Here is a 576,716-nt window from a genome sequence, read left to right as displayed (position 1 = left end):
TAAGTGGAAGTAGCCTAAAGGATTGCAACTGTATGGCTGGGAAAATGTGCCCATAGCGAAGAGCATCTATTCTTCCCAAAACCAAATTCAAACTGTCTCAGAAAGTGGCCTTGTAAACCCCCAGGAGGGATCCTGTGCCGGAGAGGTTCTCATTGCTGAATTTATTTAGAAAACTTAAAAACCCCTTTGGGATTGAAATATCAACAAACCATGTGCTAAGCATTTTTTTTTATTTCAATTTATTTATAGGAAGTGATAATCATTTCTGGTTCCCAGGCAACATCAATAGAGATAAAGATACGGAGAGTGCCAAATGAGAGGCTTTGAGATCCTAGTTGGATCTATTCTAATATACTGGAAGAGAATTAAGACTGCTGTTCTGCAAACTTGTGGTTGCCAAGGGGAGAGGGGAGGGAGGAGGTGGACGGGGAGTTTGGGGTTAGTAGATGCAAATTGTTCTATTTAGAATGGATAAACAATGAGGTCCTGCTGTACAGCACAGGGAACTATATCCAGTCTCTTGGGATAGACCATGATGGAAGGTAATGTGAGAAAAAGATTATGTAGATATATAAATGACTGGGTCACTTTTATGTATAGCAGAAATTGGCACAACATTGTAAATCAACCACACTTTAATTTTTTTAAAAAAAAAGAATGCTATTCTGCACTGAGGGGGTCTGTGAGCAACTCTGGTGCCCAAGGAGGTGGGCTTAAGCCACACAGAAAAACGATCCAGTGTAAAGGGCCTGGGCCATTGTGAGCTTAAAAAGATTCACAAGTTAAAGTACCCAAAACAAAACAGAACAGAACAATAGAACAGGTGGCTCCTAGATGAACAAGGAGAGAAAGTAGAAACAACACAGCGGAAAGAGTCTGGGCTAGAATCAGGCGACCTGGTTGGCTCCAGATGCACAACTTCCAGCTGTGTGACTGCAGAAATGACACTCGGAGCCTCTGTGCCCTGATGTCTAACTGGGGGTAATGACACTGCCTGCTCACCAGCTTCCTGCACTGCTTCACAAAGGCGGCAAAGGTCTGGGTCCCACCTCGGGGAACACTCCTACCCAGGGCTGGAGGTGAGGGGGGCAGTGGTGAAATGTAGTGGCTGAAAGCCAAAGCTGTGGATCTCCACAATCAGCCCCTTTTCCCCTTCTTTACTTTAGGACCCGCCTCTTAGGGAGTTGTGAGGATTAAATGAGTTCACTCCTGCAATGAGAGTTGGGTGTTTGCTGCAGCTCCTTCCTGGCCCCCTGCTAGCTCTGGGGAGGAAGGCAGACTTGCCCTTGAGCTTGCCTGAGTTTGTGTGTCAGGTACACAGGCCCTTCTTGCACTTGTTTTAACGATCAAGAGACAGAATACAGGGGTGGGGGGAGCTTTGTAAGTTAAGTTCTTTACAAGTGCAAGGCATGATTTGGTTTGAAATCACCACACACCCCTCCAAGGAAGAAAAATGACTTTAAAGATGTACATTCAACTAATAATGCAGAATTTAATTTAACTGCGGGATTCTGTATGAAAGACTTTTTAGGTGGGCTGTAGCATTGCTTTTAGAAAAATAATGACTCCATTTTATGGTAGTAAATGAATTAGCCTCAAGGAATGAATCCACCCTAAAGAGTCCTCCTTAGGACTGGCTCGGCATGAGGGCAAAGCGAGTGGCTTGCTAGCCAGACAGCTGCTTCTCCTTCCAGTAAATCACCTTGGGCTACCTAGGAACAGCCGGGCATCAGGCGAACTCATCTTATTTGTTATTAGTTTCCATTTTACTTGATAATAGGTTTCAACAGTTCATTTATGTAAAGCCTTTGAGTGCTGTCCAGTGTACCTTTTCCATACAGTTTTTCTATCTAGACTGGCACAGGACATTCGTTTTTAAAAATGTAAACTAAGGGAGCTCCTGTCATGGCTCAGGGGTAATGAGCCCGACTCGTATCCATAAGGACACAGCTTCGATCCCTGGCCTTGCTCAGCGGGTTAAAGATCTGGCGATGCGGTGAGCTGTGGTGCAGGTCACAGTCGTGGCTCCCATCCCACATTGCTACTACGTATGTGGCGCAGGCCGGCGGTTATAGTTCCGGTTCAACCCCTAGCCTGGGAACCTTCATGTGCCGCAGGGTGCAGCCCTAAAAAGACAATAATAAATAATTTAATTAATTTTAAAAAATGTAAATTGATTCAAATGTTGCTACACCGTATGTTCATTATGATCCTGACAGCTGAACCCCTGGATCTCTTGACAATTTAAATATTAATGTAGACTTACAATAGCATCACAGGGTTATAGTCAATCCAGTCAAAAAGGAAATGGATGTCCTTCAAATAGCCGGCATTAGATAATGGGCACTGCTGAAGTGCCCATCACAGATGTCCCCAAGGGGAAAGCGATTTCCAAAACACTTGCCATCACCGTCTGTCAGCCACATGACTTCTCCATTCCTAGAAAAGATGAGCCTCATTTCACGGAAGTTCCTAGCCCCTAAGCTGCTCTAGATGTAGACAAGTTGGGATTCAAGTGTGGAGCCTGAATTAAGAAACATTTTTTCTTCGAAATAAAATCTCTAGCACTTCAAGAATGATCCACTTTTGGAAAAGGGTGGGCATCAAGTTTCATCCTGACCTCATGAAAGGTCTTTAATTTTTTTTTTCTTTTTAGGGCCGTACCTGCAGCATATGGAAGTTCCCAGGCTAGGCGTTGAATAGGAGCTGCAGCTGCTGGCCTACACCATAGCCACAGCAACACTGTGGCTCCAGGCTCCATCTTCAGCCTACACCACAGCTTGTGGCAACACTGGATCCTTAACCTACTGAGCGAGGCCAGGGATTGAACCTGTGTCCTCATAGATCCTAGTCGGGTCTGCTAACCACTGAGCCACAAAGGGAACTGCTATATTCTACATTCCTTAATGGGATAAGTGGTAATAAGATAAACCCAAAGAAATGGTAGATACAATTAAATTGATACAATATGAAACAGGGTAGTTATAAAGAATAAATTTAAAGTAAAAAAGCCAGTATATATCCAGTAATATCAAGTTTGTCCTATCATATCTTTATACAAAATAAGAAAGATGGATCAAGAAAGGTTTTCCAAGAGAAAATTTTAAGAATAAATCTGTAATGTGATGCTCTGTGAGTTAGTTGTGCCTGGAATTGGTTCTTTTTCTTTCTTTCTTTCTTTCTTTCTTTCTTTCTTTCTTTCTTTCTTTCTTTCTTTCTTTCTTTTCTTTCCTTTCCTTTCCTTTTCCTTTTCCTTTTCCTTCCTTCCTTCCTTCCTTCCTTCCTTCCTTCTTGCCATGCCCACAGCATGAGGAAGATTGAACCTGCACTACAGCAGCGACCTGAACCACAGTGACAACACCAGATCTCTTACCCACTGAGCCACCAGGGAACTCCTGGAAACCTGTTTCTAATACTTATTTCTGCCAACCATGGACAAACGACCTTAACAAAGCTCTGTGTTTTCTCTGGACATAGTGTATAAGAATGCCTACCTTTTTGAACTGAGAGGAAAGAATGTGATAATGTGATTTAGGAAAAGTACCAGGTTCAGAGAAAATACATATAGTATATACTTATATATGTATTTGTGCATTATACTTACATATGTATTTGTGTGTATGTGTGTATGAGTGTATGTGTGTGCAGGGGTATATGTATTATTCTCCCCATTCTCAATTGCAATAGAGAAATTTCAGTGTAGAAACTGAGACCCCCAACTCATGAACTTAGTTTCCTAGGAACACAAAGCTCTTCAACAGCCTAATAAGATTTGAATCTAAGACAAATCCTTCCAGTTTAAGCTCTTTCTAGTTCACGTGATCTTCATACACATCAGTAAGATAGTGGAACCGTCTAATTCTCCACTCTGAAAATAATCAAGTTGCTCTGATTATTTCTATATCTGATTAAGTCCTACAATAAAATAGGAAATACATATGTATGTGCCTTAGCTTTCAAGTGAAATAAACCACAAACCAGCATGATAGAAAGCTGAGGAAGTATTCAAGATGCTAAAACTGGAAGAAAACCAATTAAGTTGGGAAAGCAGGTTCAATGTAAGCACAGCAGACAACCTGCTGGGTCTTTATTTAGTATTGCTGAGTGGGAGAGAAATGTCTATTCCATTCACAATGTAAACCAAACCTTGTAAGAGACATCAAAATATTAGCATATCCAAAACTTTGATTCATCACTCTAGGTTTTACTTCCCTTTCACCCATCTTTTGGTAAGCTTACATGTTTTGCTAGGCAGTAATAATGATCGTTAATAATACCTCTTCCTGAAATTCTTCCAAGGTTTATTTGAAACCAGCAGCCTCTGCTATGCACCAGTTCCCTTCTGACTTGGTAGAAATGCAAATATGGTACCACTAATAATAACACATGCACACGCACTTTCTCTTCTAGTTCATGAGAGGTGTATAAATAATTATAAGATGCAAATCTTTGATTTCAAGATGTTTATAATGCAGTTTGAGAAAATGTTGCTTAGGATTAGGTTACTTTATGAGTGACAGAAAACTCAAAATCCAGCAGCTTAAACAAGGGTGTGTGTTTCCTAGTACGCTGGTACAAAATCATCACAAACTTTACAGCTTGAAACAACAGAATTTTATTCTCTCACAGTACTGGAGACCAGCAGGCCAAAATCAAGGGGTTGACAGCACCACGCTCCCTCTGGAGGCTCCAACAGAGATGATTTCCTATTTCTTCCACCTTCTGGTGGCCTCCAGCATTCCTCACCAGGAGGACCCCAGTAGCTGAGTCACTCTGATTCCTGCCTCTATCTTCATATTCCCTCTCATCCCTGTGTCTGAACCTTCTCTTTCTCTGTCTGTGTGTCTATCCTCTGTGTATCTGCAATGAGAACACTTATAATTGAATCGAGGGCCCACCTGGATCATTCAGGATGATCTCATCTCCCCTAATTACATTTGGAGAAAGATTCTTTCTCCAAATAAGTTTACATTCACAGGTTCAAGGCAGTAGGATGTGTACATGTCTTTGGGGACACCATAATGCAAGCTGCTACAAGAAAGAAGTTTATTTCTCTCTCTCATAAAATCTAAGCAAAGAGCCAAAGGCTGAAAGGATTCCCCACAGTGTATTGACATCCCCCCCGCCGCCTCCCCCAGGCTCCTGTTATGTGGATTTCCCACTAGAAGCAGCTTCCTTGCTGAAGACCACCTTATAATCCAAGACGGTGGCTCCAGGTACCACCTCTGACAATGAGCCAGTAGAAGGAGAAACAAGGTTCATGAAAGAGTTTTCCAAATGAATTGCCAGGCTGCTGCCCCCGATGGCCTTATTAGATAAGAAATGTAAACTCTATATTTCAGTACTTGATAAATTAAACCAGCTCTCCTGTTATTGGCAGCTCACAGCTTCATAAGTGAAACCAGACTGTAAGAAACACATGCGTATTAAAGGATATCGAGCCCCGTAAGGCAGCATATCACAGGGGACTGCGGTAGTGTCCAGGGGAGGGGAGATCTCTGAAGCTTAGGTGACCCAGAAAGAGCTGGTCCTGATCATTACTAAGATTGGTGAGCTTTGGCAGTGTGGGAAAAACGTACTTCCAGATGACTTCAAGACTTCATTGAGCTTTCTTAAGCATAAAATTCAACAGCTCAGATTTTTGTAATTATTTGTTACTTGCAGCAACTTATTAGGGACAAAAATATACCATACTTAGAAGAATCTAATTTTGCACCACTCACCTCTTAGGTTCTGCAGGGCTAAAGGAGTTGAGCTAGGAAAAGAGAACCAGAAGAAACCTAAGATTTACCTAAGAAATAGGACATAATGCTAGAAACAACAACAACAAGTAGATCTGGAAGGTAAGAAGAAGTGAGAGGGCCAAAATTTTGGAGGAGAAAGAAAAGAGTTTGGGGAAGCTCTCAACCCTCTGTTGGTACCACATTTGCCGCCACTTCAAGAGAATTCAGAACAGACATAATATCACTAGAGGCTCTGGAGTAGCACTCAAAAAGCAGGACAAGAAGGCATGGGGCGGGGCGGGGGAATATTTTACCTCTAAGGGAAAAACAACAGCAGCAACAAAACTCGACAAACTGTGTAGTACAGAGCTCCATTATGATCACTCAAGATGACCTTGAGCATAGATAACTACTTTTACCCAAGGTAGACACACTTGAGAAGGTGGGCACTGAGCAAGCCACAGAAACTTTCACTCCCTTAAAGTTACAGAAAGAGGGATAAGACACAGACAACATATACACGGCATTAGTTATTGGTTGTTTACATTTAGTTTCAATAGCATTCTACCACCATTGCTTTTGAAAAATATTGTGCGCAGTATGCAAATAATTATCCGGAATATTTTTCCATAAATTATGATTGCCTGTGCTCAAAGGAGACAATTCCTTACCAGGCTCAGGCACTAGGTGTTTACTTGCTACACAGTGCCATCTGGTGGCAAATGCTGCACATTTCAGATACAGGGTCCCTGGGTTCCAGAGAGACTCCCAAGGGTCATATAACTGGAGGTGTCAACCCAATGGAAAAATGAGTAGATACACTGACCATCTTTGGGAACATTTGTCAAAATTGAAGATCAAGTTATTTGTTAATTATTCTCAGTGAGATTCCTAATATCTGTAGCTAACTTATTCCCAATAAAAATGAACTGCTTTATGTACAAATAGTAATAATTCTCAATCTGCATAAACTGTAGTTTTCAAAGCCCTATTCTTATTCATTGCACAAGATTGAGATGTCTATTATGCCTTTTTCACAACTATAAGATAAAGCTCAGGTAGATTAAAGAAATTTCTCCAGTTCAAAAGTTAAAAAAAAATGCTGTTGCTGAACTCACATCAGCTCAGTTACTAATCTGTGTGTTGTCTTCACAATGATACAGTTTCCTTCTGCTTAGAATGAAATGAAGTTTCAGTGGAAGCTAGAATGAAACTTCAGCTTTAGCAGGAAGTGGCCTTTTGAATTAGGTGACACTTCATAAAGTAGTTTCAAGCCTCTTCTGGTAGAATCTGGAAGAAGGTTTGCAAAACCTTGGTGGAAATGGCCATGCATTCCTACAGTTTGGTGTATAATTTTCTTTTCCTATTTTCTCCCAAGACCTTGCATTTACATATATTAAACCCCATCTCTTTGTGTTTTCTCTGCTGCCCTGTCTTGGGATTACTCTTCATAAACTTTTCAGCAGAAGCAACACCTACTTTTCAATAGACCTTCAAGTGGCCCTTCACTGCCTCTCAGTAGATGTATTTCTTTCAGAGTTAATCAAAAGATGATATTTAAGGTGGCATCTCTTACTGGGCATCTGGATGACTTATGTCATTTATATCAAAGAAACCTTTTCAACCCTAATATCTGTTCCAGTGATCTATGGAGTACAGCCTTGAAATTTAATGATGGTGATGTTTCAGAGGCTGATAGACAGCTTTAAGGATCTTGCTTTAACATCATTAGACAGTCCCAGATTTCAGTGCTGCCAAAGATTGAAGACCAGTCTATTGCTTGTCTTACCTTCATTATGATCTGTAGGTATAAGCCTACATTTCTCAGACCCTGTCAGAAGGTTTTTACCTTGTGGCTGTGATAGTCACCTTGTGAGAAACTACTGAAATTTAAGACTATTTTTTAAGAAGTCTACTTAAGCCTATGGATGTCATCCTGATGCTGGCAATAAGAATTTTGGTCATTGCTACATATTCTTAGACTTGGGCACTGAGTCCTGAAACCATTCCAGGAGCAAAAGTGAGACTTATTAATGTTACATTCATCTAAATAACCTCCGGGGGAAGTAGTAAATATGCATTTTATAATGCCTAACTTTTATTGGTTAATCAAAACCATTTTAAAATTTATTTCAGAATGTATCTCAAAAGGCAAAACATTTTCTTTCCTACGGTTACCAGACCACAGGAAACCTCAAATTTCCTTTTCCCTTTAAGCCATTTATCAGCAGCAGCAATAAAGATTTTGGAATTAGAACTTAGGTAACTATTTGGGGGATGATATTAGCGCTTCTTCAGCTGCTGGCTCTAGAGAGCTGATTAATACAAATGTCATTTTATTTGCAAACTAGGAATAGGTAACACAGAAAAGAACTGACACTACCATTTCCAGAACCTCCTCTTAGACCCTACATGAACTTTAGTTGGACCAATAAACATGAGAAGTAATATTGCTTAAAATGACCAAAAAAAAAAAAAAAAACAGTGGCATCAATATCTTTTCAAGGTTAAGAAGTCATTGCTTCTCTTTCAAGAGCTCAACATATAAACACAGTTTACAAGGAATTTTAAATGGATCACTCAAACCTGTGTATATTCAACTGTTAAATCAAAAGGCAGCATGTGGTGCTGATGAAACCCAATAATCACTCTTTAATATCACTGGGGAGATAGCAGCGCGATGAAAAGGATAAGGACAGTATAAATCAACGGAAGAAATTCTGCGCCAAAGACCTTCATTTTTAAAAAGCAAAGATTAAAACCACCAAGCTAATAAGATCTGCTCAGGGACCTAGAAATGTCAGCCAAAAATATGGCAAATGTATCCCCCAAGAGTAAGCGTACCCAGGTTGGTTTATAAATAATAGTTATCTGCTGAAAACAGACCATTAAGCTTGCTGTTTAGCTCAAAGGTAGTATTTAGTTAGAATTCTGCAGACGGGATATCTTATTCATATATTAATGTTCTAATGGGTAGGAAAAGAAATAAATGTTACAAATAGATGTTGCATGAGTTCCCCAGCTATTTCCTAACATCAGGCATTCACTTCTCTGCTCTCAAAACATTGCTTTGCAGACATCTTCCCAGACCCAAGACCCGCCAGAGGTCCTTTGTGTCAAGGGGGTAACACCCTCTTACTGCTTCAACTACCTGTAATATTAATATTATCTACTGATTAGGTATCACTGCCTGTAGATTAGAGGTTAATGAACAAAATATTAGTAATTTTTATATCTCCAGGGCCTATCACTGTTGCTGACAAAAAGCAAGTGTTCAGAACAAATGACTGATCTGTATTTAAGTCTCTCATTATGTCTCAACATAAACATATCTTCACTCCAGCTGATCAACTGACTGGTCCGCACACACTGAAAATCCCCTCCTCTGGGCTATGGGTTATATCCCTCTCCTTCCAGAAGGTTCTGATCCTTCTTTACTTTTTTACTTCTTCCTTTATTTAGAGGATACAGTCTGTGAGACATTGTTTCTCAGAATACACAACTTTTCTCTCCTTCCTTTCCCTGGGTGTTTCCTATTTCCCCCGGTTCTCCTAGTTCTTATTAGTTTATGTCATCATGTATTATTACTTATGTGTTTAATTCACAATCACAATTCCTACACCAGGTTGAGTCTTCTTAAGAACAGGAGTTATATCTTGGATTTTGTCATATATTAGTTACCCAGAGCACTGCGTTTGCAGACTTAGGTGCTCAGTAAAGCTGAGTTTAAACAAGGCTAGTTCAGGAGTTCCCATCGTGGTGCAGTGGAAATGAATCTGACTAGGAACCATGAGGTTGCAGGTTCGATCCCTGGCCTCATGCCATGGGTTATAGATCCAGCATTGCTGTGAGCTGTGGTGTAGGTCACAGACGCAGCTTGGATCTGGCATTGCTATGGCTGTGGCATGGGCTGGCAGCTGTAGCTCCGATTTGACCCCTAGCCTGGGAACTTCCATATGCCATGGGTGCAGCCCTAGAAAGCAAAAAAAAAAAAAAAAAAAAATGAAGAAGGCTAGTTCAATACTGGTCTAATGGTAAGAGAGCATAATAAAAATGAAGCCTATTGTCAATAGCATAACTAGAAACTATGAACACTGTCGGCAATAAATTGTGTGAAAGTTCAGGCTAAAACATGTAATGCACAATGATTTGATAAAATTGATTTTTAAAGATGATCTGGAGATTTCAGGGAAAATAGTTGTGTAAAACTCCTGCTCATCCTTCAAGATGTAGGGGAAAAAAATGCTTTCCCTAGAAATATTTCCCTTATTCAATCCCTTCCCCTTCCCGAGCAAAAGAGAAGCAAAGGCTTCCTGAGATAAAGACCCCAAATGCGATATCAATTTCTTAAGCATTTTTTTTTCTCAACCACACTCTTGGGGTACTTACCATCTCCACTCTGGAACTGAACATAATATAGTTTGTCCTCTTGTAAGCCGTAAAGTATTTGAGGAGGTGGATCAAGGGAAACTTACTTTTGAAACACTCCCAACATTTAGAGCATAGCATACCTATAGAAAGGCCTCAGGTGTATGCTTGCCTACATGAGTGAATAAGGGCCCATATCATTTATCAGGGGTATTCAGTTTAAAATTCTGTATCTGGAGGCTGAAAACAGATTCTTGGAAATACACTGGTTTGGGTTTGTTGTTGTTGTTGTTATTTGTTTATTTTTTAAATTTTTATTGATTTATAATGTTGTGATAACTTTCATTGTATAACAAAGTGATTTAGTTATATATGTAAACACATCTTTTCTTTTTCAGATTCTTTTCCCATATAGATTATCATAGAATATTGATAACTGGTCCCCACTGGCCAATCATTCCATATACCATACTGTGTATACGCAAATCCCAAACCACCAGTCCATCCCTCTCACCCCCTACCTGTCCCCTTTGGTAACTATGAGTTTGCTTTCAAAGTCCGTGAGTCTGTTTCTGTTCTGCAAATAAGTTCATTTGTATCCTTCCAAGCAAAGAGTGCATTTCTTGATGTCCTCAGATTTCTATTTGTTTCTAGTTCACTTGAAAGTGTCTTATCTCAAATCAAGAAACACTGACCATCTACGGGACAAAAACTGGAGATACAAAAATGAACAACTTCCCACTGCAGCCCTATTCACAATAGCCAAGGCCTGGAAAAAAACCCACATGTCCACTGACAGAGGAATGGATAAAGAAGACATGGTACATATATATGATGGAATATTACTGAGCCATGAAAAAGAATGAAATCATTCCATTTGCAGCAACATGGATGGACCTGGGGATAATCATACTAAGTTAGACAGTGAAAGACAAACATATGGTATCCATATGGTATCACTTATATGCAGAAGCACTCTAATTATAATATTTCTGAAATTGAATATTTTTATATTTGATACATATATTTGATAGCATTATTGTTGATTGTCTTGTGGAGGGGAAGCAGAATTAATTATAGTATGTCTTAGAGTGAATAGCATATTTATACTGAGAAACTAAACAATGGGTCAAAACTTCTAACTTCAGGATCAGCGATAAGGGTCACATACGTCCACGAGAGAGTGTATGGTTAAATGTGAGGCACACCTGCTTTCCCCCCAGAGAAGTGTAGAGTTTTTGAGGAAATGCTTGCATGCCTGGAGTAAAATTAGTATTTGCTTTGACTAGACAACATACTGATCTCTGAAAAACTCCAAGTAAGTGTTTAAAAGAGAGCTAGCCACATGCACACTCTTCTTCCTGTGTTACTTTGTTGGCAGATGTGACTCTGCTACTTTCCCATGCCCTGGCTATCACTGAAACTCATGCTCATCTTTAAGTACAGGTGCATCACTTAATAAGGCTCGCCACTCCTGTCTGTCTGCAGTCACGTTTTATCTGCACCTTCTTATTCATGATAGACTAGTTACTTTGGGTATGGAAAACCGTGGGTCCTGGGCCAAACCACAGTAGGCCAGTTTGCAAATTAAATCCTTGGTTACAAAGAGATCCAGGAAAGAACAGAGAATGTGAATCAAGTAGTACACCTAGAATTCTGCTTTGAGAAACACCTTCCTTGGAACTATGTGTGCTAACGCTATGGTGTGAGATAATTTTAATTACCAAGGGTGGAGGCCGAGCTACCCACTTAGCAGGGCAGGAAATCATCAAGCGTAGAGAGCCCTCTCTGATCCCCTGCTGCCTAACGTTGGGATTATCCACAAGGTTTATAAAGGTGACCAAAAGAGAGACATTGTACACTATGTTAATTTTTGATAATGTCCAGGACAGCCATTATATATATATTCAGTAAGTCTCTGACAAAACCAGAAGACATTATGATTCCTTAGGAATATATGTGGAAAATGCTATTTATTTTTTTCCTTTTGCTCAGCAGAGCAGTCTAACCATTATGTGTGCACATTCATGCTTCTGGGTAGGGATGAGTAGGAAAATGATAAAGAATGTGTACTCAAATCTAATTGTATGGGGAAATGTGATTGCCTGCTATTGCCCTGGTGAGTCTAAAGAGTTAATTTTTTTCTCGCATGATTTCATTTTACATCCCAAAGAATCAGATGACTCCCAGAAAAAATGCCACTTAAATGGGAAAAATAAAAGGAGGCAGGAAAGGGATTGACAAAAAAGCAGGCTTGAATGCATAATGAATGCTTTGCAACTCATTGATAGACAACCCTTAAAACAAAGCATTGTTGTGTGAAATGTTCTGGAGAAAAGAACTCAAGAGTTTATCAAATGAATTATTGGAAAAGATTTTTTTAAAAAAATCTGCCAGAAATGTACCAGGCCATTATTGCATCTTATAAATTATTTATTATTCTTAGATATGTCATAAAGTCCAACACAAATAAAGGGAAAATGCTGACAAGACAGAAACATCATTGCGAATATAGAGATAGCTTCCTGAAGCCTTGCAAAACAGTTCCAAGAAACTCTGCACCCTGCCCGCCACATTTTCACCACTTACATTTTGCTTCTTTGTATTTGAGGATGTCAACACATCCTTTTCCCAACAAGACCCTCCATTCCCATTTTTCTTCACAGGACTAAGTTACCAGACCACAAACTCTTTTTTCTGTGTGTGTGTGTGTGTGTGCGCGCGCACACGTACACACATGTGTGTTTCCATTTCTGTGTGTGGGGGGGGGAGAGGCAGAGAGAATTAACCATGACAAATAGAGTAAAATACGATAGTGAAGAGAAATCCAATTTTTTAAAAAAAAAATCCCTTAATATGATTGCCTAGTTTATATGCATCTCTGCAAGATTTTGCTTGGGATTGCCTTAGCTATTCTAGAGTCTAAGTAATAAAACAGCCAACTGTATTAAGAAAGAGCCTAGTCTTTCATTCCTGTGAAGCAGGCTAATGAAATATCATAGAAATAGTTTCATTTTAACACTGGGAAGACATTAAGTACCTGAGTATAAAATATTTTTCTCCTTATTCACTTTGAAGGGTTTTATGAGAATGAGTATGGTTATAAGTCAAAGCAGAAAGTCAAAGCAGAAAGTCATCATTCACCTCTTGCTTTATTCTCTGCCCAGTGCTTATTTTGGGATCTGAAAGCGCGTTTTTCTCTCTCGTAGCCTTTCCAATGGATTGCTCGGACTATCTCCCAAATTCCTTTAGGACAGAAGGACACTTCATCTGGTGTATCATACTATCCTCCGTTGTACTTCACTAAGGATTTTGCAAATGACAAGGGTTCCAAAAATATGCACTGATTTTAATGAGTATGTGGAGTGGGGTGCATGGGCTCTTAGACCTCCCAATGCTATGTGCTTATAAAACTCTATCACAGGACTTTATCTGACCTTCTTCTCCAGGGCAGGTGTATGGGAGGTCACAGCTCTATTCTTTTGCATCTGAGAAATCAAACTAAATAATGTGGGTATTTTCCACTTAACACCTTGTCATAGCACAACACACCCAAGAAGTCGGCTTGCTGTTGCTGTTAACTCCCAGCCAAGGGGCTGCACATTTGCCTACTTCCATTTTCTTAATCTTTTATCTCAATGAAATGCATTTTTTTTTTTTGCTTTTTGCTTTTTAGGGCACATATGGAAGTTCCCAGGCTAGGGGTTGAATCGGAGCTATAGCTGCCAGCCTACACCATAGCCACAGCAACGCCAGATCCCAGCCACATCTGCAATCTACATCACACCTCACGGCCACGCCAAATCCTTAACCCACTGCGTGAGGCCAGGGATCAAACCCTCATCCTCATGAATGCTATTTGGATTCATTGCCGCCAAGTCACAACCGGAACACCAATTAAGTGCACTTTTAATCTGTATTTTTTTTTTCAGAAATATTCCTATATACTTTGTCAAAGCCTGCTCTGGTAATACTCAGATCATATAAACCAAACTATAGATAGTCTGATACTTAGGAAAAAGTAGAAAGTTTAAGGTATTGTAGTCAGAACTGCCATAGGAATCAAGGTACAAGAGGAGTGCCCACCAGGCTGAAGTTGCCTGGGAATGAGGTGGGGAAAAGGAAATTGTCTTAAATTTGTACTTTACTTTTGACCACACTCAGGATCTTAGAAAGACTAGGATTTGGGTCATTGATCAGGCCTGAAGGCCTCTACGACTTAACATAATTATGGACTAGAAAGAGTAGTAGGCTGGCAGCGAGAAGGCCTCCCCACATGCTGGGAGTGTCTGTGTACTTCCCTTCTCAGAGGCAGAGCCTGCTATTTTAAAGTGAGGGCGCTGGGCTGTGTTATATCATTTCTCTCTCGTGTCTTGTGTTCTATGGAGTCATCTTGAGTTCTTCCTTTCTGCATGGCCCCATCATCAGTCACCCCTCAAGGACTCCTGATAATCTCTGCCCCTATCTTCTGGCCATGCTTTTGGTTCAGACTCAGGTCAATGCCAAGTCTTCTTAAGTGTTTTCCCCACTTGTGTCTTTAATGGCCAGTTCATCCTGTACCTTTGGTCTCCTCTAACCTTGACTTAGAGTGCATCAGCTCCAGCAATTTCAAAGACGCCCCACAATTAGAGAACACAGTTCACTGACCTGAGCTGAGGTCCCTCCTTAAGCCAGAGCAGCATCTGTTTTCCATTTGTTCTTTATTGAAAAGTTAGCCATTAGCTGGCTTCCTATCCCTTGTTTCTAATGAATAGGTCCAAACACTTCTCATGTCTTGATTCCAAACATAACCCCTGTTGATGTAATTTTAGGCCCCTCTATTTCCTGAGATCACTCCACTGCACAGTAAGCTCCTTCCTTCCTAAATCTCTATGGCTCTGTTGTTTCCACTTGTTTCTCTCTTGACATTTATCGCCTCAATATCTGCATCCCCCAGTTAGCATCTGCGTGGCTTTGGGCTAATGATATGATCTCCCAAATCTTCAGCTGTCCCGTCTTCTGAACAACAGATACATGTACTCACAGGGGGCTTGGGTCCCCATATAACATATAAAAAATGCTTCACACTGTGTTCAGTTCCTAATGGTGACAACTATTTCCTAGAAAATACATATATTGTCCTTTTTTTGTCATGAAGTTTACTCTTTTTAAGAATTTATTTTATTGAGGAGTTCTTGTCGTGGTGCAGTGGTTAACGAATCTGACTAGGAACCCTGGGGTTGCGGGTTCGATCCCTGGCCTTGCTCAGTGGGTTAAGGATCCGGCGTTGCCGTGAGCTGTGGTGTAGGTCGCAGACCCGGCTGGATCCGGCATTGCTGTGGCTCTGGCGTAGGCCGGTAGCTACAGCTCCGGTTAGACCCCTAGCCTGGGAACCTCCATGTGCCACAGGAAGCAGCCCTAAAAAAGGCAAAAAGACAAAGAAAAAAAATTTATTTTATTGAAGTACAATTGATTTATAGTGTTGCGTTATTTTCTTCTGTACAACACAGTGATTCAGTTCATAAATATATATGGTTTATCACAGGATATTGACTATAGTTCCCTGTGATACACAATAGGACCTTATTTATCCATTCTGTATATAATCATTTGCACATGCCAATCCTAAACTCTCAATCCATCCCTCTGCCATCCCCCTTCCTCCTTGGCAGCCATAAGTCCATTGTCTATATGAGTCTGGTTTTGTTTTGGAGATATGTTCATTTGCATCATATTTTAGATTGCACATATCAGTGATATCATATGGTATTTAACTTCCTCTTTCTGAAAAACTTCACTCAGTATGAGAATCTCTAGTTGCATCCATGTTGTTGCAAATGGCTTTATTTCACTTTTTCTTTGGCTGAGCAATATTCCATGGTATATATGTACCCATCTTCTTCATCCACTCCTCTATCTATGGATATTTAGGTTATTAACATGTCTTGGCTATGGTAAATAGTGCTGTTATGAACATAGGGTGCATGTATAAGAAGTTTTACTCTTAATCACAACAGGATTTGTATCAAGGAAAAATAAAAGTAATCTAGATGTCTGGGTAGAATGCTTATGTATACAAGCCCATGACTGCTCTGCCAATACTGAAAGAAATGACCAAGAGTGTGGAAAAATAGGAAGTAGACAAAAAAAATAGTTGGGAAAAATATCACCCTTATTGTGGAATTTTTAAGATTATTTTTTGATAGAAATAATAGCAGTAATAGCATATTGAGAAGAGATGCTCAGAGGCTTATGGCAACTAATTTCCCCATGTGATAAAGGTGGCGTCATGGAAGCCAAGTAGAAGAGCTCGGGGACCCCTCCTCAACACCATCTATTTTAGAGGGCAAAATATTGGAAGTGAAGGTAAGTGAGGGGGCAAAAGAGGTTTCCTTTGTCAGCTGGAGGCTGAGGACATTTGAGGGGAGCTAAGGAGGTATTCACAGGTAGCAGGGCATTTGCATGTTCCCTTCAAGACCAGGCTGCTCTTTAGATACTGTCTATTGCTCATACAAAAAAAAAAAAAACAGAGCATAAACATACACAGCCATCAAGTCAAGATTTAAACTCAGCTCTGTTTGGCTAAAAAATGCTAAAATAATAGATTCAAAGAATAGGGAAGTCATATATAACCAACTAAAGGTATGTATCAAATCCATTTTAAAAAGTTTAAATAATTGTTATAATGTGATTGAAAACGTGGAAACTTTAATTTTGAAAAAAAAATGTGTGGTATGGTGAGAATTTTAAAAGCTAGAACTAAAAACTTAGATTCTATGAAAATAAAACCAGGATGTATGGGGGTGAAAAGGTAACATATGATCATGTTTTCATCCTGCATCACAGGAAGCCAATGAATACCATTTTGTTCTTGATATTGATGAAACACTTGGAAATTAAACACTCTTCCAGATAAACTGTGGGTTATTAAATACATCTAAACTGAATTTATCAAATGCACAGGGAATGATAATGACAACACTGCATATTAAAACCCATGGAACCAGGCCAAAGCTAAAATTAAAAGCAAATTTACATCATGAAATACTATGATTAAAATAAGAAGGAATGAAGATATGCAATTAAAAAATAACAAAATAGCTCACAAGAAAGAAGAAATAGAAGGGATTAATGAAATTATAGATAGAAGTTAGCATAAGCAAAAATGGTTAAGAATCTATAAATAAAAGAAATTCCTTCTGTTGTATCACTCAAAAGAGTCTTACAGATGTTAACAAAATATAGGATTATGTTTGAGACTGCCTGATTTAAAATACTGGCTATGGGGTCACCTCAAAATTAATCTTAGAAATTCTGTCCAGCCCTAAAAAGCTTTAAAAAAAGAAAGAAAGAAAAGGAAACTGACAAGGTTGCCTACCACAACTACATAGATGCCGGTAGAAGACACAAAACCCTAGGATCAGAGACAAAAGACTTTCTGAGTTTCATGTCAGTATCAGTTCTTTCTTTGCAAGTCCTGGGGGGTTTGTGGAGTAACACAGATATGTGCTCTGCACACAGTGAATTTGTATCACAGCTGAGGAATCTGAAGAACCCTGAGCAAGAACTCAAATCTTTTACAATGGCCTGCCTACAAACCTGCCTGACCTTTGTGCCAAAGTGGGATATTGTCTTTATTATTCTGGACAGTAAACACATCTTGCCATCGGCCCCAGAGAGAGACAGCATCTCTACCTTCAAAGACTGCTCTGCAGCATCCTTAAAAGCCAGTCCAGTAAAAAGGCTACTCATGCCTCTGCTCAAAATATGTACAGAAGTGAGGGAGACCCATGGAAAATTGTCTCGAAACACACATATATGCTCTAAATTGCAGGTGTTGATTTATAATTGTTCTGCATTTTACCTGTACAACTCTATGGAGTAGGCTACATAGGAGCCAGGATTTATTTAACAACATTTAACAATTCCTCCAAGTAATTCAGGACAGCAGCCAGTAAATCCAAGTGTTAATTATTTGAAATAATTTTTTAAGGAAAAGATAATAGCTGGATAACCTATATGAAAAACTTTTAAATATAGAAAATTAGAAATTAGGAAAGATATAAAACACAGATTAAAGAGGTCACAAAAGATAAGCAAATACAATATTTAACTGAATGATAATGTTGAGGATACATGATTTTCTAAGAAAACACAAACTATCTACTTTTTTTGGCACTTATCTCCTTAATCTTTCTGGATTCAACTTTAATACATAATATGACAGAGGCATTGAACTTTTAAAATATTAGTTTATCAAATAGCTCTAATGTCTGCTATCTCAAATATCTATTATATAATTCATCTTCATTCTATTGATTTAACTAGGGAAAACCCTAAAATAAAGTAGCGTAACACTAGAGATGGTAAAAAAAAAAAAAAAAGGTCAGTTAATTTGGTTTATAATTTTATTATCATCCATTCTGCCACAGGGGGTAGGGTAGGGCAGCCCATAAGAGTTCACAGCCAGGAGCCTAAGTCCTGGGCAAGAAATGTTGTCACTAAATTTGAATAATTTGGGGAACATTACCCCTGAAAATTTCTGTAGCTCAGTTACATCCACTATAAAATGAAAATAATTTGTACATACTTCCTATTAGGATTAAATGAGCTAATAATTATAAAAGGTTAAACCAGTGCCTTGCACAAAGCAGGCACTCAAAAGTGTTAACTATTACTAATTTTTTTACTACTTTTTGATTTAGCACACCAAAACATGACAAATAAATATAGATGACAAAAAAGGTAACATATCTGAGAGGCAGAGTATATGGCTTTAATGTAAAAGAAGCTAATTCAAATTCATTTCCAATTCAAAAGCCAGGCTAGACATGTGTACATAAACATCATACTAGGAAAACCATACGCTAATTCTCGACCTAGTAATTACTTTCCATTTAATTGCTTGCTATTTTTTAAAATATTTTGAACAGCATTATGATGGCCTGCCTTATATGTAATTCTTTCTGTGTATTTTACATTATTTACATTGGTTTGGTTTTTAGAATTGGGATTTTTGGTCAAAGAGTCTGAACATTTTTAAGACCCCTGAGAAAAGTTGATGACTGCTTTCCAGAAAGACTTTCCATCTTTACACCCTTCGAGTGGGCCAGGTAATTCCCTGAGACCTCCAGGCAATGTATCACCTCTTCTACTGATGCTCAAATGCATGACCAACTTGAATTATTTCCCCTACTCACCAACTACTGCAACTTCTATGAAGGCAAAGACTTGGCTGTATACATTGTTTTCCCTTCTGAGCTTTGCATGTGTAACCCAAGTTAGAAGCTTATTAGGCATTCATTGATTGATAATTTCTCATGTATTTTTACTACCACAATTTTATAGACTTCTTAAACCTATGAGTTGTTTTTGTTTTGTTTTTAAATCTTCTGGTAGCAGCAATATAAATGGAGGCTAGCCAGATGTCAAGGGAAGTCAAAGGATCCAGCTGGCTTTTCTGTAGCTCCTGCAGTTCAGTACCAGTCACGGTGTGGAGGGTACTGAGGAATGGCGAGTTAATATAAAAACTCTTGGAGTTTTTTTTGTTTTTGTTTTTTTCCATTTTTTTTAAGTTTTATTGAAGTATAGTTGACTTACAAGGTTGAGATAATTTCTGCTATACAACAAAGTGATTCAGTCATACATATACACACATCCATTCTTTTTCAGATTCTTTTTCCATATAGGTTATTGCAGAATATTGGGGTAGAGTTCCCTGTGCAACACAGGAGGTCCCCATCGGCCAATCATTCCATGTACCTCAAAGTCTTTGGGGAAAACTTCTCATCCCTCTGCAGACTGCTGTTCCTGATTGCCAAGATCATGGGATGACAGACAAAGTTTACTGCACAGGAGGTATTGAGAATTTACTAAATTAAAATGAGAGGAACAGGATGAGAGAACCCCACTTGAAGAAGAAGAGAAAGGAAATATTCTGACTCTTGTCTCTCTATGAAATATTTTCATAAGAGTGGCTTCAGGCCGCATCTAAAGTGACCAGGGGACACTCTCTTACTTTTCTAATTGTCTTGCCTGTATTACTGGGAATTCCCACCTCATGGGTCACATCAGTGATTCAAATCTGGCAGTGAGGGCAGGGAAGAACACAGAATCCATGGCGTCGTAGCCAAGGATATCTTAGTCACAAGGACAGGGCTCTGAACCACCTGAAGTAATTTTGGGCTTTCCAGGGGTGATGACTTGGCAGCAGATGACAATGAATTCTACAGGAATCTGCATGGAGGGGCAAAGTGACACCAAAAGAGACGGCATCACATTGTCATCTCAAATTTCTAGAGAGTTTACTAAGACCTTGACATTTGTTTTGTTTCTGTGTTCCTTCCTCAACCTCTTTTTCTGTCTCACCCATATATTTGTGTGTTTATAAGGGAATTCTCAATTAATCCAAGGAAACTGCGTGTGCTTTTAAAACAACAGGAGGTCACCAACCTTATTCAATAAGGAACACTAATTAGGGGCATATTTGCAATGGGACTCAGGTTTTATTGGTGGTGGTTGTGAAATTAAAAAACAAAATCCCAGTGTCTCTTTGAGCAATTGACCCAGAGAAAGTGACTTATCCTCTTCCTATCAGGTAACATGAAATTATATTTATGCTTACCAGTTTTGAAATTTAAGCCACTCATAAGCATTTTAGGCCTCCTTCAGCAGTTATGATATTGAAAATAATGATACACGCTAAACAGAAAGACTCACTAACGTGGAGAAGAGATTAGTGGTTGCCAAGGGGCAGGGGGAGGGAAGGAATAAAGTGTGAGTTTGGGGTTAGCAGATGCAAACTAGTATATATAGGATGGATAAACAACAAAGTCCTACCGTATAGCACAGAGAAGTAGATTCAGTGTCCTATGCGAAACCATAATGGAAGAGAATGTGACAAGAATATACAAGTATAATGAACAGCAGAAATTAACACATTGTAAATCAATGGTACTTCAATAATTTTTAAAGGGAAATAATGATACAGGCTTTAAAAATCTAAAAACAGCTCTAATAACAGAAGGAAAAGGAAACAATCTTAAGTGATGTCTCTCTTTTTGGGTTCCTGAACATCAAATGGGTCAGGCTTTCTTGGCACCTGCTGGCCCCAGCTATGGTGACTAGAGTCTGGCTATGTGATAATAGATGCATCAGACTCATACACACCAGCTGTTCCATGCTTCTACGTCTTGTCCTCAGGGTCCCATTCTGATTCCAGTTGACCCGAATGGTTGTAGTGCAAGTGCCCTGAGCATGCGCTATGAATGGAATACCTTGTCCAGGCATCATCTGGACTCTGCAGGCCACCTCTATGTGTCAAAAGTAAGCAGGTTTCTACTTGTAGAAAATAACTGAACCCATCTATGCAAAGGATGGCATTCCCTGTGTTTATTTTATTCAGCAGATCTGGGCCTCCCGTTTCCCTCATTCTGTCAGATGCAGCTTTCCTTTCCAGCCAGTGAGGACGTTTTGTAGTTAAGAATCTTCCGATAAACATAACATTGCAATGAGAGAAAAAGAGTCAGAAGTCTTGACGCTGAGTTCTACTTGAGGATGTGAGCACATTTCTGCAATCTGGACCTGCATATTCATCTAATGAATTCAGTTTGGAAATTTGGCTCCCATTGCTACTTCCTAAAAGAGATGGAGTGCCAACAGGGTGGCAGCTGAGAGGGAAAGGACAGAAGGCTGGAGAGTGGGCGAGACTAATTGGTCTTGTCACATAACACAGATTAGATGGTGTCTGCTGAAAACTAGGAGGGGGTAGGGGCATTGCATCACTGTTTATCCCCAAAAGATTAAAGCCAAGTATCCTCAGAGCATCACGTACAGGGATAGAAGCACAAGTCTCTCAACAAGAAAATAGGAAAAAACTAAGGGTAAAACAAGTGAAAGGAGAAAAAGGCAATGTTTTGTTCTTTAGCTAGATAGGGGAATTGAGACCAGAAGAGCGAAGCCCAATCTGATAAGAATTCTGATAAATTTTGATAATTCAATAAGGCCAGAACAGAACTTTACCCTGCTAAATAAGTCAGTAGGTTTTTTGGTTTGTTTGTTTGTTTTGTTTTGTTTAAAGAGGACAAAAGATTGCTGGGGTCGTAGGGAGTATTCTAACCACAAAGAAGGGTCAACTTTTCAAAAAAAGGAGTGAATTTTCAAATATAAATAACATAATTAACAGCATGATTCTTATCTAAGTGTAAAGAAAGCAACTTAGAATCTCTAACATAAATATCATTATAATTCAGTATATTCTACAATGTACAACTGCATTTTTAAGACAACATCCTGAAAACAATCTTAGGAAAACTAGGCTGAGCTGTCCCTTACTTTTTCTTAGTTGTTTGTTTTTGACCTCGGATGCAGAAGTTCCCAGGCCAGGGATTGAACCCCCGCCACAGCAGCAACCTGTGCCACAGCAATAACAATGCCAGATCCTTAACCCACCAGGCCACCAGGAACATCTGTTCTGAATATTTAAGTGACCACTGCATGCTGGCTTAGTGACCAAAATTCCTAAAAGAAGAAAACCAATGTATTCCTTGTCTACCCTCTCGTCTTACCTATTTGTCCTCCTGCCCCATTCCTGCCCTTGCATCTTTCTGTCTCTACTTTTCCTGAGATACTTGGACCCCTTCTAGCCAATACCAATTCTTTTAATAAGAAAACATGAGGAAGAAATAGAAAGTGTTGATTTGTGACCAACAGGTTCCTTTAATTTTTTTTTTTTTTTTTTTTTTTTTTTTAGGGCCATACCCACAGCATATGGAAGTTCCCAGGGTAGGTGTTGAATCAGAGCTGTAGCCGCTGGCCTACACCACAGCCTCAGCAAAGCCAGATCTGAGTGGTGTCCATACCTACACCACAGCTCATGGCAATGCCAGATCCTTAACCCATTGAGCAAGACCAAGGATCGAACCTGCGTCCTCATGGATGCTAGTCAGCTTTGTTTCTGCTGAGCCATGATGGGAACTTCGATTCCTTTAGATTAATGCAGGTTCTATGCCATAACCTTTTCCCTAGACCCTGGAACTCAAATGAAATAGATACTTCCCGCAACTCTTTCTCTCCTGCCTCTGACCGTGGACAGCAGTTAAATTAGCCTCTTTGGGTTGGTCTTACATACTACACGGGACATGTCCCAAACACCCTCACTATTAAACCCAGCTGTGAGCTAACAAATGGTACCGAAATTGATTTTTCTCTCCATTTTACCATTAGGAAAACATATACAAAAGTCATAACTTCCTGTAAATACCTGAGCCTGTTCTGCAGCATTATTAAACAATCTGAACATTTGTAATGGGAACGTTTTATATAATGGGTGGACGTGGTTTGTCATATTGCATAGTGTCAAATAATGTAACAATTTTCCTTTTTTAGAAGACTTCTGAGGGTTTTCTCTACTGAGTAAATCCTTCCAGTATTTTCTTTTTTTTTCTCCCCACTCTTGGTAGCTAGATATTCATTTTCTGTGAAAGTGTAAGTAGTGACATTCCTAGAAAGAATAATATTGGCTTTGGTTTGTACTTCTCACACTTAAGTCCTCCACAGATGTTTCTAGAAAGATGAAAGCTAAGGTTACACATTACACCTTATTACTGCTATTATAAAATAATACCAACTATTGAATGTTCAGAAATGGCTCACCTATGAGCTTAAACGAGAACCTTTCTTTCTGAAAGGATATTGGCCAAGAATCTCTAGCAAGAAAAATTGTTAAGTTTGCTTTCGGAAAAAAAAAATCTAGCTCCTAACCTTACATTTGCAGATTCAGAGATGTCAATAGGAGGGAACAGGAGAGAATATGCAGAGAAAGGAAGGGACCTAGAGGGTAATGGGGAAGGGTTTGGGGTGGCCATACCATCACAATGAAGGGAGACAATTACAAGAACCAGATAATTTTGAAATGAAAATGTGATTCTGGATTTCCAGTTAGTTACAGAAAAATCCTGGGGCATATTACAATAAAAAATAGTCCTCTTGAATTTTTTTTGCAAATTATTGAAATTATTATTATTATTATTATTTGCAGACACTCTGATTTTAAAGGCACTGGTGATTTCTCAGAAATCTGAGTTCAGGAGAAAGTCATCTTCCTTGCCTAGTGGCCCTGTTGTCTATCTACTACATTGGCGGTGGGGGGGAAGGGCAGCATTCTAATAATTGTTGTAATCATCCCAGCTGAGTGCCACATGGACAGTACTGTCAGCCTGTGATGTGACGGGCCCTTGTTCTATAGAACTCATCTGTGGTCATCCTGGCCATTAATCATGTGGAGTTGTTTATTTTCCTTTCTGTTTTGTACCCCAAAATGATACCTTTAGATTCCAGTGAGACAAATGAAAAATGAGCTATGTCTTTTGTATTTACAATGACGATTGCTTCATTAGCAGCAATATCATGGACCACTTATAATTGTAGCAGTGAGACGTCTATCTCTCTGTCCATCTATCTATTACCTCACTTAATTCTCATGACAATTTTGTGAAGGTAGGTAATATTTTTATCTCCATATGACAATGAGAAACTTTACCTTCAAGGGTTGAAACATCCCCAGGGTCTGAAGACAGGTGAGAGACAGAACCAAGATTTGAACCTCATCATTTGGATGATAAAGTCATTTAAGTATCTTGCTATCCTACTTTTTAAATTAATTTCATGTCATTATGTTGTCATTTTTTATGTCTAATAGGCAAATGAGGCAGAAGTTATAAAAAAATGTTGGAATGAAATGAGTTATTCTTTGTTTTACTATCACTCACTTGCCATTTCCCCATTTCTGATCATTCATCGATGAATAGATTCTTACCCAGGTAAGGAAATCAGATAAGGGACCAATAGGCTCATATGATTTTGCTTTGGTACTTTTCTGTTTGTGCTACCACGTGTGTTATTCTCAGAGAAAATTGTGTAAGTGCTCTAAGGTCATCTTTCACAGCTGTATTTTATACTACTCAGTTTCTGTTGTTATTCATCTGAAGAGAGAACGTGAGTCTTGATAAAAATTATAGCTAGGCATATTTCTCAAAGTTACAACCTAAATGATTGAGATCATAACCTCCAAATCATGATCTTGTGATAACATTGCATTGCATGGTTTCATTTGTTTGTTTAGTTTTGGTTTCATGGGTTTTTTTTTCTTTTTTTTTTTCTTTTTAGGGCTACACCTGTAGTATATGGAATTTCCTGGGTCAGTAGTCGAACTGGAGCTACAGCTGGGGCCTATACCACAATGACCCCAATATTGGATTCAAGCTCCATCTGCAACCTATGCCATAGCTTACTGCAATGCCAGGTCCTTAACCCACTGAGCCACAGTGGGAACTCTGCATTGTATGTTTTCTTCAATATTGAATCTAAGTCTCATTCTCTACAACATGATTTAAACCAATTTATGGAAAAGTGGGTATAATATTATGATGTAAAAAGAATCAGCAAAGTAAGATATAAGAAAAAAGAGAAGAATGCAGGTAGCCAAATGGCAGGATTAACTCAATGATGCAATTAAACTCTAAATTATTATTAGAGTAATAACTCTAATAATTGTAGAACTTCATGGACACCAGAACTAAAAGGAAGCATGATGATTTAATTGCATTGTTATTATCTCTAATAATACAATTGAGTGCACGCCAGCCTTATTATTAACTCTTCTTTATCTTCATATCTGTATTGTATCCATTCCTATTAATTTTTCTAATATTTGGCAGGGGGGGTAAGAAAGTGTTATATGGCTTCTACTTTTATAGTCCCATATATTGCTAGAATTTACATTAACAGGAGAGTTGTTATAAATTTTTGTTGTAAAACTAAAAATAAAGTATGAAGCTACATATTTCTAATTAATTCACTTGGACTATCAAAGTAAAACCCACTAAATAAATGATTAAAGGTTATGAAGAGAAGTATAGTTACTTGTATAACAGTGTAAATGAGAAGATAAGTAAAATTTGACAATCTAAAAAGTAAAAGCAATTTATATCATTCTCAGGTCTTAAAATTGGGTGATGTTTGGCTCTATCTCTGGATACACAGGTACAAACAGAACATGTAATTGTGTTGATAATTCTTGAAGATATTTCAGGATGAAAATATTGAAGAAATTTCATACCAAGTATGTTTTTTCTTTAAAATATCTACCAAATTTTTGTTTCCACTTGAAGCAATAAACTACAAAATCAATTGGCACAACACTTATCAAAAAAAAAAAGAGCATTTAAGTTTTGAGAATGTCTCTAGAACCAGAAACCTCAGCTGGCCACTGAAGACAATACAACATGTATTTACAGAGAATGACTTTCAGCTGTTTCCAAAAAGCTTTCATTTTTTAAATTAGAATTTTACTCAACACTGAGTTTTTATCAGTCTGTTCCAGTTGGCATTTTTTTAACCTTTGAACCATTAAATAAATCATAGTCTCACTAAAACTAGATTCCAACACTCCAACAAAATGATTTCTAGACTTCCCATGCATGATCTTTTACATTTAACAAAAAAACAAAATCCTTAACAATTTTCTATTTATATCACTTTGGAACATTCCTAAAATTAAAATGTGCATTAACCTGTTTCTAATATGTATTATGGATGTTTTCTACCATCACATTTCATTAATACCAGCTCTGAAGATCTTTGAGCATTTCAGCACTTTATGTGATGGTAGCAAATTCTGAGCAGAATGAACTCAAAGAAATTCATATCCAGATATATCATAATTAATCTCTTCAAATCTAAAGGCAAAGAAAAAAATCTTGAAAGAAAGCAGAAAAAATATTGCATTATTTATAAGGCAGCAATGATTTGAATGACTACATTTCTGATAAGAAAAATAAAGGAGGCTGGTAGGAAGAAGAACACTTTTAAAGTGCTGAGAGGAAAAAAAAAAAAAACACCCAGAATTCTATATCAAGCAAAAATATCATCCACAAATGAAAGTGAAATAAAGAAATGAACAGATGAAGGAAGACGAAGACTGAAAGGGTGCATTGCCAATAGACCAGAACTAGAGGGATTGCTAAAGGAACTTCTTCAGAGACAAGGAAATGATATGAGAAGGCAACTTGGTAAGGAGTAAAGAAGTCATATTAGAATGTAAATAATTAGGTAGATATGACATATTGTTCTTTTCTTGAGTTTATTTTTAAATATGTTTGGCAGTAGAAAGCAAAATTATAACACTGCCTGATATGATTTTCAATGTACATAGGTGTAATACATAAGACTCGTATCATAAGGGGAAGGTGGACAAAGGGTCCTAAATGGTGGTAAAGTTTCTACATTCTACCCCAAGTGGTAAACTACTGATTTTAAACTGACTGAGAAAAGTTAAATATGCATATTATAATGTCTAGAGTAACCACTAAAGTCCTGTACAAAGAAATATATTAAAAAATACAACAGGTAAAGTAAAAGAGAATACTAAAACTATTGGTCAAATAATTCAAAAGAAGGCAGAAATGGAGAAACAGAAGAACAAATAATAGAAAACTAAAAAAAAAAAAAAATTTTAGATGTTCCAGAGAGGTATTATCAATTAGTAAGAATTGTAGTGATAATGAATCTCTCGTGTTTATTCATTACTACATTACTGGATTTTATCCAGTATATTAACAGTCTCATTCACAGAAAACTTATTTCTGTATTCAATAACAATTACCTTTGTGAATATAAAAGAATAAACTATGTTTTTGAATCTACCTCTTCAAGAAGGGTAGATGATTATGTAATAAGTAGGACCAGGTGTTTTTATACTTCTGTTTATTGGCTGATAGTGTAATACAATCCCCAACAGATGTTAAAAAAAAATTTTATCCTATTGGATGAATGCAGTATTATACTATAATGTCTTAAATCAGGCTATACATACTTTATATGCTGTATTAGTATATCTATCTCAAAATTGTTTTAGAAATTTTAAGTGTTAACCATTCATTATACATTTTATGAAAATAAAAAAAGAATGAATAATATAAGAAACAAATACAAATCAAATAATAAAATGGTATACCCAAATGCAAACATATCAAGAATTAACATCCAACAAGAATGGCATTTAAAAGCTAACTAAAAGAGATTAGAATGTATTTTTTAAAAAAGAAAAGAAAAACATGACCTAACAATGCTATTTATAAAAAACTTACTTTAAATATAATCATACAGGTTAATTAAAAATAAAAGGAAAGGAGAAGATATACCATACAAGCAATATTGTAAAGGAAGTAGGAATAGCTATACTAATATCAGACAAAATAGACTTCAGAGCAAATAAAATTATCAGGAACAAGAAGGAACATTACATAATGATAAAATAAATTTACCAAGAACACATAACTATCCTAAACATATACAAGCACCAAAACAAATCTTCGAAATTCAGGAAACAAAAGTGACAGAACTGAAGGAATGATTAGACAAGTGAGAAATTGTAGGAGTTCCCGCTGTGGCGTAGCAGAAATGAATCTGACTGAGATCCATGAGGATGAGGGTTCAATCCCTGGCCCCCCTCAATGGGTCAGGGATTCGGCTTTGCCATGAGCTGTGGTGTAGGTTGCAGACACAGCTCAGATCTGGCATTGTTGTGGCTGTGGTGTAGACCAGCAGCTGCAGCTCCAATCAATTTGACCTCTACCCTGGGAACGTCCACATGTCGTGGGTGTGGCCCTAAAAATAAACAGAAACGTAGTTTGTGATTTCAACACTCCTGTCTCAGTAATTGTTAGAACCAGTAGACAGAAAATTAGCAAGGATACAGAAAAATAGAAAAGCCCCAGGAACCAACTGAACTATTTGACTTTATAAAACCCACAGATAACAACAGCAGAATACACATTTATATCAAGTGCACCTTGAATATTGACAAAGACAAAACACATATCCTGGTGATAAAACAAATATTAACAAATATAAAATAATTACAACCATATAGATATGTTCTCTGAACAAAATGGAATTAGATTGGAAAATTGATAAAAGAAAGCTAACAGAAAAATCTCAAAAGATTTGAATATTCAACAAGATATTCCTAAATCCATGCTTGAAAGAGGAATTCTCAAGACAAAAAAATAGAAAATATTTGAACATGTCAAACTTTGTAAAAGGCAGCTAAAACAGCGCTTAGCTGTACATTTATAGCATTCAATGCTTACCCTGAAAAAGAAGAAAAGCTTAAAGCTAATAATAAACTTCTACCTTAAGAAAAGAGCAAAATAAACTCATATCAAGCAGAAACAATAAAATAAAAAAGAGAAAAAAATCAATAAAAGGTAGAGGAGAAAAAAAAATCAACGAAACTACAAGTTGGTATACCTTTAGTAAGACTAACAAAAAAGCACAAAGACCCAAAATACTAATAAAGGAATTAAAGATATTATATCACCACAGACTGTAAAGACATTAAGAGTAAACCATAACAAGCCTACGCATATAACTTTGAGAACTTAGATGAAATGATACAAATCTTTGAAATCTACTAACTCCTAAAACTTACCCATGTAGAAATACATAAAGCTGAATCGCCCTATAACTACTGAAGAAATTAAATTCATATTTTAAAACTTTCCAGAGAGGAAATCTCTGGGCCCAGATGGTTTCCCTGGAGAATTCTACCAAACATTTAAAGAAAAAGTAGGACCAATTCTGCATACTTTCTAAAAAGAAAATGGAAAAGCATAGAACTCTTCACAATTCACTGTAGGAAGCCAGCACCTCCCTGATGAACTTAGATGAAGGGCAGCAAGAAAAGAAAATTACAAACTCATATCCCTCATTAGAATGGATATAAAAATCCTTAAGAAAATATAAGCAAATCCAATTCAGCAGTATATAAAAAGAATAAACACCACACCTAGTGGAATTTACCCTAGGAATCAGGACCGTTTCTATATTCAAAAGTGATGGGTGTAATCTACCATATTATGGTCTAAAGAGAAAACCAACATGATTATGACTGAAGAAAAAGCATCTGACAAAATTCCAAATTTATTCATGATAAAAAATTCTCAGTGAACTAGGAGTAAACAGGAACTGTTTTTCAACTTGATAAAAAGCATCTACAAAAAGCCTACAGCTAATTTCATACTTAATGGTGAAAGACTGACTGCCTTCTCAGTAAGACTGATAAGGAGAAAAGAATTTACCCCCACCAGTCACATGCAATATTAAACTGCAAGTCCTAGTTAGTGCAATAAGGCAAGAAAAAATTTAAAGCCATACAGATCAAAAAGAAAGAAATGATAATGTATCACTGGGTCACTTTGCTATACAGCAGAAATTGGCACAAACCTGTATATCAACTACAGTTTAATTAAAAAAATTAAAATTCTTTTTACTTTTAACATTTTTTAGCAGAAATAATAAAATAACAGCAGAACAGAATCACAGCAGAAATAAATAAAATTGCCTCTATATTCAGACAATATGATTGTATACTCAGAAAATCCCAAGCAACATTTTTTAAACCTCCTAAAAATAATGGGGTTAGAAAAGTCGTGAGTTAGAAAGTACCACAAAGATCAATTATATTTCTATATTTATGTAACAAACAATTAAAAACATAATACCATGGACTCCAGTTCCAACAAATGAAACTCTTAAATGTAAATCTAACAAAACTGTATTGTATCTATCTACATGCTAAAAACTACAAACACTAATGAAAGAAAGTAAAGATCTCAGGGAATTATATCTAGTCATTTGTGATGGAACATGATGTGCAATGTGAGAAAAAGAATGTGTGTATATAAATACACACATAATATATATATGGCTGGCTCATTTTGCTGTACAGCAGAAATTGAGAGAACATTGTAAACCAACTATAATAAAAAAATTGAAATCTAAAAAAAACCAGACAGTAAAGACCTAACTAGACAGGATACACTGTGGTCATGTGGTCATTGATTAGAAGGATCAACGTGGTAAAGATCTCAATTCTCCATGGTAACAAAGAGAACAGGACATTGCTCACCACCCAGAACTCCAAGGATTAAGTCATCAGCCCTTCTGGTCACTGACCCAGGGAGCACTCTGAGGAGAGGTTAGGATGAAAAACAGTATGAGGCACTCTGCTTTGGAAAAACAGGCCTCTTAGATAGATAGTTATATATCCCAGGAAGATTATTTTATTTTATGGCCATACCCACAGCATATGGAAGTTCCCAAGCCAGGGACGAATCCAAGCCATCACTGCAACCTAAGCCACAGCTGCAGCAACACCAGATCATTTAACCAACTGTGCTGGGCCTGGGATGAAACCCGCACCTCTGCAACAACCAGAACCACTGCAGTCAGACTCTTAACCCACTGTGCCACAGTGGGAACTCCCTCAGGAATAATTTTAATGAATCCAGATTTGAACCTTCCTATATACAGAAAAGCACTAAAATCATTAACTTGAGATGTGTTCCCTGTGACTAGAGTAATCTTTTACTGGGCTGTATGCTTGATTGGACGTGTTTCCTAGCCAAAAATCATAACATAAGCTGGTTTCTCCCCAACCTGTTCAAAGAAGTTTCCTCAGAGCTACTGAAAAGCTGACTCTAGGGCTATAGTCCTCATAAAGACCCTGAATAAAACTTAAACTCACAACTTTATGAGATCGCAGATGTGGCTTGGATCCCACATTGCTGGGGCTCTGGCTAGGCTGGCGGCTACGGCTAGAATTGGACCCCTAGCCTGGGAACCTACATATGCCACAGGTGTGGCCCTAAAAAGACAAAAAAACAAATATATATATATATAAAATAAATATATAAATATACAAACATATATGTATATATAAAATAAATTAATTAAATTGGTTAAAAAAAAAAGTGTATTTGTAAAGGCAAAGGAATTATAATAACCAAAGTAATTCTCAACAAAGTTGTGGAAAAACATATTATAGGTCAATGGGACAGAGTATACAGTATAGAAATAGACTAACACAAGCATATTCAATTACAAAGTCCATTCAATAAGGACAGAAGAGTATTTAAACAAATGGTGGAGTTTCCATCGTGGTTCAGTGGGTTAAGGACCCAATGTTGTCTTGAGGATATGGGTTCAATTCCTGGCCTCACTCAGTGGGTGAAGTATCTGGCATTGCCACAAGCTGTGACATAGGTCATAGATGTGGCTCAAATCTGGTGTTACTGTGGCTGTGGTGTAGGCCCCAGCTGCAGCACCAATTTGACCCCCACCCTGGGAACAGATGTGGCAGTAAAAATAAATAAATAAATAAAATTTTAAAAATGATGTTACAAGAATTGTATATCAAATAAAAATAAACTTCAATCTAAACCTCATACCTTATATAAAAATCAACACCAAATAGATGAAACGTAAAACTCTAAGTTTAGGGGGGATCAAACATAGAAGAAAATCATGTGAGGCAAAACCACACTAGGCAGAGTTCTTGGACATGACACCAAAAGCATTATCCATCCAAGAAAAAATTGATAAATAGGACTTTATCAAAATTTAAAACTCTTATGGGATGAGAGACTATTGTGAGAATTAAAGATTAAGGTTCAGACTGGTAGAAAATACTTGTAAATCATGTATCTGGAATAAGATTTGTGTCCAGAACATGTAAAAAACACTCAAAGGTCAATAAGAAAAAGATCGGCAAAAGATCAACATGACATTTCCCCAAAGAAAATCTACAGAGGGACTATAAGCACATTAAAAATTTAGCATCCTACACACCCTCAGTTAACCTATTCTGATATCCCACTACACACCTGTTAGAATGGCTAAAATATAAAATACCAATAACCCCAAGTGCCAAGGAGAATACAGAGAAACTGGAACTTTATACATAACTGGTGCGGATACAAAATGTTATAGCCCCTCCTGGAAAATAATTTGACAGCCTCTCACGAAGTTAAAATACATGAGCCAGTAACCTCACTCTTGGGCATTTATGCTAGAGAACTAGAAACATGTTTATAAAGAAATCTACACATAGATGTTTACAGCATTTTATTCATAATATACCCAAACTGGAAACAACAAAAATGTCCTTCAGCAGGTGAATGGATAAATAAGGGGTGTGACATTGGGAATTTCCTAACCCCTATAAAGAGAAATCAGCTCTCCATACACATAACTTAGATGTACCGCCAAGGCATTGCTGAGGAAAAGCAGTCAGTCTCAAAATTTATACATAGTGGGATTCCATGTATATGACATCCTCAAAAAGAAAAACTATAGTCCCAGGAGAGGTTTGACTACACAGGGATAGCATGATGGGATGTTTTGCAGGGGTGGAAACGTTTTCTATCCTAACGGTGGTATAGGGGAGGGAAAAAACCCATTTTCCTCTACCCACCTCAGGTTGTCAGATGGGGCTCTATAAATTAGACTGGCCAAAGACAGATGGACAAGAGAAAAACAAACAGAAGTTTATTCATATGTACAAAGCACATGTACACATGGGAATGATGAGTAACCTAAAGGGGTAGATGGAACTTGGGCTAATACACTATCATAGAGGAAATAATGGAAAAGAGGTTTCCAGTTTGGATTGGGGCAAGGAAGCAGGTACGAAAAGGTGATAGGGTGGGGGGACCATGGTCAACCGGAGTTGTTCAGTAAGCTTTGTTATGCAAATTATAACCAGTGCCTTCCCCAAGAGCTATTGAGCCCTCTTCTTCCTGCTGTGGGAGAAGGGGACACCTTTTCAAGGGGAAATTTCCTTTAAAAAAGGAAAACTTGTGCCTTTACAGATTTTCTGGCATCTGCTGGTTCTCAATGGCCTTTAGCACAAAATAATTCATATGCCAAAGAGGCATATTTTGGGATGCCATATTTTGGTAGCTTTCAAGGATGGTGGTTTATATGAGTGTATACTTATGTTAAAACTGAGAGAATTGTACACTTTTAAAAAGTATATTTTATTGTCTTTTAACTTGAGCAATAAAGCATAAATATGAAAAGAGTAGGGAAAGTAACCTTATAATGTGAAAGAACTTTTGAGCTAGAAGGTCTTCATTCTAGATCATCATCTAATACATCACTTTAAAGTGATTAATTTTTCTCAATCTATTAAATGGATATGAAAATACCTAACTTGACTTTCTGTATGGTAGTGGTTCTCTATGGTATTTAATCTTCATTTCCATTTAAGTTCTTAAAGATTACTAAGAATGTCAGAGAATTTTTAGTTATGTGGGTTATACTTAGCCATATTTATATTAGAAATTAAAACAGAACAAATATAAATATTTACTAACTCATTTTAAAATAACAGTAACAAACCAATTCCATATTAACACAATTAACATTTTTAATAAAAACTATTTTCCATATTTAATAAAATGGTGAGAAGTCAAAATGTTTACAATATCTTCAAATGTCTTAATGCTCAGTTTAATGGAAGACAGCTGTATTTTTTATAGCTGTTTCTGGTCTCTGAGACCCGTGAGGTCTCAGACTAGGCTTTAAGAACTACTCCTTTGTAGGAGAAAGAAAATTAGGATAGGAGAAAGGACTATTCAGTGTGAAATTTTCTCTATCAATGAATCTTTACATATCATTATTATGTTTACAAATGGTGTGTGTTATAGATTTGAAGACAGAATTGAAAATTTTATTTCTGTATGTATGAGAATATAGGAAAATTACTGCCTTAGCCAAAACTAAAATCTACCTCTCTTGATCCCCAATCCTGCATTCTCTCAGTATATAATTTTCCTCCCAAAATGCCTTGCTAAGGACATGACAAATCCTGCTGTCCCTGTCCTCCCACCTCCAAATATATTGGAAGGTATAGTAAACACTTCTGGAATCATTAGATATTTTTAAAGTCTAAAAATGCTATTCTGATTTAGCTTGCTTATTTTCTCATTTTTCCCTTTAATCCCCCCCCCCCCCGAATTATGGCTTCCCAAATATTGTCTGAATTTTTCTGAATAACAACAGCTGTTCATTCCCAGGTTGGCTATGACCCCAAAGCAGCAATGGCACTGAGCCAATGTCCTCTCGCTGACAGCTTCAAGAAAATTAACATTTTCTGGCTTCTGCTCACTGAGAGATCCCCTTCCTAGCTGAACTCATAGGAGATGTTAGGGAGAATGAAGTTGAATGAAAATAGTGCAAATTCTCGACTTTTTGCCTTGGCGTGTCTAAGAATATTGGGATTTTCCAAATGTCATTAATAAAGAATATATCTGAATGCTAAAACATTATAAAATAAAGAGTTTGATACCTCCAGAAGAGACTTTATTTCCCATCCTTTACTCAGTAACACACTGATGTAAGAATTGCCTGAAACTGCTAAGTAAATATTTCTCATAGCAGCCCATTTTAACAGTGTTTGCTGCATAAGAAACCGCTTCAAAATATATTTATTTAGGAGTTCCCATTGTGGTTCAGAGGGTTAAGAACCTGACATAGACTCTGTGAGGATGTGGGTTCAATCCCTGACCTTGCTCAGTGAGTACAGGATCCAGCATTGCCACAAGCACTGGTGTAGTTCTCAGATGTGGCTCAGATCTGGGGTTGAATGGCTGCGATGTAGGCCTGCAGCTGCAGCTCTGATTCCACCCATAGCCTGAGAGCTTCCATATGCCATGGGTGTGGCCATAAAAAGGAAAAAAATACATATTTACTTAGCTTAGGATTCTGTGGGCCAGCGGATTTAGGCTAGGCTCCACTGGCTAGTTCTGCTGGGCTCAGCTGCCTTTGCATCTACAGGCAGCTGGGATGATTTATTTCTGTAACACAGGTTCTTAGCCTCTAACAAGCCAGCCCACACACTGACTGGTCAGAATTTTGCACCAAAGCAGATTATCCTTTTCCCTTGAGGCCTGGACCCGGAGTTTGCACACTGTCACTTCTGCCACATTCACTTGGCCAAAGCAAGTCACAGGGCCAGCCCAGATGGAAGGGGTAGGAGGGTAGAAGCCATCTCTTGATGGGAAGAACTGCCAAGTAATGTGTAAGGGTGTGTTACAGAAAGGAAGATGATGCAGCTAGTTCTTCAAACAATCTACTATACCCATTTTACAAGACCCAGAAAGCTCCTCCATGGCATTTTTCAGTTCAAAAAAGAGATTATAAAGGTATGAGAGAAGAAAGCAGAAAACATGTTGGAACAAAACCTAAATATGCCAGGAAGGACACTTTTGTTGGTGGTGACAGGGAGAAATGGAAAAAGCTGAGTGCTAAAAATTATAAAGAGCACTTCGATTTGCAATGTGTAGTCATATAGGGTATAACTAGGAGTAATGGAGAGTGAAATTGAGAAAAAGAAAACTTGGGCAGAACTCCATGAAGGTTCTAAGAGTAAAGATTATTATTCTATAGAATAATCTTGCAGACAAAGCAGGTTATTGCGCATTGCATAAGCATTTGAAAAAAGTTTGTAGAAACACACTTTTTAATTCTACAAGAAAGAAAAGTGCCTTAGACGTTACAAGACAGGGCAGTTTGTTTAACTTTCTTCCTTTCTGTACTTATCTGCTGATGTCACCAATTTTCCAAGTATGTCATCACTCCTCTGTCCATTTTCATAATATTTGGACTGGCCCTATCTGGATCATGCCTGGTGAGCTCCAACAACATCTCCATCGGCCACCCTGTTGCTTTCATTTCTCCTTCCTATACAATACTGAGTCTCGAATTCCAAAAGCATCATCTTGGAATTACGCTCTCCTTAAAAATCTAGTATTTTGTTTAAACTATCATTTTCAGCCAAAGGACAATTTAATTGGTTCCTAGCATATGCTGGATGTTAGGAAAAAACTATCTTGATATATAAAATATTACCTTCCAAGTGGATACTTTCTTTTTAATCATTTCAAAGAACTTTCTCATCTATTCTTTTGTCCTTGTTTTCTTTTTTGCTTCTTAGGGCCGCACCCACAACATATGGAGGTTCCCAGGCTAGGAGGTGAATTGGAGCTACAGCTTCTGGCCTATACCACAGCAACGCCAGATCCAGGCTGCATCTGTGACCTACACAACAGCTCATGGCAACACCAGATCCTTAACCCAGTGAGCAAGGCCAGGGATGGAACCCACATCCTCATGGATCCTAGTTGGGTTCGTCACCACTGAACCATGAAGGGAACTCTCATCTATTTTTTGACTGCATCTCTGTGAATCAGCTAAGCAGATGTTTTCTCGCTTCTGTACATGTGGAAACCAGGGCACTGTGAACAACAGGGGAGTGACTAGTTATCTAATTATCCAGTTCCCCAAGGAAATGAAAGCAAACAAAAGTAAAAAACAAAGAAAAAAATGAAGACCGCAAGGCCTGAGAAGAGACAGTAAATGGATCTTTCACCATTTGTTCTGTCTGAGCTGTCCAATACAAAGAACTAGACCTTCTAATAGCCTCTTACCCAAAAGCTACTTGCTTTCTGTACATGGCCCACCCTCCCATGAAAAACGTGCTTTTCCTTCTGCCAGCTTTCTCATCTCTTCAGAATGCTCCAAACTCACCTCCACCAAGGAGCTGTCTCTACCAAGTGACTCCCCGGTTATAAGAAGGCTGTACATTTATAGATTTCATTAAAAAAAAAAATACATTCTCCCAGGAGTTCTCTTGTGGCTCAGCAGATTAAGGATCTGGCATCACTACAGGGGCTTGGGTCACTGTGACGCAGGTTCGATCCCTGGATCCCTGGTCCAGGAACTTCTATAGGCGGTAGGTGTGAGGAAAATAAAAGCCTATAGATTTTATTTGATCCTCATATGACAGTTCAGTGGCCATTTTTATCCTACTTTCAGAAAAGGATCAGGTATGACTCCAAGAGGTTAAGGGATCTCAGGATCATGGTAGGAGAAACAATATTATGTTGGAAAAACCCAGGGAATATCCTGCTATCGGTCACTGGCTCTAATGAGTCATTACTGCTTCTCCTTCCTGCCTGTGAACATCGCTGTACCTCACTGTGCACTCCTATTTACACAGCTACCTTTTCTTTTTTCTTTCATTTTTTGCTTTTTAGGACCTCACCCATGGCATGTGGAAGTTCCCAGGCTAGGGGTCTAATCAGAGCTACAGCTGCCAGCCTGTGCCTCAACCACAGCAACCCCAGATCTGAGCTGCATCTGCGACCTATGCCACAGCACATGGCAACACCAGATCCTTATCCCACTTAGCAAGGTCAGGGATCGAACCTGCCACCTCATGGTTCCTAGTCGGACTGGTTTCCTCTGCGCCATGATGGGGAGTTCCTACGCAGGTACCTTTTCAGGGAACAGGTTCTCTCCCCCTGTTAGAGGCTGAATTGCCCCCTCTCTCCATTCATATGCTCAAGTCCCAACTCTCAGTACCTCAATGTAACCATACTTGGAGATAAGGTCTTTAAAGAGGTGATTAAGTTAAAATGAGGCCCTTGGGGTACAGCTCTAGTTCAGTATGACTGGTGTCCTTCTAAGAAGGGAGAGGGGACACCAAGGAAGAGCATGTGAAGACACAGCACGAAGGCAGCTGTCTTCAAGCCAAGGAGTGAGGCTGCAAGAGAAATCAAACCTGCCAACACCTTGATCTTAGACTTCTAGCCTCTAGAATTGTGAGGAAATAAAGTTCTGTGTTTTTAAATTGAAATATAGTTGATTTACAAAGTTGTATCAAATTTCTTTTCTTGTTGTTGCTGTTTTTTTTTAGGGCTACACCCACAGCGTATAGAAGTTCCCAGGCTAGGGGTCGAATCAGAGCTGCAGCTGCCAGCCTACACCACAGCCATAGCAATGCCAGATCCAAGCTGCATCTGTGACCTACACCACAGCTCATGGCAATGCCAGATCCTTAACCCACTGAGCGAGGCCAGGGATTGAACCTGTGTCTTCATGGATGCTAGTCTAATTCATTTCTGCTGTGCCACAATTTGAGGGAACACCTCAAATTTCTGTTTTTTAAACCACCTAGTTTTGCAACAACAGCCCAAGGAGGTGAACGTATTCATTCACTCCTTTAAACCTATGCCATAGTCATGCTTCCTACCCCTTCAATATTATCATGCTACCCTCATAACAGGACTGCTGTTATTTCCTGTTGTCTCAACATAAAAGTTTCACAGTGGGTTTTCCAGATCTTCAGAAATCAGAAAGAAAACATACAATCCTTTGCCACGTTATTCCTTCTTCAACATAAATCCATCAAATGATCTCTGCACTGAAACAACTGTTAAAGGTTTCAGGTAAGAAAATTAAAAAACAGAAAAAAAAAAAAGGAAATTTGATCTTGAAAGTGTTTCATATTACATTCCTGAAGCTTATGGCTCTCAGGTCACCAAAGATAAAAATCTTAGGTACCCCTGCAATATTCAGCTGCTTTATCAGGAGCTAGAAAAGTGTAGCTGTAGAGCACAGCATCTGCTATGTGACCACAATAACAAAGCGTGTTGCTAAAATAGAATTTGTTCCTTCCTGCCTATGTGTCTTTTCTCTTTCATTCTGAAGGCGAACAATTCCACCAGCAGGTTAGTTGCCAAAACTAAAAACAGGCAGAGTATGAATGGAAAAATGCTAAGCCAGGCTTGGTAAGGTCTCTTTGGTTCTCCTGTTTTCTGCCAGTGTCCTTACTGTTTCCTGATCATGCTCAAAATGCAGCACGGACTTCTTTTTCTAGCCTTGGTCACTCCAGAAGAATGAGTTTTTGAAATACAGTGAACAGAGGAGACATGGTGTAATGGTCCTAGCCGAGCTCTGGCTAAGGATTAGAGGGGAAATAACTCAAACCAATGCCATTCACACCTGCCAGATTTGGGCTCAACTAATATGCCAAAGAGTTGACAGGATGGTGATGAATGAACCATGAAAATCTTTAGAAAATATTAAAAACTGCTTTATTCTGAGATCCACCCAGCACACGAACAAAACCTACCTTGATAGATGAGAGCCACCGTCTAAAAAATAGAAAATCTGAGAGCTACTGGACCTCAGGCAGATGTCAGTAGCACAACAGATGCAAGTACAGATACATTGTGAGATGTGTCTGTGAGACACTGGGCCTGGCCTAGGCTGCGCTTCTGGTCTGGCATGCTGCTCAATACAATAGTCAGGAGAATGGCAAGGAAGCAAGAATCACATCGGGGGACTGGATCCATGTGAGTGCTTTTTGGAGCTAACCCCATGGGAACTGGCCAACAAAAATCCTATATCCTTTCCTTTCAACAAACAGATTTCTTGCATTATACTAGCAAAGAAATGGGCTTATAGATAGGAACCAGGACCAAAGACAGTCCTCTTAAATACTTTGGATCGAATCCCAGATTTCCCCAAGGACCAAACCAGTCTGAAAGGCTGTTGGGTGGAGGTGGGTTGGAGATGAAGCATCTCCTTGAACCTAAGCCAAAGCAGAAAAAAAACCTTTAATCAAGAATCCATCATCCTACCAATATCTGTTAAGTGTGCCTTTTTATGCTACATCGCTATTAAGTCCCAGGATGGCTAAACATCTGTCAGCTGAATTCACTTCTGCTGCCTTCATGATTATCATGTGGAAGGTGGCTGATAAGAGGGCAGGGCACACCCCCCACCTGAAATGGAACATTCTTTACACTCTCTGCACCTCATCAATATGGAGAAGACTGTGGTGGCAGAGGGAGGATAATGATCTGAGGGGGAGGAAAATATGGAGCTGCCCTCTCTGCCTTAAAGCTTTAAAGTGCATATAAATAATTCAAAACTTAGATTATTAACTTTTTCATAAAGTTAACTTTTGCTCGAAATCTAGCATGCTAATCTAAATAACAGAACTTTTTCTTAAAGAGAATCAGAAAACATGGAAAACACAGAAGGCTATTTTGAGATTTATTTTCAGCCAAGAACTTTTAAATCTTAGTAGATACTTTATATTATAAAACTAATGCATGCTCCATAGGTAAAGGAAATTTGAGACAATACAGAAGGAGATAAAATAGGATATATGAGATTGTTCTCTCTCTGCTCTGCTCTCTTCCTATGAATCTAATTCTCTAGGGATAAGAACTGATAACAATCTGATGTACAGGCGTATGCAAATGTCCCTGGGAATTTACAAATATACATCCCATATCCAACTGAATTACAGCAGTTAGATTATACAGTAGAGTACATCCCATTACCTTTTCATTTAGCAATTGACCATGGACCTTTTCCAAAACAGAATCTATAGATCTACCTCAATATTTTTAATCACTGCATAATATTCCATTTCTTTCTTTCTTCCTTCCTCTTTCTTTCTTTCCTTCCTTCCTTCCTTCCTTCCTCCCTCCCTCCCTTCCTTCCTTTTTTCTTTCCTTTTCTTTCTTTCTCTCTCTTTCTCTCTCTCTTTCTCTCTTTCCCAGGACAGGGACTAAATCCAAGCTGCAGTTTCAACCTCTGCCACAGCTGCAGCAATAATGGATCCTCAACCCACTGCACCAGGCTGGAAAGCAAACCCTCACCTCAGTAGTGACCCAAGCTGCTACAGAGACAACACTAGAACCTTAACTAACTTTGCCACATCAGAAACTCCTACCACTGCATAATATTCTGATATATGCATTGTAACAAAACTTATTTTATCAATCCCGAAAGATGAAAATTTAGGTTGCTCCATATCTCTGATAATTTATCTTAAAAGAACACAAATACTGTACTTCTACATCCAAACATGCATTATTGTGTTTTCTTACAGGCTTATTCCTAAAATTGTAAATTATAGTTAAAAAGAGCATGGGGAATTAAAATATAGACATATGTTGACAAATTGCTCCCAAAAGGCTATACTGGACTCATTTACAATTCAAGCAGTATTCTGAATGCCGATTCTTTCACTCTTGCCCAGATTGGTGAGTATTAGCCATTCTTTTATGGATTGGTTAGGTTAAATATTACATCTCGCTGTTTTAACATGTACTTATTCAGGGAAATTGAACAAATTTCAGTGATATTGTTCAGTGATATTTTATTTGCTGTTGGTAATTGCACCTTTTGTTCCACAAGTTGCCTGTGCAGATAGCCTTTGCCCATTTAAAAAAATATGTTCTAGCATATCCTAAGAATGCCTTTTATTTAAAGGGTGTTAATCTCATTTTATGTACTCTATGTTGTGACTATATGTTATTAATATTTTGGGAGTTTCTTGATTCATGTGGAAATTTTAAATTGGGATGTAGCAAAAAAATGAATCACTTCTCTTCTTTATGATTGCTAGATTATATGTCAGGCTTGGAAAATACTTTTCTAATCCAAGATTGTCAGAATATTCAGTTGCATCTCATCTCAATCCTTTACTGATTTTTAAAGAATATTTAAACTTTCAGCTCATCTGGAATTCATTCTGTTGTTAACTTTGAGGTAGGAATTCAGTTGCATTAATTTTTTTGAATTTTTTTCAACTTTTCAAAAATTAAAATATAGTTGATTTATAATATTGTGCCAATTTCTATTCTTTTTTAAAATGACTATGTCACATCAGTGAGTGAATACGCATCATTTCCCAGTGATTTGCAATACCATCTTTATCACCCAGTGAATTCCAATAAAGATTTTAATCTATTTGCTGATTATTCTGTACCACTGGATGATCTATTCTTTTACTGTTGTCATACTATTTCAATTATTGTCACTTTATAAAAACAATTTAAAATCTGACACAAATAGTTCCTCCAGATTATTTCTTTCCAGCATTTCCCATCCAAGTCTCACATATTTATACTTCTAGATGAAATTCATGAAGTAAAAAAAAAAAAGCTATGTTGCAGTTCACATTGGGCTTTTATTTACACTATAGATTAAGAAGAATTTTTATCGTTACAGTACTGAATCTTTCTCTACAAGAATAGGAGTTGTCTCCTCTTTTAAAAGGCATTATCTCTCACACTTGCAGCTTATCATTTTCTTAAAAGAGATGCTTTGCATTTTTTTCTCTATATCCCTAGATTTCTTTGTTGTTTCTTCACTGGAACAAATGACTGGGATATTTTCATTTAACCATTTTTGCTAACTGCTTATTGATATTTGTATGGTAATTGTCAACTAGTATCCATCTAAATTTTAGGAATGCAGTTGATACTGTTTTTATCCCCCCAAGGCATGCAGTGGTAATATAATCTGCAAATAACCTACCCTACTTGAACATAAGCTTCAAGAGTGTGACCAATCCATTTTACATGGCAGTACCCACAGTACGATGTGCTGAGTACCCACAGTACTCAGTAGCCACAGATGACTGAGCCCAGTACCCACAGTACTCAGTAGCCACAGATGACTGAGCCCAGGGCTCCCACAGCTACCAAAATCCACAGATTCTCAAGTCTGCATATAAAATGGATAGTAATTGCATACAGCTGCTGCACAAACTCCCCTATAATGGTAGCTTAAACCATCTCTAGAATAATTATAATACCTAATGCAATGTAAAAACTATGTAAATAGTTGTAAATACAATGTAAATGCTATACAAATAGTTGCTGACTTGTGACACATTCAAATTTTGCTTTGGGGAACTTTCCAAAATTTTTTTCCCAAAGAGTTATGATTGGAAGTTGGCTGGACCTGCAGAGGCCAAACTCACAGACACAGAGGGCCCACTGTATAGCCTAAAAACTTTATTATACAGCTGACACTTAATAGACTGTCAATTGATATTTGTAGAATAAATGGATGAAATAACATTTTCTCCTTTGTGCCAACATTTCACATGTTTCTTCAGTAGTTATAAACACTACCAATAAGAGTGGGCATCACCTCTATGTTTCTGACTTTAATTGTAATATCTCATATGTTTCACTCTTCACCATGACACTTTTAGTTGGCATATTTTTTTTTTCCCATGGGAAGGACATTTCCTCTATTCCTATTTTTCTAAGACTTTTTCTTTTTGAATCAGGAGTGGGTAGTGGAATTTTTCAAATGTCATGTCAGCATATGTTGGATCCATCCTTGGCTTTTTTTTTTTCTCTTTTAACTCATTAATATGCTGAATATTATTAATGCATTTTAAAACACTGAATCAGTTTGAATTTCTGGGTTGAATCCCAATCAGTCATGGGGAATTATTCTTTTAATGTACTGCTGGATTCTATTTGCTAGTATTTCATTTAGAACTTGCATCAGTATTCTTAGGTGAGATTGGTCTTTAGTTTTCTTTTTGGTACAGTTTTTGGACATCAGCTTTATGGGCTTCAGAAAGAGAAGTGGGAAGCTTACTTTTCTCTCTTTGTGTTACAGAATATTCTAAATAGCAGCCAATCATTTCTGACTTGGAGCACTCCTTGTCCCAACTCTGCTGGTCTGAAGCAAAGTTAATCTTGACCCTTTTAGGGGAAGTCCTTGCTTTCCCACAGTTAAGTTCTTGTCCAGGTATCTGGTTCTTTCAGGTTTGGCAGAACTTTGTGGCTTCTGCCCCTCCAGACAAGAAAGCTTTTAAAATTACTACGTGTGACACACACTGCTAGATGTAGTATAGATAACTAACAAAGACCTACTGTAGAGCACAGGGAACTCTGCTCGACATTCTGTCATAACCTAGACAGGAAAAGAATCTGAAAAAGAGTGAATATGTGTATTTGTATGGCTGATTCACTTTGCTGTACACCTGAAACTAACACAGTGTTATAAATCAATTATAATTCCAATACAATTAAAAATAAGCAAATAAAATATCTTTTAAACTGTCCAAAAAATAAAAAAATAAAATTACTGTGTGTCTGGATACACTTGAATACTTGAGAAACTTTTCTTTCCTTGTTCATATTAAACTTGAGTTTCATTCTCCTTTCTATGTGGTATGTTTATTTTTAAAGCTCTGCTTGTTATAAACATGTGTTGCCTTTTATTGAAGATTCCCAACTAAACACTATTCTTTTGCTATTATTAAACATTTAAAGAGGTATATCTACTGAAGAAGATTGTTTATTATTCAACTTAAGTACATTTATTGCATTAATTCCAAAATACTACTGTATATCATTTGAGAGGTGCAGGGTAAAGTCAGAGTAGGGTAACTAAAAAGGCACTGGTACTACGAAGCCTCAAATCCTGACACTGACAACATCTACAGACACTGTTAAACAGACCAGAGTATTTAAATCTATGTTTTGGGACAAACTCTCCACTACTCTCCCCTGCCAACAGGTGAAGAGATAGCGGCTTCTGATAATCCATGACGCCAGAATATTGAGGTGTTATTAAATATCAAAATAACAGTATCATGTTGTAATATTGTAATTCTGGTATTTTTAAAAATATGAAATTTGTCTCATTTCTGTCTTAATATGTCTCCAGAGCATTATACGCCAACTGGAACAAAAGTAGATTCCTTCAAAAGCATCCCTTGTTGTTTAAAACCCTTCCAGTGGATCTTACTGCTTTTTATTCCAAGTACTTACATTACCAATGCAGTGGAGCAAATTATATTTATTTTCTTTCTTTCTTTCTTTTTGTAGAGCCAATTTTGATTTCTACTACATTTGGAGCATCCTAAAGAGATTTAAGGAGAATAGGAGAAGCCCATTTAAGGACTGGGAAGGGATAGTGTAGACAGGGGCTGTTAAGAGGTCCCAAGGCACCAATTCAAGCCTTTGCCATGTTGCTTGACCATCCCATCCCCCCAACACTGGACAACTCTTGTTTTTTTTTTTTTTTTTCCCACAGGACTAGGTCTAATCTCTAAGTCTTTCCCTTGATATGATCATTGATTTAACCAGGGACTTCTTTCCAGTCATCCAACTGAGTGAGACTCAGACATGAAGGACAAAAGCAATTCAACCCTGGATCCTGAGTTTTTATTAGAGGGGATAACTTATGAGAACAAAGTACAAAAGACTGTGGAAATGGTATAGAAAGCAGAGCCCTGTAGGGCTCCTGGGCACAAAACCTTTCTGTGTCCCCCATTTTTCTTTTCTGTAGGGAATAGGCTCATTCAGCCTCCAGGACCTTCCCTGAGTTCCAAAGGGCAGATTCTAACAGTTGCTACTCAGGGAAGAGAGGGGATGCAGAGACCAGGGAGGAGCAGTCAAGTAAGGAAATGGTGTAGCCTGGAGGCAGGGTCCTGGTTCTTCCTCCAGGAGGAATATACATAACAATATCTTTGAGCCTTTCTGCAGAACTAAAACCCCCAACAAATGGAGGAACTCCTTGATGAAGCATTCTCCATTCAGGGAAGAAGGGGGACCACCAGAACCAGTCCTGAGGGCCACTAAACACCACCTTTGAAAGACAATGCAAGCTTGCCTCTACCCTGATCCTCATTTGTGGCCCAATTTTACACTCCCCAAACTATAAAACCACCTCCTAAACCCTTCCAAAGGGGTGGGGGTGGGAGGTACAGTCTTTAAGGCTTTAGCCTGCTGTAGCCCCTTTTGCCTGGCAAAGCTATAAAGCTATCTTTTTCTCCTTCACCCAAATCTCTGTTTCCACATTTCTATCCGCCAACTTCAGACAGAGGCCTAGTTTCAGCAACAATTACGATGAGTCTGAGAGCACTTTAAGAGTCTAAGATATTTCAGGCAAATATAAGCAAAGAATAAAAAAAAAAAAAGCCAAAGTATTAATATCGACAAATATATTCAACAAAAGAAACACAGTACTCTCCTGCAACTTTATGCGTAAATGATGTGATCTAAATGGAAGATGTAACTGTTACGTGACTTCAATAAATTCTCAAATGTAAATAAACTACATGAGACGAACAGGACACTTAAGACATAAGGAAGAGTGTTTTCAGACCCAGGAACCATGGTAGCAAAAGAGAGACCTGAAGAAGGAGACTGAGGGAGTTCCCCTGGTGGCGTACCAGAAACAAATCCGACTAGGAACCATGAGGTTGCAGGTTCAATCCCTGGCCTTGCTCAGTGGGTTAAGTATCCGGCGTTGCTGTGAGCTGTGGTGTAGGTCGCAGACGAGGCTTGGATCTGGTGTGGCTGTGGCTATGGCATAGGCCGGTGGCAACAACTCCAATTAGACCCCTAGCCTGGGAACCTCCATATGCCACGGGTGTGGCCCTAAAAAGCAAAAAGTCAAAAAAAAAAAAAGGAGAGACAGAGACGATTGAATGAAGAGGCCAAAGAGTCAGAGGACTGGAAATGTCATGAGTTTGACAATGAGGCTTGGTGGTGTATTGGAACCTCATCAAATTCCAGCTGAATTTTATTGGGAGAAGAATGCAATGGGATGCCCACATGTGCAATGGAAAGGGATGAGTGGACCCGAGAATGAAGGCAAAACTAGAAAGGAAAGCATCCTATATAAATGTTAATAGAGTGGAAGGGGACTGGTTGGAAATGGCAAAGGAGAGCAATAACCCCGCTGCTTGTGGCTGAAGTAGGTGAGCAGTGTGGGGATAAATTGTTACCTCCCCCTGGAGATAAATAACACTGCAGAAGCGAGGTCCTCAGGGCAGAGGCAGCTTTTACCACCTAAGGTAGTAAAAGAAGAAAGGTTTTTCCTTCTGGAGAAGGAAGTGAGTGGAGAAATGTTTGAGTTAGAAGCAAGGCTGTTAGCAATGGAAGGTTCTCAAGACCCTTGAGAGTAGGGGAAAGTTGAAGACTTGAGCTTAAAGCATCCTTAGAAACAGAGGGCAGTGGCCAATATCATAGGTGTCAACTGAAAAATCACACCAAGGAAATGTGGTTCATTTAGTCTCATGGGAGGAGGGGGGTTTGGAACCTGTGCCTGATGCCCAGAGGCCTTGGCATTTAAGATACTCAGGTCTCTTCCATATACATACTCAATGTTCAATATTCGTGGCCTAAAACCAACAATCATATAGAAAACTAAACATAGTTTCAACTGAAACCCTTTTCCTTATGATTTACTCATTTGACTATAGGTATTATCATATCATAGAAATATAAGTGGTCTTTGAACCTAGTACCTTTGTTCCCAGCATTTAAAACCCTTGGGATTCCCTGAGTGCTAAAGGTGATATAATTTTCTGATGTTCTAATAAGGCTACTATGAACTAAAATTTGGCACATGCCATCAGCCTCTACATGCAGTAAAACATGAGCCTCTGTACAGCTGCCGACCCACAGCACACCCCAGTGGAGCCAGGGTAGAGCCCAGAAGTGAGGCACTCTGTACTCTGGGAAAACTAGAACAGGTCTTCACGCAGTTAGATATTTTTAGGAGAAGATTTTAGGAGCCCAATTCCTGCATCTCCTCGTATCTAGAAAAACACTAAAATCCTTCAATGATGACTGATGTCCGAGACTAGTAGTCCCCTTCATGAGACCAGCAGCAACCACCTGTAAAATGAGCAAATTTCTGTAAAATGTGTGCCTGGCTGCAGGCACCTCCCCCTTCACCTTTATGGCTTGTATCTTGCCTCTTTGGGGCAGTATTTCAGAGCTATCTGGACAAAAGATGTCATGGTCATCTGTGACAACAAGCACTCCCAAGGGTGGGCCAGTGAGCCCTGAGGGAACTCAGGAAAGAGACAAAGAATACTGGTCCTGAGGTGCATATCAAAGGAGTGATTCCAGTAAACCCAGACCCTTACATCCTCCCTTAGAAACTGGTTTTCTGTAAATTTGGTTTTCTGTAACTCTTTTGTTCCTACAACCTTCCCTTTGTGACAAAAACTCATGTATCCCAGCTTCCTCCCTCACCTCCTTGGAGCAGTTTCTCAGGACTACTTGAGATGCTGTCTTCTGGGCTGAAGTCCTAATTTTGCCCCAAATAAAACTTAACTCTCAACTTCCAGGTTGTGCATTTTTTTTAGGTCAACACTGCCCTTGGTGAGTCCCTAGATATCTTTAGGATGAGAGCTAGTTATCAGAAAGATCAGTCGTAGATTAGAGGCTTTTGGATCTGGCAATCCCACTCCCCATCCTCTGGAAAGCAGAGAGAGGCTGGACACCATCAATGGCTAATGACAGACTCAATCATGCCTACCTAATGAAACCTCCATAGAAACCTCTCCGTGACAGGGTTTGGAGGGATCCTGGACCAGTGAGCATATCCATGTACTGGGAGGTGGCACACCCCAGTTCTATAGGATCCTGTGCTGGAGACACTTCCAGATGTCACCCTATGTACCTCTTCACCTGGCTCATTCATACTCTTAGAATAAACTGGTAAATGTAAGTAAAGTGTCTTCATGAGTTCTATAGCCATTTTGGCAGATTGTTGAACCTGAGGAGGGGATCATGGGAACCCCTGATTTATAGTGTGTTGGTCAGAAGTACAACTGGTGGAGCTCCATCCATGGTGCAGCAGCTTAAAGGATCCGGTGTTGCTATAGCTGCATGTACACATAGGTCACAGCTGTGGCTCAGATTCAATCTCTGGCCTGGAAACTTCCATAGGCTGTGGGTGTGGCCATAAAATAAAAGTTCAAGTGACATAAGGGAGGGACCGTCCCACTGACTTCTGAAGTGGAAGCAGTTTTGTGGAACTGAGGCAGCCTTAAGCTATGGGGTTTGCACTAATTCCAGGTAGTTGGTGGCCAAATTGAACTGAATTTTTGGATACCTAGTTGGTGTGAGAAAGTTAGACATGTCATACTGTCTAACACCACATATTTGATGTCAAGAAGAAAAAGACCTCCCTCAGGTACTATTTTATGACTAGCCTGAAAAATGCAGGATGAAGTACAATTGAATAGATTGCCAGTTAGACTGAGATGAACTGTCTGGTTCCCCCCTGCCCAATTGAAATTCAGCAATGGACTCTAATTCCAAAGTCCAACAACAGTCATTGCGAGCACAACTGAAACTAGATTTTATGTGTGCCTAGTATTTTCTTCTTCTGCATCATCCATACAGTTTTGGTCCTCTTCCCAATATTAGAGTGTAATTTTTTTCTTTTTTAGCTTGTAAATTTCAGGATCATTCTGAGGCCAAGCTTATTAGATGCTTCTACTGCAATGGATAACATTCCTAGACTGTTTTGTCATACCTCCCGATATTACGTGAGGGGTGAGGCTCAAGATGAATGCCAACCATATAAGTCCCACATGAAATAAATGTCATTGATTTTTATTGCAATTATGGTGTGAGTCTCAACTGATCCACAAGGATAGCTATCTGAGACCTTGAACATCTTTCTGAGATGAAATTTAAAGAAACAAATCACTCCCTGGGAGTCAAAAGGTAAGAAAATACAGGAATTGAAGTACTTCCTCTTCGTAGGTTATACTGTTAGGTTTTCACTGATATGCTATAGAAGTAAATAAGCATCTCATCTCTGTTCTTTCTCAATTCAAATAAACATTCTGAAGCAAATCTTACTCTCAAATACCTTAAAGAGTTCCCGAAATATGTATGGTCTTTTAAAAGCATGACAGTTTCAGTCTACAACGCTGATATGTGATAATGTTTTCCTCAATAATTTTCCTATGCAGTAAATTTGGAATAAAGAGGAAAATTTTAAACTCATTTTTCATTTGACAATAAATTATTAAATATAACACACAAATGTCAACATGACTCTCTTATGTTCTTTAGATGATTTTAGGGACATTTTAAAAAGTTAAAAGTAAATCCACTGCAATTCTATCCAATCAACACACTGATAAAAATTTTCCATATGGCAAGTAAATTATATATTTGAAGACAGAAATTTTCAACATGTATACCTTTAAGTTATCAAGAATATTTCTACTCATGTTATCAGTCAATAACTCATGTTATTAGACAACATACTAAATTGTCTAAGCATTGGTCAGAATTAGTGAATATATCTTAGAAGAAAAAAATTATGCTCATTAGCCGTGGTTTTATGTTGAAGAAAGCTGAGAAGCAAACATAACTTTCTTGATAAATTATGATACCATTCCAATTTCTGTCACCTATTTCTCCTCCCTTATTCTGTAATGAATTTCAATCTATAGCATATGCACTTTAAGTGGGATGCCAGAGATATGCGAATATGTGAGCAGGTGTTGCTGTTAAAATTAGAACAAGAAAATGAAAAAAAAAGAAGGGTTTATCACATCTCAACCAACATTAGTATAAAAACAATGAAATTTATTTTTTTTTTGAGGTGGAAGGGTCATATGGAAATTTGGCTTATGACTACATTGCTCACGCTTATACAAATGAGTAGAATTTAAAACTTTTGTGTAAATCAGTGGGCATACATCAACCTCACTATGAAAAAAGAATAGGTACTGATATTTTGAAAGGCACATACTAAACACACACACACACACAACACAAAATCAACAACAGGAACAAAAAAGCTAATACCAAAACACTGCTTAAAACAGTAATTATCTCTCATCAGCAGTTTGTACTGTATTATACTAAGAAGTGAATTAGGCTCCCTGAAGCTCTCTAAACATATTAACTCATCAAATACAAGGTAATCCACAAGTCACTGGATATATGCCCAGCTGCTTTTGGAAGGCTGCAGAACTCTGAATATAAGAAATAACAATGTAATCATGGTGGTATAAAATTCTGCAGGTTAAAAGAATTTAAAATCAAATACAAATTCAAAATCAAACTAAAACTTTAAAATAGTTAGTATAAAAATTGTTTCTATTGCCTGCATACTGACACTTTTTTTCATATAAAACAATTGTTATCTCTCTGCAGTATGTATGCTACTCTAAGCAGCTTCCGATAAGGAGAATCTCATTTGAAAATGTCTTATGTGGATCCTAAAGAAATTCAACACTCTCATTAGTTTTCAGGAAGAAAATTAATATAATAGTTTCAATATATAAAAGAATACTATTTTGTTTTTTCTCAGAGAATCTGATATAATTGAATAACACCACCACCACCACCACCAAAGTATATGCCTAATACCATTGCAATGGAAGATGGTTGGTTGTGTTTTCTTTTAATGCACAGTACTTCCACTGATACCTCATCGGGCAGCTTGTCAGAGATGAATGAAAGCCCAACAAGTGTGGAGTTTTCATTCACAGGTGTTCTTGGAAATCTTTGTCAAGCTTGGACCCCTTCTAGAATTCGGTATAATGTTAATGAAAGAATATACTGTATCTGACAGCAGACACTCTTGTTCAGTCAACTTTGCCAAATTTCTGCCTTATGCAAAATGGTGTTTATTCAATGTGTGCCCCCCCCCATTAATCCCTTATATGACTAGTTCAACAGCGGTGACTCCTCTTACCCATTCCCATCACCCAATAGCTAATCTTGGGGATTTATCAATCATGTTGAAGTGTTTTTCTTCAGCACTATTTTAGAACTTTTCGAAAGAGACATTTGTTTCCTGTCTTTGGAGGAGAGAGAGAGATGGGGGTGGTTACAGCATGTTGAAGAATAGAAAACCATATCTGTGTTACCGTATTCTCTTATCAAGTTTTATGAATATCTCCATGACAAGACAGTGAATAATAGATATTTTCAAAAAGTGGCATTTCCCACCAGATAACCCCAATTTAGAACAGGATATCCTGGTCTCTCAATTGCCTGACAAAAACTCCTTTTGGATGAAATAGACCATATGTTTTCCAGGATGGAAAACAAAGACATAAAGGATTTGGTGGGGAGTTATTAGACATTCCTTCCAAGGATGTAGGAAAGCAGCAGGAGCATCTTGGAGCTGTACTCTGAAGGCGGGTGTCATAACAGATTTAGGAAATGATCGTCTAAGCCACAGAGAAATATTTAGCTAGTGGAAGGGAGAAGACATTTTCTAACCATCAAACTATTTAACATTTAGTTCCACAGAGCGAAAAGCTTAGAGGGGAAATTCTGCTTTCCTGCTAGCCTAATTCCCTGAGGATGCCTCTGCAACTCTTATCTTAAGACACGCCACTGGATCTTGGAATGGCAATGATTTTCATCACTTTTATGGGGGTTTGTCAATTTTTTTTTTCAAGTTTGAGTATGTGAATTATTTATTTCCTCAAAATAACCAGGGAAATATTCACATATACTATTTAACAAGTATTCTTTCATTCTGAATTCACTTAGAAATAATATTTGCTTGGTACCATTGCATATGTAACTATAAAGGGGAACGACATTAATAAATGAAAATGACTTCCATTCCCTGAGCATAAGCATGAGTGTACCAGCAAACTCCCATTAAGAATCTTCATCTAGTATTGGTTATGTGCATGATGCTTGTTATCATTACTAATTGACATCATAAGATCTTTATTTCTTAAGTTAAATAACATTTATCACGTGCCTTATACACACTCTACACTACACTAGACACTGAAGAAAAAAGTGATCAAGAAAAATATCTATAAGAGGCAGCATACTGTACCCATGAACTTTGTTAAAGAACTTTGTAAAGAAGGTACGAAATAAACTTTTGATTAACAAACATTTATTAAGTACCTAATATGTTCCAGAAACTATGGCTGATTGCTGAAAAATTTTAAAGGTAATAAGAAGGAGATGTTTGCTGCCCCCAGAGACCACACAGTATAGCAAACAAGATCAGTTAAAAATAGTTGCAATGAAATATGATAAATACTGACAAGGAAGTAAAGATTCCTAATAGGAATACATAACTACCCACCAAACACTCAAGGTAATCAAGGGGTGAAGATGTCTGGGAGGAAATGTCTGTTAGGACCTAAAGAATGATTAGCAGTTAGAAGGTCAAGGCCGAGTGGGGAGTGGAAAGGGAGCATGAGAGTCAGAGAAAACATGAGTGAAGACGCTGAAGTCCAGTCTTTAAGAGGGGAAGTGAGGAGAATTGAGGGTCAGGAGAAGCAGAGGGTTGATCATAAAGGACCTTGATCACTACCTTAATGGGACTGGTGTTCATTTTAAGATCAAAGAGTAATCATTTCAGGTTTTAAGAATAGGAACAATTTATCACCCTGACCCTTGGGAAGATTACAGTGGCTGCGCTGGGGAAAATGGATTGAGCAGAAAGAAGGGAAATCCATTAGGCTTTTGTAATGGTCATTCAGGTAAAAATAACCATGGTCTGCACTAGGGCAGTAGATGTGGAGAAAAAATTTTAAAAAAAGATGAATTTAAAAGATATTTGGAAACCACAATGGTGGTTCCAAGGGACTGGTAAATGAGGAAAGGAAGTGAAAGAGACAAGGCTAGGATAACCCTGGTTTTCTGGCTCCAGCAACTAGTCTGAAGGTGCCAATCATACACTCAGGGAATCCAGAAGGAGGGATTATTTTAGAAGGTCGGAGGGTGGGAGCTGAGTTTTGGATATGCTGAATTTCAGAGGCATGTGAGCTCTATAATATCTACATTATAGTTATTAATAATTATAGCTGTTAATAATATCTAACAGGAAAATGAGTTAAGGTATATGAAAGAAGACTGAATTAGAAGAATAAACATGGGTGTCAGTATTCTCAAGCCAGTAGAGGGTCCTATCAGAGAAGCAAGGGATGAGAGTGCTTCAATAACAGCAGTTATCAGAGACTTGCATCTCTCTATCTGTGTGCTCCCCCCACTCCCCGTCTCGGTGAGTGTGTACTGGGCCTATATGCAGAATAGTTCTAAAGTATCGAAGAAGAAATGTACACACACACACACACACACACACAAACATTATCCAACGATATACAGGAAACTAGTGAATAAATACCCCAGCTCGCTTGCACTGTTTTTGCACTCTGAGGTGTGTTCTATACAGCATCTCAGATTTCCCCAGGGGAATTAAGACCCGGTTGTCCACGGTGATGGTATACTTGCTGACTCTTCCTTTCTTGCTTCCTTCTCTGCCTCATTTCATCACTCCTCCACTTGTGTGGTCTGACAATCACCTATTAACTCATTCACTAATTAACTAAATTCACTCCAATTAACTAATTCACACTAAATTAACTAATTCACTCCAATCCTTGTCTCAGGATCTGCTTCTGAAAAAAAACTATAACTGAAATAACTGGTGCAAGAATTTGTCTTAGGAAGTAGTCTCTCATCATGGTATTCTGGAACTCAATCATTCTATCAATCAGATGGCAGTTAAGGACACCACTGCTGGTTGCGAGATGGTTATGACTCAGGATACTGCTGTGGCATAGTAATCACTAAGGTTGTCCTAGGTGCTGAATTGGGATGGATCCAGAGGAAGGAAATGCCCCACCTTAAGCAAAACCTCTAACTTTAAAGGATATGGCGTCCAGGGTAATCACAAGAATTTTAAAGTAGGTTGACTGCTGCTAACTGCAATAGATCACAACCCCAGCTCTGGAAGTTTCCCATGCCCAAGTCAGAGTTAGAGCTCCTGATTTAAGTTCTTAAAATCAGAACATTGGGGTGACTCTGTCTGAGAAGCATGAGTCTAAAATTCCCCTGAAATCATTAAGCTGGCAGAGAAGAACTCCATCTCCTTGCTAAAGAACCAGTCTCCTTTTATTAGAGACTGTGTCAGTATCTCACCTGATAGAGACGCCTCCTAACACAAAGAATGTCCCTCTGAAAATCCAGCTCCCTCCTCTCAGCACTTCCAGACCAATAACTAGAGTTAAGGCTCAGCATGGCCAGATGGGGAAAAACTGTTCCTACTATTAGAGGAAAGGGATTATCACCAAAATAGCTTTGGGATCTGGCCAGAATGTACTGGAAAGAACCAGGAGAACATGCCTGGGATATTGTGAGTGCCAGCTCAATGGGTGCAGGATAAAAGGTTGAATAAAAGAGAGCTCTCTGATGCACTGATGTGAGACATCCTTGTGACCTAAGATTTAATGTCATATATGGACATTTCTAATAGACAGATATTGATTGTTTCAGGCACAAAACAGATGATGGCAATTGAGGTGAGGTTATCAGAAATTCCCTGCTAGGTTACTGAGCAAGGGGTCAAAAGGCTCAGAGGAGAGGTTATGCTAGCGTGGATTTATCCTCTAAGACAGAGATGAGGCATATGGCATATGGAGGTTCCCAGGCTAGGGGTTGAATCTGAGGTGTAGCCGCTGGCCTACGGCAGAGCCACAGCAACATGGGATCCGAGCCGCATCTGTGACCTACACCACAGCTCACAGCAATGCCAGATCCTTAACCCACTGAGCAAGGCCAGGGATCGAACCTGCATCCTCATGGATACTAGTCAGATTCATTTCCACTGAGCCACGACAGGAATTCCATGGGATACCCCTTTTATGCAGATGATAAGGAATGGGCTAGCTGGGGACACTGATGTCATGGAGAAATTCAGTGGTGGCTGTCCTTTGTGGGCAGTGTAGGTGACAGTTAGATGACTGGTCCCTGTGGCATCAATGAGGATCACTGGATTCTGGGATCATGGAGGCCAAGTAACATCATTTAACCAACTGGAGGCAGAATGGACTTAATTCCCATGATGAACGAGATATCTGTAGTTATGGCCAACAAACCCTGGGGTTCTGAGCTGAGATAGGCCTCTAACAAGGGTGCTGGTTACTTAGCCTGAAAAGAACAAGAGAAGGTGAGAAAAGCCTAATATCCACCAACAGAATAGAAATCTATGATTGTTGTCCAGTTACCAGACAGGAATCAGATCCAACAAACAATGACTGAAGGGGAGGCAGGGTGTCGTTGAGGAATGGCCCTGCAATGCCAGAATAAATATATATGGTATCTACTCCCCAAATCTGCCCGAAAGAGACATATAATCATTTGCCAGAAAAATTGTACCCATATATTTCAAGGGTTCTTGGATAAAGGGTATGGGCTGATACTGAAACTAGAGGAGGACAAGCCCCTCAAGATTCTATGTTAGAGCTGAGACTGGGGAAGCCAGCTGGTAAATGGAGTCCATGAATGTTGACTAGTTTTTCAGCCTCATCTCCGAGGGCATGATCAGGATGGATATAATCAACAGCTTGCAAGACCCTCACATTGGTTCCCTAACCTGTCAGAGTGGGAGGTGGAAAAAGCCAAGGGAAAGCACCTGAAACAGCCCCAGACCCAGCCAAAATCATAAATCAGAATGAAAAATCCATCCTCAGTGGAATGTCAGAAATCGGTGCCTCCTGAAAAGATGTTAAATAATGCACAAGTTGTGGTCCCATCATCTCTCCACTGAATTCACCAATCTGGTGCCTTGCAAAACTAGACGGTCGTGGTGGCCAGCTAACTGCTGCAAACTTAACTCCCAGTCCAGTGGACAGGAAACGGTAGCATCTGAGGCCTGGCCCCTGGAGCCTTAACCAGGAACTCTGACTCCTCAAAGCTCAAGGTTTGGGTTACCCCATGAAGCAAATCATCTAACTTAGCAGAAAAGCTGGCCCAGGATAAGAGACAACAGAATAGATGATAAAGAAGAAAAATGCTAAGTACCAATTACCATCTCAGGACCAACTGCAGTAGGAAACCATGTTGCTTGTTCCACTCATCTTCCTGCTAGATGTCCTTTCAGGAGAAACTGGTACCAGCCATCACCTACAAGAATCAGTGACAAAACTGAGTGGCCTTCATTTGGGACACAAATAAATCTGAGAGCTTTGAAGAGTGGACGGTCACCGACACAGTCAGTACTCATCCGAGAGCACATATTTGCACTTACTAAAGGTGCTTATGCCAAGTCCTGACACTTTCCAAGGGCTCTTTGGGGGAAAGGGCCCAGAGCAGCAGCCTTCTACTAAGGCTGGATAGGCTGTATGAAACTCACTGGCCAGGTTACCCAGATTTCCCCAGTGGCTTTGAGGACCATTTCTCCACGTCACCAAACTGCTTGAATATACACCCTTTGTTGATTTCCTTCTCTTCTTTGCCTCAATTCCTTCTTCTTCTAACAGTACTTCTTGATCACTTCCAAAATAAAGGACCTGCACTTGAATCCTTATCTTAGGGTTTGCTTATGCTCAGTGGTGTGTGAGAAACAAGGAAATATGGCCTGGCTGGTTCTTGTAGATATAATTCTTGTTCAAAAGATTGTTCATAACAGAATTCCCTGGTGGCCTAGTGGGTTATGGTCCTGGTGTTGTCACTGCTGGGCTTGGGTTACTAATGTGGCACAGGTTCGATCCCTGGCCTAGGAACTTCTGCATGCCAGGGACACAGCCAAAAAAAATTGAAAACTAGAAGACTATGGAGAGTAGGGTTAGGTGTGAGCGTCACAGGCATGAACTGGAAGGGCATGAACTGGAATGAATGGACAAGGCAAAATCAGTGGGACTGATGATAATGTCTTGCATGATATGACTGAAGACTATATTGCTAGGGCTTTATTCATGTGCATGGTTATGCATAGAGGTCATTTTTCTAATTAAAAGTCACAGGACGAGAAAACACATGTATGGATTATAAATTCGACTTTCCCTGAAGGGGATGGAAATTCCCAGTGTCAATCATCCAGGGAAGAAAGCAACCTGAGGCCAACAATGGAGAACTCAATAGGCGAGCCTGACATTAGAGAGGGGATTTTTTTTTTTTTTTCCTTTTCTAAATCTTAAGTATTCCAAGGCGGTAAGGAATGGTAATGTCTAGAGGTCTCTTGGTGGCCCCTGCCACACCAAGACTGGCAGCTGGCCTGAGGCATTCAGTAAAGTAAATCAGGGACACTCTGGGCCTCCGGGCCCTGAGCATAGCTCTACCCAGCAGAGATGTGTAATTTTAAAACTATACTCATTCTTTTTACTCGAAACCTGAGTCAGTGGTTTACGTATCAGGGTCTCATTTAATTTTACTATAGGAATTAAGGAAAGGCCATTCATTAACCACCCCTGCGATGGGAGGATGGAGGCAAGTATTCATCACAGCTCAATCAAGCCAGAGTATTGGTTGCAGAAGCCACTGACTGGCCTTGCAGAGGTGACTGCAAGGGATGGGGGAGAGGACCTGTGGTCATATTTGGGCAGCAGAGAAAGGGGTGGAGGTTTGTGTAGGGGACCAGAGAAATGGGAAATGGGGGACTGTTTCTGAGCACATGTGACACAGCATGAGAAATTCTGTGAAAAAAAGGATGGGCAACTTGAGGCAAAATTCTGCCATAGATAAGCGGAGGCTGAAGATAATCTTATTTCTGACATTTGTAGAAATTGAACTATTCTGTAGACACAGGCTATTGGGGCAGGGTCATTTGAGTTTTTAAATTAAAAGTATATAGAATGTGGGCATTACAATGAAGAGGAAAAAATATTCAATTTGCATCAGAACATGTTAATTTTAGATATTTTGAGAAATCACTGACTATAACTCAGATTTCTCAAAGATTTAGAATATCTATCCCCGATATGTGTGTGTGTGTGTGTGTGTGTGTGTGTGTGTGTGGTGTATTTATTTATGGCTGCACTGATGGCAAATGGGAGTTCCTGGGCCAGGGGTCAGATCGGAGCTTCAGTTACCAGCCTGTGCCATAGCCACAGCAACACTGGATCTGAGCCACATCTGTAACATACATCACAGCTTGTTGCAACCCTGGATCCTTAACCTACCAAGTGAGACCAGGGACTGAATCCACATTCTCATGGACGGACACTATGTTGGGTTCTTAACCTGCTGAGCCACAAAGGGAACTCCTCTCCCTACAATATTTTTGAGGCGCTACATAAGGAGGGTCATATCTATAGTCAAGAAAAAGGGCTAGTTAGTCATTTCATTTGTCTTAAACAGCTTTCTTATTTAAATATGTGAGCACAGATCTCAATATATTATTCACACATATAAACTCTGCTCATAAATATGTAAAAATTTTTAAATGATTTGTTTTATATAATATACATGTATAAGAAATAGGTCCATTTTCGCATCGATGAAAAGTCATACTAGATTTTCAATGCAAACAAAATAAGAACCTGTCATGATATAAATCACACACTTTTAAAAGTTTCATATGCCAGCTGAAAAACTAACTTGGCAAATAGATACAAATCAGCTTTCACAGATAGACATTAAGATAACAAGAGGTATTTTTATATTTTAGTGTAGAGACATATAAAAGAAATTTAAAAATTATCTATTACTGTTAATACTGTACTTGAAAAACTGAAAACACGTTGAAATAAAATATCAGAAAACTGTTTCAATTATAAGTTTAAAAACTTGAAATACCAGAAATGTTTTCCTAAGCAACATGATATATAAGTACATATATATAGCGCTAGATACATATGCATATGCACACATATATACATACACATTAAAGTGCATATACAATATTTATAATGCACTATTTAAGGTAATAACTAATTATTTTCCTTGGATAAAGGGATTCAAAACTCTTTTTGAAGTGATGCTAAAGAATGTAGCTATAATATTCTCCATTAAATTACTGGTTAGGCTAATTTTTCTTTTTTTTTTAGCATGTGTCCAGTTACAGGAGTTCTAGAATTCAAGAGTCTATAAATTCCTCTTTTTCTTTTTAGAGCCACATATGGAAGAGTGGCATATGGAAGTTCCCAGGCTAGGGGTTGGGGTTGAATCAGAGCTGTAGCAGCCAGCCGACACCACAGCCACAGCAACACAGGATCTGAGCCATTTTTGCAACCTACACCACAGCTCATGGCAATGCACAATCCTTAACCCATTTAGTGAGGCCAGGGATTGAGCTCGTGTCCTCATGCATACTAGTCGGGTTTGTTACCTCTGAGCCACAACAGGAACTGCAAGAGTCTACAAATTCTAATTTCACATATTAGAAAATGTCTAATGCACAAATAAGAAAATATACCAATATTATCAATTATCAATCAAAAGATATTAATACTAATATTAATTAAAAACATTTTTGCACATATGAATGAAGTATTTATGGTTTTTTTAAGAACTATATCTGAAGAGTATCAGGAACACACAAAAATTAGAGATTTCCTACAAGTAGTTTTTTATGTAAAATAAAAACAATTGAACAATTGATGAAGTGTATGGAAAAATCTAATTTTGGAAATAGAATAAAGAAATTCTTAACATCTCATGAAGCTGTAAGAATATAAATTTCTTGAGTCCATATGTTAAAGAGTCCTAAGAGGTCTGTTTATGAGAAGAACAAACAAGTGGCAATAAATATTATTACATATGTTAATATCTTAACAGAAATGAGCCAGAAAAGTTGGACATGGCCACATGTGAAAAAGTAAACATCCTCCATTATTACCATTAAATACTTTACCTGACACATGTTTTTTTTTGGAAAAATAAAAGTACGTGGTTTTAAAATAATGCAGAATACTTTACTATATATCATATGTTAAATCTAAAGGTAACGAATATACATTTTTCAAAGGTAAGTTGTGAAAACAACTTTAAATTTAAACATTTCCATGCAATTTCAGTGGATTAGTGGGCATATTTATATGAAAGAAAGTTATTAATATATTCTGAGATCAACATATAATCTAATGTTAATAAAAATTTCATGATTTTAGAGTATATGCAAAATTAAATGTGAAATCTGTACATGATTCTGGAACCATACCACAGTTAATTATATTGACATCATACAATGGAAAAATACCAAAAAGCTATACAACTCTCAGATGTTATTTTTATACAACCATATAATTAGAATAATCTGAAGAGTTGCTGAAAATCACTTAGATCACTTCTGCATGAAAATGTCCTTTTTAAGTGCTCTTGTTCTTGAAATTTCTATTACATTAGATTTTTAATAAAAATCAGAAGTTCTGTGTCCTACTCAGACTGTGATCAATAGACATCTATTAAGTTCTTCTGCCTATTTCCTAATTGGATTATTTGGGGATTTTTTTGTTCTTGTTGTTATTGAGTTGCCTGCATTCTTTACATATTTTGGATATTAAGCCCTTACCTAACAATAAGCCATAGAGATCTAATGTGCTATAGAATGAATATAGACAATGATATTGTACTGTGATTATGTAAGGCAATGAATATCACTACACTGACAATCATATCAAACTATATAAATATATCAGAGTAGCAAGCTATACTTAAACTTACACAATATTACATGTCAAATTTATTCAATAAGTATTGTATGAATTAATTTAGACCATATATTATAAAACACTTAAAAGAGTAGGCATCTTAGAAATCAACAGAGCCAAAACCAATATTTTAAATGAAGTTAAAATGCCCAGAAAGGCTAAGTAACTTGCCCCAAATCACTCCTTTAGTTAACAACAGAGCTGGGACTGGAACTCCCCAACATTACATATTTGTTCATTCACCTCCCGCTCTATCCCATACACACATACCTCCAAAACTAGTTTCAAGTTTTATCATTTGTTATATGGTATTTTAAAAAAGCGTTTCATGTACGTATCTCTTGTTTTCACAAAATCTTAACCTCCTGCAATACTGTTCCTCCTAGGACAACACAGTGTTCATTAATAAATTTGTTAGCAGACTGGGAAAGGAAATGAGGGGGAAGAGAACATATATATATACATTTGTGTGTGTGTGCTAAGAATGTAAAAGACTGACTGCCATAGTCTGGGTTCAGGGTGCCAACATCCAGTAAAGGGCCATCTACTGATGGATGCTGTTTCTGTTTTGTAGATAGGTTCATTTGTACCACATTTTAAATTCCACATATAAGTGATATCATATGGTATTTGTCTTTCTCTTTCTGATTTACTTCACTTAGTATGAAAATCTCTAATTCCTCCTAGGACAACACAGTGTTCATTAATAAGTCTGTAGCATATGACGACTTTGACTACTCTATGTGACTCCCCGAACCTCTTCTCTGAGTGCTGCCTCTGCCCTTATATTCTTGTGGTCCATGCTCTCCTTTGCACCCAGAGTAATCCTCTCAAACTGGGAGTCAGGCCATGTCACTCTTCTCTCAATATCCTTCAATGACTCCCATTTCACTAGGGGTGAAGAGACAAATTCTCAGGTTGGTGCCCCCACCACCCTGTGATTCTGCTTCCACGCCCCCTGCACCCAACACACTCACCTCCAACCTCCCCACCTACGGTCTGTTCCACTCCAGCCCTGCAGGCCCCCTTACTCTCCCTACCTATGTCAGCAGGCTTCTGCCTCCCAGCCTTGGAATGACCTGCTCCCTCTGCCCAGAGTGCTCTCACCCAAATATCAGCAGAAATATCTTACCATATTAAAATACGCTCAATGTCACTTTCTAAATGAGGTGTATCTGATCACACAAGTAACTACTGTCCTTCCACCAAAATTCACCCTATAAGCTGCACTTCTAGTATACTTGTTACTTGACTGTCTCCTCCTATTGTAACCTAAGCTTCACTCTATCAGGAGCAGTGTCTTTTGTTCACTTGCATAGTCCCAGTGCCTAGAACAGGGGATGCTCCATAGTAGGTGCTTAATGAACATTTGTTAAGTTGAATTGACCACACTTTCCAATAAAAGATTATTCCATTCATTTACAGCAATATATGTTTTTACAATGTGTCAAATTATTGTATTTATATTAATTAATATGGCAAATCTGTAGTAATAATTTCAGATTGGACTAAATAGCTATAGAAAAATAAGAAATCAGGTAGGTGCTATCGGTTTTATATCTTATATAATTTTCAATTTTACATTTTCAGTGTAAAAGCCTTTCTTGAATATAAGTTAATCATCCTTAAAAACTACATTAATACTTTCAGATGACTAAAGTGCTGTTTCAAACACAACAGTAAAATGATAGTTTACAAAATAGTCAACACAAATCTGCCTTAATCTATCATCATGTCTGTACCTTAAAAATCATATAAGCCCTATTTTGTTTTAATAATCAGTGGTTCTTATTGTGTCCTTATCTAAAAACCCCATTCATTGGATCTGACCTCTTTTTGTCAATTAAATTCAGATGGAAACAGATTTGACCAAATACAGACAGAAACATATATATGGCATTGATGACAATGTCATTTCATCCTAGTCGAATTTTCCCAGTCCAATTATAAACACATTTTTTTTCTTTTATATCTTTACTGATGCCTCCTGGTAATTAAGTTCTCCCCATGGGAAAATCAGTACATTAGAAAATATTTATTGAGTAAAAGGCATTGCTTAGAGAAGTCTACCAGTTGTTTTATATCCTCCCAGCAAGAGTTAATTGTGAGATGAAAATTTTCAAACATTTTCTTTTTTACCAAAATAAAATTTGCTAATTGAAGCAGAGAATCTGTTGAGCTTTTGTTATCCCCAGTGGAGAAGCTGAAAATGCACGAGTTAATATCCTGTGACTATGGAGCTTAGATACTATTAACAAGGGGAAAAATGGATATGATTCTAGGCCACCATCCATTTTTAGTAACTATATTTCTAGCTATTAGTTTCCCTATTGAAAAGGTACATTAGGATCTGATGTACTTGGCATGGTGTACAGAATACTAATACTTGCTAATTATAGACTGTTTTCTAAAAATCAGGTAAATGCTACAAATAATGTCCAACTCATCTGCACCTGCAGAGAAGCATGTGAATTCAAAATTGCTGAGACGGCAAGTGGCCAGTATAAGACACCACGCAATGTGACAATTTTATCTTAGCTTTCATTCCCTTTTCAATACATTTCTCTGGCTGAACCTGCTCAACGATTTTTCTCTCAAATTTCCTTAAATTCAGGTTTAAAGACCATTTGAAAATGTAAAGTGTTAGAATCGTAGGCTATGTCTTTTTGAATATAAAAATCTCAATGGATATTCGCAGAAAGCAAGAGTAAGGAAGTAAAATCAGATTAGATGAAGCTGTGATTGGCAAAGCATTATGGTAGGGAGGCAATGCACGTAGCGGAAAAAGCAGAGGCTTTGGGGGGCCAGCTCAACTTCAATTCCAATCCTACTTTGGGTATTTTAAGCTACAATTGCCTCATTTCTTGTAATGCGATAATAATGGCCTAGCCCAGAGGATTTTTCGTGAGGAATAATGAGATATCATAAAGCTTCCAGTGCAATCTTTGCACTTGGTAAATGCTCAATGAATAGGAGCAATTATGCGAGTTATTTTGTTGGGTTTACTTATGTTTTTCTTCTAGATGACTAAATTATGCTAAAATAAATAATCCAGTAGGACCAGAACATCGCCATTACTTAAAATAAACTTGCTATGGTACTGATAAAGGTTTCTCTTAGTTAAATCAAACAAAACAAAACAATGAGGTTTCTGTTGAAATGTTCGCTACAGAAAGTTTCCAGTGAGACTTTGCAAGACATTGCAAGGGCCTTATGGCTACAATAGAGAAATAACATTTCAGCCTCAAGGTAAAGCCGGGCTGGCCCTGCTAACAGAAAAGGGAGGCAGAGTGTGTCACAAGAGGCTTCATGGGGTCATTCATTACCCCTGATTCTTCATGGTGCAAGGAATGGCCATCGAATTTTCAAGCTTACTTACATATACACAAGTTATGGCAAAAATGTATGAGAGTTACAATTACTGAGATGTAATTATGGTAAGTACTAGGTTTTTTCTTTTTTTTCTTTTTTCTTGAAAAGTTGTTTTTACAATATGGATATCAAGGAAAATGACTCTTTTATATAAAGTATGTTGCTGATTCACTATCCTTTGCAAGTTCAATGCAGTTCTGAATGAACTCTGCAAAATTAGACATACCCCATCCTTGACCCCAAATTGTGCTTGGCAGAACAAGTTCATTCAGCTCTCAAGGACAGAATCATATTGACTAGCTTATGTATGAAACTGAAATGCCAGTTAGTTCATTTACAGCGAATAGTCTCTGTAATGAAACCAAAGTATTCACATCCTGGCATGTAGAGAGATCTACGTGCAAGCCAAGTATAAATTAGAAATTTTCTTGGAAGGCAGAAATCACACTGAAAGTAGTTTAGTGGAAAAAGCTGAGGGTTCTGATTCAGTCTTTAACATAGGCTTCCTTGACTACATAGCTCCCTCCTCTTATGACCCCACAGCTCTGCTCTCTGTCCCTAACAAATTCTTTGGAAGTGTTTTTTGCAGTTGCTCTCTCTGCTCTCTCCCCTTCCTTCCATTCTTTTTTGAACAAACTCTGATTATGCTTCCATGTTGCCAAATCCAAAGGTCATTTCTCTGTCCATGTGAACTTGATCTTTCAGCGGTGTAAAGCTATATAACACGTCACTGAAGACTTTCCCTTGAAACATTTCTTCACCTGTTTTCTAGCCATCGCATGCCTGGTACCGTATTTCCTTGGTTGCCCGATACCGTACTGGTTCTTAAGGATTTTTTAAAAGCTTTTATTTTGAAATAAATTTATATTTAGAGAAAAGTTGCAGGAATCATACACAGAACTTCCATATACCCTTCACCCAGATTCACCAAATAACTGCTAACATTTTGCCACAATTTATCACTTTCTGGCTCAGTCATTTATTTTCTCCCCTGAACATTGTGAGAATAGATTTGAGCCCTCAGGCCCCTTGACTCCTTTACGTCTCTGTGTTATTTCTTCAGAAGTAGGACATCATTTAAAAAAACTGTAGAATTGGAGTTCCCGTCGTGGCGCAGTGGTTAACGAACCCGACTAGGAACCATGAGGTTGCAGGTTCGATCCCTGCCCTTGCTCAGTGGGTCAACGATCTGGCGTTGCCGTGAGCTGTGGTGTAGGTTGCAGACGCGGCTCGGATCCAGCATTGCTGTGGCTCTGGCATAGGCCGGTGGCTACAGCCTGGGAACCTCCATATGCCGCAAGAGCGGGCCAAGAAAATGGCAAAAGATGAAAAAAAAAAACAAAAACTGTAGAGTCAAATTCAGAAAATGTAACATTGATGCAATAGTATCATGTATTCTACATGATTAGAATTAATCAAATTTTACCAATAATATCCTCTATAAAATTTTCTTTTTTTCTAGTCTGGGATTCAATCCAGGAGCATGACTACATTTACCAATTATGTCACCTTTAATCTGGAGTTCCTCAGACTATATTTATCTTCCATGACATTGACTTCTGGAAGAATACCGGACAATTATTTTATAGAATGAGTCTTCCTTGTGATTAGATTTAGGTTTGCCTGTTTGGTAGGAATGCCACACAAATGACACTGTGTCCGCTTCAGTACATCTCATCAGGAGGCACAGTTTTGGCTTGACCCATTAGTGATATTATCTCTGATCATTTGATTAGAGTGATGCGCTCTGGTTCCTCCTTGTATTGTTCTCCATATACAAATAATAGGTGATTAATTACTTTGAGGAGATACTTTGAGGCTCTGTATATATTCTGCTCCTCATTAACTTATAACATCTAGTCTAAGCATCTGCTGATGATTCCTGCATTAATCAATTACTACGATCCTGGTTGCAAAACAGTGACTTTCTAGCCTCAGCTGCACCTGTTGGCATTCTACCCATTGTAAGGCAAAGCTTCCTTTTCCCCATTTATTGGGGAAATATTTTGTTATATCAGTATGGATTCATGGATTCATATTAAGTAGGTGGATTCAGTAGGTTTATTCAATCCATTGCTTTCATAATTTGTGTGGATGCTCCAATTGTTCCATTTTTTTGAGTCCTTTTCAGCTAGAATTTTATTTCTTATTTCTTGCCCTGTGAATACTGGGATAACTGAGGGTTTGTCCACAATTCTGGTTCCTTTCCTAGGTACTAATTCTGGGTAGTTTCAGCTAATCCAATAGTTTAATAATCATCTTTATATTGAAGACCCAAAATTTATATCGTTAGTCCTAGATTTGTATTTCCAACAGTCTCCTTTACCCACTGTAGTCTACAAGGCAGGTCAAATTTAAACCATTCTCTGTACATTCACCTCCCCTTCAGAATATCCCATCTCAATGAAGTACAATTCCCTTGAACCAGCGACCAAGCAAAAATTCTTGGAGTTATCTCTTTAAAAAAAAAAGAATTACCGTCAATTTACAATGTTATGCCAATTTCTGCTATACAGCATAGTGACCCAGACACACACACACACATTCTTTTTCTCATACTATCTTCTATCATGTTCTATCCATCCCAAGAGATTGGATAGAGTTCCCCATGCTATACAGTGGGACCCCATTGCAAAAGTTCTCTTTTGCTCACATCCCTCATCTAATCTGTCAGCAAATCCTATAGCCTCCAACTTTGTAATTATCCAGTTTCTGGCTGTTTTGCGTCACTTTCACTGCTACCATACAAGTCCAAGTGATCATTATTCATCACTTGGATTATTGCAATAGGCTCCTCCTGACTGTTCTCCATGCTGCAATTTGCATCTGCTTTCCATGATCTATTCTCCCATCACCATCCAGAATGATTCTCTAAAAGCATACGTCATGACATTCTTCTGCTCAAAAGCTTCTAACCATTTAAATTAACATTCAAAAACCTAATCATGGCCCCTAAAATGCTGCCTAATCTGGCTGGTCAGACTTCATCTCTACGTCTGTCTGACTTCATCTCTACTCCTTAGTACATTTCATCCAATCACATTTTCTTGCACTTCCTCTACCTTCTAAGCCTGCTCCTCCTTCAGGACTTTTACATGTGTTGGTCCATCAATCTAGTTTTCTCTTCTTAGCCTCAGGTCTCCACTGTAACATCACCTCCTCAGAGGACCTTTTGCTGATAAACCCTCAAGAATAGCACATGTGTGCCCTTTTTTTATAGCACATTTCACCACATGATATATTTGATCATTATTTAAATGTCTACCTTTCACACTGGAAAGTAAACTCTGGAAGCAGAGGTTTATCTTTATTACTCAATGCTTTGTTTTCCTGTGTACTGAAGAGTGATACATAGTGGAAAAGTAATACATATTTGTTGAATGAATGAAACAGGTTGATGGAATTATGCAGCCTCCTCTGGAGACAGCCTTACTAATAAGTCCAAAATTCCTGGTGTTTGCTGGTGCCAAGTTTTCTCTACGTGGGATAGACTTGGGTGGCTCTACCAAAATGATTCTTCTTCTGTACTTCTCTATTTTTTTTTTTTGTCTTTTTAGGGCTGCCCACACAGCATATGGAGGTTCCCAGGCTAGGGGTCGAATTGGAGCTGTAGCTGCTGGCCTATGCCACAGGCACAGCAATGCGGGGTCCAAGCTGCATCTGCGACCTGCACCACAGCTCACGGCAATGCCGGATACTTAACCCACTGAGTGAGGCCAAGGATGGAACCTTCGGTACTTCTCTTGTTTACAGATGCCCACCCCACTTCCTGAATGTATGGTACAATATTTTCCTGGACTTGCCAGTAGAGTTTGTCAAGTTATGTTTTTGTCTTGCTGGCCTGGGGTCATTTGGCCTATAAAATGATTTTGCTTGTCTGTGCTCTGATATATCATGCTCTCACATTTTAACTCTTAAAAGCTAATCATGATACCTCTTTCCCAAGTTTTTGGTGATAACACTTCTTGTTCTCAAAGTCACAGTTGTTCCTTGTGAACTCTCCTCATAGAATCATCTATCACCTAGAGGAACTTGTCCGATGTTCCTTATACACAATAGCAGTTCTGGTTTGGAATATGTTAGGCTTTGTTAAATACTATCTGATACAGCCTTATCATATTCTGATACAAAATGTCATTCTTCATCTTGGGGGTTATGACATGTGAAAGCAGGCTCATGTACATTCTTGGTTATAAGTCAGTTTCTTTCAACATAGATGGTACAATTACTTACATGTTATTTCAGTGTCACATGTCAAATGTTACAATTTATAGTGTCTATACGGTCTCTCTATCAGATGCATTCATGTTCACATGTAAGCCTCTAAGAACCTTGCAGAAAAGAGTAAACATTTCCACTTTATAGACAAAGAAATGGATGTTTGATAAATATAACTTTCCCAAGATCATTAGAATATGACTACAAATAAAAGATCTATCTATATTCAAACCCCCAAATTATCAAGTTCCAAAGCCTATTCTATTGTATTATGTCCTGGCTTACTGTGACTCTCCATCCTACTTAGTGACTACTCTTGGCGTAAAGGTGCTTTCTTTTGAGTGTCTGCAGCAAGTGTCTATGGATCTTTGTTAGGTTTGGCTGAAGCACTTTACATTCTAAGCCAACCAAAGTGTATAATATATATAAGCTTTAACTTTTACCTCCTTCTGCTCTTGTTTGTGATGGAATGCTTTGGGCAGTCGTTCTCAACTGGGAGCAATTTTGTTTCTTGAGGGATATTTAGCAATATTTAGACATTTTTGGTTTTCATGACTGTGGAAGTACTACTAGCATCTACTAGGTAGAAGACAAAGATGAAGCTAAACATCCTACTATGCACAAAACAACCCTATCCAACCAAGAATTATCTGGCCCCATATACTGAGGTTGAGAAACTTTCATCTTGGGCAACCATGGTAACTCAAAAAGCCCAGATGTTAATGATAGATAGGATTGAAGTCCAGATTCCTTCATTTACTAGTATCCCTAACTATGAATTATATATCCACAAAACAGGAATAATAATATGTAGCTCATATAGAGTATTGTGTAGTTTAAATGAGATAATATTATACAAATATCACCCACCCTGGGGGTAAATGGTATAGTTTACTAACTGTTGTGCAATGGCCTCTAAATTAGGGTTAGGGTTAAAAGGATTAAAGGAAATTGAGCCTTTTGGTCTCACCATTCCCTTTGGACTATCTTTTTATTTAGTTTTCATGAAACTCTAAATTAGTTTAGAACACTTGCCTGACCCATGACAAACGCGATATAGATATCGGCTAGTGCTATTATTACCTGTTGTACTTTTTACCTCTATGCCAGACAAGGGTGCATTTCCTAGTTTTTTCCCTGAGGTATACACCCTAGCCCTGCCTCCTCAAAATCTTTTTCCATCTACACAAATTTTGAATTTTGATGGTTAGTATGCATACTCCTTCTTCTTTTATACCACACCATGTCTGCTCTGAAAATTGAGCATCTGTGATCACTTTACACTTTTCCTGATCCTTTCTGTGAACTAGCAGATTGATTTTTAAGCTTATCCTGTTGACATTTTCGGTTCCTGGGAAGTAAGACGTTTGTTTTGCTCTAAGCTCTGTCCCTGTGGATAACTCTACCCTGATGGCACCCATCTTTTAGGGATTTCGACAATCCCCCAAATAAACCCAAATCCATCTGCTAAAGGACCTGAAAAGAGTCAGAAGTGTGATGAAAGGAAATTGAGCCTTTTGGTCTCACCAGCCCCTCTGGATTTTCTTTTTGTTTGGTTTTCATGAAACTTTAAATTTGCCAGGGAACAAATACTGCTTCCTGCAGGTTAATGCACGTGTTCTCAGTAACATGAGAAAGAAGGGAAAAGATACTGGATAGAGAAGGTTATGACTGGAGAATGCAGGAGGATTAGTTACAGTGAAGGAGAAAAGATATTTCAGCCCAACAGATTTTTAAAACTTTTCCCCACTATGAGGTGTATTTAATGTGTGGGGAGTCGCATTTTCTGTGTGGGAAGGCAATTTAGTAGACATCAAGGCAAAGCATAAAGATGGGTAGGGAGTAAATAAAACAATAATTCTTTCTATAGAGCACATTTATCAATAAAGAAGATGTCTGATCACTTCCAAATGATCAGAACTCACAGTGAAGTTTAACAAGATGATAAGGTTTGAAATTAATAGGTAAAGTCAAAAGGACTATTTATATTTTAATATATTAAGAACATAAAATTTTAAAATCACCAATTAAAGTTACAACAGAAAATGATACTGAATTTAGTAGTAACAAAACTTATAATATACCTAGGAAAATATCTACAAAATATATAAGCTCTCTACTCATCTTTGAGGGCTATCTTGACAAAACAGCATAAACTGAGTGGCTTAAACCAAGAGAAATGTATATTGTCTCACAGATCTGGAGACTAGAGGTCTGAAATTAAAGTGTGGGCAGGGCCATGTTCTCTTTAAACCCTCTAAAGGAGCATCCTTTCTTGCCTCTTCCAGTTTCTGGTAGCCCCAGAAGCTCCTTGGTCTATAGATGTATAGCTCCAACCTCTGCCTCCATCTTCATGTGGTTCGTTCCCTGAGTGTCTGTGTCTTCACACAGTCCCTGCTCATCTTCTTATAAGTACAACATTCAGATTAGACCAGGCCCCGGACTCTATTCTAGTATGACCTCCTCTTGACTAATTACATCTGTAAGAGGCGTATTTCCAAATAAGGTCACCTTCTGGGTAGTGGGTGACCGTCAACATATCTTTTGGAGGACACAACTCAATGTACAAAACCCCCAAATTTAAACTATTATTTAAGAGCATAGAAGACCTGTATCATTGGCCAAAAGATGGCAGTCAGGAGCAACCTGTCTTCAACCTGACCTGTGGTCAATTCAACAGAGTACTTGGCTCAGTGGGGAGGACAGCATGCCATGGGGACCAGTGGGCATCTGGTGTGTGGGGGGGAGGCTTCTGACAGGACTTGGGCTTGTGTGGGTAATTGGAGAAGAGCTTAAGGCAGTAAAAGAGATTGCTCTGGACAGGATGATGTGTAAAGCAAAGGTAAATGCACAACGACTGCAGGTTACTGGAAATCTTAGCAGTTCTATAAAAGGTGTGAGGAAGAGAGTGGAACTAAGACCCATGTTAGCCGGGAGTGGGGTATTTGATCATCTTTGTGGCTTGCATGGTGCTCTTGTTTTTATCTGTGTCCTTAGGTCACGGCCTTGTTTTAGTCTTACTCCATCACAGTCTAGTGACCTTCTCTGATGGGTTCTGTGACATTACATTTACCAGCATCTAGCTGTCACTTGCCAGTTAACAGCTTACAGCTATTAAGGATACTTTCTTCTATCTTATGTGAATTTGTGATGAGATTTATCATGGTTATGAATGAGAATACTACAAAGATGTCGATTCCTCCCAAAATAAATGATAAAATCACTCTGCAGAATAAAATGATGTAGTAAGGACTACAGCAAATTTGAAAGTGCTCCCAGCTAAAGGCATTAAACAGGCAATTCTGTTTTCTGTGAAACAGTGCTGGTTCATATCTATTGTCCCAATTTCCAATCTGGTAAGCATGTTCCCCAGATTTTTCATTTTTAGCAAAGTATTCACTTTAATAATTACATTAAAAATAAGCTAGATTGGGAGTTCCCTCTTGGCTCAGCAGGTTAAGGATCCAGTGTTGTCACTGCTGTGGTTCTGGTTACAGCTGTGGTGCAGGTTTGATTCCCCAGCCCCAAAACTTCTACATACCATGGGTGCGTGTGGCCAAAATAAATAATTAAATAAGCCAGACTTAGTAACACTACTCTGAGGAGGTCCAGTTTCTATCACAGTTTTCATCTAGTAGTATGTGGTCTATATGTGCTGTGAATAGTTTTCATGCAAAATGAACTGAATTCAGGAAGTCAGTTTTCAATAACCCATCTTCCCTGTCCCAAACCCTTTCAGAATTAATACAACTTATGCTTTCCATTAAAGAACAACATACAGAGTAATCACTGTTAAGACAAAGTGTGTACCCACAATTGCAGCTAGAGACAGCAAACTTCTTTTGACCTCCAGTTATAGTGGGAATGTACTTGTTGGTTTTTGTTTGTTTGCTTGCTTGTTTGTTTTTTGCTGTCCTGTGGCAGCATATGGAGTTCCCTGGCCAGGGATCATATCCAAGCCACAGTTGTGACCTATGAAGCATTTGTGGCAATGTGGGATCCTTAACCCACTGTGCTGGGCTGGGATCAAGCCTGCATCTCAGGACTCCAGAACTGCTGCTGATCCCATTGTGCCACAGCAGGAACTTCTGAGCATATGTTTATTTACTAAAGACTGTCATCAAGATGGAAACTCTTACCTACCATTAGTCTTTGGAATAGAAATGTAAATTCAATTAATTAATTTTAGCAATATCCTAACTTTTAGTTGTATTTTCACTGGCTTTACTGAGAAATGACTGACAATCTGTAATATATTTAAGAATAAGACATGATGTTTTGTTATACAGACATGGCTTGGAGATAATGTGGGCTTGGTTCACCATGAAGGGAATCACACAAAATTTTGGGTTTCCCAGTTCACGTAAAAGTTAGAGTTATACAATATTGTAGTATATTAGGTATGCAATAGCATTATGTCTAAAACAACAATTACATATCTTAATTTACAAATACTTCATCAGAGATCCCATCATGGCTCAGTAGTTAACGAATCCAACTAGAACCATGAGGTTTCCACTTCGATTCCTGGCCTCGCTCAGTGGGTTAAGGGTCTGGCGTTGCCATGAGCTGTGGTGTAGGTTGCAGACACAGCTTGGATCCCAAGATGCTGTGGCTGTGGCGTAGGCCGGCGGCTACAGCTCCAATTAGACCCCTAGCCTGGGAACCTCTGTATGCTGCAGGTGTGGCCCTAGAAAAGACAAAATAAAAAATAAAACAAATAAAAATAAATACTTCATTGCTAAAAATGCTAACCATCATTGAGCCTTCAGCAAGTTGTAATCTTTTTTGCTGGTGGAAGGTCTTGCCTTCATGTTGGTGGTGTTGACTGATCGGGGTGATGGTTGCTAAAGGCTAAGGTGGCTGCCTCAGTTGACTTTTCCTTTCATGAAGGATTTCTCTGTAGCATGTGATGCTATTTGACAGCATTTTACCCACAGTTGAATTTCTTCCCAAATTGGTGTCAGTCCTCTCAAGCCCTGACACTACTTCATCGACCAAGTTCAACGTAATATTCTACGCCTTTGTTGTCATTTCAACAGTCTTCACAGCATCTTCATCAGGAGCAGATTCCATCTCAAGGAACCACCTTCTTCACTCATCCATAAGAAGCAGCTTCTCACCACTTCCAGCTCATTATCTCTTGCTATTTCCACTCCGTCTCCAGTTACTTCCTCCACTGAAATTCTGAACCCCTCAAAGTCATCCATGACAGTTGGAATCAACTTCTTTCAAACTCCTGTTAATGTTGATATTTTGACCCTTCCCAGGAATCACAAATGTTCTTAATATCATCTAGAATGATTAATCTTTTCCATAAAATTTTCAATTTGCCCAGATTCATCAAAAGAATCTCTATCCATGGCAGCTATAGCCTTACAAAATGAACTTCTTAAATAATAAGACTTAAAAGTCTAAATTACTCCTTGGGCCATGGGCTGGAGATGGATGCTGTGTAGGCAGGCATACAAGCAACACTGATTTCATCGTACATCTCCATAAGAGCTCTTGAGTGACTGGGTGCATTTCCAAGGAGGATGAATATTTTGAAAGGAATTGTTTTGTTCTGAGCAGCAGGTCTCAGCATTGGGCTTAAAATATTCAGTAAGCCATGTTGCAAACAGATGTGCTGTCATTCAGGCTTTGTTGTTCTATTTATAGAGCAGAGGTAGAGTAGTTTTAGTATAATTCTTAAAGACCCTAAGATTTTTGGAATGGTTGATGGGCACTGGCTTCAACTTGAAAATACCAGCTGTATTAGACAAGAGAGTTGGCCTGTTCTTTGAAGCTTTGAAGCCAAGCATTGATTTCTCCTCCCTAGCTATGAAAATTCTACTTGACACCTTCTTCCAATAAAAGGTTATTTCATCTGCATTGAAAATCTGTTGCTAAGGAGTTCCCTGGTGGCTCAGTGGGTTAAGAATCTGACATTGTTACCACTGTGGCTCAGGTCGCTGTGGTTGCACTTGTTTGATCCCTGGCCCCTAATCAAATCTTTGTGGGCACAGCCAAAACGAAAAAAAAAGAAAAGAAAAGAAAAGAAAATCTCTTATTTAGTGCAGCCTCCATCATTAATTTTTTTAGCTAGATCTTGATAATTTGCTGCAGCTTCAACATCAGCACTTGCTGCTTCACCTGCACTTTCATATTATGGAGTTGGTTTCCTTCCTTAATCCTCGTGAACCAACCTCTGCTTGGTTTTGACTTTTCTTCTGAAGTTTCCTCATCTCTCTCAGCCTTCACAGAACTGAAGAGTTAAGGCCTTGCTCTGGATTAGATTTTGGCTTAAGGGGATGTTGTGGACACTAAATCTTTCTCCAAATCAGCAAAAGTCTATTTTGCTTTCTTATCATTTGTGTGTTCACTGGGGTAGCACTTTTAATTTCCTTCAAGAACTTTCCCAAGCTAGCTAACTGCATAGCTCAAGAGGCTTAGCTTTTGGCCTCTTTTGGCTTTCCACATGCCTTCCTCAGTAAACTTAATCATTTCTAGCTTTTGATTTAAAGTGAGAGATGCATGACTTTCCCTTTCATGTCAACAACTTAGAGACCATTGTAGGGTTATTAATTGGTCTAATTTCAATTTTTTTTGTCACAAGGAATAAGGAGAGGGAGAGAGACAGGGGAACAGTCAGTTGGTGGAACACACAATATCAATTAAGTTCACCAACTTACATGGGCAAGGTTTGCGGCACCTCAAAACGATTACAAAAGTAACATCAAAGACAACTGATCACAAATTGTCATCACAAATATAATAACTGTGAAAAAATGTGAGACAGACACAAAGTGAGCAAAAAAGTGTTGAAAAAATGGTGTCTATAGATTTGCTCCATGCACTCAGGGTTGTAGCAATCCTTCAATTTGACAAGGTCTCTGCCTCTAGGGAACTCATTGTCTAAAGAGGGAGATAACACAGGCTCAGGATAGTGCTAAGGAATGGTTCTGAGGCCATACTGGAAATAAGAAAAGGCTTCTTTGAGAAGGAAGAAGCTTCTTCTTTCAGGAAATCAGAAAAGGCTTCTTATACACAAACAACTTATACAACTTAACAGCAAAAAAAACCAACAACCCAATGGAAAAATGGGCAAAAGACCTGAATAGACATTTCTCCAAAGAAGATATACAGATGGCCAACAGGCACATGAGAAAATGCTCAACATCACTAATTATGACAGAAATGCAAAGCTAAACTACTATGAGGTACCCCCTCACACCAGTCAGAATGGCCATCATTAACAAGTCAACAAATAACAAATGCTGGAGAGGGTGTGGAGAAGAGGGTACACTCCTGCACTGTTAGTGGGAATGTAAATTGGTATAATCACTACGGAAAACAATAAGGATGTACTACAGAAAACTAAATACAGAACTACCATATGACCCAGCAACCCCACTTTTAGGCAAAACTTTCCTTGAAAAAGACACACACACCCATATGTTCAGTGCAGCACTATTCACAATAGCCAAGACATGGAAACAACCTAAATATCCATCAACAGATGAATGGATTAAGAATGGAATACTACTCAGCCACAAAAAGAATAAAATAATGCCATTTGCAGCAACATGGTTGGAACTAGACTTGCCTACCAAGTGAAGTAAGTCAGAAAGAGGAAGACAAATACCATATGATATCACTTATATCTGGAATATAATATATGGCACAAATGAAACTTTCCACAGAAAAGAAACTCACAGACTTGGAGAACAGACTTGTGGTTGCCAAGGGGGAGGGGGAGGGAGTGGACGGACTAGGAGTCTGGGTTTAACAGATGCAAACTATTGCATTTGGAGTAGGTAAGCAATGAGATCCTGCTGAATAGTACAGGGAACTCTATCTAGTCACATATTATAGAACATGATAGAGGATAATGTGAGAAAAAGAATGTATATATAGGTCACTTTTCTGTGCAGTAGAAATTGACAGAACACTGTAAACCAACTATAATGGAATAAATGAAAATATTTTTTTTTAAAATGCAGTATCTGAGCAGTGTATTAAAACTATGTATGCCTGTACATAAACATTACAAAAGGGTTCCCACAACCAAATGGACATGTGTTTGATGGTGCTGCCCCTACCACCATGGGATATACCAGACAGTTGTGCTGCTGCCCCTCTCCTGGCTCACACGATGCAGAGGACTCCCAGACTTTGAGTTGGTGAGTCAGTAGGAAACATAGCAAATTACAGATTAGGTGGATGTGAAATATTCAGAAGACATGGAGGCTAAGCAGTCAGTCATCATACACAGAGGATAATCTAACTGGTCTCATCTGGTAGCTTCATAATTTACATTTATTTGGGTAACTTTTTTTCTCTTTTTCCACTTATTTATTCAATCATTTGTTTGCATACTATGGAGTAATTGTTTTCATTTTGTTTCTGCTTTTGTTTTTTGTTTTAAAATCCAGAGTGTTTCTAAAGTTCACTCTAGCACTTAGAAAATTTCTTTTAAAAAATTACACTTTGATGATTTGTAACTTCTCAGAAGGTGAGACTCCTAGGTCTCATTATCTGAAACACATTTACTTCTTTGTCCAAGCCTAGTATAGGTATAAAGTAGTTTCCAAATCATTAACCCATGTCTTTTACAGTAACATTTTAATTTTGCAACACTTTCTAGTAGCCATGATTCAAGAAAATGCCGCCTACATTAAATTAAAACTTAAGAACTAAATTTATTTCTTAAACATATTAATAATAAAATTTTAAGTGGTTCTTTTAAGAAGACTGTGCCCAAAGATGGTGATTTAAAATGCAGAGATTCAGAAGATGCCTTTAAGTATAATTCTGTGAAGTATGGCATTAGTTTAGATTAATTACTAAATGGATTTTTGCTTATTTTCAATTTCAAGTTTTCTTTTTATAATCTCCAAGTTGATTAATGTACTAACTCTATGAGCAGAGAAGATAATTACACAAACCATATTAATATCATTGGATCCTAAAAAATAAGTATCATTTAAGATAATTCTAATACTGATATAAATTTTTTTCATATATTTCATGGCATTAAACTAAAAGCTTTTGGAATTCCATTCTTTGAAAGGCGAGAAATCTGATATTTTTATAAATGCTTTTGTAAATTCAGTTTAACGTTTTAACAAAAATACAATATTTGTTTTTGCATGCTAGTATCAATACAAATTTTGTTAGGAATGGGACTATGGTAAAACGATGTTCTTACAAAATTAAGAAAACTTTGGGGGCAAAAATGTTCTCGGAATTGGTTGTAGCTGCATACAAACAAGCTCAGTACTCTAAAATAGAAATGGCAATTGCTAAATATCATACATAATACACATGCATTTGTAACTATAGTTAGAGTAAATACACTACAAAGTTTGCAGGATGAAGATGACATTGAAAATGAAGCAATCCTTCTACATAGCATATGTAGTCTCTCTCTTTTCTCCTCATCATCCATTCAATTTCAGAAATATTTTTTCTTTAAACTATTTTACAGATAAACTCTGAGTCCTCTAGATTTGGGGTTTTATTTTCTTCAGAATGGAAAAATCTTTACTAAAAAATAATCAATAAAGGGAGTCGTCAAAATGTCATTTTTAAAGAATTTATTGCATCGCAAATATTGAAAAACAATACTAGCAAACAGGAAGACACTGGCATTTATCTATTAAAAGCGAGTGGAAGTGAACAAATTAAACAATAGTACCTTAAATGGAATATACGATTTAATTTTAAGATTCTAAAATTTTACTTTGGAGTATCTTGACTGGCAGGAACACAAAATATTACTGGAGTTTTAATATTTAATTGGATGTGATGATATTCAGTGGAATTGAAATTTGCACAATCTAAAGTTAATAAAACATTCAAAACTCATACTGAGAACATAGTTTTTTTCATGTTTAAAATATAAAGAATGGTCTCTAAGTAGAGGCTACAGGTGAATATCTGTTGTTGACCTAAAATAAAGAGACTGCTAAATGTTACTCTGGCAAAGATGGGTTTATTCAGAATCAGCAGAAAACTGCAACCATGGCGAGCCATGGGCAAATCCTCTCAAGGCAAGAAGAACACTTTTACAGAGGGAAGCAGGGAGTTGGGAGGGCTGCCATAAACAAAGAGTCCATGGCTCTTTTCTTTTTTTTTTTTTTTTTTTGGTCTTTTTGCCTTTTCTAGGGCTGCATCCACGGCACATGGAGGTTCCCAGGCTAGGGGTCTAATCAGAGCTGTAGCCGCTGGCCTATGCCAGAGCCACAGCAATGCCGGATCCCAGCTGTGTCTGCAACCTACGCCACAGCTCACAGCAATGCCGGATTCTTAACCCACTGAGCAAGGACAGGGATTGAGTCTCATGGTTCCTAGTCGGATTCGTTAACCACTGAGCCATGATGAGAACTCCGAGTCCATGGCTTTTTATTGGAGAGTCCTTGATAGGAAAGAAGAGGTGTCCTTTCCCTTCCTGTTGGGCTGTGCTATTGTCATAGGGTGTGAGAACGCCCCCTCTGGCCTCCTGTCTCTATGTAATTGAGATTTCCCTTTTTTACACTCTGATAAGATATAGATCAAATATATACATATATATACACACACACATAAATATACATATATGTACATATACACACACATCTACATGCCTTAATATACCAAAACATCTTTTTTCTTGGTTATTTGAACATTAAAAATAAGATAAGCAGTATGTTTATTCTTGGCATTAATTTGCGTTTTAAAATCACATATTTTAATGAATTACATACCTATATCTCCTTAATACAATATCACTGGTATTTTTCTCAAATATGGTCTCATTTTTGTTTTTTCATAAAATTGCCTGCAGAATTCTTTTAAAAATTGCATTTTATGTTTAACAGATTTAAAACTGACACCTTCCATTGAATGTTCTCCATAGATTATACTATTTGGACTTGAGAAAACACTCTTTTTATGTGCCAAGGTAAGCTCAGAGCGAATTCTGCTAAATGGAGAATTTTCTCAATTGTAATTTTTTTTGTGTTGATGTGTGTGTGTGTGTGTGTGTGTGTGTGTGTGTATACGCACACACATACATCATCAGGAGCACAAGTAAATGGTGCAAAATACTAGCAAAACGGAAAAAAGCACCAAGGATGACTGAGTTTGCTGGGAGAGATTTGAAAGTACCTCTAGAACTGGTTGCAGAGGAGACTGGCTAAACTTTGGGTGGACAAGGAAGAAATGAGAAAAGTGCCACGAACTAGGTCAAGGGAGATGGCTTCCTTGGGAGGTCAGTGGAATGGGCAATAAGGTGGAGATGTACTGCAAGCAGCATAGAATGCAAGGGCAAAGATTTGAACTTCAGCTGAAGGTCTAGAAAATCACAGATGAGGGATTTCAGTGGGACGGTCATATGTTGCTGGATGGATTGGAGAAGGGGACATTCATATTTGAGAAAATCCTGAGATCTATTAAGACTACAAGGGAACAGGTAAGGTTCTAAACTAGCAGAATGAATAGAAGAGAAAAAAGAAAGGGACAAATCCAAGAAGCATTTTGAAAAAAGGAGAACTGGCCAACTATTTTACATGAGAACCTTTTAAAAAACGTGATTTTTTTTGGTTATCTCCAAGCCTTTGCTTTAGCTAACCTGGGCATCAGGATTCAGGATTCTATAGATTTTACAGCCCAAGGAATAGAGCCAATATTTTATAATAATGGTAAATGGAGTACAAGCTATAAATTTTGAATCCACTATGTTGTACATCTGAAACCAATGTAATATTGTAAATCATCTCTACCTCAATAAAGGACTAAATTTGATAATTCAACATATGTAATTATGAACACTCTGCACTGATTTTTTCTTTTTTATGAGAAACGTATGAGATTGATCAGAATTTCTTTTTGTAAGGCACAACCCATTAGAAGTACTACAAACAATCATGGTGACAGTATATATATGGTGTATGCATCTTAATTATTAATGATAAAATAACAAATTCTCATCAACCCCCCCTAAAAAATACTCACTTTAACTTTCTATATTCTCTTCAAAAGCAATATTGTGAAATCATTGATGAAGAAGCCAAGTGTGGAAGCCAAAAAGTGGAGGGAAATAAAGACAACAACACAGAATATGCCGAACAATTACTTAATAAAAACAATATGCTTTTTCTGGGGAAAAAATTCTGAAATAATATATTGTATTAACATAACTGTCTAGTCATAAGATGTATACTAGGAGGTTCACTTTATGAAAATCATGACAAACACACAAAATAAAATTTCTAGAAAGGGAAGTTTTTGTGTTTCAATAAAATGTTCCTCAAGTGCTATTAGTCCTTCAAAGAGTTTAACAGTTTAACAGGCCTTGTTGAAATGCCAGTAAAGCAATACATGAAGCCATTAGGATCCGTTAACACCTTGAACCAATGCGATTGAGCAAATTAGCTAACCTATGCCAAAGGGTAAGGAAAACTTGGATGGAGCAAGGAGAGCAGGGGAATTTTTTTGCATGAGAACAGAAGTTACTAGAGAAGGTCAGAGGAAGCATCCATCAAATGGGGTGGGTATAGCTTCTTTGAAGTTGCCTAGTTTGGGCCTGCCCTGTGAATCCTTATTTCTGGGTTTTTAATACCCTCTCACTTTGTCTTCTGGGAAGATGATATCACATAGAATCAAGAAGACTGGACTGGGAATTCGAAGATAGCATGCCAATCCTAGTTCAGGCACTAAATTGCTGGATGACCTCACTTAACCACCCACTTCAGCTTTTACTTTTGTAAAATAAAGGCCTTAGCCTACACAAAAAAATGCCTGCTCCAGCTACTCAACCCTATGAAATAGCTACTCATGTTGTAATTTTCACAGGTTTTTTTTTTCACAGTTGGTATTTTTCTTTTAGCATAAGGGAGTTTTATAAATAAACTTACATTTTTATCAAGAAAAATACCTATTTGAGATTCTGAAGCACTGATGATGTTTCAAAGACAAATATCTTCAGACTCCTTTACAGATTAGCCAGGTATCTTGGTTTATGATGAAAATCTATAAGACCTACCTTTGCAATGAGGCAATATCAGTTTTTTTATGATCATATTTCACTTATTACAATGTTCCATTAGTCATCTAACTATATGAGAGATTTTACTTCCAGACTAACCATTACATCACCACTGAAACTGTATCAAATTTACAAATAGTTTAGTATTTAATAATACATGTTGTCAAAATACAGAAAGATTAAATTGATAAATCTCTTTCTATTGCATCCTCTTCATTTTTGTGGCTTATAAGCAACTGTCAAGGCTCTGGAGTTTCATAGAATTATCATCCTGCTATCAAAAATAAAGTTACCTTTCTGATATCCTTGGCTTCTCTTCCGTACAGAATTACTTACAGGAATACTTATTTAGGATATCTAATATGCTTTCAACCAAGATGAAACTGTGGTTATATGCAGAGGGAAGGTGAAACTGGGATTATCTGGGACAATGTGACATACCAGGAGATCTGATATATGGAATTTATGCTTATGGAGTACATCAGAAGTCTCCATTATGAAAACTGCATCTTAACTTTTAAATACATTTATTTTGGTAGAGGCTTTATTGAGTAGAATTATTTAGTTAAGACAGAGGGATAATGGGAACGAAGGAAGGAAAGAAGAGACAGAGGAAAAAAAGTATGGGCCAGGCTTCTCAGTAGAAGATGACAGGACAACGCCAGCTATATTAATCAGAAAGAGATTAGTAAGAGATATAGACAACTAAGAAAAAGGTTGGGATGACAGCAAGAAACAGCTTGCAGGAATTGTTCCATGAATCACCCTTGGTATCACCCCAGGAAATGGTGTACCAAAATTAGGAAACCTCTGAATCAGAAAACTACCCCACATCCACTGACCCAGGTCAGGATGCTGCCATGAGATATTCTAGTAGGGTTAAACGCTTTGTGCTCAACTTTTATCCCCACACAGCTCATTTCCAAAGTAAAATTTTGTATGGAGGAGGCTGAAAATACAGCTTGCATTATTACTGTTATGTTGTAAATGTATATTTTACAATGTGGAAATCTAGCAAAATCCACAGAGACTTTTAAAAGCAACTAGAGGAATCAGAAAGAGAAGTCCAAAGTGGAATTTGTTTAATAACTCCCAAATTTGAGAGTTTTAAGCCTTCATTCCAGAAAGAATAGCAGTCTTTATTCTTTATTTATTTATTGTATTCATCTTTCTAGGGCTTTACCTGTGGCATGTGGAGATTCCCAGGCTAGGAGTTGAATAGGAGCTGTAGCTGCTGGCCTACACCACAGCCACAGCAACACAGGATCCAAGCCGTGTCTGCGACCTACACCAAGCTCATGGCAACACTAGATCCTCAACCCACTGAGCAAGGCCAGGGTTTGATCCTGGGTCCTCAAGGATGCTAGTCAGATTTGTTTTCACTGAGCCACTACAGGAACTCCAGAGGTAGCAGTCTTAAAGGGAACGTACCTAAGCTAGAACATTGGTTCAAAACTTTCAGAGCAAACTTATGCACAACTATCATATGACCCTACAATTCCACATCTAGTATGTATCCAAAGAGGCAAAAACCCTACTTGGAAAAGATATATGCACCTCTATGTTTACTGCAGCATTATTCATGGATGGGGTGTGTGTGTGTGTGTCACATATATGCAATGAAATATTTCTCAGGCATAAAAAAAGGAGCGAAATCTGGCCTTTTGTAACAACATAGATGGATCTTCTAGAGGGTATTATAATAAGCAGAATAAATCAAACAAAGACAAATACCATATGATTTCACTACAGGTGGAATTGTAAGGTCACATGGTAGTCGTGTTTTTAATTTTTTGAGGGACTTCAATATTATTTCCATAGTGGCTACACTGATATACATCCCAACACTTTCAGGATATTCTCCACAATGATGGTTATTTGTTGTCTTTTTGATAATAGTCATTCTGTCAGGTGTAAGTTGATATCTCATTTTGGTCTTGATTTGCATTTCCCTGATAGTGGTATTGAGCATCTTGCCATGGCTATTTTTCTTCTTTGGAAAATGTCTATTCAAGTCCTCTCCTTGTTTAAAAACTTTGAGGGAGTTCCTGTCTTGGCTCAGCAGTAATGAAATGACTAGGATCCATGAGGATGCACATTAGATCCTTGGCCTTATTCAGTGGGTTAAGGGTCCAGCGTTGCTGTGAACAGCGTGTGCAGGTCACAGATGCATCTGGGATCCTGCATTGCTATGGCTGTGGTGTGGGCCGGCAGCTGTAGCCCAGATTGGATGCCTAGCCTGGGAACTTCCATGTGCCATGGGTGCAGCCCTAAAAAGGAAAAAAAAAAAGAAACTGATATTGTCTTTTTTTGATATTGAATTGTATGAGTTCCTTACATATTTTGGATATTAATCCCTTATCAGATATATTATTTGCAACTATGTTCTCCCATTCAGTAAGTCACCTTTTCATTTTGGTGATGGTTTACTTTACTGAACAAAAGCTTTTAAGGTTTGATATAATCCCATTTATTATTCCTTTTGTTTCCCTTGCCATAAAAGACAGATCATAAAATACATTGCTAAAACCAGTGTCAAAGAGTTTACAGCCCATGTTTTACAGTTTGGGTCTCACACTGAAATCTTTAATCCACTCTAAGTTTCTTTTTGTATATGGTGTAGGAAGGTAGTCCACTTTCACTCTTTGGCATGTATCTGTTCAGTTTTTCCAATACCATGTGTCAAAGAAACTTTCTTTTCCCCATTTTTTTATCTTTACTTCCTTTGTCATAGATTAATTGACTATATAAGAGTGGGTGTATTTCTAGGCTCTCTATTCTGCTCCATTGATTTTTGTGCTTCTGTGCCAGTACCATATTGTTTTGACTACTGTGGCTTTGGTATAGTTTGGAATCATGGCTATGATACCCACACCTTTGTTCTTCTTTCTCAAGGTTGGCACCTCAAGGTCTTTTGTGGTTCCATACACATTTTATTTTTTTGTTCTAGTTCTGTGAAAATGTCATTGGTGTTGTGCTAGGGATTGAATTGAATCTGTAGGTCTCCTTGGATAGTATGGACATTTTTAACATTATTTTACCAATTCCTGAGTATGGTATATATTTCTATTTTTTGTAATGTCTACAATTTTATTTCATCAATGTCTTAAGGTTTTTCAGAGTAGGGTCTTTCACCCCCATGGTTAAATTTATTCCAAGGTATTTTATTCCTTTTGATGTAGATGTAAATGGGATTGTTCTCTTAATTTCTCCTTCTGATCATTTATTACTGGTGTATAGAAAAGTAACAGATTTCTGTATGTTAATTTTGTACTCGGCAACTTTACTACATTGATTAGTTCTAAAAGTTTTTTGATGGCATCTTTAGGATTTTCTATATCTAGAAATATCACGTCATCTGCAAATAGGGACCACTTTACATTTTCCTTTCCAACTTGGATGCCTTTTATTTCTTACTTGTCTGAGTGGCTAGGACTTCCAATACTTCATTAGTAAAATAACAATAACAGTGATAAGAGTGGCATCCCTGTCAGGGGAGTCCCAGCTGCCTCCTGTCTCTCTAGGAAGCTGTCCAAGTTCAGTAAGTATATCTGATCCAGATGCTTTCAAACTGCTGTCTCTGCACCAGGACTCGGAGCAGGTGAGATTTTGCGTGCACTTTTTCAGAGTTAAGTCTTGATTTCTTAAGCCCCCAGCTTTTCTGACCCTTAGCCCCTCGGCCTTTCAAAATCAGACTTTTAAGGGCTTTTCTCCCCAGTGCAGGATCCTGGGATGGGGACCCAGATGTGGGGCTTTGAGTCCTCATTCCTTGAGGAGGAACGTGGTGGATATTTTACTCTTCCAGCAGTAAGTGAGTCACCATGCTGAGGTTCTCCTCCTAGGTAGACCATGTCTACACCCTTCACTCCCATTTCTTTGTGGCCCCTTCTTTATTTCTTTATCTGTGGTCTTCAGATAATTCTCTGAGATAGCTGCTCTGTAAGTGGCTCTAATTTTGTGGGCAATGGAAGGAGGTGAGCTGAAGATCTTTCCATGCTGCCATCTTGAACCAGACTCCTTCTATTAATATTTTAAGCCAAAATAATGACCATTCAAGTGAAGGCATTTGAAATTTTTCCTGTTCCCACTCACTATGCCTGAGAGTGGCATAGTCTCTTTTTTGTTTTTGTTTTGTTTCATTTTTTATAACAATTTTTATTTTTTCCATTATAGCTGATTTACAGTGTTCTGTCAATTTTCTGCTGCACAGCAAGGTGACCCCAATCACATATATATGTATACCTTCTTTTTTCTCACATTATCATGCTCCATCACAAGTGACCAAAGTTCCCAGTGCTATACAGCAGGATCCCATTGCTTATCCATTCCAAAGGCAACAGTCTGCATGTATTAACCCAAAATTCCAAGTCCCTCTTACTTCCTCCCCCTCCCTCTTGGCAACCACAAGTCTGTTCTACATGTCCATGACTTTCTTTTTGTGAAAAGATTCATTAGTGCCTTATATTAGACATAAATGAAATAATATGGTTTTTGTCTTTCTCTTTCTGACTTATTTAGTATGAGAGTCTCTACTTCCATCCCTGTTACTGCAAATGGCATCATTTTGTTCTTTTTTATGGCTGGGTAGTATTCCATTGTGTATATACATACCACATCTTCTTAATCCAATTGTCTGTCAATGGACATTTAGGTTGTTTCCATGTCTTGGCTATTGTGAATAGAGCTACAATAAACATATGGGTGCATGTGTCTTTTTCAAGGAAAAGTTCTGTCTGGGTATATGCCCAAGAGTGGGATTGCTGGATCATATGGTACTTCTATGTATAGTTTTCGAAGGTACCTCCATACTGTTTTCCATAGTGGTTGTACCAATTTACATTCCCACCAACAGAGCAGGAGCCAAGAATATAAAATGGGAAAAGGACAATCTTTTCAGCAAGTGGTGCTGGGAAACCTGGACAGCCGCATGTAAATCAATGAAACTGGAACACACCCTCACACCATGCACAAAAAGAAACTCAAAATGGCTTAACGACTTAAATGTAAGACAAGACACCATCAAACTCCTAGAAGAGAACATAGCCAAAACATTCTCTGATATCAATCTTACAAATGTTTTCTCAGGTCAATCTCCCAAAGCATCAGAAATAAAAGAAAAATAAACCAATAGGACCTAATCAAACTGACAAGCTTTTGCACAGCAAAGGAAACCTTAAAAACAAACAAACAAACAAAAACAGACAACTTACAGAATGGGAGAAAATAGTTTCAAATGATGCAACTGACAAGGGCTTAATCTCTAGAATATACAAGCAACTTATATAACTCAACAGCAAAAAGCCAACAACCTAATTGAAAAATGGGCAAAAGACCTGAACAGACATTTCTCCAGAGAAGATATATAGATTGCCAACAAGCACATGAAAAAATGCTCAACATAGTGTCTTTTTTGATGTAAAACTAAACTACATTTCCTGGTCCTCTTGCATATAGATGGAATTAGGTGACAAGTTCTCTCCAGTAGAATGTGAGTAGAAGTGATATATTCCAAATTCAGATTGAAGTAGTTAAGAAGTGAGTAGGCTTTCTCCACACTCTTTTTTATCTACTGCATGAATGTGAAGGCTGCAGTAAAAGCCCTAAAGAATGTCAAATCTATTTTTTTTTTGGTCTTTTGTTGTTGTTGTTGTTGTTGTTGCTATTTCTTGGGCCGCTCCCGCGGCATATGGAGGTTCCCAGGCTAGGGGTCCAATCGGAGCTGTAGCCACCGGCCTACGCCAGAGCCACAGCAACGCGGGATCCGAGCCGCGTCTGCAACCTACACCACAGCTCACGGCAACGCCGGATCGTTAACCCACTGAGCAAGGGCAGGGACCGAACCCGCAACCTCATGGTTCCTAGTCGGATTCGTTAACCACTGCACCATGACGGGAACTCCCTGTCAAATCTATTAAGATGGAAAAGCCTGAATGTCTGGAAGAGACATGGGACTGTCTGGCTCATATAGGATTGTAAAGTGAGCAAACATTATTTTAAGTTAATGAGATTTGGGGGAATATTTTTCAAAGCTATTAACCTGTCTGAAATTTTATACCTGAGCAAAATATGTTTTGGAAGAAAGCAGTTAATATAAAAATTTGGTCCACTTATTGTTGAAATAAATTTCCAGATCCAAGATAGAGCTGCTCCTATCCAGGGTACCATGTCAGCAAACCAAAATTTAGATAACATCTGTGTCCCATAAATGTTCCACCAAACCAGAAACACAGTATGTCCCATCAGCCAATCCCCAAACAACATACCAACTCCGGGCTCCATATTTACTTCTTTGCTCCTTTTCACCCAAATTAGGTTGCCAATATGGCCTCAGTCAATAAAATTATTTTCTATTTTTTCTTCCTTGTTCTTTATTCTTTATCCCTTAAAAGCTTCCTGCCTTCTGCCCCATTGTGCAGCTGTCTGAGAAGAGACTGTCCGCTTCGTGAAGTATTAACATTTGTTTATATTGCCTAGATTGTCTTATTTAATCATTTTAACACAAAGTCTCCATATTAATTCATATTTGTGTGAAAGCATATTGCAAGTTCTAAAGTATTTTGCAAATTTAATATTTTTTTTAATTTACAGTATTTATAAAGAGAGTAATAGTTAACATGGTTTCAGCATTTCAATTGTGTGTTTTGGAATGGAAGTTGGGGAAAGGGATGGATAGACAAGGAAAAATTCCCTTTTTCCTGATTTTTTTGAAAAGTAGTCCATGTTGCAAGATCACAAAAGTTTGCCATTTATTCTAAGAGCTGAATTTATTCAGAAAAATATAAATTTGTAAGAAAATGTAAAACATAAATCATAGATAATTTAAAAGATGTAACAAACCTAAATCTTAACCTTTCATTGTCTTTGGTATTTTTTTTTCTTAATGCACTTTTATTTAATTTGGCTTAGCTATTTTAAAGATTGTATTACTCTAGTCAGAAGCACTGTTTTAGAACTCAGTTGGGTCACAGGAACTTTCTCACCACTCCATTCTAATTTGCAGTTTTGCTATAATAAAAGCCCTAAATATATTGCTACTGTCTAGACATTTGATCTGAAACAAGTGTCCTTTGTAGTCTCAGAGGACTTTTCTATTTTATTTCCAGTAAATCAAAGTCTGTGAAGAGCTTTGGTTCTTATTAAGACATACCCTTCACAGTCCAGTGATTGCCAACAGTGGCAAGCCATTGACAGTTCATTTACATATAAGTGATGACTTCCATCAGGTAGTTGGCTCAAAAACACAATGGACATTTAGAGCATATCCAATATTTCTTGTTCTTTGATGAGTACCAAGTGCCAATTTTTATATAGAAACTGACTATTGAAAAGTGAAGGCTTCTTTTCACCGACCTTATACTGTCTTCCACAGCTCTAGAGTGACATGCCACTGAACTTAATGTAGGATCACACCTCTAACAGATAGTCAGTAGCCATACTTTGATTTGCAAAAAATCAAGAATAATAGCTACATGAAAATATGAGCCAGAAAAATCATACTTTTTTAAAGAAAAAATAAATTTCTTTTGTGTCCTGCCCTTAATTGTCATAATCGTAACTTAATTTTTGTGTTTTATTTTTATAATGTAGTTTTGATATTGCTTTTATATTCTTTTCTCTTATAAATATATTTGCCATTTGAAATAGTGACACTCATTACTCATTAGGAAAGCCTGTATTTTAGTTTGTAAGTGACTTTCATTATAGTCTATGCTTTTGTTCCCAATTTTTTCAAATAGTGATGGCAGAAATCTAGCCAAACTTTTATCCTAATAATGCTATAAAAAGGACCAGGCTAATGATCTGTTACTGTGCTTGGACTCAATTCATGTGTGATTTTGATTTTTTTTTCCTTTTTTTTTTTTTTGGCATGGGCAATTTCCCGGGCCAGGGATCAAACTAATACCACACCAGTAACCAGAGCCACAGCAGGGACAAGAGATCCTTAACCTGCTGAGCCAACAGGGAAATTTTTCCTTTTTTTAATTGTGCATTTTTCCAGCTTTTTTCCAGTATTGAAATAAAAACTTTTCTCTAAAATGAAGCTCTCTCAATTACCAACAGAGATAATACAGATCATTTAATTTCACAGAAAACTAACCTCTACATCTTAGCTAGTAATCACTTTTTTCCTTCTATCAAAGGTTTTACTGCTAATATTTTCTGGTTAGAGTATCAGTATGTTTTCTGGTCCACCTTGGTTCTGGTTTTGGTGAGATCCTACCCTAACATGATTCTTGTAACTGGCTTTTCTAAAGACTTCATTCTAGTAACTTCCATGTTTACAGTGAACTCCACTGTATGAATAAGCCTGAAAGATCTCTCTCTTTTTTTTTTTAAACCAGAGTGTCTATTACAAAATTTACAGATCAGGGTAAGAACTGAAGAACACCTGCCATGTTGTTCCTGCCTCTCATATCAAGTCACTAGGCTATGCAAAGATTCTGTTTCTTCAGTTATAACCCCTTCATTTACTTCTCCAATTCCATTCATGGATGGAGGGAGGAAGGGATGAATGATGGCTAGATGATGGATGAATGGATGAATGATGGATAGATAAAATTAAATTCAAGATTTTTAAGGGACTGGTGTTAGCTATGGTGCTTCAAATCTTTCATGAACTAAGGCATATAACTCAGGAATACTGCATATTTACTCTCAGTTTTTCACTTTAGAGTGAGCAATACTATGGGTACACTAATAAAATAATACATTAAAAAATATATTCTGAGAAACCATTTCCAAACATGTGAGTTTTTAGAAATAAGAATCTTAAAATTTCTTTATGGCATTTGTTGGCACTGGAACAAACCAAATTTAAGTCCAATGAATGGAATACTTGATACTGTGATTTCAACTTCAATATGATAAAATGTATCTTTTATTTAAAAAAAGATGTAATGAATGGTTCATTCAAAGATATTTAGTAATTATAGAATGACTTGCTGAAGATCTTTTTTGGATACGCAAAGATGCTTGTCTTATCTTCCTGTTGATACAGGATTAATCCTTGGCCAATGTTAATCTATGATTTTGGGTAGATCGGTTCAACTCTTAAAGTAACGACATTGTATTGAAAACCTTATTTTACTTCTCATGATAAATAAAGTTGTCTCATTTTCCTTTCTCTCATAGATCTGGCCACTAACTTTCCAACAATCCGGATGTTAGCTCTTTTGAGTATTGGATGTCCATTTACTGTAAGATAAAATATATAATTACATTAATAAATTTTAAATTATATGACAGAATGCATCATGCTTTTGAAGTCATAAAAGATTATGGGAAATCAGTTATGGTTGGCCTAGAACAGAGATTTGACTTGGCTGCATTTCCTTCAGGTGTACTGCGTTATATTATATATAAAGCCAAGAGATTCAGCAAGAATTAAGGTTGGACCAGAGTTGAGAGAAGGAATGGTAGAACTGGATCCCAAAAACACACAGCATATTTGAAATAAATTAGATGCAACATCTGTTTGACCATAAAAACAACAGCATTTAGTTTTTTTGCATTACAATAGAATCAGTTCTGATACTGATGTTTAAATCAATACAAAGCACTATTTGTACAGATGGTGTGTGTTTGATTCATCTCTATGTATAAAATGACTTCAAATATGAAATAAAGCCATACATTTAATGCAGATACCATGTTACACAGCACTAATTAACAGATATTGCAGTATGTTTTTCCCCTTACGACCTGTTGTTATTAAACAAAAGCATAACCAACTGCCCCAAAACAGTTAAAGTTATGAGAAGAACACAACTCATCACTAAAAGAAAATGAATGACTTGATGTGCTGTTAAGAGAAGAAGCAGGGCATCGCTGTTGTGATGTTTATCCATATTGCCATTAGATAAAGATCAAGGCTTATAAAACAAAACTAAATTAGGCTATATTCAGAGTATGTATAAAATAATTAGTATTAGTAGTTATCACTGCAGGTGTGATCATAGGGAAAGACAATCACCAACTGGTGTCCTTAATATAGTGGTTATGCCAGATAAGTGTGTTAGTTCTAAAGATGAGATCTTAGGATAAAATGATTTCCCACATTTCCTACTGTAATTTTTTGATAATATGCAATACCAGCCATACATTTCACCAGACAGAAAATGGCTGGAATATAGGATACTCAAAGTAGGTAAAAATAGAAGGAAAAGTGGATATAATAGTCCAAGTTCCTGTTCTTTATACATTTGTGAGTGAACCCAAATTTAAAACTATTTCATAGTTTCCTTATTTTTGAAAAGGGGATAATATCTTATCTGGTTGTTAAAAAGATCAAAAACATTTCTCAAGAGATATATGTGTAATAGTAATGTGTTAATATTGGCTCATAGATTATAACAAATATACCACACTAATTCAGGGTGTTAATAATAGGGAATGGGAAGAGGGGGCACAGATTAGATGGTATATGGGAACACTGTACTTTCCACTAATATTTCTGTAAACATGAAACTCCTCAAAAACAGAGTTCTCTTGTAATGCAGTAGGTTAAGGATCCAGCGTTGTCACTGCAACAGCCCGGGTTGCTGCTATTGCACAGGTTTGATCTTTGGCGGGGGAAATGCCCCATGCGGTAGGCACGGCCAAAAAAAAAAACCCTCCTCAAAAGCATCAATACATAAAGTCTATTAGTTAACAATAAAGATATATGTCTAATTCATAAGATACAGTTGCTAGATTACTATTATTTATACTATATTATCATCTATGTAGGCTTGATAAAGAAATTTCACTAATAATTGGTGAAGTAATAGAAAATGCATATATATTGGTCTCTGTCCCCACTTCCTGGCACAGAGCTCCTAAAATACTTGTAATTTCCTGAGTGATACCAGCACTAGGAGCATTTTTTGTTCTAATGAGTTGACTCTGGATGGGTTCCTGGATGGGGGCTGGTCCCCAGAAAAACCAAGCCACGACTAGAAGCTTAGAAGTTTTAGCCTCCTCCTCCATACACTTCTCCAGGGGAGACAGGGGCAGGAAAGAGAGTTAATGGCCCATCATGCTGATGGAATAAACCTCTATTAAAAATCCCAATGGTACAGGGTTCTAAGAGCTTCTGAGGATGAAAAACATCCATGTACCAGGAGAGTGATGCCCTAGAGACAGAAGAATAGGACCCTCCCAGATCTTGCCCCACTTACGTCTTCAACAGGCTGTTCACTGGTATCCTTTATCCTATCCCTTAATAAACTGGTAAATGTGACAGTGTTTCCTTTAATTCTCTGAGCTGCTCTAGCAAATTAATAAAACCTGGGAGGGGGTTTGGGGAACTTCTGATTTGTAGCCAAGGTGGACACAAGTTGTAGGTAACTTGATGACTTACTACTTTGAATTAGCATGAGAAATGGAGGACAGTTTCCTGGGATGTAGCCCTTAACCTCCATGGGATCTGATACTATCTTTGTGTCACAATTAAGTTAAACCACAGGACACCCAGCTAGTGTCAGAGAATTGCTGTTAATGTAGGGGGAAAAAAAAACCAACAACACACATTGTAATTAGTGACCATAATCTTAATTGGGAGCAGAATCCTAAACTGTATAATATGTTATTTCATAAATATTTCAATTAAATAAAGGAGAATTAATTTTAGGAGGTATTAAAATATAAGTATAGGAGTTCCCATCGTGGTGCAGTGGTTAACGAATCAGACAAGGAACCACGAGGTTGCGGGTTCGATCCCTGCCCTTGCTCAGTGGGTTAACGATCCAGCATTGCCGTGAGCTGTGGTGTAGGTTGCAGACGTGGCTTGGATCCCGCGTTGCTGTGGCTCTGGCTTAGGCTGGTGGCTACGGCTCCGATTCGACCCCTAGCCTGGGAACATATGCCACAAGAGCGGCCCAGGAAAATGGCAAAAAGGCAAAAAAAAACAACAAAAAAAATAAAATCAAATATAAGTATACATTATATATTTTTAATCTTTCAAGGTAAATACTCTTGACCTTCATTTTTATCATATGGTGGAACAGATTCAGAGAACAGTCCTTTGGATTAAAATAAGTCACATCCTGAAGAAAATGTTAAATGTATTGTAATGGCATTGCTAAACTGGCAGAGAAGGAATAAAATGCGAAGGCCAAAAAAAAAGAAAAAAGTAAAGTCAGTTACCTTAGTGGATATTTGAGAGCTAGATTTTTTGTTCTGAGGTTTTCTGCTGAGCCCTGGATACCTGAACTTCAGCCTTGCAAGGGGAGTAAGGACTTGATGGAAAACATAGAGTTCACTCAAAATGGGGAGCCCAGCATGAGACCACAATGGAGGGCAGACGCTCCAGAGGGAGTAGAATATAAAAAATAAAGAGAGTGGGAGGGAGAGAAAAGGGCAGGGAAGTGAAGGGAAGGGAAGAGAAGAGGAAATTTCAAAGAAAGGGACAGCCAGGAACCCTTCCCATTTCTGTGAGGCTGGAGAAATGGAGCAAAGCCTCAGAGCTGCCATGGCTTTGGTGCTCCGGTTCATGTCACCTTACGTGGCCCAAAACAGCTTAAGCAAATTTAGAGTTCACTGGGTCCCCAAAACAAACAAAAAACCCTCTCTATGGAAGCAACTTCAATCAAGGCCTTTAAAAGATCTCCACAGAAACCTATTTTATTAAACCCTTATAGGTTACAAACTAGTTTTAAATGGAAAAGCAGGTTACAAAGCAGTATCTATAATAGGATCCCAGGTTTTGCTTTGCTTTGGTTTTCCCTTTTACAGCTGCACCTGTGGCACATGGAAGTTCCTGGGACAATGATCAAGTCAGAGCTGCAGCTGAGGCCTACGACACAGCCACGGCAACGGCAGATCCAAGCCACACCTGCCACATACACCGCAGCTTGTGGCAACGCCAGATCCTTAACCCACATTCTCACAGAGACAACACTAGGTTCTTAATCTGTTGAGCCACAACAGGAACTCCAGACTCCAGTTTTTGGAAAAGTTATAACCATAGGAAAACATGCACAGTATTAAATATCGGGATATTAACAGTGGGTGGAATTATAATTTAGCTTTAGTTATTTTTGCTTATCCATATTTTCAACAGAAGATATTTATGTAAAATAACACTATTAGAGATCTTCAAGTTTGTGGATCGGAATATGCGGTAGAAATTCATTTTTATTGTAGATAATGAATAATCAGAACTTAGATCCTTGTTGCTACTTCACTAATTTGAATAAATAAGTTCAACTTGGGAATATATTAAAAATAGGTAATATGCTTAATATGCATTTAATAGGCTGTATTTTCAGAAATGGAATACTAATTTTTTTGCAAAGGCTCAAAGTATGCCCTGGCCCTCTGCTGTCTTTTAAAGAATCTCCATTATTTCATGTTGGCAAGTCTATTTTATGATTTTTCATGCCATTTCCCTGACCCGCTCAAAGTTATGTATTATTCTACACTCTTGGCTACTATCCGTGAGTGCTTCAAATGAATCTTTGTAGAACAACTTGGAAAGAAAACACACACAGATTGTGTTAGAAAATAAAATACACATTTAGGGCACTGAGTATCTACTGAGTCCTATTTGTTCAGGTTCATGCTACGTGCTATGAGGTAATGTAAGAGGGCACTGGCTGAGACCTTTCTGAGTCTTCATTTCCTAATCCAGAAACACACACACAAAGCAAAAAGAAACGGCAATTATTATGCTACTCATAGAGAGCTAGTTAAAAAAAAAAGGTACCTATCGAATAGGGCATCATGGCCCTGCCCACCAGAAGATTAGCACAGTTAATATAAAGTAAAAATAAGGAGTTGTCTGATGGCCTAGTGGGTTGAGGCTGGATACAGTTGGATATTGTTTTGAAATATTAGTTTTCTTCCCACTCCTCGATGTTCCTCACTAACGCGGCTGTTCGGGCAATAGTAATGGCTTCCTTGAGGGTGACTGAAAGTAATCACCTCATTTCCAATGCTTATCAATTTGAAACAAGGAAAAAATTATAAATAGCTCATAAATATTCCAGCGTTTTTAAATAATCAGCTCCATCTTTTGTCATCTGTAAAAAAATGGAAAACATATAGCTATTTAATGAACATAGCTATTTAAAATGAGGTGAATAATTTTGTGACATTCCATATATTCACTGGGTTCAAGCAGGAAAATCCTAGAACAAAGAAAATAGCTGCATTTCAAGAAGGAGGCTTTAAAACACAAAGCAATAGCCACTGTTTCTAAAGGAAGACTTCTGCTTGGAAGAGTATGGCTTCTCTCAGAATGTGCAGCCTTTTAGAGATTCAAGAAACCAGAATCTGGAGAACTTAGCACTTGGAGCCATATGGTAAGGAAAATTGTGTGATGACATGAGAATCCTTTCCAACTTACAGAATTGAACTAACAGATTGGTGGGGGGATGAAAGAGGAAACATTGATGAACTCTTGAGAAAGGGCCTGGCACCCTATTTCCTTGTATCTTGAACTGGGGGAGCAGAAAATGGGAAACCTCAATAATAGAAAGCACATAAGGTTTGTGGAAAAATCATGGAGTAAAGGGGTTTTGTTGCAGGGGGCTGCAAGCCCCGTAGAGAATGCCATGTGGCCAATATGGTGCTACAGCCATGGCTGCGGGCAGTACCAAGGTGATGGCTCTGCAGCCTTACAGAACAAACTACAGCCCAAGGTGAAGTGAATAGAGCTACTGAGATTCAGAGCATCCCCAGAGGACATGGGAATTCTGAGAAGCCTGTTGAACTGAAGGATGCCTAGGGTTAGGATTGGGAGCAAACAGAATAGAGGACCTTCACTCCTGGGGCTATGGCAGCAGACTGGAGGCCAATGAATGGCTTCCAAGGACCTTCACACCACAGGGGGCCAGCCAGGAGAAAAGATCACATTACAGATGTCTCTCATAAGATGAAAGGAAATGAAAGAGCAGGCCTGATAGAAAGGGGCTCCTGGCACAAAGTAGGAATACAGGACAAAATTAGATGCCATTTATAAACAATAATAGTAGCATAAAAGCACGAAAGACAGAAAAGTAGCTTATAGAATATTGAGATGAAAGAAGTCAGTCTAGTTACTGATAGGAGACCCTTTTCCATGCAAAAGACTTGCTGTGCAACCAGGAAATACAAGTTCCATCAAAAGAGGTATCAACTCACTGTAAAGGGTGAGGAAGAAAGACGCTGACCTAAGTTACTTTGGAAAACAGTATTTTGACTGGAAACCACAGAGGCTAAAGACAAAACGTAGATGGATAGACTCAGAAGGACAGATACAGAAGTATAACTGTGTACACACAGGCATTTGTATTCATATATATATATATATATATATATATATATATATATATATATTCTAGAGCTGTCCACTGACAGAGCCTGGAAACAGTGATACCTCAGTAGCAAGGAGCACATCTTGTGCCTAGATTTTATTTTCTAAAAACTGTTCTCCAATAAAAGAAAATAAGACTCCTTGGAAAAATGGCTGGTTCTAGGAATAAGGCAGATAATATAAGTTGAATCTGAAGAATCTTGTAATGCAAAAGGAAGCATTCAAAAAAAAGGAAGGAGAGGGAGAAGAGGAAGATGAAGAGGAAAATGAGGAGGGAAGGAAGAAGGAAGGAAGGAAAAGAAAAGAAAGAGAGAAAGAAAGAAAAAGAAAAGAAGACAGAAAAAGAAAAAATGAGAGAGGAAGATTAAAGAGACTCAGGAGGAGCCAAGCTTCCAATGCTTAACGCTAGAACAATCTGAGCAACAACAGCAACAACACTATAATGCAGTGTCAGATTATAAATCCAGTAGCAAAAAAATGTACCTAAGTACGTACCAATGTAAATGAAAGACTGAATAAACAAAAAGGGGAGAAAATACTTAAGAATTGTTAATAATTTATGTTGACGCTCCCACCTTCAGGAGGAAAAATTTAATTCCTCCATTCACTCCTGACCCTCTCCTGTGGTGTAAGCTGACCTTAGTTCTCTGCTTTCAAAACCAGACTGCAGAAGGTGAGGGGGAGGAAAGCTACTTTATGGTAGGGGAGGAACTTGACAAACACTACCTTGGCCAGGTGGTGAAGGTTAATGTCACTGGGGATAATCCATAGTGATAGCATGTTCTTGACACTATGATGTAAAGAGAAGGGCGCTTCACCTCTATGATATTCTTCCAAAAAAATGTATAACCTTGGCATTAAAAAAAATAATAATATGGGAGTACCTGTTGTGGCTAAGTGGTTAATGAACCCAACCAGTATCCACGAGGACTCGGGTTCAGTCTGGCCTTGCTCAGTGGGTTAAGGATCCAGCGTTGCCGTGAGCGGTGGTGTAGGTCGAGGATGTGGCTTGGATCCCACATTGCTGTGGCTGTGGCGGTGGACAGCAGCTACAGCTCCAATTGGACCCCTAGCCTGGGAACCTCCATATGCCATGGGTGTGGCCCGAAAAAGACAAAAGACAAAAAAAAAAGATAATAACAACAATGTGAATAACAGCTGCCATTTAATATACATTGTTTCTATGCCAGGCACTGTGTTAAGTGCTTCACTTACTACCTTACTTTCTCTTTATACTAATACCTGATGTTATCATCATCATCATTATTATCACAAGAAACTAAGATTCATATCAGTGACATGTTTCATTGGGCTGTAAGTAATTCTTGATCCACATAGAGATTGCAGAACCTTTTATAACAATGTACTGGAAACCATAGCACTATTTATATCACTCATTTTTAAAGCCAGCCGAAGTTATGTTATATTATTATTTGTCCTTCTATATGTTTGTCCTGCATCTTTAAAATATCAGTAATCTTTGCTTCACTGCACCAATCTCTATGAGAATATCTTGCAGATAAATGAATGGTCGATACATTTGATAATACTTTTTGTTTTACAAAAGTGGCATCATATTATGCATACTTTGCCTTCACTCAAGAATTCATGAAAATTCCTTCAGCCTAACCAGTATAGCTCTGAGTCCTTAATTTAAGGGGTACATAGCAGTGATATGAATAGACCATAGTAGTCCTCTATTGATTGTTTACTTCATTTCTCAGTTTTTCCAAATAGAAATAATGCTAAAACAGGCATGTTTGTTTTTTTGCTAGGTATTGCTTTTATTTCCATAGGATAAGATTCCCAAGACGGAAGTGTGGATTTCAAAGTACATAATATGTATTTAATTTTAATTTATATGGCCAAGTTACTTTCTATAACTTTATGGAATTCACATTTCTACCAACAATGTGTGACAGTACTTTTGCTCACATCTCAGCTGGCAATAGCAGTTAGTTTTGTTTTCGTATTACCCCAAATCTAAAAGCCGCAAGCTCATGGGTTTCTTCTTCTGCTAGTGTCTTATAGTACCACTGCATATATTCAATAACTGTTGAATTTTTGTTCTGTGAATGGTTTAGCCTTTTGCCTATTTTTCTATGATTGTTTCCTTGTTCTCAGTTTTTATTTTTTTATTTTTTTTATTTTTTTGCCTTTTTTTTGTTGTTGTTATTGTTGTTGTTGTTGTTATTGCTATTTCTTGGGCCGCTCCCGCAGCATATGGAGGTTCCCAGGCTAGGGGTTGAATCGGAGCTGTAGCCACCGGCCTACGCCAGAGCCACAGCAATGCGGGATCCGAGCCACGTCTGCAACCTACACCACAGCTCACGGCAACGCCGGATCGTTAACCCACTGAGCAAGGGCAGGGACCGAACCCGCAACCTCATGGTTCCTAGTCAGATTTGTTAACCACTGCGCCACGACGGGAACTCCTGTTCTCAGTTTTTAAAAGTTCCTTCTATTAAACTTCTGTCTTCTAAAATGAAACTCCACTCCAAATCGATTTTTTAAAGTAAATCTGCTTACGGTATTTTTTTAATGAAAAAGTTTTATTTTATTTATTTATTTATTTATTTTTGTCTTTTGTCTTTTTAGGGCTGCACCCATGGTGTATGGAGGTTCCCAGGCTAGGGATCCAATTGGAGCTGTAGCAGCTGGCCTACACCACAGCAATGCCAGATCCAAGCCGTGTCTGCCACCTATACCACAGCTCATGGCAACACCAGATCCTCAACCCACTGAGCGAGGCCAGGGATCAAACCAGCAACCTCATCGTTCCTAGTCAGATTTGTTTCCACTGTGGCACAATGGGAACTCCCAGTTTTGAAATTTTTATATAGAACAAAGTTCATTTTTCTTTACTTTTGTATTCTTCATTTAGTACTCTCTTTCCTGCTCTCACCTTAAATATGTAGCTCTCTAGATTTCCTCTCAGATTTATTTACTTATATACTTATTATTTAGGTGGTTGTTTTCTCAATTGCCTCTTTTAGTATCTATTGATACTATCATATAATTTTTCTCCTTGAAAGTGTTGATGTAATAGTTTATTACATCTATAGGAACAGAATTTTTAATTATTTATATGGTAGCATCCTTCTGTTGGGGGCAGGATGTGTCTGGTGCAATATCCTTTAATAAGTGGCTGGGACAACTTCCTTATCTCCAAGTATTCTGTACTCATGACAGATATAGCAAAGAATGCTAACCACTTCCACCTCATCAAAAACTTTTTTGTATCTTTCAGGCCCAATTACAAGAAATCTACTTCAGCCAGGTGTATATAAAAGTGGCTGGGGAGTTTCCATTGTGGCATAGCAGAAATGAATCCAACTAGCATCCATGAGGACACAGATTTGAACTGTGGCCTTGGCAGTAGGTTAACGATCCGGTGTTGCCATGAACTGTGGTGTAGGTTGCAGACTGGGCTCAGATCCCACGTTGCTGTGGTGTAGGCTGGCAGCTGCAGCTCTGATTCAACCCCTAGCTGGGAAACGTCCATATGCCATGGGTGTGGCCCTAAAAAGAAAAAGGAAAAAAAAAAAGTGGCTGGGACTGCTTCTCTGACTTCCTTCTCATTCTCTGCCCAGTGGCTAAGTGATAAGGTTTTGAAGCAAAGATATTAGTGATATAAATATGAGAGCGATTCTAGAATTTTCAAATAGAAATCCGTCATATTTCTTTAAGAAGGTGACAGCAAAAGACTAAGCAATACAAGCAGAAGACTTCAGAAGCTGTGTAAAATGCACAAGAAAGAAATTTCTTGAGCTCGTGTAGATCCTAACGTTACAGACACTATATGAAATTAACATAAGGAGGAGCCCCGTCTAGAAAACACATTTTAAATCCTGGGGGAAAATGTGTATGGATGCGTTTTACCCCAGATGTTCTCCATAGCTTAGTCTATCTTTTGACCATCCCTGATTTTCCATCTCCCTGTCATAAAACAAAAGCAGTATGGTATTGCTACAGTAATCCACCAGGAAATGCTTAAACAAGTGCTTCATCCTTCATTTCAGTCTGCATTAGGAGAACAGCAGAGTGAAGGTTCAAACTGCCAAATTGCCTCCAAGAAGAAAAAATCACAAGAAAATATAAGACGAGCAAAGAAGGTTCAAACATCTGTGTTATAATCTACTGAGCTCTAACTGGAATCCAATCGATCTTAATGGCATTTAGGTAAGGAAGGACATGTGAGGGACCAACTGTTCAAAGCAAGATAGTCCGTATCTTACCAGGAAGTAATAAAAATTCTTGTGATAATTTAGTACAAAGTAAATTTTGGGATCAGAAAGAACAGAATTCAAATACTAGCACTTCTAACAGTACTTCTGTGTTCTTAGGAAAGATGAGCTTGATTTTCTTCAATTGTAGAAGGAAAATAATGAGTACCTATCTAGGAGGATTAGTATAGGAATTTTATGAGAAAATACACATAAGTCATTAGATTTAGATTTGAATGCATTATAATTTCTTAATAAATTTTGAATATTATTGCCCTTCTCTTTTTTTTCATCATCTCCCACTGAGATGGAGACTAGTTTATCACCATTTTTCTAGTGTATCGTTATTTATTTATTGAGTATATCTGTTTTCAAATAGTATGCTTGTATGTCAATGCAACTTCCAGACATGCAACCCCTTCCAATGAACCACCAAACTGCCTCCTCCTCTCTCTCTCCTATCCAGGGGTAGGATATTCTGTACCTACCCTTGATATGCCTACATCTTGATGTGAAGACTACTGAAATGTATAATTCTTCATCCATTCTGATTGATTTGCTTTTTCTTGTTTTCCTTTTTAGGGCCACATACAGAAGTTCCCAGGCTAGGACTCGAATCCGAGCTGCAGCTGCCGGCCCACACCATAGCCACAGCAATGCGGAATCCAAGACACATCTGTGACCTACACCACAGCTCACAGCAATGTGGGATCCCAGACCCACTGAGCAAGGCCATGGATCAAACCTGCATCGTAATGGTTACCAGTTGGATTCGTTTCCGCTGCACCACAAAGGGAACTCCCCATCCTGATTGGTTTTCAATACACAACACTATCACCCTTGCCCACATACTATCCCAAGGACAATTTGGAGGAATATGAATTCCTCATTTTGTTCATTCTTCCTAGGTAAATTGGATAGTTAAACCTACCCAGTGAATCCAAGACATCTACCAACAACACAGCCCAGTCTTCCTGCCCTCTCACCTCCCCCTTCCCATGTGAGCATGACTCAGTAGAGTCCCACAGCATTCCTTCTCCTAGACCTTTAGTCTAGGCAATGACAGCTTCTGAGAAGGCATATTTATTCAGGTATTTAATCCTTTTCCATACAGGAGGAAAGGCTTAGATATGTTCACAAGGTAAACACGCTCAGTTATACTCTACCACTAGATGTCACTCTTTGTTATAGCAAAGCAAACATGGGGCCACTCACTTCCTATCAAAATACTCCACAGTAGGCACCTGGCCTGCGCCTGAGAAACATCTAACAGTAACATTGACTTTGCCACACTGGAAGCAAATCATAAAGACCAAGTCTTCTCTCTCACAGACATGGAAAACAGATTTGTGATTACCAAGGGGGAGAGGGGAGGGAGTTAGACAGACCGGGAGTTTGGGGTTAGCAGATACAAACTATTACTTTTAGAATGGATAGACAGCAAGGTCCTACTGTAGAGCACAGGGAACTAAATCCACTCTCCTGGGATAGACCAGGATGGAAAATAACATAGAAAAAGAATAAGCCATTTTGCTTACAGCAGAAATTGGCACAACACTACAAATCAACTATAATTTTTATTAACAAAAATGTTTTTAAAAATTTAAAAATGACCAAGTCTGCTCTGATAAGACTAGGCAAACCCATTTATTTCTACCAACTGAGACTTCATTTAATACATACCCACCTCCAGGGGGCTGAGGCATCTTTGCTCTGTTTCTGTCTCTGAGAGTATCCAGTTTTCCAAGCTCATGCCAAAGACTGACAGAAACATATTTCACTCCCTCTGATTGTGTTGTCACTATAGTGTCAGGTTGTGGTGCCACTAGCAAAAACTTAGCCTTCCGATTTTGTGATGAAAACCGAAGTTAGCTGACAATACATCTTTAACATGTAAAACTCCTATGTAAACATGATCCAAGTGTTCCTAATTATTAGGATGAAAATCCAGCATGCATTTTTCTCTTTCTCAGAGATGCATGGGAACTGAACAGATAAATTCCAGCAACCATTTCTCAGTAAGTCCACCCCAGCAACATTTTTATAGAGCTGAGTTCATGGAAAATCCCAGTTCTGAGCATTCCAGATCACACTTAGCATTTTCTGCTTCCAAAGAAGCCTATCACTAGAGATTTAGTGGCATGTTCATGACCAAAGTCTTTTTCTCCATTTGATGGTTCTTATAAATTTCTCAAGTTTTTAAAAATTATTATAATTAGTCTGAACCAAGAAAAAAACTACTTAATTGAAAGTTCCACAGCAGTGGGCACATTCTCACATTCTCAGAGGTCCAAGTTTATCTGACATGAACATTCTCTGAACAGAAGAATTTTAAACCCTTGAGAAATTAAGTTTCCACTGAGACTTGGTTAAAACAGGTTCAATTGGAAATTTAATAAATTACTTCTTCAGACTTACTTGATTTAGTAAATTTATATGGTGATGAATAGGTTTGCTTCTCTTTCTGGCATTTCTTGTCACAATTAGGGAATTCTAAACACAATTGTAATTAGCAAAAGTTCAGTATTGCTGATGTCTGTCTCCTTTACAGTATCCTTTGACCAGAAAAAAAAAAATGGTGAAATGTATTCTTGGCTCAATTACAGAGAAATTTTTTTTCTTTCTTTTTTTTTTTTTTTGTCTTTTTGTTATTTCTTTGGGCCGCTCCTGCGGCATATGGAGGTTCCCAGGCTAGGGGTCAAATTGGAGCTGTAGCCACCGGCCTACACCAGAGCCACAGCAACGCGGGATCCGAGCCGTGTCTGCAACCTACACCACAGCTCACGGCAACGCCGGATTGTTAACCCACTGAGCAAGGGCAGGGACCGAACCCGCAACCTCATGGTTCCTAGTCGGATTCGTTAACCACTGCGCCACGACGGGAACTCCCAGAGTAATTTTAATACTGAGTACAAGTTGGGTTTAGAACTCTGGGTCATAGATCCCACAATGTTACCTAAATAGAAATCAGGGGTTCCTGTGATCCCATCTCTGACACAATCTAAAGTAATGATAAAGAATTCTAATTTTCAATCATAATAAAATGCCCCAAATGTAACTTCTTGAAAATTCTTTTAAAGTAATCTTTAGGCATCTTTCCAATATTCAATAGTTTTATATACCTTCTGAGGTTCCCTTTAAAAATATGAACTGTTTCTTTATGTATCAATGCTCCTCGACATCGATCTTATGAATCACTTTGGTCACTATTCACAAAATTTAGCCATTCACGGTAGCTTCTTAAAAAAAAAAACCAAAAAAAAACTACTTTTTTTCTCCCTTTCACCCAAATATCAAGTCCCCATTCTTCCCTCTTCTCCCCTTGTACACCCAAGTTGTTAATTGCATATATTCCTGAAGTGCTACCATGACTCTACTTCTCTATCTCTATAATTTCTCTCTCTTGAAAGAATATTTTTTCCACTATGATTGATGTTGGGGTGAGAAATGGGAAAACTGGAGCTAACAGCTTAAATAACTAGTCCAAAATCAAGAAGACATTAAATGCCAAAGCTTGGGCTTCAACCTGGGGTGATTGCAGAACCTATAGAGCCCACTGCTGACAATCAAGATATAATTTTAGCATTTTCATATAAATACATTCCATTATTCATAAGTCTAGTTGTATTTCCTCAGTTTATCTTTTTATTGCATTTACATTTGATTGTAACCTCTCAAGTTGTACTTTCCTCATAGAGACTCACAGAATCTGTTACTGACAATAAGTTTTTGGTACAAAAAGTAAGTATTTAATATAAAATGTTCACCAAATCTTAGAAGAAAAAGAACTCCAGAAGATGTGTCTGCCAAACCTATGACATGGAGATAAATAAACTTAAATGTAATTTTCCCATGTCCCCAGTAAGGTAGCCCCAGACTAAAATGAAGAAGGCTATACATAGCCCAGAAAAGTTAGGAGCAAGTCTAAAGTAACATAGATGGTAGTGGCAGAATGGGGATTTGTAGCAGGTTAGTTTTTCTGATCTCAAAGTAATTTCCACTAAACTGATCAGTCCTCAAAAGTGGGAATTCTCTCTGATACTTGCGGTTATGACTCTAGATTTTTTTTCCCATCATCAACCTAATTTTAATAAAACTGATCTATGATCATACTTTCAAATACATCTTTTAAGTTTTTTGTCATTGTTCTCTGGTATCGAGAGACAAAATTTTGCAGTGATACAAATCCTACAATTTGTATCATTCGGCATCTACTGTAATAGTAGTAAAGATTTTACCTATAACATCCATCATATCATATCTGGATAGCACATGGATATTGTGTACCAGTCTAGACAGTTTATAATGCAATCTGTATCTATAAGATATAATAGACAGAATAAGTTCATTCTGTTTCTTTTCAATAAGGATGGCAAAAACAAAGACCTCACGTTAAATCTTCAGAAGGAGAAGGTTCACTAGACTGATGTTGTTACAGAAAATTCAATAACTAAATGTAAGGTGTTTTCTAAAATAACCTGGATCTTATTCTGTGTCAGACACTGTTCTAAGCACTTCATAGGTACTATTTCATTCATTTCTTATCACAACCCTATGTGACCGGGACCATCATAATCTCAATTTTACACATGAGGAAACTGAGGCACAAGTATTTTAAGTAAATTTTCCATAGTTGCAACATTAGTAAATCCCATAATTGGACTTCAAACCCAAACAGAGGAGGTGAGGTGCCTGACTCCAGGATACAACAATAATGACAGAAGCAGCAGTAACAGTAGTGAATCAGACTCTATATAAGCACTTTGCACGTATTTTCTTACCTACCATCGATACCAATCGTATGAGATGTTACTATTGTGATTCCCCTTTTATTGATGAGAAAACCACAGTTCACAGAAGTTAAATTACTTGTACAATATCATATGTTTGATGAATAGCAAGGTCAGGATTTGAATATAGCCAGTCAACAGACTCTACTTTTGCCTTCTAAATATTAATTACCTGCATACATATTTATTTTAGATATATATTTATATTTTACACAGATATTTCATGTACATTATGATCTTAGCTCCAGGAATTTAAATTTGAAATAGTTATACAAGCATTCATAAACATTTTCTATTTTTGGATATTGATTCTTCAGTGGATATTATGGATTGACAACTCCCTCCAACATTCGTTAATGAGTAGCATTTTGAAAGAAAAAGAAAATTTGGGAAATAGAATGTTCAGATTTTTTTTTAAAAGATAATTCAGAAATAGAATGTCCATATTTTGACTGGCTTTAAGGCATTTAAAATGATGATGCTCCTAGGAAAGGGACGTTTGTTTGGTTTTCGTCTTCTCTGGAATATTTATACCAGGAAATTGCCCTGATACTAGCTCCCAAATCCAGCCACTTTTCACCAGTGGTGCTACAACCTTTGCTGCTAGTGTTACTGCTTTGCTCTAGCCCTGAAAATTCTGTTCCAGAAAGAAGTGTAGGTACCCAACTTGATACTTTGCACTTGCCACAAAACATAAATGTTTTCAAGGTGTGTGAATAGAGGTCAAGATCATGCCAAGTCCTTTGGCTCTGCAACAGTTTGCATAAAATCCTTTGTGCCAAAAACTAAGTTTTGGGAGTTCCCGTCGTTGCGCAGTGGTTAACGAATCCGACTAGGAACCATGAGGTTGCAGGTTCGGTCCCTGCCCTTGCTCAGTGGGTTAACGATCCGGCGTTGCCGTGAGCTGTGGTGTAGGTTGCAGACACGGCTCGGATCCCGCGTTGCTGTGGCTCTGGCGTAGGCCAGTGGCTACAGCTCCAATTCAACCCCTAGCCTGGGAACCTCCATATGCCGCGGGAGCGGCCCAAGAAATAGCAACAACAACAACAACAACAAAAAAAAGACAAAAACTAAGTTTTGAGAATATATATATTTTTAAGGATATCCTTTATTAGCAATATTTAGCCTAGGAATAGCCATTAGGAAAGTCCCAAATCCATTCAGTTAAAAAGCTCAATCGCTTCCTATCCAACAATAAATATTGGTACCAGAGCACCTTGCTGAATTTGTACTCAGCTGCACACTAAAATAAATAGCATACATATTTATATGTGATGGTTGTTGGGAAGAACACCAGAAGGGTAAACAACATTTGGGAAAACCAACAGCCATTTGTTTCTTTGTACCTGACCAAAAATATGTTCAGCTGGTATTTGTGCTACTACATAGATGGGCGCCTACAGCCCATCTGATACTTCTGCTTTCATCCTCTTTCTCTGCAGAAGGGAAGGAAGAGACAGAGAGTCCAAAACTATGCCCAAGTCCCCAAATGCCAAGGCCAAACCCTAGAAGTATCCCAACAAAGAAGAAAGTCTATGTTACCTGGAGCTAAGTCAGCTCCTACTTTCTGGTTTCTGGATGGCAACTGGAGAGGATTTGGTGGAATGAACAAATATGAAATAAAATATAATTTCCACTATGAAATTGCTTCAAGCATTAGTTTGAAAATAAATTAGGTTAAGGTACTTCTGTGGAAAGAATTGGGACTTTTTGCACACTGGTTTCTTTCCAGATTTTTCACACAAAAAAACATAAACACAATTCCCATGCCTATTTTTTGTTGTTGTTGTTATTCCATTATGGTTTTTCCTAAATATTATAATTCAGGGATTCTTCCTCCTAGTTTATGTTCCTTTAAATTAAGGTTGGAAACATAGAATTTCCTGTGCAAATAGTATTAGATGCTGCAAGATATTTAAATTTAAATTTACTATAAATGATCATTTGATGACACAAACAAATGTCTATTCCATTTCCACTCACAGGGCCAGGGGGTATATTTGAGTATTTTGTTTCCAATAATTTATTATGAACATTTTCAAACATACAAAAATATGGATGAATTATATAATGAAAAAACTACTTGATTCTACAATTACTTTTTTATTTGTCATGCATAAATTAGTATTTTCTTTACCATGCATCTTTCTATCTGTCCTGTTTAAGGATTTTTGTGATCAAATAACAGTAGGAAATGGCTGAAAACATTAAAATGGGCATGACTGAATAAAAATCTCCTCACTCTTATTATCTGCAGCATTTTGACTTTGCTGTTTCCCTCCTAAACATTACTACAGACATTTGGAGGATGTCTGAAATCAAACACTGGGATTATGACTCATATCTCAACATTTTCGGCAGGTTTTCCTGTGTTTTTCAATAAAGTAGAGTTTGTTGAGCAGGAGAGGAAAAAGGGTTATCATTGAGTATCAGACTAATATATAAAGCTCCTTACATGCCATCACTCTGCCCTCCATTTTTAAATAATGAGATTTTATAAAAAGACTGAACAAAAGCGATAAACTACAGAGGGTTACAAGATGCTATTGCCAAAAACAGATAGCACTCAATTAGTTTTTTTTAAAAGGCATTCTTATCACATCTCCTCCTAATATTAGCTTTCTCAACAAACAATAGCCTGCTGCAATATTGCCAGGGTTGCCCAGCTGAGATGACAATGTGCAGTGACAGATGATCGGGACCATTCGAAATTGTTGATGTTATTTGCAAACGGCACTCACTGGCCGCTCAGTTCTTAAGACTATTCTATGACTCTAACAAGAAATCTGATTAATATTTATGTGGTCAGAGAGATAAGAAATGCATTTTTCTGCAATTAAAAAGGAACTAAAAATATTGTGTGGGTCTATTTTTCACTAACTTTTATCTAATTGAGTCTAAAGCAATAAACACAAATTTTTCTGCTTTTATGTCCATTCAAGACCTTAGTTAAGATTTTTAGACTGCATTTGCTATCAAAGAAGTAAAAATAGGTAGAGACAAGTAGCTCCACAATTTAATGTAATAGGGGTACCATTCACACCAGTTTATGTCAGTCTCTGTTTTTGAAACATATGAATTATTAGTACATTAATTTATAGGATCAAATTAAAGTTCAAAAAACTTTATACTTTTCTCCAGAACATAGAAAATGTCCAGATTTAAGACAAAAACAAATCGTTATTTTAAATCATCTAACTAAAAATTATATTTTCTTTTTTTTCACAGTAAAGTAATTTATTCCAAGGCTATATAGATATAACTCTTAGAGCTAGATTTTGAACCTGGTATTCTGGCTCCAGAGTCAAAAAATCCTAATTGCCTTATCCTTTACTGAGACTATAAAAAGATGTATTTGTCCTCAATGCTAATTGAAACTAGTTATTTCGGAAGCCAAAATTTTACTACTCTTACATCTATTATTGTGTCTCAGTTTCGCCGTCTATAAAATGGGGACAATAATAATACCTACTTCACACGATTGTTGCAGCTATTCAAAGAATGAATAAACCCTTTTGCAAGCCTTTAACGAAATAATTTTTTTCAAGTGTATAACTATATTTCTCACTTTATTCTTTTTTCTTTCTCGGGTTTTAATTCATTTTTTTTCATTTTAATTTTTTAATATTAAAGTATAGTGGATTTACAATGTTTTGTCAAGTTCTGAGGTATAACGAAATAACCCATTCACGCACATTTCTCTGAGCTGTACAGTAGGATCCTATTTTCAAGATGTTTTGGCACGTTGGCCAACTGGATATGATTGAAACATTTGACCTTCCGAAAGGAAATGAAATATTATTTAGATGATAGAACTATAGTTAAGATGTACTGAAATCTTTGTAATATTATAGTATTTCCAATTCAAGCCATAAAGCAATTGTGGGCTTACAAGAAACCAAACATTTCTTAATATCATCTGTGAGGCTGTGAAAGGTCCCACCCCTTCCTATCTTTCTAGTCTTACCCGGAATAATGTTCATAGGGTTTCTAGATGAGTCAACTCCCTAGTTTTTGTCCCACCTTAATGAGCTACTGTTTCTCAGTCTTCTAAGACTACTTTTCTCCTTCTCTCTGACTTGGTATTAAATTCTGTGCCTTGAACCCTCCTCTATCTTCACACCTCTTTTGTCTTTATCCAATACCAGGATGTTAAATATCATAAATGTGTTAGTGGCTATCAAATTTATATCTTCAGTTTCAATTGGTCTCTAAGTTCTAGATTTGATGCAAAAGGTGCCCTAAGATCCACTGCATATCAGGAATCAAAGAGGAACCCCTACGGTGATGGGCTGAACTACTAGAAACAGATTTTTACACTTCTTTCCCAATTCTGTGTTCAGCGGCATCACAGTGGTAGCTTGAAATTGGCCACATTAGGAATATTGAGTCCATGAAAATCAGTGAATGCTACAAACTTCCACCTGCTCCAGAGCTGGTTTAGTGGCACAAAAGTGCCTAGAATATCCTGAGAGGCCTTAAGGAAACCAGGACCAAGAAGATCCTGAGTCAAAAAAATGCTCTTTTTGCATATGGGAAGAGTTTATTGTTTTAGTTATTCCTTGAAGATCATTTTCAAAATCTATCGTTTCTATTTATTTCAAGTATCTTTATACACACAAAGTTTCAAATCCTGATGAGCAGCTAGACTGGGTACCCTTGGGCTAGTTAACCTCTTAATTCAGCTGGAATAACAATGCAGTATGTGAAGTCAGAGGAAACAAACTTAATTACTTTAGGAAATTTTTTGCTACCAATTACTATCTAGTTTAGGATCCTGTGACACTGACATCCCTAACCCCAGATTTCTGGGAGGAGATACTTGACACAAACTGGCCAATCACAGGTTTTCTTCTGGAATTTGTAGGTCAGTTAGCTGTTACAAGCCAAGCTGGAAATGTATGGCACTGAAGTTGTGAAGAGTCACATATTACAGAGCAGAGGAAAAGAGACAGCAATGGGCAGAATAAAGCAAATATGCAAAAAGCAACAGTGCTAAGATCTTGTGGTTCAAGAAAGAGAGAAAGACAATGAGCTGACACTCCATATTTCATAATCCCATGTAGCACGGCTCTATTGCCCGTAATTAGGTTCCACATGTTTCTCAGTTCTTTAAATAAACACCCTTTCTGCTTTGAAGTTATCTTATTAAAAATTGCCATTAAAGATTTAGTTACGGAAAAAAATTTCATTAACACCCAGATATGGTACCACGTTGACCTCTTGCCATCATCACTTCGGTATTTAACAGTCATCTCAAGATTCATATGCCTAAAACTGAACTCCTGGATTTCCCCAAAAGTTGCTTCAATCACAGTTCATCCTCTTCCTCAGCTCAGTAAATCTATCTCTTTTTCTTGCCGTTCATGCTAAAATCATTAGACTTTGACGTTTCTCCTCTTCCATAACTACGTCTACTCCCATAGCACAAACTGCTGGCTCCATCTTCTAAATATATTCAGACTCTGAATACTTCTCAACATCTCCATTGTCACCAACCTCTTCCAAGCCATTTTTCTCTCCTGCCTGGATTATTGCAATAGCTCTTAATAGTCCCTGCCTCTGCCTCCTCACCCCCCAAGTCTATTTTCTACACAGCAGTCAGAGTAAATCACGTCCTTCTTCTGATCAGCACTCCATTAAGCTCCCATTTCCTTCAGGCTAAAAGCCAAAAACCTTACAAACACCCCTCCTCTTTAGCTCTGCAACCTCACCTCCAACTATTCACCTCCTCCTTTATTTCCTTCCAAATGCATGGGCTCCTTGCTGTTCAGAATTACTCCAGACACTCTCCTCTCAGGCTCTTTGCCTTTGCAATTCCTTTTACTTTGAATTTCTCCTCATTTATCCCTTTGACTCAATTCCTCACCACTTTCAGGTGTTTGCTCAAAGGCATCTTCTAAATGCAGATTTCCCTGGCTATTCCATTTAAATTGAAGCACCTAGCACTGGGAACTATATCTAGTCACTTATGATGGAGCATGATAGTGTGAGAAAAAGAATGTATATATGTATGTGTGACTGGGTCACCTTGCTGTACAGTAGAAAATTGACAGAACACTGTAAACCAGCTATGATGGAAAAAATAAAAATCTTTTTTTTTTTTTGTCTTTTTGCTATTTCTTTGGGCCGCTCCCATGGCACATGGAGGTTCCCAGGCTGGGGGTCCAATTGGAGCTGTAGATGCCAGCCTACGCCAGAGCCACAGCAATGCAGGATGCAAGCCACGTCTGCAACCTACACCACAGCTCACGGCAACGCCGGACCGTCAACCAACTGAGCAAGGGCAGGGACCGAACCCACAACCTCATGGTTCCTAGTCGGATTCGTCAACCACTGCGCCACGACGGGAATTCCCCAAAATAAAAATCATTTAAAAAATAAATAAATAAAATAATAAACTGAAGCACCACCTACCTGCAGGATAACCTTCCTTCTTCTAGTCTCTTTCTACCATGTAGTTTACAAGCATGTAACATAGTGTGTGTTTTATTCATTTTGTTTATATTTTTCTCCACTGGAATATAATGTCTTCACTGGCAGAAATTTCTATTTTGATCACAGCTGCATTCCCCTGTGCCTAGAAAGGTGCCTACCATATAGTAGATGCTCAATAAACTCCTGAATAAATGAATGAGTGAATTCAGATAAGACACATACTTGTGGGAGTGAAGTTGGGGACATGGCTGAATTACACAGACTATTTGCCTCCACTGCCCTAACTCAGTGGAACATTGCCAACTCTTTGTTTTGTTCTATTTTGATTCTGCATCTGTGTCGGGTTCGTTTCCAAAATTTGGAGATGTATAGTAATTTAGTCAGGGAAAAAGTTGTTTCCATGGATGCCTGGTAAACTGATTACAATGAAATTGGCAGTGGGTCCTAGTTTTAATATGACACCATGGCATATTATAATTCTAATTTCTACTATAAAGTTTTTCTAGTGGCAGAATGGGTACTTTCCCAGGTCCTTTTTTTTTTTTTTTTTTTTAACAGAACTGAGATAAAAAGCTTGTGTTGTATTTGGCATCTGATCATTCATAGCAATCTTCTCAGATTAAAAAAATATGTCAATGAGAAGAAAGGAAAATTCTCCTGCAGACTAGAAGGAAATAATGCTTTTGCAAAACTGTCTCTGGATGCTAATGAACCAATAATAAAGGCCCATTATGGGATTGTTTTGAATGATATTGTTCACATTAAGCTTCAGTGATGCCAAACGCAGAATCACCCGAGGTTTGGATTCATCAGTTAGGACAATGACACAGACTTAGGCTCATCAATATTAACAATGGCTGATGCATCTAGTTTAGATCAGAATGTAAAAACGGAAACTTGAATTTTATTTTAGTCTTATTTGAAACTATTGATCATATTCTTAAGCAGAAAAAAAAGGGAAATTATATTGAGGTATCAATACCCTGAAATACACACAAACACATATTCTAACGGACAACACTAGCATTAAAACTATATTGAGTCTCTCTGCCCAAGAGCAGGCTGAAAGAGCAGCACAAATTGTGTTTGTCTTGAATTTCTTGTGTCCTCATATGCTGAAGGTTTTTAGTCTGGTTAGATTGGTAATTGCTTCCATTGCCATGTGTAGACACTTTAAATAATGATGTAGGTGATATGAACTGGAGACAAAATGCATCATCAATATACTTTGACTTGCTCATAAATCTAGGAAATTTAGAGGATTTCTAGTCATTATGTTTGAAATCATATATGGATAATGAATATCTCTATGGTCTCCAAGGACATACCAAATTCTAAACTAGAGACTAGAATTTTTTACCACATGGGTGTGATACTGAGATCAGATGGTCAGCATTTTGACATAGTAAAACACATTTGACACAGTTCTGGTTTTTAAGTGTACAATTAAACTTATGTCACAAATTGAGTAGCTGATTTCAGAAATTTTTAAATCTTCAGCTATAAAAATGACTATTAAATTTGTACAGCTGGATCTTTTGGGCCAACTGTCTACTGAAGGGATGGGCTAGCCTCTTCCATTATTAGTCCTCACATTCTCCATAGATCATTCTGGAGTGTGTTATATGCTAGAATTTCTTATGATGTTATACTTTCTATAAATGTGAGAATCATGTTGGACCAATGATGGAAAGCATGTCTTCTAATGAAATCTGAGACTTGAGAAGAACCCTGGAGATCACCTTAGCTCATTTATTTTCAGATAAGCTTTGATCCAGTAAAGCAAAGTGACATGAAGTCATATTAATAGTTATATTTGCATTATGTGATGAAGGGGATTTGAATATGCTGTCCCAAAATATGTCACTTTAGCAAAAGAATTATTTTGAGTCGAAGGCAACTGAGAAGCAGCAGGTGCAGGAAGAATGCTCTGCTCTTCCACTTTCTACCTAAAAGTGGGGGCATATATTTGCCTTTGTGAAGGTGCCCCCCTCTACCCTCCTGTAATAGGAAGAGGAGAATGACTTTTAATCTCACTGCAGAGTCATTGACTTGAGCCTGAAAACAACAAACCTTACTAAACAACCCATATGTTCCATTAGTTTCCCCATACATTTGCTTTCCCACAGTTTACTACACCTAGAAGCCCAAACCTCTTTTCCTTTATCTACTTTTTCACAATCTATTGCCCTTTGTTAAAATGGTATATAAGCCCCTAGGTTTAATTGCCTCTTTGGGGCTTTCACTTCATTTCTGTGACCCTTCCCCCCACCTACATGAAAAAATATTAAAATAAATAAAATATATATGCCTTCTCTCATGTTAGTCTTTTGTCAGCTTAATTTCAAAGTCTCATTCATAAACCTAAGAGGGTGGAAGAAAATTTTTCCTCCCCTACATGGCAAACTCAAATAGCCAGCACTAAGAATTTCCTCAGAAACAGCTATTGCCATAGTGTGTTTACAGCTGTTGGTTATTTAGCTTTATTACTTAAAAAAAAAAAAGTCCATAGTACACAATCCACTTCAGAACTCTATCCCTCTATTTTGTACATGTGTGGCAGGAAAGAGAGAGATGAGGGGAAGGGGGGCTTTTGCCATTGATCTGAAAAGACTATTTCAGAAAGATATGAGAAGGAGAAGGAGCCTACTGTTTTAAAGTTGTGGCACTAGCTATATTCCAGGACTTAATGTTTAAATGGTCTGAATCTGCCTTCTTATTAATACCTTTAACACAAGTGCTTACAAAGTGACCAGACACTTGCTCAAAGGGGTAAGGCGTCTACCCTTAAAGGTCTTAAAATCAAACATGAGGAGGCAGTTTAAGAACAAGGAGTAGAACTTACTATTATAGAGACTATAGACACCATGACAGTAGCCTATGCCAGAATAATTAATAGAAGGACAGAGGAGGGAGCAGATAATTGTAACATTATGGGCCAAGAAAGATGAATAGAGAAGATGGCCCTTGAGCTCATGAAAAGTCGCTGGTTAAGGGGAAGGTGGTAAGTAATGCTACTTTTATACGGATGAGTCAATCAGATTCATCTCAAAGATTTCTAGAAGCCAAGACATTTCCCCCAAAATACAGAGCCAGATATTCAACTGACAAATCCATCAAGTTCAACATGTTTGTAACATGCAACTTACGAACTTACAAACCTGATCCTCTTCACTAGATATTCCACTTGTTTATCAAGTAAGAAATCTGAGGCAAACTTGACTCTCAGGCAACCTTTTACCCTCAGAATACCTTTCAAGTCCAAGTTTTTCAATGTTCTCCATTACTGCTGTAAGAAACTATGATCATCAACCACTTCTACTATTGCATTACTTGAGGACTTAGAGGGATGCCTAATACATACTAAATGCTTAATAAATGTATTTGAATGAATAAATGATTGACTGCACTGGATTCTTTGCACCCCCTTTGCTTACCCTTTAATTCATTTTCCAAGGGGCAGAGTGATCTTTTATGCTAAATTACATGCCATTCTACAATTTAAACCCACATTACTTTCTATTGCTTTTAAAGAAAAAAATTAATAAGCCTTAAAAGGTCCTGCATGAATGGCTTGGTTAATGCTCTCTCTTGTACAAAACAAGATGAGAAATGTGTGTCTGTGCACTTGTAATTTATTACCACTGTAGAGACTTTGCACTGTGATGTCAACCTCCACTTTGAATAATCGGGAACTCTGCGTTTGCTATTCTTTAGTGGATGCAAGAGGAGAGAATGAACTGGGGAAAGGTGGTGATCCTACATGGCACACATTTTTTTTAAAACAAAATTTTTTTATTATAAATACCTCTAAACATAAAGTAAAGACAATACATAACAAACTGCATATACTCAACACATAACATTTACAAATTACCAATATGTTGCATCCTATTTCTTTTTTTTTTGAGCTGAAATATTGTAGGAGACATGCTAGACTTCATATCACTTCAATTCAGCATATTTTAAAGGACATCTTTAACAATGTACATACCTTTTTGCAAACTACAATATCATTATCATACCTAAGAAAAACAGTAAAAATTCCTTGGTATTATCTTATATAAAGTTGTATTTCAAATTTTTTTAATTTTCTCAGAAAATCCTTGGAGGTCCCATTGTGGCACAGTGGAACCGAATCCAACTAGTATCCATGAGAATGTGGGTTCAACCTCTGGCCTAGCTCAGTATGTCAGGGAACCAGCGATGCCGTGAGCTGTGGTGTAGGTCTCAGACATGAGACCCGTTGCTGTTGCTGTGGCTGTGGCATAGGCCAGTAGCTGTAGCTCCCATTCGACCCATGGCCTGGGAACTTCCATATGCCACAAGCGGCCCTAAAAAGCAAAGAAAAAAAAAATTCCTTCTTCACATATGAGTTATTAGAATCAGGATCTAAACATCGTCCACAGATTATTTTTGGTGATGTCTCCTAAGTACTCATCTGAAGCAGTCTCCTTCCTTGTCTTCTAAATTTTTCACCCCATTGACTTGAAAAAAAAAACTGGATTAATTGTCCTATAGAATGTCTTATATTTTAGCTATCTCAGTATGATTCCTTCGTAGGGTCTCATTTAACCAGGAAATTTTCTGTAAATTGGAATTTAGCTTGAAAGATTTAAATAAATTCAGGTGTAATGTCCTTCCCTATCTCCTTCCACAAAGAACACTTAAGTGATGCAACACACAGCATCACAGAGGTGGCACCTAATATCTAATTGTCTTCTCCTTAGTGAAACTCAAATAGCTGTGGGTTCACATGGCAACAGACTGACTCTTCCATTATAAAATATCAGTTGCCTCATTGCCTTTTACCTAATAGTTTCATTCCTTGATGATCTTTGTCTGAATTAGTTTTTTAAGGAACATAAAATGGTTATTTTCTAACTCTTTCATTTCTTCCATATTTGTCTGTTGGAATTTCTCTTTATGAAAAGCTTTCCCTTATCAGGTAAGGCTCTTTGTTTACCCTAATATATAGCGCACATAGATAAATCAGAATTATTCTTAATTGTTTTCTTTTAATGACAATAGATGATGGTCCAGGGCCTAGTTTAAGTATGTATGTGTTTTTGCAACTTCACTGAGATATTTTACATACCATACATTCACGCATTTAAAGTATACACTCATCTCTAAGTATTTTCTTTCTAAGATTTCACTTGTGATTTCTTCTTTGATCTAGGCAGTGTTTATTTTGACATATTGCAAATTTCTCAAATTTTCATGATGCTGCTTTCTCACTTAATTACTGTGTGGTCAAAGAACATACTTTGTATAAATTTAATACCTGTCAATTCACTGAGTCTCATTTCATGACCTAGCTTATTCTCTATCCTGGAGAACGTTCTTAATGTGATTGAGAAGAATGTGCATTCTGCTGCTGTTTAGTTTGTTCCACAGGTAGATGTCATAAAGTCTAGTTGGCTTTCAGTCTTCCATAAGTTTTCTATTTCCTTGTTGATCTTCTGTCTAGTTGTTTTACTCATTATGGAAAGTAAGGAATTGAAAGCTCCAGCTATTACTATTGAATTTTCTATTTCTCCCTTTAAATCTGTCATTTTTTTTGCTTCATGTGGTTTGGGACGCTGTAAGTGCACAAATATGTCTTATAGGTGTTTGGCAGGTGTTCTTAGCAATATCTTATTGGACATTAGCTTGTTTACTAACTTAAAAGCAATGACCCTGAATTTCCTATCAAATTCTCTCAGTATTTCTGGTTGACTTTGACCACCTTCTTCCTAATTCATAAAAATTAGTGAGGTTTTTGTCATACATCTAAAGTTTTTATACGTAGATGAAATAAATTTCATTAGCAAATGTGTGAAATAAGCTTGTTTCTGAAAATACAATATTAATACCAACTTTTTCTTAATAAAATAATCAAACTAACATGTAGACTAACATGTAAGTACAAAATATCATCATGATATAAATGTTTTAAGTATTCTTTAAAATAATCAAACTAACACTTAAATACAAAATACCACCATGATAGAAATGTTTTAAGGATGAGGCCATGGAAAGAATAGTTAAAGGTTATCAACTATAAGCATTAATCTTGATAAAATCATGGAAAAATTAAACATAGCCAACAAGTGATCACAAAATGAAGGAAGGACCACATTTAAAAAGAGTTCATGTCTGATAACTGATGTGCAAGCATGGCTCTAAGACTTTGCAAGTATTTTACATTAAAACATTGGAATTATGGAGAATGGGAGAAAGGAGGTAGAAAACTCAAGCCCTTTGCAAATGGAGATTCTATGATCCCTTATTAAAGTAATGAAAGTGTATATGGGATAAAAATTTAATAAGGAGATATAAATAGAGGATAAAAAAGGCCGAAGATAAAACTATAGCTTCTCAGGGTCATTTGTTAAACTCTGTCATCTATAACCCATATCCACAGCTGTGAAGAAAAGGCAGGAGACAAGCCTTGAGCTTCTACAAAGTGAAGAATTGGAGTTATTATCTCCATATAATGTTCCATATATTATCTCCATGAGTTCAACTTCAGTGAAATAACAGACTAGACAAAAATCTGTCTGTGGGGAAAAGACACATGTCTGATGTAAGGCAGGAAAAAAAGAAAAGGAAAAATGGGGTAGGAAAAAACTTTTTATTGAGAATTTATAACCACAGTTCTTCTTTCATGGACTTAGGATTTAAATTTATATTAACTATATTGTTCCAAATACTCCAGACTCAGAAATTAATTTATAGTTTTTTTATGAAAGGAATGTCCCAGAAAACTGGAGAGAAGCCAGAGCAAATCTTCTCTAAGAGATTTATAGACTCATATCCAAAAAAGGAAATAGGCAGCCATGAGTGAAAGCAGAATAACAAACTGAAGATTTTGACTCCTGAGAACTTTGAATTTTAAAAATATATGAGATATAATGAAAATTAATCAAAGTTTAAAATAAAGATGGGATCAAAATGATGAACAAGTAATAAAATACTATTAAAATATCAAGTGAGATGGAAAAGATCTGAAAAGATTGCTAGAGATGAGAAATACAAAATCCAAATTATATATTACAATATTTTTTAAATAGCAAAACAGATAGTGTTGAAGAAGAATGAGTAAAGCAAAAGAAGAGGTTGAAAAACTTAACAAGAATGTAGAGTAGATGGAAAACATAAAAGATAAATTATGAGATACGAAGGAAAGAATGAGAGGTTCCATTTAAAATTTAATGGGAGCTTTAAAAGAAGAGTATAATGAAAATACAAAATGTTCCAAAGAATAGAACTTGAAAATTTTGAGGATATAATGAAATATAGAAATTTAAGATTCTAGAATCCCAAATAAGACAAAAAATTTAATTTTTAAGAAATTAAAAAACCAGAGTTCCTGTCGTGGGTCAGTGGTTAACAAATCTGACTAGGAACCATGAGGTTGCAAGTTCGATCCTTGGCCTTGCTCAGTGGGTTAAGGATCTGGCGTTGCCGTGAGCTGTGGTGTAGGTCACAGATGAGGCTGAGATCCTGAGTTGCTGTGGCTGTGGTATAGGCCGGCGGCTACATCTCAGATTCGACCCCTAGCCTGGGAACCACCATGTGCTGTGGGTGCAGCCCTAGGAAAGACAAAAAGACCAAAAAAAAGAAAAAAAAAATCAAAAACCTATTTTCCACATATAAACACCTCTTGGTGAAGCTGTATAGAATCGAATACCAAGAGGATATTTTGAAAGAATCAAGGGAGGGCAACAAAGCTACATAAAAATGAGTGACAATAAAAAAGCAGAAACAATACACCAAACTAATATCATTAAGATACTGAGACTATAGATCAATACCTAATGCTCAGCTTAACTATCATTCATGACCAAAGGAAGTTGGAGATGTAAGAAAATGTGATGAGCAAAGAAGCTGGCAAAAAGACACAAAAAATCTAAACAATATTGAATGTTGAATATGTAAAACAGTAAGTATATTGACCTAAAAATACTGAATAATAGTTTCCAAGTCCAGAGGCTCGATTTCAAATGCACTCCTCCATTTTCTTCTCATGGTTCATGTTGCTCTTGGCATGCTCTGTGCCACTTTCATGTTGATTTGAATATTGCTACCTTTTCTTTATTATCTCTTTGCAAGCTTTTGAATAATTTAATGTAACATAACTTTTTTCTCTCTTTTTTTTAATGGCTGTACCCACAGCATATGGAAATTCCAGGGCCAGGGATTGAATCTAAGCCAGAGATGCAAACTACACCATAGCTGCAGCAATGCCATATCCTTTAACCCACTGTGCCAGGCCAGGGATCAAACCCATGCCTCTGCAGCAACCTGAGTCACTGTAGACAGATTCTTAACCCACTGCACCACAGTGGGAACTCTTAATATAACAACATATTTTGATGGGTGTCTTACTGCATTTAGTTTGATGATTACATTGAAGGTCCTTATTCTACATGTTTGGAAAGTTTTCTTCCACTATTTCTTTGATAATATCCTCCCTTCATTTTCTTCTATCTTTACTTTTTTTTTTGCCTTTTTGTCTTTTTCTAGGGCTGCACCTATGGCATATGGAGGTTCCCAGGCTAGGGGTCTAATCAGAGCTATAGCTGCCGGCCTACACCAGAGCCATAGCAGCACAGGATCCAAGCCGCGTCTGCATCCTATACCAAGGCTCAGGGCAATGCCAGATCCTTAACCCACTGAGCTAGGACCCATAACCTTGTGGTTCCTAGTCGGATTCGTTAACCACTGAGCCATGATAGGAACTCCTATCTTTACTTTTTGAGATTCTAATATTTCAGAGTCGTACCTTGAAGATGAATCCTCTTATTTTCTTACATTTTGTTCTCATTTTTCAGTGGTTTTGTATTTGTTATGTACTTCATCCTTTTCTTTTGAGATATTTCTTTATCTTGCAAAGGTTCTTTTTTCAATGTTCACTGTCTTACTGGTTTCTAAGCAGTGTTTTGCGTCTCTGTAGTTCTGGGCTTAATTTGTGTACCTCCCTAAGTTTATTCAGTTACATCTCTCTCTGGGGCCATGACTACTTAGCTTTATAGAAAGCTCTGCTGGGATGTCTCACTTTCTCTCTTAGCATAACCAGTTGTCTTGACTTTCCTTGGAGTGAGGTTGGATTCCATGACCTCCAAGGTGCATGCCAAGGTGACAGTTCCTACAGGTCAGATGCCTTGGTCCTGCTCAACTAAATTCAATCCCACTGCTTGCACACTAACCCGAAGCTCATAGGACCTGGCTTCTGCAGCAACAATTACATTACAACTTGGAAGACTTAATCCGAAAGATCTACTCTAAATAGTTTTGTACATCTAATCTCCTCATCTTGAGAAAGGACAGATTTGAATGTTTTTACCTAGTTGTTCATTAACTTAAGTCGGAGAAAGGGACTTGAACCAAATGCTTCTAGAGAATTGTTTGATGAAGCAATTACACTGCCTTCAGGTCCACATCACTGCCTCCAAAGAAACTTATTTTGTTTTTTATTGGTGTTTAATTTAGCTGACACAGAAAACATCTTGGAAACCTCACCAAATAAAACCTTGCTAAAGGAATAGGAAGAGCACATGTCCACAAAGAGGTATCTGAAACTGCCCCAGTAAAATCTAAGAATTTAAAAGAGGCCAATTCAAATGGGAAAGATGTTGCAAAGCAAAACACATAAACATATCTATAGCTAACATTTGTTTTGATCACACATTCTTCTGGGAAACACATGGCAGCTAGGAAGAAAATCCTATTCTCACTGCCAGCAGTTAAAGGGCTAACCTGCCTTGGAATCCAAAGTATTAGGGGTGTTGTATGTGTTTCAAAATTCAGCAAGTGCCACTTTATACGAATGGTTGAGATTCACTTTTGCAATACTGATAACTGTCTCTACTAGAGAAATATTTGCTATCATTTGCTCAATATAGCTTTCAGGCAAAAAAAAAAAAAACAAAAAAAAAGCCCAGTATGTGAATTAGTGACCTGAGGTCTAATTAAGTGCTACTGTTTGGAGAATGGTTTACATACGGTTACCTTGGATTTAATGTTTTATTTAAGCATAGTTTGTTTTGCATAAAAAAGATGGGAAATATAAAAGCATAAATTGAAAGGAATCCCAAGGGGTTACACACTGCTTCTCTTTAACCACCTGAGAATTGTACAACCCACCTACCATGGAGTTGTCTGTTCTCTGCCAAAGAATAAGGATGAATCATAAATTATTCTCCAGAACTCACTTTGCTTTCCTACAACCAATTTCTATCAGGAGACAGAAAAGTATTTGGGAAACAATAAAGTGCTATGCAAATGCAAGATTTTATAATTAGTATTAAGACTTGCTCTGTATTCCCAGAAGAGGAAAATGACTAGACATTTTTTATCTTACAAAGGTCCTTGTAACCATGAAAACACTAATGTTATTCTTCAGATTTGTCTATACAAATAAAACTCACATTTTACTTTTTCCTCATTAGCCTTACTTCTCAGCCTGATTTCATTTCTACCTGTTGGACAACTGCCAAACTTACCATGCCATGCATTGAAAACAAGTAGAAAGTTAGCAAAAACTGGGGTGGCTTTTGTTAAATTTTTGGTATTTTTGAATAAAGGTCAACACCTAGTTCAAGTCAATCATCTAATACACACATTTTCCTTTTTAAAACTTTTTTTACCGCACCTGTGGCATGCATAAGTTCCTGGGCCTGGGATCAAACCTATGCCACAGCAGTGACAGCACTGAGTCACTCATTGCAAGGCCACCAGGGAACTCCTACTTTTCACAACTTTTAATTATAATTTAACCTGAAAATTTAAACAAATACTACAAAGAATGCCTGCATTACCAGGTGATCAACTTGATTTGGTATTTTCAGCTTTCTCTCATAGTTGATTATCTATCACACATCCGCATGCACACATACATAATTTACCAAGTTGTTTGAAAGGCGCAGATGCTACATAACAATAATACCATTATCCTGATATCATGACAAAAAATGACAACATCCTGATATCATGCAATGTCCAGCCCATGATCAAATTATTGCAATTGCTCCCCAAATGTCTTACACTATCTATAGGTAATTTTTAAATTAGTTTCTGGTTTAGCTTTCCAATTCTTTTCCTGAAAAAAAAAATGTATACTTAGGTGAAAGGAAGCATGCTATATGCAGTTTTGTTCACTTCACCTTGTATCCCTATGATGTCTTAATATCTGTGGGCATCTCCATTTCTCTTACCTCACTGGTCACTTTGAATATGACTGAATATATGAAAAGTGCTTATTAGCACAATGATGATAAAATAGGAAGCTCTCCATCAATGCTAATTGTTCTTTTAAAGAGATTAGAGAAGCCTGGAATTAATGGAGAAAAACACCCTATTGTCTTTAGGGAAAGGTATATGTAAACATATGTTTACATATATTTACATTTATGTAAATTTACTCTGAGATATTTACTAATTTGATGACATACTATTGCAGACTCTGAGACAGCTACCAAAACCCAGTAACATCTTTGTTGCTTATTTCTTTAATTTTAGAGGCTGGAAACCTCTGCTACTCAACTCTCTGTGCTCTACTGCAGCTTTTGGTGCCATGAAATGTTATTATGGTCAACGAGAGTAGGTGAGAATCCCAGAGCCTATAAAGAGGCCAAGTGTCAATGCATCGGGGAACAGGTTTTTTCTTGTTTGTCTATTTTTAAGGTTTTGAGTTTTTTAGTGTTTTGTTTGTTTGTTTTGCCCCTTCCATCCTCTTTTTACCTAGAACTCAGACCTGTGGTCTAATGGTACATTAGCTAATGTAAGCTCTCAAGCAAGAAGCTTAAAGACAAAGTCTTACAGTTTAAGGATGAAAGAATGGAAAGTAGAAAAAAATTCCCTTATGGCACCATGGAGCTGCTGTGCCCTCTAGATTGTTATAGGATTAAAAAAGAACTGGGGAGGGCTACTTTGTCTGGCTTCTGCTCTTTTCAACCAAGTGCATTCCTAACTGATAGAGAGATACATCAAAATGTTACAAGAATTTTTCTGAAAGCATGATGCTTTTATTTTCAATTCTGTTTTTGATCAGCTGTAGTTGAGAATATCAAAGAATATTCAGAAAAAGAATGAGGAGGAACACTCAAGCTACAAGCCATTCTGTGTATTAAGATACATCTGAAGTGAAAACAGCTACATTAGTACATCATCCAGTGATAAATAAATGATAGATCAAGAGAGGAATATCAAAGTCTAATAAATATCTAAAAGCATAGTATTTGATAAATCAGGCAGGACCAAACAATGGCGATGGAAAGAACTAAATAATTTTTAAAAGTTATCAATCTGAAAAAGAATGAGACTTCTCCATTTATCTTCTCAGGTAAAGCCTTAGGATTAAGCCCATGGTGGACCACGTCTGTCCAGGGAAGCCCAGGGGCCCTGTGCAGCACTGTCACCATACACTTTGCTCTGGCACTTTTCACATATCTTGTAAGTATTGACTTGCTTGTCTTTTAACACAAACTCTTAAAATAGTAGCTGTAGGCTTAATAAATATACAATAAATAACTGAATGCATCTTTCTTCAGGTGTTTCTGGATGTACAAAAGGTATGTGAATCAGACTGACCCATGCTCAGAAACCTCATAATCAGTACAGAACTTGGGATGACATGACTTCTAACAAGGGTAGAGGAGCAGAATGTTGTAAATATCTTAAGATGGACAAAAATGAAATATGCTGGGAGTTCACAGCATCCAAATGAAATCAAGGAAGACAGAGGGAAAAATGGTAAGGTTTTGTCAAATACGTGAATGAATACAATTTAAAAATTCATATATGTTATTGAGAATAGTGTTTTTTTCTTTCAACAGATGGGGGACTACCCTGGTCATCCAACTACTACCAATAAATACTCCTATATCCATAGATGACAGTTTTGCACACAATTTCAGGAGATCCAAGGGGTTCTCTGAAGTGTGACCATGAACTCTTAGTTAAGAGCTCTTGATACAGATATTTGTAGCTAAGCCTTTAGCAATATATACGTAATAAGTAATCTGATTGTCCCCATATCGACTAGCAAACATCTTATAGAAATATATATTTTTAAATAGGACAAGAACAATGCTGCAGATCATGCACGATACAATGAATATGTGTTTTAAAATGCCAAGGGTTAGGAATTCCCTTGTGGTGCAGCAGGTTAAGAATCCAGCATTGTCATTTTTTTTTAAGGTTATATTAAAATATAGTTGATTGGCCATGTTGTGATAATTTCTGCTGTTACAACAAAGTGGATTAGAGTGTTAAAACTTTCTAAATGATTATAACACTGTTAATGAAAACGACAACTCTCCGATGACTAAGTCATGAAAATTTAGCATGAGGAACTTTCTGGCACAGTAGAAATGAATCCGACTAGTATCCATGAGGATGTGGATACTAGGCCTCACTCAGTGGGGATCCGATGTTGCTGTGAGCTGTGGTGTAGATCACAGACACGGCTTGGATCCTCCGTTGCTGTGGCTGTGGTGTAGGCTGGCAGCTGTAGTTCTGATTCGACCCCTAGCCTGGGAACTTACATATGCCCGGGTGCGGCCCTAATAAAAAAGAAAATAAAAAAGAAAAGGCAAAAAAAAAAATGGGCAGAAGACCTGAATAGACATTTCTCCAAAGCAGAGATATGGATGGACAACAGGTGTGGCCCTGCAAAGCAAAAGCAAAAGCAAACAAACAAACAAACAAACAAAAACTTAGCATGATTTAGAGGATTCTTTTAACAGGGTTGTAGTTTGCAAGATATTGAATGCATTTTGTCCATGCAATTTTGATTGAATCTTAATTATTATTTTGATGCAAAACTATAAATATTTGATTAGACTGTGTGGAAATGTACTTAATAAAACACCTCTATAGAAGGCAGAGGTCAACACCATGACATAATTTGTGATTTCAGACGGATGATAATCTATTTTGTTGTTGTTATTACTATTCACAAATATACATATCTAGGTGCAGAAGAATTTAAAAGATCTTTGAAATTCAAGACTCATTTGGTAGATGTTACTCAAGTCCTTAGGTTTCTATTTTCCCAACAGCTTTCATTTTTCTATATTCTATATTCCCTAGCTGAAAAACTCTAGTTCTTACTGGGATTCTAAGAAAACAGTTATTCCTCATGATCTTCTACACATACATTTGTAGAAATTCAGGGCAGAAGAAGAAGCAGAGGAGGAGGTATAAATATTTCAGGGAAGTTATGTCCAGATGTGTACAACTGAAAATAAGTGTGTCTCGGAGAAAACTAAGTATAGAACTAACATATGATCCAGCAATTCCATTCTTGGGCATCTGTCTGGACAAAACTGTAATTCAATAAGATACATGCACCCCTACGTCTGTTGCAGCACTAGTCACAATAGCCAAGACACGGAAACTACCTAAATGTCCCTCGACAGATGAATGGAAGAAAAAGATGTGGTACATATATACAATGGAATACTACTCAACCATAAAAAGGACAAAATAATGCCATTTGCAGAAAACATGGATGCAGCTATAGATTTTCATACTAAATGAAGTAAGCCAGACAGAGAAAGACAAATAGAATATTATATCACTTTTATGTGGATTCCAAAATATGGCACAAATGAACCTATCTACAAAACAGAATCAGACTCAGAGACATGGAGAAGAGACTTGTGGTTGCCAAGGGGGAGGGGGGGAGGAAAGTGGGATGGACAGGGGGAACTTGGGGTTAGTAGATGCAAACTATTACATTTAGAATGGATAAGCAATGAGGTTCTACTGTACATCACAGGGAATTATATCCAATCTCTTGGGATAGAACACAATGGAAAATAGTATGAGAAAAAGAATGTGTGTATATATGTGTGTGTGTGTGTGTGTATGACTGGGTCACTCTGCTCTATAGTGGAAATTGACACAACACTGTAAATCAACTATACTTTAATAAAAACAAAATAAATAAATATGAAATTAATATTTCCAGGCCTATGGATCATTTGGACGGATAGCTATCAGTTCTGAAAATGTTTTTTAAAATACATAACCAGGGGAGTTCCCTTCGTGGCTCAGCAATTAATGAACCTGACTAGGATCCACGAGGTTGTGGGTTTGATCCCTGGCCTTGCTTGGTGGGTTGGGGATCCCATGTTGCCATGAGCTGTGGTGTAGGTCGCAGACATGGCTCGGATCCCATGTTGCTATGACTGTGGCATAGGCCAGCAGCTATAGCTCCGATGTGACCCCTAGGCTAGGAAACTTCATATGCCATGGGTGTGGCCATAAAAAGCAAAACAATAAAATAGAATAAAATATATAACCAGGAATTCCCCTGTGGCTCAGCAGGCTAAGAATCCATCATTGTCACTGCTGTGGCATGGGTTCGATCCCTGACCTGGGAACTTCCACATACCACAGGTTTGGTTAAAAATTAATTAATTAAACAAAATTAAATTTATAACCTATATTAAACTCTAGGCCATCACTGATCCCTTTGTCCATGAAGGCAAAGTGAGTAAGGAGCAGCTTGGCTTATAGAGAGCTGAGTCAGAATGAGAGAGGAGAGGATCATGAGGTTCCTTTTTTTTTTTTCAAAAAATAGGGATCAGTACACACTAATAAAATCTAATAGTGCATTAATAAAGAGGTAGAACTATGTAGTTATACTACCTCTCTGAGGTACTTATTAGAAACTTTCTCTTTTTGGACTGTCCCATGTCATACAATTCTGTCAAACACTCAGGCCTTTGTATGGTGCTACACAATTTATTAAGCACCTTCACAAACAGGATTTTATTGCAACTTCTTAACTTTTGAGTAGTTTACTTCATTTATGAATGAGGAAACCTAGGTTTTTCAATGGCATCTGCCTAACATGGCGAAGCCAGGATGATAATCAAGGTCTTTTGACTCTATCTCATCTTTTTTCCATTTTAACACTCTTACATTTCATGACATATAACATGCACTCGTTTTTACATCTTCATTATGACATTATTTATCATAATGCTCAGGTGCTATTCTTATTCTGAAAATTCATCAAAAAATAGATCCAGTATAAGCATTTTTAAGTGAATGGAATATTTCAATTATCTTAAGCATTTTATTTCTTGAGACCAAATTTAGTTGGTGTTCAATTCTCCTTAAGAGAAATATTTATAGATCAAAACTACCTTTGCAGACTGCTGGTTTCTTGCCAAGCAATTTTTTTTTTTTACTTTTTTTTCCCCCTCTGGCACAAGTTTCTGCATGTAACAGCAGGAATACAAATTATGTCCAAAGCACTTACGTAGTTGGCAGAAGTATTTTCTCTTCTGCTATAAATTTATCAAACACTTTTCAAAACAGTAAATCCCTGAAAACAAGGGCTGAATTCCAAATAGGATCATCATCATTATGCCATTTACAATGTTTTAGTTAAGAGAATCTTCAATTATCTATTGTAAAGATCCTAAGTTTGAGAGCAATAACAATTTGCTATGGGTCTGAACTGGCAGACTAATTTTCAGCTTCAGTAACTCTATTTTTTTTTTCTTGAAAGTTTAGGCCAATTTTTCACTATGAGAGATGCATTGCTAATTAGTGATGAATTCTTACATGGGTCTCTTCACTCAACCTACAACATGCACGCCACTCCTCTGCAGACAGTGGCGGCAGTAGCAAATCAGGAACACAACAGGACAGATGGAGGAGAAAGGAAGAGCTCTCAGAAGTCAGAAGACAAAACTGAGTGCCTACGACATCATTTGTAACGTCTTCAGTGTGCACATGCAATTAGAGGTAAAATATTGATTAGATAGCTGATGTCACAGATAATACGTTATGGAAAAGTAATTAAATATTTTCAATTTTTCATTTTTTAAATATTCACAACACTAGAGAAGAAGTAAAGATGAGTTAAGAAGTAAATGGGGTTGATGAAGGAGAGAAGTGAATGGAGTACAGAGAAAACATCAAAAGACTATGTCTTTAATCATCAGATATTCAGCAAGCCTTTATGAAGCACCCAATATTTGTTAGGTACTCTGTCAAACAAAATAGATATACGGGTTAATATAGAACGTAAGACATAGTTCCTTCCCTCCAAGGGCTCTCACCTCTTGAGAGTAGTGAACAGACACCCCGTCTTCTGAAACACTCTGCACCATTGCTTAAATTCACATCTGGAGTTACAGAGATACAACTGAGAATGTTGAGCCAATGCCAGCCGCCAGATCTCTACTAAACAATCAACACACAAAATACTTATCACTAGAGTAGTACAAGTGGCCACCATCGAAGCCTGGATTTATGGAAATCTTTCCAGAATCTCAACAGCTGATTTTTTGTCCTCTACTTCTAACTGGGCTTGGAAATAACCAGACAGAACATCAGAGAAGAGTGTCTGCGCTCTTAACTTATCAAATGAAAAGATACTCTGAGATTGGAATTCCCACTGTGGCTCAGTGGGTTAAGAACATGACATAGTCTCTGTGAGGATGTTGGTTTGATCCGTGGCCTCAATCAGTGAGTTAAGGATCCAGCATTGCTGCAAGCTGTGGTGTAGGCTGGCAGCTGCAGCTCTGATTCAACTCCTAGCCTGGGAACTTCGATGTGCCACAGATGCAGCCATAAAAAGAAAAACGAAAAAAAAAAAAAAGATACACCGAGAGCTCAAACGTAGATTTGAATAATCATTACTGAAAACAGTGAAACACAAAGGAGGTGAGGACATTATGAAAAGTCCCAATTTATGAAATAGAGGTGGAAGAGAATGTAAGAAACACACAGAGTATTTCTTGGGGCCCAAATCAAGTCTTGCAGCTGTGAAAGCTCAAGGGAAAAAAATCAAATCAGATATGGAGCAAAAACCAGTACAGTTAGAAAAGATAGGAAAGTGTATGGAGTATATAAAAGAAATAAAAGAATTTAGGTTGTTAAGGGTAAGGAGAAAGAATGGTACAGAAAATATGTACACAAATATAAACCTTTTCAGATTTTTACAGGAAAATAAATTAACTAGTTAACAGCAACATATGCTTCTGTAGAGAAAGCAGAGAAATACATTTAACAGAAAGACACAGACATCATTCTATAGCTTATGTGGAAGAATAGTCTGAATAATCTGACAAACTGAAATTCTTGGAGTTCCCATTGTGGCTCAGTGGGTTAAGAATCTGACTAGTATCCATGAGGACGCAGTTCAATCCTTGGTCCCGATCAGTGGGTTAAGGATCAGGCATTGTCGTGAGCTGCAGTGTAGGTTGCTGATGAGGCTTGGATCCCACATTGCTGTGGCTGTGGCATAGGCTGGTGGCTGTGGCTACGATTCCACCCCTGGCCCAGGAACTTCCATATGCTGCAGGTGCAGCCCTAAAAACCAAAACCAAAAAACAAAACAAACCAAAAAAAAAAAAAATTCTTTGCCAAAGTTTCCCATTATGCAGAAGCAATAATTCAGGTAACACATTAAATACAATCCACTTTGAGATGGAAAAGGATGTTTTGGAATAAAATGACATGTCATTCACTTAAGGATATCTGCCTGGCAAACTTGGATGTTCAGAAGAGAAAGAACATTAGGCCATAAAAGAAAAGAAGAGAAAAGAGGAAGAAAGACGACGGAGGAGGCAGAGAAAGAGAAAGAGGGGGAGGAGAAGGCAGTTTCTAAGCAGCCAAAAGATACAGCAAGATTGCCGAAGGTGCTTACATACTCAACAAACAGTTCCTAGCCATGCCTGACACATTTATTGATCAGTGAATTAGCCAAAGACGAACTTCTGGGCTTCTGTTCCGCAGACATTTAGCTTTATTTTAAACACGTCTAGCTTTGCCATCTGACTTCTTTGCCCATAGGAAATTCGAGATGGAAATAAGCAACTTGAGAAGAATATGTTAAGAACTGATCTTTAGACACTGAGGAGGGGGTAAGAAATAAACTTGAAAAAGCCTCTGCAAAACTCAAAAATCAGTCACTTTCAGTTGGAATACACACCTGACACAACTCTGGAGAAACTGGTGTGCAGGAGAAAAATCATTACCATCATGAACTTGTTTTCATCATTTATTCTTTCAGTAAATATTTGTTGACCACTTACTTTCAGTGTTCCTCAAGCCAATTTTTCATCTTTCTCCCCTTTAAAAACCTTTTTAGATGTTTATTTTTTCCGATCCACCACCCCCAACCCTTGCCATAAAAACGTAATACCACAGATACACTATTTATATTTTTGGAGGGTCTGAAACCTCTGTAATATCTCATATTTTTTCACCCTTCAAGAACAAAGTTTTGCCCTCTTGGAGGCATGAACATACCCATTGAAAATGCATGCTCTACCCTGAGCCAGGCACTGTCCCAGGCACCCAAGTGGTTCATGGTAAGCAAAACAGACAAGGTCTCTGGCTCTAGGGAACTCACTGTCTAGAGAGGGAGATAAACACAGGCTCAAGATTGTCTGAGGGGTGGTTCTGAGCCCAAACTGGAAATAAGAAAACACTTCTTTGAGAAAGAAGAAGCTTCTTGGAGTTCCCATTGTGGTGCAGTGGAAATGAATCCGACTAGTAACCATGAGGTTGCAGGTTCCATCCCTGGCCTTGCTCAGCGAGTTAAGGATCCAGTGTTGCCGTGAGCTGTGGTGAAGGTCGCAGACACGGCTCAGATCCGGTGTTGCTGTAGCTGTGGTATAGGCCGGCAGCTACAGCTCTGGTTCAACCCCTAGCCTGGTAAGCTTCACGTGCTGTGGATGCGGCCCTAAAAAGTTAAAAAAAAAAAAAAAAAAGAAGAAGAAGAAAAAGAAGCTTCTTCTTTAAGGAAATTAGAAAAGGCTTCTTTGAGAAAGTGATAATTGAATTGAGATTGGAATGGTGGGTAAGATGATCTAGGAAAGAAGATAAAATACAACATTCAAGGTAGCAATAATGGCATATACAAAGGTCCTGTGGCAAGGGGGGGGGTGGTAAACAAGAGACTTAAGAAGACCAACATGGGTAAAGCAATGAGACCCTCAGAGAGCACAATGTGCAATGAGGCTGGAGAAGGAGGCAAGGGGGTTACAATTCACGCTAGATACTTGAGTCTCTATTCCAAGAGAAAGGTGAACAAAACGAATGGCTTTATTTAAGCAGAAGCAGAGTCTGTAACATGATCAGATTCATAATAATCATACACAAACACACACACACTGAATTATATTCAAAGGATTCTGCTTATGAATGTGTGGAATGATGGAAGCTGCAAAAATTTCCAATGTTTTCCATTAAAATGACTATGTTTTAGAAATTGATGCTTCTGTGGTAGATTTCAGTTATCTAAAAAATTAGATTGCATGAAATAGTTAATTCTCAACTATGCCAGGAAAAGCAGGTATTTTTCTGTTTCAAATTGGACCAACTCATGGTGACATATGGAGTAATAAAGAAAATGAATAATAAATGTATGCAACAGATGATTATTCTGTTCAAAGTATGACAAGTAGACTGGTTACAAAATAATTAATGAAGAATAAATGCTGATAAGATATGTCATCCTAAAAGCTGTAAGAGCCCCTCCTGAACTGAGACACACTACGCCAGCCCTACTCAGGTAAACAATAGACCTGCTTCTTTTGCCATTGAACGTTGATTGTTTCCTATCATATAAGAAATTCCCAATAAGAAACCAGGCAATTTTAAGAAATGACTTTAGCAGTCACTCAGTTCCTACTCTTGGATACTATAACAAAAAGAGGTGAGTTTTAAGGAACTTCATTTAAATTTGTTTAGATTTAAGGTTGCATTTAGTTCCAAATACATCTTTGATTACTCTCTGTAGGGTGTCTCTGTTTGTGCAAGTGTGTGTGCATGTAAGATCAGAAAAAAAATTTTAAATATCCCTCAGGTATTTTTCTCTATTTTTGGCCAAGCCCTTGGCATGTGAATGTTCCCGGGTCAGGGATAGAACCCATGCTACAGTCTCAACCTGTGCCGCAGCTGTAGCCAAGCCACACGGGAACTTCCATTTTTCTATATTTTAATTTTATTTTTTCAGATAATACCATAGTACAAAACACATCTGTCGTTCTTTCAGTGGAGCCTGTGCTCCCAACTGATGCTCTCGGGCTTACCGGGAAGAACATACTATGTAAGAGAGGCAGGGAGGCCTAGAAGTTGTTTTTTTTTTGCCATTCCAGAAAAACCTAACCGTGCTCCAATCATTCGATACTTTGGTCAGTTAGGTGCACACAACACAACGTTTGACAAAATTATTTCCTGCAGTTACTTTTATTTTCCAAATAAGGTAGAGTTAAAGTGATCAACAACTTTCCACCACCCTCCTGAAGATGCCAGAAATACTGCTCTAGGCCAGTCAGGCAAACAAGGATGGGTTCTTACACCAACAGGGGTCCTGAGCCAGTACCAGGGCTCTTGGCCACTATCCAGCGGGTGAGAAGCCAGATCAGAAAATGTTTACCAAGAAGATTCACAAAAGGTCAGTCCAGAAAGGGCCTCTGAGGACATAACAAATGACTTGAGGACGGGTCCAAGGAGGTGTGTGTCAGTTGAGGTATTGAAAGACCTGGCAGGGGTCAGACCATCATCCATGTTAGTCGACCCAAAGCCCAGAAATTCATGGCCCACACCAGAATGGTCTCTGCTCAGACATTCTGGCACTCCCTGCGGCTGCACACTGAGTCATAGGAGGTGACAAATTGTCCAGCAATTATCATTCTGTCAGTTGACAAAGTAAAACTCAGGGGGTGGCTTTTGTTCTGTTTTGTGAGGGCCAAACTGACAAGAGAACAAGAGATGGCAGGAAACCATTGTAGAGTTTCTTCACCAAATTCCTTTTTGACGTCAATTAGAAATGTGTGGGGTAGCGGAAAGTATAACAGTTTTTTATAAATTAAGAAAAGGGGGGGGAGGGAGTGTGCCAAAGGGGGTGTGAACAACTCTGAGAGTTGTTCAATGATCTGGGATCCTGAAAATATCCCTGTTCTTTCCCGGGGAATGGCCTCCCTCTGCATATGAAGACCCCCTGTCCTTTTTCTAAAAGCAGTATGTGTCTTTCTACTAGAGCAGTTACTCCACAGAGAAGGTAAGTGAGCATAGGAAGGGCCAAGCTATACCTTCCCTGCAGGCTGGTCCAACCCTCACAGCTGGTGGCACCCAGGGCTCTGAGAGAACCAGTGTTACAGTAAAAGGCACCAAGAAGCTCACATCTGCACCCTAGCCCTCCTTGAAATCACAACCTGGTTACCATAGTTTTATAGAACTATATTTATATAGCACATCTCTATAGCATAAGATGGGGCCCTGAATTATTAAAATAAGCTTTCCCTTCCATGGGGAAGTTGTTCTCCAAATACATAGCTAGCTGCGAGATATAAATTTTCTGATATAATATTCCCATATTATTATATATTAATACATTGTATCTATTAACATTGTATTATATGTTATATATCAGAGCTTGTGATATATATATCAATATATAAAAATAAATTATATATGTAGTATTTTCATTTTGTAATTTATAAACAACTAGTTGGTGATGGGATATTTACATTCAAGACCAAGGATATTAACAGTAACATTTACATTGTCCATCCTTTATTTTTTAAGCAAGCAAATTGCTCATGTATCTCTGCCTTAGAAAGAGATCTTTTCAATTACATTCAGGCTAAGATTAGCAAAAGTCAGAATGCTACCTTTATCTAGTGATATCTGGTGAAGAGGAAATTATGCGGCTTTACGTGAGGATCTTAAGGAAGAAACCTCACTAAGAGTTTCTTTAAAGGCTCATAATTTCTTTAGACTAGGATCTACTCCCAATATCTTAACAGAGTGGACTCTATTGATTTATTTTATATAGATTTTAATTTTTATATTGGAACTAGGTAAAATACACTGGTGAACAAATCAGCAAAATCTCCTTTATTGTTATTGTTAAATTATGAGGAAAAAAGGAAATAAAGAAATCTTGATTAATTATCTTAGCATGTTTTGAAAAGCTAAGAGGCATTCTCCCTGTTACCATGGATATGAGCGTCCTATTTATAATAACAGTCTTTTCAAAGAAACTGACGCTCATTAAAATCACCAATTACAAAGTAGCACTTCTATTGTAAGTCCCATTAAATTTATAAAATTCATGTATTCTCAATATTTCACTTTCAATGGAGTCTTCTGTAGCAGTTTTGTTCCTACAATATGTTTTTCAAATGTCATTTTACATGATTAATATTTTAGTGTATTTTTAAACAAAATACAGATTCTGTTCATTACAGTTCTGCTGGATAAAACATAATTGTTTAACAGTTCAAAATATGTTTGTATTTTTACACATACTGTGGTCATGGAAAATAGGTTAAAAATCTGTCGGCAAAAAAGTCAATTGCAGCTAACATTTTTTGAGGGCTCACTATGTGTCAAGGTATTTTTAAGGTGATTTTTATTTATTAACAAATTTGTATTTTGGAATGAAAATTTATCTGACAGCTTTAACAGAAGCTAAAATAAATAAATCACATTTTTACTCTAAAGAAAAAGAGAATCTATTTCGTTAAATATTTCAACCAGAGAAAGAGGAGTAAAAGGAATTCCTGAGATGCTTTTCCTCAGGTTAGCATGTTTCTAGATCACCTTAAGATCCATTCTATTAGGTTAAAAATAGTAGTTATCTTTACTAGGAAGTAGAACAATGAAGGTGGCTAAAAATTACTAGGTTTTTTTTTTATCAGGTACTATGCTGTTACTTAAATACATTATCCAATTCATATAATACTTTTTACAAAATTTTTATTTTACAAATATGAAAACTTGTGTTAAGGAAAAGTAAAGAATTTGTCCCAATACGTAAAATTGATAGTGATGGAGGTGAGATTGAGCCCAAATTGTCCTCCTCTTCTACTCCAGAACCCAAGGTCTCAACCAAATTATATATTTTTACTACTATAAATATAACTAGACAATATCAACTTGTTTTATGGATAACTTCACTTATATTTTATATATGTTTATATTAGCATATATATTTTAATATATATAAAATCTAGTTAGCCTCTCACTCTGCAACAAGTCCTGGGGAATAGAATAGGAACACAATAAAGGTAGCCACAGTAGGTATGATAGTCTAAAAGTTATGTCATTGGGCTCTATGGTAACAAAGAAAACCTAGGAAGTTCCTGTTGTGGCTCAGCAGTAATGAATCTGACTAGTATCCATGAGGATGCAGGTTCGAACCCTGGCTCCACTCAGTGGGTTAAGGATCCAGTGCTATCATAAGCTGTGGTTTCGTTTGCAGATGCAGCTTGGATCTGGTATTGCTTGTGGCTGGCAGCTGTGGCTCTGATTTGACCCCTAGCCTGGGAATTTCCAAAGGCTACAAGGGCGGCCCTTTAAAGAAAAAAGAAAAGAAAAGAAAATCTAAGCCCAGTCACTGTAAGCCTAAGAAATTTCTCAAGAGTTAAAAATAACAAGGCTAGTGAGGTTTTCTCCTCTAGAGTACATAAATTGTAATGTGTTTATTTTTTGACCATTGCAAATCCAATGGGGGATACCTAAAGCCTTCCCAAAGAAATCTCTTAATTTTCATTCTAACATCTTATCTTTGTTAATGTACACTGATGACATTTATAGCCACATGCTGCCTTGCTTTCATGCTGCTTATAAGCAGTAGTGTCCCTGTGATGCAGGCACCTGTTTTTAGACACTTAATCAAAAGTATTTATCAAGCACCTGTGATATACCAGACAGTGTTCAAAGCACTGTAGATGCAAAGATTAATAAGAAATGGCTCCCACCTTATGTAGTTCAAACTAGAATCGGGGAGACAGCTATGCATAGACCTAAATTATAATGCATTGTGCTAGGGGATTTCAACGTGTCTGAAAAAAGGGCTAAGGGCATTCAGGGGATAGAGTGATTATAGAAATATTAACATTTCATGTCACGGTGCCACTGGATTTAGTTAAGCTATGTGAAGGGGGTTTTCTGTATGAAGGGATCTGTGCTGATTCAGGCCCAGGGAAAGTTAAAAAGATTGAAGTGCCAAGGAGGTAAGTACGCAGAATGTGATGGGGTGCAGAGAAGGGTGTCAAGGCCATACTATGGAGGAGCTGGGATTTTGTTGTCAAAGCAGGGTTCTCTAAAATCTTTTACTGTGCATCTCTGTTAGAATGAATTCCCCCAGTATATGAATATTTATCTATGTAGGCAAACTTGCATATGGTATGAAACACACATTAAGTACAAATCTCAGAAATACTATATAAAAGAGTTCCTGCCATGGCACAGGGGGGTAAGAATATGACTGAAATGGCTAGGATAGCTGTGATTGGGCTGGTTCAATCCCCTGCCCAGCTCCGCGGGTTAAAGGACCTGGAGTTGCCACAGCTGTGGTGTAGGTCGCAGCTGTGGCTCGGATCCAATACCTGGTCCAAGAACTTCCACACGCCATGCGTGTGGCTATAAAGTGGGAAAAAAATTATATAAAAAATGAAACCGGATATCGGCCCTGAGGTTTTCTTCTCCAACTCTCATGGATCCTTCATCTCTGCACCCCACTTCACAGGCAATTCCTTTAAGCAACGAAAACTCAAAAGAGATTTGGGAACAAGGGAATGATGCCATCGGCTTTGCTTTTTTAAAGAGACTAACTCAGAGAGATGTGTAGGGAAAGGACTGAAATAGATCAGGTGGAGCCTACAGCAATGGTACAGGGATGCTGGTGAGAACCTGGGTTCAATCTGCACTAGGAGCAAAGGCCATGACTGATGAGATTCCCAGCGGGAGGGGGGTGGGGGAGTCCCAGGACCACGCTGAGGGTCCAACGACTCATCTGCCACAGCTTCTCAGAACCCTACACACTGAGTTCTTAGGGGAACTCTTCTTCTGCATACTTTATACCAAGACCTTATTAAAGAAAGATAAGGGAATGAAACAGAGAGACATAAAAAATACAGAGACGTATATAGACAAATTTTTAAGAGCTCTATGTGGGTAGTGAATAGGTGGATGCTCTTTATATTAGCTATTATCATTCTCTGTGTTTGGGAAATATTTTAAAGTAAAAATATAGCTTATTTATGTGCTTACATTTTGGAATCAACTTCATTAACAGAGAATTTTGATACCTATGATTATTAAACATTAAATTCTCCTTACAGAAATGGAGCAGTTTTGTTAAATTCAGTGAAATGTTGACATGTGAGAATTTCTTACCTTAAAATGACTAAACATTTCATACATCTGCAGATAGGTGCAAAATTCCTATCAACTCCCCTCTTCTGATACAAAATTAATGAGTGTTCAGTGAAGCCATAACAAAGAATTTTCCTCTAGGCATGTTATAAAAACATTTCTAGTTCCGGTATGAATGCAGACTTGCCTGAAATCCAATGATGTAAAATATGCACATTTTTGAAGCTGATGAGTGCCATACAGAGTAATTCTTTTGATGTTTCTCGTATTTAAAATCTCTGTCCTACCTTATCAAGTCCCATCTCATAATGAATGTTTTCCTAAGGGAGGCTTGAGGAACAATTAGTGATTAAATTCAGAATATTCTCATTTCATCTGACTACTTAAGGATATGGAGCTTCCATAAATTCTGAATATCACTAAAGGACTCAATCGATACTACTGTATCTTCTTCATAAAAGACGATTCTGCCCAAAACTGATACTTCAAATTAACTCAGGAGGAAGAGAGCTACCTTTACGATGATAGTTTTTCTATGTTATATAATAAGGCTGGAGTCTAAATTTCAGTCCCTGATTCATGATACATTCCTTTTAGTCTCAATACAAAGGAAAAACAGTGTTGGAAAGTGAGATATGAATCTATTTAAAATGCATAGGTAGAGCGATAGAGAGCATAGGTAGATGAGATAAATAATCATTGAGGCACTTAGAGCTGGTCCATTATGCTCTTTGTGAAAAAAATCTAACACTTTCATTTGATCTTTTCCCTCTCCCCTTTTAAAAGCCTCCATGAGAAATGGCTTTTGTGCAGATGCTTCTCAATTATACAATTAACATTTGCCATTCATCTTTATAAATGAAAAAATAATAATCCAAAAATATTAACAATCTGAGAACTTCTAACATCGATAGTCTAAGAATTTAATTCTCACATTGAAGAATAACAATCAGAGGTTTCAAATGTAAAATTTAACAAAATAGATAGACAATGTTAATGAACTCCTATGCCTCCAATAAGTCACATAGGGAAAAAAGCTGCAAATAACAAGAAAGATTAAATCCTCTGTTCTCTAGATTTATGGAGAAAATCATTTGCATCAAATATGATAAATATTTATCTTATAATAAGATACTCAACTATATGCATGTTTTCTTTTATAATTTTATTTTCCACTTACATGCATTCCGTAGTATTTGTATCCAGCTGAAAATAGATTCATTTTATACTTCTAAGAATGTCAATTATGTTGGAAAAAGAAAGGAGACTTTGATGAAAATGTCCTTATGCCACATTTTCATATTTAAAAATGTGTATGGAAAAAGGACAGCCTTGAAAACTTGAAGTTTTGAGGTTACCCAGAGAAATTATATTGTAGGCATTGGTTTGTGAAGAAAGCTCAATCACCATTTCCTGCTCATCATTCTTTGTAACTGATGATACCATCTAATGAAAGAGAGTCTCTTATCAACTCACTGTGGCTTCTCAGGGAAGATGTGACTTCCTTTAACCTCAGTTTTCTACTCTGTGAGATGATAAAAGGTCTATCTCTCTCTGTCTACATAGCTAATACTTGCCTTGGTTTTATTGAAATGATCACAGCATTCAGTGTGTTTTATAATGCATTGTGTAAACCATATAACAACTGCAGATATTCACAGGGAAGATGGCAGGAGGTTGAGGACGGGCCTTTGCTAGAACACTGAATGGCTGTTACTCTGCTTTGTGGCTCCTGATTTTTCCAACTTAACAGAGATGTTCATTCTACACCTATTTACATATTGCAAGTGAGCCAGGACAGAAAAAAAAAGTCAAGAAAGGGATTAGGGACTAATGCCAGCATCTTCCGTTCTGGGGTGTATAAGATTATAGGTAAAGTAGTAGCACATTATGAAAGGATAGCTTTTCACAAACTCATTGATTGAGAGTCAGAGAGCTGGGCAGTACAATTGCTGGACTGAATAAAAGCATGCTGGTAGAATTACTTTAGAAAGCTTCCTCATTACAGGGCTGAGTGGCTAGGACCCATGAACAAGTGGTTAACAGGAGCACAAGACAGATCTTTCTTCATTCAGGGATGAAAATACAGGAATCACAATTTCTCTCTCTCTTGTCCTCTCTCTCTCTCTTTGCCTGCCTCTCTCTCCCTCTCCCAATGTCGCCCCCCCTTCCCCGATATGGACTTAAAAATAAATACTGCAGAAACAAAGTGATGCTGCAAACTCAATGGACTAGCACATTCCTGACAAATTATCTATGGCTGTACTCAAAATAAAACTGAAGCAGGGGCCAACCCCTCTTCATTTGTTTAAATAAGAGCTTATGCAGGAGTTTCTTGTGGCACAGTGGGTTAAGGATCCAGTGTTGTCACTGAAGCAGCTCAGGTGGCTGCTGTGGCGAGGGTTCTATCCCTGGCCAGGGAGATTCCATCTGCCGTGGGTGTGCCCCACCCCCCAAAAAAAGTTTCTGAGTGCCTTGTATATGCCAGGCATTTTCAAAAGGCAGTGTTTCTCAATCCTTGGTATGCACTAGAATCTCCTCGGGGGTGGGAGGTGGGGGCTAGAAGAAAAAAAAGTTCCTGGGCCCCACCTTAAACTGTAGTTTTCAGGGACGCCCAGATGATTCTAAGGTGCCACCAGGGCGGAGAACCATGTGGATAGAGGTGGAAGGGAGAGCTGTGACCACATGGACAGGTTTCAAACACAGGGCCATAGTTGGGACATAAGCAGAAAAATAATAAATTTTTAGATATGATAAAAGCCAAGATGAAAACGAAATAGCTGTTGTACTTGGGAAGGGCCCAAGGACAGGACATTTTTAACTAAGTGGTTAAGAAGACCAAATATATATATATATATAAAACATCTGAACTGAGACAGATCAGAAAGCTCACCAGGCCAGATAAGTGTCTGGGATTTTTCAAACCTAATGAGGAGGCAAAGGGAATTTTAGGCATGGGAGTGGCAAGATCTGATTTCCAGCTACAGACCATTTTGACTCTATGTGGAAAACAGACAGGTAGGTGAGCAAGAGAGAGATGACTAGGAGATTTTAACTGGTCCAGACTGGAAATAATGTGACTTGGACAAGAATGGAGGAAGTGGAGAGAACAAGGAGGGTTTGGATTGCTGGGAAACTGCTGATTGCTGATAAGACTGGATAATGAGGTTCACTGGGCTAGTCCCTCTATTTTTGTGAATGCTGAACATTTCTGGGAGTAAAAAGTAGTCTAAGTCTTTAAGATAATGATATATAAATATAAAGGTAAATGAAGAATGCTATACACTTTTGAGGGAAAAGATTTTAAAATAAGAATTTCATAAAAGTTTCTGCACAGCAAGGAAACCCTAAACAAAACAAAAACACAACCCACAGAATGGGATAACATATTTGCAAATGAAGCAACTGACAAAGAAGTGCTCTCCAAAATATATAAATACCTCTGCAGCTCAAAATCAAAAAAAAATAAACAACCCTATCAAAAATTGGGCAGAAGATCTAAACAAACAACTCTCCAAAAAAGACACACAGATGGCCAAAAACACATGAAAAGGTGTTCAACATCACTAATAATTAGAGCAATGCAAATCAAAACTACTATGAGGTACCACCCTTACACCAGCCAGAATGGCCATCATCAAAAAGTCTACAAACAATAAATGCTGGAGAGGATGTGGAGAAAAACGAATCCTCTTACAATGTTGTGGGAATGTAAATTGGTGCAATCATTATGGAAAACATCATGGAGATGCCTCAAGAAACTAAAAACAGAATTACCATTTGATCCAGCAATACCACTCCTGGGCATCTAGCCAAAGAAAACCATGACTTGAAAAGATACATGTACTCCAATGTTCACTGCAGCATTACATACAATAGCCAAGATATGAAAGCAACCTAAATGTCCATAGACAGAGGAGTGGATAAAGAAGATGTGGTACATATACACAATGGAATATTACTCAGCCATAAAAAGGAATGAAATAATGGCATTTGCAGTAACATAGATGGACCTAGAAATGATCACGCTAAGTGAAGTTGGTCAGACAGTAAGGCACAAACGTCATATGCTGTCACTTACATGTGGAATCTAAAAAAAGGATATAATGATCTTCTTTGCAGAACAGATACTGACTCACAGAGTTTGAAAAAATTATGGTTACCAAAGGAGACAGGTTGAAGTTGGGGGAGGGATGGGCTGGGGGTTTGGGATTGAAATGCTGTAAAACTGGATTGTGATGAGCATTGTACAACTATAAATATGATAAAATTCATTGAATTAAAAAAACAAGAATTTCATATGTTTTCTAGCTTTATGATAGGAATAGACTTTCACAAGTAGGTGATGATTTAATTTTCAAAACCTTTTCAGTAGACATTAATAAATGGAATAATCTGCACTAAATTTAAGAATGGAAATGTTTTGTGTACAGTAGGCTTGTCCTTATTCAGCTTGGAGTCCAAACTCAAGGGTCCTGTAGGATTACATGTTGTCAAAACATTGGTGCAGCCCGATTTGACTTTGCCCTGAGCAGTAAGTATTCCTGTTCTTGCTGCCTTTCCTGTCTTGGGAAATGCGTTTATTGTGCCACATCTTTTAACCCACAATTTAGTTGGGATTTCTTTCTAGGTTGAGGACTGCTAAGATCTTCCAGAACTCTCCCTAAAACTTGCATCTCAGTGCTTCTCTCCCCACAGGTGAGTTTTTGTTTTTTTTTTTTTGTCTTTTGTCTTTGTTGTTGTTGTTGTTGCTATTTCTTGGGCCACTCCCGCGGCATATGGAGGTTCCCAGGCTAGGGGTTGAATCGGAGCTGCAGCCACTGGCCTATGCCAGAGCCACAGCCACGCGGGATCCGATCCGCGTCTGCAACCTACACCACAGCTCAGGGCAACGCCAGATCGTTAACCCACTGAGCAAGGGCAGGGACCGAACCCGCAACCTCATGGTTCCTAGTCGGATTCATTAACCACTGCGCCACGACAGGAACTCCCACAGGTGAGTTTTTTCACCTCGTGTCAGATGAGAACCACAGTACACTTACAATCCAGTGGGACTCAGCACTCTGCATCTAGTTGTTCTGGGGGACTTGGGCTCCACCAGAGTTGATATCAAAGATCAATTTCTGGGTGCTGCCTCATTCTGTTAGCTTAAGTCCACGGGAATTTAATAATTTTCAAACATGACTTATTAGAGACATAACACTCTAGATCACAATGGACACTTTTGATGGATGTCATTGTTTGGTACACAAAACTTGCTAGACTCCAAGACCACAATCTAAAATGTTACAATTGAGTCATTCCCTTTCTATAGGACAGACACACACTTGACTGTCTCCTCTCTAGGTATCGGCCCCTTAAGCGATACTGTTCCAAGCTACTGGGTGTATATGTTCAAATGCCAAATGCTAACAAAGTGTTTTCTACTTCCCTTTTCCCTTTGCTTCTCATTGAAGATACTTTAAATTTTCAACAACAGAAACCTGGAAGACTATGTGTGTATATGAATGATAACCTAGGTTTGTGGTATGAGTGGGGGTCATTACCTACATATATCTGAGTCTGGCAAAAGCAATGAAGGGTTCTGCTACCTTCTAGAACTTGTTACTGACTAAACTATTCACACAGATGGATACTCTGCCCCTAGTATTACTATTTTTCCCCTATGAATATAAGCAGAGGAGCACAGAGAAACAGATTGGCCATTTTCTTTAAAGAGAATTGTGATTGATGCTTTTCTGTAACTGTTAGACTCATGCTGAATGACCCAAATCACTCAATTATTCAATCAAGAAAGATTACTAAACTGTCCCAAGCTAACAGTGTACCATCATTCTCATTATCATTTTTCATTCAGACATGCGAATATTCCTGAGTTAACTATGATAAAAATCAATACGTACAGGCATATTTAACCTTATTAACCTATACAGTAAGAGAAATGTCTTAACATTCATTACACAATTAGTAAAATATACACAAATATTAACAGAGATTATTTTGAGGAAGTGGATATTCCAAATACTTTAAAAAGTTGCTTTTTATTTGCATTTTCTAAATTTTCTGTAATGAGTGTGTATTAATTTATAATCAGAAAAACTGATTTTAAAGTTCATATGTGTATCTATAATTTTTTATATACACTCTCATTACAATTAATGAATTTTAAAAAGTAAAACATTAGAAAATACAGCAAAAGTCACTGGTAGTTATCTCTTGGGGTCCTATTGTATAGGTGATCATAAACACTATAAAAATTTGTTGAGTGAATATATTTCCTTCTTAATTCTAATTATAAATAGTTTTTTTGGGGAATAAGTAAATGTTGCATTCTTTTTAAGAATAAATGAATAAAATGCACCACTGGTCATTGGTATTGGCCCATAAGAACTAATCTTGCCCTCCTTCTCCCCCCAAAAAAGATTTTACTGATTAAAACCTAAAATTGCCAATTAAATATTATATCTAATTACAATATTTAGTAATTACCATCCAATAATTGTGTATAAGTATTGGCCCCGCTTTTGAACTACTGTGTGAAGCTTTTATTTTGATCTACTTCTTTTACAGATTACATGTTTAATAGCCTACCTTACTTTAAATATTTTGAAACCAGGGGCTGAAAAGTCAGAACACACTGGTTTCCTGCCACAACCTTACCACTCTCTAGCTATGCATATTAGATATATTGCCTCTTTAACTCAGTGTTCTTATGGTGCATAGTCCACTGGGTTTCTGTGAGGATTAAATGAAATTACTTAAATTCAGGTAAATAATTTACTATAATTCTTTGCATATAAAAAGCATTCAATACATGCAAAGTATAATCATTTTTCTTTAGGTTTTTAAATAACATAATATCTGGAGAGCACAGTTCTAGTTCACTAAACAGAGGATGATTTGCTTTGACTCTAAAGAATTCCGATTAACCTCACACTTAAAGCTAGAAACCAAAATCACAACACCAGGTTATTTGTACTGAAGAACACACTAACATGCTTGGATGCATTCTACAGTGTGGAGGACCTGTTTCACTACTATCATACATTGGTTGGACATTATAGAAGGATTTTTTTAAAAAGACAGACAGTGCTCTTGACTCTTGCACATAGCTATGACAGTGTGCAGAGATGTTTGTACAAGTAATTAGGCACCAGCAGCTACTGTAAAATTCCTCTCCCACCCATCTCTTCTATACTTTTCCTTCATTCTCCCCTCCCCCCTTTTTCTTGGATCTTTGACCCACTCTGCCAGGCTGGGGATTGAGCCTTCAGATCAGTGCTCCAGAGATGCTACCAATCCCTTTGCACCAAAACAGGAATGCCTACACTTTTCCATCTTCTGCCTTTAAATTTTACTGTTAAAATCTCTAAGAGGAGCCCCCTCAGACAGTCAGGTGGAGGGTAATATGCATCATTGTGAAAAGCACAAGTGAAAAACCAAAGCACATCAGCTTCTTAGTTCAGAGGTCCCGAGGATATACCTGTATATCGACTAGAAAGAAACGTACTCAGTGTTCAGCCTGCGCTATGATCCTTTTATGTCTCTGCATGGCTACAGGTTCCTGGTACTTCAAACCACATGCATGTACTTCAGAATATTGATTGAAGGAATGAATATATAAGTAAATGAAAGTTTGAATGTTTCTTTAAATAAGATGAGCTGGGACAGCTCATTTTTCACACAGACACCTGTCAACTTACTCTGAAAAAAAAAAAAAACAACCAGGTCGTAAAATGGGACAGTACATACTGTGATGTGAATGTTTAAAAACATATGCATGGTCGTCATAGACACCGAGTCCTTTCCATGCACGAACAAAGGAATTACAGTTAAAATTGTTGGAATACCTCTCTCATTTGCAGCATGACAAAAAGATGAATTTTTGAAAATAAAGTTATGTGTTTTGTACAAGCAGCTGTCAATATATCTCTAGTCTCCAGGTGTTTGCATACTAAATGAAATCTGGGCGCCTCCACATTTTTTTTAAACTTCGTCATTCACTATTTTCGCACGCTATGCACACATTTAGGAGTTCCAGTTGTGGCTCAGCAGGTTAAGAACCCAACTAGTATCCATAAGAATGCAGGTTTGATCCCTGCCCTCACTCAGTGGGTTAAGGATACAGAGTTACTGCAACTGCCATGTAGGTCTCAGATGTAGCTCAGATCTGGCATTGCTGTGGCTGTGGTAGAGACCAGCAGGTGCAACTCCAATTCGAACCCTAGCCTGGGAACTTCCATGTGCTGCGGGTTCCACCCTAAAAAGACCAAAAAAAAAAAAAGCATACTTTAAACACTAAATAATCTTATTCATTGATTTATTTTTAAATCTACAATATCTAAATTTATAGAGAAATATCTGTGCTCCAAATTTTAAAGACAACTATAGTTTTAGTATTACAAGATTTATATACTTGTTTAAAGTAAGGTTTAACTTTAAAGGCATTGAAAATGTTCTATGCCCTCTAGGGTAATCTTATTTAACAGGTTAATTTATTCTAATGTTATATAATCAAAATAGGATTCAGGCAAACTATATTTGAACTTAGATTAACATAATGACATACCTTTAACAGAAAGTCTTATCAACTCCCTGCAATTATCAAATGTTCTATTTTAGCTGACAGTCAAACAATACAGAGGACAATTATAAAAATTCCAAAGTATTGTGAAAACATTTTTACTTCATTATATTGCAATCCTGGGGAGAAAAATCATCATTCTCCCCTAGGAATATTAAATGATTTTCCACTTAAACAAAATTTATATCTAATAAAGATCAGTTTTTGTTTCATGTGAAGTTTCATGATGAAGTACTATTTCTTACCATTTAATAATGTGTAGTTGGAAAAGGAAAGGAATTGAGCTTAAAACAGTCATGCAGAGCAACATTTAAGGGGCCAAAAATGCATGGTCAGAACTTTCCAAAGAGGCAATAAGAGCTTTTGCAGGGCCAGGCTGCCTCAACTCCAGGTCTTTGCCTCACCACCACTCCCAAGATAGAGCAAAATGGGGAAAAAGTAGCGTTTCTTTCAATTGCTTCAGAAAACATTCAAAGAACAAAACTAGCCGCCAATTTTAAAGCTTGAGGGGAAAAAGTTGCTTTTCATAAAGAGCCAGGATGGGTTGGGAAGCACATGTGTGGTGCTGGTGGGGTGATGTTCCTGATGAGACTCTGAACTTGAATTACCATCACAGTTATAGTTAAGGTCATGACGTTTGAGCAAGCTACTTAGCCTCAGTGTCCTCAGATCCTCAATTCAATGATCATTTTCTAATACCTCTTAACTGACTCCCCATAAAAATGAAAAGGGAATTGGGCAAAATGACATGTAGGGTCCTTTGCAGGGCTTAAATATTCTAGTTACAAGTAGTTTTACAAATTACTGGGAGAAAATATGCCAAGATAATAAAAAGTGATTGTATTAATGAAAATGAACTCTTGGTAATATTTTACTTTATAATTTTATAAATTTTCTAAAAATCTTTATATTAAGTTTACACACAAAATAGCAATGAATAGCTGTATATATATTCATTTTCAGATTCTTTTCCACTATAGGTTATTACAGAATGTGGACCATAGTTCCCTGTGCTGTACACTAGGACCTCGCTGTTTACTGTATATATAGTCATGTGTATCATTAATCCTTAACTCCTAGTTTATCCCTCCCCTCCTTTCCCTTTGGTAATCATAAATTGTTTCCCATCTCTGTGAGTCTATTTCTGTTTTGTAAATAACTTCCTTTGTATCTTTTTTTAGGTTCCATATATAAGCAATATCATATATTTGTCTCTCTGTTTGACATTTCAACAAGCAAACTGTTTTTAATCACTGATATTTTAGAAGGGATGGTTATGCACATTATGAATATTTTCACTGAAGGACTCTTCTTTTCCTGTGGGCATAAAATAAACTTAGAGGCGTCCTGACTATTCTCCTAATATATGGTAAATGTCTGCACCACAATTCAGGCTCCTTTCTCTTGCAAAGCCCCATCCACGTTCTGCCTCTTAAGACTACTTAGCAGAGCAGCTGAAAACTCAGCCTGTGCTTGTTTTACATCACTCATCATTTTATATCTTCAATTGTAGTTAATTATGTATATGTATCATTTCCCCAGCCTAAATCATAAACACACAGAGGGAAAATGTTCTATTTACTTTTGAGACTTCCTTACATTTATCACAGAGTATTGAACACAAGGCACTCAATAAAGATTTGCAGAGTGACTGAATATGCTCTTATTACCTTGGACTTTTGCCTCCATTATGATTAAATTATATTTTATTAAATTAAAAATGTTAAATATTAAAGAACTGAACCATGCTATGTTACAGTCATGTCATATTACTGTGATCTTTGAACTTATCCAGAGAGACTAAACGAGAGTAATTTTAACATATAAAATATGAAAAAGCAGCTTAACTGGATATATACCTTCATAAAACAAATAGATAATGTATAAATGCTATGTGCTAAGGTATTTTAGTGTGGATATTAGGAATATGTTCTCAAAAGCTTATAGAACTACCAGAGAAAGAAATATTCCAAATAAAATATTTTCACATGTATGAATGGTTAAACACTAAACCATTTTTAGATGATTTTGAAAAATGGTTTAGCATGTATGAAATGATTAAACACTAAACCATTTTTACATGATTTTGAAAAATTAATTATAAAATGGCTTCACTCATTTCTATTTTTTTGAAATGCTATATTTTACTTTGATGTGACAAATATTCTTTTCACTATGGCTAACATGGCAAAATTAAAATAATAAAAAAGTAAACATATGAAGAATGATAAAAACAGACAATACTTTTGATTTTAAAATTAAAGAATATGTAATATACATGGAAGTTTATGATGATAATTTTAAGTCTGTAATCTTTATTACAATTAAGTAAGAAATGTATAATAAAATGAGTAGAATGTTTAGAAAAATTAGAAAATTCAGTCACACCAAAATACTTAGTCTACTGGCTTCACACAATGTAGAGATTAAAATTTGTAAATTGTTACATTCATTTCATGCAATTATATGAATAGAGTATACATGTCATGCTCTTCTATAATTTTTTTCATTATAAATATATCTTAAGATTTCCTATTAGTAAATACTCAACAAAATAATTTTAATGGTCATACTGAATTCCACCTTATTAATGAATCAAAATTTATTTAACCATTACTCTACTACTGCAGATTTACATTTTCAACATCTATAATAATTACAAAGCTATAATTACTATCATACATAAATCTACAAGCATTATTTAAGATCAATTTTATACACATTTCACTGAATTCTGAGTATTAATCATAATTTAATATTCTGTTGATAAATCAAAATAAATCATCTTTACAGTAAACTTATTGTGTAAAATTGTAAGTGCTTGCATTAGGTTCAGAATGTCTGAGCTGAAATACTGATTATGCCACCCACTAGTTGGAGGCCCACACAAGTTCTTTAGCCAGTCTAGGACATGGTATTTCTTCTATAAAATTAGTTCAACAATAGCATCTACAGTGATAATGATGATATAGGAAAATCATGTAAAATGTATAGCCCTTTGACTTAAACATTAACTTTGTATTAATTATGCAATTTTATCATCATAACAATCCAAGTAGATAAAAGAGTTGTTACATAGTATATAGGCCTATATAAACATACTTTGTATAAATGATAGATGTATATATTCATATATATAATTAGAAATTAAAGTTAATCATATATTAAAAATCTATGTAAAAGTATATATGCCATATATAATACATATATTTTAAAATATGTTATACATAAACATAGATATATAAATGTGTGTATAATGCATCCATAATTTATATTAACAAAAACTGAGTAAAGGACGGACGTATATTGCCAATTGATTATTTTGTTGTTCTTGCCATTGTATATGATGTTCACCAATTTATCAGGCTTTATATAACCACTGTCTAAGAAGAGTCCCCCTGAAGGACCCCAAACAGCTAAGGCAATCTTCAGAAAAGAACAACAAAGCTGGAGGCATTGTGCTTCCTGATTTCAAACTATATTACAAAGCCACTGTCATCAATATAGTATGGTATTGACATTAAAACAGACAAAAAAACAGTGGAACAGAATAGAGAGCATAAGCATACATGTGTGGTCACTTAACTAATGAAAAAACAGCCAAGAATATAAAGCAGGGACTAGACAGTCTCTTTAAGAAACTGTGTTGGAAAAATTGGATAGTCACATACAAAAGAATGAAAATGGATTACTCTCTTACACCATACCAAATCATTGGTTCAAAATAGATTAAAAACTTGAATGTAAGAACTGGAACCATAAAACTCCTAGAAGACAACACAGGTGGTAATTACTTGACGTGAATCTTGGTGATAATTTTTCTTTGGATTTGACACCAAAAGCAAAGGCTACAAAAGCAGAAGTAAATAGGTGGGACTAAATTGAGCTGAGAAGTTTCTGTGCAGCAAAGGAAACCATCAAGAAAATGAAGACAACCTACTGAATAGGAGAGTACATTTTTGCAACTGTTGTATCTGATAAGTGGGTAATATCCAAAAAAAAATATTAAGAATGCATACAACTCAATAACAAAAAAACTCCAAGCTACCTGATTTTAAAATAGGTAGAGCATCTAATATGGATTTTTTACAAAGACATATAGATGGGCAACAGGTAAATGAAAAGGTGTTCAATGTCACTAATCAGGGAAAATCTAAACCACAATGAGATATCACCACACACCTGTTAGAATGGCTGTTATCAAAGAGAAAACAAATAGCAAGTGTTGGTGAGAATGTGAAGAACAGGCAACCACTGTAACCTGTTGCTAAAAGTAGAAATTGGAGAGAGGACAAGATGGCGGAGGAGTAGGGGGACATGCTCACCCTCTCCCACAAACACAACAAAAAAAGCACATCTACATAATAAATGACTCGCACAGAACAGCAACCAATCGCTGGCAGAGGAACCTAAACTCCAATAATGGCAAGAAGTTCGTGACATTACTGGGCAGAAGGGGAGAAAAGAGGAGAGTGAGAGAAGGTGAATCCGAGCGGGACGGGCGCTCCCGAAAGGGAACTGTGGAGGAGAAAGGGATCCCGAACCCTGAAAAGTCACCTACTCAGGGGAAAGATCAAACAAACCGGAGGAATCTCCAGATGCAGAGAAGAATGTAGCAGTAAGTTGGAGTATGGAAAAGCCGATCAAGAACCCAACGGACCATATGAACTATGGGCACAGTCACCAAAAATTGAGACGCCTGGGTGGGGGCTGGGCACCGAGACCTCGCCTCTGAAGGTTAGTCCCCAAGAAAGGGCCGGGCGACGCTTGGATGGGGGCTGGGCACCGAGATCTCGGCTCCAGAGGTTAGACCCTGAGAACGGGCTGCGGGGGCAGGGCGGAGCGGAAACTGCTTGGGAGGTCTAGAAACCATTTGACGGGGCAGAGACTGCCTGGGAGACTAGAAAACAAAGCTGTCGCAGAGGAAGGGAACAATACCCTAGGGGCGGGGAAGTGGAAAGCCACATCAGAGGGAACCTGGGAGAAGAGCCTGGTCTGCGCCCGTGCTGGGGAGGGAAGAGAAGAAGGGGTGGGACCCCATAGAATACCCCCCACGCCACAGCAAGCTTACAGGCCCGCTAGCTAGCAGAAAGCTGTGCTTCCCAGTGCATCCCCTCCCCCCACCCCCACCACCCCCTATGCTCTCACCGGACCTGGGGCTGCCTGCCATCCAGGAGGGCTGGCCTCAACAATTGCCTGAAGCCTACCACCGCAGGGGCTGTCCCTGCACAGGCCTGCTTGCCTTTTGGAGGGGCTCCACTTCCGCAGAGCAGCACCAAACACCACCAGCCCCCGAGAAAAGGCCTGCAGCCCAGAAAAGCTGCAACAAGCCTGGCCGAGTAGGGAAAAGATCTCAGACGGTTTTTCTGAGTCAGGCTGCCCTGGGGAGGAGCCTCTTGGATCTCCAATGGCCCTGCTACCCGCCCAAGCCACCACGGGGTGCCCTAGTGGAGCAGCTGCATAGGACTGCCAGCTCCAGGCAGGACCCCCTGCAGCCCAGAAAAGATGCAACAAGCCTGGCTGAGTCGGGAAAAGATCTCAGACGGTCTTTCTGAGTCGGGCTGCCCTGGGGAGGAGCCTCTTGGGTTTCCAGTGGCCCTGCTACCCACCCAAGCCCCCAGGGGGTGCCCCACTCCCACGGAATAGCACCACCAGCTCCCTGGAAGAGCCCCTGCAGCCCAGAAAAGCTGCAACAAGCTCGACCAGACTGTGAAAAGATCTGCCTACATTCTCAGGCCGTCCTTCTGAGTTGGGCTGCCCTAGGGAAGAGCCTCTTAGGTTCTCACTGACCCAGATAGCTGCTCCAGCCCCCAGGGGGTGCTGCACTCCTGAGGAACAGCTGCCCAACACCGCCAACCCCCTGCAAGAACCCCACAGCCTAAAAACACCAGAGCAAGCTCTGCATGACCAAGTGAAATCTGCTACCATCGTGGTGTGGACCTCCCAGTCCTGTCTGCCCTCAGGAAGTCCTCCTTTGCTTCAAAGAGACCCTGTTAGCCCCATCAACACTCCAGAAAAGCCACACTGCCTCAGAAAAGATTGACCAACAACGCCAGCCCTCAGGAAATATTCCACGGCAGTGACAAGGCAAACACTGCCCGATAATGGAGAGTACAACTCCCTCAGGAGAAAGAAAACAACAAGCAAGATGAAGAGGCTGAGAAACCACCCCCAGTCAAACCAAAAGGAGAACTCACCTAAAACAGTCAACAATGAAACAGACCTCTGCAGTCAGACAGACCTGGAGTTCAAAAGAGAAATAGTGAAAACACTGAAGGAATTAAGAGAAGATATGAATAGTAATGCAGATACCCTCAGAAAGGAACTAGAAAATATAAGGAGGAGCCAAGAAAAACTAGAAAATTCATTGGCAGAGATGCAAACTGAACTAGGGGCAGTAAAAACCAGAATGAATAATGCAGAAGAATGAATCAGTGATATGGAAGATAGAATAATGGAACTCACTCAATCCGGTCAACAGACAGAAAACCAAATCAAAAAACAGGAAAGCAATATAAGAGACCTATGGGATAATATAAAGCGGGCCAATCTACGCATAATAGGAATTCCAGAAGGAGTAGAAAAAGATAAGGGGATGGAAAATATATTTGAAGAAATTATCGATGGAAACTTCCCAAATCTAAAGGATACTGGGTTCAAGATACAAGAAGCACAGAGGGCCCCAAACAAACTGAACCCAAATAGACCCACATCATGATAAAAATGGCAAAAGTTAGAGATAAAGAGAGGATCCTAAAGGCAGCAAGAGAAAAACAGAATGTTACCTACAAGGGAACCCCCATAAGAATATCAGCTGACTTCTCTACATAAACACTACAGGCCAGGAGGGAATGGCAAGAGATATTTAAAGTGCTAAAAGGAAAAAATATGCAACCTAGAATACTCTATCCAGCAAGAATATCATTTAAAATAGAAGGGGAAATAAAAATTTTTTCCAACAAACAAAAACTTAAACAATACAGCAACACAAAACCCAGGTTAAAGGAAATACTGAAAGGGCTTCTCTAAACCAAAAAGAAAGGAAGGAAAGAGAAGAAAAAAGAAAAGAAAAGAAAAAAAAAGAAGAAGAAGAGGAAGAACTAGGACTGAGGAAACCGCAATCAGAGAGCAGTCACTCAAATAAGCCACCATACAGATTTAATCATGAACATGCTTCAAACAAAATAAAATTAAAAAGAAAAAAATAAAAAAAGAGTCATCAAAACCATAAAATGTGGGCAAGGGATGTTAGGAAGTAAATAACACTTTTTGTTTGTTTCTATGTTTCTCTTCTTAATTTTAATATAGTAATGAAGTGTTTCAACTTACAGGACCATCAGGCTAAAACACACAATTATGGGAAGGGGTTAGCATACTTAAAAAACAGGGCAACCACAAGCCAAAAGCAAATACTGCATTTGCAAAAAAAAAAAAAAATACACTCAAGCAGATAATAACAGGAGACCATCCAACCAAAAATAAAAAAAGAAAGGAAGAATGGAGAACCATAGAATCAACTGGAACACGAGGTTCAAATGGGCAATAAATAGTCATCTATCAATTATCACCTTAAATGTCAATGGACTGAATGCCCCAATCAAAAGACACAGAGTCGCTGAGTGGATAAAAAGGCAAAAACCTTCAATATGCTGCCTACAAGAAACTCACCTTAGGACAAAGGATACATATAGATTGAAAGTGAAAGGGTGGGGAAAAATATTTCACGCCAATAGACATGACAGAAAAGCGGGAGTCGCAACGCTCATATCAGAAAAAATAGACTTTAAAACAAAAGACAGAAAGAAAGACAAAGAAGGACACTACTCAATGATTAAGGGATCCATCCAAGGAGAGGATGTTACTATCATCAACATGTATGCCCCAAATACAGGAGCACCCAAATACATACAACAAATATTAACTGACATAAAGGGAGATATTGATGAGAATACGATCATACTAGGAGACCTTAATACCCCCTCACATCAATGGACAGATCCTCTACACAGAAAACCAATAAAGCAACAGAGATCCTAAAGGAAACAATAGAAAAGTTAGACTTCATTGATACCTTCAGGACACTACATCCAAAAAAAGCAGAATACACATTTTTCTCAAATGCTCATGGAACATTCTCAAGAATCGACCACATCTTGGGACACAAAGCTAATCTCAATAAATTTAGGAGCATAGAAATTATCTCAAGTATCTTCTCTGACCACAATGCCATGAAATTAGAAATCAACCATGGGAAAAGGAAAGAGAAAAAACCTACTGCATGGAGACTAAACAACATGCTACTAAAAAACCAATGGGTCAATGAGGAAATCAAGAAGGAAATTAAAAACTACCTTCAGACAAATGATAATGAAGACACAACCGCTCAAAATCGATGGGATGCTGCGAAAGCAGTGCTCAGAGGGAAATTTATAGCAATACAGGCCTTTCTCAAAAAAGAAGAAAGATCCCAAATGGACAACTTAACCCTCCACCTAAATGAATTAGAAAAAGAAGAACAAAAAAGGCCTAAAGTCAGCAGAAGGAAGGAAATTATAAAGATCAAAGAAGAAATCCATAAAATAGAGACTCAAAAAACAATAGAGAAAATTAATAACACCAAGAGCTGGTTCTTTGAAAAGGTAAACAAAATTGACAAACCCCTGGCCAGACTCACTCAAAAGAGGAGAGAAAGAACCCATAACCAAAATTATAAATGAAAAAGGAGACATCACAACGGATACAGCAGAAATACAAAAAACCATAAGAGAATACTATGAACAACTATATGGCAACAAGTTTGACAATCTGGAAGAAATGGACAGTTTTCTAGACTCTTACAGCCTGCCAAAACTGAATCAAGTAGAAACAGACCAACTGAACAGACCGATCACTAGAAATGAAATGGAAGAGGTCATAAAATCACTCCCTACAAATAAAAGTCCAGCACCAGATGGCTTCACAGGTGAATTTTATCAAACATATAAAGAGGAATTGGTGCCCATCCTCCTTAAACTCTTTCAAAAGGTTGAAGAAGAAGGAATACTCCCAAAGACATTCTATGATGCCACCATCACTCTCATGCCAAAACCAGGCAGGGATACCACCAAAAAAGAAAACTATCGCCCAATATCATTGATGAATATAGATGCAAAAATTCTCAACAAAATCTTAGCCAACCGATTCCAACAACATATCAAAAAAATTATACACCATGACCAGGTTGGGTTCATCCCAGGTTCACAAGGATGGTTCAACATACGCAAATCCATCAGCATCATACACCACATTAACAAAAAAAAAAGTCAAAAATCATATGATCATCTCAATAGACGCAGAAAAAGCATTTGACAAAGTCCAACATCCATTCATGATCAAGACCCTCGCCAAAGTGGGTATAGAGGGAACACTCCTGAATATAATCAAAGCCATTTATGATAAACCCACAGCAAATCTAATCCTCAATGGGGAAAAACTGAAAGCCTTCTCACTCCAATCTGGAACAAGACAGGGATGCCCACTCTCACCACGGCTCTTCAACATCGTTTTGGAAGTCCTAGCCAAAGCAATTAGACAAACAAAAGAAATCAAAGGCATCCATATAGGAAGAGAAGAGACAAAACTGTCACTGTATGCAGATGACATGATACTATACATAGAAAACCCTAAGGACTCAACCCAAAAACTACTTGAACTGATTCATAAATTCAGCAAAGTAGCAGGATATAAGATGAACATTCAGAAGTCAGTCGCATTTCTCTATACCAGCAATGAAACATTAGAAAAGGAATACAAAAATACGATACCTTTTAAAATTGCACCTTACAAAATCAAATACCTCGGAATACACCTGACCAAGGAGGTAAAGGACCTATATGCCGAGAACTATAAAACTTTCATCAAAGAAATCAAAGAAGAAGTAAAGAAATGCAAAGATATTCCATGTTCCTGGATTGGGAAAATCAACATTGTAAAAATGGCCATACTACACAAAGCAATCTACACATTCAATGCAATCCCTATCAAATTACCCAGGACATTTCTCACAGAACTAGAACAAACAATCCAAACATTTATATGGAACCACAAAAGACCCAGAGTCGCCAAAGCAATCCTGAGAAACAAAAACCAAGCAGGAGGCATAACTCTCCCAGACTTCAAGAAATACTACAAAGCCACAGTCATCAAAACAGTGTGGTACTGCTACCAAAACAGACATACAGACCAATGGAACAGAATAGAGAACCCGGAAATAAACCCTGACACCTATGGTCAATTCATCTTTGACAAGGGAGGCAAGAACATAAAATGGGAAAAAGAAAGTCTATTCAGCAAGCATTGCTGGGAAACCTGGACAGCTGCATGCAAAGCAATGAAACTAGAACACACCCTCACACCATGCACAAAAATAAACTCCAAATGGCTCAAAGACTTAAATCTACGACAGGACACCCTCAAACTCCTAGAAGAAAACATAGGCAAAACACTCTCGGACATCAACATCATGAATATTTTCTCAGGTCAGTCTCCCAAAGCAATCGAAATTAGAGCAAAAATAAACCCATGGGACCTCATCAAACTGAAAAGCTTTTGCACAGCAAAGGAAACCCAAAAGAAAACAAAAAGACAACTTTCAGAATGGGAGAAAATAGTTTCAAATGATGCAACCAACAAGGGCTTAATCTCTAGAATATATAAACAACTTATACAACCCAACAGCAAAAAAGCCAGTCAAGCAATGGAAAAATGGGCAAAAGACCTGAATAGACATTTCTCCAAAGAAGATATACAGATGGCCAACAAACACATGAAAAAATGCTCAACATCGCTGATTATAAGAGAAATGCAAATCAAAACTACCATGAGATACCACCTCACACCAGTCAGAATGGCCATCATTAATCAATCCACAAATAACAAGTGCTGGAGGGGCTGTGGAGAAAAGGGAACCCTCCTGCACTGTTGGTGGGAATGTAAAGTGGTACAGCCACTATGGAGAACAGCTTGGAGATACCTTAGAAATCTATACATAGAACTTCCATATGACCCCGCAATCCCACTCTTGGTCATCTATCCGGACAAAACTCTACTTAAAAGAGACACGTGCACCCGCATGTTCATTGCATCACTATTCACAACAGCCAGGACATGGAAACAACCTAAATGTCCATCGACAGATGATTGGATTCGGAAGAGGTGGTATATATACACAATGGAATACTACTCAGCCATCAAAAAGAATGACATAATGCCATTTGCAGCAGCTAGAGAATCTCATACAGAGCAAAATGAGCCAGAAAGACAAAGACAAATACCATATGATATCACTCATAACTGGAATCTAATATCCCGCACAAATGAACATCTCCTCAGAAAAGAAAATCACGGACTTGGAGAAGAGACTTGTGGCTGCCTGATGGGAGGGGGAGGGAGTGGGAGGGATCGGGAGCTTGGGCTTATCAGACACAACTTAGAATAGATTTACAAGGAGATCCTGCTGAATAGCATTGAGAACTTTGTCTAGATACTCATGTTGCAACAGAAGAAAGGCTGGGGGAAAAATGTAATTGTAATGTATACATGTAAGGATAACCTGTCCCCCTTGCTGTACAGTGGGAAAATTAAAAAATATATTAAAAATAATTAAATAAATAAAGTAGAAATTGGTGCAATCACTATGGAAAATAGTATCAAAGTTCTTCAAAAAGTTTAAAATAGAACCATCCTGCAATTTCATTTCTGGATGTTTATCTGAAGGAAGCAAAAGCACTAACTCAAAAATACATGTACCCCCATTCTCATTGCAGTGTTATATACAATAGCCAAAACACAAAAGCAACCTCAGTGTCCACCAATAGATGTAGGGATAAAGTAAATGTAGAGCATATATACACAATGGAATATTATTTGGTTATAAAAAAGAAGGAAATCTTGCTATTTGCAACAACATAGATGGACCATGAGGTCATAATGCTGAGCAAGTAACATAAATCAGAAAGAGAAAAATAAATTCAGTATGATCTGACTTAAAAATAGAATCTTAAAAAAAAAAACCTGAATTCATAGATACAGAGAATAAATAGATAAGTAGTTGCTAGAAGCAGGGGGTGGGAAAATAGGACAAGGTGGTCAAATGGTACAAACTTACAGCTATAAAATAAATATGTCATGGGGATATAATGTATAACTTGGTGATTATAGTAAATAATACCATAACTTACATTTGAAAGTTACTAAAAGTGTCGATCTTAAATGTTCTTATCACAAGAAAATTATCTATAACTATGTATCATGATGGATGTTAACTAGACTTACTGTGTTAATTATTTCATAATGTATACAAATATCAAATCATTAAGTTGTATACCTGAAACTAATATAAAGTTATATGTCAGTTTGTCACAATAAGTAAAAAATGCCCTATGTTAAGTTGTGCAGGATAATTCAATAAAAAAAAGAATTTCTTAGGAGTTCCTGTTAAGGTGCAGTGGAAATGAATCTGACTAGGAACCATGAGGTTGCAGGTTTCATCCCTGGCCTTGCTCAGTGGGTTAAGGATTCGGCATCACTGTGAGCTATGGTCTAGGTTGCAGACACTGCTCAGATCATGCATTGCTGTGGCTGTGGTGTAGCCAGCAGATGCAGCTCCAATTCAACCCCTAGCCTGGTAACCTCCATATGCTGCAGGTTTGGCCCTAAAAAGCATTAAAAAAAAAATCTTAAAACAAGTTAGTTCCCACATGTGGCCTTTTCCATACTTTTCCCTTTGCTTCTATTCTCCACTTAGTAATTCTAAACTATTCTGCAAGGGTAAACTCACATATCATCATCTTTATAAAATCATCTCTAATACTGCCAGACAAAGTCATTCCTTTTTCCTGGACTCAAAATTGTGCTTAATTGCTTCTATTAAATCAACTACCATGAAATTTCTATTTTGTTTCTTTTTGCATCTTTTATTGAGAATAACTTTTCCCCATGGTCTTAAAAAAAAAAGCCTAATAGTTCTACAGCTACGTGACAGGTTAATACTAGGACTCGTTTTTATATCTCTTTAACTAATCAATTATAATTTTATAGCCATGCTGACAAGTAACTCCCAGAACCAATATTAAATGAAACCTGTTTTATCAGCTGTTGAAAACATACCTCAGTAAACACACTTCTGAAAACCAACCAATCAGTGATAGACTCTACTTTTGAAAGTTAACCAGTGAACAAAAGTTTCACTCTAGTAACATATTTCTTTGAAGGCCAGTCAATCAGCAACTCAGTGTTTCCTGAGGGACCATGCTCAATCCTACGTCATTTCACTCCTACTGTTAACAACTACAAATCACTGACCACTATGCTTTGCAACACATTACCCCAAAACTAGAAGCTTAAAACAGTAAACATTTGTCTCACATAGTTTCTGAGAGTTAGGAATCTGCAATGGATACTCTGGATGGGTCAGGCTAGAGTCCCTCAAGAAGCTGAAGTCAAGCTGCCACTGGAGCTGCAGTCATCCCTGTAGAAGTATTGATTGGGGCTGAAGGCTCCATTTCTGTGTTGCATCACTCACACAGACCTCCATTCCTTACTGGCTGGAGAAAATGCCCTTAGTTCATCGGCACGTAGCCCTTCCAACAGGCATGACATGGTAGCTAGCTTTCCTGAGGAGCTTATCCAAAAGAATTCTCTTGTGGTGCAGCAGGTTAAGGATCTGGTGTTGTCACTGCTATGGTGCAGGTTAGGTTCCTTGGTCTGGGAAATTTCACATACCATGGGTGAGGCGGAAAAAAAAAAATCCCAATGCAAAAGAGAGCAAGGGAGAAGCCACAAAAATCTATCACCTAGCCTCAGCAGTAACATACCATCACTTTAGCTGAATTCTGTTGGTAAGAAAAACCAACCCTGATACAATATGTGTATTTCCAAGTGGGTGTGAATACCAAGAGGGGTATAGATGACTGGGCTCATCTTAAGGGCTAGCTACCTACAATTCTTCTGAAAAAATATCAACACTCTGCTTTGCTCAGAGACTGTCTAACCAGCAAGAATCTCCCTTACTTTAGATGAAAAATGAACTCAGCTTTGAGTTTTTATTTCAGATACCGAAGGTTACTGTTATCCTTTGTCATTTAGAAATGTTCTTCGAAGATTTTTTTTTTTTTTTAATTCTCATTTGATATCACTCTATTTGACTCATGGACCAATAGGAGTGCTCACTGGGATTAAGAGAACCAAAATCTGATGAGACAAAATCTGGATCTCCTAGAATGTGAACACTTCTAAGACAGGGATTAATCTTTAGATGTTTTTCAAGCTTTGTTGCCACTAAATAAACAGACGCAGAAGTCAAATAATGACACAACAATGCTACAATTTTTATTTTACAAAGATAAACAGTAAAAGATTACATGGTAGGTTTTGGTAAATCTGCAACTCACATTTCCTTTAATTTACAGATCTGATGCCATACCTTTTTTTTTTTTGGCTTTTGTCTTTTTAGGGCCACACCCATGATATAAGGACATTTCCAGGCTCAGGGGTCCAATTGGAGCTGAAGCCTCTGGCCTATACCACGGCCACAGCAATGTGGGATCCGAGCCACGACTGTGACCTACACCACAGCTCATAGCAATGCCAGATCCTTAACCCACTGAGAAAGGCCAGGGATTGAACCCACATCCTCATGGATGCCAGTTGGGATCGCTAACCACTGAGCCACTATGGAAACTCCCTGATGCCCTATCTTAATGTCCTCTTCCCCACCTCAATGCTTCCAACCTGCCTGGTGAAACTGAGGTTGAGGGAATGGGAAGCACAGATCTGATACTATCACTTCAGTTGAGGAAGACCTACTTCATCATCCTATAGAATTTTTAATTATTTGACAAGAGTTAAAAATACTTAAACTCAATACAACATAGCATTCATTTTTATCTTTCTTTAAGATTATTCTTGTGAGTATTCTAAATGTTGAAAATTTTAACCAATTGAGCCATATAAAAATTAAATGACATTTTCCCCACCAGCATTTATACTTATCACAATAAAACATATTGACATCATTTGTCTTTAGTGAATAAAAGCAAAGGGACATTAAAGAATACGAAAGTGGAGGCTGCCAGGAGTTTATAGTTGGCAAAAGGGAGATCAACAGTATATACTCAAACAATTTTTCAAACTCAAAGAGTATATACTCAAACAATTTTTCAGCTGAATTTAAAATGTAGTTTTAAGTGACTACCTTATTCTTCTCAAACAAGCAGATACTCTATAGGCAAAGCACAATACTGAACTAGCTGTAGTACATTTAAACTTATCCATATAATAGTAGACCCCTTCTATACTTAGCAGATATAAGTGATATGAAACACGTCTCCTTTCAAATCAAGATTTGGGTTTTTCATTTTATAATAATTATCCTATGGAACACCTCAAAGAAACAGGTTCAACACCAAACTTAGCTTTGACAAGAGGAATAAATGTCCATATTCCAAATAAGTTAAGGAAAATCAAGACAACTCAGAGTAGGAAATTTAAGAAGGCAAAATAAATTATATACACATATATTAAATAGCTACAAGAAAATATGCCCTCCAAAAAAGGAAATAAAAATGATGGACAGAAATCCAAGTAAACGCTGATGTGAATTTTAAAAGTCTAAAAACGTTTAAAGATATAAGCAGAACATGTAGTAGCTAGGATTATATTCACAATAATCATACTTACTGGATTATTATAACTTAGTCTGAGTTCCATCACTTAAAACAAATGAGAAAATGTGGGAAATGTTTAGAGAGAAGTGCCAAAAGACATTAAGGATTAGGTAAGGGGCTTATGAGGAATAATACTTTTAAAAGATTATTCTTGGAAAAAAAAGTCAATCATCTATGCATAGCCTTTGTTTTGTGGAGAGTGAAACAGGTAACAACTTCAATAAAGGATATATAAGAAAACAAAGTCTTATGTTGCAAAGCAGAAAACTGAGAGAGAAGACATGGAAACAACCTAAATGGCCATTAACAGATGAATGGATTAAGAAGATATGGTATATATACACAATGGAATACTACTCAGCCATAAAAAGAGCAAAATAATGCCATTTGCAGCAACATGTTTGGAACTAGAGACACTCATACTAAGTGAAGTAAGTCAGAAAGAGGAAGACAAATACCATATGATATCACTTATATCTGGAATATAATATAGAGCACAAATGAACTTTGCCACAGGAAACAAACTCATGGACATGTAGAACAGACTTGCGGTTGCTGGGGGAGGGGGAAGGAGTGGGATGGACTGGGAGTCTGGGGTTAATAGTTGAAAACTATTGCATTTGGAGTGGATAAGCAATGAGATCCTGCTATATGGCACAGGAAACTATATGCAGTCACTTGGGATGGAACATGAAGGAGGATAATGTGAGAAAAATAATGTGTGTGTGTGTGTGTGTGTGTGTTTATGACTGGGTCACTTTGCTGTACAGCAGAAATTGACTGAACACTGTAAATCAACTATAATGGAAAAAATAAAAATCAATTAAAAAGTAAAAAAAAAGACACATTAAAAGTCTAGCCTTCCAAAATAACCTTTCCAAAAATAAATTTGACATGACATAATGCTCCTGGAAAAAAAAACTACAGACTTTTTTTTAACTTCATTGATGTTCTAAGATTATAAAATTATGATTTAGAAGAAATACTTTGTGTATATTAAGCAATTTGAAATTATAATTTGTGCAGCATTCCAGTTACTTGGAAGCAGTTAAGAATTCTAGGATCTAAAATATGAACATGGCAAGTATTTTTAGAGTATGTATTTTTAGAGTATTTTTAGAGTAATAATACTACATAATTTGTTAGCAACCTATGCCATTCATAGAGCATTCAGTAACTCTATTAACTACTCTTCAGTTCTTGCTGATGATACATCTCTAAATCTACAGAGTGAAATCAATAAACATTGTGGAGTATTAATGTTGCACCACATAATAAATTCCCAGAGCTATCTTTCCTAACATGTTTACAGTCAAGGAGCTACTGAGCATCAGAAAGCACGTCTGTAACAGACTAATCTTTTTCAAGGCAAGTGCTGTAAACTCTGTCAATTAATTTAATAACAACTGTAATTCAAAAAGATGCAAGGCCCTGGTCACTTACTAAAAAGAGGAAAGGAAGTATAAAACCTCAGAAGATGGAGTCCTTAACTTATAAGGCCACTTACATATTTCCTTCCTCTTTGTTTTATTTGAAGCAAATATTCACAAATGGGGTCTAAAGAATGAACACAAATTTTTTAGAATGGTATGTTAACTTTTGGGGGGGAATTGCATAGAGAAAATTAATTGCAATCCAAGTCTTGATTAATTTTATAGAACCGAAAGCCTTTAACTTTCTTTTTTTCATAATTTTTCCCTCTTTCTTTCCATATTCTTCTTCCAGACTAACAGAACTGAGCAGTTAAATGCACCTTTATATACACAAGCCCAATGAGACTGCATTAAATTTGTGACTCTCTGTAGATAATTTCTAATATGACAATTTTAAAACTTACAGGAGAAGTCATTCTTCAAAAATATTACCAAAATACAAATTTCTTTTTTTATCATTTATTTATATACACATATATATTTTTTTCTCTACAGCATGGTGACCCACTTACACACACACACACACACACACACATATATATATATATATATTCTTTTTTCTCACATGTGTTCCATCATAAGTGACTAGACAGAGTTCCCAGTGCTACACAGAATGATCCCATTGCTGACATCCCAAAGGCAACATTCTGCATTTTTCACTGTCTTGGTTCTTTAAATTTATATTTTCAACTCTATTTTTATGTAAGTGTAAATGAAAAACTACACATATTTAAAATATATAATTTGATGAATTTTGACTTATGTTTACATCCATGGAACCATAACCCATTACCACAATCAAGTTAATAAACATTTCTATAACCCCCCAAATTGTCATCCATCATATTTCGTTTCTATTCCCCAACTCCATCCCAGGTAACCACGGGTCTGATTCTATCACAGGCCTATTTTGTTTGCAGCTTCTCAACTTTTATATAAATGGAATTATAATCTTGTATTCTGTTTTTCTCTCTGACCTCAGAAAAAAAAAGAATTCTTTTTTTTCCTCTTTATGGCCACACATGAAAGTTCCCAGGCTAGGGGTCAAATCAGAGCTGCAGATGGGGCCTACGCCACAGCCATGGCAACACCAGATCTGAGTCATATCTGCAATCTATACCACAGCTTGAGGCAATGCTGGATCCTTAACCCACTGAGCCAGGCCGGGGATGGAACCCGCATCCTCACAGAGACAACAAAGGGTCCTTAACCCACTGAGCCACAACAGGAACTCCCCAAAAATAATTCTTTTGAAACTTAGCCAAAGTTGTTCCAGCTCTTGTCAATTATGATTAAAGTTGCTATATACATTCCAACATAGGTTTTTGTATTAACAAATATTTTCATTCCTCTTGGGTAAATACCTAGGAGTAGGATGTCTAGGTTTTATGATTAGAGTATATTAATTTATAAGAAGGTAAAGGATTTAGCATTTCCACCAGTGATATATGAGTTTTCCAGTTATTACACATTCTTACCAGACTCGATATTGTCTGATTTTTAAACTTTATTTTAGTAATTATAATAGATGAATAGTGAAGTGACATTATGGCTTTTATTTGTATTTTCCTAATGGCTAATAATATTGGTCATATTTTTATGTGCTTATTTCTATCTATGTATTTTCTTTGGCTGTTTGATTCTCCAAAATACAAGGTTAATTCATAGAAGAATAGTCTTTTCAACAAATAGTGCTAGCACATTTGAATATCAATATGTTAAAAAAAGGAAATTACTCAACCTGTACCTTTAGCCATGTGCAGAATATAACTCAAAATAAATCATACATTGAAATATGAAACCTAAAACTATAGAATTTCTAGAAGAAAATTTTGTGACTAGAGGTCTAACTAATATTTCTTGGATATGACAATAAAGGTATGAGTTATAAAAGAATATAGCAGTAAACTGGACTTCATCAGAATTTAAAATTTCTGCTCTTCAAAAGTATTATTAAAAGAAAGAAAAGACAAGCCACAGAGTTGGAGAAAATATTGCAAAGCATATATATATATGTTAAATGACTTATATTCAGAATATCTAAAAGACTCTCATCACTTAATAACTATATATATATATATATAGCCCCAAATTTAAAGAGACATTTCACCAAAGATACACAAATTACAAATACATGAAAATATGCTGTATATCATTATTTACTAGAGAAATGCAAACTAAAACCGCAATGGAATCCCAATGAGTATGTTAACTACTAGAATGGCTAAAATAGAAAAAACTGATTACACTGAGTATTGATACAGCTATGGAACAAATGCAACTTCATGTTTCTGCTGATGGGGGAGATGAAATGGTATAATAACTTTGGAAAACAGTTTAGTCCAGAGAAATGCAACATATGTCTATACACAGTCCTGTACATAAATGTTCATAGCACCTTTCCTTGTGGTATCACTTCCAAAAATAACAACAAACAACACAAATGTCAATCATCAGCTGAATGGATAAACACAGTATGTTTCTATTATCCTGGAGTCGCCAAAGTACAAAAGAGCCATTTTTAAAATTGCAAGCATAATACTTAAGAACTAAAGTGACTATCCTATAGGGCCTATGTATCATTCCACATTATCTGAGTGATGGGTAAGAGTCATAGAAAGTGCAAGGTCATTTCTTCCTTATCATTACAGGAAATAATAAGGTTCAGCATCTTACCTATATATTTATAGCCTTCTTCCCCATTGACTATGGGTTTTAGCCAAGTTGACCTAAGCCACATATTATTCTGCACATGGGCACCTTGAGGAGGGTAAAGTGTAAACAGCATTTCAATTGCTTTGGACTTGGTGATAATATTAGAGTGTTTTTGATGGTCTTCTATAAAAGAAAAAAAAAAGAGGGAAAGAACATAATTTTTTTTATTTTTAGACATTTTTACAAAACTTCTAATGTGTTTAAGGGAATGCAAATTAAAAACTATTGAATAATTTAAGTGCTAATGGTTATAGTGACAATGCAGTTTTCTTTAGCCAAAAATATTTCACCAAAAATCTTACTATTCAGATAATTCCTAGCAAAAATTAAGGAATAAGGGCTTTGCTTACTCTTCAAATGCTATCAGTGTAAAGCAGTGTTCTTAATAGCTATAGAAAAAAGTAAGATAACCAACTGACAGCATTCACATTGTACATACCATAACATAATCATATATTTTTAATGGCCATTAAACAATGAAATCAGAATTATATGACAAAAGTGTTGAGTACATGTAGAGTTCCATATACTGGAGCTACTGATAGAATAAATAGTCTTAGGCTATAATCTTAAAGAAAATGTAATAATATATTTACAAACATTTATAAGCACTTACTATATGCAAGAAAGTGTTCCAAGTGCTTGAGAACATTAATACATTTAAATTTCATAACATATCTGTAAGGTAGATACTGTTATTATCTCCATTTTGCATGAGGAATTTGGGGCACAAAAAAATGAAGTAATTTGCCTGTACCTTGCAGTCTATAAACGGTGAAAATTAGGATTTGTATTATCTGAGGAGAAGCTCTTATTAGTAAACAAATGCTTGTCAGGTGAACATGACCTGCATTAACTAGCAGATGAGGAAGATGGAAATAAAAACTAATTTGAATTTTAGAGGGAAAATTTTTCAGTTATGGTCCTTGGGCCTCCAATTTGTGTTTTCAGTTTTTGGTTGATAAGTCAAAGTCCTAAAATTCGGAGTTCCCGTCGTGGCGCAGTGGTTAATGAATCCGACTAGGAACCATGAGGTTGCAGGTTCGGTCCCTGCCCTTGCTCAGTGGGTTAATGATCCGGCGTTGCCGTGAGCTGTGGTGTAGGTTGCAGACGCGGCTCGGATCCCCCGTTGCTGTGGCTCTGGCGTAGGCCAGTGGCTGCGGCTCCGATTTGACCCCTAGCCTGGGAACCTCCATATGCCGCGGGAGCGGCCCAAAGAAATAGCAAAAAGACAAAAAAAAAAAAAAAGTCCTAAAATTCAATAAGGCAGTCTCCTGAGCAATTAACTCCAAGTGACCCTTCCTAGAAACATTCCAAAACAAAGAGAGATTCTGATATGTCAGAATTTACATTGTCTTTCTTTTCCATCCTACTACCTACCTTCCTTCCTTTCTTTCCATTTATTTTGTTAAATACCATACTTTGCGGTAAAGTATAAGACAATGTGACACAATGATTAAATGATTAGCAGAGTAGATTCGGTGGTGTGTAGTGTGCCAGATAGCAATTTATTGCCTTTCTCTAATTCCACCCTTCATTTTCCTACTGTGAGACTACAACATCTCTCCCTTGCCATAAGGCAAAATTTTAAGCATCCTCCATAGAGGTTAATATAGGGAACAAGGATAAAGGGGCTCTTCCTGGTTCTGGGGGCTCTTCTCTGATGCTGCCTACAGTACATAGTGACCGACAATACAGGTCACCTTCTGGGCCATGTTGCCTGGCATCTTACGGAAGCCCTCACATACACACTGGAAGTTTGATAGCAAGTTCCATGAGGAACCACCTTCCCTTGAATGGGTTCCAATGGGTTCCACATTGAAACACCTCCTTATAGGCAGTTTCCCCAGAACACTAGAAAGTAGCTTTTCAGTGAGTTCCACTAGTATCCTACTTCAGTGAATGTCTCTGTCACCCACTGGGTCACAGCTATGTCCTCTCCAAGAAGATTCAGAAGCCAGGAGGAAGGGAGGGAATCAGGGGTGGTCCTTAAAATGTGTTAAGTGCTCTGCCTCTGACCTAGGGTGAGCATCACCCCTCCCTATATCTCCAGGGCCGCTCCCTCGGCATATGGAGATTCCCAGGCTAGGGGTCTAATCTGAGCTGTAGCCGCCAGCCTACACCAGAGCCACAGGATCTGAGCCACATCTGCAACCTACACCACAGCTTATGGAAACGCCGGATCCTTAACCCATGGCTCCTAGTCGGATTCGTTAACCACTGAGCCATGATGGGAACTCCATCAATTCTTTAGGGTTCTTTTTCCCCTTAGCAGCCAATCATAGTTACTCTAACTGCGATCATAGTTAATAACTATTTATATTAAACTTTTTCTGCTCAAATTACAGTGTAGTTTTATTTTCTAATTATACCCTTATTGACACAAACAAACCTGGGCTCTAATTCTTGAACCCACTAACAAGCTCTGAAATATTAGACAAATTCAATTTATCTCCCAGTGATAATACTGACCTCGTAGGGTTATTGTTAGGATTAAGTAATATAAAAGATACATAAAAATTTATATCCTCATGTCTACTAGTACTACATGAGTGGGTTATTAGTTTCTATCTAGTATTACTTCAATAATAAAAACTATGAGATGGGAGGAGGCAAGATGGTGGAAGAGTAGGGGGAACGTGCTGGCCCTCTCCCACAAACACAACAAAAAAACACATCTACACGAAAAACGACTCACACAGAACAGCAACTGAATGCTGGCAGAAGAATTTAAACCTCCAAAAATGGCAAGAATCTCTTGACATAAACTGGGTAAAACAAGAGAAAAGAGGAGAGAGAGAAGTGGAATCAGGACCAGACTGGCACTCCCAAGAGGGAACTGTGAAGGAGAAAGAGAACCCACACCCTGGGAAGTCACCTGATGGAAAGATCAGTCTAGCCAGAGGGATCTCCAGACATGGAGAAAAGTGCAGCAGCAGCAGGTCTGAGAACTGAAAAGCAGAGTGACAGCCACACAGATCATTTGAACCACTGGCACAGACACCAAAGACTGAGACGCTCGGATGGGGACTGGGCACCAATACCTAGGCTCCAGAGGTTAGTCCCTAGGAACAGGCTGGGGTTTGCGATGTGAAGACAGCCTAAGGGACTAGGAAGCGGTACATGGGGGTGGAGGGAGTGGAAAGCCGCAACACAGGGAACCTGGGAGAAGGTCTGGAGCCGCAGGACAGACAAGGTGCCAGTGTTGGGGAAGGGAGGGGAGGAGGGGCGGGCGCCATAGAACACACCTTGTACCCCAGTGTGCGTGCTTGCCAGCCAGCAAGCAGAGTGCAGAGATTCCCAGTGCATCCCCCCTCCCCCCACCCAACCCAGGCCTGGTCAGAAGCAGCCTGCCAACCCGTTGGACTGGCCCCACCACCGGAGGGAAGCCAACCACCAATGCTGCTTTCCCCAGCCCTGCCTGCTTGCACACAGGAAGCATTCCACTCCTGCAGAACAAACCCACAGGAACCACCAGCCCTTGGGAAGTGCTCCTTTGCCTTGGATTGACCCAGCTAGCCCCGCCCATCCTCGAGAAGCACTTCACTCCTGCGGAACAAGCCAGACAGCACAACCCGCCCTCAGGAAGAGCTCCGCAGCCCGGGAGTGCCAGGGTAAGCCCTGCCTGGTCACGGAAAGTGCACCTCCACTTTGGTGCGCACCTGCCAGTCCTGCCCGCCCTCGGGAAGTGCTCCTTTGCCTCAGAGTAACCCGGCTAGCCCTGCCCACCCTCTGAAAGCACTCCACTCCCGCAGAGAAAGCCAGCCAGCACCGCCTGTCCTCCACAAGTGCTCAGCTGCCTCAGAGCATCCTGGATAGCCCCGCCTGCCCTTGGGAAGTGCCCTTTGCTGCAGAGTGACCCGGCTAGCCCCGCTCACCCTCGCGAAAGGCACAGCTTACTCAAAGCAACACCACCAGCCCTCTGGAAGCACTCTGCAGCAGCACAAGGGCAAACCCTATCCACCACGGGGAGTGCACCTCCACCACGAAAAAGAAAAACACAAGCAAGATGAAGAAGCACAGAAACCATTCTCAGTTACAGCAACAGGAGAACTCACCTAAAGCAGTCAACAATTAAACTGACCTCTGCAGTCTGACAGACTTGGAGTTCAAAAGGGAGATAGTGAAAAGTCTGAAAGAATTAAGATATGAACAGTAACACAGATTCTCTCAGAAAGGAACTAGAAAATATAACGAGGACCCAAGAAAAACTAGAAAATTCATTTGCAGAGATACAAACTGAGTTAAGGACAGTAAAAACCAGAATGAATAATGCAGAGGAACAAATTAGTGATGTGGAAGATAGAATAATGGGAATCAACAAATCAGGAAAGCAGATAGAAAACAAAATGAAAAAAGATGAGAGCAATATAAGAGACCTATGAGATAAAATAAAATGGGCCAATCTACGCATCATAGGAATTCCAGAAGGAGAAGAAAAAGAAAACAGAATTGAAAATATATTTGAAGAAATTATCGCTGGAAACTTGCCAAATCTAAAGGATCCTGAGTTTAAGATAATTTCTTCAAATATATTTTCTTCAAGTTGAACCCAAATAGACCCCACCAAGACATATTATGATAAAAATGGCAAAAGTTAATGAAAAAGAGGATTCTAAAGGCAGCAAGAGAAAAGCAAAGTGTCAATTAAAGGGAACCCCCATAAGGCTAACAAGAAAAAATGCTCAACATCACTGATTATTAAAGAAATGCAAATCAAAACTACCACTAGATACCACCTCACACCAGTCAGAATGGCCATCATTAGTAAGTCTACAAATAACAAGTGCTGGAGGGGGTGTAGAGAAAAGGGAACCCTCTTGCACTGTTGGTGGGAATGTAAGCTGGTACAAACACTATGGAGGTACCTTAGAAAACTATACATAGAACTACCATATGATCCATCAGTCCCACTCTTGGGCATATATCCAGAGAAAACTCTACTTAAAAAAGACACATGAACCCGCATGTTCATTGCAGCTGTATTCACAACAGCCAAGACATGGATACAACCCAAATGTCCATGGAGAGACAACTGGATTAGGAAGGTGTAGTAATATATACACAATGAAATACTACTCAGCCATAAAAAAGAACAAAATAATGCCATTTGTAGCAACATGAATGGAACTAGAGACTCTCATACTGAGTGAAGTAAGTCAGAAAGAGAAAGACAAATACCCTATGATATAACTTATATCTGGAACCTAATATACAGCACAAATGAACCTTCCCACAGAAAAGAAAATCATGGCCTTGGAGAATAGACTTGTGGTTGCCCAGGAGGAGGGGGAGGGAGTGGGGTGGTTGGAGAACTTGGGGTTAAAGGATGCAAATTATTGCCTTTGGGATGGATTAGCAATGAGATTCTGCTGTGTGGCACTGAGAACTATGTCTAGATACTTACAATGCAGCACAATAATGGGAGAAAAAATTATGTATACATGTATGCGTAACTGGATCCCCATGCTGTACAGTGGGGGAAAAAAGTGTGTTGGCAGAAATAAGAATAACAAATAAATTTTTTTAAAAAAGAAAAGTAATGGAAAGTATTAAAATAAAAAGTACGAACATCCATACTGCTCTTATCCAACACAGCTGATAAAGCCACTGGCTCTTAAACAAACAACAACAACAAAACTATGAGAGAATTAGGACATAATAAGTTACTGCACTTTTTATTGTAAACATTTAGGGTGTTTTATGCCTCTTTTTAAGAGGAGAAATTCAAAATTATTCCCTTCTAATGAAAAAAAGCAGATGTCTTCATATGTGCTCAGAATATATGAACCGATATTAGATGTATTTCATGTATCTAATTCTAAATTCTTTCTCATCTATCAACACAAGAAAGGAAGCCAAGACTATTACAAATCAGTGCCAAAGAGTAAACCTTGCTTTACTTTCTAACTCAGGTCCTACTTGTTCAAGAAGCTGAGCAGGGGAGCTCCTCAGGCAGCAGAGGGGTCTTCGAGCTGTGAAGGAGGCTAAGGATGCAACATCACGAAAAACCACAGGCGAAATTAAATACAATCCCGAAATTTTCCATCACATACAAAATAAGGAAACACAATAGATGAGAGTTTTTTCTCTTTGAAATCTATCATTATCTAGCAATAATAGATTTTTAAATAGCAGCCTATTTAGTGTAAGGGTCCAAATTGCACTTACAGTTTCTCTCTTCCCCAAGATTTATAAAATTCATTTAGCTTAAACAAGAGGTTTAGTAATAATCTAAACAAGAGTTTAGATTATTTAATAGGGTTATACTTACTAGTCTGAATAAAGCATTTAATTTTCCATCAAGGCAAATGTTCCTACTGGGGGCAAAATGAAATGCCTACACTAAAATCTAAGCACTGGTGAATGTAGAACTGCCATCAGCTCTTCCTGGCTTATCCTGATTGAAGACTATGAAGAAATACACAAAGTCTGTGGAAAGTTGAACTTGCCAGGCTAACATGGTATCACCATTGAAGGTTTTTAGCTCAAGAGGCTTGTTAATTTCACCATTTGCCATCAGGTAATACAAGCGGAGCCTTGGAGCTTCTATATAAAAAGGCATAATGATTTTGGAATAACTGTACCTTCCTTCATCATATCAAAGACTACAAAGAGGCACTTTCCAGTTTAGAAAACATATAGCTTGTAAACATATGCCCTCTACTTTTTGTTTGATTACATATGTCATCTCAAGATAGAAACTTCACTTGCTGATATTAACTTGTTATTTACAGAGGACCTTCCTTTTAATATACTGATAAGTCAATATTGCCACATTGGATTTATATGTAATAATGCTGTTTTCAGAACTTAAAAGATTAAGAGTTCTTCCTTATTCCTTCTTCCCTGAGCCATTTACATTGTAAAACTCTGAAGATCTTAGATAGATGTGTTGAGGTCTGGTTTGGGGCAAAAGCCAACACAAAATTTCTATAACTCTCTATTTTTCCTAGATTATCTGCATTAGAAGTAGGAGTTCCAATGGCAGTGAAGCAGGTTAAGAATCCGATATAGTGTCCATGAGGATGCAGGCTTAATCCCTGGCCTCACTCAGTGGGTTAAGGATCCAGTGTTGTCCCAAGCTTTGGTGTAGGTCACAGATGCAGCTGTGATAGGGGGTTGCTGTGGCTGTGGTGTAGGCTGGCAGCTGCAGCTCCAATTCCACCCCTGGCCTGGGAACTTCCATATGCAACAGGTGTGGCCCTAAAAAGAAAAAAAAAAGTAGCTCTTGTGCTCAAGGCAGAGGCTCTAGAGCTGACCACTGCTTGGGCATGAACCTGGATCTGCCATTTATGAGTTGTATGACCTGAAGCAAGTTAACTAACTTTTCTCCAGCTCAGTATCATGGCAAAACTGTTTACATTAGAGTGCTGTCTTTAGAAGAACACCTAGTCTTTTACTGGCACTATTTTGTTAAGTGTTATTACTGTTTTTATTATGCTCTCCATCTAACAGATGGTGGTACAGACTCTATCCTATGTAGGTAATAATGGCAGTTTCCTGTCTCCTTCCCCATTTTGCTTGTCCTCTGGATGGGTGAGGGAAAGCTGAACAGTCATCCTGAAGTCATTGCCCTTTCTGGTTATTCCTATATGATTTTGGATATTCTAAGGGTCAGTGGTTCCTACTGGATACTGATCAGAAGTTTTTGGTTAATTGGTATTCGTGGGCTACAATTGATGCTGTGGTGGTCTTTAAGACATAAAATATCGCCTGCCCTATCCGTAAACAAAGGACTTTATAATCATCAGCAATTGCAGCCACCTTTGTCACTGGTGAGCCCTGAGGGACCTCAGGAAGGAAACAAAGAATAAGATCCAGCAGCCATCTGACTGCAGCCACTCCAATGGTGAACCCTCACGATGTGAAAGCACAGGATACTGGCCCCAGATAGCTGAGGTGCAGATCAAAGGAATGATTTCAGTGAGCCCAGACCCTTGCATCTTCCATATACACAGAAAAGCACTAAATCCCTTAACTTGAGATACCTTGTTTTTTTGTTTGTTTGTTTGTTTGTTTTTATTAACAGCAATCTTTTGTTCCAACTATCTGCCCTTGGTTGGAAAACTCCTCTAGCCTGGCTCCCTCCTCACCTCCTCAGAGCAGTTTTCTCTGGGTTACCTGAGAGGCTGCCTCCCAGGCTTAGGTCCACAATTTTGTTCACACAATAAAAAATCAACTTGTGGGCTGTGCATATTTTTTTAGTCGACATCTTCCTTGTTACTATTATAGCAATGACAATAAGCAGCATATGCTGTTGAATCTGAGACATTACAGATGTTGATGACACCATTAGTTTATATGCCAATAAAGAACTGGAAACCTAACCTTGGTATACTCTTGATTGTAAGATGTAGCTCAGTTTTAGAGACATTTAGGCACTCTTTTGTTCCTTTATATGGCTGTGTATATGTACCACATCTTCTTAATCTATTCATCTGTCAATGGACATTTAGGTTGTATGCATTGCTTGGCTATGGTAATTTTGAACATTCTGGCCCCTGCCTCCTCCTCCATCTCTACTCTAGCAACCTTGGCTTTCTTCCAGTTTCATAAACCTTGTATCCTCCTATTTCAGAAACTTTGCATAAGATGTTCTGTCTACTTGGTATGTCCCCCATTGCCTCATCAACTTCTGCACCACCTGCACATCTCTTCTCAAAGACTCCTGTGACTCTCATCAAACTAGATCAAGCCTCCAAATTACATCATCTCAGAGTTACGGCTCTGAGATGATATACTTTCCACCATTGTGCTTACTGAAATTTAGTGATACTATTTATTATATTATTTATATTATTATTATATTATTTCTTCTATTATTTAAGATGTCTCTCTCACAAGACTATCAGTCACAGGCAGGCAAGGTCCACTAAATCTCCTAGTACCTAGCCCTGTGCTTGACACTTACAAAGTGTCAAAAAAGGCTTTTTAATTAACAAATAAATACAACAATTTGGAGTATTCATTGGGAGCTTAGTATATAGTAGGCAATGTGTTAAGGAAGTTATATATGTTAGCTAATATTTTTTCTGGCCACACCTGCAGCATGTGGAAGTTGCTGGGCCAGGGATGGACCCTGCACCACAGCAGTGACTCAAGCCACTGTATTGACAATGCTGGATCCTTAACCTGCTAAGCCACAAGAGGACTCCAGCATTACCTAACTTAATCCTAAAATCATGTATGTTTGACTTACTGACAATCCTATGAGTTCAGTATTGTCATACCCATATATAGCGCAAGATACAGAGGCACAGAGGGGTTAACAGAGCATTTTCATGGCCTCCCAGTTAGTAAATGGTAAAGCCAGGATCTAGTTTTAGTCTCACTCCAAATCCTGTCCTTTCAACCAGGATGCCACATCATATTAAACACATTGTTCCTGGTATCAATGGAATTGTTAGGACCTCACAGGTTTCTGGTCACCTGGTGGTCTCTCCCTTTAAAGTCTTGCAATCATTCTAAATCCTTCAACTGTCCCCACACAGTCTGCTAAATCAGCATTATGGTTTCTCTCACAAAAGCAGCAGCTCGCAGCTCTTTCTAGGCAGTTTTCTGCTGTGAGTCTTCTCTGTAAGAACTTATTTTGTAGAAGGTATTGACAATCCCTCAGGTCAAAACCACTGATCAACTGATTATAACCCTCTTAGTTTGCTAAGGATGCAAGTCAGAATAAAACCCTGCAGTGGTACATCTGTGGCCACTTCTAGTTCCCCCTGCCTCTGAGGTAAGTGAGGATATTTTGCTTAGTATTCAGAGTAGGTGGTGAGTGTTCAGAGGCCCCAGGGATACCCTTCCCTTCTTCCCCAACACAGGGCACTCTACTATTAAATGTTCATTGCTCTCCTACAGGGTCTAAATTTGATTATTTAAGGCAGTGGTTCCCAGACATGTAGTTCAACAATCACAGTGATTTAAAAATAAAACATTATAAACGAAATCATACTGACTTATTTTTGCTTGGCAAATATTTGGGTTCCATGGTTATTTTAAACTTTTTTCATGGTTTTAAAAGCATTATGTGTTCATGGCAGGAAATTTTCAAAATACAGAAATGTATAAGGAATAGCTGTTACTCTAAAATTTTCCAACTCACACCTCATATGCATGATTGTTATTCTCCTACAACCCCCAAGAAACTACAATAGAGTATAAGTAGTCAATAACACACTTGATGGCAGATCATTCTTAGATCAAATAAAAATGGAAAATATTTACTATTAAAAATAATAAACGAAGCAGCTATTTTTAAAAATAAAAATCATGTATTTAAAATTTAGAATTAGAAAACAAAGTTGTCAGCTTTATATTATCAATAGAAATGATAAAAAAGCATCTTTTATCACAATTGTTCCTTTCTAAAAATCATTATTAAAGGATATTTTAACTAAAATAACCATGCCCTAAAAACCATGAGCAACACAGTCTCAGTTGTGTACACACTACACAAAGGAAATGTACTTTATATTGAATGATGAGAAACTTGAGTTGCTAGGGTTTTTGAAAGTGTCAATCTCTTCCTAAGGGGCCTGTCAGCATAGACTCATTACTTAAAAAGAGCTCATATGTAAATTGTTAAGTTCATGACCAGTCCTAAGTGTATCAGGGACAATTAGTTAAAGCTAACAAAGCTTTACTAGTGACCTGTGGTTATTAAGCCAGAAAAGAAGACCTTATTATTGAAGTCAATTATTAAGAACTATTTATAAGTATGGGTAGAAATAGCCTAATCCTTTCCCTTTTCCCAGTGTACTATTATGTAACCAAATTTATCACCCAGGTAAAAATACACTTTATCGTCTTCACATGAACACAAAATTCACAGAGGCTAAAAACAAGGGTGACATCATGGAGATTTCTTTCCATTGTGAATATTTACTAAGATACTTAATAAATATTTATTAATTTATTTCTCATGGACCACTGACCAGTCAAATGAGGTTTCCAGCATGGGGCTATCTAATGTGAGTTCAAATTGGTGGTCAAATAATCTATAATCCAGTGTAAATGACCAATTTCTAAATATGGTCCCTTTAATATCTTGTCACTATGTTAGAGCACTTTATGTTGCATTCATTTTCTTTGATTTGAATTAGATGAATGCCATGCTTTTTTGTCATGCCATTTTAATCTAAGCTTTCTCTATTCATTAGTAAATTTAAAAGAATACCCATTTATCAATATAAAAAATTACATACGTCTTGAAAAAGGGAAAGGGAATCTAAAGCATCCCCGTTCCTAAATTAATGAAACTTTCTTACATTTAATTTATCTTAAACTGAAATATGAGATCTTAAAGATCACTGATGAAAGAGCAAAATATTAAAAATCAAAACCAAAGGGCAAAATGGTTAAGGAAGCAGTTAAACAATATGCCACTGGATGATATAATTGTTAAAAATAAATGCAAAGAACACTGATCTCCTATATTACAATTAAATACCAACACTGTTTAACTTAAGAGCAAAAATGTTCATTAACACTTGATTCAGAGTAAAGACTCTAAGATGTCATGAATTAATTAAAATTTGTTAAAGTATAGCAATATTAATTTTAAAGTTGTTAAAACAGCAAATATTACTACTTTCATATCCCCTCATTTCATGAAGACACGCACATATTGTACATTTCACCAGAATGTTCCCTATCATGTAATTCGAAGGTTAAATGTGGGAATACTGTGTCATGAATACATATATATCCAATTTCTACTACAAAATAGAAAATGATGGGATTGAAACCACTTGATTGTTCAATAATCAATGTACAGTTATTTTAAGAGGTTTATTTCTTCAAGGGAATAAGTAGGAAGTTCATAAAGAAATATGCTAATATTTATTTCTATTTCTATGTTGATGTTTTTGTCTTTTAGACTTATAAGCAAATTAAATACATTTTCAAGCATCAGATAAAGCAAGGTAAGACTTTTCCCTTTTTTTGTCTTCATGGGAATTTAGACAAAAACACAGAACATGTTACTATACATAAATAAGCCATGTAGCTACATAAAACACAAATAATTTTGGTTAATTTTGACATAATTATAAAGATTCCTTATGAGGAGCATTTTCTTTTTTCCTAAAAACCTAATTAAAAAAAAAAAGGATGTTAAAACTTATAATAAACTGCTAAAGAAGTGTGGAATGATAAATTTGTTTTTAAAAAAAACCATCTTTGTTATTAAAAACAACAATTAAAATGACTTTATATCTAAAAATGTTAAATAAAATAATAATATGAAAAAGCCAAGAGCATACTATAATAATAGTACATAATGAGGAACAATATTTAAGCTGGGAATGCAATAGGTCAAATAAAATTTAAATTGTCTCAAATGTTGTCACAAAATATTTAATAAAACTAAGAAAAAATAACCTCTTCATAAAGTTATCTAGTAAACTAGGAAGAGAAGGGTACTACTTAAAAACAAGTATCAGTAGTACATAAGAGCATTATTATTAAAATTAGTGAGAAAAATGTTCATCATCATTATTACTATCTAGTGTCTTGTAAGTTCTAGCTAGTGCAAAAGTCAAGAAAAATAATTTTAAAATTATATCCTAAATGATAGGTGTCCAGTTATGAAAAAAATCACATCATTTTCAGGCAAAATAATTAGGTACGTAAAAGCTCAAGACAATCTGAAAATTATTATAATTTAGGAGGGTAAAGTACAGATGATAAATTATTTTATCATATAAAAATTAATAGTCATTCTATAGATAAGAAAAATTGCTGGAATACTAGATAACACACTGCAAAACATACTAGAACAAGTATGATTCAAAAATCTTTTAAATCAGGAGTTCCCGTCGTGGCGCAGTGGTTAACAAATCCGACTAGGAACCATGAGGTTGCGGGTTCGGTCCCTGCCCTTGCTCAGTGGGTTAACGATCCGGCGTTGCCCTGAGCTGTGGTGTAGGTTGCAGACGCGGCTTGGATCCTGCGTTGCTGTGGCTCTGGCGTAGGCCGGTGGCTGTGGCTCCGATTCAACCCCTAGCCTGGGAACCTCCATATGCCGCGGGAGCGGCCCAAGAAATAGCAACAACAACAATAACAAAAAAGACAAAAAAAAAATGTTTTAAATCACAAATAACTGGAAGCAAAAAATAAAAGCCAATATGCGTGTGTTTGTGTGTGAGTGTGCCTGTGCACTGGAAGTAATGCAAACATTGTCTCAGAAATGATTGGAGTATTATGATTAATTTGAAGTACTCTATTTTTAAAATATGCCCTTCATTTTTCTCTGAAGGTCTGAGCCTCAGGATAGCCAGATTAAATCCATTAACATGACTTTCTTCTGACAGACTAAAGACAAATGCTCCTCTCACCTTAGTTAAAATGCTCTCCCTTGGAAAGAAATAGAATAGCATAAAAAATTCTTAAAACTTAAGAGCACGGTGGCAGTTTTTATTGGGCTCACCATACATAATTCAAAAGATATTTCCTTTCCCTTAGTTTGAAAGAGTATTTTAATAAAGTTACCTCTTAGGTTGGAAGCATAAAAATTCCAACTAAATATAACTATTCTAAATTGTTAAATCTGGATTACCTGATCCCCTTGTCTTTCTTGCCACATATTGCCATCCTTTGGTTATTTTCCTATATGTATATGTTTTCCTATATGTGTATATATATATCCTCAAAGGTTGGGGGAAATTCAATAATCTTTAGGCTATTCCTTAGTAATATGAGTTTTAAAGGGTATAGTGGGAGGAAATTTGGAGTTAATTACACAATTCAATACTGTAAGTATTACAGTCCCATATTATGTTCCTTAGCCAAAAAAACTACAATAATTGACAGTTGACTATAACAGGCTTAGCTCAGTACTTTTACTCAACAATTAGATTAGCCTGTGTGTAAAAAATATTCTCAAAAAATGCAAAGATTTACCATTCCTTTTATGTACTTGGGATTTCTCTAAATTCTAGAGACAAAACTAATACCATGCTACCTCATACAGCAAAAAAAAAAAAAAAAAAAAAAAAAAAAAAACCAGAATCTTTGCTGATGGATTTTCCCGCTGCATAGCAAATACCAAGTAGAATTCACTTGGCAAATTATTTGGTATGAATTTTTTTAAACAATAAGTGCTGTCTTTTTTTTTTTGTCTTTTGTCTTTTTGTTGTTGTTGTTGTTGTTGTTGCTATTTCTTGGGCTGCTCCCTCGGCATATGGAGGTTCCCAGGCTAGGGGTTGAATCGGAGCCACAGCCACCGGCCTACGCCAGAGCCACAGCAACGCGGGATCTGAGCCGTGTCTGCAACCTACACCACAGCTCATGGCAACGCCGGATCATCAACCCACTGAGCAAGGGCAGGGACCGAACCCGCAACCTCATGGCTCCTAGTCGGATTCGTTAACCACTGCGCCACGACGGGAACTCCAAGTGCTGTCTTTTAAGAGTAAACCATTCTCCAGCCTTTTGAAATTCATTTACCAGGCCAACTTAGATTTCTCAATACCAGTAAAGAGGTCTATAATTCAAAGTCTGCTTACTGCTTATAGAAAAGTTAATATTAATCTGAATTCTTTATGAAACATGGTTGGGTACAAGCTAATTAATAAGTGGAAGAATTACTAATTTAACGAATGTCCAATTTCCTGGCTCAATTTATTTACAAATGTTAACAATATTCTTGGATAAAGATGGTAGAGCAAAAGCAATTTTTTCTCTCCTCCTCTCCCATGATACCGCAAAGAAATATTTTTAATCTAGCAAAAATATAAATACATTTACATCTTTAATGAACCATGAAAATTCCCACAATTTCCAATAAATTTGAAGAATATTTGACAGAAATAACTTAAAAAGTCTCTATCACTGATAGCATCAAGCCAATCCCAAAAGCTCCTCAGCTCAAAAGTCCCTAAATTTGGTTATGAGTGAAGGTGTCAGTATAATCCACCTTGGGAAATAATTTCTCTCTACTTATGGACCTCTGAAACTTAAGAACAAGTTGTCTGTTCCCAAAATACAAAGGTGGACAGGCATAACATAACAGATAAGACATCCTCATTCAAAAGAGAGAAAATGGAAAGGAAAAAAAAAGTGTTTCCGAAATCCAGCTGGATAAACTCCTTTAGGTTCAGGGCTGGAAATAACTCTTTGTGGTTTTCAGCTCTGCCCTCTCAATCACCTTTCCTTGTTCAAGAAAGGCAGCATGGATTTGTAGTTAAGTATTTTTACCAGTCTCTTTCTTGCCTCTACATTTTGGGGTGTACAGAGTAGCCTTCTTTCATTCCATACTATCTCTGTCTCTTTTAGTCCAAGCTAGCAATGTTCCATTGTTATAAATTTTTCAAGACTCTTGCAGTTCTCTTGTGTATTTTATAGAGATTCACTCCTTTAGACAAGAGGCTTCTCCACACATCTTTCCTGGAAAATATCATCCCTATCTTTGATTTCTGCTTAGATGGCTGTGATTCTATGAGTCACATTTTTTGCTCTTTAGAGAACCTTTGCGTGACTGAATTCTGTTTTTTCATCTTTACTCCTCTTTTATTAGCAAAAGATTGTCCAGCCACATTTTCAGCTTTGCCTCTAGAGCATGTTTTCCTGATAACCTGTGAACTTCATCATCTTTTACAATCTGAATGTTGTGAATACTTTCCAAATCATCTAATATTGGTTCCTTTTTGTTTACCAGTTCTTACCTCAATTTATCCAATTTTGTTTTACTACGTAAGCAGCAAGAAGTAACCAGGCTGCACTTGTAACTCTTTGCTCAAAAATCTCCTCAGCTGAAAATTCAAGGTCATAGCTTAAAAATTCTATTCCCTACATAGGACACAATTCCTCTGAGCTTTCTGCCACTATAGAACAAAGATCTCCTTTCCGCTAGTTGCTAAGGACATGTTCATTTACTTCTGAGCCCTCAGTAGCAGCACCTTTAGCATCCACAATTTACTAACAGTCTGTGATTTGGGTATTTGCTGAAGTGATTTGGGATTTACCTATATTGTTCCCCACTCCCTTCTAAGTCTTACTAGCAGACCCATTGACATCCACAATTCTACTAACACTGCTGAAGGTGATCCAGGCCTTTCCTATCAAGGTCCTCAAAATTCTACCTTTTACCTGCCCAGTCCTACATTTTAAGACAATCTTTATCAGTCAGTGTTCAACAAGAGAACCAGAACGATAAGTAGAGATATATTAAGAGATTTATTGTACAATAAATTATTCAATTATGGGGAGTGGTTAGGCAAGTCCTAAGTCAACAGAGCAAGCTATCAGGACAGGCAGGCTGAAGTTCTTGGAAAAAGCCTGATTACTATCCACAGGCATCATCTCTTCTTCTTCAGGGAAGCCTCAGCTCTGTTTTAAAGACCTATCATCTGACTGTATCAGGCCTGCCCAAATACAGATGCTCTCCCTTACTCAAAATCAACTGATTATGTACTCCATCACATCTACAAAATACCTTTGGAGCAACATCTAGATTAGTGTTTGACTGAGTAAGTGGGAACTGTAGCCTACAAACTCACACATCAAAAAGACCATGACAAGCTTAACAAACTTAAGGATATACAAAGGAACAATTAGGAGCCTAAATCACTTCCAATACGTGGGAATGGCTGGCTTCAGTTTTTCCAAAACAACTATCAACAAAAAAGAAAAATACTTATAAAGTTCTGAAAGAAGGTGTAATCCAGGAGTTTTATATAAAGCCAGACTTAAGATACCAAAACATACTCTACAGAAATAACACACCCACAACTTCATCCTGGAATAAAACAAAGCAACACTACATTTTGTTATAAACAACTTTTTAACTTTTACTTGTCTGGAAAACTCTTCATCTTTCAATTCTGAATGATAACCTTGGCAAGTTTTCTTGGTTGGACTTTTTTTGCTTTTAGCACTTTGTATCATTCCACTCCCTTCTGGTCTACAGAGTTTCACTAAAGAGACTGCTGATAGTCTTATGTGCATTCCCTAGTACATAACAAGTTGTTTTTCTCTTTCTGTTTCTAAGATCCTCTCTTTAAGTTTTGACATTTTAATTATGATGTGTCTTGATGTGGATCTCTTTGTGTTCATCTTACTCAGAATTCTTTGGGCTTCCTGGTTCTGGATATCTATTTCCATTCCCAGATTAGGAAAGTGTTCAGATACTATTTCTTGAAATAAAATTTCTGTCCCTTTTTCTTTTTTTCGTTCTGGGACCCCTATAATGCAATTGTTCTCTTTGATTTTTTCCCATAGGCCCCTTAGGCTATCTTCACTTCTTAAAAATTCTTTTTTTTTTTTTTTTTTTTGCTGTTCTGCTTGGATGAGCTCTACTACTCTTTCCTTAAGATCAATGATCATTTTCTATCTTCAATTACTCTGCTGTTAAAACCCTCTAGCGTAGTTTTCAGTTGAGTTATTGTATCCTTCAGCTCTGGGACTTCTGTTTGGTACTTATATTTTCTACCTCTCTGAACATGGTTGAAGTTATCTCTGTGCTTATTCATTCTTCTCCCAAGATCAGTAAGCATCTTTGTGATCATTACTTTTAACTTTTTATTGGGTAAGTTACTCAGGTCCATTTCGTTATGGACTTTTTTCCTGCCAATTTAGCTTGTTCTTTCATTTGGAACATATTCCTCTCTTAACTCATTTTTTTTCTGATGCTCTCTTTGGTTCTCTGTGTTAGGTGAAATATTTATCTCTCCAAACCTTGAAGAATTGATCCATGAAGACTTGGGAGGGGGAGGGAGGGTGTTTCAGTTGGCTGTTTGTGCAGTACTCTCAGGGTGGTAGTCTTCTAAAAAGTGTCTCTCCAATTTTTTAAATCCCATAGAGCCCAGAGCTAGGTATTCATGGGGAATCCCCTGTGTGGACTGTGTACACCCATTAGCTTTGGCAGGGCCTAGGGGTATGCCAGGTCAGGGCAAGCCAACTCGTTGGTTTTGATAAGGCAGTGGTAGGGAAGCACCAGGCCAGAGTGAATCTGCCTACTGGCTTTTGTAGGGCTGTAGTAGGGCTCTGGAAAAGAGTAGACCTCCTGGCACTAGAGAAAGAAAGGGGGAGTACAAAACATCACCCATCAGAGCCTCTGTCCTTGGAGAGAGATCCAATAGACTCTTGCCTCTCTGGCAAATGCTTTAAGATTAGAAAATGGATCTCCACATATGGTCTTGGCACTTTTAAAACTGGTGCTTTTGCTCTGAGTCCCAGAGCAAGTGAGTTTGTGCATAAGCCCTTTAATAGTAAAATCTCCATTTCCTGTAGTTCTTTTGGTCTCCTAGATATAAGATACATTGGCTTTCAAAGCTAGACAACTTGGGAGCTTGTCTCTCTGATATACATCTCAAGGTATAGGGTATGTGATGTGGAGTGTGAATACTGGATTCTTAGGGAGAAGTTCCATACTTGTGAGATCCCTCTCGATCATGGTTTGCTTCACCAGGGGTGGGGTTTCTGGAGACATGTCATCTCTTTCTCTCCTACTCATCTTGCTGTGGCTGTGCCCTTGTTTCCTTTGTTGTGGAAGGAAATTTTTAGCTAATTTTCAGGTCTTTTTAAGATGGAATTGCTTAGTATGTAGTTGTAGATTTAGTGTGTCCATAGGAGAAGGTAAGCTCAGGATCTTCCTACACTGCCATCTTGAATTGCTCACCCTATATTTCTTAAAGTATTCTTAAAAAAAGACCCAAACACAGCAGAATAATTCCTCATAAAGCTAAACTCTCACTGAGTAACATACACAGTATTTTACCCAGATGTATTGGTGCCTCTAACAATTTAGAGGTTTGGTTACCAATGAAAAGACCACACACACATACATTTATGGTATATTCATCCCATTCTCCAAATGAATTAATGGAATTTTGAAAAAGACTCCTAATGAGTTATTTTTTTCTACAAATATATACAGCAAACTTTTTCTATAATATAAATATATCATGTTACACGGTTTTCTAGATCTAAGTAAATATTTATCAATTAGGTCATATAATAACTGTATTTAGAAGAAAAGTTATGTTTAATGATATATTTCCTACATTTGAGATTGGGGAAGCAGCAAAATTCCAGCGTTTTGTGCACAATGTTTCTTGGAAATATAAGACAACTCGGGTTATTTCCCTTTGGGTTTTTTCCAAAAGATCAAGATTAATTGCTGGAATAAAGATAGGCTTACATAATTTATAAATGTGTATGTGGTCCACTGTGCTGTATTTAATTTCTTTCATGGGGTAACAAGCTTAAAGGATAAAGTAAATTAGAGCCCTGCTATCTCTCTATTTAAATGGGGCTTCAAAGAAGATTTTATTTAAAAAATTAAATGGAAATTAAAGACAAACAGATTAGCAGGGACCAAGATAAAATGGATTGGCAGAAATAATAAACAGATTGTTTTTAGTGTTCCATGGCAAATTGACAGCAGATATTAGTTAAATTGATAACAAATATGAGCCTAACATATTGTATTGTCTTGAGGAGAAGGGGGAAAGAAGTTAATAAAATATAGTTGAGAAAATGCATTCAGATAATCTTTAAAAACAGTATAAAGGAGAAAAGATAGATGAATTTGACTATATTAAAATTAAAAACTTTTATCAAAAGACCACTTTTCCTCTCAATCTCTATTCCCTTTTGGATTGAAATATCCTTTCTAAGCACAACTTGATAATGTGATGTACAATACACTGTGATTTTATCAAAGCTACAATGTTCATTTCTACCTTTAATCCTGAAGCACAGTCAAGAGGTACTGTTGACAACCATCTCCTCCTTATGAACGACATAACCCATGGTCAGGATTTCAGGAAGACTTCTTTTCTGCACTTCAGTACAGTCTTCTTCTTGGCTCAAAAATCAGCATTATCTGGAATTCCCATCGTGGCTCAGTGGAAACAAATCTGACCAGAATCCATGAGGACGCAGATTCTATCCCTGGTCTTACTCAGTGGGTTAAGGATCCGGCATTGCCATGAGCTGTGGTGTAGGTCACAGACATGGCTCTGATCCCATGTTGCTATGGCTGTGGTGGAGACCAGGGGCTACAACCCCTAGCCTGGAAACCTCCATATCCTGCAGGTGTGGCCCTAAAAAGACCAAAAAAAGAAAAAAATTAGCATTATCCAGATATGTGACAGAGAATGGTGGCTACAGGGTCAATACAGCTGTCAAGGTAAGGTAAATGTGTACCACTGCAAAAGCCCATGTAACTGTGTGTATGTCTTATTTAGGTGTGTGTATTATATAAATGCCTGAATTTAGACTATTTAACAGAGGACATAGAATGTGTATGCAGTTATTTCTAATATACATTGTCACACTTTATAGTTCATATACACTTGATACTCCAGGTATCTAGTTTCAAAAATAAGAACTGAAATCAATACACTAAACCAGACAACTCGTAGTTAAAATTATGATTGTTAATAGAAGAAAATAAGAAACATACAGCCTAAATTTGGGGTCAAGATGATAAGTTACAAAGACTTGATTTAATAGTTCTGTTAAATATTACCTGTGCTAGGGTAATTGTTATCACTGGGTAGCAAACAAAAAACTTTCACTGAGTTCAGAATTTTCATATGTATTGTTACTCTCTGCACCCCTTCATAACAGGCTGACAGCTGTTTTTCTGATTATTTACCCTAAAATCTGAGGTCATGCTTCAGATTTTTAAAGGAAGGTTTATGTTTCAAGTAGTATCAACATGTTTTACTTATAACATCATTTGGAAATAAAAAGGGAATATCTTCTTTTTTTCTGAGAATACAGTTGTCCATTCGTTTGAGTTATCATATGATCTTGTACTGATCTGGTAAAGAAAAATATGTCCCTTATATTTCCATGAGATTTAGATCACTGTTCCAAACTAAAGAATATTTTCTATTGATTCCTCCATAGTGTTGGCATGAGTGCATTTTCCACTCCAGATTTTTTACATCATTTTATCTAAAACTCAGGAAAATCACCCAAGACTTAAAAAATTTGAAAATTATTATCTTCTAACATGTAATATTGTGGAAAGAATTATTATGTTATTGAATTAAAATACTAAAAATAAAAGATTTTTTCTTTTATTAGCTGTCATGAAAAATTTGAGATAAGCCATTCATGCTCTTATTTGGTGACTCTTATAATCCCTGAGATGTGTTTACCAAAAAAATGTCTTTAAAGAGTATTTCAATCTTATGCAGTTAAGCACAATGGATTCTTTGTGTCAAGCTAAGTGGCGTATGAAATAATTGAGTATTGCTGGGCCTTTCTTTTTTTTTAACATCTTATCTTTTGCTTTTATTTTTTTAATAGTTATTTCCCCAGTATTATTTTTTTTCTACTGTACAGCACGGTGACCCCCTTACACATACATGTACATATTCTATTTTCGCACATTATCATCATGCTCCATCATAAGTGACTAGACATAGTTCCCAGTGCTACACAGCAGGAACTCATTGCTAATCCATTCCAAAGGCAAGAGTTTGTATCTATTAACCCCAAACTCCCCAGCCAACCCACTCCCTCCCCCTCCCCCTTGGCAACCACAAGTCTATTCTGCAAGTTGCTAGGCCTTTCAAATATGCTCCATTCCAAGGAGCTAGTTGCCTCAAATATAAATAATACTTAAGCATTTGAAAAATAATAAAAATACATGGGAATGAAATATTTTCTTTTTGAAAAAGTGTTTAAATGTTAAATCTATTTTAATGGACAGTAAACACAATAGGCATGGAGTAATTTTGAGAAATTACTATAGCAAGCTGAAACAGAAATTTACATAGCACCAAGACCTTAATTTTAATAATGTCTGGAATTAGTTGAATAAAATAATGTGACTTATACTTATGCACTAATTAATTTTGCAGTTATAAAATTTTTATTGGATGCCAGACAGTTAAAAATTTAAATAAAAGACATTATGCATTCTTCTAAATTGCACATATAAATGTATTTACATGAAGCATTCATTTTAGTAGAAAACTTCATCAGAGAAATCCAGGGCAAAATACACTTCTAAACTCTCTTAAAATAAAATGAGGATAATCTGTGATAACTCCACTTAGAATCAGATTATGAAGCCTAAGGATGATTTGCATTTTACATTTATGAAGTAAAATTCAAATGTCGCCAAAATATTAGGTCCCCAAACCAAAATGTTAACCTATGGCATTAACATAGCTGAAATGCAAAATAATTCATTTATTTATTAAGCAACTATTCTGTGCTAGACACTTCTAGATACTAGGGGTAAAAATTATGCAAAGTGGCACTTTCCTTCATGGACCTGATGGTCTGTTGGGATATGAGATAGTACCTAATAAGAAAACAAATGAGGAGTTCCCGTCATGGCGCAGTGGTTAACGAATCCGACTAGGAACCATGAGGTTGTGGGTTCGGTCCCTGCCCTTGCTCAGTGGGTTAACGATTTGGCGTTGTCGTGAGCTGTGGCGTAGATTGCAGACATGGCTCAGATCCCACGTTGCTGTGGCTCTGGCGTGGTCCGGCGGCTGCAGCTCCGATTCGACCCCTAGCCTGGGAACCTCCATATGCCGTGGGAGCGGCCCAAAGAAATAGCAAAAAGAGAAAAAAAAAAAAGAAAAATGAGTAAATACAAACATATTATTACTCATGTAATAAAGGCAAAATACATTGTTATATTAAAGAAAATAATGTGGTGAATGGCAGAAGGAAATTGAATCACTTTAGCTATGATTTAAAGAAATTGTTTTCATAGAGATTGAAAGTACATTAATATTTAAAGAAATAGAATTTTCAAATACCAATAAGGTAAAATTCAAACTGTCTGGCATCCAATAAAAATTGCCAGGCATGCAAAGAAGTAAACCATAGGGAGGAGAAAAATCAATCAATCTAGAGACCTACAAACTGCTAAGGTTACAAAATTAGCAGACAGTGCTGTGCACTGGCAACTACTGATATAGCATTTACATCATATTAGGTATATGTATTCCAGAGATGATAAGTATAAAGGAGGATGTGCATAGGTTATACACAAATACTTTTCCATTTTATATAAGGGACTTGAGCATCCTCAGATTTTGGTATAAGCAGAAAGTTCTGAAATCAATCCCGAGGGATACTGAGGGACGACTGTACTTCCATTAAAGTCAGGAAGAAAGTAAGGATAAACATTCCCATCACTTCTTCTTAACAGAGTTGTGGTTTTATCTAGCGTCATAAGATCAGAAAAATAAATAAATAAAAGGCATCTATCTTTGGAAGGAAGCACTAAAACTGCTTTTTTTACAGACTACATGTTTGTCAATATAAAAAATTATATGTAATCTACAAAAAGCTATTAGAACTTACAAGTGAGTTTAACCAGCCTGCAGATTAACAAGACCAGTATTTTAAAAATCAACTGTGTTTTTACACACATGCAACAAAAAATCTAATTTGGTATTTTAAAAATTGTATTGTAATATATGAAATAAAAAATTATATAAAATACATGTAAGACTTGAACAATGAATGCTACAATCATTCCTGAAATTAAAGAAAACCTAAAAAAATGGAGAGATACATCATACTTCTAGATCAGAAGACTCAATAGTGCTAAGATGTCAATTCTTTCCAAACTTATCTATTGATTCAGTGCAATACCAATCGAAGTCCTAATAGGCTTTTTTGTAGAAATCAACAAGATGATTCTCAAGTTCACATGGAAATTCAAAGTACCTAGAGTAGCCAAAACAATTTTGAAAAAAGAAGCAAGTTGGGAGGCTTATACTACCTAATTTTAATAAGGCTTATTATAAAGATACACTAATTAATACAGGGTGGTATTCACATAAAAATATTCAAATATATCAAAAGAACAGAATAGAGTCAAGAAATAAAACCAGATATACATGGTCAAATTGATATTTGACAAATATACAAAGGCAGTTTAGTCTAGAAAAGACAGTCTTTTCAACAAATTCAAAGCATCAAACTGTAAGTTTACAAAGTATGTATTAAATACATACAGTTTATTGAATGTCAAATAGGTTTCAATAAAGCTATTAAACAACTTAAATAAAATGGATTATTTTCTAGAAAAACTTAACTTGAAAAAAATATGAAACTAAATTTTAAAAGATAAGGGTGGGTAGAAAAACTTTAAACAACCAGGAAATGGGATGTAATAAATTGGAAGTAAAAGACCTACCTGGCTGTATCACAGATGTGGCACTATAACCAAGCAACATATGCTGTTGCTCTCATGCCCCTGGGAAAACACCTACCCTGCAGATGCCACTGCCAAAGACTCTGGGTGGCTCCCAGACACTTGGTAACTGTCCCTTCCCAAGACCCTACAATTAGGAGCAGTGGGTGCAGAACCTCCTGCATGGGCTAAGTGGGACAGGGTGCTCTGTGCGTGGTCTGCAGGTGTCAGGGGCAAACTACCACAGTTACCTCTGACTCCAGAGGTGGGCAGGGATACCTGGAAAAAACCACTTGTAGCCCCAACCACCTCAGAGGGCACCATGGAGAAGGACATTGTGACGGAACACCACCTGTTGTTGCTCTCACTCCCCCTGGGAGCACACCCGCCCTGCTGCTGCCACTGCCAAATGCTCTGGGCAGTGTCCACATGCCTTATTTCTCTCACTTCCCAGGAATCTGAAACTAGGAGCAGCCTGTGCAGCACTTTCTATGTGGGCTAAGTGAGACAGGTTGCTTCATGCAAGGTCTACAGGTGGCAGGGGGAAATCATCGCAGTTATTACTGACTCCTGAGGTGGTTGTGGCCTACTGCCACTAGAGGTCCCTGAACAGGCACTACCTGCAGTTCCAATCACCTCAGAGGAGGGCACTGCAATTGAACACTAGCCGTTGTGGCTCTCACTCTCCTGGAAACTCACCCACCCTGCTGCTGCTACTGCCAAATGCTCTGGACACCTTGTAGATCTGCCTGGAGCTCATTACCACTTCGCATGGCCCTGCAACCAGGAGGAGCCTGTGCCACCTTCCTGCAGGTCTTTACTTCTGTTAAGATCCCACCAACCAGACATGGACTGCTGGCCCTACCCATTGCCTCCTCCCCCCTCAAAACACACTGAGTATCCTGGGGATAAGAGCCTATTCACACTGAAGAAAGAGACAGCAAATATTCAAACTACCACCCCAAAAATAAATAGTAACCTCCCCAAAAATACAAAGGGGTGCTCTAGCAAGAAGTAGCCTTACAAGACTACAGTTTGGCTTCCCCAAAACAAACAGAAAAAGGAAAACATAAGCAAGATGAAGAGGCTCAGAAACCAGTCCCAGTTAAAGGAAGAGGGGAGTTCACCTAAAGCAGGCAACAATGTAACAGATTTATGAAAGCTGACAGACATTGAATTCAAAAGGCAGACAGTGAAAATACTGAAGGAATTAAGGCTGAATACCAAGGAATTGAGAGGATATGAACAGTAATGAAAATTCCTTTAGAAAGGAACTAGAAAATATAAGGAGGAGCCAAGAAAAACTAGAAAATCTATTTGCAGAGATGTAAGCTGAGCAAAAGGCAATAAAAAGCAGAATGAACACTGCAGAGGAACAAATTAGTGACGTGGAAGATAGAATAATGGAAATCATCCAATCAGGACAGCAGACAGAAAACCAAATGAAAAAACATGAAAACAATATAATAGACTTATGAGATAATATAAAGTGGGCCAATATATGCATAATAGAATTCCAGAAGGAGAAGAAAAAGAAAAGGCGATTGAAAATATATTTGAAGAAATTATGGCTAAAAACTTTCCAAATCTAAAGGATACTGATTTCAAGATACAGGAAGCACAGAGGGGCCCAAACAACCTGAACCCAAACAGGCTCACACCAAGACATATTATAATAAAAATGGCAAAAGTCAAAGCGAGGACTCTAAAGGCAGCAAGAGAAAAGCAAAGCATTAATTATAAGGAAACCCCAATAATGCTATCAGCTGACTTCTCTACAGAAACACTACAGGCCAGAAGGGAGTAGCAAGATATATTTAAAGTGCAAAAGGAAAAAAAAAATTGCAACCTAGAATATTCTATCCAGCAAGAACATCATTTAAAATAGAAGGGGAAATAAAGATTTTCTCCAACAAACAAAACCTGAAAGATTACAGCAATACTAAACCCTTTCTAAAAGAATTAACGAAAGGGCCTCTCTAAATTAAAAAATAAGAAGAATAATTAGGATGGAGGAAACCACAACTGGAAAGCAGTCACTTAAGCCAGCATACAGATCTAAACATAAAGATGTTTAAAAAAAAGACATCTAAATCATACAATGTGGGGAAGGAAAGTAAGAGAATATAGATTTTTTTTTTATTTAATGATGTGTTTAAGCCTATATGACTATCAGGCTAAAGCAAGCAACTATAGGAAGGGCTTAACGTGCTTAAAAAACAGAGCAACCACAAATCAAAACTGAACATCACCTTCACAAAAACTGAAAAGGACTCAAGCAGAAAGTAAGTGGAGACCATCCAACCAAAAAAGAAAGGAAGAATGGAGGATGACAGAATCAACTGAAAAGCGAGGTTTAAAATGGCAATAAACAAACATCTATCAAGTATCACCTTAAATGTCAATGGACTCAATGCTCCAGTCAAAAGACACACAGTGGCTGACTGGATAAAAAAGCAAAAACCTTCCATCTGCTGCCTACAAGGTACTCACTTTAGAACAGAGGACACATATAGATTGAAAGTGAGGGAATGGGAAAAGATACTTCATGCCAATGGACAAGACAGGAAAGCAGGAGTTGCAATACTCATATCAGACAAAACAGACTTTAAAACCAAGGCCATAAAGAAAGACAAAGAAGGACACTATTTAATGGTGAAAGGATCCATTCAAGAAGAGGATTTTACAATCATCAACATACATGCCCCAAATATAGGAGCACCCAGATACCTACAACAAATACTAACAGAGGTAAAAGGAGAAATTGATGGGAATACAATCGTAGTAGGAGACTTTAACACCCCACTGACATCAATGGACAGATTCCCTAGACAGAAAATCAATAAGGCAAGAGAGATCTTAAAGGACACAATAGAAAAATTAGACTTAATCGACATTTTCAGGACACTAAATCCAAAAAACGGAGAATATACATTTTTCTCAAGTGCACATAGAACATTCTCAAGGATTGATCACATAGTGGGGCACAAAGCTAACCTCAACAAATTTAAGAGTATAGAAATTATTTCAAGTATCTTCTCTGACCACAATGGCATGAAACTAGAAATCAACCACAGGAAAAGAAATGAGAAAAAAACCTACTACGTGGAGACTAAACAACATCCTACTAAAAAACACATGGGTGAGTGTAGAAATCAAGAAGGAAATTAAAAAATATCTCGAGACATGATAATGAAGACACAACCTCTCAAAATCTATGGGATGCTGCAAAAGCAGTGCTCAGAGGGAAATTCATAGCAATACAGGCCTTCCTCAAAAAAGAAGAAAAATTTCAAATTGACAACTCTTCTAACTGAATTAGAAAAAGAAGAACAAGCAAAAGCTAAAGTCAGCAGATGGAAGGAAATCATAAAGATCAAAGAGGAAATCAATAAAATAAAGATTAAAAAAATAATAGAAAAAAATCAATAAAACCAAGAGCTGGTTCTTTGAAAAGGTAAACAAAGTTGACAAAACCTCTGGCTAGACTCACCAAGACGGGGAGAGAAAAAATCCAAATAAAATAAGAAATGAAAAAGGAGAAGTCACAACAGATACTATGGAAATACAAAAAAACCATGAGAGACTACTATGAACAATTGTATGCTAACAAATTTGATAACCTAGCAGAAATGGACAACGTTCTAGAGACTTAGAGCCTGCCAAAACTGAATCAAGAAGAGACAGACCAACTGAACAGACCAATCACTACAAATGAAACTGAATATGTCATAAAAACACTCCCTACAAATAAAAGTCCTGGACCAGATGGCTTCACAGGTAAATTCTACCAAACATACAAATAGGAACTTATACCCATCCTCCTTAAACTTTCCCAGAAGGTTGAAGAAGAAACACTCCCAAAGACATTCTATGATGCCACCATCACTAATTCCAAAACCAGGCAAAGATACTACCAAAAAAGAAAACTATAAGCTAATATCTTTGATGAATGTAGATGCAAAAATTCTCAATGAAATTTTACCCAACCAAATCCAACAACATATAAAAAGATCATATGCCATGACAAAATAGGATTCATCCTAGGCTCACAGGTTGGTTCAACATAAGCAAATCAATCAATGTCATATACCACATTAACAAAAGAAAAGTCAAAGACCACATGATCATCACAATAGATGCAGAAAAAGTATTTGACAAAGTCCAACACCCATTCATGATCAAAACAGAAGATGTTAAGAAATGGAAAGATATTCCATGCTCATGGATTAGAAAAATTAATACTGGAAAACTGGCCATGTTACTCAAAGCAAACTACAGATTCAATGCAATCCCTATCAAATTACCCATGACATTTTTCACAGAACTGCAACAAACAATCCAAAAATTTATATGTAACCACAAAAGACCCAGAACTGCTAAAGCAATCCTGAGGAACAAAAACTAAGCCAGAGGCCTAACTCTCCCAGACCTCATGCACGATTACAAAGCCACAGTCATCAAGACAGAGTGGTACTGGTACCAAAACAGACATACAGACCAATGGAACAGAATAGAGAACCCAGAAATAAACCCAGACACCTACGGTCAATTAATCTTTGACAAAGGAGGCAAGAACATAAAATGGGAAAAACACAAGTATTTTCAGCAAGTATTGCTGGGAAAACTGGACAGCTGCATGCAAATCAATGAAACTAAAACACGTCTTCACACCATGCATGAAAATAAACTCAAAATGGCTGAAAGACTTAAATATAAGACAAGAGGAAGAGAACATAGGCAAAACATTCTCTGACATCAACCTTACAAATGTTTTCTCAGGTCAGTCTCCCAAAGCAACAGAAATAAAAGCAAAAATAAACCAATGAGACCTGATCACCTGACAAGCTTCTTCACAACAAAAGAAACCAAAAAGCAAACTAAAAGACAACTTACAGAATGGGGGAAAATAGTTTCAAATGATGCAATGGACAAGGGCTTAATCTCTAGAATATATAAGCAACTTATACAAATCAATAGCAAAACAGCCAACAACCCAATTGAAAAATGGGCAAAAAACCTGAGAGACATTTCTCCAATGAAGATATACAGATGGCCAACAAGCACATGAAAAAATGCTCAACATCACTGATTATTAGAGAAATGCAAATCAAAACTACCATGAGATACCAGCTCACACCAGTCAGAATGGCCATCATCAATAAGTCCACAAATAACAAATACTGGAGTGGATGTGGAGAAAAGGTAACCCTCCTACACTGTTGGTGGGAATGTAAGCTGGTACAGCCACTATAGAGAACAGTGTGGAAGTAACTTAGAAATCTATACATAGAACTATCATATGACCCAGCAATCCCACTCTTGTGCATATATCCAGAGATAACTCTACTTAAAAAAGACACATGCACCCACAGGTTCATTGCAACACTATTCACAATAGCCAAGGTATGGAAACAACCCAAATGTCCATCGACAGATGACTGGATTCGGAAGAAGTGGTGTATATACACAATGGAATACTACTCAGCTATAAAAAAAGAACAAAATAATACCATTTGCAGCAACATGGATGGAACTAGAGACTCTCATCCTGAGTGAAGTAAGTCAGAAAGAGAAAGACAAATACCATATGATATCACTTATATGTGGAACCTAATTACAGCACAAATGAAACTTCCCACAGAAAAGAAAATCGTGGACTTGGAGAATAGACTTGTTGTTGCCCAGGGGGAGGGGGAGGGAGTGGGGTGGTTGGGGAGCTTGGGGTTAATAGATGCAAACTATTGCCTTTAGAATGGATTAGCAATGAGATCCTGCTATGTGGCACTGGGAACTATGTCTAGTCACTTATGATGGAGCATGACAATGTGAGAAAAAAGAATCTATACATGTATGTGTAACTGGGTCACCATGCTGTACAGTAGAAAATTAACAGGACACTGTAAATCAGTTATAATGGAAAAAATAAAAATCATTAAAAAAAAAAAAGACGACCCAAAGAATGGAGAAAATCTTTGCAAGTGAAGCGACTGACAAGGGATTAATCTCCAAAATATACAGACATCTCACAGAGACATATATATATAAATGGGCAGATCTAAATAGAAATTTCTCCAAAGATGACAGACATAGGGCCAAAGACACATGAAAAGATACTCAATATCACTAGTTATTACAAAATTGCAAATTAAAGCTACAAATGAGATATCACCTCACAGCAGTAAGAATGGCCATCATCAAAAACTTTACAAACAATAAATGTTGGAGAGGTTGTATAGAAAAGGGAAACTTACTATTGGTGGGAATATAAATTGGTATAACCACTATGCAGAACAGTATGGAGGTTCCTTGAAATCTAAATATAGAACTACCATATGATCCAGCAATCCCACTGCTGGGCATATACCCAGAGAAAAGCATGACTCAAAAAAATACATGCACCCCATTGTTCCTTGCAGCACTATTTACAAGAGCCAAGACAGAGAAACAATCTAAATATCTACTGATGAAGGACTGATAAAAAAAAGTAGTACATATATATACATACATACATATATACAATGGAATATCACTCAGCCACACAAAAGAAGGAAATAATACCATTTGCAGCAACATGGATGGACCTAGAGATTATTATATTCTATTTCTCTGTCTGAAATAAGCCAGACACAGGTATTCAAATATCATATGATATCACTTCATGTGGAATCTAATAAAAATGATACAAAATAAATTATTTACAAAACAAACAAATTCAAACATTTCAAAAGTAAATAAGGATTACCAAAGTGGAAACCATGGGAGGGCAGGTGTAACTTGGGAAGATGGGATTAACATACACACTACTAATATTTATATATTATATATAAACATATGTATATAAAACTGATCCACTTTGCTCCAAACATGATGCTAATACATTATAAAGCAACTATACCCAATAAATTTTTAAAAAATTTATTAGCTCTGTGTGTACACATGCATATGTAAATATGTTTGTATTATTTATTTATAACTATGTAAAAATCTAACATTATATATAATTATACAATGTACTATTATATAATATAACATACTATATTTATATAAATAATATCCATGAAATTAATTGTCTATTAAGACTGAGTGATGTGGAATTCCTCTGGCTTGGAATCTTCTTTACCTGCTATCTTCAAATGACAGTGCCCATTTGACTTGAAAATAAAGACTATGCCTATTTTGCTCTATTCTGTATCTTTTTTTTTTTTTTTTTGCTTTTTATGGCTGTGCCTGAGGCATTTCGAAGCTCCCAGGCTAGGGGTTAAATCAGAGATACAGCTGCTGGCCTACACCACAGCTACTGCAACACCAGATCTGAGACACACCTGTGACCTAACCACAGCTCATAGCAAGGCCAGATCCTTAACCACTGAGTGAGGCCATGGATCAAACCTGCATCCTCATGGACACTAGTCAGATTCTTAACCTACTGAACCACAACAGGAACTCCCTGTTTTGTATCTTTAATTCCAAGATCATGTCTGGATTTAATAAACATTTGTTGACTGCTACAATGAATAAATAACTATCATTTATTAAAGCTATGAGTAAAGAAAAGAGGTAGACTAACATTTAAAACTTCCTATGAGACCAGTGGTGTCCTAGGAACTGCCACCCACGAGATCTCAGAGATCACAGAGATCTTATGTTTGTGTTTTTATTCCCTACAATAAAAGATTTTTTAAAAAGGCTCAGAGGTGAAATGTGCTGAATGTTCCACAACTCTAAATGAGGTCACTGTGGTTCCAAACACAGACCTGTCTGATTTCAAGTTTTCTCCCTGTGCCACAACAACAACAACAAAATACCAATCAACTTTTTTCCTAAAAGTGATAGGGTTCCTCCACATCTCACTTGGTTATACTTGAAGTTATAGGAAAACATTACAAAACTTTCTCTTCTCTTGGACAGCACTATAATTAGGACTTTTTGGAAAAGCAATGTCCTATTTGTCCACAAATAGATAGTCATTGGCCCTGGAAATTTCATCTTTATCTTCTCTAGCCTCCTATGAGTTCCTCTGGTCACAAGAATTAGAAGAACAAAGGCAGGGTGGGATAAATATACCCTGTAAGAGAAAGGATAAACAGAACAGTGTGTTCTCTTGGAATATGCTTTTCCAGAAAAGGCTTTACAAAGGCTCATTCACCCTGGCTTAGGTGATTTTTTAAATGTATAATAAATCTGAAGAAATCAAAAAACAAGGCCATGGAAAAATATTATTTGTTTTGCGCCATTAGTGGGACAAATGAAAAAAGACATATCAGAGGCTGGCTGGGAGGAAAAAAAAAAAAAAAAGCATGATCAAAATTGTGCAAAAATAATATGAAAAAAAAGATTTGGAAAAAGTGTACCATGATGCCAATATTATGTTTTAGAGACAGAAAAAAATTAAATTCTACTTTTATTCTATAATTTTAACATTTTCTATTGCAACTACAATTCTTTTTATAAATGAGGTCAAGGTGTTCCTACTGTGGTGAAGTGGGTTAAGAATACATCATCAGAGGCTTGGGCCACTGTGGAGATGTGGGTTTGATCCCCCCCATCTGGTGCAGTGGGTTGAAGAATCTGTCAGCTGTAGCTTAGATTCAACCCCTGGCCTTGGAACTTCCATATACTGCATGGATGCCATAAAAAAATAAAAATGAGGACATATATTTGCATGTATGTAAAAAGGAAGAGTGTAAAAGCAGAAATTTATTTTGACTTCTTACTTTATTTCCTTTTTCCTTACCTGAGTTATAGTTCAGGAAATGTAAATTAAGCAGTGCCATACACACATCATCATGGGTGATCACAGAGAAAAAAGGGGAAGGAATACGAAAATGGACCTGACACTAAAGAAAATACATCAAACAGAATAGGGAGATAAATGATACATAAAGACATATAAAGAACTAACACCCTCCTGCTAAAATGTGGAACAAGACAAGGATCCCCACTCTCACCACGTTTATTCAATACAGTATTGGAAGTCCTAGCCATAGCAGTCAGACAAACAAAAGAAATAAAATGTATCCAAATTGGAAGAGAAGAGGTAAAACTGTCACTCTATGAAGATGACATGATACTATATAGAGGAAAACCCTAAGGATTCCACACAAAAACTCAAAATGATCAACAAATTCAGCAAAGCAGCAAGATACAAGATTAACATTCAGAAATCAGTTGCATTTCTCCATACTATGAAATATTAGAAAAGGAATATAAAAATACAGTACCTTTTAAAATTGCATCCCCCAAAGTTAAATACCTAAGAATAAACCTGACCAAGGAGGTGAAAGACTTATATGCTAAGAACTATACAACATTAACCAAGGAAATTAAAGAGGATGCAAAGAAATGGAAGGATATTCCATACTCCTGGGTTAGAAAAATTAATATCATTAAAATGGGCATACAACACAAAGCAATCTACACGTTGAATGAAATCCCTATTAAATTACCCATAATGTTTTCTTCACAAAACTAGAACAAACAATACAAAAATTTACATGAAACAATTTTAAAAAAAAGAATTATGAAAGAAATACTGAGGAAAAAAAAAACCTAGCAGGTGGCATAGCTCTCCCAGACTTCAGACAATACTACAAAACCACAATAATCAAGACAGTGTGGTACTGGTACAAAAACAGACATACAGACCAATGGAACAGAATAAACTACCCAGAAAGAGACCCAGACACTTGCAGTCAATTACTCTTTGACAAAGCAGCCAAAAACTTAAAATGGGAAAAAAGACAGTCTCATCAGCAGGTGGTGCTGGCAAAACTGGACAGCTGCATGTTAATCGATAAAACCAGAACATACCCTAACACCATGCACAAAAATAAACTCAAAATCGCTTAAAGACTTTTTTTTTGGTCTTTTTGTCTTTTACGGCCCCACCCATGTCATATGGAGGTTCCCAGGCTAGGGTGCAATCGGAGCTGAAGCTGCCGGCCTAAACCACAGCCATAGCAGGATCCGAGCAGCATCTGTGACCTACACCACAGGTCACAGCAATGCTGGATCCTTAACCCACTAAGAGACGCCAGGAATTGAACCCACATACTCATGGATTCATGAGGTTCACTAACCGCTGAGCCACAATGGGAACTCCCAAAATGGCTTAAAGACTCAAACATAAGACAAGACACCATAACACTCCTAGAAGAGAATGGAGGCAAGACATTCTCTGATGTTACCTATAGAAATGTCTTCTTAGGTGAGTCTCCCAAGACAATAGAAATAAATACCAAAACAAACCAATGGGACCTAGTCAAACTTACAAGCTTTCGCACAGCAAAGAAAACCAAAAAGACAACCTACTGAACAGGAGAAAATAGTTTCAAATGATGCAAGCAACAAGGGCTTAACCTCCAAAATATACAAACCCATACAAACAACTGAAAAATGGGAAGGAGTTACCACTGCGGTTCAGTGGGAATGAATCTGACATAGTATCCATGAGGATGCAGGTCTGATCCCTGGCTTCACTCAGTGGGTTAAGAATCCAGCATTGCCATGAGCTGTGGTGGTGGTCATCACAGATATGGCTTGTATCTGATGTTGCTGTGGCTGTGGTGTAGGCCAGCAGCTGCAGCTCTGATTCAACCCCTAGCCTGGGAAGTTCCATATGCCACAGGTGTAGCCTTAAAAAAAAAAGAAAAGAAAAGAAAAAACGAAAAATGGGCAGAAGACCTGAATAGACATTTCTCCAAAGAAGACATAAGGATGGCCAACAGGCATATGAAAAAATGCTTAACATCGCTGATTATTAGAGAAATGCAAGTCAAAACTACAATAAGGTACCACCTCACACCAGTCAGAATGGCCATCATTAGTAAGTCTACATATAACAAATGTTGGAGAGGGTGTGGAGAAAAGGGAACCCTCCTACACTGTTGGTGGGAATGTAAATTGTTACAAACACTATGGAAAAGAGTATGGAGGTTCTTCAGAAAACTAAATACAGAATTACCATATGATCCAGCAATCCCACTCCTGGGCATATATGTGGACAAAACTTTCACTGAAAATGATACAGGCACCCCTATGTTCATTGCAGCACTATTCACAATACCAAGACATGCAAACAACCTAAATGTCCTTTGACAGATAAATGGATTAAGAATATGTGGTACATATACACAATGGAATACTACTCAGCCAAAAAAAAAGAAAATAATGCCATTTGCAGCAGCATGGATGGAAACAGAGACATACTCAGTGAAGTAGGTCAGAAAGAGAAAGACAAATACCATATGATATCACATATCTGGAATCTAATATTCCAGATACAAGTGATTTTCACAGCATAAATGAACATATCTACAGAAAAGAAACAAACCCATGGACATGGAGAACAGATCTGTGGTTGCCAAGGGGGAGGGACAGGGATTGGGATGGACTGGGAGTTTGGGGTTAATAGATACAAACTATTCCACTTGGAATAGATAAGCAATGAGATCTTGCTGTGTAGCACAGGGAACTATATCTAATCACTTGTGATGGGACATGATGGAGGATAAAGCGAGAAAAAAATGTATATATGTGTATAAAAGGGTCACTTTGCTCTACAGCAGAAACTGATAGAACACTGAAAATCAACTATAATGAATAAATAAATAACACAAAAGTCAAACGTAAGCCCCACAGAAGAAGACTTAGAAAATCTCACTGGGGAAACAAAAGTGGAAGTGTTGAAAAATGTTTAATTTTGTGCTTGAAAGTGCCTAACAACTCAAGCTCTGTGTTAATCACTTTAGTTAAATTATACTGGCCATCTGAGAAATATGATTTCATTTCATTAAAATAAGATCAACAAAGTGCATTATGTTTAATAAGTAATTTGGAATATGTGAACAAAAATGAAGTCAAGAAAAAATTATGATGAAACCTCTTATCTAAAATTTATAAGAATATATATGCCCAGTAAGTTGGAGTTCCCTTCATGGCTCAATGGTTAACGAACATGAAAGGAACCATGAGGTTGAATGTTTGATCCCTGGCCTTGCTCAGTGAGTTAAGGATCTGACGTTGCCATGAGCTGTGGTGTAGGTTTCAGATGCAGTTCGGATCCCATGCTGCTGTGGCTCTGGTGTAGGATGGCATGTACAACTCTGATTGGACCCCTAGCCTGGGAACCTCCATGTGGCACGAGAGCAGCCCTAGAAAAGGCAAAAAGACAAATTGCCCAGTAAGTAAATTTAGGGGTCAAGATTAAATGAAAAGCAATGAAAAGTGAATGAAAATATTGACAACATTTGTTTGTTTGTTTTTGTTTGTTTTTTATGGCCACACCCGTGGCATATGGAGGTTCCCAGGCTAGAGGTTTAATTGAAGCTACAGCTGCTGGCCTACACCACAGCCACAGCAACACCAGATCTGAGCTGCATCTGCAGTCTACACTACAGCTCACGGCAATGCCGGATCCTTAACCCACTGAGCAAAGCCAGGGATCAAATCCGCAATCTCATGGTTGCTAGTCAGATTTGTTTCCACTGTGCCACCATGGGAACTCCTTGACAGCATTTATATCCCAAAGCGTATGTAATACTCTTACCATTTTTTTAACCTTTTTTACATTCCAATCTTAGTAGCCCTGTTGTGTGGTAGGTTTTAATTTGTTAATATCTAATTCAAGAGACAGAAAAACAACTTAGGAGTTAATTTTCTACAGAAAAGATAGAAAAGAGAGATTCAAACTATTTTATCCAATGTTCTTCTTATAGACAATTTGGTTTTGTGTCACACATTTTGAGCATTAATTCATAATTTATATTTTAGGTGCAAAACCTTTTATCCAAGTGGGAAGATATAGAGAAATTTTATAATTGAGTTACAGGTTGGAAACAAATCCAACAGATAAACACTATTTTCTATGAGCCTCTGCAAAATACTAGGTTTGGGATTATGCTTTACTATGGATTAGTTTCTCATTTGGGTGCTCTAGGCAGCCATCCAGTCTGGTAAATGTCAAATGTAAGCCACAAGAATAAAGCTGGATGGAAGATTTCTGTTATTGTTATTTTACTTTCAGCACCACTAGATTATTGTGCAGTGGGAGTATGACTCCCTGAATGATGCCTTGAATATGCTTCCATGTGTTTCATAGAGTGGCTTTCACTACACTGAAACAAAAAAAGTATAAATAGCTCAAGAAACATTATATTCCCTATTGTAATAGTCTGCAGTATGATCATATATTCAAGATTAATGTAATATAATTATTATTTCTCTGCTTTCAGTGGAATAAAACAGACTAGAGGATGAAAGCAAAAGATGCTCTGTGTTAAGATATATACCACATTTTCTCCCCTTAAGGTCAGATCTGGCATTCTCAGCCATTTACCCCTGTCTTCCCAATGCTTGGCACTTAGTAGCTACTCAATAAATGTTAACCATTAGATTAACTTGGAAGAGAAACATAAAGAAGTAATTACAAAAACAAAATAAGAAATACCTCTTTTTTTTTCCCTTAACTAACTTGGGCACATGTACACTTTTTTTAGCTGTATAGAAAATCCACTCTAGAGTGACCAAAATAAAGGTATGAATTGCCCTGGGCAACATAATTATATTGTCCCGGGTTAAAAAAAAAATCTCTGGGATCAGGATGGAATTTTTTGGTAACAGAGAGTGTCATCCAAGAGGATCAATACTAATATATTGAAAAATGGAAAAAAAGAGAGAAAGGGAAAGGAAGTAAGGAAGGAATGAAGGAAGGGGAGGAGGGAGGGAGGATGGATCAAAGGATTAACAGTATAAATTAACCGATGGACACAGACACCTTCAATGCTTTTTAATACTAGCACTGTCATGTAGAGCAAAAGGTACTGAAAGCCATTGGAAAATCTTTATTTCTAATGGAATAAAAATGTCTGCTCTAAAATAATCAAGTATTAATTTTCAAAATTCTTGCTTGACCCCTTGACATACTACTCTTACAGCACTTTGAAATTTTCCTCTGTTAAAAAAAATCAATGTCAAATTATGTCATTAAAGAATGTTAAAGAAGCAAATGGAATGCTACTGTTCATAGTAGGATAACATCTAATGACCATTTTTACCATGTTATAAAATCAAGAATCATCTCTTTCTGATAAGAATGAAAAACTGTCTAATATGCTAATGAAAGTCCATCTTCATTTGTATCAGATTAGATCAGAAAACATCAAAGAAACATGAGGAAAGCATATTACCTTTTATTTTATTTTCAATTTTAAAATTGATTGGAAAAAAGGAAGAAAAACTCGTGTGGCAAGTTTCTTGTCAATGGTACCATGAAGCCAAAAAAACTAAAGGTTTTTCAGTGATATGGATGGACCTACATAATGAAGTGACAGATAAAGACAAATATCATATGATATCATTTATATGGGGAATCTAAAAAAATGATACAAAGGAACATATTTACAAAACAGAAACAGACTCCCAGAAATAGAAAACAAATTTATGGTTACTAAAGGGGAAGGGCAGGAGGATTTGGGGTTAGCAGATACACATTACTATATATTAAGTTTAGATAAACAACAAGGACCTATTATATAGCACAGGGAACTATATTCAATATCATGTAATAACCGATAATAGGAAGGGATCTGAAAAAGTATAGAATTCAATCATTGTTATATACCTGAAACATTGTGAATTAACTATACTTCAATAAAATTTTTTTAAATCTAAAATGAAAAAAGAGTAAAAAAAAAATCCCAAAGCTAAATAAAGAATTAGTAGCTGAGAAAGTAAGATATCCTTCCTACCCTATAAAAATTAGATGCTTTTACAGACTTATAGCGTATCTGTATTATGTACATACACACGTATGTGTATATATGTGTGTGTAATTGCATATATATCACTTCTCTAGATGCATTGTATCTAAAAGAGTTTATATGTAATATCTATTAAGTCATCTATGAATTCTTTGGAGATTTTTACCAACGTCATGTACATCTGTGATGCTCAAATGCACATCGTGATTTGGTAGGTCTGAGGTGGAGTTTGAGATGATGCTTTTCTAACATCAAGCCCAAATGACAGGAGTGTTGCTGATACCAATGAACATGGAATGGAAAGGTTCTCACAGACTGACTAGCCAGTGGAGGGGAAGGGTCTTTTTAAGGGATAGATTAAAATTAGAATACGTCTTCAGCTAATGATTCAGTCAAAAGAGTGACAAGTAAAAGTACAGAACGGCAGCCCAGTTCCATTGTCTTAATATCCTTGTGTTTCCTTGACTATTCTAAAGGCATGGAAGGGAGAAGAAGCAGTATTAGAGGAATAGATGCAAATGAAAAACCACTCATCTTTTCTCATCTCACAACTGCACCTACCACCTACATACAGTACACTTAAGTTAATTTTCAATAAAGCAGTAGGACTTTTCCTGCTGTTTGAATTTCTGTCTTTTCTTGTTTATCTTACATGTATCTTCTTCTCCATTTTCCACTTGGAGCCCATTAGCTATCATGGAAACAATGACTCTGGTGTGCATGAGGAATAGAGATGAAAGTGTTTTCAACTGAGGCAAAGTGCCACAAGTTACATTCAATTCTCAGAGCTGGGTTTATACCACAGTTGGACAGCAGCAAAATTAAATCAGAAATTAGACTGCTGAATTATTCTGGATTCAACTTTAGAAGGCAGACTGCTAGTCTCTGCAGGAGAACATATGAATCTGAGCTGCAGAGAATGATTAAGCAATGAACAGCACACTGGGAGAAAATGGATTCGTGGGAGGAAGGGATAAATAAAAGTTCTCCATCCCTTTTCTATGAATTTCAAAATATCCCTTTGGTGGCTTGAGGTGTTGGAATGACTGCATTTAAAAAAAAAAAACTGTTAGAAAGAGTTTAGGAAAATAGCATGATTTCCATCCTTTAGAGAACAGCCCCTGGTTAGGAAATATAAAACTGACAGCCGCTTTATGTAATAATTCCATTTATATACACAGGCAAGGTAAAGACTACTAAACTGGAGGTGTCCAATGAAAATCTGAACCTGATCAATTAAGTCATGAAGACAAATGACGATCAAATAGAGCATTTTAAAATGAACTGCCATAAACAACAGGAGTACAGCTTACTGCTGCTATTAGCCATAATTGGGTTTTGGAAGGAAGCAGAAGCCGAATGCAATACAGGTAATTAAAGAACAAGCTTTTGTTAACACTGGCAATCAAGGGGTTGTGATTTTACAGGCTTGGAACCTATTATAGTACCCTGCAACTAGTCTATTTTTAAACAGGTAGTGTATGTCTCCTTCTTACAACATTAAAGTATGTCTGGCTAACAGACAGGTTATTTTCTATTCAAACTATTTACTATCCATTTAGAGAAAAGATGAGCATTTTTAGAATCCAGAATTACCATGGAAACCATATTCTTAATCCCTGAGGAATGGGGAACAATTGGTTAGGAAATCATGATGGCTAAATTACAACTCCCTAAATAGGACATTATTGTAACTACTGTATCAATACTAAGCATATGGGTTTTTATCTTGTTTCCCTTTAAAATGAACTCATTGTTCTTTTACAAGATACCTACAGAATTTTGATTAGGTAACTTAAAGCAAATATGGTATTTCAAAATATGATGGCTGAGAATCAAAATTAAAATCATAATGAATATAAAAGAATGATTACAATTATCATACCAGATGTTTAGCATTTCTGGAGAAATAACCGAGACTTAACTTTAAAAAAAAAAAAAGAATTCAAAAGTAAAACATGAAAATAACACCAGTAGACCTGATAAGTAGGAACCTTTTTAGAAGGTTCCTAATCATGCCACTTGGAAAGAAAACTTGAATCTCAAAGTAGTTCATCAGATAAGAAATTAGAGTAAATTGCATGTTTTTTCTAGGTTGGGTACAAAGGCAGAATTATAAAGCTTTCTGGTATTCATCTTTTCCTTCTTTTATTGTACATGTAATATTGCTACTCAGCTAATCAAAATGATCTCAAACTGTCCATACCTATCAACCCACAGAAAGGACACTAAATCCTACCTCAGGGTTCTGCTTTACATCACATCCTTAATCAAAAGGAGTTGAGGAGTTGCCGTCGTGGCGCAGTGGTTAACGAATCCGACTAGGAACCATGAGGTTGCGGGTTCGGTCCCTGCCCTTGCTCAGTGGGTTAACGATCCGGCGTTGCCCTGAGCTGTGGTGTAGGTTGCAGACGCGGCTTGGATCCTGCGTTGCTGTGGCTCTGGCGTAGGCCGGTGGCTACAGCTCCGATTCAACCCCTAGCCTGGGAACCTCCATATGCCGCGGGAGCGGCCCAAGAAATAGCAAAAAAAAAAAAAAGAATTGACAACATATTCAAAATGGTATGTAAAGAAAAAGAACACATGACATTTAAGTGCTAATCTCTTATGTATCTCTTCTTAGACTACTGGATATAAAAATAAGAAAAAAAATCAAGGAAGAGAAAGTTTTACATTTTGATTCTTAAATAAATTACCTAACAGAAAATGTGAAATATGTGCTTTGAAAAGCACAGTTTATATAAATAACACACAAGCTTTTAATTGCCACATAAACCTTTGTGGCATTCTTGCTGAAAGCCACAATGTTTCTATAGATGATGGAATATTATTAGGAGTCAAGGGATAAAATTGGTAACTAAAACTGGAGATGAGTACAAGAAGCTGATACACTACACTTTAAGTTCAGAAAACTACAAACTGGAGAGGCTACCTCACCTCAGGGCTTGCTGAGAGATATATATGATGGAACCAGTTCTACCTCCCCTAAGACTCACCTCACTACACAACCAGCATAACCTTTGGGAGAAATAAAGATGCCTCCGAGGGAAGACCACTGCAGTCAAGTTATTCCTTCTACTAACCTTGTGGGAATCTCCCCAAGGTCAAGTGAGAAAGATTCCAAGGAACTGGTTGTAAATCATGGTGGTCTCTTCAAGAAGGGAAAATTGACTTTGGTGTTCCGAGTTGGCTTTCTCCTAGGCATTGGGCTTACAGACCTACCTCCGTGTTTCTAAAGCAGAGAAAAAGAACATAGGGGATGATGAAAAATTACATGAGAGAGAACTTCCAGGTGGCAAAAGAAGGCCTGCCTTCTTATGTTCCCCATTTTCTGTTAGATCAAGGAGCACAGAAACACTAAGGGGCTGGGGAGGAATGTGTGGCCAAGTTTTGCCTCAGATCTTGAAAGAATAAGGTAAACATATCTGAGCATTAGGGAAATGTGTCAAGGCACTAATAAGAGAAGATATAGTATGTCCTAACAAAGGGCCATCAATGCCTATGGGAGGGATGACCTGGGTATGAGCCCTTCTCCAAGGAGTCTTAGCAAAGTTCTCATTAAACTGTTCTTGAAAAATGAAAAGAAAATGTATTTAAACCAACAAAAAATGAGAAAATCTTCATTTCACGAATTTAAGGCAGAAGAAATAAAAGTAAACCTAAATAAATAGGACCTAATTAAACTTAAAGGCTTTTGCACACCAAATGAAATCACCAACCAAATGAAAAGATTACCTACTGAGTTAGAGAAAAATACTTGCAGATGATATCACTAGAAAGAGGTTAATATTCAAACTATATAAACAGCTTATACAATGCAATATGAAAAAGAAATAAATAGGCCAATCAAAAAATGGGCAGAAATCTGAATAGATATTTTTTCAGAGAAGACACACAGATTGTTTACAGGCACAAGAAAAATGCTCAACATTGCTATCAGAGAAATGCAAATCAAAACAACAATAACATATCATATCACACCGTTCATAATGGCTATCATCAAAAAGTCTAACAAACATTAAGAGAATGTGGATAAAAGGGAACCCTTGTACACTGTTGGTGGAAATATAAATTGGTGCAGTCACTATGGAAAACAGTATGGAGGTTCATCAAAAAAACTAAAAATAGAACTACCTCATGATGCAGGAATTCTACTCCTGGATTTATGTCCAGAAAAAACAAAAACACAAATTGTAAAAATATTTCTTCCCCCCAGTGTTCACAGCAGTACTATTTACCATAGCCAAGACATGGAAGCAACCCCAGTGCCCAGTAACAGATGAATGAATAAAGACGTGGTTTGTATATATACAACAGAATACTACTCATCCATAAAAAATAAAATTCTGCCTTTGCAGCAATGTGGATGGAACAAGAAAATATTAGGCTTAGTGAAATGAGTCAGACAAAGATAAATACTGTGTGATATCACTTACATGTGGAATCTAAAAAATGATACAAATAAATGTATATGTAAAACAGAAACAGACTGACAGATACAGAAAATAAAGTAGTGGTTACCAAATCTGAGAGAGAAGGGAGGAGGGACAAATTAGGGGTATAGTATTAACAGATATAACTACTATGTAAAAAAGAGATAAGCAACTAGGATATATTGTATAGCACAGGGAATCAGAGCCATTATCTTGTAATAACTTTTAATGTTATTATGTAAATGTTTTAATGTAAATATACTGAATCACAAGCCTATACACATGAAACTGATAATGTAAATTAACTATATTTCAATAGAATAATTGGTAAGGTTATAGAAGATATAAACAACATAATTAAAAACCTTGACCTAAAATGCATATTCTTTTCAAATTAGCACATTTACCAAAAATTACCATATCCTGGGCAATAAGGCAAATTGCAACAGGTGTTAAAGGGACAAAACAATTGAAAGTAGGAGTTACTGCTGTGGTGCAACAGGATTGGCAGCATCTTGGGAGCACTGGAACACAGGTTTGATCCCTAGCCCACACAGTTGAGAAACTGGTATTGTTGCTGCTGGAGCTTAGGTTGCAACTGCAGCTCATATCTGATCCCTGGTCCAGAAATTCCATATGCCTCAGGGCAGCCAATAATAATAATAATAATAATAATAATAATAATAATAATAATAATAGAAAGCATGTTTTCTGGCCATAGTGAAATTAAGCTAGAAATCAATATTTTTTAAAAGATAACTGGTAAATCCACAAATGTTTGGAAATTAAGCCATGTACTCTCAGATAAATGATAAGTGATAGATCTCAATAGAAAGTAGAAACGTATTTTGAACCAATGACAATAAAAATACCGCACATCAAATGCAAAAAATAGGGAGAAAATATCTGTAACCTATATAATAAAGGATTACTAAGAGCGGATTACTAAGAGCTCTAACAAATCTATTTTAAAAATCTAGCAAATAGAGAAATAGTGAAAAAAAAAGATCAAAAATTAACTGCCGAAGACATACAAATGGTTAATGAAGATCTGAATGCTGACTTGTTTACAAGCATGGTAGAACACACTGAAACAAGTGAAATATAGTTTTGCTCATCAAATTTTCAAAACATAAATAAATTGATAATATTGAATAAAGTAGAATTAAAACCTAGGTTGACTCAATACATCCTTCTCATGGCCACAGACATTGCTTCAGAAAATCAACTTGGGATGTGGCTTTGAACAATTTCACATGCATAAATCATCTTACCAGCTCAGACACACAGTCAGCCTCACTGGTTTACCAGTCTAGCTCCCTCCTATGAGGCTGCAAGGCCCTCCAATGAAGGAAGTCTGCTGCATGTATCACACAGTCTAAGAGCCTTCTTTATTCATGCTTGACACATAATTGAGGTATATTATACTCAGTTATTGAGTGCTTGCTTAGTTTGCACTAAGACATATGCAATAATCTCATCAAAGGAGATGCATATTCTGTTCTCTTCTGTATGGGTCATGTACTGGCATGAATCAAGGTGGTAAGAATGTAAATGAGGCCAATCTGAACCAGGAGATGAGGAATTTATTTTGGATATACTGAATATAGACAATCTGTTGAATCTGAAGTGGATATATTGACCCTGCAGATATATACATGAGCTGGAGTTGGGAGAGAGGCTTGGGCTGGAAACTGAAATTCTCAAGTGATCAGCATATACATGTTATTTAAAACCTTGAGATGGAAGAGTTCACCAAGGCAGTTAGCATGAAGAGAGAAGAGAGCTTGGGGAATTGCAATACTAAGATAGTTGGGAGAAGAGGAAGAATCAGCAAAGGACATTGATAGGCAAAAACCAAGCCAGCAGTTCCAAGGGCACAGTGGAAAATTTTAGGCTCTCATAAAGTGAGAAGAGATGAATCAGGGAAAGAAAAGTAAAATATTATTGGGATGAGGGCTTATACTTTGGGCATTGACTGATGAAAAGGTGGATTAGTTAGTTCACTGACTTCACAGTTCAGCAGATATTAAGTAGCCCTATGGGTTCCCGGACAGATGATCCTGGTAAGGTCTTCAAGAAGCAGATCCCTCCCTTCACTAGGAAGCAGGAGGAACTGAATGGTTGGTGGCACTGATTCTGGAGCCAGGCTGCATGGGTTTAAATTCTGGCTATAACAGCTAGCAGCTGTGTGACCTTAGGCAGGTGACTTTATACTTTTAAGCCCTGTCACATCTGTAAAATATAATACAGCTTCCTAATAAACTTGAGGGTTATACGAATGTTTAGGTGAAGCCATTAGAATATACTCTGGCACACAAAAAATACTATACACTTAGTTATTAGGAAGCTTATATTCTTGAAAGAAACAACAACAACAAAAGGCAAACAAGATTATTCCAGAAAGCAGTGTTGCTGTGAAGGGATTAGCAAGAGGGAGTCATGCAGAAAGGCATGGGCAGCTTAGTGTGGTGTGGAAGAGTGCAGGATTCTGGCCTCTCATTATCTGGGGTCTACACTGTCAAATGTGTGACTCTGGGCAAATTTCTTACGCTAAGTGTCTCTGTTTATGACTCTCTAAATGAGAAATAACAGTTATCTCACGGAGTTATTCTGAAGAATTAGATAAGCAAACACCTGTAAGTTACTTAGAATAGTGCCAGGGATAGGGTTCGCGTACATTAAGTATGAACTATTACTATTATCATTATGATTTTAGATAATGGAGAAGCATGTAAAAAGTTTCCAAATCACATTCAGAGAAGAGAAAGAAAGCCATTGTGACTGAAGGTGAGCGAGCAAGAGTTTTGGCAGTCTTTGATAGGAAGTGGGCAGCAAGCTTAGCAACAATAGGACTTGTCATTTTTGTCAAGTAAAAATGCCCAGGTAAGGGCAGGCGTGAGACTGTACCCATTTCAGGGGATGCAGACCTCACAGCCTCCAACCTGGAGCTATCTGTCAGCCTGGAAGAGAGCTGATGACCTGAATCTAAGTTATGATATTTTGGGCATGTCACATAAATTTTAAAATAATAGTGATGATCATCATTATAAACCTCAATCATTTGGGAGGTATTTACTATTTGCCAGTTACTGTTCTAAGGGCTTGGCATCTACAATGCATTTGATTTTCCTTGCCACTGTAAGAGAAAGGCACTCTTATTATTTCTGTTAAAGGAAGGGGATCCTGGGAAACAGGTAAAGTAACATTCACAGTCATACCAATATTTTTGAGGGAGAGTCTTTTTAAGGCCACACCCATGGCACATGGAGGTTCCCAGGTGAGGGGCTGCATCAGAGCTACAGCTGCCGGCCTACACCGCATCTCACGGCAATGCCAGATCCTTAACCCACTGAGCAAGGCCAGGGATTGAACCTGCATCCTCATGGATATTAGTCAAATTCATTTCCATTGAGCCACAACAGGAATGCCATAGTCATACCAATTTTAATGGCAGAGCCAAGTTACCAATTTGGGGAGTTCCCTCTTTTTTTTCCTCCTTTCCTTTCCTGAACAAGGTAGTCCTAAAGTCATTAGATGAGACAGAGCATGGTAGGTATCCACACCAGGCAGAGGGAGTCGCAGTCCCCTGGCCTGGAACAGGGTGATGGAGTGAAGGTCTAGGCAGAACAAAGAGGGTGACCCTGCAGAGGGTAAGCTTCGCACAGGGCACTGGGTCCCAAATGGAAGGAGGAAGACAGGCAGGTGCAAAGATCCCAAGATGAGACCATGACACTGTAACCAAAGCTTGATTTGAATAGTGTGCTGCACGCCTATACCTTCTGGAATAACAACTGCCACAGAGGGAACACGATGATATCCAGAAAAATAACGTCTGCAGAGACATCTGATGAGGTATAAAGGACAAAGAGCAATAAGCAAATCTGCAATTAAAGGTCATTGCCAGATATTAAAGGATAGTCTTTACATGACTTTACATGACTATTGAACAGAAGACTTTTGTCTTCTGTTTAAATAGCATAAGCATTGTTAATATGCCATCAGGAGCTCTGCCCCAAGCACTGTGATTTAAAAACAGTGGTTTTAAAAGACAATTAGATAGATAAATAGATATAAAATCATTTTCATAGTTTTTTTTCCTTGATAGCTGATTCTTTTAACATATAAAACCCTTGGTATGAGTTTGTTGATACTGCTATACAATGTAGGATTTCAATGCCTGTATTGACAAGTGAAAAATATACAGCTACCATGCACTATTTATTCACTCGAAAATGACACTCAGAAATAAATATATTAATTTGCCTTATAAATATTTACCAATAATCTACTACCATAGGGAATATCTTGCCTGGTTGTAAAACAGCCATAAAAAAGTTATGCTAAAATGAGCATAACTATATACTATCAAGATGAAAAAAAAAATTTCCTATTAAAATACCATTCACCTTTCAAAAACATTTTTGGGATAGGCTAGGAATTGGAAACAATTTTGAAACTTCTAAATTCATTTTCATACAATTTTCATTTCAGAACCAGGATATAAATACGGTATGAAAAGTTGTTAATAGCATCTTTTCAGATACATCATTGCCATGATAACAAACTTCATGCTACTGTTTCTGAGGTTGTCTCCTAATATAGAGACTCCAGATTGCAGTAAAAAGAAAAGTGATAATTCTCTTCTTAGGTACTGAAAAGAGGCAAATATGACCCAAAAGGACTCCATTTTACACTTTAATTTGAAGTGTCTTATGAACTAAGTAAATTCTAGGGAAAAAAAAAAGTAGAGGAGGCAGCATAGGTACACTAATTCCCCAAGAGAGAAAAGGTAATAGCAGTCACTTCATCTCAAAAGGTAATGTCAGCTGGTAATCAATGTGGAAACTTGAAAACATGGGTGGTCCTTTCTATAGGACAGTTAGAAGGTAGACCTTTTGAGGGGATGAATGGCTATGTAAAAAAGCAGAGCATTCATTTAAAATATTTTTACTAAAACTATAGATCAAACAAAGTCTAGTGATTTATAATGAATGGCTCAGGATCTCATCCAGCTAAGACTTCAATGATCTAGCCTCTCCAAATACATTTGGAATGGAGATCTAATTGGATGTTCTATTTAGAGTCTGTGCTATTGAAAAAGGCTTTTATCAACATCAAATGGGCAGAGTAACATAATTCAACAAGCAAGCAAGTAATGGAATGGAATTAAACAAAGGAAAACATACACCCACAAAGGTGAACTTAGCGTTGGAGGGGTTCAACTGCATTTTTTTTTTAAATTCTGAATTAAACACAAAATGTCCAACATAGTCTTCCCAGTAAGTACATTATTTGTTGGAAGCCAGAAAGCTGCTTCAATGCATTCTGATTCCTTATTTTGTTACATAATAATATGCTTAAAAAGCAACACATTGTGAGCTTGGGAGCTGTTAGGCATTTATTTACCATGGTGGGTTAATCTCATTCAGTGAGGTATAGAAACTCAATAATGAGTGCTACAGTATATAAGCTAATTGCTAGGATAAAACCAAATGAATAATTACTTAACTCTAGAATGAGGCCTGCGGGAATTTTTCTTTAATAAAGGTTTAATTCACCAGTGATAATGAATGCAATCTCACATACTACTGAATAACACCATTAGCATAATGGCTGTGATACAAAAACTATAATTAGAACTAAACAGAAACGTTAATTACAACCACCAAGGTACTGAATGAAATACTGCTGTTTAAGAAATTGACCTGCTTGGCTGTCATGCTTTATGGGCTCAAGGATATCTCTGTAATTAAATATATATGTATATAAATATATATATATGTGCACATATAAACACAGAATAGGGTTTTTAATCAGTCTACTGAAATCCTCTTAAATATAACAAGTCTATTAATGAGAAATTTTCTAGAATTCATAAGATAAACATAAAAATGATTAAAAACTTTTGTTTTTTTATCTTGGTTAAATGCAAACATCAATTATTTGTGTAAAAAAAATCCAATATTAGAAAGAGCAGGTATTTCCAATCTTGCATTTTACTGGTGTTAGGTCCATGAACACCAGAAAAGCTGTTACTAAAAATGAACAGATTAATAAAGTGTGAAATATTACTACAATAAGTTAGAAAAATAAGTTGTATAATCAGTGAAAAAAAGTCAAAGTATTAAACTAATGGTTCTAAATAGACACAGCTGTGATTCTTAAAATTCCTTGAATTTCACTTAATGGATATGTAAATATGTACATAATATTTAACTACACACATAATAGAATATTTATGTATCTGATAAAACATTTTGACGCCAAGGGTCCTATTCTATTAAATATCAAAGACAATAACAATAATCATAACAATCCTCAATTATTATAATACAGATATTTTCAACTAAGAAATATTATCAAAAAGATAAGCCATGTACTTTAAGTGTATCTGATGGCAAACTCTATGGTATTGAGTTTTCATAATAAAAGAATCTTTATTTTTAAGATAGAATTTCAATAGAAAATAAAAATGTCCTATGAGCCAAAGCAGTAAGACTGGCTTACTTAACAAAGTATCCCTGGCTCCTCTTTACACTTTTACCCCATTATTTACTTTTAATGGAATAAATATATTTCCCTCTATTTTTCTATCAATCTCTTCCCTCCATTACAATGCAGTTTTCAGTAGCTGAACACAATTTTTAAGGTCTTATATTCATAGCATCTCCAGTAAGACACCTAGAAAGTGACTCTCTTCCCACTATTAGCCATTCCACGAAAACTCCATTCGTTGATGAAATATTGCCTGGTAATAATGCATACAACAGATGTATTTATCCTTCCTAGTGCTTATTGCAATTTTCTGTGACCTGGATCATTCCCATCACAAGCAGAGCGATAATCCTAGCATCTACCCTGACAACAGGCTGTGAGGCAACAGGAAGAAGGAAGCACCAGTTTAGATGCATCCACTTCCCTGCTGCTCTCATGTCTTCTTCTGCTAATAAAGCATGTGTCTGGAACCAAATTTGTTGGCAAATTTCTCTTTTGCTATTCATTACCCTGTGGGATGTGCCTAAAATAATTACACCTAAATGGCCAATTTGACTTCAGAATTCCAGACTCATGTCAGTGGTTCTAATGGGTGACTACAACTTTTCCATAGGTCTTTGACCAAAGAACTCTTCCTTATATCAGGGAATGTCATCCTCTTACACAGCTTTGGATAGGCTACAGAACGGGGAGTGGAAAGAGAGGAAAAGACAGGGTATGACCTAGCAAGTTAGATAAGTAAAATCAACTCTAGCAACAGTGGAATAAGCAGTCAATCACCCTTAGACATGATTAAGACACCTACCTCACTGCCTAGTGGGCATCTCCAACTCAATGATCTACAAGCTCACCCCTGCTGGCAGTGAGTCTACACAAGTCATCTTTCTCCTATAGTCCATACCTCAGTTAACAGTGACACTGTCAGCTCAACCACCCAAGCAGGAAACCAGAAATTTTCTCGGCATCCTTTTATTCCTTTAGGTAACAATCTTTAAATACCTTAAAATTTTTATTTTTCTTGTCATCCTCAATAATTCTCTCATTTTTTTCTCATTGAGAAGGGGGGTATACAACAGAAAATAATTTTCCTAAAATAAAAATTTGAATGAGCTTTAATTTACCTTGAATTAAAAGAATTCCTTTTAGATTCATTAAAAGCCAACATTGGGAATTTTTTTTTTTTTCCCTGTACCTGTGTCATGTGGGAGCTCCTGGGCCACAGCAGTGACCCTGAGCCAAAGCAATGACAACGACAGATTTGGAACCCACTAGGCCACTGGGGAATTACAAAAGCCAACACTAGGATTTTTAAAATAACTCTTTAAGCTGGAAAGTATACTGTTAACATTTTTGAAAAATGTGTCACCAATTAATGATCATAAAAGTGGACCATCCAAGCAGTCTAGAATTGCCTGTGATCGTAAATTAACTCCCCAAAACATATATGTTGAAACTGCCTCTCACCATGTGGATCAGAGAAAGATCTCTTGTTTCAGGCAATAAGCAACTCTCTTTCTAAAAGAAGAGAAGGAGTGGGATTCGAATGGCTTCCAGCAACTAGTACTTTTACCCTTGGCTGATCTCCGCAGTTGGAGAAGGCATGCATTGTCTGAGAAAAAATTCACCTTGCTATGGACCTTGAACCATTCTGCAAACACACAGAAAAATAAATTAAGTTAATTCAAGTGCTGTTGCTGCTGCTAACACTGTCCTTCACTGAGGAGGAAAAAAAAAATAAGAGGGTACAGGTAGTGGGGAGGACGACAGAGAAAGAAATTTGGACATGGCATAAAAATCTCCATCTTGCCTAGTGCTTGCTCGAGTATAAATTTCTGAAAAGGAGAATCATAATCAAACACAAACCATCTATTCTGTTGCATAAAAATTAGCAACTGTGGTTCCAGCATGAGGCTCTATCCAGATACAATGCTTTTCTCTTTTTTATTGTTTCCATTTTCTATTTCATAACATATAAAAACCCCTGTCCAAAGAGCCTGATGCTACACCCACAATCAGATTCAGCCTCCTCTGTATTTTTAATTAACTCAGGCCCAGCAGTCGTTTTTAACAGCTCACATTTTGTGTGAGTTACAGTATGCATACTGCTGAGACATAAATGCAAAGTAATCACACTAATAAGTAGATATAAACATTTACAACAATTGCAACAAGTCTCTGCAACAAATAAGGGGATATAAAGAAAAATAACCAGCAGCAGGCCAGGAAACAAGTCTTAATGCAAGGGCATGAGTACGAATGTCATTCAAAGCCCTGATCTTTTATTGCCTTCAGTAATTTCAATACCCTAAAGTCACTAATGAGCTTGTGCTTTCAAAGCCTAAAAATGAGAACCCTGATTAAGAAACGAAAACAAAAACCAAGACTTCAATTTCCATGTTTGTGCCAAAGACACCAGCAGAGAACTCAAGGCACTTGAACTCAAGGAAATGACTGCATCATTTACACAACAAAAAGAAATTACAATGCCTTAGTCCAGAGTCAAACAGGGCAAGCCTTCAGCACCCTACCCACAAAGAACTAAGGTGGCCTAAGGTGGGAAGACGTTAGAGCAGAGAGAACACCACAGGAGCAAGATGAGGTTGGAAAAGCAGGCTGTGGAAAGCTCAGTAGGTCAGGATAAGGGGAACAGACGTTATTCTAAGTACAATTCTAACAACAAACCCTGATGGCCTTGTCAGTTTTTGACAGAAAGGAAGAGCAGAGTGTGCTTGCTAACATCACAAAAGGCAAAATGGTTAGTTTAAGTGTAAAAGGGGTAAGACAGAGGCATCTTAGGTAGAGAACCCAAGAAAAGCTTAAGGAATTACTGCTCAGATAGAATTTTGTCTAAGTTCATGATTTGCCAAAAGACAATGGACACAGCAAATGTCTCTACTAAGCTGGTAGTGTGGTTTAATTCACTTCAATAGTGGTGAGAATCTGATAGCTCATTACTTAGATATCCCCAAGTACTGAGGGTTCTACCACCTCAGAAGAGGAGATATTTAGCGGGATGAGATTAAGCAAGCAGAACATATTTGTGATAACTTGGCACCTGGAATTTTCCATCTACCAGCCTTGGTACAGGGCAGTGGAATTATGTTTGCAGAGTGGCCAACAAGATCTTTTCTATAGGGAGAGTCAGAAGAGTAAGGGGGTATTATAACCTAGGAATAACAATAGCCAGGGTTAACAACTCAACATGGTTCTTACTTATTCTTAATAGGGTCAGGCATTATGAACTCTAAGAATCTTGCAAGAGCCTCTCTGGTTGTAGAACACATTAACAGAATGGTTCCATATGAAGTTTAGGATTATTTTTCCTATTATAGTAAAAAAAAAAGTCATTGGAATTTTGGGAGGAATTGTGCTGAATCTTTAGGTCTCTTTGGGCAATATGTGCATTCTAATAACCTCGATTCTTCCAATCTATGATCACATAATATTTTTCAATTTATTTGTTTCCTCTTTATTTCATCAATGTTTTATAACTTTCAATTAATAGATCTTTCACTTGCTTGGTTAAATATTTTCTGAAGTTTTGTTTTTATTTTTATTTTTGATGCTAATGAAATGGGATTGTTTTCTTAATTTCTTTTTTGGATAGTTTATTATTCATGTATTGAAATGCAACTGATTTTTCTATATTGATTTTCTATTACTGAACATTACTGAATTCATTCATTAGTTCTAACAGAATTTTGATGAAGTCTTTAGGGTTTCCTACACAAAAGATAATGTCATCTGCAGAGATAGTTTTACATTTTTTCCCAAGTTGGATGTATTTTATTTATCTTGCCTAATTGCTGTGACTAAGACTTCTAGTAACATATTGAATAGAAGTGGTAATAATTGGCATCCATGTCTTTTTCCTGATCTTTTAATTTTTCACCACTGAGTATGATGTTATCGGTGGGTGTGTCATATATAGTTTTTATACATTTCTTCTATACCTGATTTGTTGAGAGTTTTTATCATGAAAAATGTAGAACTTTGTCAAATGCTTTTTTAAAATATATGTGAATGACCATATGATTTTTATCTTTCGTTCTGTTAATGTGGTATATCACATTGATTGATTTGCAAATGTTGAATGCATGATATATGATGCTTTCAGTGTGATTTTGAATTTAGTTTTCTAGTATTTTGTTGAGGGCTTTTGCATCTATGTTTAGAAAAAAATAGATAAATTCCTAAAAAAGTGCAACATATCAAGACAGAATCATCAAGTAACAGAGTATCTGAAGAGAACAGTAACGAGCAGGAGACAGAATCAGTAACCAATAATCTCACAAAAAATAAAAGCCCCAGACCAGGTGGCTTCATGGGTGGATTCTACAAAATATTTAAAGCAAATTAAAGGCAATCATTCTCAGAATTCTCCAAAAATTGAAGATGAAGAAACACTTCAAAGGTCATTTTATGAGGCCAACATTTCTTTGATACCAAAGCCAGACAAGGATATACAAGAAAATAAATTATAGGCCAATATCCCTGATGATCATTAATTTCTTTATTCATCAAATGTTTATCAAGCCTCAAGGCTTGCTTATGCCTCTTTTAGTGCTTAAAACATAATAGTAAATAAGACAGAACATTTGCTCCCTGTCCAGTGGAAGGGACAGAAACATTTAGTGCAATAAAATCCTTCAAGTGATGGAGTGGGACAACAGCAGGGAGCCAAAGAAAAGTAAGTTCTGATGGCTCTGGAGAGGGTGGAGTGAGGATAAGTGTTCAGAAAGCCTTTGCAGAATCTTTCTCTTCTCTCTCTTTTTCCTTTTTTGTTACAATAACTAAAAATTCTGAGTTGGAAAGAATAATGACATTGTCTTAGGAAGTTATATAAATAGAAGACCAAGAAAAATGTGCAATTCTCCAGTCAGTCTTTCAGAGAATGGAATGTTACGGGGTGAAACTATGAGGGATGGCAGCTACTACCTCCTAAGCTGGGTCCTGAGCTTTCTGGAGCTTCTGGAAGAACTGGGCCTGAGAATCCTTCTCAGGATGAACAATAGAAAACCTACAGGGCTTTTAGGCACAAGTATCCTTGGCAAAAATTAATCCTTCGTTTCCTCCCCAGAAAGCCAGATATTGTGGGGGAAATGTCTCATTTTCCTGAAATTTCATCAAGGTTAAAAATAATGTTGAGTATATATACCACATCTTCCTAATCCAATCATCTGTTGGTGGACATTTGGGTTGTTTCCATGTCCTGGCTATTGCATACACAATGGAATACTACTCAGCCATAAAAAAGAATGACATCATGCCCTTTGCAGCAACATGGATGGAACTAGAGACTCTCATACTGAGTGAAACAAGTCAGAAAGATAAATACCATATGATATCACTTATAACTGGAATCTAATATCCAGCACAAATTAACATCTCCACAGAAAAGAAAATCATGGACTTGGAAAATAGACTTGTGGCTGCCTGATGGGAGAGGGAGGGAGTGGGAGGGATCGGGAGCTTGGGCTTATCAGACACAACTTAGAATAGATTTACAAGGAGATCCTGCTGAGTAGCATTGAGAACTATGTCTAGATACTCATATTGCAACAGAACAAAGGGTGGTGGGGGGAAGTGCATACATGTAAGGATAACTTGATCCCTTTGCTGTACAGTGGGAAAAAAATAAATTAAAAAAAAATAAATAATGTTGAGGAGTTCCCATTGTGGAAAAGTAGAAATGAATCCAACTAATATCCATGAGGATACAGGTTCAATCCCTGGCCTCACTCAGTGGGCTGGGGATCTGGTGTTGCCATGAGCTGTGGTGTAGTTCGCAGACACAGCTCAGATCTGGCATTGCTGTGGCTGTGGTGTAGGCCAGCAGCGGTACCTCAGATTGGACCCCTAGCCTGGGAACTTCTATATGCTCGGGTGTGGCCCTAAAAAGAAAATAATAATAACAATGATAATAATAATAATGTTGAGATTTTATATCACTTTTTAAAAGAAAACAACTTTCAAAAAAGCTCTATATATTTATATCAATTGCAAGTTTATTTATACTTATTTGTAATTTCTCTCATTTTTTTTTTCTTTTTGGCTCACAAATCTACTTGTTATTTCCACATGATACTGAAGGGTTTTTATTCCACTGTCACCAAATTGTGACTAAAGACCCAAAGTTGAATATCATAGGTGCAATAATACTCAATATTCTAAAGACAATCCAGACACATCCTTAAGAAATTTCCTAAAAGAAGATGAAACTAGCCCATTATCCCATCTTCCCTCCAGGCCCACCCTGTTTAAGCAGAACACTGTAGAAACAGAATGCTAGGAATGTAAAATGGAATATCTGCAGCAGCGAGCCAGTGGTCTAATTTTTTTTCCTCTCCTCTCTCCGCAAGGAATGAGAGAAGTTTGCTCCCTCCCACCCAAAGCCAATGGATGACTCACAGAAATTGGCTGAGGTTACAAGAAAGACCAACATTCTATCTCTGCTTATGCAGCAAGCTTCCTCTGCGACCAGGGACCAAAGGAAAAGGAACTGGGGAAGTAGCAGAAGATGCAAAATAGTGAGGAGCTGCCACCATTTCCATTACATGGTGTGGGAAGGCCTTTGTTTTTCTGAAGATCATGTTTACCATGGAAGGTAGCCAGCTGTGGGCTGCCTTGCAAGTATTTCAACTTAGAAGATACCCAAAGAGCAAGGTGATCCGAGCAACCAGAGGCTCTGAGCTGTACTATGGAATGAAAAGGAGGCCATGCTGGAATCTTCTCCTCTAACAGGAAATTGAAACAGGGATGACCTCACCGGGTGCTGTGAAGGGTACATACAACTCATGAGAAAACAGTGACTGGAAGATACCTCCCCATCCTCTCAGCCCACTCACACTCCATGATCCAACTCTGGTGCCACTAGGAAAGAAAGAGAAAGGGACACAGCTTGGAGGACGAAGGAAGGTCATGCTCACTTCTCACCCCTGTTTCCATAAACACCCCTGCCTGGCTAGGTCTGGAAAAGGTGGGATATGCAGAAGAAACAAAACTAAAGTTTTGCACTGGTGCTGGATATTTATGTATGTATGTATGTATTTATTTATTTAATATGTGAAAGGACAAGAAAACTACAGATCTGAAAAATTGTTAAGAGACACAGAGGGCCCATGTTTGAAGGTGGTGAATGATGAAAGAACCAAAAATAAATGTTACCCCCAAAGTCCAAACTGTTTGATAACTGGGGTTTACCAGCAAGTAGACTTTGGTATTTAGAGAACAGCTTTCACAAGTGATATCTGCCTAGAAATTATGTTTGAGACTTGGTTTTATCCTTTTCAAATGAGTAGAGAAAAACACATATTCAACTCTCTCAAAGTCCCTAAAACCCAAACACAATTCTGGCTCCTGAGAAACAGGACAGAGGAAGAAAGGTTGTTATACAGAGAATGAGAAATGCTAGGTGCAAGTGCTCATCTTCCATAAATTACTCTGTCAATTGAAAATATTCATATATGTGCTACTTGTTCTAGAAATAACATAGTATAGTCTCCACAGTTTTATTTGGCTATTTAATTCTCATACGGAAACAATATTTTTTCATCAAAATATTAGGAAAAAAATAATTTGCCTTAGTAAAGAAGAATGCAAACATAGTAACTCTAATTTGGAAAGATACCAAAACTATATTTATTGGCTAATCAAACATATTGTAAGACCGGAAAGACATGGCAATATTTAAAATCTAGCTGATTACCCTCTGGAGGCAGATGACTAACAGCTTACCTCAGCAAAGCAAGAATTGCTACCAGAGAATTTTTTTTATAGAAATAGTCCTTATTTATTATCTAAGTAACAGCTGTATACCCCATAGGCAAGAAATAAAAGCTCTTAAAAGCATGATTTTTTTAACAATCCAAACTTTATGTTATAGTAATGTGACATTAATTAAAGCGGTGGCTTGGAAATAAATTCAAGATGTCCACAGCATCATCCACTGTAAAGCAGACTGACCAAAACTGTGGGCAGAGAGACAGAGCATTTACTTTGGGATGTAATTTTTATTTGAATATGTGAGCCAGGGAAATAAAAAAAAAATGTTTCAGAAACTGCCCTAAGACTATGTATGTTCTTGTGTCTGAACCCTCCTTGCTCAACCACTTCCCGAAACTCACTCCATCCTAAGAACATGCTACTCTTTTCCGCTGACCTAAGGCAACAGCCTCAATGCAGCAGACTTTCCACAGGCTCTCTGGGGAAAAGGAGTTAAATGAGCAACCCATCAATGAGCTCCTGTTTTGTCCAAATACAACTGTATAAATACAATTGGGCTAAGATTTTGTTCCAATGCTCTTTCGTTGAGTGTTAAAGGTAAGGAATCCAAAATAATAATAAAGAATGATTAAGAGAGAAAGGTCTTAGCTACCAATAAAGGGTGACATTCTGCAGAGGAAACATTTTTCATTTTGCCCTTGTAGAAGTCTATGTGATTATTTATGACTTAAGCCATTAAAGTGCTGAATGTAGGCTTAAGTTAGTATTGTTTAGATAATATAAACCCTCTCTCTGTATTCGTCTAGGAAGAAGGAAAAACAACCTTCTGTTAGATATACTGAATTGACTAAGATAACTGAAAAGAAATTAAAAGAACATTAAAATGTATTTTAAAAATTCAAATATTCAGATCCAAAGGACTGAATCAGAGACGGCTGAAAGCATCAACGGATATGAATACACATTATCTTGAATTAACTTTTAGAAGCCATACACACTTGAAAAGGCACCCAAAGACTAAGGTAAGCACAAGGTATCTTGTCCCTTTTGTTTTAAGGATAGGTTCAATAAACCATAGAAACACTGACATCAATCTCAAGATAAAATTATGGGACTGGGTTGTGAGCAGAGGGCTTATATATATTTAGGGGGGAAAAAGCTGGAAATCAAAGGAGTCTAACTAGGGTCAGTAAGAAAATTCAAATTAATATTAATTCCTTTTTTTTTTTTTTGTCTTTTCTAGGGCCACATTCACGGCACACGGAGGTTCCCAGGCTAGGGGTCTAATCAGAGCTGTAGCCGCCGGCCTCTGCCACAGCCACAGCCATGCCAGATCTGAGCTGCATCTGTGACCTACACCACAGCTCATGGCAATGCCAGATTCTTAACCCACTGAGTGAGGCCTAGGATTGAACTCACAACCTCATGGTTCCTAGTCGGATTAGTTAGCCACTGAGCCACGATGGGAACTCCTTAATTCTTTTTGATGCTATTTCTCTACTAGAAGAGTAGGAAAATATCTCAGACACTCATGGCCCTGATTTCATTAAAATATTGAACGAAATCACATGATATCATAGAACATTATGTAGAAAGTTACCCAAGAATGAAATTACAACCCAGAGCGCTACGCTGATTTATGCCACTGTGTTCTTTACTTTGATAATCTTGTTTCTTGATGACTTGAAAGGAGACATGACAGCCATGACTGTCCACTTTTAGAAGATAAAAATCTAGTTAGGTTTATTTCGTATGAGATACTTGAAGTTCTTTCACTTTCATACTTTGGGCTTTTGCACCAGCTGTTCCTTCTGTCGGTAATGACTTTCCCCTGTGCCCTCTGCGGTTTGTCCAATGGAAAACCCTTTACATTGCCATTAAACCTATTTGACTTAACAATTATATCCTCTCGCATGCCTTCCCCAAGGAGCTGCTGAAATATGTTTCCCATTACGTGAGTGATTGAACCAATCACACTGCATTATAAGCTAGCAGTTCGCTTGATGTTCAGCACCTAGACTGTGACTGTCTTGGGAGAAAGGATCTTTTTCTTTAAATTCATGGTGCTATCCTGAGTGTCTCAAACATACTAGATACTCAGGGTTTGATGACTAAAATTAACTTGCATGATTCTAAAAGTTCATCGAGATAGTGACAAACTCTTGTCAGAAATTGCAGAAGAAACTGCAGCTATTGATAGAAAGGAAAATTGGTAACATGAAGGGCATTTACTCATTTACTGCTTCAGATTCCTAATAAAAGGACCCAGAGATTATTTTTAAAAATAAAATAAAGATGGGGGAAATCTGATCAATAATGTGAGGGTCCACCAATATGACAACAGTTTTTAGTACAAAATATAGATGGGATCATAGTGAAGAAGAGAATTGAGAGATGATTCCCAAATGCTCCTGGTGTTAAGAGCTCAGAATCGGCAGGAAGGAAGAAAACCCAAGCAGAAACCCACTAACAACACTTAATCTTCAAGAGGAAATACTGAATTCATGGACAGTATGTGGCCACAGTGGAGCAGCCATTGAGACTCCTGTCTGCTGCTAGGAAATCACTGGCCCTGGGAGGCTGCACTTGGGCTGCAAGTCATCATCGGATGAGTGGAGCAGCAGCAGTATCAGGGAGGCTGATCTGAGTATAAGGCTGAGAGCCAAAAGAAAACACATCCTCTGGAAGCCAGGTCCCAACATAGAAGATTCATTAATAAAGAAGAAACTGCTCTTTAAGAACATTCTCTTGTTAGCTATAGGGGAAAGTCCTTATAATAAAGTTATAGAACTTCCTATATTTTAGTTCCCTCTCAGTGTAGACCCTTAGGTTGTTAAATCGCTGGTCAAGTAAATGCAGTCCTCCAGTCAAAATCTCAAGACATGATAAATTATTTTAATGGCGCAGTTTAGACAATGAGATTCCATTAAGCTGCTTACATGCAATTACTAGAGAGCCAGAGACAGGCAGACAAACAGAAAGGGACTTTTGCCAAAACAACACACTATCGAAAACAAAAGTCAAATCTGTAAATGTTTCAACTTTGTGATCATCATAAAAGTCAAAGAAAACAATGGATTTTGAAACTAGAGATGAAAAATTAAATGGTCGGAGTTCCCATCGTGGCTCAGTGGTTAACGATTCTGGCTAACATCCATGAAGACGCAGATTCGATCCCTGGCCTCGCTCAGTGGGTTAAGGATTTGGCATTGCCAGGAGCTGTGATGTATGTTGAGGACATGGCTCGGATCCTGCATTGCTGTGGCTGTGGCACAGGCTGGCAGCTACAGCTCCAATTTGACCCCTAGCCTGGGAACCTCCATGTGCCACAGATGTGGCCCTAAAAAGCAAAAAAAAAAAAAAAGCAAAATTAAATGGTAAAGCAACAGGCTGAGAAAAAGAAGAGATCACAACAAGGTAAGAGAAATTAAAGAAATCACAGAATTGAAATATGCATCAGGAACAATAAAGAGTAAAACTGGCTCTACAGAAAATTTGAATTTATCATATGGGACAAAAGGGAGAAAATTTCCAATCAACCCCGAAAGGCTAGAAAATTGGTGTTCAATAGAAAGAAGATACCAGGAAAAATCTAGATAAAAAACAAAATAAACAATTAAATTAAAAAATAAATTTAGGAGTTCCCGTCGTGGCTCAGTGGTTAACGAATCCGACTAGGAACCATGAGGTTGCGGTTCGGTCCCTGCCCTTGCTCAGTGGGTTAACGATCCGGCGTTGCCGTGAGCTGTGGTGTAGGTTGCAGATGCGGCTCGGATCGCGCGTTGCTGTGGCTCTGGCGTAGGCCGGCGGCTACAGCTCCGATTCGACCCCTAGCCTAGGAACCTCCATATGCCGCGGGAGCGGCCCAAGAAGTAGCAACAGCAACAACAACAACTACAACAACAAAAGACAAATAAATAAATAAATAAATAAATAAATAAATAAATAAATAAATAAATAAATAAAATTTAGGCATTCCCGTCATGGCACAGCAGAAATGAATCTGACTAGGAACCATGAGGTTGTGGGTTCAATCCCTGGCCTCACTCAGTGGGTTAAGGATATGGCGTTGCCGTGAGCTGTGGCGTAGGTTACGTGGCTCAGATCCTGTGTGGCTGTTGCTATGGCTGTGGTGTAGGCTGGCAGCTACAGCTCCAACTGGACCCATAGCCTAGGAACCTCCATATGCCACGGGTGCAGCCCAAAAAAGCAAGAAAAAAATTTTTTTAATTTATTATTAAATTAAAATTAAAAATGACTTTCCTGATCTATAGAATTGCCCAAATATGCATATTTAAGGAGCTTACTAAAAAACAAACATGCACACACAAAAAAATGGAGAAAAAATATATATGGCTAAATGGTAATAGAATTTTCAAATTTCAGGGAAAAATAAAGACTTGCTAACAACCCAGACTGAAGTGGTTTGAGGGGAGACAGGAATCAAGGTGGCTTCAGAATTTTTGTACCAGATATTAAGTGCTAAAATAAAATAAAATGACATTTGTGGAGTTTTTAGAGAAAATAACTGTAACCTAAGATTTTGAGGTACAGCCATGTATAAATACAAAGGAAAGATTCTCTCAGCACTGTAGCTCAGAATCTCAAACGTTACATATTTTTTCTATAAATATTATTTGAAGGTTTATACCAGCCAACCAAGAGGTGAACCACAGGAAAATAAATAAAAACTGAAATGACTAACAAAATATATATATACATGCCAGAAACAATGAGGAAGCACAAAATATTATAGACTTGAAGGAACTGAGAGACATACTTATTTCAAAACACCTACACCATCTAAATTAAAAAATAAAACATCAAATTGGGAAAAAATGCATCTGGAATTCTGACAGAAAAAGAGCTATTATCCTTAGTATATAAAAACATAGCCAAATTATTAAGGAAAACACAACCACACCAATTAAACAAATTAGCAAATGACCCAAGTGGACCATTAAAAAGGAACAATTTCAAATGGCATGTAAGCTTATGAGAAAAGATTCATCCCAACCAGCAACTGAGTAAGACAATTTAAAACAATGTTGGGAGTTCCTGTTGTGGCTCAGCTGCTTAAGAACCTGATATGGTATTCCTTGAGGATGCAGGTTTGATCCCTGGCCTCACTCAGTGGGTTAAGGATCTGGCGTTGCTGTAAGCTGTGGCATAGGTTGCAAATGTGGCTTGGATGCAGCGTTGCCATGGCCATGGTTGTGGCTGGCAGCTGTAGCTCCAATTCAACCCTAACCTGATAACTTCCATACGCCACTGGTACAGCCAAAAAAGAAAAAAATAGTAAAATAAAAAATTTTAAAAAGAATAAAACAATGCTGGAAAATTATTTTTTCATCTATCTGTTTAGAAATAACGAAAAAGCATGATACTTCCTCAAAATGGCCGGGAAGAGAAGACATGGATATTCCTGTATTCAACTGGTAGTATGAGTTGTTAGTCTTTCTGGAAAAATATTTGACAAGAATCAAAAGCCTAAAAGTGACTCACTCAGTGACTCAACAATTCCACAGTAAAATCACTAAACAAAATTAATACAAAAGCAGAATGTAAGACTGATATAGAAAAATCATCCACTTATTCACTGAATCGACATTTATTGATTAGCTATTGTGTGCCAGGTACTATTCTAAATGGGGACCTGTAGTAATGAATATGGCAGTTCTGATTCCTAATCTCATGGATTTGCATTGTGACGAGGGAAAAGGGAACAATAAACACATTGCTGAAACTTCTGAATGTATTATCTAAAAGGTATGTAGGAACAAAAACAGAAATTCATAGGATACTGATAACTTAGACATAATTTTAAAACTTTCTTTCTTTGACACATCTGGTGCTGTAGCATTTCTTAGAGACGTCCTGCAGTGGAAAATGGGAATTTTATAGTAAATACTCTTGGAGATTGCCAATTAATAAATTACCAGGCTCTAAAAAGCTCAGAAAGATATGTTTCATTTTCCTTAAACTTTCCAATGCTTGTATTTCTTTAAAAAAAATGCAGCTCCATAATTTTTACCAGATCATATAAAAATGTATTTGAAATACTATCACAAAGAAGAGTATAAAGAAGCAAATATAAATCATCTAAAATCACACCATCCTGAGATAACCACCATAAACATTTTGCTATGACCTTGCTTCCTTTCATCTCCCCACGTCTACATAATTGCACCATCAAAATATGTATTTAGAGGTTGTTATATAGTACTATCCTTATTGTACATGCATGTTTTATTTTTCTTTTCTCTCACTTCTCCATCTTCCCTGAAATCAGTATCAAAAATCTGATTGTTACTTTTGTCCATATTCATATTATCATGTACAATTGTGTGTGTGTTTGTGTGTGTGTGTGTGTGTGTGTGTGTGTTAAATGGGATGTTAAATTGGATTATTCCTATTCTCAGAGTGGGCTGAATCCCTACACAGATGATGATGAGCGATAAGTGCCAGAACATTCCAAACATTTTTAAAGAAATATCCAGGATACTTTTTCACATGACCTATTAAGAGGGGAACTAAACTGGGCCTTGGAATCTTAGTAACCCCCCTCAACTCAAGCCTATATGTAAATATGTATATGAAGAGTGTTGGCCTGAGAATGAACCAGGATTTTCTCTTCTTCTTAGAGGAGGGGATGCTGTTTTCCCACTTACCAACCTGAGTGCGAGAGTGGGGAGTGAGGAGGGCAGCGATCAGTCCTTGGGAAGATTAAAAGAGGCTTGCACAAGAAGATTCTGTCATATTATTTTCTGATTGGATACTTTTTGGCCCAAGGAAACTCATCCACACAACCAACACTACATCTTCTTCTGTTACAAAAGAATTCTGAGAATATGATAAGAGTCCTACAAGAGTCTGGAGCAACACATCGTAAGAACAGAAGCTTCTAGAATCCCCCTGACAGAATAAAGAGAGAAGCCTGCAACAGGAGTAAAGCACATTTCCATGAACACAGGGCAAAAGGGTCCATTTTCCTATAAGTCAAGTGATGCCATAAATGTAAATTGGCTAAAGCTGAAAGGATCCCCTTTCAGGGTGCTTGGCAGAAGGAAAGGACTCAAAGTATAAATTCTTTGGAAAGTAATAGAAAATTATAAAAGGACAGACCAAAAGTGCATCACTCAAATTAGGAAAAGGTGGAATATAAAAGGCCATAGCACGAGGGTGCTTGGGATTGGGGGTGCCACTAAAGCATCTACAAGTGCATTCTCAAGAAGAGCTATCCATTGGACATTTGTCATAATGGAAAGCACATAAGAGCCAAGAAAGAACTCCAAATCACATCAGCTTTTCCTAGCTCCTCCTCTGACACTGGAAGAATCAGAAGCAGCTATAAGGTGAGGAAGGCAGGCAAGAACAAGGCAGAACAGTGAGGGAGAGATGATACAGCAACACAACTCACTTCCTCCCTTCTCATCTTCCTCACTAGTGCTCTGCACAAGCAAGGATCCAGCATGAGTTAGAGGTGAGGGGGAAGATTTGAACTGGCTGAGAAATTGAAGTTTTGATATTAAGTTAGAGTGGGGTTTTTTATTATCTTTAAAAAAAAAAATGCCTGGAACTGCCAAGGGATCTGAGATCAAGATATAATCCAGGGACGAGGAATATCCAAGAAAATTCTGTTTGGTCATCAGTGGAGAAAAGTAAAAGTTATTTCCTTATCGCATTCCCTTGAGACTATCACATTTAATAAATAATATAAAGATATAGCTATAGATAGATATCAATATCTTGCATGAGGTTGAGCATATCTAATCGGTCATGTGAACTTGCCCTTCTAGGAAGTTCCTTGTACCTTGTATCACTATTAAATTTATAAAATGCAATCATATTTTATACATTTTGTGTATTTTTCACATATTTCTCCTGTTATTTAATAATACACTCTGGAAAGTCTCCCAAACTTAGGTGTAATTCATTCATAATGGTCATTTTGAGACTTTGGTGTTAATGTATCTCAGCTTTTTCATCATTCCTGTATTATATAGGTTTTCATTTCTTTTCAGTATTTATTGGCTACAAAACCCCCCTGCATTAAGCACTCTTATTTTATAATAATTTCTATTTTAATGGAATGATTTTCCAGGGGTCTTCTTGCTAAACCTATGCATATTTATTCTAATATATTGCCAAAATGAATTCCACAAAGAATATAACAAAATTTACACCAGCAATATAGAAGAATGCCATGTTCTTGGAATCCCCAGTTGCACCACATATTACCACCTTTTAATTTTTAACAACCTAATAGGTGAAAGAGATTTCTTATCATTTTAATTTGCATGTCCCTGACCACCAATGAGGTTGAGCATATTTAATCGGTCATGCAAACTTGCCCTTCTAGGAAGTTCCTTGTACCTAATACAATTTGCCTATGTTTCCACTCAGTTATTATTCTTTTTCATATCATTTTAAAAGACTTTTAGCAGAATATAGAATTTATTTCCCAAATACTATTTACACTTCAATCAAATCCTCACCATATGTTATTTTTTTCATTCTTTAAAAAAAAAAACTTTAAAAAATATATTTTGGAATAATTTTAGATTTATAGAAAAGTTGCAAAGTACAGAGAGTTCCTGAATACCCCCTCACTAGTTTCAGTTTGCCCTGTTGTTAACATTTTCCATCACCATGGTATATTTGTCAAATCTAAGAAACAAATATCCGCAATATTACCAATAGCTAAATTTTAAACTTTATTCAAATTTCACCAGTTTCTCCATTAATGTTCTCTTTCTACTCCCAGATATAGTCCAGGATAACACGTTACATTTATTTGTTATCTCCTTAATATTCTCTGGTTGGTTTTGTGATCAGTTCTCAATCTTTTGTTTTTCATGACCTTGAGAGTTTTGAGCAGTATTGGTCAAATATTTTATAGCCTTCCCTCAATTTGTATCTGTCTAATGATTTCCTCATGATTAGACTGGGGTGATAGTTTTTTGAGAAATAGTAACATAGAGGTGCTCTGCTTATCACATTATCAGGCTGTACCTGGTGCCAGGTGACATCACTGGTAATGTGGACTTCACCATTAGGGTACCACAGTCTTGGCCAGGTTTCTCCACTGTAACATTATCACTTTTCCCTTTACATACTCTATTCTTCGGAAGTAAGTCTTTTTTTTTTTTTTTTTTTTTTGAAGCTTCCAGACTTAAGCTTTGATTGCCAAGGAATTCATTTCAAAGAGCACCCACCAAGGTTATTGTGAATAAACACATCACCAGCCATACAACTAGATAAAGAGTCAGGCTAGCCACCACCACTGAGGCCCCTTCGTTCAAGAGATCTTGACTGGTTTTGGTAATTAGCCATTTGGGCCATTATTGTTTTTTTCCTTACCCACACTCTAAATTCTGGCTCTTAAGTTTTAAATTTACCAGCAAAGAGTGATCCTGCAAAACTCTACGTCCCGACCCTCCACCGCAATAAGAGCTGAACCCCAGGCCCACACACTCTCTCTACCAGCAATCTTTCTGTGTGACCCCAGGGGTGCTGTACAATTCCCCAGTTCTAGAAGTAATAAACCTATATTTTTTTCAAAGTTCCCTGACAGTGGTTGCTGAAGGTCATCTTGCAATTACAATGAGTACCACAAGGGCTAGTCCATCCATGACACTGGTTATTGACAGCCTGAGACTGGCACAAAAAAAGAGACAATTTTCATTTACATTTCTGGGTGTCCTATCTAGAACATTTCCTCATAGCTCACGGGATAAACCCAGACTCTTGAACCTGACCCAAGTCCACGGAAGATGTGACCCTCGCTATCTTCTTCAGCCTTGTTCAGACATGCCTATGCTAATCTTCCTTTCCCTCCACCACCTCTGCTTTCATTGAATTAAATCCCCTTCTTTCTTCAGTTATGAACTTATATATCACTTTTTCACCAACATATTTCATGAGATCTCTAGTTAGGGTCTGGTGACACATCTCTGTGCTCCAAGGGTACACTGTCCTTCCCTGTCACAAACATTATTATGTGCTATAACCGTCTGCATCCCGCACTGAATTATATATGACAGTAGGGCTGTTTTAGTGTCTTTTCTCTTTCCTTTGTGTCTCCAGGACTCACATACTGCCTGATACATAATGGGTGCTCAATAAATACTTGATGATAAATAAATAAATATTGTTTCTGAATGCCACAGTCTTGGCTGTAGTAGCCCTCAATAACTGTTACTGCTCTTAATCTTCATTCATTCATCCATGCAGGTGTTCCTTCATTCATTCAAACAACATTTATTACACATCTTCTTTGTGCCAGATACATGCCAGGGGCCACATGCCTAGGACACAAGACAGACATAACCTCTGCTCTTATGACTTTATAATAATACACCACAAGAAATCATAAAACTTTTTTAAAAGCTAAGACCATTCCAGAAAGTCACTTATGCATCCTGTGGTTGTCAACACTGACTGATCCGCCTCTTAGCTTCAGCAGAACATAAGCTCTACTTAACAGAAAATATAAATCAAGTCCTCTTATTCTAATTGATCAAATTCCCTTAGAAAGCACAAGTAAGTAGTTTAGAGGGGTTGGGAAGGTAGAGTAGGATTAGGGAATAGAAATATGAAAGGAAGGAGGGGAAATGGTTGAGAAGTTGGAGATTTCCACAGTGTTTTGCAATGATATCATGCAAAAACCTAGACCAGCACATTTTATTTCAAATGCTAGGCTAGGGAACTCGGCAATAGAAATGGCAGTGGCATTTTAAAACCCTTTATTATAGATATTTATTTAGCTTAACTTGAGAGAATTCACAGATATAAATTTTAAAGGAGAGCTTTTGACCTTTTATATTAGGTTTAATTTATTTCTCTTTTAAATTGTTTGAGTATTTTCATTTGATTCTGTGTTGTCAGTTGAATTATTCTACTAAGTCAGAGGTAAGGCTTACAATTATGAAATCCAAGCATACTTGTGACTTATGACCCAACTGCCTCATATTACTGCTGAGTAGGTGAACCCCAGACCTCCTAAAATATTAATTGTGTAATTTCCGCTGAGGCCTTTGCTATTTTTCATAAATATGTTTCCCCCCAAAATGAAGTCACTATAATCATACTCTGTTCGGAATAGCTTTTATCTCATAAAGCTGAACGAAGTGTTTTTAATAAAGACACCCTTCCTTCCCAACGTTAAGACTGCTTGGATTGCTATGTGAATATAATTAGAGGGATTTAATCTAAGTTTAAATTCATTGTTTAGGTTTTTAATTCCTAGTCTATAAAATTATTCCAGGTTTTATGCTACATAAATAACCTGGCATGTCCTAGGTGCCCTGCTCAACTACAGAGCAAATACAGATGAATGAACTGACTGTATCCCAAACCCACTCAAACTACCCTGTGGAACACAAGTCTAAAGTTAGAGAAACAAGCTCCTGTTGTGGCACAGTGGAAACAAATCTGACTAGTATCCATGAGGGTGCAGGTTCAACCCCTGGGCTCGCTCAGTGGGTCGGGGATCTGGCATTGCTATGACTGTGGTGTAGGCTGGTAGCTATAGCTCCGAATCAACCCCTAGCCTGGGGACTTTCATACACCACAGGTGTGGCCCTAAAAAGCAAATAAATAAATATAAATAAAAATAAAGTTAGCAGAGAAAATATATCTACTCTCTTTATTACAAAGAGAATCTTTGAAAGATTTACAAGTTCCCATCTTATATTGTGCTTCTAAAGGGTACAGAATAATTTAAAACTTGGACAACACACTCGGTAAGGAGAGAGAGTTGGATATTTCTTAGTAAAATGAGCCAATTCCTGAAGGTGAATAAGACTTCTGCAGTTAGTACGCTCATCTTATTTATAGTGCCCAAGTCATCCTTATGTTCTTGTCAACAAAGCTTTCAGAGCTATTACTCACTCCCTTGAAAAACATATGAATATACAAAACAAATATTCTGTCCTAAAGAATAAGTATAAAATGAAAAGAAAGAAAAGAGGGGCCACATTTATCTGTTTACTTGTAATAAATAATGCAAGCTTTCCAAATGGAAGTACTAAAATAATGAAACTAATTTTCCAAAATTATTCTAGTGTACTCAATTATGGATTTTAATCATTTTAGAGGAGAAACTCACAGTGTTAATGAAAGAGACAGTAGTAAAAATCATGATGGAGTTAGGTTTCATGTTTCTGCATTCTATAAGCTTTATTAGAGGATGTAAATCAAATATTTGATGAATACTAAGAGCCTTTGGGGAGAGTAAAATGAATATTACCATCATGACTCTGAGAACTAGGCTGAAGTATAATCATAGTCAGTTAAGGTAAGTGGATTTCACCGCCAAAGGGAACATTGGTTGTTGAAAAAAGGGCTCTGGAGAAACGTTTGGTATCAGTTATAAATAACAGTAAAATAAAAATTAAAGAATGCTGAATTTATGACATAAACTACAGGAAACCAAAAATAACAGGATAACGTTGCTCTTCAATCTTCAACTCATAATGGATAAAAAGGTTCAATAGAGTGTAAGAGATCATAATAGATCCCTTATCTTATTTTCTACCTTCTATTTGTTTCATGTGTCACTCAACTAGATCTTATACTCTTCCTTCTAGGAAATCTTAAAAAAGAAAGAGAAGGAAAGAAAAAAACAAAACAAAACAAATAAGGGAGTTCCCCTCGTGGCTGGGCAGTAACGAACCCAACTGGGATCCATGAGGATGTGGGTTTGATCCCTGGCCCTGTTCAGTGGGTTAAGAATGTGGTGTTGCCATGGGCTGTGGTGTAGGTCAAAGACACAGCTCAGATCTAGTGTTGCTGTGGCTGTGGCATAGGCCAGCAGCTGCAGCTCCAATTCAACCCCTAGCCTGGGAAATTTCATAAGCTGCAGGTGCGGAAAGGAAGAAAGGAAGGAAGGAAGGAAAGAAGGAAGGAAGGAATTAAATCAATGTTTCTTGGGCCACTTAGGAGTGATAGTTAAAGAATCCTAGTAGCTACTTTCAAAGTAATGAATGAATTTCTAGTCTTAGGGCCCAGGATTTGTTCTTTAAATAATCTACCCAAGCGATTCTTCATTACATTAAGGTATAAGATACACTGAATTTGACTGCTGAGTCAAGGACACGCTGAATATGTGACTATTAGGATTCCTCTCTTTTCCTCCAGTATTATCATGACAACTTCTGTGAAGTGTATGAATTTATTTTACCTCTCTTAATGAGTATCAAATACTGAAATGCTTTGCTAATTTGAAGTTAAAAAAAATTTCTGGGAACTATTTTTGTGAAACAAAAAGCACAGAATATTAGAAGCATACAAGGGTAAGCATTTATTTAGCTAATTATCAATGATAAACAGTTAGCTCATGTGAGTCAATTGGGAGGAAGATAAACTAAGCTAGGCTTATCCAGGCAGCTATAAGCTACAAGTGGTTTATTCCATCTACTCCATGTCTCTTGCCCTCCTTGGATCAGAGGGATAGTTGGAGCATGCCATTGTCATGCAATAACACAGGTACAAGAAGACTAGCCCAACCACACAAGCACATGTCAATTCTCTGCTGGTGTCACATTCACTGATATCCAGTTGGCCAAAACAAGTCACACAGCCAAGCCCAAAGACAAATTGTGAGGAAGCATATTCCATTCACGACCAGGCTAAAGCTGGTTACATGGCCAGTTCCAACATTAGGAGCATAGGAAAATATGTATAGTCCTTCCATGGGGGTGGCAGCAAGGAAATCATTGTTTAGTGAGTCTGAAAGTCATAATTTACCTTAACAAAATAGAGTATATCACTGCCAACTTAGTGCTAACTAGGTAGATGAGGAAGACCTGGGAAAGGGATTTTATCCTACTTACTGTCACCTACCTAAAATGTCACTCTTAAGTTTATACCTCTGAGTAAAGTCTCTGTGACATCACTGGACTCCTGTAGTATACTCAAACATTCTAGAAAGGCAGCAATACATTCTGAAAAAAGCAATACCTTTTTATATGTCTCTTCCAAATAAGAGAACATTTAGGGGACTGTCTCAGTAGCATATTCATAAGTTATACTGATCGGATATAAAGTAGCAGCCAAGAAAATAGAAAAGGAGAAAGTCAGTCAGAGATATGAGGAAAAAAAGAATCAAGAGTATGAGAGCATGACAACTGATTGGATAATGTGAAACAAGTGGAAGAAAACACAATGGGTTTTAGGTTTCAGGGGATATTGAGATGGAAATTACCCACAATTCTGTATTGAAAGTGTTAGAAAAGAATTCAGCCAAGAACCCACACAATGACATTTGTGTGCACAAGAGAGAAAGAAAGACTGGATACATACAGATATGTGGAAAACTTAGAGAAATGACAATGAAAGTTGAGAAAGGTGATGAGGTCACCTAAGGAAAGCTCTGAGAGAACATACAAAAAGCAATTAAAGAGACGCTCTTGGGTAATTGCTTCATTTAGGGAAGGACTAGGAAAGAACACAAAAAGAAAGAACACCTAAATTAAGCTTTCTTGTCCTGTACAAGTCAATTGTATAATAAATACTCAAATAATAGATAACAGATCTCATAATTTGATCTAGAGAAGGAAAGGAGATAAAAGCAATAATAAATAAACTAATTTAACCAAAAAAACCTAATTAAACTTAGAAGTCTTTGCACAGCAAAGAAAACCATCAACAGAATGAAAAGAAAACCTATTGAATGGAAGAAAATATTTGCAAATACCCAACATATATAAACAGCTCATACAAGTCAACAACAACAACAAAATCAAAAGTGGGCAGTAAAACTGAGTAGATATTTTTCCAAAGAGGAAATAAAGATGGCCAATAGACACATGGTTAAGATGTTTAACATCACTAATAATCTGGGAAATGTAAATCAAAACCACAATGAGATATCACCTCACACTTATCAGAATGTAGTCATTTAATAGGACAGAAATAGGAAATGTTGGTGAGGATATGGAGAAAAGGAAGGCCCCCCCCCCCATGTTACTGATGGAAATGCAAATTAGTGCAGCTACTGTGGAAAACAGTATGGAAGTTTTTCAAAAAACTAAAAATAGAACTATCATGTGACTCTACAATTCCACTCCTCAGTCTATATACAAAATAAACAAAAACACTAATTCAAGAAGATTCATCCACCCCAAGGTTCATAGTACATTATTTACAATTGCCAAGATATGTTTTAAACACACACACACAAAATGAAATACTACTCAGCCATTAAAAAAAGAATGACATTTTGCCTTTTGGAACAACATAGATGGATAAGGGTATTATGCTAAGTGAAATAATCATATAAAGAAAGAAAAGTACTATATGATATCACAAATATAGAACATAAGAAACAGTGACTACAAAAAAAAGATGCAGGCTCACAGATACAGAGAACAAACCAGTGATTATCACTGGGGAGAGGGAAGGGCAGAGGATAATTCATGGGAAGGGGATTAAGAAATACAAATTGCTATGTATAAAATAAGCTACAAGAATATATTGTACAACATAGGGGATACAGCCAATCATTTATAATAGCTATAAATGGAGCATAACCTTTTAAAAATGTGAATCACTATATTGTACACCTGTAACATATAATATTGAACAGTGACTATATTTCATTTAAAATAGGAAAGATATTGCAAAAAAAGAAAATACTTAGGAATAAACTTAACCACAGAAGTGAAAGGCTTATACTCTGAAAACTATGACACTGATGAAGAAAAGTGAAGCTGATACAAATAATTGGAAGGATATTTTGTGTTCATGGACTGGAGGAACTAATATGAATAAAATGGCCATAATACCCAAAGCAATGTACAGATTTAACACAATCCTTGTCAAAATACTGAACCAGAAGAAATAATCCTAAAATTTGTATAGAACCAGAAGAGACTTGATTAGCCAAATCAATCTTGAGAAAAAAGGAATAAAGCTAGAGTATCCCATTTTCCAACATGAGACTCTCCTATAAATCTACAGTAATCAAAAAGGTATGGTATTGTCACAAAACAGACATATATATCAATGGAAAAGAATAGAAAGCCAAAAAATAAATGCTATGCTAATATAATCAATGAATCTACAACAAAGGAGGTGAGGATACACAATGGGAAAAAGAGTCTTTTCAATAAGTGGAGTTGGGAAAACTGGACAGCCACATGTAAAAGAATGAAAGTAGACTATTTTCTCACATCATATAGAAAAATAAATTCAAATGGATTAAAGACCTAAATATAAGACTGGAAATCATAAAATTTCTGAAACAAAATAGGCAGTGCACTCTTTAATAAGTCCTAGCAATATTTTTTTGGATCTGTCTCCTCAGGCAAGGGAAACAAAAGCAAAAATAAACAAATGAAACCTAGTTAAACTTAAGAGCTTTTGCATCAACAAAACTAAAAGACAACCTACTGAATGGGAAAAGATATTTGCATATGATATGTCTGATAAAGAATTAATGTATAAAATGTATAAAGAGATAATACAATTCAATATAAAAAATCAACTCAATTAAAAATGAGCAGAGGACCTATTTGAATAGATACTTTCCCAAAGACAGACAGATGGCCAACAGGCACATGAAAAGATGCTCAACATCACTATCACTAGGGAAATGTAAATAAAAATCACAATAAGATATCACCCCACAACTGCCGGTATGGCTATTGTCAAAAAGACCACATGATAAAATAACAAATGTTGGCAACAATATGGAGAAATGAGAACCATTTTACATTATTGGTGAGAATGTAAACTGATGTAGCCACTATAGGAAACAGAATGGAGGTTCCTCAAAAAAAACTAAAAATAGAACTAGCATATGATCCGGCAATCCCACTCCATGGTATATCTGAAGAAAACAAACATTAATTCAAAAAGATATGTGCAAAAAAAATGAAAAAGAATATATATGTATAATTGAGTTACTTTGTTGTAAGCAGAAATCAATTCAACACTGTAAATCAACCATACTTCAATAAATTTTTTAAACAATTTTTAAAAACATGCATATGCCCCAATATTCACTATAGAATTATCATAATAGCCAAGATACGGGCACAACCTAAGTGTCCATCAACAGGTGAATGGATAAAGAAGATGATTTATACACACGTACGCACACACACACACACATGCACACACACAATGAAATATTACTCAGACACAAAAAAGAATAAAATTTTGCCATTTGCAACACATGATTGGACCTGGAAGGATTATGCTTAGCAAAGTTAAGTCAGAAAAAGACAAATACTGTGTTTTTCACTTAAATGTGAAATCTAAAAAATAAAATGAACAAATTAATTAAAACAAAAACAGATTCATAAATACCAAGGACAAAGTAGTGGTTACTACTGGGGAGAAGGTTGCTGGGAGGGGTTATATAGAAGAAGGGGATTAAGAGGTACAAGCTACTGGGTATAAAATAAATAAAATATGAGATATACTGAACAGCACAGGGAATATAAACAATCTTTTATGATAACTTTAAATGGCATATGACCTATAAAAATAATGAGCCATCATAAAATATACATGAAATCAAAATAACATTATAAATAAACTACACTTCAAGAAAACATATGTTAAAACAGAAAAAAACAAGTGATCGATAGATGTTGAATTGGCAACAGACTGAATCAAGCAGCCACTCCTAACAAAAACTTTATTATAATAGACACATGCATGAGTCAACACAACAGAATAAAAGACCTTTAATTAGGTCTAAGCATTTTGAAAATATACAGAAAAGTATTTTCATGCAGCAGTCAAAAGATAATTAACATAGTTTTTGTTTGTTTGTTTGCCTGTGGCATGAGGAAGTTCCAAGTCTAGGGACTGAACCAATGCCATGGCATCAACCTGAGCCACTTTAGTGACAATGCCAGAGCCTTAAGCCACTGAGCTACCAGGGAACTCTGCTATTAACTTAGTAAATGTTGATACAAATGGATATCAATGTTAAAGAAAATTGGACCCCCTACTCACGTCTTATCCAGATATAAATTCCAGATTAAGATATATAAAATATAACAATTTTAGAAAACAATTTTAGTCAACTCTATGTAAAACTTAGAATTTGAAAAACCTTTTTTATTGAATTATAGTTGATGTGCAATATTATATCTGCTCCAATTGTACAACAGTGATTCAAAATTTTATAGCTTATATGCCATTTAAAGTTATAAAATATTGGTTATATTGCCTGTGTTGTAAAATATACCCTTGTAGCTTTATTTAATTTATAAAAAACCTCTTAAATCAAGCAAGTAAAACCAATAGTGTAAAGGCATATATTGATAGAAATATAAATTTTTTAATATAAAGGATTACATAGTTTACAATTAAATGATTGCAAAATGATTGTAAAATAAATGACAAATGAAAGATGAATATATAGAATACAATAAAAAGTACATTAAAACCAACAAAATAAAAATAACCAAAATGGGCAAAAATTTTAAATATGCAAATCAGAAGAGTGCACACATAACACGAAGAGACGCTAAATGTCACAGAAAGAGAAATGTAAATTAAGGTAGGTTTAAATCACTTCACACTCACCAAACTGGCAATTCAGTTAAAAAGGATACACTCAACTTTTGCTGAGAGAAATCTGAATTCTTAAAGCCTTTTCGGAAATCATCATGCAAAACTCAGTCAAAATTTAAACAATGTATATCTTCTGATCCAAAAACCTCACTCTTGAAAGTCTATCCCATAGAAATAAAAGCACCAACACACACAAAAAAATGTTTGAACTGGTTCCAAACTATAAGCATGGTAAATTCTGACCAACAGGACAAGGACTAAATAAACTGGAGGGTATCCATATTGTGGAATATTATCAAGAGATTAAAAAAGTTATTAGAGGGTTCTCATGATATATTGCTAAGTGAAAAAAGATTTACAGAAATGTTTACCACTCTACTCTGTAAAAAAAATAACAATAACCACAAGCATTTACTTTCATATACATATATAAGCAAAAAGAGCATAGAAGAAATTTAAAAAATTTTTACAATACTATATTATAAAATTGATATCACCAAAAAAGGGTTTTTTTGCGATGAAAAAATTCAAAGTTACACAATGTGAAAAAAGGTTTTCTCAAATGTTCTGCAGCCCACTTACATTACAGAAGTGAAAAATCTAATCTACATGAATTGAAAGCTAATTCTCTGCTGTGAATCATGAGAGATGAATCCCTGTTTAATTTATAAATAATTAGGTAGGAGTTCCCGTTGTGGCACAGTGGTTGATGAATCCGACTAGGAACGATGAGGTTGCGGGTTCGGTCCCTGCCCTTGCTCAGTGGGTTAAGGATCCGGCGTGGCCATGAGCTGTGGTGTAGGTCGCAGACGCGGCTCGGATCCCGAGTTTCTGTGGCTCTGGCGTAGGTCGGTGGCTACAGCTCTGATTAGACCCCTAGCCTGGGAACTTCCATATGCCGCGGGAGCGGCCCAAGAAATGGCAAAAAGACAAAAAAAAAAAAAAAAATATATATATATATATAAATAATTAGGTAATAGTGTAATGACAAAACACTAAAAATAGAACTTTAATAATTTGATGTTGTTATTGATATTGTTTTGAACATGTTTGTAAGCATGGGAACTTGGAAATTTCATGAAAAAATAGTTTATGACTATTTTAAATAAACTGAATATGAAGGACACTAATATCTAGAAAAATAAAATAATCATCATGGCATATCTTTATTTTTGTTATTTCCTCTACAGTTTGCTTATTGCTAAATGTTATATCCTATTTTAAGGAAATCATTTATTACAAACATTTACAAATAATTCTATTATTTGTATAACCTCTCATGAAAGTAATTACAGATATGTCAAGTTATAGGACACTCACAGAGCAGTATAGCAAGGGGAATTCTAGTGACATGACAAAGTACTTTGCTATCTGACTACTGGAATTATGATCTCAGCAAGAACTAAATCATAATAGTGGTACCAATCTGAGAAGGGCATCACCAGCTCAGCTTACTATAAACAGATCATGATGCTCACTCCCATCAAGTATGCAGCACTAAACTAAGCATGGCCACACCAACCAAAGCAGATTTAAGAGTTGAGTCCTTTCTCCAGAATAGGAAAAAAGGATATGAAGTAACTGACATTTATGAACCTGTAGATGTGCAGCTTTATGTAAAACATGCACCCTCTGTTGTTATGGACTGAGTATTTGTGTCTCCCACAGAAGTCATTATGTTGAAGTCTTCACTCCCCAATGTGTTAGGAGGCGGGGCTTTGGGGAGGTAATTTGGCTGAGATGATGTCATGAAGGTGGAGCTCCCAAGATGGAATTAGCACCCTTACGGAAGAGAAACTGGAGTTCCCATTGTGGCTCAGCGGTTAACAAGCCTGACTAGCATCCATGAGGATGTGGGTTTGATCCCTGCCTCGCTCAGTGGGTTAAGGATCCTGCATTGCCATGAGCTGTGGTGCAGATCGCAGCTACAGCTCAGATTTGACCCCTAGCCTGGGAACCTCCATATGCCACAGGTGTGGCTCTAAACAGACAAAAAAATTTTAAAAAAAATTTAAAGAGAGAGAAACTGACATGAGAGCTTCGTCTCACACCAAGGGAAGATAAGGTGATAAGGTGACCATCACTGAGAATCAAATCTACCTGCACTTTGATCTTTGAATTCCTGGCCTTTAGAACTGTGAGGAATAAATGTCTGTTGTTTAAAACACCCAGCATATGGGATTTTGTATGGGAGCCCCAGCTGACAAAGATACTAGATTTACTCGTGAAATGAATCTGTATTTTAATTTCAATGATTTGTCTTCTGAAACTATCACAAATAATAATTTCTTGGAGGTAAGCTGATAGCTACCAGTTTTTAAAATTCATTATATGCAGCACAAACAGAACCAGTGCCCACAGAGGAGACTGCCTCCTAGTTACCATTCTGTCTTATTTTTATTTTAACAATAAGAATAATGCCCCTTTTTAATATTAAACATTTGTTCTGATGAAACAGTCCCTTTCTGCTGACTCATAACAAACACCGGCCTGGACTGTTATTAACTTTCCTATGAACATATTGTTTAGAGCAGGTGTCTGATTAACATATTTGGTCACTGAAGGCTCATCGCTGGCCACATAGGAGTGTAGCTTTGCCTGACATCAGGGCCAGCTCCTTTATCACCTCGTGCATTTGGATCCTAATCATATTTAATCCTCTCCTAGCTTTCCCTTTTATTGGGTGACTCATAGTTGGCTGGCTATGCAAGCATGTCCTAAGTTCACCAGATCAGTACAGAAAACTATCTGAATATGCCTGAATAGATATGGCCTCAAGATACATTATAGCTGTTTTTACCTTAAAAACCTTAAAAACACCATGAGAACTAAATAAACACAAGAGCAACAAAATGTCCTTTTGGAGACTGGTAAACAAAGGTGGTGCCTGTATGACACCAGGGACCAGAACAGCCTTCACGGACAAAATGACACATTGATAACAGATCTACAAGAGCTGTCCCATGTGTAAAAATCATATCTCCCAACAAACCAGACAGAATATTCATGAATAAGAAATTGCAACCTGGGTATCACTGTAGGATCTCCACAGCCTTGCCTGAGAGAAGAGTCTGGGGGAGTCCTGAGAGGAGCAGACATTTTCTGAAGGGTAACTTTCCTTCTTGGCCCCAAGATAGGATACAGGGCAATGAAATCATCTACTTTTTGGGCATATGCTACCTTTTGCATATGTTCCAACTCCACTAATTTTAGAGGAAAGTAGAGAAGATTTTCTTTTCATGCCTCTCATCCTAGGGCTGGTGTATGTCCTTCTTTCTGCTTTGGCTGGTGACACCATTTCTCCCCTTTTCTGTGTATAAGGTTCTATCCTGTGAACTGGATCATCAGAGTGAACAGGAAAGATAAGAACCCTGCCATAATGGGAATTGAAAGGCAATTGGAGGAGAGAGACAATAAACAAATGAACATGTGTGTAAGATGATATCAGATGGTGATGCATGGAATGAAGGAAAATAAATATTAGAGAGATGAAAGAGGATAGAGAGCAAGGGGAGGAGAGTGGGATGTTTTAGAAAGGCGATCCAGGAAAGGTCTTTCTGAGCAAATGATACTTGAGCAGACATGTGAGTCAAACTCTCCCAAAGTGATCCACGAGGAAAGAAACTTCTAAACAGATGAAATAGTAATTGCAAAGAATTTAGCGTATTCAAAAAAGTCAAAGTCAAGAGTTCCCACTGTGGTGCAGTGGGTTGAGAATCCTGCTTCGGGTTGCTGTGGAGTCAAAGGTTCCCCCCACTCTCACCCCACCCTGTGCAGTGAGTTAAAGGACCAATGAAAGTCACAGCTGTGGCTCAGATTCAATCCCTGGCCCAGGAACTTCCATATGCTGTGAGTGTGGCTATTAAAAAAATACAAATAAGTCATCAGCCTGGATTGGAGGAGAGGGAGCAAGCAGGAGAGGGATAAGACCTGAGGTCAGAAAGGTTGAAATGTTTGAAAAGAACGCCCCAGAACAGATACATTTCTTGGAGAATAGAAAACTTGGACGTTTTGTTCTTAAGTATTTCAGACATGTAAAAAAGAAATAAAGGAAAAAGTGAGCGCCCTTTACCCAGCATTCAACTTCAGAAACATTACAAGAATTGAATCCTTTTCATAGTCCAACGGCAACAAAAGAAACTACTCAGAAATAAGTCTATTCAGCAAGATGGGTAAGTTCTAGAGACCCTCTGTAGACATACCTGTGGTCAACAATACTGTATTCTCCACTTCGTTAGCAGGACAGAGCTCATGGGATGTGTTCCTCCCATAACAACATAAAATAAAAAGGGAAGTAACTCTAACAAAAATGTTTAAGATTTTTAGAGAGAAAAACTAAGAAAACCACAGAAAAACATAAAATATGTAAATATGTAATACAAAAACACATGATTTTAAAATTTAAAAATTATATCAAACATGAAGTCTTAAATACCCTATTGATAAGTAGAAAGATTTAATATCAAAAAGAAGTCAATTCTTTACAAATTATCTCAAGGTTGGAGTCTCCCATCATGTCTCAGTAGTTAACAAATCTGACTAGGAACCATGAGGTTGCAGGTTCCATCCCTGGCCTTACTCAGTGGGTTAAGGATCTGGTGTTGCAGTGAGCTGTGGTGTAGGTCGCAGACTCGGCTCGGATCCCACGTTGCTGTGGTTCTGGCATAGGCTGGTGGCTATAGCTCCAATTAGACCCCTAGCCTGGGAACCTCCATATGCCGCAGGAGCGGCCCTAGAAAAGGCAAAAAGACAGGAAAAAAATTGTCTCAAGGTTAACTGCATTTTTAGTGGAAGAAAAAAGATTCATTCTCATATTCATATAAAAGTGAAAAAATTCAAAAAGGTCCAAAGCAAGGGAAAAGAAAAGAAAAGTGATCGGCAGCACTTCCCTGCCAGGTACAGCTCATTATAAAGGTGTAGGGGTAGATGAAGAGATAAAAGGAACATAAATGATTATCCAGAAACAGACCCAGATTTAGGTGGAAATTTGATATATGGCATAAGCAGCATATCATCCTCCTTATCTTTTCCTCTGTTTCCTTCACACGAGACCCATAACCTTAAATGGGGCTTAGATTTAGTTGTGCTGGAGAATTCTCTGTTTATGCAAAAATCTCATTATTTCACCAGGAGCTTCTGGAAAAGTTTCTCTGGGCTAAACTCAGCAGCATTTCTGACTGTTATTTTAAGATGGAGATTTTAGTTTCACACTTGGCTTTTTTATGCTAGATTCTTAGCCTCTCTTCTCTGCAACTGACTGGGGTTCCCTGACATGCCTAGACTCCTAATAAAGCTGTTTCTTCCTTGGTGGGGAAAAAAATAAAAGGAAATAACCATTATTCTGAATGTACTATTTTCCTTTACCATTCATGTCTTATGTTTTTACTGCATGTATATGTACTCTTAAACAATACAAAATATCATGTTCAATACCTACAATTTTTATATAAATTATATGCCCCTTTGAAACTCATAACTTAAAACAAATACATATATATCCATGTTGATACAGGCAGTATTAGCTCACTACCTGAGTGGTGTTTATTATACATTTCACTGATTCTTTTTATCAGCAATAGTCAGCAATACTTCATAATATGCAACATGTCTTTAAAAGAAAAAAAAAAAAAAGGAGTGCCCTGGTGACTTGGCAAGTTAAAGATTTGGCGTTGTTACCGCTGTGGCTCCGGTTACTGCTGTGGTGCAAGTTCAATCCCTGGTGTGGGAGCTTCCACATACTCTGCGTGTAGTCAAAAAAAAAAAAAAAAAGTATAGGACGTAAAGAAGTAGATACGGCAAACAGACTTAATACTTTGAGGAGTTGTTGGTAAGGGGCAGCCAATAAATGGAATGGTATTTGAAGAAGTGAAAAATAATAGATTACATGACATCTAGGGAGGGTAGATGGAACATTTGTCAGTATGTTTGTATGTTCTTGAGATACAGTCCTGGAGAGAAGAAATAAATGATAGAGGTGAGACAGGAAACAATCTGGAGTAAAGGAAGTAACGGCAGAAGTAAAATCCTTGAGTAAGCCAAAGGCAATGGGATACTGTGATCAAGATGGGATGATCAGGGAAAGTTCATCCATGGCAAGAAGAACAACAGCAGGCTCTAAGGATGAAGATGCTGGAAGGCTGAGAGGCTGAGAGGCAGGAAGATAAGACAGTCGTTTGTAATTGTGTCTGCTCTGCCAATTTCATTAGAGCTAAGGTGGTCAACAGAAAGAAGGAAGGTGAGATGTTCAAAGTTGAGGAGGCCCAAGATCACGTGGAATATTAATCGGGGAGAGGAGGAGAGTGAATTAACTGAAAAAGTGGAATAAAATTGCCTGGAGATTCTGACAGTCCACTTGACGCTTGTGGTCAGAAATTGAAAGTCAAATAAATCAGTGTAGTTATGTTGTTCTCTGGCTGTGCCATGTTAATCTGCCTGAGTCAGGTGGAAAGTTGGTTCTCTCAGATTCAGCCTCTTGGAAAGTAAATCTGAAGAGGGTAAAAAAGTTAAAAATGTACACAGGGGTACTAAGCTTAGTAAGGAGAAAGGTTAAAAAATCTCAGAGGTTGTGAATACTGTAAATATAGTAAAGTTTATAATGGATGAAATGTCCCCATGGGGTTGCAGATTTATTGAAGGTGGAGAAAAGCCAAAAAGATATGAGGAGGGGTTTGGAAAGTAAGAGGCTGGAAAGAAAGATGAAAGATGTTACTGATAATGACAAAATTAGGTAAATAACCAAGGAAGTAATTAAGTAGCTATCAGAACACAATCATGAGAAATGCAGACTTTAGAAAATGAGAGCTTGAGATGAACTGAAAGCTGTTATCTGAAAGCACGTTCAGAAGATTGAAAACACAAAACAACAGAAAGTAACCAAAATAAGTCCTCAAGGGACTCTAAATACTATGTCCTGCAAATATTATGTTAGGGAGTAGTTATCATCTGCAGACTAACCTTTAGAATATGGCTGTTGGTAATAGGCTTCTGTCTTTCACAGTAATCAAACCACCACAGAGAACATGGTACCAGGAATGTTTCAAACAATGACTAGTCCTAGGTAGCTCTCCACAGAAAATACAGCATGGAGTTAGCAAGAGGTATGCAGTCGTTATACTAGTAATTATCTTATCCTTGGAAAGCAGTGCTACTCCTTATTCTGAACAATAGGCAGAATTTTTTTTCATGGGCAGATGTAGCAGATTAAGATTTACCTGCTAGAAATTAGATATGGGGCATTAACGCAATATGGGGTTTCTCATTCTGTTCCTGGCCACCACTGCCAGGGCGGGGGAGGTGCACCTGCAGGGCAATGCACAAAGGCTACCCTTTGGTAGAGTTCCAACACTCTCATGATGGTTCCATCCCTTCTCTCTGCAAAAAACTCCTTGGAATTCCAGCAAGTGAAAGTTATGTTACAGGGATTATCTTTTAATCCATTCAAGTTTACTTCTCACTTTAAAAGTCTGAGTACATTAACTTTCTTAGAATCAAAAGATTTGGAATTCACTTTACAACTTATTTGAATACATGAATATGTTATGAGACCTTGGCTAAGGGCCACTAGTTTAATATTTAATGTAAGTCTCAATGCTAGAAAATATGCACAATGAACTGCAGGTGTATACTCAATTTTGTGGCTTCTCTGATTGGTACTATGAATTAAATTCCACAATAAAAAACAAAGAAAGAGAAAGTTATCATATCTGCCTTTCTTACAGGCAGTTATTAGCATTGATAGAAGTTACTACAATATACACACTTTACATATGTGCTTATATGTGTTCGTGTTTTTACCTCAAAGGACGATAAGTGCATACAGGGATGTATATGAAAATCAAGCCCTCTATACCAAAACCACTAAACAACATCAGCTAAAAGGATGTTTGATCCCTTATCACACTGAAAAAATATATCTATATAAGCATTGGAAGATAAAGAATCATTGGCAGAAATACCTCTAAAGAATAGAAATCCAACATCTTTCTTGTAGGAACGTGAGATATTTACATTAAAATTCTTGAAAAACTGTGCTGTAAAAGAAGCTTATTCTATAAACATCTCTTTGCATATTTTTAAAGAACACATCTATACAACAGCAGTACCATGCAGATTTCAATGAGCTAAGAGTCACAGAATTTTAAATTTTGGGAACAGAAATACCAAAATGAAACTCTCGTGGGCTTGTGACTGAAGAGGCAGACCTGAAGAAACCAATCCTTCGGCATTAACTTTTGGCTTCTATGCTGCCAAACTGACAACATCCTGAAAGAGGCTTGGTTTTACAAATCTGAATCACGAACTTTTATTTCAATACTACTTATAACTTAGATCAGCATGATGGACTTCACAGCATATGAGTTATCATGGTGCCTTACTGATCAGAGCATAATTCCTTTTAAAAGCTTGATTCAGAAATGCTAGAAAATGTCCATTCCTAAAGGTGATTTAAGAAGTAAACTGAGGGAGTTCCCGTCATGGCACAGTGGTTAACAAATCCAACTAGGAACCATGAGGTTTCGGGTTCGGTCCCTGCCCTTGCTCGGTGGGTTAACGATCCGACGTTGCCGTGAGCTGTGGTGTAGGTTGCAGATGCGGCTTGGATCCTGCGTTGCTGTGGCCCTGGCGTAGGCCAGTGGCAACAGCTCCGATTCGACCCCTAGCCTGGGAACCTCCATATACTGCAGGAGCGGCCCTAGAAAAGGCAAAAAGAAAAAAAAAGAAGAAGAAGAAGTAAAGTGAGGAATACAAAACTTATTTGACTGTAAAAGTCTGAGAACTATTTTACATCTTTTGGAAGTTTTCACCTCACTGTGGGAATTAACAAGAGTCTGGATCAAGCGAAATGCCAGAAAAAAAAAAAAATGAAGCTCTTTGATGCTATGTTTATGATGTTGGAATAATTGTACTGTATCATAAAATTTTGTACTTCATAAGAATTTCTGATGAAACATTTTATATTATTGTTATCAGAGACTTGCATAGCAAAGTTGTTCTCACCAGGGAATTTATATTCCTGACATTATAGTAATTCAATCATATAAAACAAAGACTTGTTAGTGGATCTCTGCATGTTAGGAGTACTGGGTGTGTAATCTTAATAAACAGTGATCTAACAAAAACCTAAAGCTGTGCTTTTTAACAGACTTATGAAAGTAATTATATCTTTTTTGAAGTTACACCACTCTTAAACCCCTGCTGTTCCTTAAAGATGGTTATTTTCTACTTAAAGAAAACAGACAAGGCTTTAGAAGAATGACTGGTGTTAAGTAATATTACACAATTTAATCAGGTTCTCTGTGCAGCTTATATAACAATGGTGCAAAAATTTCAACCCAAATAATAAAAGAGTAGAAGGTTAAAAAAAAAAAGACAGAATGGCTAATTAGAGAAATAGTTGGAATAACAATTCACATGTAGGCTAGGCAAAAGGGAAAAGGAGAAGTTCTTCCAGAGGCAAGGATCATTCCTAGGGCATATCGTTAGCATAGGCTTTCACAGGCTTTGCACAGCCATGGCTAGAGCTAAGGAAGGCATTAACAGTGTTAAATAATGTAAGATGAGACAAAATGTCAAGAATCATCTTTAAAAAATGCTAGAGGAGAAAGGCAGGCAGAATTTTAGGAGCAGCTGTTTGGATTAGCTAGCTGAAGTAAGGTGATGATAGATAGATCTTTCAAAGTTGCTCTTTGCCCCTAGGGTTTGGTCTCTGGTTTATTCAGAGGCATTCAAGCTCTAGAGAAAAGTGTTTAAATAGCTCCTACTGTCACACAACTCATTATAACCAAAAGCTAATTTGCATTGTACATCTGGAAATATCCATTTCCAATAGGCAGATGACAGGTGAATAAGGGACTCAAAACAAAAGGAATCTTACAGGGAAAAGCAACCACAGTCAACTAGAACTTGATAAATGATCTGGCATCTTTCAGTGAGTAACATCATGCCCTCTCCAGTAACCTACCCAGCAAACACATAGCTCCTCTATTTGGTGTTACCAGCAGCCCTGTAAACTCTAATTTGCTTTGTGTGCAACCCTTAATGAATTAAACCCCTGTCCTTTTTTAATTATTATTATCTAGTTAACTCATCCTACAATGATTGACTCAACTCTTAATAGGCTCTAAAAATTTCCCTGATTTCCAAACTTAAGATGAAATTAATATCTGTATCATATTCACACTTGATACATGTATGAATGCATAAGCACTTATGGCACTGTATCTAGTTACATATGTGCATGTCCCTCCAGTTATGGGGACTCTGAGAGCTTTGAACCACATTACATTCACAGCACATATTAAGTGCTCAAATGATGTTAGTTGAATATATTTGTAACAACAATTTTGTCAAAAAAAGATTCTGGATTATCTCAACAAAGGAAGGATCCATATAATATGCTCTAATTCATTTCCTTTCCCTTTATAATTTATATCTGAAATTATCAACCAGAAAAGACAATATGGAGTTCCCACCATGGCACAGTGGAAACAAATCCGGCTAGGAATCATGAGGTTGCAGGTTCAATCCCTGGCCTTGCTCAGTGGGTGAAGGATGCAGCATTACTGTGAGCTGTGGTGTAGGTTGCAGGTGCAGCCCAGATCTGGTGTTGCTGTGGCTGTGGCATAGGCCAGTGGTTATGCCAATTAGATCCCTAGCCTGGGAACCTCCATATGCCACGGGTGTGGCACTAAAAAGACAAAGGAAAAAAAAGAAAAGAAAAGAGAATGTGCTTTTACCTTTTAGATGGCTGAAAGCATTAGATAATATGAACTAAAATACCAGAAAAAAAGTGGCATCCTTCTACACAAGGGTTATAGACACCACTGACAAAAACTTTGCAATGCATAAAGTCTGTAGATTCATAGGATCTTATCAGTTAACCTGTCAGAGCAGATGGGACAAACATCAAACATTTCTCAAGTTACTCAGTGTTGGATAACACGAATACCTCAAATCCTGCTTTAAAAAAAAAAAACCAAAAACTTCATGGTAGTACAATTCAGGGGACTCATTGGTGAGGTGGAGGTTATATTAGAAAGTTTATTTTAATTGTTCAGTCATCTGCATAGGGGTCAGACTTCCCTAATATTGACAGCATGCCTAAACCATCTTTGTTGCTTCCTTTCTGATAATCTGATTTTGTGCTAAGAATTACACTCACTTACCTGCCTCCATATTTCTGAGCATTTTGTCTTTCACCAAAGAGCAAATAAAAGATCTACAGTTCATAGGCTTTAGTGAACTAGATCATGACAAGGATCTGAAGACTGGACCAATATCAATATGCCTAAAATGGGAATTTTTTTCTCCACAAAACAGGTCATCAAAGGAAGCTAAATTGATTTGCAGAGGTGAGAAAAAATCAACACCAACTGGCATTGACAGTATACATAATACACTCTATAAGAAATAAATGGGAGGAAGTTGCAACTCTGCTGGTGTGAGTTTCAGTCTCAGTTGGGAGCAATCACAGACTCTGGAAATGTAAAGGTTACAGAAGGACTTGATAACCTCTACACACATCCCAAGCTAACTGGAAGACAATGATAATGAACAACAAAAACCAAGAGTGCCAGTGGAAAGTAAAATATGAGGCAGACATGAAATTGAATATTCAATGTGCTCCCCAATCTGCACACAGATGGTGGAAAACTTAAGGGTTCAAAGTGTTTGAATAAATACTCTGGCAAATCTTAGACTGACAATTAAGTTATATAGATATGAACATGACCTTTATGAAAAGCCACTCTATAAAAATAATTAAAACAGTAACTAAGCAGAGAAACAAATAGACAAACATGGAGGAGACAGATCTGATGCCACATATTAAGTTGAGGTGAGTTACTAAAGAAGTAAGTAAACTCTTGTAGGGGGAAAGGACAGAATCATAGTTGCAGTAACATATTGTCTAAAATGTCCAATATTCAATAATTACAAACAAGATACATTCATATAAAGAGAAAAATGTGACCTATCCTCAGGAGGAAAAAAAAAGGTCAATAAAAATTGACTTCGAGTGGACTCAGATGCTAGATTTAGCAAAGACCTCAAAGATGCTACTATAAATATACTTAAATAATTTAAATGTATTACATTTAAATAACTAAAGGAAAATATAGGAATTACTCAAAAATAAGGATCATCAAAAGAAAAAGAATCCATAAAAGTAACTAAATGGATTCCAGAGTTGAAAAATAAAACAGTGGAATAAAAAATTCACAAAACGGATTTGAGAATGTAGAAGTGACTAATAGTGACCTAGAAAGTATAGTAAAAACTATTATCCACTTCTAAGAACTGAATGAGCAAAGACACTTTTAAGAAAAAAACACAGCCTCAGATACCTCTGCAACAACATTAAGTGTACTAATATAAATGTAATTGGGACCTAGAAGAAGAGGAAGGAGAGAGTTAACTCCCAAAGAAACTTTGCTGAAAATTGCCAAATTTGATGAAAAACATTAATTTACAAATCTAAAAGGTGCAATGAACCCCAAGTACAATAAAAAGTGATCCACACCTACACATATCACAGCTAAAAAAAAAGAGCTGAAAGACAAAGGAAAAGATTTAATCTTAAATCTTTTTTTAGTATCATATCTACTATCATATGCAGTAGAAGAAAAATAAGACTTTCAACTGATTTCCCATCAAAACCAATGGTGGTCAGGAGGCACTGAAAGAACATATTCAAAGTACTGAAAAATAAAATTGTCAACCAAGAATTCTATATCCAGCAAAACTATCCTTCAAAACAAAATGAAGGTGGTATAGACACCCTCAGATTTTAAAAGACTAAGGGAATGTACCATTAGAAGACTAAAAGGAAAAAACACCAGATGTTAATTCATATCTAAAGATGTAATGAAGAGCAAAGGAAGTGGTAACTGTGTTCATATATACAATATAAAAAGCTGTATAAAATAATTTTCATATTTCTACTTTTAACACCTTAAAACACACAATCACTTAAGATCACAATTATAAAATTGCATTGCTAGATTTCTAAATGTATGTATGCAATACATATGACAATAGCACAGTGGAGGAGGGATGATGAACTATATTGATGTAAGGTTGCTATATTTACCTGGAAATATTTTAGTATTAATCTGAACAATAGTGTGGTAAGTTAGGAAGTAGATTTCAATTCCTAGAGTAACAACTAAGAAAGTAATTTTTACAATATAGTTTAAAAATTGAGTGTAATTATAAGAGCACACTAAAAATACTTGCACAAAATGCAAAAGAAGGCAGCAAAGAAGAAACAGGAACAACAGAGACATGAGCCAAAGAGAAAACAAACAGCAAAATGACAGACATAAGTTCAACCACATCAATCACTGCTTCAAATGTGAATGGACTAAAATGCCAAATGACAGAGCTTGTCAAACTAATTTTAAAAAGCAAAGATAGAACTCTATGCTGTTTATCGGAGAAACACTTTATATTAAACTAGGCACATGGGTTAAAATAAAGTGGACTGTAAACCTAAAAGAGCTAAATCATAAAACTTCTAAGAAAAAAAAGGTAGAAGAAAATGTTTACCCTGTAAGACGTAAAAATTTCTTAACTATGATCCTAAAAGCCTACTCCAGAAAGGAAAAACACTGGTGAGTTAAACTTTAGAAAAATTTAAAACTCTTGCTTAGATATAACATTAAAAACGAAGAGATATGCCACAGACTGGGAGAAAATATTTGCAAACTATGTATCTAATAAAGAATTTGAATCAAAAGTATAGAATTAACTCCAATAATTCAATAATAAGAAAACAAAGATCTCAAGTAAAAGACTATACAAAAGTTTTTTGTTTTTGTTTTTTGTTTTTTTTTTGTCTTTTTAGGACTGCACTCATTACATATGGAGGTTCCCAGGCTAGGGGTCTAATGGGAGCAGAAGCTGCCAGCCAGAGCCACAGCCAGAGCCAAAGCCACAGCAACACTGGATCCGAGCTGTGTCTGAGACCTACACCACAGCTCACAGCAATGCTGCATCCTTAACCCACCGAGCAAGGCCAGGGATCGAACCGGCAATCTCATGGTTCCTAGTTGGGTTTGTTTCCACTGCACCACGATGGGAACGCCTATACAAAAGTTTTGAATAGACATTTTTCTAAAGATAATATACTAATATCTAATAAACACAGGAAAAAATGTCCAACATTATTCATTATGGGGGAGGTGCTAATTAAAACCACAAAGAGACAGTTATAGCAGCATTATTCATAACTGAAAGGTGGAAACAAGCCAAATATTCAAAAACTGATGAATAAACTAAACATATACCCATAATGGAATATTATTCAGCAGTAAGAAGGACAAACTACTGATATATGCTGTCATTAATGAACCTCAAAAACACATGAAGAGAAAGAAGCCAGTTACAATATCCTCCATAATATAGCATTCTATTTACATGAAACTTCTAGAAATGGCAGCTCTATAGACATAAATAACAGATAGTGGTGGCCTGGAACTGACAGTAGGGACTGACTTAAAATGGGCACAAGAGAACTTTTCAGGTTATGGAAAATTTTTAAAACCTGTTGTTCTGATGGTTGCACAACAATATAAATTTACAAAAATTCACTTAACTGCACACTCACAATGAGTGACTTTTTAAATACGTATATGAGCTGTTAAAAAATGTCCATGGCAATCCACTTGGACTAACATGTGATTAATAAGTGATCCAATAAATCAAGTGTATACATCAGGTATTGTAGACTCAATTGTGCCCCCCCCCATTCATATGTTCAGATCTAAAACACCAACGTATTATTATAAGTTATTTAAAATAATGCTTTTGCAACATGTTACCTCTGATGTTTCTGCATTCATTTCCATCAGACTTTCTTATGCCCTAGAATCCTCTACTAGCTACTATTTTTTAAAATCCTCTTTAATCCCATTTCAGCATAACCAAAATCCTATTATTAGAATGCTTGTCCCTATGAAAAAAAAATAGGGGAAAATAATTATATGTTTCCCACTTTATAGCATAAAGCCATATTTTGGGGAAAAAAAAAAGGAGAATATCCAGTATTGTCTGCTTGTGGGAGACAGAGCTGTGCCCTGAGAAGCAGGTGGCCCAGGATATTGTTAGAGTTTGCCTCCAACTAGTTAGAGAGCCTGAAATATTTCACATCCCATCTGAGACCATAGTTTCTTCAGATGCATAGAATCTTTCAAATTTTAAATTTTTGTCTGGAGCTCCACAGTGAACGTGGACTTAGCTTCATTGTTGAGTTTTCTGTTCATTTTGATTTCAGAAAATAAACTAAAATTTCTATTTACATATTGAGAAAACAGAGGAAAATCTTCAAAGTTCGAGCTTCTAAAAATTTGGCTCATAGATCCTAAAGGAAACAATAGAAAAATTAGACTTAATTGATATCTTCAGGACACTACATCCAAAAAAAGCAGAATACACATTCTTCTCAAATGCTCATGGAACATTCTCAAGAATCGACCACATCTTGGGACACAAAGCTAATCTCAATAAATTTAGGAGCATAGAAATTATCTCAAGTATCTTCTCTGATCACAATGCCATGAAATTAGAAATCAACCATGGGAAAAGGAAAGAGAAAAAACCTACTGCATGGAGATTAAACAACATGCTACTAAAAAACCAATGGGTCAATGAGGAAATCAAGAAGGAAATTAAAAACTACCTTGACACAAATGATAATGAAGACACAACCGCTCAAAATCTGTGGGATGCTGCGAAAGCAGTGCTCAGAGGGAAATTTATAGCAATACAGGCCTTTCTCAAAAAAGAAGAAAGATCCCAAGTTGACAACTTAACCCTCCACCTAAATGAATTAGAAAAAGAAGAAGAAAAAAGGCCTAAAGTCAGCAGAAGGAAGGAAATTATAAAGATCAAAGAAGAAATCAATAAAATAGAGACTCAAAAAACAATAGAGAAAATTAATAAAACCAAGAGCTGGTTCTTTGAAAAGGTGAACAAAATTGACAAACCCCTGGCCAGAATCACTCAAAAGAGGAGAGAAAGAACCCAAATAACCAAAATTATAAATGAAAAAGGAGAGATCACAACGGATACAGCAGAAATACAAAAAACCATAAGAGAATACTATGAACAACTATATGGCGACAAGTTTGACAATCTGGAAGAAATGGACAGTTTTCTAGACTCTTACAGCCTGCCAAAACTGAATCAAGTAGAAACAGACCAACTGAACAGACCGATCACTAGAAATGAAATGGAAGAGGTCATAAAATCACTCCCTACAAATAAAAGTCCAGGACCAGATGGCTTCACAGGTGAATTCTATCAAACATATAAAGAGGAACTGGTGCCCATCCTCCTTAAACTCTTTCAAAAGGTGGAAGAAGAAGGAATACTCCCAAAGACATTCTATGATGCCACCATCACCCTCATGCCAAAACCAGGCAGAGATACCACCAAAAAAGAAAACTATCGCCCAATATCATTGATGAATATAGATGCAAAAATTCTCAACAAAATCTTAGCCAACCGAATCCAACAACATATCAAAAAAATTATACACCATGACCAGGTTGGGTTCATCCCAGGTTCACAAGGATGGTTCAACATATGCAAATCAATCAGCATCATACACCACATTAACAAAAAAAAAAGTCAAAAATCATATGATCATCTCAATAGACGCAGAAAAAGCATTTGACAAAGTCCAACATCCATTCATGATCAAGACCCTCGCCAAAGTGGGTATAGAGGAAACACTCCTGAATATAATCAAAGCCATTTATGAGAAAACCACGGCAAATCTAATACTCAATGGGGAAAAACTGAAAGCCTTCTCACTCAAATCTGGAACAAGACAGGGATGCCCACTCTCACCACGGCTCTTCAACATCGTTTTGGAAGTCCTAGCCACAGCAATTAGACAAACAAAAGAAATAAAAGGCATCCATATAGGAAGAGAAGAGATCAAACTGTCACTGTATGCAGACGACATGATACTATACATAGAAAACCCTAAGGACTCAACCCCAAAACTCCTTGAACTGATTCATAAATTCAGCAAAGCAGCAGGCTATAAGATGAACATTCAGAAGTCAGTCGCATTTCTCTATACCAGCAATGAAACATTAGAAAAGGAATACAAAAATACGATACCTTTTAAAATTGCACCTCACAAAATCAAATACCTCGGAATACACCTGACCAAGGAGGTAAAGGACCTATATGCCGAGAACTATAAAACTTTAATTAAAGAAATCAAAGAAGAAGTAAAGAAATGCAAAGATATTCCATGTTCCTGGATTGGGAAAATCAATATTGTAAAAATGGCCATACTACCCAAAGCAATCTACAGATTCAATGCAATCCCTATCAAATTACCCAGGACATTTTTCACAGAACTAGAACAAACAATCCAAACATTTATATGGAACCACAAAAGACCCAGAATCGCCAAAGCAATCCTGAGAAACAAAAACCAAGCAGGAGGCATAACTCTCCCAGACTTCAAGAAATACTACAAAGCCACAGTCATCAAAACAGTGTGGGACTGGTATCAAAACAGACAGACAGACCAATGGAACAGAATAGAGAACCTGGAAATAAACCCTGACACCTATGGTCAATTCATCTTTGTCAAGGGAGGCAAGAACATCAAATGGGAAAAAGAAAGTCTATTCAGCAAGCATTGCGGGGAAACCTGGACAGCTGCATGCCAAGCAATGAAACTAGAACACACCCTCACACCATGCACAAAAATAAACTCCAAATGGCTCAAAGACTTAAATATACGACAGGACACCATCAAACTCCTAGAAGAAAACATAGGCAAAACACTCTCTGACATCAACATCATGAATATTTTCTCAGGTCAGTCTCCCAAAGCAATCGAAATTAGAGCAAAAATAGACCCATGGGACCTCATCAAACTGAAAAGCTTTTGCACAGCAAAGGAAACCCAAAAGAAAACAAAAAGACAACTTTCAGAATGGGAGAAAATAGTTTCAAATGATGCAACCAACAAGGGCTTAATGTCTAGAATATATAACAATTTATACAACCCAACAGCAAAAAAGCCAGTCAATCAATGGAAAAATGGGCAAAAGACCTGAATAGACATTTCTCCAAAGAAGATATACAGACAGCCAGCAAACACATGAAAAAATGCTCAACATCGCTGGTTATAAGAGAAATGCAAATCAAAACTACCATGAGATATCACCTCACACCAGTCAGAATGGCCATCATTAAGAAATCCACAAATAACAAGTGCTGGAGGGGCTGTGGAGAAAAGGGAACCCTCCTGCACTGTTGGTGGGAATGTCAACTGGTATAGCCACTATGGAGAACAGCTTGGAGATACCTTAGAAATCTATACATAGAACTTCCATATGACCCCACAATCCCACTCTTGGGCATCTATCCGGACAAAACTCTACTTAAAAGAGACACGTGCACCCGCATGTTCATTGCAGCACTATTCACAATAGCCAGGACATGGAAACAACCCAAATGTCCATCGACAGATGATTGGATTCGGAAGAGGTGGTATATATACACAATGGAATACTACTCAGCCATCAAAAAGAATGACATAATGCCATTTGCAGCAACATGGATGGAGCTAGAGAATCTCCTATTGAGTGAAATGAGCCAGAAAGACAAAGACAAATACCATATGATATCACTTATAACTGGAATCTAATATCCAGCACAAATGAACATCTCCTCAGAAAAGAAAATCATGGACTTGGAGAAGAGACTTGTGGCTGCCTGATGGGAGGGGGAGGGAGTGGGAGGGATCGGGAGCTTGGGCTTATCAGACACAACTTAGAATAGATTTACAAGGAGATCCTGCTGAATAGCATTGAGAACTTTGTCTAGATACTCATGTTGCAACTGAAGAAAGGGTGGGGGATAAGATGTAATTGTAATGTATACATGTAAGGATAACCTGACCCCCTTGCTGTACCGTGGGAAAATAAAAAAAATTATTAAAATAAAATTTGGCTCATATGAGAATAGATAATATGAAAAATAGCATTATTTTCCCTACTTTGTGACGTGCCTTTCTATTGTAATTACTTTCACTTGATGAGATTTAAATGAATATCAAATAAAGCTGCTCATTCTGCACATTCTTGAGCTTTTAAGATCAGCCTCAACATGCAATTCGAAGTTGCTTCACTCTTCCAAAGGAAGATTTTCAGACAAAAATCACAGCCTTGGTCATCTTTTTTTTTTTTTTTTGGTTACCATAGTGATAAGAAGAAAAATGGGGGGAGGAGGGAGATAAAAATACCTGAACTCATACAGAAAGTTTTAAAAGTTTGACCTACTTGGTGTCTTACACCAAAGAAGTTATTAATCAATTGGATTAAGTACATATATGTGTTAGGTGAAATATTCTACCAGGTGAAAAACTGTGTAGGTTGCACATCTTGAACTATTATCCACAATCAAAGAAGTCAGTATGAATGAAGATGACTGACATTCCAAAATGCATAAATCAGATTCTCTTAAAAATTGTATAAACCAAAAGGAAGCAGAAAACATTAATTTAGCTGCATTTCCCATAATCGTCTCATTTTACCCATTATTTCACAATATCTCCATTTTAAATGAAAGCTTTTTATGAACCACTAGAATTTTTTAACTGGATGAAACAACATAATTGGACATATATTATACGTTATGTTAGAGTGGCTTCTCTCTATAAAGGAAAGCTTCCCCACTTTAGGCATTATGATAAAAACAGTGTGTTTTTAAACTAGTTTTTCTTTTGAAAATTCTAGTTTTAATAAGAAATTTAATACAGTGAATCATTTATGGAAAACCTACTACATTGCAAGGCATTATCTAGTCTGTGAAAGATCAATGAAAAGCAGTACTTGCTGTCAAGAATATTTTAATCATCCATCTAATTACGTTTGTGTAGCACTGAACTTTTAAAGTGTCTCCGCATAGTAAAATCGAAAGAGCATTGAACTCGACTTGAAGAGATCAGAGATAAAGTTCCAACTCTCCTAATGAGCTTAAAAATGTCTCTCTCTAAGTCTCAGTTCTCTCATCTGTAAAATGAACATAAATGAGCATATCATCTTCTCTAGCACACAGGTCATCATGATAATCAAAAGAGATGATATGGGTGGAAACCAATGGATAACATTCAATACAAAAATCTTTATAGAAATAAGTCAGTCTATAATTAGAATTTTAATATTTTCAAAATAAAATTATGAAAATTAATTTTCATATTACTTCAGTATACTTAAGAATTATTTAAGCATAATAATAGCAAATATTTATCCACTACTTATAATGGGAAACATGTTTTCTATGAATTATTGCATTTAAATCTCATAATAGCCCAATGACTTAGATAATATTATCCTCCATATAGAAAATAAGGCATAGCAGAGACAAATAACCTGTCCAAAGACATAGAACTAGTAAGTATTGCCAGGAATTAAATCCAGGCAAGCTAATTCTAGAGCCATGCTTTAAACCTCAGCTTTTTTGATATTTTCCAAAATATTCTGTAAAGGAAAATATCACTATGAAACAGTTAATTTGAACAAAAATGTGCATTTTAAATTACTAACACTAATCAGTATAAGTTTTGAAATCCCTGATTAATTCTGTTTTGCTGCATTCAATTTTTAAATTTTTATTATTATTTATTATAAAGGAGAAAACTTAAATGTACAGGAGTAAATACTTTACACAACACTGTTATGATAGATCATTACTCAGTCAAAAATAATGTATAAGATATACATGGCTTGGAAATTAATGAGTATTGTTAAGCAAAAAAAGTAACTTTTCAAACGTAGAAAAACTCAATTTTCATAAAAATGTTAATGTACAGAAAAAAAACTGGGAATGATAAACACAAATGTTAACAATTGCTATTTATTAGTAATTTTATGTATCTTACATCCCCAAATTTTCTATAATAAATATTCAAAGTTTTTGCCATCAGGACAAAGTTGCTTCAACAAACAACCTAGCCATGACCACTGAAGCACAAAGTGATCTGGATGCTTCTCTGGTCTGTGAACATGTATTTATGGAAAGTCTAGAAAAGTTTTCTAGGCACTAGGGATTCAGCAGCAGCAAAGCAAAGTCTGTATATAGGTAAAGAATTAAATATATTTACACTAAGAACAAACAAAGGAAGAGAACCTCAACCTATAATGAAGCTTCAGCCTTGTCACTCTGACATTAATCATATCTTCCTACTGACATGTGGGCCCTTTCCCCTATTCAAAAAAGGGCCTCAAATGTTTTGTTTAATTTTTTTCTCAATTAAATTGTGGATCATCCATCCTTTCGAAACATGGCAACAAAGCACAGCATTAATGTGGACACAAAAAAAATGCTGATAAGAATCTTAAGGACTTAAGGGAAATTCATTGAGATTTCCTGCCCCTGATGACAGTTTCCACCCCTTACTAGTCTTTAGAGAAGGGAGAAGGGAAGAATGTTGCTTCATTTAACTTATTAAATATCCCCATACAATCAATATTATCTTTTCACTTATTTATTGTTCAGAAATGATTTTCTAACTGTGAAACTCTATTGTATTGAAATAATTTATAACGTTTAAACATTTAAACTTCACTATGTTCTTCAGCACCAAGCCCAGCTATTCAGGAGAAGTCATTTTAGTATTAGCAGTTAAAATACATTGTGGTTTAAAATATATCCAGACATAAGATATATAACATATATAACAAGAAATACATTTAAAAAGCTAAAATCATCTCTTCTATCCCCCTAAAAATAACTTTACTGTATTAACTTCTTTTAACCTGTTCTTTAAATCTCAAGATATTTGTGGGAGTTGCTGAGCCTCACGTCCTATTGCTCCATCATCTTCTCTCCTTTTCATATATATGAAAATCATGTTTTAAAAATATGAAAAAGTATTTATAAGACCAGATACATAAAATTAAGAGAAGGAAGGAAAGAACAAGGGAGGAAAGTGGGCAGGAAAAAAAGAAGGAAGAAGAAAGTGAAAGAAAAAAAGAAATGAGAAAACACTCACCTCTAAGGACCAGATCCCAAACTTCATCAATTTGCTGATGGGTTGGGAAATGACCACAGTCATTGAAGTATTTAAGGACCTCACTTCTGTCTAATCCTTGCCAATCTTCTCTTTTGGCAAACATTGTTTCATAGACTACAAGGAAAAATATAACAGGAAATATTCTCTTTGTAAATAATGTATCAAATATATGCCCCATCTGAAAGTATCATCCGGATTGTTCACTCCAGTTTTAATTTGATGTTTAATGATAAGCCTCCCAGATGAGAGCCTCCTGCAGAAGCTTAGAGGAAGTGGGCCTGCTTCTCCCTCTGCCATTCCACGGGAGTGAAATTCCGACTTGCTTCCCCAACAGAACACGGGCATCCTCTGGCCTGGTTTATCTGACACTGGTCCACAGACTCTCCATACATAGATGTTCAAACCAAAACATAAGACATAGCTTTGGTGTCAGTGTCAGGGTTTCTGGGGCCTGCCTTCTGTTGGTCCATTTCAGCAGTCATTTTTTATTAGTTTTAATTAGTTTCCCTATTTCTTTCATCTATTTTTAACTCCTACCCACATTCTGATTACTTGACTTGCTGATTTCACTTTGGACTGCTTACTCTGCTTCTCATTTTGCCCTTATAATGTTTCCTTTTCATTCAATGACTTCATGCATTCCTAGTCTTCTTACATCTGATTCTGATTTCCTCTCCATCAAAGAATTTATGATAATTATAATTAAATAATACAACTGTACAATTAAATAATATAGGTCTACAATTGCATTATTAATAACCATTTCTCTCCATGGTACAAAATGTGATAAAGTATAGAATAAATTTCCTATTTGTCTCGGCATATTTTCCATTCCACTTCTCCAAAGGGAGTCGCTTAATATGTTTCTTAAGATCCATGATATAATAATCTGTGTGAATGTAATTGTGTTTAAATATATGTATTTTATTTTGTTAAAAAAAATTTAAAGAACAAGCATTCTCCCTAAACCATGCAAACCAATCACTAGATATTATTGAACATGAAAAGAAAATTGTATACAGTGATGAATATATTTTCTTTGGAATTAGTTAACTAGCTAGTTACCTACAATTATAAAAGAGCTATGAAGATACAGCTGAAGGGTAAGATTTAAAATGTTCTTTAATTACTGTATGATAGATAGTTTCTTACCACTATGCACTCAGAATTGTCAATTCAAACTGTTTCCAATTTGAATTCTACCAAGTTTTCTTAATTAGTTTCTAACAAGATTTGCTTCATTAACGGAGTTTTTATTTATTGTCGTAATTAAAAATAATTATGGAATATGTGCACACTCCTCAAATAAAAAAATAAATAAATAAATAAAAATTTTTTAAAAATGACTTAGTGCATTCCTACTTCCTACTTAAAGGTCTTTTGTCACTCCTGGATCAAGGTTTCCTCAGAAAACCGTTCAGTGGGGCCATCCCTCAGCTATTTCCCATACTTGGCATTTGACAGGGGTTATATAATGACCAAATGAATTAAGCGTAGTTCTCCATTTAATTTTTTTTTTCAAAAAGGTAATACTGAGTCTCCATGCTGAAGTGTATTGATTAGCCCCATGAATCTGGTTGTTAATCAGCATTTACAAGCTGTGCCTCTGAACAGGTTTAGCTCTGAAATATGGACTCCCAAAGACAAAGAGAACCAGAGTGGTTTCTAACAGAAGCTAACATATCATCCCGGCAATCAACCACATGGATTCATTTTCGATCCATTCATTCATTCACTCATTCAGTTGAGATGGACAGACCTAACACATCAACCAGTTCAAGAAGTATTTAGTGATTTCCTGAAGATGAGTAGCTATTCCAGACCCCGAAAACGCAGCAGAAAATAAACATAAACTTCTATTTAGTATATCTACGACTTTTTCTCTCCATTCAAATAAGTAGCTAGAGCGGTTGCTGTTGGTGGCTCCATTCATGTTGCCTTACCTGTTACATTTCTGTGCTTGGTGACCTGACTTTCAATTGCCAGTATCTGCATTTCATTGTCTAAGGGCTCCCTCTGGCTGCAAGACTTCACTCAGCCCACCTGTGCAAGGAGCCAGCCAACGTTCCCATTGCAGCAACCTTTCATCTCTATATGGGGGTGGGGGTTGGTGGATACAGACCTGGCACTTGAGGCAGGATGGCTACACTGTTCTCTAGAGGGATTAAGTGATGGTTGTCCACATGGTAATCTGCTCGATCATGTACTTTGTTCTTCCTTCCATCTCTTCCCTGTCATTTCTCCCTTCTGCTAACAGTATTTCCTGGGGTCAACTCCCAAGTAAGATAACTGAACTCAGTTCTCTAGTGGTGCAGTGGGTTAAGGATCTGGCATTGTTACTGCAGTGGCTTGGGCCACTGCTGTGGCACAGGTTCGATCCCTGAACTTCCACACGCCACAGCTTTGGACAAAAATAATTACCTAAAAAAGATAGTTCAACTCTCTCTCACTTTTTAAAGGATTTTTTTTTTTTAAGTAAAAGGAGTTCCAGCAGCTCCCCCATGACAGAAGAGTTTTCTCTTTTTCTGCCTCTCTCACTTGTTTTCTCTTTCTCTCTTATTCTTCCTGCCTTTTCAACTCTCAAATACTTTTCTCCTTTCTGCTTTTTTCTCTGAAAAGCAGGCTGCTGGACTTGGTGAACTGATCTGAGTTCCATGACTCACATAAAATCTCTCCCTCTTTCCTTCTCTCTGATCACTTTCTTCCTCCTAACTCAAAGAATGCTGGTTATTGGAAAATATTTTTGGTACATAATTTTAGCATAATTAATAAACTAAATGAAAATGATCTACTTTAAAAAATATTTGTGAGACCTGATAAACCAGGCATTTGTTAATAGGGAGTGTGTATTAATGAACATAACAGACACAGTCCTTGTCTTCATGGAACTTAAGTCCACTGTAAAATAGACAGTTTATGACTAGCTAGAACTTCCAAAAAATGCAGCACTTTTACATTATAAGGCAATAATAAATTAAATGTGATTCTGATTAAATATGATTTACTTGCATCATTTTCTTATTTTTTTAAAAAGTTATAAAAGCAATTTTAAGTTTAAAATTGAGAAGGAGATAGGTAGAGAAGTATCTCATAAAACCTTTACCACCCCTCAAGCACAGCCTCCTCTCAATTATCAACATCACTCTCCAGAGTAGTGCATTTGTTACCAACAATAGATCTACACAGACACATCACAGTCACTAAAGGCAACAGTATACCCTATGATTCACTCTTGGTATTGTAGATTCTTTGGGTTTGGACAAATGTATAATAATATGTATCCATCACTGCAGTATTGTACAAAATAGTTTCACTGTCCTAAAACTCCTTGTGCCTGCCAATTCATCCTTCCCCCCATCCCATCCCACTCCTGGCAACCATTGATCTCTTTATTTTCTCCAGTTTCACTTTTTCCAGAATATCAGATAGTTGGAATCATATAGCATGCAGCCTTTTCAGATTGGCTTCTTTCACTTAATACTACACACTGATCTCTTCTGTTATTATTTCTTTTCTGCTTATTTTGGATTTAATTTGCTCTTTTTCAAGGTTCTTAAAGTGCAGACTTAGGTTACTGATTTTAGATCTTTCTTCCATTCTAATATATGCATTTAATGATATAAATTTCCATTTAAGGGAGTTCCCATTGTGGCGCAGTGGTTAACAAATCCGACTAAGAACCATGAGGTTGCGGGTTTGATCCCTGGCCTTGCTCAGTGGGTTAAGGATCTGGCGTTGCCGTGAGCTGTGGTGTAGGTTGCAGATGCAGCTCAGATCCCACATTGCGGTGGCTCTGGTGTAGGCCTGTGACTACAGCCGGTAGCTACAGCTCCGATTCGACCCCTAGCCTGGGAACCTCCATATAGCCGTGGGAGCGGCCCAAGAAATGGCAAAAAGACAAAAAAAAAAAAATTTCCATTTAAGCACAGCTCTGCATCCCACACATTTTTATATTTTCATTTTTATTTAGTGCAAAATAATTTTGATTTCTCTTTAGATTTCTTTTTTCCCCCATGTGTTATTTAGAAATCTGTAGTTTAATCTTCACTTTTTTTGGAATTTTTCAATTATCTTTCAGTTGCTGATTTCCTATTTAGTCTCACTGTGGTCTCAGAGGAGACATTGTATAGGTTCTATTATTTTAAATGTGTTAAGGTACATTTATGGCCCAGAATATGACTTATCTTGGTGAATGTTCCATGAGACCTTGAGAAAACTGTGTATTGTGATGTTGGATGAAGTAGTGTAGTTATGTCATTTACATCCAGTTGATGAATGGTATTGTTGAGGTCAACTATGTCTTTCCCAATCTGTTTTGCTTGATCTGTCTATTTTTTATAGTGGAGCACTGAAGTCTCCAACTGGGACAGTGGATTCATCTTTCTCTCCTTGTAGTTCTATCAGTTTTTGCTTTACATGCTATATTGTCAGGAACATACACAGTTAGAATTGCTAATGTCTTCTTAGACAATTGACTCCCTTTATCATTAAGCAATGCCTTTCTTCAACTTTGATTAGTTTCCATAATTTACAGTCTGCTCTTTCTGAAATTAATACAGCTACTCCTGCTTTTGTTTTTTCTCCATCCATTTACTTTAATCTATATATGTCTTTGTATTAAAAGTGAGTTTCCTATTAGAGCATATAGTTGGGTTGTGTTTTGGTCTGCTTTGACAATATCTGTCTTTTAATTGGTGCATTCACATCATTTAACATTCAAAGTGATTACTGATAAAGCTGGATTTATATCCACTGTATCCAATAGGTTTTCCATTTGTTACCCCTGTTCTTTGTTCTTGTGTCTTTTACTTTTGCCATGCCTTTTACACTTTTAATTAATTTTCTATGACTACACTTTCTCCCATTTCATAGCATATCTATTATACTTCTTTTTTTTAAAATTTTTTAATGGTTGCTCTAAAGTTCACAATATACATTTATAAGTAATCTAAATCCACTTTCAAATATCACTATCCTACTTCATGGGTAGTGCAAATATCTTACAACAACAGAATAATCCTAATTCCTCCCTCCCATCCCTTGTATAATAGCTGTCATTCATATATATATGTGTCATTCATATATATATATATATATATATATATAGTTAGCATATATAACTATACCCAAGCTATATATTCTATTTTAATTGAGTATGTTGCTAATATTACTCTGAACAAACTTTTATGGTTGATCACTTAGAAATAAGAAAAATAAATGTTTTACTTTGCTTTCTTATTTCTTCTTCAATGCTCTTCTTTACTTTTTGTAGTCTGAGTTTCTGGTCTATATTATTTGCCTTCTCTCTAAAAATCTTTTAAGTCTTTTTGCAAGACAGATCTACTGGCAACAAATTCCCTCAATTTCTGCTTGTCTGAGAAAGTCCTTAATTTTTTAAGGATGATTTTGCAAGGAACATAATTCTATGTTGGTGTTTTGTTTCACTCAACACTTTATTTCATGCCATTCTTCTTGGTTGCATGCTTTTGGATATATCATATGTAATTTTTTTTCCCTCCAGAGTCAAAGTGCTTTGTCTGTCTAGCTTCTTTTAGAATTTTTTTATCTTTAATTTTCTGTAGATGGTTCTGCTTGGTGTTCTCTGGGCTTCCTAGATCTACAGTTTGTATCTGACATGAATTTGGGGGAAATTCTCCTCATTACTGTTATAAATATTTCTTATATTCCTTTCTCTCTTTTTTCTCCCTCTCGTATTCTCATACATTACTCCTTTTGTAGTTACCCCACAGTCCCTGGATATTTTGTTCTGTTTTTTATTTCAGTCTATGTTCTCTTTGCTTTTCAGTGTTCAACGATTATATGGGTATAATTTCTAGCTCAGAGAACCTTTCCTCAGCCACTAATAAGCCCATCAAAGGCATTCTTCATTTCTGTTACAGGCTTTTTGTTGTTTTTGTTGCTGTTGTTGTTGTTAACATTTCTTTGGGGTTCTTTATTAGAATTTCCATCTTTTTGCCTACACTGCCCATCTGTTCTTGCATGCTGTATATTTTATCCATAATTCACATATTAATCATATTTGTTTTAAATCCCCAGCCTGAAAATTCCAACATTCCTTCCCTGCTGGTTCTGAAGTCTTTACAACTTGTGGGGGGATTTCTGGATTTTTGCATACCTTGAAATTTTTTCTTGATAGCTAGACATGACATATTGGGTAAAAAGAATTGCTGTAAAAAATGTGGTGATAAGTTGTTAGGGGAGGAGAAGTGTTCCAATGTTTCTTTTGGTCTCATTCTTTTATTGAACCTGTCTCTGGACTATGATCTTCCTGAGGGTTTCTCAATTTTTTTTCTTCCCCTTCAGGTTGGACAGGATATTCACAGTGGACTGGGGTTGCATATTTCCTATCCACGTGTTAGTTAGGCTCTGATAATAGCCAGCAGATTAGGCTATGGATAATTACTTTTCTCTGAAGGCAAGCCTTAAGAATGGAGTGCTCTGGCATATTTCAAAATCATTCATTTATTCATATTTATTATGGGAATCTGGTTGAGTTCCTGGAGATAAATATCACAGTATTGCAGAGGCCCCTCTATGACTGAATCCTCCTGGAATTTCTAACTCTCAGAGTTGTCCACACTGAGCCTTCAGTCATTCATTAGTTACAGTTCATTTTTCTTACCCCAGAACTGATTCCCACATCAGTTTCTGCTCATGAGTCTCTGCTCTGGTAAGCTGAGACTCCCTGAATTTGCATGTCTATGTCTCCTATCTCAGAGGCAATAGTTTGCTATGTTCTTTCCTCTTATAGATCTAAAAAAAGTTGTAGACTTTTTAGTCTGTTCAGCATATTTTATCTTCTTAGATGGAGGGAAGCTCCTTACACATGGAAACGGAAACAAGTACTCCTCATTTATTTATTATTTATTTATTTATTTATTTATTTATTTATTTATTTTTGTCCTTTTGCCATTTCCAGGGCCTCTCCCGCAGCATATGGAGGTTCCCAGGCTAGAGGTCTAATCGGAGCTGTAGCTGCCAGCATATACCAAGGGCCACAGCAATACAGGATCCAAGCCATGTCTGCAACCTACACCACAGTTCATGGCAACGCCGGATCCTTAACCCACTGAACAAGGCCAGGGATTGAACCTGCAACTTCACGGTTCCTAGTTGGATTCGTTAACCACTGAGCCATAATGGGAACTTCTATTTATTTTTTAATCAAAAAAAAATTGGATGTGATATTCATCCTAATCCTAAGCAATACTAAATTCATTAAAAATTTTCTATCAAATTAAGATAGAAATTGGGAAACTTGTTTTTGTTTTGTTTTTTCAGGGCCACACATGCAGCACATGCAAGTTCCCAGGCTAGGCATTGAATCAGAGCTGCAGCTGCTGGCCTAGCCCACAGCCACAGCAACACAGGATATGAGCCACATCTGCAACCTATACCTCAGTTCACAGCAACACTAGATCCTTATCTGACAGAGCGAGGCCAGGGATTGAAATGTATCCTCATGGGTAGCAGTTGGGTTTGTAATCTGCTGGATCACAATGGAAACTCCCAAGAAACTTGTTCTTTGTATAAAATTTGAACATTAAAGAGCATCATGTTAATGGATATCTTATTTAGTCTCCTCGATGTCCATTAATTGTTCTTCTGTTATCAATATGTAGTTTTCCTTTTGGGAGATACCCTTACCCACAATGAATACAGCTTCTATGCAACTATCAAGCAAATTTCTCTGCCCTCTCATGGCAAAGTGTTGGACACATAACTACTCAAGCTAATCCAATCAGGTGTTTTCTCCCTAGAATTTGAATTTAAAACTCAAGAACAAAGTCATAAAGTGCTAGCATCTTATCTATCCCTCAGAGGCAAAAAGAGATTTTCCCTACTTTTGGTCCCCTAGCTCCCTAGAGCAACCCTGGTTCATGTCCTGTATGAAATTTGATTCTTTAGCTATCTTTCCTTTATCTTTCCTTTAAACTTCCTTTTTTGTTTTGGTTAGCAAGCATGAGCTTTCTGTTGCTTATAAACAAAAGACCATAATAAATCAATCCAATGTGTCACTTTAAAATGCAAATAGCTTAGAGCAATAAAAAAATGTGGTCTACTTGTGTTGTCTATGGGTAATTATATATAAATTTTCTTTCTTTTGGCTGACCTCATGGGACGAGGAAGCTCCTGGGCCAGAGATCAAATCTGAGCTGCAGCTGTGACATGCATCTCAGCTGCCAGATCCCTGATCCACTGTGCCAAGCCTGGGATAGAACCGGCACTTTCACAGAAACAAACCGGATCATTAACCCACTGCACCAGAGCAGGAACTCCTATATGTAAATTTTTAATGGTTAAATTAATTGCAAATCTAAAATCAAATAAAAAAATGACAGTATCACTTACATTTTTTTCTGTCCATCCATTCCTCTAGCTCTGCAAGGTTTATAATTTGCCTTGTCCTCCAAAGACCAAGTCGATATTTGATACGATAGATTAGTTTGCAATACTTGTTTATAACTGCTCTCAAATCTGGTCCATGACACAAGGCCTATGAAACAGCAATACAGACAAATGAATTCCTTATGTATTAATGCTATTTATATTTAATCTGATTTTACTCTATTCCTTTCATCTGTCTCACCCAGTTTCTCAGATTATGGATATATTTATTTAAGTTATAAACTAGGGTGGTTAAATACATGCATTGTAGAGTGAGAAAGTCTCCTTAAAGTTCAGAGAGCTTCATTTTGACTTGCTTTGTCATCACATACTCATTCTTCTCATAAAACAGAGATCTCAGAGGTAGATATTTTCATAGCAGCTTCCTAAGTGTCCAGATTTCTATAATACATAGATCACTCAGCCAGAAAAAAAAAATAAGATTTTTATTATGGCATTACTCTGTAATAGATGATTCTTGCCTAAGCTATCCATTCTAGGTATTCACATCCTGGTATTTTCTTTCTTTTGAAAATTGTATATTTATGTCTTTTACCTAATTTTTACTGTATTTTTTTCAGGTTTTACTTATTGATTTCTTTTAAAAATCTGAATATCTAAGAAATTAATCATTTTCAGCATATGTGCAAATGTTTATTAGTTTACCTTTTATCTCTGACTATATTTTTCTGTATATACATTTTCTACAGTCTACCACAACAGACTTCTAAAAATTAAAGTATACAAATTCATGTATTTCAGGTGTTCTTTTTCTTTTCTAAGTAGCCATTTCCATTTTCTCTATCAATTTAATTATTTTTACATTTTACAATTTCTAGCTCATGAATTTCTCAACTTATCTTTATTAATTCCTTTTTAAGATACATTTTTCCTCTTCTTGACTTCTTGAATTAAAGACTTAATTCATCTATTTTCATTATTTTTTTTTTAGAAATTTCATTATTTTTTAAGGTCATGAAATTTCCTCTGAATCGGTTTTCCTTTGATGTACTTTGCATACCATTATACAAGTGAAAACACTGAAGCATATTAATCTTTAAATAACTTCCCAAGGTCCTATAGTTAGTAAGTTGCAGAATTGGTTCTGAAATCAAAACAGGGATACTCTTCAGCCCACACTTTAATCATATACTATATTCTTCAGTATATTGTATACTTGTAAATTATAACTTGGGTTCTTTACCACTGAGGCATGACAGGAACTCCCACTACTTTCCTTTTCTCCCTTCTCATTCCATCTGAATTCCATCAGAATCAGGCAGATTCTGAGTGTTTGCTAATGTCTTTCAACACTGAGTAACACTTTCCAATGTGTATTTTTAATATGTCTTTTGTTCAATAGGCTCTTGTCATTTCGTTGTTGTTACTGTTTTGTTTTAAATAATGAATTGGTCACATTTTTGGAACATTCTCCATAATTCAGATCTTAGTAGGAAACAGAACTCACCTCCTACAATTTGAAATTGATTTCTGTGGTAGAGTACTGTGGCAGCAATATCCATTTTTCAAGAAGCAGTACAGCATCTGCATCAGACTCTGTGCAGTATCTGGCTAGAGTTCTGGCTAGAGTCCTGAGAATTACCTATGGTAGCCTTTATCATTCCTTCAATGTTTCTGAGCTTAATTCTTCAGACCTCTGACCAATATTCTACTTAATATCATTCTGTCAGTAGATTTATTTTGCTTATAATTAAGAATCAAGTATCATTTTAATTGTACTCTTACAACATGAGCCAAAAGGTCCCTGCCTGGAGCACTCCTTAGTTGAATGATGACATTTGCTAAGCAGGCAGGGGGCAGTGGGCAGCCACCAAACCCAATTTGAGTGTTTTCCCTCCAAATTCAATAAATCCTTCTTGTGGACACAACCTGTCTTGTGAAGAAACCATTCTTATGGATACTAGTCAGGTTCATTTCTGCTGAGCCACAATGGGAACTTCCCTAAGAAATGGCTCCCAGATATAAGGCATTCAGAAGGATACTTAGGAAGTTCTCATGTTTAAGAGGTTGGTTCAGTGAAAATGGCAATAGTCCTTCTGTGTGGTTCTTACTATAGCATGCCTCTCTGCTAGCTTTCTGTACAGAAACATGCCTCAGTTACAATGCTATGTCATCTCAATATGTAAATCTTTCACCATATTTCTAAACGCTTCCCAAGATAGAATTAATCAGAAAAAATGTACAAATTGATATTTACAACAGCAATATTGCAACAAGAGAATGCAAATTACTGATTATAATTTTCCAATCCATGCTGACTTAAAGTGTAAATGTATCAAACTTATCATACATTAGCATTTAAAACTTTTTCCAAATAAGAGTCTGCTTTATTATTTGATATATGGTCATATCTTTTACGGTTTTTTTTTTTTAAGTAGTGAATTGATTGCTTGTTTAGAGAATTCCACTACTATATGATACTTAGGAGGACTTAATTTATTTGATTGCTATAGAGAGTAGCTTCTTTTCATGTTTACTAGCCATTTATTTTTTTTCTACTGTGAAATACTAGTGAAATGTCTTCTACCTATTTTGCCTATGCCTTTAATCCTAGGGGCATTAGAAATCACTGACCTAACCCTCTTCATTACCCGGTGTCTGAACTTCCTTGCCCTAGCGTATTCTGGTTTCTTCATACCTCTCTTGCTACTGCTTCATTGTTTGTAGAATCCTCATCTCTGCCTTTCCCCTTGAGCACCACTACTTCTCCCTCTTACCTTTACATGCCTCTCTCCTTATTCTCTATACTCCTTCTGGACAATGGACCAGTGACTCCAGAGAGCATCACTAATAATGATTCTCAAATCTATGGATGAGGGCAGGGTACAGGAGGGCATCCTTGGTCAGGGAGCTGAATCAAAACGTGCAGAAAGGACCTCCAAAATTTTACATCCTCTCATCCCATCTTCCATCATGTCAAAAATAATTTATTCAAAAACATGTGTCAAGAATGTTCTCACAATGAATTACATTCTAGTGGAAGGGACAATAGTCTAATAAACAATATGTATGTATTAGGTGGCAGTAAGTGATATGAAGAATAATAGTGTTTTAAATGGAATAGTGAGTAAGAAGAGGAGGTGTTATTTTTATAGGGTAGTATGGGTCATGGGTCAGGCTTTTTGACAATGTAACAATGAGCAGAGACATGAATGAGGTAAGAGATTCATGCATTCAACTGGGGAAAGCATGCTCTCAGAGATAAAGTGTGAATCACGGCCAAATTGACCTACTTTTATGGGTGGGAGGGTTTTATATTCTTCTTAAGATTTGTTGAGGTAGAAAGTGTTTAACAACTACTAGGAGTTGCTCAGGAGTAACGAACCTGACTAGAATCCATGAGGATGCACGTTCGATCCCTGGCCTCGCTCAGTGGGTTAAGGATCCTGCATTGCCATAAGCTGTGATGTAGGTCACAGGTGCAGCTCAGATCTGGCATTGCTGTGACATAGGTCAACAGCTGAAGCTCCGATTCAACCCCTAGCCTGGGAACTTCCATATGCTGTGGGTGTGGCCCTAAAAAAAAAAAAAAAAAAGAGAAAATTTAAGAAATACTGATGACTCTCAAATGTATCCCTATGGCCCAAACTTCCTTGTAATCTTTAGACTCATATACCCAGATGCTTCCCTGACATCTCAAGGATGTTTCTCTGGCACTTCAACCTAAGTACTGAAAAGTAGACTTTTTTTCCTTTCCTTTCCTCCCCTCCCCCACCACTTTCTCTCAAGTTCCTTTTGAGTTCTATATTTCACAACCATCCACCAGGTTGTCCAATACAAAACCTGGGAACCATTCGAGACTCCTCCCACTCTCTTATCCATAAATTCCATTAAATGCAATGTCCTATCCGCTGTCCACTTCTCTAACCCCTACCAAGCCACCACCATCATGTACTGGATTATTGAAAAAGCATACGAGTTGTTCTTTCTCTAATTTTGTCACCCTCTTTCCCCAATTCATTGTCCAGATTTTTCTAAAATAAAAACTCTATTCACATCACTGAACTGCTTTAAAGTCATTCACCCCATATACTAATTATAAACTCCTTAGTACGACCATAGCTTTTAAGAACATTGTTAACCAGCTTCCTCTTCCACAACTACCCTTCCAACCATCTCCCGGCCCCTAACATTCTATCTCACCTAAGGCCATTGATACCTTCTTTCCTGGTGCTATAACTCCCTCAGCCTCCAGGTCTGCAAGACACAACACAACTAGGTCTCAATCTGTTGGCACTACCCAACACCAGACACAGCCCTTTGGGTTGAATGGTCTAAGTTCTCTAATAATACCTAAGACTTCTCTTAGTTATCTCCATTTCTGTGGGGACTTTTTGCTCTATGCACCAAGAAAGAAGTGAGATGCAGTAACTAGCAACTACTATCAAACTTTTAAAAAAGTATTCTGGACTATATTAATATATTGTAATACAGAACTATATTAATATAGTTCTGGGAGCTAACACATTTATGTCATAAACATGTTCTGTACAAGGTCACCAAGTTCATGGATCCATGAATAGGCTGAGGATTTTCTTATTCTTTCTTTTTTTTTGAGATAATGGAGGTAAAGCCACGCTTTATCAAATTTTCAAGGGATAATGTAACCCCCAAAAGATTAAAGACCACTGACCTATGCATTGAAACCCAGATTTCCAGGATTTCTCCAATTTTATTTACTCAACAAATGTTTATTCAGAGAACACTTTTTTTATTGCAACCACCATACAACATTTTGGAATTTCAGTATTTTGGACAAATAGCAACTGAATATATCAACTTAAAACCAAAATTGAAAATCTTAATTATAAATATTCAGAGAAAAAGATTGAAATTAAGGAAAATCTTAGAGGCCTTACACTGAGATAAGTACTGTTTTTGTGTCTTTATGATTTTTTTCCTGGATCACATCAACTTATACCAAGACACATGCAAACAAACAGCACAGAAATTTTAAAAGGAAGAGATACTCTGAGTGGTTGAAATAAATAATGCTGATAGTTAAATGCAGCAATCTCTGTGGTGGCCTTATGACTGACATAATTCAATGCTGCTTCATTATTTCTAAATAACCCAAACTGGAGCATTTCACAGAAAATGGTGGAAAGTGTACAGTCTCTTGAGGTACCTTAGAATAACAATCTAGTAGACCCTGCCTACAGCCGCAAGCTCGAAATGCCAAGCAAACAATATGACTATGGAAGTTTCCCGGTGGAGGGATTGCCATGGTGCTGACAATTACCAGTGATTTGCTGTGCAGCCTCTAGAGCAAAAATTCTAGCAAAGAATTCCCTCAATGGCAACCCTGCACACAGGCTCCGTCCTGGAAGTCGACTGTCTATGAGTTACAGGCCTGCCACACACCACAGTAGCACTTTGACAATAAGCAAAACACTAACCATATCAACAGAGCAGCCATCAACATACAAAGCAGCATGCCAATGGTGGAATAAAAAGGAAAATCCATGATCATAACACCTTTTATAACCAAATCAAAGTCAACCATCTATACTTGCTCAGACCCTTTTAAAAGTGCTTCCCCTTCTTTTCATCTCAAACTCTACCTCCACATAGAAATTCAACATTTTCTTTATCAGTCTCTCCTTTTCACTATCATCTTGGGCCCATTCTTTCTCTCTAGCTTTTCTAGACCATTTTGTCCCAGAGGTTATGCATGATGCTACAAGTCTCTGCAACATCAGCATATGCTACAGGTAAAATTATAATATCGATGTATTATATATACATCATGTGTATATGTTATATTTATTTATATGTTTTTACATTTATATATATATATGTGAATCATTAGAGTGCCTTGATAAACTTCTACAACTCTATTTTGTTGAATGAATTCATTCATTCAAAAGACATTTGTCAAACAGCTACCATATGCCAAACACTATTCTAGGCATTTGAACACAGTAGCAAGCAAGTCAGGAAACAACATAAAGATACACAAACAAGTCAATAAACAAGAAAAAAAAACAGATAATAAGTGGATATAATTAAAACATGAGAGACTGTATGTATCAAAACAGTATATATGTATATGGTGCTATAAATATAAAAATAGAGAATGTATTCAAAGACAGGTCATATAAATTGCAGTGCCCATGATAGACATGTAAACAAAAGGTCAAAATGTAGAGGACTGGGCAAAACAATGACCAAAGATGGAGCGATCAGTTCTGCTCGACAGACCAGAGAAGGTGTCTAGGCAGGTACACTTAAAGAAGATCTCAAAGAATGAATTGGAAAAAAAAAAAAAAAGAACAAAATAATGCCATTTGCAGCAATATAGATGGAACTAGAGATGCTCATACTAAGTGAAGTAAGTCAGAAAGAGAAAGACAAATACCATATGATATCACTTATATTTGGAATCTAATATATGGCACAAAGGAACCTTTCCACAGAAAAGAAAATCATGGACTTGGAGAATAGACTTGTGGTTGCCAAGGGCGAGGGGGAGGGAGTGGGATGGACTGGGAACCTGGAATTAATAGATGCAAACTGTTGTATTTGGAATGAATAAGCAATGAGATCCTGCTATATAGCACTGGGAACTACATCTAGTCATTTATGATGGAGCATGATGGGGGATAATATGAGAAAAAGAATGTATATATAAATGTGTGACTAGGTCACTTTGCTGTACAGTAGAAAATTGACAGAACACTATAAACCAACTATAATGGAAAAAATAATCATTTTAAAAAAAGAATGAATCAAAGTTTTTGGAAAATTAAGAGAGGAAGAGTATTCTAGCCTGGGAGATAAGTGTAAAAATGTAAGACAATAGGAAAGGATTAAAGGATTAGGGTTTTGCTAGAGCATATGGCATTAATGAGGAAGTATTACATGAGAGCATAGATTATTTTTGAGGATGTATTATATTAGAGCATAGGGTATTAATGGGGCCATGGGTGCTATGTTAGAGAATTCATATTTCATCTGATAAGCAATAGGGGGGCCATCAAAAGACTATAAAAATGGAATAAGGTAATGAGAGTGGAATTTCCTCAACTGTACATGACAGATTAGATGGGGGTAGGCCTATAGGCAGGGAGATCAGTTAAGAGGCTACTGCAGTTCTCCATGTGAGGGTTGATGAATAGAAGCTCTGGCATAAGCCGAGAGAGGAAAAGCAACACAAGAGACATTAAGGAAGTGGTGACCAACTGAATACAGGGCTGAGAAAGTTGAAGGAGTCTGAGAAAACTCCAGGTGTATAGCTTGGGAAAGGGGTAGTAGAAGAGTTCACCAAAGTAGGTAGTACAGGAAAAGAAGAGCTTTGTGGAATAAGAAAATGAGTTCATTTAAGGCTCTGTGGAGTTTGATTTCACTATGGGCCTTTCAAATGGGCAATTAAATGCCTAAACCTAGACCTCTGGAGATAGGTCTCAGATACATCTTTAGAAGAGATTAGGGAGCAGTCAGCATAAAGTAGTTTAAGTCAATGATATAATAGGTAGAATAAGTAGGCACTTTGGGGTCAGACAGATATGGGCTTGAATTCCAGCTCTGTCACTTATCAGCAGGGGAACTCAGATCAAATGATTTAATTTCCCCAAGCATCAGTTTCTTCACCTATAAAATGAACACAGCAGCTACCTCACAGAATTACTGAAAGATTAACTATATAGGATGTTTACTTACTTCAGAGTTTTACATGCATAATCACATTTAATCATCAGAACTACAAATGTTGTTATGTATACATATTAATGCATGTATAAATATACACAGAGAGGCAAATGGACTGCCTTCTAACACTATCACTGTGTTCTCAGAGATTTGCACCTGGGTGCTCACAGCAAGGCCATCTGAGAGGGTTCCTGCCAGGAAACCCAGGAATTCAAGCAGGCATTCCTGATCTAGTCTTCTACTTCTAAGTGGTTTTCCAAATTAATTTATTACTAGTACAACTTTAGCCCCCAAGGTTAGAACATTTTTGGATTTTTTTGGATTCTCTCAAAGGTTTTCCAAAATCCATCCACTCAGATTCTTCTGAATTTGCTTGACCAAAATAGGTCCTTGTCATTTATTCCGAACATCAGGATTGCTGTTGATAAAAGTTGCTCAGGTGGCTGTGTGTATGCATGTGTAGTTTCTTCTTACAGTGAACGTTTATGCTCTGTGAGAATACCCAAGAGGGTGGGAAGTGGAGGAAAGTTGTTTCAAAGGGAGAATAAGCAGGTAGCATAGAGAAACAAAATCAACACAAAGATAGGTGGCCCCAGCATTAGCATAAAAGTAGTCCCAGAACTGTTGGGTTAAGGGTAAGCCAGGTATTTGTTCACGGTCTCCAGCTTGACACAATCTGAAACTGTCACAAGAGTAGATTATCCATGACATTTTCTTAAACCAAAGAATGTAGACAGAAATTTATTTAGAAAAATCATAGACCAGGTGACTTTCAATATTCTGTGAAATTGAATCTAAATGTTCACTGATGGATGAGTGGATAAAGAAGATGTAGTATATATACACAATGAGATATTGCTCAGCCAAAAAAAAAAAAAATTTCCATTTACAACAATATGGAGAGACCTAAAAGGTGTTATCCTAAGTGAGATAAATCACATAGAAAAAGACAAATACTGCATGATTTCACTTATATAAGAAATATAAAAAGCAAAACAAATGAACAAACATAACAAAACAGAAAGAGTCATAGATGCAAACAGGTTTTTGCCAAAGGAAAGGGGGTTGGGAGGAGGAGAGAAACAGGTGACAGAGATTAAGAGGTATAAACTTCCAGGTGCAAAATATACCTCATGGGTATGAAATGTACAGTATATGGAATATGCTCAATAACTACATAGTATCTTCGTATGATGACGAATGATAACTAGACTTGTTATGATCATTTTGAAATGTAGAGAAATATCAAATCCTTATGTTGTGTAACAGGAACTAACAGTGTTATTGGTCAACTACACTTAAAAAACAAACAAACTCAGAAAGAGATCAGATTTGTGATTATCAGAAGCAGGAGGTGAGGAAAGGTACAAACTTCCATTTACAAGATTAATAAGTGCTAGGGATGTAATGTACAAAAGGATAAATATAATTACAACTGCTATGTTATATACAAAAGTTGTCAACAGTGTAAATCCTAAGAGTTCTCATCACAAGGGAAGATTTTTTTTCCTGTTTCTTAATTTTGTATCTATGTGAGATGATGAATGTTCACTAAATTCAGTGCAGTAATCATTTCATGAAATATGTATGTCAAATCATTATACTATACACTTTAAACTTGTACGGTGCTGTATGTAAATTATATCTCAGAAAAACTGAGAGAAAAAAAGAAGTTTTAAACACATTATATAATATTTAACATATGCTTTACCTTGATCATTATTCTTTGGAATCTTTTGCGTTCGAGCCACCCTCGGACATGCGCCTGCATGATGGTGACCATTCTAACTATGTTTTTGGTAATTGCGATTTTTTTCCTTCCCCGGAACACTTGAAAGATTTCTATGTGTGGTCCAATTCTTTTAACTTTATTGTCAAGTTTATCACTTTTACTTAGAATAGGTTTTAGGCTAAAAATAAAACAGAAAACTTTCTTGTTATACTCACCAAGAAAACTAAACACTTCTGAAAAGTCTTAAATTCATTTTCATAATTAATATACTGAAATAGGAAATGCATTATAATTAGCACATAGAACTCATTATATATATACACATATATACACTATAAACACACATACATATAATGTGTATATATACATACACTAAATACACACATACATATAATGTATATATAGACTATACACATACATATAATGTATGTATATACACAGACCATATGTATAGTGTATATACACATTACATATATATACATATAATGTATATACACAGACTATATAGACACATGTATAATGTGTATATATATATATATACACACACTATATATTCATACATATAATGTGTGTATATATATATGATCTGAACATGTCCATAGGGTTGTCCAAAGAAGGCAGAATATGCCAGAATCAACATAGTATGTATAGAATTAACCTTCTGAAGAAAGGAAATCCAAAAGAAAGTGAGTCCATCAAAGCTGCTCCACAACTATTCAAAAGAGAGAGGTAATATCAAAGGAACAACACATTTTCATATAACAGGGCCCATCAGTCAAAATAACTTCCCTGTCCCAGATGCTATTTTAAAGACTGCTTCAAAATTATTTTGCACTGATACTTTGCTTACCAAACATCTTCTTAAAAGTAATTTTATTTTCCAAATGCTCTCAACTGAGAGTCAGGGTAGTGTATCAATAAGGCCTTGGACTGCAGGATCTGAGAGTGAGGGGTCATACTGAAAACCATGACAGGCCCTGCACTACCGCTGTAAGTGGCCCTTGAAGTGACGATAACTGTGTGTGAAAACTACAGACTTTCTACTAGGAACAGACTGGAATCTTGGTAATCTTGTGTTTGTTTTTTCCCTTGATATATCTGTTGTATTTTTTGTACAGTTGTTGGTTTTTTCCCAGTCTTCCCTAGTTCAAAGTATAGTTTTCTTGCAGTTTTTAGCATACAAACATCTTTTTTCTTATTTAAGAATTTTATTGGAGTAGAGTTGACTTATAGTTGTATGAGCAAAGTGAGTCACTAATACACATACATATGTCCATTCTCTTTTCCCATAGAGGTTATTACAAAATATTGAGTAGATCTCCTGGTTCTATACAGTAGGTCCTTGTTAGTCATCTATTTTCTATACTGTTTTTTGTTTCTGCATCTTTCACAGCTGAAGTCCCAATGAGATGCCCAGGTCATTTCACATTCCAGAGCCGAGTCTTGCCTTAAAGTGCACTGTATGTAGACCTCTGAATCACAGACCCAACTTTCTTGATTTCTAAAGTAACTATTGCTGACTTTTCTTTCTGCAATTTCCTCCCGGGTCTGTTTTGATATTTTCATTATGCTGATTCTGTTTTTCTCATGGTCATTAGTTGTCTTCCCTTAGTGACTTAAACACTGGAAGTCTGACTTTTTGATTACTGGACACAGCCATCTAGTATCTGGGGGGCAGTAGATGATAGATAACGTGAGATTTTTTTCATTTGTCTTTTCTGTTAATTTGTCTTGAAGCTTGTGGGATCTTCTGATATGCTGTGTATTACATTCCATTTGAAGACCAGTATAGCTGAAATCATTTAAGACACAATTTTGTACCCGCAAGAATGGAGATCAGCTCCAGATCAAGAGCCTTTCAAAACAAGTATTCTTTGGAGATCCTTTGACTCCTGGACCTTTCTACTCCCAAGTAGTCACTACTGACCACTGAGATTTGCTCAGGCACAGAAAACTGTCTTCCAAACTGACTTCTGACCTATAGCTAAGGATGTAGAACTAAGGCTCTTATTTCTCTTTGGGTTTATGTATGTCAATGAAAAATGCTCTTTCTGTTCCTTGCAAAAGGAAATTAGCCTTGTATGATGTTCCTGTTAACTGTAGTTCTTCTGTATTTTTGGGTTGGTTCGTTCTCTCATTCTCTCGAGAAAACTTCCGGAGATGAAAAAGTCAAAAATATATAGCATTTTGTGCTGTGGAGAAAAACTGAAATAGACAAAGCTACCAGAAAAGGAAAAGAAAATGAAGCCAAGTTTTCTTTTTGTTTGTTTAAATTAAGATTGATTTAGAAGAGCACAGAAAAGAAGGCGCTCTGCCTTCTCTGAGTATTTTTTTGCTGGGTTAATATAGTAATTTTTATGAACATGTCTTCATGTATGAGATAAACTGGGAAGACAGAGGATATAGAAATGATTACTCTGGCTTATCCAGGGTTTCAAGACCTACTGTGAAGTCTAAAGAGTCCTGAGTTTGTGACATTTTCTCCTTTCTCACAGAAGAAGTCAGAGAAGTCTTCTAGAAATACCTAAATGAGCCAAATTTATAGTTACAGTTCCATGTTCTAATAATAGGGTGTAGATAAATCTTAAAGGCATACATGTGATTGACTGTAAGGTGATGTGTGATATGTATTGCTGACGTACCAGCAGCAGTCACTGGAGTTCTACTGGTCTCCTAAGTTACCTAAATGGTACAGAGTTCTTAATCAGGTACTACAGAGAGAGAGTGTGTGTGTGAGCAAGGGGGTTGGGGGGAAGGAGAAGAATTAAAATTAGGTATTCTGCTTAAAAACTATAGTTGATTTGAGTGACTGGAACCACACCAATTAAAAGAATTATGGAGAAATGCAAACATGTTTACAATATGATGGATCTGTTTTGTCCATTTCTTATCAATTGAAAAAGAAAAGAATTTTATCTTAGGCCCTAGCCATATGGACTTTGATCAGTAGCACATCTCTAAACATTTGGAATGTCAAAAATAAAAGAAAGGGAAATGTGAAACTGAAGAATAATTTATAGAAGGCTTGATGGAAAGTGAATTGTGTTTATAAATAATGGGTTTGAAAAGAAGCTACGAAATATGCCAATTTTTGACAAAGTTAGGCTAGTTTTGATGAGCTTAATCTTAAAATAGAGAAATGCTTATGAATCTTTGACTATAATCTGTTACATAGGCGGTATACAAAATAAGTAAAATTAGAATTTGGTTTTCTTTATGTTATACTGAGAAACTGATTTTTGAGTACACGGTCTGCTCCTAATACGACAGAGAAAAAGTCATTCAGTGTCTTCATTATAGTTTTACTAGGAAACAAAAGTTCCTTATACCACTTTGCGATATTTCTTACAAAATCTGGCATTCTTAATGTCTAATGTTACTTGTGGCTATAATCCTTTTTTTTTTTTTTTTAACTCTAAAGGTACCTATTACTTCTGCCTCTTCTGAAAATTCTTTCTGATTTAAATTCAAGCCCCCAATTCAAAACAAACTGTTGTGATGTCTTTTTAACCTATCTTTTGGGTGTTCCATATGGCTACAAGACCATGCCAAAAGATTTTTTCCTTCCCTATATAAAAGGAGAGATGCTAGAAATGGGAAGGTATGTTTGGCATGGTTGTTACATATATGATCAAAGATGGTCCTTATAAATTGGTGCCTATGCTGTTAACTTCTTACACCCTGCTGGCTCCAAATTCAAAATTCTTAAACATCCGATTGTTTTAAATATGACTTAAATGAGCACATTTTTTAGCCATTTAGAGCTTGCCTGCTTCGCATTTCCCATGAAACTATAACCAAAATCTACTAGCCGGAGGTAAGACAAACCTTGAGGCCATAAAGTACCCTCAGTCACTGCTGCCTGTTGGAGCTCTGACCCAGAGACTTCCGATCTTGCTGCTGAGTGATATCCCTTACACAAGGAAGCCCCCTCTGTGACTTTCCCTCCCACAGGAGTTTCCTTACCACTTCCCCTTCCAATGGTGGCTCTATGTCACAGTCTCTAGAAGGTCCTCTGCTATGAGGGACTTGCCCTCTTATGGAAATCTGTCCATGTGATGCCCTGCCAGAGGCCAGCTCCGGCGGCCAGGGACTGTACACTTTTCCCAAAGGAGAGGGACAAGCGTCGGCTTTTGCAATGGAGACAGCCTCTTTGTCCCTTCTTTCAGGGTGCTGGACAGCTCAAATTTTATTGGCATAAGTGGTTGATTATATAGACAGTTTCTAACTACAGATTACATCATAGTGTTAAAAGTACATCGGTTAACTTTTACATGGCACAGCAGCTATACATCATGTTCTAAGATCTTTGTTTTAACTAAATTTAGTGAGTACAATTTAAGGGCAATTAGGTACAATACATCATGTGGAAAGGAGGAGACTCAGTACAAATCATCCCATGGCCAGCAAGTCTACACAAGTTGAAGAGGTCACAGACACATGAATTGGGCATTCACAAATCTTGTTTTTAGACTGGTGCTTACCTTTAAAGCATTACAGCAGGGAGACAGTGTAAGAAAATATAAACCAACTTAACTAGCTAACACTTAAAAGCTTCTATAACTCATAGCTAGGTGTCTTTTGGTCAAGAATAATATATGTCTAACTTCTATGAACCTCATTAAAACCCTAACTCTAAAGTTTACTATATAACAAGTTAGTAGATAAACACACTATGTTTTAATTAAGTTGGATGTAAATGGGGGAAAGTCCTTCAGGATGAAATTCTTATCATATTATTGTTGTAACTTTGTTAAATCACAAATCATCACAGGAAAATAAGAATGGAAAATAAGAATAATAAGCAACTAATCAGGAAAGACTGAGGAAAACTGAATAACAAATAAAACAACAGGAAAGACTAGGTCACCCGAGAAACAATCCATGTTCTCCAGCGCAAACATGGAAACTGTTTTCCCAGGAAAGCCCCAATTCTTCCCCATCAACATCAAAATGAGAGCTGTGTAACCTGAGGTCTGCCCTCGGCTTATACCATACAGGCAGGCTTTCATCCTGACCAGAAGCCCACCTTCAGCATGCACCATTCAAGCAGGCTTTTTATCCTGACCAGAAGCCTACCTTCGGCTTGTACTGTTCAGGTGAACTTTTATCCTGACCAGAACCCCACCTTCAGCTTGTACCATTCAGGTGAGCTCCCTTCCTTGGTTAGGAACCTGCCTTCAGGTTTTTCTGCCATCAGGCAAGGTCCTTTTTTTTGAGTCCCTGCATCTTCTAGGCTCCCCGCAATGCCCAAATAAAGCCTGTTAAGTGCTGTAGCCACCTCATGGCCATGTTGTTTGATGATCCCCACGATCCCTGAACTCATTACAATGGTCCTTAGTTTTACTGAATTCAGCCTTACTATACCAAAAGCTGTCCTATTTATCAAAGTCCAAACTATGAAAAGAAATCAAAGAAAAGCTCTCAAGTTAACATGTAACAACTAAAATATTATTAATATAAACGTAGTAGAAGCACACTGTGGTAAAATGATTGCATTGATGGCCGACTAATGCCTCCTTATATATCTATCTTTGTGAGATGATTTTATAGCCCCACCCATCAAGAGGTAGAATCAAATTAGCCACCTATGAGTCTAGACTGGCCCTGTGAGCTGCTGTGGCCAAGAGAATCCAATGGAAGAGATGCTGTGCCAGTTCTCAGCACAGGCCCCAAGAGGCCTTACACGGTTCCATTCTCTTGGAGACCAACATCTACATGAGAATAAGCCAGCAAGTCTCCAAAGGATGAGAGAACACAGAAAAGAGACAGGATATACCTACTTGAATGAGCCAGGGTAATATCAGCTGGCTTGCTACATGAGAAATCACAGTTTTTATTTTCAACCACTAAATTTTGTGATGTTATTGCAGCAATGAATTACTGATACGTGCACTTCTAGTTTTACTCAAAGGCTAATACAGTAGCTGTCAAATTGATTTATTATTTATTATTTATTTATTTATTTTTGCTTTTTTAGGGCCACACCTGCAGCATATGGAGATTCCCAGCTTAGGGGTCGAATCTAAGCTACAGCTGCCAACCTACACTACAGCCACAGTAACATGAGATCTGAGCTGCATCTGAGACCTATACCACAGCACATGGCAATGCCAAATCCTTAACCCACTGAGCAAGGCCAGGGATCAAACCTACATTCTCATGGATCCTAGTGGGATTCATTAACTGCTGAGCTACGAAAGGAACTCCCAAACTGATTTTTTAAATGATTTTATTTCAGAGGTAAATTATCTGTCAAGTAATCACACTCATGTCAAATACTTCATGGGATAAATTTTTTAAAAACTTGAGGCTTTTTCAAAGTACTTCAATCCTTCTTTTTTCTTTCTTTTTTCTTTTTGTTCTTTTTAGGGTCACACTCACAGCATATGGAAGTTCCCAGGCTAGGGGACGAATCAGAGGTGCAATCGCCAGCCTACACCACAGCCACAGCAATACGAGATCTGAGCCACGTCTGCAACCTACACCACAGCTCATGGCAATGCCTGATCCTTAACCCACTGAGGGAGGCCTGGGGTGGAACCAACATCCTCATGGATACTAACCAAGTTCTTAACCTGCTGAGTCACAGCAGGAATACCAATATGTTCTTATTTCAAGGTGATCAATGAACAAATCCTAGTGGAATGAGTAAGTATGACTTCAATAGAGGATTCTATTCACCTCCACTAAACATATATTATTCTATTCCGTTGTAACTTCAACAGGTGGCTTCTGCCTTTCTCTACCCAAAGCCCTAATATAACTTATAGCTCATAAATTATGTCCTCTGAAAGAAACAGCAAAAGAATGATAAGCTTATGACGAATGGATTCTCTTAATTTATAGTGGAAGACATGAATGCAGGCTTATCAATTTAAGCTGATATCATAATCATGAATCTGCTGTGACTCTTTTCATCCAGAAATGGACAACCTCCTGTGGTAGGCTGCTTAATTCAAGATCAGCAAAGTAAGAATTGATTATCTAGGATGGAATAAATGGTTCAAATTATGGTTGATATTTATTTTTTAATAAAACATATTTAGTAAATTACCTTTCTTTGTCAGGATCTCTATTTAAATGTCAATTTATTTGGCTTCATTTTTACAAACTATAATGGAATATCCTTTAAACAATATGTAAATAACTCCAACTAACCCCTCAAAACTTAAGAAAAAAATTCTAATGAAAAATTTAAATAAATCCTAAGTTAAAATTTTTTAGATGTAATTATGTAGAAATTAAAAACACATTAACTTATTTTATCTACAAAACAATGTAGCATAATAGTTTAAATATATACAAGATGCCATTACTGAGTTCCATTACATAACTATTTACCTACAAAGTTTCAGTGAGTCAACACTTTTTTCTACCATAATATAATTTAAAAATCTAGTTTGTATCAATTTTTACATATTAAAGATATCACGTTTAAAGGCAAGTCAAAAAAAAAAAGAGAGAGAGAGAAAAGAAAAAAAACAAAGGCAGGTCATTTAACTAGATATGGTGGCTCCTATTAAGACATGAACATCACTTATTATGTGAATGTGATGGCCACTAAGTCCTACATAACCAGCCTGGTATCTCCTCTACTGGTTAAGGAATTTCTAGCAGACAAGAATGTCACTTCCTGACAAGCAAAGAATATTGGATAAATTGAGGATATGAAAGAAAGAGGATGAGCACACCATTATATGTAATAAAGTAAAACCTAGAAGAGGAAAACAGAATGATTCCTAAATCACAACCTTAAAAGAAGAACTGATAAGGGCAATAAAACTATCTTTGCCATATATAATCATTTTAAAAGAATTTGACACTAGGGGTTTTCTCCCTCTTCTAGACAGCAGTTACTGCTGCCTTAGGATCACATGAGTCTAGTTTTGTTAACCATGCAATATAAACATCTTTTTGTTTTAACCATCACCTCTTATTCCGCTTATGTTATTGAAACAGGCCCAATAAACAACCAAGTTAATGATACTGAACCAAAAGTTGCTGAACAAATTTGGTCAAAACCATGCTTTATGAGTGGGACTTAATCACAAGGTAGGGCTGAGAAACCAAACTGGCAACTTGTCTTTCCTCCATTGTGAGATGACATATTTCACAAATGACATATTATGTACAATATCTCAGGGTCGGGGGAGAAAGACATCTTCTGTTCTGTGATAAACATAAGTGATTCTTTCTAGCAAGCATTCATCTCCAACAGATTTAAAATCTTGACAAAAGCACAATGTATAAGGAAATCCACCCTAGTTTCATTTTATGATGGAAGATTTTCAGAAACAAGTACCTAAGAAATGACATCTAATCAATAGATTATTATCTCATAAAAGTGATGTTTATGAAGACTAGGTAATAACTTGAGAAAATACTTATGATGTCAAAAAATTATACCAAAAGAATATTAAGTTACATGCATCATAAGATTGCAACATTTTTAATGACATATATAAATAAGGTCAGAAAGAAGCATGTCAGAATGTTATTAGTGACTACTAACTCAGTGGTTCTGAATCAAGGGTGGCATCAGAACCATCTGAGAAGCATTCTCAAGAAACTCTTGCTCAGGAACTACACTCATAGATTCTGACTCATTAATTTCTCCAACGAAACCCATGCAAATCCCTGAATAAATACCAAGTTGTAAAGAAACAATACTGGAGTTCCCGTTGTGGCTCAACAGTTAATGAATCCGACTAGGAACCATGAGGTTGCAGGTTCGATCCCTGGTCTTGCTCAGTGGGTTAAGCATCCAGCATTGCCATGAGCTGTGGTGTAGGTTGCAGATGCGGCTCAGATACCGCGTTGCTGTGGCTGTGGTAGAGGCTGACAGCTACAGCTCCAATTCGACCCCTAGCCTGGGAACCTCCATATGCCGCAGGAGCAGCCTAAGAAATGGCAAAAAGACAAAAAGAAAGAAAGAAAGAAAGAAAGAAACAATACTAAATGTAAAGAAAAATGATTTGTTTTACATTTTCTTTATATTTGAAGTAGAACAATATGCACTGTATAATATAAAAGAAAATTATAACTAAATCCATTAATATCAGCAATAGTAGCAATCATTTTGGGGGGCAGCACACTGCACCCACAGCATATTAAAGTTCTCAAGCCAGGGATCGAATCTGAGCCACAGCTGCAACCTACACCACAGCCATGGCAATGCCAGATCCCTGACCCACTGGACTGGGCCGAGGATCAAACCCATGCTATCACAGGGACAACACCAGATCCTTAACCTATTATTCCACAGAAGGAACTCCATTAGTAGCATCTTTTATTAAGCATTTACTCCCAATGTACTTTCTCCTTTAATCCTCAAAATAATTTTATTGGATAAATGTTTCTATTCTGATTTTATAAATTGATGCTGAGAGAAATGAGGTGACTCCCTAAGATCATGAAACTGTAATTAACACATATTTCAAAGCCCACCTTGTCTTATATACAATAAAACCAATAGAGGACAAACTTATGTCATACTTCAGTAAGGCTGGCATTGGCAGTCCCCAATTCTCGGTGGTTAGGATAATTTGGGTGACTGACTTCAGGGTGTTTTATTCTTTTGTTTGCTTTGGAGGTACTAAAAGACAGTCATACCACATATTCTTACTCTATTACATAAGTGGTTAACTTCATGCAGAGTATAAAAATCAGTAGTAAGTAGAGAAGACGGGGGAAATATATTGTGACTGTCACATATACAGAGGCTGAGTAACCTCGTCTGAATTAGAGAATCAGTAGAAACTATCCTTTGCTTACCTCTCTAAATGTAAATTTATCTTCCTTCATAATGTCAATACAGTTCTGATATGGAGAGAATGGGCATTTTTACAGCCATCAAAGAGCCTCTATAAAACTCTTAGACCAACAGGTACAAATTCCAGTTATAAAATACCTAAGTCCTGGAGATACAATGTACATGATGGCAACTATAGTCAATACTACTATATTGTACACTTGAAACTTGCTAATAGAGGAGCTCTTAAAAGTACTCAGCGCAAGAAAATTAAGTTTGTAACTCTGTGAAGTTATGGATGCTTACCAGACTTTCTGTGATCATTTTACAATATATACAAATACCAAACCATTACCCTGTACACCTGAAACGAATGTGATGTTATATGCCAATTATATCTCAATTTTGAAAACTCTTTTAGAAAGTCTTTATGGAGATAAAAATGTGAATCATTAGAGGGTAGATACAAAACCAGTCTTCACCATAGAAGAGATGACCCTCTCTGGCCCCAAGGCACCTCTTACTAAAGTCCCTCTAAACAGCTTGCAAGACTGGAGCCAAAGAGCTGAATCTGACTATTTCAGTTGAAGTGTGACAAATCTATGATCAAGTTATCACATCAAAGGGTTTTCAGTGAGAGAAGAAATCATTAAGCAAGATTACATGTGAGAAAAGATACAATAAGTTAACCAGTAAGTTAATCATGTCTGAATATTAGACACTGAGCCTGGCAAACATTTGAACAGGGAATTTCCTTTCAGCTGCTAATGCTTATATGGTAATATATATTAAACACTAAATCAGTTTTAGAGTTTGGTTCAGATATTGCTACTAATTAGTTTTGGCTGATATTGAAGTATTTTGTATGCTTCATTTATAAGAGCACTCTTCGCCCATCTGTTCACAGGTTGAAAGTGATTAAAGGATACTTATTTTGGCTGTTATAAAAGCCAAATACTTTTTAAGCTGCAAATATGTGACAAAACCAGTTCAGGATGCCAAGTTCAGAAACACATTAAAAGAGATTTGTGATGCTCCCTCCCCCCAACTCCTCTTCGAACCTGCATTGTCAAAAAGTAAAATCACTGCTTCCCTGATTAGACTAGCACGCCTGCTTTGTCCAAATGCTTGGCAATGTAGTTATAATTTACACAATTTACTCTGATTTGGATCCTCTGCTACCAAGCTGTGTCGAGGGCTTTCGTTTCCTGTACATGCAGCCTTGAAGGAGAAACATGTGATGCCCTCGTGCTTTGAATGCTGGATCTGAAAGCAACTTGGCTAACGAGGGAAACAGGTCTGTGGCCTTCTTTAACACCCTATATGAGATCTGTTCAGTTTAAAAACAATGCATTAAATTCAGCATGGGTGATAGAGATTTTTTAAGAATAGGGATGTAATACATTTCCTTGAATATATATTGTCTCGATATTATTTGAACTCCACTGCCAAAACTTCCCAAGGGTTTTAGTACTTTATGCTAGCAAAATGTATTCATTTTAAAAAATCAAAACAGGATTCCTGGAACTTTAAAATTGGTGCAATCCTCCTGAAGTAGAAGATAACATCACTTTAATTCAGGCAAATTTTTTAAATAGTTAAATATCTGAATGAGATGCTTTTTCTTCTGTGCTTTCCATGCTCCTTTTGTGTTCTGATCCTTCCTCACAATGCTAGCATATGCCCTGACCCCAAAAAAAACAAGAGCCCTCCTATTTTTGGTGGCTCCCAGTTGCAAAGCAATTTCTTTAACTAGATCCTATGGGGGGAGGGGGGGGGAGGCTGAAATTCTATTTAAAGCCCCTGAGGGTACTTGCCTTAAATAGTTTACTACCTGACTAGTACCCACCCAGAAATGCTGAAATAATACTATGGGCTGGGAGGATTTCTTCTCCCTGCCCACACACCTCATTTTCCGTGGAAGTCATTCTCCCAGCCCATCAAGGTCATTATCTCTGGAAAGATGGGTTTTGTTTTTGTTGCTGCTGCTTGGTTTCCATTTCCCCACAGCTCTTCCTCAAAACAAGATAGAGATTTTTTAAATTCCAATTCAGTTCAAAAAAATGCAATCTTTCTTTCCGCCACAGGTAAACGTTTCAGAGGAGTGCCATTTATTATGAATGAAACTGAAATTATCATGTCACATAATAGAAAAGCAAAAGCAGAAAGGAAATACTGGTTTTGTTCAAATGTAATTGATTCTGACTTTATGGTCAAGGTAATCATGATGCACAACCAGGGAATTATCTTTAATACAAACATTTAAAATGGCTTTTTCTTGTACCTAAGTGTTTTTATCTGTGCACACTGAAAAAAATTACCCCTGAAGACGCCTGTAATGACTAGGGTGTTTCTGCCAAAGGTGTAATGGGAGCTGATTTCTCTTTGCACAGAGACCAGAGTTGTCAATTTTTCATGAGCTTATCTATGGAACAGGGAACATAATGAGTGGTCTACTCTGTCTCCCAAAATATGAATTTATTCCTCTTGGGGTAGCCCTTTGGTTTCAACTCAAACTTTAGTCAGTTATGGAAGAGAACTGGTTCTACCCACTGCTACCCGTCTTTCATCTCTGCTCAAAAAGAGCAGACAATGAAGATCAGTGCCTGTCCACAGATTCCTTGTCCCTGGAATTAGGGTTTGATAATGAATAAATCCCCATAAGAATGCAGGTGATTCCAAAAATAATTTCCGATGTTATGCACAATGTTTTATTCCCTGCCACAGAAGTGTTTTCCAGGAATTGGGGAAGCAAGCATGCACAGAGTGAGGGTTGGAAACCAGGTCAAATTCCTTGAGAAAAGCCGGGAATGTGGGCAAACTTCAGAGCAACCCAGAGTGGGTGGGACTTTGCCTCCCCTGCTTCCCATGCTTCCGCCTCCCTACTCTCCCTCCCTGTGAGTTCCGCCATGAAAAAGCAATTGAAAAATCTGGCTTCCCCTGCTTGAGACGGTCATTCATCCTCATTTTACCTTGGTGGGCAGGATGACTGTGATTTAGAGATGAGAACCTAAGTCTGCTCCCTCCCATTACTTCAGCTTGCTGCTCTCAGACTTTTTCCTTCCGACTCCACAGCAACATGTTTGCTTCTTTCCCTACCAGGGTATTGTTCATGTCAATAAAACAAAATGACTTTTTTAAGAAGCAGACAGACAAATTATTCATTGACCAAGAAATGGAGGAGGAGGAGGTCCTGCTCTAAAAGTACCTCCTCCCTGAGTACAGGCAAGGGCAAGCTTTCCATAGGAAAGAGGGCTACAGGGACGGTGGGGGGCGGGGGTCCTGTCACTTAGATGCATGAACATGGGTGGTGACTTCCTGGACCAGACATTGCTGCTTCTCCGCCCTTTTACAGTCCTCCAGGGTTTGGATCAGAAGCAGATGGAACCAACAGGGTGCCCTTGGGTGGGGATAGGGATTTCAGCGTTAATATGAGATGATAATGAATAGTAGAGAGATCTTTGTCCCAATTTTGAAGTTAAGCCAGTTTATACCAGTTTCTTGTGGTTAAGCCCTATAGTTCTTGTCCTATTAGCACAGACAGACCATACTGTCAGCTTGGTTTTCTGCAAATTTGCCTGGAGGGAAGTTTTAATTAGAAATGAGGGGCGGGCTTCCATGCTTCTTTGCCTAAGGCAGGAGTACTTGTGTTTTATAGCAACAGTTTAGGGACCCACAGGTAGCTCCCCTAGGGGGACAGAATCATACCTACACAGGGCTTTTTCCCCTTGAATCAGACCTGCCCAATTCTTTTTCCATGTACATACTATGCATATGAGAGAGGAAGTAAACTCTTCCAGTCAGGGCTCTTCCATAGGAGAAAGCAGAAGTTCCCAATTCAGCCTGTAGCCTAAGCCAATATGCTCTAATTCAGTTTTATCAGAAAGCCCAACTATGGGCTACTTTGTGTCCTCTTTGGCCCACCTACTGGTTCAGTAATTTTTTTTTCCCATCCAATCAAGTAAGATTAGGAAACCAGAGGTGCTAACATGCTGAACGAAGGTGACTCAAGGATTCTGGACTCTGCTCAGAACCCTAGGCTGCTGGCCGTCTACTACCCCCTCCTGCCCCTGGCTTGGGGGTAAGCCCTCCTGAGAAGATCCCATGGATGAGAGGATACGTGTAGAAGAAAGACACTGACACTCCACAATTAACAACTAAGAGGAAGCTGCAAGAGACTAGCAGTTTCTTAAGATTCCGAGTCAAGTAGACATTCTGAGAGCCAAGGAAATAGCCATAAGCAGAGAAAGCTGCAGAGCAAAAGAAGGAGGATCAGCACACAGGACACACCAAGCAGTATAAAATTAGGAAAAAGAAATAGATAACTGAGGCAATTATTTGGCCTAGACCTAGCCATCTTATTTCTCTTCATACACCAATGAAAAACAATCCTGAGGAAGGCAGAACTAGAAGACTGAAGGTGCAGTTAAATAACCAACTTGACTTGGAGGTAAGTGTCTGTGTTTAGAAACGGCAGCATTTCCCAGGAAACACAGTTCCCTCACAGCAATTCTCCCATATTGTTCCCATCACAGGATTATGGCACTGAAGTACCATTAAGGTGATTTACCACTGCTCTATTAACTAAATAACCCTAGGAGTCAAAAGTAAAGGGAAATACTGGACATGGTCAAATATATCCTCTAGCATGCTACTCAAAGTGTGGTCTGGGGACCAGCAGCATCAGCAACACTTGGAGGTTTTTTTTGGTATTGCAATATCTCAGGCTAAACTGTTTCTACTTTGCTCAAGAGGAAAGATCACCAGACTTAAAAGGATAGAATGAGTATGGATAGGAGAGAACTGAAGCTCAAAACAAGGAAAGGAAAGATGTCATAAACAAAATTAAAGTTGCTCTTAGTTAAATTTTCGAGGCTAGACAAATCATTTGCCAGACTCATCTGCTGATCGGCTATCTTTGAGAAACTGAAGAATGAATGTCATGTAAGAATTCTGGAGAAGAGCAAATGTCTGCATTTTCAAAAAAGGAAAGAATATAAAAATTGCCAAGTATGAGCCAGTAAACTTAATATCAGATTGTATCAGTTATCAATTGGATGGAAAATAGTCATGGTGCCAAGAGCCAGAATGTGTACAAAAAGAATGTCCTGCCATCCTGAATTCATTATTTTTAATTTTATTATTGTTTTCACTGGATTGCTATACCGGGGAATAATTCATGATGCTTCTGCATTTCAGGAGGGCAAATTTCAAGTTGCTCCTAAAAATCTTTGGAAACAAGGTAGAAAAATATCGGCTGACTGGGCAATCTTGGGTGATAGAGTGGATAGTATCAATACTTGCTGAGATACAGATTATGGGAGAGAAGACATGGGAAGGGAATACATAATTACTTCCACTTTGAGACATGGTTAAGGGATATTCTAGTGAAGATACCCAGGAAGCAGTAGAAACCCTGAGTAGAAGCTATAAATGCCTGGAAAGGGAAGAAATTCATTAGAAGGCAGAGAAAAGATCCAAAAATTTAATTCATGAATCGACGAATATATATTCACGTATCTACTCATTCATTCATTCAATCGTTTAGTGCGAGATGCTCTTCTAGCATTGAGGATACGCTGATAAATAAAACAGAAACTTCCCTGTCCTCATTAAGCTTATGTTCTAGTGGGAGAGACAGATAGTAATCACAGTAAACAAGTTAATTATGTTAGAAGGCCATATGTGCTATAATAAAAAATAAAGCAGAATAAGGCACTTGGGGAGTGCTAACAGGGGTGGAAATTGCAACTGTAAATAGTGTGTCATGGCAGGTGTGAGATTTTTGAAAAGGTAGCATGTGAGCTAATCATCTGAGGCAAACGTGATAAGGAGCTGAATCCAAAGTTGAAATGTGATAGCTTTCCTTATAAAGCTCTGCAGTTGGTTAATATATATGCTTATGCAAATAATTCCTCTCAGACTCAAGAGGATGGGTAGGTATCTTTCCTCCACCACTGTAGTCATTTACCACGTAGCTCAATTCTCGGGGCCTGTCACCCCTCTACGCTGAAATCCCTGAGAGCAACTACTTCTCTCTGTGTGCTTGGCAATATCTAATAGGCGAAAAGGAAGAAAAAGGTGCAGAGAAAGAAAAGAGGGACAGAAAAGAAGGGGGACACATTGAAACATCTGAGAAAGTCTCAGGGTTTGCTTGTTTGGGCTCTTATTTATTTTCCAGAATTTAAATCAATGTGAGTACTGCCCTTAAGAAACTGACCCCGAAAGCTTACGTATGATGGGCTTCATGAATTGATTGAGAGTGTCTACAGTCTGGTGTCACTCTAGACTGTACTCACAAAATTACATCTGAAGTACTGTGTTCTTTCCTAAGCATCACACTTTAAAAGGGACACTTCTGAGGGTGGTGGCACCTGTTCCTTTCCTCTGTTTTCACCTCCTTTTCCTCTGTGGAATTACACTTCTTCTCCCCTTGGGTGATTACTCCATGATTTGTCTAGAGCTGGTCATGTCATCCAAGCCAGAAGGTCAGCCAGAATATACCTGTGGGGTGTGTGTGTGTTCCTTTTGGTGAGAGCAGGAAGTAAGTCAATTATAAATAGCTTGAAGCCAGCCATTTTCTTTTCCACATGGAGAAAGTCTGTAGTAAGAGGTTTCAAGGCCAAGCAGGGGCAAGTAGAGACTGAAAATTAATGAAAGAGGAGCACATCCTGAAGACATTACTTGAGTCTGTTGAATTAGCAGAGCCTGAGAAGTTAGGTAGATGGAAAGAATAGATGCCTGTCATACTCTATGTTCTTCAAACCTCCACTTACCATGAGCAGATTTAAACACCATTTTGCTTAATTTGAATGAGCATTTCAATAAAGATGTTGTAAACAAATAGACAGATACAGATATGTTGTAATCTATAAAGATATTGTAAACCACAACACATGCACACACACCTTTATAAAGCAAAAGAGGGAGCATCCATAATGAGAAAACTGGTAACTAGGGCGGCTTCTAGGAGACAGAACTGGGAGTTCTCTAATGGTGTAGTGGTTAAGGATCCAGTGTTGTCACTGCAGTGGCACAGGAACTTCCACATGCCGAGAGCACAGCCAAAAAAAAAAAAAAAAAGAGAGAGAGAGAGTCATCAGGATCAGTACCAATGGGTACAATCTCAAGAGGGATAGATGCTGAGTTTTACACAGAGAACTGTCAAAAAATCAGAGCACTCCTTAGAATGCAATGGGATTCCACAGGAACAGAGACATTACAAATCTCTGGAGTTGTCAAGCAGAGGCTGTGTAGACACCATGTTATGGAGAAGACACACCCTTTGGATAGAGGGTTTCAGCCAAAAATCTCTAAGGTTCCTTCAACTATGAGATCCTATAATTTCCCAAAGACAAAAACATAAAAGAGGAAGTATCACTAGAGAAATGTTATCCAAATATTTGGATAGGAATTTATTTTCAAAAAATGCTTAGGCTGGGTACAGAAGAAAAAAAAAATTGTTCACAGAAGATATCTACCCATAAACAAGATGATGCTACTTTAGTAGGTGACAAATTTTACTAGACACCAAAGTTATCAAGTGGTAAATTGTAAAATTGTTCTGAGATAAAATAAAGACTTGACCCATTTTAGGAAAAAATGATGAGAGACAAATTCAGTAATTTTAGAGATGTAAAGGAAACATTCAAGTATCCAGCTAAATCTCCAGACTCTGAAAGGTGAGTTTTAAGCTTAGACATGCTAATAAATGTATTTTATTCCATTATATCAAAAAATGAGAAAATTTAGCACTGATAGCTCAATTTTACCTCTCAGTAACATACTAGTGGGTCATATCCAGATAATATTACCCTTTTAGTTCTAGAATGCCACCAAATAAGAAGGAGGAAGTATATATTATTCCTTGTCTCTATATTTACACGAACCATCTGGATGCTTGGCATCCTAAAGAATAAAAAAAGATAAAAGAGGAACTGAAGGGTTCTGAAACGGTACACTTCATAGATGGGTCTACTTAAAAATGATTTGTATTATCCAGAATTGAAACAAACTACATACTAAAAAGGTAAAAGGCGGATGACCACTATCTGAACTTCTGACAGCAACAAATTTCATATTATGAATCCACAATAGGATGTTTTCCCTCTGTGAATTAAAGGCCCATAAATTGTTAAACACTTAGAAATCAGTCAGTCATTTTTATTTAAAAAAAAAAAAAGTATGTACTTTAGAACTCCGACAAAAGGAAAATTTATCACAGGAATCTGCAAGGGATCAACAGCTTACTGCAGAAAGACATCTAAAGAGAGTAGGGTTTTTATTCATGGAATGCAATAGGTTACCTGAGAGTAGGAGATACTATTTGCAGTGGAGTAAGAGGTGATAAAGAAATCCAAGTGGGCCTCAAGGAAGCTATATGAAGAAAATGTAACTGGGTCACCATGCTGTACAGTAGAAAAAAAAATTGTATTGGGGAAATAACTATTAAAAAATAATAATAATTTAAAAAAAGAAAATCTTTCTCACAGAAAATAAAAGTATAATTTCATCAGTACAACAGATTGCAATCCTGGCTCACAATTTTCGCTTCGATATTGACAATAAACTGTGCACAAACGCATTATTTCCTTTTAGTTACCAATATAAACTGCTTTTTGATATTTTTATATATAATGATACCACACAAAATAACAGAAAATGTATTCAGCATGAGGAATTTAATGAAGAGATTAAAAAGATGATGTTAGGAAAAGGCAAGATTCCACATCACTGTAAAATGTCATCTAATTTTTACCTTTAGCGGTGTAAAAAAAGACCATATATATACACACACTATAGTTCATGTATGTACTACTCTAAAAACTAAAAATTAAGAGTTGCATCTATTTAGCTTTAATTCTTTCTGATCCAGAAATCTTACCATTTCAAATTTTATCATTTAAATTGAAATATTTGAGGAAGTAGAAACTTTCGTTCAGAAATAATTTTGTTTTATAATGTTCGACTATGAAAATTATATCATCTAAATGTTGCGTGCGAGTTTGTACGAAATGAATATTTATAGCAGAACTGAAAATTAAGACAAGACCATCTCTTTCATAAAAACACACATATATTTAAGAACCCTGAAATAAAATCAAGTAGCCACCTGCATGGAATCGGCAACCTGGTAAATTTATCCTAAATGTGCTGGATTTGAGCATTATAGTTCTTTATTTAGTAATGTTGCTAATGAAAAGTCTTATGTACATCTGTACACACCTGTACAGCAAATGGACCTAAGCATTATTACATCATTTTTTTTACTTCTAAATTTTGAGATCTTCACAACTGAAAAAAATAGGAAGATAGAGCAAAGAAATAGAAATGTGAAAATATGCTCATGATCGCTGAAAATTAGGACAAAAATAATCCTAACTTTGCCTTATCTACCACTATTTATCTATATAAGGCAACAAGTTCCACTCCTTCCCAAGAATAAGAGTGGTTACTCAAATTGGCAGTAATTTCAAATCAAGTGCAGCAACAGCATTTTTAGTTTGCTTAACTTCCTATCCCGCCTTTTAACAGACCAGTGACCGCCTCCTTTAAAAACACTGCTGAGCAGGTGCAAAAACCAGTTCTATTTGCCAACTGGAGAGGTTTCCTGAAAAGCTTATGGGTTTGCGTAAATGAATTCCACCATTTTTTTTTCTATAACTAAGAAGAGGAGGGGGAATCAAATTCTCTTATATTTACTGTAGTCTGGCAATGGTAATATATGTGTGACCTATTTTCACCCTTGAAATGCAGAAGTGCTTCAGAAATTGGCCAGTATCTTATTGAAGCTAACTGATGACTGATGGAAGGTTATAATAGACTCTGTCTCATGCAGACTCTGACACCTCTGGCTGAAAAAATATGGGAAACTTCTAATAAGAAAAATTCTTTAAGACAAGCTTTAAAGGGTACCAACATTTGGATTCTAAAATTATATGGAATTTCTATGATACAAATGGTACAGGATTTCAAATAAAGAAGATATTCTTAATATTGTTTCACTTAAGTATTTTCAATGAAATGTGTCTGTCTGTGAAATATGCATAGTTTTATATTATTCACTAGTGTGCTTTATTTTCAGATTGTTTCACCTTCTTCTATCTTTCTTTCTCTAGAATTCTATCTAGTAATCCATTTTAATTACCAGAACCACTCTTGGACTTGCTAATTCATTAGATTCAGTCTACTTCTCCTCAGTAACCATCAGAAAGGTTGTTAAAAATTTAAGATATAAATGTCAATAAAAGCAGCAAACCACATAAGACTTGAGAGTTGGATTCTAGTAATATTTGTTTGTTTTTTACTTTTGTGACCTTGAAGAAGTCACTTAATCTTTTTACTCTTCGTTTTCTCAACTGGAAAGTAAAAAGAATTGAATCAAGGGATCGCTAAACTTCCACTCAGCCGTCATCCTCTAAAATGTTTACAATATTCCTACAAAACTTTGCTACAGCTCTCTATGCCTACAACAGATGGCGGACTATACAGGAAAAGTGTTTAGCATTCAGAGTAAGTAGCTGGTGGGTTCCAGGAAAATAACTATAATAAACACTCACCCTTCAGACCGTATAATTTTTTTATCATTGAAAGGGCTGGATTAAATTTTTATTTTTTATATGAGAAATATTTTTATTTAAAAGTTCTTGTAAAACACCTAATATATAATTAAACTTATTGAATGACTAATAGTTAAACTTACTTAATTTTACTGTAGTACTTATTATGTGATCACTGAACTACCTTTTCAATTATCATTTCAGGAATATCCCAACTTTTGAAAGTACATCTAATATCTATATCTAAATTTCTGACTGGTCTAAGTTTTAATGTAGTAACACCTATGAGGGGGAAAAAAAAACTTCCCAAACTAACCAGGTAAAGAATATTTATAAGAAAAAGACTTACACAAAAAGATAAGTTAGCATAATCAAATAGTTTTAAAAATGTATGCATGACAGTATTTTTTTCATTAAGGCAAGTATTTTTTGTGGGAAGATTTTTGATGTCAGATTCGATTTCTTTAATAGACATGGGTCATATAGATTTTCTATTTGTTTTGTGTCAGTTTTAGTATGTTGTCTTTTTTCAAGAATTTGTCCATTTCATCTTAGTTGTTGAATGTGCTATACGTGAAGTTATTCATATATTCTCTTATTCTTTTGATGGCTATAGAATATATAGTGATTCTACTTCTTTAATTTTTAGTATTGGTAATTTGAGTTTCATCTATCCTTTTTCTTAGTTTTGTTAGGAGCTTACAAATTCTGTTAATCTTTTCAAAGAACCAACTTTCAGCTTTGTTAATGTGCTTTATAGTTTCTGTCTTCTATTTCATTGCTTTCTGTTCTTATCTCTGTAATGAATGTTACATGTACACTTAAAAGAAATATAGATTCCACGGTTGTTGAATGTAGTCTTCTATAAATGTTAATTAGGTCAAATCGGTCTGTCAGGTTTGTTCAAATCTGCTACATTGTTATTTATTGTTTTTACTAATTTTCCCATCAGTTACTAAAAGAGACAGTCATTGTTAAAGAGTTGTCCATTTTACTCTTCAACTCTATCGATTTCTGTTTTATTTCTGTTAAACCTGTTATTATTAAGGCATATACATTTAGGATACGTACCTAATTGTGATTAATTCACTCTTTTATAAGTATGAAGTATCCTCTTTTATCTCTGGAAATAGCCCTCTACTTTGATGTTAATACAGCACTCTATCACTCATTAGCTAGTTTTTTCCCATTGTTCTTCCTAACTTTCTACTTCCAAATAATATCTATTTCTATTCATTGTTTTATAAACAGCATACATTTGGTTCTTGTTTTTTTATCCAGCCAGACAAGCTTTCTTTTAATTGTACATATATTTTGTACCTGTAATATAAACTTTGGTACAGCTGGGTTTAAAACTACTATTTTCCTATTTGTTTTTTATTTCTTCCATATATTCCTCTTTTCCTATCTTCTTTTGGGTAAACCAATTGATTTCTGATATTCCATTTTAGTTTCTGTAAGGTTTACCTTTTTCTATTACAGTTGCTCTGAGAAATATATAATTGCATTTGTAAAATATCACAATCTACATAGAATTAATATCACTACACATGAACCAAAAGAAATGTGCAAGAGTGTAAGTCCATTACTTTTCCTATTCCACTTCTTTAATTTCTGCATATACCTTGCTTATAAGTACCATAATAATGTTATGATTTTGCCTTAAATGTTCAATTTTAAAATAATTGGAAAAAATACTTTTTCATATATTTCCATCATATATTTTCTATTTTAAACATTTATTTCCTCATGTAGATTCAAATTTCCAACAGGTGTCATTTCTTTCATCATGAACAATATAGTGTCATTTCTTTAACTGAGCTGAAAATTTCTTTTTTCAACCTCAATATTGTGAGATAGTTTCACTAAATATGGAATTATCAGTTGATAATTTTTTTTTCTTTTAGCACGTTAAATATTTAATTTCTTTGCCTTCTGGTCTGCCTCATTTCCAATGAGAAGACATTCATCATTCTCAGAATTGTAACCCTCTGTACAATGTGCATTTTCTCCAATGGTTATTTTGAAGGTTTTTATTTGCCTCCACTTCTCAATTCTTTGACTATGATGTGCCTACATGTGATTCTTCTTCTATTTATCTTGGTTAGATGTGATGATCTTCTTGGATCTATAAAGATGTTTTCCATTAAATCTGGAAATTTCCAGCCATTATTTCTTCAACTACTTTTTCTGCTTTATTCTATTTCTCTTCTCCTTCTGAGACTCCAGTTCACATATGGTGGGTCACTTGACAGCAGTAAGCCAATTTACAGGTCAATCAGATTTTGCTCATTTGTTTCCTCACTGTTTTCTTTTCTTCAGATTAGTCTCTAAAGAACTATAAGCTCACTAATACTCTGCAATATGTTGTTCAACCATCCAATGAAATTTTCATATCAGATACAGTATTTCTCGGTTCTGGAATTCTCATTTGATTATTTTCCTTATAGTTTCTACTGATGCAGTGTGATCCTCTGTTACTATTAACATTTTTTTCCCCTTAAGATCTTGAACAATTATATTAACTGCTTTAGAGCTCTTATCTGTTATTTCCAGTTTTATGGATATCTTTTACTTTGATGTAACACAGATTTTCCTGTTTCTTAACATGTCTAATATTTTATTTGCTGTGTACTAAAACCCTGTACATTGTAGTGACTTTGTATTATGTTATTGTCCTTGAGAGAATGCTGATTGTTTTTTTTTTTTTTACTCTATGTGGTACATTAGTTACCTGGTTTATCATCCTGAACTTGAGGAGGCTTAGTTTTATGCCTTTGTTGGGGGTCAATCTGTTTGTTTCATCCTTTGTGCTAAGGCAAACACCTTAGTCCTGGGACATAATTTCTACTCATTGGTGTCAGCCTTTGAAGACTACCATGGAATAACTGGGGTGTTCACTAAGTCCCTGCCATTTGGTAGGACTTAACCTCTAATTTTTGTCTATCTCTATGGTGAATAGCAACTGAATTCTCTGCCTAGGCTTTACATTCCATAAATGTAAGGAGTCTCTCTTGTTCACACTGTCCTTAGCACCTAAAAGAGCAGGTGCTTAATGTTTGTCGTTAAATGAATAAACTAAAAAAGACTTAAACAAAATTTTCTCAACAGGACAAGATACAGATATGTTTTTCCTTTCCCTCTGGAAATTGTTTATTTATTCAACTATACTTTCGAAGTTTCTACCACATTCCAGGGATTGTGCCAATAAACAGAATTATTTACAGAATCAACAATCCTTGTTCTCACAGAACTTGAGAGAATTTTTAGTCAGGGGTTATTCTGGCACAATTTAGCTTACAGTATGTAGCAGTGATTCTGCAATTAAAGGGCCTAGTTTGAATCCAGCTCCACAGACAACTAGCTGAATCACCCTAAGTGAAATATTCAAACTCAGTTTTCCCATCAGTAAAATGGTGATAATAAAAATACATCATTGCATTACTATGGGTGTTAAATGATCACAAATGAATGCTGTTACTAAACTTATTATGGGACTAGTTCTCAGAAAATATCTAATTCTAAACTGGATATTTATTCAATGGATATTTAAATTGCATTGCATTACAGCCCAAATTCATCATACAGTTCAACTCGATTGCATTTCAACTTTACGGTCAGATGTATTTTGGAATTCAGATTGTATTTCAAAGTCTAGATAATTAATATAGCATGTATGCCATATATTACGCAACCTCGAGTAGAGTCTGCGGCAGTGTCCCATCATTAAATATATTAATGTTAATTAGCTAATACAATCAATGTTAATATGTACACAACATGACGTGGGGAAAATAAAGACTGTCAGTAGCTATAATCACTTGCTACTTCAGGTCTGGTTTTACCACTAAGAGTTTTGGCACCACCTTAGTGACATCAGCTTTCCGTTTCTGGAGCTTTCTGGATTTGGTCATTGTGAATGAGGGAGTATGGAGCTTGTATAATTACACCTCTTGAGTAACTGGGAGAAGGAATGAAGAAGGATGTCAGATAAGAGAAGGCAGACTGAATAATACATTTACTAGGGGGTTAGATTTCTAAATGGATTGCTTTTGACAAACTTCAGTCTCCAGGGTTTATCTTTGGCTCTTCACATTTACATGCTTTGGCGTAAAGCTGTCCACTGAGTTGATATGAAAATACTATCTGGTGAATTAATAAATGCATGTATTACCAGGGACTAAGAAAGCACAAGTTTGAAACCTGTCCTTTTTGGAAACTTCACTGTTAACTTTCCACAATTTCTTCTTTCTATCTCATTCTCCAATCTATCTCACGAGATCAGTAGTTGTTCATAAAAGTTTGTGAACAAACTGTTACACAAAGAAGCAAAAGAATCTTAAGAATCCCTCAGAGTCACTGAAAAGCATGCTGGACAGCAGTGAACTGCAGTACATAGTTTCTAATAAACAAAACTGCTAAAATATCATGCAGTACTGTTTACAGTTGCTCTTACTAGCTGCTGCAGAAACTTACAACCTGGTCTACTGAATAAGTTAATACACTCAAAAAAATAAGAATTTTTTCCTTTGCCTTAGTCAAATTAAATGGGAACTTGAAAAAGATATGTTGAAAAGTCTGAGCTTTTGGCAACCTACACTTCTTTAAACCAGATACTGAAGTCAGAATAAAACCAAAAGCAAGCACATTAATTTATACATCTCTGCTTTCATATCAAAGATATACCTGGGTTGTGGTTTTGATTCTGGCTTGACATACTGTGGCTCTTTTTTCGTAAAGGTTTTCTAGAATGAGAGAGAGAAGAGTTGACACAAGTGGTAAAGCAACCTCATCCTCTGTAAAAGTTTAATCCCACTAATATTCTATTATATTGTCAAAAGAAGAAAACACTCATCCATTATAACAAGCATTATAAGCCTAAACACTGATAGAAATAAGTGTACTCAGAGGAGTACGATCATGGAACCCCCTCCAGCATCTTTGGTTTCCTCCCCCACAAAGGAATTTAATTTTTTACCGATCATTTCCATGAACAAATATCCACACGGATCTACTACAGATAAGAATTTATTTATTTGCTTACTTATTTGTATTTGTATTTTATTTATTTATTTGCTTATTTGCATTTGTCCTTTGTCTTCTAAAAAAGATTTAACATAGATTTAAGGTAGCTTACAAAAAATACAGCACAGAAAAAAAGGGGAAAAAGAGAATATCAGGTCAACAGGAAATATGGATAGAAAGATGATGTCAAGTGTTTTCTGATGTTGCTTAATGTATTACACAGATTGGCTTTCAAATTCCTATCAAAGTGTTATAGACTACACTGCGTTCCCTGAAAATTCATATACGGGAAACCCTATACGAAGCCCTAATCCCCAAACGTGACTATGTTTGGAAATAAGGCCTTTCAGGAAGTAATTAAGGGTAAATGAAATCAAAAGGGTGAGGCCCTAATCCAATAGGACTGCTGGCCTTAGAGGAAGAGGAAAAGATGCCAGGGGCACGTGCACACACAGAAAAGGCCACAGGAGGACACAGCAGGAAGCAGCCATTTATAAGCAAAGGGCAGAAGGGTGGAAAAACCAACTCTGCCCCAGAACTGTGAGAAAATTATTTTCTACCATCCAGTCTACAGTATTTTATTATAGCAGCCTAGCAAACTGAAACACAAAGCAACAAAGAAATGGCCACTTTCAACAGCACCTCTTCAACAGTGACACTACAGTGTTTTAGATGAACCTTTTTCTATAATCCTTGAATATCACTGAGCAGTAGAAAGAACAACTCAGGAAGATAATTCTAAGGAACCTCAGAATAACTGGGCCAGTGCCTTTCTGGTCATTTGGCAGGATCCAAAAGTTAAAACTGGGAATTCCCATTGTGGCTCAGCAGAAACAAACCTGACTAGAATCCATGAGGATGCAGGTCCGATCCCTAGCCTCACTCAGTGAGTTAAGGATTCATATGCCTCACCTGCGGCCCTAAAAAAGAAAAATAAATAAAACAAACAAAACCCACAAAAGTTAAAACTGAGCGCTAAAGGCACTGCATTATCCACTTTATCATCAGCTATGCCAATTATTTTGCACAAAATAGCTTTTGAAAAAAAAATGATCTAGCTGAGAGGAATTGGAGGTAATAGTGATAATGAGGAAGAATTAATGGATAGGGATTGCTGGTGTCATCTTCTCCCTCAGTCGCCATAAGAAGTCAGTACCAGATAGCATCCTGGTTACTGATGTGCTCATGATGCCCCAAGCAAAATGCTGATTTTAGTTTTGCCTTTTAAGTTTCAAATATGTAGTTAACCACTATTTGACTAGTGAAACCCAAGAACTCTCTTCTACAAAATCTCAGGACATATAAAGGATCACGGTAAAGATGCAACATGGAAAAAATCTGTTTTTGTACTAAAAATATACTCAGTTTTAAGTCACAGGATGATTGTTTTAAATATTTTAAACAAGTCAAAAAGCGCTTGCAAGTGAAGCTTCACCCTATTCTATAGTGCTCCCTCAGATGAGATCTGACTTGTATGTATGTATTTGTATTTCATGCCACTCATTTCTTAAGATCAAAGATTACCTTTTCTTCTACAGTTATGTTAGAATGCAATAATAACTTTGAGAATGTTGCATCATCTCTCAACTCTTGATTACTTTTGAATTCCTGGAATGTGTGTTCTTTCTCAAAACAAACAATCACCCTCAACAATAATACTGTAATTTTTAAAACTATGTGCAACATGCACATGATAATAAAACATGACACAGGACCTATATTCTAAACATTGCCCTCAAGGTGTTCCATGGCACATTTTGCATGGCTGCAAAACTACTGATGGCTACAAAAATTATTTTGAACCTACACATTCTATACTTTTGCACAAAACTCAGTCCTTGGCTTGGAAAACACTGTCCTTAAGTGAGACTACCAATTACACTTGCCAACTTATTTTTTTTTTTAACAGCTTGCTTTTCAGGCAGACTAACTGAGATTGGCATGCTCTCCATGATGAAGGGTGTCAAATGTGAAGTCCACTAAGCAAAACCGTCTCAGTCAAATATTCCTGAGGATTTTCCTTACTAAAATGTTCTCCCATTACCTCCATTGTGTCTTTTTCTTCCTACTTACCATAATTAGAAACAGGTTTTTTTGGTCACCTGTTGGCAAAGTCAGTAACAGTTCTTTTTTAAAGGGGCCCTGGGTTTTCCTGAGGTGTTTTTTTTTTTTCCCTAAGAGTTAGTTTTCTTCATATGTATATAATAAAATCTCAAGTCCATTCTGCCTTGATATTCGAACTCCATTCTCTTTCAAAACTTTTCTTCCAGAGTGCCCATTGTGGCGCAGTGGAAACGAACCCAACTAGTATCCATGAGGATGTGGGTTCAATCCCTGGGCTCACTCAGTGGGTTAAGGATCTGGTATTGCCGTGAGCTGTGGTGTTTATCACGGATGCAGCTCAGATCCTGTGTTGCTGTGGCGTAGGCTGGCAGCTGTAGTTTCAATTCAACGCCAAGACTGGGAACTTCCATTGGCCTTGGGTGCAGTTTTAAAAAAAAACAAACACACACACACACAAAAAAAACCCCAAACAAACAAAAAACAAAACCAAAAAAACCCTTTTCTTTCTTCCACAGCTGTCACCTGCTTCTTTAGACTTCTTCAAGCTCCAAGTCTCTTCAGGACAATGCATTAGAAGTGACACATTCTAAATACTTGACTGAAGATGTCACTTAGGAAAAACTCAAGTCATTTTCAAAATGTTTTCACAACCTCTGTGGTCTTATTTCAAACCTCTTTTCAGAGTCCTTTCCCCCACAGTTTTTTCAAATCCCAAAATTTAACTGGTACCAAACTTAATTCTGGTAATTTACATAATATTATTAAACCTCAAGCTTCTTTTTAGAAGCAGTTGTCTAATCTGTCAATTACCCTCTTCCTCCCAAGTATCATCTGGAATTTTTCTTCATTTTGACAATGCTGCTAATTTCTCTCAGTCAAATGATTAACTTCTCGCATTGATTAACCACAGATGAAATACGGAAGAAAGCCCTTCATTTTGCATCGTGATGCTAGACACATTTCTATAATGCTATTAGTGTGAAATTGTGCAACATGTTTGGGATAAAAAAGTAATCTCTTATTGGCATATTACTCCTCCAATACTTATGCTAAAATGTGGTTAAAGGGTATTTCTAAGGAGCAAGAAATTTTCAGAGTTTTAAACAGCTTTGTGACCCTACCATAAGCATGTATAAACACACCATTCAAGGTAAAATGAAAGGTTTGTTTAAAAATAGATAGTGGTGAAGAGAAAAATCACTAAAAGCATATACATACAAAACTACAAATTACACATTAAAACACGTGAAATAAACTGAAAAGCTTTTTCTGCCAGGCTTGGATATTAACACTTGTATTTTCCCCAGCAAAAGTCAGCCATGTCACCAGCACATTCTGTGAAAGAACTAGAGAGTTGCATTCCTTATACTGCTATTGTTTCTTGTGGAAGAAATGTTTTATACAGAAAAATGTCAGTAACTTGCATCCATACAGAACCAGAAGGCACCCACCACATTATTTGGGGATTTTTTCACAAGTGAATAGCTTTCCATTGTTGTACTGTAGGGCTTCTAAGAACACTCACAAACCACAGACCACAGACGGACACTCAGGAAGTTGTGAAAGGTCCAGGAAAACCACAGTTTCTCAAAATCTTCTCAGGGAGCCGCAGAAGGCTTCAATTTGAAAGTGTTCTCAAGAGGGGCACTTCTTTTACCTTTCTTAAGATAACTGCAGGGAATCCCACCGGTCATGACGACCACTCTGTAATGGCCATAGCCTCAAAAGGCCATTCAACCTGCAGATTATGAGAGACTGAAGCAAGGGACCCAACAAAACACGGGTCATCCACGTAGCAGTCACTAGACAAAGGTCTTTAATTTCCAAGGAAAATCAAAACTCTTTGATATGTAGGAATCTAAGGATAACACAGGAGGCGAGACAAAGACCGATGAGAAGGAAGAAGCTGGATAGAATTTACCTCCCAAGCTCAGTCCCTCTGAGGGTTGAAACATTATTTATAAAAGATCTAACAGGGTTATTTTCAGGAGCGTGTTCATAGCAACAAAGCATAGCATAATACCAATAAATTCTACAAAAAAGATAAAAGATATTTAAACGCATGGTTGAGCTTAAGGGAAAGTGACAGCATTCCTTTCTAGCCAAAGCCAAGAAAGGCCCAACGTACCACTGTATGGGTTTTGAAGCCTGCCTTTGCCTGGAGAATTGCATGGAAATTCCTGGGAACCTAGAATCTGGGTTGTCTCCTGCAGGTGGGAGACAAACACTGGAACCCAGAGTATAAAGGAGTGTCAGCATTGAGACCACTCCTCATAAAACCTGGCTACTGGAAGTGCAATATTCTTAGAGTGTAAACCAATATTTCTAAATTTCTTGGAGAGAGAGAGAAAGAAAGAGAGAAAGATACCATGAGACCATTTGTCTGTCATGGCCTTGGTTCTGGGTTGGGGCAGGGGTGGGGGGGAGTCCCCTCCTAGAAAATATTCACAATAAGAACTCATCCATGTGGATTTGGAACCTCACTTCACACTCCCTGCAGCACCCTAAACACACACCTCACATACAAAAGAAAGGCAAAAAGTTTAGAATAAATTGGTCCCGGGTGGGTAGTGCTCTAAACAAGTACCTGGTAAAAGCAAATATCAATCATTCTCAGAAGAATGTAGCTTGAATTCAGATTTCAAGTAATTCTCATAATAAAATACCAAGAGAAAAGAGCTCACAATGAGAATATCATTAGCCTTAAGAAAATAAGCAATCGGTGTGTCAGAAGAAAACAAACTGCACATTCACAAACTCAAAGAAGTATAAAACAAAATAACTCTTATTTGTAAAGTTAAAAATAACAAAAATAGTGAAAGAACTAAAACTCTAGTAGTTGAGTCAATCTAAGGTTTCTGTATGATAAAAGGATAAAGACACTTTAAGAATATATATTAAAATCCAGGTTAACCACTTATAAAAGGTAAAAGTAGGAACATAAAGACCAGTGGGTCCAAGGAAAACAATGGGCACAATGTCAAAGTAGTACTAGGAAAAGTGGGACAAGAGGAGAAAATACGTTCATCAATACCCAAAAGTCAAAGGAGTGAAAGAAAAAAAAAATGGCAAGAACAAAGAGCACAAAATAGAAGGGGTATGAATGCATCTAAGTATATTTTTAAATTTTTTTATTAAGCTATAATTGATTGTGCCAATTTCTGCTGTACAGATTGTGACCCAGTCATACATATATACATACACACATTCTTTTTCTCATACTATCTTCCATCATGGTCCATCCCAAGAGATTGGATATAGTTGCCTGTGCTGTATAGTAGGACCTCATTGCTTATCCCTTCTAAGTGTAATGGTTTGCATCTGCTCACCCCAAACTTCTCGACCATCCCACTCCTCCCCCTCTCCCCCTGGGCAAACACAAGTCTGTTCTCTAGGTCCATGAGTCAGTTTCTGTTTTGCAGATAGGTTCATTTGTGTCATATTTTAGATTCCACATACAAGTGATATCATATGGTATTTGTCTTACTCTGACTTATTTCACTTAGTATGAGAATCTATAGTTGACCCATGTTCCTGCAAATGGCATTATTTCATTCTTTTTTAGGGCTGATTAGTAAGCCGCATTATATATACTATAATACCACATCTTAATCCATACATCTGTCAATGGACATTTAGGTTGTTTTCATGTCTTGGCTATTGTAAATAGTGCTGCAATGAACAGAGGCGTGCATGTATCTTTCTGCATTGTAGTTTTATTGGGATATATGCCCAGGAGTGGGATTGCTTGGTCATATGGTAGGCCTATATTTAGTTTTCTGAGGTTATACCAATGTACATTCCCACCAAGAGTGAAAGAGGGTTTCCTTTTTTTCCACATCCTCACCAGCATTTGCTATTTGTAGACTTGTTAATGATGGCCATTCTGACCAGTGTGAAGTTTAAAAATACAACTGTATGATGTTCACAAAGAACTAATGGCCTAGAAATACATGAAGGAAATTCTCAGCCTTATTTCTCATTAGGAAAATGCAAATTAAGATCACAAATATTTCATACCTTACAAATGGGCAAGGGTTAAAATGTTGACATATTAAGTGCTGCCAATATATGAAGCAATGAGGACCATCATAAACTGCTCTGGGAGTGGAAAACCCTTCACTGAATTGCCTGCTAATGTGGAACATATTCCCACTGGCCAGCACTGCCAGGCTACTCCAGGCTGTCTGTGGCTAGAGGCTATCAATTATTCAGGTAATTAATAATCACTGACTGAGTTCCTACTGCCCAGGCCCTGTCTACTTGCCTCCCGGGCTGAAGGGATCAATATTCTGACTCCTATATAACCCATTATCGATGCAACAGGATACAGATTTGTATTGATGCTGGGAATTCTTACTCTAGAGAAATTCTTGCACCTAACACTTATAAAAAAATGTAGCAGAATTGCTCATAATAAGAAATAAATTTTTAAAAAAGCCAAATATCTCTCAGCAATGGAAGGGAGGGATAATTAAATTGTAGTGTAATCATTCAATGGGATGTTGTACCATTAAAATAAATGAACTACAAGGGCACACATTGACATTTATCAAGACTGGAGCTCTGGCTGTGGTGCAATGGATCATCTGTGTCTCCAGAGTGCTGGGACACAGGTTCAATTCCCCAGCCAGGCAGAGTGGGTTAAGGATCCGGCAATGTCACAGCTGTACTCAGATATGATCCATGGCCCAGGAACTCCATATTTGAGTGGGGCAGCCAAAAAAGGAAAAAAAAATGCAGGTTGATGGATCTCAAAAATACATCATTGGGCAAAAAGAGAGAAGACATTATAATTCTATACACATAAATTTAAAAAACAAGTAAAAGTAAGCAAGAAAAATGCTAATTAGAGATGTGTGTAGATGTGCTAAAATTATGAAGAAAAGCAAGGGAACAATTGTCATAAAATTAAGGAGATTGGTTTCTTTAGGATATGAAGGGAAAGAAAAGACACAAAGAGTTCTCTGTTCCCTAAGTTTGGTATTTGTTTTAGTATTAGTCTTTGAGATAGAGATATAGAACTATAAATAGATGTGCATATGAATAATATGCTGTTTTCTATAATTGATACACAAAACAATAGAAGTTTTAAAATAATATGATAGAAAAATTCCTGGAGGTTAAGATGAGTGTCTGTCCCCAAAGAAGAAACGAATGAAAGGCTCTTGGGAATCTATGAGTTTCCAAAGAATAACAAAACTTCCCAGGGGGTTTCATAGCTCCAAATCTCTCCTGTGGTTCGGGTGGGTTCTTGGAAACTCAAGTTTCCAAGTTCAAGAATGCCAAGCAATGGAACAACTGCTGCCAGGAATAAATCGTTTTATTCTTAAGTTTTAAACTCCATGAATCTATAAATACATATGACTGATTTTTTTATCAGCTAGAATTAAAAGGAGAAATTGAGAAAATAAGTTTCTGCTTCACAATCTAGGGAAATTTGAATAGGCTTGTGTGTTGATGCTTTAAATACAAGGCGCTTATTTGATTTTGCAAATGTTTCCCCATTTGTATTTAACATACTTTCCCAGATAGTTAATTTATTACTAAAAAGTTCAGTAATAAACAGGAAAGTGCTTTAAAATTTTGAATCCAATCCTTTTCATTTGTATATTTATTTGGGACTTACTTGACTGTGAAACCATTGTAAATGGTGAGTTTGGTTATCATCATGACATTTGTATACTATGTGCTAGATCTGGAACTGCATCACAGAATTAAAAATTGTTGTAAGTAATAATTATAACCAAATATGTGCTTTAGGTACATTTTCTTCAACCTTCACCAAAACTGCAAAATAGATACTCTATAATCCCCACTTCCTTAGGAAGTTGAGAAATTTATCATCTTTATCTTGATTACATAACTGGAGACAGGGAGTCATATTCAATACACTACTCTATTCAAAAGGTAAAAATGGTGATACAGGCAAAAGACTTTTAATCTAAAAACAGTCAGAATGCAGTGAATGACGACAGCATTAGAGTTTTCACTAGATTTTTGACTGGTTCACACTCAACAATTCTGTTTTCCACTTTTATTCATTTTAGAAAACATCCAATGATTTTGTAGAGTCAGTATAACTTAATCATAATGAGATTTAGAACTGCCAAAGCACATGCATCAGGGTCAAAGGCGGTCCCAGCCCCCTACCTACAACTTGACTATCTCCCCTTATTTGCAGGACTTTTATGGTGAATTACGTAAAACAGTGCTTCTCAGGAGTTCCCTGTATGACTCAGTGGTTAACCAACCCAACTAGGATTCATGAGGATGCAGGTTCAATCCCTGGCCCCGCTCAGGGGTTTAAGGATCTGGCACTGCCGTGAGCTGCGGCACAGGTTGCAGATGTGACTTGGAACCTGTGTTGCTGTGGCTGTGGTATAGGCCAGCAGCTGCAGCTCCAATTCAACCCCTATTCTAGGAACTTCCATATGCTACAAGTGCAGCCCTTAAAAGCAAAAATTTAAAAAAAAAAAAAAAAAAAGGGTTTAAGACTTCATATGTCTATTTATCACTAAGATCTGATTCCTAGAGATTCAGGATATACTTGGATGATATATTAGCTAATTGAAACTGTTCAGATTAATTTATTTGGGTGAAAGCTCTCTTATCAAAATATCAGGCATATTTTCCCAGACCAATTTTAACAGTGACTGCAGTTTTATTTCATTATTTGAGAATGTGTTCCTGATATCTTTGATTGATTATAATCTAACTCTTCAACTTTCAGAAGAAAATACATTCCTATCCCAGTGCTTGCCTCTAAATTCAGCACAGAATATCTTTATGGCAGGCATTTGCCAGGAAAAAAATTACCTTGTATAGACTGTCACTGGTTATCCAAAACTCACCTAAAAGGGAAAATATTATGGGCAATTATTTAAAACAGTGTTTCTCAAACTTTAATGTGCTTACAAATCACTACTATTCTTATTCAAACACAGATTCTGAATCATTAGATTTGGGGCAGGACCTAAGAGCCTATATTTGTAACAAGTTCCTGAAATGATAAAACTGCTGTTGAGCCATGGAGTGGGATGTGTCTAAAGGACAGTCCCCCTGCTCCACAAGACATCCTAAAATCTATCTGGTTTGAGCTAAACCTGCAAAGAATTATCTAGTTTTAGGTGGCTATTGGTTTGGTTTTTTTTTTTTTATGTACTTCTATTTTTGAGGAAGAAGCAGTGAAAATCCCTAATTCCTGTGTGACAAATGTCCTCCCTTGTCAAAGTAATTCTTATCTCCCGTCTTGCTGCTTACGCAGGTGCAAAGAGTGGCGCACCTGTGAGAGTTCCCCACTCAGGCTTCCTGGCTCCATTTTAAATGAGGTTTCCTTTATTTATTTTCACAGTGTGGGGGAGTTCCCGTCATGGCTCAGTGATTAATGAATCTGACTAGGAACCATGAGGTTGCAGGTTCTATCCCTGGTGTTGCTCAGTGAGTTAAGGATCTGGCATTGCTCAGTGAGTTAAGGATCTGGTGTAGGTTGCAGATGTGGCTCGGATCCCGCGTTGCTGTGGCTCTGGCGTAGGCCAGTGGCCACGGCTCCAATTTGACCCCTAGCCTGGGAACTTCCATATGCCACAGGAGCAGCCCTACAAAAGGCAAAAAGAGAAAAAAAAAAAAAATATATATATATATATTCACAGTGTGTATGTATTTGCATGTGTGTATCTTGTGTGTCTGTCTGTCCTTATCTCCTTATCTTCCCCAACACCTTTACCTACCACGACCGCCACTACTATAACGACTGTTATTACTATTTACAGGTCTATGATACCTTATCTGTAACTCTGAACTTCCAAAATTTTCGTAACAGAAAATGGAGGCACATTTAACATACTTAACTTTTGGTGGCAAAACCTGACTGAAACCAATCAACAAAAAACCTATACACTTGCCTCTATCTCCCACTTAATGAAAATATTTTTATGCTTCACTGCAAAACATCACTGTGTTATAATTACAGGTTTGATTGCAGACTCACTTCTCTCCTTACCTTTGCCATGTTTGACATTTTCTGTTTCCCAAAAACGTCTGGTCCCAAGAGCTTCCAGTAAAGGATTATGAAGCTCCACAACTAAGGCAAGCGATGACTATCACCACTGCTGGTGCTTGTACTAAACAACTGTGCCTTTGAGGAGTTCTGTAGTTGCTATTCCAATGCATTCTAACATCTCATTAGGCTAAAGGTGTATAACTGAAGAGAAAATGCTGTACTTAATCCATCTATTGTTTAAAGAATACACTTGACTTTTTAGATATTTTTTCCAGATCATTAAAAAAGTGCACATTACATGAAATCTCAATCTAACATTAATAGCCATAGCAATATCCAAAAGCTGTGGCCATAACCATGGATACCAGCATTTCCTACATCGACTGGCACTCCCTATGTCTACTTATTATTACTATTGAAGTTTTCATTCATATTCAACATCCATGTCTGGTGCATTTTGTTTGATGAAAACAAGCTAATTAGTGCCGAACCTTTCCTAGTTCATAAATTTATTCCTAAGAACATTAAAAGGAAGTCAAGTGAGACATGTTCAGTAACAGATGTTTGCCTTTTTTGGCTGCCTTTTTACAGTTTGTACTCTTTCATGACTTTTTAAGAAATTTAGTTAATGTTCCCTTTCCTAGAGAACAAGCGTACCTAGCTCCCCAGGATGTGGGGGTGCGAGGGGGGGATTCCCCAGGGCAGGCGCAGTCTGTTCACTCCCTGAACCTACTATCTGCTCCAATGTTCTTTGCATCCAGCTTTTCATTCTTTCACCCAGGTTTTCATAACAGTCACATTCCAGCTTATCTCAGAAAGAACGTGAATGGTGACTGGAGATTATTATAAAGCTAGAACTATGGTGGGCGCTGTTCCTAAGACACGTGGGCCTAGTGCCCCTCAAATACCTTTCCCTTCATGAGGATGTCTTGGAATAAAGGGTCACCATGAGTGAGAGAATTTGATTGAATCTTCTGGCTTCTTACAGAACAGTAAGATTGCAAAGTCACTTCCAAAACTAAAACCCCAATGGTCTTTTATCATAAAAGAAATGAAAAGTGTAGATCAAGACTTTTCTCTATAAAATTAAATTAATCCAAAAATACAAATTTAAAATTACCCTATTTATTTACCTAAACTTCCACATTGGAGTATTATGTAGTCTGCGTGCCATTCTGATATGATTTAAATGGTGGTACCTTAGTAAACCTAAGTAACATTACGATGGAAATCCTGCATTCTCCAAGAGTGCCTTCTTTTAAAACTTTATTTTTTAAAACTTTATGAGAATAGCTTTAAACTATTGACCAATTTATTGTGACTATACATCTTAATCTATTTATTGATAAAGGAATTCTGCATGAAGTATCTCCTTTATTTTTCCCCAAAAAGTACTTTAATTAAAGCATTCATCTAGATGAAAAGATTTAATAAAATAAAAATGATTATTAAAATACATAGGCCCACATAAAATATATGATAGGAGTTCCCATCGTGGCGCAGCAGAAACAAATCCAACTAGGAACCATGAGGTTGAGGGTTCAATCCCTGGCCTTGCTCAGTGTGTTAAGGATCTGGTGTTGCTGTGAGCTGTGGTGCAGGTTGCAGACGTGGCACTGTTGTGGCTCTGGTGTAGGCTGGTGGCAGCAGCTCCAATTAGACCCCTAGCCTGGGAACCTCCATATGCCATGTGTGCAGCCCTCAAAAAAAAAAGACAAAAATAAAATAAAATAAAGTAAAATAAAATAAAATATGTGATATAAAAATATCAGATAAGACTGCAGCAAAGCAATATAACCATTGAAATGTGGCGTTTTAACTGCAACTATATTCATTAAAATATTACTACATATATACATATAAATAAATATATGCATTATTCTATTAAAATATCCAAATGTTTATATTTCATAGGAAAATAAACATGCGTGTCAAAATTAAAATGTAAAGGTTGAAGATAATGTAGAGCAATAAACCTCACTACTCTTGCAACAGGATCAAAAAATAAAATTATTAGATAAAAGTAAACTGCTGGAATGTTGTTCAAAATGTCAACAAAATCATAGTCACAAGGTTAACTCAAAGTTTAAATTAATCACAAGCCTACTTCAGGATTTTTAAAATGTATTTTCATTGGTACCCAGAATGAATTTTTAAACATTAGGAAACCATTTGAATAAATAAATTAAAGAGTCACAGTGACTTGTGTTAATTTTTAGAAGTGTCAGAAAATCAAATCAGATGGCACTTTTTATAAAATAGAGCCCACATGAGGAGAAAATCATGGGTATGAAAATCAGTGTAATACCTCCTCAAATGTGTGGAGGAGGGAAGGAAAAGAGCAGAGAGAAGACACTGTGATGAAGGAGAAAAAATGAGCAAAGGTGTTTTATATTTTAAAAGTTGATTTACTATTTTTTATTGTGTGATAAAATCTTTTGAACAAATGCCCACACTCCTCTGACAGTAAAATTTGGTAAAGAATCACAAAAAGATAACTAAATTTCCAAGTTAAAAAAATATCCCCCTTGATTCTCAGTTTTCTTGTACCAAAATGGCTCAAGAAAATTTTCCAGAGAAAAGCGGTAAGAAAGGTCATTCAACCCTAGTCAACCCAGTCGACGGTCAAAATGTAGCTTATATGAAGAATAATGTTACGTTTGTAATTTCTTTTTTCATTTTTAAAAAATATGTTTCTACAAAACTCATTTTTTTTTTGTCTTCTTTTTCTAGGGCCATACCTGTGGCATATGGAGGTTCCCAGGCTAGGGGTCGAATCAGAGATACAGCAGCCGGCCTACACCACAGCCACAGCAACGCGGGATCCGAGCCGTGTCTGCAAACTACACCACAGCTTACAGCAATGCTGGATTCTTAACCCACAGAGCAAGGCCAGGGACTGAACCCGCATCCTCATGGATACTAGTTGGGTTCGTTTTCACTAAGCCACAATGGGAATTCCACTAATGATTTTTTTAGTGTTGTTCATGAGGTGAATCTAAAAATACATTTAAAAATATGATCAGTGACCCTTGATTTCTCCTCTCACACAGGACTTGTTCTCCTTAGGAGGAGGCAGGTCCAAATGCCCAGAGAAATCACGATGTGTTCTTTGAAACACAAAGTAATGTATGAAACTGGCTATGAAACTGAATTTTATTTGCTTATAATCCCTTACTTCTGGGTGTCAAAGTTGGGCCAATTCCTTTCATCTAAGATTAAGAAAATAAAGTGATCAGGAGTTCCTGCCGTGGCTCGGGGGTTAAGGACCCAGTGTTGTCTCTGTGAGGACACAGGTTTGATCCCTTGCTTTGCTCTGTGGGTTAAGGATTTGGCATTGCCACAAGCTGTGGCATAGGTGGCAGATGTGGCTCAGATCCAGTGTTGCCAAGGCTGTGGTGTGTAGGCCACAGCTGTAGCTCTAATTTGCCCCCTGACTCAGGGAACTTCCATATGCTGCAGGTGTAGTCATAAACAAACAAAAATAAGAAAGAAAAGAAGTAATCAGATGTCTTCCCACAGGCACTTCATGATGATGGGACCTTGCTTAAATCCTCAGTTTCCTTTCTTGCCATTTTCCCTCTTGAATGCTGCACTTTTCACCACATTGAACTTTCTTCACTTCCTGAAACGCACCTAGCTCTCCCATTCCAACAACCACAACTATTCTTTCCCCTCTGCTCCTCTATCCCTGAACCCTGTTCACCACCACGTGAGCACCCAGGCTTGGCATTCCCTTGTGTGTCATCTCATCTTCAAGTTCTAGGGTGTCACCTAATGGCAGAATGCCTGTCAGGGAACCTCCTGACCCCAGAGGCACTGCAACCTCATAGTGAATTAGCCACTCACTGGGGCAAGTTTTGCCTTAGTAACAACTAATGAATAAAAGTTAATTCACCCTCTCCTGTGTTTCTAAATAGTAGATAGAAATTAACTTAATTTTTTACACAAATTCTGTCAATATTTGTTTTTATCTTAGCTTTTAAAGAGCACTACTGATGGAGATATTAATTTTTGCATCTCAGAATTTAGATAAATATCGGAGTTGTTTTCCACACCTACAGTCCTTCAGGTTGTAGGTTTCAAGATTGCTTCATAAAGAAGAGTTATGAAATGAAATTGCAGCAACAAAGCTGGAGATGGTGGTATTTCTATATATTGCAATGTAATTCTAAGTTTTTATGTTACACAAAGGATCATATTCACAGGTGCTCACTTACTTTGGATAAATATTATCATTCAAGATAATTAAGACTATAAATAGCTCAGTAATTCCAAGATCACAAAAAGTAGCATTAGTAACTTTTTCTTCAGAATGCAGTTTCTTTAACTTCACATAAAGAAGTTTTAGGGGGCCATATACTGTTGCTCAAAATAACTAACTGGGAATTCAAGTACAATTCTAATACTAAAAGTCTGCAGTTGCAGAAATGAAACATTACAATTAAAGATATATAATATTACTGTATTATTATTTAATTAGAACTAAAAACATAAGGATACAGAAACTTAAAAAGAAAACAAAAATTTTAGGCTTAAAAAGAATAGTGTTCTTTCAGTTTTTGTTTTGTTTTTTTTTTTTTTCCTTTTCTAGGGTCACTTCCCACAACATATGGAGATTCCCAGACTAGGGGTCTAATCAGAGCTGTAGCCGCCAGCCTACACCACAGCTCACAGCAATGCCGGCCGGATCCTTAACCCACTGAGCAAGGCCAGGGATCAAACCTGCAACCTCATGGTTTACTAGTCGGATTCGTTAACTACTGTGCCATGATGGGAACTCCCAGGAATAGTGTTCTTTTAGACTAAAGAAAACATATGCACAGTGACTTTCTTATTTCAGCCAATTAAAATTTTCCAAGAGTAGCTAAGCTTTGGAGGGTGTTTTGGAAACTGAATGTGTTATATTTTCCTCTTCTTCTACAAAATCAGGGTTTTCTGTACCTTGTCTTCACTCCTTTTTTAACAATGCAAGGTTCTTTCCACATTCCCAATTTTCCTAGTAATTTCATATCTTCTGGGACTGAACAAGCTCACTATCAAGATTCCTAGACATTTCACACCCATTAGGATGGCTGTCATCAAGAAAGCAGAAAAAAATCATAAGCGTTGGTGAAAATGTGGAGAAACTGGAACACTTATGCACTGCTACTGGAAATGTAAAATGGTGCAGCCATTGTGCAAAATAAAATGGTGATGCCTCAAAATAGTAAACATAGGAATACAATATCATCCAGCAATTCTATTTTTGGGTATATACACAAAAAAAGTAAAAGAAGACTCAATAATGGTATACCCATGTTCACAATGGCATTATTTACAGTATCCAAATGGTGGAAGCGATCCATGTGTCCACAAGCAGATGAATGGATAAGCAAAATATGGCATATGCATGCAAGAGAATATTACTCAGCCTTTAAAAAAAAAAAAAAAAGAAAGAAATTCTGACCCATGCTACAACATGGATGAACTTTGAAGGCCTTATGTTAAGTAAGATAAGCCAGTCCCAAAAGAGAAAGTAGAGTATTTGTTGCTGAGGGTGGTAGGAGGGAAAAACAGGGAATTAGGGTTTAATGGGCATAGAGTTTTAGTTCAGAAAAATGAACAAGTTGGATGGTGGTGATGGTTACATACCAGTATGGGTGTACCTAATGCTACCAAATTGCACACTTAAAAATGTTAGAATGGTAAATTTTATGTTATGTATATTGTAACACAATAAAAAAAAAATGGGAGAAAAGATTATTTAGGGAATTCCCATCGTGGCACAGTGGTTAACGAATCTGACTAGGAACCATGAGGTTGCGGGTTCGATCCTTGGCCTTGCTCAGTGGGATAAGGATCCGGTGGTGAGCTGTGGTGTAGGTTGCAGACGCGGCTCGGATCCCGTGTTGCTGTGGCTGTGGCGTAGGCTACAGCTCCAATTAGACCCCTAGTCTGGGAACCTCCATATGCCGTGGGTGTGGCCCTAGAAAAGGCAAAAAGTCAAAAAAAAAAAAAAAAAGATTATTTAGAACTTGGTATTTGATCTTAGGACTGTTATTATTTTAAAGGATAAACAAAAGGAGAAATCCCTACTTAAACAAAAAAAAAAAAAAAAAGACTTTCAAGGGTGAAAAACCAGAGAGCTGCAAGAAAGAAATCTGAAGCTTTGAATCTTACCCCCTCTTATCTACCAACTACCCCCCAATACAAATGATTTGCAAGAATTAAAAGATAAAAGCCTCTAACTGGATTGATGGCAAAGGCCTATTAATGCTCACTAGTCTCCCCTCTTGTCCAACCCAAACTCTTTAGACAGGGACACAAATCCAAAACACCACCTATTATGTCAGTCATAGCCTTTCTCACTACTGATCCCCCAGTCAGCAAAGAATGTATACTCCCAGTCTTGCATGTGGAGCTCTCCACAGTCATGTCTATTCTTGGCCGATTTATTCCCCAAAAGAAAATGTTTAAAGGTACTTCTTCACACAGCTAGGGGCAATCTCTAAATTAATTATTAATACAAAACAAGGTAGAGTTGAATGGTTTAGAAACAGTTCATTTCAGGAAACATAATATTCACCTTTCCTGGAAGATTTCTGTCCTACAAACAAGTTCTTCTGTAGGAGAAAAATGACCTGATAAACAGGTAGAAGGGAGAGACCCTGGCCGTGATGACTAAGCAAAGTCCAGCCAACTGCCCCTAGGCACCCCTCCCCCACCCATCTGCTTCTGTAAACTTGCTTCAGCATCTACTACCTTGCCTGACCTCACTCCGGTCCGGCAGCCCAGCATGGACCTGGAAGAGGTAGCCTATAAAAGCCTTGTGAAACCCATCTTCTGGGCCCAGACTCCAGAGAGCTATCTCCTCTGAGCCTGCCAGTGTAATAAACCTGAGTTCTCCAACTTGATTTCTCGCCAGGTAAAAGAGCTGATGCACTGCAGCCACAGGGCTGTCGCTAGAGCGCTAGAGCTGATACACTGCGGCGCAGGGCTGCTGGGCAGCAGCCGTAACACTTCTATATCATTTTTTATTAGATTCTACATATACATGAAATCATACGATATTTACCTTTCTCTGCCTGGCTTACTTCACTTAATATGATTGTCTGTAGGTCCATGTTGCTGCAAATGGCATTATTTCATTATTTTTTTATGGCTGAGTAAAAATTCCACTGTATATTATATACACCACATCTTCTTTATCCAATCATCCATCAATGGACATTTAGGTTGTTTCCACCTCTTGGCTATTGTGAATAGTGCTACCACGAACAGTGGGGTGCATGTATATTTCTGAGTTATGATTTTCTCCAGATAAATGCTCAGGAAGAGGATTGCTGGGTCACATGATAGTTCTATATTTAGTTTTGTAAGAAACCCCCATACTGTTTTCCATAGTGGTTGCACCAAGTTACATTCCCACCAACAGTGTATGGGGGTTCCTTTTTCTCCATACCCTCTCCAGCATTTATTGTTTGTAAAGCTTTTGATGATAGCCATTCTGACTTGTGTGAGGTGATACCTCATTGCAGTTTTGATTTGCATTTCTCTAATAGTTAGTGATGTTGAGTATCTTTTCATGTGCTTTTTGGCCATCTGTCTTCTTTGGAGAAAAATCTATTTAGATCTTCTGCCCATTTTTTTGATTGGGCTATTTGGGGATTTTTGATATAAAGTTGCAGGAGGTGTTTGTATATTTTGGAGATAAATCACATGTTGGTCACTTTGTAAAGATTTTCTCCCATTCTGTGTGTTGTCTTTCTTTTCTTTTTTTTTGATTTCCTTTGATGTGCAAAAGGTTTTAAGTTTAATTAGGTATCATTTGCCTTTTTTTTTGTTTGTTTTTATTTTCATTACTCTAGGAGGTGGATCATAAAAGACATTTATGCCAAAGAGTGTTCTGTTTTCCTCCCAGAGTTTTATAGTATCAGGCCTTATGTTTAGGTCTTTAATCCATTTTGAGTTTTTGTGTATAGTATTAGAGCATGTTCTAATTTAATCTTTTACACACAGCTGTCCAGTTTCCCAGTACCATTTTTGAAGATACTGTCTTTTCCATTGTATATTCTTGCCTTTGTTGTACATGCATATAACATTATGTATGCATATGTTATATGTATATGCAATGTTATACAAAAATTAACTCAATAATTTGCCTCGAACATGGTAATTCAACTCCATACCCAGTTTTACAAATACTTACAACACAATAATCCTGAAATACTGATGATGATCTAGAGAAAGCAGGCCAACCCGGGTCAGGAGCCAAATGGGAAAATCTTCTCAGCACAACTCCTCTCCAATCATAGAATGCACTCTCTGTTAGAAATATCAATGTAGGTTAAAAGAATATTTATCCAGGAAGAATACACACTGATCATGCTGCTTAGTGTTACAAAGCATAAAGTAAATCATCTTTACAGCCCCTCTATTGTGTATTAAAATCGTATCTAGCCATCTAATCATAGAAAGATGAAGAAGTGATAGCATTGCATGGAGAGAGGCTTCAATTAATGGGCTTCCCCATACAGTAAAGCTCTCAGGTTTTTATTGCATCAGAAAGCTAATAGATTCTTTCTTTTGGCTCTTCTCTTCAAGAATATTGACATCTTTTTTTTCTAAGGGAGGCTTAAAGTAAAATCTTATTTGTGAATAGCACTTAGAAAAACAAAAGAAAACCTTCTCTCCTTGTTATATAAGTAATTTAAAAGAAAATTCAGAATTATTATGAAGGCACAAGTTTTGATATTGGGAAGTAAATTAAATTACTGAAAGTATTTAGGGTGAATAGGTTGAAAGAGCAAAAGGTTAGCTAGCTTATATCCACATAATTTTCTGTCTCATGGTAGTTGTTATGCGGGATTTCTGCACAAATTTCTTTTTAATGAAAAGGAGGAGATTTAAGGCTTATTTGTCCACTTATTTCTCAGAAGTACTAAACATTTCAAAAAGGAAAAAATTTCATTTAACCCTGCCATCCAAATGAATCAAACTATTTTTACATTTTCAATCTTATTTCTAATACTTATTCATAAATACATATTCTTTCCTAAAACTTTCAACTTAAGAGAATCCTCCATGGATCAGTTAATTTCATGTAAGTTTAAAGAAAACTCAGAAGTAATACAGTCTCTGATTTCATTGCTTCAATTTATTTATAGGGTCATAAGTTAAGTGTCCTACATACAGGGAGGTAGAGTAGTAATATAAAATAATAAAAATGTGATATTATCTCAGAGACATCCTAATTAATACACTTACACGCACACACACACTCACACTCACATATTCTACCCCATTTTAATTTTACATGTATTTCTTCCATTTCAGCCCAGGAGTCTCTGCCCAGCATCAAAAAGAAAAAAAAAATCTCTAGAAGAGGCAATATAACAAATTACATATTTCAATTGTTATGCAATATGAATAAATGAATTTCTTTGGTGAACTAGAGATTGGCACTTGGCATCTGACTCTTCACGGATTGAATCACGAGCCCTTGCAGCTGCTGACCTTCAACACCCCCTGAAAGGAGTTCAAGGTGGAGAAAAGGAGTGAGGCACTCTGTGCTCTGGAAAACCTGGCAGAACAGATCTTCAGATGGACATTTTCAGGAGATTGTAGGAGTCCAATTCCTGCATCTCCTTGTATCTAGAAAATCACTAAAATCCTTCATGGTGACCTCTGTGCCTCATGACTAGCAGTAACTGATAGGTTCCCAGGAGGATGGAAAGACCCTCACCAAATGTGGCTGTTCACACCTTGGAGACCTGCTGTGGACACCCTTTCCCCGAATCTGGATGCTCAAGTTGGACCGCAAGAAACAATGGCCTGTGGGAAACAACTGTCTGCATAGACTAACCTCCTACAAGGATTCACTGCCCTCTGCCACGGGACTCGACCACCTACCCTCCCTTGACCTTCCCCTCCTTCTTCATCATTCCTGCCACAAGTTCCCGCCATGAACTCCAGCCACAGATTCCTGCCACAGAGCCTTTATGAGCCTAGAACCTCCTCACGGTCAGAGCTGGCACCATCTTGAACGCAGCCCGTGCCCTGCTGATGCCTTAATAAATCTCTTTTGCTTTACTAACTTGGCCTAGTGCATTCCTCCCTTGGCAAACCAAACAGTAACCTTCACAAGACTAGCAAAAACCTTCTGTAAAATGTGTGCTTGATCTCATGTACCTCCCTTTCACCAAAATCACATATACATTAACATCTTGTCCAAACTCCAACCGCCACATCTATGGAGTGGCTTTTCAGAGCTATCTTAAATGCAGCCTCCCAGGATATAGTCCTAAATTTGCCCCCAAATAAAACTCACAGCTCTCACACTTTTTTCAGTTGACATTTTAATGGCAGCAAATGCCACTAATAGGGAGATCACAGAGAATCTGAAAGTACTAGTATCTGAGACAAGGTTAGCAAAGGAAAGTCCAGGCACATCATACTTTACATGGGCAATTTAATAAACCCGGGGTATGTAAAAGGACAGCATAAGAGTCATTAAAATGTGTAAGTACCCCTGTAGCTGATGAAGATTTTTTGACTAATCTGAAGCATTTGTCAATTGACTAGCACGTATCCCTGTCCCAGCCTCTTCCCTTAGTGAACTTCTACAGTAAGTGTTCCAACCATGTTAGATAAGAGAGTGTCTCCTTTCAATCTCCTTTATGAATGTATAAACTCTTCCAGGGCAAGGACAACTCTTACCTGGAAGTGCTGTGTAATTCTGGTTCATTAGCAATGTGACTAAAGGAGTTATGTAAACACTGGTGAACCAGAATTAGTCTCACCATGAGGTTAAACCTCATAGGCCAGGGCGTTCCCATCGTGGCTCAGTGGTTAACGAATTCGACTAGGAACCATGAGGTTGAGGGTTCGATCCCTGGCCTTGCTCAGTGGGTTAAAGATCCGGCATTGCCATGAGCTGTGCTGTAGGTCACAGACGCAGCTCAGATCCCGCATTGCTGTGGCTCTGGCGTAGGCCAGTGGCTACAGCTCCGATTAAACCCCTAGCCTGGGAACCTCCATATGCCACAGGAACGGCCCAAGAAATGGCAAAAAGACAAAACAAACAAACAAACAAACAAAAAACCCTCACAGGCCAAAGGGAATCTCCCTGATCCCTGAAAAGCGAAACCCCAAACGAAACTAAACAATATTTGGCTTTTTTTTTTTTTTCGTAAGAGATTCCAGAGCATTTCAAATATTTTATCTTGTTTACTCACAAAACAGACTCATGAATCCAGACGGCCCATACATTATCTTCTTCAATATGTAGGGATAACACTAGAAAATATAGCTATAACTTTTCCACTTCAGGAAGCAGTAAAGCCTCCACTAAAATCCTCAAGGTAATCATTCACACACTGATCTATGCTAATGACTCCTTCTCAGAAGCCAGGCAGAGAAGGTGACATGCAACAAATTCCAATTTATTCCACAAAGTCAGTCGAAAGTTACAAGCTGATAGTTTATAGAAGACCAAAGTCATACATCAGCCTAAATCTTCACAAGCCCTTTATGGAGCCAACAAGCTTCACGCATAATGCCACACAGAATGCCTGAATTTCAGGGTGTGTATGTGTGTGTGTGTGTGTGTGTGTGTGTGTACACACATATGTGTGTATGTGAGAGAGAAAGTAGGCTGGACACTGATAAGTGAAAAAAATAAGAAACCTTGTCAGTACTCCCAGTTTATCAGCCTGGCTAGACAGAATAAAATATTCTAAGATAAAACAAATCTGGGGAAAATGCAATAGCAAAATTTGGAAAGAAACCAAAATAGTCCCATCAGATTAATAAGGAATTATTGGCTAAATAGCAGTTAACTTTGAACATAAAAAAAACTGTTAAATACCCACAGTGATGTCTTCCTGTCCTTGCATTCCTTCAATACTTAGACTCTTTGAAAACCTTCTGGTATACCTCTAGCTCATGTTATTCTGTTGCCTTCTTCACTGCTCCTCTCCCTACCTAGACTTGAAAGTCTTTCCCTTGCTTTGTTATCTCCATAATACTGAATATAGTGCTGGGTCCCAAGCACATACATTTAGGATATGCTCTTGGACTGACTTGGCCTTGAGTAAAAGACCCCTTAGCAAACTGTTAAGAGGGAAAGACCCCTATGCAATGCAACTGACATAAACATCTGAAAAAAAGGAAGAGTCTTGGAGTTTCCATCATGGTTCAGTGGTTAACGAATCCAACTAAGAGGTTGTGGGTCCGGTCACTGGCCTTGCTCAGTGGGTTAAGGATCCAGCATTGCCATGAGCTGTGGTGTAGGTCGCAGACGCGGCTCGGATCCTGCGTTGCTGTGGCTCTGGTGTAGGCTGGCGGCTACAGCTCCGATTAGATCCCTAGCCTGGGAATCTCCATATGCCGCGGAAGCAGCCCAAGAAATGGCAAAAAGACAAAAAAAAAAAAAAAAAGGAAGAGTCTCTAAAAAAGGGATTTTTTAAATTCTACTTTTTTTCTGGATCTAATATTTTTTACCAGGTCCTCTTCCCTCTCTCGATGTTCATCTTGATGTTTACAGTTCTTGGTGGTAGTTTTTATACACCTATCAGTTGGGGGTAGCTTTTTATTTCATTTCCCATTTTCATTCAAATTTATGCAGTTAACAACGAACCAACACAGGTGAGAGGTATTTATAAAATCTAATAAACATAATTATTTTAGAACCTTAAATTACTTAGATGACTCACAGAAAATAGATAAGATTGTATCCTGTGATACTGCCAAGAGAATGAAGAAAGAAAGAAGTAAAAGAGAGAGGAAGGAAGAAAAATATTCAGCTTGTTAAAACATTCACCACTTTCCCATGACTCTGTAATACAGACAGTATTTCCTCCATACTACAAATCAATATATTTGTCCAAGCTGTTTGAAAATCAGCAAAAAAACCATAAGACAATAGGTGTTCAAACTTTTCAAATACACTATTTCAGTCAACTAAGAAACCAAATGTTTGTAAGAAATAATCAAGCAGAGTTCCCATGGTGGCTCAGTGGAAATGAACCCAACTAGTACCCATGAAGACGCAGCTTCAATCCCTAGCCTTGCTAAGCGGGTTAAGGATCCAGTGTGGCCATGAGCTGTGGTGTAGGTCGCAGATGAGACTCAGATCCCACGTTGCTGTGGTTGTGGTGTAGGCCAGCATCTATAGCTCCAATTCGACCCCTAACCTGGGAACTTCCATATGCCACAGCTGTGGCCCTAAAAAGCAAAGAAAAGAAAAAAGAAAGAAAGAAAGGGAGGAAAGGGAGGAAAGGAAGGGAGGGAGGAAGGAAGGAAGGAGGGAAGGAAGGAAGGAAGGAAGGAAGGAAGGAAGGGAGGGAGGAAGGAAGGAAGGAAGGAAGGAAGGAAAGAAGAAAGAAAGAAAGAAAGAAAGAAAGAAAGAAAGAAAGAAAGAAAGATAGATAGATCTATGCCACTGCATCCAGCAGGGCCAAAGAAGTCCAGATCCAAGTGCGATATGTCTTTATGAGGATGTGACAGAGCCCAAGACACTGCTGAGTTCAGTGGTCTTGTGTCCCTAGAGCCTCTTTTATGCCAAACTCATTCTGTTTCCCTTTTATCAATTCCCTGGTATCAATTAATTCTTTGAGTTAATTGCACATGCAGTTTTAATCTGTAGGTAATTATAATCAATTAATAGTGAGGAGACAGAATTAGCAGTTCTTAGTTTGATTATCTATATAATTAAAAGGGGTGGTAAACCAGAGTTGACAAATAGCATCTTAATCACTTGAATAATCAAGCCCCAGAAGCTTGCTTGAGCAGCTGAATTCCATCTCTTGTATTAGTTCAATTTTTAGAATCAATGACTGAAATGTCCACTTAGATAAATTTATATTGTTAATTTATAGTCACAAAAGGAGTTTCTGCATGGCTCAGTGGATTAAGGATCTGGCGTTGTCATTGCTGTGGCTCTGGTTACAGCTGTGGCATGGGTTCGGTCCCTGGACTGGGAACTTCGGCATGCCTCAGGCACAGCCCAAAAATATGAATAAGATGTACTCAAAATTACTTAAACTATTTACCTTCTTCTGTTTATAATGAACTGATTCCAAAAGGATTCAATAAAAATAAGGATTCAACAAACTAACAAATGTATCTACTGAATACCAGTTAATATTCATAGCTCCACTCATGTTATAAAACATTTAAAAAATAAACTACTTTTGTGATAGGTTCTATTTAATTTTTTTTTTTTTTTTTTTTGCTTTTTAGGGCTGCACCCTCAGCATGTGGAAGTTCCCAGGCTAGGGATCAAACTGGAGCTACAGCTGCTGGCCTACACCACAGCTCACAGCAACGTTGGATCCCCAACCCATTGAGTGAGGCCAGGGATCAAACTCGCAACCTCATGGACACCAGCTGGAGTTGTTTCTGCTGCGCCACAATGGGAAATCCCTAACAATTGTATTTAAGCGTGTGCTGAGGGACAGCAAATAAAACACAGCTTTGATTGATTGATTGTTCTTGGCCATCTAATGGAAATACTTGTCTGAAAATACAGACCAAATCCTGAGAGAGGATAATCTTAAGGTGGGAACTTCATTATGATGAGGATATAATATTACAGAACAGTGGCATCAATGTTGCATAATATCTTTCTGAATTGCCAAGTATTTCAACAAGTTTGGCAGATACTTCTAAGCTCATAGTAAATAAAAAATGTTCAGAAAAAATTATGATTTCTGGTTCAATCTTACACAGCTTGTTACCTTCGGTTCTGAGGCAGCCCCATTTATAACCCCATTAAAATACTCTAATGATTTTTTTAAAAGGTGAAAATCTCAAAGTCACAAAAAAAAAAAAAACTATGCTTAACCATTCACCCATTTATAGTCAGGAAAAATAATTTTCATTAATTAGAATGATGGAAGTGAATTGAGGAAAGCCATCAGTGATCTTTACATAATAATAAACTTCTCCTAGTCCATCTGAAAGCCATTAGAAAGGGGCTTAATGCCTCCTGAGAAAAAATAAAGATAACAGAACAAAACTCATTTCTCTAAAATGTGGGCGCTGCTTTTGGAGAACCACTTCCCTCTCCATTTATCCTCATCTATCACAATCCACTCGGACACTAGGACGCTAAGAAAACAAACAGGCAGGGAGTGACCCTGATGGTAGGACCAGGATGTGATTCAGTCCTATTCTAAGGAGAAATGTCTGTGCAAGGGGCGGGACAAGCAGGTCTTGATAACAATGTAGAATGGGGACTGTAATAGCTAAAAATAACAAAGGTCCCAATCTGGCAGAGCCAAACTTCCAGTTCCCAGGAATTAAGCAGAGAAGAGGGCACTGACACCTGCCCATCCATTATCGAATTAGAAAAAGTGGCCCCCACACCCAAGTGAACATGGAACAGAGTAGAGAAAAATGCACTGTGTGCTCTGTTTGTAATCACTGACATTGCATCGATCTATTTCTTCTTACACTGGGGGCCTACATCCATCAGAGTAATGCTAGTTAACATGCAGTGAGGACCTAGTTTGCTAAATACTTTACATTACTTGACCTACTCTTCAACATTATCCTATGAGGTGGGTGCTGAGTTTATCCCAGTCTAACAAAGAAGAAAACAAATTAAGTCACTTGCCCAAATTTAGACAATTGGCAAGTGGTTGGGTGAACCCAGGTCACTTTGAATTTGAAGCCCACATGACCATGACACAAGTGAACAATGTGGTAGACTGAACAATGGCCCCCAGGACATTATGTCCTACGCCCTGGAACCTGTAAATATTAGCGCATATGACCAGAGGGACTCTGTGGGTATGATTAAACTAAGAATCCTGAGAGGGAAAGAGTATCCTGGATTATCCTGGTGGACCCTATACTCAACAGTCCTTCTAAGAAGGAAACCGAGGGGATGTGATTGGAAGAGGAGAATGATATGTGACAACAGAAGCAAGTGACTGGATGATTTGAGGAAGGAAGAGGTCCTAAGCCAAGAAATGCAAGCATCCTTCAGAATCTAAAAAGACAAAAAGAAACAGATCCTTCCTTAGAGCCCTAAGGAGGAATCAGTTCTGTGGACATCTTAACTCGGTCCAGTGAAATTAATTTTGAATTTCTGGCCTCTAGAAATTAAAGAGAATACATCTATATTGGTTTAAGCTAGCAAGTTTTTGTAAATTGTTACATGAGCCATGAGAAACAAATGCAGTCTGCAATTCTGAAAATCCAGTAAAATATCCCACTAGACTCGGAAAAAAAAAAATTTAGAAAAGTGTTGGCATTCTCATTATAATATAACAAGCCAATTCTGCAGAATAGAGGCCAAAACATGAGGGTGCATGTATCTTTTTGAATTAGTGTTTTCATTTTCTTGGGTTATAACCAAGGAGTGGAATTGCTGGATCATATGGTTGTTTTACTATTAATTTTTTTTAGGAACTTCCATACAGTTTCCATGGTGGCCGCACCAAATTTATATTACAAGGATTCCCTCTTCTCAGCATCCTTACCAACACTGATATTTGTGGAGTTTTTGATGTTAGTCATTCTAACAAGTACGATGTGATATTTCATTGTGATTTTGATCTGCATGCCCCTGATGGTTAGTGATGTCGACTATCTTTTCATGGGCCTGTTAGCCATCTGTATATCTCCTGTGTAATAATGTTTATTCAGATCTTCTGCCCATGTTTAATCTGATTGTTTGACTTCTTGATATTGAGTTATATGAGTTGTTCATATATTTTGAGCATTAACCCCTTATTAATCATATCATTTGCTAATATTTCTCCCATTTCAGTAGGTTGTTTTTTCCATTTGTCCATGGGCTTTTGCTGTGCAAAAGGTTTTAAGTTTAATTAGGTCTCATTTGTTTATTTTGCTTTCGTATCCTTTGCCTTAGGAAACAGGTCCAAAAAAACATCGCTAAGCTTTATATCAAAGAGTGGTTTTCCTATGTTTTCTTCTAGGAGTTTTATGATTTCTAGTCTTACATTTCAGTGTTTAATCCATTTGGATTTTATTTTTGTATGTCGTGTAAGAAAATACATCTAAAGAAAAATTTGAAAAGATACATGCACCCCAATGTTCACAGCAGAATTATTTATAATAGCCAAAATATGACAGAAACCTAAATATCCATCAATGTATGAATAGATAAAGAAGATATGGTATATATACACACAAACACACACACACAATGGACTATTATTACTCAGCTTTATAAAAGAATAAAGTTCTACCATTGCAACAATGTGGATGGACCTAGAGGATATCATGATTAGTGAAATAAATCAGACAGACAAAGACTGTTACACTTAAATGTGGAATTTAAAAAAATAAAACAAATGAATGAATATAACAAAATAGAAACAGATTCAGAGATAGAGACGAAATTAGTGGTTACCAATGGGAGAGGGGAATGTGGAGGGGCAGGCTAGGAGAAGGGGAATAAGAAGCAGAAACTACTATATATAGAGAGAATAAATAGGCTACAAGGATATATTGTACAAGAATACAGTCAATACTTTACAAGAACTTTAAATGTAGTAAAATCTATAAAAATACTGAATCACGGGGAGTTCCCATTGTGGCACAGTGGGACCAACGGTGACTAGTATCCATGAGGATGCGGGTTCGATCCCTGGCTTCACTCAGTGGGTCAGGGATCTGGCGTTGCCGTGAGCTGTGGTGTACATCTCAGATGAGGCTCAGATCTAGCATTGCTGTGGCTGTGGTGTAGGCAGGCCGCTGTAGCTCCGATTCAACCCCTTGCCTGAGAATCTCTATATGCCATAGGTGCAGCCTTAAAAAGCAAAAAATAAATAAATAAATACTGAATCACTGTGTTGTACCCCCAAAACTAATATAATAATAGAACTGTACTTCAATTATAAAAATGGAAGTCAAAAGTAACAAGGAAAAAATAAACTGAAACTTAAAAATAATATTTGTAAGGTAAATGAAAATGGAATAAGTGTTTTTTAAAAAGGCAAGAGGTACGAGGAAATCAAAAATGTAATAACAGAGTTAAAATGTATTTCAGACTTAGTGGGAGTGTACAAGACAGTACAGAATATCAAATAACTGGATTTGGCAAGCACTCCGAAAAAGGAGAAGAAAAGTAGCCAGCGATGAAAATTGACAGAGAATATTATAGATTAAAGAGGACAAAAAATAAAGATCCATGAAAGGAATCATACACTTGATCAAAGATGAAAACAGAGCAATCAGAAGTGGGGGAAAAAAAACACAATTGAATAATAACTTCCTTAGCTGAAAAAAAGACTTGCATCTTCTGAGTACTGGGACTTATTGTGTTTTAGGAAAAGTTAATTAAAAGGGATTTGTATGCAAGTATATTCTGCAAAATTAAAGGAACAAAGAAAATTTTAAATTACAAGAATAAAGAAAAATTCATGGATATTTTTAAAGAAAAAAATCTAAAGGGTGCAAAACTCATGGTGTTTCCAAATTCCTTCTGTGAAACAGCAAAAGAACCCATAAAAAAGAGAGTATCACCAACATAGTTTCCAGGAGAAAGAAAAGTTGTGAAACAAAAATGTTATAACCAAACTGTTTGCAATGTATAAAGGCTAATGAAAAAAATCATTCTCAAGTATACCAATGCCCTAAACATATGCTCAGGAAAACATGCCTTTTTTTTTTTTTTTTTTGCTTTTTAGGGCTGCACCTGCAGCATATGGAAGTTCCCAGGCTAGGGGTCAAATTGGAGCCGCAGCTGTCGGCCTACGCTGCAGCCACAGCAATGCAAGATCCGAGCTGCATCTTCAATCTATACCACAGCTCATGGCAACTCCGGATCCTTAACTCACTGAGTGAGGCCAGGGATCAAACCCACACCCTCATGGATTCTAGCAGGGTTCATTATCACTAAGCCATGACAGAAACTCCAGAAAATAAACATTCTGGTTTAAATAAACATTTATCTGAAGACCAAGACATGAATCAAAATCAAAGATAAAAGAATTCAGAAATCATGGCGTGAGTACCAGCTGTTCTTCCCATAACCAGCGTGTTCAATTCTAATAGGATCACTTGTAGTTAATGGATGCAATACCTCTGATGTAAAGCTTGGTCTTGCCAGGCTTCACCTTATACTTCCTTTTCTGCTTACTCTACTTTCCCAGGAAGCAAATGGTTTGTTTCCTAGGGTATAATCTTGAACTCATTCACACAGTTCAAATGAAATGTTCTTTGAAATGGAATCTTGCTCTATAACCAATAACCAATGTTGTTCTGTCATGCACTTCCAATGGCTAAGCGTTTGCAACATGTACCCAGAGACTCAGTACACAAGACAAGAATAACAAAGAACAACATAAAGCTATTTTCAGTTTCACAGAACTAAGATGAAGACTTTTTCTCCTTTTCAAAGTTCAAACTGAATCACCTGAGTCACCGAATCACCTTATCACCCGTTATGAAGTTTCTCTTTATATCACAGGAACACCCTCTGATTGTCCTCATTGTGCTCTACTGTTTAACTAAGGGGGAAAAATATACTTGGAAAACAGACTATAGGAAATACATCAGAATTTAACTGTGAGTGTCTTTGGGTGGTGGAACACTTAAAGGACTGTCATTTGTGTGTGTTAGTGTTCTGTATTTTCCAAATTTTCTGCAATTTATTTCAACTAATGGCGATTTTAGAAGGAAAAAAAAACACACGGTCACAGAATTTTAGGTAAAAATAAGCAAAAATTATGTCAAAAGCTATGAACAAAAGCAAAGTCTGGAGAAAGTATCACAAACTACAGGGATGGGTTCACTGTTAGGGAGGCATTAGATTGAGACTAAATTTTCCTTTTTTTCTAACAAGGGCATTTTGTACTTATTAGAGAAAATTTCTTTTGTTTAAACTTCTTTTAACAAGCACACATACAAAAAAATAAATGCTTTCTTTAATATCACCCCCCCCCCCCGCCGTAACGTATTTTGGGAGCAGGGTGGGACATAGGGGAACCATGACTTCTTTAGAGTCCAAACTCTTATTCCCTTCCCAGGAAGTAAGAGGGACTCTGCTGTGTCCTCATAGCTTTGGAAAACTTTGATCTCAGGCATAGAAACTAAAGACTCTTGATTAACTGATGCAGGCACTCAGGTACCAGGTCTGTCACATGTTTACTCCTGCAAAGCCAGGCCAGCCATCTGAAATTGCCTCTTTGGCAGCGCCCCTGTCACCTTTTCCAAGACGTATTCTGACAAATGCAGCTCATGCTGGCATCAGACTGCAAACACCAAGAGGGAAGGGACTGTGCTGCTGCATTCTTTCATCCTCCACACAACTGCAATGCCTGGTACAGGATAGGTGCTATGAGTTTAAAATGAGTAATTGACAAAATGAACGGGATGGTGTGTGTTTTACAGATGACAATGATGTCACAGGTTTCTAGGCCAAAAAAGACCAAGGGCCAGCAGAATAATGCATATTGGGTGATAACTTAATGACAGGGTTCTTAATGTCCCTTACCCCCCACAAATAGAGGCAATGACTAACTAGTCTTGTTCATCTCATATAACTCTATTTTTTTTTTCTTTTTAGGGGCTTACTTGCAGCATATGGAAGTTCCCGTGTGAGGGGTCAAATCAGAAGTGCAGCTGACAGCCTCCACCACAGCCAGAGAAATGCAGGATCCAAGCCGTGTCTGCGACCTACGCCACATCTTGCGGCAACACCAGAGATCAAATCTGCATCCTCATGGATACTAGTCAGGTCCTTAACCCTCTGAGCCACAATGTGAACTCCATATTTTTAAAAAATTCTTTCAGGTTTATTATATACTGCTGTTTGGACCATATGGATCTTATCTATTTGAGTCAATGTTTTGGTCCCCACACTCATATATGCTTGGTGAACATGAAAATCTGAAAAGACTTCTGGAAAAGTAATTTATGAGTGAGAGATGTCTTTTAAAGCTCATATTTATGTTGTAATATCAACTTCTAATCTTTTTATAAGGAAATCTTGTTATAAGGAAATAATCTCTTCATAAGGAAATAATCTGAAAAATATTCCTTAACAAAGATGGTTATTATAGCATCATTTATAATAATGGTGCAGAGAAGAGTTAACATAGCAAACCTGACTGCTAGTCTTCGAAAATGATACTTGTAAGGCTGACCTTGACCTAACATCTAAGCACTCGGTGGGTAAACAGTTCCCTACTCTGGTGCAAAACTTGCCCCAGGAGATAAGGCCATGTCACTATGCCTCAACTATACAAAGAGTATCATGTATGCAGAACACTTGCTTTCCTCCCGGAACTCTGGAATGTTGGCACATGCTAAGCAGAGGATGCATATGTGACTATGTCCCAGTGAAAAACCTTGTGTGCTGAGGCTCTAATGAGTTTCCGTAATTATACACAACCCTTCACACATATCTGACTCATTGCTGGAGGAATTAATGGCATTCATGAGAGTCCATTAGAAGAGGACTCTAGCAAGCTTGCTGCTGGTCTCCTCTGGACTTTACCTTGTCTGTCTTTTCCCTTTGCTGATTTTTCTTTGCATCCTTTCACTTTAATAAGCCTTAGCTGTGGATATGATATATATGAGTCCCATAGTCCTCCAAGCAAATGACTGAACCTGGGTGTGGTCTTTGGGATTCCCCAACATAACAATATATGGGAAATGACATAAATGTCCAGTAATGGGAGATTGGTTAAGAAAATTATACTTTATACATACACTGGATTCTTTTTCAATAACAAAAAATTTGCCTAGTTTCTTACATTGTATGGAAAATTGAAGATATTATGTACCTTACGCATTAAACTATGAACAACAAAAATCCATAAACCTGACGCTGTCTCTGGGAGGATGCAGGTTCAATCCCTGACCTCACTCAGTGGGTTAAGGATCCGGTGTTGCCACAAGCTACGGCATAAGTCGCAGTTACGGCTTGGATCCTGTGCTGCCATGGCTGTGACGCAGACCTCAGCTGCAGCTCTGATTTGATCCCTAGCCGAGGGACTTCCACATGCCATGGGTGTGGCTATATTTTATATACAAACACACACACACACACCAAACTGCTGAAAGTGCTAGCATCTGCTTTGATCAAATTTTTATCTATATTCTCTTTTCTTTTATTCTGAATAGACTGAATGTGGAGTTCATAAATTCTTGATAACTGATTCACATATAGCTACCTTTTGAGGAAAGCTATCCTAATTGTGTTGTCCTCATACAGGTTGCCACAGGATCTAACTCATAATTTATTTGTGAAGCCACAAGACTTGCTGCCTGAACTTTAAGGGGACTAGATTAGGACGCAGTCCATGAGCCTGAGACAAACACACATAAGTTGGACGTGAGGTGGTCAGCACACTAAACACGTCTGCCTCAAACTCTGCCTGGTTTGGTCTATACACCACATGGAAATAATGTGGCACAATCAAGTCTTGTATTTTTAACAGTTTAAATGCTAAGTGGATGAACAGAAGCAGGTTCAGGCTGATAGGTTAAGAAACTTCAGCAATGTAAAATCTGGAACCTAGAATAGCTGTGGGGTTGAGGGGATGACTTTCCACGATACCTTCAAATATAAGCTCCATTACTAAAGGAAATACGCATGTGCCACTCTCCTTTAGTTACAAGGAACCTGATGTGAATTTGACTTTCCAGAAGTTGTATAATGAAAATACGGGTTTTTCTATAGTATGAAAGAATGACTAAGCTTTAGAAAACAAAAACTATCTACAAAATATTTTGTCACACATCTTCAGTGTTTTATTTATTCACAGGTTATGCATGAGCTAGAATTACTGTGTGAATTCTGGAATAAGCTGGCCTTTTGGAAAGTAAAAACAAGTATCTAATCCCCTAAGAAAGGCTTTTAATTTTTAGTTATTTCCATCTGTCTTTGAAGATTGGCTTGTCGGAAGACTGAAGTTCATTAATGCACCATTATCTTTACTAAAAGCTCATTAAAGCAATACATTCAATAGAAGAAAAAAGATTCTAGTGACAAAAACAAAAGGATAATCATGGGACAGCATTTTTTTAATTACTCAAATGAATTTATGGACAGCATTTTAGCCCTGCTTATGTTTGTAGGTTTCACTTTATCCTTTTCTTCTCTCTTAGGCATAGCTAGTAGCAAGCCAGCTTGTCACTTTACAAGGTATAGACGATATACGATTAGCGAAAGCTTAAAAATAAGTTTCAGGCAGAGTACTGTAGAAAATTAAAGACTTGTATAAAAACAGTGTTATCCACAAAGCCCAAGTCTGTAAAAGCTACAGCAAATATCATACAGAAACATAATAAACAGAGTTAGTGAAATAAGCTAATGACAAGGACTTTCCATTGTTATGATCAACATCAACAAGTATTGGCTTTAAGGATTAGTCAGTTTCTACCTGTCCTGTTCAATCCTTTCAACCATCAGTAGACAGGAAGCAAAGACCAAACATAAATCAATGATTCTACTTGTTATAAGTTCTAAGTAGATGATGAAAATGTTGGATTTTAATGTGTTAAACATTATCTATGAAGCTGAGTAGCCATGTGGACCCTGTTTCCTTTATTAATAATAAATGAAAATTGACTGTACTAATAAAATATTTCACAGATGCTCTGTCTTCTTACTCCTACACATCAAAAGATCAAATTCAACAAAATTTGGTTCTTTTGAGAAACATACTATGTATCATTTTAGCAGCAAACTTAAGAATAAATGAGGGATTATCTTAATTTTCTTAGTGGTTTTACTGATGACTATACCCATAAATGAGTTTCTCCTCTAGTTAGAGTTTTCTACTTGCCTTGACCTAAAAGAATATTGAATTCCATCTTCACTCATTTGCCTATGCCACAGTACCCACTTGTGATAGTTAATTTTAATGTGTCAACTTGTCTAGGACACAGTGCCCAGGCATTTAGCCACACATATCTGTATATGGCTGTGGAAGTCATTTTAGGTTAGATGAACATTTAAATCTGCTTTGAGTAAATGTGGGTGGACTTCATCCAATTAGCTGAAGACCTTAAGAAAAAGATAAATCTCCCCCGAAGAAGAGAGAATTCTGTCAGCAGACCGTCTGCAAATTTGAGAGGCAATGTTAACTCTTCCCTGGATTTCTAACCTGCCAGCCCACACTGAGGATTGTGGACTTGTTAGCCTCTATGACTGCATAAGCTAACTACTTAAAGTAAATCTCTCCATAGGGGAGGGGAGGGGTGGGAGAGAGATCTTTTATTTTTAAATATGACATATGGAGAAAGAAAAACAGAGAGCAATGTCTATCTTATCTATCCATCTATTCCTCTATCTATCCATCTATTCCTCTATTTCTCTATCTATTCCTCTATCTATCTATCCATCTACCTGTCTCTCTATCTAGATCTCAATGCAAATACACTGATCAACAGATATCCAAATCTGTATCTACATCCATATCTATATCCTATTGGTTCTATTTCTCTCAAGAACCCTGGTTACTACCCCTAATTAGTCTCCACCTTCCCAAAGCACACCCAACCTTCAAGACCAAGTTCTAATTCCATCATCTTTTCCTCACAAAAGCATACTGGAATTCTAAAGAACGTAAGTAACTGTCATGATTCCAAAAATAATCCTGGATCCATTTGAATTATTTAAATGTTAAATCATTTTCAAACTTTTATCTTTCCAATACTAAGAAAAATATGCCTTGCAATCACCTCACTGATATCCTCCATCAATGTGAATGATCTTGGAGGCTGAGAACCACTCATCTCTACCAAGACAGGACACAACTTATTGCCTTGTATCGTGGGTTACTTCTTCTGTTTTAACTCAGCCACAAACTATAAACTCTTCATAAAACATGGATGATGATATTTTTGTATTCATTATACACGTTGCGCAGCATTTTGCAAGATGAGTTTTTTGAAAGTTTAAAAAGAACTTTAAGCAATTTCATTGCCTTCAAAATTCAAATGACATCTTTACCCCCATTATGGATACTTATACCAAATGTCTTTATTCTTGCAAAAGAAAGAAGCGAAAATAATATAATTCCATCTCTACTTGAGTGAATTTTTATCAAAATATGATGAAAACGTGGAATTTGAACAATTACTTGTTATTAATTGATATTAATAACATTAATTTTTAGATTAGATCATGATATTTAGATGTGCTCTTAAGATTCCTGAAGATCCTGTCATGGCTCAGTGGTTAACAAAACTGACTAGCATTCATGAGGATGTGGGTTCGATCCCTGGCCTTGCTCAGTGGGTTAATGATCCAGCATTTCCATGAGCTGTGGTGTAGGTCGCAGATGCAGTTCGGATCCCACATTGCTGTGGCTGTGGTGTATGTAGGCTGGCAGCTGCAGCTCCGACTGGACCCCTAGCCTGGGAACCTCCATATGTCGTGGGTGCAGCCCTAAAAAAAAAAGGAAAGGAAAAAAAAAAAGATTCCTGGAGTTCCTGTTTTGGTTCAGCAGGTTAGGAACCCAACATACTGTCCTGTCCATGAGGATATGGGTTCGATCTCTGGCCTCACTCAGTGGGTTAAGGATTCAGCGTTGCTGCAGGCTGTGGCATAGGTCACAGATGCAACTTGGATATAGCATTGCTGCAGCTTTGGTGTAGGCTGGCTGCTGCAGCTCCAATTCAATCCCTAGCCCAGGAACTACCATATGCAGTAGGTGCAGCCATGAAAAGCGAAAAGATATATGAATTTTTAAAATAAAAAATGCTTACATTTTATAATAAAACAGAAAAAATGTTTATGCAAGGATATTAAAAAATTTACTTCAAATAATTCAAGCTGAGAAGAGAACTGAGTGGGCGCATAGATGAAACGGAACTGGTCAGGAGTTCATAGTTATTGAAGCCAGGTAATAGGTACATATGGGTTTATTATTCTGCCCTATTTTTGTATATATTTAGATATTTTCATAATAAAGTAGCTTTTTATCTGTTTATTCCCAAATATATAAACTTTTCCAATGCCCAAAAAAGTCTGAATTAAATAGCTAATCATCAGGAAAAACAGAGCAGACCAGAGAAAAATATGAATAAGAGTACTTTTCTATCTGGCAAGATCTTGTGTAGAACACGAGGGACAGAACTGAACTATAAGCTGTAAGGAAGCTCAGCTAAGCAAAATCCCCAAGTCCCCATATGGTGGTTTTGCTTAACATATTGTAAGATCCTAGATCAGCACCTTCCTCAAGTAGAGCAGAGCATCAAAATATGCTCATTATCTATCTTCTCCACTAGAATATAAGCACTACAAGGTCAACAGCTTTTGTCATGTTCACCAGTGCCTCTCCATCAATAAGCAGAGCATGCAATGCATAGTGGGTGCTCAATAAATATTTGTCAATTATTCCTGGACATAAATATGCTCTCTCCTAATTACCACCATAATCCCATAAAGTATTAATTATAGGTATTAAACTATTAGTATGAAATTTTTCATTTAAAAAATTCAAGTTTTAACCACATATGCTTCTTTCTGAAAATTATTTCTCAGTAATTTATACCTATTTGGAATGCTAAAAATAACTTCTTGGGAGTTCCTGCTATGGCACAGTCGGTTAGGATTCCAAATGCAGAAGCTCAGGTCACTGTGGAGGTGTATGTTCCATCCCCAGGCCGATTCAGTGAACTAAAGGACCTGGCATTGCTGCAGCTGTGGCCTAGGTTGCAGCTGTGGCATAGGCTACAACTGCAGTTCAGATTCCATCCCTGGCCCAGGAACTCCCGTATGCTGCAGATGAGGTCATGAAAAAGAAAAAAAAATAACTTCTACATACACCATCCCATTTTAGTCTTATATCCCAGTGAGAGAGATATAAAACAGGGATAACCTTTCCCATTTTAGAAAAAAAAAAAAAATGAAGCTCCTAATACACTCCCCTGTTGAGATTCCAACCCTGATTTTTTATTCACAATCCTTCACTCTTTCCACTGGAGAACACTCTGAACATTCTTTGTAAACTAGGATCCATTATTTTTACACAACGTTATTGGTTCTAGTGGGAGATGAAACAGATCCTGAGAAGTTGAGCCCAGAGCCAAAGGATGAAAGAGAGAAAATCACACCCATTATGTGAGCTTTTAGGTGCAATATTAAGGAGTGTCACTTCAAAATCTTAAAAGATAGTAGAGATCACCTTTTACTTTAAATACAGAAAGCCATAAAAATATCTTTCCCACTCCAACAATGACAAGGCAGATAGTTTATAAATATCTGATCAGAGCTTTTTTGAGCTGATCAGAGCTGAGGTCACAATGCAACCTGATAAACTGTAATACAAGGTTGCCTAGCTTCTCCAAGGAGAGAGAGAATATAACCCACCATGGGTAGATGATGAAGAGGCAACCAACATAGAAGAAGGCAAGAAGAAAAATAGCTGGAATTGTAGTAAGTCTTTGGAGTCCAAATGTAGACTCACTTGATAGTGTACAATCCTCAGAGGCCCAGACACACAGGGTATCTGCATCCACTCCCCTATTCTTTTCCAGAGGCTTCCACTGAGTGCCAATGAGAAAGACTGGGGTATGGTAGGAGAGAGGAGAGAGACCACCTCTACAAGGAAGGTGTGACGGTCCAGCTTTGGTTTGAAGTGGAGTAGAAGAACCTAGAGAAGCCTGTCCAAATCAGACACTGCATGAGTACAAAGCCGTGGCAGGTGGCTGCTGGGGGAGGGGCAGGAAACTCAACTCAGTTTACAAAACCATTGTAACCCTGATAGAAAAGTCAGACAAGGGTACTACAAGAAAGGAAAAACAGCCCTATGTCCTTCATAAACACAGATGCAAAAATCTTTAACAAAGTATTAGCAAATCAAATCCACCAATATATGAAAAGCATATCATGGTGAATTAGATCTTACCCAAGAAGATAAAGTTGGATTAACATGTGAAAATTAATAAGTGCAATTCACTACAGCAATACACTGAGAGAAAAATCAAATAATATTTAAGTACATGCATAAAAAAGTTTTACAAAATTCAACAAATATTGATGAATAAAAAATTGTTCTATAGCAAACTAACCAAAAGCAGGAAATTTCTGAATCATGACAGCAGGAACCTATAAAAAATTATAGCTAATGTCATACCTGGTGAGATATTGAATGCCTTCTGCCTAGGATTTGAAACAAAACAGGATATCTGTAAATAGCACCATGCTAGAATTCCTATGCAGTGCAAAAAAACAAGACCAAGAGATAAGAAAAGACATACACTTTAGAAAGTAAAAACTAAAACTACCTTTATTCAGAATGGCATGACTGTGTATGTAAGTAAATTCTAATGAATCAGAAAGAAAGCCAGTAGGACCAGTAATGAATTTTTGCAAAATTTGCAAAGTACAAAGTCAATTAAAAATCAATTTATTCTACATATCACCATGAACAATTTGAAAAGGGAGTTAAAAGTCAGTATCATTTGCAAGAGCTTCAAAAATCAAAGCATTAAGGATAAATTTAAATAGCACGTAAATATAAATATAAAATATATATTTTACAAAAATAAAATATTGCTGAGTGATTAAAGAAGACTTAAATAAATGAAGAGAAACACTATGTTCACAGATTGAAGGCTTAATGTTAGGATTGTTGTTCTATATCCCTCAAGTTCACCGTGAGAATAAATAATTCACAAAACGAATTAGAGCATTTCAAAATCTAAATAGCCAAGTAGTTTTCCTGGGACTAAGCTCTCATTTTTCTCACTGGCAAATGAAGTTAATTTTAAAATAATCTTCTAAATGTTGCACTGAGGTGTTTTTCAGTTGAGAAGAATCAAAATTCCTGTGTATATTTAAAATTTATTAGTAGAAGACTATTTTAACATTAGAACTTCAGCAATATTATTGATTCGAGTTATTAATACTTCATTCTAAAAATAGGAATCAAAGTTCAGTACTTCACAATTTACAGTTAACTTCTACATAAACAATCTCATCAAATTCTCATATCCATGAAAAATAGATAAGGAGGATTTCCCTCCATTATAAATAAGACAACACTATGGCTTTTTCTTTTTTCACTCATCTTCATTATCATGCTTGAAATTCCTGTTTGTTGGTTTAACATTTATCTCTTTGATTCCCTATACTCTAATCACACTTTCCAGCGCTATACACCTCTATTTAAAACTTTCTCCTTAGTTAAGGGAACTATAGCTAGTCACTTATGATAGAGCATGATGGAGGATACTCTGAGAAAAAGAATGTATATATGTATGTGTAACTGGGTCACCTTGCTGTACAGTAGAAAATTGACAGAACACTGTAAACCAACTATAATGGAAAAAGTAAAAATAGTTTTAAAAATTTTTTTAAATTAAAAAAAAAAAACTTTCTCCTTCGTTAAGATCCTTACTTTTCCTAAATAGAGCATCCTGTTTATTTAACTTTTTTTTTTTCATTTTGAGGTCAATATTGGGATACAAAAGCAATTTTAATGGAGCCAAGAAGATAGCAGAAGTTTTTTAATGACCAGACAACATGCTTGATGTTTCTTCAGAAAATATTTGTTCTCAATTTCATTGATGCTTAAAAACCTAATCCTCAAGTTCCCATCGTGGCTCAGTGGTTAACAAATCTGACCAGGAACCATGAGGTTGTGGGTTTGATCCCTGGCCTTGCTCAGTGGGTTAAGGCTCCGGCGTTGCCATGGACCGTGGTGTAGTTCACAGATGCGGCCGGGATCCCGTGTTGCTGTGGCTCTGGTGTAGGTCAGCAGCAATAGCTCCGATTAGACCCCTAGCCTGGGAACCTCCGTATGCCATGGGAGCAGCCCTAGAAAAGGCAAAAAGACAAAACAAACAAACAAACAAAAACCTAACGCTGACAAAAGAAAATAGAAAAAGAAAAAAATGATTATAACTAAAAATAATATAAAACAATTGTAATTTTATTTAGGCATTTAACTTACTATTTCCCCTATATCAATTTATTGATTCTAGTAAAAATTATTTTTAAAAGACCGATGGTATTAGAACCACACACACAATTCTATTTCTAATTATGTATCATTTCAGAAACACTAAAAATTGAAAAAATGTAAATACTATTTTAAAAATTCATGTTCTACAAATTAATTGTGGAAAAACACTTTCATTTATATATAATTGGATCAAAATGATTAGGGAGCAATTAAGGTGATGAAACACAAATTCTTCCTAAAAGTCTGTTTTCCTCTTTTGCAAAGTGGTAAATAAATGGTATCCTTTTTCAGACACACTAAGAGGAAATGCATCAGTCATTTAAAGATTTCTCCAATATATTCCCAAACCAAATTTTGCCCCACAGAGGAATTTAAGCCAAAAGTTAGAAACTCAGAAAAAGAAAACTTTGTAATATTCAATTTTCCTTATTTCTCTGCTTTAGCCTTCTATTCCTTAAGTCAGAAAAACTTGCAAAATATACTGTGACTTACATGTAATTTACTATGGTCATGAATTATTAATTTCACTTTTTAAAACTTATGCCAGAGAAACTACCTTAGGTATAAAAAAGAAGGGATTGTAAATCTAGTTTGAAAAATACCTTTTTAAAAGGGCAGGTTAAAAGAATAAGTTCTTGCTTTTTGTACTCTAAAATTTAGTTCATAAGTCACTAGAAGTAAATGAACCAACTTTAAGATTTGGTTGTCTATGGACAAAGTCAAATTCACTATGTGCATATTCAAGAAAAAGTATTCCAAACAGACAATGAAAGGGAGGGAAAAAAAAAAACCCACACTTTCAGAAAATGCTCTTGCAAAGATTTGGTTTATGGGACTTGATGGTACAAGTAATTACTGTGACATTTAATAAATGGCACTTTGAAGAACTGCTAAGCCCCAGTAAACCTTCAAGTCACACCACTTTGGCTTTTATTTGTTCTTAAGGAATAGAATTGTAGCGTATTTTTCCAGCATATTTTACCAGCAGAGTTTCACTACCTCAAGTTTAAAAGATTCATATTCATGAAATGCTTGAAAGAAACATCCCTTACATACAATGTATTTCTCAGTGGACATAGTTTAGCACAAACTGATAAAAATGAAGGGTCATAAAATAGGAAATCCATTTTCATACCCATTGGTGCGTAATTGAATAGATTCTTTGAATACTTGCTATAAATTAGTTCCAACTTAAAAGCAATGAAATATTTTACCTTTTGTAAAGCAGTCAGGAATGACAAAAAGTATTCTTCCCCCACCCCTTAGCAAAGAAAGGATATTCTGTGATCTCAACAGTTATTGCCTTCATCTATCTGAACTATAAACCCATCTCGTGGACTGCACAAGAAAATTTGGAGCTCCTTCAAAGCTCAACCATCCAAATACAACAGAGATTCTCATTGGTTTAAAGTACATTTTGAACATGAGAATATTGTTCCAGGATATTAAATTTGAAGAATGACTGATTTCAGTTTCCCTGTGAGTTAGGACACCGTAATGAATAGTTCTCCTCAGACTTAGAATAGATTCAAAAATACATTAAGGGACACAAACATGTCTTCTGGTCCATAAAATTTGTATCACCCCTTGCCATATGTATTAGAGAAAACATATCTAGCTTTTTTTTAATTAGGAATAATAAATTTGGTGGTTACTTAGCAGAACTCATGCATAGAGTACCTGCTCTATCAGGGGTATGTTCTAAGACATATATGTTCAATAAGAATCAATAGCCTGTAGAAGTCCCCTTGTGGTACAGTGGATTAAGGACTCAGCATTGCCACTGCAGCAGGTCACTGCTGTGGCAAAGATTCAATCCCTGGCCCAGGAACCTCTGCATGCTGTGGGAGGGGGCAAAAAAAAAAAAATATTAAGAATAAGAATCGGTAGCCTATAGGTAATCAGGGCCTATCTTTTTTTAACCACTTCTTGTTTGCTTTTCTTTTTTTGTGGCACATAGAAGTTTCCAGGCTAGAGGTTAAACTTGCAGGCATGGACTATACCACAGCCACAGCAATGCAGAAACCAAGCCATGTCTGCAACCTACACCACAGCTCAAGGCAATGCTGGATCCTTAACCCAATGAGCAAGTCCAGGGATTGAACCCACATCCTCATGGATACTAGTCGGGTTTGTAATCTGCTGAGCCACAACAGGAACTCTTTTTTTTTTTTTTCACTTTTTCAACCTTTTTTCAAATCACAAGTGTTACCTACCACAGCTATACTCTATCAGGCAAGCAGTACTTGCTAAGCATGGTTTTCATCAGGCCAAGCTAATTTTACATCTAACAGCTGAGCTCAACACATGGTTTTGTCATCTGAAACCTCAGCAGGCATTTATTTCATTTTTACTAGGTACTGCTAAACAATGATGCTTACCATGTGCCAGGCATGTGCCAAGTGTTGAAGATACAAGATAAACAAGACGGCCCCAGGCTTTGAGAAATACACAGTCTAGCAGGGAAAGGTAGACAAGTTACTGCCACTCTGTAGTGTTGAGTAGATTTATCTGCGGAGGCTCACTCAGAGACAAAGCAACTCTCTCTCATGGGACAGTTTAGCAAGTGATAGGGCACTCATGGATGATGATTGTGTCTAGCATGGGGTACAAGAGTTTCTTTCCCTTGGAGGAGTTAGGGCTCTGAGTCCCACATACCAGGACGCTTAAATCCTCTTTGAAGATCTCTGAGACAGAGGTCCACAGCACTGCTTAGACAAAAGAGTGTGGGTAAAAGGACTCAGGCAAAATCCAGAAGTTGCCCATGAAGACCAGAGAGGCTGGTCAGGCAGAACAAGCCTGGGCAGACAGAAGCCTCTCAAGAAACCTAACAAATAGTTTCACACTGTGGTTGTCTCCTAGTGCTATAACTAGAAACTACAAATAATTCTCTCCAATGGGTTAGTCCTTCGACTCTTGCTTTAAACTTGAGTTTAAAGATGGTCTTCTTACTGTTTCACTTCCTAGGATAGTTTTACATTAATTGATGAGATGTTTGGAACTTATTCTTTGTACCTAATGGCTTTGGCAGGTGTAAAGCAGTCTAGATGTACTGTGACCAACATGCCAATTTTCTCAAGACAGCCTCAATCTTAGCACTGAAAGTCTAAGGTCCTGGGAACCTCCTTAGTCCAGGGCAAACCAAGCCAGCCAGTCACTCTAAGATGTCCCACACCCAAGCCGACAGCAGAAGAGGTGCTCAACCTTGCTTTTCCTGGAGAATGTTAACTTTTAAAAATCTACTGATGTAAAATGTAACATACATAGAGAAGAATATGTAAAATGTTACATGCAGTTTTTAACAGTGGACTACGTACTATCAGAAACAATATATCTGCCACCTCTTAAAAATGCTTGCTTCCCAACCTAAGAGCTAACTACTTCCCTGAATTTTCTTATCACTAATTCTTTGTCTATTTTTAAAAAGTTTACCAATAGTATTAAATTATAAAACATAGTTATACCTTTTTATTTGAACTTGATCTACCAAAATATTTTTGTGTTTTACTTTTAGAACCCAACAGTATGTTTATAAAATTCATCCATGGTGCTGCATGCAGATATAGGTTGTCCACTTTTTTGGATGCATTTACCATGATTTATTCATCACTGTGCAGTTGATGACATCTGAATTGTTTCTACTTTGAAGTTATTACACACAATGCTGCTATTATTTGCATGTGCATCCTGATAGATGTGCCAGAGGTTCTCTGGTGTGAGTCTACAGATCAGCAGAATTCTCATCATCTGAGAGCTTGACAGAAAAGCAGATAGATGCTCAGGTCCCAGTGTAGACCTACTAAATCAGAATATTCAGTTTACCAAGATTCATTTTTGCATTAAAGTCTGTGTGAATACCTTGCAGTTCAGAGTAAGAAGCACTGGTCTAAGGTCTACAGGAGTGGACTCAACTGCAGTTAAGATTTATTTGACATCAGTAGGGTCGGAGCATCCCCACCCTTCCACATCCTCACCAACACTTTGTACTGTCAGTCTTTTAGATCTATAACTAACTGGTGGGTGTGGCCTGGAGTCTCCTAGATTTCCTTTGCATATACCTAGTAACTAATGAAGTTGCACACCTTTCTATAAGTTCATAAAGGGATCTAGATTTAAACCTCCAGTCTTTTGTCCAGTTTTCTGCCGGTTGTTTCTCCGCTCATTAGTTTGAAGAAATCTGGTCTATATACTAGGCTTTACAAAACTGTTGGTGATAATAAAATTATTCCTCACACCCTATGACTTGTCTTAATAGTCTTTTTTTTAGTTTTATTGAAGTATAATTAATTTACAAGGCTATGATAACTTCTGCTATACAACAAAGTGACCCAGTCACACATGTATACATATCCATTCTCTCTCAGATTCTTTTCCCACATAGATTATCTCAGAATACTGGGTAGAGTTCTCTGTGCTATACAATAGGTTCCCATTGGCGAATTGTTCCATATATCTTAGTGTGCAGATGCCAATCCAAAACCCCCAGTCCTAGATTTCACATATAAATGATATCATGTGTTTGTCTTTCACTGTCTAACTTCACCTAGTATGACAGTTTCTAGGTCCATCCATGTTGCTGCAAATGACATTATTTCATTCTTTTTTATGGCTAAGTAATATTCCATTGCATATATGTACCACATCTTTTCTCCAGGTCTTGGCTATTGTAAATACTGCTACAGTGAACACTGGGGTACATGTATTTTGTGAATCATGGTTTTCTCTGGATAGATGCCCAGGAATGAGATTTCTGGATTTTATGGTAGTTCTACTTTTAGTTTTTTCAGGAACCTCAATTCTGTTTTCCATAGTGGTTGTACCAATGTACATTCACACCAACAGTGTAGGAGGCTTCCCTTTTCTCCACACCCTCTTCAACATTTATCATTTGCAGACTTTTTGAGGATGGTGATTCTGCCTGGTGTGAGGTGGTACCTCACAGTAGTTTTCATTTGCATTTCTCTGATAATTAGTGATGTTGAGCATCTTTTCATGTGTTTTTTGGTCATCTGTATGTCTTCTTTGGAGAAATGTCTATTTAGATCTTCTGCCCATTTTTTAATTGGGTTTTTTGGGTTTATTTTCTTTGATATTGAGTTACAGGAGATGTTGGTATGTTTTGGAGATTAATCCCTTGTCAGTTGCTTCATTTACAAGTACTTTCTCCCATTCTGTGGGTTGTCTTTTTGTCTTATTTATGGTTTCCTTTGCTGTGCTAAAACTTTTAAGTTTAATTAGGTCCCATTTATTTTTGCTTTTATTGTCATTACTCCAGGAGGTTGATCTGAGAAGATATTGCTGCAGTTTATGTGAGAGAGTGTTTGGCCTATGTTTTCCTCTAAAAGTTTTATAGTATCTGACCTTACATTTAGGTCTTTAATCCATTTTGAGTTTATTTTTGTGTACGGTATTAGAGAATGTTCTAATTTCGTTCTTTTGCATGTAGTTCTCCAGTTTTCCCAGCACACTTATTGAAGAGACTGTCTTTTCTCTGTTGTATATTCTTGACTCTTTTGTCATAGATTAATTGGCCATAGATGCTTGGGTTTATTTCTCAGCTTTCTATACTGTTCCACTGATTTACATTTTAGTTTTTGTGTCAGTACAACACTGTTTTGATGACTGTAGCTTTGTAGTATAGTCTGAGGTCAGGAAGTTTGATTCCTCCAACTTCCTTTTTCTTTCTCCAGATTGCCTTGCCTATCCAGGGTCTTGTGTGTTTCCAGACAAGTTTTTAAATATTTTGTTCTAGTTCTGTGAAAAACGCCATTGGTAATTTGACAGGAATTGCACTGAATTTGTGGCTTGCTTTGAGTAGTATGGTCATTTTCACAATTTTGATTCTTCCAGTCCAAGAGCATGGTATATCTTCCTATTTGTTCATGTCATCTTTGATTTCTTTCATAAGCATCTTATAGCTTTCAGAGTAGAGGTCTTTTGTCTCTTTAGGTAGGTTTATTCCTAGGTATTTTATTCTTTTTTTATGCAATGGTAAATTGGATTGTTTCCCTAATTTCTCTTTCTGATCTTTCATTGTTAGCATACAGAAATGAAGTCAATTTCTGGGAAAGGAATCACTCAGTCAAATCCAAGAAGCACAGTGAATACAATATAACATAAACCCAAGAAGGAGCAGCCAGAGAAACATATTAATCAAACTGACAAATATTAAAGACTAAGAGAAAATACTGAAAGCAGCTAGGGGAAATCAACAAATAACATACAAGGGAACCACTGTAAGGTTGTCAGCTGATTTCTCAGCAGAAATCCTGCAGGAGGGAGTGACTGGTACAATCAAGTGATAAAAGGAAAAAAACTCCAACCAAGAATACTCTATCCAGCAAGGCTCTCATTCAGATTTCAAGGAGAAATCAAAAGCTTTACAGATAATCAAAATCTAAGAGAATTCACCACCACTAAACCCACTTTACAACAAATACTAAAGGACCTTCTCTAGATGGCAAAGAGAAGGCCACAACCAGAAGCTAGAAAATTCAAATGGAAAAGGTTCCTAGTAAAGGAAAACTTATAGTAAAGGTAGGAAATCCTCCACACACAAATATGAATGATATCAAAATCAGCAATTGTGAGAAGAGGTGGGTACAAATACATGATGCAATTAAGATTAATTATGATGCAATTAAGATTAATTATAATGCAATTAAGAAAGGCAATATGCATTTGCCATTGAGAGACCAGCAACTTAAAACAATATTGTATATATACAGTCTCCTATATCAAAACCTCATGGTAACTGCAAACCAAAAACCTGCAACAGATACACACATGAAAAAGAAAAAGCAATCCATACACAACTCTAAAGATGGTCATCAAATCACAAATGAAGAAAACAAGAGAAGAAGGGTAGAAAAAAGACCAACAAAAACAAATCCAAAACAATTTACAAAATGGCAATAAGAACGTACATACCAATAATAACCTTAAATGTAAATGGACTAAATGCTCAATCAAGAGACAAAGACTGGCTGAATGGATTCAAAAACAATACCCATATATATGCTGTCTACAAAAGACCCACTTCAACTCTAATGACACATACAAACAAAGTGAGAGGTGGAAGAAAATATTCCATGCAAATGGAAATCAAAAATCAGGTCAGCAGACAGAAATCCAAATCAAAAAAGAGGAAAGCAATATAAGAGACCTATGGGATAATATAAAGCAGGCCAATCTACGCATAATAGGAATTCCAGAAGGAGCAGAAAAAGATAAGGGAATGAAAAATATATTTGAAGAAATTATCGCTGGAAACTTCCCACATCTAAAGGATACTGGGTTCAAGATACATGAAGCACAGAGGGCCCCAAACATATTGGACCCAAATAGACCCACAGCAAGACACATCATAATAAAAATGGCCAAAGTTAGTGATAAAGAGAGGATCCTAAAGGCAGCAAGAGAAAAGCAGAATGTTACCTACAAGGGAACCCCCATAAGATTATCAGCTGATTTCTCTACAGAAACACTACAGGCCAGGAGGGAAAGGCAAGAGATATTTAAAGTGCTAAAAGGAAAAAATATGCAACCTAGAAGACTCTATCCAGAAAGAATATCACTTAAAATAGAAAGAGAAATAAAAAGTTTTTCCAACAAACAAAAACTTAAACAATATAGCAACACAAAACCCAGGCTAAAAGAAATACTGAAAGGGCTTCTCTAAACCAAGAAGAAAGGAAGGAAAGGGAAGAAAAAAGAAAAAAAAAAAAGAGGAAGAACTAGGACTGAGGAAACCGCAATCAGAGAGCAGTCACTCAAATAAGCCAGCATACAGATTTAATCAGGAACATGCTTCAAACAAAATAAAATTAAAAAGGAAAAAAAAGTCATCAAAATGATAAAATGTGGGGAAGGGATGTTAGGAAATAACTAGACCCCTTTTGTTTGTTTGTTTGTTTGTATGATTCTCTTCTTAATTTTAATATAATAATGAAGTGTGTGAACCTACAGGACCTTCAGGCTAAAACACACAATTATGGGAAGGGGTTAGCATACTCAAAAAACAGGGCAACCACAAGCCAAAACCAAATATTACATTCGCAAAAAATGAAAAAAAAAAACACTCAAGCAGATAATAACAGGAGATCATCCAACCAAAAAAAAAAAAAAAAGGAAGAATGGAGAACCATAGAATCAACTGGAACACGAGGTTCAAAATGGCAATAAATAATCATCTATCAATTATCACCTTAAATGTCAATGGACTGAATGCTCCAATCAAAAGACACAGAGTGGCTAAGTGGATAAAAAGGCAAAAACCTTCAATATGCTGCCTACAAGAAACTCACCTTAGGACAAAGGATACATATAGATTGAAAGTGAAAGGGTGGGGAAAAATATTTCACGCCAATAGACATGACAGAAAAGCGGGAGTCGCAACGCTCACATCAGACAAAATAGACTTTAAAACAAAAGACATAAAGAAAGACAAAGAAGGACACTACTTAATGATTAAGGGATCCATCCAAGGAGAGGATGTTACTATCATCAACATATATGCCCCAAATACAGGAGAACTCAGATACATACAACAAATATTAACAGACATAAAGGGAGATATTGATGAGAATACAATCATAGTAAGAGACCTTAATACTCCCCTCACATCAATGGACAGATCCTCTAGACAGAAAACCAATAAAGCAACAGAGATCCTAAAGGAAACAATAGAAAAATTAGACTTCATTGATACCTTCAGGACACTACATCCAAAAAAAGCAGAATACACATTCTTCTCAAATGCTCATGGAACATTCTCAAGAATCGACCACATATTGGGAAACAAAGCTAACCTCAATAAATTTAGGAGCATAGAAATTATCTCAAGTGTCTTCTCTGACCACAATGCCATGAAATTAGAAATCAACCATGGGAAAAGGAAAGACAAAAAACCTACTGCATGGAGACTAAACAACATGCTACTAAAAAACCAATGGGTCAATGAGGAAATCAAGAAGGAAATTAAAAACTACCTGGAAACAAATGATAATGAAGACACAACCGCTCAAAATCTGTGGGATGCTGCGAAAGCAGTGCTCAGAGGGAAATTTATAGCAATACAGGCCTTTCTCAAAAAAGAAGAAAGATCCCAAATGGACAACTTAACCCTCCACCTAAATGAATTAGAAAAAGAAGAACAAAAAAGGCCTAAAGTCAGCAGAAGGAAGGAAATTATAAAGATCAAAGAAGAAATTAATAAAATAGAGATTCAAAAAACAATAGAGAAAATTAAGAAAACCAAGAGCTGGTTCTTTGAAAAGGTGAACAAAATTGACAAACCCCTGGCCAGACTCACTAAAAAGAGGAGAGAAAGAACCCAAATAACCAAAATTATAAATGAAAAAGGAGAGATCACAACGCATACAGCAGAAATACAAAAAACCATAAGAGAATACCATGAACAACTCTATGGCAACAAGTTTGACAATCTGGAAGAAATGGACAGTTTTCTAGAATCTTACAGCCTGCCAAAACTGAATCAAGTAGAAACAGACCAACTGAACAGACAAATCACTAGAAATGAAATGGAAGAGGTCATAAAATCACTCCCTACAAATAAAAGTCCAGGACCAGATGGCTTCACAGGTGAATTCTATCAAACATATAAAGAGGAATTGGTGCCCATCCTCCTTAAACTCTTTCAAAAGGTTGAAGAAGAAGGAATACTCCCAAAGACATTCTATGATGCCACCATCACCCTCATTCCAAAACCAGACAGGGATACCACCAAAAAAGAAAACTATCGCCCAATATCATTGATGAATATAGATGCAAAAATTCTCAACGAAATCTTAGCCAACCGAATCCAACAACATATCAAAAAAATTATACACCATGACCAGGTAGGGTTCATCCCAGGTTCACAAGGATGGTTCAACATATGCAAATCCATCAGCATCATACACCACATTAACAAAAAAAAAGTCAAAAATCATATGATCATCTCAATAGACGCAGAAAAAGCATTTGACAAAGTCCAACATCCATTCATGATCAAGACCCTCGCCAAAGTGGGTATAGAGGGAACACTCCTGAATATAATCAAAGCCATTTATGAGAAAACCATAGCAAATATGATCCTCAATGGGGAAAAACTGAAAGCCTTCTCACTCAAATCTGGAACACGACAGGGATGCCCACTCTCACCACGGCTCTTCAACATCGTTTTGGAAGTCCTAGCCACAGCAATTAGACAAACCAAAGACATAAAAGGCATCCATATAGGAAGAGAAGAGATAAAACTGTCACTGTATGCAGATGACATGATACTATACATAGAAAACTCTAAGGACTCAACCCCAAAACTCCTTGAACTGATTCATAAATTCAGCAAAGTAGCAGGATATAAGATTAACATTCAGAAGTCAGTCGCATTTCTGTATACCAGCAATGAAACATTAGAAAAGGAATACAAAAATACGATACCTTTTAAAATTGCACCTCACAAAATCAAATACCTCGGAATACACCTGACCAAGGAGGTAAAGGACCTATATGCCGAGAACTATAAAACTTTAATTAAAGAAATCAAAGAAGAAGAAAAGAAATGGAAAGATATTCCATGTTCCTGGATTGGGAAAATCAATATCGTAAAAATGGCCATACTACCCAAAGCAATCTACACATTCAATGCAATCCCTATCAAATTACCCAGGACATTTTTTACAAAACTACAACAAACAATCCAAACATTTATATGGAACCACAAAAGACCCAGAATTGCCAAAGCAATCCTGAGAAACAAAAACCAAGCAGGAGGCATAACTCTCCCAGACTTCAAGAAATACTACAAAGCCACCGTCATCAAAACAGTGTGGTACTGGTATCAGAACACACAGACAGACCAATGGAACAGAATAGAGAATCCGGAAATAAACCCTGACACCTATGGTCAATTCATCTTTGACAAGGGAGGCAAGAACATAAAATGGGAAAAAGAAAGTCTACTCAGCAAGCATTGCTGGGAAACCTGGACAGCTGCATGCAAAGCAATGAAACTAGAACACACCCTCACACCATGCACAAAAATAAACTCCAAATGGCTCAAAGACTTAAATCTACGACAGGACACCCTCAAACTCCTAGAAGAGAACATAGGCAAAACACTCTCTGACATCAACATCATGAATATTTTCTCAGGTCAGTCTCCCAAAGCAATCGAAATTAGAGCAAAAATAAACCCATGGGACCTCATCAAACTGAAAAGCTTTTGCACAGCAAAGGAAACCCAAAAGAAAACAAAAAGACAACTTTCAGAATGGGAGAAAATAGTTTCAAATGATGCAACCAACAAGGGCTTAATCTCTAGAATATATAAGCAACTTATACAACTCAACAGCAAAAAAAGCCAATCAATCAATGGAAAAATGGACAAAAGACCTGAATAGACATTTCTCCAAAGAAGATATACAGACGGCCAGCAAACACATGAAAAAATGCTCAACATCGTTGATTATAAGAGAAATGCAAATCAAAACTACCATGAGATATCACTTCACACCAGTCAGAATGGCCATCATTAATTAATCCACAAATAACAAGTGCTTGAGGGGCTGTGGAGAAAAGGGAACCCTCCTGCACTGTTGGTGGGAATGTCAACTGGTACAGCCACTATGGAGAACAGCTTGGAGATACCTTAGAAATCTATCCATAGAACTTCCATATGACCCCGCAATCCCACTCTTGGGCATCTATCCGGACAAAACTCTCCTTAAAAGAGACACATGCACCCGCATGTTCATTGCAGCCCTATTCACAATAGCCAGGACGTGGAAACTACCCAAATGTCCATCGACAGAGAATTGGATTCGGAAGAGGTGGTATATATACACAATGGAATCCTACTCAGCCATAAAAAAGAATGACATAATGCCATTTGCAGCAACATGGATGGAGCTAGAGAATCTCATACTGAGTGAAATGAGCCAGAAAGACAAAGACAAATACCATATGATATCACTTATAACTGGAATCTAATATCCAGCACAAATGAACATCTCCTCAGAAAAGAAAATCATGGACTTGGAGAAAAGACTTGTGGCTGCCTGATGGGAGGGGGAGGGAGTGGGAGGGATCAGGAGCTTGGGCTTATCAGACACAACTTAGAATAGATTTACAAGGAGATCCTGCTGAATAGCATTGAGAACTATGTCCAGACACTCATGTTGCAACAGAACAAAGGGTGGGGAAAAAATGTAATTGTAATGTATACATGTAAGGATAACTTGATCCCCTTGCTGTACAGTGGGAAAATTAAAAAAATAATTAAAAAAAAAACAAATATGTTCCCCAGACCAATCACATAGGATACCCTGCTTCAATGGATCACTGAAGAAATTAAAGAGGAAATTAAAAAATACCTTGATGCAAATAACAATAAACACTGCTGATACAGTTATTGTGCTTTTACTTTCTAGAAGTTCTTTTGTTTTTATTTCAAACTGTCACTTTTTTTATTTCCTATTCTCTGTAGATATTTTCACCTCATTTCTTTAAACACAATAATTGTCTTAATATTTGAATTTGATCATTCCAATATGTGAATGTACTAAAATGTTATTTTTAACTTGCATCTTATCAGTAGCTTTTGAAGAAGTTATAAGACTATTATTTAAGAAGAAAAGTACAGTTAGGTAAAAATAAGCTTGGTGTGAAGTGTTAATGTATGAACATTCTTTCAGGGAAGCTTGCTTCTTGACATTTGCTTGAGTTACTCAAAATATTATCATGCCTTCTTATTTGCAAATCTTGTTGTAAAAATACAGACTTTACCCATCTCTTGGCAATAGTCCAAAATAATAATAAAAAAGGAAAAATCAGAAAAGCAAATTCCTTAAGTGAGAAGAAACCCACAACTCTGAAGCACATGATATGAGAAAGAGCTTCCAAATATCAATGAATATTAGATGGGAGTGATAGAAGGGGAAGTTAAAGATGACCACAGTGCAGATGTCAGACAATGTAGAGAATAGCTCTCTAAATAAGTAGCCACAATCTGAGGAGCAAATCCCCTTGGAAATATGGAACTGAAGTGCTTAGTCTGACAGCAGAAGTGCTGTGGACCACATTTTCACAAGGTCTCAAGAAGTGGGGAAATGTGGCTAAAAGATGATCACACAGATGAGGCATATTTGCAGGACTCAACCTTCTTGTTGTCGGGGGTAAAGAGAGAGGAAGTCAGCAGTGTCAGCTGTCATTCAGAGTGAAGATAAATGGCTCAGGGAAGTAAAGGCTAAAGGGCCTCATGTGCAAACAGGGACCTGTGTTGTTAAAAGTGGTTCCCATTAACCTCAAACACTGAGCTGGCCCCTGCAACATACAAACCTTCAAATCTACAAATGGCTGGTCCAGGAAGAACTCACCACAACATTAATAATGGAAAAAAATAAAGGACTAGCATAAAAGGTATATAAAACATACTGTAGAAACAAATAAAATGGAAAAGGTACTAAAAAATATATATGATGGATGAAAACCACAAGAAAAATGTTTCCAGGAAAGAAAGGATGAAAAATATTGCCATAAGAATGTTAACACTTTGACCAAGCATATTGCCTAAGGGTTGTAGAGGAAAAAAAGGGTTACTTCCACCTCCCCCAAAAAGGAATATAAAAGCTGAAGAAAGATATAGTAAGACAATAGAAATAACCACCTGAGCTGATGGTGATGGGAAAAAAATGAAATCATTTGCAGAAATGAAGATATATGTCATCAAGGGCATTATGCTAGATGAACTAAGTCAGAGAAAAAAATATAAGCTCTATATCTATTCATATACACACACACATAAGCTTACTGTACATAGATAGATAAATAGATAGATCTCACAGATACAGAGAACAGATTAGATTGGCAGTTGCCAGATGCAGGGGATGGAGAGTGGAAGAAATGGGTAAACTATTTCTGTTTTTTGTTTATTTAAGTAAATTTAACTTTTTAAAAAAGAGAAACGAAAACTGACTATGGGACCTTGAAAACAGGAGTGATAAAAGTGAACAGCATGAAAAACAATAGAGAGTTTAAAAGGATTTCGGGAAAATTACAGATATAGGAAACAAACAAAAGGAGAAAAAAGAACAAAATAATAGAACAAAAATATGTTAAGGACACAGTTTCAGAAGCAATTACCAAAATAAAATAAAATTAGGATCTTCAAATTGAAGGATATATGTTATCAGGATAAAAACTGTCTCAGTTTGATGCTCATCAAAACACATCCCAGAAGCATTAGAATTCAGAAATAAAGAATCCTTTGAATAGCCAGTCAAAAAGAATAATATATGCCTATTGAAATAAAGCCCCAAGCTAGAAGGTGGTGGAGAAAAGTCTACAGAATACGCAAGGAAAATGAGTGTGAAGTAAGATTTTCATCCTAACCTAGATGACACAACCAATAATTAATAACTAACAGAAATTTTGAAAGGGAAAAAGAAGTTGGTAAAAGACATCAGGAGCTGATTTCAACATCGTTTATAGTCAAGGGGGGAAAGTACCATTTGGAATTAGATAATCAAATCACACAATCAAAATAGGTATATTTAAAGTATAAGGTATACAGTAAGAGAAAAAATATAACTAACAAAATTTGGTGATGGATGAAGGAGAGGAGAGAGAAGAAGAAATATATAAAATTCCACTACTGTTCACAGAAGGAAGTCACAGATATATGTAAAGAAAGAATGTCTTCTACTTACAAAATACTAACTGCTAAGGGAATTGGCCTCTGGTCACAAACAACCAGAAAACTAGACAAAAATTTATTATAAACATATACTAACTAGAAGCGTATAGTATTCTTCCAAGGCCAAACAAACAGATCAATGAACCAGAAAAAGAGCATAGAACACCTATGCATAAGTGGATATTTAGTATATGACAGAGGTGGCCCTGAAGACCACTGGGTAGAGAGGAACTTTTCCCTAAATACTTCTAGGACAACTGAGTGTCTCTATGATGGGGGAGAGGGGGAAAACGGGGAGAGAATAAAACTGAACCCTTCCTTCATATTTTGCACAATTGATTCCAATATGCTTAAAAACCTAAACATACACATAGGAAAAGAAATAATTTAGAAGGTAATTAACATTAATTCAATGACCTTTAGTTAGCAGAGAATTTCATGTTTTAAAGACAAGATATAAAAATAGTCAAAGGAAACACCGATAAATTGAACTTCTATTTATCAAAAGATACCATAATGAGACAAGCCAAAGAGCTGGAGGAGTATTTTTAACAGATGCAATTAGCAAAGATACAGTTTATAAAATTTTATAAAGAATTTTTACAATAAGAAAAAAATAGACAACTCAAAAGAAACTTAGGGGGAAAAAGCAACTGAAACAAGATTTTTAGAAACAGGAAATCCAGTTGATGGGCCTTGGGGTCCTGCTGTGTAACACAGGGAACTATGTCGGTCACTTGTGATGGGACATGATGGAGGATAGTGTGAGAAAGAGAATGTGTATATATATATGTGTGTGTGTGTGTGTGACTGGGTCACTTTGCTGTGCAGTAGATTGACAGAACACTGGAACCAACTACAATGGAAAAAATAAAAATTATTTTAAAAAATAGGAAATCCAAATGGCTGAGAATTACATGATATGAATGCTCAATCTCATAAAACTAGAGAAATGCGAATTAAAAATAAACAATTTTGAAAATACTGAATCCCAACTGAATGGAACAAATCTGTGTGTTTTAAAAATTCCAAGAGCTGAAGAGATTGTAACAATAGGAACGTTCATTCTCTGCAAGGGTAAGTGCAAATTAGTACCAATCTTGTAATACAGTTTGGCATTACTGACAAGTCGAAAATAGACATAACCCATGAACCAAAAAAATTCTCTCCTTGGTATAAACCTTAGAGAAACACTTACGCATGTGCACCAGGAGATATATACAGTATGGTGCGTAACAGTCCTAAAGTGAAAACCACTCACTGTCCATCAGGAACAGACTAAAAATGTCATGATTATTCCTAAAATAATATACTGTACAGCAGGAGAAATAACCAGCTACAGCAGTATGGAGCAGCATGGACAAATTTTACAAGAAATGTTAAGCAAAACAGGTAAGGCACAGCAAATACATGCAGTACTATATAATATATATATAAAATTTTAAAATATGTACAAATAATTTACCATCACTCTGGACTGCAGAAACAGAAAAGCACAGATATTGTTAATACAAAACTAAAGCGAGTGGTTAACTGTGGCGGGTGAATAAGAGTGTTCTAAGTGGGAAGAGGAAAGGTGGGATGGATGACTACTGGGTACTGACAGTGTTCTATTTGATGAGCTGTATAGGGCCCACACAGGGTTAACCTCATAATTCTTCATTACATCATACCAAGTCTTTATTTACTCAGCGGTCTCTCACAGTCTGTCATGGTGTGTTTTATTTGCTATTTAATGCTGTGCTCCACTGAGCATGATGACACTGGCTGGACAAGTGCAGGCTCATCTGGGACCTGCACCCCTGGGACCTTCCTTGCTCCTGCATCTAGATCCGAACCCTGGGCAAAGAGTGACTGCAGTCTCTGGACTGGAACCTGGAAGTGGGTGGTCAACACCCCATTCCAGAGCCAAGGAGGGGGATAGGAGGTGGAAGCAACTGGGAACCAAGGCTCCAAGCTTCTAGTGCACGTTCCATTCTATCAGACTCACTTACAAGCTACATATTTAAAGGTACTGGCAACCACAGAGCATTAACCCCCAAGCACTGACCCCCTTCTGAGGGCGAAGTGCTATGTGACCAGAGTTGCACACCCACAATGCAAGCTCCACACCATACTTGGGTTTTCTGCATATTTCTGCATATATGCTATACAGTGTATACACATGTGTGAGTGTAGAAAAGAAAAGAACTTTATTTCCTTCTGCAAGTCCCTGAGGCTGGGTCAGGCCTGAGATCTGAAGTGTTTATGCCATTAATGTTTTAAATTGGCTATCTGTGGAGTTCCTGTCGTGGCTCAGTGGTTAACGAATCCAACTAGGAGCCATGAGGTTGTGGGTTCGATCCCTGGCCTCACTCAGTGGGTTAAGGATCCGGCATTGCTGTGAGCTATGGTGTATCACAGACACGGCTCGGATCTGGCATTGCTGTGGCTCTGGTATAGGCAGTCAGCAACAGCTCCAATTAGACCCCTAGCCTGGGAACCTCCATATGCCATGGGTGCAGCCCTAAAAAGACTGAATGAATGAGTGAATGAATGAATACGTTGGCTATCCATCTGAAAGTTATTTCCCAAAATTGTTCGTATAACTAAATGTAGACCTGAGTGTTTAAAGACTCTTTCAGAAATTAAGTATCTATAATTGAGATCAAGGCAATTAATTCCACAGTATGCTAAGTACTTTAATGTAATGGTCCTCGGCTACATTTTTGATGCCAAGAACCTCCTATTCTTGAATTCTAGTTCCTTCCCTTTCACTGTCATGTAACTTAAAAAAATGTATTCTGTTTGGTGGGGGTAATTTATAAGATCTAATGAAAGTAGATACAAATAGATTAAGTCATCTACTACATGGCTTAATTCAGCTTTCAGAAAGGAAATGGGATGGAAGGAAACCAAGCAGGTGCTCTATTTATGTTACTTTCAGTTCTTTCACATTAATTCTGAGAGGCAGATACAAATATCTCATGCCTATAAAAGAACATTGAGGTTAGGAAGAGTAAATACCCTAACCAAGGGCATCTGACCAGTAAGTGGGTGTGACACCTGGTTCTATCTGACTGCACACTTCTACTACCTTTCTTTGCTTCCATTTTTGTTCTTTTCTTTTTAAACATTTACTGTCCATTTACTATGTGTCAAGTATTACCGCAGAAATGAGTGACCGAAGTCTGATGTAGCCCCAAATCCAAGGCTGTGCTGTCAGTATGGTAACATGTGGCCATGAGCACTTGAAATGTGGCTAGTATGAAGTGAGATGTGCTGTGAGTTACATTATACATCATATTTCAAAGCCTTAGTAAGTGGGAAAAAAAAAAGGTTGTAAAATATGTTAATTTTTCATATGGATTATATTAAAAGGATAAATTTTGTACATATGTTTTAGGCTAAATAAGAAGTGCTTAATATTTATTTCATCCGTTTTCATATTTAAAGTGGCTACTAGAAAATTTTAAATTATAAGTATGTCTCAAATTTCATTTCTATTGTACGTCACTGGCCTAAAGATGTCCTCTCAATCTTACTTCAGGATATATAAATAAATTGCCAATCTGTTACAGGTTGTATCTCAAGACAATTTTGAATAAGAAATTTCATATTTGAATAAGCTATATTTCAGGATTAAGTCAGAAGAAGAAATATCTGTAATTCACTATGGAATGCATCTTCTTCCCATCATCAACATTTATTGACAACATATTCAATCTCTCTTGAAATTTTAAAAATTGGCCTAAGTAAAATTAGCTAAAGCTTGCTCGTTTTTCTTTTCCTGACAGAGCACACAGTAAACATATAAATACCCAGATTTAAGAAATGGATTGAAAATAGCTTTTTTTTTTTTTACATCCCACAAGTATCTCCTAGAGATTTGCTGAACACTTTTAATACCATAGCATGCATTTCTCTCAGCATGAAAATTTTTGATCGTTTAGAATCTGGTACATTAAAAATATTTTTCACATTTTCCTAAAGAAGATGAGGCAAGATGTGTTTTCCGACAATAAAACACTTGTGCTTCTATGAAATTTCTATTAACGTCAGCAGTGGGGAATCATACAAGAAAACTATCTTTCCTATTATGTTGTTACATACAGAAATAGCAATACAATTAATTTATAATTCAACATAAAGGCTAACACTCTAAAATTGTATCAGATGCAGTAACATCATTGATAAACTTATAAGATTGCCTGAAAATCTAATTTCACAAATATGTACAGTAGTAAGAAACACCAAATTTAGACTGTATGGAATCAGATGGAGCACAACTCTCAAAAACTATACAAATTTACCTGAGCTTTTAGTTCATAATCATATGCAACAAAATACTCATTTCATAAGTCCATCCTCTATTGAATCACTCTGTTTTGCCTTGAAATACAGCCTGAAAGTATCTCAATTTCACAGTTAAGAAGCAAAATATCAGTTGATACCCCTAAGACAATACGAACATCTATAAAGCAAAACATTAAAATGGAAAATGGACCACAAATCAGAAGACAGATACTTGTAAGACTTGAGTAAGTTGCAAGCTTCTTAATATTTAGTGTCATCATCTGAAAGATGGGATAAGTTAGAGTGACCATGCCTAAAAAATCTCATTAGAATCAAGAAGACAACTTATAAAAAGAAAAATATTACTAGCATGTTATTATATTAAAAAGAAATTTATTACACTATTTATTATAAACATCTATTTTTAATTTAGAGTGGCCATTGTGGCAAAAAATAATGAAAATACTTTAAATATCTTAAATTCATATTTTCAAATCTTTTTTGTAATCACCTTGGTATAAAATAATCACCTTGTAATTGATCTTAATATGAGTCTAATGATAAGGGTTTTGTTTAAGTTATCTTCACAGGGGAACAAAAACTAGTTATAAAGCATTTTTTTTGAGATCCCATATGTCTACTACACTATTGACTATGTTTAAAGGAGGACTAATGTCCTAAAAACCTCATTCATTTTAGTGAGAGAAGACTGCATCCCACTAGTTAGATAATATCATACAATTTAGAAAATGTTAATTGTTATGAGCAAATGCTGAAGTAAAATCAAACAAATATTAGGGTCTCAAAGAAAGTGCTCTATCAGAGAGGATCAACATGAAGATCAGGAAAATATAGCAATTAACAGAAATTCATTGATTAGAAGGCAATGTCCTATAGAGAAAACTGGCACAAAGTTGGTTTAAAAAATAAATAAAACAATGAAGTTGACTGACCTTTAGCAAAACTAACCAAAGAGAAAGAAAGAGGGAGGGAAGGCAAGAGAGAACGAGAGAGAGCCTAAAGAATTAGTAATAAAAATTAAAAAGACGACAGCAGTACAAATGTCATTAAGGATAACTTTATGGTAATACTTTCAACAATTTAGACAGATCACTATAAACATAACTTACTAAAATCAAAAGAAGTTGAAAACAGTTTCATCAGTCCTAATTTTACTGAAGATACTTAATCTGTGAATTGAAAGTTCCATATAAAAGCAATGTCCAGGGCAGAGAGCTTCACTTAGGATTTTCCTCCAACATTTGAGAAAAACACAACACAAACTTATATGAACTCTTCCAAACAATGGGAAAAGGAGAAACAGTTTCTAACTCATTGTAAAATGTCATCACCCCAACACCAAATCCTGACAAGAACATTACAAACAGGGAAAATTACAGGCCATTTTTCTCACCAATAACATGGAAAAACCCTCAACAGAATATGAGCAAATTAAATTCATATGCGCTTTATTCCAGGATTGAAGATTAGTTTAACATCTGAAAACCAATGAAATGATCACAATTCACCATATGAAAAGAATAAGAAATCAAGTAATCATCTTCAGAGATAAAAAGAATATTTCATAAAATTCAATATAGATCCATGATAAAAGCCCTCAGCAACCTAGGCACTTTTTAGTAGAGTCCAAAACACTGTACATTTTAATTCCTTCTGAGATAGGAGATGAGACAAGAAAGCTCCTCACCACTTCTTTTTTACACAGTGCACAGGGTGTTAAACAATATAATAAGGTAAGAAAAAATAAATAAAAGCTCTAGAATAGGAAGGAAAGGAAAAAAAATCTGTCATGATTGATGGTTAAACTATGCAAATAGGAAGTCTAAAATGATCAACAAATAAACCAGATAAACTACTAGAATTAGTAAGTTAACTTATAAAAGCCATGAGGTTATAAGGTCCAAATAAAAAGATCAACTGTATTTCTATATTCCAGAAAAGGCACTGGGGTGAAATAACATTTTAAATACCATTTAAAGTAGCATCAAAACATCAAATGCATAGAAATAAATCTTAAAAGAATACACAGAAAACCATAAAATATTCTTGAGACAGTTCTAAAAAGGCCTAAGTAAAAGGAAGGCTACTTCATGTCCATCTATATTTCATCCTAAAATTCTCTACGTTTTTCTCATTTCTTAATCTATCTAGAGGTAGATTAATCTAAACAAACATTGTGTTTATAATATAATGGTAATTATGGCATGGCTTTGAGAGTAAACTTTAAAAAAAAAGACAAAACTGAAATAATGGACAATGATGGTAAGAAATTCAAAAAGAGAGGAAGAGCAAACTTAAAAGTACTTCATAGTCCTTCTATGGGATAGCATTTTTGCTAAATTTTAATATTGTGTTTAAAACAATATTATTTGTTTATCAAAGGCATCCTAAAGAAAGTGAAAAGACTAGCCACACTATCACTAACAAAGAATTAGTAGCAAGAATTTAATAGAATTCCTCCAAATCTGGGGTGGAGGCAAAGGCATACAGGATTTGTAACAGGTACACAAGAGGGTGATAGTTGTCAATATTATAGTCTCTTGGCTGTGGGATGATTTTGCTTGTTCATTGTGATACTAAATAATACAAAAAGTAAATTAGGAGTTCCCGTCGTGGCTCAGCAGAAATGAATCTGACTAGCAAACATGAGGATGCAGGTTTGATCCCTGGCCTCGCTCAGTGGGTTAAGGATCCAGTGTTGCTGTGGCTGTGGTGTGGGCCGGTGACTACAGCTCTGATTGGACCCCTAGCCTGGGAACCTCCGTATGTTGCAGTTGCAGCCCTAAAAAAAACAAATTAATTAACTAATTAACTAAAGAGGGCAATCCATGGACCAGTGACAATAATGCATCATGGAACAAGTATTTCTATTAATCTAATTCTAGATACCTGACGCTGGGCAATAAATAAATGCAGATACAGTAAATGCTGACAGATGAGAGAAGAGAGAGAAAGAGATAGGAAGAGGAAGAAAATTGATGCCAGCTGTGTGTGTTTAACTAGGAAAGTTACAGGCTGCCAGGAATAAGAAAAAAAAAAAAAAAACATTAAACCCCTGTGGAACCAGGCTTCCTTATATTTTCTGGTTTTATTATTTTTGTAGCAGTTCAACCAGGTTTTAAGTTTTTTTTTTTAATATTTAATTGGCATTTTCAGGTGTTCTTTATCCAGAAGTCTTTCCTTACATGGTTTTTCATCATATTTTCAGAAACATACACATACAGAGCTGTATTTTTTTCCCAGCTGTAATTTCTCATTCAAAATAAAAACAGCATATTTGAACTCACTGGTGACAATATTTATCTGAATAAATTAGGTAACTTTCTTTATTGACTAGAAAAAATAAATACGAAAATTGGTACCACACTTTTAGAAAATAAAACAATATCTTCATTCTTTCTTCCAAAAAAAAAAAAAAAAAAAAGCACTTCCTATGTTCCAGGAAAGATTCTGGGTCCAAGGGATTTACTGATGAATGAATCAGTCAAAACTATCTTCATTCTTGGAGGTCACATTCCAGCAGGAGGAGTAGACAAAAGCTAGATAAGTAAAATAGGCAACATGTCCTGAAGCCTTAAGTGTTAAGAGGTAAAAATAAAGCAGGATTGGTAAATGGGGCCAGGAGGAATAGTTGCTGTTATTAATAGGCTGGTTAGGGATGGCCTCACTGATAAGAAGGCATTCAGACAAAGCCCAGAATTGGTAAAGGAATGATGCTCAGATGTCTAAGGTAAAGAGCTTTCTAGGTAGAAACAAAATGTACAAAGTTTATGAGTTGTACATGTTATATTTGAAATGCCCATTAAAAACCCAGACAGAAATACTAATTAAACATCTGAATGTGAGCTGGAGTTGAGGAGAACAGCCAGGTAGGAGATATAAATTTGGAGTCAACTTCATATAAAGGATAGTTAAAGCTACGGACTGGATAACATCACAGTAGAATCAAGAGAATGAGTACAACTAGAGAAAAAAATTCGAAAACTGATCACGATACTTTGGGGGTCCCCAGAGTAAAAATAAGAAATGTTAGAGTTTAGAAGGTAGTCTGCTTGACTGGCGGTGCTCTTCAATGTGAGATTTTGGAAATATTTCAAAGGTCTCTAGACCATAATCAGAGAATATACATTTAGTATGACAAACAGCAAAACCACTGGAGGAAAAGAATTTAAGGAACTGAGAAGCTAATGAGTCAGCAGGGTTATTTATTTGGATACCAAAATCACAGAGTTATTGTAAGATTAGTGCTAGAGAAAGTTACAAGGATCCAGGGGCTAAATTCTTAAAGATATGAGAGAATGGATAAAAATCAATCATCGTAGGAAGGAGAGGTAATGAACGGTATCATTTGACATTATACATTATTATACACAATATATAATATATATGTCAAATAGATAAAAGTCATGACTTCGTCTTAATTCCTATGTTCTAATTCCCTTCCCTTTTTCTTTTTGTTCTTTTTTCTTTTTTTGTCTTTTTAGGGCTGAACCCACGGCATATGGAGGTTCCTGGGCTAGAGGCTGAATCGGAGCTGTAGCCACTGGCCTACACCACAACCACAGCAATGCCTGATCCAAGCCGCATCTGCAGCCTACACCACAGCTCATGGCAATGCCAGATCCTTAACCCAATGAGTGAGGCCAGGGATTAAACTGGTGTCCTCATGGATGCTAGTCAGGTTCATTAACCACTGAGCCACAATGGGAACTCTTTTTCTTTTAATAAGAATAATTTAGCTATCCTTAAAAAAAAAAAAAAAATGGGCAACTTCAACTGCAAAGTACACTATCACACACTCCAGAGAAAACCACAGATCTACATTCTCCCAAATGTAAGCAACATTCTATTATTCAAGAGACTTTAGTGACTGTTTCAGACATTTGGTGAAGTTGTAACTTACTGAACTAAACAGTTACAATAATGTGTGGGAAAAAGGCTTGGTTGTGCAAATTTTCAGACTACAGCCTTAAAATGAACCAAATAATTGATAAGCATAAAAAAATTCATTATTTTTCACCCAAAACACAAAGCGAGGACCACATCTAGGTCATTCAAAAAGAAAATCAACATCTTTTCACATTTTACTAATAGTTGACACAAAACAAGTCTCCAGCCACAGGCCTTCAGATATTTCTGTCCTTATTAAAATAAATGTTGCAATTATAAAAAAGTAGTTTAGCTTAAAACAAAAGCTTCACATACAACAAAGCAGTGATGAAATTCTCATTCACATTTGATTAAAAATACATTTCATTTTAAGAAAAAAACAATAGCTACCCGGTAGCATTTGGAAATAATGATTTTTATTGCAATTTTTTACACTTTCAGCATGTTCAGCCTTTAAACTGCCCATGATGTTTATGAGTACTGAGAGACATATCATAAAACTAATAATCTGCTCAACATTTTGGTTTTAAAGCATATAAATGGTATAATATTTTACTTATTTTTATGGTACCTGTGCAGCCTACAAGGCTATGATCGTTCTAAACAAGAACTGTACCGAGACAGTGTCCAGTGCTATTCTTTTGCATTTCTATATTCATGGTTGTTATTAATGTATTTTACTTTCCAAAATTATTTTTCCTTTTAGCAGTTTTCTTTTTTTTTTGTCTTTTGTCTTTTTTGTTGTTGTTGTTGTTGCTATTTCTTGGGCCGCTCCCGCGGCATATGGAGGTTCCCAGGCTAGGGGTTGAATTGGAGCTGTAGCCACTGGCCTATGCCAGAGCCACAGCAACGCGGGATCCGAGCCGCGTCTGCAACCTACACCACAGCTCACGGCAACGCCAGATCGGTAACCCACTGAGCAAGGGCAGGGACCGAACCCGCAACCTCATGGTTCCTAGTCGGATTCGTTAACCACTGCGCCACGACGGGAACTCCTCCTTTTAGCAGTTTTCAAGTGTCAGCCTGCTGTGCAGAAACAGACACCGAGATACATATAGGGGTATATTCCATTTGAGTAGCTTCTCCTTTTATCTTCACTCATTCATTCACTTAACAAATGTTTGTTAATGCCCAATATGTGCCAGTCTCTCTGCTAAGTACAGGGATTCTTTAGCTTCCATGAAGTTATGGTTCCATTAGCAAATATTACAGATATTTTAGCAGAACATTTTTGCAGACAGAACCTTTAGCAAATCTCAAAACATATCATGTAGGTACTGCTCATTCTCCAAGCCTTCCACTCACATTTTCACACTAGTCTGTAGCTAGTAACTGGGATTCTCTCAGCAAAAATTTGACAAGAAATTTTTCAATCTTTTTTTAGCACTAAATAAACAGTGGCCAAGCCCTCGTATAGTATGTTCCATGTAGATGGAAAAAGGAGACTTACAATTTCTACTTTGAGACATATGCTGTGGGAACTGCCGAACCCTTCTATGGGCTGATACACTCCTCCATGAAGGGAAGACACATACGATTTATGTGAGGTGGATGGTATTTGAAAATGGAGGCTTTTATCAACTCCTGGGATGATCCTGAGTAAACTCTAAGTGTCACACAATTAGCAGAACTTTCACTAATGCAGCACTTTCATTGATGTCGCTTTAGTTTTAAGCTAAACCACCTTTTTTATAATGTAATAGTTAAGGGCTATAAACCTCAGCTTGCAGGGTTATCAGATTTCAAGACAGCTATCTATTAAAAATATTTCACCCAGTGGATCCTATACCACATGAGGAATTTCTGACAGCACTTACCTCTGCTATACATATTTAATTCCAGGCTCAATTGAGACCATATATTATTCTACTACCCTTGGGCCTCAAATTATCTGATCAAGCTTTAAAAGACTTTAAGCTATGGACCAACATAATAGCCAAAAAACTTGAGGCAGACCTGTTGCGTGTGTTCAAGATTGTGACATTATATTCACAATTATTAACAATTGAGGTGAATATTGGTTGGATTAATAAAAATGTGTCCGATGAGCCTCCAACTGATGCTTAAATTCCTTTGGTAATAATCCAAACAAGTAAAAACTGTAGTTGGATAAAGGAAATTTTAAGCAAGAGTGCCTGGAGAACACAAGGAGGAGTTTATGCTGCAAATTTTCAAAAATGTATTCCAAACATCAATCAAAGTCCCACTCTACAAGAAGAGTTTTCCCTTAATGACAGCCTGAAGCTCAAGACCATGGGTAACAAGTTACAAAGGAGGAGAACTACAAAATAGTTTATTTGAATCAATAGCCCCCTAGGTCTTCATGTAGCTGACCAAGTCCCAGAAAGGTGCCCCATCACACTTAAGGGATTTTAGAGGGTCATCTACATCACCTTTCAAAGAATTACATGTTTTTTTAAAACAACTCCAGAGGAACTTTTAAAATTATAAGAATTTATCCTTGTAATTTCCTAAAACCTTCGCTATTTACCCACATTAAAAAAAAAAAAAAATCCAAACTCTCAAGTTCAAATAAAGGAGCTGAAAATCAGTGATATGGTTGTTTCTGAAATCTCTATCTTGTGACGCGATATTTGAAATGACACTTAAAGGAAATGACTGTTCAATACTAGCTGTTCGACTTTGCATTTTTAATGAATTCAAGGTAATGAAAATCACTGTGTTGCTACCACCCTTAAGCCGTGGGACTCACCATTTTCCTTCAGAAGCCCCATGGAAGAGGAGGTCATGGGTCGTAAGGGCAGGCCAAGGCTGGTGATGGGGAAAGCACATAATGAGTCCAACATTCTGTTTCCAAAACATGAGTTAGAGTTTCCAGTGCTTTAACAGTCTCTATTTTGTAATCCAAACTTCCAAGTCCAATGTTACAGGATTAGATGCTAATCACTCAGAGAAGCCCACCTGCCTCTTATTGACAGAGACTACAACTACTGGATCCTCAGTGTTCTCACTGCAGAGTTAAGGAGCACATAGTAGGCCCTCTATAAATATTTATGAAGGCAAATTAATGCCAATTTCTTCTGGCTCTGAGCGTGGATAACATAGGAACATTTGCTCTCTGAAAGAAAAACTCCAACAAAAATCATAAAAATCAACACACAGCATATACCTATTTCTTCTGTTTTGCAAGGATCTGAAATGAGACATTTTTCTATCACGACTTGGAAAGCTTCATCCAAGTCAGCTGAATCAGAAAACAGTTACCATACAGAAACTTTAGAAGACGTAAATAAGCAAGACAATAAAAATCACCCCTACTTCACTACCCTAGTATTGGAGTAGTAACTGCAAAACCTTAAATACTTCCTATGAGCTCAGCACTATTATAAGCCCTGTGTGTGTCTTACTGCATTTAATCCTCACAACAAACCTCCGAGTGTTTACTATTATTTTACCCATCTTATAAATGAAGAAACTAAGAGATTTAGGGGTTAAGTAGTGTACAGAAGACTCCAGCTAGAAATGATTGGAGCCAGGATTTAAACCCAGGCAGTGGGAACTATGTAGCCTCCTTAATACTGCACTTTATACTGATACCATTTGCCATGATGAACGTGTAATATCCTCCACATCTTCTCTATGTTTAGGTGTACGTAAATGTACATGAACTTTTTAGCTTATTTTTCACACTTAATAATATATTGTTAATACATTACTTTGAAAGTGTACAAACATGCAAACTATTATTTTGGCCTAAAAATGGAATTGCTAGTCCAAATGTTATATAAATTTTTAGGATTTTAAAACATTCTTCCCATCAAAAATCTAGGTTCTATGAAGGAAGTCTGTGAATTCCTGTTTAGAGCTCAATTTTAGACATACGGCAGGTGCTTACTAAATAGTAAATAAACGAGTGACTTCTAGAGTTCATTAGTCCAGCTGTCACTCATGTGGTCATGCTTATGTAATTGCCAAAGAACTGAGGTATGCCTTATATGACAAAATCATATCATCAAGGGAAAATATGAGAGAGATTTGAGTATGTAAGCAACTTTGCAAAACTCCATTTGGAATTCTGGAATTTTATTTATATGCCACCAAGAATGGGGCCAAGATACACAGTTGTAGTTTGCTTTGCTTCCTTGTAACTGGTTCCTGGTTAGTACCTAAATCTCCAGATTAGAACTATTAATTGCACTTTTCAGCAATTTCCTATTAATCAAAGATTCCAATAGAATTATACTACAATTTGTCTGCTTATGCAAAACATCATACAAACATTAAGATAAAATGCCAGAGTTGTTTCAACACAAATGTGAACTGCCATGAGGGATTCTATCATTATTTTATAATATCCTCATTCTGTTATTAAATTGATCAGAATAACCTGAATACAAATTGCCATGTAACACACAAGACACTCACTGATCACAGAATTAGAGGAGGAAAGCCAGGCTGACTTGTCTGACATACAGAATGCATTCATAGCTTTGCAGTCAACATATCTCTAAATGTACCATACCCTATCAACTCAAAAACCAGCTGTAACAAGTAAGTGCATAGTAAATAAATTACCCTGATGTAAAATTAACATTTAGAATGCACTCACATTTATTATTATTGTCATCAAAAATAATATGTAAAGTATGATAATTAATCTTTGAAACCAGAATTCAAAGAATGAAGAACTTTCTCAAATTTCGGAATGCGGAAGTATTCAATTTTGTTTGCCTCTGTAAGTCAAACTAGAGAAATTTGGGGAAAGGAAGAAATCATACATTTCATATTTCTTCATGTATTTTCCGAGAAAATTTCTCTTGTTAGGCCAATATTTTTATGGTCTACCTAAAACTATTATGCTTCACCTTAAAAATTAGTGTTTTCCAGGGCATCTTCAGGAGAATTGTAAATAGCTTTTGTGTAACTCCTCTCACAGGGGTCTGTCTTGAATAGAAACCTTCCCAGAATCTCAGGGAGTTGGGCAATTCATGCTCATTAGTCCCAGAGCCTTCCCTGCATTGTTAACAATCACCTTCCAGATTTCCTGACTGATTGTATTTTCCTTTCTTTTTTTTTTTTTTTTTTGTCTTTTTGCCATTTCTTTAGGCCGCTCCCGCGGTATATGGAGGTTCCCAGGCTAGGGGTCCAATCAGAGCTGTAGCCACCGGCCTACGCCAGAGCCACAGCAACGCGGGATCCGAGCCGCGTCTGCAACCTACACCACAGCTCACGGCAACGCCAGATCGGTAACCCACTGAGCAAGGGCAGGGACCGAACCCGCAACCTCATGGTTCCTCATCGGATTCGTTAACCACTGTGCCACAACAGGAACTCCCCTGTATTTTTCCTTTCTGTTGCTTATGTTCCTTAGGTAGTGAACTAGACTTCAATAATGTCCAATGACATTTTATTTGCCTAGTTAAGCACAGGTTTTCTAAAACCCGAAGTTATCATGTCCAAAAACACATGTCTTTCCTTTTGCATTCCTATCACACTTCTAACATTTATGAAATGAAGCTATCTGCTTGAGGAGGAAACAAGTTACCACCATAAGCTAGCTAGCTATAAGTAAAGACAAGACAGCCTTGGTGACCGAGGCTCAGGCTTAATGTGCCCCAGGCTGTCACTGGAACAGTAAGTACTTGCTCTTAATTTCAAAGGATGTTGATCTTCCTCATTAAGCAGGACAGGTTTTCATTAAAAATAGAATATTAAGGGGGAGTTCCTGTCGTGGCTCAGCAGAAACTAATCCGACTAGGAACCATGAGTTTGCAGGTTCGAGATCCCTGGCCTCACTCAATGGGTTAAGGATCTGGCATTGCCATGAGCTGTGGTGTAGGTGGCAGATGCAGCTTGGACATGGTATTGCTGTGGCTGTGGCATAGGCAGGCAGCTATAGCTCCAATTAGACCCCTAGCGTGGGAACTTTCATATGCTGCGGGTACAGACCTAAGAAGAGAAAAAGACCCCCCCCCCCAAAAAAAAAGGAATATTAAGGCGTCAAGAGACCTTTATCTTTCACCAGTTGCAGAAGGGATGACTCTTTGGGAAATAAATCTCCTGCATACTCAATTTCTCTTGAGAAAGACACACTATTAAACCTGATCAGATTTATTACTAATGAGTGCTCCAATTGTCCCTAAATAATTCTTATTCTTCCTTGGATTACAAGCCCCATCTAAACATACTGAAAATGGGGGAGTTCCCGTTGTAGCGCAGTGGAGACAAACCCGACTCGGAACCATGAGGTTGCAGGTTCCATCACTAGCCTCACTCAGTGGGTTAAAGATCCAGCATTTCTGTGAGCTGTAGTGTAGGTCACAGATGCAACTCAGATCCTGCATTGTTGAGGCTCTGGTGTAGGCCAACAGCTGAAGCTCCACTTAGGGCCCTAGCCTGAGAAACTCCATAAGCCACAGGTGCAGCCATTAAAAAAAAAAAAAAAAAGGAAAAAATGGTAGTTTTTCAAGTCTATTTAGTTTACTTTTCTAGTTTTAAAGTTTACCTAAAATTCTAAACTGGTTGGTTACATTGCTGTACTAACTACTCTTTTAACAGCTAACACTCTGCTAGACTAACCTGGGTCTTAGGTTAACTTTAAAGGCAGAAAGAACCTTTTTTTTAACTGGTAAATTTCCAATCATTTCTTTTCTTTCATTATGAATATCTTCTCTTATCATGGTAAAACAGCAGTTAGACCATTCTTCCAAATTCCAGTATCTTTACATTTAAGCCAATTACTTCAGAACATGAAACTTGTAGTGCTAAGCACAGTTTGCAGAATACATGTTGGAAGATCCAGGACATTCTTTATAGCCATGGCAACATTTTTCTCAAATTTCTATTATTCGTAACTGTGCCAATTACCCCAAATTTCCGACTGTTATATAGCAAATTAATGTAAAATAAGCCATTGAAAAGTACATTTTAACAGAGCAGTATTTATATCTACAAGTGTAAATGTTCCTACAAAATGCACTGAAAGGCCTTACAGGTTCTATGTGTAGCTTTAGGACCAACAATTATGTACACAATACTTTTATGTTACCTTAAAGCTGATCCTGCTATTTAGTTTACAATTCCGTAAAGTAATGGACCCATCTCCAGACACCTTTGGAAAGCAGAAGCCATGCTCAAAATTCTTGCCTTCAAACTATACTCTGTAGGATCAGCCTCACCTTCTGTTAGTAAAAGCCTAACTTTAAATTATTACATTAAGAAAGAAAAAATTATAACTTAACTCTGCTCCATAATTGCTGCAGATGAGTTATTAAAATTCTAAGCTTATGTAATATTACCATAAAATATGGCATTTTTCTCAAGAAAGCCACAAATTGGATTTGAGCTTATGCACTGTAAAACCCAGATGGTTTGCTTAACTACTCAGACATCCTCCAGTTCAAAAGTTAATTGAACTGAAAACTAAAAATTTTGATAATTGATATGCTCTGAGGTACTCAAGCAGAAGGATAAATTTGCCTCTTGCATGGGGTGTTAACAGACTGGCGAAACCATGACAATCGGTCAAGAAATACTGGCAAAGGAGAAGAAAAGTGTATGTTTTCTACAGGTTAGCCAATTACACATTACCTGGACTTTCCATGGTGCTGCTGCTTTTCTTTCTCCATTTTTTTACTTACTGATTCAATATCAGTCACTACTTTACCCAGTTTAACTTGTTCTGGAATCCGAAAGAAAAGAAAGGCTTCAATTGTTTACTATCAGTTTTCAAGTTCTAAGTGTATTTTTGAATTAAATTGCAAATCACAGATTTTTTAATAACAAGAGGTATAATACTTTTCAAAAAAATTACTAACGTGAAAACACTCTAAAAACACATTTGAGTGGCTTTTTTTCACCCCACGCTCCTCAGATGTTTTTCAATTACTAAAAATTAGGACTGAAAATATAGAGTAAATGAACTGCATATATCAGAAAGGAGATGGCTCCCAGAGAAATGTCTGCAAGAATACTGCACATACCAATGAATATAAACAGCCTTGTTTATACATATCAGCATTATTATCACCCTTATCTCCATAAGGCTTAGCTTTTATAGGAGAACCAGCCATTTAAAAATAATTTAGCGATCATAAATTAATGTAAATAGGATTACTGAGTGCTCCAGAAATCTCCTCCATTTGATAGAAAGACTAAAGTCCAGAAAAGACAGATTATGCTTTACAAAAAATCTAGTTCTTAGAGTCTAAAAAGAAACTTATGCAAATATTTTAAAATAACTATTACTTTCTATTTTGTACAGATACTGGGACTAACATAGTTTGAAACACTCTGACAAAATATTAAGTCATGTATCTACAGCACAGGTATATTAAAAAGATATTAAAGATACAGGGAACACAGGGGGTTAAACCCGCTGTTTTAGAAAATATTTACAAACTAGTTGGTGTGTCCGTGCTAACAAACAAAACAGTCACAGCATTACAAACAGATTTAAAATGTATAACAGAGAATATAAAAAATACAGAGAAATGGAAAATAGAATGCTAATACTTATTGACTATTTATATCAGGGGTGTTAGGTAGCATTTCCTGTGAATTAATCCCACATTTAAACCTCAAGACTGTTTTGGGGGGTTTTGGTGAAGTATCATGATTATTCCTTTTATACATCAGGAAAGCAGTTTACCCAAGGTCTTTTAAGTTAAAAGGTACAGAAGCAGAGCTCACACCTATATCCCTCTGACTGTAAAGTCATCCTTCTTCATGCAGCTCTACCATCCCGCACAAGGCCCAGGGGGGCTCAGCCGCCTAATTATGCAAAGAGGATCATTTCTTCCAGGCTTACTTTGGAGGGCGACTATAGACCTCAAAAGACACATTTTATATAAAGATGTATGGTAAATTGAGAAATATCATAGTAAGGCGAAGAAGAGAGAATTTATAAATTTGAGTCTTAAAAACAGAAACATTTTAAAATATTTGCCATATGCTAAGTGTGCTAATGGCTGTAAATGGATGATCATATTTCATGATACTAGAGGAACTAACCTTGCGCCACTGTAATAATTAATAATGCAAAAGATATGCCCATTTTGAAAAAAAAATGTTAAAAATGTTGGGTATAATCCATTTAATTGCTAAACTAAAAGCCTCTACACTACCATTTAAATAAATCATGTTAGTACTACATTCAAAATAGAAAATAAGTGCAGTTATACCCTAAAAAAAAAAAAAAGTAGTATGGAGTTAAAGATTTCTAGAAAGGTAATTAAAGCATATGAAAATCCCCTATTACTTCTGATTAGTTGAGATAAACCTTTAGATGGGGAACAAAATTTACTATATAACTTTGGGCAAATTATAACATCTCTGAGCTCATAATTGTTCCCTTATGTAAAATCTAGTTTCTAAATCAGTTATACCAAACTCTAGAATTTCAGTTCTGGAACACAGATTATAAATCACTTCTAGTTTAAGTAATTAGAGGAGTTCCCACTGTAGCATAGAAGGTTAAGGATCTGGCGTTGTTTCTGCGGCGGCTCAGATTTAACCCCTAGCCTGGTGCAGTGGGTTAAGGAAGCTGTGTTGCCACAGTGATGGCATAGATCACAGCTGTGGTTTAGATTCAATCCCTGGCCCGGGAACTTCTAGATACTGTGGAAGCAGCCAAAAATAATAAAATAGAATAAAATAAAGCAAAATAAAATAAAATAAAAGACAGGGAGGCTGGGAGAAGAAAATGCAGGTAAAGTGATGAATATTTATGGGTCTTGCTATGAAATTTAAAAAATGGAACATAAGGCATTAGAACCTCCAACGAAGGATTTAAGTCTTTAACACTATCTACCATGCTTCCTTCAAAGTTCAGCTGAATCAATCACTCATTCACCTGGAATCTATCATCCACTCAACTTTCTTCACTTCTGACTATTCCATCTGTCTCCTTCATGAGCTCATTTTGCTTTAACCACCTCCAGCTGTTGTTTATGCCCCACAGCTCTCTCCTTGGCTGCCTTCTCACCCTTTATTTGAATGATCTGGTCCATTCTCATGGCTATAATTTATCATTTAAATGTGGATGCCTCACGAAATCTATATATCTTGCTCAGACCATTCTCAAGCGCCAAATCTGAATAACCAACTATCTCCATATGCATATCCCACAGACATCCCAATCCATACGTCCCTCTCACAATTAATGATACTGCCATCCATCCACAAGCCCAGAAGTCACTTCTGCTACTCACTCTTCCTCAGCCTCCTCGTACAATCAGTCATCAAATCTCATCCTTCCTTTCCCACTCATACTGCTTCACATAGATCTTTATTATCTCTCCTCTGAAACATGAACGGCTTCCTCACTTGGATTCCTGCCTCTAACCATGATACCCTCCAAGCCATCATCCATATTTTCCATAAAAAAATCCCTGATTTCCAAATAATGGGATTTTTAATTATTTTTATTACTTTAAAATTTAATTTTACAGTAATTAGAAAACATGATTTCTATAATTCCAAATTCTTTAAAATTTACTGACTCCTACTCTACAGACCAGCGTGTAGTCAATTTTCATAATGTTCCATACTTGTCTGAAAATGCATATCCTCTTACTATTCTGTATTCATCTAATAAACTAAGCTTCTTAATTTAGTTGTTTAAATCAAATACTCTGTAGCCTAATATATGTATATGCATACACAAATATATAAATATATGTGTATACATAAGTTGTTTGTCGCTGGGCCGTTTGAAAGTAAGTTGCAATCAGTACATTTCACTCCTAAATACTTCATCACGTAGCTCCTAAGAACAATCACCTCCTATACATTCACGACATCCAACCAAGACATTAACATTCACACAATAAGACTATCTAATGTGTATCCATACACAAATTCCCCTAATTGTACCCAAAACATCTTTTCTAGTGATTTTTTTTCAGTCGGGGTTCTAATCAAAGATTATATACATTTCTGAGATCTATTTTTAACCTAGAAATGCCATGGCTGGAGTTCCCTTTGTAGCTCAGCAGTAACAAACCCAACTAGTATCCATGAAGAAGCAAGTTCCATCCATCCCTGGTCCCGTTAAGTGAGTTAAGAATCCAGCATTGTCATGAGGTGTGGCATAAGTCACAGAAGTGGCTTGGATCCTGCATTGCTGCGCCTGTGGCATCGGCTGGTAGCTACAGCTCCAATTTGATCCCTAGCCTGGGAACTTCCATATGCCACAACTGGGGCCCTGAAAAAAAAAAAAAAAAAGAAATGCCAGGACTAATTACATGACCACCAGTATACTTACTGAGTACTTAAAATATGACTACTCTAAATTAAGATGTGCTATAAGTTTAAAATGGATTCTGAATTTCCAGGGTTTACCTCCCCCAAATCCAAATAAATTTATATTAATTAAATGTTTAAATAATAATATTTTCATATACTAAATTAAATAAGATATATCATTGAAGTTAATTTCATCTGTTTCTCTTTACCTTTTTTAATATGGCCACCAGGAAATTTTAAATTACATTTGTGGCTTGCATTGTCTTTCAACTGAACCGCACTGAACTTCTACCCCTTTTCATCTTTTCAACAAAGATATTCTTGAAGGCATTTCGGACTCTTCTGATTGCTTCTTTATGACTAGATTGAAATTAAATATTTTTGACAGAAATAGTACATATATGATATGGTGTCCTTCCTATTACATCTCATCAAAAGGTGATGCTTTACTGTGATCATCTGATTAAGATTGTAACTGCCAAATATTTCCATTATAAAGGTACATTTCTCCCTCTATTAGTAATTTCTGGATGATACTTTGGCTGTTCCCCAACCACCTTTCATAAAAAAAGGTTTTAGCATCCAGTAATAACTTTTGCCTAAATCAGTCATTACACTGGTAATGGCAAAACAATGTTATTTGTAATTCTATAACTTATAAATTAACATTAATCTGTAAAGGATTTTCCTCTCTTCTTCCTTCTTCCTCCTTTTTCAAACATATTCTTTTTCTAGGGCCACACTTGCGGCATATGGAAGTTCCCAGGCTAGGAGTCGAATTGGAGGTGCAGCTGCAGGCCTATGCCACAGCCACAGCAACACAGGATCCGAGCTGTGTCTGTAGACATAGACCACAGCTCATGGCAACGATAGATCCTTAACCCACTGGGAGAGGCCAGGGATCAAACCTGCATCCTCATGGATACTAGTCAGGTTCATTACTGCTGAGCCACAATGGGAACTCCCTGAAACATATTCTTTTTTTTTTAAACTCACTGTTTTATAATCTATTTCCATCATGATTCTTTTTGATGTTCATAAAGCCAAAATCAGCCAGTTTCTTTATCATTTTGACATATCTCTATTAGTCACTGACCATTCCTTCTTTTTTGTCCTGGTAAGAATTATAGATTCACTTTGCCCCTTCTCTGGCCCAAATGTGGAATAAGGTCTCCAAGAAGCAGTAGTCATTATACCTTCTAAAATTACTTTTCTCTCCATTCTCTAGTGTTTCCTAATTGGAGAATTCTGGTTATATTTATGTTAAAAGTTTCACTATACTCTCTAGGGCTCTTCACTTTGATATTTTCCCTCTCTTTGTGCTTTATTTTCTAAATTTCTCAAGATATCATTTCTACTTTATCTAGTCTATCTTCAGCTCTATTAAATCTGCATTTTAAAACTTACTATTTCTTATTTAAATTTTACATATTTATTTCTAGAAGTTACTTTAGTTCTTTATCAAATTTTCCCGAACATTTTTATAATCTCTAGATCATTCATACTTCCATACCTCTAATTTTTAAACATATTAAGCATTTATTTTCTATTCTGTATCAAACAGTTCTAATCTCTTTGGTCTTTATAAATCTAATTTCATTTTGGGAGAGCTAGAAGGCTAAGTTTCTCACTCATAGTGACTCATTTCTTTATGCATCTGGGGATATTTTCAAATTGTAAACTCATATTCCATAGGAATGTGAATTATTTACTGAGATTAAGATCTATTCTTCAAGAAATAATTTGTTTTTCCTCCAGGCAACTGAAGGAACTTTCAACTCATACTACCATTAAACTAATTTCTCACTTATGAATTTTTGAGATACCAGTAATATGGATTCTGATTCAATACCAGGTGATCTTGTTCGTGGTTATGAATTATAAGAGGAAACTTCTTTTTTTCTCTTCTCTCAGAGCAAGGCTGAGACAGTTAGGTTTCTCTACCACTGCCCTCTTACAAAAAGCAAGGCTTTTTTTATTTTTCTGGTTCAGTCTTTCATTGATGGCCTCACCCTTTAGGGGGGGCTCTTAGATTTGGGGGAGTCTCTGGCCTGACTCACCATCTGGCATGTACCATAGGCATTTCCTCCGAGGCTGGCTCATGCAAGGTCCAATGAAAATGAAGATGAAAATGAAGATGAAAGCTCAAGGCCACCAGAGATATGCAGACACTGCAGGGCTCTCCCCCAAATATCTCATTAGATTTGTTGTTTTGTTTTGTTTTCTCACTGTGGATTATTCTCGGGTGAGCTGTAAAAACGTGGTGAGTGAAGGAAAGCCCATTTTGCTACTCATTCACATTTCAAGACTCAACTCAGGGGACACTATTTGGTTTACCTTAACACTGGAGCAATTTGTAACAACCATTGTGTACTTAGCCCTTATTTTCTGTAAACTCTGTGATGATGTCCCCAGGGATGTATTGCCCTTGAATCCTTAGCATCTCATTATAATATCTAACATGTTCATCAAACATTTGTTACATGAATAAATCAATAAAATGTTTAACATCTCTTATTCAGCTACCTAGAATTTTTGAGACTACTACTTTGTTTGCTAGTGACATGGATTAATTTCTTTCAATTTTTTAAATATGATAGAATCTATATACATTCCATCTTTAACTGATTCCCACTTCTCCCCTGACATTTATAAAGTTCCTCCACCTTCCACAAAAAGAACAACCACAAAAAAAAAAAAAAAAAAAACAGGAACTCTAATCCAGGTGGCTAAAAGCAACCTATCCTAAACAGTGAGACTGGAATAATAAAAGTTACTAGGAACTAGCGTTCTAGAATTTAGTTTTAATTCAGAAAATCAATACCATAAAAGAGGTATGTTTCCCATCACAGGTGTCTCCTGGTAGAGATGGACAGGAACTTTCCAGGGAACATTATAGACAGGATGTCATACCATGAAAATAGTTGGGCTGGAAGAGTATTAAGGTCTCCTCTACAAAGAGACTTAATGATACTATGAACATGTATACTTAGGCTAAATCCAGACCCTTTTCATTCAAAAAATGAGAGTTTAGAGTTTTTTTATATTGAGCAATTATAAAATACTTTTTTCACCCTTCTTTTTAAAACCTACTATTTAAGTTCCTTTCAATTTCATATGAAGTAATTATAATAAAATTTAAAACAACGTTTTAAATTTATACACAGATTCATTAGTCGAGAATGACAGATTGCAATTTACTGACATTTCACATTCCAGTGTGTGGGCTGGGTGGAGTCATATGATTTTTCTACTGTTGGAATTTCCAGCAACATGTGTGTTATACAGAATGCCAATTCCTCACTAAATTGTGAACTCTTTCATGGTCTCTTGAGGACAAGGACTGTATTATTACCCATCATCCACTTACTCAATCATTCATTCAATGGATATTTTCCAAATGCCTATAATGTGACAGGCATCAGGAATGAAAAAAAAAAATAACCTGGGGATTATGACGGCTATATTCTAGAAAATTAAGTAATTACACACAAAAAAGAGTAATCCCAATTGCGATGCTATGAAAGTTTTACTTCTATTATCTCATCAATTTAAGACAAGGAATAAAATGCATCCTTTAGTTTTGGAATTGAGAAGTTACTGGTGAACAATGCAATGGAAAGTTGGAAGCAGAAGCAAGATTCCACTGCTTTGAAGGAATAAAGTTACTGGAGATAATAAATGTAGACTCTCTTTTAAAGATACGTGGTTTGAAGAGAAAGAGATAGAAAATACTTAAGTACCGGGACATAAGTTTGAGAAAGAATGTTTTGGTGCCATTTATTTTTAAGATGGTTGAGACTTAGGATGCTTATATATAATGAAAAGGAGAAGGTGGACACAGAGAATCAAGCAAAGAACATGTAAGATATGAGGTAGGTTCCTGGCGGAGAAGAGAAGGGGTGGGATAGAATTTAGCCATGATCTGGAGAAAATAGGCATTTTCTTCTAAAAGAAGAAGGTAGATAAGGTTTTAAGTGGTTATTAATAAATTTTCAGCAAGTTCACCATCAAGACCTTTATTTTATCCATAAAGTAAGTGAGGTCATTTATTGAGAGGAGAGGACAGAAGTTTAATAAGGGTCTCCAGGAGAGTAGCAGAGATTTGAAATAAATAGTAAGTGGGATAGGTAAAAGAATGGACCAAGGTTAAATAAAAGGTTTTAACTTTGATTACCATTCACACCAACTACCATCACTGCTAACACTTTGAAACAAAACAAAGACTTCTCTTGTTCTACTGTTCAGTTTCTCTTTGCTTTGTACCAAAATGTTTAAACTGGTTGTCTACACATGCAGTGAGCACCTCCTCACCCCATTTACTCTTGAGCCCACTGGAAATCCAGCTTGCACAGTCACCACTTTTCTCAAGGATACAAGGACTTCCAAGATAGCACCGGCACGGGACAGATCAGCAGTGCACAGTGACCATGCTGTCTCTCTTGTGAAGGGAGTGTTTGACAACATGCTCTCCTTGTGTTTGGACTCTGAACACGGGGCTGCGCATTTTCAATCTCCTTTGCTGACTCTTCTTCTCTCAGACCTCTGAAACAAGGAGTGCCTTGGGCCTTTATCTTAAGCCCTTCTGTCTGTGTTAGCATCACTTGTTCCTTAGGAGATGACATCCAGTTCTTCGGGCAAATACATCCATACACCAGGGACTCTAAAACTTTATCCTCCAAGTCATTCCTGTCCTCAAAATTTCAGACTCACATATACATCATCTTACATGTGAAGTCACGTGTTAATAAGTATTTCAAATGTATTAGTAGAACTCTTGATTTTCTCTTCCAAACACTTCTTTCTTATTTTTCTTGTGTCAGTAAATGACATCACCAGAGCCACCCACTCAAACCAGAAACTCATTATCTATCACTAAAATACATCTCCAACTTGCCCATTTCCCTCTAATTTCACTAACACCACCACAACTGTCACAAGAAAGGCTGCAAAAGAAACAAAGCCAGAACTCAGTGGATTAGAGGTTGAGATGTTTCTTGCTCACAGTCCTTTGGCTTGATCAGAGCGGCTCTGCTTCAGGCTGTGAGGCAGCTAGCTTAGATGGGCCAAGCCGGAGGGGTGCCAGCTACCTGATGCACAATCTTTGCATGGCAGACCAAAGAGTATGAGACAAGAGGAGGAGGAAGATGGTGGATATGTGGTGAACAATAACTCATTCTAAGCCAACATTTTCTTTCTCCTGGACTGAAAAATAGCTTTCTAATCAGTCTCCTGTTTTCCCTCTAGCCTCTATTTACACCAGACTATACAGACAGGTCAACATATCTTCTCTTTTTTTTTTTTTAATTTTATTGTGCATGGTTGACTTACAATGTTGTATTAGTTTCAGATGTAAAGCAAAGTGAATTGTCATACATATGTGTGTGTATCCATTCTTTTTTTTCTCATATACGTTATTATGAACTATTAAGTGATTTCCCTGAGCTACACTGTAGGTTCTTGTTAATCATCTATCAACATCTCTTTTCCAAAATGGAAATCAGATCATAACATTCACTTTTAAAACCAATCAACGACTCCAGTTCCTTGCCATTACCTACAAGGTATCATCTGATTCTTAGCCAGCTCTCTCACATAGTCTCACATCACTATCCTTATTCTCTCTGTCTTTACACTACAGCCATGATGGTTTCCTTTCAGAACCATAAGTCAATTCCTGCTCCTTCTCAGGGTCTTTCCACTACCGAAACTTCTTTTCATTCTGCTGCCAGTGGTGTGCTGCAGCTGACTTGTACCAGCTTTTAAGAGCCAATTGTTAAATGCTTTAAACTTTTGCAATCCAGATGTTAAGCCTTTGGTAGGCTAAAATCACTCACAATGGAAATATTTATACCATGGAAGCCAGGACATGTTACAGCAGACTTTTTCCCCAAAGATCCAGTTTACCAGCTCACCACTGGTTTTCCTTTCCTTCAGATCTCAGATCAGATATAAGCTCCTGAGAGACACCTTCAAGACATCTGTGTCTAAAGTATGACAGTCTGTTACACCACTATTTTCTTCATTGTGATCTTCACGTTTTGTCATTATCTTGTCTATTTGTTTGCTTTTTGCCTGTCTTCTCCCAGCAGAATATAAGTTCCATTTTCATATTATCAGTGTCAAGAAGAGTGATTGGCATATAGTAGATGCTTAATAAGTACTGAATTACTGAATGAATGAATGAATGCATTTTCCCCTGGTATTTTATGAGCTATTTGAGAATTTTTATTTCCTTTCTACCTCACACATAGCATTATAAATCAGCAGCCCAATAAATATTGAGTAAATAAAATAGTGGGTTTTCTAGGTACAGATGTAATGAATTTCAGACTTCATGTCAGAAAAGGGAATAAAAATATGTATGCTAGACAGGTTGTCTGAATATTTCAGATTTCACTTATATTTTTCTATTCCATCCTCATGCAGTTATGATTGTCCAATGTAATACCCATTAACTAATAAGTTATTATTGACTACTTTGCTCAGCCATGTGTTCAGAGACCATGGTTATAGGTAATGTTGGAAACATCACCCCAACTTTCCAAAAGTGTGTATCCTATTAATTCCCCAGTAATGGTACTCATTCATTCACTGTTGAACAAATACTCAGTGCCTAGCCTAGTGTTTATCATGTGCTCAGTAAATTCTGAATGAACAAAGAGAAGTCAGCTAGAAACCAAGAGCAGAGTTGAATTAAATGCAAGTGAATATGCGGTTCCCTTTAATGTCAGCAGAAGAGTATTAGAAATTAATCCATGTTTTGTCAGCAGAATTTAGCTACATTATGAGATTCCAGTGTATAAAATAATAGCATGAAATATTTTTTAAAACAATAGATAACTATTTTCAGGAATATAAAAATATAATGTAATAGTAACAAAAAGTAAGGCAAGAATTATACAACTCCAATAAGTTTTAAGTCACTTTACTCAAGCAAAATCAATTCAATATCTACTGGTACAAATTATCACATTTACTGAATTCAGGAATCAGAATCTCACCCTCCAGGTGGGTATATTGTATTATTTATGAGAGACAACATAGAGAAGTGGTTAAGAAAGCAAATAGACTTGAGAGGGTATAAATTTGAACTTTTTCACCAGTATGACCCTCAGCAAGTTACATTATGTCTCTAAGTTCAGCTTCTTCATTTGTAAAAATGTGTATGATGATAATAGTTTGCTATGAAGACTGAGTGAATGATACATGCAAAGTACTTAGCATAACATCTGCTACATTAGTAAGTGCTCAATAAAATTAGTGGTATAATGGTTATAATAAAGAGAATTACAATAACATGACATTGATTATAGACTATACAGGAAATGAAGCAGAAATAGAACATTTTACAAAGTGGAATCTATGAGTGTCATGAGATAACTTGCTACCAAAATACGATATCAAGCTTGTAAACTTGTTGTAATAGCACAATATACTGAAAACAAAATACCAAGTCATATTATGCTAAATAAATATTCCTATGCCTAAAACTTCTCCATCAAGCATTCATTTCTCTCTTATATAGTCATAAAATACAACAGTGCTCATCAAGCCTTTGGCAAATGAGGTAGCATACACTATTCCCCCAAAAGAAAAATAATACCAGCTATACCCTAGTGAAATAACTGAATCACTACCAAGTAAATATCATTAACAAAAGGCTTAACAAAATTGCCCAGAAGAAATGTGTTTATATTGATCTTGGGCCACTCCCTTGAACGAAAAAAAAAAAAAAACCCCAAAGATGTAGCTACAACTCCATGACTCTTACAAATCAACCTGATGGAAAAATACTGGTATATATCCCTAGCCAGAAGACCCCTTGACCTTTGCCTTACACAAAACTAAAACAGGTGTCAAGAAATAATCCTCCATGGATAGTTTCGCCCTTCTGTACTGCCAGGACTTTCTGAGCAGCAAATTCTGGCAACCAGGTTAAAGGATGCTCGAATTGCCAACCAGCCATGGAAGTTCAAGACCCAGGAGAGAGTTAGGGGCCCTCTCTCTTTCTACAGGGGAGCAGGGATAAATGTGCCAAATGCCCTACAGAAGCACTAAGATTCATAATTTCAGAGTTCCTCTTTGGTGGTACTCACTCCAGGGTACATGAGGCAGGAGGAAACTGAGGGAAGATGCTCTCTGAGTAATTAAAATGCTGCATCCAATCCAGAAACCTCCTGTTTTGTGCCAGCATAGACAGACATGGATGGTTGAATATAGATAGATAGGCAGAAAGGCAGTTAAACTTAACACACAGAGGGCAGACACATTCCTAGAAACTTATCTTTCATTCCCATTATGTCTGATCTAGGAAATATAGGAGACTTGGTAATAACCCAAATCCCTTTGAATAGGCTTCTCCCAAAGTGAGATATACAAATACACAAATGAGTCTCAGAAGCAAGCAAAATATAAAAAACCCTAATGGAGGGCCTGAATCAGATTTTGGGAACTCAAAGAACTCATTCAACCCTAGGTGGAATACTGCTAAAGAAATTTAGGAAGGGAGTTCCCGTCGTGGCGCAGGGGATAACGAATCCGACTAGGAACCATGAGGTTTCGGGTTTGATCCCTGCCCTTGCTCAGTGGGTTAAGGATCCGGCGTTGCCATGAGCTGTGGTGTAGGTCGCAGAAGCGGCTCGGATCCCGAGTTGCTGTGGCTCTGGCGTAGGCCGGTGGCTACAGCTCTGATTCGACCCCTAGCCTGGGAACCTCCATATGCTGCGGGAGTGGCCCAAGAAATGGCAAAAGGACAAAAAAAAAAAAAAAAAGAAAAGAAAAGAAAAAAAAACTTAGGAAAAGAACAGTCGTGAAGGGGGTGACGGGTATATAGACAAACCAATATAAAACTAAGGATATTTGCATGTCAGGTGGGCAAAAAACAAACACTCATGGAGAAGCTTAAAATACCACAGCCCTTCATCATAAACACTTAGCAACCTTGACATAGCAAGGAGGATATTCATTTATAATTTTATTCCTCACAGCAGATATTCATGGGATGAGAAGGGTATAATTACCAGGGCAGGGTTGCTAAACATAGAAGGTGGTAACTTGAAGGCATTAGGGAGTGTTGGCAAATGGGGATTGTTTTTATTTATTAATTTTTGGTAGCATTAATCATGCTGCATCCTGCAGTGGTGTTGTCATTTCTCTTGCATGCACACACTGAATTACTGAGCAGCACTATGCAATGTGTCTCACACGCTCTGGCACTTCCATTTCATACTTCACAGTTTTAGTGTCACTTTGAGGTTTGAAATGTTTCACAGTTATTTGCTATATGTGGATGCCAAAAAAAAAAAAAAAAGTCAGCCTATATCACTGAAAAAGATACTGTAAGAATAGAAAATGGTTAGAGTCAGATGGGAATTTTTGTCCCATTAACATTCAGAACTTTATCAGGAATCAATTTACTTTTTATCAAAATCTAATTTACTTTTTACAGATGCATGAGTGCATACAATTATTTTGCTCACCACATACAGTTCTTATCAAGTTAAATATAAACTTTTATTGCTGTAGATAAGATTCTATAATTAGAAAGAAACTGAAAACACCATACATCTTTTCTAGCCTACAACTTACCCATATGCTCTAACATAACAAACCCAAAAGTCTCAATTCAGTCACCTGATCTAACCCAATATAAATATTGAGTGAATTTCTATGAATCTATCTTTAAGCATGTTCAAATTTAATGTGTTAAAGTGAACCCATTTAAACAAAGATAGAATATCTTATATCTATCACAAATATAAATGCATTAAGACCTATCAGACACTGAATAATAGATTGATGTCTACAAATAACGACAGACACTTACCATCAAATTTTGGAAAGAACACACTTTTTGATCTATTTCTGTCTGTATATTCTTACGAGGCATGATTCCCCCACTTCACACACACACTCACAGCAGTTTGGCATTTGACTATCCAAATACTATCTGTATTTTTTATTAACATAATCTGTCCAGTAGTCAACAAAAAATTAAATAAATGAATAAATAATGATAAAGATGCTAAGATGCCCAAAAAGGAGGCTTCCCACACAAGAGAAACATCTAGAGTAATATGTTGTCAAAAGTCAAGCACCAAGTCAAGGTTTATCCTCTTCCTCCCCTTGCCTTTCCAACTGCACAAGATACCTCAAGTTGAAATGTCTGGCTTATTTCACTACAAATAGAAACTGAGAGCCATTGCTAGGCATGAAAGGAGAGCAAAAAAGAGAAATAAGCAAACACAGATGGAAAATCAAGTAGTGACCTGTTTAGGCATGTTCTGGGTAAGTTTTTAATATCTGAAATTATTTCCCCCTGACACTTTTTAAGACTTTTTCCCTTGTACAAAGAACTTTTTGTTCTTTTCAGGGCCCCAACTGCGACACGTAGAAGTTCCCAGAAGTAGTCAAATCGGAGCCGCAGCTGCTGGCCTATGCCATGGCCACAGCAACGCCAGTTCCGAGCCACATCTCTGAGCCACAAGTTGAGGCGATGCTGAATCCTGAACCCACCAAGCAAGGCCAGGGATCGAACCCATACCCTTATGAACACTATGTTGGGTTCTTCACCCACTAAGCCACAACAGGAGCTCCAGGAAGAGGAAATTTATGCTTATAATGTGGCCATCTGAAAGACTGCAATTAATTGCTAGAAAATAAGAGAGTAACTTTTCCACCTAGTGCCTAGCAAAGAAACAAATGATGAGTAACAATGCTGCCAGAACCACTAAAAATTCAAAGGGGCTACTCTAGTTTTAAATAGTCCAACAAGAACCCAAAGTAACTCTGCAAGTGGGTGTATGGAGACAGGGCCAACCTCCACAGAATGGACAATGGGTACACAAAAAGTCAATCAAGGTAGGATGCTGGTATGGTCTGGATTGTGTTCCCAATGTAACCTCAACTTTAACTTGACAAGGCCACACTAAAAATGCAGTGGAAGTGTTCACTCACTCAGGGGTCTAATGGGTGGGCCTTCTCTAGTTGCTGTCACTACTCCTCCCCACTGAACACACCAGCTATTACCTCCTGATCTTAGAAGGGCATTTAAGTTTATAGCCTATGATTTCAAGGAACTATAATTCTGCTGTCATTTCAATACCCAGATTAATTATTCTGTATATAGAAAACAGAAATACTAATTGTTACTAAGCAGAATTTTAGAACACATAAAGAGAAGGTACTCAGCTTCTACCAATATCCTTGAACTTGAATTCTTTTTCTTTTAGAATGCAGTGTAGCACAGAAATCAAACCACTGAATTTCATATACAAAAAAAAAAAAAAAAGGATTGGGTTTGGTCTTGTCTTTACCACTAATAAGACCTTTGACCTTGGATGGCAATTCAGTGAGACTTTCCGGATCTCTGCCTTCTAAGTTGTAAAATGTACAGGGTTGGTTAGACTAAATTGCATCTGATGTACATTTTATTTCTACAACTCTGCAGTTCTATGACAACAGGCAATTTCATTGTTTTGATCCTATTTCCCAGAATTTTGAGAGAGCTATAGGCCTGTAGAAATAAACAGATTTATCTAAGATAAAGAGAGGGAAAGATGTATGAACACACTGGAACAAGAGAATCAAAATGCAGCAATAGATGAGCAGAAGGAGCACTCATTTCCTGAAATACACGTGGCAGTAAATAAATTAATGGAAAAGGCCCCGCTGCAACATGAGACCAACATAGCCTGAAGATCCTCTAGCAGTAATGCAAAACAGGCTAACAGTGACAACATCAGACTATGAATTAAAAACACTGAGTGGCAATACCTAATGTGCCATTTATTTGTGATTTTTAGCTTCTTGTTCAAACACAATGAGCCTCAACTTTCTCATTTGCTAAAAAGTAGGAATAATCATGCTTTGAAACTACAAATATCTGTGCGTAGAGTTTATGCATGTTACAACAGATACATATGGTTCAAAGGTAATTGTCTTGAGTTCCTTAGCGTTGGAAAAGGCAGCCCTGAGCACCACTGACAATCATACTGGGTGCCAAGGCTGCCAGGTTTTGGCTGGCTCTCGGTGCTTTGTTTCTCAGGGTTGGGTTCACAGCACACACCTCCTCTGGGGACAAAGGGCACGTTTACTCTGCAAGCCAGAGATTCCCCAAGCTCACATCTCATAGCCATAAAACAAACTCACAAGGTACATGACCACCTGGGCCCCTCCACGTGGCCCCAGGGGAATTGGGGGCAAGGGGAACTGACAGGGACATGAAGCTCAGCCTGCAGGCTGCGTCATGAGTTATGAAGCCCTTGTTTCCGACAGGCCTTGATTCCATGTCTGCAGTCAGACTGTATCCATGACACTGGCAGGCTAAATTGTTAGCTTGTAAATTGGAGGAAACCCCAGACCCTTCACAGACCCTGTGAAGCCTTTCAGTAAATGCATGATTATTGGCTGATTGTAAAAGTAGGGTATCTCACAGATACTTCATTACCTTTTCTTAGTAAAGACTGAAGATAACTTCATCACCTATTCTTAGTAGAATAGAGTTCTGTATTTTAATCTAGAACCAGGAAGAGAATTTGTGCAGTGTTTTTGATCTTCCCTCTTCCCAGTTCTCCCAAATTGTCATCTGCCAGTTAATTCACTACACCGCCATCAATGTCCCATCATACCCATCCCTCAGCATTACTGAAGACAAACTCCAACACCTTATCCCCTTTCTTCTTTCCTTGCACAAAAAGTCAGGATTTTTCCCACACTCAAAGCAAAAGATCTTATAGCCTCACTTCTAAGATTCTGATCCTGAGCTAATTCTAGATCTGCCAAACTAATTATAAAGCAAGTAATTGTGATGTTATCTAGCACCAAAATCCATATTGTCTTTGTGGAAAATTTACAAATGATACTTCTGTGCCTTAATTGCACTTGAGATTGTTACAGAAAATAGGTAGAACTGAAAAGATCGTAAAATTGCTTAGGATTATAGACAGAAACTTGGAGATTTAAGTGCCGCCTCTACTATATTTTGTCAGAGTGTAAATATAATTGCAGGTGCTTAGAAAAAAAGAAAAAAGAAAGACAGGAATACCAATAAAAATCTTACATGCTGAACACCAGGAAAGCAATAACACTTCTATTATAAGCCATTTTATGTGATAATTGCCTTTTGAGAAATAAGAGTAGGGATATTATCACCAACAAAAAGGCTTTAAAGAAATGCAAATTCTGATTAGGATCGTTTTCAAGTAAGGTAAACAGCTATTTGTAAATGATTATTTCTTTCTTTGTTTTCTCACCAGCTCTTAGCTTTCCACACATTTCATACCATTATTTGTTTTAGGTAAAATATCTCAAACACCTTGATAGACTTTTTCATTTTGCATGAGGAATCATATTTTCCCCATGCCTAAAACTAAGTCTACATAAAAGGACAAAGGATGCTCTCCAAACTCGTGATCTGTTGTTTGTCCTCAAATGGATTTATTTGGCACTCATTTGTTGTTTATCTACATAGACTTGCCAATGGTATCAGGTATTAACCACTGCATAGAACAGGAATCTGACTCATTTGTAGCCATTCACAAAGCTCTAGGGTGGAAAGCTGACTAGAAGCAGAAACCAAGGTGAAACAGAGGATGCAACCTGGCCTCATTCCTAATTAAGACACTTCTGCTGAAAACCCTATTTCCCAGTGTATTTGATGCCAACAACACTTGTCACAGTTGTTCCCTAGCAGTTTATTAAGTAGTTAAGGTTTAATTAACTCTTTAAAATCACATAATACACAAAACTCTAAAACCAGATGATACACTTGGGCACTAATGTAGCTTGAACTCATTTACATAAAACTAGGACATTAGTTTTCAGATAACCACCAGGCAAACAGATCATCCCAGGCTTGAGAGTCCCTACCCAGGGTAATATTTGAACACGATCTGTTGACTAAAAGGAAGCAAAGAAGGGAAGGAGCACAGTCCACCCACTCGTATTTCCAAATAAATTTTCTTTTTGCAAAAGCACTCCATTAACTGTTTCACACAGATGGACAACCACCATCTTTTCTATATATCAGCACACGTGTTCTCATGGGCCCTTTGAGTCATTAATAATGTGCCTGCTATTTTCTAGATTACATTACGATTTCACACAGAAATCTTATTTGGTCCTCACCGCAATATAGTCAGCAGTTATATTTATCATCCCCATGTGACAAAATAGGAGACTGCAGATCTGACATGTTAAGTAATTTGGCCAGGCTCATGAAGCAAGAGAACCAGATCTTGATCTTTGACTTTAGCTTCTATAGCTCAGATTCGCTCCCAAGCAGATGCAGGGAGTTTATTAAGTGTGACATATTTATTAGCTTCCCATTATCCTCCATACAGACCATCATTCTGAACTATGTTCACAGTACAGACCCACACATTCCAGGTCTTCTTGTTACCCAGCCTCTCCAGCCACAGAAGCTGCTCCTTTCAGCAGTGCAAATATTTCCTCATAGATGGAATGTTTATATCAGGGCTGCAAACACAGGAACAAATCTAGGAAGATGTGAAATTCACTCTGGGTTCAAGAAAATAAAACTTGGAGGCCAACCACAAAGGAATAAAACCTTTAGTTACAGTGAAAATCAACACTTGAAAAACATTCCTTTTTCAAGGGGAAGAGTGACCCAAATCTATGAAGTCTGGATGATTAAAATGCCTGTAGGAAATAAATTATAAGAAAAGTCACACGGTCTTTTGATTTTAATGCTGATTCCATAAAATTTTTCTAAGTGTAATATGCCTATAAGTAAATAAAGTCAGCTGCAAAAGGCAAATTTGAGGAAATTGGAGCTCCAGCTATTGTGATTTCATTTCCTTTGAACAGGGCAAAAGCACTATGCACAACTTAAAATAAAGCTTCGTTTAAAAGCCAGGCAGAGAAATGGCTTGGACGGCATAAACACAAGGCCTTGGTAATTCTAGCATTGGGTCCTGTGAACCCACAGTGTCATTGCTAAATTCTAAGTACTCACATGACAATTTTATCTTAGAAACTGTCTAGAAATACCAAGAACATCTTTATGGCCATTTGGGGCAATTCATTATTGTTGGCCCAGCAAAGAATTCATGCCTTCCCCTCTCTTCCAGAAACAGTTCGTTCTTCCCCATTTCTTGCTGCTCCTCCCACTCAAGGAAACCATCGCTCTCCCACTAATGAATGTGGTATCACTAGAAAGGCTTTTCTGGGTGGATAGAGAAAAGTCACCATTTTCACAAAGAAAAGGGTAAAAATGCAACTGCCAAAGCTCACCCAAAAGCTATCATTCTAATCTTTAAAATATCTGGGTAACACTAGCTGTCCCTTCATTTTTACTAGCAAAAAAAAAAAAAAAAACGAAAAACATATGTGCATTTCCTGGGAATTCTTGAGCTCTCTACTCCATAGCACAATAGGTCCCTCCCATGTTATTTCTGTTCTGGGGAAACTTCTACAATGCATCAGGTCTTTGTGGCTTTAGTCAGACAGGAACTCAAGAGTGGCAGCCAGTAGTGAAACACCTCCCTACCCATCCACACAAGCAATCAGGGCTGAATTAACTTGGCCTCCCCCTCATCCCCCAGCCCCAGCAGTCTCCATCTTCATCCACAGGAGGCCGCTGGGAAGACAACTAGAAACGACACTCTTGCGTGGGAGCATCGTTGGAAGAACCAGGGAAGCATCCGATGGCTGAAGGATGTCAATGACAGTGGTGTCATTTTCACTGTTTTCTGAAGAAGGAGGCTGGGCACTCTAAAGGTTACCTTTCTTCTGAAAGATAACATTCTTCATGAAAACAGAATCGTCTTCCAAAGCGCCAAGGATGAGATGAGTTTTATGAGGCAAACTGAGATACAGAGAAGACAAGTGACTTGCTCAAGGTAGAGAAGAAGTAAGGAAAAGATTTAATACCATTTCCACATCACCCTTGGTCCTCCAAGCACCCCAGACCTCTCCTGATGCCACCGAGAAAGAGGCTGCAGCCCCGGTGCCTAAGTGGTAGGTGTTCAAGCCTTGGAGTCAGAAAAACTTCAAAACCTGGCTCTGCCGCTCACTGACCAGGCCAGAAGCCGGGACAGGTCTCTCTCTGATCCTGGGTTTTCTTATCTATAGGACACAACCGACCATCTGCCTAAGCTCGCAAGACTCTGGCTAATGCATGATGTAACACAGTGCCTAATAATTAGCAGACACTCAATAGGTGGTCTTTCTTAGCCCCTCTGTCCTATTCTCCACGAATTAGCTTCCAGCAGAACAACAGTGGAAGCATTTTCAGTTTAAAAGCAAAAATAAGCTTGTAGAGATTTCCAAATGTTCCCTGAGAAATAAAACAGCAAAGGTCATTTATTTACAGAACTACGACCACCTATCCCAGTCTATTTTTGAATGCTGCTTAAAGGTCACAGTTAGGATTTAGTGGAGCCAGAAACCCAAAACTTCAGTAGAAACTGCCATCCACTCAGTCACATTCAAAGTAGTTATAAGCACCTATTTAACATGTGATAACATGCTATGTACCTTCAAGAATGTCTCAACAGTGACTATGTGAAACACTTATTTTGTCTTTTTAGGGGCTCACCCGTGGCATACAGAGGTTCCCAGGCTAAGGGTCAAATCAGAGCCATAGCTGCAGGCCTACACCACAGCCACAGCAACATGGGATCCAAGCCAAGTCTGTGACCTACACCACAGCTCACCCCGCAACACCAGATCCTTAACCCACTGAGCGAGGCCCCTAAGCTAGTCAGAGTACTCACTGGACTTCTGCAATAGTTTAAAAAAAAAAAAATACAGTGCCTCTAAAAAAATGTTTTGACTCATTAAGTGTGATGGGATCAGAACCAGAAGGATTTGGCAGTGGGCTTGTTCCCTTGGTTCTCAGGCTGTTTCAGAGCAGTGCCAGCTCGGGGAGGGGATGATCAATGTCACACATTCCGCACGTCAGGCACTAACAGAGCCTTGGCTCCAGGTTTCCCAGTGTTCGCAGGAATGCCAGAACACACATGCTGTGACAGGACCATTCTGGAAGCATCCATGCAGGCCAGAGAAATGAATAACTACCCTGGGCACTGAAGAGCTCAGGCAACAGCTGCTTCACACCGGACAGTGATTAGGATCAATCTCTTTATTCTGTTCAGTAACTATCGCACTTCCCAAACACACACACACACACACACACACACACACACACACACAGAGTCTTCTTAAGCTGTAATGCAGGAATCGGCACCTTATAACAGAAGTATCCAGACAATAGTACATGGAATAGTTTGAAAAACCACCAGGCTTGCTTAAACCTGGTTAGTAATTGACATACACACACTCACACCTCCCTTCATTCTACTATTCAAAGGTTATTTATAGAACATCTCTCAGGTACTAAATGAACCCATCATATGCCCTGGAGACAGATGCAAAGGAGACACAGAAGATCTCTGCCCTCTGAAGGCTTCCTTCCTAGCATGGAAGAGAGATCAGTACACAGGCAAATGATCTGGCAGATGTTCTCAGAACTACAAGCAAGAGGAGCACCCGACGCTCCTCTAAAATAGTAATAAGGACACTTCCTCATCCTGGAAGACTGCCGATGTCTCATGAAGCTGCTGCCCAAGCTATCCTTACAATCGATGCCTGCTTACTCAGTACCTCTGCAGCAGAGAGCTATGAAGAAAGGTTTTTAATTTTACAAAATATTTGACCTGGAAAATAACTTATCCTGGTATGTTCTGGTATAAATCAACTGATTAGGTCAAGATACAAATAAATGGCCTCATCAGAGAAACTGGAAAGACATTTATTCAGACTTTGGCTGGCCAAGGTTTGCAAAGAATAATAATAGCTAGCAAAATAAGCAATATTAACGAGTGGATAAGAGGATTAGCTTCTAGTGAACTTCTACTAAAATAAAAGAAAATGATAGGACCTACAACATATGCTCTTATAAACATAGAATATTTTTGTTCACTATAACAAGCCTCTGCTTTTTCCCACCTGATCACCACCTTCGCTAAGAGACGGCTTGTTTGGGGTTGCCTGTCCCCTGCAGGCCCCTTCCCACAAACAACTCTTGTTTATAGATTCTGCTGTGAGGTTGGGCCTAAATGGCTCTAATAGTGCCTTATCACCATCACTCCTGTCCTGACTGTGGCTTGGGGCTGGGGACCACGGAATCCAACCTAAGCCCATCACATCCCTTGTCCAGAAGTATGAGCACTAAGAAAGTCAGTTAGCTGTGTGGAGGGAAGTCATCGTGTCGACTTAGGACTGAGGTTCCCATGTTGATCTGGGTGTGAGATGAGGAGGAGGAGAGACCCAGGCAAGAGGAAAAGCAGAGGCGAGCTGGCCCACCAGGAGAAGCAGGATGGGGAACCTGGGTTCCTAGGGGATCTCAGTTCTTATAAGCCCTGTCCCTACCCCCAGCTATGGTGTATATTTTCATTCTTTGCATTTAGCAAGGTCTGGAACTTAAAATAAGCTCCCTTTACCTGCTCAGGTCTTTGTCCTATGCACCCCACAGACCTATGAGGACACATTCTGTTGCTGATGATTAAAAGTGACTCAGAATGACTTACGTTCTTCAACTTCCCTCCATTCTGGTTGTCCACTCTTTCTCTGAACTTATTCACAAACATTTACTGAATATCTTTCAGGCATAGGGATGGGTTATAAAAAGCTTACAGAAACTACTGTCTGTCTGCAAGGAGACTTTTGTGCTCATGTTCACGCCTTCATCTTCTTCATGACAGGTCACTGCTCCTTGATGAGTCAGCTGGGAGCAGCCTACTCTCTAATCATCACCTTCTATTATTTATTCTCCATCAGCAACCATTGCTTATCCCTACCAGGACCTGTACATCATTGATACCACCCCCTCTTCACTCTCCCTCGTCGCCTTCATTTCTTAAGCCAGCTAAATTCCCAAGCCAATCGTTACCATCACTCTCTCTCATAGACCCCCCAAACTCCACTGCCCCTCCCTCATTTTGGCATCTTCATCTGGAGAAAATACAAAACCCTAGCTGAATCTCAGACTACACCTATGCTGTGGTACTTGTATTCTGAATAACTGATGTGATGGGAGAAACAAAACCATAACTGGTCATATTTCACATCCATTAACCCAAATGGACCAGAACATTATCTAATAATCATGGTACAACTCCTTAATCCATTTACTCTCCCCTATTTCATATTTTCTACTCTCTTTTCAAACTTCCAACACTTCCTCCTGACCTTACTTTCAGCTGATATCCTTGCTTTCAAGTTCACTGGGAAAACAGTAATGAAAAGAGACTGCCAAAGGTACCCTCCTGACAGCACCTGTATGCATACACTCTGTGCGCCCGCTCATTACTGCAGGTGAAAATCACCTACGTTCCAATCTAAGGCAACCCATCTGCTTCCACAACGGCTCTCACCCACTCTCACCTTCACAAGGACACTGTGATTTTTCCCCTCCCCTTTGACCGTTCTGATAAAAAAAAAAAATGTCAAAACTTCTCCCATCTTAAACAAAATACCTCCTCTTTCTTGATCTCACCTCCCCCAACAGGCACCCAATTTCTGTGTGCTCCTCTGTAACTCAATCAAATAGTTCTCATACTTGTTGTCTAGTTTCTCTCCACCTGTTCTCTCTGTAACTGACCTCTCTACTACAACAGCAGATGCTGAGGTCATCACTGACCTCCACACTGCTAAGTTCAATGTCAATTTCTAGCCCTCATCTTACTTGATCTATATGCATAATTCAACACAGGTGATCAATCACTCCTTCTCCTTGAAACACCCTTTTCACTCAGTTTCTAGCACATCTCAGTCTCCTATTTGGGTTGTGCTTTTTTTTTTCCTTCCTCACTTCATGTTCCTTTCTTAGTCATCTTTGCTAGTTTCTCCTCATTTCCCTGCCTTCTCAATACTCCACAGCTTAGTCCGTGGGCTCCTCTAACTCAATCCTATGGTCATATCATAGAGCCTCCAGGCATCAAATACTATTTATAAGCTGAGTTATCACAAGGTGACACCTGAGCCCAGTCCTCTGCCATGAACTCCAAACCCAGAGACCAAGGTTTTATTCAATGTCTTCACCTAGCTATGTAACAGACATCTCAGACAGTATAGGACAGAATATCTCATAAGAATAAAATCTGTTCCTCCCACAGACCTCCCCGCCTTGGTAAGTAGCAACGCCATCCTCAGTAACTCAGGGCAAAAGCATTTAGGTTTGGGGTTTGTTTTGAAGGGAGAACCTTCAACTGGATTTGCCAATGAGTTGGTCATCACTGAATTCTTTCTCTCCAATAACATGCAATAACCAACTCATCAGCAAACCTGTGAAGGTTCTCCCTTCAAAACAAACCCCAAACCTAAACACTTGCCATCACCTTAATCCAAGTCACCATATCACTATTTCTATTTTACAACAATGGCATCTAATTGTTCTGCTTCTATGTCTCTCCACGAATACTGAAATCAGGTATTTTTAGGACTGAAATATCTAAATTTTTAGTCATTTCTAAAAAACCGACAAATAACCACAATACTACAAAATCCAGAAAAATAACACCGTCTTTGTTAATCAACTACCAAATACAAAGGATATTTTATAATCCTTAGATTATAAAAAGGATTATAGAGGTGTATTTGATAGTTAATTAACTACCAAATACCAAACTACCAAAATACCAAAACTACCAAATATAATTTTTTTGGCTATATACTCTTTGTATATCTCTTCATCCAACAAAATTTTAACATTTTGCATAAAAATAGAAAGATAATTCAGACTTTCTTCTATCATAGTTGATCGAATTTTTTTAAAGTATTCATTATTAGGATGTCTAAAACACATTACTTCACCCCTTTTACCCTATGAGCCCTGGGGAAACACTGAGGGATTTCAAGGGGGAAAAGAGCATAGCATTTGCATTTTACAAAGATCACTCTGGCATAACTCTAGGCAAAGACTAAGTCAGGTTTAGACCAGAAGCAGAGAGCCAGGTTAGGGGATCACATTACTAAGGCAGGCTCAAAATGACAAAAGACTTTCTCTCACTAGAAATGGGGTTACTGTCTCAACAACATCCTTAAGCTTATGTGGACACTAATGAAAAAAATCCATTTCAAAATTAATAAAAAAGAAATTAAGTTAGCCTCTGTTGATTTCATTTATATAAATGTGTATCCATCTCAAAAAGATATTATTTTAGAAAGACAACCAAGATTTTAAGAAATTCAGCCTCAAATGTTTGAAGTGAACTTTATTTGATTTGCTAAATAGGATGTGATGAGCAGATTTGTTCCTGAAAAATGTTAAAGTAATACAATTGTGAGGGGCTGTGTTTGACCAAGTTCTATATAGTAGGGAAGAAATAATTATGGGTCCCTTGGTTACAACGTAGAATACACTGAAATGAATGAAGTGTTTCTGCTTATACTTTTCTTAGTGTCCCAAAGTGCCTAGCACTACTTGGAGGAAATTACATGCCACTCAGTAAAAGACTGAAGTACCTTAATATCCAGTTTATGGCTATTCCTTTTCCAAACCCTCCAAAAGGTATGCAAATCTCAGACTCTTGGCAAATCCCAAAAGTAATAAGGGCATGGTGGCCTCTGATGATAGGAATTTACACCATTGGGGAGCATGTGTATATTTATTCTTTCTCTTAGTTCAGACATGCAGGTATGGCTTTGGTTCCTGAGAACAGAAGGGCTGACTCCCCCATCCTCTTCCTCTCTCTGACCAGTATGGTCAGGCTAGACTTAGTCCCTTTGGATTTAAATCCACAAGCAAGTGCCCTCTCCCCTGCATACAAGGTTGAGTTAGGGGCATGTGCTACTTTGTGCAGAGGGCATGAGTGCAAGGACCGCTGCTGGCAAGTTCTGCCTGTGACGGGGAAGGTGAGTTTAATTCTAGGAGAAGATTAACAAGCTACAGGGCTACTTACCCAGAGCCAAATTCTCTTACGAGAGTCCTCTGTAACAAAATGAATATTTTAATCTCCATTTGCCCAATTCCTGTGTCTAATTTCTCAATTAAGTCGGCTCCAAACTCAAAAGGCAAAAGGTGGTGTTATTTATGATATATAAATATCAAGGGAAACCTCTATGATATCTATATTTTTTAAAAAAAGAGAAAAAGTAAGTCATTCCTGCTAAACTGAAAGAGCAGAGACACGGTTTTACAAAATTTGATTCAAATAGGGGTTTAATAAAGCTGCTGAATAAATTCATGAATGAAAAAATGAAAGCTGAAACATTTAGCCTATGGATCAAACTTCTGTACTCATTATAACAAGGGAAATATTTTTCAAGTGATATCTGGAATTGAAACCTAGTTTGGCAAAGTGTGTTGTATTAAGTCTTCTACACCCATCATAACAAATTACTCAAAATTTGGTGGCTTGAAACAACAGAAATTAAACCGCAAATCAAGGGGTCAGCAGGACCTTCAGAGGCTCTACAGGCAAGTCTATTCCATGACTCCACAGTGACGACACGTGTCCATCATCCCTCTGGCTTTCTCTTGTAAAGACACTTGTGATACATTTAGAGCCCACTATAATAATCCAGGATAATCTCTTAGCTCAAAATCCTCAACCTAATCACATCTGCAAAGACCCTTTTTCCAAATTAGGTAACATTTACAAGATTTAGGAATTAGGATCTGATGTCTCTGGGTGGCTACTATTCGGCCTATTGCACACATTTTAAGTGAAAATTTTTCCCACAATGACTAGATAAGGAAGATGTTTCCATCAGGCTACCACTAAAAACAAACAGAAAAGCAAGTTAGCTGAAATAAATAGAAGAAAGGAATTACAAGCAAGCTGAGATTTGCATCTAGGGAGTTGAACGCCCATCTTCCAAGCCACTAAACCATACTGCTTTCTCAAAAGGGAGAATTCACAAATTCATATAAACTGAAAAATCCAGTTTATATGTCTTCAGCAAAGCTTGGGTTAGAGGTTCAAACAATGTCACCACCTGATTTCTCTGCATCATTCAGCTCTCTCTTCCATGTCAACTTTATTCTAGAATTCCCTACTATGTTTTCTGGTACCTCCAAGCTCTTATCATTCTTGCTGGCTTAAGCCTGAACACCCTTCCCATCAGCGTGGCCAGGAGAACAAACTCTTCTTGTTGGCTGTGCTTGAATCACATGCCCTCCCTGGAGCTAGGGGTGAGGTAACAGCCTTCCCCAAACTGCACGAACTTATAGTGGGAAGAGTATTTCTCAAAAGTCAAATCTGAGTGCTGCTACCAGAGGTCAGTTTAAAGAATGCCGAGAGGCCAAAAAGAACAATGCCCACTGAAGGGTTTTCCCACAGATAGGAAACCATTTCTAGGAAGCAACTGGTTCTCACTTTACCTCTCAGAGAAGTTGGTATTATTTACTTGTACAGAAAACTTATGTATGATGACCTACAAAGGACCCCAGCCCATGGAGAAATATGTCACTAGCCTCTTAACTCTCCCCTGCCTGTGCTCCTTGCTAAATGCAATGTCCTTAATCAGAAAGCCTTGGCACATCAGTACTCTAGCCTAAGATTTCTGTCCTCTGTAAATTGTCCTCTTGGCCACTACAAATTAGTAGAAGGCCTAAAAGGTAAAAAGGTAAAAAGAAAGCCTTTCTATTGTCTCTAAATCCTTTATAATGTTTTAGTAATTTTCATACTTAAGATAATATTAATTTATTAAAAGTTAGTAAACTTCCGTGGCTACTTCAGTGCAGTAAACCATGTCCCTAGAGAGGCAGTGAGTCTCCTGTCTTACTTTGAGTTTCCATCCTGCATCTTTCCATCTCAGAAGTTTACCACGGCATTAAAGCATAAAAGAGAAAAAGCATAAGGAAGAAAGGACTGACTTCAAGATCGTGGTCGCTCAATTATTTAATTCTATTCTTCTAACTTTAAGAATTCGATTTAGGTTCATTCTTTAAGAGCAACGACAAGCAAAAGAAAATTCCTGACAAGAAATGGGAAGAAACATAGATATCTCACTCAGGAAGAAACTAAAAGAAGCAAGGAAGCAGTTGTAAAATTGCGATGCTCTCTAAAGACATTATCCCGAATTTATTCCCTCATTTAGAAATTCCTCAATTAGAGCCTGTTTTTATACATGAAGGAAGATTAGTATACTTCAAGTTTCAAAGCTTCAAAAATCAAATTATTTTGTAATACCAAATTCAATTTAATTTTCCACCTCATTAAAAAATCTCTAGTTTCCACGTTTTCTTAGAAACTGTGACAGAACATGGTCTTAAGTTTCTCCAAATAATTTTGTGGGAATGAGTAAAAAACAGTATTAATATGTTTGTTAATATCCTATACATACGTAAAATCATTAAAGTATAAAATAAAAGACTTATAAATACTGTTGATCAGAAAACTGGTTGGTAAGTTGTCATCACTATGGGCAAAAAAATAAACATAACACTAAGTCATTTTTCCTGATAGTTTTCTCCAGTGCTTTCTAGCCACAGTGTTATTATAAAGCATTATTAAAATTCATTATGCTTTTATTTTATATTTAAAGGAATATATATTTGTGATTTGGAGACCAAAGCGCGCACGCACACACACACACACACACGTCTATTTCTTTCCAAACTTAAGAATATTCTAGTATTGACCCTAAATATATTTTGCTTGACATGATATAATTAAATCTTATTGACCTTGATTAAAATCTGTTTTCAAGTTTAAATGACTCAAATTAGACCTGAGTATTTTTTTCCAAAGGGAATGCCTAAGTAGGTGAATACTGTACATATATATATATATATATATATATATATATAATACAATAACTGTAAACTAATATTTAATACATATTATAAAAACTGATTTTTACATGTGACTTCTAATTATAAAGATACATAAATTCCTGGCAGCATAACAATAGAAACTAGTTAAGCAGTACTACAGAATATCTATATACTTATAAAGGAATCTTTTTTTTATTTTACTCTATTAAGAAAAATAAGGGATGGATTGCCCATTGTGATTCAGCAGTAATGAACCTGACTAGTATCCACGAGGATGTGGGTTCGATCCCTGACCTCACTCAGTGGGTTAAGTACCCAGCACTGCCATGAGCTGTGGTATAGGTCACAGACAAGGCTCAGATCTGGAATTGCTGTGGCTGTGGTGGAGGTCAGCACCTATGGCTCCAATTCGACCCCTAGCCTGGGAACCTCCATATGCCACAGGTGAGGTTCATTTAAAACAAACAAACAAACAAAAAAGACAAATAAAAATATGAGCATGCATAATACATAAGCACAAGGAATGTATTTACTAAAAATACTTGATATTATAACTGTACAGTATATTTTTAAAGTCAATATCCTTGGATTAAACTTAAGGACTGTTTGGCCTGTCCTCATGTAAGATATTCAACTTATAGACGATAATGCAACCAAATCTGTCAGTGCAGCATGAGCAAAAGGCACACATATACCACATACATGCGAGACTGACTTTTCTTTCTAATCTCACGAACTTTAATCGAACTGTGGAATTAATGTGACTGATATCTTAGATCATGCTTCCATTCACACTAAAATGAATATTGGGAATATCTTTAAAAAACAGATCCAAGTTACAGACTTAATATACACTTTTGAGATAAGAACCCTGAGAAATGAATTGCAATTTTAATTCAAGTATAAACTCTAGAGCTAACTGATAAGACACGCACCAACATTGCTAGTAAAATATCTCTAACTTCAGAGTTCCCACTGTATCACAGCGGAAACAAATCCAACTAGGAACCATGAGATTGCAGGTTCAATTCCTAGCCTTGCTCAGTGGGAATCTGGCGTTGCCGTGAGCTGGGGTGTAGGTCGAAGATGCAGCTCGGATCTGGCGTTGCTGTGGCTCTGGTGTAGGCTGGCGACTACAGCTCCAATTAGCTCCCTAGCCTGGGAACCTCCATATGCCTCAAGTGTGGCCCTATAAAGACAAAAGACAAATATATATATACACATAAAACTTCAACGGGACCTAGAATAGGATTTTCAGAGGACCAGCGTCCTCCTTGTGCTCTCGATAAAATCTTCACTCCTTTCTCACACCCCCACCCCCTAAAACCTTGGCCTCGTGATGACAAACTTCGAAAGAGAACAATCCCCAAAAAGAGACAGACCATCCATCAGAATGGATTACTCCCCTTCTCCGAGAGACCCTGAGAACTAGTCTTCTTACTCTCCCTGCTCTTTTCCTTAATCTCCACAGACTCCCCATCTTTCCTCCTTTTAGATTCACCTCCCTAAGCCCTTCACTGTGCCCTAAGAAACGCCAGGTCTTTCATCAGCTAAGCTGATATTCTAGCTGTGTTCCTGACATGTTCCTTCGGTCTTCTGCTTCCACAACCCTGGCTTTCCTAAGAGCATAGCTTCAGCTGCTCTCTCAAGAAGTTACAGTTCTTTTCTTATACCCGTTCCATACTCCAGAGCTAAAGTTAACTTCTTTCTTGATCTTTACTGACACTTGCCAACCATTTCTCTTTAAAAAGTGAGGGTGGAGGATTTTATTTCTCACAGCAAACTATTTTTCACAGCCTTTCACACTTTCCCAGATTTTGATTTTACTGCACCCTTCTCCTCACTCCTCAAAACTCCAATATTTCCCATCCCATCCTCAAGTGGAGACATCACTCCTAATGTCACTGAAAAAACAGAAGTAAGCCCATCACCTAATCTCCCAATCAGCCATGTCTGTGCCCATGACCCTGCCTTCATCCGACAGTGGATGAGGTTTCTTTGCTCCTCCTGTCAAAGGCCTTCCTCCTCCTTGATTGAAAGGTGCATAATATGTCTCACGCTCTTCTGATTTCCCTCCCAGCTGTTCACTTGCCCTGCCTTTGCTGGGTACTCCTCCTCCTGCGCTCTCAATGCTGGAAACCTCCAGGTCTTAGTCTTTGGATTTTTCTCTCTACCTACATTTACTTCTTAGATGATCCTACTGAAGTCTCTAACTGTAAATAAAACCTATACCTCTACTCTCCAATACAGTAGCCACTCATCAACAGTAGCTGTTGAGCATCTGAAATGTGGCTTGTCTGATTTCTACAATAGACACCGGATTTTGGAGACTTAGGATGAAAAAAAATAAAATATCCCCTTAATAACTTTTATATTGACTATTAAAATGATAATGTTTTGGATATATTAGGTTAAATAAACCTACTACTAAAATTAATTTTACCTGCTTTTTTTACTTTTTAATGTGGCTACTAGGAAATTTTCAATTATAATTTTGTAGCTTTTATTATATTTCTATCGGACATAGATCTATATGTTAACGACTTCAACCTTTCCTATGTGTCCACAATTACCTAACAGACTCCGTTAGGTATTTTCATTTATATATGTATGTAATAAGCACCTCACTATAACATGTCTAAATTTCAACTCTATTTCTCTATTCAAAACTGCATCTCTCTCTCCCCCATCTCAAAAAAAAAAAAAAGAAAAAAAATGGCAATTCTTATCTTACAGTTCATCGGACCCAGAGCTTAAGAATCACCCTTCCTTGGCTCTTCCTTTCCCTCACCCTCCACACACGGTCTTCCAGCAAGTACTGACAACGCATCACCAAAATATTTTTTTTAAGGAAGTGAACTTAGGGAAAAGGAATGAACAATGGGGGACAGGGATGGAAAAACAATGAAGACGGAAGATAAGGATCCTTTCTGAGTTGACCACCATTACAAGAAACTGGTTGCTTGAGTAGGACCTTCTGAGATGCTTTATAGAATGTAACCGAGACCCTTCTGTCCAGGATAAGAAAGGAGCAAGCATTTATTCACCAGCCCCCATCCTCCTTTCCTGGCTATTCACGTGTCAGAGCTGAGCCCATTTCTGTGGGTACCCCAAGCCAGGAAGGAGTTGAGGAAGTCTGGAACAGGAACCCCACTAAGGCAGGGGCTGGAATAGGAAGTAAGCCCAAGAGGATCTCAAGCTGTATGAACAGTGTTTGCCAAAATGCTCCAGGGAGCAGACTGTGTGTATCTCTTCCCAACTCCCCTGATCAGTGATGTCACATCGGTAGCTCGAAATTGGCCAAGTGAGAATATTTACACCTTGGCAATCGGCAAAAGCTACAAATCAGGCTTCCTCCCTCCTCCCACCACACCAGCTGTTGAACATTTCCTAGCATAGCACTGATGACAAGGTTCTGTTTTGCAGACCACTTCAGCTTACCCCTCTTCAGCTCCTCCTCAGAACTGCAGCCACATTTGTTCTTTTTACATTTCTTTAAAAACACATCTGTGCTTCTCTCACCTGAAACACTGCAAATAGTTTTCCTACAGCCTAGAACTCTAAGCAGGAGTTACTACTTGTCTGAGAAATTCTTTCTCATTTCTCACACCTTAGCTCATATGACATTTCTCTAGGGAGCCTCTGCTGACCCCTAGATCTGGTCCAATTCATGAGTTTTATAATCTCAATCTTTATACAAGTGATGATTGAATTAATATCTGTTTTTCCAGGTAGACTACAAGTTCCATAAGGGAGCCAATCATGACCATTTTTTCTCACTCATAGAGTTTTGTATATTTACTCAATGTCGGAACAAAATGCTTTCAATCAACAGATATTAAAAGCACTTTTACCACTCTCCCCATGAGTGAAGCTGCAATTGTTTTAGGAGTTTTGAAAGAGTCCTCATACTTGAAAATGTAAGGAGCCATGTGGAGAGCACAAGACGTTTTTATGGGTGTGCACATCTAGCTATAATCCATTGAGTGAAATCTTGGTCACCTAACTGCAAGGGACATGAGGAATGCACTTTAGCTAAGCACCCAGGAAGAGAAGGATAGAATAAATCTGATGAGCATCTAGCCACACTCTGCCACAGTCTGCTCTTTCATATATCAAATATCCACCCACTCTTATACTCTGACAGGAAACAAGGAGACAACCCATAGATCCACAAAGCAACTGCATCAGTTCAGAATCTAGGATCTCTGGCTGTTTGTACTCTTCCCCATCAAGTCCAGATGTGGCTCCTTCTGGTCTAGTAAAAATGTGTACCAAATTTACAGATCATTTTCATGTTTTCCCCAAAGCACACAACACCCAGTAATGGATTAGGTATAGGAAAACCTCAATTAAAACTCCACTAATGAAAGGGGAAATGAGAAGAGGCATAGCAATCACAAGGCTGAAGAAGTTACAGTATCCTGCTGCATCAGCACTGAGAAGTCCCCTGAGCTGGAGAAGTTCTCTGAGTAGACAAGAATTCTGTTCTGAGAGGCACTCGCTTGTCCATTTTTTTAGTGGCCTCTGGATCCACCCTGGGAAGTTTTTTCCTTGCTCCTTGGCCACATCTTACTATTATCCTCCATGGAGACTATCTAAGCCTTTGTGATCCACTTCCAGGTAAAGCCAAGTTATTTTACTTTTGAACATTCAGTTAAATCAAGGTTTGTGGTTTCTTTGGCAATGAAATTCACTAAAATATTTGCTAGATTCTTCAATCTATTTTATTCTAATTCTACATGCCAATGATCACATTCAGAGTTCTTTTTTATATATATACACAGTTTGAAGATCTCCTTTGTATCTTCACTTCTCTATCCCCTGCCTTAGTCTTGCAACTTAATAATAAATGCTTTTAGGTTATCTGAAATAATGGGCTTAGTTGGGAAAAAACATATACCCTTAATCTGTTTACTTCTACAATGATAAGTCTTAACAGATATTTGCTCAAAACCAAGGACCCCAAAACTTGGTATCTCTCTATGCTCTTTCGTTTTTGCTTGTTAACTGGCCAGTACTTTTCTTTGTTCATCTCTTTTTTATAATAACTTCTGAAAGACAGTCCAAATCACCAACATATTTTAATACTGCTATTTCCCAACCTCTTCACCTAGAGCTACAAAGTTCAGCAGGTACATGGTAAATTGCTGGTGGCAGTTTACCGTTATGTAAGATGCCTTCCCAACCCCTTTAATTAGCTAGATCTGTTTCTATGCTGCACCTATTACCACTAAGCCAATGAATTCCATAACCCTTCTCTATGTCCTATGTTCCACCTTACTGTTGACCAAATTCAGATACTTCTATGTCTCAAGTACCTCTAAACTCCTCACTTCAACCCTCAGTGTCACTACCTTAATTCAAGTCATCCTTTGTTCTTTCTCGTGTCAATTTCTGTCTCATTAGTCTCCGTGCCTCCAAAATTCATCACACCTCATCTCTGCTCCCAGTAAATGCTCTAAACTGCAAATGTGATCACTGCAACTTTAAAACATCTAGATCACTTTTAGGTTAAAATTCAATGTTCTTCCATTTTTAGTCTCAGCTCTAATTACTCCCTAATCCTCATGTTTCAGTTATGTAAAATCATTCTGTTCCCACAAGTACATTATAATCACTTTCTCAGATAATCATTATCATGTAGATGCTAGACCCTGGGACGAGGACTTTTCTTTTTTCTTGAGTTAACATTTATTCATCCTCCAAAATCTATCAGACTTAAAATCTCCTGGGAATCCATCCCTATTCCTAAATCTGAATCAGGTGTCTCCCCAACTGATTTTGAAGCAGTTGGGCTTGTTTTCATTACAGTTGGTCACACTATACTGTAATCTCTACTTATCCTCCATCATCACACATGTTATATATACCAAGTGTGAGCTTCTTGAGGGCAATATTTTATCTGTGTCTCAAAGATAAATAAAATGTTGGTTGAACAGATGCATGAACCCCACAATTTCAGTATGGTAGTGACCCCCGCCTCAACAATAATCTTCAGTCTTCACCTCTCTTAAGTGTCAGATCCCCATTTCCCACTTCTGAATGGTTATCTTCATATGCGTGTCTAGTTAACAGGTCTAAAACTGAATCTGATATCTTTCTGATATCTTTCCCAGCCTTTTCTTCATTGCCCTAAATCTTGCTTCTCCCTCTGAATTCCTGTATTTCAATTTAATGATGCCTGTCTAGTTCTCTAGACTAAAGACTTGATTAACTTTCTTTTAGGAATTCTTTGGTCAGATGAATTGGTGCTAACTAGGTTAAAAACAGATTTCTTTTCTGTGGTTATTTCTTAGAGCTTTCAATCTTTTAATGCTCAAAGGGAATCTCTAGGAAGTAAATGTATTTTTTCCACACTTATCCAACTAACCTAAACACTTACCTTTCACAATTAAGTCTAGAGACTCCCTGTGGTTTTTTTTAATGTTAAAAATGTGTGGTTCCTTGAAAGAAGTTCGTTGTAGGGGCTCCTGAGAATGCCCACTTTTGGAATGGTCTTTAAGAAAACAAATCTTTTTGTGCGCTGCCTGAAGTTCTTGGACCACATCAAGTGTTTCTCTTTTTTTAATCTCCAAAGGTATGAACTTGCTAGATTTCGGCTTTTGATGTTTATTTCTAAAGACATTTATAGCAGTACCTTGAACTTTATTCTATGACCAAAACAAGAATAAAGGCAATAAAAATTAACTTTAGTATTAATTCTACCATAAAGTGATGTCATAAATTTTCCCTAGGAAATTAATAAAATTAATTCCACTAAATGTATTTTACAAAGTACCTTACTATATAAGACATTTACTTACTTAAAGGACATTACGGTAATCAGATAAAGTAGCTGTTATCCTTTACAGTTTTCCAAAAGCCTTCAACAAACATAAGGGTTCCATTTAACTTAAAAATACATACATTTTAAAATAGGAATTTTTTCCTCAAATGTGATATTTTCAAATACAGCTTTAAAGTCTATTTTAAAATAGACGTTTTCAAACAGACATATAAGAATTTACTCAACCGTCTTTGGAGAATCTTCAAATGTAAAAAAAAAAAATGCTTAACACACCCAAAATTCTGATGAATTCCAGAAATAACTGCTTATAAACAGAGGTAGGGTCTCAAGAAAAGCATATTAGTAACTGGATATGTATTTCAGATTCTTTCAATCATGTAATTGCTTATTCATTTTTATTACTTTAAGCAATAGAAAAATAATATAGTCCCAGGTTTCTGAAAGGTAATTATACAAACAATTAAAACTGTTCTGGTCTAGCAATTCTTTGGCCCACAGACAGAGATACAGATCTTCTTCTCCAGGAAAAAAAAATTAAAAATTAAAAAAGGTTTAGACAAATTCAAACTCAAGACGTCAATAAGGAGGTTTTAGTATGTTAGTATTACATTTTGCCAAGCAACCAGTGGTGGAGTATTATGCTGTTATTAGCAGATAAAATTCTAAAAATAGGTCAAGATTCTAAGGCACAGCTATTTAACTCTGAAAACTGTGACGTTTTCATTTCATGTGCCTACTAATGAATTCACTATAATTCAAAGGTTCTTTTAACTGACATAAATTAGTTAAGCAATGTTAAACATATTGATTATAAGAGTAAAACCACCTATGGTCACTCTCAGCAGAGAGGACCATTCAAAAGAAATACGTAGAAATTATCATCTTCCTCCCCCTCACAGTAAGCATTGAAAAATATTTAAAATCTCTATTTAAAATACTAGGTTTTTTTTTTAAGGTGTTCAAAAGGGAACAGAATAGTGTGACAGAGAGTAAACCAACCTAAGACCCCCTTCTCTCACCTGTCTCCTCAAAGGCCCATTTGTCACAACAGGTGCTGGTCCCCAAGTTTCTCATCTCCTCTATAGATGCTCTCCTCCAAAATTTCATCCTGTACCCACTCTCCTGCCTCCTTGGGACCCCTTTCCCTTTCATTCCTTCTCACTTGCCAAATCTATGCCATTCAGCAAATATTTATTGAACCAGGCACAAGGCTAGCCGCTGCGGCTGCAACACTCAAAAAAGACAGTCACTAGCCTCAAGGAGCTATCAGACAGTGAACAGTTCTAATACCAAGAGATGCGGAAGGAGATGGCAGTACGCACGCCGTGCTGGGGACACAGGAGGGCTGCATTTCACAGCATATTTTCTAGTTTAGTTTTGTCTAACAGTGTTTAAAGAGGGATATTTATCTGAGATATTTAATCCAAATACTTTTCTTATAACGCATCCACAGAAAACATTAAAAATTTAACCAAATGTGCAAATTTGCCATAGAGGTAATTAAATAATCTGCAGAGCTGAAAAATCTTATTTCTAAAGGCAATCTGAAATCAGTTTTTATAACTAGTAAGGATTTCATTTTCTCTTCTCTTCTATTCAGCATCTATTAGGGTTCATGCAATCATTTGGAACAATCAGTGTAGTATACAAAAACTGTTATTAGTTTGCTGAAAAATACAATGGTAGATAAATGCAAAGCACTAACCTCATTTATCTTCTCATAATGTTGGGCAATGAGAGTTTTTGCCTCTTGAAAAAAATCTTGCTTGGGAATCTCTAATATAGGACCTAAAATAGAAACAGAGAAACATTTTTTTTTAATGTAGTTAATATACTTTCTTAATCAAACACGGCAAAACTATGAAATTAAAATTTGGAGTTACAAATCTTGCAGGATGCTATAAAAAAGTGAATTTTATAAGTGGATGCAAAAGAAGTTAATGTAATGTTCCGTCAATATAATCTTTTACTTAAAAAATTAGCTTATAATGGTCAGAGTATTAGGAAGATAATCCTAAAAGATTAAATGAAAGAAAACACACAAAATTGAAATCTCCTTCAGTTATGAAACTTCTTTACATACAGAAGACACAACATGATTTGGACACAAAAGTTATTAGGAAGTCTATTTGTGTTTTCTATACCTGATGACCAATAAATATGGCTGTAAATTTAAGAATATTTACCTCATAACTTTCTGATAACATTATAACTGCAAAATAAAACTCAAAAGGTTAAGTAGGATAGCACTGAAATAAAAAACACACACCTACAAATTTTACAAATATAATGATATCTCTTTCCTGACATATTTTCCTAAGATTCTTAGTTTATTCATTTTATGTATAGAATTCTATAGCCATGTATGTAGAATACATCATCTTCACATAGTTTTATCTAAAATTTCCTCCTTATATATTTCCTCTATCACTAGCTAATTTGGATGTTTATAAGTGTTTATTAGCTTCCTAGTCTTAGCCTGGACTCGGTAAAATTTAAATATATCATTTATTCAAACTAGCTTTTCCATCTGGCTAGTGTGCTCCCCATTTCTCTAACTGTACTTCCTCTAGTACCTTCAGTCAAGGAACAAGATTCTCTCTCTCTCCTTTTCACCCACTCAACTTTTTAAAATTATAGTTGATTTACAGTGTTCTGTCAATTTCTGCTATAGATCACAGTGACTCAGTCATAGTCTGTGTGTGTGTGTGTATTCTTTTGCTCATATCATCTTCCATTGTGTTCTATCCCAAGAGACTGGATATAGTTCCCTGTGCTGTACAGTAGGATCTCATTGCTTATCTACTCTAAATGCAATAATTTTAAGCCATTAAAAAATGTATCTTCATGCAAATTAAAACCACAGTAAGATACTATCTTAGTCTGTCTGGGCTGGTATAACAAAATACCATAGACTGGGTGGCTTGAAAACAAAAAAACATTATTTCTCTATGGTCTGGAGGGTGGAAGTCCAAGATCAGGTGCCAGCACAGTAGGGTTAGGACTCTCTTCCTGGTTGCAGATGTCTAGCTGTGTCCTTACGTGGTGGAAGGGAGCAAGAAGGTCTGCGGGTCCTCTTTTCTACAAGCACTAATCCCATTCATGACCTAATCACCTTCCAAAGGCCCCACCTCCTAATACTATTACCTTCGGGGGTGAGGATTTCAACATGTGAATTTTAGGAGGACACGGGCATTCAGACTATAAAAGATACCACGTTATAGCCACAAGAATGGATAAAATTAAAAAGACTGATAACAGCCAATGTTGGTGAGGCAGTGGAGTCACTGGAACCCAAATGTGTCATTGGTAGAAATGTAAATAGGATAATCAGAGAATAGGATAAATAGGATAATTGAGAAAGATATGGCAATTTCCCATAAAACCTAATATACCCCTACCATGTGTCTGAGCAATCCCATTCCTAGGGACCTACCAAAGAGAATGAAACATATATTTACAAAATGTTTGTAAGATTTACAAGAATGCTCATAACAGCTTTATTCATAACAGCTCCAAAGCAGAAACATCAATGGGCATCAATAAGAGAACAGTAAACAAACTGTGGTATATGCATACAATGAAATACTACTCAGCAACAAAAAAGAATCAAATTACTGACATACATAATAACATGGATGAACCTCAAAAACATTGTGTGAAATAAGAATCCTTACCCAAAAAAAGGTGTATACTATATGGCTCTACTAATACGAAGTTCTAGTGTAAACAAAGCAGGAAGGGGGGAAAAAGCCAGAACAGTGATTCTTCATGACCTGACTGAGAAGAGCCGTGAAGGAAATTTCTGGGGTGATGACAATGTTGCATATCTTGATACACAGTAGACTACACAGGCTTATTATCAGAACTCAGTGAAGGTACACTTAAGAGTTCTGCATTTCACTGTGGTACAATTTACATCAAAAGAAAAACTATTTTAAAAATTAGATTTCTGACTAATGATACATATGTTGATTGATGGGTGGATATGTGATAAATCAAATACACTAAAGAATTAATGGTGAGCACTGTGTGTGTGGGGGGGGGGTGCCCATGGGTGTTGATTTAACATTCCTTCAAGCTTGCTATATGTTTAAAAGTTTCATAATGAAAATATTGAGGCAAACTGTCCATTCTGTCACAAAACTCCCCCTTGTATCTCACCATGTAGATTCATGGGTCACAGGCCACTGTTACATTGGGGCCATAACATCCTAAGGACTGAATGAGGGGAGACCGGCCTGGACTGGACCGGACTGGACTGGGGGAGACCCTCACAGTGAAGGGGAGGAATGACTGGGCTCTAAGCCACCTTGGGCTGCAGGGTTAGGAAAGGAAGCACCTACTAAGATATCCCATCACTTGGACGTGATTAGGCCATGAGGGTGGAGCCCTCATGCCTGAGATTCATACCCTTACAAAAGAGGCCCTAGATGGCTAGACACCCCTTTCTACCACGTGAGCCAATGGTAAGAAGGCAGGCCTCACCACACAACAAATCTGCTGATGCCATGACCTTGGGCTTTCCAGCCTCCAGAACTATGAGAAATAAATTTCCATCATTTATAAGCCACTCACATTATGATATTTTGTTAGACCATATTGAATGGACTAAGGCACTTTCATGTCCAACCAGCCATCCTTCATCCCTGTTGTAATTTAATGTGCGGATACAGGCATTCCAATTTTCCCCTTCATAACTAATTCCCAAGGTAGCATTTTCTTCCCAGGTGGGCCCTATGTTGACCAGTGTGTCTGATATTCACCATCCTCAAGAACCACCTGTGGAGGTTCTATGAATTGCACAGGAGCTAGTGTACACTCTGACAACCCTAATGGCCTTCCTGGAGCCCACAAGTAGATTCTGACTCATGGAGGTACTGCCACTGTCAGCCCAGACAGTCAGGCCAGGAGGCTCTCTCACACAGAACAAGGCCTGGGATTGTTCTTAAAGGGACAGAGAAAAGCAACCACCATGAGAGAGTGATTCACACAGATCCTGAAATGGCTCCACTGAAGACACGCACATGTTGACTCCAAGACAGCAATCCTGACCCCTGTCATTTAAAAAGGTGCTGAGGCAGCTGTTCTGATTTTCTCCCGCAACTAAAAATTCGCCTTTGAACCAAAGAGTTAACTGGTTATGGCATCACAAAATAACTCACATCCTAAGGCCTTTAGAAAAGGCAAAGCTAGAGTGTATTCTTTATTTTTATAATATCCAAGGATACATATATATTCCACAACTCTAACCCTAACCCTAACAAGCAATTAAACAACTTTGATAAGAAATCATCCAGTTAGTAATCTTCAAGGCTTCTGTTTCTTTGTTCACAACAGTTAGTATGCAAGCATGAGGCTTTTAAATATTCAAGTGCACATTATAACTTCAGTTATTAAGAGGAAGTTGTCAAGGTCTGCTCCATCATGTTAAAAAATCTGTAATTAAGGCTTTGTTTATTTGCAAATACATAGCCATAGCATATAAAATGACTTTTAAGAGCTCTCATTCCTGAGTCACACTGTTTTGCCCTGAATTCCAATTGTTCATGGACCACATTTTATTGTCTTTAAGCCTTCGTTTTCTCATTTGTAAAATGAAGATAATAATAATAATATATCTCACATAGAATTGTTTTGAGGATTAAACTGGACTTGGTTACAAATACTTAGCACAGCGCCTGGCACATAATTAGCTTTCAATAAATGTGAGCAATTATTAATACTACAGTTAAAGTTGTATTACTATCATTGGGCTAAACTCTTCCCCAACAGTGTTTATATAATTAATTTCATTAATCACTGCTCATTTCTTCAACTTTCTAAATTGGTTTGAAAGAATCTGGCCTTATTATATAGTTCTTTTTATAGAAAGCTAAGTAATCAATAGGTTTGCAAATAATAAAATCTCTTCATACTTTGGGTTCTTCAGGTTACTACATCCCCAAGATGTAATAAAAATCATTATAAGCTGTAACAAATATTTTATGATAAAGTTCATGAAAGAGTCAGATTAAATTTATCCACAACATGAGTGCAAATATTACCATCCCCATGGCGAAAGAAAATGAATCTCTAATGCCAAGTGATTTCACGAGCCTAAAATATTTTCTTATATTTATTATATATTTTTAAACTCACTCTTCATATATCATCAGTTTAATGCTATTATGACTAATAGTTCATAAAACTTCAGATTTCTCTTAATGTTTTATAGATTCTGCATAATTGTGCTAGTAAATCTCTGAAGTGAAGACACCGGAAGACGATGTAATTACGGGAACTATGACAGCAAAGGAGCAACAAGCCATCTATTGATTGTAATCATTAAGCGAGTCTTTTCTGCGTCTAAAAAGACCTAGGGACTAACAAACTTGTGTTTTTTATAACCATAACAAAAATAACTGGCCTTAAACACAAGGTTTCCATTCTTCCTACAAACAGGCTGCATTCTTCAGAGACTTCACGAAAACTAAGAAGATATCCTGAACAAAGATGTATGGCCACACGACTAAGGCCTCCCTCACTTACATAGAAGAAGAGCCTGTCTGCCAGTGTGTTTGATTTCACAAGTGTTAAAAATAAAATAAATTAAAAGCACTACCTCCGAGTCAATGAGACTCAGTTCAGCATACATTAGTTAAACACCTAAGTCCTACATGCTGTTTTGGTGCTAAGTGTGCTGAAATAAATAAGGCTTACTTACTATTCCAGCCTTCCAGATGCTTAGAGCCTAATGCCAAAAAAAAAAAAAAGCACAAAAACTGTAAATAAGTGCCATGACGTTCAGTAACATACTGTGACAGAGGCCAACATAAATCAGCACTACCCCCTACTACCAGCTAACTAATGTATGAATTCCCCTTTAAAGATATAAGGCTTTACATTGTATTATTAGAGATAAGATTTAAAACAGAAATATCCCAAGAGAAATAACACTGTGAATCAAATCCAGACTCAGACAGTGGTTTTAAAATTGTGTCTCGTGAGTTTCACTGCCTTGGGGGCTCTTCTTCAATCAGAGCAGCTTAGACATTATCTGTTGTACATATTTGAGCTCTTCCTAAATTTTGTGGGGGTTTTTGTTTTGTTTTGTTTTTTCCCTTTTTTTTTTTTTTAGGGCTGCACCTGTGGCACATGGAAGTTCCCAGGCTAGGGGTCAAATTGGAGCTGTAACCGCTGGCCTATGCCATAGCCACAGCAGCACCAGATTGAAGCTGCATCTGCAACCTACACCACAGCTCACGGAAACACAGGATCCTTAACCCACTGACCAAGGTCAGGGATCAAACCCACATCCTCATGGATACTAGTTGGATTCGTTTCTGCTATGCCACAACAGGAACTCCCTGAATTTTTTTTTTTTTTTTTTGTAAGGAAAAAAAAAAATTCCTTGGCTGAAAAGAACAAACACACACTAAACAATTAAAAAACAAATGGTTAGGAGATGAGAGAAACATAGAGGAGAAGCAGGAGAGCGAACTAGAACTAAGGTCTTTTAATTAGTTCTAGGGCAAAGAGTTGTTTGAAAGTGAATAGCCGCTCTTTGAGAGACATCTCAAAATTGTTTATATTTAACTCCAAGTGAAAAAAAACAATATTTATTTCTAATTTGTTTTTGGGAAGAATTTCAAAATCAAGCAAAACCCAAATTTAAAGTGACATGTGGCTCTCATCTCCTAAAACCTACATTCAACAATTTTTCCCACAACACATACTGCACTAAGGCCCAACTCCAGTTCCAACCTAAAGGCATTCTATTGTCTCTTCTAGATACAAGTTTCCTCACTTCCGCACCTTTATTCCTTCCTTAGCAAAGTGTCTTATCCTCTTTGCATCCTCTTTGCAACAATAAACAATTAATAGGTTTCCTACATACCTCAGGGAGATTTTACAATGCAACCCTCTGCCTGCCCGCCCCACAACCCCCCAAAAAATCTATGTTAATATTTCTCAGACTGGTGTGAGATGCTGAGGAGATTTAGGGGGATTCTAAGCTCCTAGGAACAAGACTTGAAATATAATTCAAGTAATTATGGGCATGAGCCAAAGGCAAAATGAAACTAAAGAACATTCCTCCTCCACTTCCTGGATCTTCCTCCCTTTCTGTCCTTTCCATCTTGAAAAATATGCTGTATTATCCAAATAGGAAGAGAGTTAAAATGATCCACACTGCACTCTATTTGTAGCCCTGGAAAGAAGTCAGCTGGCCTGTATCATACACCACCTCAGGTCACAAGAGCCAAGAGGAGGTAGCAGAACAGAAAATCTTTTTTTTTTTTGTCTTTTGTCTTTTTGTTGTTATTTCTTGGGCCGCTCCCGCGGCATATGGAGGTTCCCAGGCTAGGGGTCGAATCGGAGCTGTAGCCACCGGCCTACGCCAGAGCCACCGCAATGCGGGATCCGAGCCGCGTCTGCAACCTACACCACAGCTCACGGCAACGCCGGATTGTTAACCCACTGAGCAAGGGCAGGGACCGAACCCGCAACCTCATGGTTCCTAGTCGAATTCGTTAACCACTGCACCACGACGGGAACTCCCAGAAAAATCTTAATAATCCTCACTCAAAGCTTCTCAATCACGCTACCAAAGCCTAAATTTAAGATCACCTGAAATGTTGCCAAGTTTAGAGCAGCTCTGAAAGAAATATATTGTGAGCTGCGTGGGTAATTTAAAATTTTCAAGTAGTTACATTTTTAAAAGTGAAAAGAGGTGAAATTAATTTTAATAATATAAAATAATTGTTATAGGATATTTTATTTAAACAAAAATATCTAAATATTATCATTTCTACATTAATCGATACTAGAAAGTAATGAGATATTTTAATTCCTTTTGTTCTAGTTTCAAAATCCTGTCTGTATTTTGCACTTACATACATCTCAACTCAGATGCTAAATTTTTACAGAAATACTTCATCTGTAGTTATAAATTGACCACTTGAAAAAGTAGATTCACATACCCAAGTTGCCTCAAACATGCTTTAGAATTTTCCGATAGCTGAAATATCAGGTTTTATATTGAAATTAAAATGAATTAAAATTAAACACTCAGTCCTTTAGTTTCACTAGCCACATTTCGAGCCACTGAATATCCATATGTGGCTATTGGATACCATATCAGATAGCACATTAAGTTAAATTTTCTCTAGATCTAAGTTTGTTATATTTCAATAAAGGGAATGAGACGAATTCTTACAGATTTGCCAATAATTTTAGCATCTTGGGGTTAGTAACTGCGAGGAGGGTTCTCTATTTGAGAGAGAACTCAATGACACCATTGGCGTGTCACGCATTGGTTAAGTCATGCACTGGGTGCTGAGTGGTTAGGTCAATGCTGATACTCACTTTCTGTGTTTTCAGACACAGCCTCTGCAGCCATGGTGGCCAGTCGGGGTGATCTTTTCATTTGAAGGCAGGCCTCCAAGTCCCTATACACAATTACATAAAGTAACTCAGTGATGATGAATCTTTATTTCTAGCTATTTCTTTCATTCATTCATGAAGAAATAGGATGAGGGATTAAATTTTTGAATACACCACTCCTTTGCTCTAAAACTGTCAATGCCTCCCAACAGACAATAGCCAGCAATGGATAGGGCTCTGGGAGTTTATCAATCAATTGCATATATGTCACCTTACCAGTTCCAAATGACCCAATAAGAACTCTTGTCCCATTTTCAGTAGATGTGGCAACTGGAGCTCAAAGAAGTGACATACTTTGTCAGTGTAAGCTATAAGAGGTAGGTACAGAACTCTGGGCCCAAGTGCATATACCAGCCCATTTGATTTCTCATTATTTTCCAACAAATATCCAGTTCATAAATGGCACATCCTTACATATTCTTGTCTTGTGCTTACAGACTTGAGCTTGGGTTTATGCAAATCTTCCACTCAGAATGTCCTGTTCTCACATCTATGTTTATTTAAATCCTACCCCATCCTTAAAGGATAGATTCAAATCCTACCTCATTCATGATCACCCCCAGCCTCCAACAAACTATTCCTCCCTTAACCTCAGTTGTTAAGTGGCCTGTGCCTCTCACTTGAAAGTTATTGTAGGGTTCTGTTTAAGGAGCTAAAAAGACAGTGTAATAGATGTAAACAGAAGCCCAATATTTCCAATTAGACTTCTAGTGCCTTGAACCAAACTGTACTTTACATCACAGGTACTCAACCCTGGATGACTATTAGAATTGCCTGGAGGGGGAATGGGGGATGTTCAAAATGCATCAAAATCTAGAGCATCTATATTTCTTAACATTTCCCCACAGATTTAAATGTTCAGTTGGAAGAGTGAACCCCTGCCTTGTTCCTTGAATTTCATGGTTCCCAGCTCAGTGCATCACATTCTGGACACTCAATAAAGGGCTGATTCATAGGTTGACTGAGCTGAGCCCTTCCTCCTACCTTTCAAATTCTCACTTACTTCCAAAGGACTATCCAAGATGCACCAGATATTGCCCTGACAGCCAGAAAATAAGCTACATCAGTGCCTCTACTGTGTGCTCCCATGGCTTTATCACTAGAAACAGGAACAGTAAATGCTTTATGGAGCCCATGGAGCCTCTTGTTCTAAAACTCTAATTGTTTGGTTAGCTGACTAGACCATCAAACTGTGCTGACGCCTTGGAGACCTGTTAAATAATTGGAGGATTATTTGAGTAAATCTATAAGCCAGCTCTGCCCCATGGAAGTCATGATTCTATAGCCTTGTGCTCTTAGATAAAAGCCAACAACTCTTTTCCTCAGCTTCTACCCAGAGGGGGGAAAACTACTACAGTTACAAGCTTTAAAATAACAGATCTGGAACATCCAAAAATGATTAATTCTCAAATTGTCAGCTTTAAATCATGGGCAAGAGTAAAGAATAGGTACCTCATTTGCTTTGTTCTACAAATGACTGGGATAAATTCAAATATTGCACTCCCCTTGGCAATTAATAATCAGAACTCATCTTCTGGCCTGGCTTAATTACTGCCTTTTTTTCCCCCATTTTAAAATAAGAAGAAAATAAAGGTGTTTTGTGCTCTGTCATTTTCTTGTTTTAATCTCCATTGAAATGGACTCTTCTCCGAGGCGGTTGGCTCCTCCACCTTAATTCAGGGTGCCAGGAGTGTCAGCCTGCATTACACTGGTTGGCAAGCAAGATATCCCACTGTCCTTTTAATGCAGAAAACCAGCCAAGCATCCTAAGGTGCTAGCATGGTGATGATGCCCCCGCAAACCCGAGGTGATGGGGGATGACTCTGAGACAGGAGCTTAGGTGGAAAAAGGCCCCGGAGAATGGAACTGCTTAAAGATAAGCCCAGTGACACAGAATATCAGCAGATAGGGTCCCTCTCCCCTGTGAGTCCCCAGCAGACAGTTAATGTTATGGAGTGCTGAATCCTTCCTGATGCATTGATCAATTACTAAATTTGCACCTAGTCTCTCAGTTGTGCAAGGAGCATGCCATCTATTTGGTGAGGCGGGGGGAGACAAAAGCTTAAGTCCAATTTTTAAACAAAATGCAAACAATGGTATATCAGTTGTCACAAGAAAGTCTGTGAGCTTTGTGAAACAAGTGGTAGAAAACTGTGAGGGCCACAAACCCAAGTGAGGATGAGATGACTAAAGACTGAAGAAAGAACCCAAAAAAGGCTCAAGAGAGACTGGGCTACACAGGGAAGGGAGGGTGCAGAGCTAAGAGTGAAACTGTGAATAACTGGTTCAGCACAAGCATCCACCAGTTAGAAATGGATGCTGGCTGGCACACCCCAATGATACCAGTCCTAGATGATACTGCTTAAGAGGAACAAAGAAGCAGGCAGGTGAGAGAATTAACCAGCAAACCCACAGAAGTGAGAATGTAATGGTTTAGGGGACAGCAAGCTGTGGGTCTGTTGGATTTAAGCTGAGGGCTAAATTTTATGCTGCTAAAATGGGCAATAAGGTTTTTGAACAGGGTACTGACATAATCACTGCTCAGGAATTTAACCTCCATAAAGGCAAGGACTTAGTTTTGTGGGTTTTTTCTCCCCCTGCTACATTCCCAGTGACTTGAACAAGGCCTGGCATGTAGAAGGATTTCAAAAAATATTTGAAATTTCCCTTACTTACAGAATAAGAAAAAATATTTTCAAATCATATTATCTGATAAGAGGTTAATATCCAAAATATATAAAGAATTCATACAATTCAACAGCAAAAAAATTAATAATAATTATAATAATTCAATTGGAGTTCCCACTGTGGCGTAGTAGAAACAAACTCAACTAAAATCCATGAGAACGGGGGTTTGATCCCTGGCCTCGCTCAGTGGGTTAAGGATCAGGTATTGCCGTGAGCTGTGGTATAGGTCACAGACGTGGCTTGGATCTGGTGTTGCCATGGCTGTGGTTCAGGCCAGCAGCTGCAGCTCTGATTAGACCCCTAGCCTGGGAACTTCCATGTGCTGCGTGTGTGGCCCTACAAAGCAAAAAATAAATAAATAAAATAAGGAAATAAAAAGAGGAGCTTCAATCTGTATTTAAAGGAACCCTTTCTAAGAAGTTAACAAGGGCAGCAGATGAAAGTCTGGCTGTTCTGACTGAGGAGGGTCTCCGAGACCCTCCCTGTAGCACCTCCTGGTCACTCCCAACCACCCCAGCCCCAACACTCCAGGATGGAAGAGCCTAGGCACACATTTCTCAGATGTATTCTGCATGTAATATGTCTTTATGTATCTGTTTCATAAAATAGATGTTATGTTCTATTTCCTTCTGGGCTTGTATGGACATGGACACTAATTAAGAGATCCCAGAAGTTCCCTGGTGATTCAGCAGCTTAAAGATCCAGCATTGTCACTGCTGTGGCTCAGGTCCCTGCTGTGGAGAGGGTTCGATCCCTGGCCCAGAAATTTCCACAGGCCATGCATGAGTGCATCCCCAAAAAAGAGACAGAGACAGACCCCAAGTATTCCTGGTTTTACACAAAATATCCAAATCTTTAAATCGTAAAAGAAAGTGATTAATTTCACTGCAATTCTTAAGTCATTAAAAAGGAGAAACTGAGAAGACTCTCACATTACACTTTAAAATATTTTCACATACACTTTTTAGCTAAAATACACTAATTGTTTCACCTTGTGCCTCAAGGTGTAAAAAGAAAACTGGTCCTTCTGAGCCGTATTCAATTAGTTATGGAGTTTTTCTGTGATTGTATCTTAGGGTTTCAACCTAGAGCTGTATAAAATAGGATTTGAGGATACATGAAGACATACATCTACAGCCAGTGAGCATCAAAGACCACCCACAGGAGATAACGGGCTGGAATGGCTGAGGTCAGACTGCCATTCCGTGGAGGTGAGTGAAGTGACTTGGGGGGAGAGGGAATGCAATCACGAGGAGCCACACCTCAGCAAGCAGATCAACCACCAGACGTAATTAAAATACTGACTTTTAGTCCCAGTATCTTCCAAAATTACAAGCACAACCAACACACAGACACTATAAGAATTTTTGCAAATCAAGGAAAAAGACAGACAATATAAAAGTAAGCAAAGTACTGCAGTAGACTCTGAAAAGGCAATTTCCTAACAGGAAATCACCACGTGAAAAAAATGCTTAAAATTCATGGGTCCTTAAGGAAACACAAAGTAAAGCCACAACCACCACATATGCAAACAAATGGCTTTAACAAAATACTAAGGGTTGACAAGACAGATATACTGAAATATCCATAGAACTGCCTGTCAGAGTGTATATTGGCAATCTCTGGACAACTCTTCACAACCTAAATCTCCACCTAAGCATGACCGGGCCCTCCCACTCCCAACAGAAACACTTAACAATAATCTCATTAACAATGATCAGAGCAGAAGTTCCCGTCATGGCGCAGTGGTTAACGAATCCGATTAGGAACCATGAGGTTGAGGGTTCGATCCCTGGCCTTGCTTAGTGGGTTAAGGATCTGGTGTTGCTGTGAGCTGTGGCGTAGGTTGCAGACGCGGCTCGGATCCCGCGTTGCTGTGGCTCTGGGGTAGGCCAGCGGCTACAACTCCGATTCTCAGTGAGTTAAGGATCTGGTGTTGCCATGAGCTGTGGTGTAGGCCAGGGGCTACAGCTCTGATTCAACTGCTAGCCTGGGAACTTCCATACGCCACAGGGGCAGCCCTAAAAAGAAAAAAAGGAAAAAAAAAATGATAGGAGCAGCACCATTTTGTAACAGCTAAAAACTGGAAGTAACCCAAGTGTCCATTGACAGTAGAAGAAATAAATACATTGCAGTTTATTCATACAATGGAATGTTTCATAGCAGCAAGAACAAATTGCCCTACAAGACATAACTGCTTCTCACACCCAGAATCTAGAGAGAAAGAAGTCAGCATAGAGAGGACATACTACATGTTTTCATTAATACAAAGTTCAAAACAGGCAAATTTACTAATGGTAACCAAACACAAAGTACTAGTGACCTTTGGAGAAAGACTGCGGTGTCTGCGGGTGGTACAAGGAAGCCTCTAGGGTACCAGTCATTTATCAGAGGATCATAGTTATATCAGTGTGTCCACTTCCCAAATTTTCCTTGAGCTGTACACTTAGGAGTTGTGCCCTTTTCTGATTATGTGCTATATATCAATTTAGCTTTATTTAACAATAAAGTTCAATTTCTAATTTTAATTTTTAAGTATTAGTTTTTCAAAGTAATAAAAAAAATACTGAAAACACTACCTTCATCATTACAGGTGGTTTCATGTCTCCTCTTCTTCAAAAGAAAGATAAAGCAGAGAGCATTGCCAAAAGCCAACAATATCAATGCTAGATTGTAAGACCTACTAGAAGAGAAATTAGTTGTTTGTTTTTTTTTAATTTCTTTTATGTCTTTCCTAAGACTGAGCACACAGCTAAACAAGCAATAAGTAACCCATAAAAAGTGGCTGATTTGAATTCCTGCAGGGAAGTCCTGAATTATGACAATCTGCTTAGTTTTCACAGAGTTCCTAATATTTATTTAGAAATCTCACTTCTACTAAATTTTCCATGTAACTTGCCATTATTTTTTTTCCAGTGTGGCTAATGGACTTTGCTTGTTTAATTTTAGGTACCTAGTTATCTTGACAGGAAGGCCATAATTATCCAGATGAGAAAATAAGATAATTACTTTGGCCCAAAATGAGTGCTAATCACACACATACACACCAAGCTTCAGAAAGGTCCACACTATTTCACATTTTTTTTCACTTCAAATTCTCATTCCATCTTGAATTCAACCTTAAGAAGCTGACAGAAAGGGGCAGAGTAACAGAAAGAGTCAGGTGAGGCTTTTCTTGAATAAAATGCTAAATATACTTGAAGTTGTCTTAAAAATTTGGAGGGGTGGGGAATTCTGGTTAGAAACATATCAGATAGAACATATGTGTCCAGGAACAAAAACAATAAAAAAAGGTAATAGTGCCTTATTTCTTAAACACTCTGTTATGTCTCCAAAGCTTTAAAAATATGAAGATTTCCAGGTCAATATATGCAAACTATGCCTTCAATGATTATTGTGGCATGTTGTGACTCTTTTTCTTGTGATTTTCACAAATTAAAACAGTACTGGTATAAAAGTACATTCTCTCAGCTATTAATCACACGTCTTAAACAGAAGCCATTAATATTTTATAAATAACAATAAAGAGTGAAAACCTGATTTATAAAGCAATTCCTGCTGAGATGTTTGGGCCATTACATAAAACAGTTGAAGACAACAATGAAAACATCATAAAGTTAATTACTGCAAATTAAATAAAATAAATTAAGGGCCAAAACTGTTAAAACTACTGCAATGGAATTTTGTTGTGCTCAGAAATACTAACTGATGATGAAGAGGCAGATTTAAAAATTAGGGCAAAATCATGAAATATAAACCCTGGCATATATTCCTGATTTCTTCTTTCTCAATGACCTTGTAAAATCTAGCTAAAATGAATGGGCAATGAAATGATTTTGGAGAGCTTACAATTACGGCATAGTTTATTATAATTTTAAAACTGGAAAACAGTTTAAGAGGTTCTCATCTTGTTATCCCCTCAATTTAGAGGGAGGAAACAACAGCCTGGAGATCTAAGGGATTTGTTCGACTCAACACTGGGTTTGTGAATGAACTGGAACCAGAATTTAGGTCTCCTATCTCCTGAGAAAGCACAATTTCCCCTGATAAAGTCCCTTCCAGGAAACAGTATTTCCCCTCTCCGAATTTCTTCATGCCTTTATTTTCTACCTCCTCTCTGAAACAGTCCTTTTTTTTTTTTTTTTTTTTTCTTTCTTTCTACTTTGTACCAATGGAGACAGTATAATTTCGTGGTGAAAAGCAAAGATGTTGGGCTCAAGTTGGCTTGGGTTTAAGTCCCAGCTTTACCACTTCCTAGTCACTGACTTTAGGCCTCACAGGACCAATTCATCCCAGCTTGCCTGGGACTTTCCAGGTTTTAAAACTGAAGGTCCTGAGTCCTGACAGCCACCTCAGTGCCAGACAAAGTAGGACAGCTATTTACTTAACTCCGTTCCCTCTGAGACAAGACTTCACCAGCCACCTACACAGAACTGCGATCTCACCTCCCACAACCATCCCTAGCTGCCTTCTTGGTTTGTTTTCCTCCTCAGCACTGATACACTATTTAGCATAGTGTGTATCTACTTGATTGTTAGTGGTCTTCCCATGGCAGAGACTACTAACAGATCCCCAGATGTGTTTTCTCTTCCTCTTGGGCCCATTGCCGAACGACCTTTCCCAGGCACACGTAAAGTTAAATGGGAACACGTGACAGAGTTCTAACCATGAGAACGTGAGCCAGAGTAAAGAGTGCCACTTCCAAGCCTGGTCCTTAAAAACCACCCATGGAATCCTCAATGCTCTTCTTCTTCTCATGCTGCTATAATGTTCAGACCCCAGCACAGCACTGGAAACAAATGATGACAGCGTCACAAGGATGAAGAAGCCTGTATCTCAAAGGCTATCTAACTAGGAACATCCATACAGGATATTTTGATAAAAAAAAATGCAAGGCATTAAGTCAGTAATAATCAGGGATTTAATTTATCATAGGATTTAACTTATCACAGTAGCTAGCTTTATCCTAATATATTCACTTGCTAGACTACAAGGCATACAACTGCAGAGATTTTTGACTGCTTTATCCACTGATGAATCATCAGTGCCTAGAACACTAACTCTCAATCAGTAAATATTTGAAGAATAATGAATAAATGAATACAAAAACTTAAATTCCCACACGGAAAAAAGATAGGCCATCTAGAAACGGATGACGACTTTGACAAAACCTCTTATCAGCAGTGACAGTTGACAGAAGACAAATAGTGTCTTAAAACATATGAAGGAAAATAATAAATATCAAATTCAAAATCAGTCTAAACCCTCATGCAAAAGTGAGAAAAAAACTAAAGACTTCTAGAAATAGTAACTCTAAGAAATTTCACACACACACACACACACACAGATCCTCCCCACAATAAGCTATTACAGGATACACTTCAATAAAAACTGAGCCTGAAAAGAATAAATGGGATGCCAAAAAATGGAAAGCACAGAAATTTGTTAAAGTACATTTCTAAATTCAAATAACTATTATCTACAAAAACTCATGAGCAGTTATGATTTTTTTTCCTATTGAACCAAAATTTGAAATATCATAAGCAGGAATGGGGGAAAGAAAGAAACAGAATAGTTTTCAGTGGACTAAGAGTCCAGTATCCAGGTCTTGCTTGGGGAAAAATAAATAAGTATACTGAGTAATTTTTTTAAATAGAGACATACTTCCACTAACATGCTAAGGCTAACTTTAATAAAATGGACATATAATACATAGCTTTCAAACTATCAGAGGAATCATATAGTAATTATTGAAAATGCAATCAAGACAGAGAGTTCAGACCACGGCACACTGGGTTAAGAATCAAACTGTAGTGGCACAGGTCACTGTGCAGGTGTGGGTTCATTCCCCAGCCTGGTGCAGTGCCATTAAAGGATTGGGCATTGACACAGCTGCAGCGTGGATTGCAGCTGCAGCTCAGATTCAATCCCTGGCCCTGAAACTTCCATATGACATGGGTGTGGCTATTAAAACAAACAAACAAACAAAAAAGACAAAGGCAAGAGATTAGAAAAGCAGAGAAAAAAAATAAAATATAAACGGAACCCTAAAATAAGATGAAAAACAAATTATCAAGAAGTGCAATAAGTATAAAAAGATTACATCCCTCTATTAATACACAAAGATTATCAAATAAGACAATACAAATAAAATCCAACTAAAGGGTTGAGTATAAAAGACACTGAAAATAAAAGAACATAAGAAAAATTGAAAACTTTCAGTAAATTATAAAAAAAAAAAATTTCAGTAAATAATAATTTTTTAAAAAAAACTGTTGTAGTACTATCCAAAAGAGATACAAGGGAGTTCCCTTCATGGCAGTTAACGATCCCAACTAGGATCCACGAGGATGTCGGCTTGATCCTTGGCCTCGCTCAGTGGGTTAAGAATCCAGTGTTGCTGTGAGCTGTGGTGTAGGTGTAGCTCCGATTCGACCCCTAGCCTGGGAACTTCCATATGCCGCAGGTGCAGCCATAAAAAGAAAAAAAAAGAGAGAAAGAGATATCAGATCAAAAATTATTAATATGAATGAAGAGGTACACTATATCATGATTAAGGGAACAATGCTTCAGGAAAATAGAAAAATCATGAGTTTGTATATACCTAAAAAAATAGCTCTAACTTTTAACAGAATTTCAAGGAAAAATTAGTAAAATGATAATGAGGAAGGAAGATTTTAACATATCATTATTAGAAACATAGATCAAATACACACGATATAGTAAGTATACATTACAGATTTAACATTGGTTTAATATACACTTGGAGAATTCTGCACAGAGAAAACACATTCTTTTCAAGCATACTTAGGACATTAAAATTGGTTTCTGTCACATGAAATGTCTTGATAAATGTTAAATATCTGAATAATGCAGTTGTTGCAAATTAACAAAGATATATTTTTAAATGTACTCCTGAATAACCCATTGATTAAAGAGTAGGTCAAAATAGAAATCATGAAATATTTAGAACAGGAATAGAAGAAAACACAACAAATTAAACAAAGCTGTGGAATGCAGGCAAAATAATAATTTTTATCACCTTAAATGTATTTATTAAACAAGATAAAAAGGATTTAAAACAGTTGAACAGTCGACTTTAACAGATATAGAGTAAAAACTTATTAATTCAAAAATGTCGGAAAAAAGAAACAAAGAGCAGTAAAAGCAAAAATGAATGAATGGAATAGAAGAAAAAAGAAAACAACTGCAAAAAATGAAACAATAGAAACTGCCAACAAAATCAAAAGCAAGTCCTTTGTAAATATTGACAAAATATACAAGCTTCTAGGTACCACAGAGGTGGGGGAGGAGGAGGGAGAGAGAGAGAAGGGATGGCAGGCAGGCAAATAAAAGCTATGAGGAAAGGCTGAAGAGAATGGGGACAGACATTTAGATTTGTTAGGGTGTTGGATGGACCAAACAGGCCCAGGGAAGGCGGGACACTGAGGAAGGCTCAAACATCCAAGAGCAGCATGAAGGCACTGAGTCCCACACAGAGGAAGAAATCAGAGAGAATCAGGGAAAAAGAACACAAAGAGCCTGAAATTCATTAAAGAGAGAAGCAGGTGAAGAGCAGCATGAGGTAACCATATGCTAGCTCTTCAAATGGGTCCCTTTCTAAGGCAAAAGCCAGCATTACCTAAAATAAAATCAATTTAGAATAAAATGAGTATATTAAGAACTATTCATACAAAATTAAAATAATGCAGCACAAGGCTGGGAGTGAACTTAATTGTTCTTTTATACATCTGAATGGCTCATTAACAGAAATCAAGGTATTCATTAAGAAAGCATAGATGATCTTCCTCCAGAGAAGAATCCCTAATCTAACTGCCCACGGATTTCATGTGCTCAGAAACACCTTTTAGGTATGAAACACTGATTATTTTGTTTCATTTGTATTTGATAAAAATCTTACTAAATAAAAATTATATGAACACTACCAATGAACTCTGTGTGTCATATTTACAGAGTTTATTTACATGGATGTTGTATGTATTTATATCTGACATATTTTGGAGATATGTCAAAACAGGGTTAGGTAAAACTGTGAAGTCAGGAGTTCCAGCTGGGGTGAGTCTCTGGGAGGAAGGTTCCACCCCTGGACCAGCACAGTGCGTTAAAGATCCAGCATTGCTGCAGCTGCAATATAGGTTACAGCTGGCCTAGGGACTCCATATGCCATTGGACAGCCAAAAAAAAAACGGGTTTGCCTAGATATTCTTTTAGAAATATTCTTCTCCTACACAGGGCTCTTAGACTATGCCCAGAGGCTTTTTATATTTTAACAGGGGAAAACACATCAAAGGATTGATTTGATCACTTGCCATTAAGAAATAGGTATAGGAGTTCCCCTTGCGGCTCAGCGGAAATGAACCTGACTAGTATCCGTGAGGACACAGGTTCAATCCCTGGCCTCACTCAGTGAGTTAAGGATCTGGTGTTGCTGTGAGTTGTGATGTAGGTCACTGACTCACCTTGGATCCTGTGTTGCTTTGGCTGTGGTGTAGACTGGTGGCTGTACCTCCAATTTGGCCCTAGCCGGGAACTTCCACATGCCGCAGATACAACCCTAGAAAGAAAGGGAAAAAAAAAAAAGGTATCAATATCAAGCATTTTATTTTGTCTTCAGTGAGGTAGCACCACAAAGCTAACTGAAAAGGACACTCTCAAGCAGTCTGTTCATTACAGAGACGTGAGCATTGAAGGCAAAGGTTGCAGTATTTCTACATTACAAAGACCCCTTGATCTGTTAATCTGGCTCTGTTAATCTGGACCTCTCTAAAAGGCAATCAATGCCAGTAGGAGAATTATATTTAATTGCCTTGTTACTTAATAAGTTTTAGGTACAGTTGCACTTGAGGGATTAGAGAAAATAACTTCTAGTTCAGATTAATTTTTAAAAAGACTATTCAGTTATAATTCAGAGGAAGTTTCTCCACAGATCTCTACCAACCTCTAACAGACAAATTCCAAGATACTTTCTGATTTACATCACCATCCTAATCACTCCCAGTAGGGGTTCCCAGAGATCTTAATCCCTTTGCCATGTTGCAATTTTCAGTAGCAGCTTTAGTAAAAATATTAAATTTCAATAAAATATATACACGGAGTATACCCACACATGTACACAGACACACACACACACACACAGCCAGATCTGAGCTCTGATAGCACCATCTGAAGTTAAAGAACAAAACCTCTTGAGTACATTCAATGAGTTAGGCTTAAATATAATTAAATCTAACCTAATATATGGGCCTTTATTTTAACATGGATAATGGGTTCATCATTATCACCATCATCATCACAGAAAGCAATAACATGGACAATACATCATGCCACTGGTGAAGAATACAGCATGATTTATACGACAGCAGCAAGAACAAACAAAACTCATTTGCAATTGCTGCAGGATGTCATAGTTTTACAGGTAGAGTTTGGGTGTTCATGAACATACATGGAAGAGGTGAGATTTTAAGGACCTCCTCAAAGAGGAAAGGAGGTTGGAAAAGCATGAAAGTCGAGATATGTTCCCTAAAACGGAATTTATGAATCTCACAATGATTTGTAAAAGACAAGTAATTGTTGTATGTATGCTCTTCATCAAGCTAAACACTTTAAAGCATGATTTTACTAAAGAGCCACAAAATACTCTCAATTTCTAATACTAATAATCTCAGTTTCTTAGCTAAAGACATCAGGGCTTGGCTAAAGACATCAGTTTCTTAGCTAAAGACCTCAGGGCTTAGCTAAAGACATCCAGAACTTGTTCAAGAACAAAGGTGGCAGGGCCAGGGTTCAAGCCAGGATCCCCTGACTCAAAAACTCAAGCTTTTTAACACTGGGCATGCTGCTTTTTATCATGAAAGGAATGAAGAGAAACTCCCACAGAAAGATGCAATGAATGAGATCCTGCTATACAGCACAGGGAACTATATCTAGTCATTTGTGATGGAACATGATGGAGGATAATGTGAGTTATATATATCCCTGGCCTCACTGGGTCACTGTGCTAGAAAGCAGAAACTGACAGAACATTGTAAATCAACTATAATGAAAAGGAAATAATAAAATTTTAAAATAAGAATAAAAAAAGAAAGATACAATGTCTGAAGAATCAGGAACTTTTTTTTTTTTTTTTGGTCTTTCAGGGCCACACTCATGGCATAAGGAGGTTCCCAGGCTAGGGGTTAAAACAGAGCTGCAGTTGCCGGCCTACACCCACCACAGCCACAGCAACAAGGGATCCAAGCCGCTTCTGAGACCTACACCACAGCTCACAACAACGCTGGATCTTAACCCACTGAGCGAGGCCAAAGATTGAACCCTCGTCCTCATGGATCCTAGTCCGGATACCACTGAGCCAGGATGGGAACCCCAGGAACTTTTTTTAACCTGGAAGAATCTTTGCAATGAGGAAATGAAGTTGACAGCAGAAAGTACTTGGTGGTATTGGTGGCAGATCTGAGGGAAACGCCCTACTTGCTGGGGGGGAAAAAAAAGATATTTTCCTTTAAAAAAAAAAAAAGGCAAAGTCACTGAGCACTATTAAACAAGGATACTGCAATATCCATTGGTACAGAAACACACATCACAGACATCATAGCTGGATAAAGGCATCACATCCTACAAGTGGTTTCTTAACAAAAATAACAAGTCCAAACCAACATTGTTCTGGTCAGCTATGGTTTGGATTATCTACTTTAAATTTTACAATTAAGTTTTTATTACTGTAACCTTAGCTCAAACTCAATAGAGGCATTACTTTAACATTCATTTCAAACTGAATGTTATAGAAATGAGGAAATAATAAAGTTAGGGGGTCATAGAGTGATATTTGGGTCTGCCATGAACCTAAAAAATGATGGGTTGGTAGATGCAAACTATTACATTTAGAATGGATAAGCAAAGAGGCCCTACCGTATAGCACAGGCAATGGTGTCCAGTATCTCAAGATAGAACATGATAGAAGATAGTATGAGAAAAAGAATGTATACATATGTATGACTGGGTCAATCTACTGCAGGAAATTAGCATAACACTGTAAACAAACTATAATAAAAAATTTTTAAGAAAAGCAGCAATAATGCTGCTAAAAATGGGAAAAAAATATTTGCTCTATCTAACCACTTCAAAGCCACTTAAGACATATGAAAAGTACCAAAAAATATGTTTTTCCATAAAATTTCCTTGTAAATTTTAGATTATAAAAGAACATGAGTTATGCATCTCATGTGCTGGCAAATGCTGATAGCAGAAACCAAGAGCAGGAGTTCCCGTCATGGCGCAGTGGTTAACGAATCTGACTGGGAACCACGAGGTTGCGGGTTCGGTCCCTGCCCTGGCTCAGGGGGTTAACGATCCGGCGTTGCCGTGAGCTGTAGTGTAGGTTGCAGACACGGCTCGGATCCCGAGTTGCTGTGGCTCTGGTGTAGGCCGGTGGCTACAGCTCCGATTCGACCCCTAGCCTGGGAACCTCCATATGCCGTGGGAGCGGCCCAAGAAATAGCAAAAAGACAAAAAATAATAATAATAATAATAATAATGAGAAACCAAGGGCAGGTCAGAGTCTTTACAGAAAAGTCTTAGCCTAGAGGAAATGCTCTCAAGGAGACAAAGAGCATGGCTCAGCAGTAAGGAACCTGACTAGGATCCATGAAGACTCAGGTTTGACCCTTAGTGAGCCTCCCTTACTGGGTCAAGGATCCAGCATTGCTGAGAGGTGAGGTGTAGGTGGCAGATATCTCTCAGATCCTGTGTTGCTGTGGCTGTGGCCAAGCAGCTACAGCTCTGATTCAACCTCTAGCCTGGGAACTTCCATATGCCTTGGGTGTGGCCCTAAAAAGCAGAAGGAAAAAAAAGTGGTGGAGTGAGGAGACAAAGAGTAAGAATGGCATTCACTGTTTTGAAGTAGGAGACAGCAAAACAGTCTCCTACTTCCAAGGAGGTATTATCAAGGTAACACAGTGTGGAAATTACATGATAGAAATAAAGGATGACGTCTTTTGAAAATGAGAAGGAAAAAGATGGAGATCTCTGTTAATCACTGTTTTCGGTATTTCTATGATTTGCTGAAAGGTCACAGAGCATTTACTATTTTGCAACAACTACCCATAACTGACAGAATTATTATGAATGAATCTTAGCTTAACAAAGATGTTTGATGAAAACAGCAAATTCAGTGGGTCTCCATAGGTACAGGATTTGGGTCCTAGGTTTGCAAGTCAAGAAACTCACACACAGAACTTTCTGATATTCACACTTAGTATCACTGCTGCCACTCATTCCACAGTAATAGAAAACTGCTGTAAAAGAAAGGGATTAATATTGACCCTAATAATAATAATATTTTTGTTACTTTACACAAGGCTAACTGAAATATTTTTACCTGATGATATTATTAACAAAAATAAATATCAGGTTGCAAAGTAACATGTAAGGAATGAACATGTTTTGAAAAAATACAAATACAAATAAATTTGTGATGTGATTTCATGATTTTGTTTTGTTTTGTTTTCAAATTTTCCTAAAAACAATATACATTGCTCTTTTTTTTTTTTTTTTTTTTGGTCCTTTGTCCTTTTAGGGTCACACCCATGGCATTTGGAAGTTCCCCAGCCAGGGATTGAATCGGAGCTGTAGCCACTGGCTTACACCACAGCCACAGCAACGCGGGATCTGAGCCACTTCTGTGACCTACACCACAGCTCACGGCAATGCTGGATCTTTAACCCAATGAGTGAGGCCAGGGATCCAACCCGCATCCTCATGCATGCTAGTTGGGTTCGTTAACCACTGCTTGCTCATATAATTTTTAAAGCTGGCATAGGAAGAAGTAAAGTCTAATGAAATGATTTATATTAACAAAAATCACCTATCACCAATGGTAATTCATCCATTTCTTATAGTAATGGTCTTCTTCACAGGGACAGGCACTGCTCAGTTTAATACAACTGGATGCCACCTTGCCTTAAACACCTTGGCACACACAAATTTTTGTGGGTTTTGTTGAAATTCTTATTCTGTAACTTGGATTTTTCAAAGATCCATGCAATGTTGTTACGTTTATTCATTTCAAAATATCTCCACAATATACTTTTTCTTTCACTAACTTGAATTATATTTTAGTATGGTTTATGTCATATTAAGTTCCTGTCATTTCAAAATTTCACTAGATGAGTCATTTATAAAAGAGATGGCCGGAAAGAGCAAATTCCACCCATGCATTGGGCTAGCGTCAGTCTCAGAGGATAATAGTTCCTGAATTTGACCCTGGTTTCAAGAGTACATCTTTATCCTGTTTTTTTTTGGGGGGGGGGTTGTTTTGTTTTTTCTTTTTAGGGCTGCACCCATGGCATATGGAGGTTCCCAGGCTAGGAGTCAAATTGAAGCTATAGCTGCCGGACTACACCACAGCCACAGTAATACCAGATCCAAGCCACATCTGTAACCTATGCCACAGCTCAAAGCAACGCCAGATCCCTGACCCACTAAGTGAGGCCAGGGGTCGAACCTGCATCCTCATGAATGCTAGTCAGATTCATTTCCACTGAGCCATGATGGGAACTCCTCTTTTTTGATAGCCTGCAGTCTTCTCTCCACTGATTACGTTGGTTAGAGTGAAAACTTCAGTATTTATACTTATGTTTTAGCTCAGAATATTAAATGGGTTGTAGAGCTGTCTTATCATTGCTAATCATTAGCCCTTGTCATTAAGATGACAGGTTAAACTGGTTTTTGAAGAACTATAATATTTATGTGTAAATATTCTTTTTGAAAAATAAGAATGAGGGGGAGTATAGAAGGGACTATAGATGCACTTCAAAAAAAAGAGAGAAAACATAAAATGGTCTTTTATAAGTGTACATTTACTAAAGAGATCTGTTACAGAGTTTAGGGCATTTACTATTCTTAACGTACATGTATGGCCTAATTTTATTTACATGAGTCTAGAAAAATCTATATAAAATGAGTGTGACTACTAGTCTCATGTCTCAAAGAAAGCAACTCACAGCTCTGATGTAAATAGTTTTATCACCTCTCTGAGTTCCTAGAAGGATAACTTGACAGGAGATGATTTTTTTTTCACACATCTTGCAATTTGCTTCAAATTATACTTTTATTTCACACACACCAAAAAATGTGAAGGGGAGGGTAGATTAAACTATTAGTAATCATGCCTTCAACAGAGACATCATTTCACAATTGCCGTGAGGCCTTCTGCAATTTGGAGACTGAATTAATTGCAACACCAGGAGGCAGAATGACCTTGGCCACTTCACAATCTCTGAGATAACAAAACCAGGATTAGAAACTGAAAAATGTACTCACTAGATAAATCACTTATAATGAATCAACTGATTTTCTAGCCTTTCTGGATTGTTACCGGCATAATAAATTAACACCAGTAATAAATAAGAGTCCACAAAAAAAAAATTTCTAAATTGGTATTATATCAAACATCTTCATATCTCTTTAAACAATTCTGGACAAGCACATTTTAAAGTTATAATAAAATCCTATTTGGGATCAATTTTCTGAGCAGCCCACACACCACTTGGGAACTTGAATACCTCCTGCCAAGAGTCCCCACTTGTAGAATCCAGGCTGTGACATTTCTGTCTGTAATGGGATTATCCCAATATTTTCCCCACCCCCTAGTCAGGGTAAGGTTACCCAACAACAGGAGGAATTAAACAGAGACCAAGAATCATTAAGGAAAACACTCAGGATATTTGGCAATTGAATCACATATTTCCTGAAGGCTTAAAATATGTGAATCCTCAGTGGTATTACTCGGTACTAAGAGTTAGGAACAGAACAGTTGACCAACTTAAGCCTTTAGGCACTGTATGTATCTTGTTGACCAAGACAATTGAATTCTTTGCAGCATCTGAGACTAAATTTTTTTTTAATTATGAATAATTTAAAGCATTTAGGGTATTATATTCAGATCAAGCACTTTAGAAGGAATATTAAAATCTCCACAGATCAGAGAGTGAAATATCAAAACAATTTTCCATGATAAAGGACTCACTGCCACTTGCATTTAACAATTGATAGGTATAAGAAACTTTCATTGGAGTTCCCTTCGTGGCGCAGTGGTTAACGAATCCGACTAGGAACCATGAGGTTGCGGGTTCGGTCCCTGCCCTTGCTCAGTGGGTTAACGATCCGGCGTTGCCGTGAGCTGTGCTGTAGGTTGCAGACGTGGCTCAGATCCCACGTTGCTGTGGCTCTGGAGTAGGCCGGTGGCTACAGCTCCGATTCAACCCTTAGCCTGGGAACCTCCATATGCCGCGGGAGCGGCCCAAGAAATAGCAACAACAACAATAACAACAACAAAAGACAAAAAAAAAAAAAAAGAAAGAAACTTTCATTACTACAAGCTTATCTCCTACATTAGAACTTACCCAAACCACAGATTGTTTCTCACTGAATATCCATCTTTGCCAGGTTTTCATTCTTGGTTCTTCTCTCCTAAACAGCTTTCTTGAGGGAATTCATTTAAACCCATAAATTCAAGTAGTTCCCCTAGGCTGATAACTCTGAGTTATAGATGCATATATTCCACAGCCTGCTGGACAAATCCTTCAAGGTGGTCCATTGGGAATCACAAACTCAACTTGACCACATAAAATCCATGATCTTTTTATATCCAAAGTGTGTCCCTTTCTCCATCCTTGCAAATAAAACTACCAATCATTCAGACCCAGCATTTTAATGGGGCCCACATGTGAGAAAGAAAATACAGTCCAGGTCCCTAAAAAGTACAAAGTGAGATCAGAGACCCACACCACATAAAACCTAGAGCACTAAAATGTGTGGTGCTCAACCACTAAAAAAAAAAGTGAAAAGTGAAAAGACAGAAAAGATAGACCATGCTATACAAATTTTTTTCAAAAGCTGGAATAGCTCTACCAATATGACAAAATTATATTTTAGGGCAAAGAATACTGCAAGGGATAGATAAGATGATTTCATAATGATTAAGGGGTCAATTTATTAAGAAGACATAACAATCCTAAGTTTATGCATCTAATGGCGGAAGTGCAAACTGTACAAAGCAAAAAAAAAAAAAAAACTGATATAATTGCAAATTCTACTTGGTTACTTCAACACACAGAAAATCTGTAAGGATATCGGCTTCTTGAATAATGCTATCAAGCAACTTGAACTAACTGACATTCATAGCATTTAAAAATAGCAATTTAAACCTAAAGGAAGCAAAATGAAAGAAATCATAAGAGCAGGACAGAAATCAACAAAGGAGAAAAAAGAAAAAAAAACGTTAAAGCAATAAATTCAAAAGAAGATAAAAGTAAAAAATCTCTAGCCAAACTTATGAGGGAAAAAAAAGTGTGAAGACATAAATTACAAATATCAGTAATGGTGTCATCACTACATATTCTACAGGAAGTAAAATGATGTGTATAATTTCAACAATTTTTTGCCCATAAACTACACAACTTAGATAAAACAGTGACTACCAAAGGTCACTTAAGAATAAAAAAGTAGGAGTTCCCGTCGTGGCACAGTGGTTAATGAACCCGACTAGGAACCATGAGGTTGCGGGTTCGGTCCCTGCCCTTGCTCAGTGGGTTAAGGGTCCGGCGTTGCCGTGAGCTGTGGTGTAGGTTGCAGATGGGGCTCGGATCCTCTGTTGCTGTGGCTGTGGTGTAGGCCGGCGGCTACAGCTCCGATTCGACCCCTAGCCTGGGAACCTCCATATGCCACGGGAGCGGCCCAAGAAATGGCAAGAAGACAAAAAAAAAAAAAAAAAAAGAATAAAAAAGTAATCATGGAGTTCCCGTCATGGCTCAGTGGTTAATGAATCCGACTAGGAACCATGAGGTTGCGGGTTCCATCCCTGGCCTTGCTCAGCGGATTAAGGATCTGGTGTTGCCGTGAACTGTGGTGTAGGTCACAGACGCAACTTGGATCTGGCATTGCTGTGGCTCTGGCATAGGCTGGCAGTTGTAGCTCCAATTAGACCCCTAGCCTGGGAACCTCCATATGCTGCAGGAGCGGCCCTGAAAAAAATAAAATAAAATAAAGTAAGCTGCATAGTTCCATATTTATTTTAAAAATTGAATGTGTAGTTAAAACTTCTCCAAAAAGAAAACTCTGGACCCAGAAGGCTTCACTGATGAATTCTACTAACTACTTAAGGAAGATATATCAGTTTTACACAAGCTCTTCCAGAAAAATCAGATAGGCCATAAATACTCTGCACAGCTTTAAGGCAAGCATTAAGACAAAACCAAAAAGACACTGTACAAGAAAATAAATTAAAATCTATGACTAATAACCCTCATGAACATAGATACAAAAAGCCTCTATGAAATATTACTAAATTATATCCAATAATATATAAAAAGGATAATAATCATGGCAAAGTGAGGTTTGTCCCAGTAATACAAGATTAGCTGAACAATTATCAATACATATGATTCACCATATTCATAAAAAGAGAAAAAAGAAACACATGGTCTTTTCAGAGAAAAGTTCAGAAAAAATTTTAACAGAATCCAACATCTGTTCTTAATGATAATAATAATAATTCTCATCAGGCTATGAGTAGAAGGGAATTTCCTTGATGGGATAAAAAGCATCTATGAAGAATGTATAGCTATCATCATATGTAATAGCAGAAGACTGAACATGTTCCCCCGAATGAGGAACAAGGCAAGAAGGCTTGCTCTCACCCCCTGCTACAACCCTCTGCCAGTGCAATATGTATGACAAAGAGAATGAAATCCATGTCATACAGACTGGAGAAGAACAAAAACTGCCTTTACCTTCCAGTGCTCTTTTGACCACACCTCTAGTTTTATAATTTAAGATTTCTCTCTTTATATATTTTAAATAGTAAAAGAATTCCACAATTAAAATTAGAACAAGAGCATTCATCAACAATTTTCTGTGTGCTATGAAGAAGAAATTTGTTGTCAGGGGACCCAAGGGAACTTTTGCTAAACACAGTGAATAGCACTGTGTGCCAAGAACCCTCGTGGCAACCACTTTGAAATCTACAGTTTTTAAAAATGTCCTACGAAATTACTCTCTCAGAATTATCATTCAAATATCTGTCCCTATCAAATACAATGCCTTACTTGCACAAGGTGCAAGTAAAAGGAAGGCGAAAGAATAAAGGCTAATGACAAAGACTCCCTTAAAATAGTTGTGTCACACTTAAATGTCGTACTGTCTCTTAAAAGTTGCTCTTATTACAAGCTAATTCATTCGCTTGCATTGTGAAAGTCATCTCTTCAAGACAGTCCACTGAGGGGAGTCCTTTCGTGGTCTAGCGGTTAGGAGTTGGCGCTTCTACCACTGTGGGCTGGGGTCAGTCCCTGGTCTGGGAACTGAAATTCCTTAAGAAGCCACTGCACATCATGCCCCCGCTCAAAGAAATTAGTTCACTGTAGAGTGGAATTCCTTTCTCTTTGTATTTGTGAGACAAAACTTAGAGACTAATAAAGTTCTCTCATCCTTCTTCATTTACCTGGCTGCCTACTTAGTTTCAGCTCTATAGTAATATTTGCTCAGATCTATTTATAATTCATAACGGAGTTACACTGTTGGTCCTAAATTGCATGTGCGTGATTTCTAACACTCAATATAGCTTCACATACACTCAGGAGCAGAACACCAATGAATAAAAAAAGCATAAGTTCTTGTGCTTGGCAATGAGTTGTTATAACAATAGATATACTTTTATTCCCTTTATTAAAAATCAGTCATGCTAAGGGATTTTTTTTTTATCCTAATAGGGGTAGGATTGGAGGAATTTTAACTTAAAAGGGAAATGATTATATTTTCTTTTAGTGGGATGACTGACCTAAATCCTGTTTCAATGAGTTCAGTCTTCACTTGAAATTACTGTTCTAGTTCTGTCCAGCTCAGCATCTGCTCTGGTGAAAGTATCCTGGTTTGGAGGATCAATGACATGTCACCCCATCTTTTAGAGAGATTCTTCTGAGACTTTAGAAATGTTCATAGTTTTTGATCTAATAATTCTTCAATAAATCTATTAAAATGAAATAATCACATATATACAGATATACATTTGTACATAAATATGTCCATTATGGGAATTTTCATAGTCATGAAAACGTAAACAACTTGAAGGTGAACAACAGAAGAATTTAAAATAAATAATGGTTCATAAACAAATGGATGTTATTCAGTGCTTAAATATTGTTCCCAAAAATAGTTAATGACTGAGAAAAGCTCAAAATATAATTTTGACAGGAAAAAAAAGTACCAAATGTATTTATACTATAGGCCCCACTCTATTACATATATTTCACATATAAACACACACATACCATTTGGAATAATAGAAAATTTAAAAATGATGAGTGACTATCACTGGATAATGATCAGGAATCATTTTTTCTTCAAATTCTGTTATATTTTCCAAGTTTTCATTAATAAGGTGTCACTTTTACAGCCAGCAAAAAAAATAAACATTACTACGAAAGCATAAGAGAAAGAGAATCAGGGTGATGAAAAATACACACTTTGGAGTTTTGGCAGGGGAGAGACCAGTTTGAGAAGCAAATGAAACATAAAGCAAGAAGTATTTTCAAAAATAACATGACAGATGTTCCCTGCTAACTCAGGTTAAGGATCTGGTTAAGTTGTCACTGCTGTAGCACAGGTTTGATTCCTGGCCCAGGAACTTCCCCTGCACTAAAATAATATAAATATTGACTCCTTCCCACCCCCACCCCTTAGCTCTTTGGAGCCAGTTTCCAGAGCTATCTGAGAAGCTGTCTCCCAGTACAATTCTCATTTTGCCCCAAATAAAACTTAACTAACAACTCTCACATTGTGCCCTTTTTTTTCTTCTTTCAGTCAATGGTAGTCTTATTTAAACTTAAAACAGTCCAACGTCGCTAGGAGTATTACACTGTGGGCACTTTAAAATAAACATTTTTTTTTAAGTGAAACTTATTTAGAAGTTCTCCTTGCGGCTCAGCAGGCTACAAACCCAACTAGTTATCAGACTAGTATCCATGAGGATGCAGGTTCAATCCCTGGCCTCGCTCAGTGGGTTAAGGATCTGGCATTGCCATGATCTGTGGTGTAGGTCACAGATGAAGCCTGGATCCCACATTGCTGTGGCTCTACTGGCAGCTACAGCTCTGATTTGACCCCTAGCCTGGGAACTTCCATATGCCACAGTGCAGCCCTAAAAAGACAAAATACTACTACTACTACCACTACGACAATGACGACTACAAAAGTGGAACTTATTTAAACAGTAACAACTAACATTAAAAAAAAACCTGGCTGTTATATGAAGGAGACTTAAAGGTACACTACTTACATGAAAGTGAAAATTTAAGCAGACACATGTTTTGCATCATCTAGTGAAGAAGTAGCTAATGATCAAAGCTAACTTAAAGACCTCTCATTGGGCAGTGAGTTCCCTCTTCCTAACTACTTGAGAATTGTTCTTACTGTACAAAAGTCACGTGACTTAGGAATCTGTTGTTGTTTATAATTATATTCTTCTTAATCTGGTCTTAGAGAAGCTAGGCATCAGACGGGGATTTAGACTGTTTTTTAATGACCGCTCCAAATCTGGCACAATATAATGTTAATATTCCTAAGGTTCAATTCACATTGCTCACATTTAGTTTTACATCAGGCTGCAAGATAAAGCTGATGTTCCATCATTTAATGGTCAGTGAGTGACTATTCTCAGCCACTACACTGCTGACTAGCAATCCCACAAGAGGTAATGGGGGCAGAGTGCTCATTCAAATGGGTTGACTCTTGTGCATGTTAAAAGTTAAAATGAGAGACTACAAGTAAGAGTTTTATACCACTGGCCAAAGAGGTAAGTTAGTATTCTGAGTGTGCTCCCTTAACCACTTTATCCCTATTATCTATTTCCCATGCATTAGGTGTTTTCTGCTTATTGACTAAACATACAATTAAGAATTTAGAAAATAATTGTCATCTCAGCTTCCCTGAAATGCCAAACTTGGATGACATGATAATGCTGAGCTCATCTAGCCTAACTCAGAGTTCTGATTTTATCCTAATTGAATATACATTTTAGAAATGACAGATCCTTTGATCCTTTGTCCTGCTCTACACCATGACTTCTAAGGTAAACACATTCACTCTAAAAGAATGCACCAAAAATATCTCTAGGCTTCATTATTATAGGTTTCTTGATGATTTCCTCACCCAGAAAGTTTATTTACAGAAAATAGACTATATTGGCCAGCTAAGAATTTGCTTCTATAATTATTACTATTGTGGTTTAAAAAAAAAAAAAAAACAAATAACTTCAAATGTACCTACCATCTTAACTATTTTTAACTGTGCAGTTAGCAGTGTTAAGTATATTCACATTGTTGCAAAAGAGATCTCCAGAACATTTTCATTTTGCAGAACTGAAACTCTATACAATTAAACAACAACTCCTCCATTCCCCCTCTCCAATCCCTGGTAACCACCATTCTACTTTCTGAGTTTTGCTTTTTTTTTTTTTTTCTCTTCTTTTGGCTGTGGCATGCAGAAGTTCCTGGGCCAGGGACTGAACCCATGCCACAGAAGTGACCCAAGCCACAGCCATATAACACCACCAGATTCTTAACCCACTGGGTCACCAGGAAACTCCTCTACAATTCATTTTTTAATAATTTGCTTTTTGTGTACATTTTGGCCAATTTTCTTGTATTTGTAACGTTTGTGAGTAAAAGGGAGAACACGTAGACTAATGTTTCAGCTCACATTTTTTTTAAATCAAACATTATTCAAATATATCAGGTTTTTCTGAATGCCACAGAATATACTGTTTTAATGTTACTGGAACTATAAAAGCAACTTGAAGAAAATGGGCGTTTTTTTTCTCATTATACCTCAAAAGTGATTGTTTAAAAGGTAAGAGGCATTTAAGCAGTTTTTCTCCTTTATTTTGCTCAAATACAGCAAGAGTAAATTAGCTGGACAATCTGAACTCTGTAACATATGTCAGCTCAACTTACAAACCTGAAGAAATGACAAGTTTTACAATAAAATAAAATCCCCTACTTCCTTAAAACAAATTACTTTCAGAATGATGAAATAAAACATCTCCAATTTTCTCTTTCCCAAGAGGAAAGTGTGTGTGCGTGTGTGTGTACAAATATGACAAGTTAGAAAAAAAATTTCATTTTTTAAATTTAGCAAGCTAAGACACTGCTATCATGAAGAGACATTCATTTTTCTCACCACAAAGTAACCAATTCCACATTACTGGGCAGCTTCATGGGTTTGACTGCTTCATTGCCACTTAATGATCCTAGAAATAAGCCAACATTTTTCTTGGGTTCCTTTTGCGTGCGCGTGTACACACACAGACACACAGACACACACACACACACACACACATCCAAGAAGTTACTTTGGCAATGCAGAAACTCAAGTATTTTGCTTTTGATTATTCTTCCTTCTTTCTGAGCATTTAATAAATACGTTATTTTCATTCATTCTATCCCTAAACACAGACTCTCTAAGATATAGATTTCTTGATTTTACCCATGTTCCTAAAATGAGTAAATGCAAAATCTTCTTTGAAATAAATATCTAGCTGAATGTTGCTTCTTCAAAATAAATGTCTCAACAAATGACCCAGAACACATATTACCAGATCAAGTAAAGAAGTAATGCCTAAAATTCTTTAAGCTCCACAAAGGAAAAGCTAATTGCCCTGAAAGTCATACATTGGCAGCTTAGCAGAACCTTAAGACTGCTGATAGAGAACAAATAAAAATGGATCCCCCAAACTACTAAAATCTACTAACTAATCTGAGATAAAACTATAATATCTTCATTTCTGATCTTATAACATTCTTTTCAGGAGTTCTATTTGTCAGCACAGGTCAGAGACTCACTATGTGTTGTACAAGGCTTTTAACCAAATTCATGATTCTAAGTACATATTTCCTAATTCATTGCTGGTATTATCTCTTAAATTATACTTTGTACAAGTTGAAAAAAGTAGGATATTATATAGCTGAAAATTCCTCCCACTCAATCTATTTTAAGTTCTGATATCAGGAAAGATTAACAATGTTCATTATGAAACACCATCTATCATGTTTAAATTTCTATTTTAAAAATACATATTAAGTTCCCATTATGGCTCAAGTGTAATGAAGCCAACTAGTATCCATGAGAACGCATGTTTGATTTCTGGCCTCGCTCAGTGGGTTAAGGATCTTTCATTGCCATGAGGTGTAGTGAAGGTCACAGACACTGCTCAGATCTCTCATTGCTGTTGCTGTGGCACAGGCTGGCAGCTACAGCTCCAATTTAACCCCTAGCCTGGGAATGTCCATATACCATGGGTGTGGCCCTAGAAAGCCAAAAAAAATAAAAAAAATAAAAATACACATTAACTCCAAGGCCCTAGAAAGCCAAAAAAATAAAAAAAATAAAAATACACATGAACTCCCTAAGTGAAAGGCATGGGACTAGGTAGATGACATGAAGATGGGTAACTACCTCTGCCCTCAGGCAGGTTTCAATCCACCTGGGATGACCGTTATAAAGAGAATAAAAACTGCATCTATTATTCAAACTAAGACACTTTTGAGAGTGAGAGAAGCTCCCTTAAAATTAAGCCAGGATAACAGACATAAACAAGCCTGTCTCAGGAAAACCTGGATATACAGACATCTTAACTGTGGTATACAATGTTTTGCAGTTTATGATGAGCTTTTCAAAATTCTTATTTTCTCTCAAAAACAAAACTATGAAATAAATAACACAACATTATCTCCACTTTTAAATGGGAAATCTAAGGCTCAGAGAAACTAAATGATTTATCTAAAGACAAATAGCTACCAAATAATGAGTTCAAGGTTTGAACAACCCCATTTACCATCACATCGAAAATAATCAAATACACAGGAATAAACCTCCATAAAGAGACAAAACACCTGTACTCTTAAAACTATAAGACGCTGGTGAAAGACATCAAGATGACATAAAGAGATAAAAAGATATACAATGCTATTGGGTTGAAATAGTTAATATTGTCAACATGTCTATACTACCCAAGGTAATCTACAAATTCAGTGCAATCCCTATCAAATTGCCAATGGTATTCTTCAAAGAACTAGAAGGAAATTTTTTTTATTTTATATGGAATCACAAAAGACCCTGAAGAGCAAAAGCAATCTTGCAAAAAAAAAAACAGAGCTAAAGGAATCAGATTCCCTGAGTTCAGATAATACTACAAAGGTACAGTCATCAAAATTGTATGGTATTAGCACATGAAACAGAAAAACAGATCAATAAAACAAAGCCCAGAGATGAACCTACACAACTGTGGTCCACTAATTTATGACGAAATAGGTAGTTACACATATACACACATCCATTCTTTTTCAGATTCTTTTCCCATATATATTATCACAGAATATTGATTGGGTAGAGTTTTCTGTGCTGTACAGCAGGTCCCCATTGGCCAGTCATTCAATATACCACAGTGTGCATGTGCCAATCTCAAATCCCCAGTTCACCTCTGCCCACCCCACCTGTCTCCTTTGGTAACCATAAGTTTCTTTACAAAGTCTGTGAGTCTGTGTCTGTTCTGCAGTAAGTTCATTTGTATCTTTTTTTTAGATTCCACATATAAGTGATATCATCTGATGTCTGTTTTTCACTAAGTTCACTTAGTATAATAATCTCTAGGTCACATCCATGTTGCTGCAAATGGCATTATTTTATTCCTTTTTAATGGAATATTACTCAGCCATAAAAAGGAATGGATATTTTAAATCCTGACCAAGAAGAATAATATAACAAAAAGAATAACAATGCATTGTGACACATATATTATATAAGTAAAACATATGTAAAATATAAGTAAAATGTAAAAATAAATTAAAAATATAGCACAAAGGCCATGAGAAGAGAAGCAGAAGAAAACTTTTAAGTTATCTGTATTATTCATGAAGTAGTATAGGGTCACTTAAAGGTAGAATGTGTTGAGTTAAAGGTGTATACTACAAATCTAAAGTAAGTCGCTAGAATAATACAATAAAGAACTATTGCTGATATACCAATAAAGGAGGTAAAATGGGATAAAAAAACAGAATTAATGCAAAACACAGTAGAAATTAAGGAAAAAGAGAACAAATATAGATAAAAAAAAAAGAAAAATGGCGAATAGCTTTAAAACCAAACCTATCAATAATAATATTAATGTAAATGGAAAAAATATCCCCAATTTAACATCAGAGATAGTCTTATTGAGTAAAAACCAAGATCAATTATATGCTGCATACATGAAACACATTTAAAATATAAAGACAAAGAGATTAGAAGAAAAAGAAGGGAAAAGGTATGCTACACTAATACTTATGAAACTCATGCTGAAGTGTTATTTTAATATCAAAGTAGATGTTATAAGCAAAGAATATTACCAAAGATAAACAGTCATTTCATAGTGATAAAAAAGTAAATTGATCAAGAGGACATAACAATCCTTCACACTCAGTTACCTAGAAACAGAGCTTCAAAATACATTAAGCAATACTTGATAGAACTAGAAAGAAAAATCAATAAAATTAAAACTATAGTCAGAAATTCAAGACATATCATAGTAATTAACGGCATAAGTTGGCAGAAAATCAGTAAGGATACAGAATACTTGAATAGGTACTATCAACCAACTTAACATAATTAACATTTATAGAATATTCTACCAAACAACAGCTAAATACACATTCTTAGTCAAGTGTATTCAGAACAATTACTGAGGTATACCACTTAGGGGAGGGCAGATAAAACAAGTCTCAATATATCTGTATGAACATAAATCACATAAAGTATATTCCTGACAACAACAGTACTAAATTAGAAAGCAATAACAGAAATATAGGTGGTAAACCCCAAAATGTTTGAAAACTAAGAGACACTCTTCCAAACAACTCAAGGGGCAAAGAATAAAATCAAATGAGAAATTATGCAAAAGTTTAACCTGAATAAAAATGACAACAAAAGATGTTAAAGTTTGTGGATTTAGTTAAAGTTAACACCTATAGAGAAACATATGTCTATGATAGGTTTAAAAAAAGAGCTCAAAACAAAGACCTTAGTTTCCATCTAAAAAAAAATAGAAAAAGAAAAAGGAATTAAATCCATAGTAAGCAAGATAAAGTAACAATAAAGATCTATAATATGAAAAAACGGGAAAATTAGGGGAAAAAAAAATCAATGAAACCCAAAGCTGGTTCTCTAGAAGATCAATAAAACTGACAAACTTCTAGACAGAATGATTAGCAACAAAAGGAATAAGAGAGAAGATTCATGATGGTAATATAGGAAAATCCTGAACTCGGCTCCTTCCACAAACACAGCAAATCCACATATAGAATAACTTCCTCACAAAGGGACCTGAAAACTGGATGAACACAACCTCCACAACAGAGGATCAGAGGACAGCATCACGACACATGCAAGAGGCAAAGAGATAATCTCACCAAGGAAAACACCACACCCTAGTCACCACAATCGGGATGAATCAGGGGTATCAATCTATTCCCTGAACAGAGAGCTACTTAAGCTCCACAAGGAGCATCGCAACCCCTAGATGCTGCACAAGAGAGATGAGCTCCCAAAATATCTGGCTTTGAAAACCAATAGGGACTACATCCAACAAAATGAAAGAAGTGCAGCAAATAGAAAACCTGCTCTTAAATGGTCTGCAGACACTCTCAACTCAGAACCGACATAAACTGCAGCAGTAGCTTCTCAGATCGACCTCCTAGAATAATAAAAATAAATAAGTACACATACACACACACACACACACACACAAATGGGACCCAATTAAACTTAAAAGTTTCTGCATAGCAAAGGAAACCATAAAGAAAACAAAAAGATAATCCACAGAATGGGAGAAAATATTTGCAAATGAAGTATTGACAAGGGATTAATCTTCAAAATATACAAATACCTCCTGCAACTCAATATCAAAAAAAAAAACCCATCAAAAAATGGACAGAATGTCTAAACAGACATTTTCATCCAAAGAAGACAGATGGATGGCAAAAAAAAAACATGAAAAGATGCTGAATATCACTAGTTATTTGAGAAATGCAAATTGAAACTACTAGGAGGTATCACCTTACACCATCCAGAATGGCAACCCTCAAAAAGTCTACATATAATAAATGCTAGAGTGGGTGCAGAGAAAAGCAAACCCTTTTACACTGCTGGTGGAAATATAAACTAGTACAACCGCTATGGAAAACAGTATGAAGGTTCCTCAAAAAACTAAAAATAGAACTACCATATGATCTAGCAATCCCACTCCTGGGCATATATCTGGAGAAAATAATAATTTGAAAAGACACACGCACGCCAATGTTCAGTGCAGCACTATTTACAATAGCCAAGACAAGGATGCAACCTAGTTGTCCACCAACAGAGGAATGGATAAAGATGTGCTACGTATATACGATGGAATATTACTCAGCCATAAAAAAGAATGAAATAGTGTCATACAGCAACTTGTATGGACCTAGAAATTATCATACTAAGTGAAGTTAGACACTGAAAGACAAACATTATATGATATCACATATATGTGGAATCTTAAAAAAGGATACAAATGAACTTATCTGTATAAAAGAAACAAAGACTTTGAAAACAAACTTATGGTTACCAAAGGGGACAGGTGGGGGGGGGGGTGGACTGGAGGTTTGGGATTGGCATATGCACACTGAGGTATATGGAAAGATTGGCCAATGGGTACCTGCCACATAGCATAGAGAACTCTACCCAGAATTCTGCAATGATCTATGTGGGAAAAAATTCTAAGAGAAAATGGATGTGTGTACATGTATAACTGAATCACTTTGCTGTACAGCAGAAATTATTACAATCTTGTAAATCAACTATATATCAATAAAACTTTAAAAAAAGAAAAAAGAAAATCTGTTCTTAAACAGCCTGCATACAAACACGATCAACTTAAAACCCAGTGAATAAACACAAGATAGAAAAGCTCATGAGACAAGGGGGGCAGCCACCATAAGTAAGAGAGGCTACAACTCTCTTACTTCTATTATCTGTGAAAAGGTCACCACACCAAAAACCTATAAGAATGAAAAGACAAAGAACTGTAACTCAGATAAGGGAGAAAGGAAAAACCCCAGAAAATCAGATAAGTGATGAGGATATTCTTAGCCTCCAGGAAAAAGACTTTACACTGTTGATGCAGAAGATGATGCAAGACATTGGAAATAAACTGGAGGCAAAGATGGATAACTTACAGGAAACACTGACCAAAGAGATACAAGATAGAAAACTTGAACAAGAAGAGATGCAACATATGATAACTGAAATAAAAAATTCACTAGAGGCAGCTAACAGCAGAATACAGGAGGCAGAAGAATGAATAAGCAAGGTGGAGGACAGATTAGTGGAAATTATGAATGTGGAACAGAAAAGAGAAAAAAGACTGAAAACAAATGAAGAGTTCTCAGAGAACCCTGGGACAATGTTAAATGCATCTGTATTATAGGGGTGCCAGGAGGAGGAGAGAGAAAGAAGGGGACAGAAAAAAATATTCCAAGAGATAATAGCCGAAAACGTCCCTATCAGGGGAAAGGAACCACTCACTCCAATCCAGGAAGCACAACAAGTACCATATAAAATAAACACCAAGATGCATATTAATCAAACTAACCAAAATTAAAGACAATGAGAAAATCTTGAAAGCATCTAGAGAAAAGAAACAAGTAACATACAAGGGAACCCCGAGAAGGTTATCAGCAGATTTTTCAGCAGAAACTCTGCAGGCCAGAAGGGAGTGGCATGATATGCTTAATGTGATGAAAAGAAAAAACCTCCAACCAAGATTACTTTTACCCAGCAAGGCTTTCATTAAGATCTGAAGGAGAAATAGAAACCTTCACAGATAAGCAAAAGCTGAGAGAATTCAGCAACACCAAACCAGCTTTACAACAAATACTAAAGGAACTTCTCTAGGCAGAAAAGACAGCAACAGGAAACAAAAATTCCACATATGACAAGGCTCACCAGTAAAGATATATATAAAGATACAAAATCATCCATGCACAATTATACCACCAAAATCAGAAATCATGAGAAGAGGTGGGTACAAATGCAGGACACTGGAGATGAACTTGCAGTTAAGAGACCAACAACTTAAAACAATCTTATATACATATAGACTCTTATCCAAACTTCAGAATAACTGCAAATCAAAAATCTGCAATTCTTACACAAACAAGGAATCTCTGGAGAAGAAATATATCTCATAGTAAATAAGTGCATAATCCACCATGAAGGGATCATTTGACATCATTCTTGGAATGCTGAAGTCTTCTTACATCTGATTCTGATTTCCTCTCCATCAAAGAATTTATGATAATTATAATTAAATAATGCAACTATAGAATTAAATAATACAGTTTTACAATTGTATTATTAATAACCATATCTCTCCATGGTACAATGTAAGGTCTATAATGTCTTGTTTATCACATCACCTAGAACGGTGTAATGCCTATATTGAATAGTCAATAAGATGTAACAAATTGTGAGGACATATTTATATAGTTATACTATTTCTTTTTAACCAATTTATGCATTTTATATTTTGCTTATTTTCAGAGGGTGTATTATTTTTGTTATTCTTACCAGCTAAATTATTCTTTTTATTATGCTATATAAACATTTAACAGTATATAAGGCTTTCTTCTTTATAAATTTTTGTTGTATACAATTTTAATATAATGCTAATTTTTAAAGAAAAATTGAAATATAATAGATAATACTAAATAGTAAAGATGAAAGCCATACAAAATGGGATAAAGTATCAAATAAATTTCCTATTTGTATCAACATACTTTCCATTCCACTTCCCCAGAGGGAGTCACTTAATCTGTTTCTTAAGATCCATGATATAATAATCTGTGTGAATGTAATTGTGTTTATACGTATTTTATTCTGTAAAAAAATAAAAATAAAAATAAAAAAAAGAAAAGCTCATGAACCACAGGTGAAGGAGACCCACTTAACTATCTTAAGAAATCTACCAGAGAAGCAGGAACCAATTGGGATGCTCCCTGTATCCCTGAGGCCCTGGGGGGGACCCATTTTTGCAATTTCAGGCTACCTCGCTAATGCTAGTACTGGCAAGTGCCATTTTGAAATTCTCCCTTTAACGTTAGTACCAATGGGCATGCTCTGCTAAGAGACCACTCACTCCTGTGCCTCAGCCACACTCCACTGTCAGCTGACTGACAGCCCTGCCCATGAGCACCCCACAGCATCCACAGCATATATAATATGCAAACACCTTCTCCCATTCAGTTGGTTGCTTTTTCATTTTGATGATGGTTTCCTTTGCTATGCTGAAGTGTTTTCATTTGCTGTAGTTCTATTTTTTTTTTATTTTTGCTTTTGTTTCCCTTGCATTTGGAGTCAGATCCACAAAAATATCACAAAGATCAATACCAATGAGGTTATTGCCTGCTTTCTTCTAGAAGTTTTATGGTATTCGGTCTTATATTCAAGTCTGTTTGAGTTAAATTTGTGTTGTAAGACAATGGTTTGAATTTATTCTTTTGCATGTGGCTGTCCAATTTCCCCAACCCCATTTACTGAAAAGACTATCCTTTCCCCATCATATGTTCCTTGCTCCTTCATCATAAATTAATTGTCCGTGTATGTGTGGGTTTATTTCTTGGCTCTCAATTCTGTTTCATTGATCTGTTTCACTGTCTGTTTCTTCTGCCAGTACCATAGTGTTTTGATTACTCTAGCTTTGTAGTATAGTTTAAAATGAGGGAGCATGTTTTTTCTCAAGCTTTGTTCTTTCTCAAGATTGTCTTGGCTGTTCAAGATATTTTGTGCTTCCATAGAAATTTTAAAATAATTTTGCTTTTAGTATTGAGCATAGTCAAATAAATGATAGCAGACAAATAGAAACAACAAAGATTTGACATTTAATAATGCTTAAGTAGTAAAATTACCTGCAAGACTAAAAAAGAGAGAGTAGATACAACTGGTCAGTATCAGGATGAGAGAGGTGATATCAGGGAAGTTTCTACAGAAATTTTAAAAATAATAAGAATATTATCAACAATTTTGTCAACAAATTAAGCAATTTAGTTGAAATGGATAAATTCCTTGAAACACAATCTACCAAAACTCATTCAAGAAAAAAAATGATAAATGAATGGCAGTCTATTAAATAAGTCATATTTGCAGTTAAAAATTTTCCCAAAAAGAAAACTCCTGGTCCAGATGGCTTCACTAGCGGGGTGTGTGACTACCAGACGGCAGGGATAAGTGGGGCCTATTCTAGTGTCTGTCATCAGATATGGTATATAGTATTATCCCATTTTTAAAAAATTACTTTGTATCTGAGTTTCTACCACTCTCTTGATCTGGCTATCCATCCATCTGTGATGTAGAGACTGTTCATTTAATAACCGAGGCTACTGCTAAGTGGGAACTGGTGGGAATTTTCAGCTTTCTTCTGTGTAACTTTATGTAGAAGGGGCATGTATCATTTTTACAAAATATCCTGATAGAATAATAAAATCATTATTCTTTTAGAAAATAATAAAGACTGAAGGTGCAAGTCAGTGTCATGTCATGAAGCCAGTGAACAAAAGTATTGCAAAAAAGAATATGGGATTAACTGTTGATAAATTCAGGCAAAAGTTCGATAAGCAAGAGAGCTGAGAAAAGGCCATTTGATTTGGTAGCTGGGACATCAGTACAGCTTCTGTGAAGTGGAGGTGGAGGTGCCAGATCACAGAGCGTTAAGCAGTGAGGCAGTGGAGAAAGTGTTGGTTTAAACCTTTTTTTTTTTTTTTTTTTTGAGAAATTGGGCTCTGAAAGGATGGTATCCATACCCCAGTGTAGCTGTGGGAGGAACTTGGGAAACTGTTAACAACTTTACTCTTAAACAAAAATAACTGAAACACCTAAGGAAAGCCAACTATTCAATTCATGTAACTGATAGAAAATATCAATGGAGACAGCAATATACAACTCACATCCACCAAAGGAGAGAATGAGTTTCTGTCCTTACCTAGGGAACTGGGGATAGTATGAGACAGAAGACAGTTCTAGCTTCAAGTGGGATTACTCCTGGCCTGAAAGTTACTAAAGCATTTTTTCCCCACAAAATAAAATTGCTACAAAGGACAAGAAAAAAGACATCTTAAAAGCAGTCAATTAAATGCAGAGAATAATGTGATCAAATTAGCCTTACTATATCAAGATTGTATATTCTTTATAAAAGTGCTTTACATACATTACCCAAATAACTAAAATATGCCTTCTAAAACTCTATCATAGAAATTCAAACTGTTCTCTAAATATGGTACAGTAGATGCAATGCAAGCCACATCCCCCATCACATCCCTGATTATCCTCTGGCTTCACTTTTTAAACAAGGAAATCAGTAAGCCAATTTCAGTAAATGTAAAAAAAAAAAATTCTCAGGTGTATCATATTAAAATTCATATCCTATAGACATTTTTAAGATGACTTTTAAATTTCCAAGCTATATTTAGGCTCCATTAAAAAAAAAAGAAAAACTCCTGAATGACAGGTAAATTATATTATTTATCAATGAAAATACCCACTGTTATATTATCATTTATCTCCCTGAATTAGTCAGAATTTACCAATTGTATTTTCCCTGAGGAAACTTTCCAGTGTAACCATACATAGGAGCTGAAATGAAAAAGAGGCCAATGATTCCAATGCTTCCATATTTTTTGTCTACGTGGTCTTTTCTTCTGGAAACTGAATAAAAAGAACAAAATGAATCCTTTAAGTCTTCTTTTAGTCTACATCTTTTTCACTGGCAATCCTTCCATGCAATCCCTGGGCTCTGTGCTCTAACCTGGCATATGCCCTGAGCATATATAGCTGGGCTCAAGCCCTTGGTATATCTAGTATTAAAATACAAAGGTGACACAATGTATCAGTATCTGTATTTCCTTTTTTAAATTTTTATTATAATTGATGTACAATGTTCTGTCAATTTCTTCTGTATAGTACAATGTTCTGTCAATTTCTTCTGTATAGCAAAGTGACCCAGTTACACATAAATACACATTCTTTTTCTCAGATTCATGTTCTATCACAAGTGATGGGATATAGTTCCCTGTGCTGTACAGCAGGACCTCATTGCTTATCCACCCCAAATGTAAGAGCTAGCTATTGTGATCAGCATTTTAATCAGTGGGTCATGACAGAAGGTTTTCTGGTCATTGATACTTTCCAGGCAAATATCTGCTCAAATTTATCAAGAGTGCTACAGAAGACGACAAGAATTCAGACCGAGAGATAACATCTTAATTACATTTGAATGTTGGAAAGTCTTTTCTCACTAAAAAGCAAAATATGCTACTGCAAAAAAAAAAAAAAAAACATAAATGAGTACCTCACCAAACCTTTGTATCAACTAACCCTAAGTCACTCTGTGACCTTGGATTAACCATACTTAGAGTTTCATGTTAATCATTCAGAAAATACATAATTTGGTAGTTAATGAAGATTTTATTTTTATTTCACCCTCTATCATTGTTCAGTATTCACCATTTACTAACTTTGTATTGCCTGCCTTCCATTAAAAAAAGAAAACTGAATCTCTTTGTAGCAAGTTTCAGAGAGTCAAGTAAATTAAAACAGGAGCTCAACAAAAGAGGAATGCATAGCTTCACGCAATTAAAAGGTCCAAAGTAACACTATCAGGCAAGACTGGACCTAGAGACTCATCTTCTGTTTTTTCATCTCTCAGCTCTGATCTAGATTGGCTCTATCACCAGCAAGATCCCAATACGCAATGAAAAGATGGCTCTCAACAATTCTAAGCTTACATTGTAAAAGCTCAGTAGAGTCTGACTGCTTTAATTTTAGCAAAGGTCCATGGATAGATTGTCATTAGCTCTGAAGGCATTGGCTCAGGCCACATGTCCATTTGGGAACAAATCACAATATTCTCACTGGTCAGGAGTGGGTTATACCTTCCCTTGGAGATATTCCCAAACTACAGGGACTGAAAACAAATGACATGTGGCTCTCTAAGGAACATTAGAAAAATCTTGCTTAAAAAACTATTTAAAAGATATTTGGTACCAGAAACTTTGATTTTCACAATCCAAGGCAAATAGCCATTTCATATACAGATCAAAATACTACAAAAATACTGTGATACAAATATCCTTTCATTTGGGGCTGTCTGGAATTCATGTGCTAAAATATCAAAGAATACTGTTCCTATCTGAAAAAGCCTGTCAGAAGAAACCAGGTTCCTTACCAAAACATTCTGTGTTAAACATTAATTAACCTGAAGGAAGTAAAAACACACCTACTCGCTGCACCAGTCCAATGAGTAGAACTTGGGGCAGATATGAAAGTATCTAAAACAAGCAAAAAGTAAAATAAAACAATGAGTAAGCAAAAATAAGTAATACTCCTGCTGATTCAACCAGAGAACCTGTTTAGGAATGTCTATTACTGTGATGACTCACCCTCTCATTCCTGTAACTCTTAAATCTGAGGTCTCTCATCCACCCCCCACCCCAATCCCCAACTACAAACTCAGTCCAGCACCAAGACTTCTAATCCTGAAGAATTTAAACACCCCATATCAGCCATTCCATTTTGAATCAGCCTTGCTATTGGCTCCTTACTGACTTTGTCCCCTGAACCTAATAACTGGATTCTTGCTGCCTTCTTCAACATAAAAACCCCACTTGTACCGTGATTCCAAGGCTTCCTCGTTTCTGAGTTTTTCTTTATGACTCCAACCCTGAATCACCTCCACTTCATTCACTCATTCTTTCCATAAAAGTCTAATGAACACCTGCTCCTTTCTACGCACTGAGCTAGGTGCCATGAATGCAGACAGTATCATTGCTGTCATGTTCAACTATTGCCTCTACCCAGACTCCCCAGATCCCACGCTTTCCCACCCACTCCCCACTCGGGTGAGAGAGGCTTACCACTATCCCTCCTAACTCTATTATCTCTAGAGTCAGAAAGACTTACAATTCTACCTCATTTCACAACCCTGCATAAATTTAGGCTGGTTACCTAATCTCTTAAATCTTAGTTTCTTCATTTTTTTAATAGAAATAAAAATAACCTAAACTAACTATACCATAGATTAACTGTGGACATTAAAAAAAATCACCCAGTAGACGAACATAAATGCACGCACTTCCTTCTCATGGTCCACCACCACTGAAATATACAATTTCTATGTAGAAAGGTGAATAATGCTTAATTAAAGAGTTCCGTCAATAAAATTACTTAGGTATAATCTCAAAAAAAAAAGGAAAACCTCAAAAAAAAAAAGTGTTCTCTGATGCAAGAAACCCTCAAGTATTGGCGGAATGAATAACTCACATGATGTAACTTATGGGGAGTAATTAGTGATAATCTCATTCCTAAATTAAGGAATAAATTAAAGACTAAGTGGGAGGGTCCCTGCATAATTAAGGATGAAATGCTTCCTAGAACATAGGCTAAAATCGTGATATAATATCAAAAGTGACAATGAAACAGCATGACTCAGCAATTATAAATTCCACTCTGAGACAACACAGGGGTCAGGCCACATGCCAAGGGAAAACACACACTCAGGAACACCCACTTCCTTCTAAGCATCAATTAAATAGACACCAGACGTAGCTCTTACACATTTGTGCTAATAAAGTCTCATGACTTGAGGTAATAATCATCCAATTTTAATGGTCTTTATCTTTGAAATTTATCATTTCAGTATTAACATGAAGACAAATCCTATGAATTTATACTCCTTAATACTCTCTTCTACATTAGATCATTGACTTCATTTTAGAAAGAGCAATGGGTATTTTAGATAATCAAACTTTCAGTAATTAAAAAGCAAAGCAATATATATATAGTGCAAATAATTTTATTCAGGCACCAAAAATTGCAATAAGAGGATTAAAAATAAGATGTATGCTTCCTATTTCATTACACTTAAATAGCTTTTGTAGTAATACTATTATCGACTACATGTTATTATTTCTTTTTTCTCTTTATTTCATTGACTAGCCTCTTTTCCACCTAGAAAAAAATTTAATGGGCATTCTGCAGTCATGCTCTTGAATGTCTGAGAATTCTAACCAGTTCAGTGCACATCAGAAACATGACCATTCTTCATGTGATGCCCTTATTTTACGTCACAGGGAAGTTTAGATGAGGAGCCTATAATAGAAGAAGAAGCAAAACTCCAGAATTCCATTCGATTACTTGGAAAGTGTCATTACTGCAAACTGTATACATTTATACACTGGCATCCTAAATTTTAAAACTCAGCCCTGAGATTAAATATCAGTAGAAAAATAAATATGGCTTGACAACTAAGGCTGTTTTTCCTTCCATAACATGAAGAGAGTATGTATACAACTGACATCAAGAACTGGATAACCAGAGACAAAACTGATGCAAACTGCATGCCAAGCAAAACTCAGCTTTCTGCCAAAGGTTTTCCCCAAGAGGTGAATAACATTTTCCATAAGTCCGTGGAAACTGTAGAATTGGTTTGGTAATGAAATACACTTAGCCACTTTTTTATGTATGATTTAACATTTCTGTCCTCTACTGAATAAGTTGCATAAATTACCTAGGCGGGAAGTCCATATTTATTATTCACTGAAAAGATTAGTAGTATTTTAATTCACTTGAGAAAATCTTATCACATGTAAAAATGCAAATATGCATTTTAAACTTACTTTTAATAATACAAAACTATTTTTACAATTACAGCCATGAGTTAAAATTAAATATAAAATTTTCAGACAGGAGCACTCTGCATTATGCGATGCTAGGTGGAGTGTATTATAATTAAAAGAGCCACACTTCAGTTTTCATAGAACTACATGTTTCGGCCAATTCATCATTGGACGGTTAGATAGCCTTGTGAAAGTAGATTTTAAAAACCATTTTATGTCCACTGTTCCTAAAATACATCACAGGTGGTTTTCAAATAGAAAAATTTAACATATCAGTAATCTCTACCTTTTTTTTTTTTTTTTTGCTTTTTGCTTTTTAGGGCCGCACCCGCGGCATATGGAGGTTCCCAGGCTAGGGGTCAAATTGGAGCTGTAGCCACCGGCCTACACCACAGCCACAGCAACACTAGATCTGAGCCACAACTGCGACCTACACCACAGCTCACGACAACACCGGATCCTTAACCCACTGAGCAAGGCCAGGGATTGAACCCGCAACTTCATGGTTCCTAATCGGATTCGTTTCCTGCACCACGATGGGAACTCTAGTAATCTCTACTTTTGACTTTGACCCACCATCAGTTACCTTCTTCTATTATTAGTGGTATTCAATGTGTTTACAAAGAGAAGCCTTAGTTGGCTGCTAGGCTGCTATACTTACTGTTTTTATTTTACTAGATCATTTCCAGATATTAGAAAAGCAAAAAAATCAAAGTCATGAAAAAATAGAAGTGATGCTTCAATATTATAGAGAGCCAGGCAGTAATGCACCTGAGTGTCCTCCAAAGTGTTCAGGGGAGCCAAGGCTTTCAGAGAGCTTCAACCACAGTATATATGCAGGTTCTACACTGGGCCCCTGCATCTCAGAACAGGAGCCCCGTTCACATGCAGCTCGTTATCCTGAAAAGACACAGAAATTGTCTGTGCCCTTGACTGGGCACATGTGACTTTGGAAAATTAAATTTCACATTCATTATTTATGAGGTCAGCACAAATCCCTTGATGGAATTTCAGCCTAATTACAAAGTGCTAAGAGAGGTTTGCATTTCCTTACTAGTTCACATCAACACCCCACTGGTATTAAAAAGTAGGTAGCTACTTTCTGACTCAGGAAAACTAATGAATCCACAACATTTATAACCACAATCATCCAGAGAAACTCAAATTTGTTTTTCTTTTACAGGTTTTTTTAGGTGTTTTTTTTTTTAATTGAAGTATAGTTGATCTGCAATATTATATTAGTTGCAGGTGCACCACATAGTGATTCAGTATTTTTGCATATTATACTCCACTATGGGCTATTATATGATAATGGTTATAATTTCCTGTGCTATACAATACGTCTTTGTTGCTTATCTGTTTTATACATAGAAGTTTGTATCTGTTAATACCCTTAATTGGCCCCTCCCCATCTCCTCTTCCCTTTGGTAACCACTAATTTGTTTTCTATGTCTGTGAGTCTATTTGTTTTGCATATATATTCTTTTCTTTTTAGAGTCCACATATAAAGCTATATAATATACTATTTGTCTTTCTCTGACTTACTTCTCTAAGCAAAATATTCTCTAGGTCCATCCATGTTGCTGCCAATGGCAGAATTTCATTCTCTTTATGCCTGAGTAATATTCATACACACACACACACACACACACACACACACACACGACATCACACATCTTCTCAAGCCAACCCTTTCTTAATGGACACCTCAAAGTTTCTTCCATACCAAAGGAAGCAAGAGGCCAGAAACAAGATGTTTTCCTTTTTTATACTTTTTACTATCAGGCATCTCTTTCCCTGCCATCTGTCAGTTATTTTACTCCTAGTGTCCCTTTCCTTTAATTTCACCAGCTTCTAACTCACTGCTTCTACCATTTCCTACTTCATAACTATAAAAGTAGGCAAAACTAAAGACTATTTTAAGTAAAGTTTATTTAAAACACATATTATTTTAAGCACGGATGTTACAAGTCATTTTTTAGTTTTTCAACATTTGCCAGAACACACATTTGCCAAAACAAAACTTTCACATGTTCTGTTATAATACTTTCAGTTACAGTTTCATGCTAGCGGGTGTTAAGAATTAGTCATTCGACAAATATTCACTGGGCCTGGGCAGTAGTCAGTTATTAACAGAATCTATAAAAATAAAGGGGAAAAGTACCTATAAGATACTTAAACCTGCTAAAATGCCCGTAAATTTTTTTTAAAAACCAAAAAAAGGGGGGGGGGGCAAAAGCCTAAGTATTTAAATAACAAGTAACATTCAAAATGCCACTGAGTCAGGGGGGCAGCCGAAGCATGCACATTTACCTTTCTCCCTCTCAAATCACACTGAGATGATCTAAAAATGTAGAAAAGGGAATATAATAACAGAAAGTGAATGTGAGAGGAAAGCTAGGCAACAGTGAACTACGACTGGTCTACAGCAGTTAATGGATTTAGAGGAAGCAGAAGACAGGATTACTGTGGCGACTCTGTGTGAAAACAAAGCCTGGGACACACATGAGGACTGCACAGAAGGCAGGTCTGTTTTAACCAAGAGAGAGCCCCAGAAAGGTTCTAACGACACTGGCTGAAGGCATGGAAGACACGAGAAGGTTGTACAGCTGTACGGAGGGCATCTGAATAAAGGACTGACCGGTGAACAGCTGGAGAAGTCTCTCCCACTTTCACTGTCAGATAACTGGCACAAATGCCATAAGAAGCAGCCCATCTCAAAGGAACTTAAATGATTTTTCTTAGAAGGGCTACAGTCCAGAAGAAAGCACCAGACTGTCTATTATACAGCGCACATCTTAAATCCAAGCCTACCGACCAGTTAACATGCCTATCAAGTGCACACAGTTTATACTCAACTCCTTCCTTTGGGGGAAATAGAAAAGCAATGGCAAAGGGAAGAAATGCCTGCAAGTCACTGATAATCAAACTTCCCGATTAACAAATCAGAATGAACAACATGCATCACCAGGCAAAAGAGAAAACCTAAGAAATATTGTACACACCTAATAAAACAGGTGTCTGGGGTAGGAGAAATACATAGAGAACAAGATTTTAAGGGAAATTAAAAGTATAATTACTAAAATTAAAATTCAATGAAAGAGCTATAAGATAAAGAAATTGTGGAGTAAAAAGAAAAAGATAAGATAGATGTAGATATACAGATACAGATGTAAATATTTTAGCCTTTATTGTTCTTTAGTATACAATGTACAGGATATAATTTTTTAAAGTACACAATCTGCAAAGAGTCATGAAATTTATAGGCAGGAGAAAATATATTCAATAGAAGACACAATGCCTGAAAAGATGAGAGTGTTCAAGAGATAAATGGAAACTCTAAAAACACAATTGAAGAGAAATTCTAAAACTGAAAAATACAATTATCTGAAATTCTAAAATTGTTGGATGGACTTCAGATTGTCCCCTGAAGAAAAAAAAGAGTACTGAAATTGAAGAGGGGTCACAATGATAAAGTTTAAACTAGGCATAAATAAAGGGCGGATGGATAATGTTTTAATTATTTTGCTCATCACCTTCCACTCTGAAAAATTATCATCTGGATTTGGACTCAGTGATAAATCATATGGTCACACTAGCTAGCAATTAGATATGAAGCTTTAACTTCTAACTTTCTAAATGTGGTTTTTCCAAAATGGTATGATGAGATCATTTGTTTCCTCATAGGTAATGCATCTGCAATTAAGGTTAAAAACTCTAAAATGGCAGATGGTTTCTGGACTCTAGTGTGGCTACGAGTTTTTCCCATGAGTGTGATTAACCAAAACGTTAGCTTTTTTCCTCACATATGCTGTTCTATAAGAAGAACAAGCCCAACAATCCCTAAAATAAACAGATTATATTTCAAAGGCTTTACAATTCAGAGCAAGCTTTAAAAAAAAAAAATAGAAACACCTGCTCAAGCTAACATATTTGTTCAAGCCTAACGAGAATACAACTACATTGCCTTATCCCTGCCATGTAGCAAACATAAAGAAAAAAATGCATATTGAAAGAAATATTTCATTCAATCAACAGAGTTGCAGATGTGCTTTACTGAGTAATTCTGAGGTCTCTTCCTTGATTTTGATAATAATTAGTCTCATAACCCTGATCATTTATTCCCTGAAGTCTACTTAAATCGCTTTCCTCTAATTAACAGAAGTTTAATGAATAATGTTTAATTGAATTAAACATTTGTTTAATTGTTTAAATATTAAGCAATTGTTTAATGAATAAAATATTTTTTAAAAAAGCACTATATATGTTTTATGGTATTATTCTAAAACAGTTTGTCTGAGTTTTTTTGTTTGTTTTTGCTTTTTAGGGCTGCACCTGTGGCATATAGACATTCCCAGGCCAGGTGTCAAATTGGAGCTGCAGCTGCTAGCCTATGCCACAGCCACACCAACATGGGATCTGAGCCACATCTGCAACCTACACCACTGCTCACGGCAACACCGGATCCTTAACCCATTGAGCAAGGCAAGGGATCGAACCTACATCCTCATGGATACTAGTTGGGTTCATAACCTGCTGAGCCACAATGGGAACTCCCAGGCTGTCTATTTTTAAGATCTATATTTTCTGTCCCATAATATTAAAATACACATTATACAAAACACTGCATACACTTCAAGCAAAAATGCAAAACCCTAGGACCCAATACTATTAATACCTTAAAGGCCTTTATTACAGAAAAAGTGGCCCACAATATTTCAAAGATAGAATGTTTGTCTTTGCCATTTTCCCACTCTTCTTTTTTTCACTCATCTCCCAGCACCCACGTCTCACTTTCCGATCCCAAATATCCAGTGCCCTCTGGCTGCCTTTTGAATGTCAGAACTGAGCCCACTTTAGTGCCGTCTGCTCAGGCCTGCCTTACACTTAAGAACTCCAGGGACTAAATTACTTCCCTTTTCTCTCTTCCTGACCCCCATCAAAACGTCCATTAACTAGAGAAAAGCAATTTAATTAAACTAAGTCACATTAGATTGTGAATGATTGATTAATAGACTACTTAGCCCTCCCTGGGCTATTTTTATTTTAAAAGAGGACACTGTAATCCAAGCAAATCTGTAATAGGAAGAATTTAGCACAGTTCAAAAAAGTAGGGAGAAATATGTAGGCCTCTTTGAGGGAGATATGTTTTGATCGAAGGGCCTTGTGAGGGTCCCTGAATTATCCCAGTTGGTGGCCACCTACTCAGCCTCAGCTCCTGACTTGGAGAATAAAGCACTGACTAAAATGCCCTTTTCCAGTTTTACAAGTGAATAGCAAAGCACTCTCAAAGGAGAGCATTTGACTTTGAAACAGACTTCAGAAGTTGAAGTATGGTTTATTACTCCTCTGGGTGAACTGAGAAATACAAATGCTTCTTTTAACTTGGAGTCAGATTCCCAAGAGTCATCCTTCAACCTCAACGATCACTATGGCAAAGGTCAGATCTTTTGTCACGTGGGAATGACCCTGCAGATACTCTTTTCAGACTAAGTACGTGTTTTTTAACATTTAACAGGAGGAGGGAAATGAGGCACCGGAAGTATATGATATAACCCCATATAGAAAAGATGCCAATAAGAATATAATGAAGAGGAGCCTCTAGAAATTTCAGAGTAAAACTCAGCCTCTCATCTCATCTACCTTACCTTCTAGATCTTCTACCATACACACTAACACAAACAGACATGCACTCACACAAACACACTCACACAAACACATACCTTAAGTGACAGTAAAAACACCTATTTTCCCAAATAGTATTTACAGCATATCCTCTTAAAATTTAGCCACATTTCGGAGTTCCCATCATGGTTCAGTGGTTAACGAATCCGACTAGGAAACATGAGGTTGCGGGTTTGATCCTTGGCCTTGCTCAAAGGATTAAGGATCTGGCATTGCCATGAGCTGTGGTGTAGATCCCAGACGAGGCTCGGATCTGGCATGGCTTTGGCTGTGGTATAGGCCGGCGGCTACAGCTCCAATTAGACCCCCAACCTGGGAACCTCCATATGCCATGGGTGCAGCCCTAGAAAAGGCGGAAAAAATAAATAAATAAAATAAAATTTAGCCACATTTCATCTAAGCATTTTGTAATAACACTGAAAATTAAAATGCTGACATATCTCTATTGTTGATAAATAGGTTAGAGGTAATTACAATTTCCTTTTAGCTTTGATTGATAGTTCATTTTTATCTGTCTTACCCCAGGTGTAAAAATGGAAAGAGTAGGAACTGTTTACACTTTGCTTCCAGTTTGAGTGATGTAAATTGAAGACTGTCCACTCTGACTAATTGTAAACATCACCTTCCCCTACAAAAAGGTGACAACACAGACCTCCCTGGTCATGATAAAAGCCTCCAGCATTTCACTTTATTGTAATAGTTACAAAACCCTCAACAACTTGATCCTGTTTATGAGAGAACTGCATTAACATCTCAGAGTTCTGAGGATTTTTCTGCAGAAATGTCAGACCATAGTTAGTCCCTGACAAACTTTTTCACTGCATTAAAATATATACTTAGGCCTTGGTCAACTTTTTCATTGCATTAGACTTTTCTCAATTTTCAAAGTTGACATGGTTAGCTGGGTAGAAATATATCACACAAGAAAGACATAATTGCAGTACCTATACACCAAATACAAAATTTTAATTGTATTTTTTTCTTTTAGCTCAAAAAATAAATCCTTCTTCACAGCCAAGTAAACTTTCTATAGCAGACTCTGGTGCACTATGAGTTTAAGATCTGTCTTCTGAAAGCTTCCCATTCAAAGATACATTTTGAATAGGGTGTCCAGGGCAAGACATTGTTTCAAACAAAAGCATCTGATTTGGCCTTTTTTAAAAAAGACATGAACCTACAAGAACAGAAGGGACAGGAGAGAAGAACCAATGGTAACCAAATTTTGGAAGATGGAAAGCAGGTACACAAGCAGTAATTGAATTACCAGACCCACGAAAGCTCAATCCTGAGTGATCAGTACGGATAGTCAAGAACTAACTAGTTACATAACAGATTTCCCCAGAATGCTCTGCAACTGGTAGCACCAGTTTCTCTAGAACTGGGAGAAACAGGTATTTCTTTCCCAGAATTTTTTACTGGTTGGTCCCTAATAATGTTCTTCCTTCCTTAGAAAAACTAAAAAACCAGCAGATGCCAAAATTATTATTCCAGAGTTTTTAGCATGGATTGCCTATTGGATTTTCTCACAACCTGACAAGTACAAAATCTGCTCTGACCTATGTAGAATCCCAAAGCTTCATTACCAACCTCCTAAGAACTGGAAGTCTGAGCTTCATTAGGAACATGCTGGGATCCAGGGCTTCATGAAGGAGTTGCCTGAATGGCAGGAGGCAGCTAGAAAGAATCTTCTGAATTCCTTTACATTTCTAAAAATAAATAGAAGACTCTCTTGATGAGCTTAAGATACAGAAAATCAAACAGAGCCTAGGTCCTAGGTTCTTTAACACTTATGACAATAAAACATTTTACACACTACCCAAACGTCTCAAATACAGAAAACTTTATATACATCTATATAGATATATAGAGAGATATCTAGATAGATATAAAACATTTTATATATATATATATATATATATATATATATATATATAAAAATAAAATAGGCCATACCTGTGGCATACGAGTTCCGCAGACTAGCGGTTAAACCCACTGAGCAGGGCCAGGGATCAAACAAGCACCCTTGGATACTAGTTGGGTTTGTTTCTGCTGATTCCCAATGGGAACTCCCTGAAAATTGTTTAAAAATTGCAAGACATTCCAAGAGGAGATAGTGAAGTGCAAATTTATATCAGATACTGAGCAAGTAATTTCACTCCAAAATGATAATTTACATTGATATTTCCATATTAGAAATCAAATCACAATGATTGGATACGGAAGATGTGGTATATATACACAATGGAATACTACTCAGCCATAAAAAAGAAGGACATCATGCCATTTGCAGCAACATGGATGGAACTAGAGAATCTCATACTGAGTGAAATGAGCCAGAAAGACAAAGACAAATACCATATGATATCACTCATAACTGGAATCTAATATCCAGCACAAATGAACATCTCCTCAGAAAAGAAAATCATAGACTTGGAGAAAAGACTTGTGGCTGCCGGATGGGAGGGGGAGGGAGTGGGAGGGATCAGGAGCTTGGGCTTATCAGACACAACTTAGAATAGATTTACAAGGCAATCCTGCTGAGTAGCATTGAAAACTATGTCTAGATATTAATGTTGCAACAGAACAAAGGGTGGGGGAAAAAAATGTAATTGTAATGTATACATGTAAGGATAACCTGACCCCCTTGCTATACAGTGGGAAAATAAAAAAAAATAATAATAAATAAATAAATCACATCGCAAGCCTGTAAACAAATAATTAGCTACACTTCACAGAAACAACTCTAGAAAAGGATGATCTCTTATCACCAAAATTGTTAAGGATCTGGCATTGCCATGAGCTGTGGTGTAGGTCCCAGACACAGCTCAGATATGGCATTGCTGTGGCTGTGACGTAGGCCAGCAGCTGTAGCTCCCTGGCCTGGGAACTTCCAGATGCTGCAGATATGGCCTTAAAAGGCAAAAAGAAAAAAAAAAGGACGAAGATGTTTTTACGCTTAATCACTCCAAAAAAGTAGATTAATAATAATACTTTTAGTGTATTTTCAGAATTCCATGACAACTTTTTTTCATAACGAATCAGAAATATGAACCAGGTGTCCAGAACGACTATTCCAACAATCACTACCTCTGCTCCATCTCACTTAACAACAGTTAAGAATAATTTCTCTCAGTAATTACATTGATCTATCTCTTTGGTCTATCATTAGCATTTTATCCAAGGGACACAGACCATCAATAATTTAAAAAAAAATGTTTAATGCTCACATAAATCATATATACTACCACTTTGGAATCTGAATCATATTACTATAGTTAAAATCTGGGATTTTTCTCATGCCTCATTCAATATGAATACTTTAAGCAATTAAAAAGTCTATGTCCAAGTACATTTTTTTTTAATATTTTTGGTCTTTTTGCCATTTCTTGGGCCACTCCTGCGGCATATAGAGGTTCCCAGGCTAGGGGTCCAATCGGAGCTGTAGCCACTGGCCTACCCCAGAGCCACAGCAACATGGGATCCAATCCACGTCTGTGACCTACACCACAGCTCATGGCAATGCCAGATCCCCAACCCACTGAGCAAGGCCAGGGTTCGAACCCGCAACCTCATGGTTCTTAGTCGGATTCATTAATCACTGAGCCACAATGGGAACTCCCCAATTACATTTTAAAAATCCATATTTGAACATGATTCAGAAAGAGCTGAATTTTTTTAAAAAAGCAACCAAAACAAGAGTGTCCTACTCTTTGAAGATGCTATGATTTTATCTTCTATTTGTAAGAAGCCTCTCAAAGAAGCATTGGTCTCTGTGGCAACAGTCCTAACAGCTCAGCATTAACACTAAATATATTTAATTTGGCAAAATATTTAGGCTTTTGACGGAAATTTTTAAGCAGCCCAAATAAGTAAATCATCTCACAAAGCTACGGGGGATGTAGTTTATAACTGAGCTTGCATGAGGATGCAATACCACTAAAAATCAGAGAATAGCCAGGGTGCTTTCATTGTTTTTTATACACAATTAGTGTGGTATATTGGTAAACTTCCACTCTAAATTTTTTCTTTCTGAATCCATTCGCTTTCCTTCCTATGAGGCACAGAACTCAGGGCTAATTGACAACACTCTCCTGTCTTAAAAAACAGAAAACATTTTTTCTTTTTTTTTGTCTTGTCTTTTATAGGGCCGCACCTGCAGCCTACAGAGGTTCCCATGCTAGGGGTCCAATGAGCTACAGCTGATGGCCTATGCCACAGCCACAGCAAGGCCAGACCTGAGCTGCATCTGTGACCTACAGCACAGCTCATGGCAACACCAGATCCTTAACCATAACCTCATGGTTCCTAGTTGGATTCATTTCCTCTGCGCCAAGACGGGAATTCCAGAAAACATTCTTGACCATACATTTCAACATCTCTAAGCAAAAAATTCTATAAATGTAATTTTGCCAAATCCTAAGAAAACTTCTTTGGACATATTCTATGAAAAAAGTGCCTTACAGAATAACTTAAAAAGATAATGATACTACTTAACTCAATTGATACTACTTAACTACTTACCTTTTTGCCTCAGCACCAACAAAACTTTCAGAAATGAAGTCACTGCCCAAAAGTTATAATGATCTTGGCTGCTTGATAATACCTAACCTCTGTATGCTTCCTTTATTTCTTTTTTAATCTGTAATTATCCAAGTATACACTGTTTTAAATTTTTAATGCCAATTCCAAATAAGTAAGGAATAAATGAGATAGTTTTCTAGATCCTGGCAGCCCTGGGATCATTTCTCACTTCTCACATGTGCCTGTCTTTGTTAGACACCAAAAGAATTCTAGAATCAGAATAGATTTCCTTGTGATGTACTGGGTGATCACTAGCTGTTACTATCACATTATTTATATCAAGGTGAGCGCTTCTACTCCAGACAAGAGTACAAGCTAATAAGCTCCTTTGTGAAGAATGCCAAAACTCACCACAAAAAATATAAAATGCCTCATAGAAGAAGGTCTCTATTTTCAATATATAAGATTTTTAAAACATCAATAAAAGTTAAGTGAAGAATGAATATGCCTTTTATTTTTCATTTATTAGAATATTTAACAGTATTACAAAAGTATAAAATTACAGTTGTCCATGATGATTAAAACTTTAATATTTATAAATGCCAAGTATTAAATTATATCAAAAGACTTAATTATTCTCAATGTTGGATTCAAATGCAACATCAAATGCAAAACCGTCAAATCGATTGGGCTTCGTAGCAAATGGACTAATGGACTAATACCACATCTTATTTCAATACACACACTGTGGTGTTTTGACATTGGTCATTCTTCTCTCTCTCCTGCACCATCAGTGGCAAACAGTGGACCTCAATCAGGGTGATCTTTGCCTCCCTGGGGACATTTGGCAATGTCTGAGACATTTTTAGTTGTCACAACTGAGGGCTGTGATTCTGGCATCCCACTACCTACAATGCACAGGATGCCCCTTATGCACCACAACAAAGAACTGTCCATTTCCAAACAAGCATACTGTGCAGGCTGAGAAATGTTTACAAGGAGTACCACTCAGCAGCTCCAAGTAATGAGCTATGCCTCAGGTTGCAATAAGGAGCCTCGGATGCTATGTCTCATGCTGCCTCAGGTGACAACAATGATGGAGAAAGAACAGCTTCTATGGGCAATTTAATCCTGGAATTTATCCTACATTTCATATTCATTAGGATCTCATTCTAGTCACATCCTTTCATTCATTCAAAAATCTTCTTTGTGCCATTCCAGGGCAATGCTGGAACATTCCTCCGTATAGTTAAAATTAAGTACAATTTTTAATAAAAGCCCTCAGGGCCAGGTCTATTTTGAACACAAGCTCAAAGAGAAGCTAAACAGAATACATTTTATCAATCACTAGTTCTTCAGTATCTTCCCTATAAACCATTTAACTTTTACTCCGCAAATGAAGCTGTTGTTCACCTGCAATTTTCGTGTTTTTATTATAGTTCTGACAGTTCTTTGAAATTTCAGCACTGGTCACAAAGAGAGATGCTCTAAAATGCAAATCAGATGTCCTCACTATATTAAAAACTGAATAGTGTCACACAGAAATAACTGAAGTTGAAGTTCTCTGATAGATGCTTTCTATGAAATATGAAATAGCTAGACAAACTTTAAGCTGTGCCTTAAATTTATATGCTTCCAAGCTATTCAAATATAAAACAAGCACTAACAAGTGGGCAACCTTGTCGATTGCAAGGCTAATAAATCAAAATCACCAGGGTAAGTTAACTGCATTTCCAGTGGGTACAGATTTATCATCAGAGGCCTGATAATCAGGCAACCACTAGAAAAAGCAATGTTTTTTTCCATGACCTTGGTCATAATTCACCAACAACACTGACTTGTAACTTTTCGCTATTATGTCACCCTGGGCACACTCTAAAAAAGATTTCAGGATTTTTGGACTTCTGAGTGAACATGCATATGTTCATTTGCTGATATCCTTTTTTTTTTTTTTTTGACATTAGAACCCAGTATAAAAACTATAAATCTTAACCCAATGAGCCACAAGAGAACTCCCTTTAAAGCTTTTAGTAAACTAAGGCTAAAAAGAATTTCAACATCATCAAAATATTTTTCAAATAAACACAAGCAAATATCCTAAATGATGAAACACTGGACTCATTCTCATAAAAGAGGGAAGTCATCAAATCTTGCCTTAGTCTATTCTAAACATACACAATAACAGAGGGGAATAGAAAATTCAGATAACCTCTACAGATAGTAGAGAACTAAGCAAAAGATAAAAGGATAATTTCAAATAAATAGGAAGGAATGAATTATAAAATCAATATAATTGGGACCATTATCTTTTATGTAGGAAAAAAGAAATCCTACCTCACACCACAACACACACAAAAAAAATTCCAGAAGCAATAATGTTTTACATATAAAAATTCAATAACATTTCAAAAATGTGAATCTTTTTACCTTGAGACTGTTTTTTCTAAGCATGAACTAAAACTGGAAAATCATAAAGGAAAATATTTAAAGATTTTTACATGTAAAAATTGTAACTTCTGTTCACAAACAAAACTGAAAGACACAGAAATTATTGAAAAAAAAATAGTTGTAATACACGACAGAGAGTTACTATCCTTAATTAATAGGGTACTTTTAAAACAATTTAAAAAGATGAACATCATAGTTCAAAAAATAATAATCAAAAGACATAAAAAGACAATTCATAAAAGAAATGCAAATGGCCAAGAGCTGCAAGAAAAAGATGTTCAATCTCACTAATGACTAGAAGATAACAATTGTAACAAGAATCTAATAATCACCTATCTATTACAAAATAATGTGACTGTTAGTGCCCAGTGTTTGGGAGAAGGGAGGATCTAACTAAGGGATTCAATTCATTGCTGATGGAAGCATAAATTGGTACAGCATTTCTAAAGAGGAATATAGCAATTTATGTCAAATCTGAAATATGCCTGCTTTAAACATGGCAATTCTACCTCTAGGAATGTTTCTAAGGAACTAATTTAACAAGCATTAGATGAATTATATACAGAAATATTCCTGGAAAAATCACTTAAAACAATGACGTTTTGCATTTGTATTCTATTGCTTCCCAGCTTGGAGATATTATTGACATAAAACATATGTGCATATGTAGCCATATTGATATATACATACAATGTGATAATTAAATATATGTATATATTGCAAAGAGATTCCCACATTAAGATTAGTTAACATCTATCCCTTCACATAATTACAATGATTGTGTGTGTATGGTGATAATATTTAGATCTACTCTCTTAAAAATTTTTCAAATACAGCCTTGTTAAGTAATAGTCACCATGTGATACAAAAAAATTGCATATTTAAAACAACACAGATGTTCCTTAATTTACTGGGTCATATCATGGTGTTTCCATACTATGAAATGTTATTCATCTGTTTAGAAAAATTTAGTGAATTGATATTTAGAAAGTTCTTCATGACATACTACCACTTGATTAAAGTAAGCTAGAAATTATTAACCTAATGCAATTTATAGAACTAAATGCATATTTTTCAGTCTGGAAAGGTATAAACAAAAAAGAAGAAAATAACTTTGAAAACTATAAACCACTGTTTATATAAATATGATTGCCTATGAAGAGTTGGATTATGAATATTTTTTCTTTTGTTTCTATAGTTCTTGATTTTTCTTTAATAAATGTGTTTTGCTCTTGTAATAATTATTTAAATTTCTCACAAAGAAACTAGATTAAAATACACATCTTTTAAATAGACTCATAAACATTAATTATATAGGCCCATAAACAGAAAACCAATCTGCTTTCATAGAACATTGGCTTTTGCTATTACGGCAAAATACAGCAACCTTCCTGGTATTATTTCTTTCATATTAAAAATAAGTTGCTTCCAAAAATCTAAACTCGAGGGACATAGCTAATACAAAATACTTGATCCAGCCCTTTTACTTTAGCCTTCCCAAAGTAAAATTATGTCTCTTCACAGGTCAATATGTTTTTAAAGGAACATGGGTGACTCAATGTTCATAACCAACACACGCTGTTGGTTGTCTGGCTCATCTTCTACCAATCTAAAAAAAAATGTCATGATGTCTACTGACACACCATAATATCATGACAAATTAACTACTTACTCGGTGAACTGCAATTCCAGGGGGAAAAAAAATGAAAGAAACAGGGAAAATAAAGGATCCTCAAGTTGATCACATCAAGAATTTTGTGTAATGTGGAAGAAAACAGTCTCTTCTGTACATAAGCGATAGTTGAATTCTTCTGTATTTAATTTTTAGTCTCAAATCATGTTCCGGAAGCACTCTGTCGCAAAACACATTTGTTATTTTAGTCTCCACACTCATTGAGTCTTTCTCTAAAGAAGGTGCCAACCCTAGCACCAGATGGCCCCTTGGGAACAACTCTAGGCTAACAGCAGATACTTTTTTTTCATTGTTAATAGAGATTAAAAGAATATAACTGAACTTATCTAAACCTGTTCAATTAGCATAAAGGGTTACAATCAAGTGAGTTTGAATTGTGCAGCAAAAATTCCAAACATTTCCATTTTCTTCCTTAAAATGCTTATCTCTTTTAAGTGTTCTGGTTTTCCTTAATTGTAGATAAAGTCCCTAGCAGTTCTGCCCGACTCTTCCTTAGTGTTGTCAGAGGAGTCCTCGGAGCCATAAGTGAAACCTAGATAAAAACAGGCACAGCAGGACAGCCTGTTGTACCCAACCCTCCCTCCCTTCCTTCCTTCCTGGACACCATCCACTATTCCAATAAAATTTACAGGGCTTCAGGTTAATAGGAAAAAGGCAAATGCATAGGATTGCTAGTTGCTAGCGAGAATATAAATTGGTCCATGGAGGGTAACAGAGGACAATGCTCTTTAAAATCTTCATGCCCTTGGATCCAGTAATTCCCCAGAACAATTATATTCAATTAGGTTCAGCACAGCATTATCTGAATCACAACAGACTCATTTTTTTGCTGAATCTTTTATAACATTAATCAGGTGGTACTCATCCAGAAAGAACAGTGTTGGAGCCACAGACACTGTTCAGTGCTTTAGCCTAGTAGTCTCCAATGATTCTCAACCAGAGTCCCAAGAGTTCTTGAGAAATGTGGGAGTATTTGATGGTCCTTTGGGGGGGGGGCAGGGCAGGGGGCAGGAATGCTACAGGTCTGTAATGCCTGGATTATACCCATGTAACAAAGAATGGCCATGCCCAAAACTACCAGTAATAGAAACCAGTGCTCTGCCCAGATCCCCTCTCTACAATGCACCCACCACCCACAAGTTGCAGGTAGTATCCTTTGCTTATATTTCAGAGCCACGTTCTTCATTGAATATTGACACTGCAGCAGGGAACTGCCTTACCCAAGGTTATTCTCCCTTCCAGAAGGAACCCATAGGTGATATCTGCCTAATAAAGGAACAAAGTCTGACTCTTTTACTTCAACTTGGAACAAATCCAGATGGCCTTCTTACCCTATAGCTCTCTTTAAGCTATCTGGAATCTAACATATGGCCCAAATAAACTCTTCCACAGAAAAGAAACTCATAGGAGTTCCCATAGTGGTGCAGTGGTTAATGAATCTGACTAGGAACCATGAGGTTGCGGGTTCCATCCCTGGCCTTGCTCAGTGGGTTAAGGATCCAGCGTTGCCATGAGCTGTGGTGTAGGATGCAGACGTGGCTTGGATCCCATGTTGCTGTGGCTCTGGTGTAGGCCGGCGGCCACAGCTCTGATTGGACCCCTAGCCTGGGAACCTCCATATGCCGCGAGAGCGGCCCAAGAAAAATGGCAAAAAAAACAAAAAAAAAAGTAAAGAAAAGAAACTCATGGACTTGGAACAGACTTGTGGTTGCAAAGGGAGTGGGGTGGAGGAATCTGGGGTTAATAGATGCAAACTATTGCCTTTGGAATGGAAAGGCAATGAGATCCTGCTGTCTAGCACTGGGTACTATATCTAGTAGCTTGTGATGGAGCATGATGGAGGATAATGTGAGAAAAAGAATGTATATGTATGTGTGACTGGGTCATTTTGCTGTACAGTAGAAAATTGACAGAACACTGTAAACCAACTATAATGGAAAAAATAAAAATCATTTAAAATTAAAAAAAAAAACTAAAAAAAGAAAAGAAAAGAAAAAGACTGGTTGAGAGGCTTCGGTTGCTATCTGAACTGCACGTCAGCTTTTCCCTCTGCCTGATTTTGCCTTCCTAACTTCCTCACAGGAGAACACATACATACCAGTAAATCTGCACTCAATTCTCCCTCACAGAGTGTTTCCACAAAACCCAGTTTAAGATGTGCCTCCCTAGGCTACACGGCATCAGCCATCTCCTCACGTTCCAGATGAGTGAAGTAGGGTCTAGAGAAGCTAAAGTCATACTCAAGGTACAGGGGTGGCTAGTTCGGCACTTACTGCATATACCACACATTAAAAACAGTGGGAAGTTTGAGCAATCAGGAGAGAACTGAGAAAGAAAAAGTGTTAAAACATATATTGTGGGAAATAATAAGCACTGAAGGAGCACAAAGCAGAAGAAGAAAAACAAAAAGGATTTGACTTTATGGAGTAATTTTAAATAATGATAGAGCCTGAAAATCAATATTACTAGTTCTTTGCAATCACAGAAATCTAAAGACGACTGCCAAAAATATTTCAGTTTGAGGGAGACTATTTACTGGATTCCCTAATTACTACCAGTTTACCTAAACTATTTAATATTTAATCTTCATCAGCATGATGGCGTCAAAAAAAAACATAATAATTAGATATTTTCCTCTTAAAAGCAAACAGCTAGCAGCATATGGAGATTATTCATTTAAGTGAGAGTGAATAAACACAAACCAGCTAATCAAATCCCCTTCAGTTACAACCTTTATTCCTCTTTCCTTAGAAAAGGTAGCTAGTGCTAGACACTCAGTCTGGCAAAGAAGTCCTTCTTAGCCCCAGTTTTCTCTTCCAAGCCATGTGTCAATCTTGGAAGACACATTTCCATCAGGGCCAATTCTTCCGCTCTTATTTTAACACAGTTCTTAAGTGTGTATTATAATATTTTTACCCTGCAACTTTTATGCTTAGGATCTTTGTTCTGTTCCGAGTGCAGAAATTTCCACTATTATTTTCAAGAATCAAGTAGAAAGAATTAAACTGTTGATGAAAGTTCCAATAATGGCTTTAACAACCACCCCTTCCCTCACACAAAAGAAGAAAAACAAAATATATAGGTTTTGAACAATTTTTTTAATGTAACCTCACACCTGGCATGCAAAACTAAGTTGAAAATTACTGACTTTTTTTTTTTTGCATAAAAGAAAAACTGACTATCTCACTGAAATTCTTAATTGTCTCAGAATGAAAATTAGATATTTTAAAAGGCAGGGATTGAGCATATTGAATGAATGGAATTATAACCAAAGACAATATGATCAAGCTAACCCTCCCCAAGAAAAATAAATAAATTTTAAAATTAAAAAAAATAAACTATATATAAACTACAAAGATAATCTTCCCAAAAGCCTCATTTGAAAAGAATTTGACATTTTAATGGGAAAATTCACAGAAGTCTTTGTGTTTAACAAAGTACCTCAAAATATTGTTCTAAATACTTAACATCGATCTTAAGTAGTACTTTTACCACATACATGTGCAAAAACAATCCTGAAAAGAATATTTTTTTCTAACTTAGATTTAAAAACTTCCTGCTTTTCAAAGTCTGATAGGTTAAAAGCATAAAATAAAAGGTCCCTGTTTATCAGCTCATGAGATGAGATGAAAAGAATTTTGTCCAATAGCTTCAGGGGACTAGAATTTACTATTAATAATTTCCTCATTGTCTTGGTCATTTAAGAGCAGGACAGGAGGGAGTCAAATGTTAGGACTTCCTTTTTCAAAAGCTTAACAATGACAAGAGTTACTGCCAGACCCCACTCTGGTATACAAACTCTGGTTTTACATCAAAAGATCACCATGGTTTTATTTTAGTCATCCTCTGATTTATTGGCCACACTCTCTTCATATTGCATAGAATAATCATATGTTTAATTAAATCTGGAAGAAGTGATAAGCATTCCACAATTTGGGGGTAGCAATATGGGCCTCCTCCTGTGTTAAAGATGTCCCAGTTTAGAGCTAAGCTGACAATTCAAAGGCTAAACTAGAGAAGTCAGGACAGCTTGACTTTCTTGGTTTCCCAACTGTACAGCTTGTAATCTCTCTGTTTCGAGGTAGCGGGGTACCATAACAGGAACAGATTGTTCCATCAGCAGAACAAGAACTGAACCAGCAGCAGCTTTCTCCAAAACTATAACTGTTTTCCAAATGTGTATGCTCCAGTTAGGGTTCAGGTTATTTATTCGAATACAAATAGAAGCTATTGTGGCTACTGGCTAAGTTAAATTTAGAAGCTGTTCTTTTCTCTCCTGCCTAAAAGATCTGCTCATCTTCCTAGATCTGTTTCCTGGCTGTTAGGTTTCTGAACCAAATATCCTCTTGCATCTGTGTGAAACTGTGATTCAACACTGATCATCGTGTTTAGCTTGGCATCATTCCACAAACACCCATACATTTAGAGAATAACATTTCCTTAATATTATATTATGATTTACTTCTCTACTCGGTCATTTTTAAGACCAGTTCTACGATCAAGGAACCCCTTGGATCATAGAAATAACTTTCTGGTAGATATCCTCTGCTTAATCTCATTAAATCATCCTTGGCTTTCCAATGTCCTTGCAACAAAATCAAAACTACATAATTTGGCTTACAAGCCCTGTACTATCTTGCTTGCTCTTCCAATGCTTCGCTCCCACCTTGAACTCTAGCCTCAGCTGCAGTAAACTTCTCCCCATTCTGAAGGTGAATACACCATGATCCTCTTGCCTTGGAGTCTGCACACACCTCACTTTGCCTAAATAACTCCTGCTAGAAGTACTCCCACCCCTTATGCCTGCATATCTCCTTCTCATCCTTCCTCTGTCTCTCTCTTTTTCATAAATATATATATGGAATTTGTCAATGTCAAATAGAATTAGTGTTGCCATCAAAAGACTTTTCTGTCTCAAAACATCTCCCACACTAGCACATTTCTGTGAAGATGTAAATATAAATTTTAAGAGAACTGACAGAATTATTTGCCTGTGATGAACTTAGTGAAGTTAATACTATGGTTTGCTTTGTGATTATGCTAAACAGAGAACAGAGCCCTAAAGTGAGAAATGGAGGCCTGGAAGGGGAATTCCTTTAGGGGTCCTGCTCATCTATATTAGTGCTACCGAAAAGGGGACCGTAGGTTGGTACTTATCTGTGAACTCTGTTATAGGAGAATGAGAAGACAGGAACTAGTACTGGAGAGTAAATCAACACACTGCTTCCTTCATTGAGAAAGTCTTGCCACCAAAAGAAAAAAAAAGTTAGTTGAATTAAACACATAGTGACTTGCACAGCACTGAGTACAGCACAACCTGAAAGCCCTAGACAAAGAATTAAACATAATAAAAAGGATCATAAGAGAAGAACCTTACTAAATTTTGTGTCTTGTCAATTCTATTTAAGGTCAGGCCTTAAATTATCTCCATAATATTCCCTGTTTTCCCTTCCCTCTGGCATACTAGACCTAACTATGATGCTGACTAGGTAAAGGAGGAAACCTTTCAGAAAACATAGGTAAGATATTAACACTATTTTATAATGCAGGGGTCGCACTGGATCAGTGGTTCTCAACTGAAAGTGATTTTTGACCCTCTGATAGCACTTGGCAATATAAAGACATTTTGATTGTCCCAGCTGGGACCTGGGCAGAGGGGGTGGGAGGTGGAGGTGGTAGGATTTTACTACTGACATTTAGGGGATAGAGATTAAGAACTCTGGTAAACATCCTACGATTCACAGGACTGCCAACCCCACTCCCACAAACAATTATCCAGTCCAAAATGCCAGTGGTCCTGAGGCTGAGAAACCTTGCATTAGATAATTTCTAAAGTCCCCCCCCATCTCTAACATTCCCTGATTCTTTATTTTTATGTTCACAAGAATTGTATTCATTTTACTGATCTAAAATTTCAGTATAAATTCAAAAACTGAAATGGTTACAATGGTCAACCAACGTCCATATTTGATAATTTATCTAATTGAATTTTAAAAATTAACAGAAAGAAAAAAGCCAGCAACATCTTTCTCTATAAGCTGTTTAATTCAGTTGTATGAAAAGCCAAAAAACATTCCAGAAAGCTAGGTTAAGTCAGACCTAATACAGAGCCTTAAGCAAGGTTCTATATCCTGGACTTTTGTTTTTGTTTCGTTTTACTGGGAAATAGAGATAGCACTTGGAGGCTACAACCAAGAATAGCACAAAAATAATATTTAGCATATTTTCTGAGGACTTTAACCTTCTCTGCAGTTAAAGAACAGACTACTACCATGAGATCAGTTTTACTCTAACATTCTATAGGAATACTCTGCAAATTCTTTAAATTGAATGACTTCCTTTTACATACATTTTATACTATACTGCAAAATTTTTATTGTTAAAACACTAATTCAGGAGTTCCCGTCGTGGCGCAGTGGTTAACGAATCCGACTAGGAACCATGAGGTTGCGGGTTCGGTCCCTGCCCTTGCTCAGTGGGTTGAGGATCCGGCGTTGCCGTGAGCTGTGGTGTAGGTTGCAGACGCGGCTCGGATCCCGCGTTGCTGTGGCTTTGGGGTAGGCCAGTGGCTACAGTTCCGATTAGACCCCTAGCCTGGGAACCTCCACATGCTGCAGGAGCGGCCCAAAGAAATAGCAAAAAGACAAAAAAAAAAAAAACACTAATTCAAGATAAAATATATCTTATTGCATATAAAAATTATTTCCTGATAATTTCTAATGCTTGTTGGCTTAATGGTATCATTGTGACTGTAAGATTCACCAGGGCCATTATGCTTTGGTGAAAGAAAAAGGCCAAAGAGTCTCACAAAGGATGCCAGTCATGCCCCTGGAATTAAACCCTTCTATCCAATCTGTTCCAACTTTCTCAGATGGCATGGGCACCCTTGAAAAGTAAAAAAAGAAAAGAAGACCTCAGGTTCCCAGGATGGTCTTTTGTCTTTGGTCCTTTTTGCAGAGAAAAGTGATCTTGTCTCTGCATCTCCCATGGTAGCTTTTTTTGAGTGGCTCCAAAAGCACTTATCCCCCAACACTTGGATATGGATCTTGCGCTTTCTTTAACGTCATGAGATCTTCTATGTTTATAGCCATAGACAAATAGGGCTTTGTGAGCCTTACATAAATATTAATGACTACATGCTAAGCATCAGATGCAAAAGGAGAAATCAGGACTTTTTTATTTAAAGATATAGACTAGAAATATCAAGCCCATAGGCGGACTCAATTTCAAAAAGCAGTAAGGATAACTGGAAAGGTACCAGAGAAGTTTCCAAGTGTATTGGAATGAGTAATGAAACCAAAATAAAACAATACTTACCTACCTCCAGAACAAGTAACCTTGCTTTGTTCTTTTAGTAAAATGCAGTATTTAAGAGCAAAAGTCTCTGAAGTCCCAGCTCTGCCTACGAGATCCATGAGTAACTTCATCTCTGTACATTTTGATTTCCTCATCGATAAAACAGGATTTAAACACACTTAACTTTTACAGAATTAGTGTATCAAATGAATCCGCATGTTAATGTGTTCGCCCAGTGCCAGACACAGAGCATGCACTTACATACATTGACTATTATTCAGAAAAAATGATGAAGAAATTATTCAAAGATCTAGACCAAGGGTTGGCAAACTGTGGCCTGGCCCACAAGCAAATCCAACTAGCCACCTGTTTTTATAATTGGTTTTCTTTTTTTTTTTTTTTTTTCCTGTCTTTTTAGGGCCACACCCATGGTGCAGCATATGGAGATTCCCAGGCTAGGGGTCTTATCGGAGCTACAGCTGCCGGCCTACACCACAGCCACAGCAACGCCAGATCTGAGCCAATTCTGCAATCTACACCACAGCTCACAGCAACGCCGGATCCTTAACCTGCTGAGCAAGGCCAGGGATCGAACCCACAACCTCGCGGTTCCCAGTCGGATTCGTTTCTGCGGTGCCACGACGGGAATTGCTATAAATGGTTATCTTGCAACACAGCTATGCCCCATTCATATATGCATTGTCTAGGGCTCTTTTCGCCCTTAAACAGCAAAGTAGTCCTTGTCACAAAGACCATATGGTCTGCAAAGCCTAAAATATTTATTATCTAGACCTTTACTGTTTCTAAGGCTCTCTTGCCCTGAAAAAAGACAATAAACATGCATCAAGAAGCAGAGCACACATTCCCTCTGTTTTCACATACCCCAAGATTTTTTGGAAGTTTTTTTTCTTCTAAAGGGGTTGATTTGAAAGGGGAAAAGGGGACAGGTGAAGGAGAGAATAAGCATATCCTGTGAGAAAGAAAAGAAAAAAGCTTTTCTTCTTCATATACTGGATCCTTGCAATTGAAAGCTACTGTCACAGTTGTTGCCTCTCTAAAGGGGTTAAAAACGAGACAGTTTTGAACACATTAAGAACCTATGTAGTGTTGTTGTTAAGATCACAAACATGGGAGCTAGGTTTCTTGGGTTCAAATTTTGACTCTGCCATTAACTAGTTGTGTGACCTTGGAGCATTAATTAATCTCTGTAGTTAAAGATTAAACAAAAGTAAAAGCACCTCCTTCTGAACATCGGTAATCCATTCCTAAAAACTCAATGTTACGTGCACTCATGCACACCAGACTGCACTATTTGTAAAGATGAAAATCCATAAGTGTGTGTGTCCCCCCTCACACACCCCACCAGCTACTTTACACATCTATACAATCACTATGTTCAGACTCTACAACAACCCGTTACTTACACAACTAACCTTTCCGATGTCTGAACCAGTTCTGGCAGATGCTTTTAGCACAAGGCTATCCCCCACCCCACTGCCAAAAAAACCACTAAAGCAGTAGAACTGTGTCTATTTATAATTTATCTAAGTATCATTTTAGGATTTATATGTTTAAAACATCTCCTTCTGAGCACTAAATATCACTTATATTTTTGTTAAAAAAACAGTTGCTTTGAATAAAGTAACATCTTTTCCATTTAATTGCTTTTCTCGGTTGCTCTGCTATGTCACTGTTTTCTTCAACACTTTCTCATTGTACAGTTTTAGGCAAAACAAAGCCTCACTACAAAAGGCATTGTGGAAAACAGGTCCGGAACTAGTGTGCAATAACAGATAGGAGACTGCACTGAGCCCGGGGCCCTGGGGCCAGCCGGGAGCCTGAAACATCCCAGGTGCACAACATCTTGGCCTTTCAAGATGTCCACTTGCAATTCTTTCTATTATTTTGGAATAACTCCAGGTTTTTTCTACACATCCTCTTTTTAATTATAAATGTATGGAGTTGGGGGAATTTTAAGTATAATTTTTTCCCACATAAACACTACCTGAGAGGTAGGCATAGTCTGCAAAGTGTAAATATTAGAAACCAGTATATAAGTTTCCACACCTCCCCCTAACCCTCCAACAAGCCCTCCCCACGCCCACCACTCACCAGACTTCCTGCCCTCCTGGTCTCCACACCAGCTCCAACTCCTCAGCTTCCATAGCATAGCTTCCCCACCTCCCAGGCCCACCAGGCCCTGCACCTCCCTCCAGGTCCTCCCCCAGCCCACACCCCTCAGCCCTTCAGCCATAAGGGCCAGTTTTCAGAGACTGTAGACAACAGAGCAACACATGGTCAGAGCTTTCCAGGGCTTTACCCTCGACACAAGGCTGAGGCTTCTGGGGCTCGGCAAAGCCTAAGGACGTCTCCTCCTGCTTGCACGAGTTTTGTCAACCCCCGGAATGGTGTTTCTCAAAGGCAGAGAGGCCTTCCTCTGCTTTTGAAGAGGGAGCAGCCACAGTCAAAACAAGAGCCACCGACAAACCCAGATGTCGCTGTAGTTCACCAAGATGATGGATAGAGATCTTTACAAACTTCAGATGTAACCTGGTTAGCTCAAAAGTCTTGGTAGGGCTGTGCTGTCTTAATCAGATGGCCCAGGACTTCTAGAAATTGGATGGGAAGATTTTGGTAACTGCTGGCAATAGGAAGCAGAGATCTATGTGTCACCTCAATGCCAGAGCTCTACCCCAGGTTCCCTCCTTTGGCTACACACTGGAGGGCAGCGTCCCCATCCTGAACTCCCATGGGCATCTCTCGGGGTCATGCACAAAGAGATGACCCAAAAAACTGTTGCAGAACAGACTGGTGCTTTCTGTTCTGTGATGCTCTGTTCTCTGCCTCACTGACCAACTCTTCCTGTGGCTCAGGAGTTGGGAGCCCAGGAGAAGTCAGACACTGTTTCTCACTGCTCTAGGTACCCCACATTCCAACTTCTTAGGGCATGTTCTCAATCCCACCTCACACACCCCATCTATGTACGTACACCTACACAACCACTGCACCCCGACTCCACAATAACCAGGTGCATACAATACTAACCCTTCCTCTGTAAATGTCAGCCTTAGCTGGGGCGGTCTGTCTCCTGAAGATGAGCTTTTAAAAGTTGGGAATACAGAATTAGATATACATATTAAAAACATACGTATGTGTATATATACATATTTATTTGTGATAATAAAAATAAAACATATATATGTATATAAATATATATACATATTTACTTGTAAGACTTCAGGGAGACACCATGATATATGCCATCTGCTATTGGTTTAGGGTTAAAATAGAAAGGAGAAAAAAAAACTGTCAGAAAATAATGGAGTCAGACCAGCAGTGCTGGGGAGTTGGGCGCAAGGGGTGGCGGAGGAGAGTGACCCAGGAAGGAGGAGGCTGTCTAGGTTGGGTGGCAATCAAGACCTTTAGCAAAGGAAAACCCCACAGTCCAGGCAGTTGGGAAACTCTAGGCTTAGTTTAGGGATTCTCACTCTAGTCTTGCCTCTTGTGAGATCCTGGGCTTCATCTTCATGGGGAACAGACAGCATAGTTCCTCCCCCCTCCCGACCACTCCCCCAACCACTGCCATGGCCCTCCTATTCCCATGTCAATAAACTCAGTCCCAGAATGGGATTAAGCATCAGCCCTGCAGGGCTCAGGGCTGGGATGGGCAAAGTTTCCCTGAATGCCAGGTGCCCACCTGAAGAAGGAAGGAAATAGGAAAGGTTGAGAATTCACTTCTCATTCTCTCTGCTGTGATGGTTCCCTTTTGCCATGCTGAGAATATTCCCAAACAGGAAGTTAAAGGTAATAGGACACAAAAGGTCCTTTTCATTCACAGAAAGTATTTTTCAGGAAATATTTACAGTACTTAAAATTTCAATTTAGCACAGAATGAATTTTGCTCCTACTATGAAAACAAATGCATAATCCAAAATTTTTGTTCACAGCACCCTCACTATCCCAGTAATCTTTGTATAGCACCTACAGGCCAAAGGAAATACCTAACAGTTGTTTATTAAGCAGTTAGGTCTAATCAACTTGATAGGTATCTATATACTAAGAAAATAGTATCCTTTGAAAAAATAAATAACACTAATAGAAAGAAAATATTTTTATTTTATTCTGAAATAGCAACACCTCATTATTGTGGGAGCTTTGGGGCACACAGGATTCTCCAAGCTTAGAATCAGACTACACACTAACACCCTCCTTTCCTGTTCCATACCGATTTTTACTTGCTACATTTTTTTCTCACAAGAACCACCAAAAACACAGCTCTGCAAAGATACGGCGTCACCAAAAGGAATGTAGCACTATTTCATATTGAAATGGTAAGCTACCTCCAGCTAACTGTCTATGCAATTTCTGGTAAATGGTAAGTATCACTGCGTTTCCTTGAATATTGTAAATATCCTGCCATGATCTTGTTGTTTCATGCCAGTGCTTGAGGGTGGCTCCGCACACAGCTTGAAAACCAAAGGTTTAAACTCTATCTAATGAGGCATAGTGACTTGACGCTGTAAAGGAATTTACCAAACAGGAGAGTGTGCGCATGCGTGTTTGCCGTTACCATAACATTTACAATGCTGGATTCCATGCTGATCACAGGAACGATGCTTACACCTCCACCCTGAAACAATGCTCTTAGAATAAAATGTCCATCACACCTTGTATGTCTAAGATCCTTTGACTCCTCCAGGTAGGCACATTTTCTAGATAGCAGGTTTTATTTTCTAACTCTCTCAGTTTACTTAAGGAAAAGCTTATCAAGGAAAGACATTGTTAATTACCAAATGCAGGCTTACTCCTTGCATATAACTAGAGTGTGGAACTGTTTTGTCATTGGTGCCGATCAATCTCAATTATCAAATTAAAACAATGCTATGATATCAAAAGCTGACTTCAGAATTTCTAGATTCAGCTTATTTTGAAGAAAACCATGAAAGCAGAATCAATATACAAACATGTTTACAAATTCTGAATTATATACATCCCTGATTCATGTGCAATTATGTGAGTTTGAATGTCTTGTACATAAAAAAGGAATAATCGTATTAATTTTAAACTAAGACTCAGGATATCTTGCCATACATAGCTCTTGACACTGTGATCACACACATACTCAAAAAAAAAAAAAATTTCCCCCTTTCTGCAGACACCAAGTATATTTACATTAAATATGTTTACGTTATGGCTGGATCATCTGTAGCAAATACAAAGCTAAGTCATAAGTAATTTGAAAAGGGTCTACATTTCTTGACTTTGGGTTGATCCTATCAGAGGTGCATTTTGATGAATAGGACTGCAGGCAACTGTGCTAAAAGGCTTGTATTTTTTTTTCTCATTCCCCTAGATGATCTTTTGAAGCATTTACTGGTTGATACTTCACACAGATTTTATATTTATAATTTCACTTCAGGTTCCAACATGATCTTTCTGTTTATTCACCAATATTACTCTAGCTCACTGGTATTAATTCTTCAGACAAATAAACAATATAGTTATGTCATTTCCACTTTTCTACATGTAATGTGCTAAGATTTCATTTGTCCTCGTGTATGTAGTTATGAAATACAGATCAATAGGATCTATAGTTGTAAGCATTTTATAGAAGAAAGGCCAAGGTATGTCTAGTAATAGGATCCTCCTCACTGTAACCTCCTTTAAGCCCTTTGAGATTTTTGTTGTGGGTTATTATTTTGTCCTCCAGAGCTGCTGCATGTTCAGCCTGCCTGCCTCACACGTGTCAGGAACTGGAAGCTTCTCAAAGAGACTGTGCAGTGAAAGAATGGACACAGGTACTCAGCTCAATACTTTGTTTTTTGTTTTTGTTTTTTATTTTTGCTTTTTAGGGCCACACCTATGGCATATGGAAGTTGCCAGGCTAGGGGTCGAATCAGAACTATAGCCGCCAGCCTATGCCACAGCCACAGCAATGTGGAATCCCAGCCACATCTGTGACTTACACCACAGCTCAAGGCAATGCCAGATCCTTAAACCACTGAGCGAAGCCAGGGATCGAACCCTCAACCTCAGGGTTCCAAGTCGGATTTATTTCCACTGCACCACGATGGGAACTCCTCAGCTCAATACTATTTAATTTCTAACACTTCAAATCAGAAGTGCAAATTAAACTGGAAGATTCTACAAGAACATCACCTTTCTTATATACAATGAAAAAAAAATTACAACACAATCAAAACAACAAGAGATGCTCTGTATCAGGAGACTTTAAAGTTCTTATACCAGTGTCTAAGCAGCACTATGTGAGTGTGTGTTATTATCATTATCTTTTGTACTTATTGCTGGCAAACTTCTGCCTCCCTTCAACCCATGAAAGGCTGAGATGGCAAGAATTAAGAAGAATGGATAATGGGAATATTCAGCAGCTGAGCCTTTCTCTGGAGGTGGCCATTTTGGAAAACCTGGCCCCACCCATCAGTCAGTGCTGAGAAGCCCCAGGGCAAACAAAAATCCAGGTGAGATCACAGCCCCGCCCCTCAGTAAAAGGCTACCTAAAGACCCCTCAGGCACACAGCTGCCTCTAATCCCATCCAGAGAAAAAGCCCCACCCACCAGAGGGATTAGAATCCACCTACCAGTGGGCAGGCATCAGTCCCTCCCATCGGGAAGCCTACAGCAAGCCCCCATACCAACTTCAGCCACAAGGGGGGCAGCCACCAGAAGTAAGAGAAGCTACAACACTATTATCTATGAAAAGGTCACCACACCAAAAACCTATAAAAATGAAAAGACAGAGAACTACAACTCAGATGAGGGAGAAAGGAAAAACCCCAGAAAATCAGCTAAGCGATGAAGAGATTCTCAGCCTCCAGGCAAAAGACTTTAGACTATTGATGCTGAAAAATAATCCAAGGCATTGGAAATAAACTGGAGGCAAAGACGGATAACTTACAGGAAACACTGACCAAAGAGATACAAGATAGAAAACTTAAAAAAGAAGAGATGCAAAATACAATAACTGAAATAAAAAATTCACTAGAAGCAGCTAACATCAGAATACAGGAGGCACAAGAATGAATAAGCAAGGTGGAGGACAGATTAGTGGAAATTACGAATGTGGAACAGAGAAAAAAGATTGAAAACATATGAAGAGAGTTCTCAGAGAACCCTGAGACAATGTTAAATGCACCCGTATTATAGGGGTGCCAGGAGGAGGAGAGAGAGAGAAGGGGACAGAAAAAATATTCCAAGAGATAATAGCCGAAAACTTCCCTAACATGGGAAAGGAACCACTCACTCCAATCCAGGAAGCACAACAAGTACCATATAAAATAAACCCAAGGAGGAACACCCCGAGATACATATTAATCAAACTGACCAAAATTAAAGACAATGAGAAAATCTTGAAAGCAGCTAGGGGAAAGAAACAAGTAACATACAAGGGAACCCCGAGAAGGTTATCGGTAGATTTTTCAACAGAAACTCTGCAGGCCAAAAGGGAGTGGCATGATATGCTTAACGTGAGGAAAGGAAGAAAACCTCCAACCAAGATTACTTTACCCAGCAAGGCTTTCTGAAGGAGAAATCAAAACCTTCACAGATAAGCAAAAGCTGAGAGAATTCAGCAATACCAAACCAGCTTTACAACAAATACTAAAGGAACTTCTCTAGGCAGAAAAGACAGCAACAGGAAACAAAAATTCCACAAATGACAAGGCTCACCAGTAAAGGTATATATACAGTAAAGATACCAAATCATCCATGCACAATTATACCACCAAAATCAGAAATCATCAGAAGAGGTGGGTACAGATGCAGGACATGGGAGATGAACCTGCAATCAAGAGAATAACTTAAAACAATCTCATGTACATATAGACTTATATCAAAACTTCAGAATAACTGCAAACCAAAAATCTGCAATTGATACAAGAACAAATAAGAAAAATCAACTGAAATACAACACTAAAGATAAGTCATCAAACCACGAGTGGAGAGAACAAGAGAAGAAGGGAAGAAAAAAGAGCAGCAAAAACAAATCGAAAACAGTTAATAAAATAGCAATAAGAACATAAATATCAATAATTACCTTAAATGTTAATGGACTAGACGCTCCAACCAAAAGTCAAAGAGGATGAATGGATACAAAAACAAGACCCATATATATGCTATCGTTAAGAGACCTGCTTCAATTCTAGGGACACATACAAATTGAAAGTGAGAGGATGGGATAAAAGATTTCATGCAAACAGGGATCAAAAGAAAGCTGGAGGAGTTCCTGTCGTGGCGCAGTGGTTAACAAATCTGACTAGGAACCATGAGGTTGCAGGTTCAATCCCTGGCCTTGCTCAGTGGGTTAATGATCCAGCGTTGCAGTGAGCTGTGGTATAGGTCACAGACGCGGCTCGGATCCCACGTTGCTGTGGCTCTGGCATAGGCTGGCAGCTACAGCTCCAATTAGACCCCTAGCCTGGGAACCTCCATATGCCATGGGAGTGGCCCAAAAAATGGCAAAAAAAGACAAAAAAAAAAGAAAGCTGGAGTAGCAATACTCATAACAGGCAAAATAGATTTAAAATGAAGAATATTTTAAGGGAAAAAGAAGATCATTACATAATGATCAAAGGATCAATCCAAGAAGAAGATATAACAATTTTAAATATCTATACACCCAACACAGGTTGGCCACAATATATAAGGCAACTGCTAACAAGCTTAAAAGGACAAATCGACAATAACACAATCACAGTCGGGGACTTTAACACCCCACTTGCAGCAATGGACAGATCATCCAGGCAGAAAATCAATAAGGAAACACAAGCCCTGAATGAAGCATTACACCACATGGACTTACTAGATATTTATAGGACATTCCATCCAAAAGCAACAGAATACACATTCTTCTCAAGTGCACATGGAACATTCTCTAAGATTGATCACATCCTGGGCTACAAACCCAACCTCAGTAACTTTAAGAAAATTGAAATTTTATCACGCATCTTTTCTGACCACAACGCTATACGACTGGAAATCAACAACAAGAAAAAATCTGCAAGAAACATAAACACGTGGAGACTAAACAACATGCTACTAAACAACCAATGGATCACTGAAGAAATCAAAGAGGAATTAAAAAATACCTAGAAACAAATGACAACAAAGATACTACACTCCAAAACCTCTGGGATGCAGCAAAAGCCATTCTAAGAGGAAAGTTTATAGCAATATAAGCCAACCCCAGGAAACAAGAAAAAGCTCAAATAAACAAGCTAACTTTACATCTAAAGCAGCTTGAGAGAGAAGAACAGACAAGACCTAAAGTTAGTAGAAGGAAAGAAATCATAAAGATCAAAGCAGAAATCAATGAAATAGAAACAAAGAAAACCACAGAAAAGATCAATGAAATGAAAAGCTGGTTCTTTGAAAATAACAACAAAATTGATAAACCCTTAGCCAGACTTATCAAGAAAAAAAGAGAGGACAGGACAAGATGGCGGAGGAGTAGGGGGACACGCTCGCCCTCTCCCACAAACACAACAACAACAAAAAAAAAGCACATCTACAGAATAAATGACTCGCACAGAACAGCAACCAATCATTGGCAGAGGAACCTAAACTCCAATAACGGCAAGAAGTTTGTGACATTACTGGGCAGAACGGGAGAAAAGAGGAGAGTGAGAGAAGGTGAATCCAAGCGGGACGGGCGCTCCCGAAAGGGAACTGCGGAGGAGAAAGGGATCCCGCACCCTGGAAAGTCACCTACTCGGGGGAAAGATCAAAGGAACTGGAGGAATCTCCAGATGCAGAGAAGAGTGTAGCAGTAAGTTGGAGTACTGAAAAGGCAATCAAGAACCAAAAGGACCATCTGAACTACGGGCACAGTCACCAAAAATTGAGACGCCTGGGTGGGGGCTGGGCACCGAGTCCTCAGCTCCAGAGGTTAGTCCCCGGGACGGGGGACACCTGGGTGGGGGCTGGGAACCGAGACCTCGCCTCTGAAGGTTAGTCCCCGGGAAGGGGCCTGGGGACGCCTGGGTGGGGGCTGGGCACTGAAACCTCGGCTCCAGAGGTTAGTCCCTGAGAACAGGCTGGGGGGGGTGGGGAGCGGAGACTGCTTGGGAGGTCTAGAAACTGGTCTGTCAAGTTTGACGGGGCAGAGACTGCCTGGGAGACTAGAAAACAAAGCTGTCACAGAGGAAGGGAGCAATACTCTAGGGTGCGGGGAAGTGGAAAGCCTCATCAGAGGGAACCTGGGAGAAGAGCCTGGTCTGCACCTGTGTTGGGGAGAGAAGAGAAGAAGGGGTGGGTCCCCATAGAATACCCCCCATGCCACAGCAAGCTTACAGGCCTGCTAGCTAGCAGAAAGCTGTACTTCCCAGTACATCCCTTCCCCCAACCCCCGCCACCCCCTACGCACTCGCCGGACCTGGAGCTGCCTGCCATCCGGGAGGGCTGGCCTCAACAATTGCCTGAAGCCTACCACCGCAGGGGCTGTCCCTGCACAGGCCTGCTTGCCCTTTGGAGGGGCTACACTTCCGCAGAGCAGCACCAAACACCACCAATCCCCGAGTAAAGGCCTGCAGCCCAGAAAAGCTAGAACAAGCCTAGCAAGGCCGTGAAATGATCAGCCTAATTCTCGGAAGGTTTTTCTGAGTTGGGCTGCCCCAGGGAGGAGCCTCTTGGGTTTTCAGTGGCCCTGCTACCCGCCCAAGCCCCCAGGGGGTGCCCAGCTATAGCGGATCAGCTGCACAGGACTGCCAGCTCCAGGCAGCACCCCCTACAGCCCAGAAAAGCTGCAACAAGCCTGGCCAAGCCGGGAAAAGATCTCAGACGGTCCTTCTGAGTCGGGCTCCCCTGGGGAGGAGCCTCTTGGGTTTTCAGCGGCCCTGCTAAGCACCCAAGGCCTCAGGGGGTCCCCCACTCCCACGGAATAGCTGCTCAGCTCCACCAGCCCCCTGGAAGAGCCCCTGCAGCCCAGAAAAACTACAACAAGCTTGGCCAGACATTCGCAGGCCATCCTTCTGAGTTGGGCTGCCCTAGGGAAGAGTCTCTTAGGTTCTCAGTGACCCAGATAGCTGCTCCAGCCCCCAGGGGGTGCTGCACTCCTGAGGAACACCTGCCCAACACCGCCAAACCCCTGCAAGAACCCCACAGCCTAAAAACACCAGAGCAAGCTCTGCATGACCAAGTGAAATCTGCTACCATTGTGGTGTGCACCTCCCAGTCCTGTCTGCCCTCAGGAAGTCCTCCTTTGCTTCAAAGAAACCCTGTTAGCCCCATCAACACTCCAGAAAAGCCACACTGCCTCAAAAAAGATTGACCAGCAACGCCAGCACTCAGGAAATATTCCACGGAAGTGACAAGGCAAACACTGCCCGATCACGGAGAGTACAACTCCCTCAGGAGAAAGAAAACAACAAGCAAGATGAAGAGGCTGAGAAACCACCCCCAGTCAAACCAACAGGAGAACTCACCTAAAACAGTCAACAATGAAACAGATCTCTGCAGTCTGACAGACCTGGAGTTCAAAAGATAAACAGTGAAAACACTGAAGGAATTAAGAGAAGATATGAACAGTAATGCAGATACCCTCAGAAAAGAACTAGAACATATAAGGAGGAGCCAAGAAAAACTAGAACATTCATTTCCAGAGACGCAATTTGAACTAAGGGCAGGAAAAACCAGAATGAATAATGCAGAAGAACGAATCAGTGATATGGAAGATAGAATAATGGAAATCACCCAATCAGGTCATCAGACAGAAAACTGAATCAAAAAACTGGAAAGCAATATAAGAGACCTATGGGATAATATAAAGCGGGCCAATCTTCGCATAATAGGAATTCCAGAAGGAGTAGAAAAAGATAAGGGAATGGAAAATATATTTGAAGAAATTATCGATGGAAACGACCCAAATCTAAAGGATACTGGGTTCAAGATACAAGAAGCACAGAGGACCCAAAACAAACTGCACCCAAATAGACCCACAGCAAGACACATCATAATAAAAATGGCCAAAGTTAGTGATAAAGAGAGGATCCTAAAGGCAGCAAGAGAAAAACAGAATCATACCTACAAGGGAACCCCCATAAGATTATCAGCTGACTTCGCTACAGAAACACTACAGGCCAGGAAGGAATGCCAAGAGATACTTAAAGTGCTAAAAGGAAAAAATATGCAACCTAGAAGACTCTATCCAGAAAGAATATCATTTAAAATAGAAAGAGAAATAAAAAGTTTTTCCAACAAACAAAAACTTAAAGAATACAGCAACACAAAACCCAGGTTAAAGGAAATATTGAAACGGCTTCTCTAAACCAAGAAGAAAGGAAGGAAAGGGAAGAAAAAAGAAAAGAAAAAAAAAAGAAGAAGAGGAAGAACTAGGACTGAGGAAACCGCAATCAGAGAGCAGTCACTCAAATAAGCCAGCATACAGATTTAATCAGGAACATGCTTCAAACAAAATAAAATTAAAGAGGAAAAAATAAAAAAGAGTCATCAAAACCATAAAATGTGGGCAAGGGATAACACTTTTTGTTTGTTTGTATGTTTCTCTTCTTAATTTTAATATAGTAATGAAGTGTTTGAACTTGCAGGACCATCAGGCTAAAACACACAATTATGGGAAGGGGTTAGCATACTTAAAAAATAGGGCAACCACAAGCCAAAACCAAATATTGCATTTGCAAAAAATGAAAAAAAAAATACACTCAAGCAGATAACAACAGGAGACCATCCAATCAAAAAAAAAAAAAAAAAAGGAAGAATGGAGAAGCATAGAATCAACTGGAACACGAGGTTCAAATGGGCAATAAATAATCATCTATCAATTATCACCTTAAATGTCAATGGACTGAATGCCCCAATCAAAAGACACAGAGTGGCTGAGTGGATAAAAAGGCAAAAACCTTCAATATGCTGCCTACAAGAAACTCACCTTAGGACAAAGGATACATATAGATTGAAAGTGAAAGGGTGGGGGAAAATATTTCACGCCAATAGACATGACAGAAAAGCGGGAGTCGCAACACTCATATCAGACAAAATAGACTTCAAAACAAAAGACATAAAGAAAGACAAAGAAGGACACTACTTAATGATTAAGGGATCCATCCAAGGAGAGGATGTTACTATCGTCAACATACATGCCCCAAATACAGGAGCACCCAGATACATACAACAAATATTAACTGACATAAAGGGAGATATTGATGAGAATACAATCATAGTAGGAGACCTTAATACTCCCCTCACATCAATGCACAGATCCTCTAGACAGAAAACCAATAAAGCAACAGAGATCCTAAAGGAAACAATAGAAAAGTTAGACTTCATTGATATCTTCAGGACACTACATCCAAAAAAAGCAGAATACACATTCTTCTCAAATGCTCATGGAACATTCTCAAGAATCCACCACATATTGGGACACAAAGCTAATCTCAATAAATTTAGGAGCATAGAAATTATCTCAAGTATCGTCTCTGATCACAATGCCATGAAATTAGAAATCAACCATGGGAAAAGGAAAGAGAAAAAACCTACTACATGGAGACTAAACAACATGCTACTAAAAAACCAATGGGTCAATGAGGAAATCAAGAAGGAAATTAAAAACTACCTTCAGACAAATGATAATGAAGACACAACCGCTCAAAATCTGTGGGATGCTGCGAAAGCAGTGCTCAGAGGGAAATTTATAGCAATACAGGCCTTTCTCAAAAAAGAAGAAAGATCCCAAATGGACAACTTAACCCTCCACCTAAATGAATTAGAAAAAGAAGAACAAAAAAGGCCTAAAGTCAGCAGAAGGAAGGAAATTATCAAGATCAAAGAAGAAATCAATAAAATAGATACTCAAAAAACAATAGAGAAAATTAATAAAACCAAGAGCTGGTTCTTTGAAAAGGTGAACAAAATTGACAAACCCCTGGCAAGACTCACTAAAAAGAGGAGAGAAAGAACCCAAATAACCAAAATTATAAATGAAAAAGGAGAGATCACAATGGATACAGAAGAAATACAAAAAACCATAAGAGAATACTATGAACAACTATATGGCAACAAGTTGGACAATCTGGAAGAAATGGACAATTTTCCAGAATCTTACAGCCTGCCAAAACTGAATCAAGTAGAAACAGACCAACTGAACAGACAAATCACTAGAAATGAAATTGAAGAGGTCATAAAATCACTCCCTACAAATAAAAGTCCAGGACCAGATGGCTTCACAGGTGAATTCTATCAAACATATAAAGAGGAATTGGTGCCCATCCTCCTTAAACTCTTTCAAAAGGTGGAAGAAGAAGGAATACTCCCAAAGACATTCTATGATGCCACCATCACCCTCATGCCAAAACCAGACAGAGATACCACCAAAAAAGAAAACTATCTCCCAATATCATTGATGAATATAGATGCAAAAATTCTCAACAAAATCTTAGCCAACCGAATCCAACAACATACCAAAAAAATTATACACCATGACCAGGTTGGGTTCATCCCAGGCTCACAAGGATGGTTCAACATACGCAAATCCATCAGCATCATACACCACATTAACAAAAAAAAAGTCAAAAATCATATGGTCATCTCAATAGACGCAGAAAAAGCATTTCACAAAGTCCAACATCCATTCATGATCAAGACCCTCGCCAAAGTGGGTATAGAGGGAACACTCCTGAATATAATCAAAGCCATTTATGAGAAAACCACAGCAAATATGATCCTCAATGGGGAAAAACTGAAAGCCTTCTCACTCCAATCTGGAACAAGACAGGGATGCCCACTCTCACCAATGCTCTTCAACCTAGTGTTGGAAGTCCTAGCCACAGCAATTAGACAAACAAAAGAAATGAAAGGCATTCATATAGGAAGAGAAGAGACAAAACTGTCACTGTATACAGATGACATGATACTATACATAGAAAACCCTAAGGACTCAACCCTAAAACTACTTGAACTGATTCATGAATTCAGCAAAGTAGCAGGATATAAGATGAACATTCAGAAGTCAGTCACATTTCTCTATACCAGCAATGAAACATTAGAAAAGGAATACAAAAATACGATACCTTTTAAAATTGCACCTCACAAAACCAAATACCTCGGAATACACCTGACCAAGGAGGTAAAGGACCTATATGCCGAGAACTATAAAACTTTCATCAAAGAAATCAAAGAAGATGTAAAGAAATGGAAAAATAGTCCATGGTCCTGGATTGGGAAAATCAATATCGTAAAAATGGCCATACTACACAAAGCAATCTACACATTCAATGCAATCCCTATCAAATTACCCAGGACATTTTTCACAAAACTAGAACAATCAATCCAAACATTTATATGGAACCACAAAAGACCCAGAGCTGCCAAAGCAATCCTGAGAAACAAAAACCAAGCAGGAGGCATCACTCTCCCAGACTTCAAGAAATACTACAAAGCCACAGTCATCAAAACAGTGTGGGACTGGTATCAAAACAGACAGATAGACCAATGGAACAGAATAGAGAACCCGGAAATAAACCCTGACACCTATGGTCAATTCATCTTTGACAAGGGAGGCAAGAACATCAAATGGGAAAAAGAAAGTCTACTCAGCAAGCATTGCTGGGAAACCTGGATAGCTGCATGAAAAATCAATGAAACTAGAACACACCCTCACACCATGCACAAAAATAAACTCCAAATGGCTGAAAGACTTAAATATACGACAGGACACCCTCAAACTCCTAGAAGAGAACATAGGCAAAACACTCTCTGACATCAACATCATGAATATTTTCTCAGGTCAGTCTCCCAAAGCAATCGAAATTAGAGCAAAAATAAACCCATGGGACCTCATCAAACTGAAAAGCTTTTGCACAGCAAAGGAAACCCAAAAGAAAACAAAAAGACAACTTACAGAATGGGAGAAAATAGTTTCAAATGATGCAACCGACAAGGGCTTAATCTCTAGAATATATAAACAACTTATACAACCCAACAGCAAAAAAACCAATCAATCAATGGAAAAATGGGCAAAAGACCTGAGTAGACATTTCTCCAAAGAAGATATACAGATGGCCAACAAACACATGAAAAAGTGCTCAACATCGCTGATTATAAGAGAAATGCAAATCAAAACTACCATGAGATACCACCTCACACCAGTCAGAATGGCCATCATTAATGAGTCCACAAATAACAAGTGCTGGAGGGACTGTGGAGTAAAGGGAACCCTCCTGCACTGTTGGTGGGAATGTCAACTGGTACAGCCACTATGGAGAACAGTTTGGAGATACCTTAGAAATCTATACATAGAACTTCCATATGACCCCGCAATCCCACTCTTGGGCATCTATCCAGACAAAACTCTACTTAAAAGAGACACATGCACCTGCATGTTCATTGCAGCACTATTCACAATAGCCAGGACATGGAAACAACCTAAATGTCCATCGACAGAGGATTGGATTCGGAAGAGGTGGTATATATACACAATGGAATACTACTCAGCCATCAAAAAGAAGGACATCATGCCATTTGCAGCAACATGGATGGAACTAGAGAATCTCATACTGAGTGAAATGAGCCAGAAAGACAAAGACAAATACCATATGATATCACTTATAACTGGAATCTAATATCCAGCACAAATGAACATCTCAGAAAAGAAAATCATGGACTTGGAGAAGAGACTTGTGGCTGCCTGATGGGAGGGGGAGGGAATGGGAGGGATCAGGAGCTTGGGGTTATCAGACACAACTTAGAATAGATATACAAGGAGATCCTGCTGAATAGCATTGAGAACTTTGTCTAGATACCCATGTTGCAAAAGAATAAAGGGTGGGGAAAAAATGTAATTGTAATGTATACATGTAAGGATAACTTGATCCCCTTGCTGTACAGTGGGAAAAAAAAAAAAAAAAAGAGAGGACTCAATTCAATAAAATTAGAAATGAAAAAGGAGAAGTAACAACAGACATCACAGAAATACAAAAGACCATAAAAGACTACTATATGCAACTATACACCAATAAAATGGAAAACCTAGAAGAAATGGACAAATTCGTACAAAAGTACAATCTTCTAAGACTAAACCAAGATGAAATAGAAAAGATGAATGGACCAATCACAAGAACTGAAATTGAAACTGTGATTAAAAAACTTCCAACAAACAAAAGTCCAGGACCAGATGGCTTCATAGGCGAATTCTATCAAACATTTAGAGAATAGCTAACACCTATCCTTCTGAAACTATTTCAAAAACTTGCAGAGGAAGGGATACTCCCAAACTCATTCTATGAGGCCATCACCCTGATAACTACACCAAACAAAGATAAGGCACAAAAAAAGAAAACTACAGGCCAATTTCGCTGAACATAGATGCAAAAATCCTCAACAAAATACTAGCAAATCCCATCCAACAATACATTAAAAGGATTGTACATCATGATCAAGTGGGATTTATCCCAGGGATGCAAGCGTTCTTCAATATCTATAAATCAATCAGTGTGATACACCACATTAACAAACTGAAGAATAAAAACCATATGATCCTCTCAATAGACGTGGAAAAAGCCTTTGACAAACTCCAACACCAATATCTGATAAAAACCCTTCAGAAAGTGGGCATAAATGGAACCTACCTCAACCTAATCAGGGCCATATGTGACAAACCCACAGCTAACATCATTCTCAAGGGTGAAAAGTTCAAAGAATTCCCGCTGAGATTGGGAACAAGACAAAGATGTCTGCTCTCGCCACTACTCTTCAACATAGTTCTGGAAGTCCTAGCCAAGGCATTCAGAGAAGGAAAAGAAAGAAAAGGAATCCAAATTGGAAAGGAAGAAGTAAAACTATCCCTATTTGCAGATGACATGATACTATACCTAGAGAATCCTAAAGACTCTACCAGAAAACTGTTAGAGCTCATCATGAATTTGGCAAAGTTGCAGGATACAAAATCAATACACAGAAATTGATGGCATTTCTATATAGTAACAATGAAAGAGCAGAAAGACAAATTAGGGAAGCAATCCCGTTTACCATCACATCCAAAAGAATAATACCTAGAAGTAAACCTACCTAAAGAGACAAAAGACCTGTACCCTGAAAAGTATAAGACACTGATGAAAGAAATCAAAGATGACACAAATATATAGAAAGACATACCATGCTCTTGGACTGGAAGAGTTAATATTATCAAAATGACTATACTACCCAAGGCAATACACAGATTCAATGCAATCCCTATCAAATTACCAAGGACATTTTTCACAGAACTTGAACAAAATATTTTTAAAGTTTGTTTGGAAGCACAAAAGACCCAGAATAGCCAAAGACATCCTGAAAAAGAAAAATGGAGCTGGAGGAATCAGGCTTCTGGACTTCAGACTATACTACAAAGCAACAATCATCAAAACTGGATGGCACTGGCATGAAGACAGAAATACAGATCAGTGGAACAGGACAGAAAGCCCAGAATTAAACCCACGCACCTACAGCCAACTAATCTATGACAAAGGAGGCAAGAATATACAATGGACAAAAGGCAGCTTGTTCAATAAGTGGTGCTGGGAAAACTGGACAGTCACATGGAAAAGAATGAAATTAGAACATTCCCTAACACCATACACAAAAATAAACTCCAAATGGATTAAAGACCTAGATATAAGACCAGACATTATAAAACTCTTAGAGGAAAACATAGGCCAAACATTCTCTGACATAAACGACAGCAACATCTTCTCAGATTCACCTCTTAGAGTAATAGCAGTAAAAACAAAAATAAACAAATGGGACCTAATCAAACTTAAAAGTTTATGCACAGCAAAGGAAACCCTAAACAAAACAAAAAGACAACCCACAGGATGGGAGAAAATCTTTGCAAGTGAATCGACTGACAAGGGATTCATCTCCAAAATTTATAAACACCTTCTGCAGCTCCATACCAAAAAGACAAACGCCCCATCAAAAAATGGGCAGAAGATCTAAACAGACAGTTCTCCAAGGAAGACATATAAATGGCCAAGAAACACATGAAAAGATGTTCAACATCACTCATTATTCAAGAAATGCAAATGAAAACCACTCTGAGGTACCACCTTACACCAGCCAGAATGGCCATCATCAAAAAGTCTACAAGCAAGAAGTGCTGGAGAGGGTGTGGAGAAAAAGGAATCCTACTACACTGTTGGTGGGATTGTAAATTGGTGCAACCACTGTAGAAAACAGTATGGAGATTCCTCAGAAAATTAAACATAGAACTACCATTTGATTCAGCAATCCTACTCCTGGGCATCTATCCAGAGAAAACCATGACTTGCAAAGAACATCTACTCCGATGTTCACTGTAGCACCATTTTCAATAGCCAAGACATGGAAACAACTAAATGTCCATTGACAGAGGAGTGGATCAAGAAGATGTGGTACATATACACAATGGACTATTACTCAGCCATTAAAAGGAACAAAATACTGGCATTTTTAGCAACATGGATGGACCTAGAAATTATCATGCTAAGTGAAGTCAGCAATACAAGGAGACACCAACATCAAATGTTTTCACTGACATGTGGAATCTAAAAATGGACAGACTTAACTTCTTTGCAGAACAGATGCTGATTCACAGACTTTGAAAAACTTATGGTCTCCAGAGGAGACAGTTTGGGGAGTGGGAGGATATGCTTAGGTTGTGGGATGGAAATCCTGTGAAAATGGATTGTGATGATCATTATACAACTACAGATGTGATAAATTCTTGAGTAATAAAAAAGAAGATTCTTACTCTCAAGGATCTAATAAAAAAATAATTTACAATAAATAAATAAGTCCTTCATGTCTAATAATAAAACAAAATGTATATTCATGTGAATGAATGTAAATAGATATAAAATTCAAGAGATGAGGTAGAAGACACTTCCCCTGTTACAAAGGTATTGTGAAATACACTTTGAGGCCTGGTTTTGAAACCAATATCATTTTTAATAACAACAAAGCAGGGAGTTCCCGTTGTGGCTCAGTGGTTAACAAATCCGACTAGGAACCATGAGGGTGCAGGTTCGATCCCTTGCCTTGCTCAGTGGGTTAAGGATCCGGTGTTGCCATGAGCTCTGGTGTAGGTCGCAGACATAGCTCGGATCCCTCGCTGCTGTGGCTGTGGTATAGGCCAGCAGCTACAGCTCTGATTCAACCCCTAGCCTGGGAACCTCCATATGCCGCAGGTGTGGCCCTAGAAAAGGCAAAAAGACATAAATAAATAAATGAATAAATGAATAAATAAATAACAACAAAACAGGAGTCATTGTGTTGAAGTGTTTTAGGCTTAAAGGAGTAAGAAGATGTCCAGATGTGAAGAGACAGCTGATCAAATAGCTCCAACAGCTTTATATGTGAATTCTACCACTTCTATTTCTATTAGTGTTCTTGTCACCATAGATTCCAGGAATATATATGCCCACTGCAATGCTCTGGACCACATGTGGAAAAAACCTTCAGAGGCACATGCCAAGGCAAGACTGGATATGCAAGAGATTCACTGGGGGGAAACACTGGTGAGGAGAAAATGTAGGGAGACTTGAAGGAGGCTGGGAGGGCCTCAGATATGGATCTAGGTCTGACTGCTATGAAATCGAAGAATTATTCCACCTCAAGCCACTCCTCCTGACTCCCCCTCCCCACATATATAACCAGGAGAACCTGACCACTTTTTATTTAATCTTGTCTCTGTAAATGGATTCTTTCATGTCCATACCCTAACATTCATTTTCTCCTCTGGAGTCTTCACTCTTGGTCCCTCTCCTAATTCCTGGCTAGGATATGGAGAAACCCCACAGATCCTCCTCTGCAGCAGCTGGAAGACAAACAAGAGTATTTTCAATACAGTGAAAGAAAACGAGATAAATAAGTTTGCTTCCCACCACAAAATGATATACAACATACTAATGCCAACGGAAATCACCTTTACATGCACCTCTTAGATTATCCAAGACTCCAATCTCCTTCCCCTATTTCCAATAATAAAAACAGTTAATTAAAGAAAATATAATAAAGTGTCCTAAGTCTCCTTTACACTAGACTGAAGGATGATCAATGATGGTGAATATACTGGAATCAATATGGTAATTAAAACTTAGAGCCGTTTCATTTAATGTGTGTCAGGGTTAGGACAACAATCAGCAATGAATCACCAGTTCTGAATCAGAGAAAACCAAATCATAACACTGCTTAATTTTGAGTGCTTTGACTAGGGCCAGAGTCATTTACAGTGAAATGACAAACAGGTTATAGCAGCTGGTCACCCTTTAACAGGGTGGCAGCTCTAGTTATTAGAAAAGTCAAGTCATCTTATAGAGTACAGTACATAAATCCCAGAAAAATCCTGGACATAAACATCTGAGATCTACTTCTTTTATATGAACTTGCAGAGCCTTTTAAAAGAAAATGGATTAAAATTATCACAAAGAAATGAAAAAATGGAAAATTTCTATTAAGCTGTACAACTTGGCCATTACTAAAATGAACATCAAAACAATTAATCTCTCAAGAGTGACTATACAACAAAAACGAAAGAAGAATGAACAAAGCCACACATTTTTAAAAGCAAAAAACAAAAAACTTTTTAAACCTTATTTTGGGTATAATGAAGTCACTGTTTTATAAAATAGAACTCCAAAGTGAAAACTTTTGCTGCTGTAAAACAAGCTGTGTGGAAAACAGGTGCTTAACGTACTTCATAGTAGAAAAAAAGATTCTTGTATTCATCATATATTGAGACACAAATGTTTTTTGGATATTGTCATTGTTGTTTTTGTACTACTTTTATTGACCTAAACATAATACCTACAAAATGCCTATCAACTATATTTTTTTCATTTTAAAAAATAAGTGTTTTCATAAAAGGCAGATTTTCATGGATCAGTTTAAAATTCCTAAAACATAAGCTGTGAGTCTACTCAGATACTTATCATTTTTATCATTGCATGATACAACTAATCCCTCAAGGGAAAAAAAAAATTATTTTTGTTACCAATCGTGTGCCCAACATACAATGACGCCAAAGAGTACCAAAATGTCAGAATTTGGAACAAAGATTTATCACAGGGCCATGCAAGGAGACAGACACGTGCCTTCAAAAGCCCAAACTCCCTGAAGGCTTTCAGCAAAGCCTTTTTAAAGGCAAGGCAAGGCACGACAAGGCAAGGCAAGGCAAGGCAAGGGCAAGGCAAGGCAAGGGGGAGTTCCATTCGTGGTGCAATGGTTAACGAATCCGACTAGGAACCATGAGGTTGCAGGTTCGATCCCTGGCCTTGCTCAGGGAGTTGAGTTGCCGTGAGCTGTGGTGTAGGTCATAGACACAGCTCAGATCCCACATCGCTGTGGCTGTGGCATAGGCCGGGGCTGGCGTCTACAGCTCCAATTAGACCCCTCAGTCTGGAAACCTCCATATGCCATGGGAGCGGCCCAAAAAAAGGCAAAAAGACCAAAAAAAAAAAATTAAAGGCAAGAAGAGGGAGTGGGCATGTTTAGCTATTACAAACTTCTTGGTGCTGGACCCTTTGTTCTTGTAGCTGCCACATAGGTCAGGTCATGGTCAGGTCACGATGTTCCTATTATTCTCTGTTCAGGTCAGGTCATCGTCAGGCTATCCTGTATATTTCAAGCTGCAGGTAACATGCTGTTAAAAGGTGCAGAGCATGACTAATCCCAGACAACAAAGCACAAAGGTAAAAAGGAAAGTTAAAATAAAAGGAAAAGATCTAATTTGGAGTCAGATTTGTTCTTCCCTATTACATTTTCTGTCATTTTACAATTTTACTAAGATATATCTGCCCACTTACAAACTCTTGTATTATATTTTTCAGTAATGTACTAATAAGGATCTTTGTGTCTTTTTAGCCAAACATGTTAAACTACTTGAGTAGTCACTTTACAAATAACAAATTTTTGATACATATATAAACAATTGTGGAATATAAGAAATTCTGAACCTGTGGCCACCAGGTTCAATTAGAACTACAATATTTTCTTAGCACTCCTTTATCAACCAGGAAGAAGGATTTCGTAAAAGAATTATATAACTAGGTAGTGATATTAATGAGCGAGACCCCAAATGTGACCACATCTCTTCATCACCTATAAAGCTCCTAATTTATTTTCTTCTTCCAGATAAGATTAAGAATCTCCATGACCAGTTTGTATGGATGGCAGATGAATACTGAAACTATGAGGCATAGGAAAGACACTTTGGGTAAATCATTTTCAAAATAATTAAACCCAAAAAGAACTGCCGAATGATCTCTTACCCTTAATAAGTCTCCAAAAGTGTTACATTGAAAATAAGAGTAGAATAAAATGTTTTAGGCTATTTCCTTATCCTAGTCTTATATCCTTCCTACCTGGCAGATATCTCTAGATCCCAAATGCCTTTTAAAAAAGATTTTTTTAATATACTTTTACTGTGAAGTATAAAATATTTGGAAATGATTATAAATTTTTCAGTTACAGAGTAGAGTAAAATGCTCTAGGCTGTTTCCTTATTACAGTCTTACATCTTCCAAACCTGGAGTTATCCCTAAATCCTAAATGTCCCAGATTTTTCTTTACAAATTTGATTTTGAACTTCAAGCAACCCCTATAATGGACTTGCCATAAACACATTTTATGATAATCTGTTTTTTAAGATATTTTTAAGATATTTATTAGCATTCAATCCCAAAATATGTGAAACAGCAAACTCTTCCTCCAAAGTCATACAGTCACTTGCCTATATTGACAAGGCCATGTAGATTAGCATAAGTTCCTGAAAAACCTTCCCATATAAGCCCTTAAACCTATAAGGCCCAGGGGGAACCAAAAGAAGCGTCAAAAGACAAAAGTCAGAGGACTCCTAGATTTAAGACGCAGAAAAAAGACATCAGTGTCTCTCTGTCCCTCTGAAACCACCTAAAAATAGCAAAGAATGAGAAGCAGAAATAGATTGGACAAACCACAGTACACTTGAAGAAGTGCTGCAGGGAAAATTGGACCAGAATATGAAAGAATGCTGAGAAGGGATACAGAAAATCTACGTGAAAATATTAAAGGAAAGAAATATGCATGATTCTTAGTAGACTAAGAATGCACATCAGAAAAAAATTTCCCATGGAACAGATGAATATCCTGGCAAACTATTCTTTAGCACATTCAAATATCAAAAATGGCATCCATGAAATAAGAAATCAAAGCATATAAAAGGACTCAAAGAAATAAGAAGACAAAATAATTTTTTTTCTTAATAAGCTGAAAAAACTCAGGAAAGAAATAGAAAAGAAAAAAAAATCATCATAGAACTTAAAGCCACAAGTTATAAAACCATAAAGCAAATTAACTAAAATAGTTTGACAGTGGGAAAGTATGTATAGTCCAGAAACAGGGCTATATGCATTAGTTATTATTCAATAAAGCAACATTTAAAATTAATAGAAAAAGGATTATTCAATAAATGATACTGATAAAACTAGCTACCACCTGGGGAAAAAAAAGTGTTGTATTCCCTACTTTAACCCTCATGCTAAAATGTCATAATCAATCAACTGCTGAAACATAAAAGTAAAAAGTATAAGAAGGAAACTATATTGATAAAATTATTTCAGATGAAGGTAATATACAAAATCCATCAACATTACTTCATAAAATAAGCTTTAACTTTTCAACACATACGCAAAAAGACACCAATTAGAAAAGAAGTTTGCAACTAATTATAACAGCAAGTAGAGTACATTTCTTTAATATGTAAACTCTTACTGATCATTAAGAAAAAATAGCAACAATCCAATAGTGGGCAAATAACAAAAGTCATGAATAAGTAATTCATTTAAAAATAAATACTGGAGTTCCCTGGTGCCCCAGGAGTTAAGGATCTGGCATTGTCACTGTTGTGGATTGGGTTTGAACCCTGGCCTGGAAACTTCTACATGCCACAGGCATGGCCAAAAAAATACAAATATTATTTGCACACATTAAAAAATTTCTTAGCTCAATCAAAATTAAAGAAATAAATAAAGCACCTAAAGATTATTTCTTATTCTTTAGTTTGGTAGTATTTGACAGCACATTGTTTCAGCTAGTATGCAGAGAAAACAGACACTCTCATATTATTCTTATGTGGATGTAACTGAAATAATTTTTCTAGAGGAAAAGCTGACATCTATAAAATTTTAAGTGAACATCCACAGACACCAATTTCACTTCTAGGAATCTATCTTACAATTGTGCACACTTAAGTATGAAAAAATATGGACAAAGGTATTCACTGCAAAATTGTTTATAGTTTAAAAAAGATTTGAAAGCAATCTCAATGCCTACCCATCCAGACAAAAGAATATACAAATCCATATGTAATAATAATATCTATAATACTGTTTCTGTATCACTGTTTTTCGTAAAAACGTATCTTAAAGATTGTTTCCTCCTAGGATGTATAGATATTATTTATTCATTCTAACAACTACATAAACCATCCTTCATATTTCTAATACATTTCTCGCTGTCCGTATTTCATGAGCTATTCCACAGAGCTGTGTCCAAACTCTCAGGAAGGGAGGGAGGGGAAGAAAGTCCTCATTCACTCTTCATTCCTCTTCATCTGAAACCCTGTCTCTCTCTTCCTATAAATGGATAAACTCCTTAAGAGAGTTCACATATTTCTTCAACCACAACCCATTCTTCAAATGTCTGGTCTGTCCCTGCTCCCATCCTTCCAACAAAAGAGCCCTAAATAAGATCATCAACATCATTCATATCACCGATAGGAATGACATTATTTTCTCCAAACAGTAGTCTTGTTTGTTTATCATGTTTACTACTCAATGGGCTCTCCTTGGCTTCTGTGATGACAAGTTCTCCTGTTTTTCCTTCTACTTTAATGACCATTCACTTTCTGCCTTCTGTCCTGCCATTAAATCTCAGTCTTAGGACATCTCCTCTCTTTACTCTCTTCAAAGGCAAAAAATACACCAGGTGTCATTTTAGCAACCTCCTTGTATGCCTAACTCTCATCTCTCCTCTAAATTCCAGACTTGCATATCCAACTACCTATCTGACCAGCATCTCTCCTTGACTGTTACCTTTTGGTAGTCTTAACAGCACCTCAAACTCAGTACATCCAAAACTAGCTCAAACCCCCAAAACCTAGGTTTAATTTCCAACATTCTCTATGTCACTGAATGCTACCTTAATTCATCCAGTGGTCAAGGCCAGGTACTTCAGAGTCATCTTGAATACTTTCCTCTCTCCCTGTATCCATCAGAAAATCATGCCTACTTAAACTCTTACTTAAAAGTCTTAGTTTTCAGTGCTCCATCCACTCTTACCACCCTCCCCAGTCTAGTCTCACAGCAGTCTGTTCAGTATGAACACCAAGCATGTCACATCCCTGCCTAGGAACAGTACTGGTGCTCTTGGAATAAAGGCCAAAAATATGGCCCACAAAGAGGTCACATGGAAGAGGAAATAATTTGGGGCTAGAAATTCATAAAGGTTTAAAATACAAACTTGAGCTGGACTTTGTCAAGTAGGTAGGATCTAAGGTATAGAGACCAGATAAATAGAAGGGGGAAAAAATCATAGAGGGGAAAATGGACATATCAGGTGAGAAGATCAGCCAGGCTGGAACAGCAACACTAAACCAGTAGGTGGAAGAAAAGTGAGATTAGAAAGCCTGAAAAGCATTTGCAAAACACAGTGCAAGAGCAAGACATACTTATGTATTGTTCAGGCCAACCTCAGAACTACAGTTAACCCATAGGACTGATTATGGAGACAAGAGTTTCTGCTACTTACATGAAAGTGGGTGGGACTATGTGGAGCTCTGGGAGACCTGTCCATAAACAAGTGCTCCCAAGATACCACTAATCCCCTTGCGCCACAGTAGGAGTTCCAGGAAGAACTTTTAAAGCCTGTAACTAAGACTAAAGGAGGCTCAGTACAACTCCCCAAGGTAACAGGAGTGAAAAAAGATACGTGGTCTGGAGGTCAGAGCAGCATGTCCAATCCTCAAAGGAAAAGACATCACACCAAATAACTGGCTGGTGTATGGGTGTGGGGTTAAGGGAGAGCAGCGCTGGGACTCAAAAGTCATTAAGGAATTTTAGAGGGGTTGTCTATGTGCTCCAGATCTTGGGGTCTAGTAGGCAGCAAGACTTAATTTCTCTTTTAAAAAGTTCAGCTTTCTTAAGGTATAATTGATAAATAAAATTGCAAGACATTTAAAGTGTCCATCATGGTGATTTGATAAGACTCAATTCTAAACGCCATCTGATAGTGGTACTGGAGCTGATCAGACACCTACTGGCCAAATCAGGTCTGTACAGTACACGGAACAGCCCTGGGTCCCACTGATGACTACATCCGCGGGTTAGAGAACAGAGAGGCAGAAGAAACAATACACAGGCACTAAAGATACAAAGTGAGAAATATGATGAGAGGGGGCCAGATGCTGGAGGATTTTGAAAAGCAGGCAAAAAAATAAATAAAAGCAGGCCAAGAAGTTGGGACTTGATTCAAGGTTATATATGAAATATTCTAAGAGCCCTGTGGTGCCATGATAAGATGATGGAAGCAGCATCCAAGATATTAACATCAGAGTTTCATTCCACTATTTCACATTTTAATAACTCACTCTTAAGTCCATGCCCACAGCTATAATGCCCATGCCTTTCCCCCCATCATATTCTTACTTGTTCTAAAGAAACACAGTGGCCTGCCTAATTTAGAGAAAAATCACCCTGTTCCCAAGCCCAAGAGGATATTTCTTAGAGTTATACCAAAATCATAATGATGTCAGGAGAAGTCATTTGACTTAAGGTCCCCAGAGCATCAATGAGCCAGCTGCTCTTTGCTACAGCTGACTGCTGCTTTGTATGGGATGATAGCTTAGGGAGCTTGGAAAGCTCGATAATTATGTCCATCACCAGCTTCTCTCTAGATATCTGCCACCGACCTGCTAAATAGTCTGTGAAAGCCCTTCTACCTCTGACATTAGCAATGGTGACATCTCTGCCTAACTTAGAATTCTAGATTTTTTCCTCCCAAGTCTGCTCCTCCCCCAGTCTTCACCACATCAATAAATGATATCATTTATCAAGCAAGATATGGGGAATGTTTGTGGAAGTCATGTTTGACAACGCACTACCTCTGTCAGCTCACATTAAATCCATTATCAAGTTCTTGTTGGCTCTTTTTCATATCGTAAACCTGACCATTTTTTTACTACCACTCTATCACCCTAGTCAAAGATCCATCCATCAATTCTCCTGAAATAGCCTGCAAAGATGACCCCTTGTTTCAATCTTTCTCCTGTGACAGACACTGCTAGGTGTCTATGCAATATCCATTCTGCCCTTCCTTCTTACTAATGGGTCCCTGATTTTGTTCAGGGGTACAAAATAAACTAAATCCACACCTCCTGAGCTCCTCTTGCAGCTAAAGATAGCGATTTGATCCAGTTCTAGCCAAAGAGAAATACTCAGAGCAATCTTGAGGAGAGCTTCCAAAAGAGCTTTTCAGAAAAAACAGACTAATAACCACAATTTGCTCCCCTTCTGCTTCCTTCCAGGAATGTGGTCATGACACCCAAAAGCGAAGCAGCTGTATCTCAAGCTAGAGATGAAAGCCACATGCTAAGGATGGTGCACAGGAAAGAGGAGGGAGCCGTGGATGCTTGATGATTCCACTGACGCCAACTAGGATGGACAGCCTACTCTAAGTGTTCTAATTGTGTGAGACAAATAAAACCCCAGTGTGTTTTAGGTGCTGTTGGTAGGGCTTTCTGCTCTTTTCAGCTGAAAGCAGTCTTAATAGATAAAACCCCCTCTTGTTCAACCCCGTTTTGTCAGGTAATAGCCAACATGAGCTTTGCAAAAACTGGTTTCCCATTAAACTCAAAAGAAAGGTGAAACTCTGTATGTGGCCTGAAAAGCTCTAAAAGGCCTGGACCTTGCCTGTCTTTCTGAACCTTTCTCCTATCACTCTTCCCTTTGGTACACGAGCCTTTCTGCCACTAAAACTATGTTGTTTTGAAGTAAAGGAGAATAGTATAAGAACAGAACCTACTCTTTTTCCTTTAAGTATCCTCCATTCACCTCACAAAGGACTGACATACTCCTAGCTCCCTTATTTATATTTCAACAGTCTTGGTAGCAATCTATGCACTTCTCAACCACGTTGGGTGAGGCGAAAAGTCAGAAAGAACCACCTAACCTTCTTTTCCCTGGCTCCCTCTACTTCTACAACCTTTCGCTCCCATCTTTACTACAAGTATCCATGGGCTGTATTATTGGGAAGACCCTCAAAAAGATATACATCTCCAATGCAAAATGCCTTTGTCTGATCCCTTAATCTCACTAATAGATAAATTGCTTGTTCACTGTCAGCTTCTAATCTTTGTACTGTCCAAAGAATGTCTAAATGGCACACAACCCAGATGATACAGCTCCTAAATAGAAGAAGAATTCTCCTCACCAGGCTGCAAAGGCTACATGCGAAATTTACATCTCTTGAGTTGGACTAATCATGCTTCTAAGACTGTACCTTCAGTAAGCCTGTGAGTTTACTGAATATTGTAGGGTTCACTGAAACAAAGCTGATGGCCTTTATTATGATATACGGTGAGTCTTACATGCATTAAGGAGCATAGACACAACTTTGATTAAGGATCTCACTTTTTTTTTTTTTTGCTTTAAAACAGAATTAAAGGCTATGAATCCTAAAAATTAGGTTATCTGAGATCAAATACTTCAGTACTCTTCCCGAATAGTCATTCTGCATTCAGGGCTTCTCGAATGCAAGATGGACAGTCAATTCAATACTGTAATGGACTTACCATCGGGTGGCCATTTACTCCGTCCTTTTTGCACATCTTCTAGTCAACTGAACAGCACCCTCACTGTCCAAAGATACACTATAAGGAATGATAAATACGAAAGAAACAAGCAGGTTCTCAATATTCCTTCATGGGGTAAAAAGTTATCTCGCTAACCTAACCATGAATTACTCAGCTACCATTACAAAACAAAGGTGAACAGGCACACAAGCAGAATATTAACCAGGAGCTGGATTCCACTTTACTCTAGGGTTTCTACATACATTTAAATTCCTTTTCTTGGAGTTCCCGTCGTGGCTCAGCAGTTAACAAATCCGACTAGCATCCATGAGGACACAGGTTCAATCCCTAGCCTCGCTCAGTGGGTAAAGGATCCAGCACTGCATGAGCTGTGGTGTAGGTTGCAGACGCAGCTCGGATCCTGCGTTGCTGTGGTTCTGGCGTAGGCTGATGGCTGCAGCTCCAATTGGACCCCTAGCCTGGGAACCTCCATACGCCATGGGTGCGGCCCTAAAAAGATAACAACAATTAAAAAAATTTCCTTTTTCTCAAAATATACGTAACCATTTTTAAAATGATAATGTAAGCCACTTAGGTACTTGAATGTAACAAATGGAAATTTTTAACACATGGGAAGACCTCTGACTGATTAACTTCTGCCTGGTTCATTCATTTTATTTAAAACCTCAGCTTCATTGGGGTTTTATAATAATAAGACAGTTAAGACTTATCCTTAATTATTTCAAGTTTTTTATGATATTAGAAATGGTAGGTTTTCTCTTTTCAATTTCTAAATGTTCCTTGCCAGTATAGAGAAATACAACTTATTTTTGTTTATTGCTCTTAAACCCTGTACTTTGCTAAACTGACTTTCCCGCCACTACCTGGAAAATGTAGAATGAAAATATTGTCTATTTCTATAGCACTGGCTGGGAAGTATTGAAATATCAAAGAAATGATGAGATGGACATCCTTGCTTGGCTCGTGATTGAGGCATTCAGTTTTTATTAATAAGTAGATATTAGTTGTAGTTTTTCATAGATGATCTTTATTAGAGTGAGGCAGTCCCTTTATATTGCAAGTTTTCTGAGAGTTTTTATCAGGAACAAATGTTAGATTTTCTCAAATGTTTTCTCTGCATCTATTGAGGTGATCATTTTGTGCGGAAGGGGTTCTCTTAATACAATGGTTGATATTTTTTCTGAATGTTAAACCAACTGTACATTCTAGAGATAAACCCAATTGGTCATGAAGTATTATTCTTTATATTGCCTTACCCTATTAGGTGGTTGGAGTCAATCTACCAAAAGTTTTTAAATTTTTGCATCTACGTTGATAATCTAATACTAGTGTGTATAATCTAGTTTATACTACTGTAGAGTTTCCTTTGCTTAGAATGTCTTTTTTTTTTTTTTTTTCTATTTGGCCTTTTTAGGGTCACACCCACAGCATATGGAAGTTCTCAGGCTAGGGGTCAAATTGGAGTTGCAGCTGCTGGGCTATACCACAGCCACAGCAACACAGGATCCAAGCCACATCGGTGACCTACACAACTCATGGCAATGCCAGATCCTTAACCCACTGAGCAAGGACAGGGATTGAACCCGTGTCTTCATGATACTAGTCAGGTTTGTTACCTCTGAAGCACAACAAGAGCTCCTTAGAATGTCTTTTTCTGATTTTAGTGTCAGTATAATGCTGGCCTAGAATTAGTTGGGAGGTTTTCCCTCTTTTTTTAATGATCTAGAAAAGTTTTATGTATGTGTAAGTAGTACCATCTCTTCTTTCAAAGTCTGGTAGGGACTTCCCTTGTGGCTCACAACATAACTACACAATGTTGCTTCTACACTGGTTGTGGCTCGATCCTTGGCTCAGAAACTTCCATTTTCTCCTTATGATGAGTTGTGTTTTTCTTCCATATGCTGCAGAAGTAGCCATTGTTTGTTTTGTTTTTTTTTAAAAAAAGTGTGGTCGAATTCATATGTAAAGCTATGAGGGTCTGGAATTTTCTTTGTGAGAAAGGTTTTTATCCACAAACTCAATTTATTTATTAAATATAGGGCTATTCCAAATATATAATTCTTCTTGAATACACTATGTAGTTTGCATGTTTCAAAAAATTCCCCAATTTCTTCTAAATTATCATATTTATGCATATAGCTTTTCATAATATTTTCTTAATATCATTTAAATACATGTAAGAATGGTAATGTTATCACAGCTCTCATTCCTGATATTTTCATCTCCTCTCTTCTATTCCAGATCAGCCTGGCTAGATGCTTATTGATTTTACCGATCTTCTCAAAGAGCCAATTTTAAGTTTCACTGATTTTCCTCTATTGTTTTTTGCTTTCTGTTTCACTGATTTCTAATCTAACTTTTACAATTTAATTCTAGGTTGAAATTTTTTTTCCTTTCAATGCTTTAAAGGTATTGCTCCCCTGCCTTCTGACTTGCAAAGTTAATCTTTTCTTTGTCCTTAAACTGCTTTTGAGATTTTCTCCTTATCACATGTTTTAAGCAATGTGATGATGTTATGCGCAGATATAAATTTCTTTGTCTTTCTTGATGTTGGGGGTCACTGAACTTAGTTCTATGGGTTTACAGTTTTTATCAAAATTGGGGAAATGTGGCCATTACTTCTTTAAACATTTTTGTGGCCCTTTGTTCAGATAGTCCAATTTCATTTACATATGGCTGCTTAAAGTTGTCTGCTGCTCAGTAATGTGGTTTTTGTCTTTGTTGGTGAGTTTAGGGATAAGGTTTTAGAAAAAAAAGGCAGTCTTTTTTCTCCCTGTACTTTATCTTGTATAGTTCCTATGTCTTCAAGCTCACTAACCCTTTCTTCTTTAGATTCTAATCTGCTTTATATTCCATGTAGTACATTTTTCAGACATTTTATATATCCCATGTGAAGATTCAATTTGAATGTTTTTGAATGTATTTCATATATCTACCTAACAAACTTAACCTTGATGTAGCTTCTCGAATATAAGCAATATGGTTATAATAACTACTTTAAATGTGTTGTATACTATATCATCTGTCTCATTTCTGATTCACTTTCCATTAATTGATTTTTCTCCTTATGATGAGTTGTGTTTTTCTTCTTCTTAGTATACCTAGAAATATTTGATTGGATAACAGACATTGTGAAATCTACCTTCTTGGATGCTATATATTTTTGTATTCTTTTAAATAAGCATGAGGTTTTTCTACAATGCAGTAGAATTTCTGGGAAACTGATCCTTCGAGCTTGCCTATAAGTTTTGTTAGGCAGGAACACAGTGGACATTACTCTAGGGTAAGAGTTGGCAGATTATGGCCACTAGGACAAATCCAACTATTTTTGTATGGCCCATGAAAGAACAGTTTTTAGTTTGTTAAAGGGTGGTAAAAGAAAGAAGAAAAAGATGGAGGAGGAAGAGAGGGAGGAGGTAAAGGAAAGAGAGGCAAAAGAAGCCATATTCATACACAAAGTCTAAAATATTTACTATCTGGCCTTTTGTAGAAAAAGTCTGCCAATCTCTAGTCTAGGAATAATCTTGTCCCATTCTTGAGGAAAGATCAATGTGTTACAAGAACTACAAGGTCTTCTATGCTGGCTGATAAGAACATGAACTATTCCTGGCTGTAAACACATGCAGGTTGTTTTCTCTGCTCCTTTTGGCTCATTCTTTCCTTGGCCTTTCAGAGTTTTCTCACATTCATATTCTGATAGCACTCAGCTGAAGACTCAAGAGGGCCCACTGCATAATTCTGGAGCTATTTCTCTGTGCAGTTCTCTGTATTCTGGAACTCTATTTTAAGATCTGTAGCCGCTGGGGTTTCCTCTAACTCTCAGCTACTCAACTCAAAGACTCTTGCACTCTTTATGGATTCCTCTTTCCCAGAACTACAGCTTGGAAATTCTCTCCAGATGGTAAACTGGATTAATTTAGTCTTATCATGGTGATTTCCTATCTCTCAGTGATCACTGTCCTCCACTGACTCATGCCCAATGCTTGAAAACCACTGTTTCATATAATTTATATTTTATCTAGTTTGTCCACCGGAGCTAAAAATGAATGGTTTCCTGTTCTCTTTCAAATATCTGGTTCAACTAGTTGAAAGATTTCAGAGACTGCAAGACAAGTTCATAAAGAAAAATGAGTAGGTACCATTTCAGTCTTTGTAATTAACTGAACTGTGTGCCATGATTTTCTTGGTACTCACAGTCAATCAAAAAACAAATTAACTTTTTGCTGATAAACTGTAACATATCCATAACATCCAATATAAAATTTTGTGTTTGTTCTCATAGAAAAAGAGATTAGATTTATGATTATCAGAGATGGGATGTCACGGATGAAAGCAGTCAAAATGTACTTTCAGTTATAAGATGAATTAAGCACTAGGTATACAATGTACAACAGGATAAATATAATTAGCACTGCTCTATGTTATATGTGAAAGTTGTTAAGAGAGTAAATTCTAAGAGTTCTCACCACAAAAATTTATATTTCTTTAATTTTGTATCTATATGAGACGATGGATGTTCACTAAACTTATTATGATAATTACTTCATGATGTAAGTCAAATCATTATGTGGTATAACTTAATCTTACACAATTTTGTAGGTCAATTATAATTCAATAAAACTGGAAAAATAAACAAATTTTTTCAGTGTAGCCTCATTATTCTCATTGAATTCTTTTATAAGTAAACATCATAAAATTTGAACTCCTAAAATAAATGTATTCTAATAAAATAATTTTTATATTTTGATATTCTTTGAATTTTTTTTTTTGTCTTTTTAGGGCTGCACCTGCAGCATATGGAGGTTCCCAGACTAGGAGTCAAATTGGAGCTACAGCTGCTGGCCTACACCACAGCCACAGCAATGTGGGATCCGAGCCACGTCTTCGACCTACACCACAGCTCACAGCAATGCCGGATCCTTAACCCACTGAGCAGAGCCAGGGATCAAACCCATGTCCTTATAGATACTAGTTGGGTTTGTTAACTGATGAGCCACAATGGGAACTTTTGAAATTTTTTAAATGAAAAGAAGTTTCTAGTCTTAAAAAAGTTTGAAAACACTGAAAAGGCAGAAATACTCTTAGCTTTGTGGTGTCAATACCTAAAAATATGTTCAAAGGTACCAAGGAACAAAGCCCAGATTAGAGTCCAAGTGTCACCATATGGTTCAGAAACATTAAATTCCAACACCAAAAGGGAAAATTACTGTAGCTCAGTATCTTTCAGGTACAAATATTCTTATCTCTAGAACTGCAGTTTGGATTGAGAAAGTTCTGGCTCCCAACTATCTTAACATATTTAATTATATGAAAAGGATGCCAGTGTTTAGCAAATGTCTCAATATTCTTGATCCTTAGCAGGACACCATGCATTTGGCCTCCAGTCCCAACCTTTCCACCATTTTTTTTTTTCAAGATAGACTTAAGCAGACCACTATGGACTTACTATTTGGCAAATTAACATTTGTTCAATACTCTTCAGGGCCTCTCTGTCCACCAAAAATGAAACTACATCCAGAGACTGATTTATGTGTCAATAAATTTGCTATCTCCAAGGAACTCCTGACTACAAAATCATTATCTAATTAAAGAGTGAAAGCTCAAAAGCCTTCCTCATAGAGGCCACAATCAACCCAGAGATGAATATTGATAACAATAGCAGTCCATTAACTATGCCACCAGAAAAAAAAAAATTCTAAGGTCCTTGGTTGCTCAGATTAAACAGCCCTAAGGCTATTGTATGTATTGTTGTGGGCTTATAATTTGTACTTTTTTCCTGAGAAAAATATTTTACTTCCAAAATACCCATTAAAATGTGAATAATTAAATTTCCATATGAAAAATTCATTAGAAAATAGTTTTGCTGCCTAGGACAATAGAATGGGCACTTCCTCAGATATGGAAATTCTAAAAACTGCATTCAGAAATGTTAATTTAAATTTTTAAATATAAATCTCTAACTATGTACATGTACATCAATTTATATGCATGGTAGTCTCTAAGCATGAAGTCTATTTACAAAGAAGCTCTGTTTATGACTTATTTTACATTATAAAATCTTACAAAGACATGATGTACTGTTCTAACAAAAATTATAAACACAATTTTCATGAGGAAATCAATAAAAGTCTAAGTATCCACAAAGGAGAGACAAAATATAAAGCAAATTAATGCATTAAAGAGAGGACTTAAAATTATAATTTATTTAAAACTTTCCTATCTGCCTCCTTAGCACAGTAGGCAGCACGTCAGTCTCATAAAACTTTCCACATGAAGTGAGTCTAATTCTTTGATTTTACATTTTCAGACTTTGCCACTACATTCCTTTTTTTAATTACTCAATGAATTTATTACATTTATAGTTGTACAATGATCATCACAATCCAATTTTACAGGATTTCCATCCCACAACCCCAGCACATCCCCCCACCTCCCAAACTGTCTCCTTTGGAAACCAAAAGTTTTTCAACGTCTGTGAGTCAGTATTTGTTCTGCAAAGAAGTTTGTTGCGTCCTTTTTTCAGATTCCACATATCAGTGAAAGCATTTGATGCTGGTGTCTCATTGTATGACTGACTTCACTTAGCATGATATTTTCTAGGTCCTACATTCTGATGAAGAAAAGCAATGCAAAGCCTAGGAAATTACAGTACCACTATAAACATAATACAGATTCTTTAATTAGTATACACTAAGAAAATTTTTTTAAATTTTAAAATATATATCAAAATGATAAAGAGCTTACTCAGTGAAAGTTGCCAAATAAATTTCTCTACAGTGTCTAGTTCCCCAAATTTTCTATCAAGCAAAAAAAAAAATGAAAATTAAGCAAAGCAGATAGCTCAGAACCATTTATGACATGTCATTATGGGCCCTTAAAAATAAAAGACAGACTATAGAATGAATTTGCCAATTGTGCTAAAAGGATCTGGAAAATAATCCTTCATGGGGTTTTCACCAGTAGTTACCTGCAACATCTATATTTTCAAGAGAAATTTTCTGAAACACATACATGAATATGCCACATATCTGCAGTCAAACGGTTTCTAGCAACCAATTTTGTATGAGAGGTTTCACATCTCTGTGATTTGAAAAGCATATATAGCCCAGTTCCAAGTGGAATGCAGGATTTTTAAACGCTCTTGGAAGAATTTGTCTGGCAATAATTTATAACATTTTGGAAAAGAGAAATTACTGATTCCAGCTATTTTCCTCAGTATCATAATAATCATAAACTACTCACAAGAAGTACCTAAATCAGCGCCTAGCACAAAGGAGATGCTCAATAAATATAATTCCCTTTCCCCCTTCCCCAATCCCTACACCTTCCTTACCACACACAGTGCAATATTTTGTTTGCCTACTGGCCAGTTATGAAGTGGGATGGGGGGAAGGTCAAGAAACTAATCTTCTGTGTGAGCAGTTCTATTTTTATCTGCCTCACACATGGGCATCCAGTTGAGTTCATTTGAATAAAGAGTTCTAATTGCACTACCGTGAGCAGAAGAAGATGACCATCTCACCCTTGGAAGTGAAATTCTGTCCCAAGCCTTCTCTCTCCTGCTGGTCTCTTGTCCTCCTACGGCTTCAATTCCCCCTACACAAGGATGCCCACCTCTCCACCCCAGGTCCTTCATCTCCATCATCTCCAGTGCCCGATCAGTCACTGTGAATCCCAAATATAACTCTTCTCTACCATTCCACTCCACACCTACCACCAAGGCTTTAGTTCTGGTCCAGATTAATTTGTGTGTGGACCATCACAGTAGAACAGAATGGGATAGGACAGGACAGGACAGGACAGAATAGAATAATTCATTCAGCAGTGATATGTAGGATGCTTTGGGAGGAGTTCTGGGATGCAGCAGTCTAGACAAGAGGAGCTGAAGACATAGATTAAAGGCTGGTAACAAGAAGAAAAGGGTGAGTGTGAAAGACACCACACAAGATGATTCAAAAGACTTGTTGACTAATCATGAAAGGAAGAGAGAGAGCAAGGAGTCAAAGGGACTCTAAAATTTCCAGATTAAGTAAATTGGAAAATGCCTACTAAGAATAGATTGTAGGAGTTCCTGTCGTGGCGCAATGGTTAACGAACCCGACTAGAAATCATGAGGTGGTGGGTTCGATCTCTGGCCTTGCTCAGTGGGTTAAGGATCCAGTGTTGCTGTGAGCGTATAGGTCGCAGATGCGGCTCAGATCCTGCGTTGCTGTGGCTCTGGTGTAGGCTGGCAGCTACAGGCGGCTACAGCTTCAATTGGACCCCTGGCCTGGGAACCTCCATATGCCGCAGGAGCAGCCCCAGAAAAGGCAAAAAGACAAAAAAAGAAAAAAGAATACATTGTAGAGAAAAAGTAGAGTCCTTTAAAAAGATGCAGGAAATTGCCTTGAAAGTAGGAAAACCAAAATGTGGCCGCACTTCTTACTAGTAGCAGTAGATATCATAATAAGGTATGTGTTATACACTTTATATTTATTATCAATAATTCCATTAATCATTTTAATGTTATTTTTCCTACAAATAAATTCAAAGGCCGTGGGCAATGATCAATAATATGAAATGATGTGGACATGAAAATACAAGAATACAGAGAAATGTCCTCTGGATTTGCCAGTGAGGAGATCATCAGTGACCCAGAGAGGGGAGTGGAGATGGAAGTCAGTCTACAAAAATGTGACATGAGGGGGTGATGAAAACTGTAGGGTATAGTAGATTTTAAGAAGTATAGCAGAGAAAGGAAGATTGGGAAAGGAAGATATTAGGATGACATGGCTGCCTAAAGGGATTATGAGCCATGGAAAGTTTGCCAGATTTCAGAAAAGAGCTAATGGAAAAGAACCATCCATTTTATAAAGCAGGAAAATTTGCCTCCAGCGTTTCCTTCATACATAAGTCACAATAGGAGAGAGCAGGCTCCCATATCCAAGATATGGACAGAAATCTGTGCTGATGTGACAGATTTATTCCAGTTACCTGCTGCTTTTGGATATCTGATCTGAATCTTCCACTGGCCAAAAGGACAAGGGCAGAGATGTTGCAAAGATATCTATCACCTGACTAAACAATGCAAATGAATAAAATAAATAAGTTACCACTCAAGGTAATTTTTCCTTCATTTAACATTAATATTTTAACTTCTTTTTCAAAAAAAAAAAAATGCTGTTTTTTGGCCACACCCATGGCATGCAGAAGTCCTGGGGCTGGAGATCAAACCCTGGCCACAGCAGCTACCCAAGCCACAGCAGAGACAACGCCAGATCCATAACCCCTGAGCCATCAGGGAACTACCTATATGAAGTTATTTGATGACACAAAATATTTAGATATAGCAGCCACCAAATAATCTGCATTAAGTCAAATGTTAATCACTAACACAGCCACATGACTGAGAGCATGTCTGATATTCAGTATTTATGAATCTATTTCCTAAAAGAATTCACACCCTCAAATTCAGCAGAAGTGAAAATGAAATTAGAATAAAGGGTAATAATCCCCAAAGCAGGCAGTTTACCAACTGGCCCCCACCATTTCATAAGTAGAGGGTGCTTGAAACCTGCCCTTCAGTTCATAATAATAGCCTGCCAAGAGCTTCTAAAGCATGAAGAAAAGAATGGGGGAGTGAATTCATGATTGAAGGAGGAGATACTGTATATGCGGAAAATTCCATTTAAACAACCCAGTTGTAACAAATCCCCTTCCCAGATCCCTGTTCTAGGAGACTGAAAAGCAGTAATTAGAATGGGTGGGCTGAGAAAGCCTACTAAAGGCAGATTGACAGGCCCACCAGAAAAGGCAACCCATGAACTTCATTATTCCAACAATAATGTCTTTATTTACATACTCAAGTGGGTATATTGCGTTCAGCAAAGCTTTTCCATAAGCAAAAACATGCTGCTAAAAGAATAGCCCACCACCACAAAGAACTGCTAATTTAAAGACACAAAAACTAGTGTTACAATTATTTCTGTAATCCCCACAGAAAACAGTGAAAAAGCTTTTCATGAGCCTGGCAAATCATAACCATAGCATCTTAACCTGTGCACGCCTCTAGCAGTCAACTGCTTCTCAGAATGAGGCCAGGAACTTTGGAATTCCAGCTCTTCCATCAGAACTAGCGAAAAAAAGTCGACATGGAATAGATTTATATCAAAGTGAGATTTCAGAACTTCTAAGAGCAAATTTCAAGCAATAATCATACAGATCCTGCATCTTGTTATACTGTTCATATGGGTGGTGTTAGAATTGTCTGGCCTATTCTATCCCCACAATGATCAAAAGGACTCACTAAGAATGGTCACTGCAAGAACGTGTGTGTGTGCGCGTGCGTGCGTGTGTGTGTGTGTGTGTGTGTGTGTGTATGTATTATTTGGAATTATTTTGTTGCTATAAACAGCCACTGAAAGAGGCTAACACAGGTTATGAAAAAAAACACCATTTCCAAGTGGTCTGCTACCAATTTGTAATACATACCCCGAATAAATGAAAAAGCACTGATGAACAACCAGAAGCCAAAAATGACGGAATGGGTCCCTTGTAATTAAGCATGTGCCTTTGATGGGTCTTAGTTTTCTCATGTGTCCAATCAACATATTGAACTAGACAGGTTCAAATCCTAGCTCTACCACTTAATTTCTAGAATCTTGAACAAATTGCTTAACTTCTCTATACCTCAGTTTCCACACCTGTAAAATGACGGATGGTTAACAGTGCACACCTCAAGAAATGAATCAATGCATGAAGCTGAAACAGTACTGGTCTACTAGCAACTGCTGAATAAACATTGTCTATGAACATCAAAAGAAGACTCTAAAGTCCCTGTGGTCATATGAAAACTGTGCACTTGCGCTACGTTGGCTTACCATAAGAATTAAATATTAGAGTCAAGAAGGAAATAATTCTGATGAAATACTACTTTCAAAGTATTTGGTACTATGTTATTGGAAAGGTCAACTAAATTAGAATGTTCATGAGGTATTTTTCAATCAGTACCATCCTATCACAGTTACAGCCTTAAAAAGAAAAGTAAAATACAACTTTTTATTAAGTATAGTTGATTTTAGATGCACAGCAAAGTCATTCAGTTATGTACTTATATATCTATTCTTTAGATTATTTTCCCTTATAAATTTTTTACAAAATATTAAGTATAGCTGCCTGTGCTATACAGTAGGTCCTTGTTGGTTATTTATTTTCTATATAGTAGAGGATATATGTTAATTTTCATTAGAAAGAAAAAGTAGTCAGAGCCATTTGGTGTTTTCTTTTCTTCCTTACCACTCTATTCCTTGTGGTTTCTCTCTCTTTTCTGAGTGTTCATAACTGTGACACTACTAGAGTGATTTTTAAGAGTATAAAATGGGTAGATCCTGCAAATGACTATTAAAGAAGAGGTCTCTGTCAGCAATGTTTATGGGGGAATTAGGGTTTCAAATTAGGTCCCTTTTGAAGGAGCCCAACACTTTTAGGAAAAAAAACACATTTATTATACATTTCAAATGCATAACTCACACATTCATTCGTTGAATAAATATCTAATGAAAATATTAGGCACTGCTGTAGAAACCACAGATATATAAGTAAATATATACTCAGTTCCCTCAAGGAACTTATAATTTCATAAGAAGACAATCATTCCCATAATTACAATTGTAAACCAACAATTACAATACAGTGAGACAAGAGAAACATTAGAGGTATAAGGGATCCAATGAGAGTGTCAAGAAAGAGGATCAATGTCTGTCTAAAAAGAAATGATGGGCATGAATGAGTTTGCCCTGCTAGTGTGGAGTGATGAAGGGGGAAGGGACCAAGAGGGCGGCGGCAGAAGTCCCAGGGAGAGGCTCAAAGTCAGGCAGGAGAAGCAAATGGTCGCCAGTACCAAATGCCGCTGCCAGGGTGGGAAAAAGCACAGGGGGGGAATCGGGTTTTGTGGGTTGAGGATTAATTAGGAACTAAAACAAGTGAGAGATAGCAGACCCCATTCTCTCCAGACTAAAACACACGCACCTTATCTTCTCTTATACGTGGTACAAACACAGCCACGCTTTCAGCCCATTTGTTAAATCCATGCTGGTCCTAAGTAGCCATTTATGGTGAGCTGCTATCTACGCGGTGTGATATGAAAGATCCAGGAAGATCCCTCTTCCTGGAAAGACCTTTTCACCAATAGACTAATGCCTGAAAATCTGACAGAAGGCAAGACCACTCTTGGAGTTCCCATCGTGGCTCAGTGGTTAACGAATCCGACTAGGAACCATGAGGTTGTGGGTTCAATCCCTGGCCTTGCTCAATGGGTTAACGATTCGGTGTTGCCGTGAGTTGTGGTGTATGTTGCAGACATGGCTCAGATCCCACATTGCTGTGGCTCTGGCGTAGGCCAGCGGCTACAGCTCCGATTTGACCCCTAGCCTGGGAACCTCCATATGCCGCAGGAGCGGCGCAAGAAATGGCAAAAAAAAAAAAGAAAAGAAAAAAAGAAGGCAAGGCCACTCTTTCCTACAATAATGAAAAGTAACATTTTAAATGTAAATTCCTCTAGAATGGGCAAATTCAATTTACGTTGGAAACTACCCTTATCAGACCCTTTTCTGAGAAGAGGTTTAAGCAGAGCAAGCTACCAGAAAGAGTCTGAGAGAGCCCTGAAAAAGGGCAAAAAAGGGGGTCTGAAAGTACTGAAAATAAAATTTTACCAGGTCCAAAATTGTATTGAGTGTTACCCCCATCTCCCATGGTTTTATAGGTCACATTATCATAAACACAAGGAAGCAGATTCCTAACCTTTGGGAGAAGAATTATTTCTTTTGGTTGCAGGAGGAGAGAATTATCCTGATTAATAGTCTCACATTGTCTAAACTCTAGATAGCTTTAAATAAAAAGTCGGCCCTTATTCTCCAACCCACATATTCATTTTCAGCTTCTAACTAAAAATCTTGACACATTTCATTTGGTTTTACAGGGTTTTAAAATAAAACAAAAAACTATCTTTTCAGCAGTAGCTAATTTTTTAATTGCCAAGAAAGGTTTTTTAAAATCTATTATGGGTATTATGATATGGATCTATTAAGTTTGAACATATAGACTGACTTTCAGATATTTCTGAAGCCTGTCATAAAGCCTTAACTTTTAAAAAACTGCTCTAATCCTTTCATAAGCCTTCAAAAAAAAAAAAAAACCCACTCGTCAGAGCCATTTAGAAAGAAATATGACATTAAAAGGAGGTCAATTTTCCATGTGTTATACTGTGATTTAGTTGCGCTCTCCCATTAAGTCTAAATCTGTCCTCCAACCAGTGTGAAGTAGTCATGATTTATTTGAGCCTGATGCTAAAGGTCCATTAAAACAATAACTTGAACATAGTCTTCAGAACTAACATGTCACTCATTGGAGAGATCAGGGCAGGGATCCCACAGAAGGCTGTGGGTCTATCCATGTCAGGGAAATGAGTACAAGAAGGGACTAAAGATGTCAAGCCCTCATGTATAGAGAACCCCACTGTCAGAGGATCCCATGGATCCAGAGAAGACATGGAAACAGCCTTTTGAAAGTAGGGGATTTCTGGGGTTAACAGGTGCAAACTATTGCCTTTGGAATGGGTAAGCAATGAGATCCTGCTTTATAGCACTGGGAACTGTATCTAGTCACTTATGATGGATCATATATACATATGATATATATATAAACTGGGTCACATTGCTTTACTATATAAATTGACAGGACACTGTAAACCAATGATAATGGAAAAAAATAAAAATTAAAAAAAAAGAGAAGAAAGTAGGGGATCTCATCACCTGTGCCTGATGCAGCCATGAGGCATCACCACAGACCAGCTCTGCAGTTACCAAAGGATATGTTTGTGGTTAGACAAGGGAAACCAAAAAAACAGCGTTTAATTCTTTAAAATAATACACAACAGCATTGCCTTATGGTACACACTGCTGATAAATGGATTTAGACGTTCTGAGGATCAAATTCACATTCCCCGACAGGTTTTCACTATGACTACATCTCCCAAACTCTCTCAAAGCCTTTGAAATGGTTAAGGCTTTTGAGGGACTTGAGTCAGTCTTTGACTTTCACCAGTCATTCCATTTTTCTGTTGCTGTCTACATATTTCATCACCAAACTTCTCAAAGGCAAGTTCTATCCTCACATCTTCTTCTTGTTCTGTTTTCACCTCTTCTCAGTACAAGGACATTTCTCAAATCACTGCCTCAACATTTCTTTAAAACTCCTCTGGTTAAAATAATCAGTCACACACACCAAAAAACCAATAGCCTTAATACCTGAATTTGTCACTCCTATTCCCTAAGGGTAAATCACCTTTATCAGTTCTACTCTCAGAAATTCGTCCATTAAATTTTATGAAAATAGCTTATCATAGCAATAGATGTCATTCTGCTCCATGAGAAATTAATGAAATGGCTGATACTCAGAGTATTCTCAATGCTGCCATAAGAATTAGAGCTTTCAGTGGGAAACTTTGCACAGATGATTTCTTTGTCCAGGAAAAGCTTTGTCTTGGTCAATTAAAAGTCTGAGCCCCAGAATCAAGATGGCAGGGGGGCGGGGGGGGGGGGGCAGGCAGGATCTTACGGCTCTTTCCAGCCAGCCTACGTAAAAGTCTCATCAGGTTAAATCCAATTTACCTGCCTTTTTGGATGAGTTCCTAATTGATTTAAACTGAGAGAAATTTAAAAAACAGCAGAAAGTTACATTTGTTGTAACCTCCTGGCATGAACCTGAAAGCATTTTGCTTTGAATAAAAGAGCAAATTAATATATAAAGACATAGGACTGGCTTACTTTTTCTCATGTGTAGTGCCATATTGCTTTTGTTGAGTGGTCCATGACGAACTTCACCCAACACACAGTAGGCCAAGCTGTGTTCCAGGTGGGTATTCCAAACACTGTCATTGGGCAAGTCTTGGAGCAAAAGGCAGAGCAGAGCCCTTCCCATCTGGAAAGGGGAACCACATCAGAGCCTTCCTCAGGGTGAGCCAAAAGTCAAAGAGAGTTAGTATATTTGTGCTTCTGCTCTGATGAGAACAGAATAAGCCAAAGAATGATAAAGAGATCCAGCACCTACAACAGAATACTTCAGGAACAAAACATGGGAAGCTTAAGATCAGAGCCAGAAGCAAATGTGCCGGAATCCATAGAAACCCAATGTCAGGAGGGAAATTGGGGAATTCCAGCCCCAGTTTCAATAGCTGGGATTCAAGAGTCAGAATCAGGCAGGGAGAAGATTCCATCCTTTTTCTAGGTAGGCTGCCTGGAAGAATCAAGTATGGCCTCAGACACTTCATAAAGAGCTTTCCTCATACGCATTGTACTAGGCAATCTCTGAGGACCTCCGCTTGGCAACTACCTCCACAAGGAGGCTTAGCAGTTCCCAGCCATCTATATTTGTGCAGATTACCATAGGGCCCATTTCCTTCCTCCTCAGGGAATGTCAAGGGTATTTTTTTCCCCAGCAAATAGTACCATGAATCCTGAATCACCACCACCAAAGGAATCTTAGTTTCTTTTCTCCTGCCAGCATCTGTGGTAGACTATTGACCAAGAGACCAACACAAAAAATAGTAGCCTTGTTTTCACACTTGATCATTTAGTACCATTTTGAAGGGCCCAGTAGCAGTCTCCTTTGGAGGGATTTCTGGAGACAGAATAAAAAGTAAAGAAGAGTAATAGGGGGCCACCAGAGGGAGAGAAAAGAAGGAAGTCATTTATTCGACTCATTTTCCTAGCAGGATTAATTTATGATTCTTGGAAACTTTTGGCAGGAAAGTGGGAGGAAAGATTTCAAGAATTCATAGAATCATTAAAAAAAAAAAAAAATCAGCAGCAAGGGAGGGGAAGGCACAGTGCCTCCAGTCCAGTTCTATCATGTCACAGATTTGGAAAGTAAAAAAAAAAAAAAAAAATATGATACGAATTACTGCCGTCTCACTATTTACTATCCACTTTATATTTGTCATTTCACTTACATGTTACAAAGATGAAAACTAAGGATCAGCAAGGATAACTGTATTTTCTAAGAGCACACAGCCAGGAAATGAAAGAACCAAGATTTAATTCAGATTTTTTTGGATCCACAGCTTCTTTTCCTAAGGAGGTATTGGAAGGTTAAAAGATTGTTCTAGGCAGTGGAACCAGTTAAGAGAGGGCAGCTACGTCTCCTGACTCCCAGCCTTGCAGTCTCTATAACAGTGCAAATTCAGTTCCTTTAACAGAAGACAGACGACACTGTGAATTAAATTATCCCATTCATTCGGAGAGGTAACCAGCTGTTGTGTTGGCCTACCCAACACTACCCTTCACCTTCCCTCCAGCCCCTGCTTCATATCTGCCTAAAATCCACCATTTTCCTGGACTGGGCACTGACCCTTAGCTCACAATTTCCTGTCTCACTCCCTCCCCTCAAAAAATATCTTTTTTCTTATTCCCTGAGGGCTCCGTTGTCTTCTAAGGAGCTGATACATTTGTGTAAAGAATAAGTTAACTGATAATGGCTTAATGCTGTAGTGTATTATAACTGCCCAGACATTATTTACATGCTAATATCCAGTTACAAAGTACACAATGGATTCCAGTGAAGGGAATTTCAAGTAAGGAAAACTTAGAGGCTTGGGAGCTTTTCTTCAACAATTTTAGAGATAGGCCAGTATCATCATCTCCTAAATCTGGCTCCAAAAGTAAAATACATCATCAATTAATATGTATTTACTGAGCAGCTACTATGTGCTCAGTACTGTGCTAAGGCTTGGGAGATGAAAGGTGAAAATGAAAGATTTCAGACTCTGTTCTTCACATGCAGTGGCTTACATAATAACGTTCATGAGATCAGACAAACCGGCTACAGCAACCTACTAGATGTTCACTCCTTGATGACTTCCAGAAAGCACATCAGACTCAACATGCCGCCCTTTCTCCAGTAAAACCTATCTCTCCTTTGGCATACACGAAAACCTGCGTACTCATTTTGGTTAATGAACATCATCTTCCCTACAACCTAGATACAACATCTCTATCCTTTACCTAACCAATCAGTTGCAGGGTCCTGTCAATTCCAGCTCAGCGCTGTCAAGTGACCATCACACCACCACACCCCATCTTTCCCTTCCTACTGCTGGGATTACTCTAGTCATCGCTTCACTTGACTGTTGCAATGACCTCTTCATCCACAGCCTTTTCCCCCTCTAAGCCATGCTATGTACACACTGGTTTAGTTTAATCTTTCCTAAGTCTATCTTTGTCCATGTCACTCCTCTGCTGAAAACATTAATGGTTCTCCATTTCCAGCAGAAGTCTAAATTCCTTGGCCTGGCACTCAAAGCCCTTCAGAATTTTTCCCAGTCCTACACCTTTCATTAAACATCCCTTGATAAACTTTGTTGGACTGTATGCATTAAGTCAATTACTATTTCTTAGAAGACTCCGGCTCCCATGCCTCTGCCCATCCCTTACCCTGGCAAGTCTTTCATTTCTCCTCCTCTCTGCCTCCCAAAGTCTATCCATTTCTCAAGGGCTTGCTACCTCCTTGGCCATGAAGCAATCAGAAGCCACTCTAAATGCTCATAGGACTTTATCTGATTATCTGAAAAGATACTTATCAGCCTCTACCTTGTGTCAGAGTTATTAGTATATACCTCTCCCTCTCCTGCTGGCCTTTAAACTCCTTGAAATTCAAGATTAACATTTAATGCAGCTCTAGTCAAAGTGCTTTGTCTTGGAAAGAAGTTAGATTATCACTTTCCATCTGACAGTCAGAGACAAAAAATAAGGAAGGGGTAACCTTAGAATTGAGCCTTAAAGAATGAGAAAAAATTTGAATGTATGAAGACAGAAAAGTTCTGTTCATGAGAAGGGGAGGGGTCTTGGAATAAGGTGTAAATATTATTCATATCTATATCTAGATAGATAGATAGATAGATAGATAGATAGATAGATAGATAGATAAAGAAAAAGAGCTTTCCAGTCTGGTTAGGGCTTGGTGTGTCTGATAAAGTACCATCAGAATACCTTTTCTTTAAGAACAAATTTTTCACTTGCATAACTCTTATCTTAAGCACAAAACTTTGGCAAGCACCTCAGAGGAAGCATTTTGACTATGATCTGTAGACTATATTATGCTTCTTGTGCTTTTCAAGGTTGGCCAAGGGAAGGAGTGAAGGGAGTAAAAATGGCCAGCACCTTCTGGCAATGTTGCCTAGTGGCCTGGCAGCCAAAGAATTACTGCAGCCTCCTCTATAGAGGGAACACTGAGTGAAGAAGAATAAACTCATCAATGAGAAGATGCCAAAAGATTTAAGAAGGCTTTAACTATGCCAAAATGATTCTATTATTAAGCTTATGCAACAGGACATGAATTTAACTCTTATATTGCTACACATTGTTCTGTAAATTGTCTTTGGTTACATTATGAAAAGGTTTTCATAAACATTTTTAAACATTTACCAAGCTCTAAGATCATGTATGCTGCCTCACTGCATTTATGTTCCTTCTATTATTGCAAAGAAAAATTTTTTAAAAAAATTTCTAATCACTTAGAAAATTCATTGAGGGAATTTTACCACATCTTCCTTCAACAAATACTTATTGCATGCTTCCTTTACACCATGTACTTATTCTAGCCACTGGAAATGCAGCAATGAACAAAACAGAAATTCCTGCTCTTCTGGGGTTTACATTCAAGTGTAGGCAGACAAGCAGTAAACAAAATTAATAAGTAAGGTATGTAGTTATTAGAAGGTGGTGAATGCTATGGTGAAAAGTAAAATAGGAAGCCGGGAGCAGATGCTGGGGATAGACAGGGTGGAAATGGAAAGAACAGCAATTCCAAACAGGATGATTAGGGAAGTCCATAGAGAGAAAGCAGCATTACAGGAAAAAAGATCTGAGAGCACTAACCAAATTAGGTGATTATCACAGGGAAGAACATTCTGGACAGAGGGAACAGCAATTCTAAAAATCCTGAGATGGTAGAAAGTCAAATAGCATATGATATCACTTACCTGTGGAATTTTTAAAAAATGATACAAGTAAACTTATTTACAAAACAGAAACAGACAAATTTACAGTTACAAAAGGGGAAGGTGGGGGAGGGATAAATTAGGAGTTTAGGATTAACAGATATATGCTACTATATATAAAATAGGTAAACAGCAAGGACCTATAGCACAGGGAACTATATTTAATATCTTGTAATAACCTATAATGGAAAAGAATCTGGAAAAGTATAACTGAATCACTTTGCTATACACCTTAAACACTGTAAATCAACTATACTTCAATTTAAAAAGAGGGGAAGAAAATCCTGCAGTGGGAACAGGTAATTGAGGACGGGTGTGGCAGTCACTGTGACTGCTGCTGCCAGGGCGGATTTGAGGCAGTGGGAGGGACCCTCCTGGGACAGTGCAGGGAGTTACCATAGATAGGAGCGTACAGAGTTTAGACCAACGGGACTGAGGATGGAGAAACCACAGTATGATGACATGGAGTGACTCTCTCTATAAAATAAAAACCAAAGAGAGGAGCTGGCCTCACGAAGGAAGAAAGAGGGAATTCATAAAATGAAAGTCTGGCCTTCCTTCCAGGAGAGCCACAGCAATTGGGCAGCAAGTCAGCAACCATGGAAAGGGGTAGTAGCCCAGCGCTTCAAAGGCTGGAGACTTTGACTTCCACCCTCCCACACTGGTTTCTCCCTACTACTGGTGGGCTCCGTGAAAATGACAAAAACCCAAACAAAACAGGGTTTTCTAAGAGTGCTATAGCTTTAATATGTAATCTGCATGCTTCATGTTTGGCACAGCAGGTTCTTTTTCCTCAGATAGCTTAATATTTCCCCAAAATTTTGCCGAGGGACAGAATGACAATTTGGGTTGGAAGTTTGTCGTTGCATACAGCAGATATTCCCAGAAATGCTGAGGGAAGAGGAATATTCCAATGAAAAGTGGTATACCTAATCTAGGAATCTAAGGGGCCCTTCAGGAGTGCTGTACCTGACCCAAGAAAAATACATTACACCATTCTAAACAGGACCTCAATTTAACAAATGCCTTTACGAGCAGTTGCTTTATTGAACAGTATTCTTCTAGTATGTTCTGATAAACAATAGATCACAAATTTAAACTTCATGTTTTAATCCCACTAGAAGCATTTAACACTCATTAAATATTTTAAGATGAGAACAAAGACCAAATTATTAAATTCCATTAACAAGTGTTAAAGATAAGCTGCTAAAGCCCATTAAAATATATATGCTTGAATGCCCCTTCATTTCAAAAAGTTGGAAAACAAAAAATGAAAAACTTTGCCTCGCTAAAAATATCCATGAAAAATTGCAAATATGCATGGGGAACTTGTCACTTAATAATAGCCAGACAAAACCTTTCAAAATACCTGAAACCAATATAACAATAATTATTATTCACTTGAAAGTGCTAAACTTAGCGTGACTTCTATATTTATGTAAGCTTTAGGTGATCACATTTGATTCTGTCTCATTTCACAGTAAAGCAATGTCATATATAATGATGTTATCAAACTCAGAAAAACATGTAACTGTTGTAACAGGATATCTTAATCCTACTAAATTAGTGGTTTGTCACCAATTTGCTACAGCACTAATTTTATCAAAGTACAAACACCGCGTATAGCAATCCACCTGCATTCACTGGGATTATATTCTAGGCCTTTTCTTCAACAACACTGCCACCTTCTGTTTAGCGTGGATTTACTTTTATTTCCTTGCCTTCAAGAGTTGGGAAATTTATTTTGGATTCATATATTTTTTCATTTCTTTGTTTTATTCTTTTTTTCTGAAGTATAGTTGATTGATAATATTATGTTAGTTTCAGGTATACAACAAAGTGAGTCAGTGACTGGTTAGAATTCTTTAGGTTCTTTTCCAAACTGAAGAATACATAAACATTCTACAGATGAGGAAACTAAGGCCCCAAAATATTAAGTCACTTGCTCAATGTCCTACAGCCATTTTGCCCATATTAGAACTCACAAGGTATTGACTCTCTCTGATTCTCTTGCCATCAACATGTCTAGTAAATTGAACAGAGTGGGAGATGTTTTATCAGCAGCTTAACAACAGTTTTCCCCAAGCATGGAATTTGCTTATTTATGTTACACAAATCTTGTAAGAAGCATTTCCTTTCAATTTTAAAAGACCTTCATTTGTTCAGTGTGTGGCCTCAAATTAAATTATTTTAGGCCATAAAAGTAGGTGATTAACTAAAATTTTTCTTGTCCTTGCCTCCATTTTCTTCTCCTCAGTTACAGAATTTTTTGTCAAATAGGGAGCGACACCAGTGCTAATAGGAAGGTTCTAAAAAAACACCAGAGGTGAGTCTGGACAAGATGGGGGAGTACGACTCGAGCTCACCTCCTCTCACAAAAACACCAAAATTATACCTAACTGCCAAACAACCATCAACAAAATAGACTGGAAGCTACCAATGAAGATACCCTACATCCAAAGAAAAAGAAGCCACAATGATATAGTAGGAGGGGTGCTTTCATGACATAAGCAATTCCACACTTGCTGGATGGGAGAACCACAGACTGGAAAATAACTATATTACAGAGGCTTTCCCACGGGAGTGAGAGTTCCAAACATCAGGTTCCACAGCTTGGGAGTCTGGCATTGGGAGGAAGAGCCCACAGAACATCTGAAGGCCAGTGGGGTTTGTGTACTGGGTCCCAGGAAAAATCAGGGATCCATACCTGTGGGTCTTGGAGGGTCTTCCGGTAAAGCAGAGGACTGATGTGGCTTGTTATGGGGGCAGGACATTGGAGACAGAGGTCCCAGGGAATAATCATTGGCTTGGGCTCCTCAGGAGGCTGCAATTTTGGAAAAACCAGGCCTCACCCATCAGAGCTGAGGAGCCTCAGGCCAAACAACAAATAGGATGGGAATACAGCCCCACTCACCAGCAAACAGAATGCCTAAAGACCTCCCAGGCACACAGCTGCTTCTAATCATACTCAGATACCAAGCCCTACCCATGAGAGGGACAAGACTCAACTCCAGCCACCAGTGGGCAGACACCAGCCCCTCCCATCAGAAAGCCTGCCACAAGCCCCTGTGTCAAGTTCACCCACCAAGGGGCAGACACCAGGTGCAAGAGAGGCTAAAACTCTGCAGCCTGCAGAAAGGAAACGACAAATGCAGACAGCTAGACAAAATGAAAAGGCAGAGAAACATGTTCCAGATAAAGGAGCAAGACAAAACCCCAGAAGAATAACTAAGAGAACTGGAGATAAGCAACCTATAACAAAAAAAACTAGAGTAATGAGAGTTAAGGATGATTCAAGATTTTGGGGAAAAAAAAAAACTGGAGGCAAAGATCCTGAAATTACAATAAATGTTTGACAAAGAAGTAGAAGATTTAAAGAACAAACAAGCAAAAAATGAACAAAACAAGCAAAATGAAAAATTCACTAGAAGGAATCAACAGCAGAACACAGGAGGCAGAAGAACAAATAAGTGAGATGGAAAAGACTGGTGGAAATTACTGATGCAGAACAGACTAAAGAAAAAAGAATGAAAAAAAAAAATGAGAACAGTCTAAGAAAACTCTGGGACAACATTAAACATACCAACATTCGCACTATAGGAGTGCCAGAAGGAGGAGAGAGAGAAAGGGCCAGAGAAAATATTTGAAGAGATAATAGCCAAAAAAACAAGGAATGTATCATATATACGAGTAATGAAACAAGAATTGCATTGTTAAACTTTTTAAGTTTAGTAAGCCTGTAGATATGTTTCAGAGTAGGCCATTTTAAGCTTAACATGAACTTTTTAAGGTCATTTAAACTTTAAAATGACCTTTAAACTTTAAACTTAAAATTTAGCTCATTTTAAACTCTCATTTAAACTCTCAGTAATTTTTTAAATTTTGTGCCACCTTAAATGTCTCGTTTAGCTAGGCTGGGCATAAATATGATTAGCATATCTAGTGTAAAACCCACTTAGTCATTCTAACATATTATATAGGTACTGATATTTTAAGGATGTTTGTGTCTATGTTCATGAAGAATATTAATCAGTAGTCTCTTTTTCTTGTAATATATTCCAGTAACGTTGGCCTCATAAAATGAGTTTAGCCTCCTCTTCTATTTTCTCGGTGAGTTTTCGTAAGGTTAAAAATATCTCCTTCTGGTATGTTTCATAAAATTCAGTAAAACTATCTGGACCTAAGCTTTCCTTTGATGCAAGGTCTCTATGAATTCAAGTTAATAGATATAGGTATAGGTCTATTCTGATTTTCTATTTATTTTTAGTTCATTTTGGTAATTGGTGTCTTTCAAGGATTTGTCCATTTAATCACAAGAACTGGCATAAAGTTGTTCATAAATATTTTCTATTATCATCTAAAAATCGATCAGATCTTTAGTTATATCCCCACTTCCAATCTTAACATCAGTGATTTATTTCACTTTTTCATGATTAGTCTGGTCAGAGGTTTACCAATTATATCAGGCTTTTCAAAAAACCAGCCTTTGATGTTTATTGATTTTAATCTAATGTTTGTCTTACTTTATGTCACTGATTTCTTCTCTTTATTATCTTCTTCCTTCTACTTACTTTGGGTTATTCTTTTCCTAGCTTCTAATGGTAGCAGTATAGATCACTGAATTTAAACCGCTCATTTTCTACAACATAAGCATTTAGAAATAGAAATGGGGAGTTCCCGTCGTGGCGCAGTGGTTAACGAATCCGACTAGGAACCATAAGGTTGTTGGTTCGGTCCCTGCCCTTGCTCAGTGGGTTAACGATCCGGCGTTGCCGTGAGCTGTGGTGTAGGTTGCAGACGCGGCTCGGATCCCGCGTTGCTGTGGCTCTGGCGTAGGCCGGTGGCTACAGCTCTGATTCAAGCCCTAGCCTGGGAACCTCCATATGCCGTGGGAGTGGCCCAAGAAATAGCAACAACAACAACAACAACAAAAGACAAAAGACAAAAAAAAAAGAAAGAAATAGAAATGGGAGTTCCCATAATGGCTCAGTGGTTAACAAACCCAACTAGCATGCATGAGGACTCAGGTTAGATCCCTGACCTCATTTAGTGGGTTGAGGATCCTGCATTCCCTTGAGCCGTGGTATTGGTCACAGACGAGGATTGGACCCTGTGTTGCTGTGCCTGAGGCACAGGCCAGTGGCCACAGCTCTGATTGGACCCGTAGCCTGGGAACCTTCACACGCTTCAGGTGCAGCCCTAAAAAAAAAAAAAAAGAAAGAAATGTATTTCCAAACTCTGTTTTAGCTGAATTTCACAATTTTTGATAATATTGTATGTTCTTTAACATGCAGTTCTACTTTCTGATTTCCTTTGTTCTTTCTTCTTGGACCTAGGTGTTTTTTAGAGTATACTATCTCCTTTAAAAGTAGTTCAGAATGATTTTATAGTCAAATGATCTGTCTTAGAGAATGCCTTGTGTGCACTTGCAAAGAATATATGTATTCTGCTATTGTTTAGATGTGTATTCTGTTAATGACATTTAGCTTACCAACCCAATATCCAAAGAATACATTTACTTTTTAAATCTGCTTCAGTAATTTTTAGAGCATTGGACTCACCCTGGAAGGTTACCAAATCAGAGCTGAATACCACTGCCGAAGGCAATACATCAGTTTGAAAGCTAGAGAGCACATGACTTCCTATGGCCCCTTATTGTTCTGAAACTTAACAATTAAGCATAACACTAGAAAATGTAGAACCCTTTATTGAATGGTCATTGGAACTTTGTTCTAAAATAAAAGATTAGGAAAAAGTAAATGGGAAAACTAATCATTATTCATACTTTTTACACAGTAGAATAAAACTGAACTGTACAAAGGTTAATGCATTTAGCCTTATGGGTTTAATTCTAATTAACCTAAGTTATGAAAAAAAATTTAAGAGCCTTTGCTCCAAGACCAGTGGATTATGATGATACTTTGCTTCATTTTCCTAAATCCAATTGATCTTTAACTTCTTTATTTAGGCTACGATTTCTTACATAGTACACTCCATAGAATCTAGACTCTAAATAAAGATTTGAAATTGCTGAGCTGCTCTGAGATAGTACAGAAACTGAGCTAAGTACACCACTAGAAAAACACCTTCATTTCTTGAGCACAGCTTTACTCACTACCCTCCCCATTCTACTAACCAGCAATCATGGCAGGAGGGCCTAGAAACATTTGCAAATAATCAAACTCCTCTCCTTGTATTCAAAGTCAAGACTTTCCAGCATTCTTTAACAGTCCAGACGTCTAAAGCTGGTTACTTTTCCATCTCATCCTTTCTCACCAGTCCACACTAACTGTACCTGCTAGAATACTAAAATTATCACTACATATCTGAAGAAAAGACGGTCTCTTTGATAAGTGATGCTGGGAAAACTGGACAGCTACATCCAAAAGGATGAAATTAGAACACTCCCTAACACCATACACAAAAATAAACTCAAAATGGATTAAAGGCCTAAAAAAATGTAAGACCAGATACTATAAAACTCTTAGAGGAAAACATAAGCTGAACACTCTCCCACATAAACCTCAGCAGTATCTTCTCAGATCCACCTCCTAGTTTTAATGACAATAAAAACAAAAATAAACAAATGGGACCTAATTAAACTTAAAAGTTTTAGCATAGCAAAGGAAACCATAAGCCAAACAAAAAGAAAACCCACAGACTGGGAGAAAATATTTGCAAACAAAGCAACTGACAAGGGATTAACCTCCAAAATATACAAACACTTCCTGCAGCTCAATAACAAAACAAAACAAAAAAAACCAACCCCATCAAAAAATGGGCAGAAGATCTAAATAGACATTTCTCCAAAGGAGACATAAAATGGCCAAAAAATACATGAAAAGATGCTCAACATCACTAATTATCAGAGAAATGCAAATCAAAACTACTAAGGGGTACCTACCTTACACCAGCCAGAATGGCCATTATCAAAAAGTCTACAAATAATAAATACTGAAGAGGGTGTGGAGAAAAGGGAACCCTCCTACACTGTTGGTGAGAATGTACATTGGTGCAACAACAATGGAAAACAGTATGGATTGAGGTCCCTCAAAAAACTAAAAATAGAACTACTATATGATCCAGCAGTCCCATTCCTGGGCATCTATCCAGAGAAAACCATGATTCGAAAATATACATGCAACCATAACATTCACTGCAGCACTATTTATAATACCCAAGACATGGAAACAACCTAAATGTCCATCAACAGAGGAATGGATAAAGAAGATGTGATACATATACAATGGAATACTACTCAACCAAAAAAAAAAAAAGAATGAAATAATGTCATCTGCAGCAACAGGATGGACCCAGCAATTATCATACTAAGTGAAGTTAGTGAAAAATGAACATCATATGATGTCATTTGTATATTGAATCTAAAAGAGGATACAAATGAACTTATTTGTAGAACAGACACAGACTCACAGACTTTGAAAAATAGGGACAGGTGGTAGGGGTGAGAGAGATGAATTGGGGGTTTGAGATTGGTATATGCAAACTGAGGTACAGGAACAGCTGGCCAATGGAGACCTGCTGTATAGCACAGAGAACTCTACCCAGTATTCTGTGGTAATCTATGTGGAAAAGTAATCTGAGAGAGGATGGATATGTGTATACGTATGACTAGATCGCTTTGTTGTACAGCAGAAATTATTACAACTTATTATACTTCAATAAAACTTAAAAAAAAACAAAATAAAATAAAAGGCTTCCTGTAATGGACTATAGGGCCGAAGAATAAATTAGGCAAACTTACAAAAAAAAAGGAAATAGTGAGGAGGAGAAGGCTATCAGAGAGGAGCAGAGTAAAGCAGCAGCATGTCATCAAAAGATTATGAACTTTGAACATAAACAAAAGAATCATGCCTGGTTTGGAATTTGAGGTCCTTCACTTAGGAATTTTATGACATTGGACAGTATTTAAAACAATGTTCTTGTTGTAAAATGAGCATTATCAATGTTTCACAGATGCATAATGCATTCTGCATGGTACAAAGTATGTGACTAACAGCAATTGCCTTCTAATCACCCTCTAGCCCACCAGCCTGGTCCCCCAACTGGATATAATTTGTTGGTATTTAAGGACATCTCCATCATATAGTTGTCTTCCAGATTATGAAAGTAAATATCAGATACATCAGCTTTATTTCCCAAACAGACTTAGGCAATGTATTGTGACCTAAGTCTAAAGGCACTCAGTTTTCTTTTGCAGAATTACAATGAACCCCCGAAACCCTGTAGTCTCCATTGCTTCCTCAACAGCCAATCAGATTGCTCACTGTGCATTTTAGACTTACTGTGGTATCATAGGTGACAGGAGTCAGTAAAAATTTAGGCAAGTGTGCTTCATAATAGTAAGAATCGGAAAAGTTATTTACTCCTAAAACTTTAATCACATTATAATCAAATTATCTGCACACTAATGAGTCATTACTGAACTGAAATGTAAAAATATTCCAGATATTTGTCCTATGCAATCACCCCTACTTTCATTCCTTAGTACATAAAACATCTTTCTGGGAAGCTTTTACTGTCTAATAAATGAGGAAGACAATTTTGACAATTAACTGCACATCAACAGGAATTGTGATTGGCTCTTACCAGAAACTTAAAGGGAAAAAAAATACACAATAAATTTCCATAAGGTAATATGCAACAGCTTCTGGCCATCCATTATTCACAGCTAGAAAAGAGAAACTTGCCTCAAAAATTCCAAGATTTCTCAGTATAGACATAATTGCTTTTTCTTAGGAATTTGTGTGTCCTAATTAAAAGAAGTAGTTTGAGGTAATTAAGAATTACTGTATCATGCCACAGAAAAATTCATCAACGTTCAAACTTAGAATACAATAAAATACACTTAACACCAAAATTCTGCTGAACATAATTGTTTTCTGGATGTTTAAAAGCTTCAGAATCTCGTGTTTCTAGGTCTTTTATACAAGCAGTGATCATTAGATCCTACATTAAGAAAGAATCAGAGCTTAGGGTTAACGGATGCAAACTATTGCTTTTGGAATGGACTAACAATGAAATCCTGCTGTGTAGCACTTAAAATTATGTCTAGATACTTACAACGGAGCACAACAATGGCAGAAAAAATTTATGTATAGATGTATGTGTAACTGAGTTCCCATGCTGTATAGTGGGGGGAAAAAAGTGCGTTGGGGGAAATAACAAAAAAAAAAAAAAATTAAAAAAAAACAACAACAAAGAATCAGAAATTCTATAGCAATTCAACATCTATATCAGGGTGTCTGCCAGGTGAGCAGACCCTTCAATTGGAAACTTTGTTTTGGGGTATTTTTTTGTTTGTTTTTTACCTTTTTAGGGCTGCACCTGTGGCATATGGAGGTTCCCAGGCTAGGGGTCAAATTGGAGCCATAGCTCCCAGCCTACACCACAGCTACAGCAATACTAGATCCAAGCCACATCTGTGACCTACCCCACAGCTCATGGCAATGCCGGATCCTTAACCCACTGAGCAGGGCCAGTGATTGAACCCATATCCTCAGGGATACTAGTCAGATTCATTTCCACTGAGCCACGATGGCAACTTCCTCTTAATTGTCTTGAAAAAACCTCTGCTGGAAATTTATTTGTCATTGGTTTCTCCCTCATAAAAGATTAGTTCAGTGATAGTAATAAATTCTATTTTAATTACTAGTTTTCGGATTTCATTTTAAGAAGCATGTACACTCTTCATATTCACTCTCAGGGGAAGAGTAAGTTAAATCCAGATATACAGAGTTTAGATTGAGAATCAAGCCTAAATTCTCCATGTAGGCCAAAGCCAGCTCCACAAAGAGAGGAATCCCAGGTACTACTGTTATAACCATTTTGAAAAATTCAGGTACTATTGGTCTTAGACTGCCAAGAAAAAAAATTACTCAAATTTGCATCAAGTTTTACACATACTTGTATGCCGAGTTCACAAATCCCTAATTCCAGTATACAAAATAAAAATGGATAAATCTAATGAAATTGTATACAGGCACAATATCTAGATTACCAAATTTGAGAAATAAATAAACTAAATAGAGCAGAAATGCCAAGAGAGAAGAGGGAAGGAGGAAAAAGAATGAGCAGTAGAGAGAAGAAATTTTAGGGGTTAAAATTATGAATCACACAGTGAACGTGTAGTCCAATGTTGCAAAAGATTCAGCTATGAAGAGAAACTAAAGTGGCATTTATGGTCATAGTACATCTAAGAACCTCTGACCCACAGTATGCTCTCCTCTAATTTTCATTGCAACTGGAGGTTTATGTTTTTGTTTTTGTTTCCAGAAGATTATCCTACTTCTCCAAGACAAGTGGTATTTTGTACTTAATCACCTCAAAGTTACACGTGGTTAGTTGTGAATAACTCAGATTCTGGCTCTGGCATGTCTTCGCTATGATTCCTTCACACTGGCGTCCAAGGTCATTCTGCAGGGAGATGTCACTTACAGGCTTTGCCCAGCCCACCTCCATAACCATCATCACTACCCAATCTCAGAATGGAGTGGTCATAGCACTACTACACGATTGATAATGAAGAAACATTGGGATGTTGGACACCATGATAGAGTATTGACATTAGGGCTGAATAAGCTTTAACAGAACATAACCACCACCCACTTTATGGTTATTATGAGGAAACACATCCTATGTCTTAGTTAAGAAGCCAACATTTTAACTTTTGGAAGGTACAAGTTGGGGACTGCACTCACACATGTGCATTTCTGTGTAACACACAAGAAAGACAACAAGATTTTACCTGAGAACATAGTTGGCAGAGCTTTTAAAAAATTTAAGAGGGACAAAGTTAATGTTTTTAGTGTCTCTTCACTCAGGAATATTGCATTAACACCTCTGTTTTGAGAAGTCAAAGATTTTACCGCGGCTTGAGAAATGCTGTTTTTATACATTGCCTAAAGGTGAGTCCAAAAAGAAAAGTGCCGAGTGTTCATGTCATTTTAAGTGTTTAAAGTTTTTGGAATTTATTATAAAGTTTAAATGACAGGGTAAATAAATTTTTTAATGGTAAGAGAGAGGAAAACTGAATTCACATTTGGGGAGTCTATTAAATTAAAGTGACTTTTAGCACACTCTGCATTCTCCTTGCTTGAAAGAGAAATAATAATTCAAAGGCCAGCCTTTTTTTATTCCTCTAAGAGGCATAAAGAACAATGATTGAAATGACTTTGAGAGAAGAAAAAGAACTGACAGCCAGCAGGGAAAATGGATACTGCTGTGAAGAAAGGACTTAGGAGGAAAAAAATATATCATGGGTAAAGGATGTAAAAGCATGGTGGAAAATGGAGAAACAAGCACAGAAGAAAGGGTGGGTTGGGGGAATCAGAAAAACTACAAAAGTTTCACATTCAAAACATAAAATATAATGGGTACAATGTTGGCCAGAAATAAACTCTCAAAAGGGGGGGGGGCATTTCCAGTGCCCATAAAATATGTTCATATTATAAAATTTTATTTTATTAGTCTACTCATTACTTCCAAATCTAGTATAATTAAATAGTCAAATGTGCAATATTTATCACTTAATATTAATAGCTCCAAGTTCCATTTCATTAAGGAAAAATAATTAAATTGGTAAAAAGTCTGGACTTCAAGAAAACACATTTGTCTCCTTTTTCCATGGCATTGCAAGAATTCTTCGGTGAGCAAATCATCAAGCCTTGAAAGTTTCTTTCCAAACTTCTTTACTGAACATTATAGTCAATTCCCAACTAAAAATTTGGAGGTTAATTAGCTGCCCTCAGGGAATACACACCTCTCCTGTTTTCATGAAGTAACAATCTGAGAACATAAATATCAGGCACAAGTTTTGTAAAATATAATCTTCACTAATCCCGTTTTCTGTACTAAAAAGAATCTCAAAATTCAGCCCAACAATGCAGTTAATCTTGCAGTAATTGTAAAATATGTGTATTTCCACTAAAATGGTCTCTTTTTTTCCATCAAAACCTTGCAGTGCAAGTACCTATTTGCAGCATTAAACATCATCAGACTGCATAAATCTCGAGAAGCATCACTGACTTTGGGACCCATAAGAACAGCGTCCCCTGGAGTTGTGCAGTGTATAGGCTTTGAGACAGTACATGAGAACCTTAACAGTATTTATATTTTACATAGCCAATTTTTCTAGAGGCTTATATCATGAACCGCAGTTTCCAAAGGGGACAACAATAAAATGTATCACTTATTTCTCAGTCTTTGTCATCCTTTCTTTCCAGTAAGAGCTTTGAAAAGGACACCACCTTTCCTCCAGACATATTTAGTGTTTTTTTTTTTTTTTAGGGCCACGCCTGCAGCATATGGAGGTTCCCAGGCTAGGCGTTGAATCAGAGCTGCAGCTGCCAGCCTACACCACAGCCACAGTGACGCAGGATCCAAACCACTTCTGCGACCTACACCACAACTCACAGCAACACCACATCCTTAACACATACCCTCTGAGGGTAGCCACAGAGACGTGTATCCAATGTTCTTTATATTGTTATTTATAAGAGCAAAATATTGAAAATAACCCATATGCCTACCAACAGAAGACTAGATTTTAAAATGCTATGTGGTTAAAGTGGAGTAATATTTTTGTCACATTAGCTTTTATGTTTTTCTGTATATGTGCAGTATTTTCATTTTTTATAACCAGCAGAGGGGGTAACTAGAGGAGTTATATTTGAAAAAGCAAGTACTTCTGGACATTTCAAATCTATAAGCTAGGCTAGAAAACTGCTAGAAGAAATCATTACACAGTAAATTCACAAATACCTAGAAGGCATCAAGATGCATGATCTGTAAGGAACAGTTCTCATCTGACTCACCTAATTTTGTAACATGAAAGAATAAGAGATCTGGTGGATCCAAAGGAAGAGATAAATGCAGTGTCCAAACTTTAGCAAGAATTCTTATCCTATACCATATGGTATTCCCATTTATTAAAAAAAAAAAATTCTGGGCTGGAGGAGAAAATTTGAAACAAAAGTGGGGATAGCATCTTTTAGAACTAGACTTGAGCCAATAGGATAAAATTACACAGCACACAGGAAGATGGATAACCCTTCTTCCTCAAAGACCATGAATAACCTTTGAGAGCAAAATTAGGGGCAATCCTAGGTTCTCATGTCTAAAGACCATAAAGGGAGTTCCATAGTGATCCAGTAGTTAGGACTCAGCACTTTCATACACTGCAGCCCGGGTTCACTCTCTGGGAACTATGAGCCCAAATCGAGCCACCTGCCACCGCCCCCACTCTCCCCAAAAAGCCTTCAATGTGCAGCTGACATCTGTCTACCAGGGAGTGAGAACTGCGTCATGTAGAGATATTAAATTTTTAAAGTCAAAACCATTCTAATATTTTAAGAGAAGATACCAAAAGAGGAGTAACATCTGAGGAAGAGAAACTGATATTCTATACATAAAAGATGAAAGGTAACTGAAGCTCTAACGAGCCACGCCCGGCGCCCTGAGCCGCCGGCTGGGGTGAAGGCCCTTGGCCCCAGGTCCCTCTCGGCCGCCTCTGACTGCCTTTTCCCCGCAGCTCGGCCGCTACTCCGCCCTGTTCCTCGGTGTGGCCTATGGAGCCAAGTGCTACAATTACCTGAAACCCCGGGCAGAAGAGGAGAGGAGGATAGCAGCTGAGGAGAAAAAGAAGCAGGATGAGCTGAAACTCATTGAGCGAGAACTGGCAGAAGCCCAAGAGAACAGCATATTAAAGTGAGCCTCCCTTTCTCCAGAGCAGCGTGGATGTGGACAAATAAAGCTTTCTGTGGTATGTGAAGAAAAAAAAAAAAAAAAAAAAGCTCTAACTAGAAGCACAGTTCATAGTTCTTCACAAGAGAAACAACTTTGGCAAAGAAAGTGGTGATTTTTCCACCAAGCAGTTAATTTGATGAGAAACACAGGATGACGATGGCAGCCGTGTCTCCACAGCTGCATCACCCTGCAGTCGGATGAGGCAGCTCCACCCTCAGGGACCAACTGTGTGGGCGAATGGCAGGAAGGTCTCATGGGTGGGGATGGGTCAAATCAATAGAGAGATCGGCCTGGACAGCAAATGACTTTTAAATATCATGTCATTGTAATCAAAAAATCAACTGCCATAATGGGATTCAGAAATAGGGACCCTGCCCTGAGGGTGAGCCCCATTGTTCTCCATCTAGGCTCACTTAAAAGAAATGTGGGGACAGGGAGACAGGCGAGGAGATTCTTCACAATCAGCAAGCTGTTATTAAAGCATGTCTATGAGAAAAGAAATGCTGCGATTCACATTAAGAGAGAATTTTTAGCTGGTCATTTCGCATCCATGAAAGGCCTTACTCAGAATGTGGTTCCTGGCTGTTCTTCATTTTAGGGAAAAAAATAATGAGGGTTTAAGACATGCAACATGAAATAGATCAAAAATTAAAAATAACTCTGGGAGTCCCCACTGCGGCTCAACGGGTTAAGAACCTGACATAGTGTCCATGAGGATGCAGGTTCAATCCCTGGCCTCACGCAGTGGGTTAAGGATCTGGTGGTGCCACAAGCTGCAGCGCAGGTCACAGACGCAGCTTGGATCCTATGTTGCTGTGGCTGTGGCACAGGCTGGCAGCTGTAGCTCCGATTCAACCCTGGAATCTTCCATATGCCATGGGTGCAGCCCTAAAATTAAAAATAAAAATAAAAAATTAACTTTCTGACAGAGCAGCTGAAAAACTTGAGAAAGGATCTGTATGAGAAGTTGAAAAAGTTCCTTATAAGGAGGAATTCTTTCATAAAATGTATTCTATTCTCTGGATAATCCCCTCAAGATTTCTCTCAGTCCTGAAATAAGAATATTTCTAGAACAACACTCCCCCCATGAAAAATTATGAAAAATTCTTTGAGGAAATATTTTAAGAGAAAAAAGTCATTATAAATTAAGTACTTGGCAAGGTAAACTTTGACTTGTGCAATGAAAGTGTTTTGCCTTAAATTATACACCCACATCTTAAAAGATCAGCATTAATGCTTTTATAACAGCTAATGCTTCACAGAAAAACATATAATTTCAGAAACCATCTGCCCACGGGTCTTATTTTCTTTGTTACTTCCTTCTGTTTTCTTAACCACTTCGTTAATATTTACATAACAGCAGGACCTTACTTTCATGAAAGCACAGATATTCAAGCAATGTTTATGATATTACACAATTGTTGAAATTACAATGAACAAAAACCACCCGTGTCTCGGAGGAGTTTGCATGCTGAAAGGTTGAGCATTCTCAGAATAAGCCATCTGTGTGTATTTGACCTTCTCTATTCTCTAACATCTTCCCTTTATCTGATGAATGGGCTCAACTTGTCCCCTTTCAGGGTGCAGAGGCAAAGAGGACAGATAGGGGAGAGGGGTGTGTGTGCAGAGGCTGTGATAGTGCCTCTCTGCGTGACTCCCACCTCCTCTCTTCAAGGAATCAGGGCAGGTCACTGCAGCACACATACACTCCAACTGCAGTGAGGGGGTTCTCCCAGCTGGGACTGGGGTAGAGCATAGCACCTCCTGATGTCATAGATCAAGAATAGGAGTTCCCACTGTGGCTCAGCAGAAATGAATCTGACTAGCATCCATGAGGACGCAGGTTTGATCCCTGGCCTCGCTCAGTGGGTTAAGGATCTGGCACTGCCATGAGCTGTGGTGTAGGTGGCAGATGTGACTCAAATCTGGCGTGGCTGTGGCGTAGGCTGGCAGCTACAGCTGCAATTCGACCCCTAGCCTGGGAACTTCCATATGACTCAGGTACGGCCCTAAAAAGACAATCAATTAATCATTCAATCAATAAATGCAAGTGGGAAAAGCGCTTCAAGAACAGGACTTCATGTATCTTTTCTAACCTGAAGAGTCAAAAAAAACAAGACACAATTTCATCTTTCAGTGAAACAGAAAACACTGACAACACCTAGGAAGGGAGCCCTGACCAGCTTCTCTCCATTTCCTCCTGCCAAGGCTGAGCTGGGCTGAAGAAGAACTGCTGTGTGGGACAGTAGGACTGAGGGAGAAGAGCCTGTATCACTTAGATTTCCTCAGCTGTCAGCGACAGAAGCCAATGCTAGCTAGCTTTGGGGGGGGGGGGGGGGACTGAATGTTTTACCATAGCATGAAGTTACTCCTAGAATTAAAGAAAAAGCAGGGGGAAAGAAAGATATTTTGAGAAAATGCTAGAATCCGGGCAGCTCTAAGAATTTAGGAACAAAGAGACAATTCCCTCATGGCCACCAGAATCACCACTGCTCTACCATGAGGAAGGTGTTCCAGTCCCACTCAGCTGTCCTGGGTCACTCAGGACAAAATTCAAATCAAGAAGGAAGAGCTCTGACTTGAATTCAGGCTCATCGCTCCCTTGGAGAGCAGTTGAGTAGGGCAGGTCCCACATACACTGAGTTACCCTATGATAAGTTCAGCCCCTAGCCTGGGAACCTCCATATGCCGCAGGTGTGGTCCTAAAAAAAAGAAAAAAAAAAAAAACTGTGTTACTGGGTCATTGTTTAAATGTAACTGCAGATGTCAGCACTACACTCACTCATGGTCCCTTGGTTTCAAGTGGCTCCTACCACAAACAGACCACCCCACATTTATTTTTTCTGGCTCCTGTTTCTTCGTAGGAAGTGAGTAGAGATGGCTGTCTACACACAGATACACAGGTATTTACACATTCACCTACCTAACACCCGGCATGTTCCTACACCTGAGATGGAAACTATCCATGCAGCATATTTATAAATGATTCACTGAGTAATTACATCTCCTTTCCCCTTTTTGAGCATAAAGAGCATGAAGCAAAGGGGGAGGAGGAAGAAAAGCACCCCAGGATTGGCAAAAAGCTAAAAATAGCAAGGGCTAAAAATAACAAGGAAAAATTGGAAGAGAAAAATAATTTAAAGCGTGGTTCAAAGAGAACACAATTTTTCAACACCAGAGGAAAGACACATTTCTTCCTTAGGTTTCCAAATCTGCAGTAAGCAGCCAAGCAAATGTGAAGACCTGGACCTCAGCTTATAGGAGCTGCGACTGCAGGGAAACCTGGGCAGATGACCACCTAGGGAGTCTACTCTGAAACAGGAAAAGAGGTATTTTTCACAAAACTTTCATACCTTCCAATAGCTATAACCACCCAAAAAGGCCAACAAATGGTTAATATGGAGAACCTGGATCTAATGAAAAAATTAGCAGAATTTCTTGTCTAGCCTTCAGATATTCTCACTGCCTATTAATGCATATCAAATTCTAGTGCAATTTTTTAAGAATAACCTGCCACACTCTTCTTTAAGCCTAATCACGGAAAATCCATAACATACATGCTTTACATCCCACATTCTAACACAGCCAGGCACTTCAAGTCAGAAATGTCTCAAAATTGTGCCCCAAAGATACCAGCTATTTTTGGTTTGGAAGAAGCTATGAAACACTCTATTTCCCCACCACCAGCCCCTCGACTGTCATGGATTAAAAACAGCCCCCAAGCATGAGAGCTGCTGTGGGAGGGATGACAGGCGTTATCCCTCCCTTTCTAGATGATGCTATTGATTAGCTATAGGAAGAACAGGAGGTGCAGGGGTTGCCTGAGCTAGGGTGTAACTTATCCCTAATTGAGGAGACAAGCTTTGTGAAACCAAAATGGGCAATGTGTGTTCTTTAATTCACAGTAAGTATTTGCCTAGACAATGTTCTATTTCTCTAGAACCTCCTTTACTCCTGAAAAATTTTTTCTGGAGGTTGGTCTTCTGCTTCCTAATGCTGGGTTGAGTTAGACAAATCTAATGAAGAATATAGCTTCCAAATGGAGGACTTGGCTTTAACTGAATTAATAGGCAGAAATAATATATTGCACAGAAATCTATTGCTTTCCAGTTTGTTTGTTTTTTTTTTGCTTTTATAATTTTGTGTTTTTCTTTTTATTGTAATAAAATATGTGTAGGATTTGTCATTTTAATCATTTTAAAGTGTATAACTCAATGGCACTAATTGTAATACACAATGTACAATCGTCACATCTACTTTCAAAAATTTTTTCATCATCTGAAACAGAAACTCTGTACCTATTAAACTATAACTCCCCATTTCCCCTTCCCCTCAGCCCTTGCTGTCTAATCTACTTTCCATGAATTTTCATACTCTAAGTATGTCATATAAGTGTAACCACGTAATATCTGCCCTTTTGTGTGTGGCTTAATTCATTTTGGATGTTTTCAAGGTTCATTCATGTTGCAGCATTTATCATTTATCCATTCCTTGTTACAGCTACATAATATTCTATTTTATAAATACATCACATTTTGTTTAACCTTTCATCTGGTGATGAACATCTGTCTTGGTTTCCACCTTTTTGGCTATTATAAATAATGCTTCAAAAAAACATTGGCATTCAACTACCTGTTTGAGTCCCTATTTTCAGTTTTTTTGGGATCATACCTAGGAGTAGAAAGGCTGACTTATGGTAATTCTGTTTAACTTTTCAAGGGACCACCAAACTGTTTCCCACAGTAGCTGTACCATTTTACACCCTACCATCATTTTTTTCCTTCTCTACGCAACTTTTCCTTAAGCCTCCAAATAGACAAAAAAGAAGGGAGGAATAACAGAGTGGCCTGTATCACAAGGAGCCAGCTTCTGTCATCTTTCATCTTGTCAAGCTATCCTGCTGACTTTTATAAATGGATTGTGAAGTGGTTCTGATTTTAACACTTGGTTTTATTTTTTTTTCCTATTACACAGAGTCGTGTAATTAAGTACATATTTCTCTTTCTGGTTCACTAGCCCATATTATTTCCATTTCCCATGACAGGGCTGTGGGAAACCATTACTTTGGTTGGATGAAAGGCAACATGCCCAAGACCTATTATTAGCTACCCTACATGTAGGCTGGGAGTTGTTCTCTGTTCCCCTAAATACCCAGATCCTTCCACCTCACCAGGCTGTGGTTACACTTTCCAGTCTTTTTCCTCCTTTAACAAGTTTTCCCATGTCATTTCCCAGAGCAATTGCAGGCAGCTCTTCCTGATTCTGGCAGATTGATCGTCTCATTTAGTGGTGTGGTTTTGCTTTGCCTATAAAAAGAATTTCTTCTGCATTAATCTTTCGTGGAAAAGTTTCAGGAAGAACTCCACTAAGTATACAATTTAATGGCTTCTAGGCATGTGAACTGCACAGGATTGCAACCCAAAGGACCACTGGTGGCTTTTTTGAAAACCGCACTCTCTTCTTCATCTTTTGGGCCCAAGCAGGGGGGTTTCAACTGGTTGATGCATTAGGGCACATCAATCAAGGGCACATTCTCAATGTGCGATCAAAAGAAGACTGTCTTCTCACACTGCCAACCTAGTTAGGGGGCAGAGAGGAAGTGCAGACAAAGGGTTATTACTGAGTAACCAGCAGGGCCAGGACTAGGATGGGATGAGTAATACACTCTCCTTTGGTGGAAAATGGAATGGGTTGCAAAAGTCTCTGTAATCAAGAGCAATACATTTTAATGCAACTTTTTTAAAAATAGAAATTAATGCAAAATATACATGATAAATGATATATATTAAAACTTTTTTTGCATTTTGATGATTCTTTTTTAATGATTTTTATTTTCCCATTATAGCTGGTTTATAGTGTTCTGTCAATTTTCTACTTACAGCAAAATGACCCAGTCACACATACATACATACATTCTTTCTCTCACATTATCCTCCATCATGCTCCATCATAAGTGACTAGATATAGTTAAATAAAGATATCACTGATTTTTCCTTTTTCCCTGGTTCTAACATGGTTCAGCACAGTACCAGTGGCTAGAAAGGCTTTTATTATGACACAAGAAAAGTAGAATCATTGTAACTTTTTTATGGTTCTTTATTCTACACCCTCATCTCTCTCCCATGGAATCACTCACACAAAGCCCTGGGCAAAACCATGGACCAAATAAAGCTTATCCTCAGTGACTTCCATTTTCTTTTTTTTCCCTACCCCCACATCAGAAACCTAGCAATCTCATGCCGTTCCCTGACTTTTGAGGCCCTTCACTTGAGCACCCTAGCTAGACCTACTGCCCCTCAAACAGGTCACACTCTGCATTTCTCCTAGCGTTGGTATAGCTACACAAAACAAAGAGAGTCTTCCCCAAAGGGGGAAAAAAAAAACAAAAAACAAACAAAAAAAAACAGTCTGGCATCAAAAAGACTTAAGGAGTTCCCATGGTAGCTCAGCAGGTTGAGGACCCAAATTTGTCTGAGGATTCAGGTTTGATTCTGGGCATCACTCAAGGGGTTATGGATCCAGTGTTGCCATGGCTGTGGTGTAGGCCTGCAGCTGCAATCAATCCCTGTCCAAGGAACTTCCATATGCCACAGGTGCGGCCATAAAAAAAAGAAAAAAAGAAAACCAAAACCAGACATAACAAAAACAACAAACAATAAAAAAAAAAACCAATTCAATGCAGTATCATCACAAGATCATGATTTAGAGGTTACAGGCTCAACCATTTAGGTTATACCTTCAAGAAATATTCCTAGCTATGATGTAAAAAAAAAAAAAGGCTAAGATTACTGAGATATAAATTAGTCTTATTTAAAGGCATATAATTTCAGAATGAAACTATAGAGATCCACCAAACCAATTCCATTCATTTTACTAATAAAGTGATAGGCCCAAAAGGTTAAAAATGGTTTGTGCAACAAATTATACTAGAGACATAGAAGCCAGATCTACTTGCCTACAAAATTGACAAGAGCTTAATCTCTACTCCATGGCTTTGACATTTATAGAAGAACATTTTTAAAATTTCCAAAATCCTTAAGACATGAAGCTACTCAATTTCCTTCTTAGAGTATATTGCACAATCACCATCATTAATGACTTCAGACATTTATCCAGGGATGGTTTTGTGCCTAGGGGACTTGTTAAAAACTTTAAGTCTTGGTGTAGTAGGTAAAATTTCAAATAATCTTTTAATAACCAAAAGCAGAGTACTTATAGAGGAAAAAAAAAATGGGCCAATGCAGATGGGGAGATTGAGCAAAATAAGCAGTCTGTAAGTTTGTTACCAAAAAAAAAAAAAAAAAATTTAAAGACCCAGCATTTAAGTGGGTCACAAAATTTGTCAGAAAACTTTTTCAAATATCTTAGTATTCAGGGAATCTTCAAAGTTTGGCTCAGGAAAGCAAATGGATTTTCTAACAAATACATCCCTTGTACCAAAAGATGTCACAGCATTAGACACCTCTTCCTTCTAAGCAGTTTCTCATCATTCTCTAAAGTGAGATATAAAATATATTTACATATTTTACACATATCAAAGTCAAATAAAAAACAAACACCAACCATTAGCTGGAAAAAATATGTCACTGTACTTCATATTATAAACAATTGGGGGGTAGTTGAGAGAGTCTGAGCAGACTCAATCCCCTATGGCGAAAAAAATGTATCAAATGCAGTTTATGGATTAGGAGATGGGGAGTAGGCATGATTTTTATTTTCCTGAGATTCTTTTTTCGAAAATGAGTACTTGAAACAATACATTTTGAGTTTTCTTTCTTACTATAATACTGATGATTTTTTTTCTCCATTCGAGTGGTTGCCTGTTTTCTGTAAACTGTCACAAGCTTAAAGACTACACTTTTCTTTGACCGTCAGAAGTTTCTAATCCACCTTTAAAAAGTCTTTAAAATAGGAGTTACCACTGTGGCTGAGCAGAAATGAACCTGACTAGTATCCTAAGGATGTGGGTTTGGCCTCACTCGGTGGGTTAAGGATCTGACGTTGCAGTGAGCTGTGATGTAGGTTGCAGACAAGGCTCATATCCTGCATTGCTGCGGCTGTGGCTATAGCTGTAGCCAGCAGCTGCAGCTCCAATTCAACCTCTAGCCTGGGAATTTCCCTATGCCACCGGTACAGCCCTAAAAAAAAGTTTTTAAAATATTTAATTCCTGGCCCAGGAATTTCTGTATGTCATGGGCACGGCCAAAACAAAACAAAAATACACAATTAGAAATACACACTTTTTATATCACTGCCCCAAATTATATTTCTAAATTTAACATAATGATCATAATAATTGTTGGAGTTGTCTCAAGTGGTGTATAATAAACTAACACAATGACAAGATCTGTGGATAAATCTAAAACAAGTGACGCATACATTGAACCTCACCCCCCACAACTCCCGCCCCTACACTCACACCTTCACAGCCCCACCCCAAATTTACAAGACATCATTTTTCCACCATGTTGTTCCACTGTATTTTCAAAATCCAAGCAAGTTCTACACTTTTTATATAGAATTCAGCCAATGAATTACAAAGTAATTATCGTCATCAGACACTTTGTTTTACAACTTCATGAAGCACATTTTTCCTAAATGTTGTTCTGGCTTCAACCTAGTAGTTTCCTGGGTAGTAATTTTGTCTCTGTTTCCTCAAGTGCAATCGAACATTATTACTGCTTCTCCACGTCCAGTTTCCACATTCTTACTGGAAAGATGACAATGACACATAAATGCCACATAACGGGACCATCCATCACTAAATTAGTGTTTCAAGGAATAAATAGAGAATATCACATACCGGCTTCAAAATGTCACGTTACGCTTGAAAATACAGTTTATCATTCCACTTGGCTTTCAAATATTTGATTTTTACTTGGTGGGCAGGTATTTCCAATCAATTTTATTGATAAACACTAGGCAGGTGGTGAGGTGGAACTAAATGTAATATAGCTACATGCAAAATGGTGCTTCAAAGACGAAGTACCTGAGATGTTAACGCAAAATTGCTTCACATTTCATTGCTCATTTAAAGCAAAAATGTTCAAAGACGGCTCAATGATTTCCTTCACTATCAGCATTCTATAAATTATACTCCAATAAACAGAAATTTTGAGCTCACTTGGCAAGTATGCTTTAACTGAACTAAACACACTGTATAAACCTACAAAGAAAATCAGTTTTTAACAACATGGCTGTCATGCTGATTCTTATTCAGACAAAATGTTCCTGAAAGTTTCTTTCCATATACTTAGTTCAGAAATTAAATACTGGAGGGAGTTTCCATTGTGGCTCAGTGGATTAAGACTCTGACTAGTATCCATGAGGACATAGGTTCGATCCCTGGCCTTGCTCAGTGGGTTAAGGATCCAGGTTAACCAGCCATGAGCTGTGGTGTAGGTCACAGATGTGGCCTGGATCCCGCATTGCTGTGGATGCGGTATAGGCTGGCAGTTGCAACTCTGATTCAACCCCTAGCCTAGGAACTTCCATATGCTGCAGATATGGCCCTAAAAAGACAAAAAAAAAAAAAGAATAAATAAATATTGGAATACTTTGGTGGTCCCTTCTGATATTTTGGCATGCTTATATATAAAATTAAATATTTCAAATAAAAACATGTAAACGCTTGGACATAAGGGATTTTAGTTTTTCAGTCTTTGAATAAAGTATATTGTGAATATACTGGTCTCCATTTTGACCAAGATGAAGAAATACTGTGTGAGTTGGAATTAGTAACAATCTTGGAATGATAATGAAAGCCAAGAAGAGACATCAGGATATTTATCCTAGACTTTTTTAAATGTATTAATTGTACTCTCCTATTTCCTTCAGAAAATAATTCATGGTGAGTTAGATAAGACCTTACCTAGCCAATGTCCCAAAACTAAAATGACAGGATGACGACGTTATGGCCTATTTAATGTTTTACTCCACTCTCCGGAAACTTGTCCATGAGAACCCACCCCCCTTGGTTACATCTGACCCAACAGCCACCACCTGCAGACTTGCGTGTGACTTATATAAAGATTTGAATTAAGACCTCCGGCCACTGGAGATGATTTGTCCAAGAAAGACACTGATTCACCCAATCAGACCTTTCTCAGGAATCTCAATGTGGGACATAAACAAAGTGTAGATAACTGATCATGAGGGCAAAACCCAAGAGACGATATTAAGCTAAACTACAGAGCAGTGAAAGTTACATGTTAGCAATTCAAATAATTGCATTTAATGCCAAAAATGATTCTATTTACTCACATCAGCCCCCACAAGAGACAATTTTGCCATCTTTTTCTAGCGTATTTTGGAAAATCAAGTTTTTCTCATGCCTGTGTCTTACTCAGCCCTCCTCACTGTCTCCGGCTTCTTGGCATTTTTCTCAGTTCACTAAGGATTTCCACTTATTTTCTACCACCCCAGACCAGAAGCCCCTTCGCCTTCATTCCACCAAACACCCTTAACCAAAGATCATTGTGTATAACATGTATTTACTGAAAACTGAGAAAAACAGATGGTAGTTAACATTGTAAACAAGTTCAATCTGAATGTTAAATACCAGATTCTCTAGTAATTCATTGGCTGTTTCCCACCACAGGTAATTTTATTGGCCGCTTCCCTACCTAAGCCCTGTCTTTCCTCCACTCCACAGAGAGGCCTTTCTCTTCAGGGTCATGTGCAAAAGGATGCAAGGCAGGTGAAGTGAGGGAAGGAAAGCTAGTCTAGGAAAAGCTTTCACTTTCACAAAAACATTTCCCTCTAAACAGTTGGCTTTGTCAGTCTTTCACTTCCCCCATTTTTTTCTCATTCTTAAAGCTACTGTTAAAAACCATTTATATATGCGTATGTAAGTGATATGAATGGTAACCTCATCCTCCAGTAAGTATGGGATGGTGACCACCAAACAACCAGAGAGTGTCTTTTCCTTCACAATGAGACAGCTGGTCTGCAGTTCCAGCTTCTGGTGGCAAGCAAGAGGCCAGCCCAGTGCTGCTAGAGCTTCTGACTTTTCAAGAGAAGCCAGAAATCCAGTGTGTAAAAAATTTTTGTAATTTTAAAAAGTCTGGTTACTACTTTGATGTTTTAAATTTACTATGTAAGCCAAATAAAACTCAAAGGCAGTACCAAATCCAGCCACAAGAAGACGCTGTATTTCACCTTATATTCCAAGGGTCCTTTCAACCATCTGAGTTGCCAAGGGATAAGTCTAAAATCCCTATTTTAAATATTAACATAACACAATTTGAAGTAGTTTAAGAAAGGAGTACTTACTAAATGGGTCTTTTGTGTTCCAAGCAAATGTGGCTGGTCTTGTAAAATTGGGCCCAGGGACACAAATACCATTAGAACTTTCTGAATGTAGGGGCTACTTTTCTCTGTGCAGCTAATCTCTCTGTCTCCCTCTCTCTCTTCCACTCTTGGTTGCTTGTACTCGTGACTTCTGTCTACGTGGCTGCAGCCATGAACAACTCCCAACTTTTTCATTTTACAAAATTAAACTCCTAAACTCCCTCTTTCTCAGTTTCCAAGTTCCCAGGGAAGGATCCTGACTGTTTCAGCATGTGTCGGGTGACCAGCCCTGAACCAATCAAATGGATCAAAGTGAGGTCTCGTTCAAGTGACATGTAATGAGAGGAAGCAGAAATGGTAGAGAACATCGCACAGGGAAAAAAAGAAGAAGAAGAAGTAGAAAAATAGGTGTCACTGCAAAAACCTACACTCATTAACCTTTAGATAATAGCACAATGAAGCCCATAATTAAGTGCTCAGATATGTGATACAAACAAGTTAAACTAGAGGACTTAAGAAAGATTAAATGTAGCCTGAAGTTAGTAGAGGAAAGCTTTCTTAAGGAGTGATACGAGTTGCAATCAAAAAGGAGATATCAGGATTCCTACTGTGGCTCAGCAGAAATGAATCTGACTAGCATTCATGAGGACTCAGGTTCAATTCCTGGCCCCGCTCAATGGGCTAAGGATCCAGTGTTGCTGCGAGCTGTGGTGTAGGTAAAAGATGTGGCTCAGATCTGGCGTTGCTGTGTCTGTGGTGTAGGCCAGTGGCGACAGCTCCGATTCGACCCCTACCCTGGGAACCGCCATATGCCTCAGGTGAGCCCTAAAAAGACCCCCCCCAAAAAAAAAAGGAGATATCAAATTATCCAACAAAACTTTGTCAGGGATCTGTGCTGTGTGAGGGGCTATACAAGAAACCAAGGACCAAAGGCGACCATGATGTGTCAGGGAATACTATGATCATTCTGACTGAACTGTACTAGGTTGAACAATTGCTCCAAGAATATTAACAGACTTCTGTCAACACCGAGGGCCATTTCCGGTTGCATTTTATAGAATGTTATACACAACTCTGACTCAAACATTTTATCAACTTGAATGAAAGCATTTAAAGTATGCTTACAAAATCTGCTGAGAATACAAATTTGAGAAAGTTGAATAAATCAAAAATCCTTCAAAATATTAAATACAGATCAAAACTAGGACAATAAAATGTAATAGGAACCATGAAGTACAGCACTAAAGAGAAAAGTGAAAACTGGTTTGAGGTTCAGAATGTGGCAGATCTGGCAGTGTTGCTAAAAAGCAACCTTCTAATAAGGCAGTAACATATCAGATGCAATTTTTAGCAGAATGCATAGGATTATTGTGTCTAGAACCTGAGTGTTATTAGTGTTGCTACTGGATCTGATTACATCTAGATGATTCAATTCAGCTGTGGATTCTACATTTGAGAAAAGCATTGACAAATTTCTAAGGAAGGGGGTTAGAAAGTGGAAAGGTCTGGAAAACATATTAAAGAATAACTTAAGGAGTCTAGAGGGGAAAAAGAGGGGAACCAAGCAGGAAACGTTTCATGAGAACCAGAACTGAGACCAGCTCCAAGGGTCTCTAGCAGGTAGAATAAGTACCAATGCAAGTAAGTTGCCATGAAGCAGTTGGGTTCACTTTAAAAAAGCGTCCATCATAATTACCGCCATCCTACAAAAGATGGATTGCCTTTTAAAACAGTGAATTAGACAAAGATTCTTGCAGTGGGGAGGCAGTTGGGCTCAATGACTTACTAATCTTCCAACACTCAATATTTCATTCACTTATTTTTCTCTACATCTTTACCTATAAAGGGGGATGGGAGAAGCTGAATAAAGGAGCCAGCCCATGTCCTTCATCTTCAACACCTTAAGAATTTCAAAGCTAACATCAGCTTGGATAAGATGCTTGCCAAATTCATTTTATTCTAAAAAAAAAAAAAAAACCTCAAATTTATCCAGAAATAGGTGTAATAATATGAATTCATGGACTACTTACATAGGTAGGCATAAACCTGGGGGCAAAAAAAAAAAAAAAAAAAAAAGCTGTTCCAAGGTCTACAGCTCATTTCAGAACACAGTGAGCACTCCCCATGCTCTTCTCTGGAGCACCTCTGTGCTGATGGGGATGATAGAGGCTCTTTCTACAGAGACAGGATTTGAGTACCAGCTACGGCGCTGGCACTCCCTGGTTGCATTAACTCAGGCAAGTCATTAGCCTGCCTGAAGCCCTATTTTTCATCTCGCTATTAGGGCAATAATACCTCTCAAATGCCTTCTGAGAAGTGCATAGAGATCAAACTAGATAATACATTGTGAAAATGTTTATAAACTGTAACTATTAGCTATTCTGAACATAGAAAAACAGCATATTTCGATTACAAATTTCTGTAGCTGGGACTGCTTTCATTGAAACATTCTTAACGCTTCATAAAATCCATGCTTCCATCTGCAAGGCTACCTGGTTTTACTGCACCTAGTTACATTTTAAGGATATAACCAGTCCCTAATTACAGTTGTTTTCCTATATTATATAAGATAATTGTTATGTGTTAGCGCTGAGTTTAGCATCTGGCCCAATTTTCTATGCTTTTTTTCTCAGACCACACACTGTGGCATACATAATACGCTTTCATTTGATTCCAGTGTTTCACATTAATTTTATACTTCTTAACTGTCCTTTACAGTAGTTCTGTCTTTAAAGGAAAAAAAAAATGTGGAGTCAGGAGTTCCCGTCGTGGCACAGTGGTTAACGAATCCGACTAGGAACCATGAGGTTTCGGGTTCGGTCCCTGCCCTTGCTCAGTGGGTTAACGATCCGGCGTTGCTGTGAGCTGTGGTGTAGGTTGCAGACGTGGCTCGGATCCCGCGTTGCTGTGGCTCTGGCATAGGTCGGTGGCTACAGCTCCGATTCAACCCCTAGCCTGGGACCCTCCATATGCCGCGGGAGCGGCCCAAGAAATAGCAACAACAACAACAAAAAAAAAATGTGGAGTCAAATGAAACAGATACAGGAACCAGGGACCACCACACAATCAGAACGTCAACATTTCCTAATGATTCACTCAACAAAAGATAAAATTTTGTAGAAGATAAGAAAATTGTTCAACACCAAAGCTGAAATTTTTAACCTAAATCATTTACAAAGCAGAAGGGAAGGATGAGACATTGCTGAGACAGAAGGGGGTTTGCACTTGCAGTATTTTAAGTGATTGCACATGCACAGGATGTTTTTAAAAGTGTACTGATCCCACATTAGTAGTAAACTCCATGGGACGTCTGGCAGAAATGCTCTGCCACAACAATGCACATCGACCATCTGTGTCTGCGAGAAGCTTCCAGATATTCCACCACCTGATTCCCTGTCTCAACTCTTCTCACTTCTATTCACGGGGCTCTTTTCATTTTCATCGCATACTGTATCTGCCCTGAGAGGAAGAAAATATTACCACAACAATACAGTGTTACATGTTTTGGAAACTAAAATAAGACTGAAGAACTTTTAAGAATCAATTTAATCTGAAAGCAGTCGACCAAAGTCCCTTTATCCCTCTTCAGAATGAGGCTGTCAGCACCAGAGACATTTACAAAAAGGAGGCTGTTTACCCCACCGCCCTCCTTTGACAGATAAGGAAACTGAGGCCCAGAAAGTGGTAGGCTGGCTGGAAGCCCCACAGACAGAGGCGAACATGGCCCACCTTTCTCAACACACCAAACGCAGCCATCCTGCATGACCTCTGTTCCAGGTCCAAACAGCAGCCTCAAAGCCACTGTGGGCTTTGAACAGGAGACGCACCAAATAGGAAGGAGAAATCTTTCAGATACATGAAGACTGGCTGCCCTCAAAGGTCTCATCTCACTGACCTCCACCCCCACCCCACGGCTTTACCTCCCTCACCCAGTGTCCTCAAATCTTTTCTTTTTTAAATTGAGATACAACTGACATATCACATTATTTTTTATGATTTTTATTTTTTCCATTATAGTTGGTTTACACTGTTCTATCAATTTTATACTGTACAGCAAATTGACCCAGTCACACATACATGTATACATTCATCTTTTTCCCATCATCCTCCATCATGCGCCATCACAAGTGACTGGATATAGTTCCCTGCACTCTCCAGTAGGACCTCACTGCTTATCCACTCCAAATGCATCGTTTACCTATCTCATTATTAGTTTCAGGTGCACCCCATCATGAGTGGACATGTGTATAGATTGTGAAGTATCACGGTAAGTCTAGTTAATATCCATCGCCACAATCACAAATCGTTTTTCCTGTGATGAGAACATTGAAGACCTACTCTCTTAACAACTCTCTAACATTTGATACAACATTAACTTTAGTCACCATGCTTACATTACACCCCCGGAACTTATTTAATTTTAACAAGACATGCTTTAGTCCTTTCACTCACAGTGTCTTTACCGGAACCACAGGATTGAAATGGACATTAAGGAAATATCTGATTTCAGCTCTTCAAAGAGAGTCCTAAAAGCCTGCTACTGTGTCTCAGTCCCCACACACAGAAACAATTTTTCAACTTCACATCATTTCCACACTACTTACTACTCTCTACTCCATCATTCATTTACCTAAAAAAATTGAGTCTATGATGTGCCAACATCATTCTAAAAAGATAATAACCCATTGCAAGACTGCCTTTGTAGAGAGCTAGCTCCATGTGGGAAGAACAGACTAAGTCAAGATGCCTAATAATATTGCCTCTGTTCACTACCTAGATATTTGCCAGGCTACTCAATTATCTTGGGCTCTTGGGGATCCACAAGTATTTGCAGACTGTTCAAGTCTGTCTTAGGACCACACATATGAGAAGGTGAACATCTATAGAGGTGAGTCTCCATATTCTCTGTGTAATTCAGACCTAAGTCTATAAATTCTTCAGTAGAAATCTCTCAGTAGACATTGGGACGGCGGATAGTAATTGCTAAGGAAAAGTAACTTTCACCTCAATCTGGCTATACTCAAAAATAAATCGCACCCTCAGCACCACCCTGTTTAAGATTCTAACATTGCACCTGAAGATAGGTGGGTACTTACAAGTTTAAGAGAAGCTGAGTGAAAAGTGAAAGCTGGGTTTGGAAATATAGGAGGTGTAGTAAACACAGTTTAACACACTTATAATAGTGTGCTGTCTTGAAACTTACAGGCCCTGGATTTACAATTAAGATTTAGTCACACCCACAAATGAACCTATTCATAGAACACAACAGACTCAGGGTCATAGAGAACAAACTTGTGGTTGACAAGGGGGAGAGGGGAGGGAGTGGAACAGACTGGGAGTCTGGGGTTAGTAAATGCAAACTATTACATTTAGAATGCATGAACAGTGGGGTCCTGCTATACAGCACAGGGAATTATATCCAGTCTCTTGGGATAGACCATGATGGGGAATGATATGAGAAAAAGAATGTATGTATATGCAAGACTGGGTCACTTTGCTATACAGCAGAAATTGGCACAACACGGTAAATCAAGCATAATTTTTTAAAAATTAAAAAAAAAAAACATTTAGCCTACACCGAGAAATGTGGCAATGGTTGTAACAATTCCAAATTAAATTAATGCAAACACAGGACAAAGAAGTGGGGGTGGGGGGAAAATGCTAACTAGCTAATGAATAATTTTATAAAGTGTCAAAAGCAGCTGACAAGAAAACAGTAATATTAATTAATACCAACTGGCTCCCCAAAGAATATCTAGCAGCCCTTCTCAAGAAATGTGATGACTGGGTCACAGTCCACAGATTCAGTGGCATTTGGAGTTAAGTCCTGCATCTCTCAACATTCTGGACTGTGAAGAGACCTCAGATGGAAGAACGATTTCACCCAGCATAAATCATGCCAGGCCTTGAGTAACTCCCCCATCTTGTACTCTCTGGGAAGATATCACCTCCCCCAAAACTGTGGGGTGTAACACATTCATGCCTCCGGAGGCAGGGGCGGAGGCGTTTGTGGGTTTTCTGTGTTCAACTGTTAACATGAGTATATGAGTTCAAATGTTTAAAGGAAGACAACCAGGACTTTTCAGGGCAAGCTGATTATCTTAATTTTAAGAAAAAGTAACTAATTGCAAAAGCAATGCTCATTCAGTACTTGGAACTTGAAGAGGACGGAAAAGCACCAAGAAGAAAGTCAAGTCCACCCATAATTGTCCGGAATGACCGCTGGAACAAGTGATCATGAATTCTGCAATATGGTATTTCACCAGGACTGTTGGAAAATGGGGAAACTCTGGCTGAGCCAGGTACATAATTATGCTCAGGGCAAGAGGAAAAGGGGTAAAAAAATATTTGAGCAAATATTTAAGGGTTATTTTGATTAAAAAAAAAACTAAATAGAACATTGTAGGAGATTTTCACATCTTGACTGTCACACTGAACCAGCTCCCGGGGCAGAGACTGAGATGCTCACCTTTGTGTCGAGGGCACACTGGAAGGAAGGAAGAAGGGAAACCCTTTCTGTTTCTGACCCTGGAGGACTTGCCCATGTGAGAAATAGCTTGATTGTGCATCGGTGAAGCAGAAGGCCGCTCCCTGGGATTTTTCCATTTAAGATTCATGTTCTACACTATTTTTGCTTTGTCAGGTCAGAGCACCAAAACAGCATATCTGTCCTTAAAGCAGCCCAATTGCTCTCCTGCCCTCAGTTTCAGAAGACATCTCTCTCTCTCTCTGAAGTATTCTCCAGAGTCCTCCCTGACACCGAATGTTGCGTACATCACACACTCCCTATTTTAAGTCAGGAAATCACAAACATACTCCAAAGCTGGGATATATTTTGTAGCCATTTTTTTCACAGTAGAGCAGCACACTGAGAGAAAGAGTATGGTGGTCAAGCTTAGTTCAGTGCAACAAATACTGACTGTGTGTGATGAGCTGGCAACTGTCCTAGGTGCAGCTACAAAAAATAAAGACATTCTCTCTGTTCTTGAAAATCTCATGGTCTGAAGAGGGGAGATAGAAATTATTTCTGTACACTGTGTGAAGTCCAAGTGTCTCTGTACATGAAGATAAAAGAAGGGTCCTGTATTAAATTATTTCAATTAACTTTCTCCTGTTTGTAAAACTTAATCCTCAGCTTCTTCGGTTTGGGGTTTTTTGGTTTGGAATTTTTAATGCACATAACACTTCTTATATAGAGCAGGTATTTCATTAAGTGCTTTACAGATATTGTCTCAACTCTCAACAGCCCTGTGAGGTGAACATTACTTCCATGTTTTAAAAATGGAGAAACTGAAACAGAGATTTAAGTAACTTGCCCCAAATAATAAAATCAGGAAAACGACAAAGTTAATATTCAAAGAGTAATCTGTCTCCAAAATTTATTCTTTCTCCAGAAACCTCATACTTCCAGATAAATGCAATGGATGGATCATGATTAGAACGGCAATTACCACTGTTTGAAAGATCACATTCCTCAAACAGTTACTACTTTCTTCAGGATTACATTGACTTGGGCCCAGTAAAGTGCTCTCTCATTCCTTCCATTTCTGAATATGTAGCCATGTTTCAAAGGTAGTACACTTCTGGGATGTCAAAATCAAATAATTACAGAAGAAAAGTATGCTTAGTTTGCTCAGATTATATAATCTCCCTTAATAATTTCCAACATTTTACCACTGCCTTTAAGAAAGATCTCCAATGCTCCCTGCAGCACTGTTTACAATAGCCAAGACATGGAAGCTACATAAGTGTCCATCAGCAGAGGAATGGATAAAGAAATGTGATACATATACACAATGGAATATTACTCAGCCATAAAAAAGAGTGAAATAATGTCATTTACAGCAACACAGATGAACCTAGAAACTAGATACTAAGTGAAGTCAGACAGTGAAAGACAAACATCCTATGATATCACCTATATGTGGAATCTAAAAATATATATATAAATGAAGTTTTTTGCGAAACAGAAACAGACTCACAGACTTTGAAAATCTTATGGTTACCAAAGGGGATAGGTGAGGGGGTGGGAGGGATGGACTGGGGGTTTGAGATTGGCATCTGCACACTGAAATATACGTATAACTGGGTCACTTCAATGCACAGCAGAAATTATCACAACCATGTAAATTAATTATACTTTAATAAAACGTAAAAAATAAAAAAATAAAAATAAAGAAAGATTTCCATTCAAAACATAAATCCTGGCATTCAAGATCCTATCATAGACTCTCCTACCTCCACTGTGGAGTCTATCTTTACAAAGCCCATTTTGAGCCTTCTTACTCCTTCAATAAAATTATCAGAGGACTTGCCATCGTGGTTCATGGGTTAAGATCCTGAAACAGAGTCCCTGAGGAGGATGTGGGTTCAATCCCTGGCCTTGCTCAGTGGGTTAAAGATCTGGAATAGCAGCAAGCTGCAGTGTAGATTGCAGATGCGGCTCCGATCCATGTAGGCTGGCAACTGCAACTCCGATTCAAACCCTAGCCTGGGAACTTCCATATGTCACATGTATAGCCATTAAAAGAAAAAAAATTATCAGGAATTTCTCATTTATCATACACTGCCCAATAAATACAAAGGTCTAATATATAATAATTTGATTTACTGATGTCAATATTAGGGATAATGTTTTGGTAATGCTACAAAATGACAAAAATTGTTATCATTTTCACTCCAACCATCTACATTTAATTAATTTAAGAGGGGGAAATGAGACTCTATTAAAATTCAATTTTGTTGTAGTCTGTCTCCAGACTGAAGGATTTTTAAGTTTTCCTCTCTTAGGATCAAATTCAAATGATATAATTTTTTTGGGGGGTCTTTTTTTGCCTTTTCTAGGGCTGTTCCCATAGCATATGGAGGTTCCCAGGCTAGGGGTCTAATCGGAGCTGTAGCCACCAGCCTACGTCAGAGCCACAGCAATGCCAGATCTGAGCCACGTCTGCGACCTACACCACAGCTCACGGCAATGCCAGATCCTTAACCCACTGAGCAAGGCCAGGGAACACGCAACCTCATCATTCCTAGTCGGATTCGTTAACCACTGCGCCACGACGGGAATTCCTGATATAATTATTTTTATTTGAAAAAAACAACCATGTAACAGCCACATTACAACTACCATGATTTGGAGTGATCTACAGTTTTCCTTTATTGCAAATTTTCAAAAGCCATGTATATTTGCTATAGAACATTAGAAATTAGAAACAAGCAAAATTAAAATTAAAACCCTATGTTCCTACCACCAAAAGATGATTACCCTTAAACTTTTAGTGTATAACCACATCTTGTATGAGAATTATTTTTCTCAAAACTTACTTTTTGGGAGTTCCCATTGCGGCTCAGCAGATACGAGTCCGACTAGTTACCATGAAGTTACAGATTTGATTCCTGGCCTCGCTCAGTGGGTTAAGGATCTGGCGTTGCCCTGAGCTATGGTGTAGGTTGCAGGTGAGACGTGGATCCTGAGTTGCTGTGGCTGTGGTGTAGGCCAGCAGCTGTAGCTCCAATTTGACCTCTAGCCTGGGAACTTCCACAGGCCGTGGGTATGGCCCTAAAAAGCAAAAAAACTAAAGTAAAATAAATATTTTTTGAACACTCACATGAGAAAAAAATTTACAATTAAATGAAATCTGTTAACCAAATTTTATGTCTCTGTTAATGAGAAAGTACACTCTACCATAAAGAGAATGCCCAAGAGAGGGAGCAGATGAGCAAAAGAGAGACTTGAACTTTTAAGAAGGTCCAGAATCCTTTGAGAGTGAATTGCTCTCTTTATAGATAACTTCACGGCCATTCAGTCAACTGCTTAGCAACACAGCTGGAGGTTGTCAGTCCAGACAGGTTAGAGAAAAATGTCCAAACTGCTCCTCAGATAAAATGGAAATGATTTCCAAATGCCGCAGAACAGGAAGAATGGAAATTGAATGGAACTGTAACCGAGCAAGACTCTGGGAGACCTTCCCACAGTGGACCCCCCCTCGTGTCCGCCACCTGCCTTTTTATCTGTAGAAAAACTTTAGTCAAAGAATCAACTTAATCAGAGAAGTGAGAAAATACACAGAAAAAGGAAAACAGTCAAGAAAGACAGAGTAATCATAGTTGAGCCATTCAACAAAGTCAAGGACCTTTAGTTAGTTCTTTTTCAATGACTATACATAATACTCTGAGCCATGTCCTTGGAGGTGTTTTGCAGGTGCTGAAGCCTCTACCAGGTGGAAGAAGTCAACCGCATGGTGCCCACAAGCTCGTAGACCCCAGACGGTTGGTAACAGAAGGTTGATGAGGCTGACTCCCAATACCTCACCACCCACCATTCGGGAAAATGTCCCCAAGCTGATCACACCCTGTTCCTTGAACACTATAAGACTCCTCACTACCCTCCCAAGGTGGGGCACAGTCCTTGAAGCACTAGCCTGCTAAGTTCCCCTTTGCCTGGTAATTAAAGCTACTTTTTCTGTTTCCTTCAACTCTGTCTCCACATTGCTATTTGGCATTGGTGTACACAGGCAGCCAATATTTCAGCAACAAGCGTAGCAAGTCTAAAGTATAAAAGGAAAACATTTTTTGGATAGTTCCAGTTAATAAATAACAATAGAGTTGACATTTCTATTTTTGCCTGGCCTTCTACTAAGCATCTTACAAGTATTCATGCATTTTATACTCACTTAAACCTTATGAGATCAGTACTACAATGCCTTCTTTCACAGATGAGAAAAAGGAGGCACAGATAAGCTAAATTACTTTCCCAAGTTAATACAGCTTAGTTAATAAAGGAGTCAGGAATAAAATTCTGGCAACCTGGCTCCAGCCCTGGGAGGGGGGGTGAGCACGTACTTCAAGGCAATAGAGGCAGCTTGAACTCAACTCTCAGGGCTTCTGCTCCAGCAACTTGGGACCCACACCATCCCCAATAGGCTAGTGTTGGCTGCTAAGCAGAAGAGAAGCTCCGGCTCACAGCTAGTTCTGGTTCTAGCCCCTCCATCTCCAGCCCCACCTCCTACCAAGGTAAGAGCTTCCAGCATATCCTGGGAGAAGATTAGACTTGTGCTCATGCTAAATTCAGGTCTCCCACCAAAGCCACTGGGCACATACGGACTGTACAGAGAAGCTCCAACACAAGGATACCCCTTCAAGATTAAAATAGGTTACTGTTTCACCTACTTACATAAAGACAGAGAAAGTTAAACCAAATGAGAAAATAGAGGAATCTTTGTCAAATAGAAGAACAAGAGAAAAACCCTGAAAAAACAACTAATGAAAAAGAAATAAATTACCAGATAAAGATTTCAAAGCATTTATAATAGTAATGTTAACTGAATTAGGGAAAAGATTAGAACACAGTGAAAATTTCAATAAGGAACTAGAAAATATAAAAAAGAACCAGTGAAAACTGGAGAATACAATAACTGAAATGAAAAACACACTAGAAGGAATTAACAGGAGACTAAATGGTAAAGAGAAATGCATAAGTGATCTAGAAGACAGAATAACAGAAATCACCCAATCAGAGCAGAGGAAAAAAAAAATGAGAACCGTTTAAGATCTCTGTAACACAATACAAAGTGTACCAACATTTGCACTATGGGGGTCCCAGAAGAAGAAGAGAGAGGAAGGTGGTCAAAAACATATTAGATAAAATTACTGCTGAAAACTTTCCAACATGAATAAGGGAGTAAATACAGGCACAGGAAGTACAGAGAGTTCCAAATAAGATGAATCCAAACAGACCCACACCACCACATATCAGAATTAAAATGGCAAAAAGTAAATATAAAGAGAGAATTATAATGGCAGCAAGAGAAAAAGAGAGCTGTATACCAGGGAATGCCCACAGGGATTTCAACTCACTTTTCTACAGAAACATTTCAGGCCAGATGGGAGTGGCTGGATATATTTATAGTGCTGAGATGATTTTTCCTAGGATACTCTGCCCAGCAAGATTATTGTTATTTCTCCTCTTTCATTTATTATTCTGTTTATCTGGGTCCTTTCTCTTTTTTTCTTGATGACCTTGGCTTATCAATTCTTTATCTTTCAAAAAAAAAAGCAGAAATATACAGGAAAGATAGTCTCTTCAGTAAGCAGTGCTGGAAAAACTGGACAGCTTTATCTAAAAAAATAAAATTAGAAAAGTCTCTAACACCATACACAAAAATAAACTCAAAATGGATCAAGAACCCAAACATAGGCAAGATATTATAAAACTCCTAGAGGAAAACATAGGGCAGAATGCTCTTTGACATAAATCACAGCAGCATCTTATCTGATCCACCTCATAGAATAATGACAATAAAGACAAAAATAAACCAATGGGACCTACTTAAACTCAAAAGCTTTTGCACAGCAAAGGAAACCATTTTTAAAAATGAAAAAAGACAACACACAAAATAGGAGAAAAGCTTTGCAAATGATGCAACTTACAAAAGCTTAATCTCCAAAATATACAAATAAGTCATACAATCCAACAACAACAATAACAACAACAAAACAACCCAATTAAAAAATGGGCAGATGACCTAAATAGACATTTCTCCAAAGAAGACATACAGATGGCCAGCAAGGAACATGAGAAAATGCTTGACATCACTAATTACTAGAGAAATGCAAATCAAAACTACAATGAGGTACCACTTCACCCCAGTTAGAATGGCCATCATTAACAAGTCAACAAACAACAAATGCTGGAGAGTGTGTGGAAAAAAGGGAAACCTCTTTCACCATTGGTGGGAATATAAACTGGCACAACCACTGTGGAAAACAGTATGGAGGTTCCTGAGAAAACTAAATATAGAATTACCATATGATCCAGCAATCCCACTCCTGGGCATATATCTAGACAAAACATTCCTGCAAAAAGACACATGCACCCTTATGTTCATTACAGCGCTATTCACAATAGCCAAGACATGGAAACAACTCAAATGTCCAGCAACAGATTAATGGATTAAGAAGTTGTGGCACACATATACAATGGAATACTATTTAGAGATAAAAAAGGACAAACTACGCCATTTTCAGCAACATGGATAGAACTACAGATTGTCATACTAAATAAAGTCAGAAAGAGAAAGACAAACACTATGTGATATTACTTATATGTAGAGTCTAAAATATGGCACAGATGATCTATCTACAAAACAGCACCAGATCACAGACATGGAGATCAGACTTGTTTTTGCAAGAGGGGAGGGGGAAAGTAGGGGACAGGCAGGAATTTTAGGGTTGGTAGATGCAAACTATTACATTTAGAACAGAGAAGTAATGGGATCTTACTGTGTAACATAGGGAATTGTGCCCGGAATCTTGGGTTAGAACATGATGGAAGATAGTATGGGAAAAAAAAGGAATGAATGTGTATGTGTGGCAGGGTCATTTTGTTGCACAGCAGAAACTGAAGGAACAAAATAAATCAATTACACTTTAATTAAAAAAAAACAGTCTATAACAAAAAACAAAGGACATTAGCTAATGACAAAAAGATCAATACAAGGATAGAATAACATATATGTACTTGTTAACATATATACACCTAACATAGTAGCACCTAAATATATAAAGCAAATATTAACAAAAAGGGATAAGATGACAATAATATAATAGTAATAGGGGATTTAGGACTCCACTTACATCAATAGACAAATCATCCAGAGAGAAAAATCAATAAGAAAACAGTAGCCTTAAATGACACATTAAGCCAGTGAAAATTAGATACCCAAAATAACTTCCATCCAAATATAAGAGAATACACATTCTTTTCAAATGTACAAAGAACATTAACCAGGATAGAACACATGGTAGGTGACAAAACAAGTCTCAACCTATTTAAAAGAACAGAAAATATATCAAGCATTTTTTCAGATTACAATGATATGAAACTAAAATTCAATTACAGGAATAACAACGTGAAAAACAAACACGTGGAGACTAAAAAAACATACTCCTAAAAATCAATGAGTCAATGAAGAAATCTAAGAGGAAACCAGATAATACCTCGAGATAAGTGAAAATAAAAATACAACTGTCCAAAATCTATGGGACAGAATGGAGTGTGTGTATATGTATAAGTGAATCACTTTGTTGTGTAGCAGAAATTATCACATTGTAAATCAACTACAGCTCAATAAAACTTTTTTAAAAAAATAAATTTAAAAATAAAAATCCCAAAATGAAAAAAAATTTTACAGGATACATCAAAAGCATCCCATAAAGAGGCAAGTTTATAGTGATACCTCAGGAAACAAGAAAAACTTCAAATAAATAACCTGATCTACCACCTAAAGTAATTAGAAAAAGAAAAACAAACCAAGCCCAGAGTTGGCAGAAGGGAGGGGGGGAAAAAAGCAGAAATAAATAAAAGAGACCAAAAAAAAAATGAAACTAAGAGCTTTTTTTTTTGAAAAGATAAAAAATTGATAAGCCAAGGTCATCAAGAAAAAGAGAGAAAGGACACAGATAAAAAGAATAATAAATGAAAGAGGAGAAATAACAACTGATTCCATAGAAATACAAAAAATCATGAGATACTATAAACATGCATATGCCAACAAATTGAACAACTTAGAAGAAATGAATAAATTTCTAGAAACACACAAATTTCTAAAACTGAATCAGGAAGAAAGAGATAATCTGAACAGACTGATCACTAGTACTAAAATTTACTTAGTAATCAAAAGCTCCAAAAAACAAAAACCAATATACAAGGCTACCTGATACCAAGAGCAGACAAAGACACTACAGAAAAAGAAAGTAACAGGCCAATATCTCTGATGAATATAGATGCAGAAATCTTCAAGAAAAATATTGGCAAACTGAATTCCACAGTATATAAAAAGTATCACACAACATGATCAAGTGAGACTTACTCCAAGGACACAAGATGGTTTGACATCCACAAATCAATCAACGTGATACACCACATTAACAAAAGGAAGGTAAAAATCACATGGTCACATCAATAGACAGAAAAAAAACTGAAAAAATTCCACATTCATTTATGATAAAAGTTCTCATCAAAGGTGGTATGGAGGGAACATACCTCAACAAAATAAAGGCCATTTATGACACAAAACAGCTAACATGCTACTCAACAGTAAAAAGCTTTTCCTCTAAAATCAGGAACAAGACAAGGATGCCTACTCTCACCGCTTTTATTTACCATAATACTTGAAGTCCTAGCCACAACAATCAGACAAGAAAAAGGAATAAAAAACATCCAAATTGGAAGGGAAGAAGTAAAACTATTTGCAGATGACATACTATATGCATTAAAAAAAAATAAAATCTCCAAAGATTACTAGAACTAATAAATGAATTCTTAAAAGTTGCATGATACAAGATTAACAAATGGAAATTCATGGCTTTTCTATATGTTAAGAATGAACCACCAGGGAATTCAAGAAAATAATTCCATTTACAATTGCACTGAAAAGGATAAAATACATAGGAATAAATTTAATCAAGATTTATACTATGACAACTATAAAACACTGATGAAGGAAAATAAGAATGATACTGATAAATGGAAAGATATACCATGTTCATGAATTTGAAGAATATGAGATATCTATATTACCACAACAATATGCAGATTTAATTGATTTCCTATCAAAATATCTATCATATTTTTCACAGAACTAGAACAAATAATCCTAAAATGTATATGGAACCACAAAAGACCCTTAATAGTGAAAGCAATCTTGAGGGAAAAAAGCAAAGCTGCAGCTATCCTGCTCCGTGACTTCAGACTACACCAGAAAACTACAATAATCAACACAGTATAGTATTGACACACACAAAAGAAAGAGAATAGAGGGCCCATGAATAAACTCACACATTTACAGTCATTAATCTACAACAAAGGAGGCAATAATATGCAACAGACAAAAGACAGTCTCTTCGCTAAGTAGTACTGGGAAAACTGAACAGCTGTATGTAAAAGAATGAAATTAAAACATTTTCTTACACCATACACAAAAATAAACTCAAAATGGATTTAAAACCTGAATTAAAGGCCAATAACCATAAAGCTCCTAGAAGAAAACATAGGCAGAACACTCTGAACATAAATTATAGCAATACTTTTTGAATTTGTCTCCTAAAACAAAAATAAACAAATGGGATCTTAAAAGCTTTGAGCAGCAAAGTAAATCAACAACAACAACAAAAAAGACAACTATAAAACACTGATGAAGGAATAAATGACTAGCACCGAACAGCAACCAATCACTGGCAGAAGAACCTAAACTCCAATAATGGCAAGAATTTCATGACATTACTAGGTAAAACAAGAGAAAGAAGAGTGAGAGAAGGTGAATCCGAGCTGGACGGGCGCTCCTGAAAGGGAACTTTCAGAGGAGAAAGGGATCCTGCACCCTGGAAAGTCACCTACTTGAGGGAAAGATCAAACTAACCGGAGGAATCTCCAGATACAGAGAAGAGTGTAGCAGTAAGTCGGAGTTCTGAAAAGCAGATCAAGAACAGATCATCTGAATTACGGGCACAGTCACCAAAAATTGAGACGCCTGGGTGGGGGCTGGGCACCGAGACCTCGGCTCCAGAGGTTAGTCCCTGAGAACAGGCTGTGGGGGCAGGGTGGAGTGGAGACTGCTTGGGAGGTCTAGAAACCGGTCTGTCAAGTTTGACGGGGCAGAGACTGCCTGGGAGACTAGAAAGCAAAGCTGTCGCAGGGGAAGGGAGCAACTCTAGGGGGCGGGGAAGTGGAAAGCCACATCAGAG

General features: G+C 37.4%; 1 protein-coding gene across 1 annotated transcript; it reads right to left on the bottom strand.

Moving 5' to 3' along the window:
* Window positions 1-91,403: 91,403 nt before the first annotated feature.
* Window positions 91,404-424,885, bottom strand: IQCM (IQ motif containing M). The gene is given in 15 exon segments (XM_053743531.1): window positions 91,404-91,519; window positions 167,589-167,750; window positions 265,743-265,877; window positions 274,137-274,281; window positions 283,555-283,753; window positions 308,575-308,633; window positions 324,749-324,762; window positions 327,176-327,282; window positions 339,674-339,683; window positions 344,773-344,829; window positions 356,312-356,343; window positions 380,306-380,396; window positions 415,099-415,366; window positions 417,209-417,291; window positions 424,852-424,885. Coding segments are annotated over 15 exon segments (1,512 nt in total).
* Window positions 424,886-576,716: the final 151,831 nt, after the last annotated feature.

This window comes from Phacochoerus africanus, chromosome 10 (genome assembly GCF_016906955.1).
Source record: "Phacochoerus africanus isolate WHEZ1 chromosome 10, ROS_Pafr_v1, whole genome shotgun sequence".
Lineage (NCBI taxonomy): Eukaryota > Metazoa > Chordata > Mammalia > Artiodactyla > Suidae > Phacochoerus > Phacochoerus africanus.
This window is presented reverse-complemented; position numbering and strand designations above follow the sequence as displayed.